General features: G+C 37.3%; 1 protein-coding gene and 2 long non-coding RNA genes across 16 annotated transcripts; 1 reads left to right on the forward strand and 2 right to left on the reverse strand.

Annotated features, from left to right (window-relative positions):
- Positions 1-8,650: 8,650 nt before the first annotated feature.
- On the reverse strand, positions 8,651-23,137 carry LOC140697648 (uncharacterized). The gene is made up of 4 exons (XR_012074821.1): positions 22,757-23,137; positions 19,269-19,359; positions 10,101-10,221; positions 8,651-8,891 (listed from the first exon to the last, which is right to left on the reverse strand). It is a non-coding gene; the product is annotated as an uncharacterized lncRNA (long non-coding RNA).
- LOC102536955 (uncharacterized protein NECTIN3-AS1-like) lies at positions 23,096-255,126 on the forward strand. Of its 11 annotated transcripts, none has more exons than XR_012074797.1 (8): positions 23,097-23,243; positions 25,978-26,072; positions 48,832-48,940; positions 59,853-59,943; positions 78,957-79,660; positions 85,599-85,833; positions 191,728-191,913; positions 255,055-255,126. XR_012074797.1 is itself a non-coding variant. In XM_006217329.2 (6 exons), exons 5-6 carry the CDS (start codon positions 79,424-79,426, stop codon positions 80,175-80,177), a joined length of 543 nt encoding a protein of 180 aa, XP_006217391.2. In that variant the 5' UTR covers positions 23,096-23,243; positions 25,978-26,072; positions 48,832-48,936; positions 59,853-59,943; positions 78,957-79,423; the 3' UTR covers positions 80,178-80,595. The 11 variants fall into 11 exon arrangements, 3 of the variants coding, with proteins under 3 accessions (XP_006217391.2, XP_072821661.1, XP_072821635.1); XR_012074796.1 differs by lacking the exon at positions 255,055-255,126 and adding an exon at positions 225,172-225,251; XR_012074798.1 differs by lacking the exon at positions 255,055-255,126 and adding an exon at positions 196,266-196,353.
- Positions 87,347-114,336, reverse strand: LOC140697645 (uncharacterized). Of its 4 annotated transcripts, XR_012074817.1 has the most exons (5): positions 114,090-114,336; positions 113,533-113,834; positions 110,187-110,281; positions 93,810-93,892; positions 87,347-87,482 (listed from the first exon to the last, which is right to left on the reverse strand). It is a non-coding gene; the product is annotated as an uncharacterized lncRNA (long non-coding RNA). The 4 variants fall into 4 exon arrangements; XR_012074815.1 differs by lacking the exons at positions 87,347-87,482; positions 93,810-93,892 and having other exon boundaries at positions 110,023-110,281; positions 113,620-113,834; XR_012074814.1 differs by lacking the exons at positions 87,347-87,482; positions 93,810-93,892 and having other exon boundaries at positions 110,023-110,281.
- Positions 255,127-576,716: the final 321,590 nt, after the last annotated feature.

Consider the following 576,716-nt stretch of genomic DNA (forward strand, 5'->3'; position numbering starts at 1 on the left):
ATAACTTTGTTTAACCTCTATCATATGTTAAGCCTGTAGTTCTAACATCAATTCTTTCCATGCAGTTTGAATGATTTATATGCCAACAAAGGCCTAGACAGTAGGAACACAAGGGTAATTATTATAATGTCCCTGCAATCACCTGCAGCCCCAGGGAGCCCTGATTTTGCTTATCATCTTCCCTTTTGGCAGGAAATATTAAGAGGTCAAGTATTCCTGCCTTGGAATTAGTCTCTTCTATATCTTTATGGCAGGGTGTTGATTATGACACAGTTGTTTAAATTCCAGATTTGCTTGCCTTAATTGACATCAGTAACCTATCTGATTTCTTTCTTCTTACCTAAATTCCTAGCTTAAAAAGCTTGGCTTATTTCTTTTGTTTCTTAATCATCATTATTCTTCATTAGCCAAGTCACAAATGATTCTTGCAGATGCAATTTGGGGTGTCACAAATTACAGTTGAGGTATGAATAACTGCCCCCAGTAGTGAACCAAGTTTCCAAGTATTATATTTGACTTTACCCACTTAGACAGCAGGTTAGCAAGAAATCCAGTTTCTTTCCTAGACGATCATCTCCCTCCCAAATTCCCTTTCATGTTCCAAGGGCCAGTCTTGCTTGTTCTTGTCTTCTTGCCAGCTTTATTGCTGTTATATTTTTTGCAATTAAACAATGCCTAACATAATTCCTATGGCTAAAAGTTCTTCTTCAAATTAAATTTTTAGAGACTTCTAGCTCAAAGGTATTAGGACACTTCTTACTAGAAGAGTGCCTGAGGCCAGCTGCCTTCTCCCCTCCCCCTTTGTAATATCAGCCTGCTGAGGCGTTAGAGCTGCTCCAAGATCTGACAAAAATGTTTCCCATTATATTATTTTATTTAGTAACATTTCAAGTTAGAAAAATGAGAAGTAATATATGCTTATCTTGTTACAGTGGGGATTTGGACTCATCACCTTGGTGAGATTGCCAGATAAAATATAGGATTTCCAATTAAATGTGAATTGCAGATAAACAATAATTTTCTTTTAGTAGAAGTAGGCCCCATGCAACATTTGGGACAAACTTTTACTAAAATATTACTTACTGTTTATCTGAAATTCAGATTTAACTGGGAGACCTAAATTTTAGTTTGCCAAATCTGGCAACGCTACCCCTGGAGCTGGTGGACTTCCAAACTGCCAGCAGCTGCTGGTTGCTTGGTAAAAAGCTACCACCTCCTCCAACACTGTGCTACAGACTTGTGGCTGGTGTTGCAGCCAAAGTTGGAGGCATCTAGAAGTCCGGTAATCGTTAAGAATGGCTGGTGTCCAAGAAGATGAAGCTTAGGATGAACTTTATGCTCTAGTAGCTTTTGCATCAGCCAGTGCAGATCATTGTCTGCTGGTTCTTCAAGATTTTGGAGAAGGATCATCTTATTCCCCAATACCTTCCTCAGCGTTCTACTAGGAAAATGGTGTTTCATAGCAAAATTACCATGAGGTCCTTATATTCTAGCTTTTAGATTCATTCACATAATTACTTCAGGAAGACATAGCCTGCCTGTGGAAAAAGTGATTTGGGGTGGGAGAAGAACCTCTCTTCTGGCAGCCACGCCGTTTGTCCCTAGTGTTTACTGCCCCTGTGGTGGCTTTTTTCTATGGCTTTTTGGCCTTTCCTTGTTACTGGACTTCTATTGGGGTTATCTTAGTCTATTCTGACAGATTCCAATAATCTTGAATCTTAGGGCAAACTAGTTTGAGCTCCTGTACTCTTGTACCTCAGGAAGCTACTAATCTTATGCAAATATAGCTCCCTCAAGAAATATCAAATATACTGAAAATATGTTTGGTAGAATTCCCCAGTGAAGCCATCTGGTCCTGGACTTTTATTTGTAGGGAGGTTTTCTATCGCTAATTTGATTTCATTTCTAGTGATTGGTTTGTTCAAGTGGTCAGTTTCTTCTTGATTCAGTCTTGGTGGACTGTATGTTTCCAGAAACTTGTCCATCTCCTCTAGGCTATCCATTTTGGTTCCATATAGTTTTTCATAATATTCTCATATGGTAGTCTGTATTTCTATGTTATTTGTTGTAATTTCTCCATTTTCCTTTCTTATTTTGCTTATTTGTGCTCTCTTTTTTCTTCTTTGTGAGTTTGGCCAGAGGTTTGTCGATTTTATTTACTCTTTCAAAAAACCAGCTTTTGGTTTGATTGGTTTTTTTTCTATTTTTTTAATCTCTGCTTTATTTATTTCCTCCCTGATCTTTATTATTTCCTTCCTTCTGTTGACTTTTGGGTGTTTTGGCTCTTCTTTTTCTAGTTCTTTTATCTGGTGGTTTAAATTGTTTATTTGAGATTGTTCTTCTTTTATGAGGAAGGCCTGTATTGCTATAAACTTCCCTCATAGCACTGCCTTTACTGCGTCCCATAACTTTTTTGTGGTTGTGTTTTCATTTTCATCTGTCTCAAGGCATTTTTTAATTTCAACTTTGATTTCATCATCAACCCATTGTTTTTTTTAATAGCATGTTGTTTAATCTGCATGCTTTCCTTTTTTCTCCTTTGTTTCTCTGTAGTTGATTTCTAGTTTCATGGCATTGTGGTCAGTAAAGATGCTTGAGATAATTTCTATCTTCTTAAAATTGTTGAGGCTTCTTTTGTGCCCAAGTACATGGTCAATCCTAGAAAATGTTCCATGTGCACTTGAAAAGAATGTATATCCTATTTTTGGGGGGTGTAATGCTCTGAAAATATCTGTCAAATCTAAATTTTCTATTGTATCATTTAATTAATTTAATTTAATCATTTATCTGTTGCCTTATTTATTTTTTGTCTGGAAGATCTGTCTAGTGATGTTAATATGGTGTTAAAATATCGGACAATGATTGTATTCCCATCAATTTCCCCCTTTATCTCTGTTAGTAGTTGTTTTATGTACTTAGGTGCTCCTATGTTGGGTGCATATATATTAATGAGTGTTATATCCTCATCTTGTATTACTCCTTTGATCATTATAAAAAGTCCTTCTTTATCTTTCCTTATGGCCCTTGTTTTAAAGTCTATTTTGTCTGAAATCAGTACTGCTACACCTGCTTTTTTGGCTTTTCCATTTGCATGGAATATCCTTTTCCATCCTTTCACTCTCAGTCTGTACGTGTCCTTCTCCCTAAAGTGGGTCTCTTGTATGCAGCTCATTGAAGGTTCTTACTTTATTATCCAGTCTGCCACTCTACATCTTTTGACTGGAGCATTTAATCCATTAACATTTACAGTAATTAATGAAAGGTAAGTGTTTATTGCCATTTTGAACTTATTTTTGCAGTTCATTTGGTATTTCCTCTTTTTTCTTCTTCCTTTTGTGGTTTGGTAATTTTCCTTTGTATTATCTTGGATTTTATTTAGTTTTTGTGATTCACTTTTAAGTTTTTGGCTTGTGGTTACTCTTTTTTGTAAGTCTGTTAACCTATTACTGTAACTGTTTGTACTAAACAGATCGTAATATAATCTCAAACCCATCCTACCGAGAACAAAAGATTTTTTTAAAAAGAAGAAAGAAAAAAAATTCTATATTTTCTTGCTTCCCTCTCCCACTCTTAATGATTTAGATGTCTTCTTTTACAACTTTGTGTTTATTCTATTTGTAATTCATGGTAGTTATCATCTTTCCAGTTATGAGTTTCTCATTTTTGTAGCATCCTGCTTCTTTTCTATTTAGAGTAGACCTGTCAATATTTCTTTTAGCATGGGTTTAGAACAAATTATAATAAAATTTATATGGAACTACAAAAGACCTAGAATTGCCAAAGCATTACTGAAGAAAAAGAAAGAGGCTGGAGGAATAACTTTCCCAGACTTCAGACAATACTACAGAGCTACAGTCATCAAGACAGCATGGTATTGGTACAAAAACAGACATATGGACCAATGGAATAGAATAGAGAGCCCAGAAATGAACCCACAAACTTTTGGTCAACTAATCGTTGACAAAAGAGGCAAGAATATACAATGGAATAAAGACAGTCTCTTCAGCAAATGGTGTTGGGAATACTGGACAGCAGCATGTAAATCAGTGAAGCTAGAACACTCCCTTACACCATACACAAAAATCAACTCTAAATGGATCAAAGACTTAAACATAAGACAAGATACAACAAACCTCCTAGAGGAAAATATAGGCAAAACATTATCTGACATACATCTCAAAAATGTTCTCCTAGAACAGTCTACCCAAGCAATAGAAATAAAAGCAAGAATAAACAAATGGGACCTAATGAAACTTACAAGCTTCTGCACAGCAAAGGAAACCATAAGTAAAACAAAATGACAACTTACAGAATGGGAGAAAATTTTTGCAAATGAAACTGACAAAAGCTTGATCTCCAGAATATATAAGCAGCTCATATGACTTAATAAGCAAAAAACAAACAACCCAATCCAAAAATGGGCAGAGGACCTAAACAAGCAATTCTCCAGTGAAGACATACAAATGATCAATAGGCACATGAAAAAATGTTCAATATCACTAATTATCAGAGAAATGCAAATCAAAACTACAATGAAGTATCACCTCACACCAGTCAGAATGGCTATCATTCAAAAGTCCACAAATGACAAATGCTGGAGAGGCTGTGGAGAAAAGAGAAGCCTCTTACATTGCTGGTAGGAATGCAGTTTGGTGCAGCCACTGTGGAAAACAGTGTGGAGATTCCTCAAAAGACTAGGAATAGACTTACCATATGACCCAGGAATCCCACTCCTGGGCACATATCCAGAAGGAACCTTACTTCAAAATGACACCTGGTCCCCAATGTTCATAGCAGCACTATTTACAATAGCCAAGACATGGAAACAGCCTAAATGTCCATCAACAGATGACTGGATAAAGAAGAAGCTGTATATTTATACGATGGAATACTATTCAGCCATAAAAACTGACAACATAGTGCCATTTGCAGCAACATGGATGTTCCTGGAGAATGTCATTCTAAGTGAAGTAAGCCAGAAAGAGAAAGAAAAATACCATATGAGAGTGCTCATATGTGGAATCTAAAAAAAAAAATAAATAAATAAATAAATACAAAACAGAAACAGACTCATAGACATAGAATACAAACTTGTGGTTGCCAGGGGGATGGGGGGTGGGAAGGAACAGACTGGGATTTCAAAATGTAGAATAGATAAACAAGATTGTACTGTGTAGCACAGGGAAATATATAGAGGATCTTGTGGTGGCTCACAGCAAAAGAGATTGTGACAATGATTGTATGTATGTTCATGTATAACTGAAAAATTGTGCTCTACACTGGAATTTGACACAACAATGTAAAATGACTATAACTCAATAAAAAATATGTTTAAAAAAAGATACTGAAAATATCAATAGTTCCTCTTAAAAAGGAAAGAAGAAAAGGAGGGAAGGAAGGAAGAAAGGGCAAGAGAGGGGGAGAAGAAGAGATAAAGGAAGAGGGGAGAGAGAGGAAGAGGAGAAAGAAAAAATAGAAAGTTCCCCTCCTTAAGGGGCATTAAAAAAAGGAAGAAAGAAAAAGATTGAAGTTTATCGGGCACAGTTAAATCATAAAATGCAATACATTCTTAAATTAGGGGAAATAAAGCAACATTGATCCCCAAATCTAGCAATTACCCCGTTAGAATCTTTGGCCCTCCAAAGATTTTTTCTATGTATGCTTGTGTGTCTGTGTGTGTGTGTGTGTGTACGTGCATGCTTGACATGTCTGTGGGAGTGTATACATAATCACACATACGAATGGATTCGCACTCTACAGTCTACTTTCAAATCTTTTTTCACTTAATATTATAAAGATTTTTTCATATAATTAAAAATACCTCTAAAATATTATTTTAATAGCTGTGAATTATGCCATTGATTGTAATGCTTAATTGTATTTAACCAATCACCAATTTTGTTCATTTATTTCCAATTAACTTCTTACAGCTAAATCTTTGCATACATCTCAAACTATTTTCCTTAGAATAATTATCAGCAGTAGAATTTCTGGAACTGGGTGAGGGGGATCTTTCCTGTATAGTTAAAAAAATTTATTTTGAATAATTTTAGATTTGCAGAGCAGTGGCAAAGATAGTACAGAAAATTCCTGCATACACTTCAACCAGCTTCCCCTAATGTACGTCTTACATAACCATGACACATTTACCAATATGAAGAAATTAACACTGGTATATACTAAGCTGAGTTATCGCATTAACAGTTTTTTTTTCTGTTCCATGTTCCAATCCATATAACTATGTTGCATTTAGTTACCACATCTCCTCAATTTCTTCCAAATTGTTTTTCATGACCTTAACACTTCAAGAAGTACCATTCAACTATTTTGTAAAATGTCCCTGAGTTTGTATCTGTCTGATGTTTTCTTATTATTAGACTGTTTAATGTGACCATATGGCTTTAAGGTTTTTGACCTATACATTTGAAGTATGTGATGCATATCACAATATAAGTGATAGGTTAAGTGAATGAAGTTGTTTAAAGCAGAAAATATATTTAAATGATACAAAATATCTTACTTATTTTATTTGATTTATGTACCTTCACTTGCCAATATTTTAATTGTTGGGCCAAAGTTTTGTATGTTTTATTTTCTGCTTTTAGTACATTCTATTGATTGAATTTCTGAATCCCTTTTATTTCATAAATCACAACTAGAATTATATTTTATTTAAGATTTTAGTTTCACTGTGCTTAAAATGGAGAGAGAACTTAAAACATTGGAAAAGCAGCTTTTCAAAAATTCTACAATCTCTTCTGCATTTGACTCACCCTTATCTAATTTGACAGCAATTTTCTTTTTCTTTAAAAAAAATTATATTCATTGAGTCTTTTCAAAGCGCTTGGTTTCCATTGAAAAAAACAAACGACTTTTATTTCATCACACTATATAATATTTATTAAATCACAATTATAATAATGAATAGAAGTAAAATGGTAAGTTTATAGAAAACACTTGATAGACACTCTTGATAAACCCCTTTGGTTACCAAACATCGAGAAAGCGGCAGCACTTAGGTGAATTTGAGAGAAGCCCCCTAGCTTCAAGCACTTGGTGTGCGCATAATACTAGATAGTGTGCTTTGTAGAGCGCATGATGGGTGGTGTTTAGCTCAGAAAACTGGTTGAGAAGAAGCTAGTTAAGGAAGCTGCTGATGTATTGCCAAGTTGCCTTCCAGTAAAGTTGTAACCTACGTATGCTCCCAATTACATAATAGGAAAATTTCTATTTCCCTGCCTTTGGTAACACTAGATAATAGTATGTTGAACTTGTATATCAAACTATTATAGAAATATAGAAATAATCTATATTGATAGTAGAAAATTTTATCTTGGTGATTGCTAATGAGGTTGAATTTTCTTTTTTCTCATTTTGCTTATTGATCATCTGTATTTCTTTATTTGTATATGATCTTGATGTATTTCTACACAGATAGGAACCCAGTTCACTGATCTGCCTTTATTTTAGGGTTTCTAGACTGTGACCTTTTTCAGTTATCTGGTAACAGGTGTTCTATTAACTGCTGTATTACTAATCTGGGACTGAAACTGTTGCCTGCCTATCTCCAATCAATCCCTGTCTGGTGACTCTCAGCATGAACATTGTAAGCATCTCCTTTATTTAAAAAGTTAGATACAAGAACAGAGGGATCATTCACCAACAGGAGGGGCATTCAGCATGGAGATTAGAAACAACATGTCCGGATAAGCCTTGCTACATGTAATTACATGATCCGCCACCTCTGTCCCTTGCCTCCCTAATAATACCCACTCCTACGACTCTCCTCTTTGCTGGTCTTTGCAACGTTCTTGGAACACAGTGAGCACATCCCCACCCAGGCCTTTCTGTGGGCTGCTCCCTCTGCCGGGAACATTCTTTCCCCAGTTATCTGCATGGTCAGCTCCCTTACCTCCTCCAGTTTTTTGCTCCAATGTCACCTGTGCACTGGAGTCTAAGCTGATTACCGTACTTAAAATTGTAACTTGCCACCCAACCACCCTCACCACTTCTGACTCCCTTTCCTTTTCCTTTTTTTCTTTTCTGTAGCACCTACACATTTCCTTATTCTGTATCATTTACTTATTTATCTCATATATTGTTTAATTCTGTCTCCCACTGCTAGAATGAAAACTCTACATTAGATGTAGGGATCTTTGTCTGTTTTGTGTTCTGATATAGTCGAACATTCCAGGGCAGTGCTTGGCATATGGTAGCACTCAATAAATATTTGTTAAATGAATGAATTAAATTTAAAGGAAGGCCTTCGGATATGCAAAGGAGAGACACAAGAAAGGGAAGTCCTTACTAGGGTACTGTCTGGAAAACTATGTGTGTTCTATTCTGAGCCTCTTGAAGATGTTGCTGCCCTCTTTGTTGTCTGTCCCACAGGGGTGACTTTGGATCTTCAAGTCACACAGTTCCGTTATTAGTAACTCTTCAAATGGCTAGGTTCACCCCCACAAGCCTGTGCTGAGGCTATAAAAAAGCCACTCCAAAACTAAAACCTCTCTGGGTTAGAGTTTCCCACACTCCAGTGACAAACCATAACAGTTTTCACTGGTCTAAGAAATTTCCCTTGGATAATTCTCGACTGCTCGATACTGGATGTCTAAGCTCAGGTTCCTATAATAAAATACTAGAGACTATGTGGCTGAGACACAGACATGTATTTTTCACAATTCTAGAGGCTAGAAAGTCCAAGATCAAGGTGCAGGCAAGGTAGACTTCATTCTGAAACCTCTTCTCTTGGCTTGTAGGTGGTTACCATCTTGCTGTGGGCTCACATTCCCTCTTCTTTGCGTGCTTGAAGTTGGGGGGTAGAGCAAGCTTCTCTGATGTGTCTTCTTGTAAGGGCACTAATTCCACCATGAGGGCCCTAAAAGCCCCACCTGCAAAAATGATCATACTGAGGGGCAAGGCTTCAACGTATGAATTTTAGGGCAGCATAAACATTCAGTTCATTACCCTGGGTGATCAGGACCCTGAGTTCTGCAGCCCCAAATGTGAGAAGTTTTAGGGAATCCATCCCATTCCATTTTTCTGAGCTCACCAGGCAGATCTTTGGCCTAAGGCAATAATAATCTTTTTTCTCAACCCTTGGAGGAGGAAGCCAGAGAAACTGCTGCAGGCAGAAGCACTGTTGGTTCTCATTTTCTTTCAATTCACTGAGACTATTATGATTTTTTTAAAGTTTAAGGAATTTTTAAGGGTGTTTTGTTTTAGACAATTCTACTTTTGTTTAGGACACAGAAAGTCACACACACACACACACACAAGTTGCTCCTATACTAACAACAGGAAAAATCCACATAGTCTAAAAGAGACTATCTTTCCTTAAACCATCAGAGAACTGAAGTTGCAGGGCAGCTAAGAGAACTTTGAATCCCAAAGAGTGATGAGTCCTTTTGAGGAGGGACAGGACATATGAACTTTTTTAACTTCAGCAGAGCAAGGGAGGAAGAGGTGGCCTTCAGGAAAGCAGGTAAGAAGAAATCAGCTAAAATGTCAATAAATTCCTAGAGGCCATGTGTAGGCTAGCATATCAGTTTAGGATAACTGTACACAAGGGGAGTTCACAGTCTTTTGCAAACTCTCCACCATGGGCTTACCCTGGATGCTCACAAGAAAGATTGGGGTCAGGGCAGAAGACCAGATAGAGCCACTCTTGGAGCCTCAGAAACAGTAGAAACTCTGGTTGCCATGGGGATAGAGGCAGGAACACTGAGAAGGCCCCATCCTCAAGTCCCAGGTGTACAGACTTTGCCAAACTCTAGGGCTGGACTAGGAGAATCAAGAACCACCCCTCAGTCTCCAGCAGGAGCCTGGCACCAAATAACAAGCAACAGCCATCTACTGTAGAGGCGGGGCAAGCACTTGGAGAGAAATGGCCTCTGAGGTGCAGGCGTGCAGGGACTGATGAAAGCTGAGGGTTCACTGGGAAACACTGGGAAAAGCCCTTCCTGTACCTCAAGGCCTCATACTAAGCATGGAGCACCACTGGAGGACGATGAAGACTGGTGCAGGGAGATACTGAGAGCAAAAACGAAAGTCAAAGAGGACTTGTGGATGGGTTGTAGAAGGGCTGAGAAAGCACATACCTGATGATACACCTTTTCAAGATTTTCTGCCTCACAGCTGGCTCAGGACTTTTGATCTTCAAAACATGTGTTTGAGATTTTTGGTAACTCCACTGTTGGCAACCGCGAAGCAGTGAAGGCCCTTCCATAGCATGGTCCAAGTAGCCAGATGGTGAATACGAAAACAGAGGGTGTGGGGAGGAGCAATTAAGTAACGAATTAAGTAATTATTCTGCTGCATTCATCTCTTTGCTCTTCAGATTTACCAGAAGCTGTACCATTCCATGATTTTAATCAAACTTTAGAGCAGTTATTTGTTCTGCCCACGTGAAGGAAAGAATCTAATTCTGAGAGTCCTATGCCTGCTCCCACCTGTTGTTATGGTTGCTGTGGTTTGATTAGTACCCACCTCCTGGTCCCTGTACCAACATTCATGCTAGTGCAGCCAGACAAAGTGGCTATGGCCAGGGTGAATTATAGGAAAATTCATTTATCATTCTTTCCAGTGGGATAATTTTTTTCAAATATTACACACTGGAAAATGTGTACAGGCAATTTGGCTTTATGAAATTTCAGCTAAAAAATCAATATAACATAGATGATGTTAAATGTTAAGGTTATTTTTTTAAACAACATTTCCTTAGATTCTCCAGCACATTCTCTAGCAATTCTTATATGAACTCTATAAACATTAACAAGAGGACATAGCATAGTTGAAGAAACAATTCATTTTTCAAGGTTAAATTTACTTACAACTTCTTAGGAGGCCTTCTACTGTATCTCCTACGGGTAAACATAACTGCATAGTTAGGAAACACAAACTTAAATATGTTGGTTACAATATAATTTCTATCACTTCAGATATGAGGTGCCCCAAATTTCAACTTCAAATTTAAATACAACACATATTCAAAGGAGAAAACAAACAGTAACATTTACTCATACTATTCTTTAGAATTTCAACTGAAACAATTTTCCCCTGATTACTGAATCAAACTTGGAATTCAAGATTACCTTGACTGTGTTACAGATGTGATTTTTTTTTTAAATCAGCCACCACCTCAAACAACTGTTTTTATCTAAATATGAGTTAAAAGCAACTGACAATTTTGTTTATAAATTATATAGATTTGTTCTATGAAAAACAGCAAAAAAAGCCTCAATCTTGATTTTATTTCCTTCATATTCTGGAGGAGCTGGAAAAAAGATAACTAAGCAAGTTAACATTTCTTTTGTTGGTGATGATGGTCCTGAAAATAAAGTCAACTGCTCCTTACGTTAGAATTTTGATGCAAGAATCTGATGATGTGTCAGCATTCCGGGTAACAGTCCGAGGCATAAAAGAGAGGACAACAGGAAAGCCCAGGCGTCCATTGCTTCTGACCGCCAGTCTTCAGATGCAAGCTTTCATCGAGCAGGCGTTGGGGTTGTACACTCTGCCTTTCTTGTGTCCTCCACAGGGCGAGGATGGTCTTTTTTATGTCCTTTTTTTTCCCTATTCTTCGTAAGCTAGACCTGGGTCGTCTTCTTAAGGTATTTTAATATGTAGAAAAATACAGCAGGCACTTGGACTGATTTGCTGGAGCCTTCACAGTAGTTTAGAGCTAGCGCTTGCAACAAAGGCTGCTTGCTTCAAGAGTCAGTTTGTTACACGCTTTCTGGATGAGTAGAACTTCAACTTCATTCCAGTATAATTTGAATGCCTAACAAATTCTGTATAAATTTTTCCTTAGTTTTTTTTAAAACAATTTTATCATTATTTTCTGAACACAAGAATAATACATGTTCATTATATAAAACCCAAATGTTGCAGAAATATGTCTCCTATAAGCTTTCCCAAAGACATTAATAGCTTAGGCCAGTGGACTTTTCATCAACAGTCTGATGATAGTCTATGTTACGGAGAAAGAGAGTACATATGGACAAATAGAATGCAGTTAGTTTTCTCAATAGTTACAACAAGATATGTGGCCCTAAAGTTTAATGTATTTCTTCTGAGCCTTTTTACGCCTCAGTCTGAGTCTATTCTCTTGTTATAAATTATGATACCACCATTTTAACCCAATTTCAAACCAGTGAGCTCCAGGCTCAGCTCAAAGATCCACTGATGCTGTTAGCAGTTGCCCAAAAGAAATGCATTTTGTTTGAATTTAGTTAAAAATATCTTTACCTTCCAAATGATGAACAAATATATAGACCAAAAAGAAATTAGAATTGAAAAAGTTTTAGTTTAATTTCACTCATTTAACATTTACTAAAGGTTAATTAAATAATATTTAAATAAATTATGTTTAAGAATTTTAATTTTCTGCTTCTGTACAGTAACACCTTACCTATCTGGAATTTAGTTAACCAGCAACCTCACCACCCCAACATAGCTTGAAACTAAAAATAAACCAAAATAGATAACATAAACAAAAACTCTTGCTCCTCATTTGTAACAGGCCTTCTCAGGCCCTCTCTCAAAACTAATTTACCCTTATGTAGCACATATTTTTACTAAGCTTTACATAGCCTGTGCTTTTAATAAACTTGCTATCTGGCTTATAACCCCCTCCTAGGTTGGGAGGGACATTAGGAGAGGGGAGAGGAACTTCTACATTCATACACTGACAACTGTGAGAAATAAGAGCTGTGAGATTGAGGGAAGGAAAAAAGAGTAAAAAAAAAATCTATAAGTAACAGACTTCATTATTAAAAAATTTCAGGTTAGGTTTGGAGTAATAGGTCCAAAGAATCACAAAAACCTCCCTTATACACCCAAGGTCTTTGTAGAACAATTCATCAACCTGATTAATTTGACTGCTACCCTACTCTTATTTTGAAGGTAAAATCTCTTCCAGCCTCTCTCAACCTTCTCAGTAGTAGGTACTTACAGTCCTACTCTAGTCTCTCTGGGGCTGGGAGTAAATTGTCCACATTTTTGACCCTCAAGTCTCTCCGCAACTGGCACCACTGTTCCTTCACATACCCTCTCACTCACAGCCCAGGTTATCCGACTGTTAGTATGATATATTAGTATGATATGTTAGTAGAAAGGACACTTCTGGTTTAAGCAGATATGGTTTTAAATCCAGCCCCATTATTCACAGCTCTGTAACCTGGGGCAAATGACTTAACTTCTATGAACTCCAGTTTAACCATCTGTGAAATGAGGATGAGGTACTAATATCATAGGAGTGCTATGAAAATTTAAGATGAAAATGTCTCAACAAGCATAGAGCATAAAACCATTACGCCATTATAAACTAGTACCCTCACTCTCCCCTAGTCACGTTCAACTACTCAATTTCTTTTTTTTTTTTGACTCCTGCAGCTTAATTTTTTTTTGAACAACAATATAACATTTTCTATTGATTTATAATCATTTTACAATGTTGTGTCAAATTTCGGTGCTCAATTTCTGATTATTCCATAACCATGGAAGCTTTGGCACATGGCTCACTGGCTTCCTTTCCCCCTCAGTGCCTGACAGCATCCAGTCAATATTCCTAGGCCACTGTTGCTTCACTGCTTTTCAGCTGCCCATTGTCAGGGTTGACTTGTGCCTTGGTATCAGTCAGGACTGTTTTACCTCACTATTTCCTAGGTCTGCTCCACAATCTGAAATTTTAAATTCCAAGTAATGCTCTTTCTGATTATATTCTCATTGTCCTCCACTCTCATTCTTTGCTTGTATCTGTATTTACTCTCAGAAAGTATTATCTCTGGTCAAATAATTGCTTAATTGTCTTCTGATGTATCAAGTTGACTTTCTTGCTTTTTTCCCTATCCAGTCTACACCTGGGGATCCAAGACTTCAGACACTCACACAGCACTCTCTTCTCTCTTGCCTCTTGTCCTTCTAATGTAACCACTCCAAAAATCCCTGATCTGTGTACAGTCTTGCTTTTCTGCTCATACAAGTCCTTTATCAGATATACTTGTTGCAAATATTTTCTCTCTGTCTATGTCCTCCCTATTCATTTTCTCAAATAGTGTCTTTTGCTGAGCAGAAGTTTTAAATTATGAAGTCCAATTATCAAGTTTTTGTGTGTGGTTAGTGCTTTCTGTGTCCTAAGAAATCTTTGCCTATTCCATAGTAATAAAGAATTTCTCATATATTTTCATTGGAAGTTTAGCTTTTACACTTAGGTCAGAAATCCATCTCTAATTAATCATTGTACATAGTGTAAAGTAGAGGAAAAGGTCTTTTTTTTCTATATAGATACCTAGTTGTTTTGGCACTGTTGAAAAACTTCTGCCCCCATTGAATTATTCTGGCACCTGTATGGAAAATCAGTTGATCAAACATGTGCATCTCTTTATGGATGCTGTATTCTATCACATTCATCTATCTGCCTATCTTTATGCCCATACCACTGTTAGAAAATACATCTCTATGAATCCCTTGCATTTCTGCATGTCTTGTGAGCAGAAGTACTGATGGCCTGTGTTCTGGAATATCTTTTTAAGGGTAAGAGATAGTGTCTCCCTCTAGAGTAAAAGGCAGGCTTGTTTATTGTCCATTATAATAAACATAATAAAGGTAACATCTTCCTCCTAGGCAAAAAAGTGAGGCATGCTCACTGCCTATTATAAAAAGATATGAGTTCCCTAAACTCAGGGTTCCTCTCCTGTAAATGCACTCTACTGTGTGTATGGTTATCATCTGACCCTTTTTGTGGCATCCTGTGGGAATGAGTGCTCAGTGAACTGGCACTAATGCCGCTGATACTTTGGCTATAGCTGTTGCCATGAGTAATAAGGTCCTTTATCTCTGACTCTGGAGTGTTATGTCTTCTGCCAGCATCCTTGAAACTGTGGCAAGCTATAAGATCCAGCATATGCTCTGTCTTGGCAAATACTCCATGTTTATTTGTAAAGAATGTCTCTTCTCCCTTTGTTGAATGTAGCGTTCTATAAATCAATTAGTTTAAGTTGGTAACAGTTATTTTTCAAATTTTCCATGTAGTTACCATTTCCCCCATTCAACTGTTCTATCAGTGACTTAAGAAGTTTTAGAATCTCACACTCTAATTTGTCTATTTCTATATCATTCTTTTAGTTTTTGCTTCATATGTTTTGAATCTCTGTTACTTGGTGCATACACATTAATGACTGTGATGTATTTTTTAGTGAATTAATCTCTTTTTAATTATGATATGTCCCTCTGTATCTATGGTAATGCTTCTTGTCAAATGTCTATTTTGCCTGATAATATTACAGCCACTTTAACCACATGTTTTCATAATATTGCTTTTATATACTGTTTAAAAGTAAAAGAATATCCCATTCTTTTAATGTTGTATCTACTTATTTCAATAATACTTCCTTTAAAAAGAATATTTTTTTGATTTTACTTTTTTACTGAGTTTGACAATCTCTGCTTCTTAATTTATATGCTCAGTATTGTTAGTTTTAATATAATTATTGACACTTCGGTGTTTAAGTCCACCATTCATTTTTCATTTTCTATTTGTCTTGTTCTTTGTTCATTTTCCTCCTTTCCCCTCCTTTTTGGGTAAATTTAGTATTTATAAGTATTCCTTTGTATGTCTTCTCTTGGCTTTTCATTGTAACTCTTTCTTTGTGTGTGTGTGTGTGTGTGTGTGTGTGTGTGTGTGTGGTTTCCTTAGGGTTTACTATATGCATCCTTAACTTATCACAGTCTGCTCAGAATTAATATAATATCACAGGATACATAATTTAAGAATCTTAGATATTAAACTTGCACTTAGCCTTTTCCAGATGATTGTGCCATTGCTGTTGTCTGTTTTAATTTTACATTTCTGATGTTCCCCACAATTCAATTTTATTACTTTTTCTTTTAAAAAGTAAACTGTCTTTGGAAGATATTAAGAAACAAGAACAAAAATGTTATATATTTGCCTAAACATCTACCATTTCTAGTGCTTTTAATTCCTTGGTGTAAGTTTGAGTTTTTGTCAAGTTTCATTTCATTTCAGCCTAAGGAACTTCCTTTATGATTTCTTGCAGTACAGGTTTGCTTATTTGAAAAAAGTTACTTTAGCTTTTCTTTACTTAAATTGTATTTGTTTTGCCTTCATTTTTGAAGGTTTTTTTGGGAAAGCATGAAATTCTAGATTGATGATTTTTTCTTCCAATGTTTTCTAGATTCTACTCCATTGTCTCTGGTTTATACTGGTTCTAAGGAGACATCAGTGATTATTCTTACTGCTATTCTTCTGTATATGTCTTATTTTTCTTTTCTTTTTTTAAAAATTGAAATATAGTTGATTTAAAATATTATGTTAGTTTCAGGTGTACAGCAAAGTGATTCAGTTTCTTTTCCATTATAGGTTATTACAAAATACTGAATATAGTTCCTTGTGCTGTCTTGTTTTTCTTGGTTGCCTCTAATATTTCCTCTTTATCTTTGGTTTTCAGCATTTAGATTATTAGTGATCTATTGAGTTTTGGTTTTGTGGGTTGATTTTTAAATTAAATTTGGAAAAATTTGGTCATAATTTATTTAAATCTTTTTCTGTCCAATCTCTTTTTCTTCTTCTTCTGAACTCTGATTACTTAAATGGTAAACTTCTTGATAATCTTCTCACAAAAAAAACAGGTCACAGGTTTTTTTTTTTTGGTCTTTTTCCTCTGTGTGCTTCAGTTTTTAGTGACCTGTGTTCAAATGTACTGGTCGTTTTTCCTGCAAGGTCCAATTTGCTGTTATGACTAGCTGGTGGTTTTTCTCCATTTTACAAATATTGTAATTTTTGGGGTCTAAGATTAATTTCAGTATTTTTTAGCATTCCCATTTATTGGTTGAGATCTTCCATCTCCTGACTTACTATGTCCATATATTTTCCTTTTAATCTTTGAACATCTATTTATAATACTTGTTTTAAAATCCTTGTTTGGTCATTCTAACAATTTTATAATCTCTCGTTCTGTTTCAGTTGCTTTTTTTTTGGTGGAGTAGGAGTCATGTGTCACATTTTCCTGCTGCTTCATATGTGTTATTTGATTGCTTGATGTTGTGGAAGATACACGTGGGGAATCTGGATTATGTTGTCTTTCTTGAAAGAGTGTTGACCCTTTTAGGGGTGAATTAATTTAGCAACTTTTCTTGCTAAATACTTATTTTTATTTTAGGCTTTATTAGGATGTATCAAGAGCAACCCTTACTTTAGGATTGGAAAAGCCCTACTTTGAAGCATGGCCTTTCTGAGACCTCAGAATGGCCAGAGTGTTTAGCAAGGTTTCATTAGTTTGGTTGGTCTTGACTGCAATATCTCCCACTATTGTGCTGGGACATCTAAATTCAGTTCAAGACTTCCCAATACTTATTCTTTGTTAGGTTTAATTACTCTTTTTCTATGCTTGTACAGCTTAGGAAATAGCCAAAGAAGGAAGGGGAACTCTACAAATTTTGGCAGCTCTATCACTACATATCACTACCCTGCACTCTGGTGCCCTGACTGACTAATTCCAGCCACCTTTGCATTTGTGAACTTTAATCTCTCTTCTCACCAGCAAGATAATTCCTCTCTATGTTGACTCCACTTATCTGTGCTACAGTTTGGAAAGTGTCTTCAGCCAGAAACCTGGGATGAATGTAAGCTTATGTCATCTATTTCCTTTCTAGGATTACAGCTCTTCTCTCTCATCTAAAGCCAGAAAAAAATTGCTTCATATATTTTTCTAGTTTAATAAATATTTACAGTAGAGAATATATCCAGCAGCCCTTACTCTGTAATTGATCAGGCCAGAAATCAGTTCTGTTCTTGTCTCCTGGATTCTATTCTTAACTCCCAGACTTATCCATTTCTTTTTATGCCCATAGCCATTATCTGACTTCCAGACTCATCAGGACCTGCAACACCAGTAATCTTGGAGAAGGCACCTAATTTGTCCTTTTACCACTGGTCTCATTTTCCTGCTATAATTCTTCGCATTTCTGCTGGAATAATCCTTCCAAAATATGAGTCTGATCATCTAAGTCTTCTTAAAGTCTCCAATGGCTCCTAATAGCCTTCATGATAAACATCAAACTCTTAATCCTGGCATTCAAAATTCTTCATTATCTGGTCTATGCCTACCTCTCTATCATTAAATATCTTCCAATTCTGCCACCTGCACCCCTTTATTGTGCCAAACCAAACTCTGCTGTGTTCATAGAATTCTCTGTGTCCTTTCCTCTTATCTAGCTGGAAATTTCTCTTTATGTTTTGGAAATCACCTGTCTTCAGGAAACTTCTCCTATCCTTTATCCCAAAGCATACACTCCTGCTTTGAATTAGGTACTTCATTTCTGAGTTCCTACAGTACCTTGTGTTTATCCACAGCACAGTTACTGTAAAGGTGCTCTATAACTTTTATTTTCTTGTCTGTCTCTCATACTACAGTGTACATTCATCAGAAAGGGAATTTTCCTTTCATCAAAGTACTCAATAATTGTTTATTGAAAGAATGAATAGAGCATGACTCAATAGTTGCTCACAGTGAAAATCATGGATCATTACAAAGATTTAAAATTATATTTTATATACTCTAAGAAGCCAGGAAACATATAATATGGCATACAAAGGCTTCTGTCCAAATTATTAACATTTTAAACATGATGCATATCTTCAGAAATGCAGAAAAACTTGTTATCCAGAATAATACAAGTCATGAAGATTTGTTTTTAGCTCTGTATTTTTAGTAATAGCAAAGGCAACCATTTTTAAAATATAGAATTAAAAAACACACAAAAAAATTAGGTTACCAGGCAAAATTACAAATTACTGTTGAAAATATGGAACAGCAAGGAATAGAGCAGATTTTTCCTGAAGAGGTCTTTCAGAATCTCTCTTCACCTAAATGCATCTCCTTCAAGACAGGCAGATTCCTGCCTTTTTGACCAGGGACCAGCAATTCTTGACTTATTAACTGCTACCTCTGTTGTACAAGTTAATAATGGTCTCTATTTGTTATTTGCCATGATATGTTGCCTTTACTTATATCAATAAACTGAGAAGTGAGGCAATTTGCCACAGATTAAATGGCATAGAGTTAGTAGACCAGTATTTAACTTCAAGCCTGTGTGAATAAAACCTGCAAGTATCCTACTAAACACCCTGGAGTACCAGAACCCTTTCTGTTTTCATGCTCTTGATGGTTGTTAACCTAGACACTATCCTAATTTTGGTGATAACCATGGATCATAAACACAGGACCTATTGTAAGTATTGTTGCTACCTGTTTTAGAACAAAGCTTTCTTTCTGGTGAATAAAACCTCCATCAAACATTCCAATTTTCTTATCTGTAGCATTTTATTGATAATCATTCCTGTGGGAAGAATAAAAACTCTTTGTAATAAAAGTAATGTCTAGTATTTGTAAGATATGGTAAGACATTTATAATTTTTAATATGTCTTATAAAATCCTTTGAGCTGCCTGAAGAGATGTGCAATATGAAGGCAAGTTATTAGTGATTGAAATGTGTTTTCCACAAAATCTCACCAGTTGTTTTAAATGCAATCTCATGGTAACAGTTTGTTCAGCCAAGATTAACATAAGCCAATATACACATTTGTAGAAAAATTCAACCCAATTACTTTGAGAACCACTGACATATTTTAGATCAAAATGCCAAAAACCTCGTAATTTTCTTAATAATTAATTTAAAAAATAACATCTTTTAGAGAAAAACTGTCCTTTAAAACACCTCTATGCCCTTATGTTACATCTATTAAACCAGATACTGAGTTACATAAATGGGCAAAAATAGGAAAGGCAACTGATCTCAATAGCTATAGCTCATGTTTTTTTTTTTCTTTTTTTCCCCCCTATTTGACATATGAGGCAAATTGCCTTAAAGGTCATTAGCCACGTGTTCTGCAGATAAATCTGACAACTGTTGCTGTTTAACTTGGCAGGGCTGTAAAATATTACAAAGCTGTGATTGAAATTCTGAAAGTTTCTGTATAGTCTTAAAACTTTAAAACCTGAAGCTATGATAGAATTTGTTCATTTTTTTATTTTTTTATTTTGTAAAATCAAACACTAGCAACTTCTGGCTTTTTTACCTCCTCAAATACAGTTGCAAGTATCCGTTTCTTGATCTAGAGAAACATATCTCTACATATATACCCCATAAGAATTCAACGTATATACTGAGATTTTTATTTGGACTTTGGGAGAATGGGGGGAAAGCTATCAGAAATATACCTATTGTATTACTTTATTTTTTCAGTCAGAAGATCAAATTAAAAATAGGAGACTATAAGGCTGGATGAGTAAGCTTTAACAAAACATTTTAGAGATGAATACTAAGCAGGGACTAGCTAAAAATTATTATTTTTTCAGATGCTGTCTGCATGAAAAATTTAAACTACAATATTACATGAAGTCAAGTAAGCATTTTAGGAGTTATGTATGCTAGTGAGTAGGAGGAGAAACTTAGGGGATAGATTAGTAGGTTGAATAGACTTCAACCATCAGTATAAAAAACGTAGTGGAATTTGGAGTTATTATTGTTCTTATTCCAACCCAACTGGGTACACAATCTTTCAGACACTTATTTCTTGAGTTTCCTGGGCCTGGGACACAGTCCTTTCTTCCTAAATACCCAGAGCCTATTGATTCTTCAACATCAATGTCATATATCACTCAGTCTTTCATCTAAATAACCATATTACTTCTTGTCTGTACCATTCATTTGTACTGCATTGTGGCAATTTCAGAAATAATTATCTTAAAAAACAATTTAATTCTTAAGATTGCCAAAGCAGAAACTAAAGTCTTTACTGCTTGGAATGCTCCCATCAGCCTAGGGTAGATTAGGTTCTTTAGAATTCAGTGAAATTCACATGTCAGGTAGACGTGGTTGATTGAACAAAAGTGTTCATCTTTGCTCCTGCCCAAATTTCTAGCAAATTCACAAGAATGAATAAAAAGGTACTGATTTATACAAGGAAGACAATAAGAATGGGAGAGAAGATCGCAGTGGACAAGAAAAATAAAAACTGGGGGAAATGTGGAAATGGGTAGAAGAAATACTTAAATAGGGCAGGAGAAGAAGAATCTTAAGGGCAAACAGAGGGAGATAACAAAATACAAACCTATTCATTTGTCAAACTGTAGGAAGGCTCAGATATTAAGAGGTACCAGTTAATTAGAAGAGGGGGATGCTACAGTCTGAATGTTTGTCCCCACCAAATTCATCTGTTAAAATCCTAACTCCCAAGGTGATGGTATCAGAAGGTGGAGCCTTTGGTATGTGATTAGGACAGAAGAGTGAAGCCCTCATGAATGGGATTCATGCCCTAGGCAGCATCCTTGACACTTCTACCATATGCAACACAATGAGAAATCTGCAGCCTGGAAGAGGGCTCTCACCAGAACCCACCCAGGATGACACCCTGCCTGTAGAACCCATGCTGGCACCCAGCCTCTAGAAATGGGAACAATAAATGTCTGCTGTTTATCAGCCACCCGGTCGATGGAATTTTGTTATAGCACCCCGAATGACAGGTACAATGGGGAGTAAAAACAAATGAATTGGTTTAAGGTACAAATTAGGCTCAGTCATCTAGGTCCCCACACCTCTCTGACGCAGCACCTGCCCACCTTGCTGCCACCTCCAGAGGAAATAAAGGGTTTGGGTTCAGAAGAAATTTAACCATAAGGACTCTAGATTTGTGGTTGTCAGGCACAAAGATGAATGTGGGTAAGGTGGCTAATTCAGAGAAGAATAGATTAAGTGAACGTGTATATAATGAATGATAAGAACACACCCCTCCCCACCTTCCCTGCTCAAATCCCAGAAAACCAGCTGTTACCTCCTTCCTGAGGCAAGAATTGGGAGGATGTTTCTCTGAGGAAACCCAAGAGACACACAGAAAATAACCAGTGATACATTTTTGTATGAGCTCGCAAAAAGGCTAGGTAGCCACCTACTCCCCACAATGAAGTGCTCACTCTCAACAAGAATTTGACACAAAAGAAGTTTCCAGTAAGTCTTACAGTATATCACTTTCACATATGGAAGAGTCATCAAGGATCACCTCCCAGCTGAGGAATTCTTCCAACATGAAAGAGAGAAAAACAAACAAAAGGAGCAAGGTAAGAGGGGTCACAGTGATTTCCAGAAAAGCACATAACTGATAGGTATTTTAAAAAAGAGCTTGGACTGCATGGAAAAGTGAAACAAGAGCCTTGTGGAAGCTATGAGAAAAACTAGCAAGATTATAAACAGACAAACAAAAAAACCCTCAAAATGGAAAAAAAGGGGAAGAAATTGTTAACTACAGAGGAAAATAAAATTTGGTTAAGAAAAAATGTAATATTATGTGGTTGGGCAGAAAACATTCATGTAGATACTAAATGCTGACTTAATAAAAAGTTTGATATTTTTAACTTTGTGGGATGGGGAAAGAGAAAGCACAGTAAACCTGCTAATGTCTTCAAATATGAAGAAGTTAAGAACTATTGTTTAAATTGATACATCTAGACATAACAGATTAGGTATATTTTTCAATATGAAGATTAAGTGCCAGAAAAAAGGTCACAAAGTTTAAAATGACTGTTTGGTAGCAGGGTAGGTCCAAGACAGGGGACTGTTGTTTCTATTACAAGCCTTTAAAACTCTGCATATGTTTCTATGATAAATGTAAGAAGTAACAACTACTTTTTGAACATTGAGATTAACTTATTTCCAGTGAGAAAGCTGAATCCATTTTACCTTGATGTTTAAAGTGACCAAAGGTCTCTGGTACCTTAAAGAAAGGGCGAAAAAAGAGCATCTTTTCTCCTTTCACACCAAAACGTTGGCTGGAGCAGAAACTACATGCTTCCGAGGTACCTGCATACTAGTCTCAAAGATAAGTCCAAAGGGCCCTATCTTCTTTCAAATGTTCTTAGTAAAGGCAGCTGTCATATTACTGTAATTACATATTACAGCCAAGAGGCGAGCCTGAGTACCCTGTTGGAAGGAATCCTCATTTCCTGGGCCTACAGTTTACCAGCGGAAGGCGTTTCTCTGAATGCTTCAGTTACTCTCTACCCGCCCCGCCATTGGCTCCTCCCACAGCAAGGAGGAAGGACTTCATCTTATTGGTGGATTTGATGGAGGGGAGGGACAGGGCGTGTCTGGTGCTGCGGCTTCGGTTCTTGGGAGCGCTCACCCCTAAGCATATGAACATCGAGGACAACTCCTCCTTGCCTACCAGGTAGAGTCTTTCTTTCTAAGTAGGAAGGTGTGGCCATTTATTCAGTGCTGCCAGCAACCGCGTGGGGTTATTCTGTTCACGGTTAGGAAGTCCGTTGTCCCACAGCTCTACTCAAGCTTTCAGAAGCAGTAGTAGAGGGGATACTTTGGTTCCGTCAGCCAACTGTCCTGTTGTCTTTAGTTGTTATTTATCAGGCTGAATCTAATTCAGCATTAACTCTGTCAGATGTCTGGCTGTCGTGCCTTTGGTTTTCTCAGTTCTGAGGGGTTTTCTGTGGTCAGCCTGGTGGCAATGTATAAATACTGTTTATATAAATACTAAATTTAATGACCTTATAAAATGCTTTCTTGCATTAATTGTGTAATAAGTCAACTATATAATGAGAAAAATGAAGAGATTAAATTAAATTTTCTTTATTTGCAATGTACTCTCATTGAAAATGTAAATAAAAGTTGTCAGTTGAGATAAATAACACTTTATTCTTCTCCTGGGAAAACATGGAAGTTAAGAATATGAGGATTCAGTAAAGTGAAAAGCTGATGAAAATGACGTATACTTTCCCGTTGTATCCTAAGAGAATGAGTTCAATTCACATTAGAAAATAGGTTTATGTGACAAACATGCTTTTAACATAAAATTATTGAATATCATCTGTGCGCCAGTCAATATTTTAATGCTAGGGATACAGTCAACAAAACAGGTGAAAACCCCTACTCTTGTGGAGACTACTTCCTTTTTTTCATTTTTTGAGATGTCATTAACAAATGAGTTTACTTTCTAATGGGCAAGACAGATAATGAACCATAAATAGGTAAAATATATGTTAGAAGGCAATGAGTGTTATGGAGAAAAAATAAAATAGGAAAGGTGAATGAATATTGAGTGTTGAGGTTGGAGATCAGAATTGCAGTTTTAAAATAGTGTATCACTTGAGTAAACACCTGGAGGAAATTGAGGTGACAACTCATATTTTCATCATCTTTCAATGTGCTATTTATGTTACTCACTAAGGGAGTGAGTGAGATAGAGAAGAGGTCAAAGGACTGAGCCTGGGAGCACTCCAACAGTAAGTGTTGGAAATGAAGTGAAGAGAGATGAAGAAGAAACAGCAAAGCAGTTGGTAGGAAATGTTGTAGAAGCCTCCATGAGAGGCCCCTCACCATCTGGGCATGTGTGAATAGAAGGAGTCTCAGGAAGATTTAATGAAGGTATTAACTGAACTTGGCATTAAAGAGTAAGCAGCGCATAGATGGGTGGGTTGTTTTAAACAGGTAAAATTGAGCACAGAGGCAATTACTGAGGCATGTGAAAGAAAATCAGATTTGGAGATAGATGACTATTTCAGTGTTCCTGGAAGGAGGGTTGGTTGGGGTAGGGAGTAGGAGCAAGGTTTGCTGGGGTGAGTTGGGAGAAGAAAGATGAAAACTGGAAGTTGAGACGATGAACCATCTTTAAAGAGTTGAGCATCCCATGATACTCACTGAGGAAATTTTGAATTAAATCAAATAAAGACAAAAGTCTCCAAATGGGACTTTTCCAGGGAGATGCCAAATAAATCTAATAGTGGCAGTTCTCTGGGATGGGGCTTTTCGGGGAGTTCCAAACCCATTTTGTTTCCTCCAGTGGCTTCTAGGCTGCTGGTTTTTATAACTACCACAGTTCCAAGACCCCTGGTTTAAGGACCTATCATACAGCTGGGAGAGAAGAGTGGGAATGGCACAAGTTAAAAAATGGCACAAGTTCTTGAGATTCAGCCATTTTTCTTGATGCAAAGTGTTACTTTCCAGAGTTTCAGAAAGTTGTTATTTGTAATTTTTACCTGTGTTCTTATTTTTTAAGAACTTTTATGGAAGAGTAGACTTTCAGGTGTCCTTACTTTCCTATTCTAGACGTGCTTGTGCTTCTCTTGGCTGTACTTTTTAACCACCAGTTTTTTCACAGAGCCAGGAAGGAGCCCAAACAAAGATTTATCATCTAAACATATACAAGCCTTGAACAAGAGAAGACCAACCTGCATATGATTTTCTTGAGTGTTTAAAATTTTTGTTTACATTATGTTTATTAAAGTTTTACCATGCAACTTTTATGCCATGATGAGCAAATCACAATCTTGGCTTTCTTCTAGGGGCCAAAGAATAGGTAAATTAACTTTAGATAAGAAAGAAGATACCAGGAGAAGAATTTTGAATGTGTAAGATGTAAGGAAGCAGTGGAAGATTCCAAACAGAAAGATACAACTGGGTTTGGTAATCATTGAGGATGATAATCATGATCATGATTGAATATGGTGTTTGTAGAAGCAAGAAGACTCAAAGTAGCACACTGACATTTTATATAGCTACTTTTATGCTAATTAAAGATCTTTTGAGGTAATGTGAAAGAACTGCTTTTTTAATGCCTTGTTTTCCTAGCCATAGATAAGGAAAAGTTTTGGATTTAAAAGAAGAATATGTGAAAATGCTGGCTTCTGCTGATACCACCTATAGTTAGTCAAGACATGCGAATTCAAATACGTCTTAGATATGTGACACACCTACTTTTAAAGTGAGCCTCATTCACAACATGAGAAAAGATTTTCTTGTTAAAGACAAGATGAATTATATAATGAATAAAAGAAGAATCCAACCCAGCAAACAGTTTATTTCTATGCTATTCCAAAATAAAAAACACTTAAATACATTACTTTTTTTCCCTTATGGTGTAACTCACCTATGGAATTTAAAATCTTTTACAGGCATTAGTGGAGAAAACAAGTTAATTTTTAATCTCAGTTCTGATCCTGCTTCCATACTGCAAAATGAATCTGGAGAAAGTCACATGGCCATATTGGTTAGTCTCACTATTACTGGGTTTCTCTGTAGTTGTAGATGTGCCTCCTAGTTCTTCAGTAATCCTTTATTTGTCTAAGTTGACACCTTTTCATTTTTATGCATTTGGCCATGAAGATTTTCTTTTGCTCTGCCAAATTTGTATACTCATCCCTGATTGTTTAACTGTGAATAGACACAACTGAGTAACTCTTAACTAAGGAAATTGTACATATTCATTATGAAATTTCCCAACTTTGTTTCCTTCTAAACTATCTTTGTGGTTTTATGCATCATCTAAACTGTCTTTGCAGTTTTATTTATCTTCTAATTTTTCCTATTTCAAAAAAATGTTTCTTGTCTTTTTTTTTTGGTTTGGAGCACAGAAAAATCTATTGCAGGGCCACGCAAGGAGGACGAGCTGATCACTCTCGAAAAACCCTAACTCCTGTTTTCTTTTTAAAGACTGGTCTACTTTTTGTGCCTAGGACCCCATAAACTCCATCTTTTTGGGGGCCTTGTCTAAGCAACCACTCTCTCCTGCATTTTTTAACCACCTTTTTTTGAAATTTACTTTCTCCTAGACTTAAAAAATTTTTGAAATTTCCCCTACCCTAAAATGTAAGCAAAGAAATACAAACAACCACTAACACAAAATGTTACTCTCAATTGTTTCATTTTTTTTGCTTTCTTTCATGGCCTAATGAATGATATTTATTTGTAATGAGTTAATATATTGATACATATTTAAATTATTTCCTGTTTTAACTATTGTAAGTAATACTTAATACTGGAAGACAATTCTTATACATATTTTTGTACATATACTTATGATTTATTTAGAATTAGTTCTTACAGGGTGCATTTCTAAGCCAAATTTTGCAAAACTGAAGGTTTGTAATAAATTGTCTGATAAATTTTCTTGAATGGTTGTATTAGTGTACACTCCTGTTAACAGTGTGTGTGTGTGTTTTCTAGCAATCTTTTCAAAATTGCATTTTAATATTAAAAAATCATTTCCAAGTGAATAGGTAAAAGTATTTTCTTTATTTATTTATTTTTATTATCTTTATTGTTAATTGCTTTTCTTTGATTATATGTGAGGTTTAAGGATCTAATTTGTATAATTTAATTCTTTCGTATTTGTTAAATTACCCAGAACATCACCCATCTTGGTGAATGTTCCATGTGCTTTTGAAAATCGTGTATTTTGCTGTTATTTGGTAGTGTATTGTATAAATATAAATGAGGCCTTTTATATCTTTATTGATTCTTTGTTTAATTATTCTTTCAAATAATGAGAGGCATAAATCCCCAACTGTAATTGTCGATTTGTTTATTTCTCCTTTCATTTGTATTAGTTTTTGCCTTGCATATTTTTAGATGTGTTGTTAAGTGCATAAACATTTTGGATTATTATGTCTTCTTGGAGAATTAACCCTTTATCATTATTTAATATTTCTCTTCATCCCTGATAATATTTTTTGTCCTCATGTCTACTTCGGTATTAATATAGTTGCTCCAGATTTCTATCTTTTTTTTTTAATTAAAATTTTTTTTTTTTATTGAGGGTTAGTCAGTTTACAACATTGTGTCAGTTTCTGGGGTACCCCGTAATTCTTCAGTCATACATGAATATACATATATTCATTTTCATATTCTTTTTCACCATGAGCTACTACAAGATATTGAATATATTTCCCTGTGCTATACAGTATAAACTTATTTATCTGTTTTATATATACCAGTCAGTATCTGCAAATCTCGAACTCCCAGTTTATCCCTTCCCACCCCCACCTTGGCACCCACGAGTCTCTATCCTATGTCTGTGAGTCTGTTTCTGTTTTATATGTAAATTCATTTGTCTTTTTTTTTTTTTTTGAGTCCACCTTTAGCATTTGCATTATATATCTTTCTCTATCCTTTACCTTTAATCCACCTGTGGCTTTATATTTATAATGAATATCTTGTAATCAGCATATAGTTATATTGTGCTTTTTTTTAATCTAATATGACAGTTTATCTTTTACATAGATGTGTCTGGACCCTTTACATTTAATGAAATTATTTAGATGATTGGACCAATATCTATCATTTTGCCAGTTGTTTTCTATTTATTACTTTCCATTTATTTTTACCTCTTTTTCTTCCTTATTTTAGACTATTTTTATAAATCTGTTTTAAAATCACTGTTGGCTTATTATTTTTTATTTTTCTTAAAGAATGTTTAATGGTTGCTCTAGCAGTTACAGTGTAGTCAGAGTCTGTATTACAGCACTTTGCATGTAGTGAAGGACTTTACAACAGTATGTCCCCAATCTCTCTCTCTCATTGTGTTATTGTCATACATTTTATTTTTAGCATATGCTATAAGCATACAATAGATTGCTACTGTTTTTGCTTTAGGCAGTCATTTATCATTTAGAGCAATTAAAAATAAGAAAAAATAAAATGCATATTATATTTTTATTTATTATTCAATTTCTAGTGTTCTTGATTTATTTGTACATCCAAGTTTGTGATTGGTGTCATATGCCTTCTGTCTGAAGAACTTTCTTAACATTTGGTGTAGTGCAGATCTGCTGGCTGTTAATTCTCTCTGACTTTATTTATCTGAGGAAAGTTTTATTTCTCCTTTATTTTGATAAAAATTTCACTGGGTTTAGAATTATGGATAAGAGTTTTTCTTTCAGCACTGTTAAAGTGACACTTAACTTTTTTCTTCCCTGTATTGTTTCTGATGAGACATTTGCTGTAGTTCTTAACTTTGTTCATCTGTATATAATGTATCTTTTTTTCCCATCTGACCGTGTTCAAGATTTTTTTCTTTTTCTTTGGTTTTCAACAGTTTTAATATGATATATGTAGTTGTTTTCTTTTGTATTTTTGTATTTACCCTGCTTGGTGATTTCTGAGCTTCTTGGATCTGTAGTTGGATTTTTGTCATTAATTTGGGAAACTTCTCAGCCTTTGTTTCTTTAAATGTTCCTTCCTGCCCTGTCCTCTCTCTCCTTTGACATTTTGGTTACATATGTTAGACTGATAGTGTTCCATGGCTCTTGGATCCTCTGTTCATTTTGTTTTAGCCATTTTCTTCTTTGTTTCATTTTGTTAATTCTTTTGACTTATCTTAAATTTCACTTATTCTGTTCTCTGCTGAGTCAAGTCTGTTGTTGAGCCCATTGAAGACATTCTTTATGCATGTTATTATATTTTTATTTCTAGCATCTCTGTGATTTTTTTGTTACGGTTTTAGCTTCTCTACTGAAATTACCTTCTGACTTTACATGTGGTCTACCTTTTACATTAGAGCCTTTAATATAGTAATCACAGTTATTTTTAATTCCTAGTCTGTTATTTTCAACATCTATATCATATCTGAGATTGAGTATCTTTATTGCTTTATTTTTTGACAATGCATTGTTTTTTATTTACTTTGATGTATGCCTCCTAATTTTTTGTTGGCATTTGAACATCTTGTGTAGGATAGCAAAGACTGAGATAAATAATTTTTATGCCTGAAGATGACACAACATCTTTCTTCTGCTAGGCTTTTAGTATAGGGGAGGTTGGGTCAGTTAAGTCAGGAGTTGAACTCTATTTGCATTTTATTGTTGCCATGGATACCTTCTGTGCAATACCAACTCTGAATCCTTTAGCATTACCTTCTGCTCGGGGTGAAGGCTGGTTTGTCAGGTTTTTCTGATGGCTGCTCTCCACCTTCTGCTTTGGATCTTCTGTTTGAGAGATCTTCCGTGGTCTTGCTCTTTTCCCAAAAGTGGACCAGTGTTCCTTGCTACTCACCTTTGGTTGCATGATGATTGCGTGTGTGTGTTTGGTTGTGGTGGAGTAGTCTCTGTTGTTTTGATTAAGATTTAGTTTTAGGCATGTTTTGCAACTTGAGTCATGGGAGTGAGATCTTCTCATGATATTGTTGCTCACCCAGCTGGAGAAGAGGTTTCATGGTGTGGGCCCAGCACTTGTTCCTGACCCTCCCCTAAAGGTAGAGAGTTTTTTTCTGTTCCAGCCTCTTAGCTACAGTGGGTTTCAACGGTGCCCAAAGGGAAGGGAGAAAGGGCTTGTTTCTCTTCTTCAACAGTTGAAGGCCTTTTATCATACGGGAGATAGGAGAAAAGGATCCAAGCGGAGTATGGTTTTGCGGTAGAGACTGTTCCTTCACCAGGACTGCATCTCAGCAGGCTTAATTAGTATTCTCACCAGTGTTTTTGTGAGCATTTAGCAAGGTCTGTGCAGAGTGGGTCTGCAAGTGGGAGCAAGTTCTATGTGTGCCACCCTCAGGTGCTTTATTCTCTGGCTAGCCAACAGTTGGCCTGTAGCAATTCTTTAAATATTTTAGATGAATTCTTATTACATGTATCCAGCAGCATCTTCCCCAAGTCATCAAGTTCTTGCTTTCCATCTATCCTTGGAGTGCATTTTTTTTTTCAGATTTCTGATTAGTTTGTTGCCTTGCAGCCTCAGCTGAATGATAGGTTTAAGTATTGTAGATTTTCTATCATTTTATTGTTGTGTACTTAGTGTGAGATTACATGGAACTTACATTTTGAACCACCGCACCTTGAGTATAGAATTGAAGCAGGATATTGAAGCCATAAGGACACAAACAGGACAGCCAATCTACACTGTTGTTCTATTCATAGCACTTGGCTATTGGAGTGCTCCCAAACTGAAAAGTCTTGTTCCATTTCTGGTAGAGAAGATACACCTATTTAAGGCTCTATATCTAAGAAGCTGGAATAGAGATTCTTGACTCTTTAGAGTAGCAAAATGTAGTAAAAGAGTTGGATTTTGCAATCATCCTTGCTTTCAAGTACCCTTGATAGATGATTTTTAAAAAGTAGAAGAAAGACAGAAAAATGTTGAAAAGAAGCTGAACTCAGAATAGTGCTGAACAGTGCCAGAAAACCTGCTGGCCATCCCAGCTCTCATATCGTGGCATCCATCCATTTACCTGTAATCTTAAAAGATATTTGATCAATTTAACATTGCTAATGCATGGTGAGACTGCTGACTTTTTGGTCTGTACATTTACGTCGTCTGGTTACACCAGCATGGAACCCTGTAGGAAAGGATGGTACAGCTATGATTTACTGCACAAGATTTAGCCATCTCATTGTATGGGAATGATACTCAAATTGTCGGAGTATCAAGTACAATAAAAGCTTTATCTGCTTTCCTGTCCTTCCTGCCAAATACACATGACAAACACACATTTCACTTTAGAAAAATGCTTAAAAGTACTCTGAGGTGAAAACTATTCAAAGGTCTCCAGTTTCGGGAGAAAGAACACACAGCAGCAAGGCAATTGCAGATCAGACTGATCTTCAAGGTAACAGGATACCCTTTAAGTCCCTTGAACTATGTCTCTTTTGTATATAACACTACAGAATTGTCAGAGAGGAAAAGAGAGAATCCCGTAGTACCTTTGAACCTAAAGTTTAAAAAATCTAATTCATTTTATATTCAGTCATTTAAAAATATAGGTCCTTAAATCCTGATCTGTAAAGTTTTCTTGATGGGATTGTGTTGCCACTGAACACTGCCAGCGACTCTGCGTAAATGCTAGTCTTCTTTGTTCTGCTTGCCCTCTCTCCCTTTTCTGTCTCACCACGGCCCTTCCTTTGTGGCTTAAAAATTCTATACAGACTCATCATTTTTATGCAGCTTTCACAGATAGATGGCCCCCGGGCCTGGTCTCTCAGCAACAGTTCAGACCTCATGTCTGATTCTTTGCACAGCTGAAACTAGCTGTGTGTTTTACTATGTGTTTTTATATATTCATATATTTATGTTTATCCTGTAAGCCATTAAGTGATATATTTATCAAATGTGGAAACATATCTACTTCTTTCACACCTCTTTACAACATCTAGTATATGCTTCTGCTTTTTAGTGTTCCTTTGAGTTAAGATTAGAATGAAAAATAAAATCAAGCTATGAAACTACTGACATTTGAAAAATCTTACTGGCCAACTATGATTACAACTGGTTGGGGTGATATGCAAAGGAAGGATGCTAACTTTCATTGAGCACAGGGTTATGGACCAGGTTATATTTCTCTTTAAATTCTTTCTTTCTTTCTGTATATATGGTGTATGTGTATGTGTGTGTCATGCAGGCTTAATTATTCTAATTCATATATATAGATGGAAAAATGAGCTCAGAGATAAAAGAGAGAATTTTAACACAGGAGTATCTGGCTGTAAAGCCAGTGCTGTAGTCAACAACTGACTCCCCATATAAACTCACCAATGATTATCTTGAATAACCCATTGACTACGCTCCAGGGTAAGACTTTGACACTCTTATTTAAGTACCAATTTTATAAAGAGCCCATATCAGGACACCAGTTATAGTGCAATCTCCTATTGGTCTTATTATTGAGATCTGATGGCTGAAAAAGTACAGCTGGTTTTAGAAATGCCTGCTAAAGATAATACTTAAAGGTATTATTGTATTGGGTCTTTGCAAATAAAAGTCTTTTGACAATATCTAATACTTATTTATTAAATAGTTGTCCTAGACACACAACATCTTTAACTGGGATGAAAGAACTCTGTTTAATATAAAAGCCAGCTACCAAAGCTTTTGCATACAAGGGGAGCAACTAGATTCATTTTGGAGAGATGACTTTGGTTTGGAAATGGAAGAGATGACAGATATGACAGACTCACTCTTCCTGCATTCATGGCCTAAAATGGGTTTGGAAGCTCCTATGACACTTTAAAAATCTTGGTGGCTGGGGCTAGGGTCCAGGCATCAGTTTTTAAAGCTCCCCAGGTGATTCTAGTGTGCCACAAGTTTGGAAACCACTGGTCTAGAATCTTGCTACTCAAAGTGTGGTACTGTGCTTATTAGAAATACAGAATCTTGGGCCCCCACTTCAGGTCCACTGAGTCAGAATCTGCATTTTAACAAGATCTCTTGGTGGTTTCTATGCACATTAAAGTTCCAGAAGCACTGGGCTAGAAAAAAGTTTTCAACTATGGCTCTGCATTAGAAACACTTGAGGAGCTTTTAAAATATAATGATATTCTGGTCTCAGCCACAGCAACTCTAATTCATTTGGTATAGGGTGGGACCTGGACTTTAGTATGCTATATACTTCTCAGGTAGTTCCAATGTGCAATCACTTTTGTGAAATAGAAGACAAAACTGAGCACTGCATAACTTTGCACAGAAGAAAATCTGGAGGTTACTCAGGTAGCCTGGGAGGTTAGGGACACAAAAAAAGGTGAGATTTAAGGATGCATATGCTGGGTGATGCACCAACGTGTTAGGAAGCAGGACTTTGTAAGGAAAACCTTTCCAATGAGAAATTTCCATGATAACAGGGAGGGAAGAATAGAGGTTGGTTGAAGGACTTTAAAAACACAGGTGTAATACTTGATTTTAGGTTGTTGTTTTTGTTATGAAGCAGGATGAGGTGAGCGTAACATTTGACCCTACTAGTTCTCAGAATTCTTGTGAAATGTGTAAAATCCTCTGAGAATTATGTAGAATGAAGGCTTGAGCTACTTAAAATATAAACTACAGAAAGAGTAACCCCAGAAAATTGGAGAACTTGAAGATGGAGGCATCTTGTTTTTGGTCACTTGGGAAACAAGCATATCATATAAGGATAGTTTATCCTTTGACCACCAACTGCTTTTTCAGGAATGCATAGTATTTCTCTAGTCTGATTCTAGGTCAGTATATCATTCTTGCTTTTTTGTTGTCTAGCCTTCTTTTTGCTCACTCATGCTGCCTTCCTCTAGAGTTTCATGTCATCCGTTTAGTTGGAGGGACTTTCAGATTCTCATGTCTAATTCTTAGGGCAGTAAGATTTTTTACTCTTTTTTAAAATTGAAGTATAGTTGACTTACAGTATTATATTAGTTTCACATGTACAACATAGTGATTTGATATTTTTATGCCTTATGAAATGATCACCAGGAAAAGTCTAGTTACCATATGTCACCATACAAAGTTATTACAATATTATTAACTATATTTCCCATGCCATATATCAAATCCTCATGACTTACTTATTTTGTAGTTGGAAGTTTGTATCTTTTAATCCCTTTTACCTATTTCACTTATCCACCCCCGACCCCTTCCCTTCTGGCAAGCACTAGTTTGATCTTTGTATTTATGAGCCTATTTCTGTTCTGTTATGTCTGTTCATTTTTTTTTTAGATTCCATATATAAGTGAATCATAAGGTATTTATCATTCTTTATCTGACTTATTTTACTTAGCATTATACCCTCTAGATCCATCCATATTGCTGCAAACATCATTTTATTCTTTTTTATGGCTGAGTACTATTCCATTGTATAAATATACTACAGCTTCTTTATCCAGTCATCTGTTGATGGACATTTAGGTTGTTTCCTGTCTTGGCTATTGTATATAGTGCTACTATGAACATTGAGGGTATCTTTTCAAATTACAATTCCCTGTAGATGTATGCCCAAGAATGGGATTGCTGGATCGTGTAGTAAATCTATTTTTAGTTTTTTGAGGAATCTCCATACTGTTTTCCATAGTGGCTACATAAAAATACATTCCCACCAACAGTGTAGGAGGGTTCCCTTTTCTCCACACCCTCTCCAGCATTTATTGTTTGTGGACTTTTTAATGGTGGCCACTCTGCTGGTGTGAGGTGATAGATACCTCATTGTAGTTTTGATTTGCATTTCTCTATAATTAATGATACTGAGCATTTTTTCATGTGCCTATTGGCCATTTGTATCTTTATTGGAGAATTTCTTGTTCATGTCTTCTACCCATTTTTGGATTGGGTTGTTTGTTTTATGTTATTAAGTTGTATGAGCTATTTATATATTCTGGAAATCAAACCTTTGTCCATAATTTGCAAATATTTTCTCCCATTCTGTAGGTTGTTGTTTTGTTTTGCTTATGGTTTCCTTTGCTGTTAAAAAACTTATGATTTTAATTAGGCCCCATTTGTTTATTTTTGCTTTTATTTCTGTTGCCTGGGTAGACTGCCCAAGGAGAATATTGTTAAGATTTTTGTCAGCGAATGTTTTTGCCTATGTTTTCTTCTAGGAGGTTTATAGTGTCTTGTCTTATGTTTAAGTCTTTAAGCCACTTTGAATTTATTTTTGTGTATGTTGTAAGGGAGTATTCTAACTTCATTGATTTGCAAGCAACAGCCATCATTTTTCAAGATAAGTTTTCTGCCTCGTTCTCTCGTCCCCCTTTAGAATCCATATAATGCAAATGTTAGTACACTGATGTCCCAGAGGTCCCTTAAAATATCCTCATTTTAAAATTATTTTTTATTTTTGATGTTCTGATTGAATAATTTCCACTATTTGTCTTCCAGGTCGCTAATTTGTTCTTCTGTATCATCTAATCTTTTGTTGATTCTCCCTAGCATATTTTTCATTTCATTTATTGTATTCCTAAACTTCAGTTAGTTCTTTCTTATATTTTCCAGCTCTTTGTTGAAATTCTCATTGTCTTCATTCATTCTTCTCCCAAGTTTGGTGAGCATCTTTATTACCATTATTTTGAACTCTTTTATCAGGTAAATTATTTACCTTTGTTCCCTTAGAGCTTTTCCCTGGGATTTTTTTATCTTCTTTTATTTGGAATGTAATTCTCTGTCTCCTGTTTTGTTTGACTTCTGTGTTTGTATGAATTAGGTGAAACAGCTATGTCCCCCAGTTTTGAAAATGTGACTTTCAGTTTGAGCATCCCCTGTGTAGACTGTATGTCCTGGGCAGTTTTAGCAAGCTAGCTGGAGATGGAGTGGGTGGGGGCCATGGAGATCCTGGGTTGCACTGCACAGGGCCATCCTTGCATGATGGCTGAAACTGGAGCAGGTGCATGATGGGGGATTCTTGGGTTCTCCATGTCAGAGACACCCTAGTGAAATAGCTAGAGCTGGAGCAGATACAGGCATGGGTTCTGGGGGTGCCCCATGCTAGGGCCATGTTTCGGGGATTGCTGTAGTTAGTGTTGGCCAAGGGCCTGGGTTGCACTGGGGCAGCCTTGGCAGACTGGCTAGAGTGTGGACCATATTCTCACCATGCTATTGAGGTGGAGGGGGAATGCAAAATATGGTGCTCTTTGGCACCTTTGACCCCAGAGAGAGTTCCAGCAGTTCTCCACTTGTATGGCAGATGCTCTGGGGTTAGTAAATGGATTTCCTTCATGTATAGTCTAGGTACCCTTTGAATAGCTGTTTTTTCACTATTTCCCAGGGTGGATGAGTCTACAAGCTGACCCCTCAGTGATATCCCTCCCTAATGGAGGTCACTTTGTTGGGGGTGGATTCCCATTGGTACCATGTCTGTCTTTCCTACCCGTCTCTATGTGGTCTCTCATTATTTGTTGTGCAGAATCTGTTCAATCAGCCCTCAGTTCTTCTTTAGGAAGAACTATTCTACAAGTAGGTATAGATTCAGTGTGTCTGTGAGAAGAGGTGAATTCATGGTCTTCTACACCATCCTTTTTGTATCAGAAAACCCAGGACTTTTCATTCTAACTCTTTGTGTCTGATTCTTTGTGTCTGATTCTTCGTGATTACATCCAGACACTCCTAATAAACTTCGATTGCTGAGGGAAAGACATATCCCTTTTAAATAATGAGACAAAAAAAAAATCACCAATCGATAAACCTAGAACTTTCTTTCCCTCTGAAATAAGAGGAGTCACTTATCTACACCCACTAGTTTCAGAGGGAAGTATACAAAACTCCCCTTGAAGCATCCAGGTCATTTGTATTAAGCTTGGGTACACATTCTGTGTTTACTGTGACTGTATCTTGTACAAGACATTTAATCCAAAGAGAATGTTAAGCATAGTAGCAAGAGTTTAAGATATTGAGCCATCAGGTTCCCAAGGGAGGAAATGCTTACCTCACTTCATCTAATCTCTCCTGCCTCCTTTCTGAAAGAAGGAAAGATGGACAAGAAGTAAGAGCTATAGAAGATTTTGTGTTTAAGGTGGTGACAAGTTTTCCAAAAATGCTATTTTTATGTATATCTTATCTTGGAGCACATTACAGAGCAGGGCTTCTTTGGAGCTTATGCTCCTGCACAGAAGTGTCAATGTAAAAAGTTGGAAAATGATCAAAGCTGGGTGTGGGCAGTCTGTGCAAGGGTGAGTGTAAGGGGGAAGAGCCAGAGTTGAGAGAAAGCAAGGTGATAATACCAAGGCACTCGCTCCCCTTAACTGTCAAGTAGTATATAATTTTCACTACCAAAATTTAGTGTCAAATTTCTCTAAATCAGAATACAGCCCATGCACGAATCTCCTTCATTTTACTATTTAGCAAAGTAGAACCATATTTTTCCTTTGTGAGTCAATATGACATTAAATAACTAAAACTAATTTCCCTCTATCAGTCTTTACTTGATGTTAGGTTCCAACCAGAAATTGAGCAAAGGATGTCTAGGAAGCCAGCCTGGAAATAAAGGAAGAAACATTAAATAACTGGAGCAGCAAGCAATCTGAGGACATTTAGTGAAGAGGCTGCTCTCCATACCTTTGGACTTGCCGCATACGAGGAGATGCTAAAAACCTGCATCTGGAATAGATTAGTAAGGGGGAAGAATTCAGTGAGTTCAGTCTGAAGTCTCCAATTGGCATGCAACATCTGGAACATCAGCCCGATGCACATGATAAGCACACTGTGTTATCAAGAAAAGGGTAAATCCTTTTGTGTACATTATTTGAGCAGGGAGGAGTGATGTATCTCAGTGAGATTTTCAACAAAATGATTACATTGTTTGTAATTGGGCTTAAAGGGTTAAGCTTTCCTTGTTCTAAATATTCACTTATTTGGAAGACCTGCCCCCCATCTTCCTGGACACCACTTTGGATAACTTAGATGTCATGATATAAATATTTAGTTCTCTCTTAGTTACCAAATAGTATGCTTCTTCCTCATCTAATCTTCTGCTTGCATCTGTCCTTTTAACAGTGTATTAATATCACCATTGCAAGTTAATTTAAAATTATATTTATTTGGTTGCTTATTAAAGTATGTTGGAATGAACTTCTCTCTCTTTCCTTCCCTTTATCAGGCACTTAGCCCACTTTCCCACATACTTTTCAAACTCCAACCAAACATAATTTGATCAGAATGTCCCCCTACCTACCGTCTCTCTAGCCTGTCTGTTCTGTTTCTCATCTCCTATGTTGAAACTAACACCTAGAGAGTTTGTTTCTCCATCATTGTCATTGCTCACCTCCAATTTTAGCTCTTCAGATAATATCACACTTCTCTCTCAACACATATGCAGCTAATTCAGCTGCTTGACATGTTTACTCCTCACATTTATACAAAACACATTTAAACTTTCGCTTTTCATTTGCATCTGCATTTCATCCTCTTTAGAAGAGAAATCACACAAGAGAAGCATCTGCCAGTTTTTGTTTCAATTTCATTGTACTTTTATTTTTTTTTCTTTCCTTTTTTTTGATTCATGTAGTAATGAGAGGAACTATACCACGGTTGTGTAATACTCGACTCTTACCATCTCAAACAAGGAACTGGAATCTCAGTAAATGTATATGTATGTAAATATATTTGGGAGCGATATTCTCTGCGTGTATGTATTTCACTTGGATGGATGCACAAGGTCATGTGTATAATGTATATTTACAACAAGGTTAGAAGATTGGCAGCTTAGCTTTCAATTCCTATTAGACAGGAAACAAACCAGTCTCTTCTCTAGCACAAAACCACCAAAGAGTTAGTGCTGTCTGGCAGTTGCTTTCAGGTGAATGATCAATTGTTCCTTTGCTTCTAGTTCTACTGGTGAAATTTCTATCCTGGACCAGAAATACTCTAAAGCCACACTTTACCCTTTCAGTACTTTCAGACTCTAGGTCAGGCCTTAGATTTTATCTTAAACACTCACGAGTTTTTTTGTTTTTCATTTAATTGTATCTGTATAATAATTTCTTGGTCTCTACTTCAGAATTTGCTCGAGTTTAATTAAATAACTGCAAATGATGCTGCTGCAGGCAGTATCAGGGTAAGAAGACAGGCTGGTTTGGTAGCTAAGCAACGGGCCTAGAAGTGATAATTTATAATCTGCATTGCTTTGTGACCTTCAGCTACTTTTTGCCTAGTTTCATTTCTGGTAGTGTGGGCTGATAGTGGGTATTGATGTGGTTTATATTAAATAACTAGACAAGAATATTATGTATTTCTTAAATCACAGAATCCCTCTTTCCTCTAATCTTCGGTGGTGCTTTCTCAGATTATCTGGATTTTATGTTCAAGGTTCATCTTGTGTTTGAAGGATACCTGAAAGTCATCCTACCTGTCATGATTTTCTTCAGGTGTAGAGTTATCCATTGATTCGATCTGCTGTTAACCTCATCATGTGTGTGACCTCAGGAAATTCATAAACCTGTCTACGCCTTCGGGCTGCTGTAGCTCCTGCACAATGAAATATACAAATCAGTCTTTTTTTTTTTTTTTTTCTGTGTACTTGCTTCTCTTCATTTGTCTTTCAGAGTAGCTCAGTTTCTCTTTTCCCAGCTCTGCAATTGTTCAGAGCCTGGGTAACTTGTTGACTTCTGCTCCCCTTCATAACATATGAAAAGAATCTTGTGCTTGGTCAACATAACCTGTTAGTAAGAATCTGTGTCACCAGTAATGATTGTACCCTGCCTTGGTTTAGAAGAAATGGTACCTTTTGGAAATGCAGGCACCTGATAAACAAGAATTGTAGTGAGGGATTTTCAATCATTTCACACCAATGGTATTAATACAGGTAGGAAACACTCCCTTAGCTGGACGGGAGTAAAAGCGCCCCAATGAATCATGCTGCACTTTTCTCCCCAGGAAGCTCTTGTGCTGTAAGTCACCGAGCCCGTCAAACATGGTAATGTGTCTGGAAATTTCAGTTGACAGAAAATGCATCAGTTAATCAGCAGCCTCAGAAAGTAAACAGAGCTGAGCCACAGAGAATGATTGCTGAGCAGCCAGTGTAGTTCTTTGAGGTGGTGTTAGGAGAGGCCTACTGAGACTAGATAGAGCAGCAAAGATAATTCTCCTTATCCTGAGGGGAAACTGCCCTCCAGCCACTCCCAGAATGCTGTGACGTTCAACACGTGCCTGTCTCACTTAGCTGGTAGACAGTATACCTTCCTGCTCTACACTCCCATCTTTCCCCTCTTCTTTTTCAATTTTGAAAAGTTACACCCCTACACATACACATACACATACACATCACCATCATCATCATCAAACTAGAGACTAATATAACAAATGTCTGTGTACTTTCCTGGAATTTAAAAATGGGGCCATTTTCACATTTCACTTTGAACTGAAAGCACTGGTAAAATTGACTTTCTTTTCTCCACCTAACCAGTTCCATTTTTCTTCCTACTTCCCTCACAGAGGGAACCATTTTATGAACTTTATGTGATCTTTCTAGTCAGTTCTTTAAAACTACTTCTACATGCATCCCTGAGACAGCATAAATTTTTTGTATAATGTACATTTATGTAATTTTGTGTAAAAATGTACATAAATGGTAGCCTTGTGTACTTCACCTAACCAATTATTTCCCTGCTCTCTACCCCTATGCTTTTGTTGCCCTTTTTTTTTTCCTTGCACATTCTTTCTCCTGTTTACACTTGTATCTGTCTCATTCCATTCTCTCACTTTTTTTCTTCATCTTTACGCTGTTTTCTTAGTTCTGACACACACACACACACACACACAGCCATCTAAACTGTAAAAAACCCAAAACTGCCTAGCAAGCGCTACCCACCCTCTGGCTGGTGGACCTTCCCATGTGTACTTTAGAGCGATGTGGTCCTCACTGCCACAAAAAGAGCAGTAAATCTGCGCCACCAAAAAGAGGAGCATTAAGGAGAGGAGCATGAAGTCTTTAACCTCTTGACTAACTCAAGTGTCTAATAATCCTCTTATGGAAAATGACCCCTTTGATATATATATGTGATATATATAAGCCTTGTGAGGATTGACCACTGCGGTGAATAGTGCATTAAAATTAATGTGGCTGCCTTGATCTTCTCTTAACTTGCTTCTTCCCTGATGGTGGAAGCAGCTGAGTTTCTGACTACAGCTTGCACAGGGTTATCAGGGATTTGACATCTAAAAGGATCTCACTTTTCCCCCCATAGTTTTGTGATTAGATCTTGGAATTTCCTTAGAGAATAATCTCTACTATATATACACACCTCCTGTTGCAAACTTCTGGTCTATGTACTGAACTCCCACTCTGATCAAAGGGCCATATGTATTGACTCACTAAATTCTTGACCAACTCCTGCCCTCTCCTGGGTTACCTGATGCTTTTACCATGTGTCTTTTTTTTTACCACATGTTTCTTCCCTCAGTCAAAGACTGACACTCCCTTCTATTTACTTGCACGCTTTTGGTTTACCTCTTCCTCTTGCAAGAGAACCAGAGAGCATGCTTACACTCAGACAAATAGTTAAACCTCTTCCAAGGTGCTTGAGTCATTATGAATACCCTGCTCTTCATTTTCACAAAACTTTCACGTGCACAAGGGATGTCGAAGAGAGGAGGCAGAAAAGTGAGGTGTCCTTTCCCCTGCTGATTTGATTGTCTTAGAACACTTCCGTGGGGGTAGTCCTTGATTGATTTGCAATATAGTTTCACCTGCCCAGGTGGATTACTCTCTTTGAGGGGAAGGCTCATGGCTATGTTTTCCAATGTATTTTGTGAAGCGGGCCATACTGAAGAAGCTCTCTGTGCCACAGGCATTCTGAACTTTTATTTTTTTGTTCCTTGGATACAGTATGAATATACCATAGGCCCCTCTACACACAGTTAGCCTATGCTTAGAACATCCCCAATAAACCCTTTCCCCACTCCGACTCCCATCTCAGTCCACCCCACATTTTCGTCTAGACAACTCATCCTCATGTGGTGTGACTCAGCTGAGGCGTTGCTTCCTCCAAGAGACCCTCCTAGATACTCCAAGTCTGAGGCAATCTCCTCATCACTTACCACATTCCATCCTTATTGCTGATTTACTTGTGTACCTTCCTGATGAGATTGCAAGCCTGTGTCCGTCAGGTTCAGGTTGTACCTTGAATGCCTGGCGCAGAGTCCACTACATAGTAAAAATCTTTAAATGACCCAGCGGTCCAGATAGAGGGAGCTCTTACTTCCCCCGCCCAACGATCTTGTAAAAATGTTAACTTTTCTCCACCTCCCCATTTTTCCTTTCCTAGACGGATTTCTTCAGCAAATTACAGAGGAAGGAAAGTTGTTTTGCTCTTAACCTGTCTATGAGTTAATACATTCCACATCTGCCCACTTTCCAGGGTAAGAAAGTATCTTTACACACATTTTTGGCTACTTGAGTTTGCCTGGTTAAAACTTTGAGTTTCACGAGTATGAAACATACCTTGCTAAAATCCTCATCTTAAGGAATATGAAGCATCTTCAGCAGAATCCATATTTCAGCTTAAGAAAACTCAAATAATGCTCCTGATGACACACTCACCAACATCTCATGTGTCTAATATATAGCCTTTTTATCTTAGGATTTCACATGGCTTTATCAACACTAATTAACCAGTGGAAACAAGGTCTCATGTGTAGAGGTAAAGAGATGGCATCAATAGCTCCTTTTATCACTGTGAACTAAGAGCCTCTAGATTTTTATCCACTAATGAGAAAATACACATCAAAAGTTGTATTAGTCCAAGGCATTCCTTTATCCAGGAGACTTTCCTGCCCTTTGACAGTCATTCCTAAAGAAACGATCCACTTCATAATTATTTGAAAAGTTTTGAAACTTTGGCCCCTGAGTGGGTAGCCAAGCTGCATAACTTCTCCAATGAGTTAAATAATTATTTTTTCCATCCCTTCCTGCAAGGTCCTTCATATGTGAAAGGAAAAAGAAAATCTGGTAACTCATGCCAAACAAGTAAAGAAAAATGGCCCTGAAATACACAAAATGGCAGCATACTGACTCATCACATTTACACTTACATTATAGCTTATTTTAATATAAATTCAAGCTGCTAAAAATTACTCCCACAGGCAGCTGTGAAAAGTCATTTTTTCCCCACACATTTCCTTGTAATAAACGAAGTCTTACAGTAATTCCTTTAAATAGCTCTAGAAGAGAAAATGAAGATTGTGTGCCAATTTCCAAATTAGGAAACTTCACCTCGGTGTGGTGACTGTCTCCCGAAGGGGTACTCCAGAGGGCGGAGGCTCCTCTCACCCGGGAGGTCCTGTCCTGTCCAGCGCTGAGGCCTGGCCTCCTGCGAGCTCAGTCTCCTTACTGTGTAGACTAGGCGTCCTGGAGGAGCCTGGCACAAAAGTAGGTTCTGGAATCAGAGAATATTTACTCAGGTATTCTCTCTGCTGCTTCCTAGCTGTGACCCTTTAATGAGTTATTTGTCACTTCTGCTTACCTGCCAGGCTTGCTGTGAGGGTCATATGAGTTAACATACGTGAGGTGGGAAGTACTCTAACTAGCATAGTAGTTACTCATTACATATTAGCTCCTTCTGCTTTCCTCTGTTTGTGACTTTGCACATTGTCTTTCCCTCCAGATACATTCTCTTCTATCTTCTCACCTTCAAGGAGCAGCACTTACAACAGTTACTCTGAGGATTTCTTTATGATTACAGTCCACACTGATTCACACCCTGCTTTAAGATGCTCTTAATTTTAGTTGGGGTCACTGGTTTGTTATTGCATTTTTCTAGTTGTACGTGTATACAAAAATGTCTGTAGACTTGTGACATTTTATTTTTATGTAGCTACCCAGTACCTAACATTGTGGGTAGGTAACCTAGGGGTTCCAAGCAAAAAGAATTTATTATTATTATCTAGGACCAAGGCAGATATATGAGACATCAAAAAGGCTAATCTCTAAAAAGACAAATACAGCGGTTTACACACTTTGGGGTTTCAAGCTTCTAGTTAATTAAAGAGTCATCCTTTCATTCTGTGAGCTGACCTATTTTTTATAATAAACTATCAGCAGGTTGGCTTTTTTCCCTCACATATTTTTTTCTGCAAAAATCTAAATCAAAACTTCTCACTCCATTATTGCTTTTGAATTTCAGTGACTTTGGATAGCTAAGCAATTATTGTACAGTCCCTTACTTTATTCACAAGGATTTAGGTGATGGGTTTAATTTTGGTGGCATGAGAAACAAGATTCAGGAATGAAATCCAGTAACATTCCTGCCAAACATGGTCAAATACACTGAGGAGAGACAACGTATAGTTCTTTGGGAGCTTCTAACCAACATAAATTGAAGATGAGATTCAGACTTAAATGTAGCTAAGTCTTTCTATTTGTAAGTGCTTGAAAAAGTTCATAGCAAAAACAGTTGCAGATAAACTGAAACATCCCAACACTTATAAACAATTTCTTTCAATTGTTTATTGCTCTGAAGAATTCATTATCCATCATTAAATATATAACTCTCTCTGTGCCTCACCCTAGAGCACCTTACATGGAGTTGCCCATTTGAGAAGCAACTCAAATGCAAAAAAATACTTGTGATTCAAGAGTCTGATACTGTGGTTTTTCCCCTTTAGGAGTGAGGTGACATTACAGTTTGTCAGGATAGTGCTGGGTTATGCCTGTTGTCCTGCATAATCATTCATTGCACTCACTTTCACTATCAAAAGTATCTTAGTTTGGGCAATAATTTTTAAAATCTTTTTAGGATTGTAGTTGCAGCTCTATTCGTTTCCTATGTTCATAGCATCTTATGGCCTAGGGCCTATTTTTCCAGATGAATATTTAGTGCCTAATACAGGTGAGTTATCCACCCATGTTGGTTAATGGTTCCTATTTGTTGAATTATGTCCCTCCAGAAGATACTTGTTAAAGTCCTAATCTTGGTGCCGCATTTGGAAATATGACCTTACTTGGCAATCATGTATTTGCAGATGTAATTAAGTTAAATGAGGCAATACTGGATTAGGGTGGGCCCTAAATTGGGTGACTGGTGTCTTTATGAGGAGAGAGAGATTTGAAGACACAGAGGAGGCACAAAGAAGGTCATGTGAACACAGAGGCGGAGATTGTAGTTGTACTGCCACAAACCAAGGAATGCGAAGGACTGCCAGCAACCACCAAAAGCCAGAAGAGGCAAGAAAAGATTGCTCCCTAGTGCCTTTAGAGGGAACGTGGCTCTGCCAACACCCTGCTTTCAGATTTCTAGTCTCCAAAACTGACAGAATAAATTTCTGTGTTTTAAGCCACTCAGTTTGTGGTACTTTGTTACAGGAGCCCTAGCAAACTAGCACCTCTCTTCAGTTCACCTGTTCTGGAAGATGACAGATAGGTACTTGGGGTTCACAAAGTGAAACTTATGTGCTTTGTACAACCCGAGTCTTCAGTCAGACCATCCCAAATATACACTTCAAGTAAGGTGAAAATACATCCTCAGTTTTGGCTATCTTAAAAAGCCTCCCAGATTGAATTTTGCATTTGACACAGTCTATATTTCAGATCATCTCATCATACCCTTCAGATTTGGTGAGAATCTCATAAAGTATAGCAACCATAAGTAAACCGACAAATTGTCAGAAACTCTTTAAAAATGTTTGTATAGATAGATGAATATGCATATAGATTTATCTATTATAACTTTTTAGGCAGGGTATCTGTCTCATTGTTGAAAGTGTTTATGTCTATGTAGATGCAGCTGTACATACAGATCTCTCGCTATATATACATATATCTCTTTATTATGTCTATATCTCTATGTGACGTTTTTCAAACAATTTCTATCCATCTATTCATTTGACATTGCTATTTATCTGTCAGTTGATAGATGGATCAATGGATGTTGACAGATATTGATATAGATGTAAACATCATTGACATATTCAGGAAATGCCATGAATAAAGCCCAGCTTTCAGAATACTTCACAACTGGACCTTGCTCATTTATATTGTGTAAAGACATTGTACCCTTTCTGAAGCTGTCTTCCTTCTACTGCCATCTTCTATTCTATGGGAATAAAATCGACATGCTTTACTTATCTGCTGTTAGGATTTAGGGAAAACATTCAGGCCTGATGGCACTAATGGCAGAGAGACCCAGAAGGGAGGATGCTGCTGAAACCCTGCTGGGGAATAAGGAATGGGCCATCTGGACCTCCAGCTGAGGCCAATTGGATCCAGACAAGAGCTGCCAGCAGGAATGGTCTGGATCTGGATGACAGCCATCCCTGCCTAAGGAAGTGGGCTGGCCCGGGAGCAGAGGGAATGGGATGCTCTTCTCAGGAGAAAGGACGTGGAAGACAAGTTCTCTCAGAGGTCACAGTAGGGACAGACATATTATAATTATTAACACTGACTGAAGGCCAAGAAGATGATGATACTGTTGAGAACATAGAAGCATTCTTGATTTCTGTCCAGGGGATTATTTTTTCTGGTAAAAAAAGTCAACTTTTTGGTGTTCTTGTCCCTTATATTTTGACTCTGCAGAGGAGTCATTTTACTTGAACCAAAAAGATCAACCTTTTTCTTCTGTCACTCCTACTTCAGACGTTATGTTTCCATTGAAAATTTCTTCCTTCTGGTGCTATTACTGTCATTCCTTTACTCTCAGTTACTATGGTATCAACTCTAGAAGAAAAGAAATACCCCCTGGTTCATCCACATCGTTTCTATTAGTATCTACAATCTTTTTAAATGATGTAGTTTAGCAGAATCATTGCTTCACTTTTATAGATTATCTAGTTACTAGATTTGTATAAACACCTCTTTAATTTTAGAGCAGGCAAAGGGTAACACTTGAATGAATTCTCATTATGCACTGTAGTTTATTCATTGAGTTTGCATAATAAGCTCTTGGCGAAATTTTATTTAAATCTGTGATTTTTTGAAGTCTAGTTTAGATAAAAGGTGATTGAAAGTGATTGCTATATTTATTGACTGACCTGTTCTTTCGCAGAATGAGTCTGTGGTGTTAGACACTTCTCTGTGCATTAGTGTTAGGAAAAGCATTGTAACCATTACTGCCATGAGCGCCATGACAGAGGATCCAAAAGGAAAAGTCCTGCCAATGAATTTTTGTTCTTTCAACTACCATAAACCATTTTATTCATTTTTCTTATCAAATTAATTGGTTTGGGTGGTATCTGGACAATAATTAAGGAATGGTTTATTATTATCAGAAATGTGCATCAGACCCCCTTGGAGAGTTTGGTTGATTGTTTTTAAAGCACTTGTGTCTAGGCCACCTCTGGAGCTTTTGAATCATTTGTTCTAGGGTAGATGCCATCTATGTGTAATTCTGCAAAACTGTCTCAAGGGAACCTGATACATATCCCTGAAAAAAGACATTATTTTAAAGAATGTTTTGCTGTATATCATACACTCTGCAACCCAAAGGTTTCAGCACTTCCCAAGTTTTTGTCTCATTCTTTTCTTTCTCAGATTCTAAGTTATACTCTGTATGTGTTGTCCCTGTACACATGGACCTGCAAACTCAAGCCCATTGAATTGGCAGCCAAATGTTTCTGTAACCGTGAACATCAAATACTCTTATTAACATGAGTGTCTTAACCTTGTGCCAAATTTGATCTACTAGCAATAATAGGATGGACTAATCTAGATTTAGTCTTTTTTGTTTCCTTCTTTATCCGCTGCTGAATAGTAAAAGGGCCAAGAGGGAGGCTGACAGTAGTGAACTAAAGCAGGGCTCCTCATCACTCACATAATTAGTCACTGGGCATCCATCTCTTGGGTAATGGAGAGTGGACTGAAAGGCTGAGACAGACGCAGTAAAGTGAAAAGTGTGGCAGCTAACACAGCCTGCCTCAGCTGCAAACACAAAACCAAATAAAAGAGCAACAAAGGATTAAAAAAATAAGAGAGGGATAAATAGTATTGTAATAGACTATATTTCATTTGAGACTGTTTCTACTGGAACATATCACAAGCCTAAATTGGAAATAAAGGCTATTAAGTTTCAGTCAACCCATGAAATTATTACTGCAAACATTCATTATTTTTTGAAGCTGCCAATTGACAGCCCCTTCTTGCCTGAAGAAAGAATTATATACCCCAGTCACAGTGTAACACAATCACTGAGTTTCAGATTATAAATTCATCACTGTGCTCATAAGCCCATGCCATTGTTTCAAGTAATATTAAGGTAAAATATATGTACATTTTTAACTGTTTTTTTAACGCTTTTGGTGAGATATATTGTCTGATGGAAATCATAATGCTAACAGTCAAAATGTACCAGATTATTCACAGAAGCCAAAGTTAGAATATCTTTGTGTATTAAAACACAGGCATACTTCGTAGATATTGTGGATTTGGTTCTGGACCACCACAATGAAGTGAATATTTGAGTAAAGAGAGTCACACAAATTACTTGGTTTCCTAGTGCATATAAAAGTTATGTTTACACTACACCATGGTCTATTAACTGTGCCATATTGTTATAGCTAAAAATAATGTACATACCTTAATTAAAAATATTTTATTGCTAAAAAAATGCTAACCACCTTCTGCACCTTCAGCAAGTCATAATCTTTTTGCTGGTGGAGGGTCTTGCCTCAGTGCTGATGACTGCTGACTGATCAGGATGGTGGTTTCTGAAGGTTGGGGTGTCTATGGCAATTTTTTAAAATAAGGCAACCACAAAGTTTATTTTTACATATGCTGTGAGCACCTAGTACATTGCTTTAGGCAGTCAGTTATTACTTAGAACAATTAAAATAAGAAAAATTTATATTTTCATTCATTATTCAATTTATAATGTTCTTTATTTCTGTAGATCCAAATTTCTGACTGGCATCAAATATCTTCTGCCTTAGAAGTCTTGACCCCCTCAAAATCATCCATGAGTGTTGGAATCAACTTCTTCCAGACTTCTATTCATGTTGGTATTGTGACTTTTCCCCATAAATCACAGATGTTCTTAATGGCATTTAGGATGTGAATCTTTTCCAGAAAGTTTTCAGTTGACTTTGCCCAGATCCATCAGAGGAATCACTGTCTATGGGAGCTATAGTTTTATGAGTATATTTATTTAATAATAAGACTTGAAAGTCAGAATTACTCCTTGATCCATGGGCTGCAGAATGGATACTGTGTTAGCAAGCATGAAAACAATGTGAATCTCGTGACACATCTTCATCAGAGGTCTTGCGTGACCAGGTTCACTGTCAGTGAGCTGTAATATTTTGAAAGGAATCTTTTTTTCTGAGCAGTAGGTCTCAATAGTGGACTTAAAATATTGAGTGAACCACATTGTAACAGATGTGCTGTCATCCTGGCTTTGTTGTTCCATTAATAGAGCACAGGCAGAGTACATCTAGCATAATCCTTAAGGGCCTTAGGATTTTTGGAATGATAAATGAGCACTGGCTTCAACTTAAAGTCACCAGCTGTATTAGCCCCTAACAAGAGAGTCAGCCTGTCCTTTGAAGCCTTGAAGCCGGGCATTGATTTCTCCTCTCTAGCTATGATAGTCCTAGATGTCATCTTTCAAAATGAGGCTGCTTCATCTACACTGAAAATCTCTTGTTTCGTGTAGCCTTTTTCGTGAACTATCTCACCTAGGTCTTCTAGATAACTTGCTGCAGCTTCTGTGTCAACACTTGCTGCTCCACCTCGCACTTTAATTTTATGGAGTTGGCTTCTTCCCTGAAACCCCATGAATTAATCTCTACCAGCTTCAAACTTCTCATCTGCAGCTTCCTCGATTCTCTCAGCCTTCATAGAATTAAAGAGAGTTAGGGCCTTGCTCTGGATTAGGCTTTGGCTGAAGGGACTATTATGGCTGATTTGATCTTCCATACAGACCATTAACCTTCTCTATATCAGAACTTTTGCTGTATTAGCAACAAGGCTGTTTCTCTTTCTTATCATTTGTATGTTCACTGGAGTAGCCTTTCAGTTTCCTTCAAGAACTTTTCCTTTGCAATCACAACTTGGCACAACAGGCCTTGCTTTCAGCCTATTTCAGCTTTTGACATGCTTTCCTCATTAAGATTTTTAATGTTTTTAAAGTGAGAGATGTGTAACTCTTCCTTTTTCTGGAACATTGGAGGCCATTGCAGGATTTTACTTGGCCTAATTTCAATGTTGTTGTCTCTTAGGGAATAGGGAGGCCTGAGGAGAGGGAGAGAGACGGGGGAATGGCCAGTTGGTGGAGTAGTCAGAACATACATGTTTATTGATTAAGTTTGATTCTTATATGGGCACAGTTTGTGGCACCCCAAGACAGCTCTAATCGTAACATTAAAGATCACTGATCACAGATCACCATAACAAATATAATAATAATGAAAAAGTTTAAAATATTGTGAAAATGTGACACAGAGACATGAAGTGAGCAAATACTATTGGAAAAATGGTGCTGATAGACTTGCTCAATGCAAAATTGCTGAAAACTTTTCATTTGTGAAAAAATAAAAAAGAAGCACTATGTATGTGAAGTGCGGTGAAGTTAAGTTAAGCATAATAAAATGAGGTTTACCTAAATAGGATAGGGAATAAACAGGTCTAAAGATGCAATTTTGGATGTACAGAATGCTCTTCCTATTATAGGAATAGATATTTATCAATTGTCACTTAGTCAATCAAATAAACATTTATTGGGCAGGTACTGTGTCCCAGATACTGACCTAAGTAATGGGAAAACAAAACTGAGTAAGTAATGGTCCTAATTCTTAAAAACAAGAAGACAAGTGAGTCAAAGACTATAGGAAAGAGTAAGTAATTGCAGCTTTGGAGTTTTGCATCAGGGGCTATGGCAGCACAGAGGTGAGATATTTAAATGGAACTTGGTAGTTATAGGAGGGCTTGTCATGGAGGTGACACTTGAATTGTCTTAAAGGGACGTCTTATTCCATATTATGCTTTGGTGTACATGGAACAAAAGGCAAGAGGGTGTGAAAGAAAGTTATTCTAAAAGAAAGTTAGATGAAAATTAGATTCTTAATCCCCTTTTAAATCTCATACAAGGTCAGATAGACTTGATAGAGGAGCTAATCTTGGAGTTTGAATATCCATGATGCCTTTGTATTCTTGATCTTCTGGGCTATGAGATCGTACCAAATCCATTTTTAATGTTTATTTCTGAAGAGTGTATTTTTGAGAGTGACAATTTTAATGAATTATCTTTTGTTATGGTCTATCTTCAGAGAGATTTATCAATTTAGTAGGATGAAAAAATTATACTTTATTCATTTTGAGTTTGGTGGAGTACCATATGCTGCAATGCAAACTGGAGAATGGATGGTTCTCTTGTGTAAGAAGGACATTATTAAGTGATCTGATATATCAGTTCTGATTAGAACAAAGTAAACTTCAGTTCAAGCTGAGCTATCCATTTACACAGGGCTCCTATTTACCAGAGCAAGACAAATACTTTTTACAGGTCAGTGTACTTGCAAAATAGAATTTGATACATTTTCAGCATAAACAATCTTAAGAGCCTTTAGATTTCTGTCTTACATTTACTGGGTCAATAGAAACCCAGTAAATTTCTGGATTTCTCTGACTTGGCAGGGAAATATGGAAAGCACTTTTGTTTGATATTTTATGAAGATAATAAAGCATATAAATAAGAACATCTATATTCTTTGAGCAGTGAGGTAGTAGTACTAAGGGGAATATATTTATATTCAATTCTTTGAATAAAAAACACAGTCTTTAAAAAGGGAATATTGGGTGTATGCTGATTTAATTTGATTATCTTATAAAGAAGAATCTAATGTAGTGTAGGTATGGTTTATTACAATGATCACATTACACTAAACATGCATCTTATAGACCACATATGTGGTGTGATCATAGCCTGAGAATAACTGAGTCATGAGATGAAGTATTTTGAGAGGTCTAGGAATTAGGCTGAATTTGAAGGTTCCATATAAAGTTCAGTTTCTGGCAGCAACCAAGGAGATTATTTCTCTGATTTTTTTTTTGTACAAATTATGTACACCAAATGCCTTTCTTCCTCCTACCCTGTTTTATAAAACTTCGGCAGCAGGTTAACATGTGCCAGTGATAGAATTTCAAGTGCTTTGAGGACTATATAGGTACATGTGGATTCAGGATCACCTGTGGATTTGATTTCTCTAGGCTCTTATTTTCCCATTCTGATCTTCCTCTCCTCTTCCTTTTCTTTCTTCAAGTCATATGATGAGTCAAACTTTAAACTATCCCATCATTTCTTGCCTGATTGTTAGAAAATAATTAAAAGAAAAGAATCACAATTTTCGCCATCCAGTGAGTATTGAGACTCTTAACATACACGTCTCCAGCACAGCGAAGTTTTCTTAAAGCAAGAATGATCTGAGGGAGAGGGAGACATAGCTAAGCAACTGGGAGAGTAACCTATGATTCATATTTTTTTAAGATTTGAACTTTTTGTATCTCCATTTGTCATTTTAAAATGTTTCCAATCTCATTTTCTATATCCACCCATGTGTTTGATTCTCTAACCTCATTAGATTTCTTGAAGTTCGCCAGGTTTGCGGTGCACTTCCACTCCCCTGTGTCTTGAATCAGGGTGATCGCTCGGTCTCCGTTTGCTAAAACCCTTCACATCCGGATGGATCGGCTCCAGGGTCACTACCTTGGTAGGGTGGAAGGAGACAGCCTACAGAAGCCTGGGCACAAGTTCTGTCTCTCACAGCTTAGCTCTCTTGGGAGTCTTTTGACCCCTTTGGGCTTCAATTTCCTCATCTGCAAATTGGGGATAATGTACGATTACTAAGTGAGAAAAAAATGTTTTCCTTTTCCTCCTTCTCAGCCTCTTTCTCTGTGAACCTGTTTCTGATGACTCTCACCAGGACTTCGTAGCCAGAATCCTTCCTTCCTGGGTGTTGATCACGCTTGTTTTGCCTCAATTATGAAAGTACTCTCTTTTATTATAATTGGGTGTTTCTATGACCATTTTCTCTAGCAAGCTGAAAGCCCCTTGAGGGAGGGACCACATTTTGCCTAGTACATACTAAACATTCAGTAAACATATGATGATGTTTCAATAAAATGGAAATTACATGATTCTTCTGCACAATTCCTCCCCCTCCCAATTTTCTATACCCAGAATCATCTTTAGGCATTTTCCAAGATCTGATGTTATAAATACATATGACACTGAAGTTGTAACGGACAGTAGCATCATCTCAGCTCAGTCTGTCTATTTGGTGTTTTTTGTTTTTGTTTTTGTTTGTATTTTGGGGTCAGAGAATTGAATCATTCCTGAGTGGACATATTCCTGTATTGTTCTTACATTTCAAAATGCTTTAGTTTTTTGTGGTTAGGTTTCTGTCTATGATTGCTTACAGGTAGATCTAAATTAGGTACATTTTTAGGGCAGTGATGAAATAAAAAGCATGACTGGCCTCTTTCCTGGGCCCCACATATGGGAAGCTGTAACACTGCACAGCCATGAAGTGTTCTTCCTCGCTTTGCCTATGTAGGCCCCTCCCAAGTGCTGTGCAGGAGAAAAGGTGTGAGTGATGAGTGCACGTGTGTTCTGTGTGTCTGAGAGAGAGAGAGAGAACAAGCACTGGGTGATGCTGGTGACAAAACATTTGGCATGCTTCTACATCTGTTGGAAAGAGCCAGCCAAGCCACCTGTTGTATTTCAATTCTCCATTCCTCAGAGACCTGGCGGCTTGCAGCAAAAGGTTTAAGATAGCAGAAATCCACAAGAATAGAGAAGTTATAGGTCACCCAGTTCTTTACCCCGGGGATCCCCATCAGACCATTCTCTACCATGGGCTCTGTAACACAATGCAGAACATTTCTAAAACAGTGTACTCTTTGTCTAGCTGAGTTTAAATTTTCTAAGGAACAAAGGTTTCACTCTCTTTTAAAGGAGATGAATCTGAAAATCCCATTGTTTACAAGGTCAAGAAATGTGTCCCTGACTGTCAGCCAACAGAGTCACTTTCAGAACTTCCTAGCATTCCCCACCTCACTCTTTTTGAACATCAGGTCTTGAATGGAGAAGGCTCTGATTTATCTTGGCCCATAAAATGCCCTGCAGGATGTTTTAACACACTGAGGAAAGGTTTAATCTATTTTTGTTAAAACCTGGAGAAAACCTTTTACTCCCCTCCAGGAGCTACTAACCCTGGGACACCTTCCCTCTCTCTCTTTTGTTTTCTGTTACCTGTTCTACCTTTCTTACAGTGACTGCAGTCCTGAAGCCCTACCTCCGTTGGTTTGTTTAAAAAATTCTTTCTTTCTTTCTTTCTTTCTTTCTTTCTTTCTTTCTTTCTTTCTTTCTTTCTTTCTTTCTTTCTTTCTTTCTTTCCTTTCTTTTCTTTCTTTCTTTCTTTCTTTCTTTCTTTCTTCCTTCATTCCTTCCTTCCTTCCTTCCTTTCCTTTCTTTCCTTTCTTTCTCTTTCATTTTCTTTCTGTTGCTTTTCTTCTTCTCCTTATCCTCCCCCTCCTTCTTACACAGTAACGTTTTACAGTAAATATATATACACAGTACATATAAAAGCTGTTTTCCCAGTTTTCTAATTCAAAGTCTTTCTTAGTCAAAGAGAGAAATTCAGAGGTGAGCTGCTCCAACTCCCTCAGTTTATAACATAGGAAACTGACATTCAGAATGAGGAGGTAATTTTCTTCTTTCAGGAAAAATCAGGAAAAAGAATTCCAATCCCCCAGAGCCTAGCCCAGGACAGTACCAAGAGTGAACCTTCCTGCCATGCAGAGGCCATGACACTGTCCCACCCCTCCTCTGTCCACGTGCAGGGGATAAGGGCTCCCCCAATGTGCTAGCCTCTGTGAGCACTTGCCATGAAGTCTCAAAGATGGTGTGGCAGCAGCTGCAGGAGTTGTCAAGAATCTGGCACCTGCCCCTGCTGGTCTGGCTGGATGCCAGGCTGTCTGCGCTGGGATGTCCCCTTACTAGGTGATTCCCCAGTCCTGATCCCCACCTTGCTGTAGTGGATTCTCAGCTAATGTTAAACGGCTGCACCAATTCTGGCCTTTCTTGGAGCAAAGAATTTTGATTTAGCTTCACCACCAGCCCTCCTGGCTCTGTCCAGAGCACAAACAAATAGCCTGTACACCTTAATGGTTACTCATCAGGTTCTGGAACTTCCCAACTTGGATTTGAATCCCCAGGCTAGCACTGATGAGTGTCTGTCCTTGGGACCAATTACTTAGTCTCTTTAAGACTCAGGTTTCTCAGCTATAAAATGAAGAAAAGATTAGGAGCCTCATAGAATTGACTTGAGGATCAAATAAACTCGTAAGCAAAAATCACTGGCATGTTCAAGGCACTTGGGAAACATTAACCATATTTTTTTTTTCTAGTTAAGAGATCCTGAGTGAAAACGGGGTCACTTTGATAGTTCTACCATATCTCATTGGCTGTCACTGGTCATTGCTGGACTCTAGACCTCTAAACAGCTTTATCGCCCCTGCTCAGGTATCTCTGAGAAGACAACAAGGGTGTTTCTCCCTTGTGCTCAGTCTCAACAAGACTGGGCATTTATCCTGTGCCACATTTGCACGGTGCTCCTGCCTCTTCTGGTGCAGGTGCTGCCATCGATTTCTCCTGCACTGGCCTCTTCTGCTGGGGTTGCCGCCGCCGCGGAAACCGGGGCTTATTCTGTAGTGAACTGGGGTGGGGGAAATGCCTCTCTCCCCTTTTAAGGGGCTATCCTTTATTAGAAGATCTTCCAAAGTAGTAGTAACTTGCATTCCAATGCCTTTTAGTTTTGACTCAGAGCTTCTGTCTGTAGATCTGAGTCCCTGGAGGGCTGGAATGGCAGAAACCAAGCTGGTTTCATCAGCTAGGCCTTTGGATCTGCCTCCTACTTTTCTTAGGAAGAATTATCTTCCAAGAAGTTCCAGAATCCTTTGGGCCAATAAACGTTAGTAGCCAGGTGTCGAGTCCATAAGATTTCCCCAAGCATGTTTGAATCTCATCTATGCAGCCCCTGTTAATGCTCATTTAATTTGAAATGGCAGAACTCATATCAGTAATACTTAAGGAAGATATTAACTCATTTAAGAGGAGGGAGTATAGCGCAGTGTTTGTGACCAGCCACCACCTGAGTCACAGTTAAAACTTTTCCCAGGCATTAAAACCTGCCACACAGGAAAGCTATGGACTTAACTTTTTCATCTTAGCAGCAAAATCTTATATCTGTTTCAAAATGGCTAATTTAAAAATCTGGTCTGCCTAAGGCCTGTCAGTGTGTAAGTGACTGGTATTGGTTCTCATTTTTGGCTTCAACCTTAAGCATCTCTTCAGCTGCCACTTACTAATGGGCTAGGTGTGGGAGATGCCAGGGATAACAAGGAAGTGATTTGTCAGCTTAAGGGATGTCACTGGTCATCAAAGAATCTTTTTCCTTTGATATGAGCTGTAAAATCTATCCGAGTCACCAAGTCAGATGGGTGACACTTGGTACATCTACAGAAACTGAACATTTATGCCAATTACAGACTGTGTATGAGGGAGGACAGAACTGATTTAGCCACTAGACAGGTAACTCACCTTAGGGCTCTGAAAAAAAGAGCTTAATGTTAACTAACAACCGAAACAGAAGCTAAATTTGACCTTACTAGTTCCAGTCTGCTGCCATCACTCTGTTTTATTTCTTTTAGGGTCATGGACTTAGGGTCAAAGCCTTATAAAGGAGTGGATTTCCTAAAATAAGTTATTAGAATTTTTTGAGGCAGAAATATGAATATTTATATACAATGTAAAATGTATAATATTATGAATGTAAATTTATAAGTAATAAGAAGTGCCACAAGGGATTAACAATATATACATTGTTAGTTCCTACGTGGAACTTTCTACATTCTAATTTGAATAAAGATACATACATGAAAAACGAGCTGGTAATTCCATGAAATAATTCCATGACACTAAGTGGAATAGACGCTTGACACTTAGAATGGAGTATTCCCTTTATTTGGGACGGCCAGGGGAGCTTCTTACAGGAAATGTGATCTAAGCTGGTCTTTGAAAGATGGGAAAAGTGAATATAGACGGATAGTAAGAGGAAAGGAACTCTTTTGTTACAGAAATGAAGTAAAGAGAAAAACCAGAGTCAGGAAAATACAAGGTGTTTTTGTGGGGATTGTGAGTAGACTGTTTAGGCTGGAGCAAAGGGATGAATTTAGGAGGACAGCTGTGGAAGGAAAGCTGGGATACAGGTTGAAGCTCTGTTGTGAATTTTTGAGTGCTAGGCTAAGGACTTAATATATTTTCAAATAGTCAAAAAGAACACCTTTGAAGCTGGATTATTCCACGCTGGAATCCTTTTTGAACAATTGATGTATGATGGTTTGTCATGTACTTTCTTGTAAATGCACAAAGTCATGTTTTGGAGAGTCAGTCTTGAAAGTGTGAGGGATGGTTCAGGGAGGTGAGACTGAAAATAGGCAGGCCAGTTAAGAGGCTTAGAATATTATGTGAGTTGATCTTTGGTAGAATTTAGAATAGCTAATGGTTGATCTAGAAAGAAAAGCCTCCAGAATAATGTGGGAATAAATAATTAAATAAGTAAACATGTTTGTGAAGAGTCACAGGCCTTGGCGACTTCCTGACTCCAAAGATGAAGGAAGAAGGAGAATGAGAGGTGACCGCCAGGATAAGCTTGGGAGATGGTGGGACCAACAGCAGAAGTGGGAAGATCAAGAGAGGAAATGAATTTTTGCTTGGATTATTGCTGTCTTCCTAAATGTCTTTTTTAAGAAATCTTTCACCCTAGCAAACTTTAGTTCCATTCAGATCTCAAGGCCTGTAAAAGCCATCTGCTGAGAGCAATTAAGACTAAGCACGTGAGAGTGGGTTGTATAGTATAAAGCAGTTAGGTAAAGGGTCAAGTACATTGACATCATTGACTACCCTCTGAATTTGTTAGAAATTATTCTCTGAAAATGTCACTGTTATATGGAATTGCATTCATTTTTCTCCAATACATCAGTACTATCTCTAGGGGATTTGTTTTAAATATTAAGTAGCTAACTCCTTAAATGAATAAGGCTTCAGTTAATTATTATTTTCTTTACTAAGAGATTTTCATAATAGCATTTGAAATTTGAGATTGGTAATACTAGCTGAATTCATCTATATTGCTAAACGATTATTGAGTCAGATGGGACTGAGTTTGAATCCTTGCTCTCTACTTAATAACCATATGATCTTTTGTCAAAGTAGTTCCCTTGGTAGAGTAAGATGTGGTGAAGATTTAAGTGAGTTAATGTGTGTGAAGGACTTGCTGCAACGTTTGGGGTAAGCTGATAAACTTTGAATAAAAGTTAGGTAATGTATTTTGAGCCCCAGAACAAAATAAGGTCACATTTCTTTAAATATCTCATTCAGTATGACCTGAAGAAGGCATCTTGCCATTGTAAGAACAACTCTGCCCTGGCAGAGCACAGAACCCAGAGGCTATCTTAGGTCTTGTGGTTAATTGGGATTGTAATCAAATCCCATCAAGAGGAAATCAGTTGTTTGGTTGTCTGCATCCTTTGGTCTCACTATGTAGGTGCTGGCTATTGAAAATAGTATAATAGTCCCTCTTTATCTGTGGGGGATACATTCCAAGACCCCCAGTGGAGGCTGAAACCATAGACAGTACTGAACCCTATTTATAGTATGTTTTTTTCTGTACATACATACCTATGATGAAGTTTAATTTATAAATTAGGCACAGTAAGTGCTTAACAATGACAACTAATAGTAAAATAGAACAATTATAACGATATAGTGTAATAAAAATTAGGTGAATATTGTCTCTGTCAAAATATTTTATTGTACAAATTTGGTATCTTTTCCATCTTAACGAAGCACATATCACACATTGTGGCCATAACTTTCACAATTTGAAGTGCAACAGCAAAACTAGAACGAATTTCTGGTTCATTTTCTAGTTCATTTCTAGCCCAATTTCTTTTTCCTTCTTCAAAATTTCACCAAAAGATTTGTTCTTATCATAGATCTTAGCAGCCTCAGCATACAATTTTTTTTTCTTGTAAGTCTAGAACTTTCACCTTTACATTTAAGGTAAATACAGCTTCTCTTTGGCATAGCAAATTGCCAGCACCACTCTTCTGGCATTTGGGGACCATTATTACGTAAAACAATAGCTACTTGCACAGCACTGTGATACAGTAATGGTTGAGATGATAACCGAGACGGTTACTAGGACTACTGGATGAGACACGCCAGACAAAGGGATGGTTTACGTCCCAGGTGGGACAGAGTGAGATTTCATCACACTACTCAGAATGGCCCACTATTTTAATCTTCTGAATTATTTCTGGAATTTTCCATTTAGTTTTTTTGGACCATGGAACTGAAGTCTCTGAAAGGGAAACTGCAGGTAAGGAGTGGGCACTACTGTACTGCCTTTCTGCTGTGCCCCACTGAGGTGCCTCCGGGTGCAGGTCTGCACAGGGAGAGGAAGCCTTCTTAACCAAGGTCATCCAAGCCATGGTCGGTCACCCAGAGCCAGCAGACAGCTGGGCCTCCCACATCAGGCAGCTCTAAGGTTTGCGTGCACACACTCAGGCCTGCATACACAGCTTTTACCCCTCACCTCTACGGCAGATACACTCTGTCAGGATGGCTGGTTTAGGCAAGTTTCCACAGAAATAATCTATATCTAAAACAGTCTAGGTCTTGTCTGGAGCCTGGCTCTCTAGTTCAGAGTCTGTTTCTCATATTGAATCTTCTCTGAGCAGCTAAAGCACCAGCTAATTTCAGCCGTGTCAACCTTAGTCTGCTGGAGGTGTTTGAATAACCTGCAACCTCAAAGGGGATGAGGGTGAAGTTTTTCATCTCTTTCTTTCCAGAAATCACTTTAGAAATGGGCCCATTTCTATGCCAGCATCCAAAGAGCTCCCGATTCCAAGGGATTTATGGTGGAACAGCTTCAGTTACAAGGTAAAAAGGAAAAGGAAGCCTGTTATACCTTTGCCTCCGACAATGGATGCCTATTTGTTTTACACCACTTTAATGCAAAGTGGTTCTTCCCACAGCTAATTGATGTTTCTCCTTGTAGAAACCAAAGGGGTTGGCAGTTTTAAAAATGCATGTTCTCTCATTAGAAAACTTAAAGTTCTGCCTCACCAGTCATCCCTCTACACTCTGATTTTTATTCTTATTATTATTTCAGAAATGAGGAGCTAAAAAAGCCCCTTGAGAAGACAACTTGAGAGAAAGACAAATCTGATTTTTTAAAAATCCTGTCCTCAAGTCAATTACCATTCTAGCTTTGGTCTATCATATACAAGATGATACCCTAACCTTCTAATGAGGTTTTCTTGTATGATATATTGAATATAAGGTCCATTTCAGATGACCACATTTGTAATTTTTTTCATTTAAAAATTTCTCAGTAGTTTGTCCCTTTAAAAAAGGAAATTCTCATTTGTCATAGTTCATATGAAAACCAGGTAACCACCTTCTACCTGTGGCTTTAATAAAGGGAGAAAGAGCCTTGCTGTTACAGTGTGGTCACTGTTAGTTTGACATTCTCATCAAAGAAAACAGCTCTCCAAGCAAGCCTGTCCTTAAAACCAGAGCCAGACTTGTCAGTACCTCGGAACCAGAAAAACTTGATTTCCAGAACTGTGATCAAACTGTCAGGGCAGTGCTGCTTCCATGGGAACCAAGACAAGCCCACCTGTCTGATTTCTTCCCAGACATAACTAAGAACTCCAAAGAGAAGCCAACCAGCCAAATGAAAGACATCAAACAATTGCATCACTATTTCCCTGGAGGGATTTGATCCTGAAGACTTAAGAAAACTCTCTTAAATTAGCTCTAATTAAATGCTGTGAATCTCCTGTTCCACCATTCAGAAAATAGATTGCCTCATTGTGTGTATGTGTGTTTTTTTTTTAATGTTACTAGTGGAGTCAGAGAATTGAGATTCTTTAAAAGAAGATTAAAAGTATGGAAGGGACAAAAAATAGTAGGGTAAGGGGGAAAAAAAGAAGAAAAACCAGAAAGTAAGGACAAGGCTATTCTGGATCCCCTGTGATTAAGTGAATGATGGCCCTTGGTAATCATTCAGTGTGTGCTGACAGAATTGGTTTGCATGATCACTCAGGTGGTACGCTCGCCATATTGATTATGGAGTGATATGTATAGATTATGAAGATGACTAATGGTGCCTTTCTCACCACACTGGTGACTGCATGTTCAGATAAGATCAAGTTATTTTGTATAGACTATTTCTTAGGATGTGCAGTGGGGGAGGTGGCAGTAGGAGGATTCACTAGACACTGCTTGAAGTTATCCTTACAAAATTGGGTTATTTTCAGATTTACCACAAAGTGTTTCTGCACAAAGGAAATGTTTTGTGGAAGGAATTCATGACACCATACAAGCATGTTTCTTTAATTGGAAACTGGATACACTCTACTAAACATTTTATTGGAATATTTATTTCACACTTCAGGAATGATCCTGAGAGAAATGCTTTGTGATTAACTGTGATTGCCCACATATTAAAAATGAGTAAAGGGAGAAGAATGAATATGCAGTTCAGAGGCAGGCTTCCAATTCTTTATTCATTTTCTAACATTTCTACCAATATCATTTCTCCCAAAGATAATAATATTAAGCAGGGCATCAATACCAAAGCTAGTCAGCCTGGTACCCTGTTATCTCTTGGTGTTATTTCAATCTTTTAATATAATTCTGCTGTAAATAGGAAGCTAGAGATAGCATTTTAATCCAACAAGCAGTTTTATTTTAACAGAGGGAAAAAATGAGACCCAAGACTTGGGCTGTTTTTATGTTCTCAGATAATACTCCTGACTCACAAACTAGTGGCTTTTTTGTTTAGTTTATTGAATGAATAGATCCTGTACGGTCCCTGGATGGGGAGCATCAGTATCACTTGGAAACTTATGAAGAAAGCAGATTCTCAGGTCAGTCCTAGACTTACTGAATCAGAAACTCTGTGGTTGGGGGATCTCTGTTCTACCAGCCCTCCAGGATGATTCTGAAGCCCACCAAAGTTTGAGAACCACTGAATTACACTCTCCTTATTTTGCATTCCAAGCGTGGTATGCAGCCAAGACTTAGCAAAAAGTATAGTTCACTGCCTTTCACTTTGTAGTTTCATAAGCACAATGCTTCAAACAACTGACCTAAGCAGGTATAGATAAAGGAAATATGTGACCTTCCCCCTACTTTCCCTTTTTTGGAAGGAAGCGTGATACTTAAAGGCAGGTAGTTAAAGGTCTCGTTTCAAGTGTCTGGGGTGTTTTAGTAGTTGCAGGGCTTGAAACCAGTTCTTTGACCCCTCCATCTGTAAGCACATTCTTCATGGAGTTGTTTTGAGTATGAAGTGAGAGCCGGCAGACTCTAGCACATACAGTACCTTTATGTGAATTAGAAAAAGGTGCCCTCTGATGAGGGGAAGCTAATATTGTCCATGTGTCTTCCTAAATTTGGTGAAGAGAACCTGGGCTGGACTTCAGCCCTGACTTCTGCCTGCTTATCTGGACTCCTCTGTCCAGGGCACATGTATATACAGAGTTCTTGAATGAGATAATGTTTATAAAGCAAATGGCATATAAGAGTTGCTTTTTATACAGTATGTTACATAATAACACACATCACACATAAACATAATTTGCTTTATATGCACCCATCACAGTTCATGGAGAGGAAAGTACTGGGAAGTCACTTGCTTATCAGTGAAGATGCTGAAACTGCCTAGTAAAAGCTTAAGAAGAATCATCGCATTTCTCAATGCTGTGATGCATGGATCGAATTAACCGTTTAATCGAAAGCATTTGATTTTACCCTTCATGCAGTGTAGATATATCCTCTCTGGACGGTTAAAAACAAGATCTGAAAAGAAAACTGGTTTCACGTTTGCCACTCAGATACCACCCATGACTTATCTAATGAGTGATGCAGTAATTTAAATAGGGCATTGACATTGAGAAATAATAAATAAGACTTAGATACACATGACTTGTGGAGAGGCTATTCCCTGACATGATATCCTCTAGGTGCTGAAGTCTGGTTTCACATCCTTTTTTATGGGCAAAGGTCACCAGGAAGAAAAGCCTGGGCTTCTGCAAAAGGAGGGTGAAGAGGGAGGCATAAGAAGGGGAAGAGTGAGGTTTTTGGCTTCTTCACAAGTTTACCTACGGTTGACCATTCCTGGAGCTCTACATTTAAGAGCTTGGATGTTCTCACCCTGGGAAAGGCGCATCACCTGCTGTCAGGTCTGGCTGTCTTAGACTTTGGCATTCACTTTTACACAGCTCGTCATTACTATCATCATTCCCTGGTGTAAGGTGCTGGCATCCCGCCTAATGTTCATCATTACACACTAAGTTGCCACAATGAAAATAATGCAACAAAGCACTGGCTTTAAAAGCAACAAATCCTTTAAAGGCTGCACTAAATTCTTGTCTGTACATTACTGGGTTACAGTACTACTACCATAAATTAAACGCTATATGAGGAAATGTAACAAAATATTATGTGGCCAGAGTAAAATGCTAACCTAAATAGCATCGTTAAATGTAACACAGGAAACAAAATTGGAAATCACTATTAGAACACTGCTCATGTTACAATGTCAGAGTCATGCATAATGCAAGAGTGGAACTGCTTACAGAGACTTTACACAAGAGAATTTAAACTCGCTTCTGTGGACATGAGGAACTGCCCTTTGAAGCATGGGCTCTGATGAGATTCTGCCTGGTGCTAACAACATTCCAAGGGAATGTTCTCTTTCCATCTGATGCATATTTATTTATAGGATGCTGAATGCAGGAGTGTTCGTATTTTGTGGCAGATTGTAGCTCCACCATGTTTTTCATTAATCACCTTTTCTTTGGCATCTTCACCATTGCTTTATTATTGATCTGCTTTTGAACCCTCTCTGTGAATAAACCTACAATCACAAAATTACCCATTGATCAATGTCAGCAAACACATTCCTGCAAACACAACCTTTAACTCCTTTTCTCCCTGAACCTCGTTCCATTTCACCTCTTGGGCAAAGGCCTGAAAAAACAGATGATCATTGTATTATTCCCTGAAGGTCAACAAATCCAGACATCGCTGGGTTTACAAGGCTGAACATAAAGCCCACCTCAAACAGAATACTTTTCCTCTGCTGCAGAGATTTTAAGTCGAAAGGTCTTTCTTATGCATTCGACCATTTTCCTCTCCTTGTGTTAAAGACTGTAGATCACATACTGGTGTTTGTTGCCACATGCAGAGGAGTCACCATCTCTGAATACATGGACCAAATACAAACATATTTATCCACATACTAACCTCTCTAATTTGGACATAATTAGAGAAAGGGCTATTTAATTAGTGAAAAGTCTTAAATTATAGATGGCTGATTACTTTTGAGTACATAAAGCAATGGCAGGAAATGACTAACAGTGTTGCCAAGTGTAAGACCTGCCAGGCCTGTTTTAATGAATAGCTAAAGATCACTGAAATTAGCACATTAATTGTATGCATGTAAATTGCTTCTGCTAAGTGCATTAAAATGTTGTTCTCTTTGTAATCACGTTGAAATTATTTATTTGGTTAGTACACCCTTTCACAATCATTCATGAAAGACAAAGACGTGAACTTGAACGCAGTCCCTGCCTAAATCGGGACACTACCGATTAGGTGCCTCCACATTTTACCAGGCACGCCAAGGACTCATGACTTAATTTTAAAAAAATCCAAAATGCACATCCAATAAACCCCCCTTTCCAAGTACACATTTCCTTGCTTCATGTCTTTCAGTCCCGCAGAGGGTAAGAAAGATCTCGGAGTCCAGATCAAACTCCCCAGGTGCTCATGCCTCGAGGGCACCAGCACTTCAGGGCTGTGAGACCTTGTGCACAGTGCTGACTCTGAGCCTTAGTTTCTCTTCTGCCCTCCAGGATTGTTGTGAGAAGCACATGGATAAAAGGATGCTTTGAAAGTGTTTATCAAACTTCCATGATGATAAAAATCACCTGGGGGCACTTGTCACAACATTTTTCCAGGCTCTTTCTCTGAGGTCTCTGCACCTACTGATTCAGGGGTGGCCATCAGCCACCCCAGGAGATTCTTTCCCTCTGAAAACAGTTTGGAGACACCTGGCTTACAGTAGTTTCTTTTCTGTCACATTCTGTGCACTCTATGTTGTCCTAGTGAGCCAAGAAAAACAAAGGAAAAGTAAAGATATAGAACCAAAAAGTCATCACAGCATCTTCGACAATTTTTCCTTCAATATCTCCAGGGAAGGGGAGTTCACCATCTTATAGAAAGAGCAGTTTTCTCTACAGTTGAACAGTTCCATTGGTTCAGAAGACATCTCTTACTGTGTTGGAATCTCTTCTTTTGAAGTTCTGTTGTTCTTGCCTGATATTTGTAGCAATATGGAAAAAGTCTACTCACTCATCCATTTGACAGACTTTCAAACTTTAAAGGCGATCTCTTATCTCCTTTTGATTTTCCGTCTTCAAGCTAAATAGACCAAGTTCCTCCCGCCATTATCGGTCATGGAACATAGTTTCTATAGTTCTCACAATCTTAGTCACCCTCCTCTGGAGCCCACTTGAGACTACCAATTTTCCTCTTAAAATGTGTTTTGTGACAGAATTGGATAGAATGCTATAAATTTCCTAGTAGGACGGAATATAGACAATCCATATTTCTATAAAAAATGCTCAAAATAGATTATTTGAAAAGAACGATTCATTGAAGTTAGCAGTTTCTAGCTCCAGCTGTTTGACTTCCTACATGACCTTAGATGAGTCAGTCAGCATATCCAGATGCTGGATGACTGATCTCTGAAACTGGGATAGCAATCTTCATCTGCCTACTCACCTCTTAGGGTTGTTCAGAGGATAAAATGTAAAAGAAAGCAGTTTAAATGATTATGTGCTACTTTTATGACTAAGTCAACATAACTATGAAGTGATGTCAAGAATAATAATTTTTTAAAAAGTTAAGATGTATTTTAAAATTAAAACAAACAAAATAGAAAATGGTTTGTTACCCTAACACTCCATATAAAATAAGAGTTATTAGGTTTTTAAAGGTTTTTTTTCTCTTGCTTCTATAGAAAAACATATCACACATTGGCTCATATTAGGCTGATGACAATTTAATAAAAATCTCTGAATTCTTTTTTTTTTTTAAATAGATTGTTGCCAAGCCAGGTTACCTGGAGTTTGCAAACTAGAATTCTGAACTTTACTTTTTTTTTTTTTTTTAATACTTTCACGCTTCCAGGATAAGGGTCAATGCCAGGAGACTGGAATTACCACAAAACCTTAAAGACTAATCTGTTAGGTCTGAAGACAGAGTTGGACACCATCCCTTACCTCTCTTGAGTTTATTGGAATTCTCTTCAGGGAGGAGAGTGCAGTTGCAGGAGCATTTTATTCCTCAGTTCATTTCGGAGATTTTTATTATCAGTATTTTCCTTACCTTTTCTTCTTTTTCTTTTGGTGTGATCTCAAGGTCACGTTTAGAGTAAATGAGAAGTGGGTGTCGCTCTCTCTGACAAGAGATAGTGGCTTAGATTCATGGGAGAAAATGACCTCATTATAAATATAAAGACTTAGCCTTGCTGATGGTTTCAAATAATATCTAATTATCAAGGACACGCTTTTTGTCTAATGACGAGTGCAGACAGGAAAACAACACTGGAAGGACATAAACCACAACATTAAAAGTGGTTAGTTCTAGTCAGTGAGATTAGCGGTGATTTCTTCTCACTTTCCTTCCTTATATTTTCTATATTTTCTATAATAAGCATGTATTCCTTTTATAATCAGAAACATGTTAGCAGGAAAGTGAAAGAAAACGAAGTTCTGTAAGTTTGCTGCTAGGTGAAAAGTTGATGTTTGTATTAGAAACACAATTTCATGAATACATTTTTTTAACTAGTGCCAATTCTGGAAGGTGAGAAAGGGCCTTTTTTATTATTCTCCACATTTCATTTCATCTGACATGTAGGAGCCTCTTTTAATGATAGATTTCAGTGCGGGAAAGGCACCTGGGGCAACAATTGCAGGAGATTGCATTACACTGTGACAAAATCTTTAGAAACGCTTTTCTGTCTGGGCGACCAAACAGACTGCAACAGGTGTAATCCTTTTTCTTTTTTTTAAAGTAATTTTCAAGAAGACGCCTTACACATTGGGATGCACATTGATTATTAAAAAAATCTGGCCTATTTACAAATAGTATTAAGATTGTCACTTCCATATTAATTTTCTTGTCTTTTATCTAAATTTAGGAAGTCTGAAAGCTTCCTAGGTAGGAAAGTCTGACCGCTAGATTGAAAGCTCTACGAAAGAAGGAATGATGTCTGTTTGTCTGTCTGTTCTTTTTTAAAAATTTTATTTATTTATAATTTTTTATTTTGGGGGGTGGGGGAGGTAATTGGGGTTTTATTTATTTACTTATTTTTAATGGAGATACTAGGGATTGAACCCAGGACGTGCTAGGCACGTGCTCTTCCCCTGAGCTATACCCTCCTCCTTGTCTGTCTGTTCTTAATTCATCTCTGGATTCTCAGCATCTGGCCTAAGGCCTGACATTTAGTAAGTGCCCACAGAACAGGGTAGAAAGAGGCCCTTAAGCCAGCTGACTAGGATACAGAACAGAGCTCTCTTCCCTTCTCCCTGGGGAAGGGTGCCTGCATAAAGGACAGAGAAACCCTAAGAGACCTGGGCAGAAGGGGACTGAGCAGACTCTGTCATAATATGGACAAACTGGGGAGGAGCTGGTAGAGGGGAGCTCAGGAATCCAGCTGGAATCTCCCCCACGTTGTTACTGAACTGTGGACGCTTTGTACTTTGGACAATGAGTTGCAAAGACCATTATTAAAGCTCTTTGGTTTGTTGCTTTTTTAGGGGGGAAAGGGATGCGGTGGAGGACAGGTAGCTGTAAATTCACTCTGAAATGTTTGAGAAAGGGTTGGGACAGGGCCCGGGCTGACAAAGTGACAAATATCAGAGTCAGTAGGCTCCATATCTGCCAGAAATAGAGACGGGGACTTTGGCATCGACTATGAATTACCAGAACAGGTGAGCCAAGCAAAGAGGGGCCAGGCCTTGGGAACAGGAGGCTCAGTGTGACTTCAGACAGACTCCCATGTTGCTGGGCTTAAACTCTGTAACCCCATGATGGAGGTTAAGAATGTCCTTTGGTTTTGGGGTGTGGGGAAGGACAGGTGGGAGTCAAGTAGCTAAAGCTCTTGGGATGTTTGGTCTGGAGAGACAGAGAAGAAATAGATGGTGTGGGGTGAGTGCTAAGGGCCTCGACTGCCTGACCTGAAACAGTAAAGCAGGAAGGTCTCTGGAAGGCAAGCTAGAGAAGACAGCTTGGTAACCACCACATGCCTGCAGTTTGGTGACATGCATGTCACTCGTGTTCCCAAATTCCTCTCCGTGTAGTAAAGCTGCAGGGATTCTTGTGTCTTAAATTACTGGCTGGAATGTGTGAGGATCCAAGTGACTCACTGTGAAAGGCAGCATCGGGGAGACCTGCATTCCCGAAGCTGGAGCTCAAGAGAAAAACCACTTTTGTCCCTTGGTGGCAACAGAGGAGCAAAAGTTTCTAATTGAGATAGATACGCACCAACTTCAACAGGCTTCAAGGAGTCTGCGCCTTGACCGCCCTCTCATGGTGGGAATTTTATGTACTGTGAGTAGCTTGAGAGGGAGATGAATAGAAGCTTCTGAACCTCTCATATCTGGACAATCTCGACAGCTCCATATTAAAGCTAGATGTGGTTTCTAAGGGCTTATTTACCCCTAGAGATATCCGGACATAGCATTGCTAAGTTAAGCTATTCAGGGTTCCATTCTGTGCATCAGAAATCCTTTTGAGTCACCAAATAGCCAATTTGCTATTTGAGTCGATTCTGTGCTAGTCAGGTCAATTCTTTAAAATCTAAGTCATCTGGCCTGGACCATTGCCTTCCTGGGGCCTCTGTAAATCTGTCAGCCTCCTTCCAGCTGATCCTACCCACCCTTTCTAGATTAACTTTCCCAAAACACTGCTTCCATCATGTTTTTCTTGTGGGTGATAAACTTTGGTGACTTCCCACGGAACATTTGGTCTCAAGATGTGGTTCTTGAATCAGCAGCATCAGCATGACCTGGAAAGGTGTGAGAAATGTACATTTGGGGTCCCCTCCCCAGACCTACTGAATTAGAAACTCTGGTAGTGGGGCCCACTGATGTGCTTTAATAAGCCCTGAAGCGTGCTGAAGTTTGCCGTGGAAGACAGGCCAGCGTTCACAGCACTCCTCTACAGTCTTCTAACACTTGCTTCTTTTATTTGGTGCTCATTGTTCCTGTTTTGTCTTATGATTTTTTTGTTAGTGTGATCTGATTTCATTTTCAGAATTGTAAACTCCTTGAGGACCTGATCTGTGTGTTTTCTAGATTTACTAACTTGTGAAATTGTAAAGCTGGAAGGGATCTGGAAAAATACTATCTAGCCTCTTCATTTTGCAGACCTTTGAACAGCACCATGTGCGTAGTGGACATTCAATTAACAATTGCTGAATGAAATAACATGCCCACAGGGGCCACCGAGGTGAATTAAGACTGCTGAGACCTCACTCAGTGTCATCGCCTTAATTTAGATGGTCCCTTCTGGCACCCTCTAAGGGTTTGTGAATGCCTAGGGAAAGTCTTGGATGCCTCTGCCAGCTTTTCCCCCATGGTCCTTTGCATGGACTCTGGAATTTGCTTGCTGAACACAAGGCAACACAGTGTTTTGAGATACAAATGGCAGAGCAGTTGAATTAAGAAAAAAATAAAAACAAAAACAAAACGGATGTTGTTTTCTTATTGCTGCTTTGAGACTCGGCATGAAGTATGAATCTGTCATAACCAAGAAATAATATCTTGCCTGAATATCTAAGGCATAAATAAAAATTAATTGCAGCACACAGCTGTTAATTATCAGGCGTTCCAGGAGCAGTTGCTCATGAATACCTATTTAGCTGAAGATCCCTCGCTCGTTAGGACACGCTGACATCGACGGTGGAGACATTTGCCAGTTGGTGGTTGCATCTGCATGGCCTGGCAGTCAGGCTGCCTGTGGCCATCGCCTTGTAAGGCGGAGGCTTCTACAGCAGAAACAGGGCGCACTTGGCTTATGAAACTACTCTTTCTCCATTTCATGAGTGTTCACATCTAAAAGAGGAGATTCTTGACTTCCAAGGATGGCTTTGTGGTGATTCTTCTTCTACATGAATTGAGCCATGGGTGTGACCAACATTTGTGTGTGTGTGTGTCACTTTGTGGTAGGCAGTAGATTCTAGTGGTGTGCTAAATACATAAATAACTTTTATATTGCATTTTTATTATCAGAGTTCACTGCTTTAGGGCCCTGTTGAAACTATTTTTCTCAGAAGAATGGCCAAGACTTGAAAAATGTCTTTATTCTTTAGAGGGAGGACAAGGACAAAAAAGCCTGTGTATCTGAGAGATGAGAAGAAATTCAAAAGTTACTTCATTCTTATAGATTAAATTCACACACTAATGAAAAGGAGAGAAACTAGGAAAAGAGATGCTTTTGCATTTTCTGTGGGCAGGGCAGCTGCCTCCAAATTTAAAAAGCCTATCATTTTACTATAGGTCAGGTTCATTAAAACAAACCCACACGGACTTTCCTAATTTTTTGTGGTTGTTGTGCTGGGATTTGGGTTAAATAAAAGTGCTGCTACTTGTTGTTTAGAAAGTTTCAGGGTAATTATATTGATTGTAATTTCAGGATGGTGGGCCTGGCTTTCCGGGTCTTGTTATTGTCAGGTCCTTCCTGTTGTCCAGTTGCTACCCCTCCTCTCACCACGATGAGCCTGCTAAGCTCTCTGTGGCCAGACTTGACCTGGGAGAGGAGGCATTTAAGGAACGCTAACCCAATACTTTTGTTCTCAGCATCAAGTTATTTTGGCTCCGGTCTGCCTTTGGCTTCTGCCGTATTTCTAGAATCATATTTGTGTCTTGTTCCTTGTGTTTCATCTACCTTGCACTTTAGTTCTTGTACCTGGATTTTTGTCTCGTTACCAAGGACTGAGTTCCTGTCTTAGGAATTTGCTAGTTGTGCCCAAGTCCTCTGAGCACACATAAGACTCAGCCTTACACCTGCCATTCCTCCTCTTTCTCAGCCACCAGGGTCCAGCCCCTGCTCCATAGGCTGACTGAGCCTCTGCTGTCTCATGTTAGGCTCTCATGCTGCCTGCCTGACTGTCGGGGCACTTTTTCCTTCTGGATTCCTTGGCACCAGGCTGTGACTTCATACTGAGTGAACTTCCACTGTTTCATGTTTGTCTCCTGATGAGAGTTTCCTGGCTGCACTATCAACTCTTCTGTGCTGCCATCTTCTTCAGCTACTTTGTTCTGCCTGCCAGACTGGACACTCTCCCAGCACCTGCAGCTGGGCTGGCCTCCCTGCTGGCAGATCTAGTTTCAGGTCCCAGCTTCTTCCCTATGACCTGCCCAGGACTGTTTTAACAAATTCAGCAAATGCGAAATATGTCCTTCCCAATGTTTATGTTTCAAAGACTGTAGCTGAATCATTTTTACTCCAACTAGGCTGTGTGGCATTGAAAGGATTATTTCCACACTTCTTTTATTATTTTATGTGGATTGTGAAAATGGTTGCCTTTCCCTATTTGCAGGTTTTTTGAATAATAAAATGCAAACCAACCTTGCTTCTAATGGACTTTCTGAGTAAAATTCCAAGAATTTTATACTTAAGACTGCTATCATCTAATGAAATTGTGCCTGTTTCTGTCCTGATGTCCATGGCCAGGAGCTCTGGGCCTAATTATTGCACTTATTTATTGCCCTCAATTCTAATATAGATATGAAGAGCTGAAGAATAGGCAAAAGCAAAGAAAATATATTTGTATGAGTGTGAGTGTGTGTGTGTGTGTGTGTGTGTGTGTGGAGAGGGTGAATGGTGAGAAAGGGCAGAGCATAGCAACTCTGTTCATTTGACAAATGCAAAAGGGGTCGCTGTTAATGTAATAGTTATCAATGATGTGAATACTTATGGTATATCAGGCAGTGTGCTAAACACTTGAATTACCTCATTAAAGCCCCCTTAAATTGGTACTCATTTTGTTTCCACTTCACATGAGAGAAAACTGAGGTTGAGAGAGGTTAATTAACTTATCCGAATCCACCTGCAGAATAATTGCGGGATTAGAGATGTGTTCCCCGCAGTGCACTCCAAACTTGTGTCCTCTGGATTGTCTTCTGCTTGCTTGTTCTTTACTATGATGTCTCCAGGTTATTCTTGGATAACTGGAGAAGTAGTAAAGTATGTGGGAGGAAAATAACCAACATTTATTAGTTGTAATTTTCTGAGGATTTTTTATGTACAATATCTGCTTAATCCTCAGAAAAGGGTAAGGTAAGTGGTATCATTGTCATTTGCCATTAAGAGGGCAAAACAGAGGCTCAGAAACATCAAATGACTCCATATTGTTGTAGGTCGCTGTAGCTTCTTCGTTTGTTTGCAATTCCATTGTGAGTGTCTACCACATTATCCTAACAATGGGCATTTGGTTTTTTCCAAACTTTTTATAGTGTAAATAGTTCCTCTATGAACATTTATATGCATATATCTAGTGCACATTTTGCATAACTCTTTCTTAAGTGTACCCCTAAGTGTATGTATGTTGAAAATGAACACTTAAGTCAGTAAGTGAAAAAGAAGGCCATGCAGGGAGCAATGATGACAAGTGTCATTAACCAGTAATTTTGAATAACTAATTCTGTGAACCTGAGGTTAAAAAAGAGTTCTGTGAACCTGAGGTGTCACATTTCTCCCCTCAAAACAATCATCTAACTTGGTAAATTATCTAGGGCAACTGAGTAGTGGAGCTGGGACTAAACCTAAGTTCTGTGATTCCAGACAGTTCCCAGGCCTGTCCTACCTTAACCCACGAATGTCATTCTGTTTTACGTGGGTGGCAGGAGGACTACAAACTTCACAGGTTCAGAGGAGGATTATACACTACTGAGTTGCAAGTCTGTTTCTGCAGAAGAGATTTGGTTTTGAGAAATTACTCAAGAGTGTTTATATTGCTTCACCCCTGGGCCTGTGTGCTGCTAAGCTTGAAATGAAAAGAATGGCTTCGTGGTTTAGTTTTATGAGGGAACCAAAGCCATGGAGTTATGATCCAGTGCATATAACATTGAAGGATAACAATTTAAAGTCCAATAATTCTTGCCATTTATCTTCACCAGAGGATCTCAAAGAGTTTTATGAGAAATTATAGACTAAGAATCTGGAAGAGTTCTGTGCAATTTATGGTTAAAAAAAAAGGAAGTGCTAAAGTTTTCTGGAATGCTCCAAGGCTGTCATTAGAGAAGGCATGAAGAGAGCCCAGGATCGTTGGCTCTTTGGCTGGGAACCCTGGCAGGATTAGATGTGACCGAATGACTCAGTGATCCTGAATGGCTTCAGCTTGCTTTGCGTGGCAGTATTCCTTTTCCAGGGGTCCTGCTGCTTGTGGGAGGACATAGAAGACCCAGCATGCATCAGTTCCGGAGAACCTTTAAGAAACAGTGATACTGTGGTGGACATATTCATGCAGCTTTTGTAATGCACTCTCTTTCTGATTAGTGTTTCTCCCTCTTTAATTGGAATTTTAAGCACCATAATGATGTGAGCCAGCTGGAGTTTTTAAGCAGCACAAATATAAATGGTTATCCTAAATTATATTTGGGAGAAACTCACTTGAAGTATTTAGGTTAATAAATAAAGATACCAAATTAATATAGGCTATTTTGAGACTAAATATATAATACTATAAAACTTTGGCCATCTGCATGCTTTCTGGTGGCTGGCCACAGGATTTCTAATTGAATTACTACAGAAAATTCAGCACAAAATATTATCAGATTTAACCACCCACTGAGTGTGTTATTTGTTACTGTTTTATTAGGCTAAATCAAAGGTCACACATTGCTTTTTCTGCACTGATTTTCAGCCCAGAGGGGTAAAGTTTTAAAATGAGATGATGAAATTTTAGAAAAGAGCAAGAACTTAATAAAAGGAAAATGCTCAATTTTTTTCTTTAGAAAAATAAAACTTTCATGACTGCTTTATATGTACATTCCTAGCTTTTTAATAATTAGCTAGCTTGATGTCTACTTTCTGAAGCTTGTAACAAGTCTGAGGTTGAAACTGGAAGGAGAGTTGTTGAGGGGGGGCGGTGCAGACAGAGGTGCTCCTAGAGAAAAGACCTGTTGGCAAACCCAGTGTCACCAATATCCACATTTCAACATAGTGCCTTCTGGCCATGTCCTTCTAAAAGTTCAAAATGTAGGTGGGAAGGCAGCGTGGCTGGAGGAGTCAACCCAGTGGATAATCATTTCAGAGTCCATACATCTTCATTTGGTCATAATAAGTGGTTAGGAATGCCCCCTTTTTAACCTGTTCCGAGTAAATGTGTCTCATCTTATACCTGAGATGATTTAATTCAGTGGTTCTCAAAGTGCAGTCTCCAGACCTTGTTAGAAGTCTACTTCCTCATTTGCTAATCCAGAGCTGCTGAACCAGAAACACTAGGGATGGGCCCAGCAATCTGAGTTTTAAAAGCCCTCCATGTAATTTTCATGCCTGCTAAAGTTAGAAAACAACTGATTTACATTATGTTGATCAGTATACACTTTTTGATAACCATATCAAAGAGCAACTTTTTCCAATGTCTGATTCATAGTAGGCTCTCAGTAAATGTTACCTTGAAGATGAAAATATACTTAATTTGTAGTGCGATGCTCTGCGATGCTTCCTACCATATTTTAGTCCCTTTGTTACTGTATACTCAGGAATGAGTAGTTGCCCTCACAGATTATTCATTTTCTTTCCCTTTAAGATTAGCTCTTCAGCTTTTTATTTAATATGTAAGGTCATCTTCAGAGAAAATTGTTGTTTGATGCTTCGGTTTTTTAATTCTCTGGAGAGTTGCTGAGAAGCAAAGGTGGTTCCTGCAAATCATTTCTTTCCCATTTTTTAAAGAAGGATAGTCACTTCACTCAATAATGATTAGTTGATTAGAGAAATTTTTTTCTGGTCTCTTCTGCAGGACCAGCCAGAAGTTCAGTGGCCACAAGCTTGTTGTTTTAGGACTTCTAAGTTGGCTTTGAGTCTGCTTAGGCAGCAAATTCGCCCAAGAGCTTTAATAATCTCAGCTTTGCTTCAAGTGATATGTGAAAATGGAGAAAATCAGTCACAAAGAATTTTGAAGTGCAATAGGTTTATGGAGACAAACGGGCTCAGATTGTGACATGTGAATTTATATATATTATACACCCAATAATTTCTGACATGTGGAATCCAGAGGAATCATGGACTTCAGGTTTAGTGAGATTCATCTGGTACAAATTTCTTTTGCATCTTGTCTGGCAAATGACCTCTGGGGGCTGAAGAGCATCCCTGCATGTGGGCACACTGAGCTCTTGTGGGGAGGTTCCTAGCTTGGGGCATCAAAAGGGAGAGTTAGGGACTAGAGTTGGGTATGTATCCTATGGGAATGAAATAGCAGATCTGGGTAAAAACTTGCAATCCAGGGATCACTGAGATTTTGGAGCAGCCCCGCATGGAGGAGGATGGGGAGATAGGGCTAGTCAGGGGGTGCCGACACTCTACTAGGAAGACAAGGAAGTCTGGTGGGGTGGGAGAGAAGGGGGCCTGCAGGGAGCCAGGAATTGGAATAACTGTATGGCCTCCCTAGGTAGCATTCCTGTGATTCTAGTGGGGAAGTGGGGCAGAGAATGCATCTAGTGTAGAAGTGTGCTGAGTAGTGCTAACCACTACATGAGCAGCTCTTTTTTTTCCCTGAGTGAAGCCAGCCTCTGACATCACAGGCTTTGCACTGGTAGCTGGATTTGTACCTGCATCCTGGCCAGCACTGCTCAGCTTTGTCCCTCAAACTTCAGTGTGTTCATTCATTCAGAGGGAGGGGAGAATGGGACTGTATAGCCCAGGCCCTGGGAGGCAACCTGTATAGATGTGCATTTTGATGCCCACAAACAGTGAACACCTTCCAGGTGCCAAGCCCCATGGAGACATTAGGGACCAAGGGATGAGCAAGACTTCCTGCCCTCAGGGGGCTCCGAGCCTAGTGAAGGAGATAGGTATCTAAATAGGTTATTACAATTCAAAGCGATGATTTTTGTATGTGCAGAATGTTACCTGAATCAACAATTTTTTTCTGCCTGGGAAAGTCAGCTAAGTCCTCTTAGGAGAGAGGATACTATCACTTGGCCAGGTAGCAAAGAGGGGACGGGGCATTTCAGGCAAAAAGAAGAGTGTTTAAAGAAGTATGGTGCTCTCAGGAAGTGGCAAGTGGTCAGTTTTCACAGCAGCACAAGATATCTGAGGGTGGCTGGTGGACTTGAAGTTGGACAGGTGACACGGAATCAGATCACAAAGGACCTGTATCTTTCTGGGGGAATAGGGAGCAGAACTTTAAATAAGAGAGTGACGTGATCAGATTTATTTTAGAGAGATTATTCTAGCTCATTTGTGGAGGGTGAATTAGAGGGATAGTTGAAGCGTGAGTCAAAGTATAGTTGAGGCCTGATGAAGACACGACTCAGGGCCATTTCAAGGCAGCAGAGAAGCTGGGTTGACTTTTAGAGTCTTGACTGCCCAGATGACTTCTCTTTTTTAGTTCCATCCCCGTCTCTTTGAAGGCTCCTCTGGGTCCTGCTTCGACAGTTGCTGTCTTCCTAGTTGCTTCTGATACAGCAGAGAGATAGAACTTGAGCCTACATGCTTCTCCCACTTATTCCATGGAGCTTTTTTCTCTCTCAAAGATTTTACCACACTTCCCTAACACTGTGGAACTGAAGCAAATTACAAAGGATTCTCTGTTAATGTGTTGGTAAATAAAGTCTGTCCTCAGATACCATCTTTTGTGATAAGCAATATTCTTTGGACTTCACATGTAATTTAAGTGGCTTACACCAAATACATTAATTAATTCATGAAACTTTTATTGACATTTGCTATGTGAAGGCACTGTTAGATTTACAGACAGGTAACTTCGTACTCGGTGTCCTCTTGCCAAGTATACCAACTCTGCTTTATTCTTTATAGCTACAAAACAAGGAACTTCCTAAAAGCACCGGGTTCATTCATTCCTTCATTCATTTACTCACCCATCCATTAATCCACCAGTCAACAAATATTTGTTGAGCATCTACTTTGTGAAGGCAAAGCAAGGACATGAAGAACACATTAGGGGTAGAAATAAAAATAGAACAGAGTTTGGACAGACCTCATAGTTCCTGGAAAGCCCAGAATACAAAAATAACCTCAGGATTCTGGACAACATAATCTTTAATATTAGGGTCACTTTCATTATTAAAGAGCATCTTGGGTTAGGAAGTGAGGTTTTAGCTTCTTAGATAGCCTCTCCTATCTCTGCCTCCATGGTCCTCTGGTAGCTACTTGAAGTTTTTGATCACTGGACTGTGAAATTGTATTCATTAGGTCATGATCATTTTAAGAAATGAATAATGAAAATATTTTCCATTATCTTTCTGTAGGATTTTTCCCTCAGTCAAAAAGGGACTGAATAGCATGCTTTCCTAGGGAAGTATGATAGAAAATACTCAATGTACTCCGCCCACTTCCCAACTGATGGATCTGTTTGAAAATTGATCAGTTCCAGAATCAACTACTAGTTGTTTGTGAAGATGACAACGGTCATAAGAGACCATCTTAGAAGTGCTACAACCCAGACACATTTTCCTTCTTTGAAGTCTCCCTTTTAATTAAAAAGGCCCTTTCTTATTCTATAATCTCCCACTCTTCTGTGAAAAGAGCGCTTGCTGGGAGTTAGGTGACTTGATTTCCGATCCCAGCTGTGCTGCCGGCTACTTGTATGACTCTAGGCCAGGGACTGGCAAACTGTGGCTTGCTGCCTAATCTGGACTACAACCTGTTTTTGTAAATAAAGTTTTATTGGAACACAGCCATGATTATTTGTTTACTTATTGACTGTGGATCTTTCATGCTACAAGCAGAGATGAGTATTTGTAACAGAACTACATGGCCCACAGAGTGTAAAGTATTTCCTATTAGATTCTTTATAGAAAATATTTGCCAGGCCAGCATTAGGTGGTCATTATCTTACTTGAGTGTCAGCTTCTCCATCTGTAAATTTTGAGAACTGGATTAGGTTTTCCCCAGGGCCTGTGTCCTTGTTAGCATCCTATTACTCTCTAACTCTTCCTACAGAGAAGCCTCATCTCGTACAATCACTGTCCACTGGGTACAATGCTATTCATATTTTCATTCGCTTATTCAATTTATTAAGCATCTAATACTGGCAAGCCACTGTGGAAAGTAACAAGTCTAAGAGACTCTCTGCCCTTCAGAAGCTTATAATCTATTTAGACGACAGAGTTACAAGGCTCAGAAGTTAAATTATAATAGAAAATAATAAGGATAACATTCCAAATTTAGTGATAATGCTTAAAGGAGCTCAGAGGAGAGAAGTCGCCATGGACTGAAATGATCAGGGAGAAACTGTAGGGGAAAGTGGGATTTTTTTAAAAAACCATCATCCCTGTAACTCCTGTAGAATACTAGATGTAGTGTCCCTTTAAAGCAGTAGTTTTCAAATTTCAGAGTGCATGAAAATCACTTAAATAACTAAGAAAAAATGCAAATTCCTGGAATCCAGCTTTATAGATTTTGATTATAAATCTAGGGTATGTCCCAGAAGTCTGCTTTTCCAATGAGCACCCCAGGTGATTCTGACATACATGGAGACTGCTACTCTGGAGAGATGGTAAGTTTCTGCCAAGGAATCTATGCTAGGTTTGGCTGAATCTTATTAAACCATGGATTTTATGTGACTAGGAGGGACTCCATTGTCCATGGAGCAATTCCTTCAATGACTTTCTCTCCTCTTCTAGGGAAGCTGAGATCTCCCAGACCAGGAAGAACAGCCTGAGGACTCCATTTCTTAAAGCCATTGAACTCCTTTAGATAAGTCCAGAGGGGAAATCTGAGATCAGTTCAGCTGCCATGTCTTTGGTAGCTGAGGGTAAATCATTGGAAAGAGTCAGAGTCAGGTAACCAACTACTTTCTTTAGCATTTGACTCTTGGTCCTTTTGTTGTGAGCTCCTTGTTTCTGCAAAGCTGGCTGGGATCAGCATAGTGGATCAGGAAAAAACCCTCAGTGAGAAAGGTTGGGAGTCTCCAATCTCCATCCCAAATCATATCACTGATGACTTGAACATATCACCAGATACTCAAGATACAGAGGATGGATTCCACCCATGGGAGAATGACCCTCTGAAGAGAAGTTCAGAATTATCATCAAAGCCATTGGAGGGGACATCTGAGAGTCCAGTGGGTGATGTTTCAAAAGATCCTGTCATGCCTCCAGTCCGGAAGAGAAAGCTCGATCCACTTCCAAAAAGGCATAGACATCGTAGGAAGGTCTTATGGAAAAAGAGAATGAGAAAGAGCAAGAGGGAGGAGAAGGTGCAGACCCACTGCCCCAGCATTCTTCTAGCGCCTTTGGTACCACCACAAATTGAAGAAGACGAGGCAGTCGATAAAAAGCGGACCCTACTCAGTGCCAAGGAAGATGATCCCGACTGTCCCAATGAGGTAGGGATGGGGCAGTGGGTGGCAACACTCTGGGCTTGCTGATCTTCCATAGGAAAACAGATGACAACTCTTCACCTGGAGTGGGAGGAACTGGGGGTAAGCAGCTTGAGAAGCAAACTAGGATCCTCGGGCCCACATAGAGCATGAAAGAACTGGCTCAGAGTATGTGCGTCAGCACTGAGGGCTTTTAACCTCCTTCTTCTACTTGCAGGACAGATTACAGAGTCGGCAAGATAAAAGTGCTTGTGTAATGCATCAGGAATGTCAGGTCCAGCCCTGTGAGCTCTCAGTATCCCAGGAGCTCGGACCCTCTTCTCCTGCAGTAACATCCTTGGCATCACCACCGCTCTGCTTCGGTCGTTTTTTAAACTGTGTCTGCCAGACCTTCTCAAGGGCTAGAAAGAGGAAGTCTCCCAGAAGAGAGCACACCAAGCAGGCTGAGGCAGGAGGTGACGCTAAGGCTCTGAGACCTGGTCTGCTGCAGGTTCGGGGCAAGAACAAAATGCAGCCTCACTAAACCCTGTAGCAAGTTGAAATTGATTTAGGTTTCCCTTGCATTTAATTTTATAGTTTTCTCTATGTCTTTATTCCTGTCAGTTGAGTTCTTGTCTGTCAAAGCGAGAGCTCCTCTTAGGTTGAGATCCCCCAGCCTAAAGAGGTAGTAAAAGCAAAGTAACTTTGAGGCTTTTAATACTGTGTGCAGTAGTGGGATTGCTTCCTACTTCCTCCCATTATGCTGATGTGGGAGTCACACTGGAGCAGTGGTTCCCAACATTCATGCGTATTTTACTCATGTATTCATTTGGCTTAATTTTGGCTAACTTCTCTGAGGATGGAAGCCATACAATTTCATCATTTTGAGTAATGTCTCCTGATAACGACCACCAAGTGGAGACTTCTTATGTCCCACTCCTCCCTCCCTTTTTTTTTTTTTAATCTTTGGCTAAAGATTCATTTTGCATTCGTCATTTTCAGTACTTTGTTGAAATTCTGCCACTTTCTACTTGATTTGGCTATGCCTCGCTGGGTGGTGGTGGCTACTATTCTTGGACACGAAACCACTATTATTCTCCCATCTCTAAGCATTGCTTGGTGTTCTTTCTGTTGCTTGTTAGTAAGATACCTGGCTTCTGAAGCATGCCTCTGATGTTCTTTCTGCTTTGAAAACATAGTCGTACTATGTAGTGCTCCTTCCTTGTCATTCTTCAGCCGGACTCTCACAGAATCCTGAGTTCTTCTGAGAATCCTGAAGACAATAAGTATTTAAAAAAAAAGTTCAAAATCATTTCATTTCCTCCTTTTCCTGTGTGCTAGATTAATCCTCTTCCCAGGATATAAAATAAGAGTTTAAATTAATCTTATAGCCCCCTTTTGAGGAGGGAGTACATTTAAGAAAAATTTGAGTGTTTCTCTGTAGCTTTAATTACCTGTTGTTACTTCCTACTTGTCCCAGTTTCCCAACTCATATAAGGTTAATAAATAAAATTATACACATCAATAAATGTGTAAAATATCTGTGTAAGAAGGAAGTTGTATACTTTATTTTCTTCCTTCCTTAAGACTGACCCTAATGGTTACTGTATTAGAATTAGAGAAGATGACCAGCATGTTGGTTTTTTCTTACCTGGGACAGGGCTTTGAACTGTTGAGAGAATGTAGTTGGGAAGCGAATAGAACGAGTTGCAAGGGCAGTGGCAAAGATCCCAAAGACTGCCTTGGAGGTAACTGGTAAAGATCGGAATTGAAGAAGTCTTGTGGTGTGGTGTGTTGAGAATCTCAAGTTGGAATTAGAAATTTTGCAAAATGTCATCTCAGTGCTTGGAGTAAAATGAGGCTCCTTTCTAAAGTCATGCTTTGATACCTTTAGTTGTTTAAAAAGTCATTGATTTTTTGTTTTAGAGAGTATACGATTTTGACAGAGCTAATAGACCATTATAAATGGGCTCAAGCCATTACATGAAATTTCAAATTATCATAACTATATTTGTGTATAAGTATATATTTTCTCAATTTAATACAAGAAACGTACTCCCAGGCAAGGCGTAATATATGTAAAGTCTTGAGTCATTGAGCCTATTAGTAAAGTGCAAAGGAAGGTAGATATTAGTTTTGCTATTAATACTTTATTATTGTTATTGTTTCTTATCATAAGATGTTTCAGAATGAGCTGTTCTATCATAGAAAAACTTAGTTGGAGTCTAGTTAGCCATGTCTCCAACCCTGTCTCCCATACTGATTTTCATATAAGGTTTATTTACTCCAAATTTAAAGGACAGATTTCAGATAAGGAAAGATCTGTGTAAGCACTTAATCTAGAAACTCTTTTGCTTATCTGTCTTGACCCCTTGCTTACAAATGGGAGAAAGGTGTCCACCTCTCTTCTGATGCATTTGTAAATAAAGAACTGTATGTTCTCAGGTTTCAAATTTTGTGTTGTTGTCTTTATGGCTTGAATTATTAAACATGGTTTATGGCTTAATAAAGTTGTTTTTGTAAAATATATTTAGAAAGTTAGTATGGCTGTATCAAAGTAAAAACAAATTAAAAAATAAAGCCTACTACTGTTGATGGGAGATAAAGCTTAGGGGTCATTTTTGAAAATTGTTTTCCTGCAAGGCAGATAAGCAGATATTACAAATATATTGTAAACACAGATAATTGACAAGTACGAAAATGATCATATTTAATGTATTTATTTCCCTTTTTTTCCATGAGAACTCCAAGAACCTGGTAGGTGGCAGGTGTCTCATTGCTGTAGGTTGATTAAACTTTCCAGTGACTTTTCTAAGATCACTCGTTAAATCCAATAGGGAATCATAATACAAGTTCTTTAAGCAGATTAACCAGGAATCTATGGTTTTCTTTTCTACATGTGGTTGCCTTTGCTCTGGCTCTTGTTCCACCATCCCAGACTGAAATACTTCCTCTAACCATTTTGTTTTTGTCACTTTGTCCTCACATTACTGTCCAAATTCCAGCTAATGTCATCTTTACTCACCTGTCAATTTTAACATGAAAAAACTCTGGCTCATGTAAAGTTATACAAAGAACCAACAGAGAAGGTCTACTTATTAAATGGGTTTTGGCAGAAAAAGTAGAAATTATCTAGTTCTGCCCTCTTATTTATCGGGGGAACCTGATACACAAATAGCTCTCTCAAGATGACATAGCTGGTTAGTGGCAAAGCTAAAACAAATAATAGCTAACAGATCAAATATTGTGCTTTTTATACATCATCTGTAATCTTCAAGCAATCTGCATAGGGCTGGTATTAATATTTTCATTTTAAAGATAAGATAATTTAAGTTCAGAAAGGTCCCAGGACTTGGTAAGTCTTGATGCAGAATCCAGACCCAGATTTATTAGTCTCTGAAGCTTATATGCATTACATTCTACCTCTCAGTTATTATAATATGATAAATTCTCTTTGTTTCTAGTCTAACTCTGTAATGTCAAGAGCAGGCAATTTCTCTTATTTGCAAAAATTTAAATTTTAGCCTAAATGCATATATAATAATAATAGTCCTATAAAAAAGAATCCATTTAATAAGATTATCTCTTCCAGATAGAATTTCTGTATTAGGCAGTAGATAATAAAATAGTTAACATAAGTATCATTGGTAAAAGAAAATTGCAGTGTAATATAAACAAAGTTTTAATTATTACAACCAATTAAGCTGAGACAATAACTTAACTGAGAAATGACCAAGAAAAAACGGCCAGTACATAATCAAAGCAGGGCCCTCCGCTTGACAGCATCACAAGACAAAGCACGGCAAAGATGCATTAGGCCCCATAGAAAGCGAATAGACTTGAGAATGTTTCTAAATCATTTTCAGGTGAATGGTGTGGGACTTGGGTAGCAGAGAGACAGCCTCTTCTGTGTCACCCAGTGACCCTGAAATAAGTGAGCATACTCCTTCTAACTCCAGGCTTTAAATAGGAAATTCGAATTTTCTCACACTTTAGAACATTCTTTTCATTCTGATTTGACAAGGCCTCTTTCAAGACAAAAGGAAAGAAAAACAAAACTGGAGGATTCAAACCACTGGACTGTGTGGCCAAGGCATACTGTTCTTCATTTTTTCAAATTCAGGTCATGAGGCCAGCTGTTGTATATGGGAGATGGGATTGGTGCAGACTTCTTGAGCGATGCTCTGTCAGCTGTAGAGAACTGCAGCACTGCTCCCAGCTTGGACGCTGTGGGGTGGGCTTTCTCACCGCTCTGGCTCCCAGTGCTGGAGGAACTGTCTTTGTCTTTGACTAGGATTCTTGTTTCTCCCCTCCCCGCTGATCCCTGAGCCTTAGTGTCAGTCCTGCAGTTGGTGAGAGGCTCAAGGAAAGGCTACTTTAATACAGGAAGGTTATTTTAATAGAGGTGTATTGTCTACGTGAAGAGAAACCCTCAGAGCAGGTTAAAAGAATCTTTAAAGTTATATAATTTTGAATTAATTTCAAATACTGAGATTCTGTTTCAACTGATTTCTAATGTGAACTTGACTTCTTTCCTAGTTGTAGTCACCTGCTCTGATTCTTGGGTGCCTGTGAATATACACAGTGCTGGCTCATCACAGGGTAGCCCTTCTGGTGAGCAGGACAATGGGTCAATTCAGAGTGATGACACAGTAACTGGGGTTTTTAATAACTGCTGTGAGAAGTATCTCCTAATATCTGGCCCTTTACTTGAGAGAAAGCAGAATTATAATGACTGTAAATATAAAAAAAGGAACACATTTCAGTCAGCGTTTAGTACCAAAATTTCTACTTGGCCTGTGATCCTCAATAAGAATCTCTGGCTAAAATTTATGCAAAGAAGATAATAGATGAAAAATAAAACAGTAATCCCATAACTCCTTTTTGAAAAGCTCTCATCCATCTTAATTTAAAATGTTTCCATTTTAAAATTAAAATAATGAAGCAAAAGTCTGTATCTCTTTAACTCTAAGTTGTTTAATTCTACCTGCTACATAATTATGTAATAAGTGGTTGGGAAATATCTGTCTGAGTCAGGATTTTAAAGTTAAAAGTAAATACTGAATCCTGGTTTTGCCATTTGCTATTGTGTAGCTTTGGCTGTTTGTGTAAGTGCATTAATCTTTGGTCTCCTCATCTGAAAAAGGGGGATAGTAACACCCCAGAGGTGGTTTTGAGAATTTCATGAGGTAATATCTCTGAAAAAGCCTAGTGGCTGTTTTGTAGTAGAAAGCTTTTGACATCGTAATGCTTACTGAATTCTTACAAAACAAAACAAAACATTAACTTCACTACGTGATATACAAGGGTTAAGCAACTCATGGCAATCTTTACTTCAAAGAGAACTAAATTCATTTCTGGGGGGAATCACAGGGAGCAAATAGTTTTCATATTTGTTTATTCCCAATTTGAGTTTCTCTCGAGGAAACTTATCTCAGAATTTGACAAGTCAAAACCCCTTTATTGTTAAAACCTGTGAAATCAATATTATTTGGCCTTTATTTTTTATTTGTAAGGGTGAACAGATACTCATCTGATCATAAGCTGCCGTGGTTTAATGCAACATTTTTTATAAGTCATTAGCATTTTCTAAGAAAACTTCATTGTGAAGACAGTTTACACAATGGCTGTAATAGATTAGTGGTTCTTAACTTTTTCTGCTTAAACCCTCCTGAATGATAGGAGATACGCTGTCAATAACAATACTTCACTATGGCAATGATTATTTATGAAATGATGATAGAGGCACCTACCAAGTATATTGAAATTTGGAGAAATTATCATTGGGAGAAGCCCTTCCTTCTCTTTTACCATTTCCTTTTTCCATCTGTTGAATAATATGCCAAGACTGGCCATATAAGTGGCCAATAGATTCCAGGGTTTGTGATCTAGAATTTTCTTTTGTTCTTCTCAGTAAGCAAGTATGGAACATCTGTGCCTAAACTGAAGCTATTTTTTCTCAAAGTAAAACACAGGAAACATACAGAAGAAGTAGAAAAACCTGTCTGTGCTGCCAAATAATTTGCAGACTGTTCAGAGAAAATAAGACAAGAACTCACCCTGCGACTACTGAACACTATCAGAAGTCTCCAGACGAGCTCAGGAGAGTGTTTGACAGTGTGTAAGTGAACACTGATAGGCCACCTTGAACAGGAACGATTACTGCAAGACAGAATATAGGAGGTGACCGCTCTGAACAGGTAATTCTGAGCTGGGTTTGAAGGAAGAATATGGTCTAGACTTATCTAATCCTACAGCTAAACAAGTTAAAATTACTGGGATGAGTCCTGGAGGCTGGATGAAGCCAGAGCACAAGTGTGACCAGATCCGATGGGAAGCTGGCAGAAATGGGGAAGCCATTTCAGACGAGTCATTTGTCCAAGAGTAGGCAGTCTAAGAGGTGGGTCAGGAATAGAAGACAGAGCCAGAAACTTAGGCCCTGAGTAAAGGTAGAAATGGCACAGAGGTAGTCACAAGGGAGAGAACAGAGAGGGCGTAGGACTTTATCAGAACAGTAGAAAGGCCTAATGAGGTGTTGGCCATGATGTGTTTTGAGGGGGAAGTCCCCCTCGAAGGAAAAACAGGACAACACTGAAGGACATGAAAGTCATGATCTAGATGGAGAACACCGTGAAGAAAGGTACAGGTGTGGCAGTGCAGGCCACATGCTGGGGACACAGCGTAGCTTAGAAGTGTGGAGGGGGAAGTCATGAGAAATAAGATGGGGCCATTTGAACTCTATGTTTGTATTCTATACGTGGCTTTGATTCATAGTTGAGAGAGAACTGTTGTAAATTCTTGATCTTCTCCAAGAAGATAACATTGCCTAAGTTAGCAAGCCTAAGAAGGAGCAGGTGTGGGGGTAGAGATGTGCCAGGGCATCAACCTCGACTCAGTAATGACCTCTAAGAACATGTTGTTTGGTTAGCTGCCTTCTACTATACTTTTGGGCTAGATGGATGATTGGCTTTTTTTCACCACCTGCTTACAAATATTGTCTTTTCATTAGAAGGTGGATAAAATGAAAGGAACAGCTACAAAGTAACCCTTACATGAAAACACAGTATTTTGTATCATGAAGAATGTAAGAAATCATGAGCTGACTTACGGTTTGACGTTCTACATTAATCAAAAATTAAATGTAATACATTCAGTGGAAACTTCTAAATGCTAATTCAGAAGGTGATGTTACTAACCCTCCCAGGCAGGTCCCCAGCAAGGGTCCTCTCTGCCCTGTGTCACTTGCACCAGTAGAATGAGACGGAGCTCTGGTTCAGAAGCAGAGGAGAGCTTTGTTTTCTCTGAGCAGAGGCTGGAGAGGCGCGAGCTCAGGCTCCAGACCACACGCCTCCCCCACCCCGGGGGCCTGGGCGGGGCTGCTGCACCGGGATCCCCCCTCATCAGCAGGGAGGAGGGAGGGGCCCGCACAGCCGCGCGGCTCCCGCTCCGGGCGGGGTCGCCGCGCCGGGCGCAGCGTCTCTGCACGCGCCCGCCGCCGCCATCTTGGGTGAGCCCCAGGCGGCGCGTCAGCACACGCTCCCGAGCTGAGGTGTGGGCGCGGCCGTCTGGCACCGGGAGCTCTGGTCTGAGGCGCCGGGTGCCCGGCCTCAGTGCGCCGTACCCTACGAGCAAGTGAAACTAGAGGAAGCACAAGGGGAAAAAAAGGTTAGACTTTATTTTATTATGTAGTTTGTATTTTTATTTCCTGGGAATTGTTCACGGGCTTTGCCCGTGAGGATAACAGAGCAGTAAAACCCAGCATCTGAGAATGCACTTCAGTTCCTGGCTTCACCGCTTAGTAACTATGTACCTCAAACAGAGTCCTTTTTTGGTGCCCCAGTTTGCTCATCTGAAAAATAAGAGTAATTATTATTACATCATAGAGCTTTGGCGAGAATTAAATCAGATAATACATTTAAAGAACTTAGACACACAGTGCAAGCTCAACAAATACGCATTTGTTATCATCAGATGGGCAGGATCCTTTTTTGATTTGTGTGGGAAGAGGTGGTAAGGTCTCAAAGCGGGAGGATTGTATGAGGTCCCTGGGGAGCCTGACCCGACCTGCAGGGGCCCTCAGCTTCACCAGACACTATGAGTATGGCTCATCACTGTACCTGAGGGGTTCTGTGTGTTTAGACACAGTTATTACATGACTATAGGATATGTTTCTTAGCGTCTAACTGCAAAGGAATCTAATGCATCTTTAATCCTTAGTGCTCAGCATGGTGCCAAGCACATACGCACATAATAATTTCTCAATAAATGACTGTCAAGGAAATGAATAAACAATTCAGTGAAGAACAGAATTCCAGTATATGCAAAATTAAATGTGCCATTCACAGAAACAACATTTTGTTTCACTCTCAGGTAGCTTTTGCAGTGTTTGGCACTGAAGACAGCTCTCAGATCAGGGAACATAATGGGAGAACCCCGTAAAGGGAGTGAGTATGAAGAGATTCAAAGAAGTCTAGGCACTCTCTGTACTTCCCACCCCCAAGCTCCAGAGAAGGAGTGTCAGTGTCTCATTGTAAGAAGATGGTGTGGAATGGGAGATCTTGTTGTGGCCATCTTGGAAAGCAGTCGGTACTTAGAGAAGTGCCAATTCAAGTTCTGAAGGCCCCAGAGTGACAAGAATATTCTGGTATGTAGGAAATATTTTTTGGAAGATGCATATTCAAATGGAGATATTTTTGTGCAGATTTGGAAAAGATAGATTCATTACATGCAAGAGGTGCCATGATACTTCTCTCTGAAGAAGGTTCCCAACAATATGAGTAGGACAAAGGGAAGGGGGCATTAGCTAGCTTAGGTAATTTAGCCATGGAGAGCTGAGTGTCAGCGACTTAAATAAAGTTAAGAATCCTCACTTTGTCCTCTTGATGCCAGTGGAAGGTGATATTCTTTTTCTTTTTAATTGAGATGTGGTTTATGTACAGTATCACATTAGCTTCAGGTGTACTACTTACTGATTTGACATTTGCACGTGTCATGAAATGATCATCATAAGTCTAGTTACTATCTGTCTCCATACAAAATTATTATTGTATTATTGACCACATCCCTTATGCTGTATCACATCCCTGTGACTTACTTATTGTATAACTGGAGGTTTGTGCCTCTTAATCCCAAAAGCTGGTATTCTGAACAATCAAGGGCCTTCAGCTATGACTCCTTTGATACAGCATGGAGCCTGCATAGGTAGCTAAACCTAGTTTTTCTCTATTTGTGACTACACAAAATTTTCCATCACAACTAAAAGCTCAGAAAATCCTTAACCACCAAATTGAAAGTAGACAGGAAAATCATAGGAAAATCTATATCTGAAGTATGTATCAACATTCTTTGTTAGTAAATATTTATTTAGCTCTCACAGGTGAAATATAAATAATGACTGCAGTTTTCCTTCAAGGCAGATTAGAGTTCCGCTGAGAACAGTATTCAGAAAATCAAACACCAGCTTTGACCTCTATGCCAGAGGAAAGGTTTTAAGTGGTTTTTAAATTATCTATTTTAGGACTTTGCATGGAAACCCAGCAAAATCAGTTTGCTAAAATCTATACTGGCTGGCCCGGGTGACTTTTCATAGTCTCTGCCTGCGTCTGCTTTATTCACAATTGAACTGCTATTGATTTGTGTAATGAAGTAATAGCATACAAGTGATAGCTTCTCCCAAAGCCGTTCTCTGTCTAGGATTTGGGGTGGGAAACAGAGACCAATAACAATACATTTTCTTCTTCAAAATAGATTTGTTACTTTCAGTTTGCTTCTTTTCACCCAAAGAAGGCAATCAAAGACAAGTTATGATTCAACATGGCAATTATTTTCTCCTTCTTAGGGGATGTTAATCTGGCAGACAGAATCTGCCCTGGCCAAGGAGAGGGTAATCATGGTTGGCCTCTTACTTTACTAGCCTCTGAGAAGTAGTCCATCATTCATTTTCCACAATGATATTATTTTAATGGATCCCATATGCTTCCATAATTTTCTTTTGTTTAATGATTTAGCCCCCTGATGAAAAATCAGGAATAGTTAAATGATGAGGCGTTTGTGACAACCGTGTGTACCTTATATCTGACCACTGTTGTCAGGACATGGATAGTTTGACTAGAATGGAAAACGCTCGACCTAAAGAACTGGGAACGTGCAATGGAAGTAGGATTTTCATCTCCTTACCTGGGTACTTTTATGAATGGAGCTGTGGGCTCATTTACCTAGGAGAGTTGGGCACAGCCCTGGGAGTAGGATCATATGACTGCCAATGTCATTTAAGCCTTCTTGTCACTTATGGATTAGTATCTGATAAGTTATTGAGTCTAGATATCTTCATGTGCAGGATTAAAGGCATTGCTCTGATCACAGCACCTAAATGTCAGTGCCTTCTTAGGCTGCCAGGGCATAGAAATCGTGCAGCTGGGTTATTCTCCGTGACAGTAGGCAGAGATTGAAAACAAACTTGTAGTATTTATTTCAATTCCTTGCAGTGATAAAAATTCATGGGGTTGAAAGTTGTACATTTTCTGTGAGTTCCACAAGTTCTTTAACCTCTGACCTGGAACTTATTGAATGTACTTAATAGTATGTTTGGAAGCGTGTTCCTAAAGGAGTTATTTTGAAGTTCGGTGTTCTGTCTCTCTGCTTCAAGTTTAATTCTCTTTATATTCTAGGTTCCATTTCTGTTTTTGAATGACTACCATTGCTTTCAGAAAAGTCACTGTAACATGTCTTAAGATACTAGTATGACATACCATATGAACAGTTTGCTTTGCATTGTGTATGCTTCTCTTTCTGAAGAAATGTTAAATGAACCTGTTACATTTTACTTTAAGGAGTTAAGCTTAGAAAAGCCCTTCAAATAGCATGACTTCTTTAGACAGGTGGTAATTTATTGTTAGGCATCCTGAAATGGTTTGCCTGGCAGAAATAAACATACAATAAAATGATTCAAAAAGCGTTCAGGTGACTGTTTTGATTCAACAAATGACAAGAAAGTTTGAAATTTGAATATTTTGTGAATTGTAGTAGCAACTTTGGCAATTGAAGGGATATGAAGACAAATCAAATGGAAAGGAGTTCTGATTTCAATGTGGAAAATGTGCAATTATGTAGAAGATACTGAAGGTACTAGAAAAAGACTTCAGCAAGGAATTGGAAATTATGTTTAAATAACGAAGAAGATCAAGAATACATGATGACTGACAAGTATTAACAGAGCTATTAAAGATGTTTTTGAAGCAAATGCACATGACATATTTCAGTATTTCTTCAATGATTTCAACACAGTTTTTTTTTTTGTTGTTAACTGGTTGAGTTTTAGCAGATGATATATAAAAAGCCAAAAGGCTACATGGTAAGAAAAGATTTTAAATTATCTAGCTGCCAATCTTTTTAAATGCCTCGTGTATTCAAATATATATATATGAGAGAGAGGGAATTTTATGTATATATGTGTGTGTATATACATACACATATATATATCCAGAAAATAAATTGACAAGAAATGTTTTAACACACAAGTAAATAAATAAACAAAATGGGGTATTACATTTACCTATATCAGTTAGAACCAGATTCTTCTTTAAGTCATAATTATGCTTATTTATGCTATTTTGTTCTAGGAAGGAATGTGAGAAAACACATGTTTATATTGAAGAACCAACAGTATACTTTTCTCCAAAGAGATATTCAAGCCGTAGAAAATTAGGAAAGACATCAACACAAAGGTCAATATGAATAAGAGTTTAATATTGGAGTAGGGATGCTATGAAGATTAATTTAAATTTTACCTGTCTATTCTGTATCAGTCTTTCTGAAACTTTGTGGGTGTCAGAATCATTGGAGGAGCTTCTTCAAAATGTTTTTGCTTGGGCTCCACCCTCAAAGATTCTTGAGGCTAGGCTTCAGGAATGAGTATTTTTAACATTGTTATTTGCCCCACTATCCAAATGTGGTTCTGATAGCTACCAAGTCTTAGAACTGTTGGAGCAGATAACATATGTACAATATGAAAGGAGAACATGGCACTTGAATAGAAGACATTTGTACTTTTAAAAATGTCAGAGCTAATCTAGAGTCACATGAAGCATTTAAAACTCATTTTGATTCTTTGGTTCACATTTTATTTTTTGTATGTATATTCTAGAAAATATTCAAAATTGACTTAGATTACACTTGCATTAATTTATGAAACAACCAAATTATTAGGATTGGTAATTCTGTGAATGACTTCATTTTAAGCTATTACACCCTTCTTTTGACTTTGGTGGCGGATGAAAAAAATCATAGCTTTCTGCAGTGATATGCAAAAATTTATAAGCATAGCGGTATTTATGTCAAGAGAAATGGTATTGAAAAACTTAAGGCTTTATGTTACAGCGCTCTAACTTCTCTACTGCTATATTGGGACTACGCTTTTCATTCCTGTCCAACTGGCTCTTTGCTCTCAATTCACTGCATCCTGTTCTTATCTGGTAAGACCTGAAGAAACAAAAGACTTTCAGAAATCTTGCAGCAGGGCTCATAATGGTGGGAGGAAGTTTAATCCTTTGAAATAGAGACCAATGGTTTGTGGAGGGAATATTGGCTGTGGTTGTGTAGTCCTGATTGGTAGAAGCGTGGGGAGGAATGGAAGTCTCGAGGTATGCTCATGTTGTAGGACGGAAGGAAAAGGTTGTTGACTATAATCATAGGACCAGGCCACACATGAACAAGATGTTGGAGAGGGCTACGTAAAGTCTGCCTTCAGAGATGGTCTGGTGTGTTCAATATTTGTTCAGGCTTCAGGGCCAAGCTCTCACCATTTGAATCACGGATCTGTCACTTACTAGCTATCTGACCATTGACAAGTCACTTACTTTCTCTGATCATTACTTTCTTTATTGTAAAAGGTGGATAATAATAGTATCTGCCTCATAAGAGTTTTATGTGGATTCAATAAGTTGGCAACTGTTTTAATCGGGTTAGAGTAAATACTAGATATTCCCCAGTGTCCTAAATCTTTCGGGGAAGTAGGAGACATTTGAGATGGAAACACTACCATTAAAATAAGAATGTCATTCCTATGAGTGGTGCGTTTATCATTATATATACTGCATATATTTTATGCACTAGTAATGAACAATTGGAAATTAAAATTTTAAAATTCAGTAATATTTATGGTAGTTCCAAAATGAAAATACTATGGAATAAATACAACAAAATATCTACAGGATTGGTATGCTGAAAATGATAAAATACAGATGCTATTAGTGGAGAAACATATCTACGTGGATTGGAAGGCTCAGTATAGTTAAAATGTCAGTTGTCTCCATATTTATCTATAGATTTAATGCAATCGCAAACTATATCTCAGCAGGATTTATTTTTTTGGTAGATATCAACAAGATGATCATAAATATGTATGTGGAAAGGTAGAGGAATTAGAATAGCTAGACAATTTTTAAAAAGAAAGAGTTGAAAAAATCACACTATTGAATTTTAAGACATATTGTAAAGCTATAGTAGTCAAGGCAGGGTGGTACTAATGAAAGAGCAGATACTTAGAACATTGGAACAGAAGGGAAAATCCAGAAATAGACCTATACAAAAATGGCTGAGTTTTGACAAAGGTATAATAGCAATTCAGTGGATAAAGGACAGTCTTACCAACAACTAGTACTGGAATGACTAGAAATACACATGCAAAGCTATGAACCTCCTCCTACACCTTACTCCATAAACAAAATTTAACTAAAAGTGCCTCACGGCTGTAAATGAAAAGGTAAACTATAAAATACTTAGAAGAAAAGAATAGGGGAAAATCTTGACCTTTAATTAGGAAAGAATTCTTAGATACAACAACAAATATACAGTCCATTAAAGGAATAACTGATAAATTGAACTTTATCAAAAGTAAAAACTTTTGCTCTATGCATGACACTGTTTAAAGAATAGAAAGACAAACCACAGACAGGGAGGAAATATTTGCTGATCAATCTCAGGCCAAGGATTTCTATCAGAATATATAAATGTCTCAATATTCAAAAATTTAAAAAAGATCCAATTAAAAAAATGGACAAAAGGTTTAAACAAGCACTTCACCAAAAAACATATATAGCTGGCAAGTAAGCTCATGAAAATATGTTCTGTGTCATTAGGGAAATAAAAATTAAACCCACCTTGAGACAGCATTACATACCTGTTAGCTTGGCTAAAATAAGAAATACTGATGATATCCAGTGTTGACAAGGATGTAAAGCAAAAGCAGCTCTTGTACATTGCCTATAGGAATGCAGAAAGTTACAGTCACTCTGGGAAACAGTTTGGCAGTTTTTCTGAGAATTAAGCATACACTCAACTATATGACCCAGCAGTCCCACCTTTAGGTACGTATATTTGAGAAATGAAAGCTCATATTCACGTGAAAAACTGTACATAAATGTTTATAGTACCTTATTAATGACCATCTAGAACAAGAAGCATCACAGACATCCCTCAGTGGGTGAATATATAAGCAAACTGTGGTAATCTACATATGGAATGCTAATCACCAATAAAATGGAACGCACTATTGATACATAGCAGAACTTGGATGAATCTCCAGAGAATAATGCTAAGTCAAAGAACTCAAACTCAAAAGGTTGTACTGTATGAGTCCATTAATAAAGCCTTCTAGAAATGCTCCCCTACTCCCCAAAAAGGAATAGGGAACAGATCGAGGTTTGCCAGGGCTTAGGAGTGAGAAGAGTCTGAACACAGGTGGCAGCCGGAGGGAACTCTTTTGGGGGCTGGAACTTCTCTGCATTCTTTTGCAGGATGGTTGAAGAATCTATACATGTTAAAACATCACAGAACTGTACATCAAAAAGTGAATTTTTACTGTTTGTAAACAAAATAGAAATTTATTTGGATCATCAGCACTGTTTAATGTAGAATTGGGGAAATAACTCATTGTATTTTCAGCTCTATTTATAACCTGTAGTTATACATTAAATGAAGGTATTCAATATTTTGTTCTTTTATTAATATATTTTAATATTCAGCTAGAAACTTAATAGATGGCCCAGAGGATAATATGAAAACTAATAGCTTTACATTCTGATGCTTTCAAGGATTTTAAGCCCCTAGTGTTACTTCTTCATATACTAAGATCTCTAGTCTGCATTTTAATTAAAATGATAATTTCTATAAAATATGTAATCATTTATTTTTAGTAATGCTTTAAAAAAATAGAATAAGATGAAAGTCTTTGCTGTTCTCCTCAGTGCCCATTTCTGCATCTTTTTCAATTTATTCTGACATACAAACTTTTGTTTCTAATAGGGGAGACTTGAGTTAGAAGCTTTACTTAAATTGAGTGACTGTGTTAATGATGCTTTGGAAAAAACAAAACAAAACAAAACAGTGTACTGGAACGTTCTACCCCCAAAAAACAATGCTTTTTCAAAACTAGAAATCAGTGTAGTATACATTTTAACAAATTTCTAATATGAAAATTCAAGATCAAGCAGGTGTTATAAACTGCAAAGGGCCTCAAATTTTACCCCACTTGCAAGCTAACAAGACATCTGGCCACAGTTTCACAGATGCCCTTTGCCAGAGGCTTCAATCAGCAAAATCATCAGTCACTGAGAATTTTAGTTCAAAGAGGTCATTATTGTTTGGGGGCCCTGAAAGTAGAGAATGTGCCCTACCTTGATGTACAGCTTCCATTTCAGCCCATTGGTTGGTCCTCATTCAAAGGCTACTTATTTGCAGATTAGTGAATAAAAGGACCAAGTCTACAGTGTTCAAAGAGTATAATAAAGTGCTGAGCCTTCTTTTTGCTAGGGGCATGGGAGCAGCAAAAAGACAACAGTTTTTCCTTGACTGCCAGAGAGATTGAGTGTTGTGAATCTGTCCACATAGCCCTAAGTTTACTTGGTGAATAAGCCCCTGAATTTCTTTGGGGTTTATCAGCTACCCCTGCTGGTAGAGCTATGATAACAGTGCAGTCAGGGCCGTTAGCAGAGGCCTCCACAGGAGATCAACTATAGAGTGAAAGCTTTGGACACCATAAGGCAGAGGCACTTGTGCTAAATCCCGACCCACTTGTGGATGGCAAATAGGGTCAGAGTTTAGTTAGCCCTGACAAACATATATCGGAAGCCTAGCCATATGTATGTGAATTGGTTTTGGCCACTGAGTGCCAGCACCGAGAAAATAAAGCTTTGGCAACATCCTAGGCAGCGTATCGAGTGCCATTAGTCTGTGCAGTGGATTCAGTTGCAGTCACAATGTCTGAAACAGCCAGGGCCATGGGAGCAACTCCTGAATTCACTGGTGGTCAGGCTACTCTAATCCTCTAGCTCATCCTGGCCTTCTGCATTAGCCATTCAAGGATGTAGCATCTTTCATCCTGCGGCCTTTAAGTCCTCAGTGAGGGCTGTAATTTCTTTTTCTCCTAGGATTCTCTTCTGTTTCTGTTCAACCACCTGGCAGGGAACATGGGTTGGAGAGTGACTCACATGTTTCTCTAGCATTTCTCTACATGCAGTAGATGCTGAATGGGAGAATCCCTTCTGGTGCTTGTAAGCATTCACAGCACAGGTATATAAAACACCAATACCAATTATTTATTCAGCAGCGCAAGTCACAGTGACAGTACACTGAATCATCCCAAAGAGCCCACCTACCAGGTCAGGTTAGCTTCCCTTCCTTTCTGTGAATGCTGCCCAAACCCCAGGATCTGAATCTGGGCATTCCCCCCCGCCCCATCTTTGGAAAGGGTAGTATGGTGACTGCCATCTACCCAGCAAAGCATACAACCTTGAGTCCTCTCTCCACTGTTCCTTAGCATGCTTGGGTTGGTGCATATGGCTTTTTGGTGCCTGTGGGTATAAGAAGACTTTGGCACCACCCCTAATCAACTTTCTCTTCAAAGCAGTCGAGTCTGGATTAGAGGAGGAGAGAGAATCAGGGGTCTTGTGAGGGAGAGAATGACTTGCTTCAGTGAGCAGGTCATATTTACTTTCCATTTTGAGTGGTGCAGCAGCTGCACATGACTCAACCAAATGAACCTCCAATGTTTTTGATCCAATCAAAATCCATTATCAAGCAGCGAGGTCATCATAACCAACACCATCAGTACACCTTTGGAGACCCCTTAACTCAACACCACAGGCACATTGATTCCTACTTGTGGTCTCGGGGTTTATGCTTATTGTCTGGCTTGGTCTTTATTCTCATTGAGACAATTTTTATAAAGAAGTTTACCTTAATCTGTAGTACTCACTGCCACATCATCAAATTCCCTTAAATTCTGACTTGTTCAACATAGGACTAGGGGAGTTTTCCAAGGTAGCAGGGCTCACAGCAAACATTTATTCAGATTTCTTTGAGTCAGTTTCTCATTGTCTAGTGAGTTTCCTTTATCAACACTGTAAATCCGATCCAATGAGAACCTGAATACTAGTCAATGCCTCATTCATAGCTTCCCACAGGAGTTTTTGCCTGTCTCGGAGACATCTCCTTAAGAAGGGCCAAAGCTCCTTTTAGCAGTAGGATCAACTGGAGAAATTTCTGAAAATTATTCCTGTTGCCTTTGAATGGATCTAGGATTGCCATACCAGACTGCAGGAGGGGCAGACCCATTCACAGCCCAGCTGTTGCCATCCTTTCTTAGCAAGTACAGTTTCCCTCCCTCGTCTTTCAGTTGAACCAGCCAAAGTTACAATGGTTTGCCTGATTTCTCTCTATGTGGTCACAAATTTCCCTCCTTTCACACTCAGTGTGAGTGTGCCTCTCTGTAATTTGTCCAAAAGGGCACACAGTCTTGTGCTTACTTAGAATGAATCTGATTACTAGTTATTACAATGGGGCAAACCTGAGGCTTTGAGAATGATGAGCAAGGCTCCCCCCTCCCTCATGGGCAGCTGTGTTTGAACCTACCTTCTGGTATTCAATCTGCAACCATCTCTTCAGTTTCTCCTCATTAACAAGCAATAAAGTGAAGGATAATTTAGAGCCTCGTTGACCATACAGTTTGGTCAGATGTTCGATACTGATCAGGTAGAACTTTGCAATTTCTACTGTTTTCCCCTCTGAGTTAATATGGAGGTAATTGATTCTGTTCTTCTGTTAAATTACCCAAACTTCTGTTTAAAATAACCGATAGAAAAAAGGAAATCATATGTTTTAATTTTCAGAAGAAAGAAATCATTTTTACCTAAAAGAATTTAATCAAAAAGAAGCATGAGATGTTAAATTCATTTATTTCTGCAAAAAGGGGAGGTGTGTGGGAGGAGAAGGTATTGAAGCTTGAGAGGGGCTTAATAGTCTCTAATTGGTCCTGGAATATCTGGGTGAATTCTGATTAAATTTGCCACAGGCATAAGCATCAGTGGAAGAAAACAAGATATGAGACATTGGGCAAGTTACAGAGAAAAGACACTCTCTCATTTCTATGCATTTTTTCAGTACATATATTTGACGTACTTGTGGGTAGTTTCAGCATGTTCATGTGGTGTGGAGCCTATAGATTGAGAGCCCAGCGTTGGGAATTTGACACACCAGGTGATAAGTTCCAACCACACCACTTACTCTTATGATTTTAAACATGTTTCTCAATCTTTTTCACCTAAATTTCTTTAGTTTTATCTGTGCTGTGACAATAGTATATAATTTATACTATATGTATATATATACTATATAATATATGTAACAGTATATAATCTTATTGTGAAGATTAAAAGATGAGATAATATGTGTGATGTGTGCAATGCTTAGCACATGGAATCCTGAATAAATACCCAGCTATTATTATTAATCAATGAAGACTATAACAGCCTTATTCTGGTGTAACTAGAGTATGTAAGTGTAGGATATGATTATCCTAGTATGAAGAATTGGTAGCTTCCTACATAGCAAAAATTCATAATCCAAGAATTCTCCAAATGGCTCTTAGTTGATAAGATTGACTCCTGGAATTCCATTGTTAGAATTTTATTGCACTGAATTAAATGCATTTAAAATATAAAATAATTGGTGGATGGTAGATTCACCTTTCTTAGTCATTTTAAATGTAGGGGACCTGATTTGATTCCATCCTTTTCTGAGAGTGAAAAAGAAAAAAAACGAGAGATGAGAAACATGAGGAAGTTTTGAAGAAGGGTTGCCCCAAGGATGACAATATGGAGGAAAAGGAGGTGCTGTTTATTTGAAGACAAATTTTACCACCTTCTTAATTTAGTCAAAGTTCAACCCTATTTCAAAAGAATTAATATTATACACAAATATGCCATTTAGCCAAAGGATTCAAGAGTTAATAAAATTTCATCATTGTTCAATTAGTGCTTAAATCTTTTAATTTCATGTAAGTAAACAGATTTTGAATGGAATTCTGAACTTTCATTTTTTGGAGGTAATACCAGTTACTTGCATCCTTGGTAACAATATATTACTATGATTTTCCTTTATGCATGCAAAGCAGGCGTGGAATTGTGTTATCCTTTGTGGCCTGTCCTGGATGACCAGTCACACACCGGAAAATCTCTAATTTTCCTTTCTTGTGTTAGGTCTCACTGCCTTCCTTGGTTTGTGGACTGTTTACCAGTGTATGAGATTTTTCATACTACAAAACCAAGATACCATATTTTTTTCATGATAATAACCATTTGCAAACACAATCTTCAGAGTCTTAGGAGCTATGTGTATAGTTCCTCACTCATTGTAGAAAACACCCCACTGTACCCGTGAGAGGTATCACTCTTCCTCAGCTTGCATGCTTCCGGAGTATGAGGAGAGTGCTCTGGTGAGGGAGCCTCCTCTGTGGTCGAGTAGCTCTGATGCTTGATTTCTTATATTGACCCTGAATCTACTTCTTGATTATGATTCTGCTTTTTGGAGCAGAAGAGAACAAACCTTTCACTTTGTCGTATCATGGCCCTTTGAGTAAGTTTCTGTTGTCCTCCTTTACCTACAATGCACACAAATATACACAAACTGCCATGAACTATCAGGTTTCCCTCCATACTGAACGTCTTCAGTGTGCTGATATGATTTCCAGGATCCCAGGGCTTTCACTGATTGATTTTTCTCCTCTGAAAGGTAATGTATCTAAGGTCGCCACATGTCCTGGATGTCCAGGGATAGTACTGTTGTCCAGGTGTAAATAGTAACAGTGCTCTCTTTCACCCTTACAGTGTTGTTGGTTCAATGATAAATTGTAATGTCTCTGTTGTGCAAATAAAGATGGATTGCAAAACAGCAATCACAGAAGGCGTACCAGAGTAGCATACTGGACAATTCATTGCTACAGGATCAGTAGCAGATGTGTGGTCTGTGCCCCTCCCACACCCATTCTTTCTAGGGCAGTGCACAAAAACCTATCAGCGTTCTTCATCAGACTCCAGGAGAGGTTATCCTCACCCTTTGGGTTGTGGGCTTTTACACTGCATGATTGGTGAAGTGCCAGCTCCTCTGCTGTATTCAGAGGCTGATTTACGAAAGTTATATGACATGGCAGCACATTGACTACAGCCTTATCCTGCCCCTTGGTGAATTTCAGATTGGGTGTAACATCAGTCCCTCCCTGACTTATTAGACCTGGGATACAAGCACTGCTGTTGATGGTGATTGATGGCTTTAATCATTGGGCTGTAGCCAGTTTCCCTGGAACTTTGCAAGAGATCCACTCTTTTCATGTGAGACTTGCTTTCAGAGGATCAGTCAAGTTAACCTATTACTCAGTTCTTCCCTCTTTCCCCAAATCAAGAATTGGTCTTTTAGGCATCATAATCTATCATTTTAACCCATAAGAGCTGCATGGCCAGTCACAGCATGACTGTGTTTGACACTGAAGGACAATTAGGAATGGCTGAGTAATAACTGACTAGTAGGTCGTGTTTGCCTAAAAGAGAGGAAAGGACCATAGATTTGAACAGTCCTCTAGGTATCTAGTTGGAAAGTGTAACAGGGCCATTATCTGTACTTAAATGTGGAGGCTGAGGACAAGTTAACCATGACCAGCACCCTGGCAATTAGGAACATGTAATTAATTCTGGCCAATGAAATGAGAGCAAAATTAATGTGTCTCACTTCTGAGTCAAGCAGTGAAGAGTTGGTATGTCTCCCACATTTCTCTTTTCCCCTGCTGCCATCGTCTCGGATCCCACATGTTCCAGATGGAGGAGGGCACCTTGACTTACACTGATTTGAGTTAGGTTAAGCCCCTGAGATTTTGGTGTTTATTTGTTACCATAGCATAGCCTTGCCTATTCTGACTAATACAATGCACTGTGTCTTATTCATAACTGTATCCTCCCAAGAATCCAGTGGAATGTAATAAATGGAAGAATTGTTGGTAAGTATTTGTGCCAGTAGTAGAGTCCGAGCCCATCACTTCACAGGGAAGGTGTCTGAGGTATGGGTAGATTAGATTTAATTGCCTCGAGTACTTAAGATCAAGTTCTTTCCAATCCCTTCATGTCACTGCTCTAATGGAAGATGATAGTGTTTGGCTCACTTGGATGAATAGTCACACTTGCTTGGGTCACTGGCCCAGGAGCTCAGGCAGCCTCAGGACCTGCCCAGGCATGCTGCAGCCTAAAGGGTCAGTGTCTTCCCCCAGGCACGCCCTCTTGTTTGGGAAAATCTAGCCTAAAATCACGACAGCAGAAGTTTCAAGGTTAGAACCCAAGTGGCCTGACGTGCTAATTTACCACACTGGTAACTGAGGCGGTTCAGAGTCCAGAACGTGTTGTGCTCCTGATTAAGCCACACTAATTGAATTGGGCAAGTTTGAGTCCTCAAGCTCTTCATCTGTTAAAAAAAAGGGTTAGTCTCTAAGCTCTCCCTAGCATAAGAATTCTGTAATTCTTTGTGAACAAGGTAATATATATATAGTATATATATTTGAGCTAGTGCCAATTGGAATTACTGTTTTATAATTATGTAGTAAATCTGATCAGTGCAGACAGCCAACTAGGTAATTCAATCCCTGAAGTGAATTTTATTCAGTTTGGCTGTCTATATTCATCACATAAATTGAGTGATTAGGTAACCATGGTCCCTGTGTGAGAAGTCAGCAATCTGCAGTCAAGTTGTAGTTTCTGAACGGACTGATCCTCATTTCATGTGGGTCATACACACTTAATATTATACATATGAAAGTGGTGGATATATTAAGCTCAAGTATAGAAAAGCCACCAAGTGCTGGGAGAACTTGATTCATATTTGAAATGATAGAAGAAAATGATTTAAAACATGTTTAAGTTTAAAAAGTTAATACAATATTTTGGAGCTTGGCCAAATTTCTTTTCATGGTCAAGTTTTTTTGTTTACAATTGAAACAATATTTTCCATTGACTTAACGACTTCTGAAGTAGCATAATATATTAATAATTAAATTTATGCTCAATTTAAGTGTTCATTCAAGATTTTTGCTGCACATGAGAAGGTTCTGTAGAAAGAAATAAAATTATTTTTCCTCTACCATCTTAGGTTCACTGTCTGGGGCCTTGAAATTGGGCTAAAAAAAAAAAACTCAGCAGGTTAACATGAGAAAAACAGAAGTTTAATAGCACATGCATTACACATGAACATGGGAAAACCCTGAGTAATAACTCAAAGGCGTGGTTAGAACTTGAGTTTATCCTGCATCTTAGTGAAGCAAAATATTTTTGTAGAGACGTGACAAAGGAAAAGGACTTTGAGCTTCTGGGAGTGGCAAATTTGGGGAAGGCAAATATGGGGAAACTAATTGTAGATAAAGGCCAGTTTTATCAAGATTTATTACATAGAATCCTCTGGGTTGATGAGGGTCTAGAGTTGTCTCCAGTGGTTAACTTCGATCCTTCCTGGTCGAGAAGGGGGAGGAGAACATCTTTACAAATTTATGTCCTGCTTTTAAGCAAACAGGCGAAGAGCAGAGAGCTTCCCTTATATCTGCTTCTCCTCAGTTGTCTTCAGCTAAAAGTAATCAATATGCCAAAGTAGCATATTTTGGGCTGGCATGACCTGCTACCCTCCTGTTCCATGTGCCAGTTTGTAGTTATTTCACCCAGGTTTAAACTCTATGTGTATCATTTTGTGCTTTTTTTCTCCAATGCTGTTGATAACTCCATTACAATAGTTACATATGACAAATAGACCAGGAGAATATCCCCTGTTTGTAGGATTTAATTAAAATGCTTATTTTGCTTTAAAAGATATTCAAGATGGATAATGTTTCTCTTAATGGAAGAGAAGACATATTACTGGCAGATTTTATTATCTCAAATTAAAAGATATGAATGTAGCATGCTTCTTTTCCGTCCTGACAAGTGTATATACCACATGTCATTCTGAACCGTCATCCCATTTCTCTTGCAGTTTCTTTCTCTCCTTTAAATGACATAGGCGTCTCTCGCAGATGGAACTGTGCTGGTGCGCTGAGAGTTAACCCAATTAAAACAGCATAACTAAATAATAGAGGAATGTTTGCTGCATATGGAGGGAAAATGACATTTGAGAACTCATTTATTAGATTGATGAACTGATATATCTAATGCAGTGTTTTCCTGACATATCTGGCTGGTGGGGCAGGGTGGGGAAGGGGGGCACTCTATTTCAACATTAGTTGACAGACTCTGCCCTGCCTCATTAAGGCAGACTTAACGCTGACTACATCTGGGGAGACTTGTATCTTTTTGTTTTAAGTTTAGTGTGAAGAATGTAATGGGATTATGAAATTTTTTGTGAATGTACTTCTTGAATATTCAAATAAAAGTGGGCGTGAAGTGAAAGTTTCTCACCTAGGTCTCATGTCGCTGAGGCAAACTTTATTAAAGTCTATTCCAGTGGTGTGCTAACTTTCATTTTTAACTTCTTTATAGAAGGTTTATCTTTGCTACTGCCCTCCACTCACCCTGTGCTGTAGTCACATTGATTTTCTTCCCCCACTGCCTGATGAGTGCCTATTCATTTGCTTAGTCTGTGACGGCGACTTCTGTGGTGATGGTGGTGGCAGTGACTGAAGGAGGCCTGAAGAGCCACCCTGGTGTCATGGATCAGGATTTATTGTCTATATTGTTATTTAGCTTTTCACTATTTTGGTAGTTTCTCTGTTTGGCTTCTTCTTTTTTTTTTTTTTTTTACATTTTTTTATTGAGTAATAGTTATTTTACAATGCTGTGTCAAATTCTAGTGTAGAGCACAATTTTTCAGTTATACATGAACATATATATATATTCATTGTCATATTTTTTTTTTGCTGTGAGCTACCACAAGATCTTGTATATTTTCCCCTGTGCTATACAGTATAATCTTGTTTATCTATTCTGCATTTTAAAATCCCAGTCTGTCCCTTCCCATCCCCCGCCCCCTTGGCAACCACAAGTTTGTATTCTATGTTTATGAGTCTGTTCCTGTTTTGAATTTATGTTTTGTTTTGTTTTGTTTTTAGATTCCTCATATAAATGATCTCATACGGTATTTTTCTTTTTCTTTCTGGCTTACTTCCCTTAGAATGACATTCTCCAGGAACATCCCTGTTGCTGCAAATGGCGGTTTTTGTGGCTGAATAGTATTCCATCATATAAATCACAGCTTCTTTATTTTGTCATCTGTTGATGGACATCTAGGCTGCTTCCATGTCTTGGCTATTGTAAATAGTACTGCTATGAACATTGGGATGCAGGTGTCATTTTGAAGTAGGGTTCCTTCTGGATATATGCCCAGAAGCAGGATTCCTGGGTCATAGGGTAAGTCTATTTCTAGTCTTTTGAGGAATCTCCATACTGTTTTCCACAGTGGCTTTCCTTGCTTCCCTCTCCCACTCTTAATGATTTAGATGTCTTCTTTTACAATTTTGTGTTTATTCTTTTTGTAATTCATGGCAGTTATCTCTTCTCCAGTTATGAGTTTCTCATTTTCGTAGCATCCTGCTTCTTTTCTATTTAGAGTAGACCTGTTAATATTTCTTTTAGCATGGGTTTAGTGTTGCTAAACTCTTTTAGTTTTTGCTTGTCTGTGAAGTTCTTTATCTCTCCTTCTATTCTAAAGGATAGCCTTGCTGGATAGAGTATCCTAGGATGCATCATTTTTTCATTCAGGACTTGGAATATATCTTGCGACTCCTTTCTGGCCTGTAGTGTTTGTGTAGAGAAATCAGCTGAGAGCCTTATGGGGGTTCCCTTGAAACTCACTCTTTGTTTTTCTCTTGCTGCCTTGAGGATCATTTCTTTATCTTTGACTCTGGACATCTTGATTATGATATGTCTTGGTGTGGGTCTGTTTGGGTTCTTCCTGTTTGGGACCCTCTGAGCCTCCTGTACTTGGATATCTGATTCCTTTAGGTTTGGGAAGTTTTCAGTCATGATTTCTTCAAAGACCTTTTCAATTCCCTTTGTTTTTTCTTCCTCTTCTGGAACCCCTATTATGTGTAGATTGGCATGCTTTATGTTATCCCACAGGTCCCTTACATTGTTTTCATTGTTTTTTATTTGTTTTTCTCTCAGCTGTTCTGATTGGGTGCTTTCTGTTGTCCTCTCTTCTAGGTCACTTATTCGTTCCTCTGCATTATCTAGTCTGCTTTGTACAGCCTTTAGGTCAGCTCTCATCTCAGCAAATGAGTTTACTAATTCTACTTGGTTCTTCTTTATAGCTTCTATTTCATTTTTGACATATTTTATATCTCTAAACACTATTTCTTTTAGTTCCTTCAGTACTTCGATCACTCCTTTTTTGAAATCTTGATCTAGTAGGCCATCAATGTCTATTTCCTTGATCGTGCTTTCAGGGGATTTCTCTTGATCTTTTGATTGGGAATGGTTCCTCTGCTTCTTCGTATTGCTCATATTTCTCTGGCACTGTGGCTTAAGGAGTATCAGTTATCTAGTTCTCCTGGAGACAGTGTACTCTTAATGATTTTATCGAGAGGTTTTTGTTCACCCTGTTTCATGAACTCAGCTTGCTGTTTCCAGAGGCCCTCTGTTGGCACCCTCATCTTTGCTGTTCCCAGTGGCTGTGGGCTAGCAGATCGCGCCCCCTCCTAACACTGGGTCAGGAGCTGAGTTCTTACCTGGTGGGCAGGTGGGTCACTCCCCCTCCCAATGCTGCAGTCAGATGCTGCACTCAGGGGAGGCAACTGGGTGGATCATGCCCCCTCCCAGCACCATGGTCAGGTGCTGTGTTCCTGCCAGGAAGGCCGGTGTTTGCCCACCCTCTCCCAGCAGGTTGCTCCGCTGTTCTGTGCAGCTGCCCGCTCCGCCTTGGGTCAGCGCTCCATAGGCGGGCTCTGGGAAGACCGCTGAATGCCCCGCCTCTGCTCCGTGCCAAATGCCAGCTCCTTGTTTGTCTTGGCGGTGCAAGTTCTCTGAGGTGCCAGGGCAGAAAGATCCTCTCTGCCTCGGGCTATAAACAAGTCTCAGTCCTGCCCAGGAGGTTGCTGAGCCCCCGTGTGTGGATTCAGGGCTTGGCCTCGCACCTGCCTAGGTGCTGTGCACAGGAGGAGATGGCGGCTGTGGCTGCATCCTGCCTCTCCTCTCGCGAGAAGTGCCAGTAATGGCGGCGCAGTTCTGAGGAGACAAAGGCTATGGCACCCCTCCACCAAGGGCACATCAGCCATGTTGCTTTTCTTTTTTCGCAATTTATGGGGCCCAAGGTGGTTCTGCCCCGTATCCCCTCCCAGCCACGGTGCGCAGCACCCTGCTGTCCCCTGGGACTGCCTCAGTGCAGCTGCCCCAGTCCTCGGCCTGTCCCGGCCCCAGCTGCTGGCTCGCATCTAGGGCTGGGTGTCATAGGGACCCTTTGTGCCCGTTTAACTCAGTTCTGTTGGTCAAGGGGTGCTCAGGGCAGATCTGAGCCTTGGAGGCTCCCCCTCCATCCTGCTGGCCTCTCTGTTGGAGGGAGGAGACCCAGAGAACGAGCGCTAGTCCTCCTTTGTCGCTGCCTCCCTGCGGAATCGGTCCTGCACTGTTTTGCTTTTTCTTCTTTTTTCCTTTTCTCTTACCAGATTTTTGGTGTCTTTGTCTTTCGAAGAGGGCGATGTTTGGCAGGTGCTCTGGTTGGCTGAGTAGGTCCGTAGATGTGAGTTTTGGTGTATTTGTGGGAGATGGTGAGCTACAAGCATCCTTCTACTCTGCCATCTTGCTTCTCTCTGTTTGGCTTCTTTTAACTCTATCTTTTTCTTCTGCCTTTATCATCCTAGCTCTTCAGCTCAGTCTACCCATCTTTATTCCCCTGAAGACTTAGCTGTACCCTGCTTATACATTGTTTACAACCTGGCCCAGCTCTGGTGCCCCACTCATGACCTTTGCTTTATGATTTCACTTCTCAGGACTGGAATTCTGCTTGGGTTCCTGATAAGTGATACCCATTCCCTTCAATTTCCTTTGCTGAGGTCATCCATGGACAGACTTCTATCTAAGTGACCTCTTGCTATGTGAACTCATGGATTCTTTCTGCCTCTCATTCTGTGCTGTCTGGTATTGCAAGCTGGTGGAGGCGATGTTGCTGGAAAGACTCATTTCATATGCAACTATCTTTGAGAGAGAAAGTGGCCAGAAACTGTTCTTTCCTAAATTATGTTTTTTTTTTTAAATGAAGATCACTCTAGTGCACTAGCCAGCCACGTTGAGTTAGGGATGGAGGCATGAGATAACTGTAAATGGTGCATGTGAAGGAGCTCAGGAGCTTCTGAGGTGGCTTGGGGCAAACACTCCCCAATGATTGTACAGTAAAGAATGGTGGCAAGCCATCCTAATAACTTCTTTTATTTTGAGATTTATAACTTCTGGAAGAGTCTCAGTATCAGGATGTCCTCTAGCAGATGCTGAACACATTTTCTGGGTTGCTTCCTGAATGTCCTATACATCTCAACATGATTCTCAGGCTGGTGGGGTAACTTTCTTGTGACTTTGTGTAACTTTCTTGTATCCTGGAATAAACCTCCATTGCTGAAGGCAAATCACAAGTGTTTCTGCCTTAGATTTCTTACGAGGAAAAGTGCATACTTGCTGGAAACTTGACCTTCTCTTGGTAATAGAGTACTCACCATTGCCTGAAGCATGCTTGGTGTTGACAAGCCCTGTGAACACCAGGCTGCACAGTGATCTGGACATGTGTCAGGTCCAAACTCCATCCTCTGTCTTCCTGCCCTTGCTGCTCTAAGATCACACAGATTATACTTCTTGGAGGGTCTGAGATAGCGTTTTAAGTTCCCAACTCAGGTAACATAATATACAGATTTTTTCATAGATATTAGTTGACTGATCTAGAGTCAAGGAGGTAGTTATTCTCCAAGATAAGCTCTCAGACAAAAGTGACTGAACTCCCACAAATATGTATATATGTTTGTGCGCATGTATGTGTGTGTGTGTTTATTTCTATTTATATGGAATTTATATTATCAATACTATGCACACACACATCTTCAATATTTCTGTCCTAATATACTTGCTGCATTAGCCACAAAGTCAAATTCAGACTCTTAATGAGAATTTTCAGCAAAAGTGAATCATATCCCTTGTTATTCAAAGCTTCTTCCAGGAGGCTTGTCCACCTCTGATATATGTAGACACAGTGTTGCTAAGTATAGAGGCCACTCCTTGTCCCTCCAAAGGATTTGTTGTGTTTTCTGGTGTCATGGTACCTCAGCTAAGCACTAGTCAAGCATTACAAACGTAGCTACAGTTGTTGAGAAGTTTCATTATAGCAGTAGTTTTAATAATACTCCCAAGGATAAAATTCTTCTTAGAAAATACTAAAAAAAAAAAAAAAAGCTTCTACATATAATCTCAAATGAAGGGTGATACTGGATGCAGCTTTGCTTCAGAAGTGTGAAATACTTTTGAGGTAGAGAGATTTGGCCTTAAAGAAGTTGCATCAAATTATTCCTCTACAGCTACCCTCAGGTTTTACTCTGTAATGATTCCATCTGTGTCTCATCTTCCTGATGTGGAGTTTCTACTCCAGCAAAACAAATGTGCTTCTTTTATACAGCTCAGATAACTGGCCTCTGGCTTGTGCTGTTTCATTACCATTGCCTGGAATGTCCAAGGTCCTTCCTACCTTCCAATCTTCCTTAAGAAATTGGCTAAAACTCACCTCCTCCTTGTTGTCTTTCTGGACTAAAGTCATGCACATATGATTACTCCAGTCATCCCAACACACTCTTAGCATATGTGGGAATGAATACCAAATACAAGTCGTATGACTGCTTCAGTTTCTGGCATTTGGCTCTGACTATAAGGCATACACAGTGGCATCTCAGTAATTTGAGATTTATGAGTAGGGTGGGGACGGTGGAGTGCTAACAGCTTAGCTCAGTGAAAAGGCTTTGGAATACTGAGGGTTGGGTGCTTTTTGAGCATCAGGAAGAAGTACCCTCAGAATTCCTTTAGCTGGCTCTTGGCAGAAGTGTGGGGTAAGCTGATCCCCTCAAGGGTCTTAGTAAGCTATGGTCATCAATATGGGGGCCAGAGAGAAAGGACAGCAGTGGGTGATTTATGAACACACGTGGGAGACCTTCACAAAGAACTTTCTCTCTTAATTGACTCGGGTAAAAGCAAGTGTCAGCAAAACGTGGATGATTGACGTGAGTGTGAGGGCCCCCATAGTCTTTGTGGAAGACCTGCCTCTTCTTATTTCATCAAAAAGGCCACACAGAAACTGAGGACACTTAAGAGTACCAGCTGGACACCCTCTCTGCTGACCATGTTGTCTCCCACTCTCAACCACGCTGGGGCCTGCTGTGTTGGTGTAGACCTGTTCTCTATTGTGCTGTTTTTCCAGATTCATCAATAAGTAATATCTGCTCTCAGTGTGTCTCTTCCCTTATCTAAAATACCTCCCGGTGTCAAGGGTGAAAGTTCTTTCCTTTTGCCTTAGGGCACCAAAACTCTCGGCCTAGTCTTCCTATCTGGACAATGGTCTTCTCCATAACAAGAACTCTGTGATCTGGGTCAGCTTGGATAAATATCTAGTGAAATTTAGAAAAATTATCTCTCTTTCCAAATTGGTTTTCAAGCCTATTTATTATCTTACTAATAAGTAACTCAAATATCTGCCCACTGTTTTCATGTAGCAATAATATTCAAGCTCTGGCATTGGAGTGGGAGGTTATTAGGAACCACAGGTTAAAGGGACAATTAAAATACCTTACTATACTATTTGTAAATATTTTCTCAATCTTAATGTCACCCTATTACAAACTGATTTTTTCATTTCCAGTACTTTTACTATTTTCAAAGACCTCATTAGCCATCATCTAAATTTATAAACATAAGAACATTGTCAGATTCACTCATGTAATAAATATTTGTTGAGCACCAATTATATTCCAGACACTATTCTAGGCATTTGGGATGCATCAGTGAATGAAAACAAAGGTCTGTGCCTCATGAAACTAACATTCTGGTGCAGGGAAGGGAGACCACAAATAAATAAAAACATTAAAGATATAAAAATTATATTGTATGTTATGAGGTGTATAGTGTTATCAATAAAAAATAGCAAACAAATGTCATGAATGTGGAATGAAAGGAAGGGATCATTGAGAAAGTGACATTTTAGCAAAGGCTTCAAGGCAGTGAGGGAAATAGTGATATGTACGTACATCTGAAGGAAGAACATTTCAGGCTAAGAAGACAGCCAGGCCAACGTCCCTGTGTAGGAGTCATGTGCTCCAGGAACAAGAAGCAGGTAGTGTGCCTGGAGGGGAGGGAGCAAGGAGAGATGATTAATAGGGATTCTTTAAAACAATTTTCAAGTTCAGAAATAAAGAAATGCTTAACTATTAAAAACAATCTTTAAGTTGATGAAATAAATTGAAAAAAGTACATTAAGAAAACATTTTAGCAAATAAAAAGAATTTTATCAGCTTGTCTTTAATTTAATGCTAATTAAATGTGCTTTTAAAAATAGTTGTATCTTAAAAGGCCTGAATCAAGTTTAAAAAAATTTTTTTTACTGAAGTATAGTTTACAATGTTGTATCAATTTCTGGTGTATAGCATGTTTCAGTCATACATGTACATATATATTTCTTTTCATATTTTCTGAATCAAGATTTTCAGCCATTTTTTTTCTCTATGTGAAATCTAACATATACATACTAGTCATGTAAGTATAACTTGTGAGTGTTCTTACATATGCATATGTCCTCTTGATCAGCGATGGCCCGTTAAGAACATGCAGCTTGTTTAAAGATACTAGTGTCCTACAAAGTGGCTGAGGTTATCTAAGTCCCTAATTTGTTTGAATGTAGACATCTAAACTGAATAAAATTCACTTCAGGGATTAAATTACCTAGTATGCTGCCTGTGATGATTAGATCAACCCAGTAATTACAAAACAGTCACTTCATTTTGGGCTCCTTCATTACAGTGTTAGCACTACACACAGCAGAGTAAATCACTGTGTTAATAAAAATTCTAAGTGTTAGAGCTGGAGAGATCCCTACAGATTATTTAAACCTCCTCATTTTACAGATGAAGAAACTGAGGCTCACAGAAATGACAATTCAATCAGTGCAATTAATTCTAACTCAGAACACTTTCTAGAATCTGAGATATTTTAATCTGTTGTCCAGTCAGTGTGGTGGAGGGGAATATGCCAGAGTAGAAGAGTCGGGGGTCAGAGCACCTGGCTTAGGCCATTGCACACCTTTGACATTTCCACTGAAGAAAATCAGAGCCATTGCAGGTCCTGAGCAGAGGTTCAATACCACGTGAATTACATTTTAAAAGGTTCATTCTGGCTGCTGTGTTGAGTGGAATGAGGGGCTTAAGGGCAAAAACAGGGAGATCAGTTAGAGGGCTATTGCAGGAATCCAGGGGAGAGAGGCGGTAGCTCAGACCAGGGTGACAGCAGTGGAAGCAGTGAACAGAATATATTTTGAATCTGTTTCAAAGGTGGAGCCAGCAGGACTTTTTGGAAAACTGAATTTGAAATATGAGAGATAGGTGTCAAGGGTGATATCTTAGCTCAGGATGCCATAACAAAATACAATAGACTGCATGGTTTAAACAGAGAAATTTACTTTCTCACAGTTCTGGAGTCTGAAAGTTTGTGAACAGGGTTGCCAGCATGGTTGGATTCTGGTGAGAATCTCTTCCTGGCTTGCAGACAGCTGCCTTCTTGCTGTGTTCTCATGTGATGAGAGAGTAAGCAATCTTTCTGGTGTCTCTTCTTAAGAGGGCATTAATCCCACCATGAGGACCCTTTCTCATGACCTCATCTAACTCTAATTGCTTCCCAAAGGCCCCATCTCCAAATACAATCATGCTGGGGGTTAGGGCTTCAACATATAAATTTTTAGGAGAAACAATTCAGTCCATAGGAAATGACATCAAGGTTTTTGTCCTGAAAACCAAGAGGATGAAACTGCCATCAAATAAGACAGGGACTGCTGTGGGTGAACATGTTTCATAGGAGAAGATCAAAAGTTCAGTTTTGGGCATGTTGAGTTTGAGATGTGTTTGTAAGACCTCCAAGTAGAAATGCCAGTAGACTTATATCTATGAGTCTGGAGGATGGAAGTTCTGGGACTGAGATGTAAATTTAGGAGGTGGTGGCATAGAGATGGTATTTAAAGCTATGAGACAAATGGGATTACTTAGAGACTGACTTAATTTGCTAGGACTGCCATAAGAAAATGCCACAGACTAGGTGGCTTAATCAACACAAGTTTATTGTCTCACAGTTCTAGAGGCTGGAAGCCCAGGGTCATGGTGTCAGCAGGGTTGGTTCCTTCCAATGTTGTAAAACAGAGAATCTATTCCATGCCTCTCTCCTAGCTTCTAGTGTTTGCTGGCAGTTTTTGGTGTTCCTTGGCTTGTAGATCCATTCATCACCCCGATCCCGCCTTCATATTCACATGACGTTCTCCCTGTGTGTGTGTTTATGTCCAAGTTTTTCCTTCTCATAAGGCTATCAGTCATATTGGATTAGGAGCCCACCCTATTCCAGTATGACCTCATCTTAACTAACTACATTCACAACAACCCTATTACCATAGAAAGGTCACATTCTGAGGTCGTGGGGACTGAGACTTCAACATGAATTTTGGAGGGACACAATTCAACTCATGTTAGGGACCAAGCATAGATTTTTTTTTTAAATAAAAGAGGCTCATGGATTAAGAAAAGATATTAAAAATGAGTGATCAGTGAGGTAGAAAAAACAACTGAGAGAAGACTTTATACTCAAATCAAGGGAGGAAGTGGAGCTTATGTTCACCTATTATGGTTAATCAGTCAATATCATTTCATACCTACCAGACCAAAAGTTCCATGAATACCAGGATCAATTCTTTTGCAACTATTTTATAGCAATAAAAGGTATGTAATAAATAATGTAAAATTTAGTGAGATATTAATCAATGAATGAAACTTCTATCCCTACAACTTACAGTGTGCCACACAGGATGCTTTATTGCTATATTCCTAGCTTTATATCCTCCATGAGAGTGTAAGCTCTGAGTATAGAGATTGTCTCTTCTGCTCCTCAGCAGTACTCAGTGTCCAGCACACACTAGGCACATAGTAGAGGTGTAATGCATACTTCTTAATTGGTTTCTATTATGCAAATTTATGCTTATTAATATATTAGTTCATAATATCTTTTAATCTTGATAAATATATTATCTCTGCCATAAAAGACATTACTTGTAATTTGGAAGAGAGGCTAAAAACACCAGTTATAGTTCTAATACTAAAAACAAATTCTTCTAGAATTTTAATCTATTTTTTCCAGTTGAAATATTTTTTATTCTTGATTGTGTACATAGCTTTCTTTGTCTCTTTTTCTTGTGTGTATTTGCATGTGTCTTGTCTCTTTTAATTGAAACTGAGAATTTTAAGGCCAAGAATCGTGCTTTCTGTGCCTTTTTAAATTCCCTTAGTGGAATATGTAATTCAGTAGCTCTCTCCTACCTCCTCCCCCCATTCCCAACTCACATACTTTGGATTTACAGTAATCATTCAACAATGAATTAACAGCCTGATTCCCACAGTCACTTCAGAGAAGATTTCTGCTCTCATTCCTAACCTCTGGATGTCCTCATCTCTATAATCCTCTCTTGTGGTTTCAGCAACAAATCAACACTTTGCTTAAATCAGGTAAAATCCAAGATGACATCTTCAGAGCCTTGTTGATAAATACTGTTCAGGGAAGCCCTCTCCTGATTTAGATCACGTAGTGACTCAGTAATGCATCAGAAACGCTGGGGCGATGGTCTTGTTTTTAAGCACCTTATTTGGGCCCTGTGATTGAGAGTCAAGTGAGAAACAGAAAAGAGAATTAGTCAGCAAGCCTGGATCACTACAACAACAACTAGCAACAAAAACTCCTTTCACAAAAAGCAGTTTGGTAGAATGAAAGGAGGTGGTTGATGGTAGGAAGTAAACATTTTTCTTTTTAATGAATGTTAATTGTTTTATTTATCAGAATGTGCCCACTGAAAATATTTTGAGGTTTTTGTAACTATAATAATAGATTACAAATTAATGACTACTTACTTCAAATCCTGGCAAAATAAGTAGAATATCATTGAATACAGTTGTGTAACTAATTGAGCCACACTCTGGACAGAAGAGCCAATACAGAAATGTCTTTCAATTTGCTATATGAAGCATCCTCCAAATCCATGGCAACAAGGCTTCAAATATCTGCCAAAATTCTCACACTAGACTTTAATTTAGTTCATTGTTGGCAGAGAGAAATAATTATCTTCTTCCAAAAGCAGCTATAAAATTTTCTAGGTACTTTTCTTAGAAGTCTTCCCTCCATACTACCATGGAAACTAGGGAATGTTTGACTTATTGGGTTAGATTGTTAAACATACTGTATGTGTGGAAAATTTTTAATGAGAACCTATAGGAAATCATGATATAAAATGATGCAGTAAAAGAGAGAGGAGAAAACATTCCTTGTCAACCACAACAAAAAGGAATGGATTCTCAGTGATCTATTAAACACTATTCCCATTGAGTATCAGGAAGTATAATATACATAAAATTGGAGTCCCAGGAGGGGCAGCAGAGTGAAAAAGAGAGAGAGAAATATTTAAAGAAATAATGGCCAAACTTTCCCCAAATTTGGTAAAAACATTAACCTACAGATGTAAGAAACTCAGCAAACCCCAAGCAGGACACACAAAAAGAAAGCCACACCAATGCACATCACAATCAAATTGCTGAAAACAAAAGGTTTCAAAAACCTTTGAAATCATAAAAAATAGAGGAAAAACGTCTACATACAGAGGAACGGTGATAAGAACAATACCTTTAAAGTGCTGGAAAGAAAAATGTTGTCAATTCAGAGTCTATAGTCACTGAAAACATCCTTCACAAATGAGGGTGAAATAAAGACCTTTTTTTGAAAAAGAAAAAGTGGCAGAATTTGCTGCCAGCAGACTTGTACTATAAGAAATGCTCAAGGAAGTTCTTTAGGAAGAAGGGAAATAACAGCAGATGGAAATTCAGATCTACAGGAAGGAATAATGTGTTTGGGAAATGATACATATGTGGGTAAGTATAAATGATTATCTATGTTTTTTATCTTATAGTTTCTTTAATGAACAACTGGTGGTTTAAAGCAAGAATAAAAATATTTTCTTGGGACATTTATAAAGTAGATACAAGTGAAATATATGCTGTCAACAATGCAGAAGAGAAGAATAAATGGATTTATTTTGTTAAAAGTTTCTTACATTTCATATGAAATGATACAGTAGTAATTCTAAATACACTATGATAAGAAAAAGATGCATATTGTATTTCCAAAGAAATAAATAAAACAATACAAAGAAGTATAGCAAAAAAAATCCAAAAGAGAAAATAAAATGTAACATTAAAAATTGAAAAACAAAAACAAAAGCAGGTTTGATTTCACCTATAGCTTTTCTCTTTCTTTAACACCTCACTCCCAGTTGGTCAGGGAATCCTGCTGGCCTTTATTTCAAGCTATACTCAAATCTGACTATTTTTTTGCCACCTCCACTGCTATCAGACTGGGCTAAGCCACTCTTCTCTCAGCAAAAGCCGCCTAACTGGTGTCCCAGATTCTATCCTTCCTCTCAATGAGGCATTCTTGACACAGCAGCCAGAGTGATTTCATTAAATACCAAAGTCCTTACAATAGCATGCCATGCCCTGGCCTCAAGGCTCTGTCTACCCGTATTTCCTACGTTTCTCCCCTTTGCTCTCTCTTCTCCAGCCACATAGGCCTCCTTACAGTTCCCACAGCACGCTAGACACGCTCTCATCCAAGGGCCTTTGCCCTGGCTGTTCTGTCTAAATACAGTTTCCCCAGGTATTTTCAAGGCTAACTCCTTATCACCTTCCACTTTTTGCTCGAGTGTCAACCACGCTATGAGACTTAACCTTGATTAACCTATTAAAAATCACAGTACAGTCTCAACAATCCTGATCTGCTCTTCTCTACTGGCTTTTTTGTTGTTGTTTTTGTTGTTGCACTTAACACCTAATGTATCATGGAATTTATTTGTTATATTTATTGTTTGTCTTCCCCTAATACAATAAATTCCACAAGGATATACATCTTTTCCCATTCATTTTAGTTGATGTATATCAAGCATATAGAGCAGATGCTCAGTATATAATGATTAATCAAATGAATGGATGAGTAAGGAAGAGCTAGCTATCTTATTCATTGAGAATATACATATGTATTTTCAGTACATAGTACAGTATCTGGACATAGTTCAAAAAAAATTTCTGAAGTGTGTGACATGGATCTGAAGATGGAACTCAAGTCCATGAAAGCTGTTGTGTGCAGGCCCAATACAGAGTGCCACCTTTCTTACTCAATTTCAAATTTAAGTGAGAGAGAAATCTAAGGGTAAGACGGAGAATTAAACTGTTTCTGTTATTGATAAGATTAATATTGCTGAACATGGCTTCTGACTGTGGGCACTCTTTACTAATAGTGAACCCCATAAACAGACAGACCTACCCAGCCCATCATGGGTAGTGCTGCACCAAACTTGGGTGAGCCCCGTGCCTGGAAACTTACAGGAGGAGAGAACAGAACATGTGCTCTTCTTGTCTGGTTTCTAAAAGAAAGAAAAAAGTGCTGACCTAAGTATTCCTGGTTAATTTTTCTCAAAATTAGCGTTTGAAAAATAGTATCTCCTTCCTATGTGAAGAACAGGAATGTTTTAGGAACAGGCATCCTCCATATGGAAGAAATCAAAAGGAGTGCGGGAGAATTATCTTCTTCATATCTAGAACATAAACCACAATGACTCATCATTGTGAGAATGGTAATTGATTCTGTGGACTTGGACAAAGTCACTTAGGAAGGGAATGCAGAGAAGGCAGAGCCTAGGTTAAAGGCTTGAGAAACAGTCAGTACCTGGGTGGCAGTTTTATGGACTGAATTGTGTCCTGTCTTCCCTTCCTCCATTCATATGGTGAAGCACTAACCCCTAATATGATAGGATTTGTCTATAGGCCCTTCAGAGAGGTAATAAAGGTTAAAAGAGGTCATAAAAGTGGGACCCTAATAAGATAGAATGGTGTCCTTGTAAGAAAAGGAAGAGATGCCAGAGCTCTCTCTCCAAAAATGCACAGAGGAAAAGCTATGTGGAGACACAGCAAGTAGGCAGCTATCTGCAAGCCAGAAGAAGAGCTCTCACCACAAACAAGATTTTCTGGCAACTTGATCTTGGACTTCTAGCCTCCAAAACTGAGAGAAAATGAATGTCTGTTTTCTGTTGTCAAAGCCAGCCAGCCTGTGATATTTTGTGTGGCAGCCTGATCTGGAAGATGACAAGCTGGCCAGTTGAGGTGAGAGGAGTACACCAGGCAAGGGTATTGTCAAAGAATTGTAGGGCCAAGTGATTTCACAAGGAAGGAACAGTGACAGCTTCAAATGTGGCTGAGAGGTCAAGTAATATGAGGACTACAGTCCACTATAGTGTCCACTAATTCAATGACCCGGGTGATTTTACTGTCCCACGGACTGATGGAAATGAGTGTCAGGGTAGAATTGAGACAACAAACAGACAGCTGCTTCAAAAAATTGGCTCTGAAGAATTCAGATGGGCTGGAGGGAAAGGAAAGGGGAAAAAGGAGAAAATATTGGGGAAGACGCAGATCTAGGGGCTTATGTGGTATGTTTATAGAAGGTAAGCAGTCAGACCAACCTGACTTAGGTCAGGGAAACCTAGTTAAGAGTTGATAGCCCCATGGTTAGATAGAATAGGGCCAGACTGACTGTCTTGAAACCCAAATGGAGAGAATTTTATTTGATATAGAGGGAAATGGATAAAATGAGTAGTTTTTTTTTCAACTTTAAAATTTTTTTTGAGAAGGAGATAATTAAGTTTGTTTGTTTATTTTAAACAGAGGTACTGGGGATTGAACCCAGGACCTGTGCTTTCTGGGCAGACGCTCTACCACTGAACTATCCCTTCCCCACACTGAGAAGTTTTTTGACAATGTAATACACATTCGTTAACCACTTACTGTTAGCTGGCAACTGCTATAAGTGATATGGAAATGAATATGCAAAGCATATGTATATGTATATTTTTATAAAGTTGAGATAGTACCCATATTTTTTGTAACTTGATTTCAAGTTATTTTCTAATGCTTACAAGGAATACACTCAAATTAGCTTAAATAAGGAAGTATGTATTGCAAGGGTTCATGTACAGTCATAAAGGGACGAACTCTCAGAAATAGAAAACAGTTCCTTCAAGCCGAATACTCTGGATTGGCCATTCAATCCCCCTTTCATTGTTCTTCTAGAAAAGAAGTTAGAAACCTAAAAACTATGCTTGGTACTTTTCTGCAGCCAAAAAGCTCAAATTCTGAATGAGAAGTAGGCTCCACCAATTACGTTTACCTGGACAACTTTTGGGAGGCAGAAGTGAAGCAGGTGCTGCCTTCTGCATCTCTGTCAAACGGACGGTCTTCATACATCAGCTTTCCAGTGTTAATTTCTTCAACTTTCTCTCTGTTGCTGGGCTGATAGAATGGGGGCAGAATTGCCTTATTATTTTTTTTTTATTTTTTATTTTTTTGGCAAAGCTCCAGCTGTGGCCTCAGAGGTAGTAGCTTCCTAAGTTGATAGATTCTGAATCTTTTTGGAAGATTCCAGCAAGCATCCCAGAAAGCATAACCTAAACAAGGGATAGGAAAATTTCTATAAAGAACAGAGAGTATTTTAGGCTTTGTGGATCATACAATCTCTGTTGCACTTACTCAACTATGCTATAGCTTGAAAATAGCCACAGACAATATATAAATACATTGGCATGGCTGCATTCCAATAAAAATTTATTTATGAAAACAGGTACCGGGGATGGATTTTTTCTGAGGGCCAATTTGGCACCTTTGGCCTAAACCCTTCTCTTTCAAGCTTTCCAATGACTTTGTAGCATCTTATTCACTTTCTTAATAGTATTTCCACTGAAATAATATGTTGAATGGTTTCTGGTTCTTGTGTTGAACTCTAATACAATTATAAGTCTGTATATTAGTCAGAGTTAGATTATACTGTAATAACAACAGTCTCCAAATCTTGGTGACTTAACACAGGAAAAGATAATTTCTCATTCAGACTAAACATCTTAAGCAGGTCAGCAGGGAGACTGTTCCATATCTCCTTACTTAGGGTCCTAGGAACCACCTGCAAAGCCTTGCTGGTCTCCATAACATAGAGAAAGAGGAGAACATGGCCAATCACTCACTGACTCTTAACCTTCTGCTTAGAAATGACACATGTCACTTATCTGCCTGGGAGAAATCCCATGGCTCTGCTCTAACTTTAAGGAGTGGAGAGGGCAGTCCTACCGTGTGAGAGGAAAGAGAGAATGAGAGTATTTTAGAAGAGTTTAAATGACTCCTACAAATTGAATTTTCAAGGAGTATAATAAGAGGGAAATTCTGGATACCACTCAGCTAAAAAGATGTTTGAGGAACATTATACAGTGTTTTGCTGTCAGCAAGACCTAACTACATTATAGCTGTCCATTCATTATACTTGTGTGACTAGTAGGAAGCCTTGGTTTACTCAGCTGAATGATAAGAGTAATAACAATAATGCCCACTTTCCTCTTACCTTGGAAGCGACTTTTCCCAGTGTCCTGGGTAGTATGAAGTGCTTTTGGAAAGTGCATGAGTTCTCTGATGCCACTTGTTGCACAGATTGACATGAGGTCATGTAGCTCTCAACAGTGCTTTGCTTACAGAAAGAAAGCAATTTGGAGTCTGAGAAAATATGATTTAATCTCTGCACAGTTCTTTCTGTAGTGCTCTTCCCTCATCATATTTTTATCATTGTCCTATGAACATAGCAATAATAATACATTTGGTTTGGAGCTCTGAAACCAGACCGACTCAGTTTGGATTCTGTAAAAATTTACTGACAGAATGTCATCAGGTGTATTATGCCACCCCTTTCACCTCCGTTTCTCTTCGATAAAGTGGGCTTAGCAAGGATCATTACTTTATAGAACTGGTGAAGGGTTAAGTTAACACATGGAAAACACTTAGAACAGAACCTGATGTATAACAACAACTAAGTGATGTTTCTCCTCCTCCTCACTCCACGGCATTACGGTGATGATTACAAGATAAAATGAGTACAGAAATACCCTGTTACCTCTAAAGTACTTCACAAATGTTATTAAGGAACACATTATGAAACCCAGAAAAGCTAACTGATTTGTCCAAGTTCAAACTGGCCTCAGTCTCCGAAGAACTGGAGTTCATTCCTTTTTTTTAACTCTATTTGAGTCTCCACAGTATCTCAGCTCTTTCCAAATGATTGCTTTGCCAGGCAAGATTTGAGTCTCTTTCTTCTACTTAGCCCTGGAATATTTTTATTCAGCTCACTTTCATATTTTCTTGTCTTAGTGGTCATTTTCACTGCTGTTATGCTCCACCTCCCATCAGAAGGGGTTAGCTCTGAGTTCTGTAAGCTAACTCTAGAGAAATGTGCATCCTCCCTTCCCTTAGCTTCTGTGGACTGTACACAGCTGGGAGGAAAGGTGGTACAGTTCCTGGGAAGAACTGGCTCTTTATGGGAAGCCTCAGAGGAAGCTCTTCCAACGCTGAGCTAACCAGCTCTTGTGCCTGGAGCCTCTGCCGAAAGGAGAGTTCACACAGAACCCCTGCAGGGGAGCCGAGTCCCTCTGATGCAGCTCACTCTCCAGAGGCCCGTCTGAGGGCAGAGCACTTGGGAAGGGCTGGTTCTTCAGCAGCGTGACAGCCCTAATGCCACATCACCATGTTTTAGCCTTAATTTTTAAGCAAGAGCTTAAAATACAATGAAGCTACTCCCTACACCTGGACCCCGCCTTCCAAAATTCGTGACTGACTCCACGGCTAGTGCCACAGCACCCGAGGGCATCTCATTATTAAGCACTTACAGCCTGAAAGAGGTATGTGACATTCATTTCCATCCCACCCAGAATACTTGGGCATAGAAGGACAGGCAAAAATCAATATTTGTCTAAAAAAGAAGAGAATGAAATTTGTGGGTGGCTCCGTAATTTCAAGATGTGGTACAAAGGTTCTCAGGAGATGAATTGCAAATAAAAGAGCAGAAAAGAATTTCCTGGGTGTCATTTTAAAAGGCTTCATGCTAATAAGAGCCAAATTCATTCTTTGATATTTTCAAGCTTGCTGAGTAAATAACTCATAAATTTCCCATAATGATGATATGCATGTGACTGGTGTGCCTCAGAGTCTGACCTATTTTGCAGTTGACATCAGAGTTGGGGAAGCTGTGCGGGAGCGCCAGCGCCCCAGCTAGCTCCTCAGCTCTGTACACGCCCGACACGTGGAGTGGCTGGGGTGGTGTCTGTGTCAGAAGACTCTGAAATCCGCTTAAATGGTATTACTTATCTTGTGTTTCTTTCCTTTAAATTTGTTTTATATCTTTTGTTTTTCTCTAACCAAGTGAAGAGAAAGACAGTGTGTATCATATAATGGTCTTGAAATTCCTCATATCTGATCTTGAAGGTGGAATACAGAACACTTTTATTTAGTGTTTTTAAGCTTCAGGGTTTGAAGGGTACAACGTGTCAGGCAGATAATAAATCAGCAGGGCTGTAAGGTTGTGAGTGTTGTCAGAGGGTGAGTTTTCATATTCATATAATCTTCTCCATCTACTGAGTGTGCATATTGAGTTGCATGATCATGCAGTGATATCTGTAAGCAGCGCGTGGACATGAAGAGACGGGGGAGGTGGGGCTGCTGAACAACGGTGGTGGTAGTGCCAGGCTCGGTGACAGTCCTCAGGGTGTACCTGGCTTCGTTTTTTGGTGGGAGATTTTACATATTCAAGATAGCTGTGCGGTTTTAACTGTGACATTTCCTCACAGTAGCATTTCATGTGAAGCTCATTAAATGCTTTCTCATTGCAGAAATGTGATGAATGTAGTTACAGTTCTCAGTCCTACTTTCTACATAGATAATAAAACACTGATCTTAAACTATAATAAAGGAAGTGATGAAACTAAAACCACCATTTAATACTCGTATGACCAAGCCCATGGAAAACAATAATTTCACAGATGGAAGGTCAAATTAATTTTAACCAAATGCTTCAGTGCAAAGTAAAATTCTGAAATAAATAGGCTATAATATGTTTTTACAGGGTGCTTGTTTTTGTTTTCAGTTTCACAGACAGTGTCCTGTTTTTACAGTAGCCAAGCTGGCAGTGAGCTTTTCGAAAACATACACTGCTTTAGCGCTTTGCTGGGGTAATTCCTGGATATTAGGACAAAGTTACATTTACCCTTCATTTTCCGGAATCTCTCATTTCAATTTAAGCTTTTGGCCACTTTATTTAGAAAAAAAGTATTTTCCTCATTTGAAGCTATAATTAAAAGAAGGGTTCCTTTGTTGTTGTTGTTGTTGTTGTTTTTTTACAATATCCAACGTAGGACCTTCAGTCTTGACTGCAGATTTTGTGCTTTTCTCACAAATCTGCTAGCCTCTGAAGGATGTGGAAAATAACCAGCACTTGATATATAAAGCATAAAAGTATGCAAATGACCCCACTCTCCTTTATCCAGCCACCACTTTCCAAGTACTCTCACCCCAACAGTTCATGTTCTTTTCTCCAGCGCTCTTACATCCAGCCGCAGACCTCATAACCCACAGCACGTTATTCCTGAGGATTCACCAGTGCACCGAACCTAACGGCCATCTGGGAGCTTCAAAAGATATAGATGCCTGGGTACCGTCCCAGTTCATTCAGAACCTCTGGGCTTTGCAGTTTTTTAAAGGCTCCCTGGTGATTCTGATACAAAGTAAGTCTGATAACCAAGGCTCTGGAATATTCAAGTAGCAATATCAATGTCCCATATTCCACAAGCCTATAGAAGTTAACCCTTTTTCCCTCGTCCTCAAATCCTGAAGTCTCCCAACACTATGATCCTCTCAGTGCTTTTACATTCATAACTTTTGGACCCCTGAACTATCTTCAAAAGGCCAGTATTATAAATTATTCTCAAATATACCCTCATTTCTGAGGGCCAAGGAAACCCCAGGAGGAGCCATTGGGTCTCAAGGCTCACCACCTGAAATCCCTGGAGGTCCAGTGCTAGGCCTTTAGGTCTTACTTCCATCCTTCCTCCATCAGTGTTCCTGATGGACCCAGGACCTAATGCCAAAATGCATCAATTACTAATTGGAGCATCTCTCACTTGTAATCCTTTTAGTCTGCTATTTATCCTGTCCTTTCTCCCTGTTTCTTTTTTCAACATTCAGTATTTTTTGAGCACCTTCTGTCTGCTAGGCTCTAGATATACAGTGATGATCCAAACCAACATGACCTTTTTTCTTAAGGAGACTACAAATACTACCTGTAAGTAGTTTATATTCAGTGTATGCTCCGACTTTAGTTATCAAGGCTGACTTTGCTCTTAATTTTTTTTGCCAGAATTATCCTTTATAAAATATGTGACAAGTGAGGGTCCCATACTTTTTTTCTTCCTATGATCCAAATATAATTTTCCGTGGACACAGTCCCAATTAAATGGTTTTGTTATTAGGAAGACTCTTCCCTGCAGCTAGCAGCCTATTATTAAAAGGAAATAATAGTTATTAAAATATTTTTTGAAAACCTACCAACAGAACAATTAGATATAAAAAATTTCAACAGTGTTTAGTTTAATGAACATAAATCCACATGGTTAATGGCTAGTCTACCTCAAGGGAAGTGCCTTGGTGTGTCTGGTGTGTCTCTTTATTCCTCATTCAGCAGAGCTATCTTGCGTTACAGAATGCTTAGTAATCCTGGCCCTACCCAATAAATGCCTGTGGTGTTTACTAGTCATTGTGAAAACAAAAACTTCCTTTCATGATTCCAAATATCCTAAGGAGTAAAGAACCACCCTTGACTGAGAATCACTTGATTAATCTATTAAATATTACAAATGACAAATATTTAATTAAAGAGAATGGTTATCTACTGAAGAAGTTTAGCAAAGAGGTAGATAGAGCTCTGTTACACTGAGCTAGATTTATAATAGTATTTAAAAGACAGGTTGCTCACCCATGTTCATAACAGCATTATTCACAATAGCAAAGAGGTGGAAGCAAATCAAATATCCATTGATGGATGAATGAATAAGCAAAATGTGGTAAGTACATGCAGTGGAATACTACTCAGTCTTAAAAAGGAGGGGGAATTCTCACATATGCTACAGCATGGTTAACAGGAGTGAAACTTGAGGACATTATGCTGAGGAAGCCAGTCACAAAAGACAGATGCTATTTAATTCACATATATGAGGTGTCTAAAATACTCAAATTCATAGAAATAAAAATTAGAATGGTGATAACCTGGAGCTGGGGTGAGGTGGGACAGGGAGTTGTTTTTCAATGGAGGTAGGGTTTCAGATTTGCAAGATGAAACATTCTAATGATATATTCCTCAACATTATGGATATAATTAACATTACTGAACTGTACACTTAAAAAGGATTGCTAGTATTTAAAAAATATTGAAACAAAGCAAAATAAAAAAAAGCCAATAAAAGAGACTGTTAGGCAAAGCTGTATACCTTCTCATAATCTCTCCCTAAATAAACTTGAGTGTGTGCCTGTTATGATGGCCAATATATGTAATATGGGGGGAGGGTATAGCTCAAGTGGTAGAATGCATGCTTAGCATGCACAGGTCCTGGGTTCAATCCTCAATACTTCCGTTAAAAATAAATAAATAAAGAAACCTAACTACCCCTCCGCAACAAAATGAGCAAAAAAAGAGCCAGTACCACCTCATAAAAATATATATAATGTACTTTTTTTTATATTTTATTTTGATTATAATACATTATTGCTATTGTATAATATACTGAGGCAGGGCTTAAAGTGAGTCTTGCTCCTATGTTTTTCCTTTTTCCTCATCTCTCCCACTTATAACTCAAGGTCCGTATTCTCTCCTTCAACCATCATAAAAGTAGAAGCAAATATTCAAAAGAACTACAGATTCAAGTGCTTGTAAATACAGCTGCAGGAATTTTTTTTGCAGGACTTTTTACAGATATTACATAAGGTCCATTAGAGATACTATACAAGGCCTGGACCAAGGGTCATGGGGTATGGTTAGTGATGATTGGCATGGGAGAGCGAGAATTGATTGAGGAGGGGAAAGACCAAGTAGGGTTTTATCTCAAGAATGCAAGTTGGATTTAACATTTAAAAATCAATCAACGTAATTCACCTAATTATCTAAATAAAAAAGAAAAACTATATGTTCACTTAACAGTTGCAGAAAAAGCATTTAACAAAATTCACCATCGATTCAAGGTGAAGACTCTCAACAAGTGAGGCATAAAAGGGAACTTTCTCAACTTGATAAAAGGTTCCCTGGAAAATTTACGGCTAACATATTCAATGGTGAAAGACTGAATGCCTGTCTCCTAGATTGGGAATAAGTATAGTTTGTCCACTTTTATTTCTTCTATTTAATATTTTACTATAGGTCATAGGCATTTCAATCAGTCAAGAATAATAAAAAGCCACAGAGATTGTAAAGAAGAAAGAAAAGCCGTCTTTATTCACAGAACATATCATTATCATCATGTAGAAAATCCTACAAAATCTACAAATAAAGTATTAGAACTAATAGATGAGTTTAGCAACGTTGCAGGATGCAATGTCTATAGACACTAGCAAAGAAAAAGTAGAAAATGAAAGACAATTACATTAACATAAAATATGAAATTCTAAGGTATAAATCTGATAAAATAACTTTCCATGACCTATACACTGAAAGCTATAAAATATTGCTGAGAGAGATAAATGAAGATCTAAGTGGACAGAATACTGTGTTCAGAGATTGAAAGACTCAGCATTGTTAGGATGACAATTCTCTCAGTTGACAGTCTTCGTCTGTCAGATTCAACAGTCTCTATCAAAATTCTAACAAGCTTTTCTTTTTTTGTAAGAACTGACAGGCTATTTCCCAAATTTATATGGAAATGTGAAAGATATAGAATAGAAAAAACAATTTTAAAGAAGAATGTTGGAGAACTTACACCATGTGATTTCAAGATTTATTATGAATCTTCAGGAAACACAATGTGGCACTAACAGAAAGATAGATGTATAAATCAATAGACTAGAATAGAGTCCAGAAATACACACATATAAGTGCATTGATTTTTGACAAAGGGCTTGGAACAACTCAATGGGAAAGAATAATCTTTGAACATATGGTGTTGAAATAACTGGATATCCACATGTGAAAAAATGAACTTAACTCTTACACCATAAAAAAAATTACTCCAGAAGGATAATAGGTGTAAATATAAAAGCTAAAAATTTAAAAACATTTTTTCATTATTGGGAATCACTATATTGTACACCTATAACTTATATAATGTATAGCAACTATACGTCAACAAAATTTTTTTAAATAATAAAAATGAAAAAATATTTGTTCTTTAAAGTATACTATTAAATATTGGAAAGGCAAGACAAAGGCTAGGTTGAAATATCTGAAAACATACAAATCCAACAAAGGACTTGTGTCCATAATATTATATTACATAAGGAATTCTTACAACTGAATAATTAAGAGATAAATAACCCAATAAAAATGTGCAAAAGAGTTAAAACATACTTCACCAAGAATGTTGTATGGATAGCAAATAAATGTATTAAAATGTGCTCAATGTCATTAGTTATTATAGAGATGCAAATTAAAACCACAATTAAACACACACTAGATTAACTAACATTAAAAATCTTAATCACACCAAGTGATAATGAAAATGTGAAACAATTGGAACTCTCATAACTACTGGTGGGAATGTAAAATGTTGCAAGTGCTTTGGAAAACAGTTCAGAAGTTTCTTTAAAAGTTAACTATACGTACAGCATATAATTCAGCCATTATATTCTATGTATGTTCTGAAGAGAATTAAGCATATTTACAAAGTCTTGTATGGGGATGTTCATAGCAACATTATTCATAATAGCCAAAATGTGGAAGCTGCCCTAATGTCAATAAACTAATGAATAGATAAATAAAATGTGATATATATACAATGAAATATTCTTCACCAATAAAAAGGAATGAAATACTAATACATTCTACAACATGGAAGAACCTTGAAAATATTATGCTAAGTGGAGGTAGCCTGTTATAAAAAACCACATCTTGTATAATTCCATTTGCATAAAATGTCCGAAAAAGGAAAATCTATTGAGATGGAAAAGTAGATTAGTGGCTTTCTAGGATTGAGGATGGTGAGATGGGGGAATGGAGAATAAACAGTGAGTGATCTTTAAGTATTTTTTTTAAAGAGTGATGAAAATGTTCAAAAATTAGACTGTGGTCACGGTTGCACAGCTCTGTGAGTATGCTAAAAAACACTAAATAGGACATTTAAAATAGATGAATCGTATATAAAATATATCTTAAGAAATCTCTTTTTAAAAATGAAATATACATCTACCACATGACCCAACCATTCTGTCCTATATACTTACCCAAGAGAATGAAGGCATATTTCCAAAGACTTGTATATGAATGTTTATAGTAGATTATTCATAATAGTTCAATCATGGGCATGACCCAAATGTCCAACAAAAGATGAATGGATAAACGAATCGTAGTAAATTCATATATTATTTCTCAGAAACTGTAAGAAATAGTTATTAACATGTGCAACAATATATATGAAAATCAAAATAAATTTTATGAATATGAAAAGCCAGCCAGATAGAATATATACTGTATAATTCCATTTATATAAAATTATAGAAAATGCAATCTAATCAATCGTGACAGAAAACATATCAGTAATTACCGGGTACAAATGTGGGAGAGAGGATGGATTATAAAAGGGCATGAGGAAACTTTGGAGGTGATGGAAATCATTATTTGGATTTTGGTGATGGTTTTTCAGTATGCATATATGTCAGAACTCATCAAATGTATATTTTAAGTATGTGTGTTATGCTAAATATATATTCTACTTCATAATGATACGTATATTTAAATATAAGGTGAAAAAAGCATATTGATTAGGTCAATATATAATTCGAAGTAATTTGACAAAATCTGATGTCCATTCCTTATTTTCAAAAATAAGGATAAATAGAAAATTTCCCCATTATAATAATTATTGCACCAGACACTATGTTTATGTTTATCAGATAGTTTTGTTTTCTTCTTTGGACCAGAGGAAGGCAACATCTCCCAGCTTTTTCCTGGGTGGAGCTATAGGATTAGCCTTAACAAATGGACTGTGCATAGAAGTGATGTGTGCTATTTTTTAGGCCTGGAACCATTTCCCCTTGAGTTCTTACATTTCCTACCTTCACTGGACAGATGCTGAATATTAATTTTATGATTCTGTCCAAGGCAGAGCCACAAGGTGGATAAAGCCTGTGTCTCTGAATCCTTTATAGAAAGCTGATCTCCATTCTGGAATGTACTCTAATGTGAACAAGAAAAGCTTTTATCCTGATAACTCACTAGGAATTTGGAATTTCTCACTACAGAACTTGGTCTTCTCTAATTGATACAGATATCAAAAACATATCGGAATATATAGGAATAAGCTTAGCAGAAAACATATATGAGTAGTAGTATAGCATTATACAGAATTATTTTTAGAACAGTTTACAATATTATGAGGAATGTAAGAGAAGGCTAAAGTAAATGGAAACTTACACTACTTTTTTTGATAGCACAACTGATGTTACAAGGTATAAATTTTCATAAATTATTCTATACATTTTGATTAAAAATAAAGTTCATTTGGAAAAATGTTTGTCCTGATATCCAGGATATTTTTTAAAGGAAAAAATAGGTAGAGTTTGACAGAGGTCTATCAAATATTGAAACTTAAATGCTTCATGTAAAGGAAAATATATATCCAGAAAATTAATGAACATAAGTTCATAAAATTCATATTGAAACTTAACAAGTTACAATAATGGAAACAATCTGATACTAGACAGAAAATTATGTCCAGACAAATCCATGGATATAAAGTCCATAAAAAGGATTTTCTTTTAATGATAAATGTGGTAGATGAAATCAGTGATAGAAAAAGGGAGTCAATAAAGTTAAAACCGCTTGATAATTATTTGGAAAAAATCTGGAATTTCTACTTTACTCCTTGCACCAAAATAAAGTTTAAATTAGCAAAAATTTAAAAATTAAACTGTGAAGTTTTATAAGAGAAGATGTAAAAATGTATGTTTGAGGAGGGTTGCAGGGAAAACCACAAAACCCAAAACCATAAATGGAAAATATTGAAGATTTTGATTGCATAAATACTCAAAATTTCTGCATGTTGTAAATAACACAAAGTTAAAAGACAAATAAAATTGTGAAAGTAGTTGCAAAAATATGGTATAGACTAAATATATTATGCACAATTAGCTCAGACATACTTAAAAAAAGATCAAGTGACAGAAAATAAAAATAAATAGTTTATAAAATACAAAATATGCCCAACCTTACTTATAATCAAATAAGTGGAAATCAAAACAAAAGACACATTTCTCTCAGATTGGTAAAGGTTAATTTTCTTATGCTGGGGGAAATTTATGCTTCTCTATACTACTGGGAGTAGTGTTAATTTTGCAAACTTTTAGAGGGGAATTAGGAAATATGTATTTTAGAATATTCATACCCTGTGGTCCAGAAAATCTATTCTAGGAAGTTGGCCAATAAAACAAAATGTCACAAAATTATTCTATGTTGTAAGCATAAGAATGCTTATTGTAACACTATTTTTAATAGGAAAATGCTAGTTTTACTATGGGCTTTATTAATCAGTTCATTATATTCATCCCATGGAATATTGTACACCTGCTGTAAATGAGTTAGTTTAAGTATAATAATATGAAAAATTCAGAATGCAAATGTGGATTTCCACCTCAGGCCATAATGAAATGATAGGGAGGAGATAGTCCTCCCATCCTTAAACAAATGGAAAACCAGACAAAGTATATGAAACTGTAGTTTTTGAGACCACAATTGGACCACAGAGCACATATAATTTTGATCCTCGAAAGAAGGAAACAAATGGGGTAGGTGAACCTTAAGTTCTTGTTATCTGTTGGAGGTAATTTTCAGGTTGCAACACCTGGAGATTTTACTGAATTCAGGAGGCAGAAATTATAATTAGATGAGATCAAGGTGGTTAGAAAACTGGCAGAATACCAGAAAGAAAGGAGTTACACAAAGACAGAGCTCCAGATATCTGTAGTGGGGGCATTTTAAGTGAGTACCAGTCTGTATGTGTACAGGAGGAAAATTACCCAAGGCTGGGGAAAGAACATCTGGAAGGCAGTGGGCTTAACAATTCTTGGAGTTTACATGGGGCTGAGTAGAGTTTGTGATTTCAGCAGCAAAGTGGAAAGATCTCTTAATACACAGGACATTTGGTAGATTCTCAAGAGGCATTGCTTTATACATGGGCTAAAATATCCTAGACTATGAGCTGCTCTGGACCTGACCTAACCTTATAAACAAGGCTCAGAGGGGCAGAAATGACTGTAAATAACTTAACAACACACAACAATAAAGTCAAACGCTATTTTTAAAAATATAACAACATCCAGGACAATGTTGCATTAACATTCAAAATGTATATTGTCCAGTGAAAAGTTCCCAAACATACAAAGAAGCAGGAAAATATGATCTGTCATGAGAAAAATCAAGGAATAGATACAGACCTAGAAATAACACGGATGATGGAATTAGAAGACAAAGGCATTAAAACAGGTATTATAAATACGCTCCATATGTTCAAGAACATAGGGAAAAGCTATGATGAGGGGAGAAATGGAAAAATTTGAAAAGATCTCAATAGAGCTTCTGCAGATGAAAAACAATATTTGGAATGAAAAATATAGATTAGATGGAGTATTAATTAGTTTGCTAGGGCTCCCATAATAAAGTGGCTTAAACCAGAGAAATTTACTTTCTCATAATTCTGGAAGCTAGAAGTCCAAGATCAAGCTGTTGGCAAGGTTGGCAAGCTGTCTGCTTCACAGACAGTCATCTTCTTCTGGTATCTTCACATGGCCTTTCCTCTGTTTTCTAATCTCCTCTTCTTAAAGGACACCAGTCATATTGGATTAGGGCCCAACTCAATGACCGCATTTAACCTTGATTACCTCTTTAAAGAAAGACCCTTTCTCCCAATACAGTCACATTATGAGGTACTGGGGGTTAGGACTTCAATATATAATTTTGAGTGGGGCACAAGTCAGTCCATTATAAATGAGGTTAACAAGAGATCAGACACTCGAAGAAAAGATCAATGAATTTGAAGACATACCAATAGAAACTATTTAAAATGAAATACAGAGAGGAAAAATGACTGGACAAAATGAACACAGGATAGGTGAGATGTAGAATAAAATAATGCAATTTAACTTATGTGTAATTGGGTGAAGACATAGAAAAATACCTGGAGAAATAATAGTTAATAATGTTTGAAATTTGGTGAAAACTATAAACACACAGATTAAATCCACTCAGTGAATCTGAGCAGGAGAAAACCACACCAAAGATTGCAATCAAATTGCTAAAAACAAATAACAAAGAAAAATTTGAAAGCAGTCAGAGGAAAAAGATTCACCACATACAGATAAACAAACTGCAAATGATTTCTTGTCAGAAGTTTTGCAAGCCAAGAGACAAGGTAGTTACACCGTTAAAACTCTGAATGAAAAATTTGTCAATGTAGAATTTTGTACTTGCAAAAGAATCTTTCAAAAATGAAAGGAAAGACTTTTTAGGTAAATAAAAGCTGAGAGAATTATTAGCAAATTTGCACTACCTTTAACTTCAGGTTAAAGAAAATTATACAAGATGGAAGTTTGAAGTCATGTCATAAAATGAAGAATACTGAAAATTCTAAGTATGTGGGACCTATAAAATATATTTTTCTCATTTTTAATATTTTTGACAGATAATTGACTATTTTAAACAAGGTAATAAAACTCTATAACATATGAAGAAATGTATGACAAGAGTAAAGAGGACAGGATGTGTGAAATATACATGATTGGCCTAATGTTACTTGGTGTATACTGTGATGCATGAAAGCTATATGCTAGAACAACGAAAAACAAAACAAAGAAGTACATTAGTAGGACAAAAGTTAGAGATTAAAAAAAATCAAAGTGCAACAGAGTGTACGTTTCTTTTGGAGAAATATTTTTGATAGTTTCAAAAGATATTAACTTATTGTATTTAGAATAGTAAACTTGTGGTGGAAAAAGAGAAGTATTTTTTACATTTCATTATATATTTGAATATTCTTCAATTGTGAATGTATTAGTTTTAAATTAATTAATTAGTTTATTTATTAATGATAGTCATTAGCTGGACTTATGGGTCATTTTGTTTTCTTTATACTTTTCTGACTTAAAAACTAGTAATTGTCATTGTTAAATAACATACATTAAAATAATTTTCTACCTCCTACATTTTGATATCACAGTATAGCAAAGGATAATTATAATCCTAGTTCAAAGGCTAAAATTCTATGCCATCATGAATAAATTTATTTGAATAAATCTTCACTCTATATGTATATGTTGATCTTCTACTTACTACTTTCCTTTTTATGAAATATCCAAGGGAAAATAATATAAAAGATCACATGTGTAATTTAATTGAATTACAAAATATTATTTGCTATAAAACACAATAAAATTAAGTCTGAATGAAACAAAGTGCATTGAATGACATATGAAATATCTATTTACAATTCTGAGGCCCCTACTTCCTGGGAAAGCACATGTTTTGAGATGACCACCACAAAGTTTTCCAAGAAGTGTGTAATAAACAAAGGTCTGTTTATTCCAGCATTCATTAGATAAGGAAAAGCCACAATGGGGACTCTAGAACCTAAATGCCACTCTAATGGAAAGACTATTGTCTTGGGCATATTTCTTGCCTTGATATGACATCTAATTTTGATAAATGCTTCTCTTTCGTTTCCACATCTACACTGAAGTCAAAACATATAATACAAACAGGCAGTATTTGATTTGATATAATACCTTACAGCTATCAAATTTTTATGATGATCTCATCAGACCATGTTGTTGCAAATGGAAATAAGTATGGGAAATGCTGTTTTCATAGACCAAAGTATAAATGCCATGTCATTATAAGTAGAATTACAAAGCACATAGCAACCTTAATTTTTCCCTTTGCATAGAAAATAAAGATACATTTCTGTCATTCTTTAGTTTATCTCTTCTTCATAAGAGTGCTTAGAGAGGTATGAATGTTGACAGTGGACAATTGTGCAGGTTAGTTTCTGGATCTCCTTCCCCAATAAACTCCTGAGGGGAGAAAGTTGAAAAGAACAGAATGTAGAATAAGTACTGAGCTGATTGATTTTCCTGAGAACAGAACCTCTTCTGCAGGCATTTCATACTGGCTTAACTTCTTTTCCCAGAAACATAAGAGAAGCTTGCAAGTTAAGGGAGTAGGGGGAATAGGGGTGAAGGGTCCTGAACAAATCTATTTATATCGTATCTTCTGCGAATTTATCTTCCAAGTATAACATGTCCTATTTGCCCATCATTTATTAATTTAATTATAAAACATTAATGAAGTATTAAATGTAACGAAGGACTTTGTACATCACACTAGGAATCTTGAACTTCATTCCACAGGCAATAGGTAGCCAGTATGTTTTAAGCAGAAGAATTACATGATCAAATTTGTTTTCCACAAAGACTCCTTTGATAGCAGGGCAGTTGTTTGATTGGAGAAAGGTCACTTTAAACAAAGAGAAATGTAATAAGAGAATGTTGCAGTCCTCTAGCCCCTGTGACTAGGCAGTGCCAGTGGAGATGGAAATAAGGGAATTCAGAGATATTTAGGAGGTTAAAGCAGCAGGGAATTTGGACGGTGGGTTGAACAGGGAAGGGCCAGTGGTCACTTTCAGTCTGGGGAAATAGGAGACTGGATGGATGATAAGACTTTCACTGAGATAGCAAACATAAACAGAAGAGAAGAATTGGGGGTGGGGAGAGGATTGATTTAGTTTCTTTTTTTAAATTTAGTTTTAAGATGTATACATGTACATATTTGAGAAAGCTATGGGGTATTTGGAGAAATCGAATGGACAATTATGAGCTATGATCATTCATTTTAAATAGCATTGATTATTTTTCTTTGATTTTTAAAATCAATATATGTTCTTTGTAGATAGTTTGGGGAAAAGTAAGAAGAAAGGAGAAAATAACATTCACCTATAAATTGTCCATCCTGACATGACAGCTCCTGTGGCTAATGTTTTGAAGCATTTCTTTCTAATAGTTTTCTATGATTTTCTTTCTTCACACAATTAGGTAATACTTTTGTTTCTTGATTTTTTAATGAAAACTTCCCATGTAATTAAACATTCCTCTAAATATGATCTTTTAAAATATTTTATTAATTATTTTTTATTTTTATTTATTTTTAACATTTTTATTGATTTATAATCATTTTACAATGTTGTGTCAAATTCCAGTGTTCAGCACAATTTTTCAGTCATACATGAACATATACACACTCATTGTCACATTTTTTTCTCTGTGAGCTACCATAACGTAAAATATTTTATTAATTATATACAGTAAAAATCACTCATCCTTATGCATAGTTCTGTGAGCTTTCAAAACAGCTTAGAGTTGTGCAACTACCACCGTAACGAAGATACAGAGCAGTTCCCTCACCATCCGCAGAAAATTCCCCATACTTGTCCTCTGTGGTTAATCCCTCCACCAGCCCCAAACTGGCAATCACTAATTTTTCATTAACTAGTAATCGTCATTTTGTCTTTTCCATGATCTCATACGATGGAACCATTTCAAATATACTCATATTGTTGCCCTTTTATCATTGATTAGCATTTTATGATATGAACACACCAGAGTTTGCTCATCCATTTATGGACTGAAGGACATCTGAGTTGCTTCCAGTTTTCAGCAATTATGAACAGAATGCTAAAACATTCATATAGGTTTTTGTGTAAACATAAGTTTCATTTCTCTTGGGTAAATACCTAGGAGTAGGATTGCTGTATCATAAATATTTAGATTAGACATATAACAAACTGGCAAGGTATTTTCCAAAGTGGCCATACTATTTTTCATTCTCACAAGCAAAGTAGGAGTCGCTCTCCATCCTCATCAGCACTTGACATTAACAGTATTTTAAAGCCACTTTAATAGACGTGTAATGGTATCTCATTGTGGTTTTAATATGTATTCCCTTGATGAGTAGTGATGTTGAGCACTCTGTCACATGCTTATTGGGATCCATATTCTTCTTTGGTGAAATATTCAAACCTCTATCCCATTTTTAAAATGGGGTTTTGTTTTCTTATTATCAAGTTTTCAGAATTCTTTATGTATTCTGGGTCAAGTCCTTCATCAAATATGTGATTGGCAAATATTTCCTCCCAGTGTGTGCTTGTTTTTCATCCTCTTAACAGGGCAAAGTTTATATTTTGATAAGGTCAATTTTTAATTGTTTTCTTCCATGGATTGTGCTTTTGGTATATCTAAAATTCCTTTGTTTAACCCATGGCACAAAGTTTTTCTTTTACACTTCCTTCTGTAAGTTTTATAATTTTAGCTTTTACATATAGGTATATGTATTAATTTGAGCTAATTTTTACATAAGGTTTGAGGTGTGTATTGGGTTTTTCTTTTCTGTGTGTTTGTATTTAATTGTTCTACCATCATTTGTGTAGTAGACTATCATTTCCCCGTCAGATTGGTTTCGCACTACTGTCAGAGCCAACTGACGGTAGTCATGTTGGCCAACTTCTGCACTTGCTGTTCTGTTTCACTGACCTGTGTGTCTGTCCTTTCAGGAGTACTACACTGTCTTCATTACTATGGCTTTTATAGTAAATCTTGAAATCAGATCATATGTAACTTTCATGTTTTTCAGAACAGTTTGTTCTAGTTCCTTTGCCTAGCCATATAAATTTTATAAACAGCTTGTCAATATGTGCAAACTAATCCTGCTGGGAATTTGACTAAGTTTGTAATGAACTTATTGATCAGTCTAGGGAGAACTGACATCCTAATGATACTGAATTCTCCAATTAATGAACAACATGATTTATCTCTCCATTATTTCAATCTTTGATTCTTTCTTTAGTGTTTTTAGTTTTTAGGATGCTGATCCTAGACATTTTTGACCGTCTATTTTGTGACTATGTTAAACATAATTGTTAGGGATAAGTGCTTTTTGGTAAATTAAAACAATTTTTTTAATGTAGAAGATCATATTTGATAATAAAGTCTTATTTCCTCCTTGCCAATATGTAATTCTTTGCCTTGCTCCTGATATTAGGAGGAAAATATCCAGGCTTCACCACTGAGTATTATGTTAGCTATAAGTTTTCAATCTATGTGTGTATGTATTTTGATAGATGACTATGTCAGGGTTCTCCTAGGAAACAATCAGTAGGAGATCTCTCTTCTGTAGGTATAGACATAGATAGGCATATATGCCTATATGCTTATATAGACATGGATACCTATATGCCTATTTATATCTGTAACTCTATCTAGAGAGATTTATTAGGAGGAATTGGCTCTCACGATAATGAAGATCTGAGAGCTCCTATGGCCTTGCAAGCTGGAGACATAGGAAAGCTGGTGGTGAATTCTAGTCCCAGTCTGAAGGCCAGAGAACCAGGAAGTGGTGTAAATTCCAGTCCAAGGGCAAAAGGAGACTGATGTCTCGGCTCAAGCAAGCAGGCAGGAAACAAAAAGGGTGAATTCCGCCTTCTGCCACCTTTTTGTCCTGTTCAGGCCAGGACTGGATGATACCTACCACATCAGCATGGGAGAAATCTATTTTACAAGTCCACTGATTCAGGTGCTAATCTTATCTGGAAACACCCTTGCAGACACACCCAGATTTAATGTTTAATCTGGACATTCTTTTGTACAAAGTGACAAATAATATTAACCATCACAGTGACCTTTGTCAAACTAGGGAATTTCTCATGTATTCCTCACTTAGTGAGATCATGAATGCAAGTTGAAAATTTTTTTTGTAACTTTTGAGATGATCGTATATTTCTTAATCTCCAGAATGTTGGTACAGTGAATTACATTGATTGATTTTCAGTTGTTTGCCCCGCTTTTCATTTTGAGACAGAGACCACTTAGTTGAGAAGATTTATTATCTTCTCCAGCAACATGTTGCTGGATTCAATTTCATATTATTTTGTTTAGGAGTTTTGTATGTTTGTGAGGGATATTGATCTGTAGTTTTCTTTTGGTGTTGGTGTCTGGTTTGATATCAGGGTAATTCTGGCCTCATAAAATAATTTGGGAAGAGTTTTCTGCAAGAGATTGTATAGGATTGGCATTATTTTCCTTAAATATGAAGAAATTCCCTTAGTATATTATTTGGGGTAGATCTATTGCAAACAGATTCTCTTAGTTTTCTTTCATCTAGTAATATCTTTATTTCACCTTTATGTCTAGTGAATGTTTTCATTGGCTATAAATTTTTGGGTTCACAGTTCTTTTCTTTCAGTATCTAAAAGATTGCTTTACTCTTCTCTAGCATTCTATTTCCTTTACTGTTTTCTAGTGAGAAAACTGCCTTCATTTGAATTGTTGCCCCCTATATGTAATTTATCATTTTTCTCTCACTACTTAAAAGATTTTTTTCTTTATCTTTGATACTTAGCAGTTTGATTATGATATATCTGAACATGCTATTTCATGTCTGAGTTTATCTTGTTTAGGGTTTACCGAGCTTCTTGAATCTCTCAGTCTATGTCTTTCATTAATTTGGGGGATATTTTAGCCAATATTTCTTCAAGTATTGTTTTCTGTACCACTTTCTTTCTCTCTCCTTAAAGGACTCCTGTGATAAGAATGTTAGAACTTTTGATATTGTCCCACAGGGACCTAAAACTGTTACATTTTTCCAATATACTCTTCTCCATTGGGATAATTTCTGTTGATCTATCTCCAAGTTCCCAGATTATCTTCTGTTGTCTCTATTCTATTGAACTCATAAGTGAATTAAGAATAATTTACATATTATATTTTTTCAGTTCTAAAGTTTTCATTTTTACTTTAATTTTCTGCTGAAAATTTCTGTTTTCCTGCTTATTTCAAGTGCATTTACTTTTAGTTAATGGAACAATAATCATATTATCTGCTGTAAAATTGCTGTGCAATTCCAACAATTGGGTTGTTTCGTATTTGGCAACCGTTAATTATTTTTTTTGACCTTAATACTTCATTATATTGTCCTAGATTTTTGTATGTTGAATATTTTTGGATATATACTGTACACTTTAAACATTATATTTTGAGAGTCTGGGTTCTGTTAAAATTCTATTGACAATGTTGACTTTGTTGTGGTTTTGGCAGGCATTTAACCTATTTAGGGTTGGATAACAGTTTCTTTTCTTACCTTATTTAGTAGTGGTTTAAATATCAGGTTAGTTTTCAAGCCTCTGCCACATTGCTTTGGGTCTGTGCCACTCATGTGCCATGCAGGGATCAGTCAGGAATTAGGATCATGCTTTATATTATAGTTCAAGTCTCAAAGCTTTTTCTGTTACTTTGGATCTTTCCTATGCTCTTACAGCTCAGAGGTAAGCTTAGGACTTTGGCTGATTTATGCATAGAATATAGAAAATTCCCTTCTTCAGCTTTCTTTTCTATTGGATTCCTCTATACTTGCTATCTTACAGAGGACCTTTAGCCCTGTTCACTGGCACAAAAGATTAGGTTTTGCTATGACCAGGGTATACTCTTACCTTTCTATCATGAGGGAAAAGAGGAGAAAAATCCTGGAAAAGTCACACTTATGTGTATTCCTTCCTCTAGCTTTGACTTTCCCTCCCCAATCTGCTTATGGACACTTTTCAGCATCCTCAGGTAACTACCTTGTGCATTTCAGTCCAGAGATTGTAGTTGTAATCAGTTGAGGAGTCAGGCTATAGTCAGCTCCTAGATTTTGACTGGCAATAGTAATTTTTATAAATATAATTTTTTAAGTTACATTATAATGCACTTTATAAATATCCTAACATTTAGAACTGCTTTTCTAGTTGAGAACATTCAAATCTCTTTCATTTCACCAAAGTTCTTCTAAAAACACTACAGAGAACATTACTGAAAATAAACATTTCTCTATATGTCTGATGACTTAAGAATAAGCTCCTCTAGGTGTGGAGAAAAAGGAACCCTCCTACACTGTCAGTGGGAATGTAGTTTGGTGCAGCCATTATGGAAAACAGTATGGAGATTCCTCAAAGAACTAAAAAAAGACTTACCATATGATCCAACAATCCCACTCCTGGGCATATATCCAGAGGGGACCTTAATTCAAAAAGACACATGCACCCCAATGTTCATAGCAGCACTATTTACAATAGCCAATACATGGAAACAACTGAAATGTCCATTGACAGATGACTGGATAAAGAAGTTGTGGTATATTTATACAATGGAATACTACTCAGCCATAAAAAAGAATAAAACAATGCCATTTTCAGCAGCATGGATGTCCCTGGAGAATGTCTTTCTAAGTGAAGTAAGCCAGAAGGAGAAAGAAAAATATCATATGATATCATTCATACGTGGAATCTAAAAAAAAAAAAGACAAATGAACTTGTATATAAAACAGAAACAGACTCACAGACATAGCAAACAAACTTATGGTTACCAGTGTGGAAGGGCATGGGAATTGATAAATTGGGAATTCAAGAGTTGCAGATACTGACTGGTATACATAAAATAGATAAATAAGGTTATACTGATAGCACAGGGAACTATATTTGATATCTTGTAGTAGCTTATGGTGAAAAGAATATGAAAATAAATATATGTATATTCATATATAACTGAAGCAATGTGCTGTACACCAGATATTGACACAACATTGTGAACTGACTATGCTTCAATTAAAAAAAAAGAGAACAAGCTCCTCTAATTTAATTCACTAAGTCAAAGCATGCAAATGTTTTTTACTGCTAAGCCATTTTGACTTTACCTTGTAAGTGATGGGACATATGTGCTGAAGTGACTTTATCGGCTTTATACTTTGGGTAGAAAACTCTGGCGGCCATATGGGAATTGGCTGAATAGGAAGGAGAGGGAGGTGGAGGGGTCATTCATGAGTTAATTACAATGTTTTGAGTTAGAAACTCTAAGTGCATGAACTAAGGCAATGGCTCTAGAGATGAGGAGGAGGAAGAAATGGCCTAAGTTATTTTTAAAACAGAATTTTGGTGACGGAGAAGAAAGGAGCCCAGGATAAGTCAAGAGTGACCTGGGCTTTGGATGACTCAGAGAGCCAGGAAATAGGAAGCAAGAAGGAGAATGAGAAGTGCTCACTTGGAAAATTCTTGAGGAAAGTGGTGTTGCCACAGGAAATCCAGGTTTCAGTAGGGATGAGGAGATAAATGGAAGATTCCATGGAAAAATTTAAGGGAACTAGAATATTTCTTTGGAATACCAGAGCATGGTGGTAAGGAATAAGGTAAACAACATGAAGGAGAAAACAAAAGGCAAGAGAGAGGTCTAACCTGAATGGAAATGAGGCAATGGGAGGAGATGAGGGACTAGAGTATGAAGTTTGGAGATAGAAATAAAATAACAAAATTGAGACTGAAAAATCTGCACTACCCAGTGGATCTGTGGTGTGAGGCATTTCCCGGTGGACCCCACTTTGTTCCTCAGATGACTGTGAAGGCCTTAGTGCCCCAACAGGAAGTCTGCCTCTGCTTTGTGGTTAGGCCACTGGCAGTTTGCTCTGTCTCTTTAAAAAGTATATCTTTGGTAACCAGCTAGTAACTGCTTCTGGTTCACAAACTCCTCCCTTAAATTCTTTAGCCTCCATCCCCATCCATATGCTGAAACTTCTGTCACCTGCAAACTCTTTGTTGACACTCAGAGAACTTAAACACCACATCTGGCTGATTGCATGACTTCAGTAAATTGCTCAACCTCGCCCAGGTGAAGTTTCCTCAGCTGTAAAATGAAGAGGCTGGGCTAGATGATGTCAAAGGTTCTTTGTGGCTCACTCTTTAATTATATCCTTAGCATAATCACTTTTGTAAACCTGTTTTATATACATTTGGAGAATATAAATAACATAAGCTGGTGAATTACTCATCCAGTCCTTGGTCATGAAACCATTTCATACGCAGTATTAACAGACTCAGCAAGAGCTTTCAGACTGAACTAGGAGTGTTAGCCAGGTAGTGTTCATGGGCAAATTGTGGGTGAGGAGTTGTGGAAGCTGTGCTCAATCTTTCCAACCCAACTTACATTTACCAAACTGATGATTTAAGCATTGGCAGCTAATGGTACTTGCTTTGCATTTGACTAGTTAAACTCTGTAGTAGAGGTAGTGTACATGAAATTCTAAACTTTAACACCTAATATAGGGGCAAATCAAACACAGGCAGCATTTAGAGGGTAATTGTGATGAATGAGTAGGAATTAAAAGTCAATATCCTATTGTGGAAGTAACTCAGTTATTCGGGTTTTAACAAAGACACTGTAGAGGTTCTCATGAAATATTCCTTATTTCTATACCAGGACTGATATTTAGCTGTGGCTCTACCGGATTTAAAATATTGAGATGCTTTCAAGTCTCCTGAGAGTCGTCCCAATATCCTGGCTGCCTGGACCCCGTTCTTGGGACTTTCTGAACCTCCTTATGACTGAGCGGCTAAAGGTGTAATGCCTGGAGTGCCTGCTCCCACGCAGTGGCTGACACTGATGTCTGTGTGTCTGGGTTATATAGGTGATCACATAGTTCTATTTTAACTCCTATTCATCCTTAGAAGTGTTTTTTTTTTAATTTTTTAATGAGTTACCAATATTTAAACATTAGGATATTTCAAATAAAATCGAAACTTACCATTTTTCTTGATAAATCAGAAGACCTGTGAGGACTAAGTCTGAATTCCAACATGGCAACAATTGTCCAGAGCTGCATAATTATTGCCATCTCCAGGTTAATAGGACATCCTCCAATTCCCATCCCTAAAAAAACAGAGGTGCTTTATTTACTTATGTTATCTGCTTTGCTCTTAAAGGAAGGAAGTTTATCCCTGTTGACCTATAATTATTATCCCCTTTGCTGTCAAAAATGCCCTGGTGTAGATGAGCAATTACATGGTCATGCTATTCAGAGAGATCTGAAGCTGTGTTCTCTAATGTAAGGAGAGGATACAATTAACTATGAAGAATGTGTATACTTAAATAATATTTTTTTTAATTTTGGATGTAGTTATTTGTATACAAATTTTATTAAGCACCTACTACTTGTAAGGCACTGTACCAGAAGCTGGGGATGGAGTAAGATCAAGAAGAAACATGCTTTCTTTTCTTAAAAATTATGAACTCTATTGGAAGAGTTAGACAACTATACAAGAATTAAAATAAAGTCGATGAGTAATAACTTAGAAGAAATAAAGGGTTTACGGGACCATATGGAGTAGAACCTAAATTTGTCTATAAACAAGGGGAGGCTACCATAAAGAAGCAGAAATCTGAAGGATGTTAACGATTTCTCAGGTTGGAGGGGAACAGAATGGGAGAAGGATTCCAGAGAAAGGGAAATATGTACATGAAGGTCTCACTATGAAAATGTGGCAGGTCAAAGAATGAGAAATAAAAATCTCTGTGTCACACCAGAATAGGCTGGTCTAGGAGGGAGAAATAAGGAATGAGACTGGAGATATAGGTGGGGACTAGAAAGCCATGTTAAAGAATTGATCATTTATTATAAGGGCAATGGGCAAAGATTTTGGCAGAGGAGTAAAGGACCATATTTATGTTTAGAAAGGTGATTCTAAAGTAAACTGTAGAGCAGATGAGAGGGTTAGGAGGTAGTTCCAGTAATTCATGATGATAGTGGTGGTATGGCCTAGAACAGAGACAGTGAAATGGGGGGACATGGGTATCCCAAATAGTATTTAGGAGATAAATTGGCAATATGTAGTGGTTAATTGAATACTGGAGGTGACACATGGGGAGAAATAAAGGATGGCTGCTAGATTTCCGGCTTGGAAAATAAAGTAGATGGAGCTGTCTTTCACTGAGATAGGGAAGGCTTGAGAAAAAAAGTAGGTTTGGAGGTGAGGGGATGATGAGTCAGTTTTGGACAAGCTGAGTGTGGAGTGCTATGAGACACCTAGGCGAAGATGTCCAATGGGTAGTTGGATATATACTGGATTGGATTGTAGTTATACAAGAGGACAGGCTAGGACTATAGTTCTACCAATCACCTATGGATGAGAACAATCTTAATACATCTTGTAGATGGAAATAATCACGATAAAATGTGATAAGGATTATAATAGAAGAATGTATCAAGGAATGGCAGAATCAACATTATTTGATGAGAGAAATACCATTATTTACTATGTATAAAACATAAAGAAAATGTTTTCAAGAGAAGATGCTTATGAAAGATCAGATTGGACAATCAATAGAGGAGGTTGTGGGATTAAAAGGGCTTTGTTCATTTGTTTTAGATAAATGACTCATTGATCATGTTTAAATGTTGATGGAAAGAAAACAGTAGAAAAAGAGAGGCTGAGGATCCTGGTGAGAAAGCAGAAGGGAGACCAGGATAAAAGGAAGCTGAGAGGAGTTGAGAAAACTGAATCAACAACTCTACATACTGAGTTAAAATTCTTTTCTTGATCCAGAGGATGTATCTTATGTTAATTATAAATTACGTGATTAGCTTTGTAAGTGTTACTATAACAGAAACAAACAAATCTAGTGCACTTAATATCCGTTTACAAACAACCCATTCTCCTGTCAAAAAGACATTTGTTTTCATCTGAGTTTGTCTTCTGGGTCACCACATTGGTGACAACTTCAAGTTTTATAAAGTTAAATATATTCACTTGGAATATTGCTGGCTCCATTAACAGCTACTTTCCCTTCTTCCTGGATTCTTGCAAGGTAGCTCTCAGATTTTTTCAGAACATTCTCTCTAATGCTCACATCACCTGCACTTACCACTAGTTTCTCAATTCTAATTCAGTTAACCTGACAATGCATACACATTAAACCCATGGAAATGAAATCAAAGCATCTTTCTTTCTTCCTGGAATTCAGGAGGTAAAACTTAAATCATTAACTGACCTCTGTTTTCAGGTAGGCATTGAAGAGTGGCTTCATTTTTCTGGAGGCTAACAGAATCAACACACCACAGTCAGCATAGGCAAGACATCAAATGAAAGGGAACCAAAGAGAATAACATCACTTTTATACTTAGCCCTTTTTTTTAAAGGAACTCAAGGGACACCACATGCATACACTCATTAATATCTCAGAATGCTCTCATGCTGTGGAAAGCATTTTATAGTTAGAGCAAGGAGCTATTTGAATTGTGTTAGGAAAGTTTAGCACTATAACCCAAACTAGAACAAGAATTCTTAACTCTTGGTGGTTTAACACTGGTTACACTGATTGAGAAAGTTCCTGTGCTAGAACATAAAAGTGCAAAAATAATAGAATAATCCAGTGTTTTGACTAAAGCATCAGCAAGTCATTGGAGAATGAATTATATTTTTGTAGTTTGTTTGGGATCTCCTGGTCCTAGCATACATAGCTCCTGTTTTCTGCAATAATCTGTTCTTATCAGATAGATCCCTCTTCTCCTATCCAGAAGGGAATGGAAGCAGAGTCTGGAATCACAGATGTGGATTCCATTCCCAGGTTGATCACTATGGGATCTTGGGTATTTTATTTAAGCTTAGTTCTCTCATTTGTAAAAAGGGTAAAAAAATACTCTCTCTCGTACAGTTACAGTGAACATTAAATAAGATTACTGTAGGGCCTGACATATGATGGAAACTCCATAGTGATCTGTTTTTCTCCTTCTTGCAAATGGAAATTAAATTTGCAGGCTAATGTACTTTCTCCTCTCCCTGCATCCTCCCATCCTGCCGTGCCCCAAATAATCATTGTTCTTTATATATTCCCAACTCAATATTCCCTACTCCATCTCTGATTCTTTTATCTTTCAATATTTATACAGCATCTGAATAAGAAAGGTAGGGAATATTAGTTTTATGAATACAGAGCCCAATTTATAGAAACCAATCTCTTTCATCTTTCTAAAAACATTTTCAGGAGTAGGAGATCAAGTCTGTATTAAGGTACACCACATCAGCAAACTAAAGAGAAAATTTTGGCTCAGAATTTTAAATTTTTATCAAAGAAGTTATATAATACTATATGTGTTAAGTTGACTTAGCACTGATTTTAAAATCTGGCAGTTAAAATACATACTCAATAATTCAGAGATAGACTTATAAATTGTTCACACTTTCTTTAGCTCTTTTTCCCTGTTGGATAATGAAAAATTGATACACAAAATCCCTTCCAGGATGACTTCAAATTTCTAGAATGATTGCTTTGGTAAATAGTTTTATTTTTGACTTACATTGAAAGGTGTAAATTTTACTTTTGAAATATATTCTCTAAAGATAGAAAACCAGGTTACCAGAAGAGGGACAGAGGGTGCTCTTTCTACTTAATATAAAAATATCTTTCATATTAGCCATTTGAGGGATGGGGATGGCATGGAAGGCAGAGCTGGCCTAACAACGATTGCTCATTTAACTTCCGTCGGGCAAGAGACTCATTATTTATCCTGACCCACATCATTACTGTCACCTACCTAAGTGCTTCATTTTCTACACCCACAAGTCATACAATTGTACAGCAAGAAGAATAATTAACTATTAAAGTAGAGGGAAGGTATAGTTCAGTGGTAGAGTGTGTGCTTAGCATGCACGAGGTCCTGGGTTCATTTGATCCCCAGTGCCTCTGTTAAATAAATAAACAAACAAAAATAAACCTAATTGCCTCCCACCCAAATCAAAATTTTAAAAAAAATTTTAAAAAAGTATTAAAGTAGTAGTTTAAGCTTCTGTTATCATTTTTCCTGTACTATTAAATCTTATGGAAAACGCTAAAATATTTAATTCTTAAAAAATAAAATATTAATTTAATTCTTCGGTGATTGGGTAGTATTTCTCATTTATGTGCTTATTAGAGTGTAATTTGATGGACGTGAAAAACTGGACATCTTTCTTGGGCTCAATAATTTTGCACTTATAATAGTTATTCAGTAAATATTTGGTGACTGAATGCATAGATGGATGAATAAGTGAATGAAAGCTTTAATGACATTAATACTGAGTATGTACTCACCAGCTTCAAGAATTCCTGGTTGGCAGGTGCCTATATTTTCTAGTTACTCCAACCTATTTGATCTCTTGTTCTGATGAAGATAAAGAGGAAGAGTAGAGAAAGACAAGACAATTATAGGTAATACTAGAACAGCAAAATTCCTGAATATTTTTACATTTCTAGGAGCTATCAGCTTTTACTGTTGGCCTTTTCCAGAACAGAAAGTGTTTAACACTAGCTGCACTCATTACAGCTGTTATTGTAGGGTAGGAAAAGAGGCATAGTTCTACCTGAAACACCTGTGCATCCAACTCAGTCTATTTGTTGGACTTATTCCTGAAACAATGCTTTTGAATAATTTGTAATCATTGCTTTATCTTCAAAGCATATGCAGGCATTTAATTATATTGTATAGTAATTTGGAGGTTTTATTTTGGTAAATAACTTGCCAATCAGAGGATAGAAACCTGAAAATTTAAGTCCCAAATGGCTTTATAGTGTGAAAAAATGACTAACTTATAAGAAATGTTTACAACAATTACATAAACACTTGACTTAGTAATTAGTTTCAGACAATCATCTGCTTTAAGAGAACAGAGATTTGTCTAATTTCTCACCATATTAACAAGACTATATATTCAGTGAATCAAAAAATATGGGCTGTAAATTGTCTTAAGAATAGTTACTGCAGCTTTTTCTCAGGCAGATTGTTCTAATGCCTCTCCCAGTGCTTCTTTAAAGGGAACATTTTTTCTTAAAATTGCATTAAAGTAATATGGAATTTAAAAAAAAGAAATGTGCATAGAGTTGACTATTGAACAACAGTGGGGTTAATCCAGATATAATTTATATTTGGCCCTCTGTACCCATGGGTTCATCAGTGTAGTCCTGTAGTATTTACTATTGAAAAGGATCCTTGTATAAGTAGACCCCTGCAGTTCAAAGCTATTTGATGAAGGGTCAATTGTACTTTAGTTTTTAGATATTTATGTAATATCTATATCTAATCCATATCTATGTATGTTTATATGGACATATAATTAATAACAAGCGTATACAGATTTTTGTGTGTGTGTGTGTGTCTATTAGCTTTTCATTTCAGTGATCTACTTTTTTGAATTAGTAACTCATTTCTTTGGTTGAGTGATGTCTCATTTTAAAGAACACAGTTTGCATTTCTGTAATGAGATTCTTGTCCCAGAAATTGATAGAATGTATTTAAAGCTATCATAAAATTTAGGTAGTTCCAGAGGACTTGGAGCACATTTAAACATATTTTTCTATATTTGTGATTGTAGAAACTTCCTTTTATATGTGTACTGCTATATTAAGGCATACAATGTTGATTTCTTTTAAATATTTATAAGAGAATTACTTATTTTAACTCATAAGGAAAAAAAAAACGCTTAGCATAGCACTCTCAAAGATTTTCTGGGCAGATGAGGTGAACAAAAAGCAAAATCTTTAGTGTCAATGCAACTCCTCGTTGCAAGCATTTTAATATAAACACTGCACCTTACTTGTGTAGCATTGCTAGGAAAATACAGCGCCCAGCTCTTGATCGTGTCTTTACAACCTAGACCAGTTCTCTGTCCTTCTCCCTTGTTTCCCAGCTGCCTTAGAGATACAACTTCCTTCCCCGTTCTTATTAAAACTCCCACCACACAGTTTCTTCAGGGTTGTCTCTACCCAAGATTGCTTGTGAATGTTGGCCTTGTACCCTAACTTGTTCAGTTCTATTGAAAACAAACATCCAGATCTTTTCCTCTTTAAGATTTTGGCCACAGAATAACTTTGGGCAAAGCAGAACCTTGGAGTGGTTGCCTTGGGGGCATCTTCTCTCCAGCTCTTTACAGTATAGGCAGTAATTAACTACACTTTATCTTATTTGGTTATCACAATAGGGAGGTGATTATTTCCCCCCACTTTACAGATGAGGAAGAGAGAGCAAGAATAAGTTATTGATTTGTCCACTAATCTCTTGTATATTAGAACTTGAACCCAGGTATCTGACTCGTAAGTATGAAACTCATTGATGTTTATGTATATTTGCTGTTTTCTGTAATTTGGAATCGATTCCTTTGAAGTGTAATCTGTGGTTCTGAATAGTACATAATATTCTCCAGGCTTCAAGAGAATGTGAGAAGTGTAGCCACTTCTGGAAACTTGAGACTGGTTATGTTTTTTTTTTAATTTGCATAAATATCCCTAAAATTTTACTCTAGGTGAGCATAATGTTAGATTTAGGGGAGATTGTGGATTAGCTCCAGTCAGGGAAAGACAGAGAGCACCGAGAAGCACAGCTGAAGGCAGTGGACATAAACCCTCTTACAGGACATAAGAAAGGAGCATGTTAGGGAGCACTGGCTGGCAGCTAGCTTCTGCCATTTGGTTCCTTGGTGAGTCTGCTCTGGTTTCCTAAAATAGAAAACTGTGAGCAGTAATGTGGGGGCTTGTGGGGCCTGAAGAGATGTACTTAATCAAACTACACTGCCTACACAGACCACAGAACAAGACCTCTTCTTCCTCAGACATGTGGAGCTTTAACCTCCCTTTGCATTTGCACATCCTGGCTCCCTCTAAGAGCACCCATGGGGACAGCAGAGTTGTCAGGAGGACTTCCCTGACAGCAGGGAAGAGGGCTGGAGTTAGGGGCTGGAGTGGTCTAGGGCGGGGCCAGATTCTGCACACTAGCCTACTAGCCAGGATCACAATCATTCATCTTTCCATTGCCCACAAACTAATCTCAGAAAGTCTCAGTTAATGCAATTCAACCCTCAAACATTTTCACCAAATGCTTCCTCTTCAAGGCAATTATTACACAATATAGTAACCAAGAATTTCATATATCCTAAAAAATTGACCACACAATTTGCATATTTGCCTATCATGTTCAAACACTGCAATGATGCTATATATGATAAAATTTTAAATAAATAATTATACATAATTTTCAGTGTTTCTTAAAGTAATTTATATGTCCACCTAGTAATTCCTAAAAGCTTCTTTGTTCATAAAAAGTCATTTTTTTCTTCAAAAATATTAGAAAATAGCAAAAAAACACATGTAGAATTATAATTAATAAAGATCAAAAATTTAAATAAAAATTAATTTTAAAAAGTTAAAAAAATTTAAAAAGCCCACCATTCAACAGCTCAGTGGTCATCTAGTTGGTGTATTAATCATATCTTTTATTTTCTTTATTCTGATGCTCTGATATCTGGGTCTTGGGAGGAACACCTCTTCCCAGGGTTAGCCAATAGCTAAAAATAGTAAACAATTCACCCATGAGTGTACTTTTCAAATACAAGCTAACCAATCCAGAGTCCACACCCCTACTACCTCCTTTATTGAATTTTCACACCCTGGGTCACTATCCATCTGCCTTAATATCCCAGGTACCAGATAGCTTGGGGCAGCCCCTATGCTTCAGAACCCACTGGAATTATTCAAATTGCCCAATCCTAAGCCAGGTTACTCTGTGTTACCATTTTTTTCCCATTGAAACTGCAGTGTGGTTATGATCCACAGTAAAGGCTCTTGCCTATGGTTCTCTCTCTCCCTCTGCCTCCTGACCAGCTCTGGTGCTTCCCCATGTGGCCCTGAATGGTATTGTGCACCCCTTCCACTTGGGAATTGTGAGCAGTAAACTATCTTTTCAATGGTAATCACTTCCTGATCTGCTGGCCTTGCCTATAAGTGAAGTTTTCTGTCACTACCCTATATTTTAAAACAGTTGGCAATGTAAAGAACTGGTATGGTGCTTATAGTCCCCACTTTGTGTCCTGTAGAGAATAATTAGGCCCTTTGGCTCCTTCTCACTCTGGTGTCTGAGTCTATTATGATGTTTCTTTCTGGGACCAAATTTCTTCAATGGTAGGGATTTTTGTCATTCCATCCATGCAGGAGAAGAGGACAGACAGAATGTGCACTGTATCTCCTTCATAGTGCAATCAACAGAAGATTCCTAAGGAATTTCAGAAACCTTTGTTTATGCCCCTAATGATTGAAAGTTCACCATCACCAACAAAAACTTATATTAAATACTGATATTTACAAGAAATTTCATGCCAGTAAGGAACACACTAGAGTGAAGAAATCAAGTCAAGGGCCTAATTAGTCAATACCTGATTCAAATAGGGATTTAGTTATGAGAAATAATTAAAAAATTATCTTGGTGCCTAGAACCAGGATAAAAGCCCAGAGAAGAAAAGCAATGAGTCAGCTTTGAAGAGGAGCTATTTGACCATGGTTGAACCTAGCTTTGTATTTGACCTTTGTGGAGATCACATTTTTCTAAAGTACTAGGTAGGACTATGCCTACAGGAGTAGGTAAGTAACATCAGTGGGTAGATTAAGAAAAATGAAAGATATATGAAGATGTAATGAGACTGATCAATAAAATTAAGTTGGGCAGGGGGGAAACACTTACCCAAAAGACATTGCCAATTGGCTCAAATATTGTCCCCCAAATTACTGGCAATGTGAACAAAATATATTGTATAAACTCTCCAAGCCTTACTTGTATGATGTAGAAAAAAGGTATAATAATGCTTTATACACACAGTTTTAGTCAAAGTTACAAAAATTAAGAAAAATTAAAGGAGACAACCAGATGACACAGTGTTATGTATGTATGCAGTAGGTACTCAGTAAATATTTCTTTCTTTTCATCCTGACTATAACACTAACTAGCGTAATAACCATGAGTAAATTCCTTGGTCTCTGTGCCTCACTTTCTTCAGGATAATGATAGAAACCACTTTATAGTTTGTTGTGAGGATTAAATGAAGTAATATGTGTAAATCTGCCTTAAGAAGTACTTGTTATAAGTATTAAATAATGTCCACTAAATGTTTGTTTTCTTCTTTTGGAACTGCCTCAGGAAATCATGGTACATTCTTTTTAAATATCTGGATGTTTATCTTTAGAAGTGTATATGGATATTTCTAGATAGACAAATGTTACTATAAAATAATGTCTTAAATTTTTGTTATGGCTTATAAAAATTCTTAAATTGGGAGATTAAAATGCTGATACTAAGAACACAGGTCTAAGGGGATAACTGATCTTAGTAGAGTCTTAGACCATAAAAATACATAACCTGGAAGATGCAAAAGTCAGAGTGTTTAAAAAGGGTTTCGGTTAATGGCCAAGTTTTTAAATAAAATATTGAAAGAGAAGGACTGATGCACTGATCAAGGCTCAGAATTTGGAAGTCCTATGACTCTCTTCCCAGGGTGGATGTCAGGGAAGGGGGGAAAGGCAAGGACACTCATATGGTGAGTGGAAGATGTGGGGCTCGCTGTGTTTCCCCTCACATAATTTGCTAGGGCTCCACAACAAAGTACCACAAACCAGATGACTTAACGGAAATGTATGGTTTCATTGTTCTGGAGGCTAGAAGTCCCAATGTCTGGATGTCAGGAGGACTGGTGACTTCTTATGGTTGTGAAAGAGAACCTGTTCCATGTTTCCTGCTTAGCTACTGGTTGTTTACTGGCAACTTTTGGTGCTTCTTGGTTTGTGCAAGCATTTCTGTGCCTCATCTTCGATCTCTGCCTTCACCTTCACATGTGTTCTCTCTGTGTGCACATCCCTATGGCAAATTTCACCTTTTCATAAGGAACCGATTTATATAGGATTAAGACCCACCTTAATGATCTCATCTGAACTAATTATATCTGCAGTGACCCTATTTCCAAATAAGGTCACATTCTGAGGTGCTGAGGGTTAGGACTTCAATATGTGGATTTGGAATTAGGAAGACAGTTCAATACATAACACTCCTGTTCAGGGAAAATCAGTTAGTCGTGGTACAAGAAGTCACTGGAATCCCAAAACTAGGCAGCAGATATGTATAAGACCCTATAGCAGGAACCTAATAAAGGTCTATGCTTACAGAAGACATGCGTACATTCTTACCTCCCTGCCTTCTCACCTAGAAAACACTTCCTGTTTTCTCCTTTATCCAAGTCCTGTCCTTTAAAACTGAGATCAATTTCCACCTTCTTCATGAAGACTTCTTTGAGATCACCAGCCCTTTGGTTATTTCTATCACCTCTAAATTCCTACAGCCTTATTGTTAGGATACCTGATTTTTTTATTTTATGCATGCAAACCTATATGCTTGACTCATATGAAATTGATAATATTAAACCACTTTTGACCAACAAAAACTGCAATTTCATGCTTCACCCTAATACTTGCATTATGGTAGTTAAGATCCTGAGACTCTGAACTTAGATTCTGTGCCAAATAGTAGATCTAGGACCCAGATCCTGGGCAAGGTAACTTCTTGTCTCTGTTTTCTTATATGTAAAATGGAATGATAATATTATCAACCTCATGGGGTTGCTAGAAAAATTAACAAGCTTATATATGTATATGTTTATGATAGTGCAATAAGTGCTATAACACTCCATAACTGCTAGCAATTATTGTTATTATTATTGCTATTTACTTAATATTCATGTTTTATTTAGCACAGTTTTTAGTATTTTACACATTTAATAAACATTTGTAGAAAGAATGAATTACTAAGTGAATATATAATGTCTTTTCCATGACATATGCTCTAACACAAAGCAATATACAATGCAGATAATAAATGCTTGCTGCTGATTATTAATTAATCATTAATAATTCATTATGTTAATAATGGGAAAAATGAACTTAGAATGAAGCTCTGTATAAGTCATAACCCCCATAATTTAATTCTGCATTGCTTTTCTTCATGCTAAAATCTTTCAAACAAAGTTTTAACTCACTATAAATAAAATGTATGCTCTGGATTGCAATCTAAATCAACCAGTCTGTCAGGTGCAGGCTCTTGGCAAGCCCTCCTTAGATTTCTCATGGTTAGTTTTCCATCATCAACAAGTAAAAGAACAAAGCAAAGTCTTTAACCAGTCACTGTGGCCCTTTGTGATGGAAGTGCACTGTAAGTTTACTTACCTGGAGTGTTTGCGACATTCTCTGAAGTCTAACTGGAGTCTTGTCAAATGACTGTCAACCCAAAACTAACTCAAGATTGGCCCTCTGACTCCTTACACTAGTATTAATCTATCCCAAAACTATGCACCTGATTTGAGGAAATTTGAATTTAAATTATAATATTTTAAAATCAACATTTTCTTGTGTTTTAGAGTAGCTGGTTAGGAATCAGTCTTGTGGCTGAAGCCCAAGTGTCCCTTATTTGATCTCACTTCTTAAAAAATCCTGTTCAGTATCCATGCTGCTAGGAAATGGATTGCAACAGTGGGAGCAGTCCAGTTGTCTTGTATCTATACAAATTCAGAAAACATGATGGAATCCATCAGAGAGCCTTTAGAGATCATCTGGTCCAGTGTTTTCCATTTACACACGAGAATACTGAGGTTACTGATCTGCCAAGTCAACCCAGTGAATGTGAGAGTTGAACTCTAATTTGGGACTCCAGTGGTATTTGTTACTCTGTTACACTTTTAGGGTGTATCTATTTTTTCAAAGGGTTAAAATAAGAGATTCAGGCTTGGGATGCTGGAAACTCAAACAGAAAGCATATCTCTGAAATGCAATTACTGGAAGACCTTTAGATTATTACGATGACTGAGGCAATGTAATGGACAGCACTGTGGTGACTTACAATCTACAAAATAGAGAAAGACATTCAAAAGAATTGCAGGGAGTGCTGTGAAATCAAGCACCATAAAAATACTTATTCATATTTTAGGGAGAGTTATATAAATATTTTGATGGGTAGAATATAATCAAATTAAGGAGATAAAGATACTTCATTTTGTGCTCTTTTTAAAAATAAAAATTGAATCCAGGAAAAGTAAAACACAAACACTTCCTGTTATTAAAGTATTTCATTAGAATAGTTCAAACTGCCAAAGAGAAACTTAATTACAGAAAAAGAAACTGGTAGCAAAATGCCATGGCCCTTAAAAATGTATTTCTAAATCATAAACATTGAAAATATTCATTGAAAGGAATTTTTATTGGCAGCAAGAGCTATAGGACTATTTCTCAGTGTTTCTGGAAGATTTTTAATTAGATGTAAACCGAAATTACTCTTCCCTTTGCTTTAAATAGCTCTAATACTTGCACATCTGAGTGGATGGAAGGAGGCAATACTGTCATCATGATATCAGATGGCAGAATGGTAGGGGCATAGGCTAGGGGTTGGGTGAGGTAAGTGGTGGGAGCTAGAATGAAGGACCATCATCATGTATTTGGAAAGACAGTCTGACCTTGTGTTAGCTGGGAGAACCCAGAGGTCTGCAAGAGAGGCTGAGACAAAACGTGAACAGAAGTAGACTGCATTTCTGTACATGTTTAGGGGCAAGATTTTCTTTTATAAGCATCCTGAAAGCCTGTAGATGTGAATGTTAGCAATAGCTGCCTTGGAAAACGTTATTTTAATTATAAAAGTTCATGCTCACCATATGAAATTAGAAAATTTGGAAAAACTTAAAGAAAATCCGAAATCACTTATAATCCAATCACTCAAAAATTGTCTCCATTTACATTTTAGCATGCTTTCTTTGCAAATACAACTTAATGTGACTGAGAACAAAATCTACGTAGTTTCTGATATCATTCTTTATGAGATTTAGCAAATATTTATCAATAGTTTTACTTTAAAAGCATGCTTCATTTTACCATGTGGATGTATCTACATTTATTTAGCCACTTAGTTTGCATTCAGTGTTTTGCTCTCGTGAATAGAACTGCAGTAAGTCTTTTGACTGCATCTCTGGTGATTTCCTTAGGATAGTTTGCTAGGACTGGAAATACTGGGTGAAAGGATATAAGTATTTTTGAGGGTCTTGGTAGAGTGTTGCCTAGCTGCCTCTCCTGACAGGTAATATCAATTAATCCTACAGCAGCATGTGAAAAGTCAGCCAACTTAGGTAATTGTAAAAAAGAAGTAATCTACACAAAATTGAGCCGGATGTGGGCAGAGTGGTACAGAAACTTCAAGAAAGATGGAGGCTGGAAACAGCAGCACAGGGGTGGACATCAGGATTGTGCTTAGCTGTGTTTGTGTTTCCAAATCTTGGAAGCTCAGGGAAAGGTTTTTCTTTTTGTTTTTTAACTTTTTATTTTGAAATAATTATAGATTCACAGGAAGTTGCAAAGGAGTATAGGGAAGAGCAATGTATGCTTCACCCAGTTTCCCCTCAGTGGTGACTTCTACATAGTCACAGTACAATACCTAAGCCCAGAATTGGACATCCGTGTAATATGTGTGTGCAGTTTTATGTCATTTACCACGTGTTGACTCCATAACCACCACCACCGTCAAGGGAGAGAACTACCCCATCACCACAGAGGCTTCCATTGTGCTGCCCCTTTAAAGTCACTCTCACCCCCAACCACTCCTAACCCCTGACAGCACGAATGTGTTTCACTTCTCTGTAATTTAATCTCAAAAGTGCTCTATAAATAGAATCATACAGTATGTAACTTTTTGAGATTTTTTTTTAAACTTGTCATAATGCCCTTGAGATGTATCCAAGTTGTTGCCTGAGTCAATTGTTCATTCCTTTCCATTGCTGAGTAGTATTCCTGGGTGTAGATATACCACTGTTTGTTTAACCATTCACTTTTGGAAGGACACTTTGGTTGTTTCCATTTTTTGGCTATTACAAATAAAACTGCCACGAACTATCATGGAGAGGTTTTTGTGTGAACATGTGTTCATTTCTCTGGGACAAATGGCCGAGAGTGCACTGACTATATGGTATGGTAAGTGCAGGTTTAGTTTTTAAAGAAACTACCAAAGCATTTTCCATCATGGCCATTATCAGTTACAACCCCATCAGCAAAGTATGAGAGATCCAGTTTCTCTGCATCCTGGTCAGCATTTTTTACTGTCACAGTTTAAAAATTTTAGCTATTTTCATAGATGTGGAGAGTTTTTTTTAACAAAATAGATGCTTGGGCCCTACCCTAGTCCGACATTTGAATCAGAACATCTGGAGAAATTGTGTATCTCCATTTAAAAATTCTCTTCAGAGGGCTCTAATATGTGGCTGGTATTGAGCATCACTGAACTAGAGCAGTGGTTCTCAAAGACTGGTCTCTGGTCCTACAGCACCAGCGTCACCTGGGAGCTTGTTAGAAATGCAGATTCCCAAGCCCCACCTGAGACCTACAGAATCGGAAACTCTGGGGGTGGGGGTCTGGAGGTCTATTTTAACAAGTCCTCATGGGTGATTCTGAGGCACGCTAGTGTATGAGAACCACTGACCTATAAGGTAAAAACAAGAATGAGGCGTCTTGGCAGAAAATATCCTCAAATTTAAAAGAAGCTGCAATCAAGTCATAGAGGGTGGACTTGTTGATGGTAGATAATAGCTGTCTGGGATGGGGAGATTGGGGGTTAAAGGAAACAGGGAGGAATAACTGTCCTTGGTCTTTAAAAAAAAAATAAAAGGGACAGAGTCTGGGTTTAGGCAGTGGCCCTGGGAACAAATGACAAACACTTAGATCTCTGAGGAGCAGCTGCCTGGATTGCTCGTGAGATGTCCGGAAGGGTCTTCTTTAGCATGGGTTAGTTTGCATTATTTTAATCTGGGGAACTGAACTTACTTCGAATGATGTTTAGCTGCAAATAACTTCAAAAATCCTAACAACTTTTATTTTACATGTAGATTGGTGTCTACAATTAATGTAGATTTGTGTAAATACACTAATACTTGCTCAGAACAATTATGGACAAAAGTGAAGAAATTGGGGGATGATCAGACGAAAGGAGTAAAGGGCTCCAGGGGCCATATTTTACTTGGAAAAAAATCTGGCTCAACGTGTGGTCCCTGAACAATCTTGTACAAGTATATCCCCTCTGCTGCCTCATCTGTAAAATGAGAGTGCCTGAGTCTGGCTATGGTGGGAGTCATGGGTCACCCACTGGCCTTTAACAGCAAGTTTTGTTTATACGCTCCTGAGGCTGCCTAATACCTGTATTGTCATCTGGACTATTTGGTTATATTTACACTGTGTAGTTTGTTAAAGCACTGAACATGATTTCCTTGCTAAAACATGTTTGTAATGATTCAGATAGAAACTTATTTGGATGTAAAATTATTCCCATGTGGACATATAGCTTTCCTTAGTGTTTCTATGTAAACTCCAAAAATAATGTGATTTTGTTTGGCTACTTTTAGCTGCAGAGAAGGTCAGTTATGTTTAACAATGTATCTCCAACACCTGTAAAAATTACTGGGACATAGTAATATGTGTCTAATATATATTAGCTAATTATTGAATGAACAAAAGGCATGCCAGGCAATGTGTCTTAGGTAACAGAGTTTACCTCTGATTGAGTACAAATTTGAAGTTAAATATTATTTTAATTGGAGTGATCTGTTGCAGTTAGATCTCTATCTTCCCCTATAACATGACACTATAGCTGGATTTCAAGTACCTCCTATCAGTTATTATTAACAGAGAGTCTTTGGAAGCTTCTGCTTTCCTGATCCATAAAAAAGATGAAGAGGATAGAGCTGTGGTTTGCTTAGCACTAAAGCTGTTACATGGCTGATGTTCTGGAACCGAGGTGAGCTGTAGGGTTGCCTGTGGGGATACCTACTTGCAGTTTGCTTCATTGCCTCTTAACTGTAGAAAGGAACATTATTCTCTAGTTAGACCGAGGAAGTTGCAAAAGGCCAAATGTCTTCCTAAGAGTGAAGGGGAAGACAGCTGCCCATGCTACTCCCAGTCCTGGAGCCAGCACTGAACTTTGAAAGCAGCTGGAATCTGAACCTTGAGTGAAGTCTCCCTAGGATAGGTGTGCTCCTGCTATTATGCCCTGAAGAGGCTCACAGACTTCATCCATCATCAGAAAGAACCCAATGTTCTTTATGATTGACTGGGATCCAAAGCAGGGTGCAAACCTTTTTTTATTCTTTATTGAGAAACAAATATTTCTTGTTTGCACAAACTTCTCACAGGTACTGGAATTCCCCTCTCATTTTTATTTCTCTCCTCTTTTTCTACTTAATCCAGGTGCAATGCCCCGTGCTCCATCTGTCAAGCTCTGTTTCACCTTGATCCTCGTATTTCTCAAAATGGACAACGTAGACAAAGAAACACATCATCTCGCTAATTAATATCCATCAACTCTCATAGAAAAATTTCTGTGAATTATTGAGTTTAAAGACCCCTCCCCACCAGGGGGGAGACTAGGGTGGGACAAAAGGCTGAAGCAGGCAGAGACCTGTGAAAACCGTCTCCTTCTCTTTGGCAGATTGACTGAGATTTTCTTCAAGTTCTCATAGTAGTTTGTCATTGCCTTGGTGTCACTTCTGATCCCATCAAATCTTAATGACCACTCTAGTTTCATGCTGTGCGGAAATGAAAGATAATTTCATCTGTCTTTTTAAACATGCCTCTCATACAGGCAGTTATTTTTTAAACCACACTCCTAGCACTAAATTTACCCACCAACACGTTCATTACCTATGACCACTTAACAGGGATTTGTTAATAACAGTAAACAACCACTTGTCAGGCCAAGAATGGGGCACTGAATAGATCAATACTTGCAGGGGTTCTCATGAGCATGCAGGGAGAGGAGGGCCGTGGCAGACCTCTGGGAGCCACTAACATCACTATGTCACAATTTGTCTTTCCCTGGAAGCAGATGAGATTAACTGCCTGAGAGCATTGTCATTATTCTTAAGTGAGTTACTGTACAGATCTATGCAGTAGGCTGTTTGCAGGAAAGAACCAAGATACCAGAGTAAATGTTTAAAAAATGAGGTTTCCAGAAACTGAGCTCTTAGGAGTTCACTGACTTTCTCAGAAGAGGAAAATTACGCTAATATGGGCTGTTTATTAGATATTTGTTTTAAGTTAAGCTTTCTTTAGTGTTACTATGTAAGCTAAATATTATGTATCTTTTATCTTTAAAAGTATAGACAACCTGTACATGTGTGAAGGATACTGTTGGTTTCTACCTAGTTTCATTCTTTCTTCTTTCTAAGTGAATTCTTAAAAAAAATCATTTCTAGATGTTTACCTCTTCCTCAAACAGCCATGTACCTCTGGAAAAGCTGATCGCCATTCCAGCTTTGGTAGTGGAGTCATTGGATTAAGGATAGTCCTAGTGACTCTTTGAGGAATGGGTTCACGAACCGACTTTGGCCAGTGAAGTGTGGGGGCAGTTCTTCTCGGAGGATCTGGAAAGAATTTTCCTCATCTCTAAGAAATTCCACAGAAGAAAAACTATCTCTGAACATTGTCATGTCTGGATATTTCCCTGAAACTGCTCTGTGGTTGCCATGCTGCTCTATCTAAGGACAGAGCCAGCTATCCTGTTGGATAGTTGAGGGTGGCTGAACTGAGAAGAGGAAAGAACCCAGCCTCCAAACTGCTGAATCAACCCATCCTGAAATCAAATCAACTGTTGTGAAAGACTTTAAGGTCCAAACATTTGGACATTTATTGAGTTCTTTTTTTTCTCCTTGGCTATTTATGCAAGAAAAATAAGAAATGTTTTGTTTCTATAGCATTCTTCATGCTTTTTTTTTTTTAAATAACTGTGCTTTGCAAAATAAATACTTATCCCTTGAATACTCATGAAGATCTGGAAAAAGACATCAGGGATACAGTGTTTGCTGAATTTGATTAAAGTTGACAGAAGGAACGCATTGTCTAACTTCTTGTCCTAAACTAGAGAGTACCTTTATGTTTCATTCCACTGCTTAAGCCTCAGAACATTTAACCGAGTTACTCTCTTTCCTGACTCACACATGTCTCGCCTAGCTGAGTCTCTTGCTCTGTTCATATAGCACCTTCCTCTTTTACTCTTCCATTTGCTTTCCTATAACATCCTTCTTCTCTCAGCTATTTGCAAGTAGGTCAGCTCCCCATTTCATCTTTGAAGTCATTTTGGAAATTATCATTTCTTAAATTGCAGTCCATTCTCTATGCTTGAATATAATTGTAAAATATTCAAAGTGTTATTACAAAGGATACATTTTCATGAAAATTTTCTGATGTAATTAAAAATTTTAATGTATTATAAACTATGCATATTAGTTCTCAAATAGTTTGTATCCATAGATTTAGTTTCATCTCATTTTATAGAAAATATAAGATGCTCTAAATTTTGAAATTAACATTTTTAAAGAATAGTAAATACTTTTGGCCAGGCTATAGTTAAGCATAGTTTTAATTTCTGTTCCTTAGAAATTGATGGAAATAATTATAAAAAAATTTAATATATTTTAAATGATTGTTTTTATTAGGGATGCTAGTGGAAGTGTAAGGGTGGCAAAATGTCTAATTTTTTCAAGTTCTAATTTATTCATGTTTTATGGTATATTTTTTCCATTTATACATTTTTCTTCTGAAGAGTTTAATTTTAAAATGTGTCATTTCAATTCTCTAATATTTTAACTTCCACATAAAATTCTACATTTAGAAAAATATTTTTCTACTTGCAAAATGCTTAATGTAATTGAAAAGGAAGCTGAAACAACATATAGTACTTTAGAAAAAATCGTGTTTTTTGCCAAACTCAAATGTACTTTAGCGTTGAAGAATTTTGCAGTTTCAGTTTAAACATATAAACATATATATGTGTGTATATATATATGTATGTATGTATATAAAACAACCCACATTATTTGAGCAGGTTCAGAATGAGTTGCCTCATCTTTAGTGGTTTCATGTTTTTCTTCCCCTCCTTTCAAAAATGCTTAAATTGACTTCCTGGAAATTTACCCTATGCACCATTAAAAATGAGTTCTATAGTCAATCAAATTGGGAAAATGCCACATACTATTCCCCACTGATATTAATGATGCACATCATCATATGAAAGAATCAGAGAATCCCAGTAGTGAAGACATTTGTTTCATTCAGCCTTTAATCACAAGGCTGTTTCTTCCTGTCACAGCTGTGAACATCCCATGGAACTGATGTTTCATTTAACACACTTTGGGAGGTATCACCCTAAATACGGCTTTGCATCAATCTAAAGAGTCACTGGAGCTTCTCTGGTTAAGAAAACATCACTTGTGTAGCCCTTGAATTGCTTTAATTTTTTTTTTCTTAATGTTTTAACTGGGAGGTACTGTCTTATGTTGTCATGGGAATCCTTGTTGACAAAGCAGGGCTGCGGAGCCGCAGCTGTTGTCCCAGCCCTGGAAATACTGAGCCTTGCTGGTGATGGAGTTCCTTTGACACAGGCTGCTAGTTTACTAGTTGCATTCCCATGTGAATGAAGTTACTGAATTCATATGGTAAGGAAGGGTGAGGTTTGTGTTTTCTTTTTACCTGTATCAATTTTTTTTTCTGGCTGTTTCATGTATGGGGGCAGAGAATTGGCCAAATGATGAATATAAATTGAATGGTAATTATTTCAACACAACCAAGGGAATTTTCCCCTCAGGCCAGAGGTCATTTGAAAGGTTTGGGTTTTTTTCCCCTCACGTTGTTACACACAAAACATTCTAAGCCTGACTGGAGATAGGAAACGAAGAACACAGTGCCACATGCTGACCTTCCTGCAGCCTTGAGATTCTGGAGATGGGCTGTGTGTTCACACGGGCTGTCACTGCGTGATCTGTGGCTTGACAAAGAAAGAGTCTCTTCTCTGACCCCAGTTCCTTCAAGCCTGGAATGCCTCACATTAGAAGTTTTGAGTTGACTTACCAAGTTACCATTAACTTCCCATGTATATAAGGGAAATGTTTCTCAACATATTTTACAAGACGTTTAAAATACTTAGGTGTTCATATTTTCTTTTTTCCATTCAAAACATAAAATTCATTTTGTTACTTAATGCTTTCCATACTATTCTGATGTTGTCTAATCTCTTGTGAGAATTTTCCTTTTTAAGATTCAGCTTCCATAAGGGATACTATTAATGAGTTTTTTAGAGTTAAAATCGCAGTGTGGCTGAAATCAGAGAAATTTTATAGAAATAGATAACTAAAGTAGAATTTTCTATTAGGATCCTAGGTGTCTGATTTTTAGGGGTATTTCTGAAGTGAATCCAGTCAAAATAAAAAGTGTACTCCAGAGATTTAGTTTTCTGTTTTAATCTTTTCACCAAATTTTATCCTTAAACTTAATGGCACAGAAAAAGAGAAAGGAAATTGATTTTAAGGAGATAATTTACTTTTGTCTTTTTAATTTTGGAAATGTGATCATCATTTACTTATCCACTTATTCACTGATACACTGACTCTGAACTTTTATGGAGTACCTAACTTTCTCAAACAAAACCACTGTAATTGGATAGGTATGTTACCTGTCTTGTGGCTTCAACACCTCACGATCCTGGGACTGTGTCACTCATTTCTGCTCCTAAGGTTTTGTCCCCATTATTCTCTTGGGCTGTAGGTCCTTCCCTTTTACTCTCTGTCTATTTAAACTCTATGTGTGATCCAAGGAGTAATTCCAATCCCATCTTCTTAGAAATTCTGCTCTGCCTCACTTACACACTTATTTAATAATTCCTCTAAACTCCCACAGCACTTCTGGAATGAGCCATATAATTTAGTACTTAATTACATATAGTCTCATATCATTTATCTATAAAAGATTTGTCTTCCTGGCTGCATCTTTACGCTGTAAGGCCATAAACGCCAGGGGTTCCTATTCTTTAGTATCCTTCAAAGCTCCCCAAACACAGTAGATGTCCAATAAATGCATGTTTACTGATTTACTGACTTTTTTTCGTTTGTTTGGGGGATACAATTCTGTTTAAGGGAATGGGCTATGGTATTAGACTATCTAGACTAAAATCTTAGCCCTGCCATTTACTGGCTGTGCCTTTGGGTAAATGGCTTAAATAAATTTCCTCATCTGTTAAGTGAGAGTAAAAGTAGACCCCTGCACACACCATGTAGGTTTGTTGTGAAAATTAAATGATACAGTGCATGTAAAATACATTAACACAGTAATGCCAGGAACTTGATAAGAACTCAGCAAATACCAGTTGTTATTACTAATGCAGCTAAATCAATACTCTTCTTTTTCATCTGAAATGTAGCTGGAAAGAACATTACAAGAATCAGGAGTGGGGCTGGATAGATTAGGTAGAGGCAGGAAATAGGAACTCATATAATCCTCATAAAGCCCTTGAATGTCTAATCCTGTCTTGACATCTGTTGCTCAGAGGACTCAAGTAGCACACCCACCTAACGGTTGTTTCAAAAAATATTGTTTACTTCCATTTACGTATTACATATGAATAGGTTCTTGTGCTTCAGCTTGGTTTCCTTATTTTTTCCTTTTTTTAAATTGAGGTATTTCCATTATTTTGATTCAGAACATTCTGCCACTTATGTATTTATGTTTTAATACCTTTGTCAGCAATTATGTAATGAGACTTCAGTCAGATTATCCTTTATGGGACTGAATAATCCATAATTAAAATTAATAGACTGAAGACCCATAAAAAAGTAATACTTTTTTCTATTTTATGGGAAACAAATGGATTAAGAAATGCTAAATCATACCAAGATTTTATGCCCCCTGTCTTGTTATTCAACAAGAGAATAGGGCATGTGATGCTTGCAAAACTCTCATGAGAAGACCCCTATTGTCCAGAAATTCTGCTTATTTACAGCTTCATACTTCTATCAGAGAATAGAGAGGAGCTGCCCTGGAAAGTCTTAAATGAGGTTAGGAAGTTGTGTTTGGATGTCAGATTGAACTCACTTCATATGAGGTGAGGACTGTGGCTGGACATCACCTAAGGCTCATGACTCCTGTCATTGGGAGGTAAGAAAGGAGGGCAGATGACCTCTTCTCTTTGAAGCACCTACTCTTCATGCACAGGAGCTTGTCTGTGGGGTGCACCATTTTGCCCAAACAAGCTTATCAACTTAGGGATCTTGGACCTAGATGCTTTAAGTAAAGCTCATTGTCTTCAGTTGAGGGCTGGAAGCAATGACAATATTATTTGAATGTCTTGTGTAGAGAGCAAAGGACTAAGAAAAAATCCTTTGGTCTTTGTCCCTGAGTAGCTTAAAACTTCTATTTGGTGGCATTTAAAAAAAACTACAGCGAATGCCTAGCTCAAACACTTCACTTTAGTAAGATTCCAGAACACCTTGGTCTGTTGCGTTTTTCAGAGAATGAGCCCCTCAGCTCAGTCAGCAACCTTGTAAACACTACTCTTGAATACAAACACAGCCTGCTAGAAGATTAGGATTTGGGAGGGAAGGTATGTGGCAGCATCCTCATAAATAATGTTACTATAAAGCTTTAGAAGTTGGAAGAGGAGGTAGAGTTCTCTCAAATGGTTTTGGGTGTGTTTACTGTGTCCTTTTTGAAGGATCAGTTTTACTTATTCATGAACCATCCACAGAAGAGGTAGGTTGAGGTTGAAAAACTTACCTGTTTTGACAATTATATGACAAATGTATAATCCAGATTCTTTGATGTTGTGGCAGTTGAGAAGTCTAGGAAGGGAGGATGTTTTTTGTTTTTTTTTTTAATTTTGGTTGCCAGTAACTAACAATAATGATGAACTTTAAACTTTCCTTTAAATGATGAGCTGTTTATTTCTTAATGTGAAGCCTGAATGAGATGAAGTAGTAAGAATAAAATAAAAAGTATTCTCACAATCTCAATTGATTCTGTATGCAAATGTGTGTGTGTGTGTGCAAGGTACAAAATGCCTGTATTGTGGTCTGTGTTGCTTATTTCTTATCATCCTACCTCATGGTTTCTTTGCATCTGAAAGAATGATACTTGAAGAACTGGATTCTCTAAATTTCAGTAGGCTGTTCAAAAACAGCTGCAACACCAACAAGAGAATGTATACACTTAATGTGGAGAGAATTGCAGGTTTATTTTGCCATACAATGTTCTGCATGAAGAAGATGCTCCACAAACATTTGTCAACTGCCCAATTTGCCCAAAATTTAAAAAAAAACAACTTGTGAGGGCATAAAACAACCCTTAACCATTCCTGTGATCACATCTCTATCTTTTCATTTTACATTTTTTTCATTTTGCAATACTGAAAATCTCTATCTGGCATTTGCACGTGTTTTTCTGTGAATTTTTGCAGATGGCACAGCAGTGTTACTGTAGGATATTAGAGGAGGAAGGGAGATCTTAGATCATCTAGTTTTCAAATCTGGCTTCTGTCTGCCGGCATTAATGTCACCTGGGAAACTTGTTGGAGATGCAAATTCACAGGCCCTGCCCCAGACCACAAAATCAGAGACTTTGGAAGGTGAGTGCAATGATTGATATTTTAACACGTCCTCTGGATGATTCTGAGGCACACTGAAATGTGAGAACCACTGATCATATCCAATCCTTTCATTTTACAATAACAGCATTGAGACTTGGACTACCTCAGCCCTTTCATCCTGTGCTTTCTCCAGACTTTCATTCACACTTGGCTTCAAGTACTGTCTATATGCTGCTGACTTCCATATCGGTATGTCTAGACTCTTTTCCTAAGACCCGTATCCAGCTGCTTACTTGACACCTGCACTCGAGTGTCACAAGTACCTCAGATTCACAGGTACAAACCCCGTATCTTCTCCAGTGTCATACATCTCAGCAAATGTGCATTCTTTTGGCCAGCTGTTAAACCAGAAACCTGGGAATCCTTTCACACCTCTCCCTCACCCTCCTTTATGTGATTCTCAGAACATCAGTTCTATCTCTGAAATTGCTCAAAATAATTCTCTCTGCACCTCTATTGCTATGAGCCCAGTGCAAGCCATCATCATTCTCTCTTGCTTTCTTAGTCCCTTACTCCTCTTTTGACCCTTCCAGTGCTTTTTATAGAGAGGAGCCAAAGTAATCTTTAAAAACTGGTCATGAAAGTTCCATTTAATAGCTTTACATTGTACTTAGGTTAACATCCCAAATCCTTCAGACTGTTTACAGATCCAGTGTCCCTGCCTAATCCATCTTCCGCTCCCTCTGACTCCCTCTCTCCCCCTTTTTTTGTGGGAGAGGTTATTAGGCTTATTTTATTTATTTGTATGTTTTATTTTAATGGAGGTCCTGGGGATTGAACCCAGGACCCCGTGCATGCTAAGGCATGCACTCTACCACTGGAGCTACACCCTCTCCCTTCTTTTAATTCCCAAATATGGTAGGCTCTTTCCAGTGCTTTGACAAATATCATTCTTTGTGGCTTGAAAACTGTCCCCTCTACTCTTTACTGAGCCTCTTCCTGCCTTCCAGTACCAGCTGAAATCTGTGGTCCTCAATGCTGGCCGCAAATAATAATCACTTAGGTGAGATTTTAATAAATAATGCTTACTGGACCTCATTCTTCAATTCACTTCCTTTGATCTGGTGTAGGGTTAGGCACTCACATTGATTTTAAAGCTCCTCCAGATGATTTTAATGTACAAAATTTAGAACTACCGGCTTAAATGTCATTTTTCTCAGAGGGGCCTTTCCTGACTCACCACTCCCTGTTAGAATTCCTAATTGACTGTATTTTTTGTTTGTAATATTTATTGCACACTGTATGGTTATATTTAGTATTTGTCAGCCATGCTCAACTGTGAGCTTTATGGGGGGAGACGTGCTGTCTCTTTTGTTTGCCTGTATTTCCAGCAATAAACGGTGTCTGGCTTAGGGTTGTTGGTCCATAAATTATTGGTGGATAAGTCAATAAATTAATTTACAAGATTTTAAAGCTAGCTTATGGTAGAACCCAGTCTAAAACCAAGCTTCTGTGACTCCGGCTTCTGTAATCTTAGAATGCAGAGAGTTCAATGGTATTTTAGATCTTACGTGCACAAACTGGAGCAGTTCTCATCTGGCAGCAGCCTCTTCTGGTGAAAAGATGGTGGGGACTGTTAGTTCCACTCTGCTTAATAGCAGCTCCATGCCACATGGCTACGTCTTGCTTTATTTCTTGAACTCTAAATTCCAGATTCACTCCGATGTTAGGACATCCTGGACTCTCCTAATAAAAGAAGCACTATTGAATTTTTATGACACTTACATATGCTTTGACATGAATTTCTATTCAAATCTGGTGATGCAGAGAGCTGTCAGGAAATAGTGGCTCTTTGGTAAGGAGGTGGTAGTAGAAGACTTAGCTGATTCATGTTCACATATGTGCTGTATTCCTCTTTAATGTGCCACCTAGTAGTCTATCATATTTCACTGATACCTTGCTGCGACGGAAGAGACAAAGAACATTCAACCAGTCAGACAGTACTCCTTTGGAAAAGTCAAATTCATAGTTTTGAATGATAGCTCTTTTCCCCCCAAATAGTGTACCCAGTTGGCAACAGTGGATTGGCAGATAAACATTAATTGTGGATACTGACTATTACTCAAGGAGGCATGGTGCTTCTTTTTTCCTGGGAAAAGAATCTGAACTCAGTGGCCAGCTCTGGGCTATCTGGGCAGCCTCTCTTCTGAAGTCGTCCCTATGTGACGTATTTATTCACGTATCTGGGTGGTTGTTCTTAAATCAGAGTCACAAAATTTCCAGGATGGTCCTGGTATTAAGCATACTGTCTTACTAGTGTCTTAAAACATCAAAATGCCACAGGAATCCCCCCGATTTGGCAGTAACAGTGGAATGATGCAAGTCAGAGGCTGAGAAATGAAACTTGCGCAAAAATATCTACAGGAACTTTTATGTGCTTTACTAACCTTACTCTCTTTGAACACCCCCTGATATTAATGCCAGGGTAACTGCTGCGTTTGCCTGAGCAAGGCAAAGCTGAGTCACTCATTCAAGGTGATACGCATGACAAATATTTCCAAGTATAACTGAAAGCAGTTACTTGCCTACATTGCTAGCATTCTTTAAAGTTCAAAATAAATTATATTTCATTTTAATGTCAAAATGAATGTAAAAATCAAGAAAATGTGTACTTTCAAAGCAACTAGGTAAAAGGAATATCCCATTTTAAGAAATAACCAGTAATCACAAGTGATATTGTGCACATTCCAGAAGTGAGATGTATATTGATAGCACTGGGAATTTGATATGCTTTTATATACTCAGGCAAAAAAAAAAAAACTTGATTTATTTTAGGCTCTATTAACTTACAGGTAGAAAAGGGACACTTTTTTTTTTTGTAAATTCATAGAAGGCTTTCTTACTTTTTAGAAAACAATCTGTTAAATAAACATATTCTAAAATTACATTTAATGAGAGTTTGTGAGCCAAACAGGGTGAGTAGAAAGACTCTCTGGGGCAGAGATGGCTAAGAGGATATAAAGATGTTTGTCATGAAACCAATAGGATTCAAAACACACAGTGACATTATTTGGATCCACTGCCTCATTGTTATGTACAAATGCTCTGATAGAAAGGCTGTTTTCCCTAAATAATAACTTTTGGACATCAGAAACAAAAAACATACCTTTAAATGTATCTCTAAAATGTTTGTAATCCAAGTGAAAAAGCACAGACTTGCCAATATTCTTAGGAGAAAGAACAACACAGAAGTTTTAAAAAAGAACTGAAGTTTTTACTGGCAGTGAAATAACTGAAATAACTGAAAGGACAACCTAATTTTAAGAGATTATTTTGTTAAATTTTGCTTTGCATTTCATATAATGTAATTTTTTCAGAAAGAAGCATTTAGTTATGTGATTGATGCCATTTTATCTTATATGATCTTAAATATTGATGCAGAAGTGTGAAAAATATTAACAATGTGTCTCAAATTTTGTCGTGAAACAGAGAGACAATAAATAACGTGGGCCAACTTTCTATTTGGACTCTCATTATGCATTACAATGACTGAATTTCTTCACTTTGGAAGTGGGTCTTCCAACCTAGAGGATTTGTTGATCAGCTCTAGGAAATGGCTGTAGGGTTAGGATTTTCAGGCCTAAGTGTCTAGATGTACTTCCCGAGGACCAAGTATTGTGTTAAGTGTTGTGGCCTCTAGAAATGTCTGGAAAATGGTCCCTTCTGTGGAGACGAATCTTGTCTAATGAAGAAGGCAGTCATGAACACAGTTAACCACAAAACTAAGTCAGGTGGTGGGTTCTAAAGTTGAGCAATAAAGAAAGAATTTTGGGGGCAAATAGGCAAATAAGGTTAATTTTGACTGAGTTGCTGGCATCTGACTAAAAAAAGCAATTTTTCTATCCTCATGTTGTCTAGCAGGATGTCTTGCATACAGCAGGTCTTCAATAGCTGGGCCAAAGTCAAATCAGGACAGGTACTCGCCCCATCTTGCCGTGGGGGTGTGATGGAGAAGGCCTCTGTATTGTTTTTGAGACAGATGCCTGCTGTTTTTAGTTTTACTCAGCTGACTGAATCTTAAAACAGCAAATTAAGTTTAAACATCCAGCAGGGGATTTCCTGTTAAGCTTAAAAATTTTTTAAAAGAAGTTTTTATCTAATATTTTTCAGCAACAGGGTAGGCAGATCTTGAAATGACATTATCTGGGAGGAACTGGGAACACCATGTGCCTCCAAATATCTTCCTCTTTTTCTTACTTAAAATTTTACAACTGAAGGTAATTCCTTTGTTAAACTCTCAACTACTTTTGAATACAAATGTCCCTGGGAAGGGTCACACATCATCCTGTTGTTAACATCTGAGTGTGGGTCAGTAGGCTCCTTTTCAGACCAGTTTTGTTAGTACAAGTCAGTAAGGTATGTCCAGGGGAGGTGCGAGTGTTCATGGAAGGTGGGGCCCCTGGGCCTGTGTGAGGCATTGAGAGGCCGACTTAGAAGAGGGGAGCAGGATTTTTAAAGAGGAAAGAGGAGGCCTGTTTGCCAAACATTACCAGGACTTGTCCCAGCTGTGAGATTGTGCCACGTGTTGTGATTGTTTGATACTAGTCACTGCAGTTTACAAGCCTAGGTCCTCCCAATTACTTTAACTTAAATTGAATTTAACGTAATTGAAATTGAAATTAGTGAAATTGAAATCACTGAAATTGAAATCAATTGGATGTTCTGCAGGCTGTGAAGCAGCAGTCAGGATCCCTTGTGAAGGCTGGACTCTGAAGCTGCATGAAGGGGCTAGTGACACTGGTTAATAGCTAGTGCTGGGTCAGGCATCCGTGGTCACATTATATAGAAATAAGGAGATGCCCCCAAAGAACAAAGGTATAAATTACTGAAAATAGACCACTTTTCCTATTTTTATCCCTTATTGTTATTAATAATAATCCATACTATATTTGATATGAGGATAAATAACGTAATTTATGTAAACAGCATTTATTAAACGGCTACCTGTGTGAGGCTTGGTAGCAGTACCTGTCATGCAGTGTCCTATTTGGACCTCATCAATGACCTAGATTCACACATAGAATTAACATAAAATAAGCTGAATTTCAAAGCAGGACAGTCAAAGTCTGTCTCAGACCTCTTAACCATTCTGCACTATCTCCTTTAGAAAGGGATGCAAAGAAAGACACCTGGGGCCCTGACTGCCTCAGCCCCACTCCACTTTTGTGTGGGTGCCTTGCTTTCTGATGGCCACGTGACTCCAGGAGGCTATATTGTATTACAGCTCAGCAGCTCTTCAAGCTTGAACATCCCATGCTTCTCTTTACCTTGGGGTCTCTTAGCAGTGGGAATGGGAGGGGCGTTATCTCAGAGGGAGCTTTATCTCTTACTTCATGATAAGCCCCTTTGGCAAATGAGAGGAATGGGCCATTTGCTCTTGTGCCCTTGTGGAGATCAGTGTCCGTGACCTGTGGGCCTCCTGGAGCTGCTTTCTCTGCAGAGCCCCTTGGCCGTGAGTCACAGGGAATGCCATTGCCGTATATGGATGGGTCATTGGGCTGCACGGGTTAACTGGGATTACCAATGACTATAATGTTGGTGTTTTGAGCCTCAGCAACTCGGCTTTGAAGCTGAAGGGCAGGGTGCAGGCATACTTATGTGTCTTAATTTGGTAATAATAGCATGCTTTTCTGATGACAAGGCATGCTGTGAATATCCAGGTTTATACTATGCATACTGTTGATATTTGATACAATATTAAGTTAAACCACGGCTTGTCCATTTGTCTAAATTTTGTCCCTTAAACTCCAAACGCTTGTGAGTAGACTTAGGATGTGGTGGAAAAGTAACTAGGAATTGGACCTTTTACTTTTCTAGCTAGTTATACCTTTGTAGACTTCTTAGGTATTTTCAGGTGATTTTGCTTATTTTTGTTTGCCCTTACTTGTTAGAAAAAGTAAATATTAATCTGAGGTTGCTTTGTTTTGAAGTTACTATAGTCATAGTCAAATATCACTGTATGGGTCTTTTGACCCATGGAATATTACTGCTTAAAGCAATCTTAGGGATCATTTAGCCTAATTCTTTTATCAGGACTTTTCTCCCTATCCTTAGGGGGAAAAAAAAGGACAGATTTTAGCATCAGAATTGCATTTAAATTCTTGGCTTGCCGCTTAGTAGTCGTGTAGCCACGGGCAAGTCATTGGACTTCTCTTAGCCTAAGTACCCCCATCTGCAAAAAACAGAGGGTCAGTTCTACCTACCTTTACAGATCTGTACGTAGCGCAAGCTTAACATGTGGCATGGCTTCAGGGCCTGCAATAGAATGCTAGCTTAACAATTGTGCTTTCTTCCTTCTATTTTAACTCTATAATAATATGCTTTGCTTCAATTTTAATTTTAAATTAAAATAATTATGAGATATTTAAATAAGGTTTTATACTTACAGCACTTTCTTTTCTTTTTCTGAGGATGTAAGAGTAGCCTTAGGATCAGATATAGGGGTCTGTCTAGACAGAAAAGGAAACTTGTGGAAGAATAAAAGAGAATCTGCTTTATTTTAAATTTTCAGAGTAGATATAGGGGTAGTGAAGTAAAGGAAGGAGAATGAGTTCTTGAAAAATTCCTGGGCTGGAAATGTGAATGAATTTATATATAGACTGGAAGTATAATTTAAATAATACTATGAAGGGTGAAAATGTAAAACAGACTTCATGACAATAAAAAATAAAACCCTTCAAAATGAATAGTATGAGCCTACTCAAAATTTTTCACATTCTAAAAGTCATGTAGGAGTCAGGGTTTAAGCCTGAACTAAACTAAAAAGAGATTCATCAAACACATTGCCTGGAATTAAGTGAAGAAGGTAAGTGGCACATTTTTCCCCTTCCTGTGTTTTTTTCCTGGAATAAATATATGTAAATTGTCAGATTTAGAACCATGATTTAAACATGATAAAAACATTAATTAAAGTTCCTACTTCAGGCAGTATTAATCCATTAAGGTCTTCATTCATGCATCTTCCATTCATGCATGCATACATTATTTTATTTAACAAATATTTATTGAACTTCTATTGGACAGTCTTCTATGTGCTCGGAGAGAGTGGTGAATAAAAACTGACAATAACCCTGGTCCTTATGGTGTTAACAACCTAGGAGGCAGAGAATGGCAATCATCATACACATACACACACAGATATAAAATAGTGGAGGTAAATGATAAGTGCCACATAGAAAGGGAAACTTAGAGAGATAGGGAGCAACAGGAAAGGAGGGGGCTGCAGGTTTAAACAGTTGGGTCAGGAAGTCCCATGGTTGAGTGCGCCTTGCTTTCCTGAAGGACAGCATGGAGGCCAGTGTGGCCAGGGCAGAGCTGGTGGTGAAGGATTAAGTAGTCATAGGAGATGGGATCAAAGAGGCAATAGAAGCCATCTTATGCAGGCCTTGTAGGGCATTGTAAATATTTTGGCTTTTACTCAGAATCTAACAATTAATTTATAATATTTATAATAAAAAAGAATGACAGCAAAGAAAATAATCTACCTGGTTGTCCCAGAAAACCCTCAGACCTTAGTTACCTTCATCTTTTTCTCCTTGTCTGCTTGCTTGATCCAACCACCTACCAAGGGCTAAGCTGCCCTTCTCCATCGTCGCTGACTCTGTTTTACTCCAGACCCTCATCATCTGTCATCCGGGCTCCAACATTCACCTCTTAACTCCTTTCTCTGCCACTGTCTTTCTATTATCTCAAATCCAACTTTCTCACTGCCAGCTGATGTCTTTCAGAAACGCTAATCTGTTTGTATTGTGCTGCTGATACAGCTTTTGAAGTTTACATGTTTTCTAAAGTATGGCTATTTACCAGGCTCTCTACCAGTCTCTCTACAATCTAGCTGAGATGCGCATTTCTAGTCTCAACTCTGGCACTCCTCAGAGTATACCACTCTCCTGAATATGTTCTGAGCTTTTGTCCTTGGGGCTTGTATGTGCACATTCTGCCGCCTAAAATGTGTCCATGTTTTGAGTCTGTCATACTCTTATTCAGCCTTAAGACCCAGTAGCAATTCATCTTCTTGAAGAGCAGTCCCAAGCTTTTCCAGGTAGAATCAGTGTGCCTTTCCTCTGGGTGTTCATCAAACTGTTCCTTCCTTTGTTTTTACATACATTTCTTTCTGCCAGATTCTCAGCTCCTGAAACATAAAGACTATGTCTTATTCCGCTCTGTAGCCACAGTACCTAAGGGCCATGCCTAGCATGTAGGAAATGCTTAATAAGTTTTAAAATAAATAGATAAATCTATTACCATATGAGAGGTTATGTGTGGGTAGTTGGATATAACTAAGTTAAAATAAGTAATATGAGTAAAATAGTCAGAGAGGGTTATCAGATGTCTTTATTATTAAAATTTTGGGAAAATTAATTTCTTTTGATCAAATATTTTGGCCTGAGAGTTTTTCTTTGATAGATTGAGAGTGTTGAATTGGATAGTCTTTAAGATTCCTTGCAGCTCTAAAACACTCAGTTATTCATTCATTTATGGATGCATTCATTCACTCAAACTTAACTATTATGTGCAAAGCATATGACTTCACCAAATCACAAATCATTCTTTTTTTGTGTGTTTTATATTTTGACTTAGTTAAATACTATGATGAGGCTAGAAATAAATGTATGGTATTTCTGTTCAGTCTGTCATAAGCTTATAAGATTAGAATATGTTTAGGTGCAACCCAAATACACAACATTAAGGGAATTCGAGACAGAAAATGGATACCGGAGATTTGAAATAGCATTTAATACTGACTGACATCTTAATACCACTAAGACATGGAAAAACTCATGTCATCCTTCCTACATAAGATAAAAGAATTTGGAAGAATATCTTGTTACTATACATGCTGGAGCATATCCACAGAATTGTTATAATAACAGTATTCAGTATTTTAATACAAATTCTTTACATTTAACAGATGAGAAAACGCATTAATATCTATACTACTTGAACTTGAAATTTTATAGGGAGAAAGCAAGGAATGAAATTTATAATAGAATTGACTAACCTAAAAACAATCTTTTTAAAAATTAATTAATTTTTTGTATATACATTTATTGAAGTATAGTCAGTTTACAATGTTGTGTCAATTTCTGGTGTATAGCATGCTTCAGACATACATGAACATACATATATTTGTTTTCATATTCTTTTCCACCGTAAGTTACTACAAGATATTGAATATAGTTCCCTGTGCTGTACAGTATGAACTTATTGTTTATCAGGTTTTGTGAGAATCCTCCTATATTTCAAAGCAAGAGACACTCTGTCAGAGTTCAGTAGGTGTTCTGTGCGAATCAGTGGATTTGTAGTTGTAATTCTTGGTGTATTTGTGGGAGAGGGTGAGCTGTGAGTCTCTCTGCTCTGTCACCTTGGCACCTCCACCCCTAAAAATAATCTTCTGAAATCTGACAGCATTTCCCCAAAAGTAGAATTTCTTTTTTAAACAAAGAATCCTGGCCTTGAAGACTACAATTGGCATAAGATAAAGGAGACCAAACCAGAACCTTATTTTCTAGGAGTGAGTGGCGATTGAAATTATTTTCATATTAAGAAATACTAGTTATATATTATTCTTCGTTTCTCTTTTAACTCTTATTTTAGTGCTCTTTTATTCAAAGTTATTAAGCATATATATGCTATTATACAATGCCTATCAAAAATTATTTGGATCTAAATTAGGTATTTCATAAATCTGCCTTTATATTACTGGGTATCACCCTGACGCTTAGTTGTTGGCTTATGAGAGTTTGTCACCATGTGGAATTTTCTACAGCAGAAAGAGTCATGTATAGAAAGTGAGGCAAACTCTTGTATGTACTGGAAGGTTTTGGGTTTTATGCTGTAACTCCTTGCCTCCAGGCCACATCTTCTTGTGTTCTAAAATAGTCCACAAATATTTCATTACAAAGAACCTTTATAATTCACCAACCCTCATGGGTATGAATCTATATCTATGTATTTCAATCAAACTGCATTAAATGAATAATTATTCATTTTCTCCTTCTACACTAAGCAATTATATAGTCTTTTCTCATCTTTCAGAACCTATCTTAACATTTCTACTCACTCACTAGCTGTCAGCTCCACTGCCCTTCTTTTTCTTGCTTGAGCTTGCTGGACTTGTTCTTGTCTCAAAATCTTTGCCCTTATAATAACTTATGCCTGAAATATTCTTCATCTAGATTAGTGACTCTCAACTGGAGGTGGTTTTGCCCCTCAGGGTATGGTTGGCAATAACTGTAGGCATTTTTCATCATCAAAATCTGGGGTGAGGGGTGCTGCTGTCTGGTGGGTAGATACTAGGGATCCTGATAAATATCCTGTAGTGCACAGGACAGCCTTCTTCTCTTTCTTTTTTTGGCCCCAAATGTCAATATTTCCAAGGGAGAAGTATCCTTAAATATCTAAGACGTTTATCCTCAGATATACTGAGAAACCAATCATTAGATTTTATCATATTTAATTCTTTCTAACCATTTAGAAAGAATTTAGGTTGTAGTTCATATATTACCTGTCCAGAAGAGGCCTTCTCTAACAATCCAGTGTAAATAGTTCCACCCCTCCTATCACCTAATCACTCTTTGTTCTACTAACTTGTTCTTATGTCACTTATTTTTTAGTGAGATTAAAACTTAATATAATGGTTGTTAAATATAAGTTTTACAGATAAAGGCTTTATCTTATTCATTATTATCTCCTCTGTGCTTACAGAAGTGACTGCCACATAGTTGACAATATTTTTGAGTGAATATTGGAAGACAGATGAGATCTGTAGGCCATAGCTAAGGGTTATATATACTTAGTTCTTAAGATTTCAGTTCAAAGGAAAAAAAGTCTTCCTGCTCTCTTCTTCAACATGATGGCAGAAAACATGTACTTTCTACAAGTTTAAAACATCTTGAAGAAGTTATGCTTTTTGTAATGGTAGAATAGACTGTATTGGACTATCCTTCTCATAGATAACAATCATAAACTTTGGTCAAAATAGTGAAAAACAAACAAACACATACATGACTATACAAAGGCAATGGAGAGTGACAAAAGAAATAATAATAATAAAAAAAGAAACAGTGGCAGGCACTGAACTGGGTCAATTTAACTTTTATATGGGTTTCCACCTGAGGATATTTCCAGTCCAAGTCAGTAGAAACAGATGATGAGCCGAATCAGATGTTGGACTTAGTAGACAAGGACTTTAAAAGTAGCTTTTATAAATATGACAGGTGTATAAAGGAAATCATGGTCTTAATGAATAAACAGATAAGGAATTTCAGCCTGAAAAAGAGTCAAATGGAAATCCTAGAATTTAAGAATGCAATATTTAAAATGGAAAAATTCACTGGATGGGGTTAACAGCTGATTTAGGTGGCAGAGGAATGCTCAGTGAACAATAGAAATTATCCAATCTGAAGAGTACAAGAAAAACAGATCCCCAGTAATCTTACAGGATTGTATTTTCATTTTTCCCTTCTTGGTCTATAAGCTATTGGTCTCATATATTTTACTTCTCTATATGTTATAATCCCAATGTTACATTGTAATTTTTCTTCAATTAGCTTTTAAAATAGTCAATTATATTTTAAAGATCTTTAACTAACAAGGGAAAGAGTTATCATTTCTAGTGTTCTCCATTATTTTGCATAGATCCATATTTCCCCATCGTGGATCATTTTCTTTCTGAGTGGAGGATTCCTTTACAATTTTTTGTCATGTGGTCTACAGGTGATGTATTCTTTGTTTGTGTACCTGGAAAGTATTTTGCCTTCATATTTCATAGACTTTACTTTTTAGAACAGTTTTAAATTTATAGAAAAAGTAAAAGATATTATAGAGAGTTCCCATGGATTCCATACCCAGTTTTTTCTTTTATTAACATTTTACCTTAACATTATACATTTGCTATAATTCATGAACCAATATTGATATATTATTATTAATTATATATTTTCATTAAAGTTTATTCAGATTTTCTTGGCTTTTATCTAATTTATTTTTTTCCAGGTTCCCATCCATTATACCATAATACATTTAGTTGTCATGTCTTATTAGACTTTTTTAACTGTGACACTCAGACTTTCATTATTTTGATGTCTTTAATAGTGTTGAGAGGTACTGGTCAGGTATTTTGTAGAATGCCTGTATATTGGAATTTGTTTGATGTGTGTGTATGTGTGTTTCATGGTTCGATTGTTGCTTTTATGTTTGAAAGGCATTTTCACTGAATATAGACCTCTGGATTGACAGATTTTTTTTAAAGTACTTTCAAAGTATATTTCTCACTATGTATTGTGTCCTTTTTGTCAGACTGATTTTAATATTTCCTCTTTGTCACATTTTTGAGCAATTTGTTTACTGTGTGACTTAGTGTAGTTATTTTCATGTTTCTATTGTTTTGGGTTCATTGAACTTCTTGGATTGGTAGATTTATATATTTGGAAAAAATTGGGGAAATTTTTCTATACATACTTTTTCTCCTCTCCTCTCTCTTCTTTCTTTTGGTACTCCAATTCCACTTGTACTAGGTTGCTGGAATTTGTTCCACATCTCACTGATATTCTGTTCTTTCATATTTGGAATGCTTTTTCACTGTGTTTCACTTTAGATAGTTTATATTGCTATATCTTCAAGTTTATTAATATTTTTTCATGCAATATATAATCTACTTTCAATCCCATCCAGTTTATTTTCATTTTAGAGATTGTAGTTTTCACCCCAAGAAATTAGATTTTAGTCATTTAATATCATCTATATCTCTACTTATCATGATTTGTCTTCCCTCTAGCTTTTTGAGTAAATAGAATACAGTTGTAAGAACTGTTTTAATACCCTTCTTTGATATTCTAATGTCCATGTCAGTTTGGTTTTCATTGAACTTTCTTCTCATTATGGCTCACATTTTTCTGTTTCTCTGCATGTCATGTAACTTTTGATGATTTACCAGACTTTGTGAATTGTATCTTGTTGGATGTTGGATATTTTTGTATTCATAAAAATATTCTTAAACTTTGTTCTGGGATGTAGTTAAATGACTTGGAAGCAGGTTGATACTTTTGATTCTTGCTTTTAAAATTTGTTAGGTGGACCAGAACAGCATTCAATATAGAATTAATTATTTCTTACTGTTGAGGCAAGACTCTTCTTTACCTAATGTCCTCATGAAGGTTTTACAGTTTGGCTAGTGGGAAGAGACATTACTATCATTCCTATGCAGACTCTGAGGATTGTTCTGTTTTATCCTCTGGGGAAATTTTTCTGCAGCTTTTTGCTAGTTTTCTTACATACTTGCGCTGATCAGGACTCTGTAGAAAAATTATAAATTAGGCTTTATCAAATTTAGAAATGTGTGCTCATCAAAAGACACATTTAAGCAAATAAACAATCCATGCACCAGGAAAAATATTTGCTAAACACGTATTTCAAAGAAGACCAATATCTTTAATACATAATAAAACTACTATGATGCAATTATAAAGCAATCTAATATACAATAAGCAAAAGACTGAACAGATGCTTCAAAAACAAAGGTACATGAATGGACATAATCACCTGAATTAGTGATCAGCGTCATTAGTCCTTAGAGTAAATGAAGATTGGAACCATGTGAGATAATTCTACATGCTCACTCTAATGGCTAAAATTAAAAAGAACTGACAATGCCAAATTTTGGTGAGAATTTAGATGAAATAGAATTTGGTGAGAAAGTAGATGAAATACATGGAAACGTCATTTGGGATTGTACAATGGTAGAATCACTTTGGCAAAAATGTTTGGTAATTTCTTATGAAGTTAAATGTATACTTATTCTGACTTAGCAATTTAATTTTTAGCTGTTTCTCCAAGAAAAATTAGAGCATATTTCCAAAATAGACTTGTACATGAATGTTCATAGAACTTTATTCGTAAGAGCCCCAAGCTGGGAATTATCCAAATGTTCATTAACGGAATTAATAAACAAATCGTGGTATAACCATACAGTGGAATACTACTCAGGAATAAATGCCTGATATAAACTACCTCATATATAAATCTCGCAGAAATGCTGAACAAAAAAAACTGGACACAAATATATTGTGTGATATATTGGCACATATATATTGTGTGATTTCATTTATGTAAAGTTCTAAATTAGGAAGCTAATGTATGGTAAATAAAAGCAGAGAAGTAGTTGCTCTGGGAATGGGGGATTGACTTGGAAGGAGCACAAGAGATCTTTCTGAGATGATGAAAACATTCCATATATTGATAGAGGTTTGGGTTATATGAATACATGCATTTGTCAAAACTCATCCAATTATATACTTAAGATTTATGAATTTCATGAAATATACGTTTTACCTAACCTCCTACACTGTTATGCAAATACTGAACTCTAATTAGTAGGTTTCCTTCATGCAGTGCTATTGTTTAACAACTCTGAAACTACTCTGTGTGAATTCTAGGATTAAGCAAATGAGTAAAAGCAATGAAAATAATAATGGCAGCCAGATTTTGTGCAGTTAATAACAGATTTACAGAAGTTAGAAGAGGTAACACTTGAAAGTAGGCTATTGTTTTGGATTGGAATTGGTGATATCAGTATGAATTCATAATTCTGAATAAATACATATATATTTATAATATTTTATAAATTATTTATATAAATATATATATATATATTTCTAGCACTGTCCACTGTTGAGAGAGCCTGGAATCAATGATACACTAATAACAGTGAACACACTAGGGTCAGATATTGGTTGGTTCATACAGTTCTCCATTAACAGGAAGTAGGGCTCCTTGGAGAAATGTGTGATTCTGGGGCTGGGAGATGAAAAGTAGAAGAAAAGCCTAGAACGTCTGTGTGCCAGAAAGTGAGTAAATGATCAAAGAATTGTGGCAGTGTATTAAAAAATCACATGGCTTATCTTAAAGGGAGACCCCCTAACCAAACTTGGAGTGATATGAGCATTAAAATCAATAATGATAGTAATGGATTATAGCCCATTAAATAAAATAAGGATGCATAAGTTCATATTAACATAAGTAAGTAATTGAACAAATAAAAGGGGAAGAAGAGAAAGCTTTCTGATTTTCGAATGGCACTTAGTAAATGAAGAAGGAATGATGACGTTAGAAATCATCAATGGATGCTAAAACTAGTGAAGAGAATTTGGTGATGATCAGAATAATTACCTCTCCACAAATTATTTTTAAATACAGAGAAAAAGTAGTAACTTTGGGGGGAGGGAAGAAAACTGGTAGCTATCATCTTAACTAAGTGATTAAAACTGTGTATTCAATATTGGAACAAAAAAATTTCATGTGCCTTTTGACATGATACACTTAGGAAGACATAACAACATTTCTATTTTATTCCTGCCCAAGATAACTGACCTGAATCTAATCATGAAGAAACATCAAACAAACCAGACATTTGACATTTTTTTTTTAATTTTAAAAATAGAAAGACGAAGAGCTTTCTCAGATTAAAGGAGATAAAAGAGAAGACAAATGCTATGTGTGATCCTACATTGGATTCTGGACCAGGAAAAAAAAAGTTGTAAAGGAAATATTATTGAAACAATTGTTGAAAATTGAATGTGGACTGTGGCTTAGGTGATATTATGAATGTTAAATCTCCTGATTTTGATCATTGTACTGTGTCTGCACAAGAGAATGTTTAAGGAACACAGACTGGAGTAGATAGGGGCAAAGGGGCATTGTATCTCTGATTAACTCTCAGATAGCTCAGAATGATAGAGCAAATGAGGCAAAATGTAAACCACTGGTAAATATGGGAAAAGGGTTCACAGGCATTTCTTCTAACTTTTTTGTATATTTGATATTTTGCCAAAATAAAACAGTTACAAAAAAGATTTGTAACGTGGGTCAGGACTCCTGACTAGGGATCGTTGATTCAATTTTTGTATGGGATGGCTCTACTACCTACTCAGACTTTCAATTCTATCGTATTTTCTAATGGAAACCTACAGTATTCTTTTCTCAGGGGAAATGTTTAGGTCAATCATTTTAAAAACTTTCCTGGAATGTTGAGTAGAGTGTGAGGATTACTCTTTCTGAGACAATGGAAATATTCTTTATACTGATAGAGGCAGGCCCTCTTTCAAGCGCTCTTCGTATACTGTTTCCCCTCATCCTCACAATTTAGGACTTGGATTTTGTCATCACTGTTTAAAACATAAGACAACTGCAACTTGCTCAAAGGACTTGATTAGTAAGCAGCAGGGCCATAATTTGAAATCTGGTTTATTTAAAGACAAAATTTAAGCCCTCAGCCCAAATGACCCATTCCTTCCCTGACCTCAGGTCTGACTTCTCACACTGAATTGTAATCATCAGTCTCTTTTCCCACTAGGGAGGGATCTAGGAGCAAGAGGATTTCTCTTACTTTCTAACTTTTCTTTTTCTTTGTCTCCAGAACCCAGGATATGGCTTGGCTCACAATGGCTTAGTCAATATACGTAGTTTAAATACCATTTTCAAGACCCTCAAAGGTAAAGATTCTGTTTTAATGCAGTGTTTATTTCACGTGGCTATTCATTCATGTGAAAGACTATTACAGGCTCCTATTGAAGAGACTTTGTTGGGTCTGCTTTATTTTCATCAGTTATTATGTAGGTAGACCCTTTGGCTGATTGTTCATTTGACTGCTTGTGATCTATTCATTCATGCAGGCCCTACTGTGGTAGACAGGCTGCAGTGGACATCTCCACTAGTCTTCACAGCACACACCACTGTCTTTATTGCACAGTGGCATTCTTTCCACCCTGCTGTTAAGACTTGGTGTTGGTATTCTCCCTGTGAGTCAGACTCTTAGCACATCTGTACACAACATGCAGAAATGCAGAGATGTCAAAACCCAGGACACATACAGCCCAACAGTTGACAAGCAGAGTGTTATTAGCATTGGTAATAAGACTACCTGGGTCTGTCTGCAGAGGTCCCTCAGCTTGGGATCATTTATATTCACTGCACACAGCTTCCAAACCTGGCTCTTAAATGAGCCAGCTTTAGAGAAGACAATGGAAACCCTGACAGTAAGCTGAAAATTTGGGGTAGTAATCCATTCATCCTAATTAAGAGAACCTCTCAGACCTGCCTCCTGTCAATTAACACAGTTGTGTGTGGTCCTATTATTTGAACTGACAACAGCAATCTTAGGTTCTATTGGCTCAGGGAGCCCTTTCTCCTCCAGAACTCCACAGTCCAGCTCTCCTCTTGGTAAACAGATTCTCTTTCACTTGCAACAGCAAACACTTCAAACATTTGCATTTCACTCATTACTTGTGCTGCTACAGGCTGAGTGTGACCCTGTCATAGAAACAAACCCAGCTAAAAACCACCTAATGGCATTGGTTATATAACTATTAGACTTCCCTGAAATATACTTCCTAGGACCAAAAGAAAGGAATGGAATCTTTGCACCATAGGATTAGCTTGGTCTGATCTCATTTGTCATTTCTCTTAGTAAAAACCACTTTCTCCTTAAACCCAAATTATAAGAACTCAGCTCTTGTCCATAGTAAGAAGTCAGCAGAAAGAATATCAAACTTTGTATCAGAAAGCATGTTGGGAATTTACAACAGTTTTAATGCATTTTTTCCCTTGACAGTTATTATTTTGACAGATGGAGGTTGGGGTGTTGGAGATGGTTGGCAACTAGAATTTTTGTGTGCGGAATAAAAGAAATCTCAAAATTGAGTCTCAAAATCTCAAATGGTGCCCTTCCTTTGATCTGTCACATTGTGTTACCTTTCATCACATTACTGCACAACTCCTCAAATTTAAAGGAGCAGGCTTTTCTTTTTCCAGGTCAGATACTAATTTAGAAATTTGGTGTGAAGTAATGATGAATAATGGATGAACCAGCTTTCTAAATTGAAGTCCCAGATTCTGAGGGACTTGGGAAATCTTCAGAGCCAGATGGAAAATGTCAAATTGAATGCCAGGGAGAGACCCACGTGAAGGAACCCTTACTTTTCTACCTGCCTGGTCATCCACTCATTGCCAGCTGGAGTTTATTTCCCTTAGTTTTGAGAACAAATCAAATTATCATATGTTAAAATGATGAAATATTTGTCTCTAAAAGTTCTATTTGCATATGGAATCCTGCATTTTTAAATTAACTGCTAATGCACAGAACCCTGGCATAAGTTTGGAAAGTGGACCATATTGCTTTCAGGAGTCTTTGATTTGCCAATAAGGTCAACCAAAATCCATTTCTGCTTCCTGTGCTTGATGTTTATGTAGTCTTCACATTCTTTTTAGAGAAATTTGTCTACTTCTTTGATGAACAAATAACACTGAGCTGAAATTTTTTTCTTCAGAAGACTTTCTGTAGTGCAAAGAAGTTGAATAAATACTAAATATTCATCTGAAGCATGAGATTATTGACGTTTGAGCTTCTGAGGTTTTAAAAATTCTACCTGAAAGGATATCAGGTAATTTAGAAATTCCTGCCCTATCATAATGTTTTATTGTTTCTCTAAATTTTCTCTAACTGTATTCCTTCTGGAAAAGGCATTCCATGGTAGTCTCCTGGACACGAAGGAAAAAGAAGATGAGTGACAGTGCAATTAGAAGATTTGTAACTGGTTACATTACCCACAAAAGGTAATGAATAGTGGCTTCAAGTTACCCTTTTGTGGGACTTCTCTTAATTTTCTATAGGCTTGTATTTTCAGAGTTTTTAATCTGTTAAAAATCTAAATTGATTTTTTTTTTAGATGGGAGTGATAATGAATATACTGGATGAAAGAATAAGGACCAAATGATCTTTATAGGGGAGATAAAGGCCAAATCTATCAAAATGAACAAATCTGAGGGCCTGCCATCTGGGCCCAAAGACAGCTTCACAAGTACTTAATGTAGATGTTTCTTTAGCAGGGACACATGTAAAAGAAGGAAACTTGCCTCACAGAAAGTGCAGTGTGAGGCAGCAGTGTGATGTGGCTGCACAGTAAAATTGTAATTTTAGATGCGTTGTTAGATGCACAGTACAACAATGAAGAAAGTGATAGTGTTGTTCCTGTTAGTTCAAAACCTGGGGAGTTCCTGGGTGAAATCTGAAATTGCTCTGCCACTACGTGTACATAAATAGAGACCGAGACAAAAAAGAGGCAAGCTGCTCCCTATTGGTGAATGATAAGTTTAATAAGCAAGAAGACTTACATACAGGGCTTGTCTTGGTCAGCCACAAGCAAGATCTCTGCACCTGCCCCCCAGAATCTTAAACATTTATATTGAGATCATGATGGGGTTCAATCATGTATCCAATTCAGATGGTCTGAACAACATATCGCTCTAGGTGCATCCTTGAAAATGGCTCTGGCTGTGGAAACGGTGGGCAGAATGTAGATTCCCAGGACAGAGTGGGGGGTGAGGAGCCTCTGGTTGCCTGGGTCCAGATTACTGATCATCTGGCCTTCATGTCCTCTGGATGATCTCTTCCACCTGTACTCTTGGGATGTTATTGGGTCTTCACAGATTGTAAGACAAAAACAAACAAGAGTGTGAGAAGCAGCAAGCAACATGGTATCTTATACAGAAGAGTCAAAGCTACTAGAGAACTTTAGGTGGGAGACGAGAAGCTTCAAATGGATTTGATGCCAATATTTGTAAGAAATGTCAAATGGAAGAAAGATCAGACTTTCTTGAGATGACTTCAGTGAGTTGAACTAGGTGCAATGGGCAAAAGTTCTGGGGAGAGGGACTTGTGTGACTTAGAACAAGAAGGGCTTTCTTTTCTTTTTTTAATTGAAGTACAGTCAGTTACAGTGTGTCAATTTCTGGTGTGCAGCATAATGTCCCAGTCATGCATATACATAACATATATTTGTTTTCATATTCTTTTTCATTAAAGGTTATTACAAGATATTGAACATAGTTCCCTGTACTATACAAAACAAACTTTTTTAAAATTTGTTTTTATATATAGTGGCTAACATTTGTAAATCTCAAATTCCCAAATTTATCCTTTCCCACCCCCTTTCCAGGGTAATCATGAGATTATTTACTATGTCTGCGAGTCTGTTTCTGTTTTGTAGATGAGTTCATGTACCATATGATATCACTCATGTGTGGAATCTAAAAAAGAAAAAGAAAAAAAAAAAGAAAGGGCTTTCTCATAGGAGTGGCAAAAGATACACAGGTCACCTCACTGGAAACATTCAAGCCAAAGCTAAATGATGACTATGAAGGAGTCTTGTAGGGAGAATGCAGATGGCAGTTGGATTTGACAGTTGGTCGTGACTCTTTTTTCTCTGAAATTCCTCCTTATTAATCTTGTAATGATAATGTGCCCAAGTGAACAAACCTAGTGAATTTGAACTTTGGTAAGAAATTAATATCCATTATGCATAAGAAAAAGTTATGATGTAGAGATGTTAAAGTGTCTGTCCTTGGAAATTTTTAAGAGTAGGAGAGACAATTACAACCGTAACTTAGAGACTTTCATGGTTACAGACTGGCGTCCGAGGCAGTTTCTTAAAATATCTGTGGTTATTTGTATACCAGGGGTCTGTAGTCTCTTTAAAATCGTTGGTCAGGCCTTTTCTACAAAACTTTTAAGCTCAATCAGTCTTGTGTAATTTCACTTTATGACATGGAATAGGCTTCTCATAACCTTCTGGCTCATTCCTGGGAGAGAAAAAAACTATGGTCTATTGTTTGCTTCCTCCTCACACACTGTCCCTCATTCCCTCTTACCTTGAATGGTTTCAAGGATGTGAGTTAAAACATACTATTTGATATTGAATAGTATTATAAGTTCTATCCATTAGAAAAAGATTTTTATAACCCTAATATTAAGATTCTTTGACTTTATGTGGTGAGAAGAAAATAGCGATGAGATTATTCCTAGAGCGTAGACAACTAATCTGAATTAAAGTTTACGTTTTTGGCTCTGTTTACCTTGACGCATACCTGTTAGGAGAAGGGACAGCAGGATACAGAATAAAGGTCAGGGAGGGTCACAGACATGTTTGGTGGCAGTTAGCCCGAATTTGCTGATCCTCAAAGTTACTGGGGGTTAAAAATTCTCTGGGAAAGTTCCTGATTGAATAGCTTTGGAATGGGGCTGAGAAAGCTGTGTTTTTAACAAGTGTCACTGGGGGCTCTTATGCTCAGACAAGGAGATGCTATTCTAGACAATTTAAAGTCACAGTTCAAGCAAGGTGGGAAAACTATGGATGGACAGGAAGTTGTAACAGACCAGCCTCGTATACAAGTTAAAAAAAAAATTACTGTTCTCTAACAAAGATGTCACAGAATTGATCTGCTCTTTTATGCCAGTGGTGCTACCAAAAAACTTGAAGTCTTTAAATCATGAATTATTGAATTGGCTCATGCATTCTACTTCTGCCAGAGTATTTCTTTCCATGTGCATTTTGGAAAGAGTCTCAAGTAAGCTGTTTGCCTTTCATGGATCCATCTTGTTACTTTCAACACAAATAAGTTTTTTTCCTTTTTGAAGCAAAAGCCAAGCCACTAGCAGATGATTTAATGAGCAAAATGTGCCTTCTCCTTGTGAAGGAAAACAAAGGGCATCATCAGCTGCTAACTGTGACGTGTGGGAGAAGATTTAGTCAGTTGTCTCCTCTGCTGCGACCAACTACTTCTCACCCACTCGTTCCTTCCTTTCCCTGCTTTTCATAAACTGGCCATTTGGTGCTTTTCTTCTTAATTCACCTCCACCCTGACAGGCACAATGATAACATTCAGCTCTGTTAGAGGTTAACTGCTAAGTCTTTCCCCCTTCAGAATAAAGTTTGAGACAAAAACTTGAAATTTGAAAGGATACATTATAAAAACTATATTTTGATTGATGCAAATTATCTGTCTTTGTTTTTCTCATGAAATACCCATAACCTTTACAAAGCAGACTTTCCCATAAGAAGCTTTTTCTTTTTTAATGCATAGGTGGGGCCTCCAGAGCAAGTAGTGATGTTGTAAATGGGATGACTGTGAAGTTTCCATCAACAATTGTTTAATTTTCATGAGTCTTTGCTGTTGAGCAAATGAAGAAAGGATATTAAAGACCACTGTAATTTTCAAGCATTGACAATAGACAAGACATCTAGAAATGATTGTTCATTTCCTCCCTTTCCTCTACTTTTATGGAAGAACTATTCAAAAGAATAGGCTAAAGAGATTATGAGATTAAATAGGGTGGCTCATATGAGAAATAATACAAAGATGAATCATGGGAAATACTTCTGGTAAATTCTCTAAGATTTAAATTGAAGTCATATCACTTAAAGTGACACTTAGAGTTTGGGACTCCTCTGTGCTTTCCTGAGCGATATTATGTGCAAAAGACATCTATTATTTTTCTCTTGCTGTCTACTGTGATATTCCTTGTGTTTGAGGACAGAACTTGGCAACAGTCTTTAAAAATATTTGAATGTCAAAAAGAACTTGAATCCAGCTCTATGAGTCACATTATTTTATAAAAGTCTTCCCTTTTTAACTTATGTTTCTCACCATGTGAAGATGTCCTTTAAATGGTTTTCAAGCTATGTTGTATTCAGTCATCTGAAACTGAATATTTCCCTGCAAAAATTTTGTAGCATTGTTTCAAGAAGTGTTGGTTAAAACACACTATAATTCATCAAGTAATTTGATTACTTTCCAATAATGACTTTTAAAAAATTCTTTGTATTCGACTCCATTGTTTTTAAAAAATCTTATTGCTACATAAAGCTTTTATATTATTTTCTTCTAGGAACTCTAATCTTTCAAGTAATATTTATATTTGTGTTTGCCATTTAATATCCCTTTATGCTTTACAAATCAAACATGTAGATATTATATATGTAATCTTATTAATATATTTACATTTGTAAATAATTTTATTTTATGTACTGGTAAGAGTAAATAGAATACACATATATGCACACATGCAAATTAGTAATATGTCATGAATGACTGCTGACATTTAGTGAAAGAGGTAAAATAATTTGTTCAGTGTTACATAGGGCTATGTGACATAGCTCAGCTAGTTTGCAGACTTGGCTTTGTCCAGCGCTATCTCTGCCTACATTATTCTGTCTCGTGGTAATGGCTACTATTGCTCTTGCTTTTAACATATTGTGAAGTTTATTTGCATTTCTCCTTTGTAATTTATTGGCATTTTTCTCTAATTCATCTAATTTTTAAGCTACAGAGTGAATTAGGTAATTTCTTCAAAACTCATATTTAAGCAATAATCACTAAGTTGTTAATTTGCCCACGAGTTGTTTTAAGTTTGCACCTTAAAGATCAGTGTCTTTACCTGATAGCTGCTGCTCTAATTAGTGACGCCTAGTGCATCAAATGCAGATGTTCAAGAAAATTAGATAAAGACACAAAAAAGCATAAACCAACACATTTTAGCTTATTAAGCTCACTGAAAATTTACCAATTTGGATAATATTGGGGAAAATTGTGAATAAATTGTTAAAATTTCTGAAATATAAAGCATTAATTCCCTAAACATTGTAGAGCAGGTAGTATAGCATGATAATACATGTATATTTTAAAATAAATGTGGCTCTTATTTTCAAGTATACACAGTAAACTGAACTAACAGAATTATTTACTGAGAAGAAGAATATATGAGGGAAGTAGTATGGGGTAGTGGAAAGAAATGGGTTTCCCTGTGGAGTGCCCTTTTCCCTGTTTTATTCCTTTTTTAAAGTAAACTCTCCCTTTATAAAATGATGTTAATAATACCCACCCCACAGGGGTTCAATGAGATAGTTTAGGTAAACTATCTACCAAAAGGTTGTTGATCAGATCAGCCCCTCCCCTGCCACTCTCATTTGCTTCTCTCAGCACTGTTTTGGGATCCAGCAAGAAGGAAAGACAGGCTGCAGCCTGGAATTATTGAACGTTAGTTGAAATGCACCTTTTTGATAATATACTCCTCCATACTTCCTTTTTGTTTTTCCTCATTCATTTGTTTATCTGTCATATATGCCAGGTGCTGTCTGATGAATGGAGGCAATAAGGACACAGTGCTTTAATTACTGGCTGAGTTCAGGAAGTTAGTTTGTCTGACTCTAGTCCAGGCTGTGTAGCAATGAAAACAAGAATCATACAAAAGAAACAAGAGTAAACTCTTATAAAAGATTATATAATTAAAATCCAAACTGTTAACCCATAAATGCCTGGGGAATCCCAGCCAACAGACTGACCAATAGGCTAGAGGTGCTGTGGTTGGGGGGAGGATAGGAGCCAGTAGGCATTGAGGGATGGGAAACACAAGATGTTCCTGGGAGGGAAGGCGTGGAGGCAAGAGATCACGTGTTCTTATCTAATGGTGAAGTGGCCCAGCTTAATGAATGGAAGTTCATGTTATAAAGTCAGCTGAAATAAGGTTATTAGATTGAGATGAAGTTTGATTTAGGGAACCTTGAGAATTAAACAGAGAAGTTTTGTCATAATAATCCCTAATATTTATTGCATATTAACTGTTTGATAGGCATTGTTCTAAATGCTTTTAATATATTAACCCATTTAATCCTTGTTACACTATGATGTAGTTACCATTATTATCATTTTATAGAGGAGGAAATTGATGCACAGAAGGTTTGAATCATTTGCCAAGGCCTTACAGCTAAGATGTTGCTGGCCTGGGGTTTGAATTCAAGCAGTCTGGCTCCAGAATCCATGTTTTTATTACCTTTGTTAAACTATCTGAGAAGTTATGGTGCAGGTAGGAAATGACAGTTTTTGGTGAGAGGGCTGAGAAAATTAAAGCTACACATAGAGAGGTATGTATATTGGGGAAGAGTAAGAGTCAGAGACCTTAGGTGACATTCCAGGATAAGTCAATGGGTCTATAGGCTAGGATGGGTGGGGTTACGGAAATGGAGAATTTAGGAATTTAAGCTGTGAGGATGAAAGTAACTTTAAGTTGCTCCAAGTACTAAGGCTGATTACTTGGCCGAAGGATTGTGCCATTGACAAACATAAGGAAATTACGGCAGGTGGCAGTTTTGGGGAAAAAACACAATGAATTTGGCTTAATGCACACAGAATTTGATTTAGCTTTTGAAATTGTGAGGCTAGCACTTAGGATTGAGAGATAGATACATAAGTTCGGGAGTCATTAGCAAAGAGATGCTAGTGAAAGTCACAAGAATAGATGCACTCACTCTCCAAGGGAGAGACTGTGAGGAGAAGAGAGCAGAAGGCAGAAGGGGCAGGTTAATTAGTAACACCGGCTAATGGCCAATCAAAGGTTGCCAAGCAAAGTACCTGCCAGATTTGTTTAAACAATGTTTTTGTAAATTTTGTTTACACTTGTAATTTGCTTAGCAAACCCTGTCCTCCACATAGTTTGTGGGGAACAGGGCAACTTTTGAACCAATTTCAATAATCAGAAATTAGAATTCTGAGATCGCCAAGTAAATACAGTTTATATTAAACACATCACAACCTCCCCCATCCTGGCCTGACCTTTATCCTTTACTTAATATGTACCCCTCATCTTCCCGAAGGGACCACATAATTCTTATATTGTACCTTCCCTCTCCTGAAAAATTTCCTTTCATTCTTTACCTGCAAGACAATTAAAACAAATTCAGAGGCTCAGCGTTTTACCCATCACGGATCTAATAGTCCTCATTTATTAAGGAGCTTACGTGGACTCTTTTTCTTTTTCCCCTTAAAATATTTACAGCAATCTATTACTCATTCTGAATTTTAAACCACTTAGTTTTGTCTGGAAATAGCAATTCATTTCATGTATCATTGTTTTTGTTTATCACTATTTTATCTTTCATTCTCGTCTTCAGACAAAGAAGAGTTCTTTAAAATATTCTTTGTCCCAACTGACTTCCCTGAATTGCGTGCTCTATTAATCAAAGCTTAATTTACTAAATGCCACCTCAGCCTGTTGCCCTCAGACAGAGTATATCTTGATTCACTCCTTTTTTAAAAATTGAATACTAAGTCCTTCCAAAATGATCACCCTGTCTTTTTTGGTGACCCTCCACAAATCTTTGATGATACTCAGTTATATGGTTCAGTAATTTTATTAGTAAATAATAATAATAACCCATCACATTACTGTGGTTTTGAACTTAATTACAGAGCAGTGAACCCTGTATTTTCATTCTTCTTTTAAATCTTGCAAACTGACTTTTAACTTCTTTTGATAGAGATTTAGCCAAGTATCTGCCTCTTCATAATCAAATTGTTTATAGGTTCCATGTCATTTATTTCATTTTTCATCAATTCCAGCTGGTGAGGATTCCATTTTCATGAAGAGCTGCCTTAATTTCCTTCAGACCTCAGATCACAGGGCTGGTGCTACTGACAGTAAGTCCATCTTAAAGGAATGGTATTGCCATTAGCACTTCTTTGCCTGCTGCAAATCTCTGCAAACCAGGAAGAGACAGATTGGGACAGAGCTTGGATATCTACCAGGTTAGGCTTTGAAATTTCTTGGTGGATCCTAATTGATGGTTGAGACTCTGTGGTTTATGGCAGCATTTCCCAAAATGTATTCTTAAATGCTATAGTTTATGAATAAATGTTACACATAAAAAGTATTCCATAGTCCAAGATGTAAAATTCTGGCTTAATCAAGGTTAAGAAGTTGTCTTTCCTCCCTGACTTCTCAGGGCCCTCAAATACACTAATACGTATTGTGAACTTCCAAGAGGAAGATGTTGTGTCTTCTGAAGCCCCAAGTTTTTTCTCCTTTCCTGTATATTATAGAATTATTTCATCAGACCACATTTTAGGAAATGTAGGTCTAGTTATGGATTCTAATATAAACGTTTTTGATGGGTTTATTTGTTTTTTCCATTAGCTTTCCTTGTTTACAGGATCTTATTTTAACTTTGAATATTTTGTTGTAAACTTATTTTAATTTCTCCATTTCCAGTGAAACTGTAGACAACCGGTTTTAACTTTTATCTTTGCAAACTGTTTTTAAGTTTCATTAATAGAGCAGCCTGGAGCTTTTATTAAGTTGTAGAGGCATTTTGTTTGTTTGGTTGGTTTTTGGTTTTTTTTTTTCTGTAATAGGAAATTACTGTCCTCAATATTGAAAAATTATTTTTACTGGCCTTGTTACTAAGTGCATTTATGTAAGAAATATTTGTTGAGTACATATACTCAGTCATAGGATGAACAACCTTCCTACGTTGCCTAGAATGAAGCAGTTCTGAAGACATGGGATTTTTGGTTCTAAAACTGGAGAATTCCCAGACAAATTGGTACTAGTGTGGCACGCTTAGCAATGTAGCAGTAAACAAGGACAGTCCAGGCAAAAGAAATAGCATGTATCAACGCCCTGAGGCAGGAGCAAACTCTTTGTAGCCAAGAACAGATGCATTACATTAAAGGGGTTTCTGTTGGAGAAACAGGCAAAGGCCAGGTCATGCAATGCCATATGGGATTATGATTTTATTTTAGGGACAAAGGGAAGGCAACTGGATGATTTTAGTAATGACATGATGTTTTAAATTTTAAAAAAAGTCGCTTTGGTGAATGAGCGGAAAATGAACTCTAAGATGAAAAGAGGCTATTATAGATGTCCGAGTGATAGAGGATGGTGTCACAGAGAAGAGGAGTAACTATGGAGGGAGGTATAATTTGGAAATATAATTGACTGGACTTACTTAGGGACAGTATCTGGGGTACACTTGAGTTTTAGGACAGGTGAAATAGATGAGTGGAGGTGTCATTTACGGGGATGGAGAATATCAGTAGGTACAGTTTTGGCAGGGAGAGTATCCTGGATTACGATTTCTGATTTGGAAATGTAAAGCTGAGTTACAGGGCAGCAATCAACTGGAAATGTCAAGCAGGGAATTGGATATAGAAGTCTGGCTGTATTGGAGAGGTCAGACATACAGCAACATATCCATCAGCATATAGATAGTGTTTGAAGTGATGGGACTCCACGATACTACCTAGGTAGAGAGTTTAAAAAGTGAAGTACCGAGGGCCCATGACTGAGCCATGAGGTGCTCCAACAATTTAGATGTTGTGTTAATTCTTCTGAAGAAAATGACTCCTTCGTCCAGACTCTGAAAATAAAGATTAGTGAAAGTCTGTTTGGAACCATCTTGCAGAGAGTGCATTCAAATCCCTGTTGACCAGGCTTGGTTTTTCAACAGAATCATCTGTAGAGTGGAAGAGGTGACCCATCAGGCTGCAGCAGCCAGGTGAAAATCCCTCCTAGGAGTGAGCTATTTACTTCCTTTGTCCTTATTTGATGGTTACATTTTGGAAAAAGAGAGCTATGGTCCCAAGTGAGTCTGAAAGAGCACCTATGAAGTCATGAAAGTACAGCATACCTAAGTCTGGGAACGTTTGCCCTCATTACTGATGCTTGTATGTTTGATGTGTTCCAAATATAAGCCATTCAAAATGCTCACAGTTTAATACAGTTTAAAAAATATCTATACCATTCTCTGAAGTGTACATGAAAGAGAGGGAAATATGCTTCAAAATACAGCGGTTCTATATCCAACGTTGTCAAGCAGAAGTCAGGGGAGGGCTTTCACGGGAAGGGACCTTTGGGACTTGTCTCAACCATCGCTTTTCTCTTGACAGGTGTATCCTTTTTGTGGAGAGGGATGATTCATCAGAATGTTACGGTCTGATGAAAAATTCCTTACAGCCATGTAATTTCCTGTGTCTTAGTTTTGTTTTCACTAATAGCTTTGGAAATTTATTTAGTTTTCTCAAGTAGTTTTTCCCAGTGGGAAGAAAAGGCATCAGTGAACAATATATTTCTCATAGAAAATTAATAAATAAGTTGCCATTCTTGTAGTAATTAGTCTCTGGGGTTCAGGAAGCTTGAGAAATTTTTCTCAGGATGGTATAATTCTATGAACCAAGCGCCCAGGTTTTGGACCTGACAGAAGTGAGTGACCCATCGGTGAGTGTCAGACCTCAGCAAGTGAGCTTAGCCGAAATGGCTTGGTGTGTGGCACAGCTGCCTTCACCTCGCAGGCTCAGGGGAAGTCTCTATCTTCCCTGGCATCTGCTTCAAAGTTTATTTTGAGGATTTGCCTCCCAAACCTGTTTCCTCTTTATGGTCTGTGGTGTGCTGTGCATTTTGGTTTCAGGCCATTCCTTTTGTGTTGACTTTGGGACCCTTTTTGCTACTGCAGCTGTTCTCTCCCCACCTTCCCACAGGGATCACGACCGTGGCTGCTCACAGCAACTCCGCCTTAATTCTAGAACTGCCTGTGTCTTACTGTTTGTCTTCCGCACGGGACTCCAGGCAGGGCAGCCCCGAGGAGAATCATTAAAATCAGCTTGCTGCATTTGTCTAGGGCTTTTTTTTTCTTTCAGTTTTCTAGAAATTAATGAGGAGTCAAGAAAACTTAGATACTATGAGCCAATTTCTTTGAAACTTATATCCTTTCAAATGAGCAACCCTTGAGGGGCTGAGCTTGGCACCTGGGTTTCTTAGGGCTATCATAACAAAATACCACACAGAATGACTTAGAGGAACAGAGATGTGTTGTCTTACAGTTCTGGAAGAAAGAAGTCCAAAGTCAGTGTGTCAGGAGGGCCATGATCCCTCCAAAGGATCTAAGAAAGAACAGTTCCTTGCCTCTTCCTAGCTTCTGGTGGTGGCTACAATATTTGGCATTTCTCGGATTACACCTACAGTACATCAATCTGTTTCCTTTACCACGTGGTATTCTCCCCTTATGTGCCAGTACTTCTGTGTCTTTTCTCCTCTTCTTTTAAGGACAGCAGTCATTTGGGATTAGGGCCCACACTCATGGCCTAATCTTGATTACATCTGCAAAGACCTTATTTCCAAATAAGGATATATCCACAGGTAGCAGGGTAAGAACTTTAACATACCTTTTTGGGGAGACACAATTCAACCCAAGCACTTGGTATAGACCTTAAGATCTAGAGTTTATGGTGAGAAAATGTTCCATCGTTATCTTGAGATGAAGGTATGATGGACCTGCTTCCTCTGATTGCAAATATTCTAACACTTGCCCCATTTTCTCAAGGAGGATTCTTCTCAACATTATAACAGAATAAGAGTTTGTTATTTTCTCATCCTTGAAAATTTATTTTGCCCTGTGTCACTGTTTCATTGGGATACTTAGATAAAACACATAAACTCCCCAAGTAGATAAAATGAAGAAAACGGTTATTTATTGACTTTTGAGCTTCAGAAGCTAAGGACCTTGAATAAAACAATAGAGTTGGAAGTATACTTCCTGATACAAATCTGATACAAATTCTTCCTGCACCAGTAGAGATGAAAATTCTATGATTTGGGGATAAAGGGAAGAGCTCTAGAAGAGTGTAAAAGAAATAGTGAAACTGTAGGAAGAATAGCAGTAGAAAGAGTTGCTGGTATGGATCTCCGAGAGAGGACCCTTGCTCTGCCTCCGTGGTTGGCAAGATCAATAGAATTCTTTTGTAGATTCAGGAATATGAGAGGAAAGGAGCCCTGTGCTCACTTGTTGTCTGGGAGCCCTGGGAATGGCAGCCTTGCAGATTTTCCTGTATTATCATTGATGTCAAATCTCCATGAAAGAGAGTTTCAAGGGATATTGAATAGAGAGGTCCTGAGACAGCCTTAGCATGGGTAGGCAATAGATTTTTGTAAATCTGGGAAGGGTTTAAATGATAGTGAGAGGGCTCATAGATTTGGTGAAGTCTTGATGGAAGGATGACTGTGTAGCTGGGTATCAGATGCAAAGGTGGATAATCCTGCAGTTGTTGTTGATGTTAAGAGTGCAGTAATGGAGGAAGTGACAATGTGAAAATAAATCTTTCAGTGAATGCCAGAGTGGAAAGAGAGCTCCTAGGGACAAGACAACTCTCCCCTCCAGATCAATTAAGGCCATGAAGTCCAGGGAAGGAAATGAAACTTCATGGGAAAGAGCAAAAGAGGAAACCCTGAGATGACTGGAGTTCACTCCAAACTAACCAAGATGACCTTTCTACTACCTGACAAAAAGAGGTCTCAACATGGAAACTAAGTTCATTTATAGAAAAATAAAGTCACCTCCTTTTGTTGTCCCCTGAGTTTATGATCTGAAATATCATACCTACTACGACATCTCTGCAGTAAACAGATGAGTAAGAAAATATCTTGCTCATCTTCCCTGGGAAAAAGTAAACACCCTTTCCCAGTAAACAAGCGAGCTCCAAGGCACTCTGCAGCAAGACATACCTGCGGTTTGGACAGTAATCCCCCAGGGGAACAGGGTCAGTGTTTCTGCCATGATTGTCCCTCAAGTGTGTAACATGACGTGCCCTGAGAGAGGATATATTCTCCAAATAATGAAGGGGTGATTTAATGTTCATTAAAGAATCCCATGGCATGGTAAAATGAAACTTACCACAAATAGGGGAGCATGTGAGGTGGTGACAAGTGAAACTGGTTATCCCTGTTTTCCTTCTGGCCGAGAAGTAGCCAAGCCTGGAGTTTTGTAGGCACTGGCTCAGAGAACAATAAAATGCCCTTCAACATTTCTGAGCTCTGATTGTCTCACGTATATCACAGTGATGCTTTCATCTCTCTTTAACTTCTGTCTGTACCTAGTTGTTAACGATAATATAATAGTAATCAGCATTTGAGATAAACACAAGTATGCTAAACTCAGCTCTTTATGCATTTTCTCATTTAAGAGGCACAACAGTTCTACGAGGTAGTGAGTACTCATTCCCATTTTTCAGATGAGAAAATGAGGCTGCCGAGAGAAAATAAGTAACTCTGGGTTCTACAGCTGGCTCGAGCTAAGACACAAAATCCGGGCTTGTTTTTAGCTACTATGCTCTATGGCTGCCAGACTGTGGAAAATATATTTGGAAGCCATTTGGTTTTGAGTGTTTGATTTTTTTAATATAAAGTATATAATATTTTTTAAGATACTTATGACACCCACCTGCTTCAGTGGTTGCTGCCACCCTCTCTTTTCCAGCCTACCTCTAGGGCAAAGAGGGGAAGAACGGGCCTGCCAGGGAGATAACTGCAAGCCAGCGAATCGGTTAAAATCATTGAAGGCACAGAGGAAAACTGCTGCCGAGAGAGGTCACTGAAATCCATCTCTGATTGTCCTCCTCCAGTGATCAGAGAGCTGGGGCTTGCTGGCCGTGTCTGGGCTGCAGCAAGTGCTAAAGAAATCATATCCATTCTTGCAGAATCCCTTGGGTCACACTAGTAGATTAGGGAAAGTGATAAACAAACACGCCTTTTAGCCCTTGTTTTGAGCTCTTCAAAGGCTGTTGGGGTGACTGCTCCAGTGGTGTCCTTGTCTCCTCTTCATCCTTATCACACCTTGCTTCAGGTGCCACTAGACACGGAGTATCTGGTTTGCTGAAATGGATGGAATATCACTTCAGAATACAAGTTCATGCAGTATTTATACCCTCTTTTTCTAGCTCAAAATAAGACTTTAAAATTACTTGCTGCGTTGTTCTCCAACATCGCCTTACGAGTTTACCTACCACTTTCTCCACAATACGCAATTCCCAGCAGTGCAGTAGCTAGATAGGAGTTTGTACCTAGGCATGTATTTCTGAAAATCTGTCCCTCCTATATTAGGATGGTTCTCTTTATTCCAACTCAGTCTGCTGAAATGGTTACTTTCCTTCTGAGCTCTCTCTTCCCTGTTTCTCCTGAGGGGATACAGGCGTGTTCCTGGGCTGAGAATTTTATTACTAGAATGAACGCCTTCTCTGAATGTAATGCTGATGCTTTGCAACTTGGCAGCCAGTCGTGCTGCGTGTTTCAGGTTACCCCGCACTTTGCCGGGCTCTGCTTCCAAAGCTCAGTGCTAGGTGTGTTCACTAGAGATGATCACCCTTTCCAACCTGCTCCAGCCCTGTCTTAAAAAGTGTCTCCTGCTCATAGTGTCGCTGTGGACGTGGGGTCAGTAAATTACAGCCTATGGAACAAATGTGACCCAACACATATTTTTGTAAATAAACTTTTTTGTTGGAACACAGCCACACCTACTCATTTATGTATTGTCTCGGACTACTTCTGTGCTACAACAGCAGAGCTGAGTAGTTTTGACAGAGAATACGTGGATCCCAAAGGCTGAAATATTTACTATATTGGCCCTTTACTGAAAAAAAGTTACCAATTCTCGTGTAAGCTATTGCCATGATCCTTATTAGGCACTATTTCTATAATCCCAATGGCCAACACTCAGGGCACCAAGAGAACCAATCTGGAAGCGTGTCTCCTCTGATCAGATTCTCCCTGCAAGGAATTTGTGATGACAATAGTCAGGGGTCCATTTGTAAGCAGAATTTAGGAAACCGGTCCACGTCAAGATTAAAGGATGAAGCCAATCTGCAGCAGGAAGGAGAGAAGTTAGATCTTGCTTCCCTGAGAAAACAAAAATGATGGAAATAGCAGCTGTGTTGGCTCCTGCTGACTTTCCTGTTCTTGGTTCTAGTCTCTCACAAGGCCCAGCTGCATATTTTGACCTTGGATTTCAGGAGATAACCTTGTTTTGCTTCCAATAAATTTCCGTTTTCCCTTAAGCTCATTTCATGACCAAGTCAGTGAGTTTAGACCATAGGTATGCTGAGGGTTTTCATTCAACATCCTTTCTTTCACAAAGTTTGCTTCATCTTTCCTTGGCTGCTCAATGCTCCTCCTAAGCAGTTAAGCACAGTCACAGCATATCTGACAACAACACTAATTAGATGGGCAATTGATTCCTCTAGGGGGAAGGAAGGATGCTGGTGGGGGAATACGGTTCGGAAATGATCACTCTGTGATAATTTGGGAATTTTTCAAATTGTATGCAGAAGCGTACAGAACATTTCACTCTCTACTTCTGTGCTTTTGTGCGAGTACAGACATAAAATTTTTTATTCACTTTCAAATAACAGGTCCCTGCTTTTTTTCTTTTTTAACATGATGTTTTTAGCCTCACTAATCATGTGGTGATTTTTCTTTATTTTGGTACTATTTGGATTTTTTCAAATGTATTCCCAAAAATTAGAGAGGAGAAAAAGTCTCTGGGCTTTGGAGGGCTTCTCCAAACATCTCATTAGTGTGGTAAACAGCTGAAACTTAAAATGATACTTTGATGAAGGAAGGTAAATGGCAGCCTTTTTTTTTTTTTGCATTGATTTTATCAATATTTTACTTTGAAATTTGGGTCTTGTAAACTTTTGAAAAATAAGGAACATAGCAAACAAGCAAATAATAACCAATAAGGTCATTATGAGGCCTAGTCATCAAAATCTCTCTTAGGTTATTCATTTTTTATAAAAATTGAGTGTCATAATCTTTTGTTTCTAGATGGACACAGACATCTGATGAAGGTATAGCCTGAAAAGAAAGTGCTAGAGTTTAGGGAGCACAGAACTTATTGATCTCTGGGCACTTTCAAACTTTTGTGGGATTTATAGAATTTATAATTTTTCTTTTCTGTGACAGTATATGGCACTGCCCTCCTGGAACACTTTAAATGCAATTAATGGTTTACTTAAGAGGTTTTAAGCAATATTTTATGGGTTTTTGGAAACATTAAACTTAATTTCAGAGAAGACACACTAGCTATATACGGAAGCATGAGATTTTTTGAACTTTATCTAATAGAATAATTTTTAATGCAATATCTTAATGACCAAAGAAGTGATAAAACTCGTGTTACCCATATTATCTAAAATATTCAAGAAATTTGAGGTTTATTCCATATTACTTAATATATATTTTACAGATTATAAGATGTCTTTGTCATTTTGTTTAGATTTCTCCTTATTAGTATTTTAAGCAATATTTCAAAGATGTTTACATACCTTATGTTTGTCTGCTGAATTAATTTTATTTCTTTAACAAACACAAGTTCTTTCTGGGTGCTAGACACAGTGGTGTGTAAGTACTCAAAAAATATGTACATTTAATCTCCACAACTACATGAGGTAAGTGTACATTTCTGTGTACAGCTGAGGAAACTGAGGCACACAGATTGATTAGAGTAGCTTGCCTGTAGTCACACAGTCAGTAAAGTGAATGATCAGGATTTGAACTAAAATCATCCAGCTCCAGAGCTGATGCTTTTAACCACTCTTGTGTATTAAATGGTTGCATTCCCTTCATTTTGGAGAGGGATACAGATTTTACTCCTCAGAAAATTACCACCCACAGTACTTATTCTGTAGAGTCAGACACAGGATCTCTTGAAACATGTCAAAAAATATACTTGTGACTCAGCGAGAATTCTTGCTCAGAGATTCAGCCCTCAAACACTTCTAACCACACCACTCTATCCAGGGCACAGCAAAAGTAGAAACTGGGTGGCGAAATCAGTAACTTGCCAAGGTCAGTGTCAATTCCAAACACAGGACAGTGCCAACCCTCTTCTGTTTGAAGGCTAGATTGAGGTTAGGACAAAATAATCAGATGAACAATCCTCTATTCTAAACTACTTCTCTGGGCCTGAGAAGAGGTAGATTTACTTCAATCAACCCAGTTTTCTTGCATTATCACAATAGCTTCTAGTTGTCATATGAGTTAAAGGCAAATGTACCCAAGATCTTAAGGAACAAGTTTGTTTCTGAGCATCTTCTTTCTTGGCCAATAGCAGAAATTGCTTTGTTGTTTCATTAATTTAATTTTTTAATCATTATAAATTTAAAAGAAGATTATTTGACTTAAGTTTGAATTGAGTGTGCTATTTTGTATTTGCCTTTTCCCAAGAGAAAAATGTAGATACTGAAACAATTTCACATTTTGTTCTCTCTTTCTCTTTTCATCTCCCTCCTTCTTTCCTCCTTCCTTCCCTTTATGTTGAACTTCTTCCAACATTAGAAATAACAAGGTGATTTAGGTCTTAATCCCTCCCCTAAGGAGCTCAGAGTTTCACAAGAGAGACAGACATCAAAACAAAGAACTGTAAGTCAATGCAATGAGCACCATAATGGGGATATGCCTAGAGTATATGTCAGACAGAAGCCCCTTAAAACCATGCCAGAAATCCATACTAAAGAAATAACAGTCAAATGTAGAAACCATTGGGAGTCAAGAGAAGAGCAGAGAGAGAAGCCATTACCAATGCCTGGTATCAGAGAAAACAGTATTACTCTCAAGAGCCTTAGGTAATCCAGAGAAAGAAACAATTATGAATAAGTGGAGGGAAAATGTGCAGGAGGTCTATTTTAATCCTACTAGACTGGGTCTTGCTACCACAGACTCCTTTTAAAGGAACAGGAGTGGAGCAAGACTGGGTCTTGCTACCACAGATTCCTTTACCCTATGGATGCAGGGTTGCATGGAATACCAAAGGAACATGGAAGAGATAGTGAAGTTCTCCTGGAAGAGGGTTGGGAAGTGTAGGTAGAAAGAGGGGCAAATTATAGAGGCAAGAGAGTGCATAGAAAATTTGAAAAAGGCTGTTCTCTCTCGCTCACTGTGGTTGGAATATAGAACCTATTCCAACTCTGTTGCTTTGATCTGTCTAGCTCTCCCTCTTTCTCCTACTCCATAGTGTCCTATGTTTCTGGCTGGGGCTGTCAATCCCAGTATTCCTCTTCTCCCCCATGGAGGCACATCAGTGACTCAGGTATAGCCAATCAAAATTCTCTTTCCTCTGGTTACGGTGATTCCTGTAGAGATGCTTGGATACCAGAGTCTGACTGTTTGGCTTCAGATTCTAGTCCTGCCACTTCTCAGCTCAGTGATCTTGGGCAAGTTACTCTCTCTCTCTATACTTCAGTTTCCCTATCTCCAAAATGCAGTTGATTATAGCGTTTTTGTGAGGACAAAATCACACACACACACACACACACACACACATATATGTTTATAAAGCATGGAGAACAGGAGAACTGTGCCTGGAACATGGTACACACTCTCCATGGTATCATTTATTTATTTAGAATGGAGGGAAATGTGCTTTGCATTTTTGGTCAAAGGATTATAAGAAAGTGCAGTGGGGGCCGATGGTAGACATTTATACTGCCACATGGAGCAAGTCTGTCTACGGCGGAGGTGAATGTGGCCAGCACTTGGGGAGCAACAGAATCAAGATGCCATTCATCCATCTGTTTATGTGTCTGTCTCCGTATTAACAATTACCTATTCTGGGACCAACAAATTCCTTAACTAGTTTGGGTTGGATTCCTGTCACTCGCTACTTAAAAAGACCTCTGTGTGTTTATAGGAAGGCTCTGGAGATAGTTGAGGCTGAATAGGATTAGTTGGGGAAGGGCTGCTAATTGAGTTTGGACTTCATGGTTTAAGCTACCATATAACGTTAGTTTTTCAACATGCAACAACACAGAGATGTGTTTTTTTTTTAAACAAAAAAACCCTTTTGTTACCAGAAGGAGAATAGAGTGATATTCAGGCTTTTTCATACGTGTAGTTACACCTGTGCATATTTCAAAATTATGCTATGAAGCTGTATTTGGCAGATGATTACTATAACGAAGGGAGTTATAGCCAACATGACTTTATTTCAGAGATATCCACAATGATTCTGAGTTTGATGCTCTTTAAAAGTAACGATGATGAAATTAGGAGCACAGAGGGGTAAGGCTTGATTCAAGGAGGAGTTGTCTTTTACTTGCAAGCGGGTTTACATTCTCATGAGAGACACCAAATATTTTACACAATATTTTGCTACTCAGTTGAGCTGCTGTGGAAAAATTTGGGGAGTTTTAAGTCCTACTTTAATGTTTCAATATATGTCTAACCTAACTTCAGTTCCTCCTCTTCTTTAGTTATTCGTCCAGATGGAGCCTCCTAAAATAATACTCTGAGAAAGCATATCACCTCCCCCATGGGGAAGTTTCAGTGACTCTCTTGTCTGTTGAATAAACTACAAAATCCTCAGCCTGACTTTAAGGTTACAATCTGGTTCTTACTGAAGTTGGTTAGCAAGTATTTTATTGAGTGCCTACTGTGTGCCAGGAATAAACCAGAGCATCTCTAATAGAAATATAATTTGAGTCACATATATAATTTTAAATTCTTTGGTAGCCATATTAAAAAGGTAAAAATCAGGTAAACGATTTAAATAATATATTTTAATCCAATATATACAGAATATAAAAAATATAATGAATATTAAAGATTATTAATGAGGTATTTTACATTCATTTTTAATAAATATCAAGAATCCAATATACATTTTATACTTACATCACATCTCAATTCACATGGCAAATTTTCACTGAAAATGCTGAACTAGTATTTATTTATTTATTTATTTATTTATTTTTATTGAGTTATAGTCATAGTGTTGTGTCAAATTCCAGTGTAGAGCACAAATTTTCAGTTATACATGAACATACATATATTCATTGTTACTTTTTTTTTGCTGTGAGCTACCACAAGATCTTGCATTTATTTCCCTTGCTATACAGTATATTGTTTATCTATTCTACAATTTTGAAATCCCAGTCTATCTTGTTTACCTATTCTACAGATGCCTGTCAGTATCTACAAATTTTGAAATCCCAGTCTGTCCCTTCCCACCCCCTGCCCCCTTGGCAACCACAAGTTTGTATTCTATGTCTATGAGTCTGTTTCTGTTTTGTATTTATGTTCTTTTTTTTTTCAGATTCCACATATGAGTGATCTCATATGGTATTTTTCTTTCTCTTCTGGCTTACTTCACTTAGAATGACATTCTTCAGGAACATCCATGTTACTGCGAATGGCGTTATGTTGTCAGTTTTTATGGCTGAATAGTATTCCATCGTATAAATATACCATTTCTTCTTTATCCAGTCATCTGTTGATGGACATTTAGGCTGTTTCCATGTCTTGGCTATTGTAAATAGTGCTGCTATGAACACTGGGGACCAGGTGTCATTTTGAAGTAGGGTTCCTTCTGGATATATGCCCAGGAGTGGGATTCCTAGGTCATATGGTAAGTCTATTCCCAGTATATTGAGGAATCTCCATACTGCTTTCCACAGTGGCTGCACCAAACTGCATTCCCACCAGCAGTGTAGGAGGGTTCCCTTTTCTCCACAGCCTCTCCAGCATTTGTCATTTGTGGACTTTTGAATGATGGCCATTCTGACTGGTGTGAGGTGATACCTCATTGTAGTTTTGATTTGCATGTCTCTGATAATTAGTGATATCGAGTATTTTTTCATGTGCCTATTGATCATTTGTATGTCTTCCTTGGAGAATTGCTTGTTTAGGTCATCTGCCCATTTTTGGATTGGGTTGTTTGTTTTTTGCTTACTGAGTTGTATGAGCTGCTTATATATTCTGGAGTTCAAGCCTTTGTCGGTTTCATAGTTTGCAAAAATTTTCTCCCATTCCATAGGTTGTCATTTTGTTTTACTTCTGGTTTCCTTTGCTGTGCAGAAGCTTGTAAGTTTCATTAGGTCCCATTTGTTTATTCTTGCTTTTATTTCTGTTGTGTGGGTAGAGTGCCCTAGGAGAACATTTTTGAGATGTATGTCAGGTAATGTTTTGCCTATATTTTCTTCTAGGAGGTTTATTGTATCTTGTTTTATGTTTAAGTCTTTGATCCATTTTGAGTTGATTTTTGTATATGGTGTAAGGGAGTGTTCTAGCTTCACTGATTTACGTACTGCTGTCCAGTTTTCCCAACACCATTTGCTGAAGAGACTGTCTTTATTCCATTGTATATTCTTGCCTGCTTTGTTGAAGATTAGTTGACCAAAAGTTTGTGGGTTCATTTCTGGGCTCTCTATTCTGTTCCATTGGTCCATATGTCTGTTTTTGTACCAATACCATGCTGTCTTGATGACTGTAGCTCTATAGTATTGTCTGAAGCCTGGGAGAGTTATTCCTCCAGCCTCTTTCTTTTTCTTCCATAATGCTTTGGCAATTCTAGGTCTTTGGTGGTTCCATATAAATTTTATTATGATTTGTTCTAGTTCTGTGAAATATGTCCTGGGTAATTAGATAGGCATTGCACTAAATCTGTAGAAAACCTTAAAAAGTCCACACAAAAACTACTAGAACTAATTGAAGAATTCAGCAAGGTAGCAGGTTACCAAGTTAATGTTCAAAAATCAGTTGCATTTCTTTACACTAACGATGAATCAACAGAAAAAGAATGTAAAGAAACAATCCCCTTTAAAATAGCATCCAAAGTAATAAAATACCTAGGAATAAATCTAACAAAGGAGGTGAAAGACTTTTACATGGAAAACTATAAACCATTGATGAAGGAAATTAAAGAAAACTTAAAAAAATGGAAAGATATCCCATGCTCCTGGATTGGAAGAATTGATATTGTTAAAATGAACTGGTATTTAGATTTCATAAAATGTACTTGAAAAAGTAGACCCACATATCTAAGTTGTTCCAAGCACACTTAAAATTTTTCAGGAAGTGAATTGAGTTTTTAGATTTCAATTTTAATTAATTGAAATTAAATACAATTTAAAATTCAGTTCCTTGGTCTCTCTAGCCGTATTTCAGGAGCCACATGTGACTCATGGCTGCTATTTTAAATAGCACAATTCTGGAAGCACAGGCCCCGCACTCATGAAGCTTACATTAACGCACCTTTTCCAGATCTATTTTATACTGCTTCCCTACAGTGTCTGATGGATTAAACCTGTCTCTAGGCTTTTGTTCATGCTGTTCTAGGTAAGCTTATTTTGTCCTTCAAAATATGTACTTCTAACCTATTGAAGTTCTACTGACCTTCCGTGATTAATCAAATGTTAACCCACCTTAGGCAAACTCTTCTCAATCATCTAGGCAAGAGTGTTCTGTATTTTCTAAAGTTATTCAGAATTTGGACTGCACCTTTCTTCTGACGCTGATATACTACCCTGTGGTCTTTGGGGTCAGTAAACCCAGGTTCGATATCTGGTCCTTCCACTCACTGGCTGTATGATCCCAGGTTACTTCCTTCACTTTTCAAAGCCTCTGTTTCATTATCTATAAAATGATGACAACAGTATCTACCTAATGGGATTACTGGGGTGAGATAATGCTGAAAAAGTGCTTAGCTCAGCACTCAATCTATTAGCAGTAGCAGTAGTATTCATATATGTTCCTCATCTAACTATAATGATTTACAAACAATAATAGTAATAGTAATAATTATAAGAATAACAATGCTAGTAAGTTTGTGCTAGGACCTATTGTGACCTTATCCTGTTTAAGCCTCCAAACAATTGTGAGATAGGAAGTGTTATCCTCATTTTACAAATGAAGAAACTAAAGCAGACAGGGATTCAGTGACTTACCTACTGTCACACAACCAGGAAGAGATGAAGTTGGTTTTAAATAATAGAAGGGATGAAATAGAGTTTGACTACATTGTATTTGTATTTTCTCTCCTGTACTTTGGAGGTGATGTAGAGCAGTTGGCAAAGCATTTGGAATCAGACGGATTTGGTTTGGCATGCTAACTCTGTCACTGACCAGGGATATAATCTTGGGAAACTCACTTCATCACCCTAAACCTTGAGTTCTTGCTCTGTAAAATGGAGGTAATAAAACCTAACAGGGAGTATACAATGTAGAAGTTAGGTTCAAAATGTCTGGCTATTAAATTCAAGCTTCACCTTTGAAACTCCTAGTTTTGCAACATTTAGCAAGTTACTTAATCCCTGTGCTGTGATTTCCTCATCTAAAAATGGGCAAATTAATAATATTAAGCTCATAGATTTGTCCTAAATATTAAATAATATAACCCACATAGTCACGCAGATTTATAACTAGAGATAGTAAACACTCAGTAAGTATCAGCTGTGATTATAATTATTCCAAGGCTGGTCCTGGCAGAGATAGAGTACTCAGTCTGTTTAAATTTTCTGTTTGCTTCCACCTTTCCTTCCTTCTTCTAGTTACATCCTTATATCTGTTTCCTTTATAGAATATGATAATAAATTTTACATATATTATGTACTCAATAAATATTCAACTGACTAAATGGAGTCTTTCAGCCAGCTTTTTATATTATTTGTATTTTATACAAGCACATCAATATTATTTTCAGAAAGTGTAAAATAATTGCATGTGAACTAGAGATAGTAAACTGTTACCAGTACACAGTATTTTATATTTCCCTTGGGCTCAAAGTGATTTTTGTTATGTTTGAGGCAGTTTGAATTTCATATGCATAAAATTTCCTGTTATTCAGTCAATAAACTCCTCTGTCCTATTCTGATAGCCTTAAATTAGAATATCTTTCAAATTCAATCACAGTACAGACTGTAATGAAAATGAATTCGTTAAGGGAGGCAAATATTGTCATATGCAGTGATAAAAAGATTTGAATAATGTAAAATGCTACAGCAGAAACTGTAGAGATGTAATGAATATTGTACATATTGTGCTTTATTTCTAGCCTTAAATGTGACCTTCCTCCTGTTCTGAATCTTTTATTGTGCTCCCAATTTTATTTGCCAATTGTGATGATCTGTTCAATCTCTGAGCAAAATCATTCTCCTTCTTTTTAGAAACCTGAATTTCTCCCTCTGTTTCTCTTTAGACCTTTATTTGGACTCAGACTTTCTTAAAATTAAGAACATTGTGTTCAAGTCTTGTTCTTGTGCATTGGCAAGATGGTAGTTTTTAAAAACTCAGTAATCACTTTCTTGACCATTAACTAAGGGTATAACACTCTGCCAGGCACTGGAGATCAGGAAAAGAACAGTCCCTGACATTTTGGAACTCATGGTCTAGTGACAGTGACATCACATACATATATAAATATGAAATAAAACAAGTGACAATATATTCTGTTGTAGTAAAAGCAACAAGCTGTTTGGAAATATGGGGGGTGGGGGATGGGTTCTATTGGTTGTGAATAAGTAGGAGGGCAGACTTCTTAGAGGAACTGAGCTAGGTCTTGCTTAGCTGGTAGGTATTCCCCTAAGGGGCAGGCTGAGGGAGTATCTTGAGCAAAGACACGTAAAAAGAGAAGAAAACAGTAAGTAGATAGTAAGATGAAGTCAATAAGGCTAGGTTAAGTCACAGGTTAGGAAAAAAACCCAGAATTCATTTGTGGAAAGCATTGTCAGTCTGTAGTCTATGATTTATTTTGATACATTGAGATACTATTGAAGATTTCCAGTTGCCTAGAAATAAAAGTGAAGGTTTTGAAACACTGAAAGTTTCTAGTTTATTCCTTCACAATTTACCAATCCATAATCAAAATGTGTTATTTGATCTTGCATGTCACTTAATTGAAGATATTCATATGTATTTTAAAACTGAAATTGCAGGTAAATTCAAACCTATGCAGCTTTGAAAACTTTCTTTTTTGCTTGATAGTTAAATTAAAGCTCTTATCAGGAACTTTTTTTTTAACTGAAATATAATTGACATACAACACTTAGTTTCAAATGCAGAATAATGATTTGATGTTTGTATACATTACAAAATAAGTCTACTAATCACATTACAAAAATTATTAACATTATAGTATTACTCAACACAGTAATTACTTTGAAAATCTAGTCTTTCCCCCTGTTTATCATGTTATTATTTCTATTGAGAGTGTACAGCATTTCTATATTACACTAAATGATTATATTAGTTTCCTATCACTGTGCAACAAATTATTACAAACTAAACAACTAAAAAAGACATTTACTGCCTTAATACTTCACAGATCTTTAGGTCAGACATCCAGACACAGAACAGCTGGGTCCTCTGTTCAAAGCCACACAAACTAGAAATCAAGATGTCAACCAGACTACATTTTCATCTGGAGTTCAGGGCATTCTCTCAAATACATTTAGGTTGTTGGCTGCATACAATTCCTTGTGGTTGTAGGAACAATGTCCCAACTTTCTTGCTGGCTGTCAGGAGTTCTTTCTCATTTCTTGTATGTCATACTCAATTCCTAGCCATGTGACAGGAATTTTTCCTTCTCATAACAATGACAGTGCCCAAACTTGTACTCCTCAGGGAAAACCATGGCAATTTGTAAACTTCAGATCTTTATCTGTGCATATACATGTATTTTTTGTTTTATATGTATATATATATGTATCTTTACAAACGTATGATCATACAATGCATCATAAACATTCTGTACACTAATAAAACAGATTGAATTATTTTTAATGACTATACAGTATCCCATGATATCACTACACTATAATTTATTTAGCTCTTATTTTTGTTAGATATTTACTTTGTTTTAAATTTTCAGTATTGCAAAGAAACCTGGCATCAACATATACACTGTACCTATGCCTTGTGCATTCCTGTAGGATAAATTTTAAAGTCTTTAAATGCCAAATTTGCCACAGCTGGTAGGCACCACGGAAAATTATGGTAACCATAACATTTAAGACAATCCCTATCTTGATGTTGAAATTGGTTACAGTATAACCCGTAATACTTCTATATAGTTGTTAACATTGTTAGTAAAATCAACAGTTTGGGACAGTGGCTGAAAGGATAGGTGTAATGTTAATAATTCCACATAAGTAGCATGTGTGTGATGGTTAATTTTATGTGTCCACTTGACTAAGCCACAGAGTGTCCAGATATTTGGTCAAACATTATTCTGGGTATGTTCCTGAGGGTGTTTTTAAATACAATTAACATTTGAATCAGCAGGCCAAGGAAAGCCTGTAGTTGTCCCTAAAGTGGGTGGGCCTCATTCAGTCAGTTGAAGGCCTGAACTAAAAAAAAATGGCTGAGTAAGAGGGAATTCCTCCCTACCCAATAACCTTTGAGCTGAGACATCAGTTTTTTTCCTGCCTTCAAACTTGAACTGAAATGGTCTCCTTCTGAGGCTTAAGCCTGCTGGCTTTTGGACTGAAATCACACCATTGGCTCTCCTGCTTGCTGACTGCAGATCTCGGAACTTGTCAGCTTCCATAATTGTGTGAGCCAGTTCATAATAATCTCTCTCCATTTCTACATAGATATCTCCTATTAATTTTACTTCTCTGCAGAACCCTAATACAATGTGTTTTACTTGTGGATGTTCTTTTGTTGGCAGCTGTTAAAAGAGTTTCACAGGCAGATAGAAGCACAATATACTACAATCAGGGACCTTTGGTTTTCCTTTTCTTTAAAAGATAGTGGAAATCTCTAATTCTGTTATCTGAGCAGCTTGGTATCTCAGTTTCCTCATCTGTAAAAAAAAGGGTTTAATTGTAAGGTTTAAACAAGATCATTTCATGGACCATCGTGCATGGTAAGTACTTCATAAAATACTAGTGCTTTTTTTTCCTGCTCCTTCTTAAGAATCTTAAAAAGCAGGCAGATGGACTATTTCATATGTCCACAGAAGCTGGGCATCAAGAATCCTTCATTAGAGGCCATGTTTACTTGTGTGCCAGCAGTTCTTGAGAGTGAATTTGCACTGCCTGCTGTTACTGAGTTACTTTTTTAACAATATTCCATTCACAAACACGTGGGGTGGTACTGAATAACTGCTACAGAAGTAAAGGATGCTCTTCAATAAAAAGAGAGCTTTATTGCTGTAAATATGATCTGGCTTAACCCCAACCTAAGTCACTGCAGCATATAGATACAGGAAAACCAAAGATGAATTAATGCTAATCCTGAAATGTGGACTCCCCTGGCATTTATGTATGATGCAGGAGCACAGGTCAAATCATTCTTGCTTCTCTATTTAAATGCACATATGTTTTCAGGCTCTCTTCACCCCAAATAATTTGAATAGAGAATGTCTTTATTACGTGTTCAGCACATGTAGAAAATCACTCTCAATTTGATTGAATTAGAAGTAATTGGTTATACCTTAAAAATGTGGAATGCAGAATTCTTGTTAAAAGAGTAAAAAGCATTTCAGTATATTCAAAATTCCATTTGTTAACTTAAAGTCCTGGAAAAAGCTAATTTCCAGATGCTCTGCATCTTTAGAATTTTAATTTTAATTTTGATTTTGATTTGAATACAGTTTTATTTAAACTGGTCCTTGCCTTTTAACACTTGTTAGAAATGTCAAATATTATGCTTATAGCAGTAATAATGTCTTTAAAAAAATGATTCCTTTCAATTGTATAATTGCAAAATAAATGGCCTTGTGCTTGTTGACAGGTACTAAGTTATTGGTTGTTCATGAAATGCTGATTTTTGCTTCATTTGTTTGTCTCTTCAATCATCAATCAAGCATTTTCTCCTTTCCTTTGGGAGCTGACAATATGATATGGACATTGAGTAGTAAGTCAACGAGGGTTTTCAGTCTCTTACATGCTTTTTTCATCCATCTTTGGGTTGTTACAGTCTAAATTTTTGTTCCTTCAGTTCTACACAAGGCTCCCAGTAATGGTCACAATAAACCGCCTTTACTTTATCTGTTGTAGATGCTAAGGTCTGTTGACAAAGAGAAAGCATTGTATAAGGAAAGAACATGGATTTCATTTAAAGGCAATCCTGGATTCAGAATTTGAGCTCCATTGCTTCATGGCTGTATTACCTGGGACAAATTATTGACCCCCGTAAACCATGTGCTTCCTCAACTATAAAATGGACTATGCTATGTACAGATTGATGAGTATGAAAAGAATATTGATCGATCAATCTACCTACCTACCTACCCACCTACCTATCATCTCTTGAAGCGTGGCACCTGACAATGTGTAAGCACTTGACTCAGGTCAAGTGGGTCTCTTTGAAGGGCACTAATCACATTCATGAGGGCTCTGCCTTGATGACTAAATCACCTCCCCTGGGTCCCGTAACCTAAAACTGTCACCTTGCAGGTAAAGATTTCAACATGTGAATTTTGGTAGACCCCAAACACTTAGGCCATAGCACCTAGTATTTTTTTCCCCCCTCTCCTTTCACCCTGTTCTCAAATCCTCAGGACCAGGCTATTGTGCATTAGAGCAGTGGCATGCCAAGAAGAGCAACATTTAATTCATTTAGTGAAACTGTGGATCTGTGAAGGATGGCCAAAGCATGTTGGTTTTCACTTTCTTGTCTTTCTGATCTCTTGCTGCATAGGCCAGGATGTAGTATAATTATAGGGGTGGGCAGTTTCTAGCCAGGAGATGTGAAAGAGGAGCCACAGGGAATCAGAAGCTACTGCTGAAGTATCAGGAAGGGAGATGCATGAAAGAAATACACTCCTGGATTCATCCTTGACTTGCACTTACAAGAGTCTGATCCCTATTAGCACATTAATGGCTTTGGGAACTAAGGTAAAGACACATAGATAGTTTTGTTTTGTTTTGTTTTGTTTTGTTTTGTTTTTTGATTTAAGAAATAAGATATAGACCATGACTGGGTCACTAACATGTAGGACAAACTCCAATAGTACTGCAAATAGGACTGCCAGATTTAGCAAATAAAAACATAGGATGCCAGTTGAATTTGAATTTCAGATAAACTATATGAATATATATATATATATATGTATATTCAGATAAAAATATAAATGTTTTAGTCTATGTTTATCTTATGCAATATTTGGGGTCCTGAATTTTATTTATATGCAGCCCCTAACTGCAAAGGCATTGATAAATGAACTAACTTTGAAAGAACAAAGCTACAGAAGGTGGATTGGAACCTGTGGGATAAAACTAACCAAGTCATGTGCCCGCTGAAACAAAAATTTCAATATTCTCTATAGGGTTTGAGCAAGATCTATATTCTCAGAAACAAATTTTCAAAATATCCAGAATTCAATAAAAATTATTCTTCATTCAAAAAACCATAAAAAATATCAGCTTTCATGGGAAAAGATGACTAACAGATGCCAATGGCAAGATAGGAATTACCTGGCAAAGACTTTAAAGCAGCTTTTATAACATTTTTTTTAAAGAATAGTTGCAAACACTCTTAAAACAAAAGTTAAAATTGGTAAGTTAACAAGGAAATATATAAGGAAATGGAAATTTTGAGCTGAAAAATATAAAAACTGGATAAAACTTACAACATCAAGAATAAAGGAGGAGAAACAAAATTAGTAAATATAGTAGAAAGATTGTTGAGTTCTTTAAAATTTACTTGGCATTTGAAAGCAAAAAGGATATTTTCTGATGGGATTTTCAGTATATATGGATGCAATATATATGACAACTATAACATAAAGAAGAAAAAATAATAAGACCTGTATAACAGTAAGATTTCTACATTACAATTGAAATGGCAAAATATGATTCTAAATAGTGTGCCAGGTCAGGTATGTATTTTATAATTACCAGAACAACTACAAAAAATATACAAAGATATATAGTCAAAATCAGATGGACAAATTAAAACAGAATACTAAAAGTTAGTATTGAATTACTGGTGGTAAAATAAATATATATATTTTAGAATAGAGAATTCTATATTGATATTTTATAAAACATCAATATAATTTTATACCAATAATGCAGAAATATAATTTTTGCTTTTAACTATCATGTGTCTTTTAAAGAAACTGAGGGGAGGGAAGGAAAGAATATATATATACATATAGTTTTTTTTTTATTTACCATGGAAGAGAATAAGATAATGTGATTTGCACCAAACCAGAAAAGAGAAATCAAAGAGCTTCCCAGTGGAGATGAAAAGTTGAGAAAGGATGACCAGGCATTTTGGTGACGTTTCAATTAGTTTAGTGTGAATAGGACAAAGGTGGTAAGTCAGGAATGATGGGAAGTGAGACGAGAGAGGAGGACATGAGTTAGATAATGAAGGACTTTGTGGGATTTTCCTGTCTCCTTCCTCTGGTAAGCTTTTTCGTGTAAAGTTTCCATGAAGAGTAGTTATTGTATCGGTTTTGCTCAGTGTTGTAATGCTAGCAGCTGGCATAGTGCCTGGCACATTGACTGACTGAATGAGTGAAATGGGTGTTCTGAATGAGGCTGCCATTGTGTCCCATTCTGACCTTGTGTCCATTTCCTTACCATGAATCCATACAGCTTTTTTTCTTTTTCTCACAGTCCCTTCCCCCCATATCCTTAGTCAAGGACCACATACTTCTGAAGTCTGTGGTCTCATTGCTCCCACTCCGGTGGGGAGGGGCCTTCCTATGTGGCCAAGCATGCTCTTGGGACTAATGTATGTGGCTACGATTTTTTAGAGCTCCTCTTGGGATTTGGGATTTGATAACTTTGGGGATGGGGGGCGGATAGGATTGATAATGGTCAATACTCCCATTTTCCTATAAAGTGGCTAAGCTCAAATGCTCCCTCCACCTGCCTCTGACTACCCACATGAAAAGACACACACACATACACACTTTTATGATTAACTTTTTTTTTAAACTTTGGAAGAGAGAGAGAAACAAAAAGAGTCTGAGAAGAGTCAGAGAGAGAATAATTTTAAACAAATTTATAAAATGTTTTTTTCCAAATTTTCCTTCTAGCGTGGTTAGCTATGACATACAAATTATAAAAAACTCTATAAAATCTTGTTCCTATGCTTGATCAGGCTGCAGTATTTTTCAGGAGTGCTAATTATGTGGAGCAGAAGGTCCTGCACTCTGCCAGGGTCTACATTATTATCAGTGACTAGCATTAGAAGTATTCATTTAGATTTGAAAAGTCTCAAGTTAGTTTAAGATGTGACTCCCTCCAATCTTGAGAATACCTTGTTTGAATGGTTTCTGAATTGTTTAATTAATTAAACTATTTATCATTTATTTTTTTTGAGATCTTGATTTATATTTTCCTCCTGTCTTTATTCTCAAGATTCCTAAATAAGTCCTATACAATTAAAAAAACCCAGGTTTGAAGAATGTTATAAAGTCTGGTTTTAGAGTAATGAGGTCCTAGGTCATTTAGAAATTAGATATCGTCAGCTGGGAATGCAGAACTCGTGTTGCCGTTTTTACCTCCACTATCTGATATATATATAATAAACAGCAAAACTAAAGAAACAGGAAAACACTAAGGCAATTTCCTTTGACTTGTAAGGTTAAAAAGTAATTGAAAAAATCTAACGAAAAGAATCTGTTCCTTTAAATGCGGTTTATTGCAATTTTAATATTTTATGGTTGCATTTTAACTTTTATCTCATAAATTAAAGATTAACAGTCGTGCCTAAACTGGAATGTATTTTATCCACTTACAAAAATGCATTGACTAACGCTAATTAAATTTGCTTAATCAAGCTTAACAATGCTACATGCTGTTACTCATCAGCAAGTAAGTACCATACACACTCCCCAAAGTGCTCAAGCTAGAACACCACGGATTTTTTCTGTTGGGGTATCGGAGGGTTCAGCCATCTGTTATTTACTCTATTTTTTAATAAAAAGTTATTATTCATCTTTATGGCTAATCATTTGCCTTGAAAACAAAACACATTTTATGATTATTATTACCATTTTAACTCCACCACAGCCAAGGAGACACAAAGGAAAATGGTTTGTACTCAATTATACCACATTAATGTCTGCAAATGGTTTAGCTTCGGTGGCAGGAATACATAGGTATTATGCAGGTAATACCTAATATCAAATTATACGCAGTGACATTTAATCACCTTGCCCTAATGCCTTCAGCAGAATGAGATTTTCCCCAATAAAATAGGAAAATGTGATCACCCTTAACACCCTGAAGGACAAGACAGTGGCTGTGTCATTCTTTATCATGTATTGCTTTTATTCATAGCTAATCACATTTAAACTGTTTTAACCCAGACCCTGCAGATATACAATAAATCATACTGATAGAGAGACTAAAACCTGTTGATGGAATTGCCTTCAAGCTGCACTGAGCATGAAAAGAAAAAAAAAAACATGGATTGAGATAGGTGAGGTCAACCTCAGGAAGGAGAAAGGTGAACGAAGTTCTGTATGAAGAGAAATTGTATGTTAAAGACACTTAGTGGGAAATTGCAGTCTAGTGTCTCCAATGATAAACTCCAGTATCGTATGTGAAGCAGCTGATTCCAGGGTGACATTTTAAGATGGTACCCAGGAAGGTTCATGATGCTGGCAAAGAGGAACATGGTAACAGAAACTCAAGCATTAAGGGGTTAGAAAGAAAGAAAACAACAACGTCCAACACTTACTGAGTGTTAACTGTATAATGTTTAGTGTCTTTTAGGCACTGTTAGGGGCCTGATAGGTGTCATTTTATCTTTACCTTGACCCTCTGAGGTAACTATTTCCATACAGTTTTCTCACATAAGGGCACAGGCTGAGAGGAGTTAAATAACTTCTTTACAGTCACACAGAATTGAGATTTATAGCCTGCAAGCCTGAGGCTGGGCTCTTACTCACTTTATTATTCGAGTGAGCTAACAAGTCATCAGCCAACATTTTCTAAGCTTATTGGAGGGAAACAGCACGTTCCATAGAAGATACTTAATGACTGTGCTTCTGGAAAGTGCAAAAGCTAAGATTAGTTTAGTAATAAGAACCCTTTAGTAAGTGTAATACAGAGACTATGGCAAAGATGGAATAACCTGGGCTTCTGAAAATGGACAAGTGTTCCAATAAGCCTAATCTATCTTGAAAGGCCATGGGTGACTCCCCAGTGACTCCCCAGGTTTAGGGGTTAGCATTGCAGTTTTAAGGGTAGCATTTGATATCTGGAATGGACAAAGAGTAAGTTGCTCTCGTGTATAAATGGTCAAAGAGTAAGTTGGTCTCGTGTATAAATGCTGCTTAATAAATTTTACTTCTCTCAGACGATGCTGCAAACAATAAGCACAATGGTGGGGGGAGGAGGGAGGGAGAGAAGAGACTGCCTCCTGTGCTTTTCTTCAGTGTGTTGGCATCATAAGACAGATGTCAAAATAACCATTTCCCTGATCTTGAGGAGCTGATAACCAGCTAGGGAGACAGGAAGGGTATGGATTGTAGAATAAAACAAGTGTAGCATAAAGATGTCAGTTGTCCCCAGACCTTACTCAGGGTAACTTTCAGGTCTTGCTTCACTTTTCAAAAAATCACTATCGTGGTGTTTGAGCTGATTATCAGCAGGACTTAGAGCATCTCCCAATTCTTAGACAGTTCATTTTGAATTCCTGATGCCAGGAAGGCTGCTTTTAATTAATTATTTTCTTTGTCATTCTGGTCCAAGTTTTTTCTTTTCCTCCTTTCAGCTTTCTGGGAAACAGGGCTACAGAGTGAGCCATTCTTAGCACAAGAGTGCTCATGTTTAGGAACTTCCCTTGTTCTGCACTGACCCACAACAATTAAAAGTATTTTGGATACTGGGTCTCCCTTTTGAGTGGTTGCGCATTTAGTCGGTTCTGGTATTGGAGAGAACGCCCCAGCCTCTGCCTTCCTCTAGTGGACCAGCTGGAAGCTTCCTCTACTATCCATCTAGGTGAAGTCCTGGAATGGATTTGCGGAAGACTCTTTCTTCCTTTTCAATCAACCTAGCATGATGGCTAAGAGCTTGGGCTCAGGTGTCAGCCTGCCTGGATTTGAATTCAGTTTCCATCATTTCTTACCTGTGTTATGCTGGGAAATGACCTTTCTGTGATTCAGTGTCTTGGACCACCAAATAAGGACATTAGTTTCTCCTCCTAGGCTTCCTGTAAGCATTAAAGAGATAATTTATACAAAACAACTAACAAAAGTCATATAAACATCCTATAAAAGTGATTTGTCAGAGTTGTTATTATCATCATCATCATCATCATCATCTCAGAGTTGTTATTATCATCATCATCATCATCATCATCATCATCATTAGATACATTGCTACATTGATATGAGCTCTGATAAGTCAAAATGTACATAGAACTTAAACTGCAATTCTGAACATTTTATTCTTGGATTCTTCTTGGCATCTACTTAGTACCCTGTGGAGCTAATCCAAGACAACATTTTTCCCCCAAAAACTCAGTATTAATTGATGCTGCTTTGGGGGACATGTTAATGTGCTTCTGTATTTACTTAACGTGGTTCATAGGACATTAATAGTAAGAAAAAATCTTGACTTTTCTTGCACAACAAATACAGACCAAATCCAGTTAAGACAGGAAAAAACCTCTAAGGTCTTCCTCTTAAAAGGGTATATACTAGAATTAACAGGGCTTGTTCTAATTAACCAAGCATAGCTAAAACCATGGGACATGTAAAAATACAGACATTTCCCCCAGAATCCTGACCCTCAGTTCTTTAAAGAATGATATTTTTGCTCAGAGAAGCAGCAGTAACAGAAGGCAACGTTTATGGAAGTGATGCCAGCCAGCCAGCTGTCATTAACACTTATCATATCATCTGGGTGTTAACTTTCCTTAGAGCACCTGGAAGTGAGAAAAATTATTATTACGTAAATATAATTAACAATTATTTTAGAGTGTGTGTACGTCTGTATTTGAACCCTTTGATGTTGTTTAGCACAGATTATAGTTCAAAACTCAGACTTCTGAGGCCCCGTGCAACTAAGGTTGACTTCGGTCAAAACTAAGTTGCACAGGATGAGTAACAGTACAAATAGAATTTTCCCAAGTCCACTTTTTATCAGATGGTAGCTTTTGTACTTGGTCACCTTTCAAGCTACGACAAAAAGGCAGAATGGAGGCTGCCGTAAACAGGGGTCTGAGGCCAAAGCAAGGACCGCCCAGCTTTGCTTCTCCATCGTGCCCTGGAAACTTCTCACTCGGCTTTCTACCTGCTTCCAGGAGGCCTCTGATGCGGTTCCCACATAATTGGTGTGTCCCTTCTAGCTGATTCCTTTGATCTTGCTTTTTCTGGCCCTGTGATTGACACTATCTTTACCACATTCCATTAGTATTGAAGGTCTCTTACCCTTGATCTGTTGGTATTTGCTCTTTCTACAACCCCAGGACCTTCTGAGTCACCTGCCAGACATTTGTAACATCTCTGCTGACAGTATCCAGCACCAGCCAACATGGAGCCTGAAGCCAAGGACATTTTTCTTGGTTTTCTATTCATCCATCTCTATTCGAATTGGTTCTGGGTGAGATACACCTTTTTTACTTTTTAAGCTGCCCTGTCCTAAGAAGAAATAGAGATATGAATCTGGAGCACCATAGAGTAATTATTTGAAAGAGATTAAATGAGATGATGCATATAAAACACATAACACAGAGCTAGGCACATGGAAAGAGTTCTGCAAAGAGGGCGCGGTAGGCTTTAGAATAGTACATTTGGTTGTTTCTGGCTTTAATGGCATAGTAGGTCTGGAAATGGCAAATATAAGTGGGAGCTGCCTACTTAGGTTTGTCTCAGCAGGAGAACTGTTGCTTAACTCCTTTTGGAGAGTGTGAAATCATACCATGCAGTCTGCTTTCTATTTCCCCTTCCCGTGAAGTCAGCTCTTACTTGTTCTTACAGACTTACATGTGTTTGTTTTTATCTCATTGAAGCCAGACCAAAAAGGAAGTGGAATTTACTTGCCTATTGTTAGGTAGTCAATGTTTGTATCCACCACCCCCCAAATTTATATGTTGAAATCTTAACCCCAATATGATGGTATTAGAACATGGGGTCTTGGAGTTATGTAATTAGGTCATGAGGGTGGAACCCTCAGGAATGGGATTTAGTGTCTTTATAAAAGAGGAGGGAGAGCTTGTGCGGATACAACCAGAAGACAGACGCCTGCAACCCAGGAAGCAGGACCTCACCAGTCATTAGAGCTGCTAGTGCTTGATCTTGGACTTTCTAGCTTCCAGAAGTGTGAGAAACAAATATTTGTTTTTTAAGCCAGCCAGTCTGTTGTATTCCGTTATAGCAGCCTGAACTTTATTAAGACATCTATTTTTATTCGGGAGCGTGCTTTTCAATTTTGAATGTGCATACGAGTCACCCTGGGGTCTTGTTAAAATGCAGATTCTGATTCAATACATCATTGGGGGTAGGGTGGGAGTTTCTGCATCTCTGACAAGGTGCCCTTTTCTAGCCACAAGATGCTGCTAATGTGTGCATTGCGTTCTGAGTAGCAAGGTTCTAGAAGATCTTATGCCATTCTAGCATATGAAAAGTGGGGCAAATGAAATATAAATATCCCTGCTATGTTGACAAATTAAAACATAGGCAAATGTCTTTGAGTATCTAGTCTACTTCAGGAAGTCAAAGTTGTAGGGTTCAGAGAGTACTTAAGTATCTCCACACACACAAAAAATAGTGAATACTTTGTCTCTTTGTCTTTAGAGTCAAGTTTGAATACTTTTGAGAAAGGGCTCTGTAATATACTCTAAATTCAGATTCTAAAACCAGATGTCATTTCTTTAAGCATCGTTTTAGTACTTAGATGATGACCAGCATTAATATTATTGTTCATATTGACTCTGGGGGAAGAAGCACAATGAACTCATTGATGGTGAGCCACTCCTAGTACCACAAGCACAAATCACACATAAACTCCAGAAATTAAAACCCTCACTGAAATAGAGACTTATAAACTGCTCTTCGCACGTAGTTCTAAGCAGATGAATCTGAGCACACAGGCCTTGTAAAACAAGTAACAATAATTTCCTGCAGGTTCACTGTGGTGTCGTATGCTTTGCCAAGCATTTCCCTCAAAGAATGCTTAATCTTGTGCTTCTGGCCCCTTTCTACTTATCCCATCAAAAATATCTGTGTGCAGTAGCTATATTTTGGAACACTAAGTTTGGGAACAACATCTAGTTTTTGCCAACATAAACAACATTTAAATACAATGATTGTTAGCGTTTTCCTCATACGGAGAATGAGACATTTTAAAAGGGCTAGACATTGCTCTAAGTGTATTTATTCTAGTCATCCTTGAAATGGAAACTCTGTCAGACCTATCAAATGTTTGAAGTTTCCTCTGCAGGGAGGAGGGTGAAGTAGTGGACCTCGTCCTTCCTGAGGCCTGACATCCTTTACTTATCTATTTGCCTCTTTCAGGGTCACCCTTCTGCCCCTCTGTACCCCAGGTCAGCAAACAGGCTGTCTGGAACTGCAGTTATTTGGAGATTTGACAGCACAGAAGTAGAAATCTATGACAACCACTTAGCACTGGGGCTTGATTTTGTGCTTCTGCTGACCACAGCAAGTTTCCTTATGTGATTCTGATGCTAATGCATGTTCAGTACATATAGAAAGAGACAGGAGTGTGCAAGGGAATCTGCTAGTGATGCAGAAAAACAGAGAGATGAAGAGGTCAACCATATCATCCCTCTCCTTATCTCAAGGTGAAGCAGGGATGTCTCTGTCAGACAGGGGAGATCACAGAGAGGGATATATTTGTCTTTTGATCTCAGAGAACAAAACCAACGTTTCTGCTTTCCTGCAGCTTCTGGCACGATAAGGAGAAGAATCTGTCTGTGTGTTAGGGGGTGGGGTTGAGCCCTGAATAGCTGATGTTCTTTTATTTCTTTTCTTCTAATCAGGAACAGCAACTTCCACTTGGTTTGTCATTTTCTTGGTTTTGATTAAATTGTTATATATGGTAACGCATGTGAAACTGGGTACTCAATATTTTTCTTGAAGGGGGGTGCATTCCTTCACAATGAATGATTAAATTTCGCATCGATTTTTAAAGTGTGTCTTTAGAATTAAGGACAGAGAATAAAAGATTATGACTAGTACAAAGCAGTCTCACTACTTTCCCCCAGATATGACCGTGATAGCAAACATTCCATAGTATAATAATGCAAGAGGTCACTATCTCTATCTACTTGGCTATGTCTGCCCAAGTCCTTTACTGACAATGATTTTTGACTAAGTCTATTCCTATGCATTGAAAGAGTTCTGAGTTTTGGGATGAAAAACTCTGGCATTCAGAAGCCTAGAAGAGCAGGTGAATTAGGCAGTTTGAGGAAAGGATAGGAAAATTATTGCTTTTTTCATTCACAAAATGGGAGATAAGAATTTTCTCTCTAAGGGTAATGGAAAACTTAAATTCAGTGATCAATAAGACCAAATAGTGTTCTTTACTCATTCTTTCTTTTATTATTTTGTTTGTTTATTCATTTATTCACTCCTTCTTCCAAGAGGTATTCATTAAATGCTCTTATTGTGTCAGATACTGTACTAGAGATAAAGAGAAAAATACGGAATAGGTGTTACTAAGGGAGCTCATACTCTGGTAGAGAAGACAGACATTAAGAAATAATTATGCAATGCAGTATACAGAGGCAGCTAAAAAGTACGTAGGCTTAAAGAACAGAAAATGATGCTTCCTTTGGGTGGGGGGTGGAAGGTTATCAAGAAAGACATGACAGAGGCCATGATGTATGATGTGAGTCTTGAAGGATGGGTAAGAAGGTGCGTTATAAACTTAAAACCATTCATATCCTGTGAATGAGCAGTTCTACTTCTTCGATACTTCAGATAAATATCCCAAGGAAATAACCAGGCATCTACATGAATGATATTACAACAATGTATAAAAACAAAAAAGCCATTTTCAACACTATAGCATAGAGTAAATAAATTATAGTACATCGACTGTTGAATATTAATGTAACTTTTAAAAAATTATTTTGTAGGAGAAAATGTTTATTATATTGTTGAGTGAAAAATATAGTTACTTTAAGTTTGTTCATTTTATTTCCAAGCTTGTGTATATTTGTGTATGTATGTGTGTATACATGTATGTACCTATCTCTATATATAACCAGAGCATAAGCTTGTGTATATTTGTGGATGAGTATATATACATATGTAACTAGAGCATAAGGAGTATATGTTCCGTATAAGCACCTTTAGAACAACCTCCATGGCCCTTTGGAAAGGTGTGCTTCCCTTGATAAGCATGGTAGTTGGCCTGCAAAGATATCTAGGTCCTAATCTCAGGACCTGTGAATGTTACCTTATTTGCAGATATGTTTAAGTAAGTTAACGATCTTGAGATGAGGCAATTATCCTGTTTTGAGGGGGATCTAAATGTAATCACAAGGGTCCTTATGAGGGAAAAGAAGAGGGAGGCTTTCCTACAGAAGAGGAGGTGATGAGATGGATGCAGAGAGAGATTTGAAGATGCTATGCTGTCAGTTTTAAAGGGGCCATGAGCCAAGAAATGCAGCTCTCAAGGCTGGAAAAGGCAAGGAAACAGATTCTCTCCTAAAGCCTCCAGAAAGAGCAATGTCCTTGCCGACATCTTGACTTTAGCTAAATGAAACTGATTTCATACTTCTGTCCCTTTGGAGCTGTAAGAAAATAACTTTGTACCTTTTAAAGCCACTAAATTTGTGGTCATTTAAGGAAATCCATAAAATATATAAAATCAATAAAATTAGATTTTATATTTTCATAATACGTCTCATTGTCCCATAGTACCCCCAGGCGCTTTGTATAATTCTTCCCAGGATGTTTTTTAGTCTTGAACGACTAGCCTCCATTCCTCTTTCTCTTCCCTAAGGAGGGTTCATTTGGACCTTACCTTTTAAGATTCCTTGAAACTTCAAAGTTTATTGAATAAAAAAATATAAAGGAAGGCAGAAAGCAATAAAGCAGAAATGTAGTTTTGTAAGAATTATATTTAAAATTAAGAGATTGGACTATATAATCCCTATGGCTTATTCAGGTATATTTTTAAATGCAAAGCCTAGCTGTGGTTTTATTCTTTAAATAGTATGTTGTTGAGGATCACTTTAGATAATCTCTAGTTCCAATCTTTCATGCTATTTTTTGAGAGCATTACAATATAAATGACTATATATGGAGATAGCCTCTGATCAATGGATATCTTGTTTAAAAAAACTTTCTTTAACACAGTTGTCAGTTTTAAGAGTTAACATCAGGAAACTGTAATGACAGGAGCTTGGACACCACAGATGTTGAGGATATAATTTAGGCAGACTGGTTGGCTGTCTTATATTTTCAGCATTTCCATAATATGATTTAAGTGAGCATCTTTAGCTGTATCACTCCTTTCCTTTGAGATCAAGTGTTTTGCAAAGATAGTCTGTGTTTCACTGGGAATGGGTCTCCATTTCCTTATTTCCGCTCATACTTTCACTCACCAGAATCATGAACTTTTGTTTTATTTGTGTCCCTGTGGTGGCTTCCACAGTGGTTGCCACAATGTAGGTATTCAATAATTATTCTGAAGTCAATAAAAATTTTTTATCATTCCACCTTCCTCCCAAAGAAGAATCCTTTTTGTAATCTTAATTGTGCCCCTTATTTTCTCTAAAAGAATAGCAACCTGATTTCTTTTTTTGTATATATATATATATAGAGAGAGAGAGAGAGAGAGAAAGAGAGGCAGAATATGTATTTGTTGTAGTTTACAATGTTGTATCAGTTTCAGGTGTACAGCATAATGCTTCAGTCATACATGAACATACATATATTTTCAAATTGGAAGTTTGAGATTTGCAGATACTAACTAATATATATAAAATAAATAAATAAGTTCATACTGTATAGCACAGGGAACTATATTCAATATCTTTTAGTAACCTATGGTGCAACCTGTTTTTTAATGAGGATAAAAATGGAGAAAGCTTCACTTTCTAGATATTGCAGCCTCAAACTGTTATCAAAAGAATGCTGAGAGAAGTGGTGCTTGAAGACACATAGGCCAGTCGTTTCTCTAAATTTTCTCTGCTCTCTCCTTGGATCTGACAGCCTCCAGATCCACGGGACAGAATGCTGTCCTCTAGGACTAATGCCTTCACCGGATAATTTTTGCCTTCACCAAATAATGCTTCATTGTTTTTATGTGACTTGGTTTCACTGAGCAGCGCTCCAGGAAAATATGAAACCTGTTACATCTCCTATATAAATATTTTGAGAATATTATGTCCCTATAAAAAGTCTTTATAAGAAATTTCTTTTATAGAAAAAAGTACTAAAAATGTGTTGTTTCCTCTAAGAACTCCTTTGATTTTACCAAAAAACCCTACAAAACTCACTCCATTATTTGCTTAGGCTATCAGGAAGCTAGGCTATTAGGAACTCAAATTTGTGGGTTACTTTTTTTGAACAGCTAATTACATCTTATGGCTCAAGTCAGGGATTGTGAAGAAGTTTCATCCCACACACAACCCTACTAAATCCCTTTTGGATATCTGGAGCACCGGCTGAAGAGTTACGTGGCAGCCTGAAAACTTAAGGGGAAGAGTGCTGTGATCTACTGTAACTGTCCCATCAGCAGGTGACATGAATGTGTGCATGTGCTGGTCATGGTCTAGGTATTCTGTGTATTTACCCTAGTCTTCACTTTCAACTCTATTTAATTTCCTTTGGCTCCAGATTTTTAATTTTCCTTTTTCATCGTCACATCCATGTATGTAATTTTATATCAATTTCTTTAAGCAGTTTGTTCCATAGGGTATTTCAAACAGAATCAACTTTCCCAAAATTCTGGATAACATTTGAAATACAGGACAAGCAGTCTTTCCACAGAGTAATATTAAGAAACTTAATTAACAAAAGGAATCTAATCTGATACTCTATATATAAACAAATACTCTACTATTAATAAATGTAATTTTATATATATTACATGCAATATATATTATATACATATTACTTGAAATATACCAACTGCATGTAGACATTAATAACACCTAGGGGTCTTCAGTCTACAAAATCTACTCAAATCATCACTTCATATTTAGTAACTCTTAATTTATCTTCCTGAATAGCATGGAATTCTTTTCTTTACATCTTCCATCCCTTCAAGTTCCACAGGACTCATGGGTACTGCCTGACTTTTAGAGGAATTATTTCTCAGCTTTGACTCGGTCAAACCGATCTCACTTTTTCTTACTGTGTGTTTATGACATGCCAGACCCTATTCTCTGTGCCAGAAATTCAGTAGAGAAGGCAGATTGCCATTGGCCCTGCTCTCTTGGGGCTCAAAACCTAAATCCTGCCTCCCTGAGCCAGATCTCTTGACATTTTGTCTTCAGGAAGCCAAGACGTTGATTAGCTATTGCTATTGAACAAAGGATCCTATGGCACAACTATTATCCCTAATATCCCTGTGTTAAGAGGGCAGTGCCTCTTACTTTTCTTGTCTCTCAACAATCTAGCTACATATTTTGACTTGGAGAAAGAATTGCTTTTTGCATTCTTTTTAATAGCTAATATGTCCATTCAATCAAACAACATTCTTTCTCCTTCCCCAATTGTATCTATGCATTTAATGTGTTTGTAGTAAGCTATTGGATTTTTCTTTATAGGCAGACAGAATATAAATAATAAATATTCTAATGAATACCTGGCATCCTATGGGCATGCCTTTTCTGTTGACACATAATGCAGATCTGTTAAATACATGGAGATCTGCCAGGCTCCTGGAAACAGATGATCTGTTTAGCACAAACCTCCAGTGTTTAAACTGATCTCTTCTCCTGTCTTTGCTTTTCCTTTTTCCCTTGCCTTCTCTCTGCACTCTCTTTCCTTTTCTTTTCCTTATACTACTTTACGACACTAGGCAATGTTTACATCAGTGGATTAGCTTATATTAATTATAAATATAATTTAATTTAGATTAGATATTAAGCCTTTGGCAGAGTATCCATGTTGGGTTTCCTTCAGTCACTGCCTGATTTTGTCCTGACAGAGAAACTGTGGAACTTGCTGTCCTACATGATGAGGTCAACTCTTGCTTGAAAATGTATAATCAGAGCTAATTAATACTGCTGGTGACTAGAGGCATTTCTCCTCCTGTGGCAATTATGTTGAACTTGGTCAATGTGGTGACTGGATGGATGAAGCCAGGAGGCTGTTAAAAAAATAACAAAAAACTTGACTCATTAAAACATTCTCAACCATAAATTTAATAAAAGAGATGCCTTAACTTCTCATTAAATTTTGATATGCTCTTCCCTCAGGCTTGAGGATTTGTTCTGTTCTAAATCTCTGCTGAAACAGCTTCTGAAGTGTGTTTGATTTAACTGAGGACTGCTATATAAAGGGGGCATTTGGTCTACGGTATTTTTAGAATTAGCCTCCTAAAAGGTCACTTTTTTTTTCCTGACTAAATTGTGTAAGAAAGTCCACTTAACTGACTATGAGTTGCTGAGACCCTCCCAAGCCTGCCCAGGTGAGTCCCATCTGCTATGGGACATAAAACTCTGCCAGACTCAGAGAAACAAAAAGGAAGTTGATGAAGAAAGTAGCAAATCTGAACTCTGAAGGTTAGCATTCCTGGATGAGGTCCACGTCAGCTATTCAAAATGCCGCCATGAGACTCTCCAGGTGGCCCTTGTAAACTTAGCTGAAGCGGCCTAGGAATCTGCCCGGTTTATCACTCACTACTTCATAAAAACCAATTTGGCCGTTCAGGGTTCGGGTGTGCACTGGGCTCTCTTGGTTAATGATTGTTCAAGACCAGAGCAGCAGTTTGCTCCCTCAGCTTCCTGCAGTCCAGAGTTCCGCTCTCTTCCCTGTGACACTTGAAGGAGACCTCAGAGTGTTGCCCCTTCCTTTCTCGTCGATGCTTTCACAGTTGGGCATGTCAGTGTTTTCAGCTGAAGCAGTAGAGTCACCAAAATGTGCAGTGGCTTTAAGGGCAAAGTGCCAGTTTTGTCGGCTACCAGTTCTCACCATCAGCTCTGGCTCAGTACACCCTCAGCCCCACTTCCCCACAGCTGCCATAGCCATAGAGATGGAAGAGACGTGGAAAGACGACTTGGCCCAGGTTCCTGCCTTCAGCAAAGTCATAGCCCCACTCTGCTGGGTCCCCCGAGAGCACACTCTGGAGAAGCAGCTTCTGAAAGGTGATTTTCAGTAGCAGCACAGTTGGCTGAGTAACAACGCAGTGGATCACATTTTCGTCTTTGGGGATTTTCATTTCCCCACAAGAACCTTTCCCATCTTTTCGTCTCCTTTTCCTTCATCCTTTAGTGATGACATCCTCTAAATGATCAGAGCAGGTCATTTGGCTGTCTCCTCATTCTCCTTCCCTATTTCTTTTCCTTGGGCTCTAATTTTTAAATGTTAGTATATATCAGAATCACTTGGAATGATTATTATAGAAATTCAGGGTGAGAGTTACACTAGGGAAAGAGTTGAGGAGGAGTAGAATGCAGAAAAAAATTGCAGTTGGAAAGTGGAGAAAAAACATGCACGGACACTTTTCCAAAGAGAATATACAGAAGGTAGAATGGTACAGTCTCTCTAGAAAATAGTTTGGCGATTTCTTTCACAACTAAAATGGACTCACCATAGACCTAGCAATCGTATCTGCAGGCATTTACCCGAGAGAAATGAAGCCTTCTTTTTATGCAAAAACTTCTACACAAGTGTTCCTGGCCACTTATTCATAATAACTGAAACTGAAAAGTACCCATTGTCCTTCAGTGGGTCAGTGGTTAAACATACTAGCACATCCAATTCGTGGGATATGATTCAGTAAGAGAAAGGAACAAATTATTCATACACATAATAACTTGGGTAGACGTCAAGAAAATTCTGCTGAGTGGAAAAAGCTAATTTCAAAAGGTTAAATGACACTACATTTTATTTGTCAAGTACCGTAGTTACAGAGATGGAGAGCAGACGTTAAGTTTACAGTGGTTGGGAACTAGAGGAAAAGGGGACAGGTAGATCTATGAGGAAGCAACCTGCAGGAGTTGTGCAGTGCTGCGGTTTAGTATCTTGATAGTGGTGGTGGATATGTAAGGCTACACATGATAAAATTGTATAGAGCTATATAGACACACACACAAACATACGCACACACGCACAGTGCGTGTGCAATCGGTGAAAAAGAGACAAAGTCTGTGGACTGTACCAAAGTTAATTTCTTTGGTTTTCATACACTTGTACAAGACAATAACATTGAGGTAGGCTGGAGTGGGATGTGTGGGATTTCCTTGCACATTTCTTTGCAACTGCTCATGAATCTAGAAACTTTGATAAAGATTTAAAAAATGAATTTTAGGTTTATTCCAAATGCTAAGGGAGGGTTTCTACAAGGGCGAGAGTTATCAGGAGCTGGAATTCATGGGAGGGTCATCTTTGAATGCTAGTTAGCAGACGTCCCCTCAAAGTTATTTCAGATCATCCAGTGTCCATCTGGCCTGCAGACTTGTGAGTTAACTAAGTGTGTACACTCCATGCTGCTGATTTAGTGGTTGTTTGCTAAAAGCATTAATATGGCCATAACACGGGTAACATCTATTTTTATTTTAAAATGTATTCCTGTTATACCCAATTAAATTAAATGCCCAAAGAAAACAAAAGTGCATTTGCCATGATTTTGGATAGTATGCTTGAGGTATGGTGAGACTCAAGAAAAAGTGATTGCTTTCTGAATATTGATAATTACCAAGTTCAAGCTCATTTTGCTCATCTTGATAAAAATATTCCCAATCCTTTATCTCATATGACATCAGTAATGTTGAAAATTTCTAATTGTGATAAAGCAATGGATCTTGCTCTTGAAGCTTTGGAATATCCCATGTTCAAGATACATTAATGAACATGATAAATTTTTTCCAAAATTAATGCCATCATTTTTTTCTGATGAATTGGTATGCTCTGTGAGCATTTTTCAAAAAAAAATGTGAATATATAAACCATCATCTTTCCATTTCTCTCTTGGCAGTCATGACACTCAGAGCCAAGTTTAATGTTCAGAAATATCAAATTTCACATTTGTGCAAAAACATCTCTTCCTGTTTACACTATATATATTTAATCAATCAACAATTTTATTGGTAAATTAGTAATTTAAAGTTTTCATGAGTCAATCATATGAATGTTAGAACATGCCATGCTTTGTTTCCTTTTAATGAAGTTTTCTGCAAAGTTATATTTTAAGTAAATTTAATTAGAGTGTAACATATATGGAAATGTGCATAAATCATAACTATACATTATATATAATATATTAAAAATATTAAAAAAGATATATATATCTTTTTTATTAATATATTAAAATATATATTAAATATATTAAAAAAGAGCATATCAATTAATATATTAAAAAAGAGCATATCAATTAAACCACTACTCTTATCAGGAAATGCAGCATTGCTATTACAGCAGATATTCCTCTTGGTCACCCCCAGTCACTACTCACCCCTCTCCAAAGGAAATCTCTCAAAAGGTTTCACTAATTCTAATCCCACAATTAGGTTTGCATATTTTTGAACTTTACATGAATAGAATCATACAATATGCACTCATTTTTGACTGTCTTATTTTGATCAGTATTATGTGTGTGAAGTTCATGCATGGGGTTGTGTATGGCAGCAGTTCATTTAGTTATATTATGGTGTAATATTCCTTATGTGGGTATGCCATCTGTTTATCTATTCTACTTTGGATGGACATTTGTGATGTTGCACAGTTTGGTATTACTATGAACAGCACTGAGGAGCATTCAGGTGCTACTTTTGGTAAACATACTTATGAATTGCTTTGGGACATATACCCAGGAGTGCAATGACAAGATCAAAGAGTACGCCTAGGTTCAGCATTCATAGGTATCACCAGCTTCCCCAATTTACACTCCCAGCAGCAGCGTGTGTGTTCACCACAGTCCTCATTCTGGCTGACCCTTGGTATTACTAATCTACTTAATTTTAGTCATTTGAGTTGGTGTGAACTGATACCTCACTGGGTTTTAAGTTGTATTTCCCTAATGAGGCTGAGAAAATTTTCACATGCAAAATGGCCACTTGGATATTTTCTTTGGTGGAGTACCTGTAGGAACACTGTTGGTGCTCTGCCAAGAGCCCCTGGATCTTGGTTTTTTCCTGTGCATTTCTTCCCTGGCTTCTAGGTACAGTTGCTTCTAATGGTTGTACCTGAGACTAAGTTCCATCAGAGAGCTATCCTTGGGTTCCTGGAGTTTACTGATTCAATTAGCTCATTTAGATTTTTCTTTAATGTCTTTGGCGGATTTTAGAATCTAACTTATGCTTGCCCATTAAAGAGTCAGGAAGTGTTTCCACTTTTTCAAACTATAGAAGAGTTTATGTAAAGATAGTTGTTTCTAGCTTATGAAAAGTCATACTGAAAAAGTGTTCTCTTTTCACCTTGAGTTATTTTTTCCCCCATTTTCACATCTCAACACTGGTCATAATTCTTAAATTGGGATCTCTGTATTCCTAAAGGGATCCCTAGGAGTTATGCAAAACCACAGTGTGAACACATCACATGCTCTAGGATGTCCATTTACCTAAAGACAGAAAATTATTTGTATAATAAAACAAATATGAATATATTATGGAATATATTCCATAACAGGAATAGGAAACAAATGGGAAGCATTAGGAGGCAAAATTTATGTGACTTTTTAAGATAAAACTTGACATCACTTCTCTAGTCCTTGTCTTCTTTGCATAGTGCCTACTCTGTTCTACATTAAGGACACTTTAGAGTGAGAATTTGGAGAAGCAATGAAATCATATCTTCTGCAATGACAGGATGGTGTCATGACGGAGTAGAAAGAATACACCATTTGTAACTGAGATGTGGGTTCAAATTTGAGGCAGCTCTTTCCGGCTATACATATTACCTTGACTTTTTGTGCAGCTATATGTATGAATGTGTCAACAACTATAAAATTGAATATGGCACAGGATGATTGCATTGCAATGCATGTACAGGGACTAACATAAAAGTTACTTCCTGTTAGTTTTACTACAGTTTGTGGCAAACAGTGAATATCTAGGTCTGGAGCCTGCGTCAAGGAAGAAAACAGTAAATGGAGAAGCAGAGACCAGGGGAAATAGAATCCAGAACCCCTGGTTGGAGTGAAAGTCCCCGGGGGTAGAGGTAGGGATCTGGGTAAAAGCAAGTCATGAGTTGTGGGTTCAAGGCTTCCTTTAGTTGTTGAGCACTCTCTTATACATGCATTGACCTGCCTGCTCCCGACTTTCAGTGTAGATGAATGCCCCAGGCCACGTTAGTTTGTCTCTTCTTTGAACCTCAGTCAAACCTAGCTGTGTGAAATCAGCACTTGGTTACAGAATAATCTGTTTTCAAATATAACCTTGTTCCCCCAGGGAGACTGTAGGTTTTCCCCCAGGAAAAGGACCTCTAGCCCAATATAGTCATATACATAGTAGAGATTCAAATTGTGTTTTTGAAGGTGGAATATTTGAAAAATACTAAACAAATTGAAACATAATACAAAGACTTGATTCTTCTACTGTGAGTAAACACTTCCCTCACTGGTTAATTGTTTATTCAAAGAAATGTGTGGCCTCTCTAATAAGATCTACCTGGGATAGATATATATATATATATATATATATATATATATATATTTTTTTTTTTTTTTCCTCTTTTGGAGTGAAGGAGCTATGCCTCTCAAGTTCGGTGTTTGTCTATGTTGTCTCTTCCTTGCTAAAAACACTGATACCATTGCAGGGAGCTTCCATCTGCTGCAAATGCATGAGATCCTGTCACCAAATATAGGCTAGAAATAGGTCATTTGGTAGCTGTTATTGTAGTTGAAAGTTTTTTTTATGAAATTATGCTGAGACAGTTTCTGCTTTGTTCATTATGAACAAAGCATTTGATCTGGTCTCCCATCATTAGCAGAAAGTAATTATTGAGGAGCATTCTTCTGGCATTTTTTGCACGTTAGCAGGGCTGGCCAATGGTAGACTTTCTGACAAAATATTTCCTTCTGATCTCTTGCAGTTTCTGAAATTCTGGAAGTCCTTTGAGATAATGATGTATGTTTTTAAAAGTTCCCTGCTCTACTTCAATTAAGTTATCTGAATGAGGACCACATTGATATATTAACATCATGTTTTTTAATTTATCAATTTGAATAGATTTGGGAAACCAGAGGTTTAGTTTGCTTAGAGATTAGAACAGTGGTTCATTATGTTTTATATGAAATTTATGAGTCAAGAAAGGCTTCCTATGAAGGCCAAAATCAAGGATCCTGGAATCTGGATATTTTGGGACATAAGGAATATGGATGAAGAGATAAGGAACGTAAGTTTAGAGGTGTGAGATTTTTCTCTCCTTCACTATCCGTCCCAACTTTAAAAAGACCTTTAGTTTAGTAACTACATGTATTAAGAGCTTTGAAGTGTAGACCTGGAAGAAGGAAGTCCATGCATTGCTGTAGCAAGAATTAACAATTAAAATGTCTATAAGCACCAGGCAGGTAGCATAAAAGTGTGGATTGGACTTGATGAAACCAGTGGTGAACTGGAGACATTAGTCCCTAATTCAGCTGGTGAACCAATCAGTTTCCACTGCCTCCTTTTAATAGTTATTACTTTATTTGGAAGAATACAGTTGGAATAGGACCAGATTTTTTTTTTTCCCTGAGCTGAAGGGAAAAACTTCACAGGGCATTCTACTATGTAAGTGTCAACATTCACAATATTGGAGGCCAGAGTAGGAAGCAATAAATTGCTCCTTTTGTTGACTTACTGCCTAAGCCAACTTAAGGCGATTTATTAAGTCTTCCACATAGTCAGGCATCTCAAACACGGTTTTGATTAGACAAGATAAGAGTATAAGATGCTATAATAAAGAATAGAAAACATTATTTTAAGGACCAGTGTGTTTAGAAGTATCAGGTGTATCTAGACTTTTTAAGAAGGTGACTTGCCACCATCTGATATTTCATGTTCCATGAGGCTGTATTTGAGTCAGATCTGTAAATACTTTTGCTTTGCATTCTGGGAGGCATATCCAACTTTGTCAATTTTTTTTTCTTTTTCTTTCTTTCCTTCAAGCAATCTACAGCAGACACATGGACATCCAAGAGCTGTAAATGTTTAGTGCATAATCCAAAGTCTAGCCGAGATTTTCAAAGGAAAAGGTTTGACTGCAAATGCTTGGCTCAGATATCTTTATGCACTTCCCTGGCTACTCCCCCAACTCCCAGTCCATTTGTCAAGTTCCCAGAATAGAGACACAATTGCATGAAATCTTTTTAATGCCATTGCATTCTCCTTTTTTTTTTAATCAAGAAATAGTTTTTCTAGGATATTACTTTATTGTCACTGCTAAATTAACTGCAAACTTTCTTTTCACAAATCTTTTCTTACAGTGGAAGTTTAAATGGGCACTGCAGTGGTTAATATTGCAAATAGAGTCATTTGAGAATGTTTTTTGAAAGAGTAATTCATTGTGATTCCCTTGCGTTTGTTGTTTCTGATGTTTCAGATTCTTATGTAAAAATATGTAAACCTTCACTACGAAATTTTTTAATTGATGTGGTAATGTACTTCAGTAAATAAAGCCACAAGTAGAGCTGTGCTGTTGAATTAGCCATCAGTTTAAGAGCATAAACAGAAACTGGCCTGACTTGAATTCTTGACCTTGTATTTTAATTTTCCTATATCTGAATTTCCCTATGTATGTCTTACTTTCAGTTTCAACCATTAGCAAATTCTTCAAAACTGAAGTTATCTGAAAAAATAATCTGATTTTTTTTTGAGGTGTCCCTACCAAACAGGGAAAGTGGGTTTTTTGTTTGGTGCTATTGGATATGGTAGGTTGTAGTACCATTTGGTGCAGTGATTTTCCATGTCATCTCATGGCTCTGCCAAATGTGAAAGTTGTGGTGGTTTTCAACATCTTCAAATTATAAATTAGCTTAGTATTGAGACTTACAATGTTGGCACTTCAAAAACCCAGATGGGCTGCAAAGTCTCAAAAAGTTTAACATTTTCTGACCTTCTGTGGTTGAAAAAGTATTAGACTTAAGAGCCAGAATATGTGGGTTCTAGTCTTGGCTCTGTCACTAACCAGCTGTGTAATTTTGGACAAGTTACTTTTCTTCTGTGATCCAGGCTTTTCTCTATTATAAAATGAAGAAGTTAGGCTACATGATTTCACACATCTCTGCAAATCTAAGCCTATATTATGCAAGTGATCTCTGGGTTCAAACCCTAGATTTGTCACTTGCTCCAAGCCTATGAGCATAAATTAATTTCTTTGTTCCTCAGTTTTATTACTGATAAAATGGGTATGGTAATAGTACAGTATGAGGAATAATTGAGCCATAGACAGAACTTAGCATATAATTAGTGTTCAATAAGGGATGGCTGCTATTATTGTGAGTCTGGGTCTAGCAAATCAAACACTGAATTTGAGTCAAATTACTTGTATTTGAGGACTGCATTCTCCATTGACCATATGACCTTAAAAGAAGTTACTTAATTTTGAGAGAAACAACTGATTTTTCCAACCTCCTCTACTTAAAATTAAGAAAAATGAATAGAAAATCAAAAAAAAAAATCTGATCCTTTAGGAGTTCCTGTGCTACACAGGCAAAGAAATGGTGATACCATCCCTATCCTTATGTTCTTGAACACATTTCTTCCTCAGGGTTCTAGCATAGGAGAGTTACATTTCATTGCAAAGAGGCTGTGTGGGGGTGGTTAGAAGCACAAATTGATCTGTAGCTTTTGAAAGTTTTATATTAAATGCAGTTGTATTTCTAACTTCAGATTAAAATTGACTCTGTATTAAAAACAAAAATCTAAGAAATTTGTATTTTTCTTCTCTTCATTCTTGTGTTGATTTCTACGCACATAGCCGTGCACTTAAGGTAAACGTTATGACACCTCCTTGGGCTCTCACGAAGAAGTCTCAGGCCCTCCCTCAGTTTCTAATTAGGTGGTAGTTGTCTATCTGGATTTCTGTTGAATATACAGGGTAAATAGGCAAGGGTAGCTTTGAAACTATCTAGTTACATGGCTGTTTAAATGCAAATAATAGAGAACATCATATACTGGAAAAGCAACAGTCCCCTACTCCATCCTTTGCATTCCCAGCTCCACTCCTCAGAAACAACTGCTTCTTCCCATTTCCCTACTTAGCTCATCTGGTGATGCCTCTATGACTCTGTTAACCATGCTACTGTAACTCCTGCTCAACATACCAACTCTAGAAATTTATATGAGATGCAAAATTTCTCATTCACCCATTTCTGTATCTGATTTATTGCTAACATATTTTTTTAGCTATTTTCCATTCTTCACATCAACTTCTATTCATATAATCTAAATATTTATTTCCTATTCTGTCAGTCATACAGAATATGAAGAAGAAGATATACATACATATATATATTTGCCTATTCTCATCACATCTACCTGGAAACTTATAATGAACTATGCACAGTCAAGTTTGATAACTTCTCTGATTTGTCTATAGATTGATCTGAAAAGTTAAAAAAAGTGCTTACATCATTATGAGATATAAGTTTTGTTCACTATATATCCAATTAGTTTACTGTGATAACAAATCATTTTCTGTAGTTCCAATGTCACAAACCCTGTGACTCACAAAATATTCTAGTCTTGGTATGAAGTTCAAGCTTTTAAACAATTTTTTTGGTATATATTTCACCATCATTCAAACTCATGCTGGCGTGTTATAGTTGGCCTTTCATTTGGACCGTGCCTTTCTTATAGAGTTATATTTCTCTTTCTGGAATTCTGATTGCTTTATTTTATTCTTTTTCAGTCTTTGCACTTGTAGAATCTTTCAAAGTATCTTGAATGAATATTAAAGATCTGATATTCTCTTGGTCAGAGGTACGGTGGCTATCTCTCAAGTCGTTATGTTTACATGGCAGTATGAAAAACTGGTGTTTTATTGCTCTGGTAACTGGATGCAGAAGAAAGCCAGGGGACTAGGGCCGAAACAGTATAGAAGAGCAGCGCTTGAATTCTGGGCTCCTCTTGCTTCTTGTTGCCAGGACGACTGAATACTGCTTCACTTGCTGTGGGTACTATCACCATGCTGCCTATCAAAAATGGCTTTATAACTTTGAACCACTTATTTCTGAGATACTGAAGGTGAAAATAAATTCCAGGAGACACCACTGTGAAGTCTTTGGTGCTACGGCTGTTATGTTAATAACAAGACGCTTAGAGGGCTTGTTGCTAGTTCACAATGTAGCTGTACCTGTATTTTTGTCTCGTGGGACTTTTGAACTCTAATTACTCTAGACACGACTGTGGGGAGCATATTTACTTTCGATCTCTGAGGTCTTCATCTTGAATCTTTCCAGAACGATGACTCAAATGATCTCTGAGAAGAATGTGGTGATGAATTAGATGAAGATCACAGCTGGCTGATGCCTAATTGCCACTTTAATTTGAGGGACATTTAAACGTATTAAGGCTGCCAGATGGTATGTGGCTCAGACTGATATTCTGTGGGCTCATTGGAGACAGAGACACTGGTTGCTTCCTGCCCACAGTGGCAGTGGGTAGGTGGGGATGTGGATGGACTTGAATATATCTTGAAACTTTTCACAGTTTTAAAGCTGAGGCAGAATCTGATCCTACTAACCATAGATTAGAAAATTTTATAGTTTCTTTTGCTAAATATGCTCAGAGATGTTCACAGGAGGTTTGAACACAGGAGTTAAGACACAGGAGTCCTTGTCTGACAGTGCCTTTTTCTTCACCAAATGCCGAACTTTGGAAGGAACATACATACAGTAGTGGAGGGAAAGGCTTAGCACACCTAACAGTCAAGCAGATTGAACCACAGTGCTGACGTTGTAGGGTGTCAGATATCAAAGCCAGATCATGCTAATATTCAGTCCCTGCAACAATCCCCTTAGCCAGAAATTTGGGGGAAAAAAAGGTCTAAATGGTTTTCATGTAATTCTATCAGGCCAGGAAGGAAAACCAATAATGACTCAAGTCCCTAGTAGTAAAATGATGCTCAGTCTATGTAGGTTATTGTGTGTTACTAGGAAGGAGTGTAAAAGTAGGTCCTGGCTTCACCTAGGTCGGCATAGAAAGTTTTAAAGGTAGACTTTGGTACCATCATGGATTTGACATTGTCAGTTTCACTGCTCACCCACAAATGTCTCAATTCCATGTAAAAATGTGTTTTATTTTTTTTTTTAAGTTAAATGGAATGAAGTTAGGCAATCAAATGCCCTAGAGTCCTTTAACACAGAAGCAATAGAACAGACTAGAATTGTCTTACAAAGGTGAAGTAAATTAATAATGTTTTCTGGGCAATGGGTAAGATTATTCATTCTGATTTAGCCTAAAGGACTCAGGACCTTCTTTGGGCATCTGAGGGACTTCCTTATGGAAAAGGGACTTGATTTATTATGTGTAGCTTCAGGGACTAAAAGTCAGACCAATGGGTAGCTGTTAGAAATCTCTGAGGCAAACTGATGCCCCATTTTTAGCAAATGTACAAGATCAAGAAAAGTCCTTCACGCAATAATTTAGTTCTTGGTATTTCCTTATTTTCCCTTTCATTTTACCTAATTTCCTCACTTGTTTAATTTAAATTTTATTTTGTCCTATTTAATTGTGTACATTTTTCTAATAATGACACAGAGCATTAAACAAACACATAAATAACCAGTGAATGAAAATTTCAGTATAGCAGTTTTTTACTCGGAAAGAGTAAAACAAAGAAACCTACTAGCAGTGAGGCAGACACTGTCGGTTGCCACACAATATACTCATAACCACACTGATGCAGGTATTGAGGTTTTGTCCTTTGTGGGCTTTTCAAAGATTTGGCAGTCTCTTTCATGCTGATGTCCTGTTCCCATGAATTCTTGGTATAATGAAAGGAAATCTTTTCAAATATATCCAATCTTTTGGATTGTAAAAAGAAGAATGAAAAGAAAAGATACACCACCAGAATTTCTTCTTGGACATATCACAGCTAATTTGTGTTGCTTCTGCAAAAGACTTTTTTCATTTGCTTCTAAACTGCCTAGTTAACAATCACAAATGATTATGCTTAGAATTTTGATGACAGCTGTTTTCTAGGGAACGTTTTTTACATCAGCTCATTTATATTACAGGCCCAAAAACTGAGGCAGAAAAAGTTGAAGGACTTGACCACACTGGCAGATAATCAGTAGCCAAGACAGGAAATAGATTTCAGCTTTCTGTCATTCAGGGTAATTTGCCATTCACCAGAATATGCTCATGAGGACATATACTAAGGTGTGATCTAGTTACAGCTGGACGCATACCTAAAAGGATCATTTTGATAAGCATTTCATAAAACAATAAAGCCAAATTCAAGCACTCTACACAATTGCTGCTAATGGAAGATACATAGTCTCATTTCATACTGGCATTCAGTGGACCATGCACACAGTCCACAAATGGCCACAAGAAGAGATTTGGTTTAAAAATAAATCTAAAAATAAATCCAATCTGAGCCCTACCTTAGATTTAATCTCAATACAACCCTGACATAATTATAGCATTTTCTGATATTCCTTTTGCAGATACAGAACTGTTTGTCACCCTATCAGATTTTTCTTGTTTCTCCATTAATTTTGAGCTAATGACTAAAATACGAAGCTTGTGCCCCAGTCGACTGGGAGAGAATGCAGGGAAAGGCAGCTGCTGTTATCTGAAGGAGGCATGCAGTGCCCAGGGCAGAGGCTAACAGGTGAGGTTACTTGCATGCATATAGTTTGGAGAGGAGTCAGGAGGGTGCTGTAGGAGAATCTGGGCCAAGATGCAAAGGATCAAGCAATGGGAAAGAAAAATGAAAAGGGAAAATGCAATGAAGATTGAGAGAATTTAAACAGTGGGATAAAAAGAAAATTTTTTAAAGTTTAAAAAATTCCATGGCTTCCCCCAGATAGAATTACAAAAATGTAATTACAATTCAAAATGCATTCATATTGTAATTTTGAAGTTAGGCAAAAGGGAATGTTTAAGAATAACGTGAGAGAAATTTTTAAAGCATCATCTTTCCTCTAAATTCCATATGCCATGAGGAACAATCCTCCAACATGAATCATGGCTACTCAGTTCTTTGTTTTTAGGCTTTTGGTTTTTGTGCTTGTAGTTTTTAAAGAAGATTTTTTTTTCTTAGAGCTGTTTTAGGTTTATAGTAAAATTGAAAGTGAGATACAGAAATTTCCCATATACCCCCTGCCCCTACACATGCATAGTCTCCCCCATTTATCACCAACACTGACCAGAATGGTACATTTTTACCAAAAATGAACCTACATCATAATAATACATCATATACATCAAATAATATGCAAATATACAAATAATAATAGTACATCATATGCATCAAATAATATACATCATAATCAGCCATAGTCCATTGTTTAGAGTTCACTCTTGGTGGTGTAGACTCCATGGGTTTGGACAAATGTACAATGCCATATATCCATTATTAGAATATCATACAGAGTACTTTCAGTACTTAAAAATCAGTGCCTTAAAAATCATCCGCCTATTCATCTCTCTGCCTGTTCATCTCTCTTCCCACTCCTACCCTGGCAACCACTGATCTTTTTTACTATCTCCATGGTTTTGCCTTTCCCAGAATATCATATGGTTGGAATCATATAGTATATTGCCTCTTGTGTTGGGCTTCTTTCACTTACTAATTTGCATTTAAGGACTGTCCATGTCTTTTCATGGCTTGATAGCTCATTTCTTCTTAGTGATGAATAATATTCTATTTTCTATATATACCACAGTTTACTTGCCCATGCACCTACTGAAGGCCATCTTGATTGTTTCCAAGTTCTGGCAGATATGAATAAAGCTACTATAAACATAGATGTGCAGGTTTTTGTGTAAAAATAAGTTTTGAACTCCTTTGAATAAATACCAAGGAGCACAATTGCTGGATCATATGGTAAGAGTATGTTTAGTTGGTGTAAGAAGCTACTAAACTGTGCTCTAAAGTGGCTGTGTCATTTTATGTTCCTACCAGCAATGAATAATGGTTCTTGTTTCTCCACATTCTCAACAGCATTTAGTGTTGTCAGTGTTCTGCATTTTAGCCATTCTAATTAGTGTATAGTAGTGTCTCATTGTTACTTTAACTTGAGTTTCCCTGATGACATTTGATGTGGAGCACCTTTTCATATGCTTTTTTGTCATCTTTATGTCTTAATTGGTTAGGTGTCTATTAAAGTCTTTGGCTTATTTTTTGATTGCATTGTTTGTTTTCTTATTGTTGAGTTTTAAGAACTTTATATATTTTGGGTAACAGGCTTTTATAAGTTTGTCTTTCTCAAACATTTTCTTTCAGCCTGTGGCTTCTCATCTCATTCTCTTGATATTGTTTTTCAGTGCAGAAGTTTTAAATTCTAAGTCCAGTTTATTGATTTTTTTCATGGATTGTGTCTTTGGTATTGTGTCTAAAAGGTTGTCACTATACCCAAGGTCATCTAGGTTTCACCTATGCTATCTTCTGAGAGTTTTATATTTCTACATTTTAAATTCAGATCTCTGATCCATTTTGGGTTAATTTTTGTGAAGAGTGTAAGGTCCATGTCTAGATTTATTTTTTGTCCAGTTTTCCAGTACCATTTGTTGAAGAGACCGTCTTTGCTCCAAAGTATTGCCTTTGTTTTTTTGTTTTTTTTTTTAAAGATCATTTTGGTGTGTTTATTGGAATCTATTTCTGGGTTCACCATCCTTTTCCACTGATCCATGTGTTTAGTCTTTTGCCAATACCACAGTGTCTTGATTACTATAGCTTTAGAGTAAGATTTGAAGTCAGGTAGTATCAGTCCTTCAACTTTGTTCTTCTCCTTCAACATAGTGTTTGTTGCTCTGGGTCTTTTGACTCTCCATATAAATTTTAGAATCTGTTTGTCAATATTTGTAAAATAACTTCCAAAGATTTTGAGTAGGACTACATTGAATCTATAGACCAAGTTGGGAATAATTGACATCATGACAATATTGAGTTTTTCTATCCATGAACATGGAATATCTCTCCAATTTATTTAGTTCTTTGATTTCTTTCATCAGAGTTTTGTGGTTTTCCTCAAATAGGTCTTGTATGTGTTTTGTTAGCACTATACTTAAGAATTTAATTTGGGGGGATGCTAATGTAAATGGTAGTATGTTTTTAATTTCAAATTACACTTGTTCATTGTTGGTATATAAGAAAGCAATTGACTTCTTTATATTAACTCTGTATTCTGAAACCTTGCTATAATCACTTATTAATCCGAGAAGTGGGTTGGGTTTTTTTTGTCAGTTCTTTTGGATTTTCTACATAGATAACCATGTCATCTATGAACCAAGAAAGTTTTATGTTCCATCCCAATCTGTATACCTTTTATTGCCTTATTGAATAAGCAAGGCCTTTTAGCATGATGTTGGAAAGGAGTGGTAAGAGGGGAAATTCTTGCCTTCTACATGATCTTAGTGAGACAGATTTGAGTTTCTCACCGTTAAGTATCATGTTAGCTGCAGGGTTTTTATAGATAGCCTATATCAAGTTGAGAAATTTTACCTCTATTCATAATTTACTGAGAGTTCTTAACATGAATTGGGTTTTGTCAAATGTTTTTTTTGCACCCATTGATATGGTCATGTGATTTTTCTTTTTGTGTGTCCATTGATGAGACAGATAACATTAATTGATTTTCAAAAGTTCAATCAGCCTTGCATACCTGAGATAGTTCCCTCTTGGTTGTACTATATTATTCTTTCTACATATTGTTGGATTTGATTTGCTAATACTTTGTTGAGGATTTTTCCACTTATGTTCATAAGAGATATTAATTAGTAGTATTCTTTTATTCTAATGTTTTAGTCTGGTTTTAGTATTAGGGTAAGACTAGCCTCATAGAATAAGTTGGAAATTATTTTTTCTGCTCTCATCCTCTGAAAGAGATTGTGGAGAATTGGTATAATTTCTTCCTTAAAGCTACTCAATTTTTTAATGCACTAACCACTATACTTGTTTGATCATGATAATTATCAGGACCCTGTGTTAAAAATTAAAATTTCCAGGGTATACACTATCTTATTAAATCAGATTTTTCCAGGTGAGTTATCTGGCAATCTATAATTTTATCAGGCAAACCAATGTAATTTTGAAGATCTGAAAAATTTGGGAAACAGTACATTAGAGAATGTTGCTTAGGAGCCAAAATCATGGGCATAAGCCCCATCTATGGAGAGAAGGCACTTTGGGTAAATGTGTTGGCCCAAGGTGACCCTTTCACTATAATTGGTCATTGACCATAAAACTATTTGTCATGACAAGTTTATCCCGCAATTCGTAGAACATTAATGAAAACCAAATCTGTTTCAAAATTCACCTTCTATTGTTTCTCATCTTTGTATTTGAAGAACTGCAGTAAAAATACTATCATTGTTGCTACAGTCACTCTTTATAGTACTTCTTTACCTAGAAAGAGAAAGTTAAATTAACTTTACAAGCCTCATGAAAGGCTTTATTTTAAGCATCACACATAGCTAATTAACAGCATATGCTGTGTGGACTCCAGTGACTGCAGCCACAATAGATAATTCATATAACAGTGGAAAGGGAGTCACTCTGAGGCCAATTCCATTTCTTTTCTAGGGCTAAGAACAGAGAAGTGATTACTGCTATCAACTATAAATACCTTCATTTGTTTTAGTATCTTTATTTTATACCAAAAAGAGCTTCACCACCTGCAAAATCTCAACTTTCCTTTTCTTTTTAAACTAGGCATATAAGTGCTATAAAAGAGATTACTGTTGTCATGAAATTAGTATGTGGTTTATGAAATCAAAACTATACCTTATTCAAATTCTTAGTTATGCTGTTATTTGTTGTACAACTTAGGGATTTGTATGTAATTTCCCAGAGCGTCAGCTTACTTATGATTATAATGGGCTTAAGAACACCTCCTTATATGGAGAATAAATGACAAAAACCATGTGTTGTGGACTGGATTGTTCTCCAGTCTTTATTCTCTTCTGCCACGTGGTCTTGAGATGCATAAGAGTGACGTACTTCCTACTCATTGATCTGGGCTGCATCATGCAGATAATCGTGGTGGATGGATTGAGGACAGATGTGGCAATGTGCCAGTTTCAAGTTAAGAGAACTTACAGCTTACTCTTTCACTCCTATGACATGTCATTGAAAGACCATGCCTGAGAAACCATTGTCCCTTCAGCCTGGAATGATCTATAATTGATATATGTGGGAAAGTTTTGAAAATCCAAACCTCAACTGAAAGCAAGGATGATCCAGCCAACTTGCAGACCCATTGGCAAGAAAAGTTAAGTACTCATAAGTCACTGAGTTTGGAGTAGTTTAGGATGCAAGGTTATTGTAGTAGCCAAAGATGGCTAATTTATTATGTAATACTTCCGAGGTAGTAGCCTCACACAGCATGAAATCTCCCCCTAAGTATTTTGTCTCTTAGTATTGTTTGAATTTAAAATATAAAGCTATATAGAGGTGGATAAGTAGATCTAATCAATACATATATATCTAATATTATAGGAGTGATGGTGGACAAAACATGAAAGTGTGATATATCAATACACACGTCTTAGGAGCATAAAGGAAGTGGGTGGGATATTGGGAACTTTAAAAGGAAAATTTGGTATAAAATTAGTAAGGAAACTATATAGAAAAGGGCAAAAAAAAAAAAAAAACAACCTAAAAGGAGGTAAAAGAAGCAATTCTTTGAACACTAGAAAATGAAATTCAGTTTGGAAAATGTTTTATTCAGATTTTACTTACTTTGCTAAGGTACTATGGCAGCATAAAGAATTTAAAGACAGGAGTTTATAATCCCACTGGGAAGATAAGACCCAGAGCCATATGAGCTAGTGCAGTAATGATGTAGCACACAATAAGCACAGTAGCAAATGAGAGACTATAGAACCTAGCCAGTGTCTAGCACAGAGTAAACGTTCAATACATTTTCGATGCTTTTCTCTTGGCTTGTCACAGAAATACTGGCAGTTTTTCGCCAGTCAGGAGTGAAGTTCTTTTTTGACTGTGCCTCCTTAAACACAGGGCCAATATTTTACTAATCTTTGTGTCCTCGGTGTTTCATATAAAGAGAAACATGTAGAGAAAGCACTCTACAAGCTGAAGAGAAGAGGCAAAAAAATCTCTAACATACCTTGAATTCACCAAGTGCAATTTTTACCATGTAAGATTTTTAAAAAATTCATTCTCTAATTTATCACTAAAGCTCATTTATGCTTTTTCCAAACTTCATTTTTGACACTTGCAACTGATGTGCTTGAAATTTCTGTTTCCTGATACTGTGTTTCACCTTCTTGTCAAATAAAAAACAAAAATCCACTCATGTGGGAAAAATCCTTTAAATAAATACAAGATTTACTTGATTGATTGATGTACTTGTTTTACCTAGACATAAAGGGAACTAATGAGTCTGATATTCATCAATCTTGTGCACCTTGAAAACATAAGACAAAGAGCTGAGGCCTTGCCTTACGTGGATCCTGTGAGATAACTTACAGAACAGTAATTATGATTTGTACAGTACATTTCTCTAAGACCAGGACGTGAGGAAGAATAGGGCGCAGTCCCTTCTCTCAAAGACACTACAGTCTAGGAAGGAGGATTGGAAAGACACACAAAGACCAAAACACAGAAAATGAAGGTAAAGTCCATAAATGACTTTCAAGCAGAAACAGCATTTTGCTTTCAAAGAAGATCCCAGAGAAACCATGTGCCTGCAGGGGGGAAAAAAAAAAAAGACAAGAAAATAAAGGTATTTACCTAAAATCACTGCTTAGGTTATCTCAGAAACTTGGCTAGGGTCAAGTGTGGAAACTTCAATCTTGAACGTTTTCTCTCTTAGTGGAGGTTCTGAGACTCTGCCCAGTAAATGCAGAAGAGCATTCTCCGCATACTTTAGCAGCCAAATGGAATATTAACCTGATATGTTAATGAGTTTTTTTAGAAGATCTCTTGAGGGTACTAGAGTTTAAAGGCATTCATCTCAACAACCTCTGTCCTGTAGCCTCTCGTTAGGAATCGGGGGGGGGGGGGTTTATCTGATCAGGTGGGGAGAAAAAGAGTACAAGGTTTCTGGACTTCTGGGTTTGTCAGACTGGAGGCTGCTTTCTGTGAGGCATGACCCCCGCCTGGATGTATAGTGTGATTAGATTGAAATGAGGATGCTTTAATATTGAAGTACATTATTTTAACATTTTCCCTGACTCCCTTTTATCTACCATTCTTCTTCCTAAATTCAAATTCCTTATCTTTATCTCTTTATTTTAGGATTTTTGACATTGGAAAATGGAAGATAAAACCATATTTTAAGAACTGTAGCTGCCATAGCCAAATAGATATTAACCTTATGATGGGACAGATTTGTATATATGTCAAAACCCATTTATTTCATATCCACAAAGAATAGAATAAGGAAATAGTAATGTAAGAGATTAAGATAAAAAAGAATTTCATAACCACATATAAAGGCTGTGAATTTTCTTTCTCTAAATTTAGTTTTCTTGTCTTGTTCCTTTCTGGTTAGGTCTAACTTTAGTAAAGAAGTAGCCTTGATGAGAAATTATTTGTTTCTTTAGAAACTAAAACAAAAGTAACAACTTTTACCCACCTGCACTTAATCGGTATGTGCTGGATTCAGCTGATACAGCCTCACGAGGTTTTACAAACTGACTGTTAATCATAACCATTATTTAAAATGAAATTATAAAGAATTAAAATTAAATAAATTACACTAAAAACAAAAGTAATAAATTCCCAAACCTCATCACATTTTAATTATTTTACTGACTTCTTGAGGTTACCTACATCTTTGAATGTGGAAATGCTGTTTAACGGTGTGTGGCTGCACCCAACTTTCAAACTCTGAATTCAGTGATGTCATCTTGGTAGCCTGAAGCAGCCGTAGTGGGAGTATTCACACCATGGAAATCAGCAAGCACTACAATAAAGATTTGATTTATTGCTGTTGTCTATACTTAAGAAAGTACCTAGAGGAAGAAATGATAATAATGGAGATTAAACCTAAAAGTGTGTCCAAAAAAGAGTGTGTCATGTCTAGTGCTGAAGCTGAAAGAAGTTTCAATTTTATGGTTAGAATTTGTACAAAAGTAAAAATTAGTTTAATTGCACATCACATATCACATTTAATGAGAGCAAATTTATTGGGAAAATAATGACTGGATTAGGGTACAGTTCCATTTATCAAATCACGAGTGAATTGCACCATAGATTGATAAAAGACTTCGGCAAAAATTAGTGGAAGCATTCTGTGAGAATCAACTGGCTGCATATAATTTATAATAAATAGTATTTCATATGTTATTTTTCATAAATTGTGTGCCATGCATCTTTTGTATTAAAACTTATAGAAAATTATGTACCTGTGTACACACACACATTTTTTCTTCCTGAGAACTGCTTGTTAAACATTTACCACACACTACTGTAAGAGATTACCTGAAAGAAAAGTAAAATTATCTTTCCACTCAAAATTTTGACTATTTGAATAAAATACTTCTTAACCAAGTCATTATTAGCTGGGGAATTCTTTAACTTTTTTGATATTGGGAGAAATAATACAGAAGGGGAGGAAAGAAAACATCTGTGGATGAAAAACAGCATTTGAAAAACACTGAATTGGTGACCCCTCAAGGTTGTGTTTAGTTCTTAACTAAGTGACACTGGAGGCTCAGATGTGAGTGGATTGTAAATTAGATTCTGTACACGTTTTTTCCCCTAGTATTTATTGTCTTTCTTATGAAACATGACTTTTTTTTAAAAAAGTTTTAAAATTTTGAAACCCACCTGGAGTTTGAGTCGAAGCTTTTAAGCTAAGGATGGGGTTTAGAAGGATAAGATGTCTCCCTTTCATTCATTGGAGGGATGTAGGGACGTCTGACATTTGTGTTTCAGAGAAAAAGATAATTTTCATCAAAGCCAAACCATGGTGTTAAGCAGTAGACTAATTCTTTTAGGCAACGTAATCAATATGGAACCAAAGTAACAATATTATTTCTTTATTAAGGGTATAAGGGTAAGGTATAATGTCTGGTCTATATCTGACACTGAACAACAATGCTGATTGATCTGTCGACAGAAACTTGTGTATTAATTTGGGGGACTAACTATCCTTGACATGATTAAGCTCTGAGAAGCACTTTTAATTAATGGTATTTGGGGACTAGGACAACAAGAGTCAAAAACTTTTTTGTATTAATTTAGTTTACTATATTGACTATCCATTGCTGGTTAATAAACCATCCCCAAACTTAGTGGCTTAAACCAATGTTTTATTATGTCTCACAACTCTGTGATCTGGCTGTGAAACGCTTATGCTGCTCTTGACATCACTCGTTCTTTTCATTCATTTGAGGGGTCATCTGGGTTGGAGTCAGAGGGCATATTGTATCCTCATCTGTATGTCTCAATTGGCTGAAGGCCGAGATATCTCTCCCCATAGAATCTTTCATTATTCTGTCACCCAGCTTGAGTTATTTTTCATGGTGGCTGGGTTTAGTCTCAAGAGTTAAAGTAGAAGCTACCAGCGTCTTGCTGCATAAGCTTAGAATTGGTACAACATTACTTCTGCCACATTTTATTGGTCAAAGAAGCCATTAGTCCAGTATAGACACAAGGAGAGAGGAAATGAATGCTTCCTCTTGGAAAGAGCTACAAGGTTGCATTGCAAAGATGCATGGGAAAGATTGTTGTCACTTTTGCAAACAATCAACCACAGTCACATCCCCTGGAAAGTCTATAAATGTTGTTTGATAATATTCTTTTATTTGTGAGTTCCTATTGTTGGTTCTAGCATAATAGAAAAATAATTAAATCAGCCTTCCTATAAATGTTGCTTGAGTACATTAAATAATATAATTTTCAATTACTAAAATATATGACATATTAAGGATGAGTTGTTCTTGCTAATAGACAAGATTGACTCAATGGTCACCCTGATAAAGTGCAAAATGCACATTAATTTCAAGCCTCTGACACTGTTGATCATGTAAGCCAGCTATCAGTGATTTTGTAGCTGAATACTTGACAGACTGGAATGTCCTTTCTGCCCAAACCAGTTAGAGGTTTCTATATTTGGAATTTGCCTACCATTACTTCCTTTTCTAAAAGCCAACTTGTCTGACCTTTTAAATGAAAAGGAAGTAAAATATAGTGTCATTGCATTGGCTTGAACGTATTTTGAATATTTTCCCAAGAAAATAAAAAAAAAAGCAAAAAGAGAAGTTTGCAGGTTGACAGAGTTTTGAGGTGTGTGGTTGTGGAGTTGCCCTGAAAGTGCTCTCTTTTTCAGAACTCAGGTCCTGTTCCTGATACTCCTTAAATGCTGAGTCCTGGATTGCACGCCTGTGGTGTGCAGGAAAATCGAGACCAGGGAGGCAAAGGCCTATACTGAAGTGTGAAGGACATTTTTAAACACAGGAGTTTTGATGCTGAGGTTCACTTGACTGTATGCAGGAGGATTTTACTGCAGAAACCCAGAATGTAGATTCTGGGATCAGACAGACCTGCCTCAGATGACAGGTTTTACCAGCTGCGGGACACTGGGCAAGTTATTTAAATTCTTTTAGTCTAGAGATAATAAATGGTAACACTTATATCTACCTTGCTGTACTACCAACAACAAAGGGTTGTTGGGAGTTTGAAGTGAAATACATCAGCAACTAGTCCAGCAACTGGCTCCACTGGCTTCTAAACAGCTGAAAGCGACAGTTATTAGTAACTATAATTAGTAAAATTAAAAACCCATAACTTTTAGAAATTATAACGCCAAATACAGCCTCAAGTAACTATCAAAATGGATTTATGAGACATTATAAGCCATCATATTTATGTATGTTTTCAAATTTGTATTTTGAATATAAACTTGTAACTCTCCAATTTGTATTGCTAAGTAGGATTAGGTTAACAAAAAGGGAAATATAAAATTATTGTACCTACTTTAAATTTTGAACATCTCAGCTAGCTACCTTGAAACACAATTTCTGTGTTGGAAAGTCCTCTGCTGTAAAGGGCATACACAATCTTACAGGGTTGGGTGAGGGTTACATAGAGTTTTTCACCTGATGTTTGATCCCCTTCATTTCTTAGCAAGAGATTTGTTCACATCCTGATCTCTCATTTGAAATACTCTTTCAGCTCTTCTCTAATTGTCTACTGTAGTACTGTCTAGCTGATGCTTTTTCTTGTTTGTATAAAGCATAAAGAGACTTTTCTGTTACCCTCCCATCTGACCTCACTAGGTGTTAACTTGGTATCATGGGAGCTTTTGAAGAGCTGCTAAAATTCCTGAATTTTCTTCTGTTGTAGCCCCATAACCTTCATAAAGCACATTTCTGACAAGTAAGTTTCTCTCCCCAAGATCTCTTTTATTCTTATTTATATTTCCTGGTCAATTTGCCCTATATAAAATGACATTATCATGACAGAAAATGGAATTAAAGCCACTTAGAAGGTTTCTTTTTCAGAGATAGTTTATTAAAAAAAAATAAAGTAGGAGTAGGTTTGGGCCTGAAGTGGAGTTTTCAGTCAATCTGGTTGTTCCACCTGAAGTTATGGACCAGTTCCTCATACCTACCTCCAACCTCCAGACACCTACTTATACGGGTCAAAATGCATGCAAGAGAGGAATCTGCTAGGACAAAATTTAGGGTTAATGTTCCTTGGGGAGAAATAGTGAGATGAAGATGGCAGCATGGTGCCTGGCCAAGGACCTTCAGCTACTTCTTATTCAGTGTCTAAAGCAGAAGCTGAGAGGCTTGCTACCATGAGGGAGTCTTTAGTATTTGGGCAGGCATATGCTTGGAATTGATGTTCAAAGGTCCACATAGAATTGGAGATGTTGACATTTCCCTCAGTTTTGCGTTGAAATATGTGTGGCTCTTACAAAAGAGGATTGTTATAGCTATGACCTGCTGCATAACAAACCACCCCAAAATAGCAGCTTAAAGCAATGACAGCATTTCTTTTTGCTCACTTTTATGCATTTTACACAGGGTTTGGCAAGAGTAACTCGTTTCTGCTCAACTAGGTGTCAGCTGGGGCCTCTCCAAAGCTGGAGGTTGGAATGAAGGTCTCTCTTTTTACACATCTAGCAATTTATGCTGGTTGTAAGGCTCAAACCTTAGCTAGGGCTGCTGGTGGAAACACATGGCTTCTCCACACGGTTTGTGTTTCCCTGCAATATGGTAGCTGGGTTATGGGTGCCAGGATTCTAAGGGGAGAGTCAGGAGGAAGCTGTATCCTTTCTATGATCCAGTCTTGGAAGTCACATAGCATCACTTCTGCTTTACTCTGTTGCTGGGAAGTCTCCCCAGGTCCAAGGGAAGGATAAAGAGATTCTACTTCTTAATGAGGAAGTGGCACAATCCTCAAAGAGCATGTGAAGCCAGAAATAATGCTGCGACCAGTTTTGGAATACAATCTTCTGTTAAGACTCATGTGGTTGCAGAAGCTCATCATGGTTAAGCAGTTTCAGAAGTACTGAGGGGACGTTAGAGATGCAGGTCTCTCATGCAGCATCTGGGCACCGGTTCTACTGGTGCAGTTTGCTTTTCTTCCTGGCTCTTAGGCAGAAGATACCACAGGGATCCAGATAAGAAAACAGGAAAGGAATGATGCCAGTCTTCTATCCAGCACTCCAGGAAACCCTGAAGTTTTTGAGGCACTTACGCAAGTGAAGGCTACTAGGCACAGAAATGTGTTTCTCAATGCTAATGTGAATTCATTTGTACCCCAAGCTAGTAAGTCCTAGACCAATGCAGGCTAACGAGAATATCCAACAGTCACTAAGTGCAGCTTTAATCCTGTATGCTTTTATACCAATGATTTTGTTTCTCAATATCTTGGAATTATTTTTTTTCTTCCTGAATCCATCTTCAAATTGACTCCTTCAAGTTGAAACCAGAGAGTATTGAGTCCTGTTAAAATCAATAAGAAATTGTCTTTGTTACCATGATTTTACAGAAATTCATAGAAAACCTTTTATATTTCATATTCGTACAACTGCATTTGTGTAACTTCATTATTTGTTACAGCTGCATTCCTGCCTCATCTCTTGTCTATTCAGGTAGATGTTAGATCTTCCTTTAATCAGTTTACTTCCAAGAAGAAATTTCAGAGAAATTTGACTTAATTTCTGTTGGAATGACTATTGGTACAAGTTGAATTTCAAGTGCCTTCATTTCTACTGAAATCCCAAAGCAGGGTATCCATGTGGTCGCTTTCATCATTCTTGACTGATGTCCTCCACTTACCTAAGACAGAGCCATTGCAGATTTGGCAGTCAGACCCTACATGCCTACCAGCTCATCTCCCGGTATCTCCTCCTCCTCATTAAACACGCTGTATTGAGCATTGCCAGAACCAACACTAGACTCCTGGGTGTCTAATTATTAACTTCACTCTCAGCCACAGCTGTTCACTCAGACTGCTTCTATGGCTTTTCACAGCAACTGCTGGCAGTGTTTTGCCCTCTATCCTCTAGTGACTTCTTTCCCTTAGTAATCCGTTAGAAGGAAACATATCAGAAAGCTTTTTGGAAAAGCTAAGCAAATTATACTTACTGGGTTACTTATATACGATGCTACAAGTAGATCTTACTTAAAATGGGAGGGGGTTCATGGATTAGAGACACCTCTTTTTTTTTCCCTTTTCTGAAAGTTGTTTCTTTGACTCTGTAAACTTTATACTATAGACCTACTAGTTGCCCTTAATTAAATTCTCAATTACCCAAGAATGAAAATTATTTTTATTAGGATGTGATTTCTTAAATTTCCTTTGGAAGCTCCCATATTTGTATGATATGTGCCATGTTAAAGGGCAGCTTTCAGGCACATTGATTGTGAGTTTGAATAACAAAATATGATCTATCCGACATAGAAATTTATCATAAAGACTCAAAGTAAATATGTGAATTTATTCCTATGTATCTACTGGCCTAAGTTGGCTCAGGTTTAGCATATTTAGTTTACTAGGTATGAAGGTAATTTTACATGTCAGCTTGACTGGGCGACAGGGTGACAGATACTGGGTCAAAGATCATTCTGGATGTTTCTTTGAGTGTGTCTTTGGATGAGATTAACATTTAACTAGATGGACTGAGTAAAGCAGGTCGCCCTCCCTGCTGTAGCTGAGCTTCATCCAATCAGCTGAAAAAGTAAATAGAATAAAAAGGCTGACCGACCTGAGTAAGAGAAAATTCTTTCTGTCTGACTGTGTTGAAGCTAGGGCACAGCTTCTTTCCTGCCTTCAGACTTGAGCTGAAATGTCATCTCTTCCTGGGTCTTAAGTCTGCTGGCCTTCAGACTGGACCACCATAGGCTCTCCTGAGTCTCCAGCTTGCTGACTCGCTCTGCAGATCGTGGGGCTTGCTTGCCTCCTTAATTGCGTGAGCCAGTTCCTTATGAAAAGTCTGTCTGCCTACTTGTCTATCCACATGCAAACACACACACACATCTTACTTGTCTGTTTCTCTGGAGAGCACTGACTGACACACTAAAAGGGAACCTCATACAAACTTTTCGAGGTTTAATAAAAACTGAGGCTGAAGGAGGTTAAAAGGCTCTTCCAAGCTAAATAGTGATAGTAAAGTTTGGGCTCAGGATATAATGGAGGAAAATTCAAAAAACATGATTCTCCCCGCCACAAGATATGGGATAAACCAGGGTGGCTGGTCCTACCAGCACTGACCATCTGCAACAGATCTTAGCTACAGATGGATGAGGCAATCACAGAGGCTTTCCTGGGGGACTGGGATGGCATGGTGAAGGATCCATCATGGGCTGGATCAGACTGAATCTGAACTGGATCAGGTAGTCTACACCTGACAGGCTTCCTGATGTCCCAGTGCCTTTTCGAGTAATGAGAGAGATGATGCTAAGTGCAGCATCGCAATGTGAAAGAGGAACCTAAGCAAAGACTCTGGAGAGCCTTATTCACAGAACCACAGGAGCTACAGGACTTTAGGTAGCTCAGTGCAATGACCATGCATGCCCAGCTCTCTAGGAGAGATTCCCATTGTTACAAAGCTAAGAGGGCTGCATGGCCACATCCAGCACACAGATACAAAGTTGATCAGGAAAGGGACCCAGGGACCATAGTAACTCTGCCATGACTTGTTCCATGTCTTCAAGAAATAAGAAGAGGAACTGGTAACAGAAGAGATTAACTTTATCTAGACTAAAGACCAAGCCTCTAGTCAATTACAGGGCCAACTGTGACTGATAAGGTGGCATATGGCCCGACTGCTATCTCTCCATGCCATCCTGAGGGGGAGAGGGGGCAGGGTGTCAGGCCCCACCTCAGGTTCCCTGCTTTGTCCCTCCCCAGGTCCTCACTTCTGGGGCTGTGCGTGGTTCCTGCTGCCACTAGCTCTGACTGAGTGTAGAAGCTGCCCTCCTAAGGCAGGAGCTTCTGCCCCAGCCTGAAACAGACAGGCTTTAGGGTTATGTTCTGTCACTGAGCCGAGGATCTGGTGGCACAGTTAATAGCTGAATCACCAGGCTGCCAGGTTTGTCCCAGATCCCTTCCTTCTCCTGACTCCCTTCCTTGGGTATGTCTTCTCCCTTTTTCTCTCTTTCCCTTGGTAACTATCTGAAAAACTTGTCTTGCCCCTTTTACTTAGTTCTTAAATTGCTTATCAGGTGTAGAGCTCTGACCAGCCCGTGAGACTGGCTTGGGCCCTCTACTTCACTTTCCATTACACTGCACATTTGGACTTGGGTAGATTTTATTTCCATCTGACCTGTCTCAGTTGATTCTAGACCAGAGACATTGGCGTGAGCTGGCATTGGTCTCAGGAACTGACCTGGAGGTGGGTTGGGAGTTATCCTAGGCAGGGGCCAAAAGGAATAGGATCTAATACTTAGAGGAGTTAGGGCTGAAGTGGAAACTAGGGTGGGTTCAAGATATCAAGTCAGGGAGGTTGGAATTACAGCATCAGTAACTAGAAATAGGACCAGTGATGGGTTTAGTAGACAGATCTTGGCTGGATCTGCTGAGCTCCAGGGTCCTGGAGGCTGCAGGCTTGTGGAAAACAGCAGAGAGCTCTGCCTTCTGTTGGGGTGAGCGGTTAAGGCACCTTTAGGATCCTTCATGTTAAATGAGTGCTTCACCTTTTTCTAGCTGTGTGACCTTTGGTAAATTACATAATTCCTCTTACTTTCCGTTTCTTTGTCTACAGCCTGAAGGCAATAAGCCTCGCTCACAGACTACTGTGAGGATCACAGATAGAGAGGATGAAGTTACTCACGGACGTGGCCGGTGTGAGGGCTCATCAGATGGTCACTCTCAGTACAGCCCAGTCACTTGCTAACTGAATGGCCTTGGGAACTCATTTTACATTTTTAGGCTTCTGTGTCTTGTCCAGCGAATGAAGAGATCAAATCAGATCATCTCTAAGTCCTTCCAACTCAAACACCCTAAAATCTATTTGAAGATCTTAGTTGGCAAAAGAGTCTGGCTTTCCAAGACAATTTTGCAACCACCCTGCAACTTAGGCCCAAATGCACAAATTAGATTAGATCCCACTATTATTATTATTTTTTAAAACCTTTTGAAACATTAAAGCCTACATATATGTTTAAATAACCTTGTCAAATTTGTGCTCCCTGCAGAGGTCTTTTCATTATTCTTTCTCATTAAAATAAAAATCCCTCTGGTTGACTTTCTAAATGTGTTTTTGTTAGGCCTTCAGCCTGTTGTTAACCATTTTCAACCTAATATTAAACTCCGTCCTCCTAAAGCTGAGTGCTCTGCTACCCCCGAGACATCACCCACGATGATGATAGAGTGGGCATTTAATATGCTAAATAATAATAATAGAAAATCAGAGTGTGTAGTGATCACTGGCCGCCCAACAGGGGTCTGTCTCTCACTTCCTTTATCAGTCATTTCTACTGTAACATTCTGCATTGAAAGGGGAGGGAAAAACCCTGCCAGCGGCAAATGCCTCCAGGCTCCAGGCTGTGGTAAATAGGGTATCTAATATCCAGAAAATGAATATGCGGCCTCCAGAGAAACGTATGCAACGAAGGGAAATGGATTCTCAGATTAGGAAGTTTAGTACTGAGGAAGAAAGGGACCTAATTTGCAAAAGAAAAGAATAGATGTAGTTGATTTCCTCCCTACGGATAAACTGCTCTTGGATATAGTTTTTCCTCTTCTTCATTTCAAAAGCTTTAAGTCAAGGGTTTCCTGTTCCTTTATGTTCCATAAACCAAATCATTCAGATAAGCAGCCCTTTGCTCTATCAACTAATTACTTTCTGATTTGCTTTGATCTATTATTCAGGCAGTAAATTCCAGCTTCATTGCACCCATAATGTAAAGCCCAAATGTAATCACTGTTGCGAAAGGAGCTAACTGAAGAGTCGTCTATTTGAACGAGGCATTGCCTTTTTCTCTGGAAGTGTGGTGTGGTATACATTCACTTCCCATGCCGTTCAGGCAGATGACCTTGTTGCAAACCCCGCTGACGCTCTGGGTCCTTTTGCCAGAAAACGATCATTTAAGAATCACACTTTTGAAATTGTAAGTTATATGTGATGCTATTTTGTATACTGTTCCTGTATGTTAAGATATAATATGATATGATATGATATGATGGTTAATTCGTGAATTAAAGTTTTGTTTTTTGGTTTTTTTTGAGCAGTGGCTTATGGAATCAGTACTTCAGTCAAATCTTCACAAACATTGTCAACTTTGCTGCAAAGTTATTTCTTCTCTGGCTCAACTGCAATAAAAAAATATTCCTGCATAAATTATTGTTTTCCTAATTCATCTGAACAAATTAGGTTTATAAATTAGAATTCCCTTACAATCTACTGAATTCACATCACTCCATATATTCAGAGCCAAGAGAGTCATTTGTGAGAATGTTAAAGGCTGCTATGATTACTTTTACTTTGATCTATGTGAAAATACAATTCACTAACCATTTGGCTTTAAGAAAAAAAATCAATTTTTCCAAAATCCCACACAAATAAGAGTTTGAACTCTTCAAATGATTCTGTAAACTAAAACAATATTCTGACTGTGGCTTTTCTTTGAAATTTATTCTTTATCATCTCTTTTCCTTCCTTTCCCCCTTTTCTTTCCCTCCCTCTATACCTCTCTGCATATGTAGCCATGTGGACTACAGGGCAGTAGGTGACTTCAATTCCTTGTAACCTGGCTGCAAAGAGGGGCTTGGGCCACTGATTCCAACTCTCTGGGTCCTTATGGCCTGTGGGGAGGGGGCAGGAAGGGCCGCTGTGCAGGTGGGTGCCCTGAATGGGTTCCTGGAGGATAGAGCCGGAATGAAGGGGAGGCCCCCACCAACACCCTATGGTCTTCCAGCACTGGCCCCTGCCTATTCTGTCACAATGCTGCACTATTGGTTAATATTTTAGTCTCCAGATTCTGATTTATGCCTATGCAAAACAATTATGCCCAGGATTAAAAAAACAAACAAAACAAGGTCTGTGTTCCAGACTGGTTCTAAGCATGGAAGGGATTCCATAGGACATGAATTCCAAAGCATTCAGATCTTTTTATGGACATTTCTCCTTCAGACACTGCCTGGATAGCTTTTAAGATTCTGGGCACATTGAAAGAGCAGTTGATTTTATTAGGTTAGCTCTTCATTAAGCAATGCTTTAACATACATTCCTTGAGCTTGGTCATTTGGCCTTAGACATAGTTGATCAGCTATTCTGAGCTATCTTTCTTTGTGATCCTTCAGCAGTTAGTTCTCTCACACCTCCATCCCCCCTACTCCCAGCCCCATGTAGCAACTTTTCTAAAAAACTTATCTGGTTCCCTGAAGTTAGCTGTGTTTTACTAGAGCGTCAAGAATTTGGTTTACAATAAAACTGCTGTTTTCCTTTTACATTATTTTCCCTGGCAAGGGCTTTGGAGCAAGGTGAATTTGGCCTCTTTGAGAGCTGGGGGTTTGATAATAATTAACTTTCTTGATAACTAGAAGGCAGTGAGAAGTTTGAAGGCCATAGTACCTGTTGTATAACTGGCTAGCAGCCTTGTTACTTGTTCTCTCCTGAAACGAAAAGAATGATTGAATTGTATTCTGATCTTATCTATTGTGAAAGAGTTCTTGATTTATAAGTTGGATTGGAAGGATCTGGTGCAGCACAAATAAAACTGGATGTTAGTGGTAGCTTGTGAGTTTTCTTAGTCTTTGGTTTCTAAGAGCAGAATTACATGACTTTGCAAATAAGGAGGTAGTTGGTATTTAAAGTCAATATCACAACTATAAAAATTACTGTGTTCAGGTTTTTTATATTATGAAATTCCTGCTGTTGACGAAACCTGACCCAGTTCAATTGCTTTCACATTTCACTGCAAAATACTTTTGGAGTTGTCTTGTCTTCCATCATACTAGAAGAAAAATCATCTTTTTGGCTGCTTGATCTCTAACTCTCTGAACCAACTTCCTCATTAGTAAAATGGAAATAAGTATAGTTTTTTTCCCATTAGGTTGGGATAGGATTGAATGAGATCATGTAAGTGGTTTAAGTGAGATAATATATGTAAAGTGTTTTGGATGGTGCCTGATATACAGCAAGCACTCAATAAATATCAGCCCTCACAATCATTATCATCCTTAGCACCATTATTATCATCTAAGTCATTTTGCTCCTAGTGAGTTTAATTTTGAAATAAATTGTCCCTTCAAACTTTAGTAATTGGAGGGTGAGAGACTTACTGGGTGTTGTACTTCCAGGTTCCTACCATCAGTTTGGTCAATCTAGAAATATGCTCAGGGTCAAAACCACTCTTGAACCCTCCTTGTAGGTAGAAAGAGAGAAATGCTATTAACTGTGGTCTACTGCAAAAATACTTTTGATTTGTGGCACCTGTTTTTGACCACTCTTGAATGTTTTCAGTACTCTATTCAGGAAGCCTTCAGTGCATATTGCTGAAGTTTATCTTATCATAGAGCATGCTAATTTTACTGATGACAGATATGGTGCTTTTGAGTGGTGGAACAGGGCTGAAATCCACCTAGGTGTAGTCAGAGGAAAGGACATGTCCTAGTTGGCAGCTGTGGTGCGGGCACTCTCCTGCGTATTTTATCCCCCACTAACTTGGTACAAATGAATGGAAAGAAAAGCTTATACTACAGAGTATTCACTATATGCAAGTAACTTTACTTTAAAAGGTAGTATTTACAGAATGTTTTGTATGTGTGTTACATAATTCAACTTATATAGTCCTAAGCTATAAAGTCTCTGAGATAGATACACTTATTCTTCCTGTTTTACGGATGAGAGACTTGAAACACAGAAAACTGATACAACATGCTTAGGTTACCAAGCTAGGAAGAGGCAGAACTGAGACTTGAAGCCAGGAGATCTGGAGCATCACCACCACATAGTTCCTACAGCAACCCTCTGAGTGGGTATCGGAGGAGGAACCGAAACTCGGGGGGAGTGAAGTCACTTGAACTTGCCTTCCACCCTCTATAACACTCAGATAAGGAGAGAAGTGTCATCTCATACATATCCGTGATCAATTATGTCTTGGTTAAAGGCAAGCAAAAAGCAGGTTTGGATGTGGTCATGCCCCCCTGTAGTTGTCTGCCAGAGTCCTGTGTGCTGTCCCAGGTAAGCAAGGCAGCGAAGGGGCTCAGGAGAGTGCAGGACAGGTGTGAGGAGACAGTGAGGTCTCTGTCTGGGAGCACATTTGAAAGTAGGTTTGCAGCCCTCCTGGCACACCTGCTGGCTTATGAGAAGCTGACCGAAGATCCTGATGGACTGATCTTGTTCTCTGAGGCATGATCCCTGCTGGGCTGTCTCCCACCTACTGGCAGGGGAGGCGGGGTTAGTATCCTTCTCCACCTGGAGGGTCGCCAGCTGAGGAAACCTTCTCTGCAGCTGCTGTTGGTCAGACTGAAACCAAGGTAGGAAAGAAGAGAACCAAAGCAAGCAGACAGTAAGAAGGAAAGGAGAGGGAGTAAAAGAGAAGTAGAGAAGGCAGGATAGAGGAAAGGAGCCCGGAGCTGGAGTTTATCCACCCCTGGCAGAGGTGAGAGTGGGCCTGCCCTGGACCCAGGGGTCTCCTGTTCTCCTGCTCTTGGGGAGAAAGCAGGTTTCTTCCTCTCAGGGCTTAGAAGCCTGCACCAGCCAAAAAATTCATTTGAAAAATTAAATTGTGTCTGAAGAGCAAGTGCCCTCCAAAAGGCCCTGGAGGTCAGAACAATCAGGATTTAAATTAATTGCTTAATGGGAAAAGAAACATTTCTGAGAACAATGCCGATAATTTGTTAAAACTAGGGTATGTTTGTAACTCTTTGAAATAAATTGAATTGCTGGTTATAAGAATTAATGCTTACAGAGAAATTGTGATTGAAATCCCTGAAGTTAAGTATTAATTCCTTCAAGCAATTGGTAATTAGTGAAGAATTGTGCACTTGCAGTCAGTATTACATTCAACACTTAATTATATACTGTCTCAAATTGTTTCCTGGTTGTTGCATGTATGTTGGTCTTGTCTTCCTGAACCTGATCATAAACTCGGTGAGAGTAAGTGTTGGGATTTGTTCTTTTATTGGTGTCTCTGGCTGTGCCTAGCACAGCTCTAAACACACACAACGGCTCAAAGGTTGATGGATGCTGATTGGAATACATCCATGAGCTTAGGAAAATTTTGCCTTTTGAAAAAAAAATTATTTCGTTATCCCAGCATGCCAAGAGCAGGACAAGTTTCTCAGGAGAAACAAAAAAGTGAACGCGTGTGTGATTGTATGTGTTAAATGGAGTAGGGAATTTGAAAGAGGACGTCCTATTTGAGTGAAAAGAAATTGTAGCTGACTGGAGGTCAGGCGCTTGCTGTGGAACAGCTTGATGTAGGTTTTGTTGATTTACCTACATTTTGCAATGTCTGAAAATAGTCGTTAAGCCTGCAAGGGGATCAGGAACAGAGGGCTTCAGTGCTGCATGGCTGCCTCAGAATTTTCTGGGACCTCCATACTTTTCAGAAGCTTTGTCTGTGACTTGTTTATAAAAAAGCAACTGAAAAAACAAGGCTTTGCTGCTGTCCATTAGTAAGTGACAAAAATAAAATATTTACCATTATGTTTACTAAGTTTAAATTCATTTCTCCATGTCAGAAGCCTATGAGCAGTCTTAGTATCAGGAATATTCACTCATATTTTTATATTTTTCAGTAAGTCAGTCTCCCACTTAAAAACATTTAATGCATGCATCTTAACAACAGCTGTCTTTGAAAGAATCCTGAAGATTATTATTCGGTGAAGAATTGTGTCTTATATGTATTCACTTTAATTTTTTTTTTATGAAAGGTGACAGTAGTGGAGAAAGGCTAAGAAAAGATAAACAAACTGCTACTTTACAATGATTGTAAGGTAATTAAGAGATGGCTAACGATTATACTACCTCACATCAAATCCAGGTACTTCTCTTACACGAAGGAAAGGCCCTCTATAAATATTTCGCGTATCTATTTCTCAGAACTCTTTCCCACTGCTTTTCATATTACATACTAAATTCCAGTAACTTCAGGTTGCTTATGGCTCCCACATACAACACATTTTTTCTAATTCTGTGATTTTGCTTGGCCTCGAAGACCCTTCTTTTTCTTGGTAACTCTTGACTTATCCTTGAACACTTTTCCTGGGCACATCCTCCAGAATGTCCCTCTCCCCAGATCCTCAGATTGGACTGAGGGCCCTAATGGTGCATCTGTGGCACTCGGGCACCCTAGCATGCCTCAGTGCCGTCTCCTTCCACGTTGTAGAAAAAATCTGATCCGATGTGTATCTTCTCCACTAAGCTGCAAATCCACATCTATTTTTTTCCTCCTCCTCCACCCACCTCCTTATATCTTTCTCATTCTTTTTCTCTTTCTTTCCTCCAATGACCAGCACAGTGCCTAGCAGCACACAGAAAGCGCTCTGTGAGGGCTCTGCAAATTCTGGTAGGTGTTGCCACTGTTGTAATTAAAGCGCTGAGGCTGAGAATGGAGACTTCTGTGTAATTGAAGTAAACAATATTATAGATTAGACTTTTTCCAGATGAGGGAGGGTGTAAGGTTGTCCTTTATATCTGCGTGTGTGCGTGTGCATGTGTGTGTGTTACTTTATCCAAGACAAGTGTATGTCCTGAATGTTTTCCCCTGACAGGATTTTAGAGGAAATAGAATTATTTGAATTTTTGGCTTTGCTTATGTTTAGGATTCTCAAACACTTGAAAATATGATTGTATTTGAAACATGGAATTTTACATTAGATAATAAAATTTTATACCTAGTTGAGTAGTGGGGCTATTTAAATGTAAGAAGCTTAATAATGACTATTCTTTTCAAATCTTCAAAATGCACAGTCATTAATTATTTTAGAAGGAATAAGTGAATCAAACAATGTAATATAGTAGAAAGAGCCCCGGAATGGGATTAAGATGCCTTAAATTTGCCTTTAATTGGCTATGTGACTTTGTGACTTTTGACAAGCTGCCTAAACTCTCTAGTCCTTATCTTGATTAGAATAAGAAAGATTACCAGAACGGAATTTAAATTCCACTCTAAATGAATACTTTTCTGGTGTTATGATTCTACATTAAAACATTTAAGATTATCCAGGACAAATAGAATGCATGACGGCAAGGGCAGAAGTGGGGAAGGAGAGATTAAAGTGGAGTGTGTCTCACCAAGGACAACTTCTGGAAAGTCCTAATTCAGTCTTGAAAGAAGAAGTGATGGGAAACTGTATAAGCTAGGATATAAAGGTGAGCTGAACGGCCTCTGTGATTATTTCACCTTTTAAGTATCTCCCACCTGTGGGAGGTAGAGGAAGCAGAAGAGTACACCTGAAGTCAAGCTCAGATGTTCAGCCCCTAGTCACCAGGGGTACATGGTAAAGAGGAAGCCAACAGAAGTGGATTTCCTGGGATGGCAAGAGGTCTATGATGCTTCGAGGCTCTTTCTTCTCCCCTTACAACTTTTTGAAAAAAAATATATCTTAATCATCCTTATTATGAAGTATGAGTTTCCCAGATCTGTTCTTTTTCCCTCTCGTCCCAATCCTCACCTGCTCTAACATCTTTCATCTGCTGTCTCCCTGTTTCTGATCTCACCCACTGCCCTTTTTTCTTCCTGTTTCTCTGGATTTCAGGGTGATCATGATAAATGCAGTAGAATGGATTAAAAATAAATGCCTCTTTAAAAAGTACAATTAGCTAAAAATGGCTTTATCTTTTCTGTTCCTACATATGTTATGTTTCCTTTTATGTTGTAAGTTACTCAAGTATAAACATTCATACATATGAGGTGCTTTGATTTTGGCTTACTTGCTTAGTAGCAGTAAAACATAAAATATTGTTTTAGGTTATAGGAAGGATAAAAAGTTATTTTTTATCATTGACCTGATCCACAGGGGAGAAAGAAAATTATAGGATCTTGGCCTTACTCTCTTTCTCTCATAAAAGAAATTCAACATTTTCCTTCATGCCCCCAACCCCTTTTTAAAATAAGAACCAGAGAACATAAAATGTTACTCAGTAGACACAGAAAATGTTTTAAAGTTTTGCATGATGATATGGTTATTTTAAGGGAAAAAGAGACAAAGTAGATAGGAGGAAACAATGCTAAAATGAAGAGAGACATAGATATATATGTGTGTGTATATATAGAGAGAGACAGAGGCCAGTAGGAAGGCAAGTATAGTACAATGGCAAAAGTGTGTGCTTTGTTTCCTAATTGATGTTGGTTTTCATCCCAAGTTGCTACTCTTTTTTTTTGCTGTGGGACAATTTACCCAATCCATTTCAACATCTGTTTTCCAATTTATTGAAGAGGAATAAAAATACATATTTTACTGGGTTACTTGTAGGATTAAATGAAATATGTATTCTGTAAATATATATCAAGTATTGTAATGTGCACTGATTTCTGCTGTAACCATTTGTTTTTGATCCTTATCCCACTCCTTGAGCAATACTTTTTCTTATGGTCACTGTTTTTTTTCCATCTGTCGTGTTTTGATTCTCATCTCATGATACTGTAGGAGACCAGACTATGCCACCCCAAACTATGACTGTAGGAGACTACAGCACACTACTCAGAATATATCTCTTTGGCCTGAGGATTATTTTGAGCCAATTATTTTGAGAAACGGCAGACACAGGAGAAGCTCTGCAAACTGCAAGTTATCTTTTCACAAGAAGAGCTCCTGTTTGTAAAGATATCCATTTGTAAGAGTATCTCCCTCTCTGTACCAGGAAGAGGATGATTCTAAATCACAAGAGTATCTTATCAGTGGAGAAAGCACCAATTTAAATCTGCATAAAATCTCTAACTCCTGAGTGCCATGCTTTATTTCCTGGTCACCTTCCTATAGCTGGCACCCCTCTATACCCATCTTTCTTTGATTTAGATGAAGGTGATATGTAAGCCTGAATTCTAGGCCACCTCTTTGAGTTACTCACTTCCCTGGGTATCTCTCATGTGTACATGAGACATACATGATACTGTACTTCTGTTTGGTTTTCTCTGGTTAATCTGTCTTTTGTTACATGATCCCAGCCAAGAACTTAGAAGGGTTGAGTCCCTGCACATAAATGAAGAGGAATGAGACACAGGAGACATGCTTCATAGGTAATTACCACATCTTTTAATGCATAGTTTTTCAAGTCATGTTGCATTTTAACAAATATTATTATGACATTCTTTCCCTTCATCTGTGTGTGGATGTGTGTGGATGTGTGTGGAAGGTACAATATTTAGCCAAGGGCTGCAGATTTTCGATGCTTGCTGAGGAGAGACAAGGGCAGTACAGAAACGAAGACTGAATATCATTTGATCCTTCAATTGGTCCTTTATCTGACCTAGTGTTTCACATACCTTCTCAAAATTAAATGTTGACATCTGGATGGGATTATTAATATAGCCATAGTAGGTACAAGCCAATAAAAGATTCAGGAAACATACTACATTCCATTTATTTTTATCTTTCGATTTCTGGTGATATTTTCACAATCTTTGAAGACATTTTTATGGTAGAATGAATACCTGTGCAGAAATCAAAATAACAGAAAGAAATGGAAGAACATCTGGCTGATTCAATCACGTTAAAATTTGAAGTCAAACTTGGCTTATTAATATTTATGAGTTGAAAATATGTCCTTGGGTTTTGTCTAACAGTATCCAATGTGATATTTAATGATTGAATGATTTGATTTTCTTAGTTATTTAAATATTGTGGCTTGAATCTTTGGTTATTTGAAAATAAACAGGTCTTAAAAAATTCAATTTATCACTTCTTATTTTTCCCTTTAGGATAATGAAGCATCATTTACATGTTTACTTATGTTTACATAGGGCTCAAGTGTGTGACTGCAGTAAAGTTGTTAGAAATCAATGTTGTTTTGTTCATGTTAACTTAATATTTTTAGAATTTAAGGCTCTACTAAGTAAATGTGCTATACCATGGTAATTATACAAGTGTCTAATGAGTTCCGTGGTCACTGAAACTGTGAATGTGGAAGTTTGTGTCTCTGCCAGGACCTGTATTAGCCTCAGATGGGATCTAGAAACAAAGCTTAAAATATATATATTTCAGGAGACGTATAAGTAATAATTAATAGTTACCTCTATTGAGTACTTATTTTTTGGCAGACAGAGTCCTAAGTATTTACATGTATCATCTCATTTCATGCTCTCAACAAACCTTCAAGCTCACTATTTTTATCCCTGATTAAAAGCTGAGGAAACTGAAGCTCAGACATCACAGAAATTGCAAACGTCTCATATCTGCTAGGTGAAAAAGCTGGGGTTAAAATATGTGTTTGTTTGATTCTAATACTTGAGATTTCAGTATATTAGGTTAATATTCTAAATATTTTAACCAGATAAAAGGAAGTTAGTAACTTCTTTGGTGTTTGTAGTTATTTCAATAAAAATATTTTTTAAGAAAAAACATCTGCTCATTCTACAAGACTTTCTACCTCTTCTATATGAGGATACAATTGTTGCCACTTACCAGTTTGGAGTCAGCAGAGAATAGCTGAAACTAGTTCAGAGAGAATCGAGAAGATGCCTGAGATTATCTCTTTAAGAGACAAGCTCTGACCTTATCTAGGGCACAGGGTTGGGTGGGCATCAAAGGTCTGTCTTCGGGTCCCTTTCTAGACCTGATTTTAGCTTGATCCCATTTCTTGTCTTTCCAACTTTATCCTAACCATCTTACCAACCTGGGGCTCTTGGACCACAAATTGGATAAATGAGATTAGCAAGCACACATTTTGTAGTTCTTGTTTTGTTTTGGTTTATACATGAATCAGACATTTAACATTCCTACTTTTACCCTAATATATATACTGGGCAGCTTATTCCCTTTGCCCACAGTCACAATTTCTGTAGTTGACTCGTGGCTTTAGTTCATTCTAGAACTGAAAGTTTTCCCCGCTATGTAAGCATATCTTTTTATCTTTCTTTAGACCTCCTATCATCACTTTCTATTATCTCATTTAGCCTCCGCCTAAAAAGAAAGAGAATTTTTGGGCCCGGGTTCCCTCCACTTCCCAATAACCCTTGAGGTCCTCTGTATAAAAGCAGCCTCCTGGTCCCGGAGCAGTTGTGCTCACGATTTCCATTCACAGACAGTTCCATGAATGGTTTCTCATCTGGGGACACACTGACCCCGATCAGAGGCTCTGAGTTGTTCTTCCTCCTTTCCTTTCCATTTTTTCACACAACTGGATTTGCTACCCTACTCCTTGCTTGACTTTCCTTATTTCTCTATTTTAAGTTTCTTTAAGGCAGGTCCTACTACATTTTTTTAAATCTACCTCTTTCTAATCTATCAATCTTTTTAAAAGCTACTTTTTCCCTTCCTGTGTTAATTTGATGTTGACAACTATGTGAGCATTCTCTGAAGGCTTCTGATCACAGTTTTCACTGTTTCTAAACATTATTTTACCTAAAAGTGATATTTGAATTATGGTTATTTCTCCCCCATCCCAGGCCCCCCAGATTATTGGGACACTACAAGGAGGGTCAGTGCTGAGCTGTATTTCTGCCTTCAGTTTTCTGGTGTCCCAGAAAGCGTATTCCTCACATAAACTAATAAACACAGAGGCAGCCTTGGTAGAGGTTAGGTAGTGCTGTCTATGCATAAAACTAAAACTGCACAGAGTCTCAATTAAACTTGAAAAAAACCTCTGAAATGTCCGTATAGTACAGACTAGATGCTTTTTAAAACATACAACAGTGTACAGTATTATGCACCTATAAATATTACAATGATGTTCCTTTTTGGCAGGAACAAGTGGAGGGCTTATGTTTAAAAGCTGTGGGGAGTAAAACAAAATACAGATGTGCACGTGCAAACATATATGTATGTGTGTGTGTACATATATACTGTTCCTTCAAATCTCATTCACATTCAGAGCAATAAAGTGATCACACACAGAGCCATAAGGGAAATGAAGAAACTAAAATAACAGGAGATGCACATCTTTGGTTTCACATTCATTCTAGGTGAGGTGTGTACTTGCTAGATGTGCTGATAAACAGAATTATCTGCGCTATTAAAAATTTTTTTCTCACTTCCTTATCTTTTCATTTTTACTTTTTGGTAACTTACAGTAAAAAATAAGTAAACAAGTAAGGTTCAATTCTCCTGAATTGGTGATTATATGATGTAACAATACCAGATTCATATTTCAGAAATCTTCTTTCATCTAAACATAATGGCTAGTAATACTGCTTCATGTATCTTTCCAGCAGTTGCAATCAAGCTTTCTAACTCATTTAACAAGGATAATGAGAGGGAAACCAGTGCTGTAGATCTGTACTTTTGATTTGTAGTTCAGATCCGTGTTCAGCTGGTAAGAATCACATTGTTGTAAATCTATCAAAATCCTCCAAAGACATCTCTAAAATGACAAATACCAGTCTTGTTAATTCAATTCTGCTTCACTGAGCTTAAAATAATGATCAGACTTGAACTGTCACCTCCCATTTCATTTCCAGTTTCTTCTGTCACATGTCTCTTTATATACACAAATCTAAGGCCAGCTCTGTTTAGTTACTGAGTCAAGCACTGTCCCTTCTGCCTGCACTCTGCAGACCCTGCAGTCATACAGTGATGGCCCTAGAAATTTTAGACAGACGTGTCTTAGGTTCGTCAGCCTGCTTAGGAGACGAACCAGGTTATTCTTCTGAAGCCCTGTTTGCAGAGCAAGTGCATTCTCTTTTCTTAGTTTCTGTGTTTCTTTGGGAGAATCCCAGGGATTAAATGGTGAGGTAAATACAGCTATTGGTTTGCTATTTGCCTCGACTGAAATCCAGGTAACCTCTTCAAAATCCTAGGATTCATATTCATACAGATCTCTTTTCTCACTTTTATTTTTTTACAGCAAATATTCATTGAACATGAGATTTTTAGAGCATTTTTTAGTTAACCTGCTTCTGATTAGTTAATTGACGTTTTTTGTCCTTGTTATTTAAACCCTGAAATACAGATCAACTTACAAATTCTTTTTTCTTTCAGCAGATGTGTCTTTTGACTATATTTAAGCACCTTAGTTCGTATCTTATTTATATCGACATAGATTACCTGGTTTGATAATCTTTTACTCTGCTTGGCAATCATGTCACTTGAATAGATTTAGAGCTCTCACATTTAACTGGTTGGCTTATAAGGACAGGGGTAACAGTATAGCCTCCAGAAAAAGTCAAGAGTAAAAGCAACAGTCCCACACAGTGAGGATCTGCTGTCTATCAGTATTGTGTATCAGTCAGCACTTTTCATCTTACCCCATTTAATCCTCTCTTCGGGCAGGTTATTGTCTACATCTTATTGATGAAGACACTGACACCTTGAGAAGTTAAAAATTATAAAAGGTATTTTGCTAGCATTTATTTCCTAGTATGTATTAAGCTCTTCCACAAAGCTAGTTATGGACAACCTTTTGTTCTTCCTTAGAAGTTTCTGTTTGGCTATTTTCTTTCTCCCAATTATTGTAGGTTTGAGGGAAGAAACCCTGCCATGTTTCATGCTTTTTCTTGCCCTCACATCACTCAGTTAATAATTTTCCTTCAACAGATAATTAGTAGATTAGATTATTGTATTTAGTCAGAAAAATCTCCCCTCCACGTTGATCAGCACTTTTGTCACTTAAATAGAGAAAATATCTGCTGGAGATAGTTTCCGTGGGGATCAGCACTGAGTTCAGGGTGACACACTCTCAGGTGCACTTTACATAAGGAAGGAAGGGCTGGCAGAAGAAATCACTGTTCACTCCCTTACTTTAATCTTAACAGGGGAAATCATTCACGCTTCTTAATTTATATAATGCATCTTTCCAAGTCCACATGAGAAAAACATGAATTTCCTTTTTACATTTTAGTGTGGTGGGTAGGGGGCAGACACTGGAGTATAGTAATGACATCACTGAGGTGGAAATCAAAGGTAGAAACAGTTCTAAAATTAAAGGTAGGGTCTCTTAGTTCTGTTTATCTTAGTTCTTACATAAAGAACACTTCTGTTTCAGAAGGTCTTGGGACTTTACAGCACCCTATTGACACAATCAAAACTGAAGATCACAGCCCTATTACCAGTGAGGATTGAGGGTGAAGATTATTGATAAGTATGTCCTACAGATGAGCTGGCTAGACATAGAAGTATCAAGCTCCAGAGTGTCACACAATTCTCAGTTATAACAAGGACTTGGTGCACAGTCCTGAAATGATTTCATAACTTTTTTCACTGGGAGTTGTCTAAACTGAGTCCTTACCTTGGTCAGCCTGGGCCTGTACTGACCTCCGTTCCTAGCAGGCAGCCTACAGGGACTCGTATTCCCATTTTGGACTGTGACGGCATCATCAATTTGAGAAATTTTAAATTCTTGCTCAAAAAAGAGTAAGAGCAATGATTTTTCTGACAAGACTTTGTGGGGAGTGAAAAGAAAACAAGCCTTAATGAACACATATCTATGTCCCAATTCTGCCTTTCTTTTTTTTTTGAAGTATTGACTGTTATTTCTACTCTCCTATAAGAAGACAAAATAGTATATGTTAGCTTTAGCAGAGGAAAAAGAGCAAAGATTTCACCTTTTCTAGGTTAAGTTTCTGTTTCTCGACAAGAGGGAAAAATGGTGGATGTCATGTTAGAAATTTTGGAGTGTGAAAGTGAGAAGTAATGAGCAGCACTCTTGGTTCTCAAAACCCAACTCAACAAACACTCTTTTGGCTTCTCAAATCCAACAAAAACCCTTAAGGGAGCATAAATAATGAGAAAAAAATGGGGTAGGGATAAGGGCAGCTTCAAAGATTAGAACTGGGGACTTTATCCCTGTCAGGGCTCTCTTTCTTGCCATCCTCCCCCTCTGCTTTCCTTTAACTGTTGGTCTGAAATTATTGCAAGTCAGACTTTGTCTATGAGTCAGGGAACAGAGCCACAGGCGGAATTCCAGTTTAGTGACTAAAACAACCTTCTCTTTTGGCTACTCACTCTATAAACCATCCTATAGAGGGACGCTCTTGTCTTGGTTTATGCCACTTATGTTTGGAGCACTCAGCATGCCAGGTCACCATGATTGGGTCCTACAACTGATTTGGATAGTCACAGGCCCTTCTCTGAAGTCAGAGGGAAGCAACACTGTGATTAACAACCTCTAAGTCAACCATGTGGTTGGAGTTTGGGAGGACTAGTTTGCTACAAATGAGATTTACTTCTAGAACAAGGGTAAAAAGTATGGGTAGGTAAGTAGACAGGGAAAGGGCAAAAATAATAGTTATCAGTACAAATCTACTGTATTAGGTTTCTAAGCTGAATAAAAAATTACCACAAGCTCCCCGGTTTAAAATAAACCCATGCATGATCTCACAATTTCTGTCAGTCAGACGTCTGGACATGGCATAGTATGGTTCTCTGTTCAGAGACTCACAAGTCTGAAATCAAGGTGTCAGCCATGGCTACCTGTTAATCTTCTTAGTCTTCTCTCAAGATCACTACAGGCAAACTTCAGAGATGCTGTGTTTGGTTCCAGACCATGGCAGTAAAGTGGATATTAAAATTAAGCAAGGCACACAAATTTGTCAGTTTTCCAGTGCACATAAAGGTTAGTTTTAAACTATACTGTCATCTATTAAGTGTGCAATATCATTGTGTCTAAAAAAAGAATGTGCATACCTTAATTAAAATAGTTTATTGCTAAAAATGCTAATTATCATCTGAGCCTTTAGCAAGTCATAGTCTTCTTGCTGTGGAGGGTCTTGCCTCCCTGCTGATCAGGGTGGTGGCTGCTGAAAGTTGGAGTGGCTGTGACAATTTCTTAAAAGAAGACCATGAAGTTTGCTGCATCAATTGACTTTTCCTTTCATGCAAGGTTTCTCTATAGCATGTAGTGCTGTTTGAGACACTTTACCCACAGTAGAATTTCTTTCAAAATTGAAATCAGTCCTCTCTAATCATGCCATTGCTTTATCACATAAGATTTGGAATATTCTAAGTACTTTGCTGTTATTTTAACAATCTTTGCAGCATCTTTACCAGGAGTAGATTGCATCTCAAGAAACCACTTTCTTGCTCATCCATAAGTAGCAATTCCTCATCTTTTAAAGTTCTATTATGAGACTACAATTCATTCACATCTTCAGGCTCCACTCCTAATTCTAGTTCTCTTATTACTGTTTCCACCACATCTGCAGTTACTTCTCCCATGTGAGTCTTGGTCCTCTCAAAATTGCCCATGAGAGTTGGAATCAACTGCTTCCAAACTCCTGTTAATGTTGCTATTTTGACCTCTTCCCATGAATCATGAATGTTCTTAATGGCATCTAGATGGGGACTTCTTTTCAGAAGGTATTCAGTTTACTTTGCCCTGATCCATCACAGGAATCATTATCTATGGCAACGATAGCCTCACGAAATGTACTTCTTAATAAGTCTTGAAAGTCAAAATTAATCCTCGAGTCATGAGCTGCAGCATGGATGTGTCAGCAGGCATGAAGCAATGTGAATCCTGTTGCATGTCTCCATCAGAGTTTTTGAAAGACCAGGTACATTGCCAACGAGCAGTAATATTTTGAAAGGAATCTTTTTTCTGAGCAGCAGGTCTCAATAATGGGGCTTTAAATAGTCAGTAAACCATCTTGTAAACAGATGTGCTGTCATCCAAGCTTTGTTGTTCCAATTATAGAGCAGAGATAGAGTCAAATTAGCATTGTTCTTAAGGGCTCTAGGATTTCTGGAATAGTAAGTGAGCATTCACTTCAACTTAAAATCATCGGCTGAATTAGCCCCTAACTAGTCAGTCTGTCCTCCAAAGCTTTGAAGCTAAGTGTTGACTTCTCCTTTCTAGCTATTGAAGTCCTAGATGCCGTCTCCTTCTAATAGAAAGCTGTTTCATCTACATTGAAAATCTGTTGTTTAGTGGAGCCACCTTCATGAATTATCTTCGCTAGATCTTCTGGATAACTTGTTGCAGCTTCTACATCAGCACTTGCTGCTTCACCTTGAACTTTGATGTTATGGAGGTGGCTTTTTTCCTTAACTCTCATGAACTAACCTCTGCTAACTTCAGACTTTTCTTCTGCAACTTCCTTACCTCTGTCAGCCTTCATAGAATTATAGAGAGCTATGGCCTTGCTGTGGATTAGGCTTCAGCATAAGGGGATGCTGCGGTGGGTTTGATCTTCTCTCCAGAACATGAACTTTCTCTATGTAAAGACTTTTCCTACATGAGCAATAGGGCTGTTTCTCTTTGTAATCATTTGTGTGTTCACTGGAGTAGCACTTTTAATTTCCTTCAAGAACTTTTCCTTTGCATTCACAACTTGGCTGTTTGGTGGAAGAAGCTAAGCTTTCAGCCAGTCTCAGCTTTCAGATGCCTCCCTCAGTAAGCCTAATCATTTCTAGCTTTTGATTTAAAGTGAGAGACCTGTGATTCTTTCTTTCACTTGAATAGTTGGAAGTCATTGTAGAGTTATGAGTTGACTTAACTGAAGTATTGTTGTGTCTCAGGGGATAGGGAGGCCTGAGGGGAGGGAAAGAGAAGGGGGAAAGGCCAGTCGGCGGGACAGTCAGAACATACACCCTTATTGATTATTGTTGTCTTATATGGGTGTGGTTCATGGTGCCCCCAAACAATTCCAATAGTAGTATCAAAGATTATTCATCATAAATCACCATAACAAGTATAATAATAATAATGAGAAAGTTGGACATATTGCAAGAATTACCTGAAGGTGACACAGAGACATGAAGTAGGCAAATGCTGTTGGAAAAATGGTACCAATAGACTTGCTTAATGCAGGGTTGCAAGAAACCTTACATTTGTCAAAAAAAAAGTGCAGTAACTACGGAGCACAATACGATGAGGTGTGCCTGCAGTGGTTGGTAGAGTGCTATTCCTTGTGGTTGCAGGACTGAGGTCCTTGCTTTCTTACTGGCTGTTAGCCAGACAGCATTTCCAGGGACTACAGGCCTCGTGCCATGTGGCCCTGTCCAAAGCATGGCAATTTGTTTCTTCAAAGCTGGAAGGAGACTTTCTTTCAGTTTTACTTTCCCTTTTAGAGAAGACTTGAGTAATTTTTTAAAAGGCACACTTAGTTAGGTCAGGCCTACCTAAGACATTTACCCTTTGGTTTAATTCAAACTGATTTGGGGCCTCAATTATAGCTCTTCATTTTTTTCATACAACTTAATCACAGAAGTGACATCTGTTATAATCATAGATGGTACTTATACTTACTAGGAAAGTATTATACAGGGTGTGTACTCTAAGGTGTGGAAAGCTTCAGGTCTATCTTAAAATTCTGCATACCACATCTATATATTCTAAAAATAGATACAATATATAATAACAATAGGGTGGGTATACATATATACACATGTACAAACGTATACATATATTAACAAATTATTCAGAGGTTTATAAAGATTGATATGTTTAGGATAAACTGTATTCTTGTTTGCAAATTCCAATTAATATGATGCTATGTAAAGTTATTTCTTACATTTTCACTTGGAAATGTTGCATAAGGAGTGATTTCTAAGCTTTCTTCACATGAATTATTTTTGTCTTTAATTTTCTCTCACCTGTGCCTTGAAATGTGAAGAATTGGCTTCCAGTTGTCACTATTGTCTGGTTTCATGTCTCTGAGGTGTCCTAGAGCAAATGATGATTTTAAAAGTACATTAAAACCAGTTGCAGTAGGTGAGCCAGGGTGTTGGCCCTCAATCAGTTATGGAGTATCCCCACTTCTTAGGCTCTTGTGCTGGGCAGGTGATTGCTTTCAGAAAAGTGTGACTGGCTGTGGTTTTGGCACACTTTAAAGGCTGTGGTCTTTGGAGAATCAAGGTGTTTCAAATTGTGCTGTTTAGAATATAGGCAGTATCTGGAATATAACTTTTTCTTGACATGCTGAAGTTTTTCTAAATAATGATTGAAAATATTTTATTAAATGCTTATTTTGTTCCTTGAACAGTGTCAATTGCCCAACAATTTGGGGCTATCAGATGGACAGAGGGAAAATGTAGATAGTGGCATAAAGTTGAGCCTTAAGAAATCTAGGGGTTATCTGGATCCATATAATAGCTGATCAGTCAGGTAAATGCTTCCCTTCTAAAAAATATTATTTTTGTCTTTTTCCTTTTCATTCCCCTAATGAAGATATATACTAAAGTGATTCACTGAATGGTTTTATAATCCTTGTCCGGGGTGAATTTTTAAAAAATGTATTTTAGGAAATGCTTCAGATCAAAACACCATCATTGAGAGCTGCTTATTAAATTACAAATAGTTGGTTGAAGATAGTGACGATGATGATGTTAATGATAATAAAGACTTTCATTTATTTTGAAAATGTAACTGCTTTGATGCTGTCAATAACTGCATAGACTTAATTTTAAGCTGGATTTTCTGATTCTGATATACTTTCTATTACTGTGCCATAGGCAATAATTTCCATTCAGTATATTTTATTGAGACAGAAAGAGAAAAATTTACCCTTTTCTGTAATCATATAACATATCCTTTAGATTGAATGAAAATTAAAAAATTATAATTCCAAAAAATATCTTGATTGTTCCAAAATATTGAGCATTGTTTGATATTTTGAGGCAAATACAATTTGCAATCATGGGACTCCTGGTCCTAACTTACTACACTAATTAACTCTGAGAGCGCTCAAGAGTTCCTGGAAGAACTACTCTCTCTCCATCATTTACTGTGCAGAACAGTTGGGATTATTGTTGGCTCATTTCGATAGACACCAGGAAATGCTTCTTTGCCTAGTAAGAGACATGATCCAAACCATTCACAGGGCATGCTCTTCAGGTGCATTAGTGGGTAAACACTGACCAGGTCTCATCAGTAAGCATCACCCCTGCTTGCAGAGAGCGTGTGCAGTACTTAATGAGTGTGGAGACAGGGTGATCAGTCATTGGTCCCTGTCCCTAATTTCTAATTTGGTGTTAAAATATATTTCTATCTATCAGTATCTTCAGTCCATTTTCAGTTTGTATCAGAATCAAACTAGATAAGTTATTTTGCTTATGACAGGGTCAGAAAGTGCAGTTCTGGGGCAGAGTATACAGGGAGCGTAGGTCGCTGAGATATGACTATCAGGTACAGCTTTCGTTGGCTTTCCGTTATCTAGAGCTTGACTGACTGTCCAGTGAGAAGAATGTACGGTTTTTCACATCTTCTCCACAGCCTCCTTGACCCAGCCTCTGCAGGTATGGGGGACTTGCTTTTGTTTCCTTGCTTTTTGCTCCTGGTCTTTCTTCCACTGGGGAAATACTTCTTCTTATTCAAAACCCAGTTCAAGTAACATTTATTCCAACCCACAATTCCTTAAGTTCTTACTCTAAGTAATTCTACCTTTAAGCATAAAATGCCTAGTATTATAATTTCAGATTTTATGGATATACATATTGCTTCCATAATGAGAGCATGAGTTCTATAAAGTTAGAGACTCTCTTTTATGCTATTTTAATTTTTTAAACTCCCCATTGCCTAAAATATAGAAGTGGAAGCTCAACAAAATCTTTTGCAATCTAAGTCTGTAACTTCCTTCCCCATTTCAATAGCTGCTAAAACTCATACAGCACTTTGTAACTTGTAAAGAGCTTTCATGTATATTTTTAATCAACGCTGGTTGATTAAATAAAGTTAAGTGGCTTTACTTCGTTACCTAAAACTATTTTCCACATGTGAAATGAGGGGAAGAGTGCTGTCAGATGCCTGTGTGAGGGAGGTTTATTGTGAATAAAGGGAGAATCACAGGATAAAAAGTTTGAGTGGAGGTTTTGGTAAATCTAAACCCCAGTGGGGATTCGGGAGCTGACAAAGTTCTGCCATCTATTTTTAAAAAAGAAAAAGTTCTTTATCTGTTATTGCTAAGAATCACATCAACCAAATGTAAGTAAATTGTGTGATAGAATCTAGTTGAAAAGGTTTTGCTAATGTTAAGTCAATTACGATGTAAGGCTATGAAGACTGAATGAAAAATTAAATGTTCACTGGCATTGATACAAATCCATTATTTAGTAAAAATTCAAACTGTGCCACAATGATGCTCGCTTTCTTATCAGAAAGCCTCCTCTATTCACAGCACTCAGAACACCTGACGGGCTGACCTTGGTGGCTGAGATCCTCACAGCGCTGACAAGGACAGAACAACATGGGAATGTGAAGGAGGGAGTCAGTTTACTCAGTAGAAAGGAGAATCAAATGCAAGGGGTTTAATCGGTCATGACCTTGGTCAGGTTGCCTAACTTCTCTGAGCCTCAGCTTACACCTCTGTCAAATGAGGGGCTTGTTGTAGAGTGGTATTCATACATTTTAAAGACATAGAATATCTTTTCCTCCTTTCCGTTTATGTCCATAATTGCCCAGTGAGACACTTGTCAATATTTTCATCATTTAATAGATGGGAAAAATGATAATCAAATGAAATATGTTTGGTGACTTAATTAAGGTGGCACAGCTATTAAGTGGGTGGGTGAAGAGTCCAGTTCTGAGCTTCTGCCTTCAAATACTCTCCTTTTTCTATCACCTCAAACTGCCTTGCTGTCTGTAGTGGGAAGACAACGTGGATTACAATGATCTGTTTTAAAAAATCCAAAATAATACAAATCCAAATATTTTATCATGTTCAGAATAACTTGGCTTAGTGTTGTCATTAATTTACTGGTGTAGGATGTGTCCTGCTCTTCTGTACCTCAGGGGGAGTGGCAGTGAAAGAAGAGACTTATTTTTGTATGCTTTTTTTTTTTTAAACACAAGACAGACAAATTGATAATATCAAAACTCCTGAAGGGTGAGAATTTAGAACATTTCTTGTTCATATCCATTTCACTTTTTAGGTTCTCTGTCAAGTCAGTACAAACACATAACTGAAAACGAAACTTAACTGCTCGTGACGTAATCACATATGATTTGATAACAAAACAAAGCCAGAACTGATGTTTTCTATTAGCTCCCAACCCTGCCTGGAAAGCTGCAGATGTAGATGAACCTGGGCATTTGAGCTGAACTGGCTACAGAACTGCATTCTCAGCAGTACCTGCGAACTTCAAAGGGAGTGTCAAGCCACCTATCAATAATCCAGAAATAAAGTATTAGTCATTGACTAAATATTTTAATGGAAATGATTACCAATACATACAGTTAAAAATCTCCATAAACAAGGAAACAATTTAGTGAAATGTGTCTTGTTTTAGCAGAAAGATTTTTTGACACATAACATACCTTACAACAATGTATAACAATGTCAACAACCACACCGCTTCAGTAAGTCATCTTTCAGCTTGCATATTCCCGACAAAGATGTTACACACCTTTTGACAAAAGTGCTTTCCAAATGTGTTCGTTGCAATTCTGAGTTTTGTGAAAATGATATGTACTACTGTTTTTTGTTATTTATATTTCCTTTTACTATCTGTTATTATTTTTATGTTATCTGTGTTATACCTCATCATAAATACAGAAAAATGCACCAAACATTGTACAGCTCAATAATTAACATGATTTGCACAACCATCACCCAGGAAGGAGGCACAGGAGCCTTCTTTAGGTCTCCAGATCATGACCCTCCCTCCTTCTCAGAGGTAACCACTATCCTGACATCCAACAGAATTGTTTAGTTTTGCCTGTTTTTGGAGTCATATGCTATACATTATTTTATGTCTGATTTCTTTTGTTCAGTTGTTTGTGAGATTCATCTTTGTTGCTGAATATGGTTATATTTCATTTATTTTTATTTCTGTAATTATATTTCATTTTATGAACATGCCACAATTTACTTATGCATTTTATACAGATGAACATTAGAGATGTTTAGATTTTGGGGTTATTCCTCCAAAATGCTATTGACTACTACTTCCAATCAAGGTGAAACAACAGGATGGGATAAATCATTCCATCTGAAATAACAACAAAACTGTACAAGATATATAACCGTTTTCAAGACATTGGTCATCAGGCAATGAGGGACAGTGATCCCCATGGGATGGGAAATAAACGAAGTAGCCCTATGATTACCCCAGATTACTGCCTTGAGAGTTTCCAGGTCATGGGGCATGAGGGGGTTTCCAAGTGGACTCCTTGAAGGCTGGGTACAAGAGATGAGACAGCTGTGCAGAGACAGAATTCTGGGGAATACTCAGGAGAATAGTAATCAGCACATGCACGTAAGGTAACGACCTGAGGCGGGGCAAAGAACCACCTGGGAATACTAGAGGAACAGACACCTGAAACTCAGACAATGCTGGAAATAGTGCCTGATCCCCTTTAGTTTGACTGGAAAATCTGATGATTCACAGGGCACTGGGGTGGCGTATATTGCTCTGGTCCTACCATACAAATCTTAAAAGCAAGACCAAGCACATAATTTGTGGGGCCCACTGCAAAATGGAAATGCCAGGGTCCTTGTTCAAAATCATTGAGACTTTCAGACTGTCAGGAGGGAAGCACTAAGCCGAACCTAGGACCTCGCTAAGCACTCGGCCCGCTGTGGCTGACTAGGTCACATGCCCGTGAGGCAGCCGTGCTTAAAAGCAAGGTCAGAAAGAGTCAGACTGTTTCCACGTAACTCAGCTTTGTCTCTCAAACCTTTGTAGATCTGCTGCTCTGGTCTGCTTTTTTGTTTCTTTCGTATTGTTTTGATCCTTCCTAGGCATTATCACTTTTGATTGAATGCTGGATAATGTATGTGAAAAGTTGCAGAAATAATTTGTAACCTAGAATGATAATATCTCCCTCGGAGAGGATACATGTTTTTTTTTTCTGGCAATCTGGAACAATAGAAAGCTAGAATTTCCTTTATCTATTTTGAGAGATTGAGTTAACTCAGTGTCAGGCTGTGGTTAAAGCAAGGGCTGATTTACTTCTGGTTAAGTCTTACTCCCACATGGTTCCAACCTGAAACTTGCCTTTTTGAGAGATCTTGACTCTGGCAGGCCCTGGAGTTCAATCTTTCACATTTATTATTGTCCTCTTGGTCCCGTTGGTTTTGATTAGTTTCTTAGACTTTTAGCTACCTCTTCCTGAATTGGCAATTGCTTCATTCAAAGGAAAACTTGGCCCCCTCACAACTAACCAAGGATGATTCTAAAAATCTCTCTAGCTGGATTTAAGCATAAATAGCTTCATTTTTAAGAGGAAATGGCAAAATAAACTTTGTGGCTTCCACAGGGTTAGATGCTTTACAAATCTTATTTAAATATTTTTCACAGTCATATCAGGTAGGGAGTAATATCTTCACTTTAGAAAGTTGGATTCTCATTCTCAGGTAAATTAAATAAGGTACCCAATTTACCACACATTAAATGGTAGAGTCACCATGTATACTTGGTCTTGCTAAAGTCAAAGCTTGTTTTCTTTAAAGAAAATAACATTCTTTTATTTAACATAATGTGGATTGCAGATTTTACAAGTAATATTTATAGTGTTGTGGAGACTGCTAGAACTAAATTTAAAATCTGCATTTAATGAGTAAAATAGCTAACAGTGTTAAATGTGGTCTGCATGATGACACTCTATTTAAGGACTGATTTTAAAATTTATTCTAGTGGGTTGAATAGGATGGAGATTTGCCCTTGTATCAAAGAAGGGTCAATGAAAAAATCTTTCACAAATCCTTTTCAGTGATATATTGCAAATATAGAGTACCTATTACCCTGCTAAGCAAATGTGTATGTGCATGTGTGCATGTGTGTCTGATGGAGATCGGAAAACAGGCAGGTGTCTTGGAATCATTTCAGTCCATCTTTAAGCACTTATCCTCTGTCCTGGGTTCATCTGTTGGCTGGAAATGGTAATAACTTGGCGATGCATTACACTGTTATGCTGTATTTGAATGACTTTGAAGACCTTACTAAATCCCCGAGAGCTGTGGTTTTGTCATAAACTCTTGACATGAAACCAGTATGATCTTTTTATAATAACTTGGCTGTACAATATTTATCACTTACAAATGTAAGCATATATAGCCAGGCTGTTTTCCTCTTACTTTAAAGCCCGTATTAGCATGTAACCACATCCAAAAGAAAAAGATACAAATCCCACTTTAAAAGAACTGAAAGTGTTTTGGTTTACAAATTCAGTTATACCACTCGTCATATTAAAAACATCTCTAAAATTTCCCCTTAAGGATCTGTTTCTCTCCAAATTTCCACTCCTCAGAAGAACTACCTAAAGCTCTGTCTTTCTTATCTCTCCCTCCCAGCGCCCCCTCTGGCTGCAGTCTTTGGTATGTAAAGCTGAGGTCACCACTGGATGACCTGCAGTCTGAATACAGCCCGTGGGTATTTGGAGTTTGGCCTTTACAGAGTGTTGAAAAATTTGAGTCAGTTGCCAACCTTTGAAAGTCAGAATATTTCGTGTTATTTTGGCTTCCCTTGGCAAACCAGAAGATCTGGTGACCTTATGCTTTCTTCCCTTAGGGCACTTTTCACTCTATGCTTCAAAGCAATGTATAGTCTCCACTCAGCCCCTTCTTGGACATTCAAATTGGCAGCGTCTGTAGTAAAGTGGGCCAAACTGGATTTTGCTTCTCTCACTTGCATTCACCTTCCTCAACTAAACATAAATGATATATTCATGGGCCTCTGTCCACTGAAAGGCTGGAATGGGATGTCTGAACGGGTGAGCATAAGTACTTATAATTTAAGTGTTTCCATCACGTAAAAATCAAGTACAAGTGTCTGCCCCTTAAAACCTACCTGGTAGTGGAGCTATTAGGTGTCCCTCTCACCCAGGGTAGGCACACCTATTTGTATTCCTTGGCCTATTTAGGGCAAGGCTTCTTGGAAGGGAGAGGGGCAACGTTGACATTTTGCTGTTTTCTGTCTAAATCTGTCACATCAAACCCTTGTGTTGTGAAATTCTGCTTCACTGGTGCTGATCTTTTTCACGTCCTTATGTACAGGTAGCACTGAGACTTCAATTATCCTAAAGGGTCTCTATTAAAGAGAATTTTCATATTTTTTCATCACACATAATACACTGATTTGCTCTATGTTCAGCATGTAATTTTTTTCTCCACAGGCAAGCTTCTGAGGCATTTTGCCAAAGCAGATATTTGAATGGTGACGCTCTCTTAAACAGAGAGAAGTTAAACTGAAATCCAGCTATTAATGGAGAAGGTGGGGGAAAAGCAAAGATCTATAGGCACTTGCCTGAGCCCTCAATTAGAAAAGTAAGGAATATGTATAGGTTAGCAAAGAGGGAATAAAAGGAATTGAAGATGGTTAGATTGTAGAATATAAAATATGCTTGCATAAAATTTCTAAAAGTATTTGGGTCTCAGAGACAAATAGCAAAAATCAAGAATTTTTAAGAGTTAGAACTTTGTGGACATATATTAATCAAGCTGCTAGAAGTTAATGGCATCTAGATGCAAGCTCTGTTTTATTTTACAGAATTTGACCTCCTAGGCAACTATCTTATTACATTCATGATTCTCCACATGGCCTAATTTTAAGGTATTTACAAATGTAAAAACATTGCTTTGGGATAGGTGTTTAGATTTTGCATTTTCAATTTATATCAGATTTATCATAGTCTAACGATGCTGCTACCCAAACCACTGTGGTCTTTCTCTATGATTTAAGACAAGCCTTTTATTTTTTAAATTTTTAAAAATTGTGTTAAAATATACAGAACATTGAATTTACCATCTTAAACATTTTAAAGTATATAGTTCAGTACTGTTAAGTGCATGCACAGTGTTGTGCAACCAGTCCCTAGGACTTTTTTTAAGACAAGACTTTTAACCTCCATCAGAGTTATAACATCTTTAAAATAAGTCATTTTAAATATTAATCAGCTTTTCAATGAAATGATACTAATGCACTTCATAAAAGGGTTGATGAATTCTTTGATAGCTGTCTCAGGATGTGATGTGCTTTTTGGAATATGTAGTGTTTTGTTGCAAGCTAAGTATAAACATAATATTAGTGAAAGATTTCAGCATGATTGATTCCAATTATACAAAGTGATGAAAGAAGGAATATCACTAGGTACCTTAAAACCAATGTTTTATATTTATCCTTCCATTGCCGTCTCTCCAGTCTCCTCCAGGACAAAGTCATGCTTCCTCTGCATGTGCGACTCTATAGAATTCTGAGGAAGTTTAGACATGCTGTTCGGGAAACTAGGCATTTTTCCAACAATTTTTTTTCCTTTTGTCCCCTTTTGCTTCCTTTTCCAGATGCCTATCTTAGTTTAATTCCTTCTCTTTTCCTGATTCGTTGTTACCTATTCTATTTCAATATTCCGTAGTCATTTGCTTTTGCTTTTCCTAATTTTCACACTCAAAGATGGTATTTCTTCTTTTCCTTTCTTTTCACTCCCTTGTCTTCTCTTTCCTTTCCTTCCTTCTCACTCACTCTTTTGCTCATTTATTTATGTTATTTACTTATTTACCTTTACTTATTTTGTGGTGTATAAAAATTAACTGCCATGTGTGCTGTTCCACTAATTTTCATAAAGCATATGATATAACCTTGAGGACAAGAAGGGAACTATTTATGACCTTAGTGTTCCCCACCTGCATGGTCTCCACCTACGAAGGAGAAGCGTCCAGTGTTCCCCAGCTCTTCCCCTTCTAAGGGTCACCATCCTCAGGTGTGCAGTCGTCCACCCAGCACCAGCTCCAATTTGCTTCCTACATCCTGTGACTGTTTTCTGCTCTCCACTCTGTGTTGCTCTAAGAATGCACGAGATTCTGCAGAGCACCATTAATACAAGACTGTCAGGTGTCATAGGCTTTTAGAAAAGGTTGCGGTTGTGTTGGTAATTACAGCAAAGAAAGAAAATAACTTCACCTAAGTGTTAGACAGAAATTTTCCTGGAAATGTATCAGCCTTTCTCCACCAGAGGGAAATTTTTTCTCATTTACAGTGTTTCTTCTAAAGCCCTGGGCTCCTCTGTGGATAGTCGGGCTTCATTACATATGATTCTACATTGAGATATTTGAAAATCCTAAATTTCTCTAAGCCAGTTGAAATTCAAGGAACATATGGTCAACATAATGACACCTCTCTACTTTTGTATCAACAGGGAAACTTTATGTTCACAATTTTCAGAGTAAAGTTAAACTTTGTAATAAGCATTGCAGGATAGAGGAGTTTTATTTCATCAGAGTATCTTGACCAAATCAATAAAATTTTCTGCTCTCAAAGAATGAAGCTGTTAGTTTTAGTCATCAGAATAAAGTTGGGGTTTTTGCTCATTTGTTTGGTTTTTTTTAAACTTTTTTTTTAATTGAGTTATAGTCATTTTACAATGTTTTGTCAAATTTCAGTGTAGAGCACAATTTTTCAGTTATACATGAACACACATACATTCATTGTCACATTCTCTTTCGCTGTGAGCCACCATAAGATCCTGTATATATTTCCCTGTGCTACACTGTACAATCTTGTTTATGTATTCTACATTTAAAATCGCAGTCTGTCCCTTCCCACCCCCCGCCCCCTTGGCAACCACAAGTTTGTATTCTGTGTCTATGAGTCTGTTTCTGTTTTGTATTTATGTTTCTTTTAGATTCTGCATATCAGTGATCTCATATGGTATTTTTCTTTCTCTTTCTGGCTTACTTCACTTAGAAGGACATTCTCCAGTAACATCCATGTTGCTGCAAATGGCGTTATGTTGTCATTTTTTATGGCTGAATAGTATTCCATTGTATAAATATACCAATCTTCTTTATCCAGTCATCTGTTGATGGACATTTAGGCTGTTTCCATGTCTTGGCTATTGTAAATAGTGCTGCTATGAACATTGGGGTGCAGCTGTCATTTTGAAGTGGGGTTCCTTCTGGATATATGCCAGGAGTGGGATTCCTGCGTCATATGGTAAGCATTTGTTTGTTTTTTTAATTCCACTAAGTGACAATAAATCCAACTAGCTCAAAATATAACTCTGGTTCTGTTTTTAGTGTTCCAATATAGCTCAATTTTACTTTAAAAATTTTTATGGTAACAAGCATCAAACATTATTATTTAAAAACCCCAAATGTACCATAACCCCATCATATAACAAAGCATTTTAAAATGTCTCCTTCTTCCATGTTCATAGATAATTTGATGTAGCTGCCATGATTGAGTTTTATTTTTAAAGTTATTTCATTATAAACATTTATAGAGAGGATGTACTTAATATAATTAGTAATTTAAAAGGCATGTAATATTCTGTTGAAAAATAGCCTTATTCACTTAGCCATTCCTTAGTTAAACATATAGGTTGTTTCCAGTATTTTGCTATATAAAATAGTGCTAAGATAAATAACTTATCACATCATTGAATAAATATTTATTGAGTACATACTGTATCCCAGGCACTATTTCTAGGCAATAAAGTATAAGAGTCAATAAGTGAAAATTCCTGCCCTCATGGACCTTATATCCACTGGGAAAGAGCATTGGAAATAAATCAAATGAGCAAGTTATATAGCATACTTGAAGGTGATAAGTGCAGTGGAGAAAAATAAGGCAGGGAAGGGACTGGGGAATGCAGAGGGTGGAGGATATTTAATAGAATGGTCTGGGAGACCTGTTGAGAGGGTAACATATAAGTAAAGACTTAAAGAAGTGAGGAATAAGTCATATCTGGCCTGGGGCAGGAATATATCCAGCATGGTTCTGGTCCTAGGAAGAGCAAGGAGTTCCTATGACTGGAATGGTGAAAGAGGAAGTCAGATAAATAATGCAGTCTAGATCTTACATGGTGTTGAACTCTGTAAGGGCTCTGCCTTTTGAGAATAGGGAGCTATTGAGAATTTTAAGCAGAGAAATGACATGCATTGACATGTTAACAGAATTACTCTTGCTACTGTATTAACTCTTATGGGGTTATAGTAAAGGCAGGGAGGTCCAATAGGAGGTGCCTTGGACCATGGTGGTACCAATCAATGGTGGGACATTATGGAAAGTGATCACATTCTACATTTTCAAGGTAGAGAGCTGGCAGGATGTTTAAAATGCCACCATCAATATAACTGTGTCCTTCCTAATATTTGATGTCATTTACATACATATGTATAACAATTTGGTAGTATTTTTAAATTATTTTAAAGTTTGCTTTTAATTTCATGAGCTCACAAATGTGAACACTGTCCTGCATATTTATCAGCCATGGCCTGTATTGATGATAGTCTCTTTCCTCTAACTTTGCTCACTTAGCCATTTGAATTCCTACAGCCGTTCTAGTAAATTTCAGAAGATCTTTATATACTTACAATAACATTTTACTTATAAAACTTACAAATACTATACATTAAATATCAATCGTCCACCCCAGCTCTTTGTTTTCATTTTCAAAATTCACTGTAAAATAACTGTGTGATGTTGTAAAACTGATCAGCTAATCAAAACTGCATGAAATACTATTTCAGTTTTGGTTCCAATTTAGCCTAATATTAACATCTTAAATATTATGATCTTTTATTCTAAAATGATATTCCTGGGAGAGAAGGGTCGGAGCTACAGAGAACCCAACCCCAGCTGTGATGGCTGCTGTTCTTTGGCTCCTTATGTCTTGCTCTTGGAGCCTGGGGCTGCGGACGGCCCCATCTCTGCGACGGGAAGCTCGCCATCTGCAGTCACCACTCTGAGGAATCCCCAACTGCATCCTGCAGCTGAATTCTTTGTCTTTTACATCATTTGGCATTTCAAGAGATCTTAAAGATATTGTTCATGTAGGTTATTCATAAATGCCAAATTCCTCTCATGGACCAGATGTTTAGTTGTTGTATTTGTGGGCTGGGGCTGCCATAACCAAATACCTCAAAACTGGTGACTTAAAACAACAGAAACTCTCTCAGAATTCTGGAGGCTAGAAATCCGAAATCAAGGCATCACAGGGCCACGTTCTTTCTGAAGGCTCTATGGTTGAGTCTGTTCCATGCCTTTTTCTTAGCTTCTGAGTTGCCAGCAATCCTTGGCATTCCTTGGCTTATAGACACATCATCCTGATATCTGCCTCTGCTGTGTTACCCAAAATTTCAGAAACAGAGACCTGATTGTGATAAAGAGGTGTTTATTTGGTGTTTGTTAGGACTTCAGCCCAGGAGACACAGATTCAAGAAGCACTTGAATTGTGTTCTGCCAAACTACAAAATGGGGGAAGCTTATAAAGGCAAATGAAAAGCAAGATTATATAAATTGTTTGTCAAGAATTAGGATTGGAGCTGGCAAGAGGTAAAGGTGCTTGTTAAGCAAGGACTGGTTGGGGTTCGAAATGATTACAAATTGTGAAAGGTGGGTGGGGGGACTTTGAAATTACACAGTTGCAGATAGCAGCTGCTGTTTTGAAAATAGCTGGTGGTGTTTTCGAGTTTGATACAGTTCAGAGAAAGTTCAAGTTCTCGATGATGCAAGAACCTATCTGAAACTACAACCACGATGGCTACCTGGCTCCATTTCTGATGCCTGAGCCATAGTTACTCCATTTTGATTTTTAAAATGATCTTAAATGTGTCATCCCTTGTCATGTGACATTCTCCCTTTGTGTGTTCACATCATTTTCTTTCTTTGTGTGTCTCTGTGTCCTTTTTCCTCTTCTCATGAGGATACTAGTCATATCGGATTAAGACTCGCTCTAATCTAGTAGGACTTCATTTTAACCTGATTATGTCTGCATAGACCCTACTTATAAATAAGATCACATTGACAAGCACTAAGGGTTAGGAATTCGGCCTATCTTTTGGGGTGACAATGCAAACTCTAAAAATTGGTTTGAGAAAAAGAGATAATTTTCAAAGGAAACAGCCTAAAAAATGTATTCAGAAATAATGTTGGGGTAGAATCTAGCCAGAATTTGAAATGAGATTATTGATATCAGAAAAAGAAGACACAAATTCTCAGCTTTACTGCCCACCCATCTTTCAAGGCTCAGCTTAGTTCTACTTTTTTACTGAAGGTTATTGCACTACTCTGAGGATCTCTCACAAACAGTATTTATATCATATGTCTTAATTTTGATCAAACATTCTTCCGTATTATACTGTAATTGGTTCAAGTGTTTTGATTCTATTTCTCCAACAAGGGCAGGAAACTTGGTATATTTTTCTGAGATCCTCCAGAAATTTCTAGCAGAGTGTTAGAACCATACAAGATTCCCATAAGCATTGATTGGTTTAAACTGAAATATGTAGGGGCTAGGCTTGACCGGGTGGGCAGTAAGTTTGGCAGTGAGTTATTTTTTCAACTAACCATTTACTCATCTTTCAAGTCGCAACTAATGTGTCTCTTCTTTAAGAAACCACTTCTCCTCTAACCAAAGCTGCATTAAGTATCCTTCTTATGAGCTCCCATACCACTCTGAGCTAAGCCGATCACAGCACATTTTAATTTTCTGGTGACTTGTCCCTTTCCCCTACTGGGTTATGAGCTCCTCCAGGGCAGAGACTGTGCCTCGTCACTGTGGTATTCCTTGTGTCTAGAACAGTGGCTAGGCTACAGTTGGTATGTAATAACTAATTGTGGAATTAGTTTAATGAATGACTAATCATTAGGCTGAATCATTTCCTTTCCCCTCGCTTTATTTTCCCTGTGTATAAAGTAAGGGTAGAGTCTAAGTGGTGATGCTCAACAGATTCTGCCTGCAATTTCAACTGAGGTTAGGTAAACACGAACATGGTTAGGCAGCTGTACCAATATGTGTGACCTTCCTTTCTGTGTGGCTTAGAGAACTGTGACTAGGCCACTGATCTCCACTGTGGCTCTGGCCAGGTTGGCAGGCAGTTCTGTCCTGGAGTTCAGTTTTACGCAGGCTTTGAGGAGGAATCCAGCTGACATTGTTAAAGTTCAAGTGTATAAAATGCCAGGCATGACAAGACAGAAAGATATGCTGCTGGTGACAAATAAACAGGAGCCAAGAGGCTTAATAGTCAACTTACATCAATTTATTTCCATCTGTTCATATCCACTTAACTACTCCGAGTTTATTTAGAGACAATTATCCATGGCAACAAACTATAGCAGTTCCTCTGAGGAGTTTGTAATTTTTTCAAAAAAAAAAGAAACTCAATGAAAATTCAAAACCAAGAGACACCATGGTATAATTCCCAAACTAGTTATTGTTAATTACAAAATAAAATTAAATCTGCCAAAGGGGAAGCAGTGAAATGCACTCCACTCTTTTATAAAGGCATTAGGAGAAAGATAAATTTCTTTGGAAAGAGACTCTAATGTAGAAGATTATGGATGAAATCAACAAATCATACTTGGCTACTGCTTTGAAAATCCTAAATTTCTTCACCTTGTCTGAGCAAATCCAATATTCATTACTGTCAATTATATGAACAAATCAAAATATTGGGCTTTCCCTTTGTTGATGGTTTAGAAACAATTGTTAATGGACCTTTTAATACGAATTTTCTTTCCTTCCATCTAAGGCATTTGACAAACTAGCTGCAATATGAGGCACCAATAATTAAGTTTAATGTATCTTTTGGCAATTACTCAATCCAGTTTGAAAGTTTTACAGACTTGAAATTTTCCATCTTTCCAGGCATTTCAATTGTGATATTTACTATTAACCTCATATGCCACATACCTACCAAATTAATCATCCTTCCAGCTCTTCCCTTGTTCTACCTTAACTATTGCTGTAAGTGACATCACTACTTCTCTAGACATCCTGAAGTCTTTGTTGTAGCCTTCTTTTCTTTTAAAACTTAATATAGTTCAGCATTATTTGTGTTATTAAAAAGACACCGTTTTTAAAAAATTTCTTACTAGGTTTCAAGTGCCTGTTCCATTCTTTTCACTACATGGTGACCACTGCCTTTTGTGTTCTTATCTTATGCATTAATTACTATAACAGCTTCCTAGTTGATCTCTTTCACTTACCTTGCCACATCACTGGTGAATCACCCTAAGAATATTGGTTTAATATTCTAAGCACTTTGCTAAAAATGTTTCTCTAATTAACAAAATTTTCCTACTTTCTGCCTTGTAACTTACTTTGAAGTTTCACCTTCTAATTGTTTGTTTCTAATACTCAGAATATTTATATCACACAGGGATCTTACAGGTGAAATAATCTAACTGCTGTTAATAACGCTTTATAAAATGAAGTAGTAAATAATATAATAAATCTTAGATAAAAGCAGAAATACCCTAGTTGAATGGGAAGGGGAGCATAGCATGTGGGAGAGATCATCCTCTGAAACCCAGGCGAAGGGTCACTTCCTGCCCAAAGCTTCCTCGGTTCCTCCAGCCTCGATTCCTGTGAACTTTCTCCCTAGTTATTGTGCATCTTATTAAATACTATGTCATGATATCATTTTTTATTTTTTCACTTTTCTTTTTCTTTTTTTTGCCTGAATGATAAACAAGCAGAGGTGTTATTTTGTAGTCACTTGCTGTGTTAATACAAAGTAAAGCTAAAACCTACCATCATGACTTTTTGTCTTAGCATACGTAGTTTGTTCTCTTTCAAAATGTATTTTGATATGGCAGTTTCTTCACAAATTAACTTAATATCATCTTCACAAATCATTTTGTTTTTTCACTTTTCTATTGAACTATAGTTGATGTACAATATACATCATAATACCTTTTTACAAATTTGGTTTCCTTACTTACCTCATAAACTCCAAATATTGATTAATTATGGCCAAACAAAATGTAAATCAAATTTTAGAATTTTGCAGGAAGGGATCTCTCATACAATAGGCAATATATGCATATTTAAGTAATGAGAAGGCAATTATTCACCTTGCCCATGAAGAATGAAGGGGAGCACCTTTGTACAGTGTATGCATCTAGTCAAATGAAACTTTGAACACCCTTGTTCTAACACATATGGCATGTGTATTACTGTCAAAAACAGTGGCGAGATTTTTAAGTCATATAAGAGATTTTTAAGTCTTATAAATGATTTTTAAGTCATGAAATTATTTTAATTAGTATGAGTTTTCCACATTCAAATTGCCTTTTATATTATTTCACCTGCTACCATAAATAGTTAATTTATAAGCAATATACATTAGATACCTGCTGAATGCCAGTTAATGTTGGATATAGTATATAAGTAATTTTTTGTCTCTACTGTGCTCACAGTGTCACATGAACACACACAACACACATCTGAATGTATCGTATACTTGTATTAGGACAAGCCTTGTGCATAAGGCACAGGTATACTGTAAACAATTATTAAAACAGAAAAAAATTAATATTGGGAGTTAGTTACACAGACTCCCTGGGGATCCAAAGAGCAGATGATAAGTCAACCAAAAGCTTAGCCTCAGCAGGAAGCCCCTATCACCTGCTAGCGAGATGAGGAGGAGATGAACTGTGATTCCACAGCCACTGGACCACAGTTGTCCTGTCCAACAGGAGCTGCTGTCACAGAGGAAACATAGCCAAAGACACCCTAGGAAATGAAGAAGGGAAAGAAATATCTCAGCTTACCTTACTTGTCCTGTCCTTCAGTTCTTGGCCACAGCCTTCCAATTAGTCAAGTCTACCAGAAGCTTGGGGGGTGTGGAAGAGCCTAGAAAATATTTCTTATGGAACAAAAGCAGAGAAGAGGAAGGGGAGAAGGTATTAAGTAGGAGACCGACAGCACCCCTGTGTCAAGGGGTGTTCTGTGACTGAGACGGGAAGCCTTGTAGCTTCATTTTCCCACTCCAGGCGTCAGTGTCTTACTACCTTTGTTGCTGGCACCCATCTACTTCAGTTTTCTCTTTTTCAATTCCTGTAAAGTTATTTTAGATCACAAAAGATGAGAATTGATACCACTTTACAGAATAAACTACATGCTTCTCTTTATTAAAGTAAGATGAGCCTGAAACGCACACACCTCTTTTACAGGAAAATCCATGATTATTGATGTAATTCTGCTACGACACTGTGATCTTCTGCTCAACAACCCTTCTCCCCCCCTAGGCATTTATGAAACTCTTAGGTAGATGTCGTTAAGGGACAAGTGTACAGCTTTGTTCTGTTTGGAGACTTAACTGAACTGTCACTTTCTTGAGGGAAGAAACTGTTTTATTTGTGTGTGTGTATGTGTGTGTGTGTGTGAAACCAGGACAAGAGCCATGGGGACCAGGAGACAAGTTTGGGGAATGCCTGGGATGGGGGGTGAGTTCTTGTTTGAGAAGAATACATTCCGGTTCCACAGATGGTGGCTGTGGGCCTTCCCGACCACCTTCCGCCAACTACTGGGAACAGAGCATCAGGAGTCACAGCCAATTCTTTTCAAATCATCCTCTTCAAAAGGAAAAAAGGGAGGAGAGAATGGAATCCATGTTTGTTTGTTGCCCTGAGAATTGTAAGATACGCTGTATTATTCATCACCTTTACTATTTCTTAACAAATTTGCGATGCAGAACTCATGCCCAATTGGCAGAAATTTGACACTATACTTTCTATTAGCAAAGTTAAGCAACGTACTTAAGGTTACATCGTAAGTAACTGGCTGAGTCAGTTTACAACCCAGGCATGGAGCGCTGAAAAGAAAACACTATGCATTATCTACCTCTAGGTTCCTACCCAGGTTGCCTACAGTAACTGAAGCCAGCGGCAGAGCTCTGCTTCGTGGAGCACACTGTCACCTAAATGATCACCCCAACCTAGTCCCAGTTGTTCGAAATGTTCAGTGGGAGAGGAGCTTATATCTCACAATTACGGAGAAAAGAAAGGCTCATAAAGCAAATTGGACTGGGATTGTATTAGTGTGAATAGTTTTAAATCAATGTACCAATGACTGCTTTCAACTTTAAATAAAAGAAAGGGTTAGCACGCAGAAGAGCTAAGTGCATCAGAAGTACAGACAGGCCCGATGACCAAAGACAGAAGAAGGTAAGAGAACAATAGAGTGAGCATTAGAAATGTGAGCACTAAAGACAGATTTCAGCAACTCTGCTATTGCTTCTCAGTCATTCCTTCCAATCTGCAACTGTGGAAAGGAAAAACAAAGCTGGGGCCCTGCTATTTTGTGTTGGGGAACACCTCCGCAATTCTCCCACCAGATCACCTGCTCTTTTATCTGTTGCCAGCATCAGACTTAGAGTTGGGATTTGTTTGAGAAAGGGGTTCTTCCGCCAAAGAAAAAAATGTTCAGGCACTACAACACTAGCACAAAACTGGTGGTTGTAGAAGCAGCACTGAAATGGGGATTGAGTGATCCAGGTTTATTCTAGCTTTGTCTCCTTCTATAATACCTCCTTTGTTTAACCTCTGAACCTCCCCTTCTTTGTGTCAGTTGGACCAGGGTCTAAGCATCTCATTGATTAGAGTCCTTCCAGCTCTTGATACCTGCACAGGGAGATTCATTTTGCAGCAAAAATGGATTTTTATCACTCCTCCCTTTTGTTGTCATCTCTCAAGGAATTTTAATTTGGGAGGCAGCTGTAATATTAGGGGATGATTGAGCATGGTGAGCTGTGGTTAATTATAAGTAAGTGGTGTTTTGAGGTGTGGCTGTGAAGTGGTACAAGCCTATGTTAGTTCTAATTGCTTTACACTAGGTTATCATGAGGAGAACTTGGTCCAGAACTTCCTTCTCGTACAACTTACAGAGGTGACCACAGACAGTATTAAAATTATCTGGGCTCAACATATCACTGTCACAGTCTTGTTTTAGAGACCATAAAAGTTCTTCACCTTCAGACTTACTTGGAAGTCTTGAGTCTGGGACAATTGGCCCTGCATCTCCAGAGTGGAGGAAGTGTCTCCAGGGAGGGGACCCAGGAGAGTTAAGGAGAGGGTGCCTGGTCCCTGTTTGTGTAGTGATTCATCAAACCCACCAAGCAGACACCAGTATCTGTGTTTATACACCAAGCTTAACCAGCACCCAGAGAAATCTGGCTGTACTAATGGGGACTCGTTTCATTTTATTCTAAGAATTTTACAGTGCAAAGTTTCTTGGTAGCAACTTGCATAAATCCTAGAGAAATTTTTTTCCAGGAGCTGCATTTATGATAGAAAATAAAACAAGTCTACCGATCTAGAGATGCAAATTTAATTCCTTTCTACTGATTTCCTTTGTTATTTACAAGGATATCCAGGGTGCCTGTAAGGGGGAAACTTTCTGATGTGAGTTGTGAGTTTTTCACCTTTCTGGAATCTAGAGCATATAAAAAGGAACTGAAACAAAGGGTAGGTTTTGACTAAAAAGGATTATGTTAAAAGGTTTTGTGACTCATGAGATGCTCTGAGTTGGGGTGAGAAATGTCAGGATAGAATCTTGTTCATTAGTTGGCTCCCGAGCCTCTTACAGCACAGCAGTTAACAAGGCGGATACACGTATCCTATGGTTTATTGTAACTCCATTCATTTCAGCAAATATTTATTCAGTCTGTTCTGTGCGTGAGGAAATATTTTAGGCTCTGAGGATACAGTGTGAAAAAGACTTTGGACAATGTCTCCACATTCATGAATATTATTTTATTGTGGGCAAGAGAATAAACAGATAAGTACTCCATTACAACATAATGTAATGTCAGGTACATTACTCTGAAGAAAAAAATTAATTGGGTAAAGGGATAGAGCAAGAGGGTTGAGGGTTAACATTATGCATTGTGATACTGGGAGTCCTGTCTGATGTGATGACATTTCAGAAGACATCTGAAAAGCTGGGAAAGCAATAAAATTGGTATTTGAAGAACAATCTTTACCTTTTTCATTATTCTTATTTGCAACTGTGATTTGACCATTCTGTTTCCTACACCTAAAATATCCTCTCCTTTCTCAATTTTTGTCGTTTAGATCCAGTTCATGATATACCTTGGTTGTTGGTACAATCCAGTGCAATCTTGGGTAAAATCCCCTTTTATGAGTGTAAAGATTCCTTTCTTGACAGTCTTTCTTGGGAGAAATAGAATTAATAAATGTGACAAGTGGATTGCATGAGGCTTCTAAGGCCCTTTCTTAAAAATAAAATACCCATTAAACCATAACTCGCCATTTTCCTCTCCCTTCAGCCCTGGCAACCACCATTCACTTTTCTGTTTCTGTGAATTTGAGGATCTGCATTTTAAGTGAAATGAATACTTCATAGAATATTTGTCTCTTTGTGACTGGCTTCTTTCACTTAGCGTGTCCTCAAGATTCATTCATGCTGTAGCATGTGTCAGAATTTCTTCCCATTTCAAGAGTAAATAATATTCCATATTTTATGTATTATATATATATATATCACATTTTCTTAATCTATTTATAAAACAGTTTTATTGATATAATTGATAAGATGCTAAACATTTCACATTAAAAATGTTCAATTTTATAAATTTAGATGTATGAATACACTCACAAAACTACCACTACAATCAAGATAGTGAACACATCCATCATCTGCAAAAGTTTCCTCATGCCCTTTTGTAATCTTCCCTTCTGGGTTGTCTTCAGGTGATAACTGATCTGTTTTTTTCTAGCATTTTTTTAGAACTATTTCTGTCATATCAGTATAATTAATTTGAGATTCATCTATGTTACTGCATATACAAACAGTTCATTCTTTTTATGATTGATTAGTCTTCCATAGTAGCAATATACAATAGTTTGTTTATCCATTCACCTGTGATAGATTTTTGGGTTGTTTCTAGTTTTAGTAAATTATAAATACATGAGTATTACAACTTCAATTACAAATACACGAATGCTATGAACATTTGCGTTTAAGTCTTTGTGTGGATTATCTTTTTATTTCTCTTGGATAAATACCTAGGAATGGAATAACGAAGATATACTAAATGTATGTCTAACTTTTTAAGAAGCTGTCAAGCTGTTTTCCAAAGTGATTGAACCATTTTACATTTCTACCAGTTATATAATAGTTTCAGCTCCTCCACATTCTAGCCATTACTTTGTATGGTCAATCTTTTAATTTTAGCCATTCTAGTAGGTGTGCCGTGGTATTTCATTGTGGTTTTAATTTGCCCTTCCTTAATGACTAAGGTGAGGAGAAGATGAACATCTTTTCATGTGCATATTTGTCATTTTGTGTTCAAATCTTTGGTCCATTTTTTGTTGAGTTGTTTTCTTATTGTTGAATTTGGAGCTTTAAAAAATACATTCTGCTAAATGTCCACCAGCAGATGACTAGTTAAAGAAGATGTGGTATAAATATACAATGGAGTATTACTCAGCCATGAAAAAGAAAGAAAGAATGCCATTTGCAGCAACATGAGTGGACCTAGAGATTATAATACTAACATTTTTTAGAACTATTTCTGTCATATCAGTATAATTAATTACTAAGTGAAGTAATCATAGAAAGACAAATGTCATATGATATCACTTATATGTGGAATCTTAAGAAATGATACAAATGAACTTATTTACAAAACAGAAAGAAACTCACAGACATAGAAAGCAAACTTATGGTTATCAAAGGGGAAAGAGTGGGTGGAGGATAAATTAGGAGTTTGGGATTAACAGATATAAACTACATTTAGTTTTAAGATCCATTTTGAGTTTTTTAAAAGAAATATACAAGTATAGATTAAAGGTTTTCAGTTGTGTTTTGTTTTGCTTATTTTTTTATTTTGACATAAGCATATTCAATTATCCAAGTACTATTTATTTAAAGACTAATTTTTCCTCCACTGAATTGATCTTGCCCTTTGTCAAAAATCAGTTTTCTATACATGTAGGTGTCTATTTCTGAACTCTGTTCTGTTCTGTTGATCTATTTGCCTATTTTTATGTCAATTCAACCCTTCTTGATTGAAGAAGTCTTAAAACCAGAAAGTCTTTTCAAAGTTGTTTAAACTATTGTCTACCATTTGCATTTCCATATTAATTTTAAAATTTTAGCTTTTCAACATCTTCAAAAATGCTTTCGGGATTTTGGATAGGATTGTGTTAAATGTATAGACCAATTTGTCAAGAAGTGGTATTTAAAAATATTGGATTCTCTGATACATGTACTTTGTATATGTTGCTTTCTATTTTTTAAATGATCTGTAATTTCACTCAGCAATATAGTGTAGTTTTCAGTGTACAAGTTTTGAACACATTTTGTTAGATTTATTCTTACCTATTTTGTGGTTTTTGATGATATTACAAATGATATTTTTAAATTAAAGTTTCCAATATTTTTGCTAATACATAGAAAAACAACTGATTTTTATGTGACAATCTTTTATTCTGCAAACTTGATAAACTGACTTATTAGTTTAAGTAGTGTTTTTTTAGGTTCCATAGAATTTTCTACATAGACCATTTTATTTATTCATTAGCTGTATGCTTTTTGTAGATCCCCTATATCAAATTAAGGAGGCTCTTTCTATTCCCTTTGTGCTGAGTTTTTATGAGGAATAGATGCTGGATTTTGTCAAATACTTTTTCTGTATTTCATGAGAATATCATGTGGTTTTTCTTTTGTTAGTTTGTAAATATGGTGAATTATATTGATTGACTTTCAAATATTAAACCAACTTTGTATTCTCAGTATAAAACCCAATTAGATATGATTTATATGTCACAGGAATTGATTTGCTAAATTAAAAAAATACAAGTACCTATAATCATGAAGAATATTGGCCTGTAGTCTTTCAAAAGAATTAAAAGTAATGTGCAGTTAAGCCAGTTTTTAAAGCTTAAAATGATATTAATAATGGCTTGTGGTGTGCCTCTGTGTGTGTATGTGTGTGTGTGTGCCTGTGTGTGTGTTTGTGTGTGTGTGTGTGTGTCTGTTCTTGTGCTAAAAGGGCAGAGCTGAGTATTTGTGTCAGAGACCATATGGCCTGTAAAGCTTAAAATATTTACTATCTAGCTCTTTATAGAAAATAGTTCTATACCCCTATAAATATTCTTACTATTTAAGGTTGATTAGTTGTGATGCTTTAAAGCAAATTTCATCAGCAAATGGTTTGAAAACCATCCGATTTTGTTCATAGGAGAATTAGGTAAAGTAATAGACTTGTGTTCTCAGGCTACGACTAGAGCCTGGAATTGAGGATGTCTAATGGATGAGACCTCGTCAGGAACTAGAAGATTCGACTTATGTGGAGTGTATGTTTCTAGCTGGCAGTTTTCTTCTGTGGAGCTTCTTCATTTATAAAATAGAAGTAAAATCACAGCATCTGCCTGTTTCAAGGCTCACATAATATAACAAATTATATAATGAAAAATGTAAAAAATAAAATGAAAATTATTAGCATTTAAATAAGAAAAGATACATATGACAGACTGTGAATACAAACAACAAATTTCTACATAACAGATAAGTTGGTTCTTTTTGGTTGACTTATTTCACTCACCTTAGTTGATATTTTCCACAATTGATCAGAATAATTGCATAATTAATTTGACCTTTTACAAAATCTCCTATGTTGTCTTTTTGCTTCCATCAAATTGTACTCCACCTCCTGTCTTCTTCCTCATTTCTTACTATCATTATCGGTGCCATTTATTGGGCATTTACTATGATCCATTTACTGTATTAAACATTTTATACACAATATCTAATCCCAACAATAATGGTATGAGGTACATATTACTACTATTATCATTTTACAAATGAAGACATTGATACAAAAATAGTTTAAATGTTATGTCCAAGACTGCAAAATTCTTAGGTGGCAGAGCTGAAGTTTAAACTCAAGTCTATTTGAGCTTACAGTTTGCAGTATTATTATGTATCTTCTCTCTTTCTTCTAGAATCTAGTGCACCTTCTGTTCAGGAGTCATGTCTTATTCCACTCTACATTTCCCCAGCCTAGATCAGTGCCCTACATGGAGTAAGCCCATAATAAAAATTAATAAAAATTAGTGAAAATTAAAGTCAATAGTAATAGAATTTTAAAAGTGAAGAAATGAATACAGTGGTTTATTTGGGTTAAAAATTGGGGACAAATAGGTTTAGAAAATTCTAGGTTGAACAGATTGTCTTACAACAAGACCTTTCAAAGATTTTAAGAAGAAATATGTGTGATGAATCTAGTCAAGTTTATTGTAGCATGCAACCTTCATTAAAGATGTTTGAATTCGGAATTTCTTTTTTGAGTAAACACTTTCTTGGGTTTTGGGAAAGTTTAACTTAATTTGTAAAAGGAAATGGATTTCAAAATTGTTAACAAACTACATTTTTATGCAGTGAAATATTGAAGTTTATTCAGCAAACAAATTAATATTTTCTCCAATTTGAACATTTTCAGAATAGAGCAGAATTTGGCATGAAGTAATGATCTATAAAAGAATTTTCATATTAAATATGACCTGGTGACTTTTTGAACAAATTACTCATTAATGCCTATGGGCTACATTTTATATAAATACAAAAAAATTACTAATGAGGTGCTGGGAGAGGCACAGGAAGACCTAAACCCGTTTAACATTGCTCAGAAATTGTGAGGAACGAATAAGATACAAAACAATAATTACCACTGCTTCTAAAAAAAAGACCCTTGACAGAGTTGTTGTTCCACCTGTTCTTTACCTGTGACATAATCCCATCTTGGATATAAAAACTCAAGTAATAGGAATTTATGTCAATTATTCCCAATTTAACTGGATAATACGTGTTTGAGTAATTGGAAGTTTAGATTGAAACTTCAATGGAGTAACCAATTATTTGAGTATGCTAAGCTGTTAGCTCAGTAACAATCAGTATCTTCAGAGCAAATGATCAGGCTATTTTTGTTTGATTTTACTGATGACTGTATCAAGCAATGGTTCTGGATTGTATGAAATGACTTCAGATATTTGCATATTATGTATATTGCATTTTTATGGCTAGTGCAAATAAGGGGTGGTGGAGGAGCCAAAATTCTGTATGGCAAAAATAGTGCCTAGAAAATCTGTATTAGAAGGTATGAATTCTATTTATAATCATTCAGTTAACCAGATCTGGTCATCTTCAGTGTCTACGTAATATGTTGGACACCAAGGTAACTCCTTCAGATGCCTCTGACTTTAAATAAAGATGTATGTGCTGTCTCAGTGAAACTCAATGATTTAGAGGGATAGAGAGAGAATTAGAGCAATTAAAATGATCCTGGGTGTGTGGTGGTAAGTTTATGGAAGAGGTGAAACTAAATAAAAGGTGGAGATTCAGGAAGGATTTCCAGAGGGAATAATGCCTGAACTATGGTTTGAAGAATGAATGAAAGAAATGAAGCAGAAAAGGGGACTGGGAAAGTAAAGCAAAGGCTTGAGGACAAATTCCTAAGGGGATAAAGATGTGCTAATAAAAAGATTTTACAGAGATGAGTACATTTGAGGAACTCCAAGTAACTCAGTGTGGCTTAGAAGAGGGTACTGTGATGGTAATTTTATGTGTCAATTTGACTAGGCCACAGTAACCAGAATTTTGGTCAAGTATTATTCTAGGTATTTCTATGAAGGTATTTTTAAAATGAGATTAACATTTAAATCAGCAGGCTGAGTAAAGCAGATTACTTTCTATTATTTGGGTGGCTTCATCCAATCCACTGAAGGCCTTAATAGAAAAAGACTGACATTCAGAAGAGTGAATTCTACCTGTAGCCCACCTTTGGACTTGAACAGCATTTCATTCCTGGTCTCTGGCCTGCCAGCTTACCTTGTGAATTTTGGACTTGCCAAGCCTTCATAATGGCCTTGAGCCAGCTCTTTAAAATACCTCTCTTTCTTGCTGGACATCCTGTTGGTTCCGTTTCTCTGGAGAACCCTAACTAACATGGATGCACAGAGGAGAGAAGCAAGAGTTGTAAGATATTGAAGAATGACTGAAAGATTTCTGTTCTTTTTAAAAAAAAATTGACATAGAGCACACATAAAAAAGTGAACATGTGTTAATACTCTTTATAAAAATGCATATGAATACACACATGTAACCAGGACCAAAATAGAAAAATAGGACAATACCAGCACCCTCTTCCAGGTTCTATCCCCAACTCCATGAGTCTCCACAGTGCTGACTTCTAAAGGCACAGCTTAGTTTTGCATGTTATTGAATTTTTTAAATGTTTGTATGTGATACATGTTACTTGTATGTAGTTTAGTTTGTTCTCATTGTTATAACATATTTCATTGTGTGACTATGCCACAACATTTTCATCCATTCTAAAGGTAGGCAGTCAGGTAGTCTCTAATTTTTACTATTTTGTATAGAATTATCATGTACATTCTACTATATGCCATGTGGTGAACATGTGTGCATAACTTTTGATTGCTATATGATAGGAGTGATGTTGCTAGATTGTAACATCTGCTCAATCATAGAATCGTGGAAAGGTAACTGATCATATTAGCCTTTTAGACAGATCTTTCTCATAGTAATGAAAATAATGGATTAAAGAATAATGAGAATAATCCAAATGAGGACTGATAGGGGTTTGCACTGGTGTGTGTAAGTGAGGTAGAAACTAAGAATAGATAAGAGAGCTATTTTTTAGAATGGGAAATGATTAGACTTGAAGGCCCAGTGATACTTCGGTGTGAGGTCAGGTTGACTTTCGGCTGTCTAGCTGGGTAAATAATGGTTCTATTCATGGAGATGGGGACTGTGGGAATCTCATTAAATGAGCATGAACTTGCTTCCAGGAAGGTACTATTATTTATTTTGGAAAGGAGGAAAGAAAGACTGACACAGTATAGCTAATAATGGCTTATTTTCTCCAAGATGTTTTACCAATTCTTTAATTAACCAAAATAGTTCCTGGCTTCATATATTAATTACCATGCATTCTAATAATTTATATCCTTTGATACTCACAGAGAGCTAAAACAGACAGACCTGGGTTTGAATTTACCTCTGTCCCTTAGGAATTATGTGGACTTAGGCTAGTTACTTAACATTTAAGAGGCAGTTTCTTCACCTGTAACACAAGGTAGTAATATACCTCTTGCGTGATTTAATGAGATGAAGTATATAAAACATCTCTTAAATCTATCAGTGCCTGATACAGTAAATTTAAATGATAGCCACAATTATTGTTATATTTGGTTATTACATCTTAATGCTTTCTCTTTTTTTATCACTTATATTCTCAAATAAAGAAGAGAGACCATGTTTTCCTCCACTCTCAACAATTTACCCTAAAATCTGAGCATTTGGGCCTTAAATAAAAATTGACACTGTGTTTAGCAGTCTTGAATCAGACCCAGTCATCCCCCTGCCCAAGGTAGCTTCTGATGTAAAATATGGATGTATGCACTGGTGTCTGGTATGATTCTGTTCTTTGCCATTCCTAGACGATTCAATTTTAATGATTTCATATGCCATTTTCATACTCTTCCCGATTTCTGAGAATCTATCGATCTCTAGCTATCATCTGTCTACTTTTATTAAGCTGTTTTTCAGACTATATACATAAGGTTATGAATAATTAATGCACTGTCATACATATAAATAATAAAGTATTATTACCATTTATCATTTCAATATATGCTGCCATACTGTGATAAAAAGTCAACTTTTCATTTAATCAAACTTATGTTCATAATAAGTACATTCATATCACAAAGAAATTTTCATCATTTTTCTCCCTTTTGTTCAAAATAGATGAATAAATTTTTGCATTTTTGGCAGTAGAAATGGAATTAACAGCTCTCTGATGCAGATTTTATGAGGAGTATCTCTGTAAAACATGAAATGTAGAATAATCCCATGTTTTGGGAAGAAGATTAGTTGAACTAATGAACAGGCTACAAAGTTTCCGTGTATGTAGAAAAGACAAATTTTCTTGGTCACAAAATTCAGACCTGAAAAGAGTCAACAGGAGTCAGCTGAGTAGCCACAACCATTGAACCAGGAGCAGATTAGGTGTATATTGAATGAGAATGGAGCTGCCGCTAATTCACGGATTCTTGCTGCTTCACCCATACACAGTAGGAAAGACTGGCGTGGTTATTGCTGAAACCCTGCCCTGGGATATTGACTTAGGAAGTTTTTCTGAAAGGCTTACCAAGTTTCCAGCAAGTGCACTGAAGTTCACTGAATCTATTCATCCTAGTCTAGCTTTTCCCAGACAGCTCACCATCTCAGTGGCCTAAGAATACAGCAGCTGCTGCTGTTCAGACTCACTTTATAACAATCTATCTCCGTGAAAAGTCTAGCCAGAGAGATTAATAAAAAGAGGAAATATTTATTTAATTTCTTTCAAGTCTGCTGCCTAATTTCTTGCTGACTGAATGGTTTTGGGTGTTTGGCATGTGGACTAATGGAAGGGGACGAAGCAGGAGTCCCAATCCAGTCATGCATTCATAAACCCTGAAAGCAGGGTTTCTTGACTATAGTTGCAGAGAATCCCCTGGGGGGTGAGGGGACTTTTAAATATTATTGCTCACATGGCCCTACAACGGCCAATTAAGTCACAGTCTCTGACGATGTGTTCTGGGTACTGGGATTGTTTTAGTTCCCAAGAAGATTCTGCAGCCAGGGTTGAGAACAACAGCCATAGTTTTCCAAGGTGATTTGGAGGCCATGAAAAGCCCCTCGGAGACTGTCTAATCTGGTATATGAAACAGATCAAAGTAGCTCTGATAAGTGTGGAGAGGAACATTCCAGATTTCTGCCTATTTGACCTCCATGGATCGAGGAGACAACTATTCAGATTACTGAGTGAAAATAATGATTGGATTCCATGTTTATTGTAACTAAAGTGAGAATTTAGTGACTTGTGCAAAGTAACACAGCCTGTAAAAGACCAGTCAGGCCTCCTGACTCCAGTTCCAGTGCTTCTTTCACTTTTCCATGTTGCTTTAGCCATGGAAACATGAATCAAACAGTGTCTCTCCTTCAAAAGAACTTTTAGCATTGTAAGTAGGAGGAAATTGGAACACTGAGCTCAAGTAGTTGGTAAACCAGTACTAACTTTGTGTTATTTTCATCATATTTATAAAAATATAATGTTTGACACTTTCATTCTGTCTTTATTTCAAGTTCTAGGACTCCAGACTTGAATTAATTTGAAAGACATACTATAGTCCAATCCAATGGAGAATCCTACCATCTTGTTTTTTTTTTCCCCTGGGGTTAGTGATTATTTACAAGATCATTTGTACCCATGAATGATTTTGTAGTGACAAGGTAGAAGAAACCAGTGACTCTGGTCATTGAAGAAGGAAGGATGAGAGCCCCCAGCCTGAGGAAGAGCAAATAAGATGATGGAGTCAAATGTGAATTAAGGCAGCTTCCAGTGATTCTGTGATGAGAAAACAGATTATTTTTCATGTAGCCTCTATTCACATTTTTATGTTTGATTTTGTCCTTTGATTGTAATGACAGGTTGTGGTTACACATTATTAGAAATGAATACTAGAGAAGTGACTAAATAAGAGGGCAAGAGATGGAGGATAATTAGTGTCATCCCAGCACAAGGGAAGGCAGAAAACATTTTTTTCCCTTCATCTCAGATGCTGCATGTGCCTCACCTGCATATTCTGGAATAACCTTGCAATATTTCCTTTATTCCACGATGATGTCTGCTGTTCTCCAATGGTCAGAAACTGCGGCTGCTGGAGGACAGATGCAGCTCTGAAATCCTGAGGCTATTTAACGTATTTATTTGTATATGATACCTGTTCTCTGGGCATGCAGTGGCATTTATTACTCCACTTCTGAAGTTCTCTCAAAAGCTTTATTCCTTTCCAGAAGTACAGCCACAACTGACTCCCTTCTGAGTAGAGAAAACTAATCAGCTTTTATGTCTTGGGAATAATCTACATATAGGACTGATTTGGGGGAAAATAATTTGAGAAATCTTTGAGGATTAGAGGTTAGAGTCCAAACCTTTAGGACATAGATACATCATTTAGGGCTCTGTGAAACTGATTCACTCTCAAATTTGGCGTACATTCTTATCTTTGAGATACCTATATTTGGCATAAACCAGAGGGAAACATACAAAAATGTTCATAGCAGTGATATTTATAATGATAAGATTAGACTGAGAACAATCTAATAGTTTTTGAAAGGGCAATGACTAAACTGAGATAAATGAATACACTGAAATAATATGCAATGGTGATAGTGAAAATTATAGCTATTCCCATGTATCCCAAACAAAAGTCCAACAATGTCAAGTGCATGGACTCGTGTACACCCCTAGTGGATGTATCAATTCATCTGACCACTTTGGAAAATTTATTATTATCTTACACTGTTAGAAATATAATGAACATTATAGAGTGTTTACTATGTTCCAGTCATTTTATCCTTATAATTGTGAGGTACATACTGTAATTTTAATCACTTTATATATGAGGGAACTGACACAGAGAGGTTGGTTAACTTGGCCAACATCAAAAAGTCCATTACTGGTACAAATAGCATTGAACCTAGGCAGCCTGGCTTCAGGGTTCATCCTCTTAACCATTATTATACTGCCCCTTCCAGCTAGTAAAGCCAGTAATTTCACTTATTGGCATATAATGAAACATACAGGAAACTTCCATCCAAGGTGCAAAGATACAAGTATATTGATAATAAAAAATAAAAACAAGTAACGTGAAAATCCGTGGTAAGATAATAAATAATTGAGATATAGTCATACAGGATAACACTACACCATAGTGTAAATAAACTAACAAGACCATGCAAATAAATATCAAAATAATGTTAACCAATGAAAGCAAGGGCAGGAAACATGTATCACATATAAATGTAGAAGTTCACATACAGGAAAAACTAATCAATATATTTACACGTGCATTAAAACTATGAAGTTTGCATATCACACTACAACAAAACAATGCCCAAAAACCATCTGAAAAAAAAAGTTCCACTTTACTTGAACTTTAAAATATGCAAAATTAAAAACAGAGTGATGTGATTTTTCTCTTTTCTTATTCCATCAGGAGAAATTTTGCATGTTTGCAAAGTATAACTTTTATTGAGATCATTTGAAAATATATATGAGAGGCTTTTCCACATATTTTAAAACAATTTTTATAAAACCATTGTGTGAAAATAGAGATATGCACAAAGATTTTTTGAAATAATAGCTTTATTTATGAAAATGAAAAATTGGGAAGAAAGCATATTAGTTTACTAGGGTTGCCATAGAAAATTATCACAGACTGGATGGCTGAAAAAAAATGTATATTCTCAAATTCTGGAAGCTAGAAGTCCAAGATGAAGGTGTCAGCAGCTTTGGTTTCTTCTGCGACCCATCTCTTGCTGACTTACAGATTTGCTGATGCTGCCTTCTGGCTGTGTCCTCACGTGGTCATCCCACTGTCTCTGTTGTCTGTGTCCTAATTTCCACTTCTTATAAGAATACCAGTCATATTGAATTAGGGTCCACACTAAGGGTCCCATTTTAACTTAGTTACCTTTTTAAAGACCCCATCTCCAAATACAGTTGCATTCTGAGATACTGGGGGTTAGGGATTCCACATATGTATTTGCAGGGGACACAATTCAGTCTATAAAGTAAATATGAAATAATCCAACATGAAGTAAAATCAAATAATTTAATACAATATATCTAATAAAGAAATAGAAGCCACTAGAAAGTTCCTCAATGATGTGGAACAATGCACATGATGTATTAGGTAGAAAAAATGTTTATAAAATATGAACATATACTCCAAATTTGTTCAGAAAAAAACAAGGCAACAAAATATATTAAAAGTAATTATCCCTAAGTGGTAGCATCTTGGTTATTTTTTCTCGTGCATATGCAAAGTTATCTATGATGAATATTATTATTTTATAATCAGAAGAGTTTTTAATTTACTACATGGAGAATCTGGAGGATACAAAACTGGTTTTTTTTATGCAAAATGTTTATATATTTATATACTTGTGACCTAGGCTTGTAAATTTGTGACCCAGAATAAGACTCACATTTCAGAATTTTTAAGGCAAAGTCATCGAATTCTCTTATGCACCTAAAATGCAGCAGATAGTCCTGTAGGAGGACACAACAAAGAAAAGGAGTCCCATGACAAATTTCTTGTATTTGAAAGAGTACCATGCAGAAGAGCATGCGATTTGTAGGCTCATGTTAGGAAATGGAGCTAGTACAAATGGGTGGAAGTCTGATTACATATATGGAAAAATTCCTAACAAAATAGTATTCTAAAAACATCATAGATACTCTTGGGAGGTAACAAGTTTTCTGTAATGATGGTGTTATAATTTAGTTTACATCAACACTGCCTAATAGAATTTTCCCTGCTGGTGGAAATGCTCTATACCTCTGTTGTTCCATAGGAAGCCACCAGCCCTGTGTGGCAGCTTATGAGCATGTGAAATGTGGCTAACACAATAGAAGAACTGGATTTTACTTTTAAATTTTTATCAATTTAAATTTAAGCATCTACTTGTGGCTAGTGACTCCTTATGGGACAGTTAAGGTCCAGCAGATCTTTTGACAGGGACACAACAGATTTGTGAGTAACTCAGTTGGAAGATACAACTGTTTAAGGTTTCTTCTAGCCAGAGATTGTATGATTCTTTGAATTTGAAGTTATGGGACAGTTCTTTCTTCTGTGGGAAAGAAGTATGTTTTAGTTGGAAAAGGCTGATGAACATGCCTTGGGTTGTCCAAATTATGGTAAAAACATGTTTGCAAAAATTGAAGGAGTGGGAGAGAGCAGAGTTTTCATTCTAATATAAACATCCTCAGAGCTACTGAATGTTCAAGTTGTTATAATTGCAGAGGACAAACGTGTTTGAAATACAGTATTAGTATAGGTACAGTTACAGATCTTTTATACAAATCCCAAATTTTTAAATTAGAAAACTGAGACCCAGACAGAACTCTGTCTGCTAGACTCTCATATAAACTTTAGGCAACCCTTGAGTTTAAGAGCAGCTTCTCAAACAAGGCTAATTTAAAAATGGTGACTGTTAGGGTGGGCATTGCAACTCTGGTTAGCTGAATGAATCCCGTCCACAGTCCACTGCACTGCAGTGCCTCCTGAAAATGCATATAAACCAAGAAGACCCTGAGAACACACCCATAGTATTAACACGACTGGTACATAAAGGAGTGCCAAAGACCTAAAGTTCATTACATGTATATACATGATAGCTGAAAATACCAATCTAGTTTAAAGAAAATGTACCAAAATGCATTCCTTGAAAAGAATGAGCAACATTCAAAGGTTTATTTGTTCAGACTATTCATGTAACTGAGTAAGTATTGACCTATGTCTTTGACAAATATCTTATCTATAATAAGCCAGGCTTTGAAGAGAGAACTGCAGCTTTAAAACTAGTTGCCTGGGTTATAACAAGCATTAATGTCAGGGAAGTCAATTAAGAAGTGACCTCCAACAATAAGCTTTTGCCATTTAGATTTAGTCCACATTCTTCGTCAGCCCCAATGTGAGTAACACTAACTACTGACCTTTTGCTTTGCATTAAAAGGTCATTAGGAAAAGTTAAGCCTCCTCTGTGTTCAGTCACTTTTGAAGGTTGCTGTTCTCAACATTCCATTTAAGAGGTTATCACCGGATGGGGAGAAAAGAATTAGATAAAGGCATTATGAACTTTTAATCTATAAACTACATCAAGCAGTTCAAATTGTCACCTGCCATTTAGCTGTGTAATTAGAAATGCTTTCCTTTCAAGTTAATCCAAATACCGTACCTCATTGTGATAGCAACGGTATGTTACCATCTCTGGTGCGTGACTGTGTTTATTTCTACACTTCAGTGTTTAGAAATAGAATTTCCTATTGTTTTCTAAGCTCCCTTTTTCAGTGGCTCTTCCATATCAAAGACATCTCAGAGAGCCTCTCAAACTGAACTGCTATGGCTTGGAAAAAATGTGGTAAGTAAAAGTAGTGATGTTATAAAGTGGTCAGGGAAAACACTGGTCGATATACAGGAAAAAAAGCTCATTTTAATTTGAGGGTATGTTTTGGAACCACTGGTAAAAACCATAGAGGTATAGCTATTACATGAATAAAAAAGTATTTCTGATTAGATGTTTAACATAGAAAGGGGAACTGATAGTGAAATGATAAGTATTTAGTGGATAAATAAAAACCCATAGTATGGTCATACCAAAGCCATCCTTAGGAAAACCCTTTTCCCGTCTTTTTCTAGGTGAAAAGTGTGTATAATCTGCTTCAACCTATTTCACAAAGAGAATGGGACAATATATGCACCTGTAAATGTCTCAATGCCCTTATAAGAAAAAAGTCTGTATGCTTTTGCCTTTGTTTTATAATCGTGATTGTACTTAATGAAGGAAAATAAGGGTTGCTTTATACATGTATTGCTATAAATGGACTTTGGGATAAGAAGATAAGAATTGATTGGGCAATAGCATGGAGAGCAGTGTCCGATTGTACAGGTACGACATCCTAAAAGTCCAGATTCCTAGGTTTAGGAGCGTACAGCTTCAAAGGAATAATCTCAACCAAAGACTGGGTTGGCTTTTTATAGAAACATGTAATTTTCCTGAAAGCTGCTATGGTTCGAATTATATAGAGTAATCAGTATAGGTCTTTGATCATGTGTTGTCCTATTTTGGGCTTTAATTTGTATAGCAGTGAGTGCAATTCCACAAAGTTTCCTCTCTGTGTGAGTATACATGCTACATTCAAATGCATCTTTGCAAAGATACTCCTTTCTATATTTATTTTTACATATTTCTACTTAAAGTAATATGGTGAAATGGAAGGGGATATCCTATATAAATTTGAAGATAAAATGTATTCATTTGATATTTCTGAAATTTGCTGAATGTCAGGATTAGGTGTCTGTAAAAGCTGCAAAGGTGGATTACCATGGAAATCCAGTGTTTTCTTTTCAATCATTAAATAAATGCTACTGCAGGCAGTTGCTTTGTTGTTTCTTGGCTCTTCTAGAATGCTGGTGATTTCTGTGTATGTTCCATGGGCTGATTCATAATTTTGACCCTGCTTTTTGATAAGGTATATTTCCAGCTAATTCTTTGAGAAGGTAGGCACATACTGTCTTGGTGTTGAGCAGAAAGCACTGGCTTATCATAAAAGCCCTGTGGCTTTTAATGAGCTTTGTCAACAGACAGATATTTAAATATTGTTCACTAGACCTGTGTCTCATTATCATCGTTTGCTTCAAACTTGAATTGAAGGAAAGTTGCAAGAAACATCCTGGCAATGATGTGTAATTCTTGCAGGATATCAAACTGAAAAACAATAATAAATCTTATGTTTGTTAGTAATAGCTGATTGGATCCCCAACAAACATCAAGTGTGGGTCCCTTTAATTTGTCAGTCCCAATATAAATGGAGTGCTTATCGACACTAAAGGGGTCTATTTCTCCTGAGATGAGAGAGGGATGGCAGTCAGCAGGAGGCAGGATGGTTTCTGAGTCATATGCTCTGCTTAGAAAAAGAGATGGGAGAAGCTGTTAAAAATAATTTACTATTCAGGCATTTTAGAGAATACACTTGCCTAGCCTTGGGGATTTAGAGGTGTCTGCAAGCAGGGTGTCTGAGAGAGAATTTAAAACATAGTAGAAGGATGAAAAATTGTGCTCTATCCAATCTAATGTGACTTTTTTCTATTTCTTTTTCTGGTGGTCTTAAAATGGTCATGAAATGAAGGGGTGAGAAAATGCTCAATGACTGGAATGGTCCTAATGGAGAGAAATTACTCAAGCATCTTCTTTAGTTAAATGAGGTAATGAAGACCCCAGAGTAGATCGTGTAATCTGTACTAGAACAATTTGGCATGCTTGAGATAACCTAGGCTGTTGAGAGCAGCAAATCTGAGAAAGGAGGAAATGGCCCAGATCTTATGATGAAAGTGCCTTGTAGACCCTCAGTAGAAGAGTGCTCACCTTTACCTCTGGCGAGTCCTGCTATTGACACCTTAAGAGTCAGAGATATTCTCTTCTTTAGATAAGATTATTATTATTACTAGTAAATGAAAACAATAACCACTACTATGGCTGCTAGTAGAACAAAAGACGCTGTGGTGGTTAATTTTATGTGTCAACTTGACAGGGCCAAGGGATGCCCACATAGGTGGTTAAACATTATTTCTGGATGTGTCTGTGAGGGTGTTTCTGTAAGAGATTAGTGTTGAATTTATGAACTGAGTAAAGTAGATGGCCCTCCCCAGTGTGAACAGGTAATGTCCAATCCATTGAACATCTGAATTGAACAAAAAGGCAAGGAAAAATTGAATTTTCTCTCTGATTAACTGAGCTGGGGAATTGATCTTCTCTGCCTGTCCTTCATGCTCCTAGTTCTCAGGTTTTCAGGCTACACTACTGGCTTTCCTGGGTCTCCAGCTTGCAGCATATTTATTAAAAATATACATATATATATTTTATTTCTGAATATGAAACAGAATATTTCATATTCTGTTTCTCTAGAGCATCCTAATATAGCTGCTATTTATTAAATAAATACTCTGTTAGGATGTGTATTATATCCTTTCCACATATCATTGTTAATTTTCACTACAACTCACATACTCAGATGGCCCTACATTGTAGGTGAGGAAACAGGTTTGGAAAGGCTAAGCACATCCAACAAGTAACTGGTGGATCCAGGATCCACCACTGACTAGTAGTGAGAGTGCTCCTAGAAGGAGGTTCTGGCTGAGCAAAAAGAAACTAAACTTGGATGCTGAGAGTGGAGGGAGCTGTCAGAGCAGTTCAAAAACCAAATTTAGTCATCATTTAGGTAATTAGTGTGTACATGGTGCTTACCAGTGTGAGGAAGATCAGTCTGTAAATCATCTACAGCAAACTATGTGTACGTAGCTCTTTATCTAAATCTCTCCTGTCTGAGCTCTTTTGTCCCTTCCTAGGCCATCCTGGTCAGCCCAGCATGGGAATCTCCAGTTACGGACTCCTGTGACCACCTCAGTTCCACGTTGTTGCTCTGTATTTTTCTCACTCCATTTTAGTCCCATTCGTTCCCTACGCAAAGTTCTCTTTATATTTAAGACTTTTGCTTTACCATCTATTTTCTAACAGCAATAACATACTAGCTTTTATTTCAGTATCCTTTAGTATCAATTTATTCTTTAAAAATGCGTTGAGGGCTTATTATATGCTGAGGAAACCAATACAAATATGAACTAGTTCATGCCCTTAGGAAACTTGTAGGCTAATGGGACTTAGATGCAGAAAACCAGCTAATTACAATTCAATGTCATATACAGAACTATAATGATAGACTCATAGCAATAAATTCTTAAACTAAGGTGGAAACCTCAGGGGTCTCTCCCTGGAGGAAATAGTGACTGAGTTGAGTGCCAAACATCAAAAATGAGTTAATCAAGCAAAGAGAGATGGTGTAGTTCAAGAAGAAGAAACAGAATGAATAAAGGCTGAGTTAAAACAAAACTGCAATGAATTCTGAATGATTGGCGTTTAAGTTTGGGCAGGGTGGAAGCCTGTGAGAGAGCCAAAAAGCAAAATATAACTAGTGCCTCTATCCTCCAGGTGTACTTGGAGAGAGGTAAACAAAACAGTTAATCAGACTCTGAGAGGATACCATTGTTTTAAACTCGGCAGCATAGGCTATGAAAGCTGTGGGGGCTCAGCGCACAGGTCAAGGCAGGATATGCCTGACGAATAGTGAGAGTGCACCTGGAAGGAGGTTCCGGCCGAGCAAAAAGGAAGAAGTAAACTTGGATACTGAGAGTGGAAGGGGCCAGGGTGGAGGGTGCAGATTATCAAGAACCTTTAACATCAGGCAAGACATTTAGGTTTTATGAAATATGTTATGAATAGAAGATACATCAACAAAACCTTTCTTGAGGGGAGGAGAACTACCCTTGCAGGGATGTGTGCATTTGCAGCTATGTGCCTCACTGAAGATTTTGTGATTTTAGTGAGACCGCACTTTCCTAGCCTCATTTGACTGTGAAAGCAGAGGCTGAGACAAGGGCTGACGTGGAGGTAGGTTATCTTGGGAAGTTGCCCCAGGAATCAGGAAGGAGAGACTAGGATGAGGGAAATAGGGAAGAAGGTAAAGCCAATGTAGCATTCAACACTGAGCAGGCTCTGCGTAGGGAGCTGGGGTTGGGCAGCCTGGGAGCTTCCTAGGAGCCAGAAGCCGCATCACAAAAGGATCACCCCTGACGGAAGAAGGAGCATTTATTCACAACTGCTCCATGGGGGAAGTAACTCCCTCATTCTTTCCACTGCAATTAGGTGAGTGCTTGCTGCTGAATCAGAAAGCCCAAGAACAGCTGTGAGAAATTCATGGTAGAGCTGAGAGTAAGTGCTATCTTGTTAGACTTTGTCAAAAGTGGTGTCTGCAAAGGGCTGTGGCTGGAGGGAGGCTGAGAAGACCTGACCCTGAGAAGGGCGTGAGGTGTCAGATGCATTTGTCATTTCAGCCTGATAGGAGCAAGGCCTGTGAGACTTTTAAGCTGTTACAGAATAAATGCAGATTTATATTGGCAAAATTACCATTTTAATAATAGGCTAACAAAGTGTTGTCTAGAAATTATTTGAGCATATCTTTTAATGAATAATTTAAATGGTTTTTTATGAACGCATATGTTTCAAAGCCTAATATGGTGCCTGGCACAAGGCAGGTGTTCAGTACTGGTTGCGTGGAAGGACTGAGTGCCTCAGTTCAGGGAAACGTGTGCTTCAAAATGCTTGAAAATTATACTTCTCAGTGCAGCTGGGGCAGCAATGGTGTCAAGGAGTGGAGGGGAGGGCTTCTTATTTTAAAAAATTATTTTGCAAATGTGCATAGAGGGCACCAGGGAAAACAGCAGTTTACCTTTAAACCAAATTATTTCGAAAGTTTTTTCAAATTGTAATTGATTAATATTTGAAGTACTGTGTTTTTTTCCCCTTTAAAATTAAACCCCTTAACTATTTCTATTTAAAATGTTCTCTAATCTAGCGAGCAGAAATGGCCTCATATGTAAAGGTAAACACAAACAAAACAAAACAAAACAAAACAAAAACAAAAACAAAAAAAACCCTGAAGAGTGAAACAAAGAATTAATAGAAGGATTATTTTTTAAAGTTTCTAATCTGCTTCTGTATTACATATACCACTCATGGTATTATTTGTAAATATTAAGGTAAAGTGAGATATTTTCAATATGTGAAATTGTATCTTTTCCATTTTCCTTAAATGCTTTTTTGCAATGAGTAGGTCAGTAAGCAAAAATTTACTAAATGCCTGCTATGTGTGTACTCAGCACTATTTGGAATAAGTGTCTGCTCCCATCTAAGAAGTTCCTGAATGCCAAATTTTAATCTTCAGACATAGATATTTGACTCACTGTGCTGCCATCATGCTCTGTAAAACCACCTTCTAGTTCTGGCATGTTCCCTACAGATTCCCTTCTAAGGGGGAGGCTTCAGAGCTGCAGACCCATGCATGTTTGCTCTGGGCCCTTACTCCTGGACTTTAATGGATGACAAAAAAACAACTCTGTTAAAATTTCTGTCAGCTCCAGAACTTTAAATCTGAGTTGTCCCTTTAGAGATATGTTTGTTGGTTTAAATTCCGCAGTAATGTGGGGGTTTGCAAGCTCCCAGGATTTCTAATGCCCATAAATATAAGTACTAGGAGATTCTTTTTCCAATGAGGTTAATTTTAATTTCAAGTCATCTTAATCCTCATAACAATGAATGGTTTAATTTTAATGGAGTAATTTATGACAGACAAGATATCACCAGGGAACCATGTGAAAAATGATTTCTTTTTGTTTCAGATTGTATTTTGTCAGGATTCCAGAGAAATTAGGAAAATGGGGTCAGAGTCGGCCAATGATTGTTTATGCAGCATCATAAAACTCTTAGTCTTTCCATCTAACATACTTATCTTAACCTTATAACCCAATGTTTAACGAAATTATATCTCTTCCAGGCAGTTTTATATTTTGGTATCAGAAGTCTCACATTTAAGAAAATTACCTCTTGGAATAGTAGGTCAACACCCAATTGTGAAGTATGATACAGCAAACCAGCTTTAAATATCAGCTGTTCCCTACTTTCATACATAGTATGTTCATGAAAGTTGAATGTCAAAAATTCAAGTGATAGATATATATTAAAGAGAAGAGTTTTAAAATGCTAAATTTTCACAATATCACCTCCCTTTTTAGATAAATTCTTCTCCATCTGAGGAGAAGTCATCACCACCTACTTATTTGCTCAAAACATTTGGATAGATAATCATCCTTCAGTCTTCATTTTCCTACACCACCACTCCAGCAAGTCTTGTAGATCTGTTTCCAAAATAAATCCATCCACTTATCTGTTTTCAGGGATATCACTCTATTCCAAACACATCATCTCTCACATGGACTGTGACAATAGCCTTCTATCTGATCTTCCTGTGTCTGCTATTGCCCCCTTTTTGAATACAATTCACCCAGCAGCCAGGAAAATCATATTAAAACATAAATGAGAGAATATCTCTCCACTTTCCCAAACTCACCAGTGGATTTATACCACAATCTAAGTAAAATCCAAATGCTTTGCCAAATTAAAGACTCTTCTTCAGAGATCAAGGAACGTGAGAAAGTTGGCCATCCTAGACTTTCTCTTCTCTTTTGAGCATGGCTGATCTCTTTCTACTCTTCTCTTTTCCCCTTTTCCTCCATAAGCATTTCTACTGTTCTTGTATCTACTAGGCTCTGTGCTGAACAGTGAGGTCCCCATGACTGATGTTCTCTTACCCATCAGAGCATTTCATTTTCCATTCAAGTCCTAGTCTTCACAACAAACTGTTAACGAAAGCTCTTGTGACCTTCTGAGCAAGGGATAGGCTCTCTTGCTCTTTTAAAAGATACAATTGATGTACGATAAAATTCACACATGTTAAGGCTACAGCTGGACAAATTTTGGTAGTTGTATAAAATTGTGTAAAAACCATTTTAATTAAAAAATTATAGAACAGCTCTTTTTTCTTTCAAGTATTCTCATGCCACTTAGCTGTTGATTTCCTCCCAAGGTAACCACTGATCTGCTTGGTGTTACTATATATGCTTGTCTCTCCTAGAATATCATGTAATGCTATCATAAAGTGCATTGCTTGACTTCTTTCACTTAGCAAAATGCTTCTGAGATGCATTCAAGTTATTGAGTGTTTTAATATTTGGTTTGTGTTGCTGAGCAATATTCCATAGTATGGATACATCACAGTTTGTTCATTGATTGCCCAGTTGATGACCATTTGGTTTGTTCCTAATTTTTGGTTATTATTGCTGTGACCATACATGCACATATCTTTGTGTGGACATGTGTTCTCATTCTCTTAGGTAAATAGCTAGAAGTAGAATAAGTATATGTTTAATTATGTAAGATGTCGTATGTCGGTTTCAAAAGTGGCTGTAACGTTCTGCATCCCTACCAGCAATGCTTGAGAGTTCTAGACATTTCATATCCTCCTTGATGCTTGGTATGGTTAGTCTTTTTAACTCTAGTCGTTCTAATGCATGTGTAGTGGTGTCTCATTGTGGTTTTACGTACTCTGATGCTTGTGATAATGAGCAACACTTTATGTGCTTACTCTGCATTTGTGTATCTTCTTTTGTGAAATATCTTTTCATGTATTTTAGCTATCTTTTGTCTTATAATTGAGTTGTAAGTGTTCTTTATATATTCTAGAGATTAGCAGTTGGCTGAATATATTTTTGCAAAACTTGATCACATTTTATGACTTGCCTTTTGGTTCTGATAATGAGGGCTTTCAAAAAGAGTTTTCTTCCATTACTAGTTTTGCTGAAAATTGTCACTGAAAGCTATTAAATTATTTTCAAATGTTTTCCCTGCATCCGTTGAAGTGATTATATGGTTTATCATTTGTTTTATTAATATGGTGAATTAAATTGACTGATTTTTCAAGTCTTAAGCCAACTTTGAATTCCCAGGATCAACTTCCACATAGTTATAGTGTATTATTCTTTTTACATTTTTATTGTGTTTTATTTGCTAGTGTATTCTTAAGAAATCTTTATATCTAGGTTCATGACGAATATTGGTCTGTGGTTCTCTTTTCCTGTGATGTCTTTATGCATTTTTGAAATCAATGTAACTGTAACCTTACAAAATGAGTTGGGAATCATTCTCTTTATTTTTCTGAAAGTGCAGGATTGAAATTACATCTTCCTTAAATGTTTGAAAAACACTTTCCAGTGAAACATTTGAGCCTAAAGGATGGGATGTGAGTGTGTGTGTGTGTGTCTGTTGGGGTGGGAAGTGTAAATTATTAATTCAATTCTTACATTTAATAGACCAATAGAAGTTTTCAACTTTTTCTTGCATGATCTTTGGCAGTTTGTGTCATTAAGGAATATGTCCGTTTCATTCAGGTTGTCATATTTATTGCCATAAAGTTGTTCATTATATTCCCTTATTATTCTTTTAAAGTCTGCAGATTCTGTAATGATGTCATGTCTTTCCATCCTGTTATTAGCAATGTGCACCTTGTCTCTCTTCCTTCCTTCTTCCCTCCTTTCCACCATTCTTTCCTTCCTTCCTCTTTGTCTCTCGCTAAGCATTTATGCCCATTTTATTGATTCCCCCTCAAATATTTTAATTTCATTGATTTTATCTATTGTTTTTTGTTTTCTATTTCATTGATTTCTGCTTTTATATTTATCTCCTAATTTCCGCATGTCTTGGGCTTAAGTTAATTCTTTTTCTAGTTTCTTAAGGTAGAAGCTTAGGTCATTTATTTCAGATTTCTCTTTTTTTCTGAAATAGGCTTTTAGTACTATATATTTTTCTCAAAGCATTGCTCTAGCCACAGCCCACAAACTGTGGTGCATTATATTTTTATTATCATTAATCTTATAGTTTTTTCCTTAACCCAATATTTACTTAGAAATATGTTGTTTAATTTCCAAACATCTGGGATTTTTCTGGCAATCTTATTGTTATTGGGGTTTAATTTAATTATACTGGGATTAGAGAACCTGTTATGTGTGATTTCAAACTTTTTAAATTTATTGAGGCTTTTTTAATTACTCAAAATACAGTTTATCCTGATAAATGTACCAATGCATTTGGAAAGGATATGTATTCTGTTATTTTGGATGTAGTGTTTTATAAATAACAATTAGGTCAAGATGTTTGATAGTACTCTGCAGATTTTCCATGTCTGTTGATTTTTGCCTGGTTATTTAATAAACTACTTAGAGAAACTATGTTAAAAATAAAATTGTGGAATTGTATAATTCTCCCTTTAATTCTGTTATTTTTGCCTCATGTATTTTAAACTTTTGTTATTAGGTACTTGCACATTTATGATTAATTATCTTTTCCTGATGAATTGACATTTTCATTATTATCAAGTGCCTTTCTTTTTGTCTTAATATCTACTTTCTCTGACAGATATATAGCTTTATAGCCTTATGCTTAGTATGTGTATGATACATCTTTTGCATTCATTTACTTCTAGCCATCTAGTTTATACTCTAAAATGTCAGAAGATGAGCAGGGTTTTTAAAAAACGTTTTGACAATCTATACCCTTTAATTAAATTGCTTAGATAATTAACCTTTAAGATAATAATTGATAGCTTTTGTATTTGGGACTACTAGGTTTTTAATTATCTCTTTTAGTTTTTGTTTCTTTTAATTATCTCTTTTAGTTTTTGTTTCTCTGTTCTTCCTTTCCTAAATTAAAAATACATATATATTATTTGGATAATTTTTTAGAATTCCACTTAAACTTTCCTATAAGCTTTTGGGTTATATTTCTGCATTTTAAATGGTTGCCTTACAGAATAACAAGATACATCATCAACTTTTCACAGTTCACTTACAGTTAATATGTATTACTTGAAATAAATTATAGACATCTTGCAAATATATAGATACATTTTTCCCTTCCTCTTTGTTATAGTTGTTAAATAAATGTGTGAAATTTATGTAATAAAATGTATTTATATCTATATCACAGAAATACATTTTAAAATCCTAAAAGAAAATGTTTTCTTTTGTTTTAAACATTTGTAATAATTTGCAAAAAAATAAATTTAATAAAAGGCAATATGAAAAATAACTTGCATTTATCCAGATATTTACCATTTATTTAGATATTTACCAGTTCTTCTTTCTCATCTGGGAATCTGAGTTTCTATCTGGTATCACCTTCTGTCAGGCTGAAGTTTCCTTTAGTATTTCTCGCAGTAGAAGTTTGCACCTGTTGATTCTCTGAAAATGTCTTTGTTTTCCCTTTCCTCTTTTTTTCCCCCACAGTTTTACTGGTATAATTGTCTTATAAAAATTGTGTGTTTAAAGTGTACAATGTGGCGTTTCAATATACATATACATTTTGAAATGATTACTATAATCAAGTTAATTCACATATCCATCAACTCACATAGTTAATTTTTGTGTTTGTTTATTTTGGTGTGTTGAGAAAACTTAGGATTTACTCTATTAGCAAATTTCAGGTATACGATACAGTATTATTAACTGTAGTCACCATGTTTTATATTAAATCCCCAGGATATATTCATCTTATAACGGAAAGTTTGTACCCTTTGAACAACAACTCCTCATTTTCCCCCAACTCAAGCTGCCCCAGCTCCTGGTTATCACCGGTCTACTCTCTGGTTCTATGAGTTTGACTCTTTAGATTGCACATATAAGTGAGAGCATACAGTATTTATCTTTCTTTGTTTGACTTATTTCACTTAGCATAACATCCTCTGGGGTCATCTAGGTTGTTGCAAATGGTAGGATTTTCTTAATTTTTGTGTCTGAATAAGACTCCATTTCTGCCTGTCTGTCATCTATCTGTCTATGTAAGTCTTTTCTCTGCTGTCTTGGGGCAGGGTTGGGGGGGGTGTCTTTTTTTTTTTTTTTTTTTTGTCTCAAGTTCATCCATAAATTTTTATTGTGGAATTTTATTCTAGAATTTCCATTTGGTTCTTTTTCATTGTTTCTGCTCTTTGGCTGATGTTTTCTATTACTTTGCTTATATTTTTATTCATTGGAAACACATTTTATTTTAGTTCATTGAGACTAATCATAATAGTTGATTTATAATCTGTGCCCGTTTGTTCCAATATCTGGTTTATTTATCAGTCAGACTCAATAGATTTTCTTTTCTCTCGAGAAAGTGTTCCACTTTCTTAATTCTTATTTCAGTTAATTTTGGATGGTTTTTCGGACACTGTGAATACTCAGTTGTGAAGATTCTGGACTGTGCTATTCTCTCTAATGGGTGTTTCCTTTGTCCTATAAGGTCAGTTTCTTTCAGCTGGAATTGAACCGCAAGCTTTGCCTCTCGGGCAGCCATCTTTGATCTCAATTCAGATTTTTTTGTCTTTAGCTGAGTTGCTTTGAGTCTATTCTGTCCATGTTTGGTTTAGGAATTGATCAGAGATTTGAGACCAGTTTGGGGATTCTCCTCTATGACTCTGTCCCTTTTGGGGTCCTCCATTCTCTTCAGCATTTATGGTTTTCTGACTTCATTTATTTTCCCCACGGTAGAGAGACTGTGGGTTTTAATACACATGTCTTTTGTTGCCATCGTGTAAATAGTGTGGACTGAATTTGGTTCAACATTAAAAGCCTTGTAGACTTGCTTACCCCTGTGGCTCCTGTCTTCCTTTCTCAAGTTATTATGCACTTCTGAGGGAATCTGTTTCTCTTTGCTCTCCTGTACCTTCAGAGAGTTGCTTTTTGTATTATGTCCAAATTTTGTGGTTATTTTCTGCAAAGAATTAATCCAATGTCATCTTAGTTTATCAAACCTGTAAGAGGAAGAGGTTCTGTCTTGCTGATGAAACTTCATAGATTTGAATTTGCCTTGACGTATACCTTATACATAATATTTTTGGTCTTGCTAAATAGGAAGTATTTTTGAGACAAAGACGATATATGCTCATCATCGAGGATGTTCAACATGTTTCTGCTAAATTTAGCTGAAATTACACCATACTGACTTAAATATATCTGGTAGAGGATGGATCTACCAGCCAGAGGAGAGACAAACAGAGGAAGCTACAAAAATGTTAACTGAGGCATTAAACTTATGCGACACTAATTCTGTAACATAAAGCTATACATGAATCTCATAAGTACAGCATCCCCTCTGGTGACCAGCTCATGAATTTTGAATCCTTTGGTGGCTTCCCTTTTTGTTTAACCTGTTCTCATTTTGTTAAAACTATATTGATAAAAAATGAAGCATATATATTTTTTCAGGAGTTCAAGAACCTTTACAGATGAAAGTAAGTAGGAAAAGGTAAAGGTGGCATAGGAGAACTGAAGGAAGTAGGGCGATGCTTGCCAGGGCACTACTGATTTGGAAAGAGAATTACTCCCTTACTTCATCAGTGCACACCGGCTATGTTACCGTTGGTGTGTGGGAAACGTGAGCTCCGAATTTGAGGTCGTTAAGAAAAATTGTAGCTTCCTGTATCAAGGTTATCCACCCACAGTGGAAGCGTTTGGACTTTCTGTGCTCTGCGTTATGGGGCTCCATGTTGAATACAGGAATTATGTTTACTGAGACATTTGAACACATTTTACAGCTTTTATTGTTGTGGCATGCAGAGGTGTAATCCGGCTTCTCATTTTCTCTTCATTGACTAGTTTTGTAAGGAAGGCATATATCTGGGATTTATTAGAAATTAAATCATTGCCCTCCCAGTAAAACTGCCCATATCTGTCTGTTTGGGCTCGAAGGTAATGTTTATTTATTTGTTTTAAAAGTTGGAATGCTTTTGCAAAGTCAATCTGGGGTTAGCTTTTATTTAGAAATAGATTGAGGGGAAGTTTTAGGATTTAAAAAAAAAAAGAAAATGAGAGTAAAAAGTTCTTTGACCCACAAATAATAGTTGACGTAAGATTAAAATTATCCGATTATGTAAGTTTAAAAGTGCCATTTGAATATAGAAAAACTAAAGTATGACCATATCCTTTAAAATCTGGAGAAGATTAAGAGATTAAGACTGAAAAGTCTGCTTTCAACCTGAGGCCCAGAAATAATGGACCATTCTTGCCCAGTCTAAAGCCATATAGCCCATTTTATAAAACTGCCAATTTATAAACTCAACTCAATTTATAGTACCAACTTGTACCCACCATAGCTGTTTTCCCTTCCTATAATGCTTATATAACTAGGGGAATAATGTGGTGCATTCATTTTGAGTTTCATTACGGGAATGATGCATGTAAGAAGATAACAACGTTTGCATCCTCTATTTATGCACCACTTTGGATATGTAGCAATAAAGTCCTAATAAATTATTTCACTTGGTGAAAAATTATAGCAGAAAAAAAAAGTAAATAATTTACTTAACAACAGCCAAGATCCTTGAAATGCTGTGTATATTTTTCCTGAAAGAAGCTAAGATGTTGACTCTCAAAGAGTCCCTCTGTTTGTTTTTTGCCCTTTCTCAAATTTCTTCCATGTTTTATGACACCTTTAACTGATCTTTTGAATGAAGATTTTTGTGTAAGTTTTGAAAAAATGTATTTATAAAATAAGCTTAATCACTATTTATATACATCAACAAATCTGAGTATTTTTATTTCTTTTGTTTTGTTAGTTTTTAATAAGGACTTTGGTACTGATTTGGAACTGTAAATTAAGTAAAATTACCCAATAACTGGAGGAGGGTACTCGTTTGTTCTTAGAAGCTTCAGAATAACTAATAATTTTTTGTACTTTTTATGGTGTCAAATGCAGAAAAAAAGCAGTGTTATATTCTGTTATTTCACTAGAGATTTTTCTTGTGAATATTAAGCATTGCTGGAATTTAATTGTACAATTTTAAACTAAAAGATGATTTTCCAGTATGACATAATCATGTCCTTTCCCTACCCTTCTTTACTATGTCCTTTGAAGAAAACAAAACCATAGTTAAAACCTATATGTCAGAAGAAAGTTCACTGTAATTGCATCAAATCAAAGGGATTAAAATATTAAAGAAGGAAAATATAAATTTTGTCATCCAAAATAGTGATCAGTTTCTTTCCCTGTTAGTAAATACATGTAAAATTTCCCTGTTTATAAATGTAAATGTTTGAAGTTGGGAAAATCACTTAAAATTTATATTTGAAATCAGTTATACAATAATTTTATAGTTCTGTAGAGAAATTTTAGAAATAGATTTTATCACTTTTATTTGATAATGCAATATACCAAAAAATTTTGAAACTAGATCCTAATAGCCCAATTTATTTTGTGTTTAAGTTAGTCCTGCCATACAAATGGAAGGGGAGATTAATTAATCAGATAAAAGATATTCCTTGACCATTCTGCATGTTTAAAACCCAGTCAGAAGCCTCTGCTGGATTCTCTAAAGCTTTTTAAAAGAATAAAAATATGTATTTCATTTAATACTTATTTAGGCTAAAATAGTTCAAAGTTTGAGCTAGAATAGATAACTACACTTAATGTATATTCGAGCAACTTAAGAATCCACAAATGACAAATGCTGGAGAGGCTGTGGAGAAAGGGGAACCCTCCTACACTGTTGGTGGGAATGCAGTTTGGTGCAGCCACTATGGAAAACAGTGTGGAGATTCCTCAAAAGAATAGGAATAGACTTACCATATGACCCAGGATTCCCACTCCTGGGCTTGTATCCAGAAGGAACCCTACTTCAGGATGACACCTGCACCTCAGTGTTCATAGCAGCACTATTTACAATAGCCAAAACATGGAAACAGCCTAAATGTCCATCAGCAGGTGACTGGATAAAGAAGAGGTGGTATATTTATACAATGGAATACTACTCAGCCATAAAAACCGACAACATAACGCCATTTGCAGCAACATGGATGCTCCTGGAGAATGCCATTCTAAGCGAAGTAAGCCAGAAAGAGAAAGAAAAATACCATATGAGATCGCTCATATGTGGAATCTAAAAAACAAACAAACAAAAACAAAGCATAAATACAGGACAGAAATAGACTCACAAACAGAGAATATAGCCTTGTGGTTGCCAGGGGGGTGGAGGGTGGGAAGGGATAGACTGGGATTTCAAAATTGTAGAATAGATAAACAAGGTTATACTGTATAGCACAGGGAAATATACACAAAACGTTATGGTAGCTCACAGAGAAAGGAATGTGACAATGAGTGTGTATATGTCCATGTATGACTGAAAAATTGTGCTGAACACTGGAATTTGACACAACATAGTAAAATGATTATAAATCAATAAAAAATGTTAAAAAAAAAGAATACATTCTTTTTGGGTGGGAAGGGACAGACTGGGAGTTCGAAATTTGTAGATACTGACAGGCATATGTAGAATAGATAAACAAGATTATACTGTATAGCACAGGGAAATATATACAAGATCTTGTGGTAGTTCACAGCAAAAAAGAATGTGATAATGTATACATGTACGTTCATGTATAACCGAAAAATTGTGCTCTACACTGGAAATTGACACAACATTGTAAACTGACTATAACTCAATAAAAAAAATGTTAAAACAATAAGATAATAAGCTGCCAAAAAAAATTTAAAAAATAAAAAAAAGAATACATTCATTTTAAAATTTTAGTTAGTGTTCTGAATATCCACTTCAATTAGTGATTGTATAGGTAGGCGGTTCATATCAATAAGAGAATCAACTTACTTTAACTAGTAATTTTAAAATTTCATAAATAAATACGTGTGTCTCTTGCATATAATGGAGAAGGGCATGAAACACCTCCATTCTTGCTGTTACAGCAAAAATCAAAGGAAAAACAAACAAAAAAATCATACGTTTTAAAATTCCACTGAGGAACTGTGCACACAAGAAAATGTAAAGTCTCTAAACTCCAGAGGGAAAAGCCCTGGATGAATGAGCAAGATAGGATGCTTTCCTGTGTGGATACAGTTGCTGATGTTGGGGACAGGCCAGGCACAGGCATGAGCCTGAGGAAGGACTGTCTTTGCTCAGAAAAAAGGAACCACCCAAACTTTTGATGAACCTGTGTGCTGAATGTTGAATCTGAGTCTAGAATATTGCCAAACACCAAAATAATCCTCAATTCCTAGTCACATGGGCTTCTTCCAAACAGCCTTTCCTAACTGGTGGCTTGATTCATACACATGTGCAAGACAAGAAGTCAACAGAGTCAGCTACCTTGATGGAAGCCACTCTTCTGTCTTCTATTCATGGAAGTGCTATCCCGTTACCTTCACAAATTCTGTTAGTTAGAAGCCAGTCACCAAGCCTAGTCCACGTTATACAAGGGCAAGAATTCCAGAAATTAGACATAATTGGGGACTATCTTTGAAATCTGCCTACCAGAAATCTTTATATTATCCTTTTAGACATATTACTCAGTAGTAAACTCAAAAAAGTTCAAAACATGCAAAAATCATAGAAATGTCAACAGAAGCAGACTGACAGATAACCCAGATGTTGAAATCATCAGTCAAGGAAATAACTGTTAAATAAACTAAGAATCATCTAATGAGTACATTGACAGGACATTCCAGGAGATATTTTAAAACTGTTAAAAAAATCAAATGTAATAAAAGATCTAAAAATGTACCGTCTAGAATTTTTAAAAGTATACTGAATGATATAAGAAGCAAATCAGAGAAATAAACTTGAAGACAGGAAATAGCATTCATTTAAATTGAAATAGATTTTTTAAAGTTGGAAAAAAAAAGTGAACAGAGCCTCAGAGATATGTGGGAGTTTTAAGAGTTCAAACATATCTCCAGTTTGAGTTTCAGAAGACAAGTAATAAAATGGGGCAAAACATTTTTAGAGGAATTTTTTTAATATTAGCTAATTTTTTTCCAAATTTAACCAAAACATCCACTTGTTTATCCATGAAGTCCAGAGACTTCAAGCAAAATAAATGCAAAGAAAAACACATCTAAGCACACCGCAGTTCAAATTCTGAAAATATGAAAGGAAAACTTTTTTAGGAGCTGAAATAGTGGGGCACAATCTGTATTACATAGAGGAAACCTATGAGAAGAGTGCCAGGAGATGATCATTTCATTATTTCTCAAGATTCTTTGAATCAGAAATGCTTGAGACTAAAAATAAAATTCAAAAAAGGTAGCTCACCCCCCGCCATCCTGTCATAAATAAGATCCCATATGGTAGAAGTGATTCTCACATAAACATGTTTTAACGATTCCCAGGGTGTCAGTAATCATGTCTATTGCAAAGTGCTGCTTCTTTGTGGATTTTCTTTTTCGTGATCCCTGCTCACGCAGGAGCAAGTGAATATAGATCTAAATCTTTACTGATTATGATAGTAAGGATTTGAAAGGTCAAAGTCATAAACATCAACTTCCTGGATTATCTGCATGGGAATCTCGTCAGGCAGTGTCTTCTTCTCTTCTTGCCTACCCTCTTGTGCTCTGTTCTAGTATTCCTAGCTTCTAAATTGGTGCCTTGAAATTGGACTTGTATCTCTGCTTGGATTCTTTGGAACGGCTCCTCAGTTGGATGGACATCCCTTTTAATTGTGCTGTGTTGAATTACCCTGATAGCCCATCGCATCAGGCCCATTCCTTACCCTCTGATCAGTCCTTGGCTCCCACTTAACCAGATCAGAAGAATTATTATTGATATTGTTCTCTGTGTGGTTGTTCTGCATGAATGAGAAATCCTATAGTAGTGATTAATTTTTAACCAGACATAAAAGTAAGCTCTGGCAATTTTTACTGGGCCCAGTAAGAAAGCAAGCAAGAAGCGTAAGCAGTTATTTTATCTATTCTGCCTCCTCTGGATGATTTTGGTTGGTTTATTTATTTATTTATTTATTTTGAAGGAGGGATAGTATTAGATTCCTGTATATGATATTTCAGCAATTTAGTTTATCTAATATTTGTGGGTCTTTTTTTTTTTCATTTTCTGTACTCCAGTTTTTGTGGTAAGCACTGGGGATTAAATGAAGAATACACAGACATACATTCATGATTTATGGTTCATTGGGTGTTGGAGACTGGATGGGTCAACTTTCCCCTACATTTCATGTTTCCAAGTAGAGAAAAACTGTCGATCTTGTGTTTTCTCTACCCCTTTACCACTCCTTCCCAGAGGAGTTTCACTGGTTTGTCTGAAGCGGAGTTTCACTGGTTTGTCTGAAGCGGAGTTTCAGAGTGGGTACTGCCCATGCCTGGCTTCTCCCTCATGGAACCACTCAGACTGGAGTCTTTCTGTCTGCAGGAAGCAAGATCTGCTCTCTGTCCTGCAGAAAAAGGGACACGTTCCATGCAGGCAGAAGGAATTGGTTGTCTATCTGTGATGAGTAGTAGAGTGAGTAGTAGATACATCTAGCTTGGTGGTATATTTTTATCATCACCATTTGCTCATATACCTCAGCCATATCCTTCATTTAAGTGTTTTTTTTTCTTTTTTAGAAGTCACTACTAAAACTGATATTTAAAAATCTCTGTTTGATTCCCGTGTCTATCTATCTTTCTTGGGCAAGGAAGGATTATTTATTAAACCCTAAAACCTCAATAGTGGTAATGGAGACAAACATATTCAGTCTAAGGCGTGTTAAGATAAGTGTAACAGAGAGTGTAACCATCGCACAGAGAAGGGGAGCCTTTTCCACACTGCGGGGACTGTGGAGGTCAGGAAAGGATTCTTTTACGTGCACTCACAGAATTCTCTGTTCTTTTTAGCTCTTACCATGTAAAAACCAGTGGATTCTGCAATATGTTGGGACTTTATTAATTATGGAATCAGGCCACTGAAAATAATTTTCAAGTTTTCATCAGTGTATGTAATTACACCTTACTTTAGAGTTATCTATTCATTTATTCAACAAGTTGTTATTAAATGTATATCACGTGAAGTTTTTTTTTTTTTTAGAATCTGGAGATATGCAAGTGAAAAAGAAAATTTAAAAATCCCAAAATCTCATGAAACATACATTCTGAGGGGGCCGGAGATTATGATTTGTGATTGGTTTCAAGAAACATTGCCCTTTTTAAAATTTATTTGAATAAGTAAGCCGTAAATCAGAGCCTGGATATTTGCTGTTTTTCCTGCCTGGAACAATCCCCCCAGGTCTGCATACAACTTGCTTCCTCATGGGTTTCAAGGGCATTTCTGACCCACTCAGTGTATTATTACAGCTGGCGCCTCCCGCCAGCACTACCTCTGCCCCGTTTTCCCTGCTTTATGTTTTCTGAGAGTAGCTATCCCCATCTGACATACAAAGTACCATCTACTCCGAACACCACAGAGCTTCCCCTTCTCCCACAGTCAAATCCTAAACTCCCAGGAAAGATTCAGGACCCCTGTAACCTACTCCCTACTCCACTTCCTCCCTGACCCCGTTTGTTTTTCTCACTCCTCCAGGGTGATTTTGCTCTGGGTAAGATCAAAAGTGGTTTGAGCAGAAGAGTTTGATGCCATGACTTAGGCTTAAAATGCTCTCTCTGGCTACTGGGCTGAGGACAGACTGAAACGAGGTGGGAGGGGTGGTGGCCAAAGTTTGAAGCAGGGAGACCAGCCAGAAGGCTCCTACATTAATCCAGGAAAGAGATGACGATGGTTTGGAACTGGGTGGCTACAAACCAGGGCCCAGGAAATGGAAAGAAGTAGTCAGTTCTAAACTTATTTTGAAACTAGGACCGACAGGATTTGCTGAGAGATTGGATTTGGAGTCTGAGGGGAAAAGAAGAGTTGAGGCTGACTCTCCTGCTCCTGTCTGAGAAACTGGAAGGACGGCATCACATTTAATAGGTGGAGATGACTGTTGGGGGAACAGGGGGGGCTGGAAACCAGGAATGCGTTTTGGGACATGTTGCATTTGAGATGCCCATTTGACACCCAAGCCAAGGTGCTGAAGAGGCAGTTGGAAACATAAGACTACATTCTGAGGGAAAATCTGGGCTGGAAGTCTAAATTTGGGAGTCTTTGACATATGAATGGGATTTAAAGTTACTAGACTGAGTAAGATGACCAAGGTAAAGAAAAGATCCAGAGGACCGATCCCTGCGGTACTTAGATATTTTGAGAGAAAAGTTTAGGTAAATTCCTAAGGTACTCAAAATTTATTAGTCACTGTTTTGTCTCAAGTAAATATACAAACATACACACACAAGTACAGACACACACGTTTTAAAAGCCATGATTACTGTAGGTTAATACTGAGTTCTTATTGCTCCACGGTCCAATTTAAGGTGATGATCTGTGAACAAAATCCAGCTTTTTCTCACAAGACCCATAATGAGAAAGGGAGATGGAGTGGCACAAACATGCTTTGTATTCTGTCCACACAAAATGGTCATTAAGCAATTTTCGAGTTACAGTGTACTCATTGCTGGATCACATCTCACCACGCTGAGTCTCATTGTACAATCATATGATATTTTGCCATACAGTAAATTTTGGATTCCGTTGATCAGCATGTCTCATTAAGGCATATCTTGTTATGCACAGAATGTGTTATGTGAAAATTCCTAAATAAAAATCTCAATAGAGAAATGTTCTTGGATGAGAAGTTTTGTTGAATGTTTTTTGATCAGCTTTGTCCACTGATAACTCCCTATACACACACTGCACACTCTTGATTCTATTAATGTAGAAGACTCTATTCTATCCGTATACAGTGATGTTTTCTAACCTACTATTTCCTAATATTTTTGTAAATTATTAAAATCACAACTAATTTGTTTATTCCTAGCCAATACAACCATATTTACTATTAATTTCACTACATTCAACAAAACACAACTGCATGTGTTTGCAGTCTGTCCTCCAGAAATCTAAAATCAAGTGCAGGTATAACTTGTCTAAATATTTGTATATTCCTTGCATTTTTGGAAATCAAATAGTTTTAGTGGCTTTTTTCCTTTCAATCGTTTTTTCTCTTGAATCATCGAATAACTCTGACCTTAAACATCTCTTCCTGCCATTGGCTATACCTTTTCAAGTTTGGCTTATCAAGCTTTTTATAGTATCTTTTATTTCCAAAATGTAGAAAATACTCTCTTTTTTTTGGTGAGAATTATCTTCCAAACACATTTTATAGTAATTTATCATGCATTAGTTTGTATTCTTTGTTTTATTGTATTTAATGTGTGTTGCCAACAAGGCTTTGAGCTCTAGAGAGTCAGATTCACAAAACATATTAAGGCAAAAGCAACAGGAACTAATTTCTCAGACATACAGGGAGCTGCATACTTCACAAAAAGTTAGTGTTGCCCTGGGACCATTTTCTATTTATTTCAATATTATCACTATTGCTTAAAAAGAAGTTTTTGCAGTTCTTCTTGGAATTGCCTGTAGAGCCATTTTGAGTAAAGTGAATAAACAAGTAAATCTTTTTATCTTCGCATTACATTTCCTCTAAAATACACCCTTAAAATGATATGAAGTGAACACCCATCTTTCTGATTGCATTGGACTCTGAAAGACCTTTGGGCATTTCTTTAAAATAAATATATCCTCAAATACTTTTCTTTCTAAAAGTTGAGCCTAAATCTGCTAAAGCCTCTAAAACTAATTATCAATTTACAGGAAATCAAAGGGGCAGAAACAAAAGTGTTAAATGTTGCCATAGGAATACAATCTACAACATCCAACCTGAAAAAGTCTCAGGACAAAAAAAGTCTGAATTTTTCCAAAAATAATTTGCAATGAAAAAATAAAAGGTGATGGTGATAGAAACTATAAAACAAAGAACTTTTAAAAAATCTTAGGAAACATATGAACTATTTCCAATGTATAGATCTTTTGGAATCTTGATTTGAATAAACAAGCTATAAAAAATGAAACAATATAGGTAATTTGAACACTGAGTAAACAGTTAATGATATTAAAGAATTGTTATACTATTTACATTACTAAAATGGTATTGTGCTTATATTTTTTAAAATAGCCCGTATCTTTTAGTGATTCAAAAAACTGTAAAAATTAGAAATGAAATGATGTGATGCCTAGAATTGTATTCAAAATAATCTAAGGTTGAAGAAATGGGTCAACAGCATATGAAGCACGATTGGCGAAGGGTTTATAATTGTTACAGCTGACTGATAGGTACATGGTGATTTATTATACTATTCTCTCCTCTTCTGTTTATGTTTGAATTTTTCCATTAAATATTTAAATAATAAATGTACCTCCTCAAGTGAAGAGAGCCTGCCATGGCTGATAATACTCAAACAATATCTACCATCACAGAAGGCAGTTTCCACAGAAAATTATAAAAATATTCTATGCATTAGAAGCATCATCAGATGTTCCACAGCTTCTCTTCCATTTGAAGCCTCTCCTTCTTTCTTTTTATCCTTTCCCTCCTTATCATAGGTGACTGACGTGGATTGGATTAGACGTTTGTTATACAGAAAGTTCTGGCACATATTTAATTAGGCGAATTTTTGGTAATCCTTTAGTGCTTCTACTTTCATGTCCTCAGTACTGGGTACATGATAGAGACTTAATAATACAAGCCAAATGCTCACTGATGGAGAAGCAGTAGCCTTCTCCCCTGCTGTCGCTTCAGCTGGCACCACTCAAATCCTCCAGGGCTTCATTCTTGGAAACAGTCTTTCAACTCTATCACTTGTTCTAATGTCTCTGTAGCAACACATATTTAGGTCATTGTCTTGGCTAAAGTCGCTTTACTACAAGTATAGGGATTTATCATAGCATATACTAAGTACCAAGAGCTAACGAAAATTAGAGTTGTAATGAGTTCAATTATGCACAAGTGGGAGTGGAATGATTTAATCCAGTCCTCTTTGCCTCCTTTTGCTTCATGTCTATCTGTGCCTGCGTCTTTTTATGGGTTCCGTAATGTTTGCTGAATCAAACTGAATTGATTTTGTTGCTTTCTTGGTCCCCGGGGCACATTGAGCTGACTTCTGTCATCCATTCCCACTTAGCAAGATTGTGAATAACAGCTAACCGTTCTTCAGTTTGTACATGAGTCTTAGATTCGTTCTTGACTTCTTAACTTTTAAATTGTCCATCTTACAAATTTGTCTTCCCCTTTCCACACAAAAATATTGGGGTCCATACTTTGATAGGGGCTAGAAATTCAGAAATGAATGAAGCTACACAATCTCCACCTTCAAAGCGCTCTGTCTGCTGTTCTATCTATGCGCACAGACTGAGGAAATTACCTCAGTTATCTTCATTCACTTGCCACTTCACACTCCGTAAGAGCCTTGTGCTCCCAAACTGCAAGATTTCACTCTGCACTCCTACTTCAGATCATTTAGAAGATGTTAGATTAAAAATGATCCCGGAATTATTCATGATGAACCCCACTCTTTACACTTTGCCATAGATAGAAGTAATCAATTATCCTTACCAGTAATTTGCTTCTTAAAAGTCACTTCTTTTCTGACCAAATGACATTTTCCCTTCCCTAATCTCCTTGTGACTCTATTTTAAAACAATCTTTAGTGTGATTTAGTGCAAATATTTTCAATAATCTACGTTTACTCTTTTGCACTCCAGCCTAACTGCACCACCTCACCCTCAACAACTGTAGCAAAACATTTTTTCTTTGCAATTGCAAACATACTGCATGCAGATTGTGAAAAGTTATAAAAATAGAGAAAAGTTTTACATTGAAAATTATAGTCATAACCTCGACTAATTATTATTTTATTTAAAAATTTTTCAAAGAACTAAAAAATGATCCCATTGTGATCCTGTTAAATTCATATTTTTGGTTGCTTTTAGAATATTTTTCTTTGTTATGGACCCTACGAGCTTGCCAGTGCGGGAGTGAAAGAGAGACTTGTAGCTCTCCAGGTCACAGGAACCCCTCTGGAATTCTTTTCATGTTCCACAGAAGAAAGTATTCACTCTTCAGGTCTGTTCTGAGGGGATTTTACACATCTGTGTTTCAGAACAAACTGAACTATATGGGTAAATTACAAAGATGTATATACCATGATTTATGGACCAGAATTTAGGGATTTGATCTTCCCAACTAGTCAGAGTGGTAAATAACATGCCTTTGGGAATGAATTATTTTTGTCTATATTAAAAGACTGTTTCTAAAATTTTTGTCATCTTTTTTTCCCTTTTGCTCTTTCTACCTTTCTCCAGAGAGTGATTAGTATGACCTTGTACTCACCTCTGCACCACATGCTCCTTTCCAGCATCTCTTTATGCGGATTATCTTGTTTGAAAAAGTCTTTGGAATTGTGAGGGCAAAGAGAGCTAGTGTCAAACAAGCCCTTTTACAACCTCTGGGCAATAAAATGGTTGATACTTTTTCAATGTTGGCATATTAAATAAATTATTTGAGAAAATCTAGTGTTTGTGAGCCAGAAAAATGTGTATAACACAACTTCAGTTTGGTGTGCCTGTTTTTCTTTGTATACCATGAATCAGAGGTAGATCTTTAAAATTCCATTTAAACTAGGAGTTGGTCATAAGCACTATTAATGCTCACTCCTGCTAGAAAACAATTGTAATTTCACAGTCTGTAATGAATTTTACAGTTGAGAGCTTTTAAATGTGAGAAGAGAGGCCAGACTTGGTTACTTTCAAGATTCTGATTATAACTATTATCATTTAATTATTTCTGGTCAACATTTACCAGGGGTTAGTTCATAGATTTCTTTGCCAAATTGCTTTTGTTTTCCAAAATGCTAATTTTCAAAGTATTTGTGTTTATTAATTCTAAATCACTTTGCTTTTAAAAAATTAAAATCAAAGATTCATTTCATATTTAAATTATAGCAATGATTTTCATGATTTTCATGATTAAACATCAATTTCAAGTTAGATTTTCTACAGAATAAAAAACATATGAAGAAACACTGGTAAAATGGAACTGAGGCCAGAAAAAATAAAAGAGCCTTTGGGTTCTTTAAGTAAATTCAAGGCTGCAGGCTCCACTTGGATTGGAAGCGTTCTTAGAAGATGAACACGGTTCCAGAAATTTGCAAACAAGCAGATGTGATTTTAGTATACAAAAAAGGGAAGTTGAAAGGTTCCATAAACCCCAGACTGCTAGTGACTTTGATGTCTACCATGAGTCATATACTGATTGATTAATTCTTAATTCAGTCATTAAGTAATCATTTATTGAACTCACATGTGCCCGACATGGTATTAGGTGTTGGGGATACAGAAATAAACAGGAAACTTCATAACTTTAAAGAGTTTATAATCCAGTGGTGATTACATACATGGCAATAGCAATTAATACAAATAACACAAAGTGGAATTCAAAAGAGCCTGAAGCAGGAGGAAGATTTTAATCTCTTATGAGAAGACTCACTAAGATATTAAGAGAGGAGAGTGGGGATGGGGTGGGGAGAGGGAGGCAGGACAAATTGGGGGAAGGGGACAGAGAGAGCCTTTCAGAAGGAAAAGATGACATAGGCCAAGGTCTGAAGGTAAAAAAGAGCATGATGCTGTTGAGAGGCATATTAGAGGGCACAAAAGGATTCTTGAGCAGGTCATGAAGGTTATTAGGATCAGCATGTGTTTAAAAATCAAATAAATTTTTCTGTCTTTCTCTTTGTGTTTCTTTCTTTCTCCCTCCCTTTCTCCTTTCCTTTCTTTTTTCCCTCCTTTCTTCCCTCCTCCTCCTCCTCCTTCTTCTTTGACATTTCCTAACTACGACTCCAAATGAATAAAAACAATACAGTTAATATCCATTTTAGAAATTTAGACACAAAATTTCTTTTGATATGCCTGTGGACCAAAGTTCAGATTAACTTTACCAGAAGGGTTTTGACTAATAAATGAATGTCTCTAGAGGCTAAGATGAAGCTTCTCCTTAGTCCTGTGTGGTTGAGACTTTTTGCCCAAAATTTGAGTAAACATTTGGAGACTTTCTTTTTCAGGTTTAGAAATAATATAAACTACATCAAATGATTGAAACAGGATCCATAGATCTTAGGGAGAAATTTTGGATTAAATAGGATAAGATAAATTTTGAAAAAAAATTTATAACTATAAGAGTAATAAATATTCATTGCCAAAAGATTAGAGTCACATAAAAAAAGTTGTATGCTAAGTGTTATACACACACATATATTAAGTTTAAATATATATTAACTGAAATTTACTCTAGTATCTTGAAACTATCAATTATAAAACGATATATTCTTAAAATTTATATGTACTTATGTACACACAAACTTTGTAATATAAGGTCATATTAAATATCATTTTTATTTTATTGTTTTCTTAGTTATTGTTATCTTTCCATGTTAATAAGTTTTTATCTCACTCATCATGTTGATGGCTACATAATGTTCCACTAGGTAGATATACCATAATTTAATTGACAATCTCCTCCTACTAATATTTAGTAGTTTGACATATCTTGTCAATATAGAGAATGCTTTTATAAACATCTATTTATATTCATCTACATGTGCTTGCCAGTATATATTTTTAAGTTCTTGGTAATAAAAATACAAGATCAAGGGGTAAACTTCAAATTGTGGTACACATGGGCACATCAACAAGATGAAATTCAACAGGCACACCAAGACCCTGTAAATAAGCATAGCAAGTTGAGAGGCACTATTGCTGAAAAAATACTAAAGGATTTTAGAGGATGTTATTCCATTAAGGTTATGTGCCTGCTTCAGTCTGCGTTTTAAAACTGGTAGCAGAATCTACCTCAGGGAACATTTAGATATGTGAAGGGACATTTGGGTTGTCACAATGATTGGGGACATTGCATACATTTAGTAGTAGATAGTGTGGAAGAAAGTCTAGCACACTGAAGACTTGTTCCGTACGAAATGCCTATCGTGCCATCTTTGGAAAACACCAAGCAATTGTAATCATAGGTTGCGTTAATAGAATAGTGTCTAAATATGAAGGAAAATACCAATCTATTAACTAAAATACATCTATATTATTATTATTTTTATTTTATATTATACAGCTTCAGGTATGAATTGAGGAGGGCAAATGAATTTCTTTTTACGTACCAACTCTTAATGATTATTAACAATAGCCTAGAAAGTTATGGTGAGAGGACTCAGGAATCATCTCTGGACTGAGAATGCTTTAATCAGCTACTACTGCCAGTCAGACTGGTGAGACAGAGGGGTGACAGTACTTAGACCAAGCACTTCTCACTATCAGCTGGACTGACTGTACTCTTCAGGCAAGAATGGCCAGAATTCAGAACTGTCTTATGATGCTATGCACACACTCCATTTTTTCAAAATGGCTCTTAGAACATTTTGAGCTTAAGCATAAAAATATTCAGGTCTCTTGTGGGCTGAATTGTATATATTGAAATCTGTATATTGAATTTGTATACTGAAACTCTAACCTCCAGTATCTCACAATGTGATTGTATTTGGAGATAGGACACTTAAAGAGGTTTCTGAGTTAAAATTAGGCCTTTAGAATGGGTCCTAGGCCAGTCTGACTGGTGTCCTTATAAAAAGATGAAAATTGGACACAAAGAGACACCAGGAATGCAAACACAGAGGAAAGGCCACATGAGGACACTGAGAAGGTGGCCATATGCAAGCGAAGGAGAGGGACCCCTCAGGAGAAACCAAACCTGCTGGCGCCTTGATCTTGGACTTTAGCCTCCAGAACTGTGAGAAAATACATCTCTATTGTTAAAGCCACCCAGTCTGGGATGTTTTGTCAGGGATCCCTGGAAAACTAATACAATGTCTGTATTAATATTTCACTTTGTAAATTTAAATTAAAAATTTTCATCATGATGAAATAAATGGATAATGCAGTCTGAATTGTCATTCTATGTGGGACCACCATTACATACACTGCAGTTAAAGACACAAAAGGATCTTATATACTGTGTTTAAGGCCCAATCTATCTAAAAATATCACCTTCTCTTGTATTTGCAAACCACTCTGTCACTGTCTTTTTCTTCCTTCTAGCCTGAAATTTCCAATTAAAGTTAGCTATTTGGACAACTGGAAAGAAATACACAAAGGTGCCTTGAAATATGGTCATGAGTAAGTATCTTTACTTTGCTCTCCTTCCATTGGAACAAAGGCATGGATAGGCTTATCAGATTAGCTAATTGCTGCTCTGGAAAGTTCACAAGTTCACACACAGTCAGGAGATGAGATCCAGGAAAGAGTTTGCAAAAATAGGCAAGTGTTGGATGTGTACAGAAGAAATAAGGGAGTAGAGATGAAAAAAACAAAAATCAAAGCAGCTTTAAATTCTCTTTCACTGAGAAACCAACTTAAGTCTCAAGCCTACAGAGGAGAAAAGAAATCATAATTGAACTCTGAGTCTAGTCTTTGGAAAGAGTGAGGCCAAGAGAGGCAAAGAGATCAAACTTTTTCTCTGATGATTAAGACTAGAAAGAGTATGTCCCTCATACTAGTTGTTCAGACATCCGCCATGACATTTTCAAGCAGGAATAGGTCCTCTAATTCCACTTTTGAAGCCTATGTTGTCCTGGAAATGCTGTCACACACTGAGGCCAAACTGGGTATTAATTTCCTGATTGGCACCATTTTGTGATGCTGCTGGTGGGAGAAGCTTTACAAAGCATGGCTTTGGCATCCCAGAGATAGTCAGTGTTTGCCGCTTTGTCAGGAGACGCTCTGAAGACTGAATGCCACCTCTCCTAAGTGCGGCTCCTGTCTGTGGACAGCAAAGTGTTTGTGTTGACCCTTCAAAAGACAGATGGGAATGCTAGATGCACAATAAAGTGATTCATAATTTCCTAGTATTTCAACTGGAAAACGAGTGACTATGCATGTTTGTTTTTAACTCAATAAAAGCTGTCAATTGTCAGTAACTCCTGATAAGCTATGGGATCATAGTCTGTTTGACTTTGCAAATCTTTCTCCAAGGTATGTCTTGTATTTGGGAGCGCTGCAGGGTTGAGTAGACAAAGGAAACATATTTAAAATTGCAGATGTTATTTCTAAATTGTTCATAAGTAACAGGAAACTGCAGGATGATACTTAACTACTCTGTAGGTAGCAGGCAATTTGCATCTGTAATATCAGCATAATGAGTTTAAGATGCACATTGATCCCATTTCATTTTATATGAAATGCAACAAAGCATGTTAGTGGATAACCTAAAAGCATATAAATCGGAAAAATATGAAATGTCATAAAATGCAAAGCTGTCATATTAATTGTGCTTGTTTGAAACATCCCACCCAAGGTATCCACAAAGTCTATGGTAATTAATACCAAATGTAATTACAGTGAATATAGAAGTGAAGATTTTTTCATTTTCAATTTTTCACGAGACATAGTGGAGGATTTGTTCTAGAAAGATGCCCCACAGTAAAATCTTATATGATTGATGGTAGTTTAATTAAAAATAAGAAGCTATTTCATAGTCATGTTAGTCTTCCTGTCTCTGAAGTAGCTGACAGACTTTGTCCATGCTGGCCTTTCTTTGTACTTTAGTTGTTGCTCGTTAATTGAATTTTTCAGAGTCATAACTCACTTAAATATTCAAAGGGTCATTTGATCCCAGTTAGGCGTATGGGAGTTTACTCATTCATCTCAATTTTGAGAGAAATATATCACATTATTTCAAGTTATTCTTATTTTATGATTTTGTTTTTCTCTGCGGTTGCCAGTTATTTTAAGAGCAGGATAAGTGCATGAGAATTATGAGAGTGGATGCTGTAATACGAACTCAACAGAGTCACAGAAGGCGATCACAGATTATTTTTCTGTTTATAAATGCTATTGTTGAGGTGGTTGCAACTGCTGTGAGTCCAGGCTATAGCTGGGTAGATAGCTAGGTAGGGAGGGACCACTTATTTTTGCAACTTACTAGTTGCTCTTTTGTGCCTAAACCCCAACGCACACCCTCAACACAACAAACAAAAGATGTAAAACATACCAATAAGAGAACTTTCCAAAGATGTTTGCTTCCTCTAATAATCAGGGCAGTGTAAATTAAAAGCAATTGGATACCATTTCATATAGTTGCAGTTGGTAAAATTTAAGAGTCTGATAATATGGTAAGGGTGTGGAAAAATAAAAATAGTCTCGCTGGTAGGAGACTGACTTGTTACCAAAACTTTGGAAAGCAGTTTGTTAAAACCTAGTAGAGCTGAAGATGACCATGGAATATACTTATAGCTAGAGTCATGGATATCTAGATATCTATTCAGAAAAGTCCTCCCAGTGTGCAGAAGGATCTTTGTAGTATTTTTGTAATAGAAGAAAATGAAAACAACCCACCCAATCACCTCTTAATAGGGAAATGAATAAGTGTAGTTTTAATTGATAAAGTAGAATGCTACTTAGTAATTAAAATGAATCAACCAGAGACTCATGTAGCTAGAGCTATGTATCTATATGGGTTGAGTGATAAAAGGATATTTTACCTTTTGTGTGATAATGTTTATGTAAATTAAAAATAATAAATGATAGTATACATACGAAAATGATACATACTTGAAACTGATCCACACCCTCAGAGTAGTGGTTACCTCTAGAAAAAGAGGGAGAAGGAACAGAGGGTGAAGTCACAGCTGTATCTGTAGTATTTTACTATTTTAAAAGAGTGATCTGGAAGAAATATGGCAAAATGCTAACATTTGATAAATCTGAGTTTTCAACATATAAATATCCATTATATTATTATCTGTGCTTTTGTGCATGTTTGAACTATTTCACATTTAAAATCGTAAAGTTAAATGTAAATTGACATGTTTTATGATTACACCAACATCATTTTTAAGCCAAATGCCATTTCATTGCATGTGCTCTTTTACGTGTTTTGTGTGTATTAACTCATTTAATCCTTATGGTGACTCTGTTTGGTAAGTACTAATATTTACGTTTTGCAGATGAGGAAATGGAAGCATAGGATTACGGATTCAGCGCTACCATTTTTATGCTTTACCATAGCTCTACTGTCTGCCAACTTTAATAAATTCTCATGTACCATATGAGACATCATATCATATATCATATATTTTATATGTATACTTTTTACGTGCCTTTATCCTTTGTCCTGGGACACTTTTTATCCAAGAACAGACCTTAACCATGGCTGTAAATTAATTGGGTATAGCAGAGTAGAAAATGACACTATCCAAGAACTCAGAATGATGAGATCTGATTCCTAATCTCGTCTCCACCTCTCCTCTGTTGGATGACTTGTGGCAAGACCTTCCACTATTCTAAAGGTTGGCTTCTCACTATAAAACACGATTGATCAAATCTATCTACCTCCTCCTGATATGAAGGTAAAACAATGAGTGTGTATGGAAACACAATGAATAAAACACAATTATTTAGAATGCTATATAATACAGAATGTTGTTTACTTTTAAGTTTTAATACAAAATATTATTTATTTTTCAAAATAATAACAAGATAATAAAATCTGAGAAAGCAATCTACACACTGTTCTGAATCACTGTGAAAAAAACCTGCATGAGTTATGATTATTTAATAGACAAAAATGTAAGAAATTCTATTATGGGCTTTTTTCAGTCAGAAACGCTGCTTCTGTGGACTTTGCCTCAAACTCTACAGGGCTGAGCTTACTTCTAGCTTCTATTTTGTGACTTTTGTTTCACTGTGTTCAACAGACCCCACGATTTCTGTCTGGAAAATGCTCGGTCTGGTTCCCTCTGAGCACGGTCCGGCAGCTCTTAGACACGACAGCACACAATATCGATCTCGTTCCTGTAAATGAAGCTCAGAATTAACCAGAAGTCAATTATTGCTAGCATTAAATTGAAGTTAAAATCACTGGGAATTGCAAGGCAATTTAAAGAAAATGTGTTAGTGAGATCAGGAAATAGCAGATTTGAGTCTCACAAAGGAAATGAGGACACGCCATGGGGTAATCCACATGACTCCAAAATGGACAAAATCTTATAAAAATAAACTGGATAACTAAACTGAATTAACTGAGATATGCAGTCACTGCCTGCATCTTCAGCATTCTGCCATTACTTGTTCTTTTTATTATGAAAATTTTACTTTCTTCATTTTATTCTTTTCCTTCTTTGACTTCCACTATTCTTTTCCCTTATCTCCTGCTTCCTCAAGAACTTAAAATGGCAAGTTCTTGAATTCTCATGCTTTAGTTTCCATTTGGAGTTTTCTAAGCCCTGTGGTACTGTTTGCCACATAACTGTTCTTAAATTAAGAAACACAGTAATTTGTTTGCACTTTATAGACTTGTAGAAACTACTCCTTCTTGCAAATCAAGTTGAACTGTCCCTGTTTTACAGGTTTCATGTGATCAAATAAATATGTACAGGAGTAACTCTGATAATGCCAGACGAAATCAGAATCTTGATGCAGCATAACTGAAAGGAAAAACTAGGACAGCAACACCTAGGAAAATAGGAGCTATAAAAGGATGTGAATGAGTTTAAAGTGATTATTGGAAAGGATAATTAAGAATAGAGAGGTAAGTCTGGGATGCGCTCACTGAGATTGTGATTAAAGCAGACATCTGATTGAGTCACAGTTCAAGTGACTTTGAGGAGGGCAATTTAGACACGAAGCTCAAGGGATAAATCAGAGCTTCAAAGAGATGAGCACCTTGTTCTCTGGATGCCATGACACCAAGAGGGAAAGTTCAGCCTGGGGCTGGGGAAAGAAGACTCAAGCATCGTGGCGGGTCTTTTAACTAGAAGAGAAAGTAGCAGTGCCTTTTTGGCAGGTGCAGCTGGTGCCAAACTTGAATAACAAGACTGTGTTATTTTGGATACATCTTATCCAAAATCATGTTGTTTTCATTCTAAGCTTCCCTAATAAAAATTATTATGCATCCTAAAATGTATTATAACATATTACAGATTCTGAATTATTTTTTGAGTATCTGTTTCTGGGTGAGATTCCAAGTAAAAGCTCTGAACTGTGTACCTGCTCTTGCGTGTTCTATAGTACAGAAATACTCCAAACTGATTGTTAGCATTACCAAAGGAGGTGGACAGATGGAGGAAGAGATGGATGCAGGGATAAATAGGCAGATTTCTAGATCGTTCCTCAGGCTTACCATATTGGAAGCTGTAAGAATGGAGTCCTGGAATCAATATATGTAAAAGCTTTCCAGATGATTCTGACACTTGTCCAAGTTGGAGAATCATGTGGCATTGTCATGGAGATTGTGAGGGAAGCATATTACCTACAAACAAAAAGAAAAAGAGAGATCTGAGATTTCAAGGAGCTTAATCTCTGGATAAATGACCATCTCTGTGTCTAGTGGTGGCAGCATTAAATTCCCGGAGAAGTGCCCGTGGGCTTTGAACTGGAGGTGCCTTCTGTTAGAAGTTGCTATAGGGTGCTGATTCCATTCTTTGGCAGTCAGGTGAGCTGAAGGGAAACTAGGGCCCAGAGAGCCAAAGTGCTTCATTTTCACTAATGGGCTATTACTGATGACCCCTGAAGGGTATTAAAAATGATTCTTTGGGGTCCACTAAAAGGGGTGAGGTAAGGATTACAGGATTGGCCCAATAAAAGCATGGTAAGGTTGTGCCCAAGGATCACACTCTTGATAACATGTGACCATGATAAGGATATATCTCCAAGGATAACCAGGAAGTGATCCTTCCAAATGTGGCAGTGGAGAGCTCCAGTCCCGAAGTGATGCTTATATACCTGAAGACAGGTGACAGCTATGACTCTACCCTATCCTCCATCCTCCATGGCAGTCCCAGATTTCACTCTGATGCACATGCTTATGTCTTTTTCTTGTTTCTTGTGTCACAGATGAACCATCTTTCCTGATTGACCGAGTGCTTACCCTAGTCTTCCTGTATCTCTAATCTGCTCTCCTTACCTCAAATGTATCTTCATAAAATAAGTAATTTCTCAAACCTAATACAACATTGTCATCTCTTCATGCACTACATTACCTCTCCTCACCTTTTGTTAAAAATTCTAAGGACAGAATTATGCAAAGATGGCTATCTAAATTCTTAAGCCCAGTGACTACAAAGGCAGTCAAGGAAAAGTGGTTTTCTTTTCCTGAATAGTGTATTAACATGTTAACCAGTATGATGTAGTAGAAAGAACACATCCTTTCTACAGACCAGAAACTCTTCACTTTAAAGTCTTTCAAAGTTAAGGTTTTTTAAAGTTTAAATTTATCCTTTGGGCAGATCATAGACACTTAGCTGTAAATTCCTCCTATTGCTTTCCAATTATATAACAAGTGACTAGATCTCTCTGGACCTTAACTATAAATTGAAGATAATTTCTACTTTCTAGGGCTACTCTTAAAATTAAATAGGATAAGAATGTAAAGTATTTCACATGTAGACATCACTCAGTAAACATTAAATATCCTTTCTTCTACCTAACTTTGTAGACATCAGAGAAAATTTTATTTTACTTTTCCTTTTAATGAGTTCCCAAAATGCACAGCATTCTGACCTAGAATCAGAGGTAAATGATGAAGTCTTCATGGACTTTAAGTGTCAATAGTTGTAGGTGTGTACATGTTTTGGGTAAAAGATTCATGGCTCTCTTCAGATTCTAAAGTGCTTTGGCATATATACCCACATGAAATATTGGGAATTACTGTTTTATCTGCCTTATAAATCATATTAATTCTCCCCCAATTTGAAAATTGTCTTTCTGTGAGCTTCCATGATTCCACCTTCAAATTTCTGTGAGCCTGTTTTATCAAGGCACATTTCATAGAGTAGGTGTGAGATCAAATGAGATAATGTATGTAAAATGTTTTCTTAAGCTGTAAAACTCTATGTAATTGAAAGGCATTGTTCATATTAGCAGCAATCTGTACTGTATTGTTGCCTTTGTTGCTGTGGAATATCTCCTTCTGATTTGTTATGATAAAAATGATCATAATGATTACAACATTAATCATAATTACATTGCAATTTTATCACAATGCTCACAGCTGAGCAAGTTAATTGAAAACTTGAAGAACCCTAATTGTGGCTATTTTTAATTTTTCTTGGGCACCACTTCCTATGAATTTAGAACTGCAATATATTTTTACGCTTGAAGAAATCTTTGGTGGCATCTAAATTAACCTCTTGGTTTTTAAGTGGAGGTACCGGGCCTTAAATCCCTTGATGGCTGTGAGAAAGTGACTTGCCCATAGCCACACAGGTAGTTTACTGAAATATAGGACAAGAGGATACAATTAAGCTGTTTCCTGCACTCTTTGGTTAAAACAGTAATTTGAATGATCTTTCCAATTTTGATGAGGGAACGATGTTTAAGGAAAGTTCTGTTTAAAGAGTTTGTTACGGTAGATAAGGAAGGAAAGCAATATTGTTAAGGAAAAAAAGAATTTGTCTTCCATGGAGTATCTCTCCTTAAAATATATTTTAATTGGAATGACCCAGAAATCTGATTCAATTGCCCAATGTGTTTCCCTCAACTTACAGCCCAAACACTAATGTTTTAGTCAAGGTGCTTTAGTTAGAAGGACCCCCTTTAGGGTAGCTTAAATAGAAGGCTATATTGAAGAATAAAGTAGCAAATCTCAGCCTGTCCAGTGCGAGACGACCTTTGAGAACCTTTGGGAGGAGGACTTTTCTTTGTGATGTCTGTTCTGTTCCTCAAGCCAAGAAAAGGGACCAGCTTTGTCTGCTTTTCATCATTGTACATGTGGTCGAATCTGACCCTAAATGAATTTTCATTTCATGTACCCAGACTTTTGTACAAGTGTCTCTGTGTCTGTTTATTAGTCTCACAGAGACAGAATGTGATCATTCACCAGCTGATGGATTGGCCCATAGGCTACAGGATCAATTCTGGTCTTTTCAGTGACTGGAGGTAAAGTTTTATTTCAGTCAGCCAAACCCACATTTTTTCTAGAACTAACACAGCATTCAGTTACCAGAGAAAAGAGAGCTGCCTGTAAGGAAAAACTTAAATTTAAACACCAGAATAAAAGAATGGTTCTGAAATTTCTAGGGTTCCATTTTTTTTTTTCAAAATTATGTTTGGGGCATGTATTTTGATACATGATCTAGCTATGGAACAGGCATTTTACAATAGATATGGTCCTGTATAATTTAGGCTATATTATTGCTTTATTTCCAGTATCAGGAAAATATAGGAGATTCTTTTTCCCTGGGAAAAAGCAATAATTTTAAAAGTTTCTGGGAGATTCTAATTGGATGTTAGGGAGTATAGTACTTTTTCATCTGGTTTAATATAAAACCACCTAAACTGATTGATATAAACATTATTTCAGGTTATCTTCTTGTTTTTGTGACCACCTCCCACCCCCAATGCTGCTCCTGAGTTAAGGGGATAGTATTTCAGTGGCTTCAAAGTACCCAGGGAATTTGGGGTTATTCACCACAAAATATTTTTGGAGAAGTTACATAGCCTCTTATTTTTAATCAGGTTTATACTGATGCCATTTTATCAGTGACTTCTTCAGAAATGCCATGAATTAGTACATATTTTTGAACCATTACCATATACATATTTATATATACAAATCCTAAAATATGATCATGATAATTGTGCAACTATATACCATTTTCTAAACATAGGAAAACCATAATAATCCAGTGCATACTGTTAGCCTTTCTGTTAATTTTTAAAAGTAATGGTTACAATATTGCATATCTCTATTATAATCTTAAAGCTCTAAGTTTTATTCTTTCCTTTTCTTTTCCCTCTGCTTAGAAAGCAAAACGTAAAAGAGACAAAAATAAATCTAAAAAGTAATTAGCAAAACAGATATCTTACTGTGTGGGTGATATCTATTTTAATAAGAATAAATAACAGTATTTAATTCTGTAGCTAAGATTAATGACTAGGGAGCTAAGGTGAAGAATTTCTTTTCTTTCATTGAGGAGGAAGCAATGAATTGTTTCAAAGAGGTGGCTAAGGTTTTTACGAGAGCAGGAAGAAAATCATTTTGGTTACAGAATCTAGTATGAATTTTCAGAAAATATTTTTAAGGTTTCTCAGGTAGCACAGAGAGGGACTAAATATTTGCTTTATTGATAAAAGAGGGGAAGAGTAGAATTTTAAATATACTATGCAAAAAGAAATAAGAAATTTGGTTCAAATGATGCAGTAAGTAGTCGGTACAGAGTCAAAGAAGATTCTTAAATTCCAAGTGAGGAATCAGATGATAAAATGTCAACGTCTCCTGAAATGAATCATTTCTACAAATATGTGGTGTCTACAAGGGGCAGGCGTTATAGCAGGCGCTGTGAGGGATGCAAAGGGAAGGCAAATGGGGAGAATCCCGGCAATTGGCCATCACTTGACAAGGAGGTGTACGACATTTAGAGATTCGGGGGAAATAACTGAACATGGAAATACATAAAAGAAACACAAAGTGTATGGACGTTCAGAAACAAAACTGCAAAATGGAAAATCAAAGATTTTTTTATGAAGTAGGTAACATTACACTTCAGTCTTGACGAAGGGTAGGATTTGAGCAAGCTGAAATAGTGTGAGAGAACATTCTAGAAAACACACACAGAGACACAGAGTCATATTTATCTATGTATAGAAAGGCCAGTCAGTATGTATTATGCTGAGAAATAAATAGCTTGAGTGATGGGGCTTATTTAATATTTTATCTTTTTTTTTTCCTGGTACACAATGTGGGCTCAGAAAATGTTGAATGTTGCCAAAATGGGTAGCAAGACCAAGGGAGATGAAGCCATTTGACCAATAGTTATTAAACAAAGAATGAAAACAAAAATTAATTAAATGCCTTTTATGTGCTATTTTATATACATTGTAGCATTTATATATTTATATATTTTAAAAAGTTAACTGCTTTAGCTTTTTGCTTCTGAGGGATGACACAAAGCATACCAATGGGGAAAAATATGTCCATCCTTTTTATTTCAGAGTGTCATAGGAGACAGAGAAAAGAAAGAATAGAATGTCTAGTTTCTGCCTATTTTTCTCGGCTAAAGTTTAAGATCCAGAGTAGATGCACTTCTGTTTTAAAAAAAAAAAACCATAAATAAATCCTTGGAGATAAAAGATAGGCTTTCTAGGAGGAGAGTCTGAAAAATAAAGAAGAATCGGGAAACAAGTTTTAAGCTGGTACTTGATGAAAAAAGAAAGAGCTGCTACTGAAACAAATCTGTGGTCGGGGACCCCTGGAAAGCTTGAGAATAGAGAGGTCTCACATACAGCTGTAATTGTGAAACTATTAAGCTGCAAACTTCCATGATCCAAAATCTTGAAAGAGTCTTCTATACATTATAATTGCATTAGAAGAGTGGATTTGGTGAAATCTAGGAACAAGTGTTGCATTCCATACCTGAGTCCAAAAGAAGTTAGTAAAGAGATTAATTTTGGAGTAAAGAAGAGATTGGAATAAGGAAGTGAAGAGAAGCAGCAACTCAGAGCCAGATGTAATTATGAAGAACTCAATCCCTAGGAATTCACGAAAATCACAAAATTGTGGGTTAGCAAGCTTGAGCAATTTCATTTAAATTTCAAAGGAGAGTGTGGGCTCAGTTCCATATACTTATCTCATTTAACACTGTGATTATGTGGCAAAGGCAGAGTTATAACTCCCAGGTCTCTTGAGTCTCAGTTTACATTCTTTCTATTATGCACACAGAAGAAAGTGGAACAAAAGAACCTAGAATTGTTAGGGATTTGGGAGACCATAGTTGCTAAATAAAGAGACATGTCCTATCTTTAAGGTCCCCGGTTAAACAAATGGAGACATCCAACGCTTTACCAAAGGCAGTGGGACACTGGGAGCATCCATCCTCCTGCAGGCAATAAGAGGTGCTAGAGAATTTAAAAGCAACAGTAAAATTGAAAAGTCAACCTGCTGTTGTTACTATCATGCACTGGTAAATCTAAACAATGTCCGTGATAAAATCCTCCTCCCTGCTGAGGCTAACCTTTCCACCACTCCCAGCTTCAGTGTGCCACTGAAGATATCTGTCTGGGAAAGGCATATTCAGGTCTCCTGTGTTTTTCAAAAGTTTGCTTTATGCTACTTTGCTTTTATGACAGACAGACCTACATCAGTACTTGTTTTCCATAATGCAAAGAAACTCAAAAAGGATTTTTGCATTATTGAAAAAGGGGAAAAGCGAAAATAGCATTCAGCATTTGTTTTGCAGCAAGCCTGTTATAGAGGCAATGTGCACCCTGAGCAGCAAAGAGTGGCCCCGCCAAGCTCCTGCCCCAGGAACTACACTCTGCATCAGCATCAAGCTGCCATAGTTTTGAACTGTGTCTGTGAGCATCTGCACTTTATCTCAATTTATTGTGAGCATCCGTTAGCAAAATGTATCCTAAGGTAATTGCTTTTTTGCTTTATGCCATTTCAACTTACAGGTTTCATAGCAATGTTCTACTTTTGGATAGCGGGAGAAACCTGTAATTTGCTTTCCTGTCTGCAAGACTAAACCCAAGACATGAATAAAATCTTTACGAAGCTGGATGACTGATCAGAGCCTGGTAAAGTATCTCACTCACTAGAGCCAGGCACTGTCACATATTGCCAACCTCCTTATTAAGTATTTCAGTTGTTCTTTTGACATTGACTACATCTGTTTGCCTACACTCCAGTCTTTTCTAGTCCACACCTCGCTTTCTAGATTCCGTCCACTCTTATACTCAAATTTCACTCTTAAACTGAATTAGCCAGTTAGAAATAAAATCATGTTAGTGTAAAATGTAAGCTCCATGTGAATAGGAACAGTGCATGCTTTGCTTTTTTCTCTTTCTAAAAATGATACAATAAATTACGTACAGTGAAATGCAGAGATCATTTATGTATAGTGTAATGTTTTGACTGTCTTTATATCCTTTTCTTACTGCTTTTTATTGGGTGATTTGTCTTTTTAATAATAGATTTGAGGAATTAATTACATATTCTTGACACACATGCTTTGTAACCACCCCCTTTCCAGGTTCACTCCTCCTCCCACAAGTTGCAGCCACTTTGGCAGCCTGACCTCTTTCCTTCAGCCACCAGATCAGTGAGACTTCAGCTTTCTCTTGAAATCCAGCAATCCTGCATTCTCTGCTGACCAGGGAATTTTTGGGGGGGGAAAGAACGTATAAACACAGATCTCTTACTTTCTTCCAGGGCTCAGATCTTCTCCAGTTTCTGCCCAATTTCAGTCACTTTCCTGTGCTTTTTAGTAACTTCAGATATTTCTTTTTCTCCAGATTTTATAGTTGTTATCAGTAGAAAGATCTGTCGATACACACTAATTCACCATTAACTGGAACTGGATGACAGATACCTGCATTTTTCCACTGTGTTTCCCCAGGTACCTTAATAGTTCTTTTTATACTTTTGGAATTAAATGGAAATTAACAATAAAGAAAAAAGTACAATGCTTTTAAGAGCAGAATGCTATGGACTGAATTGTGTTCCCTCAAAATTCATGCGTTGAGCCCTAACACTCAACCTGACTGTACGTGGAGACAGGACCTATAAGGGAGTGATTAAAGTTAAATGAGGGTGTAAAGGTGGGGCCTGATTCAGTAGGATTAGTGTCCTTATAAGAAGAGACATTAGAGAGCTTTCTGTCTCTCCCTGTGTTGTGAGGACATCGTCCTGCAAGTCAGGAAGGGAGCTCTCACCAGGAACTGAATCTATCAGCACCTTGATCTTGAACTTCCCAGCCTCCAAAACTGTGAGAAGTAAATGTCTGTTCTTTAAGCCATTCAGGTTGTGCCGTTTTGCTATGGGAGCCTGAGAAGACTCTTTTTCTCCCATCAAGTGCACAGAGTAAAGCCTAGACTAAATGATCCTGTTATAAGACCAAACCAGCCCACAGCTCACTGCCTACCACGTAATTTAGAGTTTATAATTTAGTGTAACACTTTACTCTCTATATTAGTTATTTCTTGCTATGTAACAAGTTACTCCAAAACTTAGATGTTTAAAACAGCAGACATTTATTACCTCACAATTTCTGGGGATCAGGAATGTATGCACAGCTCAGCTGAGAATCTCTGGGTCAAGGTCTCTCATGAGGTGGCAGTATGTCAGCAGGGTCTGTAGTCTCATCTTAAGTCTCCACTTGGGGGAGAATCTGCTTTCAAGCTCAGTCACATTGTGATTGTTGGCTGAATTTCAGTTCCTCACAGGACCCTGGACTGAGGGCCTCATTTCCTCAGTTCTTTTTCATTTCCTTACCCTCTGGGCTTCTCCGTATCTGACTTTGCTCAGAGAAGGCAAGTGGAGAGAGAAAGAGAGAGTGACCAAGGTGGGAGTCACGGGCTCTTTGTAATCTAACCTTCAAAGAGCCATCCCATCATGGCTGCTACATTAGCTTCATTAGAAGTGAGTCAGTCAGTTCAGTCCAAATGGAGGGGATCATACAAGCGCATAAATACAGGAGGTAAAGTTTATTGGAAGTCATCTTAGAAGCTGTCTACATTTCCCTTACAGACAAAATGAAGAATCATTAAAGATTTAAATTTAAAACATAAATGGACCTCCTGTCTTTTATTTCAGGCACCACTGTACTCTGAGGGATAGAAAGATAAATGTAACACAGTTCCCGTCTTCCCAGAGCTGGTGGCCTGGTTCAAGAGGTAGGACTGTGCAAATGTGATCAGTGCTGTGAAAGCTGTAGTTGCTGTGGGAACAAGAAGAACTTTAGATGTGGAAAAATGCTGCCTCCTCAAAGGAGGTAAAGCCTGGGCTGTGTGTTGAAGAAAAAGGACCAGCCCAATACATGGGAGAGAAAGAACCTTCCAGTAGGTGCTTGAGAACCTTGCAGGAGCCCCAGACATTCTGAATGACAAAGCCTGAGGTCTGCACTGGGGGCAGTGGTGAGGAATCAGGTTGGATGGAGGAGCCAGAAGCCATAATGTGAAGGGCTTGTTAGGCCATACTGAGGACTTTGACTCCATCCAGTAAGCGGAGTGGAAACACTGAAGGATGTGACCAGGTAAGCATACGGTAAAGAACACCCTGGTCCAAGCTCCGTGTGCACTGCCTCGCCAATAAATGGGCCAACAAGGAGAGGAATGGGTCTCATCTCCAATTACACAGCCTCTAAGGCTCCTCTGCCAGAATGACTAAGTCATAACCAGGTGGAAAGCTCTTTGTGAGTTCCTTTACTTCAAATCAAATCACATAGCTCAATGACAATGTACCACATCCCAATGGCATGTAATTTCTCACAAGCACCACCTTATGTGAAGTCACTGGAAGAATATGATTCAAATTCATCTCCAGAGAAGAAATGAAAGGAAATAGTGGTATTCCTGCATACTGACAACCATGGCTCCTTCATTTAGCTTGCTAAATTCAATGGCTCTCTAAATACTTTAATTACTTCCCCCACAGCCTTGCCTCCTCCATGGCACAAACTCTATGCCATTCATTTATTAAAGCATCCTTTGAAACTCATTTCTCACTTTTGCCCAAAGATCCATAGGCTTTTTCTGTAGGAGTGAATAGAAACAGTGAGGCGTATCGTCAGTGATACATAAACCTGTATGAGTCAGCCCCGAGGAATGCCTGGGGTGTGTTGGATGGCTCAGGCAGTGCCACGGTCTACCGTCTGGTGAAAATCCAAGCAACCCAGATTCTACGGAAGTCCCTAGTTTCTGCTTGCCTAACCTTCTTTTCAGTTCATGTTGAACCCAAGGGGCTTACCGATATTTACTAAATTTACATCATCAGCAAAGGGCAATGATACTGTCCTTACAGCACTGTGTGACTTCTGATCCCATAGTGCTCAGCTGGATATTGAAGATTTAAACAGTTTGCATTTGTTGGGTTCCCAGGCACAATAAGTCTCACTCCAACATTCTTCAGAAAAAATCAAAATGACTGGGTCAAAACTGTAAGATGTGAGATCAGGGTGACTCACAAATGTAGAGATTATATATCTCCTATCAAAAAATAACATTTTCTCCATGAAATTTAAACTTCAGAAACAAGTAGGAAAGATGTGATTATCTTCCAAAACTTCCTTTGTTCTAGATGACTATATTTTATACAAAAAGATACTTTTTTCTCCCTAATTTATAAGCAGTCCAGCATGCAGTTCAGATATCAGAAGCAAAAAAACATTCATTTTTATTATCCATACCTTCTTAGCTGGGATCATGTAGGGTTTTAACATTATCATTTAATTATGACTGAGGAAAGGCAAGCTTTTGGAAAGATTAAAGGATCTGGCATGGCCCTTCAGAGAAGGTAATTGCGAAGGTAATTGCCAAGAAAACTTAGCAAGTGTAGGTTAGGCAAACTTGAGTGATGGCAGACAAAGAAACTGAGTGACACCGAATGCAGTGACAGAACACAAAATTAGAGGAGACACTGTCTAGCCCACTGTGTCTTACATATTCAGGTTTAGAAATGTTTTTAAGATGTAACACTAGCATTTTGTCATCAGATGTAAGTTAATATGGGAAGTACCAGAGTTCTAAAATTATAAACCTAGAAGTAATTAAGAATATAGGGCTGAATGGGAGCACCTATAAAATATCAACAAGATATTTTGCTGTTTTGGAAAGCTGTTGACACCAAAAACTCTTGTGTCCATGCTGTTGTAGAGAAATGGAGGTATATGTGGAAAAAGGAACAGCCAATTAAAGCCAATTTCCACCATTAGGACATGTTCAATTAAATATATTATTGTTGGATAGTTTGCTCTCAAGACTTTTCATATGGATATTAATGGGCTTCAGTCTTTAGATTTTTACCTTAGAAGTATGTGACAGCTACCTCAAATATAGGCATAGAATAGAATACATATGGCTGGTTGAAATATAATGTTAAAACCATTCCTAAACCAAACTCCAGATGACAGTATTTTTGCTAAGGAGCAGAAGTAAGGATCAACTGGGTAGGTTTTTTTTTAACTCCTATTTAATCCAGTTCAGTATTTATCCGGAATCTACTATATTCAAGGTGCTGCGCCAGCCTTTGTGTCCATAAAGAAAGAGAAAGTGGCAAAGTTGGCTCTACACATATAGATGGTAAAGGTGCGGTGACGCCGGGCGAAGCAGAGTGTCCTCCCATTCCATGACCAGGAGACTCTTGACGCCATCACGAAAGGAAGTAGCAATAAGCACATTCTCCCAAGTCACTGGTCTTGGGACTTCGGACGTTCCATTTTCACCTTCCTCTTGTTCCCTCCGCCTACAAGTTTTCTTTAGCCCTGCAAATGCTCAGTCATTCGCTTAGAGTTTACCAGTGGTACTAAAAATACTTCTACTCATTACATGCCACTGCCACTTCATTTAAACTTTCTACTTTGTGCGTGAATTTGATTTGAGTATAGTGTCTACGTTCACATTTTTGTTTACCACTTTATTTCCCTACCTGTCCCTGGCCTAAATAAGAGCTTCTTAGCTCTTGGAAGGTGGAATTGCTAACATTTCTGAGCTTTTTCATTCAAATGAGAATATACTGCAGAGATCTGGGAGGACCTCTGTTACTCCCTTCTGTTCCCTTCTGGAGAGCTCCTTTACCTCCAGTCAACCCCCGCATCTTGGGGATGAGCCCCTTAACCAGCATGTCTCTGCAGCTCCTCCCTTCCTGTTATTCATCGTGCTTATTCCATGAAACCTGGCTCACCTCAGCCTCAGCTGATATCCCTACAAGCTTCCCCTTCTTCTATGTCCTGTCTCTCCCACTGTCCATCACTTCTTTTCTCATATATTCTCTAGATTTCTTTCTCTGAAGGAGTCCTTAGCAGCATCTACATTTCTCTACATCCCCCCTTCTTCCCCTTTGGATCTTCTGATCTCTGGGCTAACTCACTCCTCGCCTTCTCCTTAGTTCCTAAAACGTCAAGTACTTGTTCTCTGACTTCTAGTTCCTCCAGTTCCTTTCTTTACAAAACATGAACGTATTTGTGTTTTAGTCAGATTTGACCTGGCTCTGGATTTCTCTCAAATCACTTGATTTTTCCTTTCTCTTTCTCCCTTCCTTCCTCCCTCCCTGCCTTCCTTTCTTTCATTTTCTTTTTCTCTTCTTTTTTCTCTCTTCTTTCCTTCCTCCCTCTCTCTCTCCGTCTTTCCCTCATTCTTTCTTTTCCTCCTGCCTCTTTCTTTTTCTTCCTTCCCTCTTTCTTTCTTTCCTTCAACCTTTGTCTCTCTGTAGATGTGGAATAAAGTCTTGATTTTTTGATTCAGACAAGCAAGACATCAGCTAGGTTTCTCTCACTCCTTCCTAACCTCATCTCATGATCCCATGTGAAATCTATTTCAGGTTTTACAAGAAATTCAGTCACGTTCAAAATAAACTTTCCTGAGGGTCAGACGGAATTAAAGGTGAGGAATCATATCGTACAATCTGTAGTGTTCTTCCATCTCGTAAATTTTTATCCCTTTCTCACTTAATTTCTCTCCTCCTTAACCTTTCATCCAGGGATTCCTTGTTCACCCCTGATGTCAGCTGGTCAGAATGATGTCTGTCTTTATCTTGTCCATGTTACCCTAAAAGTCTCACTGCATATTTCTCCACTGTGATTTAATAATAAGATAGGATGTAGACTAGATACAGGGATAGTATTTTTTATTTAAAAATGAAAGAGAACTTAAGCCAAATTTTGGGGGGAAAATAGTTAATTTTATCTTTCATGAAATTATTTTTTTCTTCCCGTTTCATAAGTTTTACATACTCACAAGATATATATATAACAAATTTCTACTAAACAACTATCTCAAGCCAAAATCATATTTATTTCTTCTGAAACTAGTCTTGGTATATTTAATTTCAATAGAAGTTGCAAACTAGTTTAATTAAGGCTATTTGCAATATGAAAATATATTAACAATATGAATAATCCAAAGCACTATGAGATATAGCATATCACAAATTTTATAATAAATTTTAAAAATGCATTTTCTCATCAGTGACATGATAAGACTCAGATACAGGCTTAGAAATACCAAAATTACACAAGTAAGTTGATTATTGGATCTTATTTATGTGTCTACATATGATAAAAAGGTAATATTTGAAACTAAATACACAAAAAATGATATGCTATCTCTTTAAAACAATGTGTTTTGTTTTATTTTGCTTTGTTTTGTGATTTTTCTGCACAATTTCCCACTTTATTATGGAAAATTATGTAAATACAAAGAGGTAACATTTTCAATAAAATGAGACAGCTGATCATCATTCTAAATAAGCCAGAAAGAGAAAAATACCATATAATATCATTCATATGTGGAATCTAAAAATAAAGAAAAGAAAAGATAAAAGGAGACACAAACTGATCTACAAAACAGAAACAGATCCACAGACATAGTAAACAAACTTATAGTCACCAGGGGGAAAAAGAGTGGAAGGGATAAATTGGATTTCAAGATGTGCAATTACTAACTACTACATATAAAATAGATTAAAAAAACAAATTTCTTCTGTACAGCACAGGGAACTATATTCAATATCCTGTAGTAACCTATAATGAAAAAGAATATGAAAACAATTATATGTATGTAAATAAATGACCAAAACACTATGCTGTACACCAGAAACTGACACATTGTAAATGACTATATTTCAATTTTAAAAATAAATAATTTTTGAGGCTCAAATCAAAAAAGAAAAAGTTTACACAAGCATGTTGAAAAGTGCAGCAAAATGTTCATTGCTTTCTTATAATGGAAAGATACTTCTGTTTTGTTATCAGAAATCCAGAACTTGTCTAGAGGATATCAGTCAATTTCTTTTCAGTATATGATCAGATGTAGCTCATTAAGTTCTTCCTTGTCTCTAAAATTCACGCTCTTAGGCTGAAAGACTATTCAAAGATAAGTTCCTTCACCCAGTTGTACATAAAGACTGTTCAGTAGGGTTTACCATAATTTCAAGGGTTTTCAATAGGACTTGAGACTTGCTGATCACTTTCCTCACTCTCAGGCCCAAGCAGAAAATGAAACTATTTTTTTTAGAATTGAAATATAGTCAATTTACAATGTTGCATTAATTTATGGTATATTGCATAATGATTCATGTATACATATATGTGTGTGTGAGTGTGTGTGTGTGTATATATATATATATATATATATATATATATACACACACACATATATGTATTCCTTTTTCATTATAGGCCATTAGAAGGTATTGAATATAGTTCCCTGTGCTATACAGTAGGACCTTGTTGTTTATCTATTTTATGTATAGTAGTTAGTATCTGCAAATCCTGAACTCCCAATTTATCCCTCCCCACCCCCTTTCCCCTCAGGTAACCATAAGTTTGTTTTCTGTGTCTGTGTCTCTGTTTTGTAAATAAGTTCATTTGTGACCTTTCTTTTTTAGATTCCACATGTAAGTGATATCATGTGGTATTTTTTTTTCTCTTCCTGGCTTACTTAATATGATGATCTCCAGGTCAATCTCCAGGTCTTTCCATGTTGCTGCCAATGGCATTATTTTATTCTTTTTTATGGCTAAATAGTATTCCATTGCATACATATACTACAACTTCTTTATCCAGTCATCTGTCTATGGACATTTAGGTTGTTTTCATGTCTTGGCTATTGTAAATAGTGCTGCTATGGACATTGGGGTGCATGTATTTTTTTAATTAGAGTTCTCTCTGGGTATATACCCAGGAGTGGGATTGTTGGATCATAGGATAAGTCTATTTTCAGCTTTTTAAGGAATCTCCATACTGTTTTCCATAATGGCTGCACCAAATTACATTCCCAAATGAAACATTTTATGGTTTCTTTTGCAATATGATTTTTACAAATATACCATTTCCTTTGATATCCTAGGATCGTGTCACTTGAAGGCAAAAATTATCTCCAGGAGTTTTCTGAGATCTGTACAACTGGTTCATGTGAACAAAAGTGTCTGCCCAGTTCTGCAGACCAGTGTCCGGTAGCCATGCTTCATCTTCAAAGCATTTCAGCAAAATCTGGCTAATATCTTTGACAGCACTTCTGCAATTATCCTTGCAGTTAAAACATCCTATTGAGAAGACTTCACACAGTTTTCTAGAATATTCTTAAGTGAAATAGTTTTTAGTAAAACTAACCATTTTTAGACCATCATCCAAAATTTTTATCATTCCAGCTCCAAGCATATTCAACACTAGCACCTTTCTGATATGAGTATTCTATGATCACATTCAGTATTTTCTTTTTTCCTAAGAGAGTAAAAAATCTCTAACAGACTACCATCAGTACAGATACCAAGTCAGTTTCTCCAAGACACGTATTGTATTTCCAAAACTGAAGAGAAAAATATTTTGACATTTGCTTTTGTGGGCAGATTTTTGCAACAGAAAAAAAAAATGAATTTCACGATCATTTTCGAATCTCACGAGTGCTAAAACATGACATTTACCGATGAAACCTGTTGACAACTCAACCTATTTAGAGAAGCCATTGGTTTTTAGTTTATTACACAAAACTTTTTCAACATCATGTGACATGTCATCAATAAGTTGGCTTATATAATTTGTGACTTGAGCCTTCAATTTCCTCAGTATACATTTTATAAGAATCATCTGTCAGGACAGATTTAAAATTCTCCTCTTCATCTATATAATTTATCATCAAAAATAACCACATTGGATCTTCAGAAATGTTAGTAAATTAAAAAATATTAATGAACTATAAAATAGAAAGAAATGAAAATAACTAAATGAGAAAATTGCAAAAAAATTAAAAATGGTCCCATTGCAATTAATTTCTCATCTACACAATGCATGTATTGCAATGTGTTCAACAACAAAAAGAGGCAAATTAAGCTAAGTGTATCGTAATTTTTTCTTTATAATGAAAATTTTCATCCTAATTCCATTATACTAATAGAGCTTGTTCATGCCCATAAATCTGGTGGTTATGTAGATATATAACAGGAAATTGAGAAAAATAATTTGGAAAGGAGAGGTTATTATCATCAAACAAGCATCATCTCCTTCTTGCAGTACAGCAAACATTAATTGTCAACAGTCATGCCAAAAACAGAGAATGGAATCAATCAAATATACACAGCTCTACTGTTTGCTTCCATATGGGGTCAATAATGAAATTCATAACAAGTGCATGGTCACTGTCCATCACTGTGAGTCCAAGTATTGCAGTTTCAAAGCTCAAAAATTATGCTTATTCCAAAAAAAAAATACTGTCTATTATAAAACCCTTTAGCAACATCTCATGGTATACTCTAGAGTTTTACAGAATCTAGTTGTGAACCTACTCTAGGACACTAGGGTTCTGCAAAGCTTTTACTTTTCCAGTTATCTATTGCTCTGTAATAGACCATATCAAAACTTAGTAGCCTCAAACAATTTATTATTATTTCTCATTTCTTGGATGGCTGGGTCAGCGTGGAAGTTCTTACTCAAGATCTTTTATATGACTGCAGTCACACGGTAGCTGCGTTGGAGTCATCAGAAGTCTTCACTCACGTGTCTGGCAGGTGGCCTGGGGTGGCTGGGACGCCTGGGGGCTGTCTGGGTGTCTTCCTCTCTCCATGTGACCCCATGGCAATCTTAGGCTTCCTCACTAAGCAGTCCCTAAGGCCAGCTAACGTCCAACTGGAAGGGAATTTGGCTCCACATCTCAGTGGGAGGAATAACAAAGATTTTGTGAGCATCTTTAATCTACTGTTTTCTAACGGTTTAATGAAGGCCCCCGATTTGTAGAATTCTTTTATCTTTTGAAAATGATAAAGAAACTGAGACTTGGAGCAGTTAGGAGACTTGCTACCAAAGTCCTTCAGTACGTTAGTGACAAAGAAGTGGAAAGAATTATATATAAATCCCTTAATACTTTAAACAGCAGACCCTCCAGTTGCAGAGTATTTTTAAAGTGTATAATGTATCCTGAACCTTAAAATCTACCAGAATGACATTTTAAAGATTCTTGTTTATGTGCATTAGTAGCTTTTGTGCAAATGAAATATTTTCTCAATTTAATGGTTTCTTTTTTACCATCCCCGAATTTCCTAACATTTTAGTGTCTGACGTGCTAGTGACATGTTACAAAAAGCTACTGCTGCACGTATACTTTTCTTAGTGGTGATTTTATCCTAGTGAGGCCACAGAATAGAATTGCTGTTTGCCCTTATCCTCTGAAAATTAAACTGTAATGTCAAGTGGATATCACAAAGGTTTGGCTATTTAGCATATTTTACTCACAAAAGTCCTCTGAAATCTCAATAAGCAGAAGTTGAAATGTTAGCACTTTTGGCTCCATACATTTATTTTAAACTGGTTTGGGGGGAAAAAGGAGAAGAAAAATGTGTTTTCTAGAAGCTTATTTATGTGACTTCCCTGGGGAACAAAGCTCTCCTCTTTGGGCCTCCCCCTAGTGTTTTACTCTGTTTTCTTCTTGCCCAAATCTGTTTTTTAGATTGATTTTGGGGGCCATATTCTGCTGCTTTTGGGGGTAGTTCTCCTGGATGTTTCTGCTTTTGTTCATAGGCAGAAGCTTGGGGCCCTTTTGGTCACTTGCCAGGGGATACTTGCTGAGAATTTCCTGTTTACCCACTGGTGACGATGGTACTAGGACAGACAGCCTCTTTTTCATATTTCTGCAGTTGCCCCTGCAGTTGATAAAGGCATCCTGTTTCATCTTCTCTGACTTTGACGTGGTTTTAGCACGTGTGTGCATATGCACATCAAATTCCTCCATCTGCCAAGTGAAAATGCACAGCACCATTCCCAGATACTGCGACCTGGCAGAAACAAACTCCCAAGCTCTGCAGCCAAATCAGAACTTCTTTGCTTAAAGGAACTTTATAAAAATAATTATAACATAGATTGTATAATATCACTTTCTTATTTATAAAACAAGTTCGAATAGGCCATATGTTGAAACATCACCCGTGTAACTGACCTGGCTCACAGAGGAATTTTCTGATTATAATTTTATGATATGTCACGTTAATTTCCCTATAGAAGAAAATTATCTGACTAAATGATAAGTCTTTCTCTAGTTTTATTTCAGTTTAAGTTAATATATTAACATTATGGTCAGGTTTATTGTGAATTAGTTGCTCTGATCCTGATCACCTTACGTTTACTGGCAAAATCTAATGTCCAGGTCTGTAAAGCTGTGGAATATACTCTAGAAAACTCTTTCTTCCACTGTTCTAGTGGTCGTCATTATTAGAATCATCTGGGATTGCTATGAAAAAGGCAAAATACTTAGCTCCTTCCCTGATCCATTGACTAGACTTCTCTTCTGGAATAGGCTAGGAATTTTACTTTTCAAACAAATTCCCCTGGTGATTCTTATACGCAGAAAAGGGCAAGAATTACCACACTCTATTATGTTGACTCTGCAAAGGAAAATGGAAAAAACATAAGCAAGCTTTTTTATGCTCAAGGCATTAGAGTAGATGAAAGGTGCTTATGATTGAATGAGGCAGAAGTCTATCTTCAAGGAATACATTAAAATGACAGACCAATGGTCAACTCTCTATATGTTTCAATGGCTTCTTGAATAAAGTTCTATCAAGGGATAAAGAAAAGAGAAAGTAATTTTTGGCAGGAAAGGACCTGCTAGGCATAATAAGATGGAAAGCTCTGAGTGCATATCTTGAGAAATAGCCAGATTTGAAACATCACAGATAAAGTGATCATATTGCCTCTAATATAAAAAGAAAAATCTCAAGAAATATGGAAGGCAAACTATATAGACATAGCAGCTTTAAGGAGTTTGAGTAACTTTCCTGGGAAGAAAATGAGAGACAGAGTGAAAGAAAAAGGATCTGAACCAGAGTTTTTAAATCAGAGGCATAAGAAGCGGGTCCAGACTATTTTCCGATTGCCTACATTCAACATTCTCGCCTGTGCCAACGTGGGAACGGTTATTATGTAAAACGGAGTGAGGTTGGGGGTGAGATGTTGTAGCTTAGTGACATTTCCTTCGGGTTCTCACACATACCAGATATTCCGTTTGAGATCTACTGATCTGGGAAATGGTGTCTGCCTAGTACTTAGACTATCAGTGTTGTCAACTATCAGGTGCAGTTTTCAGATATGTGTGGTATACGAAGAACTGCATAAACGTGCGGTAGAAAATCCTCACCATGATTAGCAAAATCAAGGTATACTTTGTACTTTTTTTGTTCTTAATATGAAAATCTAGAAACTAATCTTTCTGGCCCCGTGTTCTCCATCAACAATACTTCGAAAGATTTAGCTAACTAGATGACACCCATGACCTGCTTCCACCATTAATGTAGTGGTATTCAACTGAACTGTGGAGCAGTGCCTAGAAATAAATTACTTGTCTCTGAAAGTTGTATTTTAGTTACATAAATCCATAAGGTGAAAATAAGTCCTACAGCAACAAAATATAAAAGAAAGAAAAGAAGAAAAAAGATACTAAAAATGTTACAAGTCATTAATGGAATAAAAGCACAATATCCTTTATCAAAATGTGAGCAATGAAATTTGGGTACAAAGTCATAAAAACCACAATGATAACTAATATTACATAGAACCTATATATAATATTATATATCAGAAATAGCTCTAAATGCTCCACATGTATTAATTTATTTAATTTTTATAATAACTTTTATTATTACCATTCTATCTCCATTTTACAGATGGGGAAATTGAGTCATAGAGGCTAAGTAATTTGTGCAAGATTACTTGATACCATACATATTATTCCTGCCCCATCTGTATAGCAGCATCTCCAGCTCCTCCTTAAGGTTAAGGTCAATTAAATCTGTGAAAAGATTGCTTCCTCATTCTTGCCTGTTGGTCTCTTAGCACATGGAATCTGACATAACTGCGAGGCAGCTGTAGCTTGAGGCTTAATAGAACAGTGAGGACATCCCACAGAACACCACACTTATCCTCTACATCAGTGACATCATGTTAATTGAAGTGGATGAGCTAGAAATGGCAAGTATGTTGAAGACACAGAAAGTTCTCTAGCTGGAAGAGATGAGAGTCTCTTTAAAAGCTTCCACTGAGGCCACCTATTTTTCATATTTAGTTCTTAATTGGTGATTAATCACCCTTAGCCTTTCATTGCCTTTTTCAAATCATCAGTCGCTCCCAACAGCAGTCATCACATTCTATAGTCCTTGTAATCATGATTTTTCCTTATTTCTTAATGACCTTACACACTGCATCTACTAGTACACTTCCCTCTTCTAGTACAGCATCCCAATGCACAACCTGTAAAAGTTTTATCAACTTATACTACTATCACATGCGTAAGGCTATGTCTATGCATTGACCACCAATGACAGGGTTCTCCTCACTAGCCAGAGATCCAGCTTCAAAATTCCATTTTAGAGTTGTGTTTTCAGACTACTCCAGCACCAGCTATTTCAGATTGAATTCCCCAAAAGGGAGCCTCTGAGATGAACATTTGTATTGAGGACATTTACTGAGAAGTTCTCCAGGAATCAACACCTAGGAAGGAAGGGAGTGAAGAAAGTAGGATGGATCACAGAGGGAGAGATTTAACCTCAGTGAAGTTAATCAGCTAATCCTACTGGGACCCCTTTTAAGATGGCCCTTTAAAGTTGTCTGAGATTGATGCAGCAATCTTTATATTCCTATGTTAACCAGACATTAGATGCACACTACTTCTGGAAATGGAGCATGAATTTGGGTAAGCCCTGAAGATATACTCTTCTGAGAACTCTAAGCCACCAGTACTCTGAGCAGCTGGGGGAATAAATGTTTCAATCTGCACAGGAGCTCTGTGCATCCTGTGCATCATGGGCTCTTCTTCAATTATTTTGGCGGCAATTGAATGATTCTTAGGTAACTTTTCACAGTAAATAGAGATAGTCATCTCGGTTATGGGGTGGAGATAATATCAAAGAAAACAGAAATGTCCCCTTATTAAGCCAACATTTAACATTTTTTTAGTGCTAACTCAGTAAGAGTACGTGTGGAGGATGCCTATAGAGCAGGAGAGAGAATCATCAGAAAGCAAGCTCATGAAGTAAAGGCATTGTGGGGAAGAGGACTAGTCCAAGAAACTAGGGGCATACTATGACTCATGGATTCCAAACTGGGTGACCCTAATAAATGAATTAAATTCTATAAATCTCAGTTTAAGAAACTACAAAATGGGGGTAATAACCCCTTTATTGTATGGTTATTTCAACACACCTAGTAACGACTGTCGAAATTAAGGTGTGAGTTCAACAAATGTCCTTTTCTTCTCACCATTAATCCTTGTTGATTTGGGAAGAAGTATCCCTGTTAATGCTTATATCATTAAAAAATAATCAGTTTAAGAAAAGGTAATGGGGTATGAAAGTGGCAGGGCTCTTCCCTGTGTTTTACATAATATTTCAAAGTCTGTTAATAATTCTAGGAGTGACAGGAAGTTCAAATATGCTATTGCCATCCTATTAATAACAATTTGAGAGTTAAGTTCACCCTTTCCAGATGGATTGCTGCTGTAAGACTTTCCTAGATGGAAATTCTGGAGTTTCCACTGAGCATATCCAGTGACCTCTTCCTCCCTCCCTACCCCCTTCTCTCCCTTCGTTCCCCTTTCCTTCTCCATTTATTATTCAGTTGGTTCTCTTTTCTCCCCCTTTATCTACATCACTATGACAGCCTTTAATAAGAAACTTTCTTCCTTTAAAATTATACATGTTTTTTAAGAATAAAAATAATACACTATTTTTAAGAATAAAAATGAAAATCACAATACATCCATCACCAAGAAATGACCACTTTTGCACACCTGGAGTTTTTCCCCTAGTGTTATTTCCCTTGCTTTCTGTCTCAAAGTTGATCTAATCATTCATTTAAGTCTATTTATGTAGAAAAATGGGATCATTCTTTGAAAAAAAAATTATATCAACATTTCTTTACTTCAGATCATTTTTCAGTATCATTACTCATTGAAAATGTGATTTGTAAAATGATATAGTATTCTTTCTTAAGTGTTCAGTGTAAATTAATTAAACTAGTATTAGACATAGGCAGTTTCTAACTTTTTTCCAGTTATAAATAATAAAACCTTGAACAGTCTTAAATATAAATAAATAATTCATAAATCTTTGACAATCTTGAGTACTGTGTCAAAGGGAAGAAATATCTGTATATTCTTGATTCATTTTCAAATAGACTTGCAAAAGTTTATCCTAACTTACATCCTAGAAAGATTAACAAGTACTTTCTGATAATGATTATATTTCTAATTTATTTAAAAGTGGGTTATATATTTACTCATTTTTCCCCTAGTTATCTGTTATTGCTGTGGATCAAGTTCATGACTTAAGTTGCTCCTTTCAGTAGTTATTCTACTTCTGTTTTTTTTTAATTTTTATTTTGCATCCAGCATGACTATTTAATTTTAGTACAGAAAGTGTAACCTATTTCTAAGCTTGTTTTCTCATTCCTATTATTAAAATTAAACAGTTATTACTTTTCCTATTTGTGAAATCACATAAAACACTGAATTTTGTGAATATAAGTAACACTGACCTAAACTTGATGAGAGATGAATAAAATGCAGTTTTAGACCAGCCAAGACAGTCATTCGAGAAATAGTGATAGGCCGAACTACTGAAATTGGGTTTTGTGCACACCTTCACCACAGATTATTCACTAGCTCAAGGATAGCTTGAACATTTTTATGCTTTCTGCAGATGGTGCCCAGTATAATTATTTTTCTGATATAATGCATAAGGTGATGCGGTATAAAGTTTGGCAGATGATATAAAATAAATAGATTTGTCAGATGCTACTAGAAATAAAGAGAAATATATTTTCTCCTCTTTCCTTTTTGAATAAATAGCAGGATTTAGTTTGTCATACTTGTGAAAATTTCTCGATGAATCTTTCCTAGGTGCCAATGTTTCAGTTTTGCCCAACCTGCCAGTTTGAAACCTCAAAGGGCATTTGGAGATAGATAAGGAAAGGGGGACAGATGGATCACTAGGGTTACGTGTAGGGCTCAATTTGGGAAACTACCTGAAAGCTGCAAGGGGGGAAAAAGAAAAGGTGAAAGTTCATGCCGTAATGAGAGAAGAGAGACTTTTATTTTAAAAAAGGAGAGAGACATTTAAAAATAAAACGAAATAAAAAATAAGATGGGGAGGGCATAGCTCAGTGGTAGAGCACATGCTTAGCATGCATGAGGTCCTGGATTCAATCCCCAGTACCTCCATTAAAAAATAAAAAAAAGATAATAAAGAAACAGAAAGAAAGCAAGCAAGAAAGGAAAAGAATAGCTTCTAGTCTGTGGTGGAAAACACATGAATGAAGAGCAACCAGCATTGCTTCCTCGGCAAAGAACATCAACATGGCTGAAACAACCACTGCTCAGAAGAGCAGAATGCAGCTTGAGTGCAGGCGCAGTTTTGTTTGGGCTGTAAGAATTTTGTATCTTTTTCCCTTCTGTTGCTTTTTCTCCCCTTTAGTCTCTGTCCATTTGCTGAGCCTATTGGGGATTTATATCCTATAGAAATTTTCAGTGTATGGAAATGGCAATCAAAACCAAAGGCATTCACAGTTTTGAGCCCTGTCTTGCTAATAAATAGATCTTGGATTTATCTTATTATGGGATAAGAATGTGGAGGAATCTGAGCAAAGTTTAGATCCTCCTTTTCAATAATGCTCCCAACTGCTTTTGAAAAATCTAGATTTATTTCATATTGTATAAATCACTAGCCTCTTCATAGCCTCCTCATTTAAAATGCATTACCATGCTCTTGGATTGGAAGAGTTAATATTGTTAAAATAGCCATACTGCCCAAAGCAATCTACAGATTTAACGCGATCCCTATCAAATTACCCAGGACATTTTCCACAGAACTACAACAAATAATCCTAAAATTTATATGGAACCATAAAAGATCCAGAACTGCCAAAGCAGTTCTGAGGGAAAAGAACAAAGCTGGAGGCATAACCTTCCCAAACTTCAGACAATACTACAGAGCTATAGTAATCAAAATAGCATGGTGTTGGCATGCAAATCAATGAAGTTAGAACACTCCCTCACATCATACACAAAAATAAACTCAAAGTGGCTTAAAGACTTAAATATAGGACAGGACACCATAAAACTGCTAGAACATAGATAAAACATTTTCTGACATAAACCATAGTAATGTTTTTCTAAGTCAATCTCCCAAGGCAAAAATAAACAAATGGGACCTAATCAAATTTATAAGCTTTTGCACAGCAAAAGAAACCATAAACAAAATGAAAAGACAGTCTACAGAATGGGAGAAAATATTTGCAAATGATGCAACCAACAAGGGATTAATTTCCAAAATTATACAAATACAACCCAATAATAAAAAACAACCCAATCAAAAAATGGGCAGAAGACTTAAACATCTGTCTCCAAAGAAGACGTACAGATGGCTAATAGGCACATGAAAAGATGCTCAACATCACTAATTATCAGAAATGCAAAGTAAAACTATAATGAGTTATCACCTCACACTGGTCAGAATGGCCATCATCAAAAAGCGTACAAATAATAAATGCTGGAGAGGGTGTGGAGAAAAGGCAACTCTTCTAAAGTGTTGATGGGAATGTAAATTGGTGCAGCCACTATGGACAACAGTATGAAAATTCCTTAAAAAACTAAAAATAGAGCTATCATATAATCCAGCAATCCCATTCCTGGGCATATATCCAGATAAAACTTTAATTCAAAAAGATACATGCACCCCATTGTCCATAACAGTACTATTTATAATAGTCAAGACCTGGAAGCAACCTAAATGTCCATCAGCAGGTGACTGGATAAAGAAGATGTTGTGTATATAGACAATGGAATACAATTCAGCCATAAAAAAGAATGAAATAACGCAATTTGCAGCAACATGGATGGACTTAGAGATTATCATGGTAAAGGAAGTCAGACAGAAAAAGACAAAGGTATGATCTCATAAATATCATATCCACATATGTGGAATCTAAAATATGATAGAAATGAACTTATTTACAAATCAGAAATAGACAGACATCAAAGACAAATTTATGATTACCAAGAGGGAAACATGGTGGGGGGAGAGATAAATTAGGAGTTTGAAATTAGCAGATACAAGCTACTATATGTAAAATAAATAAAGAACCAGGTCCTACTGTATAGCACAGGGAACTCTATTCAATATTTTGTGATAACCTATAATGGAAAAGAATAGGAAAAAGAATATATGTATATTATATATATATCTGAATCATTTTGTTGCATACCAGAAACTAACACAATGTTGTAAATCAACTATACTTCAATTGAAAAAATAAATAAAATAAAATGTATTGATTCCTGAAAGTTAACAAAGTTTCTATTTTGTGAGATCTTCCAGACAACATTGACAGTTTGGCCAATGCGGTTGTTGAGTTTCATACGGCAAAAATGAAATATCCTCTTACTGATATTTCTGTAGTATTTCACACATTGGTAATATTGTTTTGAAATTAAACTCTGTTAGTCTCAGTTTTGTTGGAGCCCCCTGAACATTCTGAAATTAGGTGAGAGCCATCATGCAAGTGTTGCCCAGGAGGTGGACAGTTCCAATCTGCGGATCAATTCCTCATCCACATTTAGGTCTAAATTCCTAAATGTCAAGTTGGATGTTGGAAGAGGATTTTTGGAGAGAACTGTCGTAAGCTCTAATTCATCTCTCCCTTAATGCCCTACCTCTGGAGGAGGGATGGGTGATCCTTGTCCCTCACATCAAGTATTATATGTGTTCCCTGGAACTGGGTGAACTAGTGTCTGACTCACATCTGAGAATCTAAAGGATACAAGGCCATGTAACTATTCTGATGGCAGTCTGAAGAGGGCCTAAAGAACTGGGTGCTCTGCACCTCAAGAGCTCTTGGGACAAAGGCTGCCCGGGCATTTTCTATCTGCCCAAGAAGGAAAGCTGATTGTATACACGTTCAAAGAAACTGAAAAGGCTAGAAAACCCTAACAGCTTGGCAGTATGAGAGACAGTGTCCATCACTGGCAGTGGTGGTGGTGGTGGTGGGGAATGAGTGGGCATTATCAAAGAGCAGGAGAGGCCTGGAGCCCATGGAATCAATGACTAGCCAGGAAGGCAAGGTAGATTCCTGGGGAGGGCACCCGTGCAAGTGCACATGTGAGACCTGCCTGGGGGTCTCAGGGAGGATTTTACAGCACTGTGCATGTCCGGGCTTCTTGGCTTAGGGCCAAGGACCAGAGCAGCCAAAGTTGCAGATGTGTAAAGTAGATGGAGAGTTTGCCCCAGCAGGTGAAATAGCACATATAAGGCCCTGAAGATATACTTCACAGGTTGGCTTAAAATCATCTCTGTCCTCTTCTTATGAAGAGTTGAGTGGGCAGAGTTGAGAATGGACTAAGATGAGGGACTTGTGAACATCTTTTCCCTGCTAAGGACAAGACACAAAATTTTGAAGAATATAGAGTCATAAAACAGTCTGAAAGTGCTATCTTTTGGCCCAGATTTAATCTATTAGTAGAGATGCACTTATTTGGAATTAAAAATATAAAACTTAAATCCGAATGTTCTCTTGGGGTATAGTACCATCTTTTGACAAACAATCCACACCACATTCTTTTACTGGTAATTATGTGTTAAATTATAGAAAGAGGAGATATAAAACTGGGTATACTTTCTACCACTAGGACACATTTGGCCCTAGGTAGTCACAAAAATTAAATGACTGAAAAATCTTAAAACGTAACGCGTCATACCTGAGAATGTTATGAAGACGGTGTTAAAAGTCTGTGACTCAACAATAACTAGCCTAGCTGGGTGACAGAGGCAGCTGAGATTTTTAGATTTTATTCACCTGCCTACAGGAAAGGTCTTTTAAAAATAGCCCCTTTCAGATAGCAGCAAAAGTACAATGAAATACCCTATTTATTCATGTTTCAACTTGAGTTTAAAACCAAAATCCACTGTAAGAATTCTTTACACAGACATCACCTTTAAAGTCTGAATCTATAAAGTCAAAACAATGGAAATTCTCTAGGATGATTTCTTTGAAAATAATAATATTAATGATAATACTAATGCTACAAAACAACCATAGCTAACATTTCTATGTCAGACACTATTATAATCAACCTTCATATATTAACTTCTTTAAACTTCAAACAGCTTTATGTATTTGGTACTATTGTTACACCTCTTTTATAGAATTTTATATATATATATATATATTTGAGTTCTCTAAGGCTTTATATATATACACACATATATATATATATTTTTATGTATATATATATATAAAGCCTTAGAGAACTCAGATAACTTTCTTAGAATGCCAAGTTTAACAATGACCCATAATTTTTTACACGTACAAGTTCTGCCAGGTATAATTCCGATTTTTCTTAAAAAAGATATCAATATAATAATGTAATTTTGTACGATACCATGTTCAAATAAGGTAATGTCTAAGAAAAAAGTGTGTAATATGACATACAAATGTGCGATGACACCACCAACTTATGATGTAGTTCTAATCTCTGAGTTTAGGACTGCTAAAATAGGAAATATAAGGAAAATCAACCAATAAATCAATTACTGCACACACACAAAAAGAATCCTAGATTTCTTCTAGGCCAACATTGCTGTTAACCCACAGAGACTGTGGTAATTTTATAATGCTTACATTTTATGGGCAGCTGCTGGTACTGTTAGGCCCACATTAAATTCTATTTTTTTCTTTAAGGTTTAAATCCATCTACCCTAGTAGTACATGCAGCAGCCCTTGATAAATCCTCGTAAAGGTGAGAGAATCACCAGGATCTCAAATAGGCAGATGCTAATTTTGCATTGTTCTCTGGGATTAGCCTCAACTGTGCCCTTCTCAGCTGTCCCAGCTCCTGAGCCACTCCCTTGTGCAGCCTGGGAGGCAGAGGAGAGAGCCCTGCAGAAACTAACAGCAGTGCCTTAAGAAATGAGAGGGTCGGAAAAATGCTTAGATTTTGGTATCTTCTGAGGAGGAGACATGGGGAGTGAACAGAATGACTGCAAGGTGACAGTGGTGGCCATAGGTAGCTGGGAAAAGGAGGTAGATTCTGTGTTTATTAAGCGTGACGGTGTTTATCAAGCATTAATGGGAAGCAGTTTATAAATGTGTATCTTCTAACATGTTTGGGTCCTCTGTAAAGATCAGGTCAGTCATGGCCACCAAAGGGACATTACTCTTGGGGCAATTAAAAGAGAATTCACACTCAGTGCATATACAGTAGCAGAGGGAGCTGAGAAATATTTAACTTTCATTTGTTTTTTAAATACATGCATGTGCCAGGCTGTGATATGCTGGAGATTAAAAAAAAAAAAAAGTGCGAGGTGCCTAGGATTGTAGTCTTACTTTTCAGAAATTCCAGTTAGCTATTTTAGCTCTTGCAGAAGACTCATAGGGAAGAGTATCTGTTTATTTAGGATAGACTGCGTGGGTGAAGCCCAAACTAAGAGCCTAAAGTCACTGTGGGCTTTTGTTTCAGCTTAGAACCTCGGCCATGAGTTTGTGTGGCGAGATTGCTTTGCTCATAACTCGATGCTGCAAGGATCCACATTGTCTCCCAGTCCTCGCACGAGTAACACCGTCTTGTTTGTGGTTCACACATCTCTCTCCTGCCAAGTGTAGGACAGCCTCCTTTTATATAGAATGCTTTATATACATATTTTCTGCTGCTTCTGAGTAGTGACAGACTGCTTTGTGATAGCACAAACAACATTTCTCCTTCGTCAAATCCCAGATGCTGTCCGAGGCATAAAAGAGGAGAAGGCTGGCGTAAGGTAGCTGGCTGTTTCCATTAAAGGAAAGAGAGAAATTGTCTTGAAACTAGCCAGGGAAATGCTGCAACAGCTGGCCAACTATTTTTGTGATTTAAAAAAAAAAAAACTCCCTTTGTACTATTGGAGAGATATACCCAAACATCCTGAGTGTGTCATCACTATTTATATGTGGCCTCGAGGGGCCGACTCCACAGTGTAAATTTGCAATTTTAAAACTGGAGCATATGCAGACCTGCTTTATTTGGCTCTGCTTGGGAAGACAGGCTGTTACTGGGCAATATCACTAGGTAACCAAAGAGGAGGTGACAGAGTTCAAAACTCCTTTTCTTAATTTAGGGGAAAACACACTTAATTGTTCTGCAGCTTGTTACTTGCATTGTATGCTATTTGTTAAAAGCATTTTTTTTTTTTAGCTGACTAGGATCACTATTCGAAGTAAACAGTATCATGAACTATAACACCGACAAGAACAAAATCCCCAAAGCTTTAAACGAGGACGTGAAAAGTCCTGTAAATGGGTTTACCTAATAGCAAGACAAATTTAGGTCAAACCAGTCAGCTCAAGATACTGTCCCCAACTCTTCGTAGTTTATGTTCTGATTATCCATTTTGCAGCTCTGCCCTGTACACTGTGTGGTCTACAAGCCATCATAGCAATATTCAAGACAGGAAAGGGAATAAAATGCAAATGCCCCATACATGTGTATTACTGAGATGTGGTTCTCAAACTAGGCAAAAGTAATGGTCTCAAGTTCAGACTTCCTTATAGAGAAAAGACAAAAAAAAAAAAAAGGTCCAGAATGTGTTAGGAGATATCCATGTCTTCTCTTCCCCATCTAAATATTGATCTGTACTCACTGTTTCATTTTTCTTGCCGACACTTACTCTTTTCACCCTAGTCTGGCTTCTGCTTTCAACAGTTTCTGAGATTTTCTCAACTATCAGAAAATCCCACCTAATTGCCAGACCCCACTCGACCTCCCTGTAGTGTCTGACACTGCTGTCCATGGGGTTGCCTGGAAATTCTCTTTTCGTCTATTGCTTTCTTTCAGTGGTCCTCCGTCTTCTCTAACTGAAGCAACGATGTGTGTGGAAACAGACTGTGTTCAAAGAGCTATGTGACTTTGGGCAAGTTACTCAAAAACTTTGAGCTTCAGATTCTCTGTCTATAAAATAGATGCAGTTATACTAATAACACCATCAACTATGACCACCTACGTGATGTTCATGAGACTTAAATGAGTTGATTCGTGTCGAGAGTTTATTGCGTGCCTGGCAAATAGTAGGTATTATCTTAAACTAGATTGTGTTTTCACTCTATCTAATGAAGTTTAGTTTTGATAAGATATTGTTCTGTAAAGCTGTTTTTTTCCTTGAGCTTTGTGTCTCCTTCCTGGCTTACACTTTAATTTATCATGGTTCATAAATGTGACCTCTTTCCTCCTGGGATCTACTCTCATATCTTTAAATTTGCCAGAACTGTCTGGTGGATGTGCAACAGAGGGTCAAACGTATATGCCAACACTAATCTCATCCATGTACTGTTTTCCAGACATTATGCCTGGCTGAAGAGAGAGCACTGTTGGCCCAAAAGCTCAATAATTTTTAAGTACGGTGTTCTTACATCTTCATGTTTTTGTTCCTTGAAACTTTTGGGTATTGCTCCAATGAATTCCGGTGTTGAATAGTGTTGTTGACAGTGTGTCTAAGGACGATCTGAATTTTTTTCCTCTGAGTGACTTAGGTCATCTTTTTTTTTTTTTTTCTTGTATGGATCCTCAAAAGATTATTTTTTATTCATCTTTATCTTTGAAGTCCATTTTACTAGGATACGTGTCAGTGACCATCATTCTATATAAAATAATCTTTTCTAAACACACTATGCTCTTTTCATTTGTAAATTCAACTTTTTTTTAATTTTTAGAAAACTTCCAAATTTATATCTTTAAATATATTTTTTTCTCTTGGAAGTTTGATTTTTTTTTCAGGGACGTTTATATTCATGCAGTATTTCCTTTGACTGTCTTCTGGATCCCATATTTGCATTATAAACTTTTACATTTTTATTTTGCTTACTCTTTTCAATTCTGTGTCTTTATCCATGTCTACATATATATTGCCTCTATTTATGTTATGATTTGCCTTTCTTTCATACTTTTTCTACCACGACCTGTTAGCTTATATCTTATATCCTCCTGTCTCATTGTTGCTGCCCTGAGTTATTGTACCTCTGCTGTGACTTTTCTTGATTTGTTATATTACTTAAATCCATGGAAGCATGCTATTCTGTAGTAATATTTTCCTTTACTTATCATTTATTTTCCTTGTATTTTCCATTATTATATTTTCTAATGGTTTCCAGTTTATTTTTTATTATTTCTCATCTCCAAATGTGATGAATTTAACAAGATGATTTAATTACAGCATAGTCATTGGAAAAGTGAGCAGCGCCGGGTTCCCAAATGGTGGGGACTCTCCTCAATTCACACGAAGATTCCTTATGACAGAGCTATATGCGTTTTGTAAACTGTTTCTCTTCTGCAGCCAACAGGATTTGTAGCTACAAGGATCGTCATGATTCAGAATCTCTTCCTAAACGACATGTGCAAATCTCTTCCCTCTGGAAACAGCAAGATTTCAGTCTTATCACCCTTGTTGCTCTGGGTGCCACTTCAAAACCCAGCAAAGAATGAAAGGCCAGTTACCAGGCAATATTTTTATGGTTCCTGATATGGACTCGGGGTGTTTCTCTTAAAGTGTACCATCTTCTGTGGGCAGCTATGCACAAGCTGATGGCTTGAGATCTTGAAATCATTTGGTTTTGTCATCTTTTTATACCTCTTTTACCTCTACTGCATCGTTTTCCACACATTGTAGTTTGGTTTATAAATATCTTTCAGTTCTCTTAAAATGAGACTTTGTTTCTTATTCTCCTTTCTGACACGCTTTGCAATGGAGAAAGGGATAGGACCATTTTTCCCCACCATTTAAATGTTGGAAGTTAACATTTACATTTAGATCTAAGCTATGCTAAAAAATACTTTCTCAGAAAGACAGAAGAATAGTTTCACTCCCTTTTATTAAGATTAGATTTCCAGTCCAATTCAAATGTGTGCGTTTTTTATGCAATTAGAAATGCACAAAGGAAAAAATGGCATTGCAACAAGTAAATGCCAGTAATTTGGACAATAAAAATGCTGGCCTTGAGCATTTTTGAGCATACAATGGGTTTAATACTTAACTGGATTTTAGACTGGAAATACTTTAAGGAATTAGAGGATCATTTTTTTAAAGTAGCTGTGTAGACAAATTTAATTGCAAGTAAAGAACTCAATTGGTACTCAAAGGTTTGTATATTACCATGTACTAAGTATTATGCCGAAATGACAGCAAAGCAAGTGCATAATTTCCTGTAGTGGTAAAGGAATTTACTTTTTGTTAGACCAATATGTGTGCTTACAATGTAAAGATCTTCTATCCAGCAACAGTTTAATGCTATTCTGAGGCTGATGGGAATTCACTTTGGCATTTCAATCTCAGTTGTGTCACAAGGAATTTTCCTTTCCTCTGATTAGTTTGGTAACTATTTTATGTATCTGTGATGAATGAATGCCCCCAAAATGATAAATTTAAGGCAAATCACTTGTGTTTTTGTTTTCTCTCTTTACACATAGGTTTGGAAGTGAGTGACTCTTTGACTATGTCATGATGAAATCAGGTCCTCTGTGCAGAACCTGTAAGAGAGATTGAAGGAATCAAAACAAAAAAAGGAAACACTAGCTACCTGATTATTTATAAAAATAGCGAATGATACCTGGGAAAAACGGATTTCTGTTTTGGAGAGCTTCTGCTTGGTGTGTGCCTTGTTATGTTTGAGACCCACTCTGTTATCTGAAAAGACTGTTCTTCTCTAGACTGTTTTTCTTTATGAACCGTGGAGGGAAATTGTCTTGATAAGGCAGTTCATAACGACCATGAAATTTCTGCAAGAAGATCAAAGTTCAACATGTACTTTGAGAAACATGGTGTGGTTTTTCCAAGGATCAGCTTTCACTATTCTCAGACTGATAGATTCTTAGTGGTTATTGTGAGAAGGAACTTAGATGAAGATGTGACCAAAAGAAACATTGTCTGGGGAAAAGCTGTCTCAGGAGATTAGTAACAGGAGACAAGGAAATTTTAACCTCAAGGTCAACAGCTCCATCTATCCCTCGTCAATAGTAGCCAGGAAGTCATTAGAGTACAAATGGGGGCTAGTTTGCTAGGAGGAAAAAGGAAGGCGATCCAACCTTGCTCTTCGACCGTATTTGTATCACAAGTCTCAGTTTGAAAATAAGAGGGAATTTACACCCGTACGCAAGCACACACAAACCCACAAAGCCACACACATACACACACATATAGGAATAGAGCTGGAAGACGTTCACAGGTATATTAAAGTGCTCCTGCACCGTAGGTTTATGAATGATGTTAGATTTCTTCTTTTAGCCAGTTCCTGTTTTCTAAATGTTACACAATGAAATACATTATTTTTTTGTTGTAAAAAAAATTAAAACCTTTTTCTCAGGCTTGATTTTTATAGAATTAAAAGATAATCCTATCATTTTTCTACATGTTTATCTCTTTAGATCCTGTCTTTAAAATACTTTGGGCAGTAACTTTTCTGAGAAGCATTCAATCTTGTCTTAAGTAGCTGGTCCAGCAGCTAATGTTCCCAACTTTCTCATTATTTAGTACTTATGCCTCCAAATTGGCTATCAAAATGGGTTAAATTGTTATACCTCCAAAAACCTACAAGGGACTATTTTTCAAATATTTTTCAAATTCAATATTATTTTAGAAAGTTTTCTTCTTTATATTTGACTTAGTTCATCTTTTTATGAAAAACATACTTTTCAGGGAGAGTGAGTATGTGCTCATTAAAGTCTTAGTACAAGGCTTATAATAATAATTTAAAAACAAATCCAGCAGGCCTCTTGTTTCTCAGAGATAATAACATTCAAAATAGGTTTATTTACTCACCAAATGAATGAAGACCTTCTATGTACCAAACAATGTTCTAAGTGCTATTAACTAGTGGTGAGAAAGCTTATAAAAGTCCTTTCCAGTATGAAGTGTACATTCTTGTGGAGAAGACAACAAATAGAAGAAGAATAAATAAATAATATATTATCCATTGGATGGTGGTAGGTGCTCAGAAAAAATAATGGAGCAGGGAAGAACATATAAAATATTCAGAGGGGGTGAAATATTAGATAGACTGTCTGGGGAAGGCTTCATCGAGGAGTGACTTTTGTCACCTCAGGAAAACCAGTGAGTTAGTCAAGAGGTTATCCAGAGGCAGAGGTTTCTGAGCAACAAATGCAAAGGCCTTGAGGCAGACGTGTGCCCGATGATACAAAGAACCCTCAATTATTCATGTTCCCGCCAGTACTTTTCTACATAGCTAATAAATCAATAAGGTTTATTAATATTACATGTGTCTACTGAATCCCACCCATATACGAGTCATTGGTTCTCTGCTACATGGCTGCCCTATCCCACTTGTCTTCCCTTGTCCCCTTGCACTGTAATATTAGAATGTTAGGTTAATTGATAGTCAGTTTTTACATTATTTTGACGATGCAAATAATATTCATAATAACTACAAATTTTTTGCATGATTTAATTTTTTAGAATTGGTAACTACCTAATTTTTCAAATGCCTGGCTTGTAATGCAGCTGTGATTAATATTTTCCCAAACACTTCAATATCCCTATTTAATGCCCATCATAATATTCATCATTTACTGCCCCCGGTCTTTTCTGTCTTTCTTATTCAGTGAGACTCTTGCTATGCAGACCTGCTGCCATTCACCAGGCAGCTTTTTGAGCCATTCCAGGATTCCCTTTGTTGTTTGCTGGTGTTGAATCTCTTGTTACCTGGATCTCATCTCTTCCTTTTTTGGCATTTCACGTTTCCTACTGAACTATCCAAATCAACTTCTTCTCTTTCTTCGTTGGTGGCTGATCTGGCAGTTGTTTGTGCAATTGCCTTTTATTACTTACTGTTTACTTTTCTGTCACTTGTAACCCAAGGTGCCCTAGGAAATACAGAATTTAAAAGACTATTTCAAATCTCATGTAAGGAGAAGTCCTGAAGTAGTTTGACTCCATGTCTGGTTAGTCCAGTGGATCAACAACAACATCCTGGACCCAAATTTTGGGCCCCATCTGTCTACTTGCAATTTTGGTGTCTTCCATCATGGTCATAGCTGGCTTAATACCACTAGGCATCACCAGAATCCAGAGGAAGAGAAAGATACATTTTTCTTATGTCAATATCCAAAGGCCTTGGATAATGTCTCCTGTAAGATTCATTAGTTTATCCAGAGAAGAATCTTCTAATCCTCACCTGTGAGGAGGAGTGGTCAGGTAGCAGGGAAGTAGAATGCTGTGTGTTAAAAGCTTCCCTTTCTAGTGGAGAAAGAAGCTTAAGAGTCACATGGTTCAATATATTGACTTCTACTTAATTTCTTTGTTTCCTTTCAGTGCGTCAACTCAGCTTGTCATTTTGCCTAATGATTTTCAGTCCACAGCCATTCATCATGAAATTCTGTAGAAAATAGACTCATGATCATCACCCTGGAAAAGAGTGGGTGTTTCTTCTAATTATTCAGATTTGGAGGGTAGGACCTTTGGAGCCCATCATTCTGTGTAAAATGTATTGTGTGAACCTAATTTTTCATTTCTCTGGGATATATTCCCAGGAGGGCAATTTCTGGGCACACGTTGAGTGATTGTTCAGTCTTTAAAAAACTGCCAATTATTTTCAGAGTGGCTGCACCAATTTCCATTCCCACCAGGGATAAATGTGAGATTCGGTGTTTCCCCATTCTTACCAACTTTTTGTATTGTCACTCTTAAAAATTTAACTGTTTTAATATGTATGGAATGACATCTCATCATAGTTTTACTGTTCTCTTCTCTAATAACCAGTGATATATATTGCTGTTAACATTTTACCAGTTCAAGTAAAGTACAGAGACCTTACCACACTTTTGTATCCAGTACCTTTCCCCCTTTCTACTGCAATTGTCTTAAATATGTCCTCTACATGCATTAGAAACCACAACAGACGGTGTTAAAAAGTTCTACTTTATCCACCTAACAATTCAGAAAACTCAGCCTGAAGGTAATATATTACATTTACTCATATTTCTATTATTTCTATTGTTCTTTCTTTGTATCTGATGCTACAAGTTTCCTTTATTTATCTCTTTATTTTGTTTGAAGAGCTCCTTTTAGACATTATTGTAAGATAAGCCTGCTGATATTAAATTCTCCTCGATTTTCTTCATCTGAGAATGTCTTGATTTCACTTTCACTTCTGAAGGTTGTTCTTGCTGGTCCTGGAATTCTGCACTGACTTCTTTTCTTTCCGCAATGAAAATGTGCCATTTCTTTCTGGCCTCCATGGTGGCTGTGAGAAACTGGCTGACATTTGGAGTGTTGTGCCTCTAAAGACAGCGCATCATTTTTTCCTGGGTGCTTTCAAGGTATTTTCTTTGCCTTTGATCTTCAGAAGTTTGGTTTCTGTTGTTCTTCTCGATCTGTTTGGGTTTATCCTGCTTGGGTTTTTTCCAGCTTCTTGAATCTGTAAGTGTATGTCTTTTTTGCCTAAGTTTGAATTCATCAGCCATTATTTCTTGAGTACTGTTTAAAAATTAAGACTTTATTTTTTCTTAGAAAAGTTTTCAGTTCATAGCAAAATTGAGGGAATACGAATACTTTAGAAGCTCCACTTTCTTCCTCCTTTCCCTCCAGGACTCTGATAACACAAATGTAAGGTTTTTTTGTTATAGTCCCATAGGTCCCTGGGACCCTAATTCAGCTCCCCAGGAGCCCCATTGACTCTGCAGGATTGGAAACAGTTTTTCCCTTGGTGTTTAGTTGGATTAGGGTGGATTATTAAAGATGGTTAGAGGGTGTAGCCTTTTCTTTGGGCTTTTCCCCTTGTCTGTGCCTGTTGGCAGTTCTGAGTTGTAGGTTCCTCCACTGCTCCATCCAGGATTTGTAACAGGCAAAAAGAAAACTCAAGGAACTCATTACCATCATCACCATGTTGCTCTTCAAGTCCTATAACTCCTACCTAGTCTATCTTCTTTTAACTTTCAGACTCTTTCTATGTGTACTTACTGTACCATGTCCAGGGTCTTTTGGTTGTGTGAAAGAAGGCTAGCAAAGAATGAACTATCCCATCCTGGTAGAAAACAGGAGTCCTGGCATTTATCTTTAAGTTTATTTTATAACATTACTCCATTCAGTTGTAATGTTGAATTGTGTCATCCATCCGTACATAGACCCATCTACCCATTCATCCATTTATTCTTCCGTCATACCATCCTTTTATCCACAATACATCAAGTTTGTGTGGAGTAGGTGTGAGGTACTATTGTGGAAGCACCTGGGGCATGGGATGGGAAACATGACTTTCAAGACTAAGCCTCTGGACGAGTCCACACTTTAATGTAGGAGAATCATTGAAAAACTCAATTATGTTCCACACACGAGAAAAAAAGTCAAATCATTTTTGGGTTTTTTTACATGCATAACATCTGTATAAACAAGCAACAAGCATTTTCTTAAAAGGGAAAACTACTTGTGAAATATAAATATGTACACAAAGGATTGATGTGAAAGATACAAAGAACTTCCACTCAGTGGTTTTGGTGATGGTGATAAAGTAGATGCGCTAAGTCATCTCTCGGTAACAGATTGCCACCTGAATCGCCCCTCATCTCACTCTCCACCTCCAGCCCTGGGAGCGTATTTTGCAGTTCTCTGAAAGTTCTGAATCACCTGGGTACTCTGGCAGTGAGGACTGCAATCCGTGAATAGCATTCACAAAATGATCTGTTTACAGTTGATCTTGAATATTTCATTTTCTTCACTAGCGGGTTTTCTGTTGCAGCCTTGGAGTCTCCCAAAGCATGGAACACAGAGGAATCACGGTCCTTTCTGTACTCCAGTGACAGCTGTCACCAGTCACAGACAATTACAAACTCTCAGGTCAGATATACTAAGCCAACCAGAATGTCATAAATTGCATGTGTGAATTGCCCAGGGGCTTCTGGCTAAGTCTGCAGCAGAGCTGAAAATAAAACTGGCTCTTTCCGTACATCTGCCTTGCTTCTCTGAATCAAAGTTCCAGTGCACTATTCTTTCATTGTCCTGGGTATCTCCCTTTGCTATTCTCTTCAGCTGTCTCCCCTAATCTTCTCCGCGGCCTCAGTAACAATTTCCATTTTTTCCCGGCCTTATTAACAGGTGGTACCAAAGAGATGATATGTGTCATTATGCCATGAAAATTGATGTCTTCTTAACTTGGTCTCGCTCCTATTAATATGCTGCTAATACACATACACACACATGCATCCTTTTTCCTCAGCACTTTTTGGTATGCGTTATGATAAAATCTTACCCTTGTGTGTGTTCTGAAAAGGCTTGTTCTCTAAAGGTGGTCCTTAAATTGTTCTATGGTAAACAGTCTACCTACTACAGCTCTTGGAGATTTTGTGCATACCAAAGAAATAGTACTCAGTACTATTAAATTTTTTTACTTTGTTTTACCCTGTTTTTCAAACTTACCCACCAAAACAAATTTTTAAATTATTTAAACAATGATTTCTTATGAAAATCATAAGATTTCATACAGCATAGTGCTCCAGTCTCAAGTTTACAGTTCGCCTAGCTTTGACAAATGCAAACATCTATGTGACCCATACATCCCCATCAAGATATAAAATATTCCATCACTGAAGACAGTTTCCTCTGCTCCCCAGTCTTTGAGAGTCCTGATGAATCCATAAATCTGTGTTCTGCCATTGTATATTATTTTTACCTTTTTTCATACAAATGGAATCATACATATACCCTCTTCTGTGTCTAGCTTCTTTTGGTCAGTGTACTGTTTTTGAGATTCAGTCAATTCATATATTTTAGTAGTGTAATCCTTTCCATTTCTCAGTAGTATTTTATTGTATAGCTCAGTTAGCTTATTCATTCTTCTTTTGATGGATACAAAGATTGCTTCTACCTTCTGGCTACTGTGAACAAATCTGTTATGAGTGTTTTTGTACAAGCCTTCTGTAGACATACGTTTTCTTTTGGATGAATCCCTGGGAAAAGGTTTTGTGGGCCAGAGGATAAATGTGAGTTTAACTTTTTACAATAAAAAAGTTTAATTTTTTTACAAAATTCAAATTTGTTATTCACATTGGTAGTAGCATTTTACACTCCCACAGAAGTGTGTGAGGATTTCTGACCATAAAAAAATTTTATATTTTTTTGGTCAAATACCTGGCAACAGGCTGAAGTATACAATGTGAAATGCTGATACTATAGAAATGGGTACAGTCAGAAGACATGCGAAATAGAAAAATAGCATATTTTTGTGAGGTCTGATTCAGAGAAATTCAGCTCTATTTCCTGAGTTTGTTACATCCATGACTCAAAGTTTTTTAGGGTGTAACTGATCTCTGGTGCCTGAGAGATTTTAGGTATTTCTTCATATTTCTAGAGAGTTTCACTGCAAAATGTTCTTCAATTAAGTTATAAAAGCTGGTGAAAAAAATCCTAGCCTGGTTTATTCCTGTATAGAATTGGTAGTTAATTCTGGAAATTCATATTTCTCTTCTATATTAAAGTGGCAGGTATTGAATAACAATAAGAGATTGAAAACTGAAAGTAGAAAATTTTTATTTTTCTGTAAATTGAAACTCCATGGTTTTCTTATAATGCTTTCTAAACATTATTTAAATCTAGAGTATTTGCCTCGTACCTTGGCTAATAGCATGTGAGGCAGCTCTAGCAAAACATTTTAAAAACATATATGCTTTGGAAGGTCATTTATTTATGATAAATAACCACATATTTATGTTTTAAATGAGAGAATGTCTGGTTACTCACAGAATAAGATATGGGTAGACTGAAGATGGGTCTATTGATTTTTTTTTTTGGTTTAATAGACAGAATAAGAATGTGATGACTCACAGGTACTGAGTCACTCAGATCCACTTTGCTTGATTTCTAAAATCTCAAAATTCTATGATGTATTCTCATATATATATATTCATAAGTGAATGCAATGGTAAGGGTAGGAAAAAGTTTTAAAACCGTCTAGCCAAAAACTTTCATCTGATGCTTAAATTTACTTCAAATCATTTTCTCTGGTTGATGTTTACCTTCAACGGTAGAAAGATTTGCTTCATTGGACATGGAGAAGGTCTAGGGAGTATATATTTATGGACCAGAAATGGGTTTTGTCATTTGTTTCTCACTCATATCAATTACGCTTCCTTTTTAAATTTCAACACAAAAGAGAACAAGGAGACTGTGTGTGATGACGAAAGGCACACTTCTTACCTGGTACTAATGCTCATAAAAAAAGGGGAGGCTGTATGATGCTTTTCAAAGCAGAAAGCACAGATTAATACAGCTGGGCAGCACCATGGTGTCTGCACCTAAGGACCACAAGACTGCAGCCACCAAAGCGGCTCCTTTCTGGGACCCCTTAACGTGTGGCAGTCATCAGCAAAGTCTCACTGACTTCATACTACACTTACTGCTGATCGGCTACAGACCACTCTCTAGTTCTCAGACACTGCATCACTGCCATTGTTTTACTTTGTTATTATTTTAATTTTTTTTTGTTGAGAAGTATGTTCTCCTTGGAGACAACAAGTAGTTATTTTAGGAATCACGATTTTAATCTACTCTCTCCAACCCAAACTAATACTACTCCAAATAAATGCATTTTCTTTTTAAAGTGAGTCTTATTTTAAAGAAAAATGATGTGGGTGTCAGAGAGTAGGAGGCTGTCTGACTGAGAATTTTTCCCTAAGAGTTTTTGTTAATAAAATCAGAATTCCTCTTTTTTTGGATAGAGTAACCACTCATTGCTAATATTACCATGAGCCTTTTATTATCTTATACACATTAGGTTGCTTTGGAAGGGACAGAAGGGTGAAGAAGGGATGAAAGCAAAAGCCAGAGATGACAGGTAGCAATTTGGTTCCAGCTGAGCTTTGCTTATGTAGGGTGGACTGGAATATACTGGAGCCCACTGTGGGCATGCAGCAGCCTCTTATGTGACTGTGGTACCCAGAAATATAGAATGCCCCCTGAGATTCTGAGCCCCTGGTGCATATATCCTGTATAATTCCAGGGACTGTGGCTATAATTCATTTCACTCTGGTGATTGTTATGTATTATGGTAGAGTTTACTTTAAGAAAGTGAGATTATCCAGGTGGGAATAACTTGGTCACATGGGTGCTTTAAACATAGAGCATTTTCTCCAGCTGGTCACAGAAGAGAATGTCAGAGACAGCGCTGACTGACCAGGAAAAAAGCAAACATCCCGGTTGTGAGCTTCCAGTGCAGGCCACGTGGCTGGGAACTGTGGGCAGTCTCTCAGAGCTCAGTGTGGTCCCCAGCTAACAGCCAGAGGGAAAACGGAGACCTCCACCCTAAGAACCCCAAGGAAATGGATTCTGCCAACAACCAGTGAGTCTGGACAGGACTCAGAGCCCCAGACAGCAGCCCCACATGACTGACACCTTGCTTTCAGCCCCATTAGACCCTGAGCAGAGAATCCAGCCCCACCAAGCCCAGACCTCTGACCTACAGAAACTGAAATGATAAATTCGTGTTGTTTTAAGCTGCTGGTAGAAAACTAACATGATGAGGAACTCAAGATGAGTTGGTTAGTTTTTATTAATTGAGTTGATTCATTTTTATTAATCAAAACCTTTATTGAAAGCAAAAAACCATGACAAGCGATTTAGACATACTTTAAATTTTTGTTGTAGGACAAATGAATTCTGCAATTAAAATTTCAATTGTCTTTTTATATAAATTGCGCCTACAATGCTTCCTCTATATTTTCTAGTTTTGTGTTCTTTTAAAGTGGAGCAAGACCTTAAAGACAGTCACATCATAGTCTTACTACAGAATTATTCTCAATGTTGGGATTCTGCTCTCACCCCTGCCCCCAATCTTTTTAGTTGTCTGGATCACACCCGATTCCAGAGCAATCACTTAAAGATTTACCTTTATTAAGTCTTTTGAAAGCATTCAACTTAATTATCATCATGCCAATATTTTTCTCTACTGTTATTTCTGCATTTCATATCATTACTAATTAAATTATTTGTTTTTAGTAACAAATGAAACTGGTGTAAACATTTTTGGAAACAAACACAGATGACTGGTATGTACTGAACTTAGTAGCAGTACCTGTGTGCAGGTACCCTGGCATGTCGTATAGTGTTCAACATGCTGTGGCTCTCAGAAAGAAGATGTTATAGAGAGAATGGAGAATGTTACTCAGCATGTAAACTCTTATATTTGGCAGGTAAATGAAGTGGAGGTAGGTTAGAAGACTTTAATAAACACAGATATATAATTATCAATACCATTTTGTATTGTTTTATGAAGGTTCATCAAAACTGAAACATAATAATATTAGCCCTCAAGGGCCCAGCTACCCAGAGGCTCCAGATTATGTAAACGTGAACACAAAATTACTTTGCTAGTACAAAAGCCATTAACACCGGGAGGGTCAAGTGATTATTCATTTGCACTTGCTCTTCTTTCAAGCACAGGTGGGCACAGATTTTAATCAGGCTCTCTGGCTCTGTGGTTTGGATGTTACACGGTCATCCCAAAACTCTCCAAAATGGGGTAACACAACCACCCCCCAGGATCATCCTGGGGGTGAATGAGATGATCTGAGGGATGCCTGCTGTGTATCAGGTGTGCAGCAAATGTTCCTCTCCTGTTTGGACTATGGTGTTACTGTCTTGAGTATTCAGTTCGCAAGGTGTGGGCCATAACCACCTGTACTTCCAATTCTTCTCTCCTTGGATGTGTGTATTTACTGGGTGTATATGGGAAGCTATTTACGAACATCATTAAGCAACTTCTTTTAAGAATTGAGATACAGTCCCTAGAATTGGTACCAACAACCCACAGTACAATATCTACCTTGTTCCCAATTTTAAATGATTATTAACCCATCTTCCTAATAATAAAACAATCATAAAATTCAAAACCGGGAAACATTTACCTACCATCTCCCTACCCTGTTACAGTTACTGTTCCTCTGATCCCTGTTCCATTAGGTTCCTCATTCCCTTACAAAATGGTAATCGTAGTGGTTTTTTTTTTTAATCAGACACGATTTTCTCCCCACTTTTCATCACACCATGGGGCCGCTTTAATGGTATGCACAGCTAGAAAAACTATAGATGAGCTGAGTGTTATTCCTGTTGCTACCGTCAGTCAGTAAGACGTTTCCAACTCCCCTCCCCTGGACCGCCTCCACTGCTCTTCCTGCTGGGTTTAGAGCACACACTTCTAGAGAGAAATTCTGTGTGACATGCAGAGCAGAGCTGGTACCAACAGAAAAACTTGCTCCCTGCTGCTACTGATTTGAAGTCTCCGACAGACCATTTGCTTCCTCTTGAGAGCAGAGCATCCACATTGGTGTTGGGCAGAGCTAGTTTTGGGAACTGTGAGGCGAGGTAAAGGCTCTTTCCTCACTAGATGGCGTGCAGGTAGATAATAGAAACAATGGTGAGGTATACAAGAAGTGGGAAAATCAGCGCTTTTCAGGGAGGTAGAAAAGATGTGTGTGAAGTGAAAAAGAACTGGGAAGTCAAGGAAGAAAGGCAGATATGGATTAAAATATATAACTGAAAGATGACAGCATCTCAAAACCAGTTTTGAATCCATACTCTTTCTCGGTATGTGGCCATTGCACCATCTACTGACACGCCAAGCGGAGGCTAAGAGTCCCAGGTCACACCTGTTGCATGGAGTGAGGCTCATGATTTATGTCTGTGTGACCTCTCAGGGCAGGCAGCAGAGACATCAGTTCTATAGAAATGAAACACAAATAGACTCCCTGTCTTTGACACACACATACCACCCTAAAATCTTTTATCTGTGAGCTTCAAACATTTGTGTTGGCACCTGTTAGGCCAGCTGCAATGTCTTTCCAATAACATCTTTGCTAATAAAAGATGAACAAAATCGAGCCTGAACTCAGCTGTTTCACAATTTGTTTTACTTTTTTATTATTTATCCCTATTCCTTCCATATTAAACTATGTTTTAAGCATCAAAGACATACTGTTCTCCATTCTTAGAAAAACTAAGACCTCATGGGGCTCAATTTTTAGTTGGAAGAAATAGACAATAAAAATTTAAAAGTGAATGTATAATATGTCTAGGGGCGAGGGAGTGCCAAGGTAGAAAGAAGTTGCTCTTTTAGATAGCATGGTCAAGAAGAGCCCTCCTCCTTCATCAAATGTCTCTTGAGTAGACAATTGAAAAAAGTGAGAGGACAAGCCATGGGAATAGCTCTAGGAAGAGCATTTCAGGACGAAGGCTCAGCGAGTGCAATGGCCATGAGCTGGGTGTGTGCTTTGTGTGTAAGTAAGGAACAGTAAGGATGCCAACATGGCTAGAAAGGAAAAAAAGAGAATGGAAGAGAAGGGCAGGAGAGGAAGTTAGAGAAGACCAAGATAATCTATCATTTATGGAACAACGTAAAGAGTTAGAATTTTTTATTTTTTAGGTTTTGGATTCTTCTCTGGGTGAGATAAGAAACCACTAAAGGTTCTGGCAAAGTGATATGAGCAGACTTAGATTTTCACAGGTAGTCGAACTGCATGTTGAGACTAGAAGCTGAGTTGTGCTAGGGTGACCTGTATGCACGAAAGTGAGAGACAAACATCCAGGTGTTCTTCCCAATGTTAAATTGCTGAAAAGAGATCATTTTCAGTCCTTATAATAAAAATATTAATGGTATATTTTTACACAATAAAGGGCAAAGGAGCTCTAGATATTAGCCTTGAAAAGTGTATTCCTCTGCAGAGATAAACTTGCTTTCATTTTTGGTATGTGATTTTCTTACTTCAGTGATAATGAACTTGAAAATTCATAAAAGACTGTGCAAAAGCCTTCTGGGATTAGCTGTTCTCTTTCTAGCATAAATTTGTGAGAAAATGTAGGTAATGATCTAACAGCAAGGTTTATAGCCAGAATCTTTTCTTGATTCACCCAAATGAATCATTTAAGAAATTAATAATTAAGAAATGAGGGGGAGAGGTTTTATGAATTATGCCATGCAAAATATGTAATATGCTAGGGATAGCACTTAAATAAACATGCCTTCTTGTGAATATTGGGTATTTTTTAAGTGACTGAAGTAATTGAAGAATGTGTTAGATACACAGCTTTTGAACAAATTTTGGCAAGAATGCTTCCACTGGGAGGCGTTAAGGTGAAATACACTAAGAAGCCGTAGTCCAGCACAGCACATTCCAGAGACCCTGCTCAGAAACCATCGCTGTGGCAATGTGTGGGTGTGTGACTGACACGCACACACACACACACACATATAAAAAGACACAGACAGTTCCACATGGAAGACTGCAAAAAGCTTTAGGATGTTACCATAAATCCAGACATCCTCATTACGCTTGTTCAGTCATTTCCTTGTGGGATACTTGGGAACCCAACAAGAAACCAATTTCCAAGCCAAACGGAAGGCAAATTCAGTAAATTCCCTGTTACATTGTACAAGAAATATGCTCCTGTTCACAAGAAAATTTGAATGTGGATTCAGTTGTACCTCATGAGTGTCTTACTCTGAGTTTCCTTACCCTGGATCCAGCACTATGCCGAGTGAAGGGTAAAGTCTGACATGCATTGACAATCACTGGAACTTTCTGCACTGACTGTCTGGCAAAGATAATGCCTGATGCTGTGTTGGCAGAGGCACCCACAACCACTGCGCTGAGGGTTTTCTTATCAATCTAGGTCTTGTTGCCCGGACCTGGGAAAAGAGAGTGAAGGAGGTTATCCTGCCTATTTGATGTTGGTGTATTTCCCAGAACACACGGAAAGACTGAGGTGCTCGGCCCCAACCAGGATGAGTTCAACGCGAAGCGGTGGGAGGCAAGAAGCTACAGCCTGGGAAGAAGTGACGGGGACTAGAAGGGATGTGGTGTATTTGAGAAAGTGGCCCACGGTGCTGCAAAGCACTTCACTTCCTTTCTCCCTTCCCTGCCTCTCCATCCCTCTTTCCCGTGGTTAAAATAGAATTTCCTGAAGCTTCACCTGTTTACCTATTCTTCACTAGTTTTTTCTATTAATGTGTTCCTGTCAACCTTCCAACTAATCTACTCCAACTAATCTAATAAACCTATACATGGCAATATGATAAATATGATAAAGCATTTTACGTGTTTTATGCATATAAGGTTGTCTCAGATAATGTTTATATAAATATAAATTCAACATCTGTGGCTGTGTTTTAACCAAGCAAGTGATTCAAATCTGAAACCTCATGGTGAAATGGTGAAGAGATAGCACTTTTGAAAGTTCTTATTTTGTCTGCAGGTTGCCCTGGCCACTCACAGAATACTTCTCGAAAGATCTAAGTGAAAGATTTTAAAATGTAATCGTTCATATGAATCATCTGGAAAACGACGCAAATATCCATCACGCAAGTATAGAACAATCAAAACAGAATACGCTATTCCTACACTCAGCAGCATGAATGAGCCTAACAAATACAGTGCTGAAGCCTGTCAGTTACAAAACCATACCGTATATCCGTTTGTATGATATTTAAGAAAAGAAAACAATAGTAATCTTCTCCCTCTGAGTGTGTTACTACCTGAAAGGGGGCATGAAATATCCTTCTAAGATGATGGAAATTTACTGTGTCTTATTCTGAATGGAGGTTATGTGGTTATATCCGTATGTATATATCCATCTAGACACACACTTGAGATTTCTGTACTTCACTGTCATACTTCAATTTTAAACATTACTTAGAGCATTTACTAAAGTAGAGACTCCTGGTCTCTGTCATAGGTATTTTAATTTAGTGGCCTGGTAGTCCCCAGACTCTATATTTTTTAATTCCTTCAGACTGTTATGATGTAAGTAGTCTATGGATGACATTTTCAAAAACACTGGGCTGAAAAAGTGCCTTTATCTGTCCAGTGAGAACTCCAGGCCAGGGTGGGTTATTGAGCCCTCCTAATTTGATAGCTTGTGTTATGATTTACAAGCTTGCTCAACTTCAGATCAAGTCTTTCTTATTGTGAATCAAACCATAATTCTATTACTAACATTTTTTTTATTCAAGTCAGCAAGAGAAAAGAATTTGAGGATGGTATGGAATTCTTTAGACTATCTTCTGCCATCTGTCAAAAATCAAATTATGCAGCCCTTATCACCTCTCCATCCTCTACCCCATCCCCACCTGCAATTGCCATACCCTGTTAGGCATCAAGTTTTGAGCTTAAATCCAATGGATATCATATAATGAGTGAGTTTTTAGTCCATTTATTTAAAACAATTGGCTTTCATTTATTAACTCTAAACAATGTTGCATTTCAATATGCAACTATATTCCAAAGCTTTTAAAATAACTTTCTTTTGGTTAGAAATCAAATATCTGTTTTTCCCCTCACAATTCTCCCAGCAAGTCTCACAGAGACACAATTGTGAAATTAACAAGGATTGAAATTTAAACATGATTATAGCAAAATTTGTATTGAAGTTTACACAGCACATGAGTTAATTTTCTTCATTTTCAATTTGCTTACAGGTAATTCAACTCAAGATAATATAATCCCTCTACTGAATTCCTTCGCTGAATGTTAAAGATGTTCAGATGGTTGTGCTAAAAAGTAACTTGAGTTTACAGATATTATGGCTAATTTTATTCCATTAAATCTTCTTTAATCTGTAGGATTAAATAAACAGTGTAGGTAAAAAAATATTTGAAAACGTATAATCTGTATGACTATTCTAAAACTACATTGACTCAAATGGAAATGCATTAAATTAAAATGTAATGCAAACATGTTGTTGAGAATACAGAATATACTGATAAGCTTAATGGCCCTATTTTTTCACAAAAATTTTAAAGAAGAGAAAATGAGAGGAAAAGAAAGAGAAAGGAAAGAAAACGAGCACAAGTAATAACGATTTTAAATGTATTAAATTCAGTGTTGAGAGTGTTCAGTTCAATAGATATATCTAGCGGAATAAGAATAAAGTACCAGATCATTTCAAAGCTAAGACTGAGATTCAGATTTCTGCCAAATCGACTCAAGTTAAGGCCTAGCTTCACTACTTCAGTAACTATGAAACTTTGGTCAAGTTACTTAGTTCCTTGAAATAATGGTACTTTGTATTAGATCTGCTGTATGTATTAAGTCAGATAATACTTGAAAAATACTAAACACAGTGCCTGGTAGAGAATAATTACTTCAAAAAATGTTGCTTGCTGGCATGATGATCATGATGACAACTCTGAATACAGCTGATTAGGACACTAGTTAGTACGGAAGAATTCCTGTTTAGAGGCAAAGGAACAACACAAGTCAAGATAAGGCTTCTAAATTCACTACGTCAGCTCTGAAACATTCCACAGAATCTAATTTGAATGTTAAAAAAGATGCTCTAATTTCTGTTAAGACCCATTTTAAAACCATAGCAAAGAAGGATTTTACCTTTCTTGGATTTAGTACAGACCTAATGTACTAGTATGCATACAGGATTCATAAATATGTTGGATATGCTGGATGACAAGTTACTTTTTTACTAATTGACTTTAATAACTAAAGTCCAATAGCAAAATTGAACCAAACAAAGAAAAAATTACCCAAGCTAAACCAGACTAGAGTAATTTAAACTAAATGAAGTCAAACCAAAGAGAGTCTACTAAAGGAAGAAATGTCATAAAATTGAACACAAAGACTATAAAATGTTTAACAAATTCTTAAAAAATACCTACATTACAATTTTAACTTTTAGACTATTTCAGCTGGAAAAATTTGGAGAACTGAAACTCATGGTATTCACAAAGGGGATGATTCAAGGAAACTGTAAAAACAATCCATTCCATTGGCTTGTTTCTATATTTAAAGTTTTATTGTTTATTGTTCATTCCTAGAAGGCTGCTTGATATAATCCATAACAAAATAATTTGTATTATAGTTATTGTCACATGACAATAGGCTTATACTGCCTCAGAAATGAGATTGGGAGATTGAAAAACCAGTATCTCTCTCTCCCATCTCACTCGCCCCCCTCCTGCTCCTTTTTCCTGATGATTCACATTCTCAGTCAACAAGTTTAAGACAGTTCTTCACTTATGCCTAAAATTTGCAAATCCTATTTTCAGGAGCTAGACTGATATTTATAAAATGCCTCAGAAAGATAATTGGTGGTGGTATAATTTTCACTTAGCTAATGGATTATGGAAATTTTCTCCTTTTCACTAGGCTCTGATGTCTCAGAAAGTAACCCCGTTGTACCAGTTATCAGCAGAATTCATCTGGTTGAGTGATGGTTAGCTGTAAGCACCCTTTAATATTCACTTCCCCAAGTGCATCCCGTCCAAAGCCATGTGCTTGCTCAGACATTCCCATTTTAGAAGGATGTTTCCTTAACTAGAAAACAGACAAAATATATGTATTACAGCACCTGGTACTACATTAGTATCAATTTTACAGATGAAGCAATAGGCATTAAGATATTAAATAAACTTCCAAAATTCAGATAATAAGTGGCAAGTTTAGGATGCACATCCAGGCAGCTCTTAATCATTGCACTTAACAAATCTTAACTATTTTTACTCTGACTAATGATATGGTTACTGTTAAATCAAGAGGATTTGATTAGGAGAGCCCTAACCCTTATTTTAGGATAGGGCAAAGCGATGGTAGACACAGCCATATAACTCAGGGCTCATTCAGACATGTGAAGTTAGTGCCAGCTGCCAGCAGCCCTTTGGCAGATGTAGTCCTTGATTTTCCATGGATGGATCTTCCAAGTGGACACCGAGGAGGATGCCCACAGGGCCATGTGCTACTGCGAGTAACCCATCTGCTTCATCAGGTTACCAGTTCAAAAAGGAGAGAAATGAGGATGCTTGCATTTGACAAAATTTAGTGGGAAAAGGGAAATAGGATTCTAAAAATATCAATGACTAAGACATTAGAAAATCCTAAAACTCTAGTAACATACTCACTCCTCTAGTGTTTGTGCTGCCTCCACCTGTGAAATTATTTCCATGCTTTATCACTCTGGGAAATAAAAACTATGATTTGAAGCTTTTATTTTAAAGACCATGTTTGTAAACATTGAGTTACGGCTTACTATGTGACAAACACCATACCAGTTGTCTTATTTCATAAGCTACCTGCTAATGATAGTTGGAAACTTACTGAATAGTTGTGTTGCAAGAGAAGCAGGCAATGTGCACGTTTCCACCTGCAAGTGATAATAGGAAGTTGTCTTCAACCATCAGCAAGCAGCACTGTGCTTGTCAGCAGCCTATGGAAAACTCTCCCCGAGGTAGGTTTTTGGTGTCTGTTCTTCTCTTTCCCTTGGTTCCTTTTTATACCATTCTGTACTATAAAAGCAAAACAAACAAATAAAAAACAAAACAAAAAAAACAAAAGAAACAAAAATTCAGAAGAAACTTCAGTGATCTCCCTTATCCTTCCTCTCAATTTAGATGAATAAATTGACAGATATAGAAAATCCTCCCCAAAAGTTTAGCTGCTGGAGTGAAGTCAGGCAGCTAATACTGCAAAACAAAATTAAAACAGAAGAAAATTAAGTGTAAACTATTGATTATTTTAGGGACAGTAGCAGAGGGTAGTCATTAGAATCCAAAGCAAAGTCAATAAATCACAGAATTATAGAGCTTTAAAGCTTAAAAGTGTCTCAAATATGTCATCCAGAGTTACCCACTGCAGAGCTCACGACTAGCTCATTGGAAAAGCTGAAGCCAAGTCTCCAGTGATGGCCTTCAGCTTCTCAAATTCCAGACCATCTCAAACGTCTCCTGCTCTTAACCCTGACACCAACCTGCTGTTTTTCACCCCTCGTAATGCAAAACATTTCAAAACCAATTTCTCTTCTTAGAAAGGCAGCCTAAGTGACAAGAATGAGGGGGATTTAGGCATACAGAGCAAGACAAGCAAGATCTTGAAGAACTCATATTTAAATGGGTAAATTAAAGGAGGCCAGGTGACCAGCCCTCCATGTTCTGCAAATGCATGAAAAGTATGGAGGCACTGTGGGCTTTTAAATATGTTTCTTTGTTTATTCTGGAGTGGATTTTGTTTAGCTGATTCAGATTTTAAAGGTGTCAGAGAACTCATCTTTTTAAGAGACCTCAGGGGAATCTTTTCAAAAGAAAAATAGTCAAACTTCACTTGTGATTATTAAGTTCGAAATAAACAAGCCTAACTAGTTCACATTTTAAAGAAAGTGTGAAATGTGGTGTTTTGACTGCTTTTTAATTTGTAATCTAATTTTAAGATCTTTTGGTTTTTAAATCAGCATCTAAAATACTGCATTTATTTCCTGTAGCTTATCTGCAATAACAACAGTTTCCCAGCCACCAATTTTTTTAAATTAAGAGGTATTTAGGAGCACTTAAAAAAGAAAAAACAAAACTCAAAAACCTCTTGTCATCTGTTCTAGGTGATTACTGATATCTTAACATACCATCTTTGAATGGAGAGAGAACTTAGAGCAGGCAGTCTTTTAATTGTCAGTGCAGATGACTATGAATTTTTCTATTTATGGAACATGCAAGAGAAGAAACAGCTATTTATACAGTTCTGTTATTGTGGCTTTTTTTAAATTAGATACAGAAAGTTTAACTGACCCTTATACATGGTATCAATAAGTCCATCAACAAACATTTATTAAAGTTTACAAGGTTTAAGGTGCTCTGCTGAGTGTTTGGTGGTTATTCATTTATGAAACCCAGAGTGGTTTCCCCTATGAGGGGGAAATTAAATACCCAGGAAAAAATGACCAATAAAACAAGGTAGCATAGGATAAATTAAAACTGGATGGTAGCGATCCGAAAGTCACTGAGGATCAGCTCAGGGAGCAAGCATTTCAAAATAGTCAGAGCTGGAGCTCAGAGTACACTTTGGGACTAGAAAGTCTGAGATGGGTGGAGAGAAGGGTGAAAGCAGAGGCCAGTGAAGCAGTGCAGCTTAAACAAATACGGCAAAAAAGAAGCCATTGCTCCAGTCAAGCCCCTTTGTCTTGTTAAAAATTCAGAAATAGTAAAAAGTGAAACCAGATCAGTAAAGTAGCATTCCATAAGAGTTTACTGTGCACAAGAGAGCAGTTTGTGAACTGGGAGTCTTCGAATCCAAAACCGATGTGAAGCACAGGGGCCTGACATCACAGGATGACTTAGGAAATGAAAATGAGGACGTTGTCCAACCTTGGCAATGATCAGTTCTTACAGTGAGAGTTTCTAGACAGCAGGGGATTGGTTAAAAGTGATTATCTAGTACCATTTGAGAAGATGATTTAAGTTTATTTTATGATAATCAGAGGCACTGACAAGAAATAAGCTAAATTTCACTTATATTCACGAAATATGCTGGGTTTAGTTTTGTTTATGTGGATTAAATGGTTTTGTCTATTTAGGGAATTTTCAATCCCAGTCTCCATTTTATTTTATTTCAATGGTCTCTAAGCCCCAGCAGCCCATAGGATAAAGTGGATCACATTAACATTTTTGACTCTGTTTCCACAGTTCCAGCCCTCCACCAGAGAAACCGCCGGCATTTCAGCCTGGCATAGATTGCACCCTCTGCCTCTCACCCTTGGTTATCTCTGGGGGTCCTGGGAGGGCGTTCCCCGTGCTGAGTCCCCTCTTTTCCCGCATGCTGCCTGTCACGTCTCTCTCCCTCTGAGTGGGGATGATGGTGCGCGCTCTGCTGCTGCTTTCAGCCAAGAGAGACTTCACACTCTCAGGTACCGCTGTCTCCCCCCGCCCCACACCCAGAGACCTGGCAGCCCGACCAGGGCTGAGTCTCGGTCTCCCAGTGCCCCCACCCACACGTCTCTGCTGCTGAGATGCTGAGTGTCTCTAACGCACCATTCCTCCCAGTTTAGACTCTACAGTCACCGATGGAAAGGGGAGAGTGCCCTCCCGTCAGCGCTGTGCTGTCCATGCTGCTGCACCGGCCCAGAAATGAGACTGATTTGCACTCCTGTGTCCCTCTTACGGGACTCTTAGCGAAAACAGTTCATTCCTTCTTTTTCTTAGCAGAATTTCTCACCTCAGGCCTCACACGTGAGTTGATGAAAGTGGGGCTAGATGACGAATCAGAATCATAGACTGGAAACCCTTAGAGGCTGACTGCGAAAAATAGTATCATCCCGTAGACAAGCTGCTGAAGGATACTGTGTTCTGAATGCAGCAGTAGTAACCAGACAAGCTGGCCCTAAATGAAGGCAGAGGTTTCCTCCTCTCGACTTACCACTTTTGGAAGTAGGGCCGGCCTGACTCGGGCACTCTGTGAACATGACATGAGAAGGTGGGTAACAGGTAGTGCTGTGGCTGCGATCCAGCAGAAGTGAGCTCTGGTCCCAAACTCACCTCTCAACCTGTGCTATCTTAAGGGTCAACTCACCGCTTTGGATTTCAGATTCTTTTTAATCTGAATAAAATAATGAAGTTGGCTTAAATGGTCTTTTGTTTATTTTTCTTCCTAAAATTCTACTAGTTTGTATATACTAAAGATCATTTTACTCCCATGTGTTTGAAAATATCAACTCAATCTAAATAAGAACAATACTTCTGTGTGGGACCCTTGAAGTTCTGCATCAAGTTAACTCTGTTCCCTCAATAAGTAAAATATTATTATCAAGCACATGCCATACATGAATATCAATCTGCAAAGACAGGTCTTACATTTTCTTTAAATCAACACAAACTTGCCTCCAAACTTTTCCCTTGTTTACTCCTCTACCCTCCAGAATTCTATTTTTTTTAACTTTTTTAATTTTTAATTTTTAAAATTTTTATTGAAGTATGATCAGTTTATAACGTTATGTCATTTCTGGTGTACAGCACAATGTTTCAATCATACATGAACATGCATATATTCGTTTTCATGTTCTTTTTCACCATATGTTACTACAAGATATCAAATATAGTTCCCTGTGCTATGCAGTATGACCTTGTTGTTTATCTATTTTATATACATTAGTTAGTATCTGCAAATCTCGAACTCCCAGTTTATCCCTTCCCACCCTCTTCCCCACCCTGGTATCCATAAGTTTGTTTTCTATGTGTGTGTGTGTATTTCTGTTTTGCAAGGAAGTTTGTTTGTTTTTTTACTACTCAGCCATAAAAAAATAATAAAATAATGCCATTTGCAGCAACATGGGTGGACCTGGACACTGTCATTCTAAGTGAAGTGAGCCAGAAAGAGAAAGGAAAATACTTTATGATATCACTCATATGTGGAATCTAAGATTCTATGTTAATCTGTGTCAAGGCGCTTCTTTTCAACAAGATGGCCCCAGAAACTGGGAAGATCAAGTAATTTCTGAACCATGGGCAAGACCTTCAGTCTCTACTTGCATTACGATAGCCGCTGCTGTCCCCGTTTTCTACAACCAGCAGGCCTTCTCTTCTGAGCTACTTGCAGACATGAGCATCTTTGCAGATGTGGGTGGCTCTGTCCAGGGTCCTGCCTCCCCTCGTGCAACATGCTTCCATCCCCACTGAGGTCTTGCCGTCTCCTCAAGGCATCCTCACACAGCAGATCACAAGTGCCCACGAAGGCAGGATCAGCCAGTCTCTTCAACATGTTTGGCATTTACTGAGCAAAGGAAGAAGCTGTTATCTGATTTCTCACCTATGAAATTATCTGAGGGATGAATACATAGTCCTGGCTACCTGCTTAAATAGGAGGAGAAGAAACTAAGGAAAAATCATACCCATATTAATATCATAATAGATTATCCTACTTACACCTGCTCGATTTAGGTGTAAAGGTAAGTAATTCATTTAAGTGCATAAAACAAGGATGAAAATTAGCACTGGCTTCAGGTAAATCAAATCAAGTTAATGGGTACTCTTTTGCTGGTTTTAAAATTGACTCTAAGTCAGGTAGACAATCCCCTCTAGTTCATATTGCCAAAAAGAGAAGACAAAACAAAATAAAAACTCCAAGTGTAAATGAAGACAATTATAGCAAGCGCTTAATTTGAAATTACAAGTGCAAATTTCTGAACAATCAGAGTAAAGTGCCTAGGTTTGCCTCTTTGCTATCCAAGTTCATCACTCTTTCCAATCAGCTGATTCTCCCTGCCTGCTCCCATTCCTGAGTTTTGGATTGTCTTGCTCAGAAACAATGTCCTGCCTTGGATGGTAGCTGCAATTAGGAGAGCTATGGCTAAAGGTTGCCCCAACGATCATTTTTTTGATGTCAATGCCTAGTGACTGTTCTCTTGCACCACTTTCCAGCTCCCTTGGCCCCCTGAGTTCCTGTATCAGCATTCTAGATGACCCAGTGTACTTATTATTTGTGAGCTTCTGTGTCAGGTCTGTCTGAAAGGTTCTGCTTTCGACTCTTGCATGTTTCCTGAACTCTGCCCCCAGGTCCTTCTGGTGACAGGACCTTCTCTTGACCCCTAACCCAGTTTTCTACCTACATACGTGACACCCAGTGGACTTGAGTACCCACTTTGACAAAGCTACATTATCCCAGAAACCCGTGTTCATACAGTTTCACAGAAAGGTTTTTATTCAATGTTCAGCACACACTAAATTTTAATAATAACCCATGAAGTACAGCTTGTGAAATGAGTGATTATTTAGACAACTGAATGACTCAGATTTTCCCTAAAAAATATTTTCCATTTGCCTGTGCACTTGTCAACACATATTCAAGAAATAGAGGAAAGATCAGTCTTGTTCTTCACAGAAAAATAATTTGATGAAGTCTTTTTCATTTTATTTTATTTTTTTATTTTTTAATGGAGGTTGAACCCAGGACCTCGTGCATGCTAAGCACACACTCTACTATTAGCTATACCCACCTCCCTTGATGAATTTTTTTATGATTACATATTTGATGGCTTTAGAATATTGCAAGAAATATAAAAACAAAGTACTTGTTTTGTTAATGGTTTGTCACTTCAGTTGCATTGTGACTTTTTACTGCTGCCACAAGCATTTCAGGCTGAGTTCTTTAATTCTCACAGAACTGACATTTAAATAAATTATAAGGAAGTGATATAATTTCATTTTATTCCATGTGACTGGTTGTTCTAAAACCATATATTGAACAATCCACCCTTTCCTCACTAGTTTGTAACGTCATTTTTGTCACATCTATATTTAATTAACTTCATTTCTGCACTTTCCGCTTGTTCCGCTGGCTAGCTTGTTTATCCCTGAACCTATGCTAGAATATCTTAATAAAGCTGTAGCATAAATCTTGCTGTCTAGGATGGTGCTTCTGCATTGTGATGTTAGCTAGTCTGTTTTCTTTATACTTCAACATAAATTATAGGATTGACCTAAGTTCTATGAAACCAAACAAATAAATAAACATAAAACCCCGCTGAAGTTTTGAAGAATAGCATAGATTTAATTTGTGGAGGATTCATATTTCTACCACGTGAACTTTTCTTTTTCATAAATGTTTACTTATTTAGGTCTTCTTTATTTAGTTAGTTCTTATTTAATGCCTCTCAACACAGTTTTGTTATTTCTTTCATAAGAATCTTGCGTGTCTTTTGTTTTCATCCATATGTAAATCAAGACTGCAAATTATAGACATATTATCTTAAATCACCAAAAGGTAATCCTTCTCAAGAACTAAAATAGGTTTGCAAAAATATGTAAACATAATATATAATCATTGTATAAGAGGCAGACAATACAGAAAGGAAATAAAAACTACTCATGATTCCACAGTCCCAAGTAATAGTTAGTAACAATTACTAATATTTTGTTGAATAGACACCTGGTCATTGTTTCTATAAAAATGTGTACACACAGTGCGATTTACCCACTTTGAGACATATTCACACATATGAGTAAAATGCTATTAAAACATACAATGCTCTGTTAAATGATTTTTTTTTTACTTAAAACACATCATGGGCATCTTTTGGAGTCAAATTGCACAATAGAAGTTTTTACTCTTAGTATATTTTCAGTTAGCAGTTGTTTCTTTGACAATTGACAGCTTTCAAGATACTCTTTTTAAAATCATTTCCTGCTATAATATTGTAGAAATAATCACCTAAATTTTCCTTTAGAAGTTAATGTGGATTTATTTTTATATTTAATTGTTAATTCCATCTGGAGACTTATAACAGTCCAACTTTTGGACTTTTTGTACCAATATTTGTCACAAAATAATATATTGAATAATGACTAATCCAAAAAAATTCTTAAAAAATTATATTCTGACATTCTCTATTCTATTACATTGAAATGTTCGTTTCTTCAACAGTATAACCATATTTTATGTACTGCAAATTTATAATACATCTTAACATCTGAAAGAATAAGTCCTTCTGCAATGATTTGAATTTTTTCAACTTCTTATTAACTGCTGTTAAATGTTCATACTTCTAGGTATTCTTTAGGATCATTTTCAGGTGAAGAATTCAAATTACGTATAGTTGATAATGCTTTTTATTCTGTTGTCACTAAGCTAAAAAATTTTTGTCCAAAGGTATTTGCACCTGTTTTCTAAATTTTTAGGACCTATTGAAATGACTTTCAACATGTTAATAGTAACAAACAACACTTGTTAATATGAAAAATTGTGAATAGATTTTAAAATTTTAAGCTAAATTCAAGAAAAATGCTGAATTTGGTCAGGATATTTCATCACTTTTAATGTCATGCTGGGTTCTGCTTGCTAACATTTTATTTAGGATTTTGGCTTCTATATTCCTGAGTGAGATGGTTCTGTGTCGTTTCCATTTTTGTGATGCTGATTAGTGCTGTCTGGGCAAAAAGAACTGGGGGGCTCTCTATCCATGAACGTGTGCTCTCAAACTCACTGCTGAACGTTCCAATCCTTCATCCAGTTCTCATAGCTCAAGCTCAAGAAAAAGATATTCTAAAGCAGTAAAAGACAGAAGTGTAATGGATCCAGCTGGTTGGCTTATCCAGTTTCAAACTCCGTCTAGCATACCTTCCTGTGCTGCAGAAGCTGTAAAGCCAAAAATGCAAAATGAAATAACTCAGAGTTTCCTCTAAGTAAAACAAAAATAATAAAGCTTTTATTCCATTTCATGAGAGGCTTCCCTCACCCCCGAAAAGAAATAAATCTGTATTATTTTCACTGGGGTCTATATTTTTATAAAAGTTACATTAAGTGAGCAGGGAGAAAATAGATCTGGGGTTTAAGTGGTGCTTAAGGTAATCATCCTCGTGTTGCAGGTGTTGTAAATTCTGCTTTTCTTTCTTCTTTTTTAGAGGATTTTCATTTACATGAGACCTAGATTGAACTGAAAAGTATGGTTCAAACCATGAGAGGTGTTTTAGAATTTAAATAGTGTTACTAGGCAAATAATAAAAGTTAAACGTGTGATTCTATAAGGCTTTGAACAGGGCCAGCCTCAGGGGCTTACTGCTCTTTTCAAAACATCATTTCAGAAACACGAAGATGCAATATGATTGAGAAGAAAAGTGTGGATTTTGTAGTCAGACAGACCTGGAAATGAATCCCAGTTCTGCTACTTACTGACTTTGTAACCTTCTGTAAATTGCTTAATCTTACTCAAACACTGTTCTCTCTCTAAAATAGCGTTAATATCTAACCGTGAGGTTACTGTACAGATAAAAGAAGATAATATATGTGAAAACTCCTTTCACAGTGTCAGACACGCACTGTGCATTTAATAAATATTAGGGCTGTTCCCTCCCAGCTGGATTTAAAACCTGAAATTTTACCTGCTTAAAGATACAAATTTAACTGATTTTTTTCCTTTTGGTTTGATCCACTCCATTCCGTTCATAAATCATTAAGTGATATCAATGATTTACCTAGTTTAGGAAATATGTTATCAGTCTTTCACAAAGAAAAGAGCAGTGGGGAAGGCAGTACGTTAGAGAAAGTCTGGTTCCCTGTGATCTGATAGAGTAGGGAGGGACAGGATTGGTGGGGTATTGAAAGTAGGTATAAGAAGTGCTAAGAGTCAAAAAAGAGACCCTTGAGAAAGGGGAAGATAAATTTTACCTGCATTGTAATATTTTCTAGGGACAGGGCTGATGGAACTTCACTGAGTTTGCAAACGACTCATTCATTTGACCATTAGAAAGTGAGTAAAGAGTAGAATAGACTAGGAAGATTAATTTTTCTCAAATTCTCTGAGTAAAAGAAAGTGCTGAACATATAGTAGATTCTCAATGAAACTCACCGAGGAATTATTATTCAAATATCTATGCGCCAAGACAGAGTACACGTGTGCTTTCATTTTTTTTCCCTTAAGAAGTCCATGTAATGATTTCTTGCAGTAGGCCAGCATTATGCTAGCTATTTTTCAAAAAAACTGTGTAATATAGGAACTTTCCCAGGATGAGGAAGAAAGTTTATAATGAAGGGAGAATAAAAATCGAGGTTTCAGTATTGCACTTCACCTTATGGCCCTTGAAAATAACCGTAACAATTAGAGCTCAAACAGTGAAAATTTTCAAGGGGTATTATTGAAAGACACCATGACTTAAAATAATCTCCAAATTCATTTAAAATATATCCTGGGTCTTCCAATCCAATGCCTTAAGTTATACCACTGCACCATTAAACCCATATCAAGTATAATAATTATCTTTGCTCTTAAATGGGGAGTAAAATTTTCCTTCTGCTGAGATATCATTTAGTGGTTTCCACATAAAAGTATAACATTTTAAACCATAAAGGTTATTAAGGATTATTTTTTCCAGCACCTCTTTTTCACAGACAAGGAAACTGAGACCCACGGACGATAACTGAGTGGGTCAAGGACATACAACTAGCATGTTTACAGGCAAGACTCACCCATATGTCTTCTGACTCTCAGACCCCGGTTCCTTCCACAGTAACACCCCAGTGTTCCTAACCTTCAGCTCTCTTGTGTGCTGGAGATTATAAATCACTGGTACTCTAGGCAAGAGCTTTAGAAATCAGATCAGGAGGGAAAAAATCAGAATTTCATTGCCTTGCTGAGGTACAATTCAATTTAAATATATAAGTATATGTCTATTTATACATTTTAACATTACATACACACATACACATACTTATAGTGGACTGAGGAGTTCTGTATTGGAAACTAGGTGCGTTACACAGGATATTTGATGTCATTCATCACCCTGGCTTTCTGATGAAGGTCACAGTAGATAATATGTATGAATAGTCTTTGTAAATTCTAACTTGTTAAGCAAATATAAAGGATTATCAGGTCTTCACACAGAGTGAGTTCTGGAGTAGGCAGAGGAGTGAAATGTATTATGCGTTTCTGATGGAGGTGTAGAAGGAAACTTTCTTTAGTCTCATTTTCCGCTGCTAATTGGAGAAATAAGTTGCTTGTTTTTTTAGTCAATGTAATTAACACCAAGCAACTACAATAAAGAAGCCTTCAGAAATCTCAATGGCTTAGCACAAAAGTTTACCTTTCCTTCTTACAAAATGTGATGCAGGTTGGTGGGAGAGTTTTGACTTAGAAAACAGGGTTCGCCCAGCTGTGACAGTCATCTCAACACATGATCTCCAAGCTGGAGAGCGAGATGGAAAAGACACATTGGCTCTTACCTGTCTTAGCCCAACAGTGATACTCACAGTTTTTGTGCACAAACCATTGGTCCCCACATTACTGCAGTCAGGAAGGATGAAGTCTCTGATACAAAAATAAATTCGTTGCACTGGAGGAACAGAATTAAGTCTCCAGTTGCTAGAGTATACAGGTCCAGGAGATTGTATTGTGAGGTAAGTGCAGAAGGCAGGCAGACAAACCAAGGGCTGGCTTGTCTCCATTGAGTGGAAAGCCTGTAGGAGGTTTTAAGCAAGGAAGTTACATTCTATGATTTGTTCTTATTACATTCTATGATCCTGTTATATTATTTATATATACAATGTTTTATATATTATGCATTATATATTATGACTATATAAGGACAATGCTTGACTTGCTATGGTTCAACTTAAAATTTTTTGACTTTATGGTCGGACTGCAGAAACAAAAACAAAACCAAAAACCAAACAGTGCCAGTTTCCATGAAAATTCCTTGAATTCTTGGGACTGTTTAAGTAAAGCTAGCTGCTAAAGCCTTGCTGTGAAATCAGGTGTAGGCAAACAACTGTGAAAGATTAGGGGAAACATTGATTAAAAATTAGATGCGTTCTGAGCTCAGATTACAAGAATAAAAAAGGCAGAATTCCAAATGCAGTGAACATAACTCTAACATATGGCCCCTAGTTCAAAAGATTGTGATTGCATGTGCCTTTTTGGTTTTTTGTTTATTTGTTTACATAAAAGTAAAATATACAGGACATAAATAAATCATTGAATTTTTTCCCATTAGTGATTCTTCTTTAATGATAGCTTTAAATAAGAGATTTTCAACTCTATTATCTTCATTTAATTGACAGAAAAAGTGCAGCTGCCGAGGAGCTGAGTGGCTTGGACACCTGACAAGAACCCAAGCACAATTCTCCTGCCTCCCAGTCTGATGTTCTTCTATCATCTTAAATTATATCCCCAAATCTGTAATTGACCTTATATTTTAGGGCCTTGTTCTAATTCTGAGAAGACTCTATAATGTAATTTCTACAAGTTAACAAATTAATGTTTAATGTGGGGGACATGGTAATATACCTTACATATCTTTTCAGGAGACCTTGCAAGGGGTGACAGGTCTGGTGGCCATTCCTTAACCCCAGAGCATTCACCAAAGCTATCCAGGCTGTTTCCAGACTAAGCACAGCAGGGGATACTAGAGCCAGACCATTACCCTTGCATGTGAGAACATTCCCAGAGCTGTGCTTCATTCTGCGGCTCTTTCTGTCCAATCCTTCCTCCCCTCCTCTCCCACAAGCGTGAGACACGCATCACAGTCAGAGTGTTCTCCCTGCCCACTCTTTCTCTCTCCCTCTTCCAATGTGCCGATGGTGGGAAGATAGTGTGGAGTTTATAGCAGTCTCCAGTGAAAGAATTCCAACCCAGGCCCCTGGAGTTCAAAAGCAAGAATAGGCCATTTGTAACAGAATTGTTTGACTTTTGAGAAACAGCTTCTGGCCTTTAACTGGGTCCTGGTAGAGATGGAACATGCAACCATGAAATACTAAGTAACTGTGCCTCTGGAATGCTCAGCAAAAAGGCCAACTTCAGCTAGCCTTGCTGTGTCATTAAGATGCACAGATGCACCAGCAGTCCACCAGAAGGTGGAAATAGCACAACTGCTACACTGTACTCAAACAGAAATAGAGGGAACATGTAAGCTGCACAAGAGGCAGCCCAGCTCCGCACAGTACCAGTCACTGTAACACACCTGCCTCTCCCTTATAGCTATATGGAAAAAGGGTCTCGAATAACCAGCTGAAGGAAAAGGAAAAAGTCCCTGCTTGGTTTAAGAATGCATTGGATTGTTATGTGAGTACACGTCAAAAATGGGTGGTGTCTGCATTGCAGTAATATTGAGGGATGGCCTTGAAAAAGAGTAGAGCTGGGCACACTTTCCCAATGAGCAAAGCTGCAAATGGTTTACTAGGTCCTCCTCAATTTAGGAAAAAAAAAAAAATGGCTGGAGGTGAGACTATATATGGATTCCTGAAGAGGAGTCAAAGACTTTGTTAGCTATTCAGGGGGCCTGGAAAGAAAAAAAATTAAAAGACTGAAGATAAGGAAATGTTGGGGAGAGGAATGTAGTATACAGGACACAAAGTGTATATTTTTGTACGTTTAACACCCACCAAAACCACCCGCCATGGAAGAGGCCCTAAAAAACAAGTAGGAAAAATGACTTGATCAACTGACTTTTACAAGTCCTTGTCAGTGGTCTTCTCCCTCCTTCCCTCTGAAGAGGAAATAGTGATTCTGACAGGTGAGTCTGGGAGAAGGATCAGTCTGCCTGAAGAAAATATATGTTACTCTTCTGCTTAAGACTAGGCAGTAAGTTTTCCAGGATCAAGTGATTTTGTGAGGTGAAGCAGTTGGTGGGAGGATGTTCCAAACTACCAATGACTATGACTGAAAATGAAGGGCTAACTTAGGAGTAAGCTCTCAGCAGGCCCCTTTGGCTAGTGAACCTGAAGACATGCACTCCAACAGCTCTGTCAGTAACAACTTGACACTTCACCTCCACCTGCCTGACTCCTATGCCCATCCCGCCTCTGGTTCCTAATGTGGGGCCCTTATTCATTAGTTCCTCAAGTCCAAATAACTCGCAAAATGGAGAGTAAACGTTATTTAAGAGTGCTCTATATTTTCTTCATTAAGTTTTTTTTTTTATTGAAGAGTAATTTATGAGAAAAAGCAGCCAATAGTTCATTTTGTTTCTCTCATTATTATCTTTTAGGTGCTTGAGTGTCTCTTTCCGTTCCCCTCTCTATTTAAAATTTTATTTTTAATAAGATGGAGATTTAAATTATGTAAAAATCGTACACTGTGTCTACATTTATTAAGTTTTAAATGTCAGAACATAGGGCTCTAACAATCTTTTTAGAGCAAGGGAAGTCCAGGGTGTGCACTTTGTTGATAATAAAACTGAAGAGACGCTCCTGCATTCCCCAGAGCAGACAGAGTCCCCTGTCCTGGGCCAGGAAGGACTCAAGCAGAGTCGGGGAGCTGCTTTCCCAGCCACTGTGAGCATTTGTATAGTCCTCAGTCATGTACTAACCTTAAGGAATTTTGTATTTAAAGTCAGCCACTGTATGTTATTCATACATACTTATTCATGTTACAAATGCAGGACCTTTTAGAAATCATCCTGTTTCAAACCTATTGTTCTTCACATCAATGAAATATATTTTTTTTCACCAGGAAGCTCATATGCAAAGCAAATCAAAGAGGAGCTCTTTTGTTTAAAGGCTGGAGATACCACAACTGCATACTGTCTACCCTGAAGCAATCCCATGAAACTCACAGAATTCTTGTGGGGTCACTGAGAGAGCGTTCCCTCCTCATTTGAAAGGTGAGGAAATTTAGAACTGCCTTGTATAGAGATGAATGGTAAACAAATTTGTTAAACAGATTAAATGTAACTATGGTTTAATTTAGTGCTCTTTAGTTTATAATGGCATTTCTCACCTTCAAAAATGTCATAAAAAACATAAACATTAGAATCCAACAGATCAGGGTCCAAGTTTGTTAATTCTTCTTTAGTTTCTTCATTTGTAAAATGAGAGTATTGACCCAACTTCATAAAGCTTGTTCTAAAAATTAAGTTAGAATAAATATAATACCACCTGGTTTCAGGGCCTGGTCATATTAAAAACTTGAAAACTTTTAGCTTCCTTCTCCCAAATAGTTTTAATTTTGGCTCACATAATATTATAGTAACCTAGATTGGAGAATAGGAAAATCTAAGAAGTTGATCAATGTAGATGAAGGGCCTGGAGCCACCTGGATACTCCTTTCCCTGTTTATCCAATTTCTATTAGAATGACTATGGCATGACATCAAACATATTATGACAGATGCTCTATTAATAAAAAATTGGTAACTGGTCTAGATGGCAAAATACTGATTTTGCTTATTTTATAGATAATCTTATAATGGGAACTACAGAAAGAATGGATCTGTGACCCTGAAGAAAAAAGTGAAACATACTTATGCACACATGTGAATAAACATGTTCATGGATATTAATTTCATTTTAAAAGTGTACATCGAGAGTCCTTCTCTTATTTGTCAGTGAAAGAAACAAGAAAAAATAAAACAAAACTCTAAAGTACCTGATCCACGCTGATATTTTTGGAAAAGATTTTGAAGGTCTTTAACACTTCTCCTTGCACATCCTATATATGCTGCACAAAGACCAAGATTATTTTATTTACTTTGAAAATGTTTTTCATTAATAAAAGGAGCCAATTTATCCTTGTCAAAAATGTCAACATGAGCCAATACAAGAAATTGATTTAGCTTTGTTACTCCCAAGTGTTTTCCAACACTTAATAAGAAATATCTAGACTAAATACAATTAACACACAGTGCATTACCTCTTAACCTTGAAAACACTTACGGCTTACAGGCGTAGTGTGAAAATACCCCTTACAATGAAAAAAAAGAGTCATTACTTCAAATTTTCTATTTTGTGTATAAGGTAATAAAATTAGAAGCAAATTATTTTTCAAGAATACAAAACATACTATTTCAATGATCAAACTACAATGTTCAATATTTTTAATATTACAATGTTTACTTTTCATACTGTATGTCATTTCTCTCTTTTGCTTATTGTTTTCTTGCATCAGTGTGTTGAGACTGTCATAACAAAATACTACAGATTGGATGGTTTAAACAACAGAAGTTAATTTTCTCAGTTCTGGAGGCTTGAAGTCCAAGATCAAAGCAGGTGTATTGGCTTCCCTGAGGTGTGTCTCCTTGGCTGATAGACAGCTGTCTTCTTTCTATATCCTCATGTGGTCTTTTCTCTGTGCATGTGTATCCCTGGTGTCTTTTTCTCTTCTTATAAGAATTGCAGTCATGTTAGGTTAGAGAACTACCCTATTGGCCTCATTTTAATTTAATCACTTCTTTGAAGACATTATCTCCAAATGAAGTCACATGGATTAGAGCTTATGCATATGACTTCATGGAACCTTAACTACCACTGTAAAGGCCCTATCGCCAAATATAGTTACCTTCTGAGGTGCTAGGACTTCAATATATGAATTTGGGGGAACACAGTTCAGCCCATAACACCTCTCAATTCTCAGACTTACAGAGTTGCTAATTTACTATTCTGAGTTTCACAACTGCTACTGGATTTAAACATTTTAGACTCATGTGATAAAGACTTGTTCATGCAACTCTTTGTGTAAACTTATGTCTGTGCTCAGGAAAAATTTCTATCTATCTATCCTGTGGAAATGTATCAGTTTGCTCATCGTCTGAGGATGGACATTATCTTCATGCCCATGTTCCTTCCCTTCTGGTCTTGCATAACACTGTATCCTGTCAAACACCTATGGATAAACATTTCTGCATTGTCTGTACTTCTCCAGAGATGACTTGATAGTTCAGAGCTAGAACAGAGTGTGTACTCTGTGTGTGTGTGTGTGTGTGTGTGTGTGTGTCTGTGTGTGTATATACACGCATGGGCATGTGCATGTGTATATGGTGATGGGAGACTGACATGCGCATGAGTACTTCTTTGCTCAAACTCATTCTCTCTCCACCTTTTCTCATTATTTTTCTCCTAATGTCCCTTTTTAAGCTCTTTCTGTTTGATGCTCTTTTTCTCAAGGGCACACGACCTCTGCAAAGGATAACAAAATCCTGTTCCAGCTCCATAATGTTCTTGCAAATTCTACAGCCATGGATGTTGGCTAATGTTAATACAGTCTCACTCTGTCTATCACTTGTTCTTCTTAGGATACTGATATGGGTGACAGTAAGCTCTATTTCCCTTCTCTGGGTGAGGATGTGTTAATAAAAACATTTGGTCCTTGGGGGGAGGGTATAGTTCAAGTGGTGGAGTGCATGTGTTCAATCCTCAGTACCTCCTCCAAAAATAAATAAATAAGTAAACTTAATAACCTCTCCCTCTCCCACCCCCCAATTATATATATATATATATATATATATATATATATATATATATATATACACACACACACATATGGAATTCCTACAACTCAATAGGAAAAATAATTGGTCCTTAAAATCTAGTTATTTCATAATGCTAATTTCCCTTTAAAGCAGTAGCTTTCAAACTTTTTTGATCATGAACCACATTCAGATTCAGCACACAGATACCTATGTAACTTCAATTAAATAGAGTTGGGAGACTGAAGGGGGCATTCTCATACCTGGCAAGGATAACAGAGCCAAACAGGAAGAAGAAAGACTCCTCTTCTTTCCTGGTCAGGACTCAGCCAATGAAAAGTCATGGACTCTTCATTTACTACAGCCCTCCTGACTTCCTCTTCCTCCCTATAAAACTATTAGCCTTCCCTTGCCATGGGGGGATTTGCATGTGGCTCACCATATTGGCAGACCCCATATTGCAATTCTCTGCTGATCCTGAATAAACCCATGTATGCTGGAGGAATATCTGGAGTCTATTTGTTTCAGGTCAACATTTAGAAACTATCAATGAAAACTAAAACAAAAAAGGTAGTCTTTTACTAAAGTATTTAGTAACTGATTTAGTTAGAGATGCATTGTTTCCCTCTATTGCTATCTCACTTTACATATGACCAAGTTAATGTCCATTACTAGAAACCTAGCTAATGAGATCCATCATGGCCACATTGCTCAGTGTGTTTTGTAGATAGAGTCATGGAATAGGAGTCACTGTATGTGGTTTTAACAGCAAGTTTTTCATCTAATATCTTTGTGGCTTTTAGTCAATTGATGATATTGGTTTGAAGTAAAGCATTGAATTAGGTTGAATTAGTTTTATATCACATATCTCTTCTAGAATCAAGAAAGTGTTGAAGTTGTTGGTATGTGCGGAGTAAAGGTAGGCATTTGACTCCTTCTAAAAAAAAAGTCTAAATTGAATTCTTAAAGTTAGGTGGCCTGTCTATAAAGAAACTATTAAAGTGATTTTTAAAATTGAGAGTACAGTAATTAGTTTGAAGCATAAAAATTTGTTTTTTAAGAGGCCAAAAACAATCAGCTATTAGAAATTCTGTACAATTCCACTTATTTTTAAATTAATTACAGAATTTAACCTGGGAAAAAAGCATAGAAAAACATTTGGTGTTGCCTTTACCTAAAGCTGTGTATACCTCATTACAAGGTGAGGTACCTAAGCAATCTATTCTTACTTAGGTAACTACCTTCAGGAATAAACTGCTCAATTACCAGGGATATTACATAGGTAATCTTCACTGATGTAGACATTTGTCTTAGTCAGTTCAGGCTGCTGTCACAGAATACCATGGATTGGGTGACTTAACAACAAATGTTTATTTCTCACAGGTTTGGGGCTGGAAGCCCAAAAATCAAGGGGGTAGGCAGATTTGGTGTTTATAATTTCCTTCCTCTTTTCTTTCCTTCCTTCTTTAATCCATTTTTAAGAACCGATGGCTTAGTTGGCTTGCTGAAATTCAGAACTAAAGAATCCCCAAAACTAAAGACATAAAGGACGCTTAAAATTCACAACACAGGGCACTTACCATAGGTGTTTAAACCTTAAAAAACCTGATTAGAATAAAGTTTCTAAAATACTGCTTTGAAAATTTAGCCCAGTGTCTTCATCACACTTGTGAGTGGGGTCATAATGTTGTGTTCCCCAAGGTTTTATTAGTTCTATACATTGTGCCTTGTTTTTACACACCTGGCTTCCACATTTTTTTTAAATATAAAATTACTGTTATCAGTCACAAAAAAAGGAAATACATTTTCCCGTGGCTCTTAGGACCTTACACAACTCCTATGTTAATTCAGGTATTTGAAAATGTTAGTGGCACAGCATGAAATTGTTGTGTCTGTAACGATAATGGATAATCACCAGGGATCCAACCATAAAAACATAATAGTGGTGACATTTCTCAATATTAATAAAAATAAAAATCCCCTATCTCAGAGGTTTCAAGGTCTTGTAAACCATGGAAATCCTCTCTCAGGAAAGCAATAAAGCACATATTCACTGAGTTACCAATTGTGAATTTCATAAAGGGCAGGACACTTCATATTTCTTAATTCTAAGGCAAGAGTCTGTACTGTGTACCAAAAGAGGCTGGGAAACTTTTATTCATAAGACTACCTATCGCAAAAAATATGTCTTGCTTCTGTCATATTAGATATGGAGGACTGAGTGGTATCAAATACACCCCCAATGTTGCTTTAAGGCAGATACACTGTGGACTCAAGCTAAGCCTACTATAGAGGTTAAAAATCTCTCACCAACAGTGGATTCACGTGTCCAACCCAAATGATATTCCAACAATGATTTTCTCTTTACTGGAGTATTTCAATGATTAGACCTTGATTCCTACCTGCATATTGCATGATTTTGCACCCTTGGGGCAAGTTTAGTTATGTGGCCTAGTGATTCTCCTATTTCACTTCTTTCGTTTTGCAGCTTTTTTGATGGCTTCGTTCCTTGCCTTGACTCTGGACCCAAGGCTCACATCTACTCGGTCCTACCCCATTCATGTCATATAGGGTTCTCAGAAATCCTTTTTTTTCTTCACAGAGCCATGTTTAAGAAGGCAAATAGCATGAGTTAAGGCATTCAGAAAAATCTCTCTATTTCTTATTTGTCATTTATGGAACAATTTCTTTCTCTGTCCACATCCTTAAGCTTCTTGGAATTCTCCCCGTTTTTCTGAAGAGAAATAACCATCAGGTTATGAAGCCAAAATTATTTCAAAGTTTCTAATTAGGTAAAGAGAAATTAGAGGAAAACTGTATGCATACACGAGTGACCATTTGTTGCATGATACTTGCAAAAGCTGAATAACATAAAAACTTTTCAAGCCAGAAATAAGGAAACCAAAATTGAAGGATATCATTATTTTCATATACTTTAAAAGTTGCTTATTCAAAACCTTCTTGTTTCTACTTCCCTGTTCATCCAGGCTCATCAGTACAGGAAACTGCTCACCCAAAGGGCACCATCCCCACTGTTAGCCTTAGTGAAGTGGCAATTTATTGGTTACTGAATGTTGATGGGGTATTAGGAAAGAAAGCTGTAACAAAGGCTTGAAGAATTCTGATTATTCTTTTGAGGACTTTGGATTCTGTTGGAAAAACAATGGATGTTAAAATGAATGTCGCCTAGGATGTCACTAAGAGATCCAGGCTCCACTGGCTACATGACTCTGTACCTGTCCCTCACCCGCTATGTGAGGGAATGTAAATCACTGTCTCTCTCTGTCCAAAAGTCTCCTTACCCACAGAATGAGTCTTGGACCATTTCATTTCTAAGGTGCTTTCCAGTTCCAACAATTTATATTTTAAATAGTTATGAAATCCTACCTCTGAGCTCTTTTTCCAGGTCTCTCAGAACATTCATTCTCTTAATAACCTTGAGGATTATTACATTTTTTTATAGAGTGATATAGCAAGGTGAAGTGAATTGTTCAAGGCTACACAATCTTCAAAAGGGCTAAGACTAGAATCTATTCTGTTGTAGTCATTATGTTATTTTATCAATAGATAATGGTGCATCCTACCTTGAATGTATAAGCTAGAATACAAATGTTCTCAAATTATTACCCATATTTCAGAACTATAAGTCTTAGAAACAGAAGAGTCTTCTAAAATCTGCCAATGCATATTAAAAGCATCAGCCTTGTCAAGGTAATAGGAGAACAATATAGTATATAGAGAAAAACGGCGATGGTGTGAATAATTCTTTGACGTCCTATAAACCAAGGTCAATCTATATGCAATCAAACTTTTTGAGTTACATTAGAGGTCTGGGCTGAGTTGGGGCATCCCTGGAAACTTGCGGCACTCGGCATGAGGTACGGAGGGTTTCTGATAAATCTGGGAAACAGTTTCTATGAGCTGTAAGTTTGCTCTTCAGAAAAGTCAAGGAGGCACTGAGAAATCTTTGGTCTTTAACTTTTACCCAAATCTGCAGATCTCAGAGTCTTCCCTGATCTTCGGGACTATAGGATTGGGGCTCCCCAGGCAAAGGAATCCAAACTAATGACATTCTGTATTTGTTTCCTATTGCTGTGTTGCTCTGCAGCCGCCTCTGGAGCTTCCCAGGTGTAATCTGAAACCGGCCCCCATACACAGAGGACAGGGAGCCATGGGAAGAAAAGGGCAGACCACTTTAGATTGGAAGGTGGCAGGTTTGGTAAGCAAGGGAACTTGCTTATGAGGCTTTTCTTGGGCAGCTGCAAAATGAGTAGATTTCCATGCCTACCTACCAGAATCTTAGAAGTTTATACAGAGGTTTTAATTGGGTCCAGTCACATCCACAGTCCAGAGAGCCTCAAATCCACATTCCCATTTCAAGGCTGTATCCTTGGAACAGTGTCTGGGAGTCGGGGAGGCAAATGGAACACACATTCCAATGGCTGTGGAAGGGGTGAGCAGCCTCCAATTGTCTGGATCCAGCTCAGGGGTCAACTAGCAGTCACACCTTGATGGCCTTTCATGATGTGCAGTTATAACCAATTACCACAAATTTCACAGCTTAAAACAACACAAATTTATTCTTAGAGTTGTGGAGATCAAAATTGCTAAAATCAATGTTCCTCCCGGAGGCTGTAAGGGAGAATCCATTTCCGTGCCTTTTCAACTTCTAGAGGCTGCCGGTATTCCTTGGTTCTTGGCTCCTGCCTTCATCTTCAAAGCCAGCAACATGCACTTCAAATCTCTCCTTCTGATTCTGACCTGCCCAGGACCCTCTTATCAGGACCCATGTGATTATGTTGGGCCCCCCTGAATAATACAGGATAATCTTCCAACTCAAGATCCTTAACTCCGTCACATCTGCAAAGTCCCGTTTCCCAGGTAAGGTAACATATTCAGAGATTCTGGGGATTAGGAGGTAGGCATTTTGGGGAACCATTTTTCTGTCTACCATGCATACTCAACTGAATGGGTCTTTTCAGTTTTGGTAAATTGTTAGTGGACCTTAAATTAGATGCAAGTAGATTCCCAGTGGTCTCCTGGGAACTACAGCATCTGAGCCCTGCAAAGGGACTGCAGAAGCTCTAGGGGGATAATGGACATAACACTGATGACTGAAGTTAAGCACTTTAGGCAGTCACTGAGCAATTAGAAGAGTCAGTAAGCTTTAGTAATGCTCACATGTTCTTTAACCCTGAGGCCAGTTCAACACAAAAGCACATCAGGCCTCTCAAGGTTGAGGCTGTTAAGGCTGTTAAGGCGTGCTTCTGCCGCAGGGCATGCACAGGCTGCTGCTTCTGCCTGGGACATTGTTTCCTCAGATATTCACATGCTAACCCCCTCACCTTCTTCAAATCTTTGTTTCAATGTCATTTTCTCAATGAAGTTTGCGCTGCTCATTTAATATTGCAAACTGACCCCTCCTAACATGTCTAATCCGTATTACCCTGTTCCAGGTTACGTTCTTCCACAGTGCTTATCACTTTCTTATAATTATTTAATTTACTTATTTATCAGGTCCAGAGTCATTATCTTCTCTTAACCCTCAACCTAGAAGTCAGGTTCTAAGAGACTAGATTGTTATGTTTATTTATTTATTTATTTATTTTGCTGAATTATCACAAGTGCTGAGAATAGTGCCTGGCACATAGTAGATGCTTAATAAAGGTTGTGAATTAATTGAATGACTAAAGATAAAACTTCAGGTGCTTCAGCTAAATATACCTTAAATGGCTTATTTTCAACTGCATCCCAATTTTAATTAACTGTTCCAATTTTAATTGATTCCTAAGCTTTAGCTGGGTAACCCTTTCTGCTCTTCTTGGACTTTTGACTTTAGATCAACGCTTAGCACTCGTAAGGAATCAGGTTCAGGCTCACCTCTCCAGTTACTCCGTCCCTGGCTCTGTTACCCCAAGAGGAAAAGAAGAGATCCCAGGTCTTGTCATACCTGAAAGATAGGGCAACAATCAGGAGAGGATGCCTTGTGTAGCGAAAGATTTTAAAAGATTTACTTAGGAAAGAAAATGTACACCTCTAAGAACAGGAGGCAGCGTGGCCCACAGAAGGAAAAACAGCAGTTTCTTTCTCCCCTTTCTCTTATACCCTCACTTAAAGGTGGTCTTTTGATTGATTGACAGCTCTTGGCCCTGGAATGCTTAGTCATGTTTGGCCTCTCTATGCATGTCCTTACCCATGGTGTATACAGAAAAACCCATGGGGGAGGCTTAAACCGCCATGTTAAACATATTACAATGAGCACTGGGTCGTGTCTGGTTAAGTTTTTTTTCCTACTGCGCAGTTGTGACTGTTGAAATTCTAACCAGTTTCTTGCTGGCACTGATTTAGAAGAAATAAAGTCCCTTTATGCTGAAGGTGGGCATAATGTCATCTTCTGGACCATCCTCCCTCTCCTCCACTTATCTGCCTGGTGCCCCCACTCATCTAACTATCTAATGGCTCCACCCAGAAGGAAAATTCACAGTAGCTCTGGCCTTGGGACACAAGTTTACTTAGCAGATGCCTCAGTGGGGCCCATGTAGTCTGAGACCAGCGTTAATCAGATAATTTCTATAACAAATGCTTTTCTGAAGTATTCCCATATAGGTTCTGCAAAACTGCTGGAACTCCAAAGGAAAGGATTTGCTGTCCAAAAGTAATAGAATCTGGCTTTATAAACATTATAAAAGGGATAACTCTTTCCCTCTTGACTAATTCCAAAACATCCTAGCTTCATCTTCTTCCTGGAATAAGAAGCGAAAATGCTCTTCTTGCCTCCAAAGTGATTCATGTCCTCTTGGGCAATTAGCGACATAGTAGAATCTCATGGGTTTGCCAGCATGACTTCAAGGCCAGTGCTAAAGTGATATGAAACAAAACGCTCTATGAAAGGGAATAGTTTTAGAGGTGACCTAACAATGACAACTTGTGAAACAAGGTAGTCACAAATACTGATGTTTGCCCAATTTGATGACCGGTTAACCTAGCACACTGACTGGTGACATCTTAGACCAAACAATCTGTGCTACACATACTGTGTTTTCAAAATATGATCAGTATAAATGCATTGTTCTTTTGACATCTGTTGTCATAAGATAGTTGGGATGCTAGGAAGAGTCACTAAACTGTTAATAACCAAGGGAATGAATATATTCAGTTTGGCATGTCATGTGGATCTTTAGGAAGTAAATCTCCTCTTGCTGGCCAAGCACAGTTATAAACCCTTTTTTTGAGTCTTCCTCTGCTGGCTTCCCTGTTCTGCATGCTGAGCTCACTACTTACCTGTCATATTCTGCTGAAGAGAACAGGATGACAAGGCTCAATCCATGTCTGCAACATCACAGCAGGTGAGTTTTACTTGGATGAGTCAGAAACCATTCTCAGCCAAAGAGATGTCTTATTAGCAAGCATGAAACGATGAGACAAATTTAACTAAAACATAGTTTATAGAAAATATTTTGCAAGAGCATCAGAAATCTCTATTCACCTGTCAACCCCTTTATATAGAAAATAAATTTGCAGCATAAAAATACTTATGGAATAAGACTCAGCTATAGCTCTCCAGACAGTTCACATCATCAAAGAACTGAAAGGCTTCATTTACATGACAACATATGTGAAGATATCTTATTTATAATCTAAGTCTCTATTATCTATGTAGTGGGTAAGTTAATCAAGGCCTAATGCCAAATTAAGACCCAGTTTTTGTCCTAAGACTTTCATGTCATCAAATTTGTGACAACTCCAACTTTCTGACAGCAATTTTAAAAAATGGATTAAACTTAAAGGCAAGGAGAACATTTCTGTGACTGCAGAGTGACACAGGTGTTGGCAGTCGAGTGGCACGCATCATATTCTTTCCAATGCAGTCTTCTCCAAGCACCCTCATTGCTTTCACTCCTTAGATTTTCCAAGATGCCAGACAGAAGCTTCAGATGTTCCTCTAGTCTTTCTCCTCCCTTACCCCATATGTATAATATCTTTTACTGAGCTATATAGTCCAACTTTCCAAACTTCTTTTTGTCTAACACCCTCTTAATTTCCATTCATAGATTTTCAGACCTAACTGAAGGTAACACACAAGGGCCCAATTTTGGCCTCCTAGCTAGTGTCCTGAATTGCAGTGATAGCCACTCACTTCTCCTCCCCCAACCTTTTCTACCTCCAATCTGCCCTATCTGCACTTTTTCTTACTTGGAGTCTCAAAAACGTGCATTATACGTTACTCCTTTCTGTGGGAAATACTCTCTTCCTTTGGATTTGATAACCACATAGTTTTCCACCTGCTTGTCTCTCTATAGCTTATCAGCTTCTTTTGCTGACTCTTCCTTCTCTACTGGGCTTTCAATGCTGTAGCCTTCAAAGGCTGCCCTTTAACTCCTCTCTTCAGACTCCACTCTCACCACCTCCTAATGTCCAAGCCCAGGACTCTTAATTAGGATTGCTACATTGACTGTCTCAAATTTGCCTCTCAAGTTCCGTTCTCTCCTCTTAGCCCCATGACCGTGCATACAATTGCTACTCAACACTGCTGTTGAATTCAAATATACTTCAAAATTAGCAAGACCTAATGTGAATTATCTCCCACCCCTCACCGGGGCCTCCTCTAGAGTTTCTTACCGCAAGCAATGTCATCACCATCTAATTGCTCAAGTTGAAATCCTGAATCTCACACTTGCTCTAAAGCACTCTCCTTCTCTACCCAGTCCTCCTTATCTCTTAAATAGCTTTTAAATGGTTCCAATTCTTTTCTACCCACTACAACCTCTGTAATCCAAGCCTACCATCTCTTGCGGGGATTACTGAAATGGCCTCCAAACTGATTTCCTTATGTCCACTCTTTCCTCACACTTTACCTCTTTCCAGGAGCTTTTTTAAAAAGAAATATTTCAGGTTATTTCTTCATTTCAGTGATTTCTTTCATTAGTTCTCCATTGTTCTGCAATAAAAACCAATATTTTTAACATGACCTCACAAGACTTTGCATTATACGATCTAGCCCTTGGCTATTTTCTGCTCATACCACACCCCTGCTTGTTTTCTGCACTCCATCTGCCTCAGACTTCATTTAGTCCTCAAAAATTCTGTGCTTATTCCTATATCTGAAATCTTGCTTATGCACCTTCATTTGCCTAGGACACCCTTCTACATCCTTTGTGTTTTATGGATTGTCATCCACCCCTGAATTCTTAGCTTAAATGTCTCTTCACTAAGAGAGCCTTCCCCACACCACGTCCGCCTTCCCTGCACCCTACGTGCACATTTGCTCTACTACCATTCTGTATCTCTCTTTAGCACTTTTCTAATCAACAATTACACATTTATTTGTATTTATGAATATATCTTATAAAATAAATCTTGTCCATGAGGGCAGACATTATACCCATTTTATTCAATGACATATTATTAGTGGCTATAATGGTGTAGAATACAAATTTGTTAAATAAAGGCCAGATAAATCCACTTAAAATTGAACCTTCATGTTCTTTTATTATTTAAAAAACAAAAAACAAAAACACCTTCCTGTTGCTTGCTTTTAACCTTTACTACGTGGCTTTCAAGTCTTCATAAGCCTGGGTATGTTATGTTTTACGAGACCTGGCCCCGATCAGCACCATGTATGTGAATGTGTTCCTCCCGCAGAGTCTGGGAGATGATGTGGAATAAGTTGCATATACATGATTGACTTCAAAGATGTATTAACCCGAGTTCTGTAAGAGAATGTAGTTCAGAATTGCAGAATTGAACGAAATGAGACAGAGCAGAATACACTTAGGCGCTTTAGTACCATGTGGGTATGAGCTCTGTTAGTGAAAATCTAACTTATTCTTAGTAAATCTGAAACAAATAACTGCGGAGTAATGATGTGCAGTGATCACGTAGGGGGAGTCCTTCAGATTATGATGACTATGGAGCAGAACTTATAATGCCTTGTGGAAACTAAATTGAACAAATGTCTTTGAAGCAAGAGAATTTTCCAGGAGACCACATGTCTTCAGCAAAATAAGGAAGGCTTACTAGAGCCATTATGGTGTACTATATTTTAGTCACATCCCACCTCTTACTCAATGATTTTGAAAGAGCCCATAGCAAAGGGCATATACACAAGAAAGTTAATAAAATCAGAGTCTTGAACAGAAGGAGAAAGTAAGTAGATGGGAGGTTGAATCACTCAAAATTCTTGGTTGCAACCAAGAGAAATAGACCCTAACTAATTTAAGCAGAAATTAGCTCAAAGGAATCGCTATCATCTGGTCTAATTCTCTCAATTTTTAACTGACAAAATTAAGAATGTGTTAAGCTACTTCTTTGGTGTCTTGTATTAATTGTATTAATTGTATTAATTAATTGTATTAATGCCATGGGTCATAATTTCTCTTTATAGTATCTTATTCCTTTCAATGTGTTTTATTTTACTCCCTGAATAATTTCTAATAATTCTTGGATGTGAGCACTTACATGAATCTACATTCACTTTTTTCCTATTTTCTTGACTTACTTATAAAAAATATATGATGGATAAATGAAAAGAGATTAAGAAAAATGCATTACATTTCACAGTAAAATATATAAGTAAGTGCAAATTAATAATTTGTATTTTAAAGTAGAAAGATGTTAGAGGTCATTTCTCCAAACTTTAAGATTATAAGAGAGAAATGCAAATATCAAATTGGCATTTTCTTGCCATGATCTGCTGTATTTGCCAAAGCTTTGTCATTTGTGAGTAATACAGACAAAAAAAAAAAAAAACTTGTGCAAATAAAACTTCGATGTTGTACAAATGTATTTATATGTCATTTATTTAAATCTGTGTTTACAGAGAAATACCTTCAGTGCTATAATAAAAACATTTCTCTTTGACTTACAAAAATTTCCATTTAATATTCCCATATTTCTACATGCAATATAATGAATTCTCTTAGTTACAAATTTGAGTCAGTAACGTCAAGTATAATTTTTGAAGTTAGTTTATAAAACAGACATTGTCCAAATAAATAGTCTTGCTTCTGCCTTTCCCTCAAGGGCCCTTTCTTGATCTCCACCCACAGTCTTATAATATAAAAAATTCAATATGAAGAGACTTGGTACTTATAAGGTATGTTTAGTTGTTAGGCTAAATGGATAATTTTACAAACAGATATGCATAGTTAGAATCTACCTTCATTTAGACATAAGAAATCTTTTAGTGAATTGGGTTTAGATCAGTTTATTAAGGAAGTCAACTCTTTAATTTTTGACAAGGTAAATAACATGCTCTAAGAGTAAGCCTAGTGATTCTAATGGTATAGAGTTAATTCATAAACATATTTTTAGCTAATATTTATATGAAATGCTGGGTATTTTACATGCATTACTTTATTTGATTTTTACAACAGAACTAGGAGGGCTTATTGTATCATTTTGTTTTTCCAATGATGAACCTAAAGCTTATACAAGGTAAGTAACTAACATCAAACAGCTAATACATAGAGGAGATAAGATTTGAACCCCCGAATGCATGACTTCAGAGTTTAAGTATATAATCACAAAATTTCATTACCTTTCAATGTTTATCATATCTTTAATTTCAGGAATTTTAAGCTTGGTAGTCAGATATTTGCCAAATAAAATTTTCATGACTATTATAGAGTTGGTAATTACTATTACTTCTAATTAGAATATTGAACTAGTGAGACTAAGAAAATAGAGATGATCTCATTAAAAGCACTCAGAGGAACCTTTTCAATGTTAGGGATTGATTTGGCAGAATATTTAACAAAGTTATACATCATTTTACAGCAACGTAAAGGATAGTGTAGAATGCTATATAAAAATCTCGATTACTCTGGGTGGTCAAAGTATCTGCAATTACTCTGTATTGTATATTTCTATTTGATTTCTTCAAAAGTGGTTTCACACCACTAAAAGCTAATCATTAAGCATGAGCCTATAACTTTTCTCTGTCCTGTTAAGAATGCTTTTCAAATTGACAGGTATTTTAGTTTATTGCTGTGGTGACTGCTAGTGATCTGAATGTTTGTGTCCCTTCTAGATTCACATGTTGAAGTCTTAATGCCCAGTGTGACAGTGTCAAGAGGTGGGGCCTCTGGAAGGTGATATAAGGTGATATGAGTGCTCTGTAAAAGGGGCCTGAGACAGCTGCTTTACTCCTTCTGCTGTGTGAGGCCACAGCAAGAAGCTGGAAGTCTGCAACCCTAAAAGCGCCCTCACTAGACCATGCCGGCACCCTAATCTTGGACTTCAAGCCTTCAGAACTGAGAAATAAATTTCTGTCTGTGATGTTTTATTACAGCAGCCTGAACAGACTATAATAGTGACTTTAAAACATGTCTACACATGTATTCACCTTCCTCTCATGGAGATGTAAGAACTATGACCCCTCTTCTTGAATTTGGACTGGCTTTACTGACTCATTTGTTCCAATAAATGCAGCAAAATTCACACTGGATGACTTTAGAGGCTATATCAGAGAAGACCATGCAGCTTCCACTGGGTCTCTTGAGATACTCACTGTGGGCGTCCAGATACCATGTAAGAACTCTGACTACTTGCGTCCACCATGTTGACCGGTGAGGCCTGTGTGTTTTGACTGACAGCTGTAGTTGAACCCTCCTGGCAGCCAGTATCAATAGCCAGACATGGGAGTGACCCTCTTGGGACGTCCAGCCCAGAATAACATTCAGAAAACTGACTGTAACTACAGGAGAAATCCCAAGTCAGAAATACTCACACAAGTTCTTCCCAAATTCTTGACCACAACCCCCCCCTCAACTATAATGGTTTTTAAGCCATTAAGCTTTGGAGTGGTTGCAAAACCAGCCAAGTTTCAAGGAGAAGAGCTTGGGTTGGTGGTGGTGGTGGTACTCTGTGTGTCCACAGTAAAGCCCTGCTGACCTTTGGATCAGCCCAACTGAGAACTTCCCAAGACTTTTACATGCCTCACCACATTCCCTGAAGTCTTACCACATTCGTATAGTTGCAGAAACCACCTTGATGAAGTTACATCATTTGAATCCAACATTAGGGTTTCAGGCACAGTTTTCCACAGTGCCACCAGTCAACTTGCTATATAATCCACAGGTTATATAAAAATGATGAAACATCACACATGTGCATCACAAATTGCCACTTGGGTAAATGACAGACAGCTATCCAACCAAGCCCACGAAGGGAGGGTCTGTGGACAGCTGGTCTGGCCATGGCCTGCAACAGAAGTCAAGTATAACTGATAGTTCAGGAAAATATAATTTCACATGTGTTCCACATTTTCTTTTACTTTGTCGCCTATTTGAAAAATATAATCTTATGATAGTTCTTCTTCCGGGTTTGAAATTGATCCATCACTAACTCATTCATGTTCTTATTTATTAAGTCATTCAACAAATGCTGACTGAGCACTTATGGAAGACCCAAAATCTGCCTCTTAAAACTTCTTATGTTCTTTAGTAAGAAGAATGGCTTAATCATTTTTGGATGCTTTAAAGCATGTATTTCAAATTAGACTGAAGGGTAGATTATGCAATAAAAGTTTAGTAAGGCAGTTGGTTATTTTTAGGAAAAGTAAACATAATTCCTATATTACACTATAAATGTATTACCTTCAAAATGAAACAGACCCTTAACTCTTTCTCACAGCCCTCTTCTGTTTTCACATTTAACTTTCTTTCTCTTTTTCCTCCTTAGCAGCTAGTGATACAGATAAACTGAGATAATCTCAAGTTTCTTTTCACAGAGGAATTAGATCCTCTGAAATGTAAAATTCCTGTCTTCAGATTTGTCATATGTATTTATCTACATCGATTCATCCCACCACCTTCCTCTTTGTTATACTAGATAATGTGTCCTTTCCTGTTCTGTGTCCGGTCCCTCCACTGGCACTCCATTCTCATCAGTTTTTCCCTCATAATGGTCTTTGCACTATTAACCATGCCCTATCTGCCTTGTATGTCCAGTGTCTTACTCATTGGTTCTTTCCTATCAGTATGTAAGCTCTCTTATGTGGTCTTCTTCTTAAAATACTAACAAAAATTAAACCATATTTACCTCATCTTCCACCATATTGATTCTCTCTTTTTTGTCTGTCCCTGTCCCTGTCTCTTTCTCTCTCTGTTTCTCTCTGTCTGTCTCTTTCTCATACACAGACACAAACACACACACACACACACACACACACACACACACACTGAATTTGTTATTTCCATACTCATTACCTCTATTTCTTTGACCTCCTGTAAACTTGCATTAGCCCAGTACCGTGCCGTGAAATGTATCCCTTGGTAAAGTCACTGCTGACCTCCCTTTTGCCTGATGACAGCAGTGGTGCCCACTGATCCCCGTATCCCCTCTTTTCCCTTTACAAATCTTTCTCCACGTCAAAGCTGGAATAATACTTCTAAAAATATAAACTACATAATGTTGATGCTGCTTAAAACATCAGAGTCAGTCTTGCTTCTTTTCAGAGTTGAACATCCTTTGGTTTTACGAGGTCCTCGACCACCTGGTGCCTGTCAGCATTGCCAGCCTCACTTCTCTCTATGCTTCATCCCCTCTGTTCCTCTAAGCTCTAGTCATATTGAACTCCCTTTCCTGCAATGTGTTCCTTACCATGAACCTTTCTACATACTCTATTTCCTCCAAAAAGCCTTCTCTTCTCTTTACCCTTTAGGTTTCTTCTTAGACATTATTACTCTGAGAAAGCGCTTCAGCTTTCAAAGCTGGTGTTTGATGCCCTTCCAGTGGCTTTCCACGTCATCCTACATTTCCTTGTCTTAGCACTTATCACACTCTATTATTTACTTGCTTATGTTCCCCATTAGACTGTAAGCCCGACAGGTTCACTGCTCAAAAATCCAGGACTTTTGCCTGAATAAGTGAATGAATAATCATGCTATATGACAATGATAAATTTCAAATGGACTAAATATTTACATACACAGAACAAAATTGCTAAACAACTAACAATGGATAAATATCCTTCTGTTTTTGGCATGAGAAAACCTACCGAAGCCTACAGGCAAAGGTATACATTGTCAATAAAGCAACTGATTATAAATTCATTAGCATATAAGCAAGAAATATACGGCAGTAAAAATAATCACCAAAAACAATATTGGAAGCCAGATGACACGTTGGGGGAAAATATTTGTAAGATATATAAAATAAGTGGTAAATAGAGATGAAAAATGTAAAGCTCTTAAACCTCGATATGAGAGAAACAAATTCTTCATTAGAAAAGTAAACCACAATATGAAATGTATGTTGCAGAAGAAGAAACACAAATGGCAGATAAATACATGTAGTGAATACCAGGGAATGTTCATTGTGTTTATAATTGTGTCAGGCAGGTTCTAAGCACTTTACAGTGTTAACCTATCAATTCTCAAAACAAACTAATGAGTTAAATGCTATGATTGTTCTCTTATTTATCTTACAGATGAGGAAACTAAGTCACAGAAAGGTTAAGTCACTTTCCCCAAATCTCACAGTAGTGGTTGAGCCTGGTTAAACCCAAACAATCTAATCTAACAGTTCACACAGTTAGAAGCTCTGCAAGTTCCTGATGCTGTTGTGATGTTGGGAACATACTTAACCTCACTAGCAACAAATCAACATAAGAAGTGGCAAGACTTGGCTGATTAAATTAGGAGCTTTATATACCTTTAACAGTAGGAAGAATTGAATAAATGGGACTTTCATATACAGCTGGTAAGAAATTGAATAGGTCCAAACTTTCTGAAAAACAAATCTTAAAATAGTGACTTTGCTTCAACCCACTCATTGAATCATGTTTGATTGGTTCAAAGTTTTAACATTAATTCATTGCAGCTTTGTTTATAGGAGAATAAAACCTTAGTTACTTAAATGGCTTACAGAGGTGGAGTGAATAGATAAATTATAGTAAATGTATAAAATGTATTTCTATGCTGATATAAAAATTACATTTTAAAGGCTATTCAATAATGAGAAAATGTTCCCAAAGAAATTGTTAAATAAAAAAAATACAGTAATATTCCTATATTATAAAATAAAATAGATTTTTAAATTGAGGGTTATGCATTAATTAAATAAATGATCATTTTTGGCTAGTAAACTTGTAGATAACTTTTTCTTATTTTGTTTGCTTTCTGAATTTTCTAAGAGTCCTGTGTTAAAAATAATATTGTAGTCAAAAAAATTTAATACTTTAGGATTTGATTTCTGATTTTGAAGTTGGATAGATTTTATGTACTCCCACTGGGCTCTGAGCTCCCCTCCCGTACAACTGGGTTAGAAAGCATAGCTTACAGAACTAGTGTAAGGATTAAGTGAAGAATGAATAAAGTACCAAGTGTGTAAAATATGAACAAAACATACAAATTCCCACTTTCTTGGTGCCTAAGAGTCTTGGCACAGTGCCGAAATTTGTTCAACCAATTTCTAAAATCTCCATAGTCAGTTCAATTAGGTGTTAAGCCAGGGACTGTTGGGATGTTAAGGGTACGAAATAATGTAGCTGCTGGAGATTCAAGCCAGTTCCCAGAACAGGCAACCAGTAATTCCAGTTACACAGCCTAACATACAGTTTACACATGGGGGCTTGACTCAAGTGAATGTCACTTTCAAAGGAGTCTAGCCCGGAGGTCACTGAAAGGTAGCATGAATTTTCAGTGAGCAGGAGTATTTGGAGAAAAATGGATGACTGTGTTTGTTCTGGGTGATGAGTTTAACTTGGAGCATGTTATCAATGAGTGCCTTAGGTTGTGTATAAATATGACCATCCTTCTCAGCAGAAGATTCTTGAAAAGCTCTGCCAGAACATTTGGCTGACATTGACTCAGCCCTTAGAAATTAGGGTCAAGAACTAATCAGAAATCTAAGGTCATTTTAGGATGACCAAACATGGCAGGGTTACAAGTCAGTTCCAGCCAGCCATGTACACTAGGTACCAGCTTTAGATTTCACTGATGGGAAAGGATTCTTGGCTTGGGATTGTGGGATGACTGAATCTCTCAACTCACATATTAGTGGCCTGAGGTCTACATTCCATCTAACACATACATCTCTTACATCTGAGAGATGCATTTCACTTGGCTCACAGTTTAAGCAAAATTAAAGCTGTTTCCAATGCTTAAATATTGGGAGACTTCATGGTGAAATTTGGATTTTGGCTTTTTTTTTTTTAAAGAAATATGTGAATACCTGGCAACACTGGGCTCTATTTCTATATTGTAAAAACTGGCTGGCACTGAGTGGCTGCTCCCCGCTTTAGATGAGGCTTGGGGTCTCCAGTCACCCGTATTCCTCACTGCCTGCCTGGCCCCTGCAGGGATTTGTTTCCAGTCTCTCCTAGTTCACAGGGCCGCCTGCTTCCCATGGGAGGTCCAAAGCTGTTAAGACTGCTTGTGTGTCATGCTGATAATAGAGCATCCTTCTGTCTAATCACAAAATTTCAAAACCAGAGGGTTAAGTAGAGGTGGATGTGTAGGCCTGGTCTGGCTTACTGCTCTCCCACATATATAAAAGGAACCAAGAAGCGTTAGGCAAGCAGTCAGCCTGAAATTAAGAACTCATTGAAAGTTACAATTTTCAGAAGGAAAGAAAAAAAAGAACAGAAAAGCATTCTACTTTCCCACAATCAGGAATAGTTTAGTGGAAGTAATATTTAACAGAGAAAGTAACTTATATGTTACATATAAGTGTGAAAGTAACTTGTGTATTAGAGCTATGTGAATTATATATAACATTTGAATTCACCAGGCCTTCGTTTTTCAGTATGTAAATAGAGGCATTTGAAAATGAGACTCCCCAAGATCCTTTTAACCACTCCCATTCTATTATTCCATGCAAAAGCTTGCCGTCCTTAATCAGGAGCTATCGTAGTCTCAGCAGGGTCTAGCCTCCTCGCTCTTAAAGGAGGTGCCGATTTATGGTGCTGCTTCTACATCAAACCCATACAGTGGCTTCCTGATGTGTTTTTCTGTTAAAAGACTAACAGCATTAACAAAGCGAGCTCTTTATCTAAGAATCTGAATCTATAGCTTTCAATAAATAAATCCATGAAACTCGGTAGATGTTTCAGCATTAGTTTCCAATGTCACATAGCAAGATCTGCTTTAGCACTTATTTTATACGTGCCGTAAATCAGGTCTTCTAACCAGATAGTTTCCATCCAGAACATGTCTTGTTAGCATTATTCCTTTGCACAGTGCTCAAAATTTTCTTTTATCATGGCAAGGGTAAGAAAATGTTGCTTAGGTTCTGTTTATTTTCTGTCATAAATGTGCTGACAGATGTTATTTCAGTTTGGCCATTTCCACAGCAAGAAAATATACATTTTAACACTGTCTAGATAGAACAGTTGCTCCAATTCAACACCAGAAGTGATCTAAGATGTATTGTCCAAGGTCTGACCTTATGTAGGTCTTCCCCTATAGACAGTATAATAGGACTTAACCATCAGGCAACTTCTAGCATTCAAATCCCAGCTTTACTATTTCTTCCAGGTATAAAATTGTACACATTACTCAGTATCCCTGAGACTTCTCCCCTATTGTAAATCAGACTGATGTAAAAATATATTAGCTAATTCATAAATTTCTGTGAGAGTTAAATGAGATAATAAAGTATTTGGCTCAGAATTAATACCTGTTGTCAATAAAAACGATACTGTTATTAATACAATATTACAGAAATTTATCAATAAAAATGCATTTTGTTTCTGAAAATTGTCATCAACATATGTGCCCAGTATACAGAACAATGGTTTTTAGTACTCTTCAGTATCCTACTGGGGGCTACATAAAGAGATGCACCTGCCTCAACTTTCCTTAGGCGAGTCCATGACATCTAGTACCTGGCTATTCAAAATTCCCTGGAGATCAGTCTAAATTACAAATTATGCTAATTAGATCATCTTGCCAATGACAAGAATAGAGAAAGCTGATGATTATTACTAACGAACCACTACAGACTCTGAATGAAAATGGAAAAAAATTGACAAATAATAGGGGTAGGTAAAAGTTTAGTATTGCTTCAGTAAATTTACCTTAGATAAAGAATTCTTAGAGAATAATCCTTTGCAATTTTTTAACATTCTTTATTGATTCATAATCATTTTACAGTGTTGTGTCAAATTCCAGTGTTCAGCACAATTTTTCAGTCATTCATGGACATATACACACTCATTGTCACATTTTTTTCTCTGTGAGTTATCATAACATTTTGTGTATATTTCCCTGTGCTATACAGTGTAATCTTGTTTATCTATTCTGCAATTTTGAAATCCCAGTCTATCCCTTCCCACCCTCCACCCCCCCAGCAACCACAAGTCTGTATTCTCTGTGTGTGAGTCTATTTCTGTCCTGTATTTACGCTTTGTTCTTGCTTGTTTGTTTGTTTTTGTTTTTGTTTTTTAGATTCTACATATGAGTGATCTCATATGGTATTTTTCTTTCTCTTTCTGGCTTACTTCACTTAGAATGACATTCTCCAGGAGCATCCATGTTGCTGCAAATGGCATTATGTTGTCGGTTTTTATGGCTGAGTAGTATTCCATTGTATAAATATGCCACATCTTCTTTATCCAGTCACCTGTTGATGGACATTTAGGCTATTTCCATGTTTTGGCTATTGTAAATAGTGCTGCTATGAACATTGGGGTGCAGGTGTCATCCTGAAGTAGACTTCTGTCTGGATACAAGCCCAGGAGTGGGATTCCTGGGTCATAATCCTTTGCAATTTATGCTGATGATTCCCAAAAACTTTGCTTCTGTACTTTCAAAATAATTTTTTAAATCATGTAACTTCTAGTACATTTACAACTGACTTCTAAAGATTTGCATTTTAAATGTACATAGTTCCAAAGGCTAAAGTTTTGAAAATAAAACTGTTATATTGCTCTTCTAAATTAATTCAGTCCTCTAAACACTTAGCAAGTTCATATTGCCCTTGATTTGTTTTAAAATACACAAACTATTTTTTCTTAATCAGACAGAAATGTTAGTGTTCTTCCTCTTCTTGAACTCATATTTCAATTCCATGTTCAAACAGAACGTTACCTCTAAGTACTGTTTTTGATCACCCAACAATATTACTCTGTAGGAAAATTTTGTATGTTAACTAATCTTAATTTTTAAAGGTCCTGGTAATTATAAATTTCTGTTATTTTTTCTTTTTGAGCTATGTTACAATTATAACTAGTGCAGATTTATTCAAAATCATAATATACTCTAGATTTCTATTAGTAACAAATCTATACAGTAAATTATTATTAGACATATATTTCTTGTTAGTTTATTTATATATGAATAACTAATTATTGCTATACTGACACAGACTTTAATATCAAATTTATTCTAATTTTTCTATATACCTATGAAAATTTATTCACATAAAAAAGTAAATGGAAATTTGAAGGAGGTTTTACAAAAACTGTCCCTTAATTCTTAAAATTCCTTTTCTGTTAAAGTTTACACTGTGATCTAGCATAAAAAATAATTTGTAGTGGTCTATCATAATTAAGAACTATGCATCAGTTAAGTCTTCCTGCACTTTTTTAGACAGCAAAGAATTCATAAACAATCTAGTTGTAGAAAATGATTCATTAAACAGTCGTTAGATTTCTGGAAAGTAAACTAAAAATGTTTTCAAAAGTTGTCAAGTGACTAAGTGGATTATAGTCTTTCACTTAGATATATCCTGTTTAATATGATAAATGCAGAAAGTTGTAAAAAATTAGAATAACAATAAATTTAAATATATTTTTGACAGTAAATTTTTAATACCATGGTTCTATCTTAATGTATACTTTAAGTATACTTGGGAGCTTCAGACACAGCTGAGACGAGGAGGTATGAGCATACTCACAAAGCTTTTCCTCATACTCCGGAGTAATGCAAATGCAGAGTGGGGAGCAAATTGGTATTGCACTACTTCTGGTATTTTGTATGTATATTCCCTTTGCTTTGCATATTCTTGTTCCCTTAATTCTTTACCAATAATCCAAGGTTGTGAAATAAAAATTAGTCATGCTGCCCATTCTACAGGGTGTCTTAATTTATAATATCCCAACATGAACCATAATACAGTTTCTAATAACACACTTCCACCCTAAACATAAATATGTATGACTGAAAAAGACATAAAGCACCATGGTGCTTTAATTAAAAGATATTTGACTGCCACTAATAATTTGAATTATTTATTAATGTGGTATGCTGAGATTTCTACACCCCCAAGTAGCCACAGTAAAACAGAGAATGATGGAGAGGCATAATTTTATGCAATGGAAAGAGAGTGATTATGAAAGGGAACATGGGATAGAAAAGGAAATACTTCATTGTTTATGGATGTGAAATAAATACACAACAGAAAATTTAGAAGCTGAAAATTTGTTCTATTAAAACTGCTTAGGGGGACTTCTGGTTTCCAGTCCAGTGTGTCAGAGATGAAAAGCTGCCACTCCATCCTAACAATAAGCAAAACTCTGAACAAACTGAAAGATCAGTAACTATTCTTAGATTCACCAGAGAAATGAGGCTACAGGGCAAACTTCTGCCCCCCATTGAGGGACGGACAGATGGACACAGAGAACTGCAACTTACTGGAGCAGAAAGATCCACAGGAAGCAGTACTAGGAGAGGAAAACTCGAACTGTAAACAACGAGGTGCTAGAGGCTCAATGGACAACTCTGAGATCTGAAGACCCTGAGGGGCCAGCTATGAGGGAGATTGTGAAGTCTACCTCTAGGAGTTCTGCTAAGTCCTCACAGGGACTAACCAAGGAAATTTCCTAGGGCTTCCATCAGGGGGAGAAAAAAATAAACCATTTGACATATGCCGGAGCATTCTGTTAAAGGATTCTTAGGAGATCTGGCCTCAGGAGAAACTATTTTTCCTAGAGGCTAACCAGCTGGGGTTTTATTAAAGCCTAACCTACCTGGGGGAAGGAAAACACACACTCTCACCCCCTCTAGCCATCCGGTCCACCTAAGGGGAGAAGCAACCAAGAAGCATCAGTAGAGTTCACAGTCCAGGGGAACGGGTTCACCAAAAGGCTGAGGTCCAACAGGACTGTAGAACACTTCCTCTTCCCCCACACCCGACCATTACATTCCCAGAGGCCCATTTACCACAATTCCCTTCATCTTGCACGTCACACCTGCCTTTCAACAAAAAATTACATGGCATCCTAAAAGGCAAAAAACACAATTTGAAGAGAGAAACAAGCATCAGAGCCAGTCATATATGGCAGGAATATTGGAATTAGCAGGCTGGGGATTTAAAAAACTATTACTAATGTGCCAAGGACTTTCATGTAAAAAGTAGACAACATGAAAAAACTTGATGGATAATGTAAGCAGAGAGGTAGAAATTCTGGGAAAGAATCAAAAAGAAATGCTAGAATTCAAAAACACTGTAATGGACATGAGGAATGCCTTTGATGTGCTCATAAACAGGCTGGAAACAGCTGAGGAAAGAATCTCTGAGCTTGAGGATGACAATATAAACTCCCCAAAGTTGAAAAGCAAAGAGAAAAAATAGAAAAAAAAAGAACCAGAATATACAAAAATAGGGGACAAGTACAAAACACATAAGTTATGCATATAGAAAATTCCAGAGGAGAAGAAAGAGAAAAAATAAGCAATATTTGAAGCAATAATGATTGAGAATTTCCCCAAATTAATGTCAGACACTAGACCACAGATCCCAGAAGCTCAGGGAATATGAAGCAAGATAAATGTCATTAAACTTATATCTAGACATGTCATGTTCAACTCTCAAAAAATAAAAGATAAAGAAAAAATCTTGAGAGAAGTAAAAGGAAAAAAACGCCTTACCTGTAGAGGAAGCAAGAATTACATTCGACTTCTCAAAAACCGTGCAAACAAGAATATAGTGGAGAGAAATCTTTGAAATGAGAGAAAAAGAAAAACAACCTAGAATTCCGTACCCTGTGAAATTGTACCTGTACCCTTCAAAGGTGAAAGAGAAGTAAAGATGTTCTCGAACAAAAATTGAAAGAATTTGTTGCCAGTAGACCTGCCTTGCTGGAAATGTTCAAAGAAGTTCTTCAGGGGGAAGGAGATGATACAGGTTAGAAACTTGAATCTACCTACCTATAAAGTAAGAGCATTAGAGAATAAATAAATGAAGGTAAAATAAACCTTTTTGTTTTTCTCATTTTAATTGACAATAATTTACTTCAAACAATAGCAGCAACAATATATTCTATTGTCTCCCTCCCTTCCCCCCCCCCCCGTGTATGGTGTGTGTGTGTATATATATATACACTTTTTATGTACTTTTATACATACAGTTATACTATAATACATACATATATTTATTTATATAAAAGAGAGATGAATTGCAGTATGATGCAAGGGATGGTAGAGAGGAAATGGGACTAGGTTCGTTATTGTAAGACTTTAAGCCACCCATGAGTGTTATTTGAAATGGACTTGGATTAGTTGCACATGTACATTGCAAACCCTAGAGCAACCAATAAAAAAAGTTTAAAAAGGTATAATTGATATGCTAAAAAATGACAAAAACTGAAATCACATCAAAAGCACAATTAAAACCACAGAAAAGAAAAAAGTACAGAAGACAAAAATAGGAACACAGAACAAGAGCAACAAATTGAAAACAGTAACAAACATGGCAGATCTTAATTCAGCTCTGTCAATGAACACCTTAAATGTCAATTATCTAAATACATCAATTAAAAGAATGATTTTTAGAGTGAATCAAAAAACAAGATCCAACTATGAGCTGTTTATAAGATAGCTATTAAATCTATCAGAAATGGACACATCCTGCAGGCAAAAATCAGTAAGGACAGAGCTGAACTCAACAGTACCATCCATCAACTGGATATAATTGACATCTATAGACTATTTCATCCAACAACAGAATACACATTCTTTTCAAAGTCACATGGAACATTTATCTAAGATAGACAACAACAACATTCTGGGCCTTAAAAAACATCTTAACAAATTTAGAAGGATAAAAATCAAACAGTTTCTAGATAACACATGGGTCATTGAGGCAGTTCAAGCTAGCAACATAGAAAGACTCTCAACTACTCCCATAGACACAACAAATGCACAGTTATATATGGATCAGTTCCCTCGAAAAAGAACCTAAGAGTTAGCTGAACACCTGCTCCACAACAAAGGATAAAAAGGATGGCATCAAAAAGGGTCGGAGAAGCCCCTGGCGAGGCGGCACACAGTAAGGAGGGGTCTAACTAGACAGCTGCTTCTCCCAGGGAGGAAGGGGTTGGTGCCCCACATTGGGCACTCGGGCCCTGGGATCTGCCCCAGAGAGATGAGTCCTCAAAAATCTGGCTTAGAAAACAAATGAGGCTTTTCAAGTGCTGTCATAAACTGAGAGTCCTCTTTTAAAGGGCTCATGTATGGTCTCATTTGCCCCAAGACCCAGTGAAACAATAACAGTTTGAAAAGTGCCAAGACTATGTGTGAAAGACAGTCATTTCTGGATCTAAAAGCCTCAGCTGAAAAGCTGGGGAAAGGTGGAGCTGCTCCTCGGAGCTGGAGGCACTGGCAGACGATACTGTTGTGCTCCCCACCTGACTTGCGAGCACTGGCGGCGGGTGAGCCTGGACGATGGGGTGACCAACCGCATGGCTGAAGCTGAAAATCTTAGACACTTGCAACGCTGTCCCGTTCCCCGGCTGGGGCTGGTGAGAGCAAGTGGGCAGGAAACGATCTCTCCGCCAGCCTAAAGCCAACTCTGACACCCCCTTGCTCTGGCTGGGGCTGGTGGACACAAGCAGTCACGGCAGTCTCCTGCTCCAGGCCTAGAGCCAGTGCAAGTGCACAAAAAAGCACTCACGCCACGTGGCTGAAGATCATGGGCACAAGCAGTCAGACCATTTCCCCTCGCCCTCTTAATGCAAGAGAAGAAGCCCTGCCTCTTACACTCTCCAGATGCCTACTTAAATCCGGCAGACACACACAATCTAGAAAGGGGACACCCCTTGACTGCCTGACCCCCATGTTCCTCAGCTCGACGGGACTGTAACAATCAGAAAGGCAGTTCTTAGCAGGCTACATCCATCAGGGCACTGCACAGACAGAAGGCTGAAACAGGGTTTCCCGTCTTCCTATGGAAAGGGCTTATTTACTTAGCCTGATGGACAGGCTTTAGGTTTCCCATCTAGAGCCTAAGGAGGTGTTTCCAGGAAATGTAAGCAAGGAGACAGCATCTTTGCACACGTCTTTGACCTCTCTGCAAGACTCTCCAGAAAGGAACTTTATGCACTGTTAGGAGCCCTGAGTTTTGCAACTGTCACCTGAAGGAATCCTCCAGATATCCTGCCTGGAGGCTAGCAGATTAAAATTGTGGCCCCACAGGACTGTGTCTATCTGAATACTTCAAAAGCTGCTGCCTGACAGTCTGGCTTCCGATCTGCCTGAAACTAGGTGCTAAATGGGTCTCCTTTCCTTGGAACACTGACAGGTCATGTCTTGGGACACCCTCATCAACAGGGGCAAATCCAGGGTAAATCAGGTGACACAGGCAAACACAAAGATTAAAGAGACAACCAAGAGCTAGGACAGGGTTGGAAAACAATAACCATTCCCTACACAAGGCCACTTATTTAGGACTGAGGTAAATAGCAGGATGTGGATCAACAGGGACTGTCATTCACTGCTGGTGGGAACACAAAGTGTTATCATGACTTTGGAAGGCAGTTTGGAAGTTTCTTCTAAAACTAAAGATACTCTTACCATATGATCCAGAAGTCACACTCTTTGGTATTTATTCATATGAACTGAAAAATTTTGTCAACACAAAAACCTAAATATGGATATTTATAGCAACTTTATTCATAATAGTCAACATTTGGAAACAACCAAGATGTCCTTTAGTGGATAAGCAAATAAATAAGCTGTGGTACATTGAGAGAATGGGATATTACACAGCAACGAAAAGAAATAAGCTATCAAGCCATGAAAAGACATGGAGGAATCTTAAATTCATATTACTATGTGAAAGATTCCAATCTGGAAAGGCTACACACTGTATGACTCCAGCTGTTTGACCTTCTGGATAAAGCAAAATGGAGACATTAAAAGATTAGCAATGGCCAGTGGTTAGGCGGAAGAGACGAATGAATAGGCAGAGAACAGAGGATTTTTAAGGCAGTGAAACTATTCTGTATGAAAATACAATGGTGAATACTCATCATAATACACATATTAAACCTATAGAATGTACAACACCAAGGTTGAACCCTAATGTAAAAAATGGACTTTGGCTGATAATGACATACTATAATAATTTTATCCATTGTCACAAATGTAGCACTCTGGTGCCAGATATTGGTGAGAGGGGGAGTTTGTGCAAGTGTGAGGACAGGGAGTGTATCTTAGAATATTTCCCTCACAGAATTATGCATTGCCCATGTTGAAGACTGCTAAACTATATTACAGAATGTAATTCCAATTTTGCCTAGAGAGTTGAAGGCACATCTCTCTTGTGCCTGCTCTTTGAGGAATATGATGTGGTGGACTCAACAGAAGTAAGACTCAGCCCCTGCCTCAACTGAGAAACAATGACAAGAGCAGCTGTCCTGTACCCTAGAGCAATTTCTGGATCTCCAGCATGGCTGTATGACTGGAGGAGTCCACATAAGATAGCTTGTGGAATATCATGAAACCCGTCAGCATGAGTTTGTAAAGGACTATAATTTTAAAGACAAAATGGAGCTAGAGAAGTAGTGTTTTCAGTGGTTATACATGAAAAAAAAAATAGGGACAACAGAGTTAGTTCAGAAAAGTTGCTAAATAAAGAACAACAAACTATAAGGAGGGGGAGAATTTTATTTCCATAGTTACCATATTTTACTATTTAAAATGTCCAGTTTTGAACAAAAAAGTTATGAGACATACAAAGAAACAAGGAAGTATGGCCCATACACAAGGAACAAGGCAAGCAATAGAAACTGTCCCTGGTGAAGCCTGGATGTTGGAATTACTAGAAGAAGACTTTAAATCAGCTATTTAAAATATGTTAAAAAAAAACTAAAGGAATTCATGCCTAAAGAACTAAATGAAAGTAGGAGAATGATTTATCATTATATACAGAATATCAATAAAAATGTGTAATTTATAAAAAAACAACCAAACAGAAATTCAGAAGTTGAAAAGTACAGTGACTGAAATAAAGAATTCACTAGAGGGACTCAACAGCTGATTTCACAAGGGAAAAAAAATCAGTGAACTTGAAAATAGGTCAATTGAGATTATCCATTTAGAGGAAAGGAAAGAAAAAAGAGTGAAGGAAAGATGAGAGCCTCAGAGCCCCGTGGGACATCGTGAAACATACCATCATACTAACGGAAGTCTCAGAAGACGATGAAAGAGAGAAGAGGGCAGAAAAAATATTTTTTTAAATATTGAAAGTAATCCACACATCCAAAAGCTCATGAGCTCACAGTAGGGTAAACTCACAGATCCACATCAAGACATGTCATAAAGATGATCTTCCAGGAAAAATTTATACTGCAGAGAATTATTTTAACTTCTAAAACTATTAATATATAAAGCTAGCTTTTTATGATGAAGGGTCTAAACACATAAAATATGCAACACAAAATGATGCTGGTGGCTGTGGTAGAGTATCAGAGCCAGAATTTAATTTTAAGAGTCATAACTTAACAGATATGATTTATTGTATGTTATTTAATTTCTTCATTTTTCTTTTCCTCCTTCCTATTCTTATCTGTTAAAGGAGGGATTAAAGTGACAAGATGGATCTGAAAGAGGATTGGAAAAGGTCAACAGAATAGCAGCTACTTGCTCATGAAATTCCAGATGGAATTTCATCACCAAGAAATTGCAATTTAAATACTGATGTTAAACGAGAAAATTCTGCATTCTTCTCTCTAGACACACTGTGACATTTACCATTACTTAATAGGTTTGGAAATGCGAGGTCAGCCTTAGAGAGAATGTTTATGCCATCCTTGGTACTCCCTTAAATATGAGTACTGTTAGATGAATATTGATTCCTGGGGTTGGGCTGCTGATTTTCAAAGTTATGGTTTTATTCCATAAGAATACGTGAGCCAGGTACAAAATTCAAGAAACATTTTTTAGTAGGGGGAGTGGGGAGAAGTAATTAAGTTTTATTTATTTATTTAATGGAGGTACTGGGGATTGAACCCAGGACCTCTTGCATGCCCTCTACCACTGAACTATACCCTCCCCACCAAGAAACATTTTTTGAGTACTTACTATTTACTTCAGTATACAAGATGAAAAAAAACTGCTCTATTCTTACAAAGATTACATTCTAGTAGGGAAGACAAAATATAAACATTATTAGAGTAAACTAGGGAATTTCAGATGGAGACAAGTAGGATCAGATACATAATTTGTGGTATCCAATGGAAAATGAATATGCCGGGCTCTTGTTCAAATATTAATAAAAATTTCAAGCTGAGCAAAAACCATGTGAGAGACCATTCTAACCATTGGGCCCCATGTGATTATACAGATTACAAACCCATGGATGCAAATGTTCTAAAGAAAAGAATACAGGCTAGATGGGTTGGATAGAAGTAGATAAGTGGGTTAGAAGATTATTAAAGTTTTAGCACTTTAAATTACTTAAAAATACAACTCTATCCAAATAACTATATACTTGTTTGTTTTACAACATAAGTTATGTTATTTTTTTAAATGTAGCTAGCAAGACAGTTCAAATGTGTGCTCTCATTAAATAATAAAATGTGTAGTACTTTTATGAAGAAATAAACTCAGCCTTTGAATTGAACAAGCTTTGAGTGCCCTTTAAAAACCTAGCGTTTGAAATTGCTTTTCGGATGAAATAAGGTTCTCTTAATACTTGGTCCCTAGCATGGTACCAAGAATATAATAAAAACTTTAAAATGCTAATTATCATTAAAACCCAAGTGTTATTATTACTGCTTACTTTCTTATAGAGCTTTTCATTCACAGAAAAAGGTTCACTTTCTTCTACCAGTCTTTCTATAGAGATGTGTTAATTATCTTGACTATTTATGGCCACTCATCACACCCTTCCTGGCATTTAAAAGGAAAACAAAAATTGACAAAACAAACAAAAAGTCTGATTATGTTACCCATGTTTGCTTTTGGTAATTGATGATTACTGATATTGTAGAATCCTCACTTAATTACCAATAATTAGCTAGATTTTCTCCAAAAGAAGACTTTACTTGTTTACCATGGGAAACCTTCAAACTCTTGTTGGAGCTCTTGTCCTTTTATTACTTTGTTGTTCCCTGTTACATGTGATAAAAGGGAGGAAATATGATCTTTCTTTTTTTTCTTTCTCAGCATTTATTTGGTTTTTTTAAACTTTTTTATTGATTTATAATCATTTTACAATGTTGTGTCAAATTCCAGTGTAGAGCACAATTTTTCAATTATACATGAACATATATATATTCATTGTCACATCCCTTTCTCTGTGAGCTACCATAAGATCTTGTATATATTTCCCTGTGCTATACAGTGTAATCCTGTTTATCTATTCTACAGTTTTGAAATCCCAGTCTGTCTCTTCCCACCCCCCACCCCCCTTGGCAACCACAAGTCTGTATTCTATGTCTATGAGTCTATTTCTGTTCTATATTTATGCTTTGTTTGTTTGTTTGTTTTTGTTTTGTTTTTAGATTCCACATATGAGCGATCTCATATGGTATTTTTCTTTCTCTTTCTGGCTTACTTCACTTAGAATGACATTCTCCAGGAGCATCCATGTTGCTGCAAATGGCATTATGTTGTCGGTTTTGATCTTTCTTTATATAGATGAAGTAGACATAGCTGTAGCTATAGATATAAATATGTCTCCTACTGGGTCTGTTTCTTCTCTGTAGAACCCTGATTGATAAAGATTTTGGTATTGAGAGTGGTTTCTGAGGAACAGAATCTTAAGGATAAGTTTTCTGGAAGTGGTTTTCTCTAATTCAATTAGATTTAGATTTAAAGGCACTTTCTCAGTGGTCAAGTGGGAACTGGCAGTCCATGCCATGATGTGGCAATAGGGCTGACAATATCACCACTGGATACTTCTAATCAAATACCTATAAAAGGCAGAGTTATAGGTGATCATCTATTAGATACTTTAGAGCATTTTAATCGAACTTAGAAGTATCATGAGATTGGTTAGTAGCTCCTAACTGCACTGGAAAAAGAAAAGGCTGAGCTCAGAGTTTCAGATTTCCACTTCACATAAATGACCTGAAGGTTGCTATGTATGTCCTGTGAGAAACCCTTATCTCCTGTAACCTCAGCACTGACGTTGCTGAAAACTGAGTTTAGCGCCTCATCAAGTGATTGGCTGAATTATAAAACAAATTGAATTCCCAATCTCATAGGGTACCTTCTATTAAAGTGAGGATATTGATTGTGAAGAAACGGCTTCCTTAGAACTGGAAGGGAGACAACTGGGCACATCCTGATGAAGCAGTGGATCTTGAACTCTTAAATTCTACTGAGTCTTGCAAGACAAGAGAAGCTGCCCTCCCACCCCTGCCTGGGGAGATTAACACTGCTTTGCCTGAGGAAACTTTAATGGCCTCCCCGAGGAAGCTGCTTTGCCAGATACTGCTGACTCTCATCTGGACCCACTCCCACCACCCTTCTTTGTTTCTATACCCATAACTGTTCAAGTCCCAGAATGTTCCTAAAGATGAGGTACAAATTGAGACTCACGAGCAGGTACATTACCTTCCCAAAGAACTGCATGAGTTTTTTGTTTGTTTGTTTTTTAATTTATACAAACAGAAATCTAGGAAATATGTTTGGGAATGGATATTAAGGATGTGAGATAATAGTGGAAGGGATATAAAGTTGGATCAAACCAAATTTATTGATCTATACCCACTTAGTGGAGATTCTAGATTTGATGCTGCAGCTTGAGGGGTTGCAGAAAGTCCTAACAGTTTGGTGGGTGAAACATGGACCCAAAGCTAGTCTACATTAAATGAAATTCAAGTGCCAGGACTTTTTTGCTATCCTGAGGTATCCAAAGGATTAAGGGGACTGTGATGTTAAAGAGGGTTTATCACGTAAGACGTGCTTATTTACCCTAGAAGAGTCCAGAGAACTTACCTTTTACCACACTGTGAGAAACACATTCATGGGAGAAGCCCCAGGATGCAGGAAGTGCTCTGTGTTTGTTCTTCTCTGTAGAAATCACAGTGAGAACTGCTGTCACTGAACTGAAAAATTTAAATGTGATGCAAATAATTGGATTTCAGGATGACAGAGACCAAGATGCAGCACTTAATCAACAAAGACCAGGTGAACTGGTTACTACAATGGACAGCAGAGTCAAAGCAGTGATCAGATTAGTCTGACTCACAGAGACCTATGGCACTGGCTAGTTGGTCAGGGATTACTTAGAAGTCAACTAGATGTTCAGGCCACTAAATTCTTATATGTATCAGCAGAAGAGTTCTAGGTCAAGTGAACAGAAGTCTAATCTAAATCATAAAACCAAAGTCACTGACGCTCAATTCATTCCTAGGCTTGAGACGATTTACAGACTCAGAATCCCCTTAATGAAGAAGAGGCAGGGTTCCCTTGAAGGAACTTGCTTCACTGCCAAAAATTACAGTGTTAATCTTTCTTTTAGCTTTCACCAAAGGGACCTCTGGCCTTTTATCCTGCTGACAGTTCAGGAGGAAAGAGAATAATCAGAACTTCCATGGATTACTGGACATTGCCTTTGAACTAACGCTAATTTCATGAGACCCAAAATGTCACTGTGGTCCACTAGTCAGAGTAGGGGCTTACAGAGATTAGATGATCAATGGCATTTCAGCTTAGATCAGTTTCTCAGTGGGTCCAGCAGGTCTCTGAACTTGTTCTATGTTTATTTCCCAGGTTCCAGAATAGATCATTGGAATAGACATACTTAGCATCTGACAGAATCCCCACATGGATTCCCTGACTTTTGAAATAAGGGCTTTTATGATAGAAAAGGTCAAGTGGAAGCCAGTAGAACTTCCTGTACTTGGAAAAAATATTAAACTGAAAGCAATACTGCATTCCTGATGGGACTGCAAAGATAAGTGCCACCATCAAGGGCTTGAAATATCCAAGGGGGTGATTCCCACAACATCTATTTGATCTGCATGGAAAAAAAAAGAATCTCGGAGAATGGCAGTGGATTATTATAAACTTAACCTAATGATGACTCTTAATTACAGTTGCTATTTCAGATATGATTTCATTGCTGGAGCAAATTAAAACACCTCCTGGTACCTGGCATGCAGCTACTGATCTGGAAAATACTTTTTAAAATACATTTTACTAATGACCATCAGAGCAGTTTGCTATCAGCTGGTAAGGCCAGCAATATACCTTCACTGAAGAATAAATTAACTGCCTATCCTGTCAGAGTTTAATTTCCAGAGAACTTGATCATTTTTCCCTTTGACAAAACAACATAATCATCCATTACATTGTTACGCTGACTGAATCTAGTGAGCAGAAGTAGTAACTACTGTAGCATATTAGCAAGTCATTTGTGTGTCGGGGTGGGAGATAAATCCAACAGAAACTTTAGGGTCTTCCACTTCAGTGAAATGTCTAGGGGGTATGGCTGAACGGGGTTTGTTGAAACATTTCTTCTAGCATAAGGATATGTTGTTATATTTAGCTCCTTGTACAACAAAAGACAAAGCTTAATGTCAGGTGGACTTCTTTGGATTTTGGCAGCAACCTATTCCTCATGTGGGTGTTCTACTCTGTGTTAAGTGGTTACCAAGTGACCCCAAAAGTTGCCAGTTTTGAGTGGGACTCAGAAGAAGAGAAGGATCAGCAACAGTCCAGGATGCCATGCAAGCCACTCTACCACTTGTTCAAAGGATCCAATAGATCTGATGGTTCTTGAAGTGTCATTGGCATATAGAGATGCCATAAGGCCTTTGGCAGGTTTCTGTAGACGAGTCGCAGTCAGATCCTTGGACTTTGGACAGAAGCCTTACCATCCTTGGTGGAGAATGATTCTCCTTTTGAGAAACTGCTTTTTGTTTGCTAGTGGGCCTTATTAGAGACTGACCGCTTAACCATGGACTGCCAAATACCATGTGACTTGAACTTCCCATCATAAACTGAGTATTGTCTGATACACTAAACATAAAGTTAGGTGTTTTATGTTTAGTTAGGTGTGTGTAGCACTACTGTATTATTAAGTGGAGGAGGTATAGTCAAGAGTATTAATCTTGAGCAGGGACTGAAGGCTAAATAACATGAGAAAGTGGCCCAAATGCCATGACACCTACTCTTGCTTTGTACCTTTCTGTCCCAGCCCACGTCTATGGCCTCAAGAGAGGTTACCTACTACCAGTCAACTGAGGAAGAGAACACTTGGACCTGGTTTACAGATGGTTATATATAGCATGCAAGCACCACCTGAAAGTGTACAGCGGCAGCATTGCATCTCCTTCCTGGGACAGCCCTAGAGGACAGAGGTGAGGTGAAATTCTCTCAGTGGACAGGACTTGGAGCAGTGTACCTTGTTGTTCATTTTGTTTGGGAAGGCAAATGTTGAGAAGTACATGTTCGTAGCGCTCAGTAAGCTGTTGTCAATGATTTGGCTGGATAGTAAGGGACTTAAAGGGAATATAATTGGAAAATTGGTGACAAGGAGGTCTGTGGTGAATCATGCAAATAGACCTCCCTGAATGGGCAAAAAAAAAGTGAAGATATTTCGTCCTATCGGAATTCACTAAGCAGAGACAAACTTTAATAATCAAGTGGATAGGATGGCTCATTCTGTGGATATGAGTGGGGCTCTTTCCCCAACCACTCCTGTCATCACCCAGTGGGTTCATTAATAAAGTGCCAGGGATGGAGATTCTGTATGAGCTCAGCAACACAGGCTTCCATTCACCAAGGCCGACCTATGGCTGCTGTTGAATGCTCAGCAGAGACCAACACTGAGTTGAGCAGGGACTCAACACTGAGTCCCTGATGTGGCAGTGGTTCCTGGAATGATCCAGCCACCCAATTGGGGGCAAGTGGATTACACTGAGCCTCTTCCATCAAGGAAAGGGCACCAGTTTCTTCTTACTGGAAGAGACACTTGTTCTGGATACAAATTTCCTTTCCCCAAATGCAATGCTTCTGCCAACCTGTTATCTGTGCACTTACACATAATGCCTTATCCAACATCAGCATCAGGTAACCCACACAGCATTGCTTCTGATCAAGGATCTCATTTCATAGCAAATGAAGTATAGCAATGGGCCCATGAAAATTCACTGATCTTACAACGTTTCCAGCATCCTGAAGCAGCTGGCTTGATGATGGTATGAAGATGGTAAAATGTTGGTATGGCCTTTTGAAGACTCATTTTCAGTGCCATCAGGTGGTGATATCTTTCAGGTTTACTCTAAATCTGTGGCTAATGTATGATAGTCTTTCTGCCACAGACAGGACTCACAGGATCAGGAGTCAAGAAGTGTAATGGAAGTGGGACCACTCACTATTCCCCTACTGATCCACAAGCAACATTTGTGCTTCTTTTCCCCACAGCCTTATGCTCTGCTGGTCTAGAGGTCTTAATTTCACAGAGAGGGATGCTTCCACCAGGAGACACGGTGATTCCATTGAACTGGTAATTAAGACTGCCACCCAACCATTTTGAGCTCTTCATGTCTCTGAATCAACAGGCAAAGAAGGGAGTTCCTGTACTTGCTGGGATAATTGATCCTGAATACCAAGGGAAAGCTGGGCTGTTACTACAAAACGTGATAAGGCAGAATATGTCTGATTCACAGCCGAACCCTTAGGGTGTCTTTTAGTATAACCGCATCCTGTGATTAAAGTTAGTTGGAAACTACAACAACCCAATTCAAGCAGGACTGCTAATGATCCAGGCTCTTCAGGAATAAAGGTCTGGGTCAGCCCAACAGGCGAAGAACCATAACCAGCCGAGATGCTTGCTGAGGGCAAAGGGAATATGTAATGGATACTGGGAGAATGTAGTTGTAAGGATAGCCTATGACTATGTAATTAGTCATAGAAATGAGGACTATAATATTATGAATATTGCTTATTTTCTTATGAACATGCTTGTGTGTGTGTGTGTACAGCACACAAAGTAGCCAAATTACTTATGCAATCTACATGTTCTTCCTACTTCTTCCAGCTAAATAATTTTACCTTCCACGGCATAGAGGATTTTTTCACACTGTCTTTAAAGCAAATAACCAGTTGATTTTTAAAAAAATTTCATTTGTTTTAGGGAAGGGGTGAACACTAAAAAAAATACCATTTAGTATTTAGGGAAAAAAACTATTTTTTTCTCTCACTCCAGCTACTGCTTCCTGTGTGTACGTGTGTTTGCATCATCAGTTCATGGACTGTGAAGGAGCTTGCTGAAACTTGAGCCTCTTGGATACAATTACTGCTAGATTTTTTAAATCATGGTTGAGGGATAGGCAAAAGATTATTTACATTTCTTCACTAAGGAGCTTAGAGTTTCACAATCTAGGGGTGATCTGTAAACTTCACAAAACTTGACAGAAGGGATTTTAACATCACATTAGAGTCTGCCCATTCTGAGCTGAGCCTCTGGGGCTGAAATCACTGCCAGGGTTCTAGGATGTGTAGAATCGGACCAGGGCATGGATGAATATTGCTGCCTCTTGGATGCCGCAGGGCACGGGTTCTCTGCACATAGAGGGCCGTCAGCATTTGCAAAGGGTCCCCTTCCATGGCAAGTAGTGGTAAAGACCAAAGAAGCACGCTACGGTGGACACTACACTCTGTTTAAGAGATACAAAAACTCCCCACCATCATGCTTTTTTTGATGTGCTATCTTTAAATGTAATTAAGTTTGTGGGACAGCAAGGGGAATTCTTTAACAGGAAACCATTATGGGAATTTACACCTGACCTGTGGGGCTGCTCCTGATATGTCAGAAATGCTTCTTTGAAAAGAGCTCTTGTTTCCATTTTCCCCCTTGATTTAGATAAATCACTGAGCACTGAGAACACCCTGGCTCGCAGGGCTGAAATGATCATGTTTTTTTAAATTCTCACCCATTAAAATCACCTGGGCTCACTTTGTGACCACAGGCTCACATTTACACCCCTGTATTCATGCCTTTCTTCATAGGAGGTTTCTGTGGTTTGGGGCATCTAAAAATGTTTTAATTATTCAGCAGGGAATCTCTGGGCTCCCTAGTGATAGGAAAAGCTGACGTGCTGTGTTGCAAGTGAAAATCCTCAGACTAAGTATGTAAATGATTAAGAGTCTACTACCTCCGTGACTCACTTCTAAATCTAGTCTTTCTTTTTTATTTTTTGGCACTTCAAATGCGGCATATTCCACTAGTCCAATAGTACTATGACATTTGTGATCAGATTTTGAAAGGATTGCCACTGGCAAGATTTTTTTCTTCTCCTTGATATATTTTTCTTATAGTTTTTCCAAATGGTAACATGAATGACTGTCTCTAGAAGCTTGTACTGCTTCCAAATGAATGTGACCTTTCTATAAGCCCATAAGAAAACCTGAATAAAAACATTTTATCTTTGTACCTTGCTGGTTCCTGTTTCCTGTTTCCTTCTAAAAATACACACAAGCTGAGAACCTTCAACACTGACTGTGTGCAATTCCTGTCCTAGACTGAGTCCAGAGAGATAGTGTGAGTGGGTCCCGGTGTCATTAACGTTTGGATTCTCAGGAAAAAATTTTAACTGATGCTTGTTGATTACATGTAACTTCTGTTCTGGTGCCAGTGTAAGTCCATAAACTTTCCTTTAGAATCTAGTGATCAGTTTTCATTTACTTTTTCATTTGCTAATATTTATTGAACATTCCACAGCACACAGAGGGCAAAGTGCTAATGATGGCTGAAGGTCATCTCTGCCCTCAGGCCCACGATTTACAGAATGCATCTCTCTAAGTGCCTAGCATGTGTTCTCTTTAGGGGAAACTATCCCATCTTTCACCATTTTTTAATAGAGAAAAATTAAATGTTATTTTTAGTAAAATTAAAAACATGTTTATTAAAAATAAAATAACATTTTATCTTTCTCCTATGTCTCCAATTATAACATTGAGATAACATGTTTCGCCTAGCCCAGGGTGACTAAAGAATTTTTAGCATCATTCTCAGACACCTTTGTCTGTAAGTACGAAGTACATGATGAAGGTGCTATATAGACAACAAACGCTTACGTTGGTTCCTGGCACATGATAAGCCTGCAATTCTGCAATTCGTGTTCTTTACTTTGCCTTGAGAGTCTCCAGTCACATAGTCATAAACTGTCTGTCCTGGTAACCGGAAGGACTGGTTGTAGAAAACATAGATAATGGCGGTCTTGTACCAACCAACGTAAAGACAGAAGAATGGTCTGAGAGGAAGAGCGCGTGAGAAAAAACAGTATGAGAAAGTATTCTCAGAAGGATGAGCTTGTCGGGGCTCCTTTCTGTGAAATTCCACTGGGAAACATGTTAAATTTGATGAATGATTTACCTATATTTACTCAATTTCACAATATATGAATTTCTTTTTACTTCAAATTTAATTTAATTGGTAATATTAGGTAGATTTATTGCATATCATCTATGGTCTTAAAAATTTTTTTTTACAATAACCATGCCAGGTGGGTTTAGTATTTCTGTTGAGGCAACCAGGACTCAGCAAGAGTCTTGCACAAGACGGCACTGCCTTCACCTAGTGCCGCTGCTTGAGACACTCTTGCTCCTAGACTGTGCTAACTGGTTGGGGTCAAAACTTAATTTTGACTCATGGTATTATTTTTAAGTAAGCAGTAGCACAATTTGGAGATAACATTTTTAATGTTCCATATTTCCTTTAAAGTTCTATGAAAAGATTCAACTCTTTGCCAACAAAGGTAACTCAGAATAAAGGGCTTGATAAGTGGCTTTTGCTGTTGCTGCTGCTAATCCACAGTGATGAACGGTTGGAGATTCTTTATGTTCAGTGTTTAATCTATTTACACCCTGTGCTTATGCTTTGTATTTGGTGGGCTAACCATTCTTTAAGAATAAACACCAGTGTCTACATTGTTTTGTATGTGTTGTTTTTTTGTTTTTGTTTTTAATATTGGCAGGAAGACCTTGGAGGAAGTAGGGGAGAAGAAACTTGGAGGTGATGCTGAAAAGTAACTATGAAGAATTTTCTTTCTGGATTAGAAGATGTATGTAGGACATCATTGACAATTTTTAAAGGACTTCATAATGAAATCACGGGCAATGAGAAAATCCTAAAATGGTAAATCTGCGACGAGTCAAGCCTTTGAGCCAAAACCAAGAGCAAATAAAGACACAGAATCCAGCTTATAAAATGGCACCAGAGTCTTACTGGACCAGGTCCAGGTACTTTCCTACCTTCTTTTTGTATCATCTTTGAGATAACTGGCGATGGCGTTCCTGTTGAAAATCCTCGAGAGAGATGGAGCTGAAATTTGATGTACCATTTTCTTAACATGAAATATCTTTCATCCCCTAGTGATAAGAATCACTGCAGAGTTTAGGCCATCTAGTGTGGTCTGTTATTCAAATGCACTTGGTGAAGGTTTATCAAATATAAAGAGACCGTAGCACAACTCAGGCTCTTTGTGGCAGGGGCTTCTCCAACCACAGATATCAGATACCACCACCACTTCACGTGAGCCTGTCAGGTCCCTGAGCATGTAGCCATTTCCTGTCTCCTTCCTCTGTGCTCATCTGTGTTAGTGAGACACATGTGGTACTGAAAGTTTAAGTCAATCCACACAAGTCAGATTAGTTGTGTTTTCATAGTTGCATATGAAATCTTTGGTAAAGGAAAAATCAAATGTACAGAAATAATCCAAATTAAGGTGGGAAAGTAAAGTTTACAACAAAATTATGGATTTTGATTTCTTGGAAGGTACAAGCTACTTGCAAAGACGGCGACTGATTACTGATGGGTTATTTTGTGTTGGTTGTCATTAGCTCCCAAACTAAAACAGCAGCAAGTTAAAGAGGCTTTATTCTTTGAGCTTGGTGAGCAACACGGTTATGCCTTCAAAACAAAGATTGTATTTGTTCTGGCTCAAGTATACTTAATTAGATAATAGGCATCATTGGCAATGTTGTGACTAAATTGGGGAATTGAAAAACCTGTAATATGCCGTCCCACATGAAGCTCCACAGAAAGAGAGATAATTTGAAATAAGCTGACTCCAATTTAGAACCAATCAGCAAAAACACTTTAAATGGTTATTACATGATTAAAGTAAGTTGTCTGAATGGAATATTTCCAGGTCTGCTAGGCCACTAACCTTAACTTTTAAACTGCGAGGGATCCAGGTGTAACATGTAGAATAAGCAGACAGAAAAGATAATCCTTCAACCTAGGTAAACACTCTGAGGTAAGAGATCTGCTTGTATGATCTACCCAGTTACTGTTATAAACATCAGAACCTATTCTGTATCTTTACAGTTCAACTCAAGGCTTGTGAATAAGACAAGGTTTATTGAAAATGATTGGAAAGAAAACTATTTACATGTTCTAAAACAGTAAACCTACGTGTAACTCTAATTCAATCACGTAATTCAGTCATGCATGCATATAACCTTCAATATAACCATCTACCTTAATCATTTGTTCTTTAATTTATTAAATATCTGTTGGACATCTATTATGTACCAAGTATTGTTCTGAGAACTAGGGTTTCAGTAAATAAGACAGACAAATATCTTTGCCCTGTCAAACATATTTTATCGGACATACAGGTAATAGTAAGCTTAGTAAATAAACCCATGGCATAGTATGTTAGGTTGTGTATGCATATTATGATAGAGACACAAATCTAGTAGCAAAAGGAAGTAGGCTTTTTCAGGCTTGGATGTACATATCACCATCACTTCAGGTTTGGTCAGAGATGAGATTAATACTGACAGCTGGTTGCAGTAGCACTATTAAAGTTATTGTCTCCTGGGGATATGGTACAGCCCTGGATGGGACAATTTAGACTAACTGGATAATTGGGGTAATTACATTTACTAAATCAGCACAATTAAAGCCGAATGTTTGTAGAATAACATAGTGAATAAGACGAAAGATTTTAGACTCAAGATGACCATGATTTGAATTCTGCCTTTGTAATTTTATAACTATGTGACTTTGTCCAGTTAGTTTATCTCTCTATGCCTTTGTTTCCTCATCTATAAAATTGGAATTATAACTTCTTCCTCAGAGAAGTGAGGTAATGATTTAATGAAACAATGCAGGTAACACATTTAGCATCATGATAGATACATAAAACATATTTGATAAATAGCAGGTATCATCATTTTGTGTCTACTAAAGGGATTTCAGAAATGGAAACCATTTGTACAACCAGCTAATTTAATCTAATCATTTTATAGGGAGAGGAAACTGAGGGCCAGATAAGTGAAATGAGCTGTCCAGGACCACAAAGCTAAGCACAGAGGCAGACCTAGTTTCTACCAATTACCAATTCCAGAACAATGTGGCCATACTTGGACATACTTGGGCATTTTCAAAGCACCCAAAATATCATTCCTTATATTTATGGAAAGAGTAAGGGCTGTCTCAGCTTAAGTACACACGCCCTTCAGGAGCTCAACATCCAGTTTCCCAGTACTGTTCCAAGCTCAGTTTCTACTTCTTAAGTTAATTATTGCTGAGTTATTGACTTAGACTTACTTTGTGGTCATCTCAATTGCTGAAGAGATGTGCTGTGCTATACTTTGATTAAAATGAGGATATAAATATGCCATTAATATCTGAAGCCATAAATGTATTACATTTTAAAAATACATTGCTTTTCGAATGTGAAGTGTTGATTTGACGTACTTATATTTACTGCAATGGCATAAATTAAAGCAATGATTCCTATGTCCCTCAAATATAATAATTTAACAGAAGAATGCCAATTCCGATGGTAATAGAACTTTACAATTTACTCTAGTCAGGGAACTGAAGTCAGAGTGAGGTGAATGATGGGAAAAACATGCCAACAGAGCACATAAGAGAAGTGAAAAGAGTGGAAAAGCAAAGTCTGCTTTGTCCCCCAGGATTCTTAGGTATTCTAGTGCTACAGACCAATCTGTGAAATGGCAGCACAGATCCCCAGCTCACTTGAAAGAATGATGAACTGTGATTATCGTGATACCTTTTCCCCACTGATTCCAAACAAGGACATTTTGGGCGTTTCTTTCCTGACTTTTGTTGTTTTCTTGGATTCGTTAGGACTTCCAGTAACAGAACTGAATAGAAATAATGACCTCTAGCAGTCTTTTCCTTTCCTCACCTAATGATCATGCCTCTGAATTTTCACCATTAAAGTTTGTGTTTCCTATACTTTTTTTTTTTTAAACAGCAGAAATTATTCTCTCAGTCTGGAAGCCAAAAGTCCAAAATCAAGATGTGGTGTGTGGCAGGACCCTGCTTCCTCCGAAGACTCAAGGGGAGATTCTGTTCCTTGCTTCTTCCAGCTCCTGGTAGCTCCAGGCATTCCTTGGCTTGTGACAGCATCACTCCAACCTCTGCTCCTTGATAACATTGCCTCTTCCTCTTCTCTGTTAAATATCCCCTGTGTACCTCTTATGAGGATACTTGTCTTTGAATTTAGTATCTACTGATAATCCAGGATAATCTGTTCATTTCAAATTCCTTAATTTAATTATATATGAAAAGACTTCTTTCCCAAATGAGGTACACTTACTGGTTCCAGAAATTAGGAGGCTGACATATCTTTTGGAGAGCCAAATTTTGTTTCAGTTACTAAAAACATTTTGTTTTTGTGTTCAGTTTGGTGAGATTAAATGAATGTAACCACAGAAGGCACTAGAGCCAAAGTGCTGTAAACATCAATGTCAGAGTCAGGCGGACCTGGGTTTGAATTGCAGCATCCATCAGCTTCTGGCTGTGTGGCATCAGGAAACTCATTTCAACTCCCTGAATCTCAGACACCTCATCTATAAGATGCACATGATAATTTCTATCTCATAGGATTCTTGTAAAAATGAAAAGAGATAATATGAAGTCCTTGGTACCATGTCTAGAAAACAAAAGCGGTCAGTAAAACACATCTATAGTAATATTGCAGTTCTTAAATATGGTGATATTAATAGTTGAATTTGTGTTGAAGTATTCAAAATAGATTTGTAAATAATTTCAGTGTATGCTGATATGACATAATTATTTGTATTTTTCCACACTTATTCTTTTAAAATGTGTGTATATAGTGCTAAAATAGACAATGTAAAATGTACTATTTTAACCATTTTTAAGTGTACAGTTATGCAACTCTATGGGTTGTGTTTTGGGGTTTTTTTGTTTATTTGTTTTTACACTGATTTTATTTTATTTATTTTTTAATTGAAGTATAGTTGATTTACAAGTTATGTTCATCCCTACAGGTTTTTAATGGGTATTCTCTAGTCCCTTTCATTCTGACTTTGCTACATTTTTTTATTAAGAATTGATGTTATTATCAAATGGCTTTTCTTCATCTACTAAGGTAGTCATACATTTATTCTTTTATATTCTGTTAAAATGGACATATTTTAAATTATATTTTTTATTTGAAATGACTGTGCATTTCTAGAATAGCTCAATATTTTCATTGGGAAACTTATCCAGCACACAAATGTACAGAGCTGTCAAACAGAGAAAGAATTTAGGCCAAAGTGTAGACTAAAAGGAGGACCACATTTTAACAACACATATGAAAAGAAGAAAGAAAAAAATAAACTACATCTCTAAGTCATTTGAAAATTTCTTATGTAAGCATATTGATTTGTTAAATTTCAATAAAAAGTATCAGTCAGTGCATATCATTTCTCACAAGTTTTGCAGTTCTCAAAGCAAAAACCTCTATAATCACCTGGATTCATTCTACAAATATTTTATTGTCAAGGTAGGTACATTCCCAGACTTAATAGAAACATCCTTTTGCTTACTGTCACCATTATTACCCCTCAGTGTGTCTACCCACTAGCTTCTGCTATTTTTAGAGACGCTGGGATAGTTTCCAGCTGTTGGTTCTTCCATCCTGACTGACATTGAGTGCTTTCTCGGACCGTATGTACAAGATGATGCTGAGTTATCTTAGCAGGGGAAAGTCAAATCAGTTATCTTAGAGCACACAAAAGCAAAGCAAGATTTCTTCCAGTTAAATTTTGCTGAAAAATGCACAACCGTAATTTATTCCAAGGGAGAGAGCCGTTCAAGCATGAGCCTGACCTTGCTATTCCACTTTCAGCAGGGACAGGTGAAGTCTAGACTGAGGAGCCTACTGGCCACCGGGTACCATGCAAAATAGACTCTCAATTACAAATTCATAGACATTTAAAAATACTAATTGGAGTTTCCAAGAAAATTTGAGGAATTAAAAATAAACCTATTGGTAGGTGCAAAGGCCAAATTTGTCCTCCTTTCCTTAAGAAAGGTTAAATTGCTGCAGAACTATTTGATTTAAACAACCTAAAAATAATTTGGGACTGAACAAGTGGATGCCAGCAGCTTAATTTTAGTCAAGTCACATCCCCTTGAAACATTAGGGTTGAACTGGAAATGTTGACAGATTATTTACCAGTTAGGCCCTGGTGAGTGCAGGGAAAACAAATATAATCCATTTTGTTACCATGATGAAGTTATCATAATTAAGCAATTGGTAAAGAAACAAATCTATCAGGAGATTGCATTTCCTGCCCTTTAATGAAATCTGATGGTCAAATAAATGGGTATTGTGGGGTTCTGTCATTGTGTACATTAAAAGAACCGAGCCAGAAAAGTCACTGTTATAATTCTCCCCAGATTTTCTTTAACAAGAAGATTTTTTTTTTTATCCATTCCTGGCAACTCTCTCAACTTGCTGCTTTATGCAGTCCTTGCTCAGAAATATTTTCCCATTTAAATTAGATCTAGGGGGCAAGCTGATGTGTTGTTGCCCAACTGCAAGCCAATTATATTTTAACTCTTTGTTGCCTTTTCAAAAATACGGCAAATCCATCATGGCACCTATGCTAAAGGAGATAAGATACCCCAAGAAAGGAGTGAGCATCCCTGAGCCAATTTATTCGGATTCTGAATTTCCAAATGGATGGATTACATTCTCAGATCTGCTGCAGTTAAAGAGACTGCAGCAGCCAAAAGCATATTCCGTCTTTTATTGCATGCAGCACAGTCCAACCAAAAAAGATTCAGAGGAAAACAAGGAGTGTGCTATTCCCTAGTCATCAATACTGTGCTGAATTCAAAGTATAGCCAAGATAAAGGACTGCTGCATACAATGTGAGATTGATAGGATATTAGAACTCTGTGTTTTGTAGTCATCTGCTTTTAATGTATTTACTATCATTAAAAGAATAAGGGTTAAAAGCATTCTATTTCTTATAAAAGTATCCCATATTCCTAGGAACAAAGAATGTGACCATTTAAGAGATAATATTAAGATTTAATTTTGTCAGTAAGATTATATACATTTATGTATAAGATTATATAAAATGAAACCACATTTATATTATGCCCAACTTGCTTTTCACTCAATAACGCATATGGTAAAATTCTTCCTATGTTGTTCATGTTATTTGGTTCTCCACGAGAGAACAACTAATCCAATATTCTAAATAATGTAACTGCTCTAATAGGCAAATCTACATTTTAATACTGTTTCTTCAATAACCTTTATTAATACATCACTTGTTAAATTTGTAGGGTGTTGCCTTTCATTTTATTAATATTGCAATGATTACAAATGTAGCAAAATCTTTGTGGATATCCATAGTTACTTTCTTGGGCTATTCCTAGCAGTACAGCTGTTGTGTTGACAAGTACATATTTAAGGCTTTTGATATGAAATAGCCAACTGTTTCCTGGAGGTGACTAATTCCTGTGTTCACAACTTAGTCTGAATAATATGCTGAGATAATTAGTTATCCTATAGAATCCGTTCACCTCAATGTTTTCTTTAGTAGTAAGACCTTCCCCATTGAGTTATAGCTTAGTCTTGGCTACCCTGGTGGGAGCTGTATTTTCATCCTTCCATAGAGTTAGATTGATAACATGATATAATTCTGGCAAATATTTCATGTACACCAAGTGATGTGTGCAACTTCTGGGCCATGTCCCTAAAACTCCCTCTTTACAGCATCTTCCTCAGGTTCAGTTTAGCCCTGGGAGCTGTCACGGACCAAGCAGAATTGGGAATGATGGAACAACAAGAGGGAAGTATCCCACGTCTCAGAGCCAGAGCATGAAACTGGACTGCCCTGCATCTCAGACCTTTAAGTGAGCGAGAGTCTACCCTAGTGTAAATCACTGTTAAATCAGCCTAACTCGTTCCCCTAAATAGTGTAACTACTCCAGTGGACAAACCTACAACTCTTGGAAGTTTGAAAGCAGGATGGAAATGAGAAGAGGAAAGTATTGATCCATCTCTGAAAACTGCTGATTTTCCACTTACTCGTGCTTCATGCCTGTCGTTACAAGTGGCACCGTGGTCGCTGAAGCCCAGCATTTCAAAAGTCAGGATTTAGAGAAAATCTGCCCTGTACCTGAGGTTGGAGGAGATTGCTATTCCACCTCTCCTAGTATCTCTGTTATGGCATCTTTGTTTGATTAAATTTTGGGATGAAAGGTTGAGTTATTCTGGCTACATGTTATTTAGATTGTTCCATATTCCATTTCTGGCTTCAGTGGAGTGGAGGAGTACTAAAAAAAGAGTACTGACAGAAAGTTTTGATATTGTAACTGATTCTATAAAATACAAACAACCTAATGGGCTACCGCTAAAATATGGTTAATTTTAAAATTTAATACAGTGAAAATAATACAGGTAATGTACAATAGTAGACCAGTTTTAGAAGAGGTTGACAAAGGAGAACTAGCAATTTTAAAACTTGGTGAAAAAAGGGCCCAACACTAGGATTCTTACAAATGATATTAGTCCATGAATGACGCTGGTTTATGAATAGGTCCATGCACAACAGCATTTACTCTCTGTGGGAAGATAAATATCAGGTAACTTGAAACTACACAGGAGCCACTGTTTTTAAAGAAAAGTCACTATAATCTTAAGGAAAACAGGTAGCCTAAAATCAGGGCAATATTTGGAAGCATTTTAAATTAATCTATTTGAAACAATAACAAAGTGAAGGAGAGGGAATGATCAGTTGAAAATTTTGCAAAATCACCGGTAGACTCCTTTTTTAAAGAAAGAAGAAATTTCAGTATTTATATATCCATGTGATAGATGGGTTGCAAAGATGGTCACAACAATTTCTCTCATCTCTATTCTATGCTTTTTTTTTTCATTGAGTTATAGTCAATTTACAATGTTGTGTCAATTTCCAGTGCAGAGCACAATTTTTCAGTTATGCATGAACATACTTATATTCAGTGTTGCATACTTTTCCACTGTGAGCTAACACAGGATCTTATATATATTTCCCTGTGCTATACAGTATACTCTTGTTTATCTGTTCTACATATGCCTGTCAGTTTCTACAAATTTCAAACTCCCAGTCTGTGTCTATGCTTCTTTTCAATATGACTTTGCCATTCCTCCCACAAAGAGCTGGAATCTATTTCCCTTCCTTTTAATACGACCTGGCCTTGTGGCTTGCTTTGACTAACAGATTGGTAGGGTAACCTAAGAGGATGTCCAGCTTCTGTTCTTGTCCTCTTAGAAATCAGATACTGCATAAGAAAGCCCGAGGCTGCCTGCTGGAGACACCACATGGGAGGAACTGACATGCCCTGGCCAACAGCCCCAGCCAGTTGCCAGCAATGCCTGTGAAGCCATCCAGGCCCAACCAGCTGACCTGCCAACTGACCACAACAGCATGAATGAGTCCAGCAGACACCACGAGGAGCAGAGATGAACTGTGCCAGCTGAGCCCTGCCTATGTTGCCAGTCCGTAGTATCGTGAGCGAATAACTGGTGGTTGTTTTAGGCCACTAAGTTTGGGAGTGGTAAAACACTCAGAAATAATTATTACAGCTGATAAAGTTTTAAAATTAATCTATGATTCTTCTTATGCCTCTTACCAAACAGATCAATTAAGAGTATTAATTTACTTGAATGGAAGTGTTTCACTGTTGCTTAGAAAAAAAAGATCCTAACTTGGTGTACATTGTCACCACCAGTTAAATACACTGTTCCTTGCAGCATAGATGGGGAAGGTTTGACTTGAGTTATGATAGGTCTTTGCATGAGTGACACTATATAAAAGGTAAAATTATTGGTCACAAAAACCTCTTAATAAATGGGAGCATACGTACACCAATGATAAAAAAATTTATTCTGTGGATGAATGAAGTCTGATGCACATAAAAAAAATGTTGCTGAGTTTATCTGAAGATAACCAAAGCTGGCTTTGATCCACTGACTGATTAAACCTTTTGTTCAATATAGCATAGTGATCCTTTTGGACCTGAAATTGCTTTAGTATGGCTTTTAGATGCACCGATATTTTTACAGGATGATTCATGACTTATGAAGAGATTCATTTGTGATATCAAAGCTTAAATTAGAGTCAGTTTGGCAGCTTTCCAGTTCAAAACTTGCTGTACACAATGACGAAGTCCTTAAAGCCGGAAAATCATTAAACAAAAGTGGCATCTTGTGGTCCACGCTGCATCTGTAAGATTAGTGGAAAAGTGTCTCCCTATAGAAGAGTCATAAAATAATCTATCAGACAATCCTATTTACAGAAACAAAAGCGACTCAAATCAAGGTTCTTTAGTGTTGCAGCTCCTTAAAATGACACCATAGGATTTACCTGCATATTTTCCCATGCTCACCTCTCCAAAAGCTCTGAATGGTGACAAGTGTGATGATCTTGTATGGGTGAAAAGAACAAAGGTTCAGAAACAATTTTTTTGAAAAACTATTATTTCATTTGTATGTACACATGATGAAAGTAAAAGATACTCATCGCTTTCTGAGCTAACCTTGTTTAAAGACAGTTATCTGTAAAGTGAATATCTGGATTCCCGTTTCCCATTTACTCTCAAATCATGCAAGCTAGACTCTATTTAAAGCATGCTTTAAATCATTCATCAGAATAAACTTTGTGATCTAAATGGCTAATCAGAACATCTTTATTTTATACTAATTTTCTGTTTGTTCTTTTTTTTATTGAGTTATAGTCATTTTACCGTGTTGTATCAAATTCCAGTGTACAGCACAATTTTTCAGTTATACATGAACATACATATATTCATTGTCACATTTTTTTCACTGTGAGCTATCGTAAGATCTTGTATATATTTCTCTGTGCTATACAGTATAATCTTGTTTATCTTGTTTGTTCTTTTTTGACATGCTTTCTTCTAACTTTTCATTTTGTCTTTAGACTTTTTAGAATAATTGCAAAAATAGTACAAATATTTCTTGTGTAACCTTCCCCAGATTTCCTATATCATTAAAATTTTACCTACATTTTTATCCACCTATATTTAAATATGAAATAGATAGATAGATAGAATGTTTTACTGAGCCAGTTCAAAGTAAGTTGCAGGTACAGTATGATCCTTTTCCTCATAAATACTTCAATGTTAATTTTCTAAAAGAGGACACTTCTTTTCATAATTACAATAGTTATTTAAATTAGGAAATTGCTCTCTTTTGGTTTATTCCAAATTCATTCTTTTCAAATAGTATATATCTTCCTCTAGGAGTACTTGTCTGTTTCCCATTTTAAATTCAGAATTCATACACACCTCAGAGTTCATCAAGGCATGAACTACTCCATTTGAAGCAATTTATTTTAGCATTTTAAAGATTAATTTACAGCTTCATCAGAAAATTAAATAATAACTTAAAGGATAAATTAATTACTTTATTTAGAAAACTCATTAATTATAATAGCACAAATATTTGGAAGGCTTGCTATGTTTGAGGCACCTCATAAGTATTTTATGTATCTTTATTATTTAATCAGAATAGTAATATATAACACTTACTTGCCGTGTTTTAAGCACTACGTTAAGTACATTGCAAGGATGATCAAATCTAATAATAAATGGCACATGCTTATGTATCTTTTCTTGTATTTCAGATTCAAGACAAAGTGCTTTACATATAGCTCTCATTTAATCCTTGCAACATGATGACGGGGATACTGTTATCAAACCTATTTTACAGATGAGGAAGCTCAGACTACAGACAAATTAAGTCCTTAACGGGAATTATCAAGTCGTATTTGAAGGAGGGAAAAAAATCTGAAACTTGAATAAGTTGTTACTTACTTGTATTAGATTCCTTGTGCTGTGACAAATTAGCACAAACTGGGTGGCTTAAAATGGCAAATTTATTCTCCCACAATTCTAAAAGCTGAAAGTCTAAAATCAAGGTGTCTGCAGGCCCATACTGAAGATTCTGAGGGAGAATCTAATGTCTTTCTCCTAAGTGTCTGGTGTTGCTGGCGATCCTTGGTATTCCTTGGCCTGTAGATGCATCACTCCAACCTTTGCCTTGGTCATCACATGGCGTTATTCTCTCTGCATGTCTGTTTCTGTGTCTCTTTTTATAAGAATGCCAGTCATATTGCAGTAGGGACCACCCTAGTGACTTTATCTTAATTACTTCTGCAGACTCTATTTCCAAATATGGTTACATTAGAGGTGCCAGAAGTTAGGTCTGTTATCTTTTGGGGGGATACATTTCAGCCCACATTACTCAAGGACATTCAGCTCATTAATGGAACTGCAAGTACTTGAACACTGGATTAGCTGACTCCAAAGCCCATGTCTTTAACCATCCTGTTCCATGCCGCATTCGAGACTTGAGTCACCTTCAGTTCTATCAGTTAACTAAATTATTACTGACCATGGCAATGATCAATACAGAATAATGTATTTTTTTAAATTATAAATACATAATTTAGATACTACTTGAAAAACACATTTAACTGTCTTTAATAAAGTGAACATTTGAATTGAACTCTTTTGAACTAAAAATATGATTTATTTTTAAAAATTAAATAATAATTTTATACATTAAAACGTTCATTTGTTTTTGCTGCTACCAACACAGACATCTCAATCTTTAGGAAAATTTTTAATCAAAATTGCTTGTCTCTGTTCATTAAAATACTCTTATGTTCTTGAACAAAATGATGTGGTTTTATTTATACAGGGTTTGTACTTTCCTTAGATTTTATTTTATTAAAAACTCTATATTACCTTCAATTTAATATTTTCTTATCTCTTTTTAACATTTATATAGTTGTAAAATTTGTTTTTAGTGTATCTTTCAACATAATAACTAGCTATTATCAGTCTAGAAAAAATATTCAGTGTTTATTTTGTACTTGGGTGTCGGTATTCATTAACAATTTTAAGCATGATTTATGTTATAACAAAATCTATAGCACAAAAGGTATTAAAGCTATTTACTTAATGAATTTCTTTAATTTGGGGTATTACATTTAGTTTTGTAGGCCCCTAAGGAATATCTGTGCTACAGAGGAGAGCTTTAATGTTAACTAAACAGGTAAATCTACAGCATTTACCTTATTTCAGCATAATTGAATACACTATAGACATCTGTGTATTCATTGCCTTTTGCCACATAGGAGTACTTCAGCTGGTTTCCACTGTTTTCTTCTGGAGTAAAACATCCTACAAACCAAGGACAGAATAATCCTGGTAAAGTGCAAGTGGGAGAAGTCATCCCCTTGCTTAACGTCGTTCTACGGTTTGGCATTGCTGTAGAAATTCTCTCTGTGAACTGCTTGGAACAAAGGAAAAAGCAACCAAAAAACCATAGCAAAATACCATTTAAAAGCAAGGAGCAAGCAAGAAGAAATTTTTCAAGTAACACAAAAACAGGGTGAAAGTGATTCAAGCATCATGAATTACAGGCATTAATTCAAATATGAATTTTAATCGCTCGTTTTAATTTTGCTTTATTTCCTTGCCCAGGGCCAATTTCCCTTTTTAAATTTATATTGGTTTAGATAGATTGAAAGATAGATAAAAAATATAGATATTTTGTTTATTTTATAACCTTGCTTATTCTTGCTAGACATTCATCAATTTGATTAGTTTTTATAAAGTATTAACTTTTAATTTTGATTTTTTCTTTTGGTTGGCTTCTCTTTCCTGTTTCTTATGCTTAAATTATCCTCCAGATTTCTCATTTCAGCTTCCATCACACTGTTGGCAATAATCTCAGCTTTTCTTTTAAGACTCAAGATTTAAGTATCACTGGTATTATTATTATCAGGTTTTATGGTCACGTACTTTATGCCCATCACTTGTATCTTTGTGACCTTGGGCAACTTTCTTAAAGCCTCTAAGCCTAGAGCTCCCAGTCTTAAGATAGACACTTCTAGTACCTATTTTGTAGAGTGGCTATGGTAATTACATAATAATTTAAAGTGCTTAGCACAGTGCTGACACTGATGAAAGCTTTCCATAGATAATGATGATGATGATGATGAAGATGATAATTATGTTCATGATGTGATATTGTGCCCATTTAAATCAGGCACAACACTGTGGATCTTTTTCTCATTGTGTTATCAGAATTTGTATTTCAGTGATCCATTCTATGTGATTTCCATGAATATCTACTAATAAGAGCTTATAAGTGAAATAAGACTTTATCTACAGATAAATTTATTTCATTTAGTTTGAATGTTCCACATGGCCTATTTTAGGCAATTCTTCACATGTACTTCCAAATAAATTTTAATGCCTTATAGTTTATGTACTTAGAGTTTATCTTGGGATTAATGAGGTAATGTCTAAAAAGAACTGTGATCTTTGGAGGACATACAAGGTCAGAGCCCAAATTGTGTCAAGACTTATGTTTGTAATTATAAACTAGAAAGATGCCTTTTCTACCTCACAGGATGTGAGTTGCCAAGAACTCACTAATGTGTTTTAAGGGCTATTGTTATAAGGGAGGAGGAGTGGGCAAAGACACAGGGACGGATGGAATGAGGGGAAAATGGGACCTAATTAGAAAGAGTGGAAGCAGAAAATGCCAAAGTAAAGCAGATTTGAAAAAAAAAAAAAAGAATGAGAGAGGGGCATCTTAGTTAGGAGCTATACACATACACACACACAAATCACTCTCCTTAAAACACTTTCCTTACTTTGCTTTCAGGATAAAACATTTGCGTTGTTGTCTTCCTCTCATCTCTGCCCATGTTATCTTGGTTCTGTTGCTGCACAGCACCGCTCCCATCTCCCTGACCTCTAAATGCAAGAGTGTTTCAGCATTCCGTCATTGACCCTCTTTTCTACCTACATATCCTCCTTTAATGATCTCATATAGACTCAGGGCTTTAAGTATCATCTATATGCTAATAATTCCCAAATGGATTTCTCCAGCTTGGACCTCTCCTCTGGAGTCTGGACTTGTATATTAACTGCCTATTTGATATCTCACCTTGAATGTCTAAGATGTATCTCAAACTTAACATGTCCAAAACTGAGCTTTGAATAACTTCACCCTACCCTGGCCCTAGTCCTTTGAAAACCTCCCTTCATAATCTTTGACAGCTCAGTACATGGCCAATCTTTTTCCCTCTTTTGCTTGGGCTCCAAAACTTCTAGTCATCCCTGGTCCCTGTTTTCCATCACATTCCGCATCCAATCCAACAACAAATGGTGTCAACTCTATCTCCAAGATATATCCAGAATCTGAGCACTGCTCAACACCACCAGTTCCACCTCCCAGAGTTGTTTAATAGCTTCCTAACTGGACTCCCTGCTTCTACCCTTGGCTTTGCTGTCAGCCTTCAAATGGTGTGTTTGGCAGAATCCAGCTTTGGTTGGGCATTTTTGGCTATCTGTCATTTGGTACCTTATAATGCATCTGTAGCATTATACAGTATCACACCAGGAACTATTGTCCGAAAGATGTTTAATTTCCCTTTGCAAATGGTATAACCTTATTCTAGAACCCCAGGGAACTGCATTGTAATTATCCTCTACATTGTAATTAAGCTCTACATAAAACTTACATAGTATCTCTTCTTATCATATCTATCTATCTATATCTATATCTACATATGTCTTTATCTATACATCTAAGACCATAGGATCTGTCAGATTAAATGGCCCAAGCACTAGGGCTTCTTACACCAAAATCCAGAAATCTTGACCTCATACAGAGGCTTTTCCCACTCTGCATATTACTTAAACTTTGTAGCTCTTCATGTCACCCTGTATAATGGCCAGGACAGTTCTCCACTTACGGCCCACCAGGCATTGCACCTCCTTTGCGGCAGAAGGTGTGAGATGAATTAATTTTCCTTTATTTTGGAAGGTATTTCCTGGAATGCTACAAACCACTGGATCTCTAAAAGTCTTATTAATCTTAATAACATTATCTTAACTTTTTATAGCTTATATCCCACCTTCTGAAGTTCATGGGTCTTCCAAGGCCTCCAGCACACTTGCTATTTGTTGTTTATCATTCCTGAATAGTATGTCATCAATATAGACCAAAGAGATGTTCTTCTGGATTCAGAACATCTTCCAACATCTAACATCTGCAGCTCTATATATTTCCTCCTGAATTCTGCCATTACCTATATTCTAGGTCCTATGGTTCTTTCATGGTATTGCCCCTCTCCTCTCCTAGGAGGCCCAGGGCATGTCTGGACTTGTTACATGGTGATATGATCTACTTGTTGTCCTAATGATCAGGAAGGAAAGTTAAGGGCGTTTCTGGGAGTGCAAGAGTTATCTTGCAGGAACAGCCAAGGGTTTTCTAAAAAGGGTGAAACACTGGCCCTAACCAGGAAGAGTGATTCACCTTTTCAGGCTCAGAGGATTCAGTGAATTTGGGGGAATCAAGATTTTCAAGTACATCGATTCGAGATGCCCTCATCATATGTTTTATAGCTGCATGGCTATCTTGTACTATAAATTCATCCACCAAGAGTGATAGGGTCCTTTTCCCCAGGAGAGCAGATAATCTAGATGTAAAATCTAACCCTAGCTTCCTCCCTCTCAGATCTCTCTGGGAAGTGGACTTTGAGATGGAGAATAGCTTGCAGGAATTTTTATTAGTAAGTGCTCTAATGAGGAACACTTCTGGGGTGAAGGCAAGAAAGAGGATCTGGTAACTTGTGAATGTGGGTTATAGCACAGGCAAAAGATGACTTTAGTTCACTTGGCAGGGAATTCTGAAGCTGGGATGGCATTAGAGTTGTCCTGAGATGAGGCAAAGGGGCTGGGTGTTTTACCCCCAATTTAACTAGTCATAGGATACAGGTTTTTTTGGGTGAGGGGGTAGCATGATCTTGGACAAGGTATATCTTTTTTATGAAAGACAATTTTCAAAGAGACTGATAGCTGGGAACAGTGCAGGATAGATCCATAATATCCCCCTTTCCTCAATCTGGAATCAATACGGTAGAGATTTCTCCTCTACCAAACATCATTCTTGGTTAATCTGGAATTTTTATTAGGTCAAATGAGTCTCTGTCTGGGAAAGTACCAACCATCTTTAAGACAAAAGTCACAGACTCATAGTTGGGAATGGAAATGACTGAGAAATTAGCTAATAAAATTTTTTAATGGAAATTTGAACCTTATTGATAGCAAGTTCAACACATCTCAGGACATGGGCATTGTTGAAATACTGATTTCCAGTTTTAGCAGTTCTGATCATTTTGAAAAAATCCCTTCTTGTTCAGTAGATTCTGCATCCCTGTCACTTTTACCTTTTCTTCTACTTCTGTCAGAAAGAATCATGTACATAAATCAAATTCTAATGAAAGTGGTTCAGACACATAAAGATGACTCTTAAATTGTGCCCCCACATCCCCATCCACCGACTCCAACCACTGTTGATGTGGCCCAGTTTTAATGCCATCATGGTCTGGTTACTGTCTTCTGACTTCATTCCAACTTGTCAATTTTATCGAAGTATAACTTTCAGAACTGAATATAGTGCTCCCAGGTATAACTCACACAGAGCATAGAACCTCCTATTTTTAAAGACATTGTGCTTCTATGAAGACAGTTTCATATTTTATTATCTCTTTTGGCAGCTGCAAGGGACACTTCACACAGTACTTGAAAACTGCTATATCATTGTTATCATTAAAATACAAAAAGCAATGTTCTATTTAATTAATTGATATGGACTTTCCTTTTATTTTTTCCCTTTTCTCACCTTTCAGAAAATTATGACAGTGAGAGCTCATTCTATACCATTTGTAAAAGAGAAATAGTGCAAACAGAAATGAAAAAAAAGCTTGAAGAGAAGTAAAGATGAAGAGATGGGAACATGACCCAAGTGACAGGTAAAATAACCTATAAAGAACCTAGCTACTACACTGGGTAAAAATGGGTAAAAACTCTGTATTTTATTTTTTAATGTTCATTTTTCTGTGGAAGGAACATTATTAAAGATCAGAGGAGAGAAAATGAATAGAAGAAAGGTAACAACCTAAATTTTAGTTATCGTCTACAAATAGTTTTGCAGCTAATAAAGGTACACAATTATGATTGGAAATTTTATATTTTTTTAAAACCTCTGCATTACAAGCTTAGATTTAAGCATCATATTATGAGCAAGTTGCATTTCTTTTCTTAAAAGAGCCAATGATAATTTCCCATTTTCCCAGCCTTTATTTCTCCAAAGGACTCCATCTTATATCTGCTTGAAGCCCAGAGGTTTCAGGACAACTCCGTGTAACATCTGGCTGAGGTGCCATAAATGTATAGCAATCCTGAACCTGTTGTTGCTGAAACAAAAGAATAGTTCAATGACTTACAGTTTACCACCTGGCTTAATAGACGACTTCATTATCTCTCTTTCTCTAATGTATTTTCCACACTATCTCAACAAATATCCCCAATGTTGAAGAGAAACACAGAGACAGCCAACTTCGGCGTTGTTAAAAGCTGTGATCCACAAATGAATGGCAAATCTTACAGGTCTGGAAAGCCAGAGCACTTTAACAGATGCCAGCAGAAGCCAATAACGGTATCTTTTCTTAGGAATGTTAAAATCTGTGGGAGTGTAAATTAGTGTTATGGATGGTGAGACAAATTATTTATTAAGAACCTTTTACTGGCAAATGCTGAGAAGAGGAAGAAAGGCACGCTTTGATAAAGAGCAGAATCCTGAGTTCAGACCTTGTTGGCAGCAGTAGCACCATGAAACTGCTCTTTTGTTTTTATTGTTATCTACGGCTCAATTATTTAAAATACTTAAATGAGAGCTCAAACATTGCCATAAAATACCAGTGAGACATTAATCGTATGTTTTTAAATGGCTAAAACCGGGATTTATGTTTTAAGCATATGGCTATATTTATGGGGTTCCCCTGTAATCACTATAACACTAACTTCCTCGATTGATTTTCAGCTATCAATGAAAAATTGTTTTACAAACTATAATTAAATCTTACAGTAGCACTGACTGGTAGGTAATAAAATCCAAACTTTTACTTATAAATAGTGACTTGTTCTTCTGTGTTCTGCAAACATGTATTAGTCAATCCATTGAAGTCTCAAGTAGTTGACAGAATGGCAAGTGTACACAGAGCTAGAGGGATGAAATCAAGAAACCAAGGGATGGATACTTGCACACTGTAACCAGTATTAAGATTCCACTCTGGGCAGACTGAAGAATTAGCCCATTTTAGAAGAGAGGCACAGAGATGTGCAGCTATACTTAGAATGAAAGGAGGGGAATTAGTGATCAGTACAGGTCAACCAGCCAAAAGATTAAGAGCATGTCTGGCTCCTTTGGGAGATGAGGGAGCGATGTTCATAATGTTTGTTAAAGAAGAATGGCAACAAACACGTCATTTTATGGTTCAACCTGTCCTGCAGTCTGTGTGCTAACTTTAGATTCACTCAGGGATGACAGTGAAAGTCTCAGAGTTGTTTTTCCCAGTGGATCCTGCCTGCAATCTGGGTGCTTTGGCCCTCTTGCGGAGAATTCCCGAATACACACAGAGTCCCACAGGAAATCATGGATGAAACACTGAACAGTATTTGAGTCACAGTTATAGACTGGGTTTGCAAAACTCAGGAAAATGACCCTGTGTTGAAAGAGAAACTGACTTGAAGGAATCTAGATAAATTCTTGTCGTTAACTCTACCCCCTGGAAAACTCTTTCAGGCCTTTATGTTAATATCACATGAAAATTTGAGATGCTATCATGACAGTGGACTAGTAGAAGTCACATATTAAACTGGACTTCTTTAGAAAACTGTCTCAGTGCAAATTATTTTGACTCAAACAAAGGAGCAAAACCCGCTACCCTATACCATCTACATCTTAATTCCCCCAACTCCTTGCGGTGGATCATTCCTACCAATGGACAAAAACGGATGGTCCCTCCCTTTGATCTCACATGAACCTCACTACTGCAAACCATTTCTATGTTAATCATTGCCAACAAAATAGTTAGCCCCATTCGTTCTCTATTATCTTCATCTCTCATCTCTTTCACTACTTCTTCACCTTCCAGTCATTCCTATGTTCCCTCTAGTCCAGCTTCCTCCTCCACTAACCTCTGAAACAGCTCTTCTCCATGTTACCAATTTATTGTCCACTTCTCCGTCTTCACCTCACTCATCCTCTTGGCGACATTGCCGGCGGTGTGCCAGCTGCACTCCCTCCCTCTGAAACATCTGACTGGGCTCCCTTGGCATGAAAGTTCTGTCTTCCTTCTATTCCTATTTCTCAGGTTCATTTCCTGCATCTTTTTAATCTTCTTAGCTTTTACCTTTTGGAGAATCCCAAGGTCTTTTTCTTTTCTGTCTACACATTCTTTCTCAAAGTGATATTATTCAAGCTTTGTCTTTAAATTCCAACTTTATGCTGATGATATACTCAAAATGTTATGCTCAGTGTAACTTTTCCCTTAGGTCACAAAAGGTACATATAACCCCCTACAAAACATCTCTACTTGAATACTGTACAGGCATTTCAACTATAACATGTTTGCAACAGAATTCTTGATTACCCTTAATGAATCCTCTGCCCCATCTTCCTTCACTTGTTTTTTCACCAGAATTTCCCATCGCAGTAAATTACACCAGATTCTATCTAGTGGGTCAAGCCCCCAAATTCAGATTCTGCTTGATTCCTCCATTCCTTTGGCCCCATATGCAATGAAAAATTCTACTTCCTAGTCATTCTCCAAATATACCCTGACAATCACTGCTTCTCTCCATCTCTACTCTCAACATTCAACACTTTAGTTTACACCATCTTGACTTTTTACCTTGACTAACACAACAACTCTTTTCCTGATCTCATGTCTTCAAGTGTTGTCCTTTGATAAGCAGTTTCTGAGACAGTAGACAATGACCTTTTTAAAAACGTAAATCTGGTCATGCTATTCTGAATCAGGCTATGACTGACTTGCAAGGGCCCTCCTCAGGTCCTCTGCGTTAGCTACCTCTGCATGAAGAACTCTTTCTATTTATAAGAATTTTTCTCTCTCATTTAAAGTTCAAATTTTGTGTCACTGCTGCAGAGAAACTTTCAATAAAATTTAAATAATTTTCTATTACATTATTATGATTTATTTTCTCCATGATACTTCCAACTATGAAAATTACTTATTATTTTTATATGTTTATTTCTTCTCTATTATTCTTCTGTATTTCTTCTATATGAAGATTTATTATATGAAAAAGTTTCCATGTAAATAAAAAAACTCAGTAGGAACATTAGAAACTTAGAAGCTAGTTTAGTAAGTAAAAATCCTTAATAGACCTGATAATATAATTCAGATTTATGTCTCTCAATTCTTTGCTTCATTTTCTCCTTCTGAATATATTGTCAGGATAAGTCTTTAATCTCTGGCAGGGTACGCTTGAACTGTCACAGAATGAAAAGAAAAACAACTGTGATTCTTAATATCTTTTCTCCCAAAGGACTATGATTTACATTTCTTTCTTTCTTTTTCCCTTGTTCAATCTGTTGTTTATTCTCATCTCTAAAGAGTAAAGTCTCCCTTCATTATAGGTTGAAAAATCATAGTGACTTTTTTGGGGGATAAAAATTGTATGCACACTGCATTTTCACTGCAAACAGAACATTACCCAAGAAATATTGGCTTACATTTTTGCTTTCTGAATGAATTTTTAGCAGCAAACAGGACTGAACAGAAATGCTTCTCAGATGACAAAACAAACGTTAGTGTATAGATTTTGCTATATCCTGTTGAAATGTCCAAATAACTGTCTCTTCTGAAGACAGAATGGTTTAGAAAATGTGTGCTTTTTTTTTTTTTCTGATCCCCTCTCTCCTCTTTAGATTCTACTTTTCCTCTAACAGTCCCGTAAGTTTAGCTGAAGGGACAGCCGGTGGGTCAAAATAGAGAAAAAACTAAAAACCAAAAACCAAAAACCAAAAAAACCGTTGCCTAAAGACTGACCAGTGATCTCAGAAATTAACAGACAGGCCCTCAAATCACTGTAAGTCTTTCTTCTGTCATATAAATCATCTGAGATTACTAGTCATAAGAGGAGGAATTTATAATCGCTTCCATTACACCCTTTGAATAACTCTTTTACATGACAATGTTGTGTGATAGTTATTTCTTGGCATATCTGACACGCCCACTTGACAGTGAGTTCCTCAAGGTCAAGGGAACCTGTCACATATACAATGAATGAATTTTTACTTGAAATATAATATAGTATTTTTGCTTCTACATTTTTACCCTCAGATGAGAGATCTGCACTGTGGAGTATTTGGCTTCCTCACCATCAGCAAGACAAAACCTGAAGATTTAGCAATCAAGTTGAGCTGTTAGAAAAACTACTAGAATCATATTCATGTCATCAGTTCCTGCCATGCTAGTCTAGACTGTACCGATACGAATTGCTGAGTTTCAGCGGAGGGAGAAATTGTGTCATTTTCCCATATGTATACGTTTTGTGACATTTTCGAAATAGAAACTGAATTATATAAAGGTTTGCATGTTAAAGAAATAGAATATTTTTGAGTTTAACTTTGTAATTGTACTATGACATTTGTGAAATATACAATTACTATTGTCAAACGAAAAGGGAGCACTTTAATTTCAGATTTCTAGGGGGAAAAAGGAAAGGGAGCTATAGTTGTGAGCTCCTTCCATTCAGGCATCAGTGAAGGTACAGTGAGAAAAAGGAAACCATTAATGTAGATAGATAATCATTAGTCATGGCCATATCATGGGACAGATCTGAATACATATTTTATACACATTTTATAAAAGATTTGAGGTCCAAGGGCTGTTAGAAGCTCTTCTAGGGGAAAAGGAATGGGTAGTTATAACAATTAAATACAATTTGTTACTGTCTCTAGATATTCACATATCAATTAAGTCTGTACATATGAATCATAATAACTTTTATTAACTTTTGGGTACTAAGTAGAATTATGTTATAATGTTGTAATGAAATTTAGGACAACAAATATGTAAAGGATACATACATACATCCACACTGATCTTAACTAGAGTAAATCTGCATAAAAAGAAAAAGCTATTTCAAAAATTAATTGCAGATTTGGTGGGGAGAAGGAGCTGATAGGATTGTGGGAAAGTTTTGGTCTCATAATTTTCCATATTTTTCATGTATGAAACAATAAAATTATCTATATATTATAATGAGAATAAAAGCATTTATCATAAACTGAGAGTAGCAGGCCTCCAAATTAAATATATTACAAATTATTTACCATGACAAATTATGCATGAGATATGAACATAAATAAATTCATTTAAATAAACTTTATTGAATGGCAGTCAGGTGCTAGCACAAGAGAAATAGTAATTATAGGCACATGACTTTATTTATTCATATCCAATGAGTGATATGGACTCATGGACCCAATTCACTGAAAAGAACATAAAAATATTATCTATTATCTATTATTTTATAACTATACGTTCCAACTGATACCAGTACTTTTAAAGGGGTTTTGGTGACTTACACACTGGAAATCCCTGAGGAAACCAAGTTGATGAATGCAACAACCAATCCGCTCTCCTCGTGCAGCCAGACAGACACACACAGTCCTGCTGCCAACTGAATAAGCGCAGAAAATATTAGAGGAGTTGTGGGTAAATGAGGGTGGATAAGTAAAATTTAGACCCATTTGCTGCTATTTTCAATAATTGGGCAAGTCATAGGAAAAAAAAACTTCAATGAAAGCTATGCCATTAATGTATGCTATCTGGTCAACTTCAACCTGGATTGGCTTATTCAAAAAGTACTATTATTAAAATTGAATAGGTCAACCTTTCTCAACAGTGAGTCATTGACTGAACCCAATTTAGCTAAATCCAGGTCACTGAACACCTACTCTCATAATGCCTCTCTTATGTGATTGTAGTGGAGGCCTGTGTTCTTGTTAACATTTTTGTTTTATTTGGCTTTTTTTGGTAAAAAAAAAAAAAGCTAAAAATACTTTGAAAAGAAGAAAAACTACTCTACCTTAAGCATATAAAAGAGTTAACAGAGATCCAGAATCAGTCTCATTGTAAAAATCTGGAACTTCCCTTCTGTCCTGACAAATTCTAACAACATCAGAATTCTGAACATCCCTCTTTGCTCCATCTGACCTTTCAGATACTAACACAAGCGTTATTTGCCTTGAGCAGCTATAGAACAGCTGTTCAAACCCTCGTTACAGATTTCTTAACATTTTCACTATTCTATTGTCAATTTATTTGCAGATCAACACTAGGCAAATATTCCTTGGAGATACATATATTTTTTCCTCTAAGGGAAAAAAATACATATAAATGTGTGTATGTGTATGCTTGGCATACATACATACAAAAAGTTTATAATAAATTTGAAAGAAAGAAAACTCTCTAATACAAGATTTCATTGGCAGAATTCAATGTCAAAGTCAATTAAAACAATATTAGAAAATGTCTTAATCTGGGGAGAATGTCATTTTATTTCAATAATGTTATATTTTAACCTTCCAAAATAGTTTCATGGATTTTTGCATCTTATTATAACCTATGCAGAGTCACAATTTTTAAGGATTATTGTGTTTATAAAGTAAAATCACAAATATTTCTTCAGATGTGAGACATCTGATTTAATTTTGAAAGTTTTGCTATTTAACAAGCCAAATAAGATATTCAAGCCCCTGGTCTTTTCCGATCACAAGAAATGATCTGGAATTTTTTTCTTAGATTTGGGATAAAATTAAGTCATTTCTATACCATGAGACAAAATAGATGGAACCAAAGCAAAATTAAAGTGTAATAAATGAGGACTGTAAGCATATTTTTAGTTTGTCGACTCTACTATAACAAGATAATATAATAAGCCTTCATTATCATTGGCCTATACTCAGGTTACACATGAATTTTTTTCCTTACTTCCATTATAATGAAGATAATAGAAAGAGATTGCTTCATAGACACGTAACAGTTTCATGCTTATAATAATTAACTGTCATTTTATTTCATCTGTTTTCAATAAAATTGAGATAAAATGTAATGAAACAGAGCAAAATCCTGAGAAGACAGTTGATAACTCAAAAAATTTTTGAACTTTTATATAAAATGTTCATACAGAACTATTTTAATATAAAATGTAATTGTAACAGGAGAGAAGAATGAAAATCTAAGTCCTTAGCCAGATTTTTCTTAAACCTTATCAAACATAAATTCAACTCTATGTATTTCATGCTCTGAAACATATGATTTTTGCAGCTTCAACATTTATATTTACATCCTTTCTTGAGCCTAACGGTGATCATTCACATTCCCTACAATGCACTGAGAGTGAAGTTTGATAACCAGGAGTTAATCCATACAAGAAGAAACTGAGAGGCCAAAAATTAATTAATTTGCTCAATATGTTCTCCTAGTAAGTGACAGAAATGGAATGCAAGCTCATGCTTCTCTTACTCGTAAGTTTTTCCTCTCAGTCAGTATTTTTCAACATTCAAAAATCATTTAAAAATGACAGATGCCAATATATTTCAGAGATTAAGTGGTTGGCACTGGCATTGGAGTCTGAATTAGAACCTTAACTCTTCCAGTCAATAGCTGCAAGGCCTTAAGTAAATGTTTCACACTCTTATGACTCAGTTTTCTAATCTCAAAAAGGAGGATAATAATACTCTCAAAATATTTTATGTATAGGGACTAAGTTTGACAATCATACTGCAATGACTGGGAGTCTGGGCTTACCATTGCGAACCATGACACTACACCTGCTGTATCTTAATAGAGTTCTTTAACTTTGTATTTTCACAGCAGGTGAACATGATCTCTCTTTTCTGTAGGTATAATAAGAATTACTTTTCTAGTTAAAATTTATTCTTTATTGGCATTTTGCCCTGTGCAGTTTCCCAACAGAAGTTATTTCTATTGTTTGTCAGAGATAATTTTACCCCACATGTTTTTTTCTCCCAACATATCTGCCAAATTTCTGCAAGTTTACATCAGGCATGGGAACAGAGACTTTCTTCCATCTTTGAGCAGAGATAAAAAAATTATTATGATGAATATACTGACCCCTAGAAAACTCCCTGTTAACTGGTAATATTTTGAGTCATGTTATTTTGCAAAAGTTGAATATCTGCTCAAGTTCATACCGATCTTAAGAGTGACACTTTTTTCAGGTACCAAACTCCATTTAGTTAAACCGTGATAGGGTCTATTTTCTGTTCAGTCTCTCTGTATAAATCCCATTTTATTTGCAATTGCTTGTGTGCATCATTAAAAAACACAATTTATCCCTTAAAATAACAGTTCAGAAGGAAAAGAACTATCTTGGGTCTGTGATATTTCCCCATTTAAAGAAGAAATGATTTTTTTCTTTGCAATGACTGTTAGAAACTATTCGGGCTACTGAAGCTTAGAAAACATGTTAGGTTGATAAGTGTTTATAAATGGAATGGTGAAACATAATTTCAACTGACTTCACCCTGTCCTTAGCTATAAGAGACTTGCTTGGCTAATGTATTTATGCAACAAGAATCTCTTTATCATATTGAATTTTGCTCATATCTTGAACATATGTGAAAGAATATGCCTCTGAAATACAACATTCAGAGAGCTATATCAGTGCAATCATGAAACTGAAAGAAACACATGGTTCAGAAATCAGTTATAAGGACTATTCACCTTCATCATCAACATTTGGAGACCAGCCTTTTTTATTAATGCTGCAACAGAAATGGTATACATATTTTCATAACTGACAGTTTGAAAATAAGCTCCCCTTAAATTACTTTTGAAATAGTAATATCAATATCACGAAACACTAACCATTATCATGAAAGCAAAAAAAAATCTGTTCCATTGTTCACTTAATATGCTTGCATTTTATTTTTACAGTATAACTGGAAATAGCACACATAAGCAAATTAAAATAATGTGTTCACACGTTTTCTTCTTTCAGTGATTCAAATTGTGTCATTTAATTTTGTTACTTATTTTAGATTTTGTTGCTGAAAAGGATGGTGTAGTACAGGAAAACAATCGGTATGTGTAGAACTGAAAGAGGTGGGAGACTCACCTTCTGTTCCTCCTTCTACGCCAGGGCCATAAATCTCCCTGAGGGAGATCCACTTCCCCAAGCCTCTCATCTCTTGTTTGAAAATGAGAAGTTTGGGCCAGATAGCCTCTAAAAATGGTTTCTGTGTCAACAATATGAATTTAAAACGCTGTCAAATTTCTACCCAGCAGTAATTGAAATGAAAGGGACCTTTCCTCATCCTATCAGGCATTGTTACTTGAGATTGTTTTGTTTATGACTCAACATTATTAACAAGTAATATGTCTCTCATTGAACCTCTGGATATAATGATTATAATATAATCATAAAACATAACTAGATTAGGATCAAATCAGGTCAGCTTTTGTGTGGGGAAGACTGAGGATAGTCAGTGGGATTGTTATAGCAGAATGGTGCTTAGTGATACTCTGTGGCCAAACTGCTGGACTGTAGGGCCCGAAGTGGATGATAACATGCAGCTAGTGAGTGCCAGTAGACCAGCCTCCAGGAGTTGGCTTTGGAAAAACCAATGAGGAGAAGGTGATTTGGTTGGGGCCTTGCCCAGATACTTTGGTTTCTTTTGTTCTCCTGACTCACCTCCAAGTTCAAAGCAAGGAACGGAAAGTATCCCTGGCAAGAACTGGCAAGAGAAAGATTCTTGCTGCAAATTCATCCCTTGAGGTTACTGTGTTCGATCAAAATTTTCACAGTCCATTCAATCCTGGGTCACTTCATGTCAACTTCTTTCTCTCCATGTCATGTTTTTCATCAACAACCATACATGTGTGGAATTGGGCATTCCAGGGGAGAGGAGATGAAGTTCTCACCTTACAGGTTACTATCTAGTTGAGAAGATAATTGATAACTACTTTGTAACCAGGAATCTCATGTAAGATATTTAAAGCAAATCACCAATACACCCAGAATGCCCATTTAACTGATGTGTTAATCCCAACATTCTGAATTTATATGTACAATCAGTCTACATTTACTACAATTTGGTGTCCATACAGTGATAGGTTTGCCAGAGGGAGCTATTACTGATTTATCAAAAAAAGAAGAAACCATCCTAAATTCAGTTTTGATGAAATGTCCTCAGTAAATTTGCATGTTCATGGAGTTTTTGTACAGAAATTAATGGAGTTGATTCTTTTGTTCAACAACTAGTTATTGAGTAGAGAGCATCTGTCACACAGCAGACATTACGCTAAGAACTAGATATCAAGGACAGTTCTCCGTCATAGGCAATGATATTTTAGCTGCCTGTCTACAGCCCGCTGGTGTTGAAGGTTAGTTGTCTGTGTTACTGAGATCTATCCTCTCAATACCTGAACTCAGTCTCTTGAATGATGCTAGTATCTTGCTAATTTCCTTATGACTTCAAGGTGTCTTGGCAAATACTGTACACCATAGCCTAGAAGAAGTAATTAGTATTTGGGTCCAACAATGGCCTTGATTAAAAACTCTTGAGAAAGTTCAGATTGTTGGGGCTAATAGTGGAGAAGAATCAGAGTAAACAGAGTTTTATGTGAGCTGTAGAGGAAAGGCTTAGATGATGGAAGAATGGAGAAGAGGTAGCCTAGAGGGGCAATACTGCATTAACAAGGAAGGCAGTACAAATGTACCGGGCCTGTGAGGCACCTGGGATGATAGGTAGAAAGACGGTCCAAACAGTGAGAGACACATCAGAGCTTCAGGGTTGGGGGTTGTTTTACTGTCCTCCACTCCTCTCTTAAACATGGTGCTAGGCAAAGAGTTCATCACAAATTGGATTTAGAATGCTGGGTTTGTTCACATAAACTATGACTCAGGTAAACCACAGCCTTTCTTAAGGTGCTGCACTGATATAATTCAGTATTGGATGGCGAGTTCTCAAACAGCTCTATTTGTTAAATTGATCAAATTATAGAGAAATTACAAAGCTCTAACACTTGGCTTTCTGCTTCTTGGAAAGTCCTCAAAATTACTCTTGCAGAAATGAAATGATAAATTTGATGCACACTAACATGTTTACATTTCTGATTTGTCTTATTTGTTAAACTCCGTAAATCATCAGAATTAGGTACTTAAAACCTTATGGGAATTTTAGGCAAATACTGTATTTTTCAATGTTACTGAGCTTTAAATCATCATGATTAAAATTTATTACATCCAAGTATCCCAATGCCCAACCTTATACTTGTTGCATTGCTTGGTCTTGATAATTATTTTACTTGCATTTTAATTAAGAAGTGATTCATTTTACTGTTAAACACTACTTTTTAAAATTTTTCAATAGGTAAGATATTTATGAAGCCAAAATTATAGATACATACATATATTTGTGTGTATGTTTGTAAACATATGTGTGTGTGCATGTGTATGGGTTTACTAGAAAAATTCTTTTTCCTTTCAACCCCCTTCACCATCCTCCAAGATCCCATTCCACAGTGCTCCCACCACTGCCAACAAATAAACACTGTTGTTACATTTTTATATCCTTCCAAATATTTTATAAATGTCCAAGTAAGTAGCAATACAAACTAGCTTTCACCCCGTTTTTACTTAGTGGGTTAGTGTAGTCATTACCCTGCACACTGCACCTTGCTTTTTCCACTTGAAATCTACATTGTGAAGATGTTTTCATACCATTACCTAAGGGTTCCCTAGCCTTCATCCATTATTTTAACTGAAAAAAATTATTTGCTGTATTTCTTGTTTCAAATCACTCTTGGAGAAAGGGGAGTTATGAATGACTGTAGGATCAACTGCTGCTGGTCCAAGAAAAAGTCACAACCATCATGGGGTAGTTGTTACCTCATTGTAATGAAACACAGACACATGTGTATCTACATTCCAAATATTTCTCACATCCTCCTCTCTAAACCAGCGTTGTCCTGTAAACCTTTTACATCAATACTTCACATCTCTAGATTTGATAATGAAAGTGTTAACTTATCTGATTAATAGAGTGAAATAAATCTATTTCAGGTCCTTCTTAATGGGAGGATCTTCCTGTGACCTGTGATTGTTAGGAACATTTGTTAGTAAAGTGTAAACTACTAACTCTGGAGATGACTGAGGCGGAGAGGATTCGGCCTGTCACTTCCCTCAGGCTGCTCCGCCTTCCCCTGTTCTAGTGGCTTTTGCTGATCTTCCGAATCACTTCTTTCCTGTCGGTAAAGATGCTTCTCATCTCTGCTACTCTTGCTTCCTGTCTTTCTCACTGCTTCAAGAGTTCACTAACAGATTTGATTTCCTGACCACCGGGAATTCGTCTTTCCTTCCTTCTTTTCTCTTTCATCCTGTGCAGATGGCTTTGGCACAGGCAGGGCGTGGTGCTAACAGTTAGCTTGGCCCCTGTGAATTATTAGTGCTATTTGACAAAAGTTTTCAGCTCTCCCCATTCAAAGCATTTGGTAGCTTGCATTTTGAGGACCTCTTTGGGGTCAGGTGGGGGTCGGTAACTAATTCCAGTCAATAAGCTGTGGTTAGAAGTAGGTGTGTCACTTCCTGGCTGAGTATTTAATGACCTGTGTGAGGCAGGAGGGGGTCTTCCCTTTTCCTCTGTCACAGGGACTGGGAATGTTCATGTTAGTGACTTTGCTGAGAAACTGAGGTCCAGAGTGACGACAATAAGCAAATCCCTACTTACCAACACAAAACAGGTGTGATGTATATGCAAAATAAGTCTTTGTTTAAACCACTGAGATTTGGCAGTATTTGTTACCATGGCATTTTACCTCATCTATAACCTACTCTACTCAGCCACGGAGAACACTTTGTCCTACTTGTTAATGAATGAACAGCACGTTGTAGTTTCCTTGCATTTTACCTAGTCATGGGGGCAAGGTAGAGAGAGGATACTCTTCCAGAAGTAGACTATTAGTGTTTTTTATTTTTTTACTTCCAAGTTCAAGGCTTTTTTGGAGGCTGACACCATAGATCTGACAGCTGAATCACTGACAGAGCAGGGGAACACCCAATTAGAGGCAAAGAAGATGATGCAATACGGAGCTTGGCATTGGGAAAGGGCTAGTGGGGGGAAAGCAAGCTGTGGGGGGAGGTGATGGGAAGAAGGACTATACAGCAGCCGTCCTAACACAAAGAGCATAATGTAGAGTACGGGGGTACTCAAGACACCAGCCAGCATCAGCGAGAACACCAACTGAAGTGACAGGTGCCTTTGGCTGACGAGCAGAGCACAGATCTAGGATACCTTGCGTAGCAAGACAAGCCAGAGCTTAGTCAGACACCTGGCTTTCAGGCCGAAGACCACGATTCTGGGAGGACTGGCAAGGACAAAGTAGTTTCCCAAAGCTGAGGATGCTGTCCTATCCTAGTAATCAAGAGAGGTGCCTGGACTGGGGAGTCCAAAGCACAAGCCCATTCTGCAACATGGGTGTAAGGTCACGAGTTAACCCCAGGAACATGGCAGAGGCCCAGTTACTACGTGGTGTGGCTCATGGTCTGGATCAGAACAACCACAGTAGTGAAGATGAAGATGCTGCGTGAAAGTACAAAATGTATTAGGTTTCTCCTGTTTATGTTCAGGACTAGTTCTTGTTATTGGGGTGGACTTGATCTTGCAAATAAAGGTCAAGGGATCTCAAACTTAGGAAAAGGAGCCATGCTGAAGGAGGAGACCTGGGACACCCTTACCAGTTGAAGAACTACTGTTTTCTCCTACTTTGGTTTTTCTCTGTTTTGCCCTTAATTACATTATGTGAAGAATCAGGATTGCTGTAAGTGTAAGCAGAGTAATGAAAGAATAGAATACATCAGTAGCTTGACCCGATTCTCACCTGTTCATCCTGATGTGCATGGTTCCCTCCGACCATGTATGGTTTTTGTCAGCACCTGTTTCTGAGTGACCCGCAAACAGTACATTGTTTCCAATGTATATGACCCTGGTTGCCTCTCTGTTACTTTTAGTATATCCCCCACTCCCACCCCCACCCCCACACACAGCTTCAGGCTGCTTCAGAGTTGGCCTGGGCTCACAAACCTTTACTTCAGTGCTCTGCCAATATTGCCAAGTGGTTTGACCCAGCTTTTTAGGTAGGATTTGGAGAGGTTCCAAGGCAATAAATGTAATGACGCCAACTGTATAGGGTGATCCTGATGCTTCCTGGAACCTAAAGAGGTCTCATGGGTATGATCTTTCTACTCAAAAGACAGAACTATTTTCTATATAATACAAGCAATCTGGGCAATTAAGGTTTATCCTTTTCCACAGAAATAGGAAAACACAAATTAATTTTGAAGAGTAGAAAGAGGGAAAAAGAGAAAACAGGCCTTTTATAGAGCAAAATGACAGTTTTATAAGATAAAACAAACATAGCTCCAAGTAAAGTTATCATGGTTTAAACTAATTCTTGAATGAGAGTCTGGGAGGTCTACACAACAAGAATGGCTTTATCTCTGACCTGTTTTCTACCTGGATAAACATGATATAATATCTGTTTTCAGTAAAATAAAAGGGGGAGCACTGGACTAGTCTACCTCCAAGGTCACGTCTAATACAAAATTATAATTATTATTTTAAGAGAGATTTTTCAGGTCAGCCTCTGATTTAAAAATTGATGTAAAAAATGCAATCATATTTTATTTTAGGATGAACTGTACAGAAAAAAACATCTATTTAATCATTAGAACTTTTATATTTTGAAAAGCATAGTGACAAATCCCATTTACTAAGTTTATTTTGGACCAGGCACTCACTAAGGTTTTACTCATATGGTCTCAGAACTCAGTGCTCCTTGTAACCTTGCATTAGTCTGCTGGTGCTGCCACAACAAAGATAGGTGGCTTAAAGAACAGAAACTTAGGTTCTCACAGTCTGGAAGCCCGAGATGAAGGTACTGGAGAGACTGGTTCCTTCTGAGAGCCAGGAGGAAGGATCTGTTCTAAGCTTCTCCCCGTGTTTTGCAGGTGGTCACCTTCTCCCTCTGTTTCTTCACATTGTTCTCTCTCTGTGTCTGTTACAGTGTTCAAATTTCCTCTTATAAGAACATCAGTCAGATTGCATGAGGGCCAACCCAAATAATCTCTTTTTTATTTAATTACTTCTCTAAAATCACATCTCCACATATTTTAAGGTACTGAAAATTAGCATCTCAACATATGGATTAGAGAGGGACACAAGTCAGCCCAGAGCAAACTTTATGAAAAATGATATTTTGGGATAATATAAAAACACATAAAGAGGAAAAGTTATAATCACACCACTATCCCACCTTATAGTGCTTTACTAGCATTTTCCCTATTTGAAAAAGAAAGAAACTAAAAAATAAGATGAGTTGTTCTGGATCACAGAGCCACTAGGAATATTTGAACACAAGTCCATTTCACTTGTAGCCCCTACTCTGTTACCCATTCTTGCTTTCAGACAATGTAAATGATATGGAATTGAAAACTGTACTGCTTCTGACTATAGTCACAATAGCAAGTTATTTTAAGAGTTAAAAGTCTTCTATGGAACTCAAGTACATATTAATTATCGGAGGAAAAGAGAAAAAAAGGATACAATGCATGTTAACTTTCCAGAGATGGATATTTGGCCTTAAACTATATAATTATTTATAAAATATGTTCAATGTTTTTTCCCCCAATGATAAAAATAATGCATATCTATTGTAGTATTTGGATGATACGAAAATTTATAAAGAAGAAAAGTTATAATCACACTGCCATTTCATCTTGTAAAGTTAAATATTAATAATATTTTCTCTTTCTAGCATTTTAAGTAAATGTATACTGATACATTACATATAGTTTAAAACCTCGGTTTTTTTTTTTACTAAAAATAGTATGTAATTAAACTTTCTTGTCCAATTTATCATTATTTGGCACCATGACATTGTCTTATAAATTCATATATTGAAAAAAGTTTCCAATCCATAGAAAAGTTATAAAAATTCTCGAAGCACTCTAGTTATTCACCAGATTTCCCAGATGTCTTTTTGTGCTTTTCTGTGTGTGTGCATGTGTTTTCTAAGAATGAGGACACTGAATTGCTTATTATAGCACTATCATGAAAGGTTAAAAGCTAACACTGATACAGTACTATTACCTAACATACAGATCATGTTCATGCTTTGCCCATTGTTCTAATGTCATTTATAGCATAACTTGTAGAAGAAACTTCAGAAGAAACTCTGCTCTGGGATTTCATCTAGGGTCACACATTCTAATCAGTTCTCCCTAGACTTTATTCAGCTTGAACAGCTCTTTAGTCCATCTTTGTCTTCACGGCCTTGATCTCTTTAAAGAGTACAGACCAGTTATCGTGTAGAATGCAACCCTCAGACTGGGTTTTATTATATCCCCTCAAGATTATGTTTCTGTATTTTTCACCAAGTGACATCTTGTCCTTCTTAGCATAATCTAGCAAGAGGTATGTGATGTTGGTTTGCCTAACTGCTTGTGATATTAAACTTGATCACTGTATTAAAATGAGGTCTACCAGGTTTTTCTTTACAGGAAAATAATTAGCATGTACCTTTGGGAAATATAGGCAAATAGAATAGAATAAAGAATCCAGAAACAAAACCACACAAATATGATCAATGGATTTTCAACAAAGGTATCAGCAATTAAATGGGAATAATTTTTTCAACCAACAATGCTGAAAAACTGCAAAACTATTTAATAATTGAACATAAATCCTGACCTCACAACATATATAAAAAAACACAAAATGGATTTTATACCTAATATGAGCTCTAATTATAAAATGTCTAGAAGAAAACATATAAGAACATTTTAGTAACTTTGACTTTGGCAATATTTCTTAAATAAAACAGCAAAATTTCAAGCTATAAGAGGAAAATAAAATCAACTAATTGAACTTCATCAACATTGAATCTTTTGCTCCTAATAGACACTGTTTTAAAAAATGAAATAACAAACTACAGACAGGGAATTTTTAAAAATATATATTTAACAAAGGATTTGTACCCAAGTAAATTCTACAGATCACAGTACATCATAGTGCCTATAGTTAATAGTAAGGTATTGTGCACTTAAAAACTTGTTAAAAGAGTAGATTTCATGTTGTTTCCCTACCACAAAGAAGTACGCACACATACACACACAACAGAAGAGGGGCATAAGGAAACTTTTGGAAGTGATTTATGTATTTATTACTTTGATTGTGGTAACATGAATGTAAGTATATGTCCAAAACCACCAAATTGTGTAAAATAGTTTTGTGTAGATTTTTGTATACCAATTATACCTCAATAAACTTATAAAAAAAGACTTGTAAATAAATGTTTATAGTAACTTTATTTTTAATAGCCAAAAACAGAACAGGAAACAGTCCACAAATCTATCAACTTGTAAATGGATACCCAAATTTTGTTGTATCCATACCGTGAGATGGCACTCAGCAGTAAGAAGCCATGAACTCTTTCTACATGCAACAATATGGATGTCATAGTTGTGCTGAGGGAGAAAAGCTGGAACCCCACCCCACTAAATGTACAGACTATAGGATTCCATATATATAAATTATTTTAAAAATGCAAAACAATCTATAATTATGGGGAGCAGATCATTGGTTGCCTGAGGGCAAGAATGATAAGGGCATGGTGAAGGGGAAGGCCGGGATTACAGAGTTAAAGGGTGTGCCGGTGAGAATGTTTCTGGAAGAGATCAGCATTTGAATCAGTAGCCTGAGTAAAGAGATCCACCCTCACCAATGTGGGCGGGCACCACCCCAGCTATTAAGGGCCCCAATGAAACAAAAAGGTGGAAGACGGTGACTCCTGCTCTCTCTTCCTCAGCAGGGACATTCATCTCCTCCTGCTCTTGGACAGTACAGCTCCTGGTTCTCAGGCCTTTGGCCTTGGACTGGCAGTCACACTGTCTGTGACCCTCATTCTCAGGCCATCAGACTTGAACTGAATGATACCACCGGCTTTCCTGTTCTCCAGCTTGCAAACAACAGAGTGGGGGCCTTGGCCTCCTTAGGTACGTAAGCTAATTTCTATACTAAACCTCCTCATATATGTATATTCTTACGTTGATTCTATTTCTCTGGAGAATCTGATTAATATAGATACTAATAATACTTAATACTTATTTTTAAGGAAGCTCAAACTTACACAAAAATACTTAGCGCTGTGCCTGGAACGTGGTAAGTACTTAATATATGTTAGTGTGTTTTTATTGGGTTTAGAGTTTTAAATCTACTTTGTTAAAACAAAAATGTTCATGAGAACATATTAATCTCATCGATCCACTCATGTTCTTAAAATGATTTAATTAAGTAGATGCTACATACTAGGTACCAGTGTTAGGTATCAGTGATAGAAAAATGACTTTCACATAGTCCCTGCCCTCAAAGAGCTCCTAACCTGGCAAATTGATTTGAATTCTTATAAATACTCTAAGTCTTCAGCACACAATTTAACATTTCATTATATACAGCTTTGCATCGTTGGCTATTATTTTCTGTCTATTCTATTAAATTCTGTTCTATTCTATTAGGTCTTATCTATTCAATGAAATAATAAAATCATAGCAATGGAAGGATCTTTATGTTGCTGAGCGTGGCTCCTCAGGTAATACGGAAGGAAGCTAAGGTCTTGGGGCAGTGTGGGAGGAGGCCCAGAGAGAGGGAGGGACTCTCTGATTTCACACAACTACAGCTCAAAGCTATAGCTTGGGTCTCCAGACCCTGCCTAGGACTCTCTTTCCTCAACAAATCACTAGACATTAACTTCCTAGGAGCAGGACATTGCCCTGCACTCGGTGGCACTCTCTAAAACTAGTACTCTTCCGTTCTGACACCTTCAGGGGCCCTGTTTCGGTAGTCACAACCTTTCTGCATGGCCCACTGAACGTCATTTTTATAATCTGTGTTGTATCCCACTACTCTCTGGGTACAAATGAGGTCTCATTAAAATGAAAATAAATAGCAGTTATTACACCCCTATCTCCTGATGCAAGACCTCAGTCTGCCCTCTCTCCTTCCTCAGCACGTGCTTCAGTCGTCTGGAGCATTCCCACAGACACACATCGCCAGCCCCACATGCTCACCTTTGCTCCTCCTCAGTATCTTTCTTCAGGTGATCTGCAGGGAATGCGCGCCCATCTGGCGTGACCGTTCTTGTGCCTGCTGCACTGAGGTCTGCGGAGGAAGGTGTGAGCATGTCTGTAAGCACGGAGCTGCCGGGGCAGTGCTGGTGGGAGGGAGGTGGCATCTCCCCCTCCCCAAAGGAGAATGCTCAAGTGGCACGTCCTAAAGCACAGTCTTCCAGGACTTTACAATATGTCTTTTTTAGCTGCCGATCTTTACTTCTCTGCCCCTCAGATCTCCAAATCAGTCCCTCAAGCCCAGTGGGGCCAAACAGGGAAAGATGGTGAAGGCAAAGGCAAAAGAAAGTTCAGTTTTCTCTCCTTGCACGTCAGGTGCCCCTGTACGGGGTGGGCTCAAATAAAATAACAAACAATAAACAGCTCTTTCTTCCTTTAGTTAAGCAACCAAACCCAAAGCCTCCCGCTGTATCAGCTTATATAACAGATGTCCACAGGGGTGACTGGCCACTTGTTCCACAAACAAACAAATACGAAATTCTAAATTTGGTTTCTTCTTAGATAAAACACTTGGCTAAATTTGCTTTCACAAATGAAGAAATCAAAACCTAGAGAGGCAGACTGACTTTCTCCTATATAATGAAACAAGTCAGTACTAGTTCTGGGATTAGCGCCCAGAATTACATCTGTGCCCACTGTCATTTCTAAAAAGTGTCTCATTATAAAATAAAAACATTCCTCTCTGAATAATAACACTTTATTATGATGAACAGAGGCAGTTTATCGTGTGATGAGTGATATATGAATATATGTATATTTTTTTCAAAGTTGGTTCTTTATACTTAAAATGAGCCTTTACAGTGAATTTGATGGTTATGATAATAATACCCTTTATGTGGACACCAAAAAAAAAAAAAAAAAGAAGAAGAAGAAAGAAAGGAGAAGAAAATTAATAGTTCCTTATCTCCCATACAAAGTGCCTTGAAACATATTCTGTATTTCAGGAGCTTTAGGATATCCCAGCTCTAGGCTAAAACAGCAAGAGAACGAATAGATCTTCATTTCCAGCATTTCTATTAAAATTGCTTTTGCTCTGTCCTTGCATCCATAATATATGTGATATTTCCAGACCAAATACACTGTTTATGTCTAAGATGGATCAGCCAACTTCAAGAAGCTTGTTGAATATATTTTCAAACTTTTCATAGTTGCGGCTGTTAATGGAGCTGACTGAATTTACAAAGTAACTCGCTCCAGGTTTTGCATGGAAGCAAGGTCATTGTCTCCATTACTCTGCTAAAATAACATTTTCTGCTGTGACAGATGGGCAAACCATGATTCTGTGCTTAATTTTCCTTTTAAAATTCAGACAGATCCTCTCTGCTCAGTCAACCAGTTTTCTTATTTTGTAGTCTGTGTGACACCTTAAAAAAAGAGACCGTTCTTTTGTTTTAAAACAGTTGCCATAATAATGCCTCTCTTTGTTTTTTTAATGAGGTTTAGTTTTCAGACTCTTAGACTGGGTTCTGATGACCTCAATGGTCTGTCTTCAAATAAGCGAGATAGTCCTTTTCCTTTCAATGTATGTGCTTTTTCAGACCCAGTTAAAAACACTGACTTGCCAATACTTGCTGCTTCAAACTGTCGAAGGCAGTTTGTCCTGTGGCAGCATCAAGTGAAAAACATCACTACGCTGTAGTGGAATTCACTATTTAGGATTCCAAATGGTTTTTGCAAAGCAAAGGGGCTATCACACTCAAGAATTGTTTCTGCACCTGTAAAGGGCATGGAAAGTTTCTTCACTTTTTTTTTTTTTTTTTTTGCTTCTTGCTCAATATTTCAAATACTAGCTAAATTTTTTAGATGTGTTCAATGATTTTTTTCCTTCATCAGATAGGAATTTTAAATGATCAGGATAAAAGGGAGCGCATGACACTTTTCAATCCTTACAAGTCACTGGAGTATCACTATAGTAACTTACAATTATATTACTATTTTTTAAAATAACTTTATTGTGGTATGATTTCTGTACAGTAAACTACACATATTTCAGATGTACAATTTGATGAATTTTAAAAGATGTATACACCTGTGAAATCACCACCACAATCAAGATACCTGACATTTCCATCACTCCCCAAGAAGCGCAAATTTTCAATTCCCAAATTATCCCTTTCCACCCCGTTTATCTCCTGGTAACCATGAATCTGTTCTCTATGTCTGTGAGTCTTTTTCTGTCTTGTAAATAAGTTCATTTGTGTCTTTTTTTTTTTTTTAGATTCTACATATAAGTGATATCATATGGTATTTTTCTTTACATTACTATTTTTAAACAAAAGTAAAGTGTCTTGTTCAAACTCCCTCTTACAGAGACTTGCTGTAAGGTAAAACAGCCTCAGAATTGGAGTATGCGCCTTGGGCTCTGACGGCTCTGGCTCCTGGAGATGTGGAAAATTCCATTTGCATTGCCCTGGAGTGCTTGGTTGATCATAGAGAAATTAGGGAGAGCCAACTCCTTTGAGGATTACTGATGCATTTATTTTTGAGCATTTAAAACAGTAAACTTTATCAATATTTATGTAGACATTGGCCCAGTGTCAAATATTTGAATAACTGAGAAATAGACACATATATAAGATTAAGAATTTAAAACATTTGCACAGTAAATATTTATTCCATTAGTGGAAAGTAAAGCTTTTCAAATTATATATACTAAATTTTACAAACATTATTAAAGAAATATTTCTGTTCTTTCTTGTTCTTCATTAGATACATAGTTGTTAATAATATTACCTTACAAGTCTCAGTGCTTTTAACATTTGAAAGCATCTATGTTCTTAGATATCTTTCTATATATTCTAAAATATTTCTGGCTTTCCTTCTTAAGACATGGTATAGGTCAAGAGCTATATGCCAGCTGTAAAAGGATATAAGTTTGGAAGCTTTTGAAGACTATGATTCTTTTAAGAAAGATACAGACATCATTCTTTGTGAAGCGAGAATAAAATCATGCCCTTTATTCATTGTCAATGGGCCTGCTCTTCCAGAATACATTACTATCTTTTATCTAATAGCCTATTACAGACTGCAGAGCATGGAAAAGCAATGATATTGCTCAGGGTCTACAGATTTCATTTTTTATTTCAATGCCATTATTAAATAACCCCTCAGACGGAAATTCAATACTGCCATGCTACACGATAAGCTATGTTAATAGCTCATGTTATGCAAGAATCGAGCAATTACTTGAAACTTAACGGCAGGCCTGTGAAAATGTGTAATTGGCCAGATTCTCATCCACAGTAATGTTATGTAGTTGCCTTAGTGATAGCAGATTAGAGTGTGGCCTTTCGTACAAGGCTTCTGAAGCACAGCCGGTTTACTAAAGAGGGGATTCCTTTTGTATGGTTTTATTGGGATGAGAGCGATGGAAATACTTTGAGGAGTGGTTGGTCTGAACAGATGTTAAAGTGCCACAATGAGATTCAAGCAGTAGAAACAGGACGGTTTTGATTTTCTTTAGTTTTAACGCATGTGTCTCCCTGAAAGCAGAACTCATAAAGATGTTTTGCAATAAGACTATAAAAAGTTTTAAATTTATCATAGATGGGAAGGTTAATTTAAAAAGAAAACAAATCTAAAAAATAAAAAAGTCAAGAACGAAGAAGGAAAAATAATCACCAGCTGGCAGATTAGATGTAATTATAATTAATGATGATGGTGTTATTATATTCAGAAAGCAGTGATATACGGAAGCTACATTAAAACAGAGCAATCATGGCACGTGTGAAATGTTGGCTCATTTTTTTCTCTTTCCCAGGGTAAAAAAAAATGGCTCATATGATATCACTTATATGTAGAATTAAATATATATATAAATTTATAGGATATAAATTAAAGGATATAAAATTAAGGATACAAATGAACTTACTGTCAACATGTTATGTTACATGGAAAAAGGAACTTTGCAGATGTAATTAAATTAAGAATCTTGAGATTTGGAAGGGCTCAAGACGGCGGAGTAGGAGGACCCTGAATTTACCTCCTCCTATGGACCTAACACATTTACAGCTACATATGGAATAATTTTCCTTTGAAAAAGACCCAAGAACTAGATGAACAACACCTCCACAACAAAAGACAAAAAAGACACATCAAGAAGGGTAGGAGAGGCAGAGACATGGCCTCACCTGGGACCTCACCCCAGATACAGTGATCCCACAATTGGGAGAAATTCTGGAAGTACAGAACTCTCTCTTGAGTGAAGGGATTGTGCCTCACATAAGGCACCCCCACCCTGGGTGCCAGTACTGGAAAGACAAGCCCCCAAAACATCTAATTCTGAAAACTAATGGGGATTAAGACCAGGAGACTCACAGACATGTGGGGGATGGAGCTCCTGCCCTTGACGTGCTCGTGCAGAAGCTGACCCTCCCTGAGACCTAGCGCAGCAGCACAGACTGAAAGTACCCAGACCATAAGTGATGGAGACCCATTGACTCATTTTAAAGCAGTTGCTGGAGCGAGACCTGCAAGGACTTTATCCAGGGATGGAAATAACTGGTGAATGCCATTTTTGCAATCTCATCTTCACTTGCTGGTGACAGAGCTGATGGGCATCACTTTTAATGCCCCCTCCCTGACCCAGCCTGCTAGCACCAGAGGGTGTGCTCTGCCCACCTTGTGTCCTCAGTGAGCTGCATGAACATCCTGTATCCCACCCACCCCACACAGCATCCATGCCGTTACCATCCTGAGTAAGCACCGTAAGCCCCACCCACCTGGTGCGGGTACTGAGCCACAACTGGGCTTGCCCTGAGCCCTGCCCTCTGATGCAGAGCTGAGAGGGGTGAGCCCCCTGAGCCCCACCTTAGCCTGGCAGCAGCTGAGCAGTAATAGACACTGGTGGATGTCCTGAGTCCCACCCACCCCATGGAGCTGCTGAGCCACAACCACTCAGGGCAAGCACCCTGAGTCCGGCCACTCCTGTGTAGCAGCCAGCACACAGCCAGGCTGGGCGACTGCCCTGAGCCCTGTCCGCCTGCACAGAAACCAAGCCACAGCTGGGACCAGCGAGTGACTCAAACCCCTCCCTCCCTGCACAGCAGCCACAATAACAGCTGGCGGGCACACAGAGTGCACAAGGGATGCCCACAGAATGCCTGCCTCTGGTGGCCAGAGGAGATTGTGCTTGTGGGCCACACGGAACAGCTCCTACACGAGACCACTCAAGACTCAGGGAGGCGGCCATTCGACCTAATATATATAAAAACACAGAGAGATAGGGAAAATGAGCAAACAGAGGAATATGTTCCATACCAATAAACAGGGCAAATCCCCAGAAGACCTTAGTGAAACAGAGGTAAGCAACCTACCTGACAAGAGTTCAGAGTAATGGTCATAAAAATGCTCACTGATCTCAGGAGAAGAATGGTTAAACATGGTGAGAACTTCAACAAAGAGATAGAACTATAAGCAAGTACCAAACAGAAGTTATAACTGAACTAAAAAATACACTCGAGGGGCTCAACAACAGAATGGCTGAAAGAGAAGCACGAATCAGTAGGCTGAAAGACAATTAAATGGAAATACCCAGAAAGGACAGAACAGCAAAAGGAAAAAGAATTTTAAAAAGTGAGGATAACTTAAGGAATCTCTGGGACAACACTGAGCAGAATAACATCACATTGTAGGGGTCCCAGAGGAGAAGAGAAAGATAAAGGGCCAGAATAATTATTTGAATAAATAAGGGCTGAGAAGTGCCCTAATATGGGGAAGGAAACAGTCATCCAGCTCCAGGAAGCCCAGAAAGTTCCAAATAAGATGAATTCAGAGAAATACACAAAGACATTATAATTAAAATGATGAAAGTTAAGGCTAAAGAGAGAGCCTTATAAACAACAAGAGAAAATTGAAAGCTTTTCCTCTCAGATCAGGAAAAAGACAAGAATGCCCACTCTCACCTTTATTTATTTATTTATTTATTCATTCATTCATTCATTTATTTTCCATGTTTTAATCACAAAGCTGCTACAAATATTTGTGTACAAACTTCTGTGTGAAAATACATTTTCATTTCCGAGGATATACATACAATAGTGCAGCTGTTAGGTTGCATGACACATTCATTTTTGGTTTTAAAAGGAACTCTGAAATATTTTTCCAAAGTGACTGTGTACCACTTTTATTTAACATAGTATTGGAAGTCCTAGATACAGCCATTAGGAAGGGGAAAAAAAAGGCATCTAAACTGAAAAGAAAGAAGTAAAACTGTCACTATTTGCAGATGACACAGAAACCTCAAAGGTTCCACCAAAAAATATTAGAACTAATAAATTCAGGAAAATTGTAGGATAAAAATATACAAAAATGTGTTGCATTTCTATACATTAATAAGGAACTATCAGAAACAGAAATTAAGGAAACAATCCAAACACAATTGCATCAAAAATAATAAAATATCTAGGAATAAATTTAATCAAAGAGGTGAAAAACCTGTACTTTGAAAACTATAAAGCATTGGTAAAGGAAACTGAAGATGAAAAAAATAAATGGTAAGATATACTGTGCCCATGGATTGGAAGAATTAATATTGTTAAAATATCCAAACTACCCAACTCAATCTACAGATTCAATGCAATCCCCATCAAAATACCAATGGCATTTTTCACAGAACTGGAACAAGGAATACTAAAACTTGTATGGAACCATAAAAGACCAAGAATAGTCAAAGCAATCATGAGAAAGAAGAACAAAGCTGGGTTGTCATGCCCCTTGATTTTAAACTATACCACAAAGCTATAGTAATCAAAACAGTATGGTACTGGCACAAAAACAGACATATAGATCAATGCAGCAGAGAGCCCAGAAATAAACCCATGCTTCTATGGTCAATTAATCTATGACAAAGGAGGCAAGGATGTACAGTGGGGAAAAGGCAGTGTCTTCAATAAACTGTGTTGGGAAAGCTACATGCAAAAGGATCCAACTGTATCACTTTCCAGATCACTATGTACAAAAATAAACTCAAAATGGTTTAAAAACTTAAATGTAAGAGCTGAAACATTAAAACTCCTGGGAGAAAATGAACAACACAGAAACAGGCTTATTGATCCACATAACAAACTAGTGGTTGTGAGAGGGGAGGAGATTGAAATGTGAAGTTATTAAGCTGTGTTTTTTGTGGTTGCAGTCTTTGCACCTGTTAGTGATGTCCATCCATACCCTTCCAAGAAAGGGCCTTTTTTTTTTCTCCCCTTCCTCACTGTTGTTGTCAATGTACATTTGAATGTGAAACCTGATTCTTCCATGGCCTTGTCAGACCTAGTCATGGCAGTTGTAATTCAGAATTCTCTGGCCCTCATCTCCATTTTACAGAAGTTGCACCTACAAACTCTTCCTAGGAGTCTCCAAAGATTGCTTTACATTTGCTACTAAACAGCTTTCTGCTGGGGGTTACCCTGCACTCTGGACACTACCATACTCCAAACAGTGTCCCCAGCAGACACATCTGTGGGGTTAGCATCTATTGTGTTTGGCATTAAGGTACCACTGGACCCTTGCTGGATGTAGCATCTAAACACTGGGTGTTTTTAGTGTCACAGTTTGCAGGTTAGTTTTTTTTTCTTTTTATTAAAGTGCAGCCAATTACAATGTGTCAATCTCTGGTGTACAGCACAATGTCCACAGTCATGTATATACATACATATATTCGTTTTCATATTTTTTTCCATTAAAGATTATTATAAGATCTTGAACATAGTTCCCTGTGCTATACAAAAGAAAGTTTTTAAAATCTATTTTTATATATAGTGGCTAACATTTGTTAGCCCCAAATTTATCCCCTCCCAGCCCCTTTCCCCCATAACCATAAGATTGTTTACTAAGTCTGTGAGTCTGTTTCTGTTTTGTAGACAAGTTCATAGCGCCTTTTTTTTTGTAAGATGCCACATATGAGTGATATAATACGCTATTTTTCTTTTTCTTTCTGGCTTACTTCACTTAGAATGATGATCTCTAGGTCCATCCATGTTGCTGCAAATGGCATTATTTTATTCTTTTTTATGGCCGAGTAGTATTCCATTGTATAAATATACCACAACTTCTTTATCCAGTCATCTGTTGATGGGTATTTAGGTTGCTTCCATGTCTTGGCCATTGTATATAGTGCTGCTATGAACATCGGGTTGTGATTTAGAGTTCCCTCCGGATATATACCTAGAAGTGGGATTGCTGGATGAAAGAACAGCTCTCAGTTCTTCATACTCTATGTAATAAATGAGTCCCCAGGCAGTGCTCCTGATATCTGACAGAGTTTTTAGTGAGACAGTTATTTCATCTTCTATTTAGATCTTTTCTATCATCTGTGGGATCCAAAAGTGAATCCAAAGTGGGGACGCCTGGGAGACAATTTGAATAAAGACCATGTTGTAATCACATTTCCCCTTTCTCCTGAGAACAATGGTATTTGTACTGCATCTAACTCCTTTGGCTTCTATCCTTCTTCCTCTGGGAAGCTCACTCTTTTTCCAAGTACTTTTGTTTTCAGTCCCTTTGCTCCTTCTGAAAGGTCACGGCTAGTGTTGCCTTCGGCTTGAAGTCTCTCAGATCTCATGAAAACTGACTTTTGGGAGGTTGACTCCACCTGTTCATCAATTATGACATAATGTCACTTGGACTTAGCATGGATTCATCTTTACCTCTATTTTTATGTTTACATAAGACTGATATATTTTTAATGACTTCAGAAAGACTGTTTAGTATGTTTTGCTCATGGTGTAAAGCCAGGATTAAAATACTGATCGACTTGAAATGATCGCTATGTAAATAATGTTGTGTCTGAAAAATATAAGCTATTTTAAGCCCTCAGTTCTTGGTTTGTTGTAACAATATGAAGAATCCAATCCACCTGTATATACTGTGTTTGCAAGAGTTGTCATCACCTGCAGGATTTGTGAGACGTGTTTATCTATCCTAAACTGAAGAGGTAGATTGGAGGTCTGCCCTGGTTAGGTTGAGCCTGAGTAAATAGCCAGAAGCACTAATAGTAAAGAATGCTATAGCACTTTGAATTCTTTATAGCTGAATAATGAGCCCATTTGAAATAATAATTTCAACTTTGGACTAATTTGAACTCATAATAAAAGTATTTAAATAAATTCAACTCTCTTTGTACTATGGCTCAGGCCTGTTGTGAACATTTAGGAACAAACAATAGTTATTCCACACTTTACTCAGAGAAATTGCTGTCTGCTCAGCGAGAATATCATGAACTTGTAACAGCTCTGTCCCTATTATTTATCTATTGATGCAGAACAAATTTACCCAAATATTAGCAGCTTAAAACAACAACAAAGTTATGATCTTATCCAATTTATAAGGGCCAGATCCTGAAAGCAGCTTAGCTGGATGGTTCTGACTCAGTCTCTCATAAGCTGAGGTCAAGCTGTTGCTCAGGGCACCATTCATCTGAAGACTTGAATGGGGATAGAGGTTCTACCTCCAAACTCACTCACATGTCTGTTGGCAGGAGGCCTCACTTCCTAGCCAAGGGAGCCTCTCTATTTGGCTGCCCATGACTTGGAAGCTGGCTTCCAACAGAGTCAGTATAGAGAGAAACAGATGCTGAGAGAGGGAGAGAGAGAGAGAGAGAACACTGACTTTTATGCCCTACGTCCCAGTCACACACCATCACTTTCACTTACCAGATTCATAGAAGCAAATCACTAAGTCAAGCCCACACAACAGGAGGGGCTCATATGAAGGCGTGAATACCAGGAGGTGGGGGTTGATAAGGGCCACCTTGGGTCGTGGTACCACCGCCACCAACCTGCTGACTGAATGTGAGCAACGGACTATGCCTCCTGCAGCTTTTCGTTTCTTACAGGTTTAGGGATTTTACTGGATAGCCCCTTCTACATCAGTTTGGGCTCTCAAAGCTGAAAATAAACTGGAGAGCGGTCAGATGCTGGAGGACTTGGACAGAAGCGTAGTCCAATTCCGTGAGTGGGGAAATCTGACTTTGTTCCCTTTACCCCGGCTCCCTGAAGTGGCAGCTGAATTGTTTTGTCCTTATTTTCGGCTATGTCCTTATTTCGGCTAAACATCTGCCCGAGACGCCTTGTCACAAAGACCACAGCAATGGTAAGTAAGTATCCCGGATTAGTTTACCTACCACTGTTCAGGGACGCTTTCTCAAGTTTCTTCATCGTATCTTTAAGGACACCGAGATCCAGATTTGTTTCCTATGTTAATTACTGGCATCTGTCTTTGTACAATAGTGTATGTAATAGGACTACTTTTGCTCAGAAACTGAAGTAAATAACATGTATTGAGAATCACTGTTTGCCTAGCACTCTTCTAAGCGCTGTTTCAATCCTCCCAGTGATCCCGGCGAGGTAGAACCAGACGTGCTTTGGTCACACACACGTGGCGTGGCACAGCGGGATTCATACCAGACAGCCTGGCCCCCAAACCAGGCCCTCAATGCCTGTGCTCTACTGTGAAGAGAGAGGCTACAGAACTTGCACTTGATCGTAAAGCAAATTCAAGCGTGGAACAGTCACACACCCGGCGAACTCACGCTCACGGCAGATGGGGTGGTGGTTCTGGAAGAACTCAACTCGGCTCTAAGTGTGTTCAGACCCCCAGACTCCAGGAAAATAGAGAGGCTGACTTCATCAGATCTAAATTAGGGTTTTGAGTACATCAGACATGCTTATATTTTGGGAAGTCAGTGTGAACCCCTGTTTCTTAATTACATGTCAGACTTCGTGATTTTACATTCCCCAAGCATAAAGCTGCCCTGTTGCTATAGCGTCGGTGAGACAGGATGATTTCATCTTTTTGCCTGACGTGTTAAAAAGGAGCTGGGCTGCAGTGGGGGATAAAATGATGATGGTCGCTAGCTGTGAGTTGACAAACACTAGTCTCAGTAAACACCAATTATTTGTCTTGTTTTTGTTTTCAGAGTGAATCACATGCTAGAGAATGCCCGGAATAGCTTACAGTGAGGTACACGGGATAACTAAAGCTCCTCTGAAGGCTTTTTCCAGTATTTGTTCTGTTTTGCAGATCTACTCAACAATTCGGCGAAACTTCTGAGCACATCTGCTGGCTGCTTCAGTGAAAACAGCACAGAGCACATAGCTTTTATCTAATACTTTGAGAAAATAACCATATGCATTAAAATATTGGCTCTGAATTTTCTTCGTGTTTAAGGTGTTTAATACAAATTAATACCGAGAGTACCACCATTTAGTACATTGAATATAGTTGGCCAGATAAAATACAGGACACTGAGTTAAATTTGAGAACAACAGCAAAAAATATTTAGTGTAAAATATTTGGCACCTATTTAAACTAAAAAAAAAACTGTTTCTTATCTGAAATTCAAATTTAACTGGGCATCTGTATTTTTGTTTGCAAAATCTGGAAAACTTAGTTTGGGGGCCTTCAGAAGAACTGAGAATGTTCTCTTCCCTCCTGTTTTGGGGACTGGTGGCCTCATTACTTTGGACTCCACCTTCAAGTGGAAACTAAGTAAAAACTGAGCCTCCATATCTCATGAAACTAAGCAGAGGCTTTGCAGTAGGATGGACTAGAGTCCAGCTTAGCTCTGCTGTTTGCTCTCTGTATGACCGGGGGCAAAGCGCTCACGTGTTCTTGGACACTGTTCTCTTACGCTTTTCATCTCCAGCCTATTTTATAAGATTTGATAGGTGGGGGCACAAACTTCCTATTAACCCATTCTTCGCTCTGTCTTCCCTCCCTCCCTCCCTTCCTTTTCCCCTCCTCTTCTATAAAAGTGAAGTTCAGGTTCTATTGGAGTTACCCTGAAGATGAGAAGGGTAACTTATAGAGAAAAGAACCCCACGGCAAACTGCTTTCCCATCCAGGACAGCCTACTGCTTTGCCCACAACCACCTGACTCGTCCAGTATTCAGCAGGACAAATTCAAAGTAGAATTCAAGGTCGATGTAGAATGGGAGATATGCAGGAAAAGCTCATTTAAAAAATCAAAATCTCAGTATTTATCAGAGAGAAACAGAACCAATCGATGACTGTTCAAATTTAAACTTCAGAAAATAACTCACAGAATATTGTGCAATAGTGATGTTTATTTTGGACTGCTTTGGGGTGACTATTAGTGTCTGTTTATGCTTTACTTTGGGTAGATCTTTTGGGTATAAAGTAACAGGAATTAATGGAGTGATATTTGGGGGGAAATACCAGAACTAAGTATCAAAAGAAGATTTTGGTTAGGTCAAAATCCAAAGGTTTAATAACGGCAAGAACACCAACCTCTGTCTCAGCCAGACAGCACATTCAGGACCTCGGAATGTAGCCGGGCCTCCCCACGTGTTGGTCTCACTTCCTAGAAAGATCTTTTCCCCCTATCTTTCTAAAATTGTTTTATTCTTCCTATGAACCACCTTTCTTCTGCTCTAATGCCCCTTATTCTCACACTACCATTTTACAGACTATGCAAATATTTCTTTGATTGCATATGCCACCTGCTATTTTAATGGTATCTTTGTATTTTCTCTTATCTTGAAGGCAGGGACCGTCTCCTAGTCATCTCTGTGTTCCCCATGTCTCTTTAGCATATAGCTAAGTACATAGTATTTTTCTGTAAAAGTTTGTTGAACTGAACATAGCAGGATCATTGGCTATAAAGCAAGAAATTCACATTTGGATTATTTCATTTCATCAAACATAATCTCAACTATCAAACACGTTTAAAGCTTTAACAAATTATGAAAAAGGCAGTAGAGATGTAAACAATTTGATATGTCAGGAGTTGAAAAGTGTTCATCTGCTGGTACCTAGGTGCTCATTCCAACACTGATGTGTATCTTTTCTTATCATGTCTAGGGTCCAGATGGATTTTTATTAGTTCGTCAAACAATGCAGCAGACTTGACTTGTATTTAAATCAGTATAATTAGTATAATCTTAAAATAAAGCAAATGAAATTGCTAAATGTGCCTGGATATTTAGTTATGACTTTTTAGTGCCTTATAAATGTGAGTGAGATGAAAGAGCAGTATACTTCCTTATGATCCGATGTGTGACTTTTTTATAGCACCAGCTGACATTACAGATTTTGCCTAGTCTTTTGGGTTCCTGCAACTTTACCTGATCCAGTTACTGTTTCATTTACAGGAAATTTTAATGGATTTTACCCCAAAGCAAATACATTTTTTGTTTCTATACCAGAAGCCCGTTTTCCACGAATTTCAGCTGGTCTGAAACTTGTTCTTCTTTTGATGAGTAGCCATCAGTCCAGAAGATTTTCTAAGAAAGTGCTTTTCTTACAAACTCGATGTAAGAGGGAGGTAATATTAACAGTGAACAGCTGTCAAGCATGTACACATCCAGCGCTGTGCTAGGTGCTTCACATTTAATCCCCACGGTACTCTGTGAGATGGTGGTGACCTCTCTTCTCTCACAAACAGCTAGAAGCCCTGGGAGAAGTCTCCACCCAGACTCTGTTCTCTTGAAAAGCTATTCCAGTTAGCCGTGGGATGGGTGTACATCATTGTTTAAAGTTGAGATTAAAATTTCCTGATTATGTAAATTAAGTTTCCCCTGCACTAAAGTTACCCTGCGTGTTGGAACTCATGACTAATAAGGTGGACGTATTGCTGCTGAACCTTGAGCAAGTTCACATCCACGAGAACCACAGTTCATGTGGTCATTCATGATATTACCACAAGGGGGCGCTCGCTAAAGACAAAGGGGCCCGCACCTTCCCTTTTCCACAGGGAAAGTGTCTTCCCTTTGAAACGTGTTCCTTGATTTAGTGAGATGCCTGGACTTGGAGTTTAACCTTGCTACAGCTTTTCCAGCGTGTTAACAAAGGTCTTCCGGCAGTTCAGTTCTCCAATTGCATCGCTGCTTGGCACATTCCACGAAAATAACATGGTTTTAGAAAGACCGTTTCCAGGGTGGGTACTAGAAAATACCATAATCATCTAACACAACACAGTTCAGCTACTTTTAAATGAGATTCTTTCTTTTTTAATAACTTTTTCCTGGAGTCTGCTGGCAAGTTCTGTAGAGCCAGAAGATGGATATATCAAGAGCTTTAGCTCACAGCAAAGGGGAATTTGATCATCAACATAAAATTGAATAAAGAATGCAGGCTGAAACCAAGTGGCTGAAAATACAGTTTGCATCTACTTAAGATAATTATGCTAAATGCACTCGTTTAATTTAATAACCATATTATTATAACTGTGGATTAAAAACATATGCTACAACAAAAATTTGAGAGAACGCATTATAGAAAAAAGGAAATTGACTCATCATTTAATAAACTTCTAACGAGGACAAGAATTCATCTTAGACAGATGTAGAAATTCATGGGCTTAATGTAATCTCTACTTTTTTTTTTCCATGTGAAGTACTATGTAGATCATTCTATATGAGCCTGTGAAGGTTTCATTTCTCCATGCACAGTTTTATACACTGGATCAGGAGAAACAACTAAAAAATAATTATCATGAAAATCTAGATTTCTGTATGCATATGTATGTGTATTCGACGTTTTATTTTCAGAGTTTTAATATTCATAATGACACTTGAAGATAGTCCTCCATGTTCACCACATAATTTATTCGCTCATTCAGTGGATATTTACTAAAAGCTTAGTAAAAGCTAGGTACCAGGCACATGGGATCCATTAGTAAACGCAATAGCTCAAAATCCCTGTCACCGTGAAGTATATATTCTAGTGAAAGAGGAAAGGCAACAAACAACAAACCATAATGAATAAGTAAATGACACAGTGCATTAATATATAAATACCATTGAAAAAGAGATCAGGTCAAAGAGGATTAGGAGTGTTGGGGACAAATGTCATGAGGCCAGAGGAGATCTGATTGAGAAAGTGAAATTTGAACAAAGACTCAAAGGAGCAAAGCACATTTCCTTGCCTATTCCTGGAGCAGAAGGACAGGAACTCCAGAGGAGGGAACAGCCAGTGCAAAAGCTGCCTATCACAGGCAGAAGGACAAAGAGTATGAGCTAATCCGTCTTAAGGTTTTAAAGGATTCACTTTGATTTTTATGTTGCAAATAGACTTTGTATGTATGTGGGGATGGGTGGAGCTTCTAGGTTTCTGGAAGAGATGATGGTGGCTACCAGAGTGGTATCAGTGGACTCTGGAATTATTTTGAAGGCTGAATCAACTGGAGATGTTGAGACTGGATGAAAGAGGTAGAGAAGGAAGACAAGAGTCACAGATGCCTCTAAGGTCTTTAGCCTGGCAGCTGGCAGGATGAGGCTGTCTTGAACTGTTACAGGGATTCAGAGGGAAGTGGGGAGAGGATGAGTACCTGAATGATGGGCGGGATGGGTTTCAGATGCTCACTGGACATCTGGGTGGCAGATGACAGAATTCTCTCTTCCCTTAAGGAGTGGTAACTCCTGTCCCAAGAACACCCTCCCCCTCTCCCACCATGAACGACATCCCGATCAAACCTCCTTCATTCCTGCTAACTTCATGGAGCCTGGACTCTTTCTTAAACACATAGACCCAGATAATTAATACTTTCTGACTAAAGTCTGAAAGTAAAAATAACCCTTGGGTTTCTTGCTAGGCTACTTCTAAAGACAACCAGACTTCTCCAAGGTGTCTCATTATTGTAGCTACAAATTTCTCTTAAATATATCTCTATCAATATCTAAATGGGAGCAGGCTTGGCATAAGACCCAGGTTATTCCAGTTGGTAACTTAGAGTTTCCCTGTGGTATAGCCGTGGTCTGCTGCATTTTCCCAGGATGGGGAGGAACAATTTGTGTCCCTGAAATCTGTCTCAGGCCTGACGGCAGACTGACTTTTCCTAAACTGCTTTGGAGCTGTCATCCTGTTTTCTTTGGCAGCTTGTTTTATTTTATTTTATTTTATTTTATTTTATTTTATTTTATTTTATTTTATTTTATTTTATTTTATTTTATTTTAATTTTATCTTATTTGTAGGGCAAGAGAAAGCAGAGCAGGCATTGTGGACTTTGCCAGTGGTAACGCATGTCCGACAGGAGAGAAGTCCACCCTTCTGATTTCCTGCCGAGAAAACGTTGATTATTGGGAGGAACAGAACAGCGGTCTGACCCTCTTTTACGGTTGACTCTCTGCATCGTGCCTGGTCTCCCCACTCCTCCCACAGAGCAGACGCACCCCCTCTCTCATCCACTAGAATTTAACCAAGAGCAGGTGAGCGGTCGCAGGGAATGTCTTCCCCAGCACCTAGACACCAGACAGCAGGGCATTTAAAACAGAAATAATTGGAACAAAGTCTAAAAGAAACGCTGTAAACATACACCACTTCTTCATTTCAAAAGGGGTTTATTCAGTGTGTCCAGACTTGTTCTGTTCAAGATAAAAGGTTTTGCATTTCTCTGAGGGTGGCAATAATTCATTTAGTAATAAATGACAAGAAGTGTACGTACAAAAAAGTGTACATACAAATCATGCTGGTTAGTAAAATGTCTTTGTCTTCTTGCTGCGCATAAACACAGATGTCAGGAGAGAATCTCTTTGTCTGTTAATCTGAGGATGGAAACTGCTGACACAGCAGCTAACACAGCTGTATTATCTGTCTGCATGCTCATGCTTTCCTGGTTTATAGAGAAGAGTTGATTTTTTTTTTTGGTCTGAATATAAATCAATAGAAAGAGAACTTTACAGCTATTTAGAATTCTAACCACTTGTGTTAAGACAGGAACTTCTTTGACTATGTAATGTTGCCATGAATTCACTCATTTAGTAAAACCACAACTGTCTTCTTTTCTATTATCCTGAATTTGTGTCTGAAAGAAGGAGCAATATACCTTAAAATGGACTGCAAAGTCAGTCAGTTGTTTCTTTAAAAAAAAATTTAATAATTTTATAAATACTAAATGCTCATGAGTTTCTTTACTAGGAAAAGAGCACTTGAATAGAATTGGCAAATTAAAGCCAACGAGCATTGGCACCCCGCTCTTCAAGCTAGAGCCACGTCAGCCGCTAGTGCTTCCCACCTTCCCCCCGGAGGTCGCGCGTGCCCAGGAAGCTGGAAATGCCACCCGCCAGCTGGGGAGGCGCTGGGGGGGGGGGCGCGGGGTGCCTCTCCAGTTCTGTGATTAGCAACGGCAGTAAGGAAGTAAACTGAGAAGGTAATGGGGGTGAAAAAGCGTTCTTAGGGGCCAGTGATGAAGTGCAAAATCAAACATCCCTGCTGCTTAACCTGCTCTAGTGGATGGCTTGATTAGTACACATATCATGGAGAAATGACAGAAAATAAGTCTGGAAAGAGAACTATGAATTCAGTTCTGGTTGAGTTGTAAGGCCACTGATTTCTCCATAAGCACATTGTAAGACACCCCTAGTATATATTTATTCCTAAGTGTCATCTCCTTCTCAACAACCTTGTCACAAAATCCTGGGCAGTTCTTGCTCTTTTTTGTTGTTTTATTTTTTTCAGACACCTTTACACTCTGCAGCATGTTTCCCTGGCAAACCTCAGTGATTAAGGACATTTCACCTTCCGAGGGTGGCTTTCTGGAAGCTATGCAGTCCTTTAAGGATGGTAAGTGGGTACGGTGAACAAGTGATTAGACTGAATAATATTGATCTGGTCAAAATAACCGTGATTTGCAAAGTATGATCCTGAGACATGCAGCATCACAATCACCCGGACGGCTTAGGTGGTCGGAGATCCTGACTCAGCGGGTCCCGGGGAGAACCTCACAGCTTGCATTTCCAGCAAGTTTCCAGGTGGTACTGATGCTGTTGGTCCAGGGACCACAGTTTGAGACCCACTGAAATAATACACAATCTTGAAAGAATTATCGTGACTTTATTTTGTATTTTAAAATCAGTCTTAAAAGCAGTTCCAGGGAGGCCCTCCAATGTCAGTACTGTCAGAAAAAGCTTAAAGCTTCTGATGACTGTTTTATAAGGCAAATATTCTGCAGGTTCTGTTGTATTTGTTTCTAACCAAAAAGCCCCCGGACTTCACAGCCCTCCCTGGGAGGCTGACTCAGCGCAGGCTGGCAGGAAGGACCCTGGTGTACGGCCTGCAAACACTTCCCACAGGGTCACGGCCAACAGCCGCCTCTTGTTTGGGTGTCACAAGCACAGGGAGACAGGATTTTGGATTCAGCTTTCTAGCATCCAGGAATTTTGTTAGGTTTGAATTAGGTTTGGGGAGCTGGTTCTTGAGAAATTAGAGTAAAACTGATGCTCTGCTTTACCCATGTGACACTCAAGTGCCTCCCCTTTGGGGATTGTTGTGTGCCTTGTCTGAGAGACACTAAGTTCCATGGGGGCAGGAACCATTTCTGTGGCAACTGTTATGTATTCCATGCTTCAAATGGTACCCAGGACCAGAACAGGCACTTCACAAATTGATTTATTTTATTTCTTCTTGAATTAGGAAAAAAAATGTTTTTCTACCTTTTCATGCGCCCTTTGTAAATTTATGTTGAATATTAAAGTCCAGTGTCTTGGCACATAAGGCCCTTCATGATCTGTCCCTTTTTTGCCTCTCCCTCCATCACCCACCATACCTGGGCTGTCCAGAAATAATGATTTCACTTTTTGTCCTAAGCCACCATGCTCTTGGCACTACCGTAGAACCACATTGGTTGGCAGCTTTATTTTTTACCATTGGTAGACAAATGTTACGACCTTTGGGGAAATGAATTAGAATTGGTTGAAACTTACCTGGTCATTAGCTCTTAGGTCCTAAAGATAGTTGTTTGGGTTTTTGTCTGCATAGTTAAAGTGAATTATTGGTTAGCAGAAAAGGAAACTATTTTAGAAATAACAGCAGAGCATCTGCAGACCATCTCAGGTGGCTGCGATGGGGATAGTAACTGAAGGTCCAGTTGCCTCTGCTTCCATCTAGTCAAACTTGGGGAAGGAGACTAGAGAACAAAGAGTTTCTCTGACACTTTCCTGACCCCCATAGAGGTTGGCAATCCATCTGAAAATCAGTACTATCTTTAAACCGCTTACATTGTTTTCACTTGTTTTTGCTAGAAAGGGTGAAGTAGAGGTATTTGGTTTTGAAATTCTGAAATGTCAACAAGCAGTGTGAATGTTCCAGATTAAGGACAACATACCTCGGTTTACATGAGTATGAAAGTATGAGTTACAGTGTCTTCCAGTTGGATACAGAGGGAGCAGAATGTCATACTAAGCATAATTCTAAATTGCTGGACGTGTTACAAGCATAGGATTGGCCTGTTAAGGAGCGCTATGGTCTGAATGTTCGTGTCTCTCCCCAAATTCATATGTTCAAATCCTAATCCTCTAAAGTGATGAGATGAGCAGGTGCGGCCTTTGGGAGGTGCTTGTTATGAGGTAGAAGTCTCATGAGCAACATCAGCGCCTTTGACAAGAGGCCCCCGAGAGATCGGCAGCTCCCCTCAGCAACTGAGAGCACGGGCAGGAGCTGCTGGTCATGCATCAGGGAGACAGCCCTCGCCCGACCCTGCTGGCACCCCGACCGTGGACCCTCTGTCCTCCAGCACTGTGAGAAAAATCTTCTGTTGTTTATAAGCTGCCCAGTCCATGGTGTTTTGTGATAGCAGCCTGAACGGACTAAAGCACAGAGCAAAATATGACCACGGAAACAGAATCACGAGGACCCCAAAGTCTGCTTTGGTGGACACTCACTAAATGACTAGTCAATTCCTCTTTCTTCCTCATCTGTCAGGATTCTGGTGTGGATAAGTGCAGGTGATAGGTACAGGGGGGAGAAAAGCATTCTAGATAATAAATCTGTTATTACTCTCATCCAAGGCCAGGGGCTGTTCTGGATATTTCACCTACCCTAGTGGTTGAGAATGTAGACTCCGGGTTAGACATACCCGCATTCAAATTCCAGCACCAATGCTGAGGGACTCTGTGACCTTGGACACCGAAATAAAACCTTCTCAGTACAAAGTAACTGCTCAGTACACACAGGCTATTACTATTAACATACTGTTGCTATCTGTGCTCTATGTGAGGATGCAGAATAGACACTGATTTTCCAAGATATCGTGCCTTTTCCGACAGTGACTGTTCTTATTCATAAGATCATCAGCTGCGTCTCTCCTTTATTGTCAGGTGTACTGTAAAGGCATATTTAAGCAGCAGTAGCTTATTTATTCACCAGAAGACCCACTGCAATCACAGGCTATTTCTTAAGGACCTGGTTTTCTTGAGTCAACTCTGTAAGATGACAGCTTATACTTAGTTCACATCCCTGCAATTCGGCTCGCTGATTTAAAATTGATTCCATCCATCCTTGGGCATTCATGGATGATCAGTCTGAAGCAACAGATTTTTAACATGTAAATATGAAGTCCTGACACTCGAGGTGCTAAGCAGAATGCTTCGAAAAGCAAACCCCACCTGTGTAGCTCAAAACCATACAAAAATTCTACTGTCCAGAACCTACTCTTACTCTAAAATGCAAAGTGTTTAATGCATTCAAAGAAACAGCAGGTGCTCGCCGTTTGGGTGGACAGAAAAGAGTCTGCAATAGTTACGTTTCTGTCTTTCTTTTTCTTTTTGCTTACTTCCTACTTCAGTGCCTAAAGGTGGTTTCTGTTCTTTCATTTAAAACACAGTATTCATTTGCCTTTGTTCATGGTCAAATACCTTTTCAAAGTAAGAAGACCCACTCTTACCTCCACAGTCTTAATCATCTCATCCTATACACCCATTGCCCTGTCTCAGGAGAGTGGGGTTGCATCACCTTCACAGTTTCAACCCACGAAGGCAGCAGTGGTGACCTCTACCATGAGGGATCTGCATCGCGAGCAGTGCGGCTGCTCCAGGCTTCTGGACTCTGCCCTTGCCTGTCTCCATCACCCTCTCTGGGCCGTGCATGCTGTTCACATCTTGTGGAACGAGTCACTCTGGATTAAAACATCAAATCCCCACAAAAGCAGTGGGAAAGGTGTGATGTTTCTTGGTTTCCAGTGACCTTGTTTACTTTCTGCTCCCCTTTATAAAAATACTTGTTCTGGGTTCCATTATTTTTGGTTCCCTAATTTCTCCCAGCTGAACCAAACGTTGTACTCCAGGGATCAGAGTCCTAAGCAAATGAATATCGCAGGTATTGGAGGAAGGGGAGAAGACAGCACAAGAGCACTGAGTTCCTGGGGACGAACATTGTTAAGGGCAGATTAAACACTTCAAAGGAGAAGGACCAGAAACAAAGACTGCTCTAATTTGCCTAAGGTGGTGGGACTCAACTCTGTGAAATTCACGTGCCTCCCAGCCCTCCTCCCACTACGGATACCCAGGATCCGGAGAGCTACCCCTTCCCTTCAGCCTTTTGGCCCGAATTCAGACACAAAAGACTGGCCATCACTGTAGATGCCAAGTATACGAAATACAAAATATTAAAATTAGAATCACTCGAGTTTTTCTCCAGTTGGTGGTGGGAGGCTACAGAAGCGTGTGGCAGCTACAGGAACGGAACTACTCGGCAAGGCCTGAATTCACTCCGTTTTTACAAATTCCTGAACGTTTCCCTCTTCTTCTGTATTTAACTTCTTACATCTTTCTTCCTAACAACTTTGAGTTCTTTTTTCTCTGTTAAGAAAAGCCTGAACTTTCCCATTTCTGTTTTTCTGCTTCCCGCATCATACGTACACGGGTATGTTGCCTGTGAACTCCTCCCTCGCGTGCCCCCTCCTTGCCTCAGTTGATCAGGTCCTTTCTGCACCATATGCTGTCTTGTGCCAGAACAACCTCAGTTTCAAGGGTCAGGGGAATAACGTGTCTTTTTTACAAATACACCTTCTAAACGTTTAACATTGTGAACAGATGGACTTGCCAGGCAGGTAGGCAGCTCACCACGAAGACAAAACATTGAGGTATGGAATTTTCTACTGTAATGGAAAGACTTTCAAAGAAGACAGTCAAAATCATATTTTCACGCCATGCACAACCAAATACTGTACTGAGTGGTAATTTGTGATAAGTGGCAGGAGTTTGCATACCTGGTGACTTACCGATGTTTTTACACAACTGTAAATTTTGGTTCCCACTTTGTTAATTTTTAGTCTGTGCTCATGACAGTCCTCCTGACATACAGGCTATTTAATCACCTCTCCTTCAAGAGAGGTTCTGGTTCTAAGTCTGCAGGGGCCGGGAGCTCTTGTCCGTGACTTTATCACATGCCTCTGTAAAAGATTTTCTTGGCTCCACCCTCGTGTTTCATCTCTCAGACTATTCCTATGTCACATCGTGCACCTGAAAGCTCTTTGAGAAGAAATTCTAGCTGATTATGCCTATGGGTCATAGATAAAGCAGCAGAAACTCTAAGCCTTTTGTAGAGAAGAAAATGCAAAGTCAGCTCATGGGGATCAGGGACATAATACACTGAGAATGAGCTCTTCCTCAGGATCTTGAAAGACATGAATAGGAGAGAAAACTTTACGTACAAAGGACGAGCAAGACGGAAGTGTGGCTGTTAGTGCCCCGGGCCCTTCGACAGAGAGCTCTTCTTTGTTTCTGCTGTTGTTAAACACCAGATGCCCTGCTGAAGGGATGAGTCATGACCCATCTAAGCTGTTCATGGTACTCTTGTTCTTTTTGTCAAATGCTGATTTAGGGATGGGCGTGCAGTCCCTTTTGTACATCGGTGTGTGAGAAGAAAACTCCGTGTTGCTTATGGAAAATATTTTCTGCTCTGATTTTTAAAAAAGCCTGCTGAGGTAAAAGCCTTTTCCCCTGGCTCCAGCTCCGAAGGTACTTATGTACTTATTTGTTGTTTGGGAGATAACTCAAACACCCTGAGAATGATGGAGGAGCGTGCAAAGAATCTTGGTCCTTGAGGACATCACTGAACTGATGCACCAATTTCGAATCGTCTACCAAGTGACACATTAAAATTGATCTCACTTATACAAGAAATAGTGAAGGCCCACATTAACATTAACCCCTTCTCTTTACTCTCCATCTATAAAAAAAAACTGCTCCTTTTTATGGCCCAGATTAAGTTCCAACTCCTCTGGGATCATTTTTCAACCACTCCAGACTAAGTTTATAATTTTCATTGTATGAATTGCTGGAGGCTTATTGCGTGGGTCTTTAGTCCCATATTTACATGACCTATGGCATCTTCCATGGGATTGTATAATCCTTAGGGGACAGGTTATGCAACCTAACTCACCTTTCTTTTATAGTTTATAGTTTTTATTCTTGTGCAAACTATCCATGAGGACCTCAGTAAACGTAGCTTTAATAGCACTTACTGAGCCCTTATTCTGTGCCAGGTCATCTTGCTAAACCCTTTGTAACAGCTAATCCCCATTAATCCTCCCTCATTGTAACAGTTAATCCTCATGACTATACTGCAGAAAGCACTGCTCTATTCCACAGCGCTCTCCTAGGCGGAGATGGGTGCTCATCACATGCTGTCATGGCATCCTGTAGCTTTCCTTCAGCGCATTCATGGTTTCAGTTAAAAAAACTAAGCATGCATTTGATTGCTCATTGTCCTTTTCTCCCCAAGTCAAGTCTGTGAGGGCAGGGATAATTTTTGTCATATATCCTCAGGCCATGGAACAGGCTTGTGTGTAGTGGTCTTAAATATTTGGTGAATTAATAACAAGTACTCTTTTCTTAGAATAGAAGACAGAGGTTTAGAGCACGGCACATCTGGCTCAAGTTCGCAGCACAGGGACTAGAGTTCACACTCATGCCGCGCTCTCTCTTTCCAGGGGTCCTGCCTAGAATACCTGTGCCATGTTGTTTTCCACTGATGTATTTCAAACTTGAAATGAGTTTACCATCCTACTTCTTGTGTGGGAAACAAAGGAAGCACATTTGGACAGCCAATTCAAAGATTTCAGGCTCCTGAAGTGAGCAGCTAAGAGTGGCGATGGCGATGATGTCACTGTGATTTATAGAGCACCCCATTTCTGCTGAGGATATCACAGTCAATCCACAAGTTAGGTTTTACTTCCTATTCATAGAGGAAACTGATGCTCAAAGAGGCTCCGATATACTTTCAATCATCAAATAATCTAAGGGGATTATTAACAGAGTAAGAAAGGAAACAATGGTTACATGTGAATGAATTTAAAAGCAAAATAGGTCCAAAAGTAGGTTTGGAGTCTGGCAGAGTTTTATAAAAACATATCAGATTTTCATGGGAGTCTTTGAACCTATCTATTACAGAAAAATGTTCAGGTTTATATTTAATCCATACACAGGGACTAGCAGGAGAGCAATGGACTTGAATAAGAAGAAAAATAAGGTAACTGAACGGCCAAATCACATTTTGCAGCCATGGGAGACTAGCTGCAGGCATCCTCAAAGGGTTCGACAAGGATGGACAGATAGAAACTCGAAATTTAAAGCTGTTACATGTATCTGAGTTTGGTCACTTCTAAGGACATTTGACCTTTTAAAAGGAAACATATAATTCTGTAAGAGCTACTATGGGAGAAATTGAATCTTCATCGCTGATGCCACAGTAACAAAATAACTGAAAAATAAAATCAGATAAAGATTAGTTGCTTTCTTTTAATCTACAACGTCCGACCCAGCATTGTTGGACACAGCCACGTTCTCACTTTCCAGCCCCTTCCAGCCCCTTCCCACCAGACATCTGCTGTTGGAGATTTGATTGTGTCTGTCACTTTGGCAATCATGTGCATGTGTGTTTTCCAGAAGGATGAGTTGTAGACTTCCAGTTTGGGCTTCAGTGGTACATTGTGCAGCTGCTGTAATGTTAACAAGAACATTTCATCTACGGTCTCTAACCATGCTGCTAGCAACAGCCTAATGGCCAGAGATAGGCTTCTCTCCCCAAATGCTCTGTAATGAAACCAAGAACAGCAACACTCAGAAAATGAGCAGATGCTAAAAGCTGAAGAATTCACTTCTCCAAAAGGAAATTTTGATGGCCGAACCCCGAGAAGCAGGAAGAAGAAAAACAGCAAGCAACATTGATAATTTCCAACAGAATGCCTGATTCTCCTTACTTATTTTTATTTTATAAGTTAATATTTAGTTCTTATTAAAGAATATTGTTGAATTAGTAAGGGAATTGAAGAAATCCAGTGAGAAATGCTGAAAAGGACTGAGTTATTTAGCCTGAAAACAAAAAACAAACCAAAAACTCAAGTTGCCCTAGTGAATAACACAATTTTGACATCAAGCCTGTCATTTAATCTGTCTAATTTCCAGGGTCTTTTTTTTTTTTCGGGGAAAGAAGGTAGTATTTATTTATCTCTTAGGTCCCTCCTGATAAATACCTCTACTTAGACTTACTTCAGCATTTTAAGCAACCCACATAGATGTGTACAACCTAAAATAGCATACCCAAATTACATGTAACATACAGAATCATTTTGCCCATTGTTCTAAATGCCATGGTTCTGTAAGCAGTGTTAACAGGCCACTCACTGTGAGAAGACAGACCACAGGGACCATTCTACTGTCAGTCGTCCTAAGGGAGGGTAGGTAGGGTGTGACCGTGGAGTCTCCAGGTTATTCTCCAGAAACAGGACAAAGATGAGTTGTTTCACAGTTTCTATTTATCTTCCATTTTAATTTTTTTTATTGAAGTATAGTTGACTTACAATATTATACAATATTATATTAGTTTCAGGTGTACGACATAGTAACTTGATATTTTTATAGATTATGTTCCAAGGTTATAAAGTATGGACTCTATTCCCTGTGCTGTACATTACATCCTTGTAACTTATTTATTTTATACCTAGTAGTTTGTGCCTCTTAATCCCCATTCACCACAGTTTCTATTTATTTTTAATAACTGCATCCCAAGTTAGAGAGATCATTGACTAACTGCCAGGTGACATACTAAACTGGGGAATTTTGATAGAGATTCCAAACTTTAAAGTAGTTCTTAATCATCTGACACTTAATAGCACAAGAAATAACACTGAATAATCCTAGAAGTGAAAAAAAAGAAACAAGCTGATACTTTTTTCTGCTCTTTCCTCCAACATGCCAGATCCCACACCCCTGCATAGTAAACAAGATGCCTGTTATGGATGGAAGCCTAGGATTACACACACACACACACACACACACGAGTTATTAAGAGGGAATAAAAGATGCCTCCTATAACAGGTTCCCGTGTTTTTCTCCTCTGTATGACTTTTACCAAAATTGCAAATGCATAATTCATTTTTGGATTGTTTGTTTAGTGTCTGACCTCCTGTCATGTTCATACTGAATGGACAATAACATCATGCTTTGTATTTCACTGATGTTCAAACCATTGGTTGCATCATTAAATAAAGGAGTGAATGAATGAATAATCTTTCTTTATTCATGGACCTTATTGATCATATGTAGTGTCTTTTTGTCAATTATTCTTTAAGCATGAGTAAACACACTGAAGAAAGATATTTTCAGTTTGGATAGCTTAAAATAATCAGTTTCACTCTAGATGGCAAAAGTTGACTTAATGATGCAAGGCTTGTAATTCTTAACTATAGTTGCATATATCACTGAACCCAATCACTATCTTATTCTCTCTCTCCTCTTGATCTCGGTCTGTCTCCTCCCCTCTCTCTCTCACACACATACGCACACATGCATTTACACACTCACTCTACACCTACACAATTGGCTCTCGGTAGTAGAACCATGGCAATTCTCTTTAGTGATTGGTGCTCAGTCCCCAAACTCCACTCTTCAGAAGAAACAGGAACCCCATTCTGAAGGAGCAGTTGGTAGCCTCGTGAAAGCGGCTTAGAGCTGGAGGTTTTCAAAGTCTGGCTGCAGCTACCTCAAGTCGCAAAATGAGGCAAGATGTATCTTCTTTCAAAGACATCTGTATTTGAATCTGGGTGACTAGATAAACAGCCGTTAAGTGACCTCATTTTGGGGTAAAGATCAATGCCCCTGAAAACTGCAAAATATTAAAAGACGGGGAACAGCTCCGTAAGCATGCCTTTGGCAGGGACAGGAAACTCTGACTTACCCTCCTTTCCCGGGACTCAACTCACCACCTCAGCGTGCATTTCATCTACTCTGTTTTCCGGATGAAAGGTTAGATATTCGAGCTTTTCAAAGGTCACACTTCGTTTGACTGAACTTCCTTTGCAGTCTTGTAAGTACTTCCGTGGACTGTGGTTTTCTCTCTCAGTGACTTAATGCTTTTGAGAGAAAACGCTACTGCTTTATGTGAGGGATAATTTGAAGAACATGTTGCTCAGTATACAAAGGCCACACAAAAGCCAATCTAAGAAATCCACCTGAAACAATGTAAAAGTCACACACTCGGAAAATGTTTCAAAAAGTTGTTTTATGTATGTTCGTAAGTACTCTGTAAGACGTGGAGGAAGTTTTCTCAGAATTTAAAACATCCTCATTATCTTTCTTTAGGAATTTAAAATGTGTTCTCACTGAAAAATGGTTTAAATAATATGTATCTCATGGTGTTGGGAAGCGTAATTAAGACTGCATGTGTATGAGAGCTTATCACAGAATCTAGGCTATGGCAGGTGCTCAAAATAAGGCAGCTGAATTTGCATTTAAATATATTGCATTTATGCCATGTGTACAATGTAGAAAGATGATGAAAATGAATGCCTCAGGGAATTTCCTAAGTGGAATTTTGGAGCCACTTTACAAATGAACTAATAAGACAAAAGGAGTATCACAGAATTCAGCCAACAGTCAGTGTAAGCTCAAATGTCATCATCATGTGCTGGTTCTTGGTTGTCGACTTTATGGTTAAATAAAATAAAACAATGTGCTATTGAAACACAACACTGAAATATTTTAATAATGAAAACATTTTTCTAGAGATAGTTAATGCAATAATACTTCTGTAACAGCATAGGAATTATGATATAAATTTTTTTCAATGACAACAATAATTAAAACATTATTATAAAATGTTATTATAAATTATAAAAAAAATAGAAAACACAAGGAATATCAGCAATAGAACTGTGAGAGACACACAAATGGAAACACCAAATAAAAAGGCCAATGCTTCCCACATTTAATAATTAATTAAATATACTTCCAATAAAAATCTCAATGAGCTATTGATCTGGAACTTGATAAGTTATTTAAACAGTAATTTGAAAAAAATAAATGAGGAGACAGCTAGGAAAAATGTCAAGTGGACAAGTACTACAGAGGAAATTAACTCCACTAGAAATATATACTAAACATATAAAATCACAGTCTAAACTAGAGAAAGTAGATTTTAATTTGGAGTGGGTATTTATTTTCTATTACCATTTTTGAGCATTCATTACAGTTAGTACATTTTATATTAGATATTTTCCATTATAAAATCTATTTTTAAGTTTAAAATCAGTTTGGGGGTGAAATTTGCTAAAATATTACCAATTTCAGTGCTAAATGAACCATGACCATCTTTCTTAAAGCTTTTTCCTTTCTTTCAATTCTTAGTAAGAATATATGTCTATGTATTTTCTAACTGTGACAATGACTATTTTTATGACTTTATCATGTAATATGGCCTTTCTAAACTTTAGTTTTCTCATCTATTAAATGAAGGTAACACTAGTAACATCAGCACAGACCTAGCGTGAAGCTTAAGTGAAATGACTCATGTAACTGGCTCACCATAGTGCAAATCAGCCAGCAGTTCGTGTTGGGGAGTAAGCCTGGCAGTGGGAGTAGCAGATACAGCTTGTAGACTAGCCTTTCTCTAGTGAATTTGAGACTTTGTTGGAAATTAACCCTATCTGTGTGGGTTGATTTCTGGGTTTTCCATTTTATTCTAATCTATGTGTCTAGCTCTTTACCAACACCACATTGTCTTGAGTAATGTTGCCTTACAATAAACTTTGATACCAAGTAGACCTGAAAGCTCCATTTTTTGTTCTTTAAAGTCGTTCTGCCTATTCTGGCATCTTTATCTTTCTGTATAAATTTCATAACCCTGCTTCTCCACTTCCTTAGGGAAAAAAGTGGTTTTTTTTTTTTCAGTTTCCCTCCCCCCAGCCACAGTGGGCTTTTCCTGTGCCCCCAGGGATGACAGGGCTTACTTTCCTGCAGGGAAGTGCTTCCTCCTGTCTTCCATCACAACCCCCATCTCTCTTGTGACTACCTGGTGGGGGCCTGTGCAGCAGAGTCTGTGACCAGGTGCAAACACTCCTTGTGTCTGCAGCTTCTAGGGGTTCCAATCACTCACGGTGGACTGTTCTTGGCTTTTCAGAAAGAGTTCAGACATTTTAGTTTAGCTCTTACTGCTTTTACGGTGGCTTTTTCTTCTCCCCACGCCTTTTGCCTGTCAGGCCAGCGCTTGTATTCTGTCTCTCCTTAAAGACACTGTCTTTACACAGATGTCGGGGTATTTGGTTATGACGTAACATCAAGTCTTTACAAACACACGATTTTATATAGTAGTCAGGTTTTTCATGCCTTTAAGGTGGGAATGATGCTCTTTCCAGATTTCTGCATCCTAAGCAGAAACTGGAACCCCAGTGATACTCTGTTTTATCTAGGCTATCACCCTTTCTGATACATCCAGTTTCCTTCTTATTTTGTTGTCTTTTCAGCTTAGTCTTTTCTCGTCAAGTGGATTCCTGCATTAATTTTTAGAGGCCCCATCTCACTGAATTCTATTGAAGTAGTCACATAATGTCATGAATCATGCATTAGGTCATTTTCAGCAGCATGTTCTGCATTCAGTTTCACTGTATGCTTTATTCTTCTTTCCTGTGTTCCATTCAATCTTTTATGACGCTAGCTTGACTTTGGATAAAGTGAGATTTCCTAAGCTCAGCATTTGTACCATACAGGACGTGCAGCTTGACCCCGGGCCGGCTTTCTGTGAAGGTGTGTCATGGCCAAATCGCCTTTTGAAATCTACCAGTGGAAGCTGGTCTTGTGCACAGCAGCCCATTCAATTCTAAGTGTCTAACCTGCTTCTGCTGTAATGACATGACATCTTCTCCTACTCCTAAGGTTGGCTTGCTGATATGCAGAACTATGAAAACATAAACTTTGAGCTTATATTTGCACATTCAATAATACAACTCTCATCATACCCAGATAACTGGGCTCTTATCTACACAGTACCCTCCCTCATCCCCAAGGAGCATTATTTGTACCTTGAATTAGCCTAATTCTATTCAGTTATCTTATTTTCTACAGTTCTCTCTCTTTCTCTCTCTCTGTCTGAAGGTAAAAGGCAGAAAATAGCTTTAGATGGGTCAGGAGGATAAAAATACTACCTTGTTTCCCTCAGAAAGCCATTTCCTGAGATGCCTTATACCCAGGGTTTTTACATTTCTTATCGTCCTCTCATTCAGGAGGAACAGCCCTTCTATGCCATAAGCTAAAATCTGCATTTTCTCTCAGTTCAGCTTGAAAATTTATTGGTAAGCGAGAATTCTTTCCAATTTTATTTATTTATTTATTTTGGCGACTGGGAGCTAGAAACTTAAACTGTAAGTCTGATGTATTGTTGAAAAAAAAAAGAGTTAAAATTGTAAATTGGATTACATAAGATTATCATATTTGGCAAAGACCTATGACCTTAGCGTTCTCAACATCTGACCCTGGAAGGATTACTTAGTGTAAGGTTTCTAATGGGAACTTAAAGAAGGGATGCTCTCGGACGATTTGTAATCTTCATTGTAAGTTTAAAACTCACGTTTACGAATGCATGTGCTTTGGGGACTTCATCAGATCGTAGTGCCATCAACATTCTTTAGTTTGTGTGAGACTAGCACAATACTCAGAACCCAGCAGCCTGAAAGCCTCCTTCTCCTCTTCCGTTGCGAAGCCAGTGGTTCTCAGCTGGGAACAATTCTTCCTTCTCCAGGGGATATCTGGCAACGTCTGGAGACATTTTTCACTATCACAACTAGGGTATCTAGTGGATAGAAGTCATGGATGTTGCTAAACATCCTATAATGCATATGACATCCTCCCTACGGCAAAGAATTATATGGCCAAAATATCAATAATGGTGAGTTTGAGGAACTCTTTTCTAAGCCCACATTGAAATACTAGCTCTTCCAATAAATCTAAGAACAAACAGGACAAAGAAAGAGGAGCCTGTTTTTCCCCAAGCCCCAGAGCAATAGGTCCAGGTTCCCTGTACTAGGTCTCCTCACCTCGTCTTATTGTACCAGCTTCATGGGACAAAGACCCAAAAAGAGAACCGTGATAGAGAGTATTAAATAGAAAAGTAAAGGTTGAGAGTTTATTCCCATGAAGACTCAGAAATTCTCCTCTTTCCTAAAAATACAGAAATACTAATGCCTCTTACTAAGACCCAAAGATGGAGTAAAGAGAAATTTACTTCTCCCAAGAGGTCAGTATGTACATTTTCTTCCTTTTATTACCCACTGGGGAGAACTTATTAAGGATTTAAATATATTCTATTCCTATCTTAAAACTTGTTCCTGATTCCTGTTTTCATACAGACTATCGTCAAAACTCCTTAATACAGCATGAGAAATACTCCATAGACAAGCCTTTTCTTACTTCTTTAAATTCATTAACTGTTACCTGTCTTTGCCTAGTCCATAGCTCATTCATACTAAACTCATGGCCTTTTCCTGGGTGTATTACACATTGATACAGTTTTCTTAAGATTTCATTTACCTGGGATTGTTTGAAGCCAGGAAATGCCAACTCATCAGTCAAAGCTCAAATCAAAGGGCATCATGTCCACACAGCATTTTCAGGACCTGTCAGTCAGACTGGCCTCTCTTCCTTCTGTTGTCCCACAGCACAACGTGACTGCTTTGACTTGGTACTGATTCCATCTGGCTTTGTATTTTACTTAGTTGTTTAATGTTAACTCCTAGAAAACAAGGTTAATTTCTGTGTGCCCACAGCATCAAGCAAAGTAAATACTCCATGACGCTGGTTAAACGTTGTATATATGTGGCAGAAAGGGAATGAGAGGATACAAACAACCAAATGGACTTCAATTAAGTTTTTCAACAGCTTTGAATTTAATTAAAAATAAATTGTCCTACTGAGAAGGAGAAAGGCAGTAGCTTTTTGCCAATATTGTTCTAACATGCAATTTGTTATACGTTTGTTTTAGCTAAACAGGTTATCTTCTGTGCCTAACAACTACTGGGAGTTCATGACTATAGGAACCACATGCGATCAAGACTGGAAATTCCCTCATGACACGTTTTCTCTGGACACTTCCTCCTTTTTAAAGAACAGGCTGTTGTGAGGGGACTGTTAGCTTAGACAACAACCTGATGGCGTACTGGGCAACATTTAAGATAACACAGGAATATTCCATTGGCTTACCCATATGTAAGATCTCATGGGTCAAGGATTTGGGTGGAAAATTTTGATAAGATGATCCTATAGATAACCTTTCATTTTATCATTGCAAAAAATCAGGTGTGAAGAAAACGCCAAAAAATCGTTTTAGGTAGAGAATCATAATTTGGAATGTATTGGTATAATATAGTTTCTTAATATGCTTTACATAATGAGGATTATTGTGACCCCAAATAAAAATTATTGTATCTGTTTTTATCCCCAAATTCTTGAAAAGCTAAGAACAACATGCTCTGGCTAACTATGGTAATTGGGAAAACATGTTCTTTTCTGTTATTTGCAGTATTTTCAGAGAAAACTGCAAAGAATTAGCAGATATGTTTCCCTTTGGGCTGTGTCTATTCCTAAAAATTTCAGCTAATACATGAGAAATATTTATATGTTAGCCTCTATTATAAGCATTTTACATGTGTTAAATAATTTATTCCTTCCAACTATATAAAGCAAGAACCAGCACACTATTTATATAAAGGGCCATCGATAATAAATATTTTAGGGTTTGCAGGCCACATCGTCTCTGTGTCAACTATTCATGTCTGCCATTGTCACTCAAATGCAGCCCTAGGAAATGCATAAGTGAACGAGTCCGGCTGAATTCCAACACGCCTGCATTTGCCAACATGTGCAGGGAGTTAGGCTCGGCCAACAAGCCCTAGTCTGACAAGCAAACTGTAAAGCAGAAGTCATTTTTAGTTCCTACTTCGCAAGTTGAGAAAATTTAAATGAGACATAAATAAGTAAACAGCAAAGGTAGTTCAGCTTGCAAGTGGCAGAAGAGTGATTAATCCAAGCAGTCTTGTTCTGAAATATGGTAGCCACCAGCTTTATGTGGCTCTTGAGTACTGTAGATACAGCTAGTCTGAACTGAATTATAAGTTAAAATACACACCAGCTCTCAAAGATAGTATGAAAAAAGAATATAAAGTATCTGTAAGTTTTCTAACGATTGCATGTTGAACGGATAACACTTTGGCTATACAGGGATAAATAGCTTATTAAAATTAAGTTCACCTGTTTCTCTTCACTTATGTTAATATCACCACTAAATGTTTAAATTAAAATACGTAGCTTGTATTTGTGACTCACATCGTACTGGTTCCTAACAACTACCTTTACACATGTACAAGAAGCTACATTAAATTTTCCCTGAAAATGTCTCTAGGGGTAGGACTTTCAGAAGGGCAGAGTGAGGCTCTCCACAAATCTTCTCGTGTGAAAAAGCAACGAAAACACTAGCATAAAACATGTAATCATCAGCTTCTTCAGAACTCTGTAAATTAGCAAGTGCTTGCAAGATTGAGGAGCATTTATTCAAGGAAGACTGTGGTGCAGGGGGCCTATGGCTCCCCTGGGTCCTCTATCTGTCCCTGCTGACATCTGGAGTTTTCGCTTTTTCTTTTTTAATCCATTTTTGCTAATTTGCATTTAATTTTTTTTAAAAAGGGACAAAATGCAAAACTATTTTCCCCATCTCTTGGGTTTCTGGGATGTCATCACCTCTAGTTTGTTAGGTTTGTTTCCAACTACTAATACAGTATGGAAACAGTAAAAATATACACACAGACATATACCACATACATATTATATATGTATATATTATATATATATTTATAAATATATGTGGACAAAAGAGGGTGGGAGCAATGGATGTGTTACGGAACAAGGTCCTATTGAAATGAAGTTAGCACTAATCCAAATCCAAACTAGGTTGTTTTAAAATGATAATTTTAATCTCTAGGGTAACTATTAAGAAAATAACTAAAAAACACAGCAAAAACCTGTAAGATGATTAAAATGATACACTAGAAAAGATCTATTTAACACAAAATAAGGCAGTAATGGAGGAAGAGAGAAACAAAGACCTAAGATATATAGAAAATAATAGTAAAATGGCAGATGTAAGTCCTACCTTACCAGTAATTGCATTAAATATAAATGGATTGCACACATTAATCTGCTAATCAAAAGGAAGCAATTTGCAGAACAGTTTTAAAAATGATGTAACCATATGCTACCTACAAGAAACACACTTTAGATTCAAAGAAACAAATACGTTGAAAGAAAAGTATGAAAAAAGAAAAAAAAAGTACTATGCAAACAATGACCAAAGAGATCTGGATTGGCATGATTAATATCAGACAAAATAGATTTCAATACAAAAATTTTAATAGGTACAAAGGAGGATATTGTATGATGATAACAGGTCATTCCATAAGCAAGACATAACAAGTACAAACATACAAAATGAAATTAAGAAAATAATGTAACTGATAGTATCATCTGGGACCAGGGAGGAGGGACAATTTTGGTAGGAGCCGAAGGCAGGGAGGAACAAAGCCACTGCCCACTGCTTGAGGCCGAGAGAAGAGGAGACATGCCCTGCTTTTGTATTTACCTGGCCCTTCAAGGTCTTGTCTGAACTCTCTCAGAAGCAAGTGAACCTGGCAAATAGTTTGAAAGACTGGCTCCCTTCAATAGAGTGCAACCCATGAAGTATGAGGAATGCATCTCAGAGGAAACAGGAAAATAAATGCATGGCACATTTATCCAACATCATCCTCTGAAGTTAGGCATATAAACTACAATTTAATTTTTGGTTTTACAATAGATATAATATGATTATATGGAATATTCATGCCGTAATGTTTCTCTTCCCAGATCTATATAAACAGCATGAACTTATAGCCTAGGGTGTGTGTGTGTGTGTGTGTGTGTTTTGTCCTTTTAATTGCAAAGAAGCTTAGGGAAGTGGAGACAGAGGTGTTAGTTGCTTGGATTCCTGCACAGAAATAATATCCCTTCACTTCATATGTTAAATGATATTAATAGTACCCATTCCATTATTGAGAAAACTTAATGAAGTACTACGTGTAAAATTCCTAGTACAAGGTCTGGCACAGAGTAAGTGATCAAAAGTGATACTAATAAATTCACCTACAAAATAGAAACAGACTCACAGATACAGTAAACCATCTTATGGCTACCAGGGGAAAGGGGGTGGGAAGGGATACATTTAGGAGTTTGAGATTTGCAAATGTTGGCCACTATATATAAAAATAGATTAAAAAAATGGATTTCTTCTGTATAGCACAGGGTACTATATTCAATATCTTGTAATAACCTTTAATGAAAAATAATGTGAAAATGAATATATGTATATTTATATACATGACTGGGACATTATGCTGTACACCAGAAATTGACACACTATACCTGACTACACTTTAATTAAAAAGTAAAAAAGAGCATGCAAAAAAAAAAAGTGATACTTTCCCATTTCTGCCTTGTGATCCCATTATAGCAATGTCCTCCTAGAGGCCTTCTCTTTTTGGCAATTTGTGGGCGACAGCCACAAAATCAGAGCTTGGTTCCTGTTAAGAAGCTCTCAAAAAGTCTACCATCTCACAAACGATGCTTGGTATTCAAACTGAGGGCTATCATTTTATCTGGCAACTTCCAAGAATGCTGTCTTGGCAAACAGAAATGGATGCTGGGCTATGTGATTTACATTACATGGCTCTCTGCTCAATTACGATTTGCAATCTGGCTAATCTGTCATCCATTCACTGCAAATCAAATACATGTGTGCAAAATTAGTCCAAGACAAGGAAACCATGACTAATGAACAAAAGTAAAACTGGTGTTGGGGAGGATAGGAGAGCTGTTCCAAATGGCAGCAGAAGCAGTATTTAGCCCTTATAGATGATCTCCACTTTGTCATTTAGATATGAAATTCCTTTGTAGAAATTTGTTAAGCAGTTTTGCAGCTTGCTACTGGCCGCCAAAACACTACTGTTATTATTCTGTAAAATTTGTCATTTAATTGAACTGACTAATTTTTGCAGGGGTCCTCATTATCCTCCTAGCGCTCACAGACTTCTTAATCCTTGCTTCTAAATCAGCGCCCTGCAGCAGGGGTCAAGGGAGGGAACACCCTAACATTGCTGTTAAGAAGTTCTTATTATGGATGGAGCATGTAACTCAAGGTCATGACCATTTGTGTTCATTAGAAATCCCGCAGAATTTTGAGATGGGATAAGGATGCTCACTCTCTGGTGTTCTGGCTAACTTCCAGCCGGATAATTATTTTCTGCCTGTAAAAATGATCCCTCTGCCGTTGGAGCTGGCTAGGGCCTTTACTTATTTATTTATTATTCCCCACCTTCAGCTCACATCTGTGTGACACTGGTGCTAATTTCAGGAGGTCAAATGCTACCTGCTCCTTGCGGGATGAGGCTTTACAATCATTCTGTACTACCCTGAGAAAGTTCCTTGGACTCCAGAACTTTGAAGGTTTTTGGTTATATAATCACAACCACTGCCTCTTATCAGTAAATTATCTAGAATTATTGGAGGATCATACCTACTATTTTCTTGAAGTTATGCCTCCTTTGGATTTTACTACATTACAAGCACGCATGCATGTTCAATATTCTACAGCTTTTTTTCATAACTTTGTTGACATGTATGTAGGAATGCCAGGATACATGGCTACACAAATACTACATCACAATAGGCTGTTCATTACTCTCCCATTTGTTTTATATTTCTGTAAAATATACTTGTATGTATTAACACATATATTCCTTCACCACAGCATATATATCTTCTATCAATGTCTGGTTTTGATCTGAACATCGTAGGAACTTCATACCATACAATTATCTCTGAATTTCAGGAATCTAAAAAGGCTAATGTTCCATACCTCCTCTCACAGGTCATCTTTCAACCAAGTGAATTTCTCTTCCCTGGGCTTCTGTTTAGCATACACGTGGGAACCAAATGGAAATGCCTATTGGAAATTCACCTGGAGGTTGGTTACTATTTATTGAAAAAGTTGTGCTAAGGTTGATTTCAAAGTAGAAGGAGGTTTCTTTTTCCTCTTTTTAAAGTACTTTCCTCCTCCATTTGGGTCCCTTTCTTGCACTCTATCCCTAGGAATGATGTTTATTCTAAGAAGTCTAGATTCACAGGTTGGTAAGCCCTGAGAAATCCTTTCCCTTGATAAATAAACAGCTTTCATGATCAAATAGAGTTGTCACAAATTTATTTTCAGATCTAGAGCATCGAGTAGGTGGACGTTTTTTGAAAGGGAGTCTCCCATGTACCTCATATCAAAGTAGTTAGGTTTAGTTGCTTGAAAATTCAGTCCTATCTATGTATCAAAGTATAGATATCAAGGTATCAAGGTTTAGATTAACTGAAGTCAAACTTTGAAAGACTGTTAATGGTTACTTGCACCAATCTTTCAATAATACAGATAGGGAACTTAAATTGAAGTTATTGGTTCAAAGTCACAAAAGTGAAAGAGATGAGACTAGAATTTAAGTATCTATTACCCTGAAAAATCTTTCCATGACCTCAAAATTTCCAAGTTTTTATCTGGTACTATCACACCTTCTACCTTTCTCTCATTATGTTTTTAGAATGATTGAAAGAACATTTATGCTATTCCTTCTGAAGTTATGCCTCTTTGGGAATTCATTACATTATTTGTTCCCAAATGACTCCTCCATATATACATGATTGTATTAGGAATGGGACTTACCATTTCCTGTGGCACAAAATAACATTCTATGTTGAATCTTATCTACTCAGAAAGCCTGGAATCTGTGGTACAGAAGGAAGACAATTGAGCTCCAAAAACTATCAGAATGGCATTTACACAATCATTCATGTCATCCAATTTATCAGCACAAGCATGGAAAATTGGAAGCTACATAAAAGTCAGGAACAGGGCTTGTGAAGGTGATTTTGAAGACTGGACTGAGGTGATGAATAGAGCTTGTGACCAGGTGCTCCATGTGAGAGAGTGAACACAGTAAAAGGGAAAGTCATTTCATTCCATAGGAGTTGCCAGTCTGGATTAGATTACTGATCCATAAATTTTGGATACCTTCCCATAGCAACAGAGACTTATTCCAAGAGCTTACCAAGAAGTCAGAACACTTTATCGGATTCTAAGCCAAATGAACTATGCAAAGGAAAGTTAGTTGCAAGTGACTTGAGATCAGTTAGATGAGAAACAGAAAATCTGAAACAATAAACACTAATATTTTTGAACAATAAATGATATGACTACCTTTGAATATGTGTGTTACATATAGTCTACATTAATAATCATATAATTTCATTAAAATGTATGGCTGTAAGAAAAGATCTTGAAGCTGTTGTGGCTATAATAAACATAGGTATCTTTTAAGGAAAGTGACTTTAAAAATATTTTTGCACATGTTTTATGGTGGAATGTAAATTGATAATTGGATGTGAATCTATCTATCTATCTATCTATCTATCTATCTATCTATCTATCTATCTACCTACCTACCTATCTATCTATCTATCCCGACAGACTGAGGTAGGGATCAGCACCAGAGCTAGACAAACTCAATAAGATTATACAAAAGATAGACTGGTCACGTCAGGAACACAACAGTTCATCTAGTAGAACATATTGGATAATGGCCAACAGATTTAATCACTAAACACACACACACAGACAAACAAATACAGGCGATTTATGATCAGGTTTCAACTTCATTGTTTTCCACAAAACTGTTTAGTTGGAGTAATACTGTTTATTGAAACCTCCATCTTGTCCCCCCAAATTTGAGGTCCAATCTTAACCAAATATTAAAGGTCCATATTCAAATGGGCTTTTTTCTTCTATATTAATATATCTTTCAATTCATGAACCAGTGCAACCCTATTTTATTTGGAGCAGTTTTACAATATGTTCTAATATCTCTGCAGAGACAACCACCGCTCACTCCCCACAGCCTCACATACCATTGCTTTTATTTTTCAGTTTTTTTGTTTTTTCCTGGCTATTCATGCTAGTTTGTTTTTCCAAGAAAACTTTACAACCAATTTATTAGGTTTAGGGAGGCAAAGGGGAAGGGGGAAACTGATGGTGTTTATACTGCAATTGCTTTAATTTTGCAGTTTATCATATGGATATTGGTATCTTTATAACACTGAGATTCCTTAATCAAGAATGCAATATGTCATTTCCATTTATTCCAGTAAATTTTTACATTGGAAAGTTGGAAAAACAAACTAGTATAAACAGCCAGAAAAAAGTTATATTTTGTTAAATTTCATGTATGTATTTTATATCTACTTATTTTTCTATCCATTTATTCATTGCTATAGCAAGGCTATCTTTTCCTCCATTAAATGATCAAATTGATATTTGCATGTATATGTGAAGGTTATTAATTTTTATATATGGGATTTTATAATGTCATATTTTTTAAATCTTATTTTTTTTAAGATTTTCTATACATTAGCATGTCTGAAATTACTTCAGAGGCCACTCATTATGACTCATCATTAAAGAGAGATGATTAGACATTATATACTATCTAATGGAAATTCGTAACACCATTTATGAAGTGTACATGGTAAAGAAATATAAAGACTGTAGTACACGAGGCCTCTAGTTCCAATTACTAACTGAAAATTAACATAGGGAATAGCAGAATATATTAAATGACAACACAGGGTTCAATCAGCAAAATTCTTAACTGAAGTGAACTCTCTAGTGAAGAGAACATAGAGTTTTGCTTCAATAAAAGAGTGAAGAAACCTACGGAAACTTAACCGTTGACTATTTTAATGAAAGTGGGAAAAGTAATATTTTATATTAGACTTCATATTTTATATTCATTTAAATATGTATAACTTATTTCATATTAGATTTTATAATTATAATTATACTGACTCAAAGATACCTTTTATATTTTACACAATAGTCAGAATAGTAAAAGAGTGTGTAAGTAACACTTTTATTTTCTCTTTAACTTTTCTCTTTAAAGGGAAAAGTCACATAACAAAAATAATTCAATTCAAAAGCAGGCAAAATGAAGAGTAAAGGGGAACGTGAGGCAGACGAGGCAAACAGAAAACAAGTCATGAGACTGCAAATCTAACCTTAAACACCATCAATAATTTCATACAAAATCCAACTATATGCTGCTCACAAGAGACACATCTTAAATATAAGAACATACAAAATATAAATATAAAACACCTTAAATATAAATGTAAGAATAGTTGGAATTAGAAGTACAGAAGAAGATACAGGATACACACACTAAGCAAAACAAAACTGGTAAAGCTGTACCAAAGCCAAAGTTGAGTTTAAATTCAGAAGACTAACAATAAATATAGAGATATATTTTATTGGAAAGATATCACAATGTGCAATACATGTTCCCAATATCAGAGCTTCAAAGTACATGAAGCAAAAATGTACAGAACTAAAAGAAGAAATGGTAGATCCATGTTGCATATGAAAGACTTTAAAACAAACCTTTCTTCATAGCTGATGGTGTATATACAAACAACAACATTAGAAAAGCTATCGAAGATCTAAACTAGATTAATAAAATTAACCTTGTCTTATAAAGAACGCTAAACCCAACAATGACCAAATAAACATTTTCTTTAGCTGTACCTACAATAGTTACCAAAACAATATGTTAAGCCCTAAAGTAAGGTCCCCAAATTTTCTAAATCTTAAAATTCAAACATTTTCTTTGACCAGACAGGCATTACACTAGAAATCAATTTAAATTTTAAAAAAGCCTAAACAATACCCAACTTTTGAAAATGAAACAGTATTATTTTAAAATATATCATAATTGAAAGTTGATAGCACACAGGAAATTACTTTTAATTTGAAATGAATGTGATAATGAAAAAAATGTGAAAACCTATGGGATACAGTGAAAGATATACTTAAAGTGAAATCTATAATACCGAGTGCATAGATTGGGAAAGAAAAAAGTCTGACACTTAATGACCTAAAATTCCATCTCAAGGAAATAACAAAGGAACAGCAAACTAAACCCAGAGAGAGTAAAATACAGATAATAAAAATATAAAGAACAGGTATGAATTAAATAGAAAATAGAAAACTAAATAGAAAGAAATGTGTAAGAAGAAAACAACACCAAATCTGGGTCTTTTGACAACACTAATAAAAATTCAGATCTATTTAGACTGATCGGTAATAAATAAAAAAGAAGGAATACATTTCTAGTATCAGCAGTGAAAAAGGCAACATCAAGTAAGATATCTTAAACTTAGTAAAATATTAATAAACAGATATTATAAACAAGTTTTGTGCCAGTAAATTTGAAAATGGAGATGAAATAGGAAAATACAACTTAGCAAAACTGAATCCAATAGAAATAGAAAATCTAAATAATCTTATAAAGTAATTTGATCCTTAATTCTAGATCTTCCCACAGAGAAAACTTAAGGCTTAGATACTTTTCGTAATGTTCAAAAAAAAACCCATATTATACAAAATGATCCAAGGAATAAAGATGGAAGGAATGCTTTCTAATTCATTTTATGAAGGCAGTATAAACTTGATATTAAAAGTTCAAAAGGTCTCTAAAATGTAAAGAAAAAAATCATTACTGGATAATTGGTATTATAAATATAGATGCAAGGATTCTAAATAAACTATTAGGGAACCACATCCTTTATTATAAAAAATGATTATACTCTGACCAAGTTGGGTTTATTTCAGGAATGCTAAGTTGGCTCAACACTGGAAAAGCAATGCAGTTCACCACATTACTAGAAAGAAGGATGATCATCATTGATCATGTGAATAATCCATTCATAATAAAACCAGGAGTAATTATTTAATCTGATAAATATCTACAAAAGCCTTCAACACAATCACACTTAATATTGGATACTGAGAGCTTTCTTACTGAGATTGGGAGTAAGATTAAGATGCTAGCACTACTTTTATTCAGTTCCATGCTGGACATTATAACCAATGCAATAAAGGAAGGAAAAAAAATAAAAGGTATATGGTTTTGGAGGAAAAGATTAAATTATCATTATTTGTAAAACAGAAAATTCAAGAGTCCACAGATAAATATTAGAATTAATAAATAAATTTAGCAAAGTTACAAGGTACAGAGTTAATACTCAAATGTCAATTGTATTTCTATCTACCAACAGCAAATAGAAAATAAAATTTAAAAATCACATTATTTACAAAGAAATCAAATGATCAAAAATAGTACGGGGTAAACTAATGAGTGATGTTAAATTTCTTCAGAGGAGATCTCTACTAAAATAGTACAAAACATTATTAAGAATAATTCAATAATTGGAGAGATGTTGCTGGATTAGAAGACTCATTACTGTAAAGATATCTTTTTAAAACTGATACATAGTTTCAATAACAATCAAAAGATCAGCAATCTTTTGCTTTTTAATTTCTGGTGGAATTTGAAAAGTACATATATATATATACATATATACATATATACACACACACATACATATATGAAACCAAAGAACCAAGCCCAAACTAGAAAATTTCTAGAGAACTTACAATTTTAGATATAAAGCTGCAGTAATTTAAATACTGTAGCACTGATGTGCTACATACATACAGTCACCTAATAAATGACAATGGCACCATTACTCTGTGAAGAAGGATATCACATTCAATAGATGACATGGGAACAATTAAATGTTCAAATAAAAAGTTACACTTGGCCCTTATCTCTCATATTACACAGATACACATTTCGGTTAGATTGAAGATAAACGTGAAAGTTAAAAAATGAAATTTCTTAAAAGTAACATATGTCTTAGTCTGCTTGGACTAGTTTAACAAAATATCACAGACTGGAAAGCTTATAAGCAACAGAAATTTATTTCTCACAGTTCTGGAGGTTGAAAGTGCTGGATTAGGGTGTAAGCACAGTCAGGTTACGGTAATGGCCCTCTTCCAAGGTCACAGACTGCTGACTTTCACTGTGTCTGCGCATGGTGGAAAGGAGTAGGGAGCCCTGTGGGGTCTCCTTTACAAGAGCACTAATCTCATTCATGTGAGCTCCATGCTCATGGCCTATGCACTTCTCAAACATCTCACCTTTTAAGAGCATCATACGGAGCATCAGGATTTGAACATACAAATTTTCGGGGGAACACAAACATTCAGACCATAGCAACATACAGTTAAATATCCATGTCTTTGGTGTAGGCAAAACTTTCTTCTGCTGGGCAGAAAAATCACTAAATATATAAAGGTCAAAAATTGGTAAGATGAACTACAACAAAAATGAGAAATTCTATTTATCAAAATACACCATAAAGAAACTCAAGTGACACATGGCGGGAGAAGATATTGTTTAAATATACAGACAAACACATAAAAGCAAAGGACTCATACATACAGTATACGATGTAGTCCTATAATTCAATAAAAGACAACCCAGTAGAAAAAAATGAGCAAAGTATTGATTTAACTAGGCACTTTCAAAAAATCCATCCAACCTGCCAACTTAAAACTATGACACATCTATAGATGCATAGAGATGGAATGACATGATGTCTGGGATTTGCTTCAAAATGACCCAGCGAGGTAAGGGCCAGTGGGGCTAAAAGAGAAATGATGCAAGAGTGGTAATGAGTTGGTGACTCCTGTAGCTGTGTGATGAAGTGCAGGGTCACTGAACTAGTTTTGTGTATTAAAATTTTCCATCATAAATATTAAAGAAGTAATGAAAAACTTTAGTTAATAAAAGTCAGGACATACCTTATGAGGTTTTGAGATAATCATCTAGTACTCCATGGAAGCTTTGCTGTATCCAGGGTTAGATACCCTAGAACCCAGACTGACTATATAGTTAAAAGATGAAATCTTCTATTCCTAAACTCCCATGTACTTTTTCAATAAATTCCAATATTGAAACTATCTGAGGCTGTCTCTTCTTTGCAACCTTAAAGACCTTCATACATTGAATAAATTCATTGAGGAGAACTGTTTACTCATTCATTTAGCAAGTGTTTATTTAGTATTTGTATGTGGGACAAAATATGAAATATCTGCACAACATGGCTTTGTTATCTTGATTTTTTTAAACATAAAAAGAACAAGTTGTGCGTGTGTGTACACATAGCAAGCATGTACTGACTCTTTTTGTGCTTTAATTTTTTACTCTGACTTTTGATCACTGTGAGTGTGTACAGAAGCCAAAGGAACAAATCAGCTATATTCATTCAACTAAAATAACTGAAACAAAAACCAAGTTTTCCACTACCTATTATATTCTCTTAAAGAGACTCTAGCATAATTAACCAAATTGCATTGTCAACAAAAATTTTTTTAAGAAGTTCTGTTTCATATTAATTGTTTCAAAGTAAGATATATGGTGATATAAAGGTAATATTTTATATAATTTTGTTTTATTGTCTCTTATACAGATATGTAAATTATAAATTTGTATAGTCTTCCAAATGTTGCATATAATAAACACTTAGTAAATATCTTCATTAAAGAAGATATATGCTTGCATATTATTTGGAAAGAGTGTATTATTATTTTGAGTAACTTAATATTTGAGCATTTTCCAAGATCATCAAATTAACATTACAGCATTTTCCTATATTCTGTCTGTACAAAACATAAGTGAAATACTAATTATTTGTAAAACTGATATATTGCATTGATGGTGATAGAAACAGTTTCATATTTCCAAATCCATTGTTTAAAAATGTGGGTATTTCTTTGCTCATATTTACTTCCTAAAATTTGTCACAGTTTGAAACTGGAATAAATTAAAGCATAATTTCAAATTCAGTGTATTCCCTATAGCAAAGTAGATATGTTTCTCTTTATCAAACTGTTTGAAAACTTGCAAGTGTCAGCTGACTGAACGCTAAAGAGAATTGGAAGACAATTGAGTTGTGTGCCATTGATTAAATGTGTTTTAATTTACATCCATAATCGGATCTGAGTATTACCTAATTTTAAAAGGTCCATTTTTAGGAAGCCAGAATTTAAAATGCCCAGGAGAATAGCACTATTTAGGTCAAATCCCAGTTCCAAACTTAATGATTTAATTTACTTGTCCTTTACCTTGTTAGATTACAAGTACAAGAAATTATGTGTTCTAATATAGTTATACGACTATTGTGGTAGGCTGAAAAGAAGATGGTCTCCCAAAGACGTTTACATTCTAATCCCTGGAACCTGTGACAGTGTTATGTTACATGGATAAGGAAGTTAAGGTGAAATTAAAGTTTCTAATCAGATGACTTTAAATTGGGAGATTTTCCCCCAATTATCTGAGTGCATCCAATATAATCACAAAGGACTTTAAAAGATGTAAGATAGAGGGAGGAAAGTCATTTCAAAGTGATGAAATGGGAAAAAAACTCAACTGAACATTGCCAGCTATGTGTAGATAAGGAAAGTCTGGATTTTGTTTCTGCTTATTGTACTCTTGACTGTCTGGTTATTAAAAATAAAGAATCTGTTAGTTCAGTTGCATATACACATATTGTCGGAGAGTGCAAGAAAAATTTCCAGAAAGGGACTGAACTGTGCCCCACCCCACCCCCCAAATTCATATGTTGAAGCGCTAACCTTCAATACGACAGTATTTGTTGTAAGGAAGTAATTAACATTAAATAAGGTCATAGGGATGGGGCCCTGATAGAATTAGTGTCCTAGGAAGAGACAGCAGAAAGCTCACTCTGCCTCTGTGATGAAAGGACACAGTGAAAAGGAGTCTGTTTGCAAATCAGGAAGATAGTCCTCACCAGAACCCAACAATGCTGGAACGCAGGTGTCAGATTTCTAGCCTCCAGAACTGAGAGTAAATAAATTTCTGTTGTTTAAACCACCTAGTTTATGACATTTTGTTATAGCAACCCTGGTAGACTAATACAGGAACATATTGACTTGAGTGAGCACAAATTCAGATTTTTTAGTTCAAAGATCTTAAGGATTTGCCTTCTTGAATTTCAGAATAGTAATACCTGTGGTTCTCATACTCCTTGAAGTTGTGATTTTGCCTCAGGCTTAGTGTCTTCCAGCTCCAGCTCATGTATTGTGGGTCAGTCCTCCCCACCCCAAGAGTGTTATGATGTCCTTCATAATGTCAGCCCTGACTTTCACACTCTCATCCACACTCTGCTTCCTTGACGCTCTCCTTGAAGTTGCTTCAAGTCTTGAGCTCACATGGTACTTTCCTTTTGTTTCCTTTGAGAGGTATCTATCACTGGCATGTCTTAGTTGAGTCCAAAACTACTCATGAGAACACAAAATAAATGCAAAAGAGTTTAGAGTAGAATAAATTAAAATGATTGCATCCCACGCTCTGGGGTGTGGCACTGTAAGTGGCTGAAGGCGTAGTCAGGATGCACAGTGCACACCGGCTGTGGCTGGAGATAGAGACAGAGATAGAGATACAGAGGTACAGAGGTAGATATGTAGAGAGAAAAGAGCGAGAAATTGATTTATCTTTTTTAAATATTTCATACAATAATAAATTACTCCATATGAAAGTTTGTTAACTAAAGTGAGTACAGAACATTAAAATCTGATTTTTTTAAATTTCATTAGTACTTCTTTTTATTTCAAGAAACTACATCTGTTAAGAACTGTCTTTGCCTAAGAGTCTATGAAAAGGAAAAAAATTACTGCATGCTTTTATGACTCAAGGTTTATTTTTCCCTAATTCTATCGGTCCCTTTTTATAGTTGTGGTTGGTTAATTAGCAGCCATAATAAAGAAGCGCAGTGTGTGGTATGTGGTGGGAACCTCAACACGAGCCCGGCAGATATGGGGTACTTGTTCTTCCTCCGGCCACTCACGGAGGTGTAGGGAATGCCAGCTCCTTGTCCACAGGCGGCAAATACTGCTGAGGCTCAACGGACTGCCCTTTTTGTTTTGTGCACTATATGCCATATTTTGCCTCCTGGCTCTAGTTTTAAACATCACAGACCAACACCTCTGTGTCATTTCTCTACTACGTAACAGCAGTAGTGAGAGAAGGAAGGGGACTTCGCGTTGCATAAAGGCAAGGAAGATAATCTTTGAAGGGGACCAAGGGACAAAACTTTGTCCTTTCCTGGCAGGTAGAAAAAAAGATGACTATGGGTATTAAGATCTCTGAATGTTTTTTATTATCATGATGTTGTTAATTACAATTTCAAAGATTTTACTAAAGGATAGCCAGGCTCCAGTGGCCCTTTGCTAAGATTATTCAGCCACACATAGAAATCAAGTTAGAAATGTGATATCCTTACATCTGCAGACTGTTCCTGTGTGTGATGAGTGTTTAGAATTCAATCACCATCTAAGGAGTCGCTCCTGTGTAATGACTGGAGGTGTCTTTTGGGAGGAAAATGGAGTAAAATGAATGGCATAGGGGTGACAGGCTGTTCCACCCTTTTTTTCCCATCCTAAAATGCTTCACATCTTCATACTCAGATACACTGACTTCCACCAAAAAAGACTGAAGAAAGATATGGCTTTATATTATCTAATCAGGGCTACTGTCTTTTATTTATAGTTATCTCAACAAGTTAGAAAAAGCAGCAATTAAGACAACTCATAGTTTCATTACTCAACTGTCATATAATTGTTCAGGTTCAATAACCAGGATCTCTGATTTGTGGATGTCTGGGAGATGCTGGGGGCTGGGCAGGCAACAACTATGACTGCAATATCAAACCACACACACACACACACACACACACACACACACACCCCTAGTGCACTTCAATTTTAGTTGCTTCTAAAACTTCGTCTTCCCTAACAGAGTCAGTATTACTGTTTTGTTTCCCAATTGCAATAAAGCAGAATAAAGAATAAAAAATGGATTAGTCCTGGCCAAAATAAAGAACAGAGGATTTAAAAAAAAAACAAACATAGAAGGAGAGATACTGTTCATACTCAGCGAGCATCAGAGGAAGTAGAAAGGTGTCTGTTAGTCCGTGCCCTAATTTCTTGCCATCTAAAGACTAGAAGATGACTTTACCATGCATATCTTTACCAGTCTGATGATGCTTCTGTTTGCTTTGTGTTTTTTCTTTCAGAGTAAAATACATTTTCATTCAACATGTTGTAATACTTAATTGTTTTTTAAAATTCTTTTTATACTTCATATCTCAAGACTTTATTGGGCTTTTGGTAGCTGTCTCTATGTGTATCAGTATATCAAACTTCATAGCTTACTTCTCTACAGATGCTTATTTGCTAACACTATCTATCAACACAGGACATAAAAATATACTTGAATAATAACAAAAGATTCTCAAGGATGAGGCACTGAAATGTATGCTTACTTTATGTCATAAAAATGTCTCCTAGATGGTCTCCCAGAGTCTATTTAATTCTATTTCACATGTAGCCTTAATAAGTTCAATTACGTGGTGGAAAAACTTACAGATACGATTATCAGTAAATCAGAATGAGAAGGCTTCTAGAGGAAGACAAAGTGCTTGTATAAAAAGTAAAAAGTGAGAGTCTCAAAGTGAGAACAAAGGTAGAAATTTATGAACACTGAACACAGGATATTAAAAATATTTGTTTCTGGAGTTGTTTAATATAGAGAGCATACTTATAAGCTACTTAGGTTGTTCTTTCATTCAATAAATATTTCTTTATATCCACAAGGAGAATAAGCGTGAACACCTGTATGAATAGACAGAATAAACAGTGACACTGATACTGAGCTCACACTGTGCCAGATACACACTAAGCTTTCCTCTTGAATTAACTTATTTACACCTCAAGGTAAAAAGTGAATATTATCGTCATATCCATTTTACAGATAAGAAAACAAAAACATAGAAAAATTAAGTAACTTGTCCAAGCCACAGACCCAGCAACAACTAAAGTTCAGTTTGAAATGGTTTCAGAACCTATATTCATAGACACTGCACAGAATTTGCCTCTGAAAAGCCAACTGACCATCAAAATAAAGTGCTTTGGGCTGTAAAAATAATTTCAGAATAGGAACTTGAGTCATACTGCTATTTGTCGTCTAAGATTGGTTCCCTCCTTCTTATAATAACTTTACTAGAAGGGCACATGCAACCCTGCTTGAGATACATTTCCTAGTTGTCTTTGTAGTGAGATGCCTTCCCAGTACAATGTGAGCTGTCATGATATATGTAACTTCCATTTCACAAGATGAAAAGAAATCTTATCTCCTATATCCTCTCTTGCCCTTTCCTGTCAGCTGTTAAGGTTTGGTAGTGGCAACCCAGCTTCAACTATGTAGCCAAGAGCAACCGGAGAAGTAAGATAGAAGTAATTGGGGTACCTGAATAACTTCATGGAACAGGCAGACCATTTGCAGCTGCACTACGATAAGAAATATATTTGGTCTTTGTTTCTGGCATAGAGATTCTAAAACCCATGGAATTTGCTGAGTGATGAGTGAAGTGATAAGAGTATCTTTTGTTCGAGTGAGGTGACTCCTTGGCAGGCCCCTAGATAGCTTTAGGATGGGGGATGGTCACCAGAAAGACCAAGCCTTAATTAGAAGCTTAGAACGTTTGGTCCCACTCCTCAGCCTCCAGGGAAGGGATAGGGGCTGGAGATTGAATTAATAACCAATGGCCAATGATTTAATCAACCATGCCTAGTTAATGGAACCTTCACAAAATCCTTAAATTGTGGGGTTCAGGGTGCTTCCTGGTTTGAAAACATATCCATGTGCCAGAAGGGCAGCACATCACAAGTCGATGGGAACAGTGGTTCCTGGACTCAGGACCCTTATGGACCTCACCCTAAGTACTTCTTCATCTGGCTATTCATTTGTAGCCTTTATAATAAACCATAGTAGTAAGTATAGCCTTTTTCAGTTTTGTGAGGAACTCCAGCAAATTATCGAACCTGTGGGAGAGGTTTTGGGAATCCCCAAATTTGTAGCTATGTCAAACAGAAATGGGGGTAACCTGGGGACCTGATACTTGAGCCCGGCCTCTGAAGTGCGGGTAGTCTTGTAGGACTGAGCCCTTCATCTGTGGGGTCTGATACTAACTCCAGTTAGTGTCAGAACTGAATCAGACTGTAGGTTACCTGGTTGGTGTCAGATAATTGGAAAACTAGTTGCTGTGGGGGAAAAAAAATCCTAACAGTTTATGAGGCCAGTCATCTCTAGAATGTTATGTGAGAGAGCAAGAAAGTTTAATTTTACTTTATCTATATTTTAGGTGTCTTTCTTACAGCATGTTAATCTGTTTCCTATCTAATACAGAACTAAGCATGTGTTGGCCAATGATGGCATCGTTGAAATAACTGTGGTCTATCTTGGAGAGAACTGTTTTCATGGAAAGCAACATGATGCAATGGAAATTATCTGGAGAAACAGGACAGAGATCTAGGACTTAGTTCCAGATTTATTATGTTCTCCCTTTGTCAGTGTTTATTGAGCACCCACCATATGTTGTGTTACAAACTGAGGATGTAAAAAGACAATAAAAGCAGTAAGTTTGCTTTAATATGAAAGTATTATAATGGAGAAAATAATTCTAAGAAATGCTAAAGGAGAAGGAGCCTAACACTGCAAGAAAGGGAAGGAGAGAGAGCACGGTGACTTCCTAAGAAAGCTGATGCTTGAGTTAAATATTTGAGAATGAATAGAAGTTCTCTGTGTAGGAAAGAGGAGGGGAAGGTATTGTGGGCATGAACAGCATCCTTTATAAAAGCAAACAGATACAAATCAGTAAGACCTACTGATTAACCAGAAGTATCTCCTTATTGTTGAAACGTTATATTGAAAAGTCGTGAAAAGATGATATGGGAGAGGTGCCGAAGAGTGTGCACTTCATACTGAAAACAATGTGAGGTCACTGAGATTTTAAAAATAGGGGCACATGGTAATACCCATGTGTTATATTTAATATATATCATATGCTAAATTCTCTGCTAGATATGGGGGATACAGAAAGCTGAAACATGGTGTCTGCCTTCAAGAAATTCACAAGCTATTGGAAAATCACATAAATAAACAGCAGCAATGCCTTGTGATAAACGGTCTGAGGAAGGCAAACAGTGTTCTTGTGTTACAGAGGAAGAGGAGAATGTGGGAAATTATGAAGATGAGAAAGAGGAATTGCAAGTAGTTTAAAAGTGATTCTGGAGGGTGGGAAACAGTGAGGACAACAGAGAAGTTTGGAGAATAGTTAAGGGCCAGGTCCAGAAGGTCTTTTATGTCATTCTAAGAAGTATTTTATTCTGAAATCAATCACCAGCTGTGAAAAGAGGAAGCTGGAAGGTTAAGCCACTAGAAGGGATGCAGCAGGGAAAGGGGGCAGAATGAACATTCTTTTGTGTCTCCCTGAGTAGCTGGAGTGATGGGCTCTCTAACTGAGACAGGAAACAGATGGGACAGAGTCAATTTAGGAGCAGGAGAAAGATGAGCCACTGCACAGATGCCCCATCCACAGCCCTCGATGAAAAAGGCAGCCCATTTTACTACCTAATACCCTGGCCATCGCTGCGGTAACTGGATTGAGAATCTGACTGAAAAGTAGCCAATGTGCAGTCAGGACCAGCCGGCAGTGATGTGCCCTGGCACGAAAGCAGAACTATCCAGATAACAAAGGAGGTACCAGTGGGAACTGCCTTTATTAGGTCCCAGTGCAGACAGAGAAGCCTATGGCAGACCACGTGAGCCATGTACAAATCAAAGTTATGAGGAGGCCGATGTGTGGAAAGCAGCGGAGATGCCCTGGGGAGACCGTGTGAGCTCCTGGCAGTGATGGGAGAGAAGCGGTTGCCCAAGGTGTCGGCTGCCGATGGCTTTGATGGCTTTCCGCATCCATGCCTTACAACAGACTCACTTTTCCTTGAGGTACTGGTGTCAGCGATTCCCTGTTGCCTGGAACCAAAAAAATCTAACTGAAGCAGTCACCAACCGGCTGTGTGCTCGCTCTCTCACTTCTGAAAGAGCCTTTGAAAAGTGAGGGTCATGGGCAAAGTCCGTTAGAACCATTTTTTGCCTCCTTTCAGCAAAATTTTCGTTAACCGGTGAGCAAGACCTTTGGATCTACTGATATAAAGTCATATGGGACCTCACGTTTAGAATCATGGGCGCTGAGGTAGGGCTGCCACATGAAAATGTGGGGACACTGCCTGGGGTGGTTTAATCTCCCTTTCCACACACTTTCATCTCAACCCTCAGTGGATGGGCAACCCAAAATGGGTTGCAACCTCAGCAGGGGGACACCCTTGGTTTCTGGGTAGGGTGGGAGACTTCATCGCAAGTTGCCTAATGAGTGAGTCCAGGTGCACAGCTGACCTGGGGCAGAGGTGGTTACTGCTCTCCCAGCGCAGGGAGCCCACAAAATGTGTTTGACTCCTGTTCCTGTGCCCAGATCTCTGCAGGGACACTAGGCAGCAGTGGTCACGGGGTGGCTGGCCCAGGGGAGCAGGAGCTAGGAGGGGGCAATAGAGAATCCTTTCCGGGAAGAGGGAGAGATGCTGTGAGATGAACCATCTAGTTGCTGAGACTTCATTGTCCCCAGCACATGCTTCTTGCCCCACTGGACTTCGTCACCAAACAAATTCAATGATAACCTTATTAAAAATTCCAAGACAGAGACTTCGAAGCTTTAAACCTCAAGCAGGAGCCCTACAGAGTTGGAGACCCTGATACGATTTGCTGAATAAATGTCTAGGCCCAAGATGGAGTTGCTCTTGCCTGGGGTGCTGTATCAGCAAACCGAAACTTAGGTACCGTTTGTGTCCCTATGCATGCTTGGCCAGAAATGGCAGTAAATCCAGTCAGCCAATCCCCAGGTGCCAAGCCAGCTGTGGGCGCTATGCTAATGTCCTTGTTCCTCATTCATTTTCTATTTTTCTCTCCCTGTTCCTTATTCTTTAGCCTTTAAAAGTTTCCTGCTTTCTGTCGCATTTTGCAGTTCTCTGGACCCTTGGGAATAGAGAGCACTTCATGAAATGTTAAATAAAGTTTGCTTTTTATCAACTTAATTGTCCTCTTTAGTCATTTTTAACATTGGTCACATTTTAACTGGTCATATTGGTGACATAAAGTCAGGCCTAGGTCGATGGAATCTGGATAGAGAAAGGAGGAAACGTGGGAGTAAAATGAATATTCGTTAAAGAATTCTGATTTTTTTTAACAAGAAGAAATCTTATTTATAACTTATGTTTCAAAATAGAAGGATTCCATACATAATTTTCCCCAAAGATTATTTCTTTCCTGGACAGAATTATCGCTAAAAACCAAAACCAAACCAAACCAAAACTAAAACTAGAACAGAAGTATTATAAGAGTCATACTGTAAAAATGCAGTATTTATAAATTCTCAGAAGGTAATTCTGAGAATTAACCATCTTGATGTTAATGATTCAACTGCTTAACCTCTACCTGTAAGAATTTGTTCTTTATCAATGTGAGAACACAACAGAGGACTGTAATTTACAAGCATATGTAACTCCTATATGTCAGATTCCATTACAACACATGGAAAGTGGAAATCCATGGATGAAAATATAGCCTGGGACTGTGGCCTCTGAATCTCCAAAATAGCCAGGCTTTGAGAAGTAGTCTCACAATTTGTACTTCTTTCTTATCAAGCAGCTATTTTTCAGGAAGCAGCAAAAAAAAAAAAAAACCCAAATCAAAACAAAACAAAAAAACCCACGTTTTGTTTTGTTCCATTTTCTAAAGGAAACAGGGGAGTTCCCAAATTCTAAGCAGTAAGCTTATATTCCTAATCATGCAGAAAACTCTTAGAAAGGATGGTTGTTAAACCAACCAGTTGTTTTGTTTTTAGAAGCCTCCAGGAAAATGTGGCTTTATTCATAACGCTTTTCACTGAAGCAGCAGCAACGTCCATAGCAACTTGCTCACACAAAGCTCCTGTTTAACCAAAGAGAGAGGACGGGGAAGTGCAAGTTCAAGTGGGAGAAGGTGAGAGTAACTTCACAATCACTGGCGTCCAGGGGAGGGACCAGTGGCCAAAGAGGACAAAGACCACACAGTGAGCTTTTGACACCTTAAGAGTGGCTCAGGAGTTCTCCATTATTCAAGCAGAAAATAAAAAAGATTATTTTTCTCTGGCAATGATTAGTATGGGCCATTGAACAAGAAGGAGCTCTTGAGACTACAATGCGTTATGTCAGTTCTCACAGAAGTTTTCTTTCCCCTAATGAATCCCCAGTATAATGACTGGCGCTGCTACCCTGTAAAGTCATGCTGTAATCCGCATGAAGGATGCTCAAGGCAGCACTCGACTGGTGTCACCTCTCTACGCCCTTTCTGCAAGCGGCAGGGAGACCCTCAAAGCTGGAGACTTGCAATGTAAAGGAAAAGACAGAGGAGAATTTATTATTCAGCTGAGATGTTGCCCATATGTCCCCAAGTGATCATATTGTTCTCTTTTCCTATATGTGTCTTCAAAGGAATAAATAAACGCCACAGCACTGAGTTACTGTGGGGTACAAAAATGCCCTCTTGATGTTTAATTGCAAGACAAGTGTTCCCTGGAAATGAGCCAGGGTATCTTGTGAATCCAACAGCCTTCGTTCAGTACTGCCTCTGCCTCACCGATGCTGAGGCGCTGTGATCCTGTGCACTGCCCCAAACCCAGAAGCTGGGTGCGATTTTCTGCTCTGCCTAGTGAGGATGATTTAGCCATTGTTACGTTTCGGTCAGAGTTCATTTAATTGCTCCTAATGTTAATGCACTGTAATACATATGTTAATACTCATGGCACCCTGCCTTGGGGACCTTTATTTAGTGTCAGCCCATTTCACTGGCAGAGACCAGGCTCAGGAAGTTTCCCCCTTCACAAAAGCACTTTGCACTCATTAATTCTTTCATGACTCTTGAGTGTGAGGCAGATTATATTCACAGCTGCAGCGATAGTACTAGGAGAAGTGGTATTTCCCAGCATCCCTCTATGTGTGTAGCCTTCTTTGACATTCTTTGCTAAATAAAAGACCCAGTCACCTGCTTGACATCAAACTTCTATTATCGCAAGCCTGTAGTTGGATGAAGCCCTCTGTTAGTCCCCTGCTGCACTGCACACGCCAGTGCTCAGAAAATAATTCCTTCCTTGATATACTTGTAAGCGTAACTGTTATACCATCTCTCCACTGGGAAGGATCACAATCACCCCGACATCACCTCTGACCACAGCATCGCCTACTTTTAGTTATAGTCCCCAGGAGAAGCTTTAGTTTATTTGAGGCATTATCAATAGAATCATGGACTCTTATAATACTATATCTAAAAGTTACTCTAGAGATAATCTCATTCAATTTCATATATGTATAAATATATATGCCTACACCCCCTCCCCCACACACACACCTGAGTGTTAAGGAGAGTAGGTGATCTGCCCAAACTCATCCAGCTAATTAGAGTCTGAGACAGTGGTAAGTTGATTTCCAGAATTCCTGGCCCCTTTACTCCACAAGCTTTCCAGAGACCAGTCTGTCAAAGCCATGACAAACTCCATGGAAACCTTAGCTCCTAGGACTAATGCCTTGGCATTCTTAGGCAGTGCTAAGATATGTTTTGCTACTAATCATTTGACCAGGTAATACTGAGCACTTAGAATGTGTGAGCCACGGGACTTAAGACCAGGATACAGATGTAAAAGCCATATTGAATCCCTGTGTGCAGAGAAATCTCTCTTAGGCCATAACTGACACCAAGGGCCATCTGATATTTTCAGATATGTCTAGAAGAAGTTGTTTTCCTTAAAAAAAAAAAAACCCCAAAAAACCTCTCTTTTGTTAATCAGAATTAAAGGTAGAAGGAAAAGATTGTTTTCAATGAAGCTGAAACATGCAGGGATAACTTAATCACTTTAGAATATAATCTTCGAATAGCTAAGCATGTAGATGGTCAATAACATAAATAATTGGTTTAAAATAAATAATGAAATTTTAACCAAAGTGCCTTTTTATTAGTTGTAAACTGGGAGGAATCAGTGCATTTAGTAGGGACATAGAATATGTCACAATGGAAGTGACGTATTGGAATTAATCATTTCTTCTCTAATTTATTAGAACTGCTTCCTGTGGGAGATGAGATTTCAAGACCTGTTTGAGTGATGAAGTAAAGGGAACTTGTCAGAGAGAATCAAAAGTTTTGTGAGAGAAAGCAATTTGTGCAAGGTCATTTAACTAGCCTGTGTCAGAGTAGGGAATTAAACACACTGAAAAGAAATGAGTGTTTCTATAGTGAGTCTCCTGTAAGAGCACCTTCGAGCTGATGTTAAGGATTTTCTCCAGGAGGTAGAGGAGAATGACAGTGACCTTCATGAAATTACCCATTTTGTCTCAGAGAAAAGGGACTCAGATTTTTCAACTAAGAACCCTGGATTTCAAGGGCAGATCTAAACCTCCTGTCTCTCTTATCCATGAAAATGCTTTCCAAACCGCAGTGGAACCTAGAGCAGGACAAAAATACGTGTCTGAGACAGATGAAAACTTACTTTCCTCAACCTTTCGTCTGAGCAATATAATCCTCATTTTTCTCCTGAAAACAAGAGGCATAAATGAATGCAAACATTCACAGCTGAAAGTCTGTAAAGAATTTCTCCCAACTAATTAACCCGAGTAAGAAGGGAGCAAAGCAAGAAGCATGGCTGATCACACAAATACTAAGTCAGAGAGAAACTTCTTTCCATTAGTCATATCACCGGGAACTATACGTTTATTTTCCTTATGACCAGATCTCCATCCTTCCAGTCCCTAATCATTCTCTTATCTGCTTGTTCTTCTTTGTAACAAAATCCTATCTGAAGTGTTTTCTCGTTTGTTTGTTTGTTTTTAGTTATTTGGGTTTTTTTGGGAGGAGTGGTAATTAGGGTTTTTTTTTTTTTTTTAATGGCAGCATTGGGTATTGAACACAGGACCTTGTACGTGCTAAGCATGCACTCTACCACTGAGCTATACCCTCCCCCTGAAGTTTTATTACTTGTTTTTTCCCCCGAAACTCTCTCTTGCCTCACTGGAGTGAAAGCTCTATGAAGACAAACCATCTGGCTCACTACTGTAACAGCACCTAGAATAGAAGCCAGCACACAGGGATATTCAATAAATATTTGCAAAACAAATATCCAACAAATGCCATAAAACATCCAAAATCAATTTTTAATATTTTTCCCAAATAACAGCAAAAAACACAAAGACTGTGAAATTACTGAATGAAAACTGAGGGTAAACACATGGCATTTTTTATATTGAAACGCTTCACCACTGGTACAGATGGCAGTTATTAAAGATGACAAGTTACATGTTGTGAATAGTATCTTCTCATATGTGTGACATATACCCGTGTGATACATAACCTGAAGACTACAGATGGAGGCTTATCTGAGACACAGAGTTCTGGAGATCATGCAGTAAGAAGCACAGGCAGAAGTTACTTATTACACAGTAGCCACTGTGATGTCTTTAAACATACAGCATTGCTCTCCCTCCACTACTTACAAGCATCCAGTGGCACTGCAGATGTGTAAGTCATCATCCAGAATCTTTACCACGGCTCAGAAGTTCCACCTGATGTGCTCCTGCTGCCCTCTCAGAATTCATCGCTTACACTTTCTGTTTTGCTTAATGAGCCTGTAGATTCTCACTTCCACTGGCCATCAATCTGTCCCTCAGATAACTCAACTCGTTCCCTCACTCAAGGCCTTTATACTCATAGATTTTTCTGCTTAAAAAGTTCTTCACCTCAGATCTCCACATGACCAGCTTCTCATAGTCTAGGTTTTTATGAAAATGTCACCTTTCTGAGAACCCATCTTGACCATTTTGTCTAATTTAACTCATTTCAGTTACTGTCTATTGTCTCACACCTCTAAATGTTTTTCATAGCATTATTTGAAGTTACATTATTCATTTACTTGCTTGTTCATGATGTGTCTCCACCCACTAGAACAAAAGTGCCGTAAGAGAGAAGCCATGTGTGCTCTGTTCATCTCTGTACGCCCTGTGTTTAGTTACTGGATGTAATAAATATATGCTGAAGAAATGAATAAATCCCAGAGTCTTGATAGGTGGAGGGGATGGGAATAGTCTGGAGCCTTCCAGGGGAGCAGTACAACACACAGGACAGTGAGAACCCATGTGACATGCAGAGAGAGAGGAGACTTCAGTGGGCTGTTTCCAGAGCCTCAGTGTTGAAGCCGTGACCTTCCCAATTACATGGTGAACTTCTTAAAGTCAGGGAACTGGGTCTCAGTCATCTTTGTGACCCCAGATCCTAGCATACTGTGTAACTTCTGCTAAGGTTTCAATACATAGTTATTGAAATGAATTGGCTGAGTTCTCTTAAATAGTATACAAATTTATTTCTGGCTCCAATCTTAAGGCCAAGAAGAATTTTCTTCCTTTTTCCCTTATTAGAGGGAAGCTGTTTTTCGTTAGTTGTCAGCAAAGAATTGTGTCTAAAAGCAAGTCACACAGGTGCCGCAGTGTCAACAGCTCTGGCTTCATGTCCTCCTCTGAGCTGAAGTCTCATAAATCTATCAGCGGGGGCTTCTGAGTGACGGGGGTGGAGATTCTTTTAACAATGTATGTCTGAAGCCGGATGTTAAATTATCTTTCACTAAAGCTTAAGAGGCTGACTATCTGGGCAGGATGTTTGGGGGACAAAAGTGATCTCAGCCTCAGTTATACACATCACCAGTAGGGCTGGGCTGCAGGGTCGCCACCCTCATTGCAACCTCCTGACCCTGAAAGTTCAGAGGCGCCCAAAGGCTTCCTTGGCATTTCAGGCGGCGGAGACATTTGATCCAAAGGTGTTTATGTCAGACATGAAGTGTCAGTGTGTGAGGTTGCCCCCACTTCCTCCGAGTTACTATAAAGGTCATGGACTTAGAATTGGAAGAGGGGAAAATAACATCATTTGCAAAAAGGAAGGCAACAGGTGCTGGCATATTAAATAGAAATTAAATACAGATCACAGCAAGTGCTCTTGGAGAAGTGGGTGATGTGAATTTAGCTGTCCACACAGTCTTGAATCTCATTAAAACAGGTGAGAGATCAATGTTTTCCCTTGAAAACATGTAGCAGATTTTTTTTTCCTGTGTGTGACTGTATTGCATGGGCTACCCATTAGATCTCAAGTCCTAGTTTAAATCAAGATGTATGTGTTTGTGTGTGTGTGTTTGTGGGTGTGTGTGTGTATTGGGGGGATATTATCCTGAGCTTAAATGTGCTGGTGAAAAGAGGAAAAGAGGAAGAGCAGCTTCTTTCCTTTCTTTCTCACTTGCTGAAAGAGGGAGGTATGAGGGGGTGGGGCGGGATGCCAAATGAGGGCCTGGGTGTTTGGCCATGGAAAGAGCCCGGCTACTTGGGCTTGCTCTGGCATCCACACTGCGTATCCACACTGCGTAAAAGAGAAAGAAAAATAAAACAGCAAAGAGAGACGCTGCGATATTCCCGCAATGGCACTTAGGACTCTCATATCAAGGATACCTGGGTCTAGATCTAATTGTGTCATGATGTGTCATAATGTGAAAACTAAAGTTAGTGCCCTTCTCTGGGCCTCAGTTCAATCATTCTTCATAAAATAGGGAGGAAAGATGATGATTTTTGTCTCTGAGGTTCATTCCAGCAGCGTCTCTGTGTTTAAAAGAAGCTGGACCCCTGATAACCAGGGTTGATGGCTGAACCAGAATGGTAGCCCATGTCAATAACGCGACTCTGAGAAAATGCTGGCTGTAAGAGGATGTCACTGTTCGGTTTACACAGATGGAGGTATTTTTATTCAGCATAGTCTGTAAAGATGGGCCTGGTCTAGAAACCGAAAATTAGAAGACTGACACCAGGGTCCACGGGAGGGTCAAAATAACCCGTGAGTGAATCAGATTCAAGGGCGAAGAGTGCTGTCCGTTAAAGGCACCCATTCTTACTCTTTTTTTCTCTTATTTTATTGATGTATAGTTGATACATTATAGTTTCAGGTTTACAATGTAGTAATTTGATATTTACATATTTTGCAAAATGATCACTATAATAAGTCTAGTTAACATCCATTACCATGCATAGTTACAAAACTTTTTTTTTCTTGTGGTGAGAACTTTCAAGATCTACTCTCTCAGCAACTTTCAAATAGAATATTATTAACTATAGTCACCATGCTGTACATGGCATCCTGGTGACTTATTTTATAACTAGAAAGTTATCCTTTTTGACCCTTTTTCACCATCTCACCCATCCCCACTGCAGACATTATTTTAGAAAGTGAGTGGAGACAGAAGGTTAGGCCAGAAGACTGCGTCATGGGTTGCTTCTGTGTTCAGGTGGTGATCTCTTTTACTGACCTTTATTCTCATGTTAAACAAAGGTTAATGGAACACTCATAGGGTAAATAAAGACTCCTACATGGGAAACAAAGTCCCCTTAGTATCACAGTGACTGCAATACACATGAGGGATAAGGACCACAGAAGAAGAAAGGGCAGGCTTAAATCACTTGAACAGTATCACAGAGTAAAACTCGCCAGCTGTCAGAGGCGGGAGAAATGAATTCCAAGAGAAGTGAGCAATAAGAATCTGAGTAAGAAATTCTTCTTGTAGGTTTTAGAGTTGAGAAACATTTTTAAAATAGTTTAAAATAGCAGAGATAAGGAAAATAATGAGGAAGGGGGAGCCTGACTACAAGTAACAGGGCTGGGGGAGCACGACCAGGGACAGCAGGATGGCTGCTCTTTGGGGTTTGGGTGAAAGAACCACTCTGGGTCCAGAGATCATTATTAAGTGAAAGCTACCTTACTTCAAAGACAGCATGTGAGGCTAAAACTGGGTTTGAATCCTTATACAACACGGCTTAGCTCTTTGATCTTGGGGAAGTTATGCAAACATCATTTTATTCATTTGAAAAACAGTAACTATATTATTCAAGCACTTATTATAAGGTTAAATATGATACATGTAAAAAAATAAGCACTTAACAGAAGGGCAGCTATTAGCACACATCGCGCCATCATCTGGTTATGCATTTTCTCATTATGTAAGGGAAACGACGCCAAACTTGCTTACCTTATTTCAAATAATTATTATTCTAGAAGACCCGAAAACAGCACAGCAGTGAAATCCACACACAAAAAAAGAGAAGCTGGGGTGGTTGGGAATAAACAGTAAAAGAAGGAAGGTCAAATAGGGGAATAAAAACAGTTCTGTTAGGCAGGTATGTAAATAGCGTTGTACTTCATGCGGGCTAATTAGAGGGCTTGTGGATAAATGAGATGTACAAGAAATAATTTCCAAATATCCTTTCTTTGCTTAAGTGATGAAAAATTAAGCTATTTGATTGGCTACTTTAAAAGAGAGGCAGAATCCTGAGAAGCAGGATGTCCATTTTCATTCTGGATTAATGATTTACTATCCAAGTGTGAAATTAGATAAATACACACTCCTTCATGCAGAGCGGAAATCTGAAATGCCCAGGGAGTTTTGACAGTGTCACACAGTGTCTCTGTTTTCCCTTTCTGATTATTTTCCATAATTTGCAGAATGGTGTCAAAATGTTCGTCACTATGACAGAGAAAGAGAGAGAAAAGAGAAAGAAGAGGTTTTATTATTCACCAAAAGCATACTGCAAATCACTTCCAAAGCTCTCTGCTTCCTTGATAAAGCAGATGAAAAACAAAAATATGCTTTTGTGAAAAGCAAGATGACTCTGTTTTAGTGATTCTTGAAAAGATCTCACGTAAGCCTCTCTTAAGAGAGAGAGGGTATCCTTATTCACTGACTCGTATTCTTTACTTTTTCTAGCACTATTCAGTGGAAATTGCAGGAACTGATTTAAAGAGAAAAAATTAGGAACATGATAAGCACTGGGTTCTCAAGAAACTTTTTAATAAAAACTCTATTGCCTCCAACAAAATATTTGTCATTGAGAACAACAGTATGATTACGTATCTGATTTTATGCACATTTATAATCATTTGTTTTTTCAAGGAACTTTTTACTAGCCCCCTTCACGGTTTTGATATGAACTAGGAAGTTCTGCCACACTGAGGATATTCTCAAAGAGGAGCAGGCAAGCAGTGGGGCAATGTCAAACCAACCGTGAACCAGAAGGAAGCTTTGTTTCTGCCAAGCAGAAATTTTACAATGCTCCCGGACATTCTCGTATGCCTTGGGAGGGAGAAAAAAATATAACAATCCCAGAACACCTAGCACGCTTCGTCAGGAACATAAAAAGCCCTGTGTGTATAAGGGGGCTACAACTCGATTGGGTGTGCAGAGCAGTCTTCTGGTTCATATTATGCAATGACACAGAATCCTACATGCTCAGTCTAAGAAACAGGGTGAGGAATCTCTACCATGGATACAGAATTAAGTCCTGTGAGATCTGCTGGAATTCAGTAATAAACATTTACAGACCTTACTGATTCAATATTCAATTTGATGCATTTGGATAAAGCCAACACTGCCCAGCTGTTTCCCAACAAGGTGGCTAAGGAAGTAAAGTAGCATTGGAATAGCCCCAACAAAGAGCTGACATTTCGGTAAATTTGAAGGGGCACGTTAGATGACCCAGAAAATGCCATTCCAGCAAAAGCAAGGACAGATGTCTCCAGGTCAGGGGTATTCTGGCATCTGAAGAGTGCGCAGGTACAACTGGCCTCCCCTGCTCTTCCAACAGGGGAAACACACTGGGAAGCAGTCCAGCTTGGTTGAAAAGGTTGGTAGAAAACCTTGATTGGTACAGCTCACCATTTTAAAAGTCAAAATGCATCATTTATTGAATTTTCAACTTCTAAGAAGGAATTTTTCTCAAGAGAATGCTGTCAGCTTATGTATTGTATTTCAAAGGTCTCAGAAAATACATGTTTGTCTTGATCTCAGTCCTCATCAGGACTAGTGTGAATGCCATACTTTTCATTTTTCTTATGGGAAATAAAGGTGAGAAATAATAAGTAATGTGCCACTGAGTATTTTTTGAGTTGTTATCAGATTATATTCTTGTTTCTACCCCTTGTTACTGACCCAACATATCCCTGAAACACAAATGTACACCTATCCATGAAAATCATCTTAAGAACAATATGCCTTAGATTTCCCATTTCAAAAGCTCTCTTTTCCTCTGGATCAATTCTGACTAATACATTCAGATAAAGGAGAAGTCAGTGACTCATTCAAAAACCCAACCAGAAAGAAACAGATTTACTTGGCATCCTTAGAGGCCAATCTCTAGATAAAGAAAGTGTCAGATGGCAAGGCTGGTAACTCTTCCTCCTTCTTTCCTTGCTTCTCTGGTAGCTGAGTGACAGTATCAATTCCCTGCTCAGAAGGCAGCAAAATAAGATGGTCCACAGCAGTCAGTGCTCATGTCCCAGAGCAAAAAGTGGAGTGAGGGGAAGCTGACAAAGACATCTTGCCTTCAGTCATGCCTGGTGCCAAACAAATCCTTACAGCCTCTGGGTTCCTAAGATAACTATTACTACCATTCTGTAGAATCGAGATAGCTGGCAGAAGAGTTCAGTTACAAAAATGATTGCAGATATTTTCAGAACTCTGGCTAGACTCAGTCTAGTAATCCATGTCTCAGGCTTGGATTTTTGGTGAGTCAAATGTTATCAAAAAAGGAATGAAATACTGCCATTTGTAGCAATGTGGATGGACCTAAAGAATATTATGCTTAGTGAAATAAGTCAGACAGAGAAGGACAGATACCATATTATATTACTTATAGATGGAATCAAAAAAGTAATGCAAATGAATGTATATGCAAATAAGAAACAGACCCACAGACATAGAAAACAAACTTGTGGTGACCAAAGGAGAGAAAGGAGTGGGGTGGGGACAAATTAGGGGTATTGGTTAACAGATACCCACTACTATGTATAAAATAGATAAGTAACAAGGATATACAACATAGCATAGGGAATTATTACCTTGTAATAACCTATTACGGAGTATAATCTGCAAAGATACCAAATAACTATGCTGTACACCTGGCACTAACATGATAATATAAATCAACTATATTTCAATTTAAAAATAGTTCCTGCTCTCCTCTGTTGGAGTTTATTTGAATACCAACTAGTAAAATATCATATGCAGTAATTATACATTTTACTATTTGTCAACCGTAAATCACTTATGCAGTGTCAGCTCAGCCTAGAGAGGAAAATCAGGGCATGTAAGTTACCACGTTGCAGAACTATTCAACTTGGAAAATATCTACCTGGACATTTTTAGCATTTTTTTTAAAAGACCTTTTTGAAAAGATCGTTTTTATGTCACATTTAATTAAAGTACTGCATTCGTTTGTGTATCTTGCAGTCAAATCATGTTGCGAGTACAAATCTGTGTATAGTTCACCAGGTCTCATTTTAAAGGGCATTTGGTGAAGGTTTGTTTTGTCAGTGGATTAAATGACTAGACAACTCATCATTCTCCCAATGTTGATATGGGCAGCCATTAAGCTCCACTGACTGATGGTCTATATTTTATAAATAAGTAAATGCATAAATGATAATTTCTGGACTTCTATTTGAGCCAGCCCCCCACCCCACCCCAATATCATTGAGGCTTTTTGGTTACTGCACAGAGAACCCTGGACATTAAACTACATCATATTCATCTGCCAATCGCCTATGCCTTAAAAAAAGAAAAAAAGATGATTGCTGATGATCTAGTCTACTGACGAATGTGGTGTCAGTCTTCCAGGCTGCCTTCTAGAAACGATCACCCCTCTGTTGATGCTATTGTGACTCATTTTTTCCTCTCAGCTCAAGAAGGAAGAAGTCTCAGTTTGAATCCATTTTTCAGTTCTCTCTAGCCCCAAGTGAGGGAGTGTTCTGGTCTCTGAGTGCGTGTGTGTTTGCTGGGGTTGACCTCTATTGAAGATCAGGAGGTATGGTATAAAACTTCTCTTTTTCTTTTCTCAGAGTGAGGCATTTTATATAAACAAGCACGAGTGATGGACTCTAAGGAAAGACTTCTACTTCCCATCGATTAAAGTCTCCCTGGCAAATAAGAGCCTAGGATTATAGAAGCTTAACAGGCATAGGAATCACCGTGGGGCTTGTTCAGTTCTGGTCCTCAGATCCTGTTCTGCTACCTGTTTCTTTAAAAAAATGTGCAGTTGTTCTTATATTTCAAAATCATGCAATCATACTATTTTAGAGAATCCCAAAGGGGATTCTATAAAAACTAGTTAAATATGATTTAAAAGAAAAAGGATTTGGTGGTCACAAAATTTCAGGAAATGTTCACTATTTTCTCCTCTTGGAGATTTCAAATGCAGGATTACTGTACAGAGGATACTCCCGTGAAGGAATCTCTTTACATCGGTTTAATCCAAGATTTCCAATATTTCCTGCACTTATTTGGTAAACAGAACATTTCTGAAGGCAACATCTATGAAGGTGAGAAGCAGCTCTCCATGGAACACACTGGAGAAGCTCTGTTTAGACACTGATACTCATATTTGTACTGTCCTGTTTTTCAAATTCCCTAGATTATAGGGGGTCAGGAGCAGATGCAGAGCATGCTATAGAAAAAACAATATAGGGTTTAGAAAGGCAGACTTGCATTTGAGCTGCACTTTGGGAACCAAGACAACGTTCCCTGTTGCTGAGCTCAACACGGAGTGTGTGGAAACCTCCAGCAAAACCCACCATGCTCGACTGTAGGATATTTGAACGTAGACCTGGAAAACAAGCATTTCATCCAAGAATATGACAGACTACTGACCACAGGTCTTGTCCCCATATTCTTGCACTGAGTAGGGGAAGATCTCCCCCACAAAACGGCCACATTTCTTGATGACACTGGCAAGTGAGGTCTCAGAGTTGAATTCTGTGCAATTTAGAAAAAAACATGTAAGAATAAAATGTAAGAATTTTGGTGCATTAAGTATTTTAGAAGAACTTATATTTATTATATCTAAAAGCCTTTATTAAATATAATAACAAAACAGCAGCTGTTAAAGTAAGGGCAGGAAGGACCTAAAGAGAGAGTAAACAGTGGAAAACAAACATAGAGCTGAAATACAGAAGAATAATTACAAATTGGCTTTGGTTCAAAAAGGAGAGACCTGATGCAATTAGAGACATGCCACATGAACTCATGCCCTCCTGCTTCTTTCATACTGTTCAGCATTTTCTTGTGAAATATTATCGTCAAGCTATTTCTGAGAATTTGGGCTAGACCAGAGAAGCACCAAATCTCAAATACGGCTCCTGCCTATGTGTCACTGTAGGTTTCTTCTGTCTTATGAGACGGTTTCACTAGGGACTCACTATTACTGTAATACTGGAATAAAAATATTATTAACAAAACTACACTGAAATTCTCAAGCTGTACCTATGACATTTTGCCTATGAAAATATTTGTTATTATACCACACAAAACTATTTTTGCAAAATACAGCACTTCGAACATGTTAAGGAATAATAAAATTGGCTTTGATGCCTAGCGAATATATCCAGAGTTTCAATTATTTTTGACGTTTATTATTGATCTCCAATCAAAACAGATATGAAACAAAAAAGGCAAATTTAAATTCTTATGTTAAGATAAACACTAATACTGTGGAGATTATTAAACTTGCTATATTAGTCACATCTACATTTTATAGAAATCAAAAAGGTATAGGTGAGGTGAGGGTAATCACTTGGAATTTTTTTTAAAATTTGAAAAAATTTCACTACCACTTTTTGGTGAACAATAGCTTTACTTTGCCCTATCAACTCTGATGGATAATGAAGCAACAATTTCAACATTATTGAAGTCCTATGGATTTGCATGCTCTAAGATCAAATGTATGCATGCATTTTCACCACTTGATAATGTGATTTACTCTATATTTTATAATTTTTTTCATATATTACATGAAACCAGCATGGGAACCCCATTCATCAGAATAAAATGTAGTAACTTCCAGAGAGACTCAACCAGACCACATGGTAAACTGTACCAAAGTTGCCTTCCCTAATACATATGTTTTTACAAATAGTTTAGGTTGATATTTGGGACTATTAACATTTGCATTCATTTCAGAAATATTTATTGACCAACTATCTACCAGGCAATGTGTTAGTCACTGGAGGTAAATCAGTGAATATTTAAAAAAGATAAGATTCCTATTCTCAATCCTCCCATTGAATGCACATTCCAGCATGAATGGGGATGGGAGAGATGGTGAGGGAGACAATACAAAATAAAACAAATAAACAAAGTAACTTCAAGCAGTGTGAACGTAACAGGACAAAACACGGTGATGTAAACAGAAACACTGAGGGAGTTACCGTGTGATTGGGAAAAGTCTTACTGAAGAAAACAAATTTAAGCTGCAATCTGAAAAATAAGGGCAAGTCAATATTTGGAGAGAAAAAACAACATTCTAATTGCAATGTTATCACAATTACAAAGTTCCTGTAAAAGAAGAGGTTGGTTTCTATGAGTTACAGGAAGAAGATCATGAGACTGGAGCATGATGAGTAAGTGACAGGAAGGTATGCCACGCGGTAAGGAACAGGGGGACACCGAGGTGGAGAGGCGTGGGATTGGTCTGTCCTGGCGGGGAGGGCATTGCTGGTGCATGACAACAAAAAGCAGACTGACTTTTAGTTGGTCTCATTATCGAGTTACCTGCAGACAATACAAACCTCTGTTGCCTGCAACTGGCAGGGGGAGGGGCAGCAGGGAAGGGACTGGATGCCTCTCCTCACCCAGTCACACACACACAAACACCACCCCTGGTAGACGACTACTGAGTGAGGGTGATTCCAGCCCCGCACAGGGCAGAGGTGCTAAGTCTTGGCTGAGGGATTAGAACTGATCCACATATGTGTTTTATTTGGCTTGCACAGTATTTTGGAAAAGAAACTGAATCCTTTTCAATATTCAAAAATTAGGAGATTTTACATAAAATTGTGGATTTAAAGCTTCTCTTCAAATACCAGATCATGTGGCAACAATGACCCCACTTTTATCCACAAAAGTCATGCCATGTAGATAGGGCAGTCATGTTCCACTTGGCCACAGTGTCTACTATTCCACACTGTCTCACCTCCATTCTACTTTATTTACTTCCTTCTTGTGCCTGCAGGCTCTTGGTTTTGTCATCCTACAGAGAAAGCACGAGATGGGTTTGTTCAGTGTATGTTTACGCGGGGGACTGATATCAGCCAATTTTTTAAAAATGAGACTGTTGCTGTAAGGAGTGAAATGGGAAGGAGTGGGACCAAAGAAACCAGCTGAGGAAGACAACAGAATATCCAAAGGAAATAAAATAGTAGCTTGGAGGAGAGCAGAGGTAGTGCGGATGCAGAGAAATGGATGTAAGAATTGGACTTCCTGGTGGATTTGGTGGTGTTGGGGTGTGACTAAGGGAGGAAAAATTGGAGGGTTAAATATGAGTCTAGATTTCTGACTTGCAAATGTTTAGGTGTGAAAATATTGGGTTAATATGGGTGAGAATGAAAGAAGTTTAGAAGTCAGTTAAAGTTAAAATGGCTTCATTCCTTTGATAACTGTGTAAGTTTAAAACGCTAAAGCTCTAATCTGTTCTTAGAAACGATGATTAGTACATATAAGTAAATTTAAGAAGTGCAATATATTGTATATATGTACTTACATGCAATATAATGTATATGTGTAGTCAAACTGTAATAATTCCACCTAATAAAACTGAAAAAGCAAAAAAATTAAAATGGCTTCTGTTTGATTTTTTGGAACTAGTCATGAAAAGCTAGAAATTTGCTTAGTGTTTTTAATTGAAAAGACTCAATATCTAAAAATCTAGCACTCTTCTTTCATTTTCAGTACTGACTCAATTGCATAACATCATTTTCCTTTTCCAGCCTTTGTTCTTCCCTTTTCTTCATAACCAGAAGATCTAGTTTCTCTGCTGCTTTTTTATACTTATGGTTAGCAACATATCTTTTAGGATACAATGTATAGTTACACTGTAAATAGGTTAATGAGGCTTGATGTGAGGTACACATTATTGAATTCTTTTCCTTTAGTTTTATGGATAGCCACAGTGCTGGTCTATTCTTTGCTCAGTGCAATTATCTCAGAGGAGTTGCTGGTAAAAATGTGTTCCCATACAACACTACTTAATAGTGTTAACTAGCCACTTAATTACTGCATCTAAATAAGTCAAACGTGTTGAGATATTAAGGATTCTGTGAAGATCTTGTGTGCTGCCATCATTTAGAGAGGCTGTGGACTCCAGAAAGAAGGTCTGGAGGAGTCAAGGCCAAATGTCCTGAGGAAAGTTGAATATGTGCCTCTAAGAGGCAGAGGCTGAGGGGCGGGGGCTGACTAATGGAGGGAACTTGGAACAAGAAATTCTTCCCCTTCTAGATGCTATGGAGTTGGGAGGGCAACAATGGGTGCCCTTGTGTTAGAGGTCACATGAATGAGTGGGGCGTTTATAGGACCTTCGTCCTTAACTTGCTAGGGCTTCCATAACAAAGTACCATAAACTGATTGGCTTAAATGACAGCAATGTATGTCTCATGGTTCCGGAGGCTAGAAGTCTGAGATCAAGGCGTCAGCAGGGCCACGCTCTCTCTGAAGGTGCTAGGAAAGAATCTAAGCCTCTCTCCTAGCTTCCAGTGACCCCTTTGTTCACAGGAGTGTAACTGTAGATTTCACATGGTGTTCTCCGTGTGTGTGTGTGTGTGTGTTCAAACGTGTCCTTTTCATAAGGATACTAGCCATAGCAGATCGGGGGCCCACTCTATTCCAGTATGACTCATCTTAGTTAATTTACATCTGCAATAACCCCATTTCCAAACAGGATCCTATTCTGAGGTTCTTGGGGTTAGGACTTTAAAATATGAATTTGGAGAGGTACATATTTCAACACAAAACATCTTCCTTATCAGTACATGATCTGGAGCTTACCTGGTCCTCCATCTCTTTTATGTCATTGGTGCAGTCGAGCTGCTCTGTATTAGGTGAGCCTGCAACATAGCTACTCACCTGCAACTGCACACAATTATAAAGGGTAACAAAGGAGAAAGCTCTGGCAAAATGGCAGACAGCGATACCTCAGAGATCAAAGTCAAAACTGGACACAGGAAAACAGAGAGATGAAGATGGCAACACACTCAGAGGGGAAGAAAAAGGTAACTTTGTTTATAGAAAAAGAAAAACTTATCGCCCTTTTTCTCCTCCATTCAATTTATGAAAAATGCAGAGATTGCTAAACTCATAGCTGAAGATACTCCATGGATGGCAGAGAGCTCTGTAGATTCTAGATGGATTAGGAAGGGCACCCTCAAGGGGAGTTCTGAAAAAGAAAACCACCTCTCAAAACTTACAATAACCGTTGGCAAGACAAAGGACATCCATACTTTGAGACAATGACAATTATTTGTAAGTGTGTTCCACTATACAAATTAAGGAGCCAAGTTTGTTATACTGCTTACTTTGCTAATGAAATTACTGTTCAGATAGCCCCATAGTAAAAATGCTGGCATGACTGTCTCATGTTTCGGTTATTACTGAGAGTGGTAAGAAAGAGAAACATGCCCACAATAGCAAGAGAACTTGTGGAAATATGCATTGATGCTTATATTGCATTTCAAATTCAAAGGATAATATTTTCTGACCTGAATTAGTTTCCTATTGCTTGTCAATGTGAACAGAATAAATTCTATTCTCCCACACACAGTGGCATAAGATAACACAAATGTACTACCTTACAGTTCTGTGGGTCACGAGTCCAACATTGGTCTCAACAGGCTAAAATCAAGGTGTCAGTGGGGCTGTGTTCCTCCCTGGCAGTCAGCTCTAGAAACTTCACTTCTTTTCCTTTTCCAGCTTCTTTTGTCTTGGCTCAGAGCCCCTTCCTCCATTTTCAAAGCCAGCACCATCGCCTCTCTCTGACCATTCTTTCTTAGCCACGTGTTGCTCTGACCAGAGCTGGACAGTCTCTGCTCTTAAGGACTATTGTGATTAAACCGAGGGCACGGGAGTAACTCAGTGCCATCCCCCTATTTCAAGGTGTATGTCCTTAATCACAGTTGCAAAATCTCCTTCGCCATGTAAGGTAACGTATTCACAGGTTCCAGAAGACATGGACATCTTCAGAAGTTTATTATTCTGCCTACCTCGTGACCGTCTGCACCTATTCTGGGGCTACAGTCAATCTGGACACTGCAACCATCTATTAATATATTAATTACGGGGGTACTTGTTTAATAAATGCTTATTAATCAGTTTATTAGCATAAATGAATTCATAATTCTCACAAAAGTTATCCTGAAGTATCCCAACTAATAATGTCAAACCATGCCAAGTAGTGTGTCATTTCTGAACAAGCCAAGCAATTGCTCTTCAGAAAATGAGGAACACCTGCACGCACTAAGATGTAAGATGCACGCACACGTTGTAAGAAAAATCAGAATTTTTTTTTTCCTTAGGGCAAAGTAAAGGGCAAAAGGGATGGTTAAAATAAATACAAACTAGGGGCTAGGGGAGGAAGGGAAGGATGAATAGGTGGAGCACAGAGGACTTTTTGAGCAGTGAAATTATTCTGCGTGATACTATAATGGGTACTTGTCATTATACATTTGTCAAAACCCATAGGATGTAAAAAAAACCAACAATAAACTCTATTGTCATCTATAGACTTTGGGTGATGATTTTGTCAATGTAAGTCAATGTAAATTTTAACAAATGTCCACTCTTTGCAGGGGTGTTGACGGGGGAGGGGCTATATATGCGTGGCAGCAGGGTGTCTATAGGAACTCTGAAATCTACACTTATTTTGCCATGAATCTAAATCTTCTGTAAAAAATGCAGCTTATTAAAATAAATAAATACAAATATAAAAATCAGACATAAGTGTTCAAGGATAAAAATACATAATCATTTAGGGTCTGACTTGGAAAAAAGAACTATCAGACCAAAGCATCATTGTATTGATTCATCTGAAGCATCATAAACAAACATCTCTGATTTTGAATGGAAGTTGAAATGTCCTGAATAGTAATCTATATGTACAGAAATAGTAAAATTATAAGAGGAAAAAGCAATGAACAGTAAGTGAGAAGACCTAAGTTCTAGTCTTGAGCTGGTCACTAACCACCATCATGGCCACAAGGATTGTCTCTTAAACTTTCTGGATCACAGTTTCCTTGTCTATAAATAAAATATAGAGAATAATCCTTGAAGTCTCTTATAAAGATTCAGATTTTAAATTCATGAAGGAAGGTCCACAGGTTTAAATAATTTACCAGCACAACTACCAGTGGAAAATTCTGCATGGATTAGAGGAGGGGCAGGTAGGATAACAAGAGAAAACAGGGGGGGCAGTATGTTCCACTCGATGTAGGGAAGGAAGATTTAAGCCCAAAAGGACTGGCTTTAAATCTTCACTCTGCAACTTTCAATTTGTGTGACCTTTGGGTAAGTTACATAAGGTTTCCAATTCTCAGTTTCTTCATTTATATAATGAGGATAGTAAAAATGACATCACTGAGTTGCTATTAGAGACACATAAATAAATATTCTAAATATTAATAATACTGTTGCTAATATTAATTGATTGCCTGTTACATAATAGATGCTGTTTTAAACACATTTTATTTGTAAAGTTTCTTATTTTGCGCATAGACCCAGTGAAAACATGAGCTACCATTGGCCCACTGAACAGATAAGGAAATTGAAGCATAGATAAGTAACTTGCCCAAGGCCACAGGCTAGTAAGTAGAAGAAACAGGGTTGAGACTGAGTTCTTGTGGTTTCAGTTTATGTTTTTAACTAGGCTGGCATAATTCTTTTTTCCCAGGGTTTCCATCCCTAAATTTAATGCTGTCCCATCCTTCTCAAAACAATGGTTTAAGGGACTGACAGAACTTATCTATTGCCAAGTACATAACAATTTTATTACTGTCGCTAATTCCATCATATAGGACCCACCTTCCATTTTGTAAAGAATATAATATTTAAGGGTATAAAATATTATTTTGTAAATTAGTACTTCATCAGAACAACATATTTGTGAACTCTCTGAAAAAGTAATGTGAACTCACTGAGTGATAAATTTTTAGATGTGGAAAGCACCCAGGCAATCAGCAAAGCCCAACTGTTACTTAATGTAGGTGAGAAAACCAAGCTAGAAAGCTGTAAAACGGCTTGTCCATGTTCATACAACTCATAGAAAAGAATAATTTACTCGCCATACATTCATCCTATTATTCTTAATAATTTCAATGCATTAATCATTTGTCAAAACTGATACCTTTTCAAATGTATTATGTGTAACAAAGGAATCAAGTCAAGATCGGACACCTTTAGTACATTAAGAAAGAAGAGGTTCAAACAACCTCTGGCTGGCAAAATAACCCATTCTTCCCACATCTACTACATGTTGATGATGATGAATCCAATGGCAATGTTCATTTTATAGCTTAAAATCATGGAGAACTAGCGTGGTGGTTATATTACATTTCAGTTCATGTTTTTACTCTTACTTTATTTCATTGTGATTTTTATTAACTCAGTCCCTCTCAGTGTTGTTGGAATGGGACTGTTTATTGAGTGCTTAAATTCAGGACTATTATTGGTTGTATTTCTGTTACCTTGTTTATTCTTAAGTCACAATTCTAATACTGCATGTTTTTATTTTACCAATAATTTGTCCCTTTTATGTGTGCTTTAAACATAAAATCATGAAAATATACCTCTCCCAGGCTGACCTGAATAGTTACAAACGTAATTGGATGTGTACAATTCCAAAAATTTTCTTATACTACACTTACCTAAGAGGCTAAACAGGTGCTTCTCAAGCAAACAGTGTAAATTTTACCATCCTGACACAAGAGAACTGTGTTCTTTTATAGAGAACTACTAGGTACTAAATGTCAAAAATGCATTTCAAATTAAAATTCAACTTAAAAATTCAACTCTGACTAAAATAACCAAGAAACCCATATTAAGATTTTCTTATGTCTCTTAAGAGTAAAATTACTGATTATTCTAACCAGCATATCTGCCAGAAAACTTTACTTGAAATTTCTAAGACATCTTCAGTTTAAATACTCCCTTGAAAAGCTTATTTGAATGAATTGCTTTGTGGTGAAAAACCTATTTCCTCTCCCTTACAATTTAAATAATTGTAAGCCATAGCATTGGCTACTATGGCCATCCAGACATTGGTTGTGCTAGTATTGCTATATTTCAGTTTTCAAACATGTGCTGTTCTCTAATATGCTTTACTTTCGTCATTTCAATTGCATTATTTTCTCGTATAAGAAGCCGGACTACATTATTGGCAGCCATGCATTGTAAGGAGATGCAATTGATTCCTAGGATAAAGGAGACTCTTTTCAACACATTTTAGCATAAGCAGGCATTATGGTCCACATTCCTTAGGACAGATGAAATCTATGAAAGTACAGATTTGGATGTACATCTCAATGCTACAGTGTTGGTTTCCCATAAATACGTGTAGAAAATGAATGCAAATAAATACAGCATTTAGGACTGCCACTACGGGCAGGTGTGGGAAGATGGCCAAGTTTTCTTAGCTCAAGTTTTTAACTTCACCTCAGTTAACCAACTGAACGTTCTTGGATAAGCATCATGTATATGATGAGCTAGGATCTAACCAGGAAGACGAGATTAACATTCAGACCCTGCAGGCTCTCTGATCGTCTTTCTGAAACAATCTCTGAAGACTAGGCTTTAATTGTTAACAAGCAAACACTAGTCTGGATTGTGTGAACAATTGAACAGATGAAATGAGACAGAAGTTTTCTCTGCAGGTGGGTTAAAAGCTGCTGCCAAATACCTCTCTATCTTCACATCTCGAAGCAAGCCTTGTAGCAGGTCGGTTGAATCATTTCTCTGTCATGAAGCTTCAAGAGCTGAAAAGTTGTTTCTCATGAAAAATGTGATTGATGCCAAAGGCTAAGCCCTTTGATTCTCTAAGAGACAAAGCTTTTGATCCATTGAAATAATACTGTTTCATTTTATAAAATATATTTAAGTTATCTCCCATTTTATTTTTCTGAAGTTGAAATCATTAGAAAAATTAGCCCTCTAAATTTGATTGCCTATAATTTTGCTATCAAGACAGCCCATCAAAGTACTCTACAAACAGAGGAGTGATTGAAAATGAGAGACAAGTGTCTAGCTATCTGCAAAACTAATTTGAACACTAAATTAGAATCACTCTGTTTTGCTTTGCTAAGATTTCCTTCATTTGCATCTTGTGTATATACCTCCCCCTCCAAACACATCTCTCCCACATTTCTCTAACATTATGTAAAATGATGATGCCAGAATGCATCTCCAGGGCTGAACTTGCAATCAGTTTGATTTTCAAGAATCACATCCCAACTGTAGGAAATGAGTAAAATTCAGGGACGTTGTTGATTTAAAGATCTACGAATATGTAGTTGAAAGGAAGAGGAAGAAGAGAAGTGGGAATAAAAAGGTAACTGACAATTAATATATCGGTATTTAAGAAATTCTTTGTGATTTCCAGAGTCCAATAAAATGACTGACTCTCCTGTTTCTCCAATCTCAGCCAAAATTTGTTTCACATGAGCCTTTTAGAATAATCACTTGTTCAATTATTAACTTGATTAAAAAAGTGTTGCTCTTCCTGTTTCAACAGGTGCAACTTCAAATAATAATGTCAGTATAAGGCATTATAACATAGGTGGAATAAAAAATGGTATATCATATTATTTCGTGATCCATAAACGTCTTCTACTCAGGAATTCTATGTTAACATTGGCCCAGGGTGGACTAAGATGGCTGCAACTTTTGACGTGTGGTCTTTCTATAGTTGTATTTTTACTCAAATGTGTGATGAGATACAAAGTAGAGATGAACACACTAGTGGTTTTCCAAGTAGGAAAATTCTCTGAGGTTATAGTTTTATGAGGTTGTTGGGTTTAGCTGATCTATAAACACGTGTCTTTTTTTTTTAATGAATCATTGAGAGAAAAAAATGATGGAGTAATTACATACTTCTATAGGGATGTTACTAAAATTAAAGGAGGACGTTTTGCTGCCTCATCTTCTATTTACTCGTATTTTCCATTGAGAGAATGAAAGCAGTATGGATAATACAAAGCATTAGATGATTCACAGGACTTTCCTAGCATTTCCCTTGCCCCATAACAGTAGAAAAAAATACACAAGAAAAGGGAAGAAAAAAAATTATGTTGATAAAAAAGACTTTTCTATGTATGTGTTTTTATCTCAGTAAAAAAGCTAAAAACAAACAAAGCAAAGAAATACAAAACATTCAGGGAACCGGGAGGCCATTTCTGGAAGACTGAGGTGCTCCACCCTCACAGTCTGCACCCACGCTTCTGCTTACACTGCCCGCCCCCCACCCCCTGCCTGGACTGAATGTACTTGCTGCAGTCTGGATTCTCTGAGAAGCAGTTCTGAGATGCAGTTAGCATGGAAAAGCCTTATTAGGAGGTGTTCCTGATCTTAAAATTTGTGGAAGGGAGGACTGGGCAGAGGCAGAAATTAGCGTGTGATTCAGGCCCAGTAAAGTTGTCAGCCAACCCCACGGGGAGTTGTTTACTTGGAATGGATCTTCAGAGTTGTCCCAAGTCAAGGGTGGAGAAGCCTAGGATTTTAAACACACACACTGAAGAATCATCAGCTATAGATGACCCCTGGCAGGAGACACTATCTCAGGCAAGGGAGTTTGTTTTTATTTTTTGTTTATGCTTTTAATTGAAGGCCACTGCAAACGAGACTGTCAGCAGACGGCCATCTTAGAACTTCCAGCAAAGGAGGAACCAAGTCTTACCACACTCCAGGGGGTACAAGGAGAAGGAGTGATTCACAGCATTCACCAGGTACTACTCCTGTTTTCTACAACATGAGTTACTACAGATTTTATGAGACTCGTGTAAGATACTATCATATCTATGAAGACTTTCCGGATTTCTCATGTAGGATTGACCATCCCTTTTTAAATGCAACTACTGAATCTTGTATAGACATATATGCACCTTCAAAAATTTTGTTATCTTATTTCTTTGCATATTAGTGTTTCCTACCATACTCTAAGCTTTTTGAGGACAGGGGCCATGGCTTTTTCATCTTCATGTTTTTAATCACATAGCACAGAACCAAGCATATAGAATGTGCACAATAAAAAGAAGCGTGAGTGGACATATGGCAAAAAAGAATTCTGAATCTGCGAATCCCTACAGAAAAGCAACTAAGTTATAGCAGTAAGAGGATATCACAGAAATAATAAAGGGGGAAATTTTGCCCAAAATTGCAGATGGTGTGCATGGGACATGCAAAGGACTTCCCAGAGGCTGAAAGCATCATATAAAGTAAGACAACACATTTAATTAAACTGAGCAGAGAGTTGATGAATGCCTCCTGTGTGGTAAACAATGTTAAAGAATAAATATTTTTTAAAGTAGCTTAACAGTGACTATCTTCCAATTACTGAAATAAAGCAATAGATACATTAAAATTAAAGAAAATAGTTTTATAAAACTCTTGTAAAAAAGTACAACATTTTTCTAGTGGGGGGGATTTCAAGGAATAAGATATTACAGTTAAAAGGATTAGAAGAAAGTTCATGAAAGTAGTGGCATTTTAGTTGGCCTTGACTTTTTTATAAGTGACGTGATAAACTTGTTTAGAGTGTGTGCCAATCTGAGGAGCCGCATCAATAGGAAATTCAATATGGGAGATATTTATTGGGTAAAGTGCCTGTGGAGGATGGAGGCAAAGGTAGCAAGAATAGGTAGAAAGAACCTTCAGAAAGTGACTCAGAGAAGATACCTATGAAAGGAGAGCCGGTAGGTCGGAGGATTGAGTACAAAGAGCCCCAGATTGCAGCAAAGCCCTGAGACAGTCTCAGTCAGATTGAAAGGGGAGGTTCAGAGAAAAGACTGTTCATTGCAGGACAGCTGCAATCAGTCACTGGCTGGGTGGGACCTGCCAGGAAGAGCATGAGCTGGTGTGGGCACTGTTCTCGTTCCCAAAGGGGTGACAGCCAAAGAGAGCCTCCAGCTCTCCCGTCAAGAGAGGTCTCAGAAGTGCACGCTAATGGATGCCACAGGTGGAGAGAGAAAATATTCAGGAGAAGGAACAACATGGCTCAAGACATGGGGACATACAGCTGAAATCTTTGGTTGCCAATGTCATGACCTGTGAGCCTTTGTGCTAAGCAGTGGCAGCAAGCAACTTTCTAAGTCTCGTGGCTTTCTTATTTCCTTGCTTTTTTGTCGTTGGTTTACACTTTTCGCTTTCTCTTCTGCACTACAGATAAGGGCCATGTACCCAACATCCATCGGATTTCCAACCATGGTGGAAGAAAAGATAATAGAAGGTGAAGGGCACTGTTTTTCCCCTCACAAATGACACTTAATCATAGAACCTTACCACTTTCTTATCCCCATAATTCATCATGCTGTGCCCTTCTCACCAAGAATGTGAGACTTTTCAGCTCATTTCATTGCAGGTTCTTTTCCAATATGAAACATTTTCAGCGCTGGTTGAGAATAATTCCAAAATAGTTCACATATGGATATGTGGGTAAAATATTCATTGCTGCATTTATGCTCCAGTATTTATCAACATTCCATACAAAACCAGGTTTTGACAGGTGGTTTATTTGTTCAATCGAAAATAGCTGTTTACTCTGAAAGACTGCAGGCAGCACATGGAGAGATGTTCTAAATACTCTTTGTAAAGAATTTCTTGGCAAGAATTTATTTTTAAGTTTAAAGTATCCCTGGCTATGACTTGGCTGTGGCAATCTCACCGAGAACACACACTGGGTCTCAATTTTGTTATTCTTTCGGCTTCCTCTGAAAATGTGCTCTGCACTCTCAAAGCTGTGAAAACTCCCTTAAAAAGTGCTGTGGTTACCAGTTTTATTGGTGGAACTAGAGACTCTGTTCCAATAACAACCTCCTGCACTTCAAAACTAACTTCTGGGCTTGGCCCTCCTGATTTTTTGTCAGCACTAGAACATGCTTTGGGAGGGCAGACACACATTCCCTGAACAGTCTTAATGAATCAGACATAGCTGTGCACCACATCTCTAAAGCAAACTCAGCAGGAAGCCTGAACAAAACAAGTGACTTCTGACGTTGCATCTCACGGCACCAGGTGATGGATGGCCCAGAGCCTAGGGAAGGGGAAACGAAGGGAGAGGCCCTAAGTTCCCTCAGGGGAAATATGTGCCCGGGAGCAGAGAGGTCTACACAGCAGTGTATGATCTGAAACCACCAGGTGCGAGATCTAGATTCTCACTGAGCATTTTGACATGTCTCCTGAGCTTTCTTGATTGCAGTCAGGCAGAAATATACTTAGGGTAAGCTGGAGATGATGGAGCAGTAAGGCGTGAATGAAAGGACCAAGGTGCTTATCTGTATAAAAACCTTCCCACACAAGCATCTTAAAAATATAAAACAACTTATGTATTAACATGCGTACAGGAGTAGAGGTAGGGAATGAAAGCAGGAGATGGTCCTCTAAACAAATTCTACATATTGTACATTTTTAATTTCTGTCAAGTTTGTCTCTATGTTTCTTGTTTTGTTTTGAAATTTTTTAGCTAAGCTTTTAATTAGTTGCTAATTCCAGAATCACTTACTAAAATTATACTTGAGATTGGAAAAAACTGAAAACGTTCAAATACCAGTTCATACCTTTCAATGGTGGAGACAGAATTCTGCTCTTTCTAGGAACGCTTTTCACTGTCTAAGAGGAAACAGATTTCCCTCTGCTGGGATTTGAGCTAAAGATCTCCAGATCCCCAGGCAGTTGTTCCTTCACAGGACTTCTAAACAATTAACTTGGAATAAATCAATCTCTGATTAATCTAATTTATATTAAAACCAGCATAGATGTGTCCTGAATTTCTGGGAGAAGGATTAATCAGTGTACGGTTTCCATCATAAAGGCTGCATTTTTTAGGTCTTCAGATGCAGAGCAACACCTTTGTTCACTGAGGGATAAAGTCCTGCTATTTTGTGTGACGTCTGCTAGGATTTGGGTCAAAATATACAGTCTATGTTCCTGACTCTCTAAAGATAAGTTTTGATCTTGTTTCCATGCTTCTTTACTCAGCCTTGTCCTGATCCATAAAAATAACTTTGACAGACAAAGAACTAAAACTAAATAGATTAAAGTTTGTGAAGGCTTCTTATGAAATAGTACTGTTTCCCCCTTTTTATTTTTCCTCTTAGGATTTGTATGTATTATTCTGTTTTGCCTTTCTATTCTAACATCTGCTTTGTTAGTGGTTTCTGCCTTTATTGACTAGAAAATAAAGGGCTAGACCGCAAAAGGTTCAACTTGGATGCGTTTTAAATATTCAGTCTTCTCGTATCATTGCTGTTCCATGAACGTGGTTCCTCTCCTTGTTGAAGGACCTGCTACCTACCATCACACCTTTACCACTGTTATCAGCACCTCCCAAATTTCTCTTACCCTTTGTATGCCTCTTCCTTTATATAATTTTTATCTTGTTAACACTTTTGAATTCTTGAGGCTCTTGCACCAAATTGACAAACTGATTCACTTTCCAATGCAACACACATACACATCCCTGTCCTTTGCAGCTCTCCATTTCTAGCCTTATATGCAACAGCTCTAAACACAGGTCTAGAATTAAACTAATAATATTAAAATATTCTTCACTAGCAAAAACTTCTCATCTCCAACTCTGATATGTAATGAGTTAGGTATCAAGGAATAACATGTCTTCTGAAGTAGTGGTCCTTTTTAGTGCTGAATTTGAAGGGAAGTGGAGAAAATGACAATGAACTCAGCAGCTCAAGGGTGGAACCAAGTGCCAGGGGGATTCAGATGGAGGAGAGGTCAATTCCAGCTGGGAAGATGGAGAAAAGCTTCCTGATGGACCTGTGTTTTGGTCTCGTCATTGATGAATGGGTAAGGCTTAAGTGGTCAGTTCTAGGTTTCATGAAGCTGTTGAATGGTACTCAGAGAGAAATGAGCTCAAGAGTAAACAGGGGGAACAAAGCATGGGGTAAATGTTAACCAATAGTCCCATTCAGAACACCCAAACTAATAAGTAAACTCTGGTTGTTATAATCTACAAGTAATTTTTTGAGACTGCAGGCGGCTCTTGCCTCAATTTAAGCTTAAAAAGGAATTAAGTTGCACGCTCTTGAAAACATCGATTGTGTTCTTGCTTTCTTTCAGGGTTTTTTTTTTTCCATCTTTTTCCTTTTAAAAGTTGTATTCTGATACCATCAATTATTCTGAAACTTGACAAATACAATTATGTAATGTCATCCACTCATTCATTTCACATACGTATATGGAGTACCTAATGTGTTTCTGATACACCTCCACAGAGAAGTAGCTAGAGATATACTTGAAAAAGAAAGTAAGTATAATTTAAACAAATGTACTTCAGTCTGTTCTTTGAAAAATAAAATAAAGTAATGCTCCTATACTTCTCATAATCCAAAACACATAAATGTGTTATCTCTGAAAAATTTCTGTTATAAAGTTGAAATTATATAGTCTTTGGTACTTGATAAATCTGTTTCATGTTTCCCAAATAAACCTGGAAGAATTTAGGCACATTGCTTTATCTTTCTCCTTTCTTTATCAAAGAATATTGTTTGCTTTATTTTTCTCTCTTGCAGAAAGATGAAGTAAAAGGAAAATGAAGGAAATTCAAATAGTCAACAACAAAAAAGGAAATTAAAATGTGAATTATATCTCAAAAAAGTTAGTATCAAAACCCCAGTTTATTTTACAAGGGTATTTTGGAGTACTAAATAAAAAAATATCCTTTTTAGAATAAGAAGAAAATTACAATGCTTCCTTGATATCTAACTTGTTATATATCACAGCTGCCTTAATTTTCTAAAGAGATCTTGACTTTTGAGAAAAAAACATTTATAAATTTCTTCTCATAAAACTGTGGAAAGATGTTACTTTAGTATATTGGAAAGCAGTGTTTATACTTCTAGCTGGAAGGAATCAAACTTCTACTTGTAACACAGTTTGGCAACTGGCTGTGGCATATTGTAAATAAAATAAAAACACTTAGATTGTTGCTCCTTTCTGAGTGAACAGCTTTCTTGCTCCAGAAAGACTGATCTCAGCACCAGCACTACAACCTTCTGTTAGTTACAGACTGCTGGGTTCCTGTGTCTAGCATTTACTACTTGAGGTAACTAGAGACACAATACCTATTTCTTAGGATGGCTGTGAGGATTTTGATAATATATCACCAAGATGGTAGGTAGAACATGCATTCATTCTTTACCTACCCTACTTGCAACTCTAGGACTCTTGCACATTTTGCCCACAAGAAAAAAATATGATTGATTCAAAGGGGTGAGTAACTTTTAAAATCAGGATGAGTTCTCACTGTATTCAACAGAAACGAGGAATCATAAAAGACAAAGACGGGCTTTTGGAAATTTGCCTGAGAAAGGAGACTTAAAGAGACACTAAACCTAAGTGCAATACCTGTCACTGGACCAAATCTTGTCCTAGAGGGAAAAATATTCCAATAAATGATATCATTGGTTCAAATGACAAAATTGGAAAACAAATTATAGATTATATAGATCATTACTGAGTGTATCAGAGCTGATAACTGTGCTGTGGCTTTTTTTTTTTAAGACTATATCTATTCCTAAAAAATACACATTAAAATGTTTAGGAGCAAACAACATGATGTGTATAATTTAACCTTAAATGATCCAGGAAAAAATATTTGCACGTGTGTGTGTGTGTGTGTGTGTGCTAAGAGAAGACAAAAACAAACAAAGAGGGAAAGAATAAATATAATCTAGGTAGAGAATAAATGATTACTTTTTTACTATCCTTATTCTTGCAACTTTTCTGTAACTTTGAAATTATTTACAAATAAAAAATTAAAATAAAAAGAAATTAATTTCTAAGAGGCATGCACTAAAGATGTACTGAAGGAATTCTTTCAAAAGAAAAAATATCTGAAATGAAATTATAGGAGAAACTTTTCCCTTGGTGAAAATACAGAAATACAGAAAAGAGCAAAGAGCAAAAAAAAGTGTAACTGTGTGGGTAAATATAAATGACTGTTAGCTGTATCAAACAAAATATATAATCCAGATTATTTCAAAGTATATGTAGAATTAAAACACACCAGAATAACAACACAAAAGGTGGAAAGGAGTAAAGGTAAAATTTTTCTGAGTTCCTTTCACTCTGATACATGAAGTGGTAAAGGTAGTAATTCATATAGAATCTATGATGTCAAGAATGAATATTCTAATCCATGGTTACCAACAATAGATGATTAACAATATATACCTAAGAGGTTAGTAGGAGAAATAATTAGAAAGAGGAAACTATTTGCTTAATCTTACATAAGGCCAAAAAAAAAAGAGATTAAAGAACAGATTTATCAAATATAAAATAAATAGTAAGGTGGTAGATGTAAACCCCTAACATCAGTAACTACACGAAATAGATTTTTTAAACATTGAAACATCTTTGCATTCTTGCATGAACCCCACTAGGTCATGGTGTATTATTTTCTCACTGTAGTATTAGGGTCTTTTCACAAATATTTTAGTTAAGATTTTCATCAATTACAACTTCTCAATATGTATTTTTCTATAAATGTTTTTATTTTTCCTTCATCTTTGAAGGATACTTTTCCTGAGTATAGAATTCTAGGCTGCTACATTGATGATGTCCATTGTCTTCAGCTAATTGATGGTGTCCAACCATTGTCTTCTCACTTTCATAGTTTTGGTTGAGGAGGAGCTGTAATTTTCACTGGGTCTCCTGCGATGGTAATGCATTTCTCATCTACCAAGCCAACCTGCCAACAGATTTTACAATTTATTCTCTCTCTCTTTGATTTTTAATCAGCTATCCTATTATGCATTTGTGGTTTTCTCTGTATTTATTTTGCTTTGGTTCATGAAATTTCTTGGATCTGTGGATTGAAGTCTTTCATCTCTGATTTATGCAATTCTTCGTCTCTATTTCTGCAGTACTGTTTTGACTCAATTTTTATTTTTTTATTTTATGACTATATATTAACTTTCTCATTTTCTGATTTGTCTCCTATAGCCTTTCATATATATTCATGTTTTACTCTTCAGCTTTATTTTGAATATTTGCTATAGATATTTTTCTACTTTACTAACAACCTCCTCTGCTATGTCTAATAAACTGGTAAAGCCATCTGTCAGAATTAAAGCTTTAATTATTGCATTTTCTGTTAAGATTTTAAAAAAATTCTTTTCCATGAATAAAATTCTCTGGTGACATTCTTATCTTGTCATTTAAAAAATTACTAATTAAGGTTTTATGCAAATCTATAACTCATAATTCCAATATCTGGCTCAGTTCTGGGTATGTTTCTATTGTTTAACCTTTTAGTTTTCAGTCATTTTTTTCCTGTCTTCTGGATTTCCTGTTAAATTTTAACTGAATTCTGGGTGTGCTGTATACAAAATTATAGATTCTGTTCAAGGTTATATTCTCCCAAAGAGGATGGACTTTTACTTTGGACAGATAATTAAAATAGGGGAAATCATAGTAATTTTCATCTGGAATTCAGCTAGTTTGAAACTTGAGGGCTTTTCCATTTCCTGTTCATCTTACTTTTTCTGCTTTGTATCTCTCAGTAAAAATTTGGTGCATTTTTCATAGTATTTCTCCATTGAGGATCTTAAATTCCATTTTTTAAGATCTCTCCAGCATTATAAGAACTGTCAATAGCCCTGCTTGGCTTCTCAGGAACTACACTGCCTCCTTCTTCTTTACTTCTCTCCCATTTATAAATCTCCCATTATTTTTGAAAGAAAAGCATTAGGTTATATCAGTATTTTTCCTTTCTCTCCTGAACTGTGGCCCCTCCAGTGTGGCTATTTTGGAAGACCTGAATACTGAATTTTGTTTCCTCAGTCAAAAGCTTGGAAACACTCTATCAAAAACGTGGCTCAGTTTCCCCAGTCTCTTATTTACTGTTTTCTGCTCAGCTTTATTACTTTTTGGCTTTACACTATTTACCAGAAAGTGCTTTGAGGCAAAAAATGGCACCTCAGTGTGTTTCCCTATTTGTATTAGTTTGCTAGAACTTCTGCAACAAAGTGACACAAATTCAGTGGCTTAAAAAATAGAAATTCATTGTTTTACAATTTTGGAGATAGGTAGTCCAAGATCAAGGTGCCAGTAGGATTGGTTCCTTCTGAGGGTTGTGAGGAAAGGATTCAACCCAGAACTTTCTCTCAATTGCTGTTGGTTTGCTGGCAATCTTTGGTGTTTCTTGGTTTGTAAATGTATCACATCAACCTCTGCCTTCATTTTAGAATGGCATCCTCTTTGTGTGGCTCTGTCTCCAAATCTCCCCTTTTTGATACGAACACCAGTCATGTTGGATTGGGACCCACCTACTCCAATATGAGCTCCTAACTTAATTACAATTACATCCATAATGTTTATAAATGGAAATTTCAGGTTTAATCTAACATCAGTAGTTAGTCATAGAAATACCACACTCTAAAGCTTCTCTGTAAGAGTTTTCCTAATGGAGAATAGACAGAGAATTGACAACATCTGTCCCAATGTCTCATTAGTTCCCATTTTACTTGATAATGGGAACTTTTTGACTTTTATCTACCTAAGTTAGTTTGGGGACCATATAGGAGGATTTTGCATGATGATCACAGAGAAGGGAAGATGGTCAAAATGGCACCCAAGGGCTATTTCTTCCGTTGTTCTTCAATCTGTGTAGCAGTAGATAAAAAGATCCATTTTCTAGTTGTGAGTGAAGTCTAAAGGCTATAGAGTGAGTGAGAGTTGGAAATCTTTTCAAAATTCACATAGGAACTTGTATGGCTAAAGATTTTGAAATAGTTTACAATTTTTATCATGATAGTGATAAACAACAAGTAATGTCAGTTGAAGCAGATGCAACAAAGACAGCAAAGAATTTCCACCACACAGCAAACAAAGAAACAAAAACATCTTATATTCTAAAACAGCATTACCATGGCTGTCATAGGTAAGTGACAGAAGCACTGGATCTGGTTGTTTCTGTATTTTTCATAGTTCTTCTGGTTGTATCAGTCTAAGGCTTTTGATTTGTTGTATTCAAAGGAAGTCATTGTAATGCTGCTGTATTTTAATTCCTTATAGCAAATTTTTGTCTTATGGGAATTGATCCACATGTTTTTCAGGAAGGTAGTCCAACTTTTATAGTATTAATGCTTGACATATGATACTTCCTTTTCCATTTTCCTTTTTCAAACATATAAATTTGCTTTTTTAAAACAAAAACTCCATATTCACTTTTTTTCTGCCTTACATTGAACAAAGCAGTATATCAAAGTGTTTAAGAAGTCAGTTTTTGATCAGATAGGTTGGCTTGAAAACCAAACTGTAACATTTAATGCTGAGTGAGATCATGGAATAAAATTCTTCCCACTCTATGCTTCAATATATAAAAAATACATAGACTACAGACTTGTTATAAATATTAAAATAATATAAGTAAAGTTCTTGGCAGAATGTCTCCCACAGATTAACTGACCAAACAATGACTTTTTATTAGTAATAAACAGATTGAACCACATTTCCTACTGCACTGCAGGATGAATCTTCTCTTCTAGTCACACAATATAGCTCGGTCTCCAAATACATATACCCCCCACATATATAAATTTATAATATATATGTATATGTGTACTTACATTTATATACATGCGTATACATATGTTCATATTCATTGAACTTTCATAAATTTAATTGAATTGGGAAATATCATAGAAGTCTTACCTTGACCAAAAAGTTAAAGATTTTAAGACTGTCAAAAATAATTAAGAGTAAAAGCAGAATCATTAAAGCTTTAGGGATGGTTAATCTCCACAGGAGGGATGTGAGTGAAAGCAGGGTTAGGAATGTCATGCTGAGAGAGTATTTTATAATAAAGTCTTCAGTTCCACTGACTTTATTATGTGATTCATTTAAAACACATAGTTTTTAAATGTTTTATTATTGCTAATATTTGGTATACCATCAATAATGTATTATCTAAAGGTCTTTTTTGTTTCATTCAGCATTATTTTAAAAGAGATTTGCTGAATTCTGAAATATTTTATTTCTATCTTCCTTTATTTCAAAAAATGGATTTGAGGCAGGAATCTTTTAACATGATGAAATAGAAAAGACTGAGCTTCAATTAATAAAACTTCTGGGAACTGTTTTGAAATGAAAGCCATTCAATACACAGCAGGATGGATTTAAGTGAGGCCAATGAGTGTGAGAACCACAAATTATTTCTTTTCTGTCATAATTATTTTATAAAGAAAGATATTACTGAGAACAGTTTTGAATACAGTTATAAACTCATTCACCACCGACATATTTTAGGTTCTTATGGACCTACGATTTAAAATGCTGGTTCCTAACACCTTCTTCTATATGGTAGTCTCAATTATTTGGAGAGGAAACATAAGGCACAGTGAAGCAAGTTTATCAGCTAAAATTTTTTCATTGATTGGTGATCAAGACAAATTTAGTTTTCCAGCTCTCACTTCAGAAATTTCTTGACATATGATATTAACATTTCTGTTTCAATCTTGCCTAATAATAATAGTAGTAATTATAATGAAACTGTTCTAGGGAAAGACTTAAAGTATTTAATCCAGACAGATGCTCCCTAGATTCCTTTAACTAAGGACACTTCAAAACACATCTACCTCCCTCTTGTATTTATCCTCAATTTAATTGTCCTGCTGGTCTCTGTGGCATTCACATTTTCCTTCCTCTAAACTGGGCACTATTGCAGTTCTCAAGTGTGACACAAAATGTACCACTTCAGATTTCTCTTTCATCCTCTCCTAGCACTCATTCTCTTTGGAAATTACTTCCCCTAAGCTGAAACTCCTTTTATTATTGAATGCCAGTGATCTTAATAAATAACTGAAGTTTATCACATACTGTTCATTATAGCCTCTTGACTAGATCTGGCACACTGCAAGGTAGAGAAATTTGTATGGAATTTAATGCCTATATCATCATCAAAAGCAGGTACTATTTGACAGAACAGCCTCATCACTGGTCCTAAGATGAGTCTTTTACCTGGAAATTTTGAAAGAAAAGGAGCAGGTTCAGCTCAGGGCCAGTGATGTCAACATGGAGGAAAGAGAAAGAAGAAACAAATCTATTCCACACTGGGGATAAACAGTAAATACGTTATTAGCAAGATTCAAAAGGATCTATCAGTTCTGACCCATAAAAACAGCTGATGAAAATAAAGATCTCCTTTGATGTATCAGTTTCTTTTTTTTTTCTTTTGACTTCCTTTTATTGAAGACGCACACTTAGCTCTCTTAAACACCTCTTCTCCTCCCCTGTTTTCTCAATATAGTTGTTTAAAGCAATAATCAATGTATATATGATTATAACTTACAACCAAGTAATATCTGTGATTAGATTTCTTCACCTTATGCCTTTATATCTTCCCTAAATTAATAATTGCTTGCATTTTCATTTGCTATATCCAAGTCATTCCATGGTCATATAATTTTCCACATGAACAAACTATGTTGAATATATTCATTCTATTTGTTTTATAAAGACATCCCTTCCAAAGAATATTCTCTTCATGAACCAATTTGGATCTTTATTCTCTAAACAGCTGTTGTATTAGGAATATTCTCCAGTTTTCTTTTGTGTTTAATTCTATTTCTCCCTCTTTCTTGGCCTATATATTTGCTTTGTCAGAATCTGTTCCCTGGTAGCTTTCTGAGACGGTATGTGTGAGACTGAAATGTTTTCAGTCTTTTCCTCTCCCAAAATGTTACACTTTTCATGTCAACACATGGGTTGGCAAGTTATCAAATTCTATTTAGAAAACTTTCAAGGTATCATTCCACCATCCTCTAGTATTTTAAAATGCTTTTGACCCTATTGAGAAATCTGATTCCCACTTCATTTCATGTGCTCCTTTTTCTCCCTTGATGCTTTTAGGATCTTTGTTTTATCCTGTACATCCTAAAATTTTACCCAGTATCTGTCACATTCTCATTAAGACATTCCAAATGGAAACATAAATCTTACATTTCTGATTTTATTATAATGCCTTTAATCATTATTCTCCTGTCTTTTCATCTCTCTTCATGGAATGACTATTTGTCAGATACTGGATCCACTGAACTAACCCACAGTTCTCTTATCCTTTCTTTGTTCATCTCCTTTACTATGAAATTTCTTTAATCATATCTCACAATTCTTTCACTAAATTTCATTTTTTAGCTATCACATTTTTAATTTCCAAAAGCTGCCATCATTCCCTGATTGTCCATTTAGTCTCACATCCTGTTTTCATTTCAAGGTTGAAATACATTATCTCACTGAGAATATAAGTTATATTTCCTATGTAGTTTTTTTCCCCCCTACATTGTCTGTTTTCTTTAAGTTTCTGCTATAAGCTTTTGCTTTTGGTTTTGCTCTCTAACCCACTCTTAGAGGTTTTCCATACATGTCTGTTTATTCTTGGCTATATATTTATACTGAGTAGTGAGGCACTGAAAAATTGATTTGAAGGTCTTTTCAAAAAGGCACAGCTTATCAACTGCCAGAGTTCACTGTAGAGTGATCAATCTGGCAGTGAGATACATTTTGTACTTGGGATGTTTCAAATTTTATTTTGTTTTGGGACATTTTAGTTTCTCCATAAATAAAGATGTTCTCCTCTCCTGCTTGCGTGGTGATAAGCTTGTTTTCTGGCTTTTTGGATAATGTGATAAGAGTCACTCTAATCAATATGCAGAGTTTCTTCAAAATTCCCTGCTTAAGATCAAGTGTCCCCAACTGCTCATCTCTTTTTTTTGCTATCTCCAAGTCTGGAAATATTCTGGTTCTGTTGTTGTTTTCTGTGAATTATCAGTTCTACAGTCACAGGTTGGAAGTGAAGAACTGGGGGCATATAACTGTTCTTTACAAAGATTTCCAACAAGACTACTGAATTTTAGTCCCCTGCCTTCTCTAATATGGAAGTCTCCAATTATCACTCTTTTCCATGGTGCTCTGGCAAATGACTAATGCCCTTTTGCTATTTCTTTCATTATACATCTAGATTTATTTTTCACTTCTTCTGCTAAATCAGTAACAATTCTTTCCACTTTTCCTCTTCATAAACTGTTCTTCATGGTTACAGGGCCCTAAAGTGTTATTAAAGGGTTTATTTATAATTTTTCATTTATGTTTCCTGTGTGTGGGGTGATGGGAGTGGTATGAGAGAGAGAGAGAGATGGGAGATTGATTTATGGGAGAAGAGGGAAGAAACTTCTTTAGTTTGCCAACTTTAAAATTTAGAGATAGATTCCTAACTAGCCTTGGGTCAGCCTCTTACCTAAACATCAAATTCCCCTTCTGTAGCAACAGAAGACACAGTGGGTACTGCAGTCACTCACTTAAGAATACGAAGAGGTAAAAGGAAGCCTAATCGGCAGTAAGTTTCCTTAGAATTAGTGCTGCGTTGGGTTTTTGTGCTTCCTCTCATTTGTACCTGTTTCTCTAGACACACTAGGGATTTTTGCTATGACTACAATGTGCCCAGCTTCCAAGTAAGAGCAGTATATTGGGATAGGTATTGCTCATATTAGAACAAAACAGATTGGTTTTCCTAGAAGAGCTACAAAAGCACAGATTCAGCATGAATACTTGCCACAGGAAGCATATTTTAATCAAAGCATGTCAATTTAGACTGCTTAGTTTGTGCTTTTGAAATGCGCTTTCTCTAGAATTCACGGAGATAATCTGTCCTTTTGAGAGAAACCTTACAGTGGTTAAGAGAGTGAGTTGTAAAGCTAGATTCCTGGTTTTGCATTCCTGCACATCTGTTTAACAATGAAAGCAAGTATTTATCTTCTCTGTGCCTCAAGTTCATCAGTAAAATGGGAATGCCACTGGAAAAGTTTCCTATAAAGATGTTATGAAAAGTTGATTAGTTTAAACATATAAAATACTTAGGATGGTATGCAATAAATTAAGATTCATTTTTACAGTAGAACCAATACTGTTTTCTAAGTTAGGGATTTTGTCCATAAATTCTTCTACAATTTGTAAGAGCTGCTGACTTTGGCTTCATAGATTTATCTGAGTAACTTATGGCCTTATAAAAAGATATTAAAACTTTAAATGACTATTTCACATGATATTGCCACCGAGAGCATACCCATAAGTGGAAATATAATTAATGTTTTTGGTTGAACAGGAAACAAGAAACCAATGTGCTCCTAAGAAAATGTATATGCACCGTGAATTGTGGGAGAGGAGAGAGAAGAAGGGAGAGAGAGGAAGGGGCAGAGGACTTGAGTCTGTCAAGATTTGCCATCAACTCAAGAAAGCTGTTGCAGGATCACAGCAGAGCAAATGAAGTTAACATATTATTGAGGAAGTGAGTGCAGTTGGGGTGAAGAGGAAAATGGTAAACTGTCCACTATCTTTTTAAAAACATAATTTAATATTTTTCATCCTCTAAATTACAGAGTTTCAGGTGAACTCTCATTCCTACACAACTAATTGCTTCTCTGGGCACATGCATTCTCTGAAATTTTTTACTTAATTAGTTGCCGATCAACCCACCCATCAGTCAGATCAGTTGTTAATCCTCAAAATCCAGTTCAGACAAAATTTTGCTTACAATTTTTAAGCATTAATTTGACAAACAGAAAAGTGGTCAAATCCACTGAAGCTAATCATAAATGTTTCTCATGAACACATAAGATCATGGATCATTATTTCCTTCTTAGAAACATTTTTTCATTCTTTTATAGATGCACCTAAAATCATTCATTTGTAGGTACCAGAATATACATAAAATTTTCAGGAAGTTCTTATTGTTTCCTTTTTAAATTTTTAACACGTATATATGTATGTCAACCAGAACAATTTTAACTTATGCTATCTTCCTAGGGAAAACAGCTCCCTAGACTAAGAGAATAGTCAGCATCTGTTTTTGGAACAAAATGCTATGATTCTAAGTACAAGATTTCTATGGAAATTATTATTTTTTTAAGTTGAACTTTTAGGAAATAAAATTTAGGGCCAATTCTTCTGCCAGAAGTCTCTCAGATAGTCATTTCCCTATCTGACAGTTCGAGAGCAAGAAAATGGGGCAAACTGTTACTGACATTTTTTAAAAGGCAGACTCTTCTTAGTGTTGTTTTTATCAAGAATGGCTAAAGTGTATAGGAAGAAATAATAATAATCAGTATTATCCATCACACATAAAACATTATGTAAAAATTAATATGCACGCTAAAGGATCTTCTCAACAGGAAAATCTACAAACGTTAATCACTGGAAGTAGAGAAAATGTATTTCCATAACCAATCATGTGCTGGTAAATATGTAATAACTGGCTCTCCAGGGAAGCAAAAGCTCTAATTTGTAGCGTTTTATCAATGTCTGTGGCATAAATACTCCCACCATGGCTAATTTCAAGCTACTAAAGTGATGTTCATCAGCTCACAAAATTCCTAAAAACTTTAACAATTGTTTAACTACATTATACCACTGCACCCACACTCTAGACTATTTCTGCTGCTGATTCCATTTTATGAATTCTAGTTCAAATTTCTATCAGGAAACATATGAAGGTATAAAAGCCTTAGTATATAATAAAAGTGTGCTTTGACAAGGTTTCTTATATTTGTTCTCAAAGTTTTGCATTTTTATTTCTATCATTTTCTATTATAGATGTTCAATGTATGCTTTACCATATATTTCACAGTTCATTTCCCATCCCTTGAACTGTGTCAATCCACCAGATGGTATAATTTTGCTAGGACTTCATTTGTTACAAGAGTGCTTCATTCTGGTACTTATTAATTATGAGCAAGGCTGTATGCATGTGGGTGGAAGGCACTCTGGGTAAGTCTGCTGTTCACAGGTGATTACAATGAAGAGTAAGATTAAAGATGAGTTATGATTCCATCTCTGTTTGCCCTTCCAAAATGTTTGCTTTTCCTCCAAGTAATGCCTATAAAAATCAAACTTAATTTCAAAGCAATTCACAAACACTCTGGAATTAAGAGCCAATTCCAAAGTTACTCAAAATAATATTTAAATTCACATTTCATTTAATAGAGCGTGGACTGGCTAATTAACTATATAACAAGATAAGCTTTAGTCAAAGATGAGTCAAAATGTTTAATTCAGTCAAAATAAGAAAGTTACTATATGTCTCATTGCAAATAATAGTTTTTCTCAAGAATGCCTCTTAGTTAAGCCCAAACTCATTTTGTCTCCTTTTTTACTCTTTTTTCCTCCTTATTCTCCATTGTGTGGCATCTTTGCTGTTGATTTGCTTGTCGCTTTTACACATATTTAATTCAACACTCCTCAAGAGTATCTGTCAAAGTATTCTGCATCATCTCATGTATTTTTTTCTTTTATGAGACCCCATAAATCTAATTTTCGTATCAGTAATTTTCTAAAACTCATTGTTATATACACAAAGTTACTGTTGTTCAAATTTCCCTTATAATAGTGTTGAAATGAGAAGTTCCTCGACTTTATATTCTCTACCCATCACTCAGACATCTCTTAACATTCTGTATTGAAATTAATCACGTTATTTTGAACACATATGATATGCTACGTAACTTTCCATGTCAAACTATCCCAGCTTTACTAAATGGTGATAGGCGAATGAGATAGTTAAAAATGTCAACTGATTTAAAAACTGTACTTGGAGCTTTCTCTCAATCAGTTATCATCTATTTGACAAAGTGGTTATGTTATCCACAATTCATGAATGAGGAAATTGAGACTTACAGAAATCCAGAAACAATATAGCTAGTAAGCAGAAAAGTCAGAATGAAACCAAGTTCTGTTGGAATTAGCGCCTGTTATCTTTCCACAATGCCACACTATCTTTTAAAATTAATAAATCACTGATGACAGTACCATAACCATGTTATCTTTCTATAAGAAGTGTTTCTTTATATGAAAACTAAATCCATCAGAAGCAATATTTCCCTTGCTTCAAGATAAAACTTTAGATGTTGTATCAGTAGTGCCTGTAAATAGAGAGTTGGGATTTTGATCTGCCAATATTTGTACTAAGTGGAATTTCTGACAGGTTGGATTCTTGGTTAAGCAAGCCAAGGACCTGCTGTTTCTGCAGGACAGAAAGAGGAATCAAATGAAAAAGGGAAGCTTTTAAATTGGGTTATGGAACAGCTGAGAATAACAAGCATGTGATAGGGCTTTGGAAGGCACTAAGAATAAAGAGAAACAGCATAATTTCATCAAGGTTTATCTGCTAATAAGGAAACACATGAGAGAAGGACATTTCGAGTAAATGCTACTCATCCAAGAAAGAAAGAAATGCAAGAAATTGGCTCAGACCAGAGACTAGGAGACAATAGGAGACAGACAGCGTAGGGTGCAGTCTGAGATAAAATGATGGTTAAGATTGAAATAAATCAGAAAGAACACTTCTGCTTTTTTGACCTCAAGGGTATTAGGGGAAAGAATACTAAGGGATTCTTGGGCAGCTGAACTGGAGCAGGAGAATCCACTTCCAAGATGGTTCAATTACAAGTCCTGACAGTTGTTGCCAACTGTCAATTCCTCTCTGTGTGGAGCTCCCCACAGATAGTTTCGGCTCCTGCACAGCATGTGTGGCAAGAGATAGAAAGAAGCTGTTAGCTTCTTAAGGCCAGGGCCTGAAAACTGTCACAGCATCACTTTCTCCATATTCTACTAATCAAGCAGTCACAAAGCCCAGATTCAAGGGGAAGGGAGTCATGACCCACCTCTCAATAGATTTTTAGGTCGTATTTTAAAATTGCCAAAGTCATCTAGCCTGTATTTGAAGGCTTCCACTAGTGATTATAACGTCCAATGCAAATCATTCCACCTTGATAACTGTTCTGTAATCTGTGTTCTTGTATTTTTATTACTTCC

The sequence above is a fragment of the Vicugna pacos genome, chromosome 1 (assembly GCF_048564905.1).
Source record: "Vicugna pacos chromosome 1, VicPac4, whole genome shotgun sequence".
Lineage (NCBI taxonomy): Eukaryota > Metazoa > Chordata > Mammalia > Artiodactyla > Camelidae > Vicugna > Vicugna pacos.

Excerpts from the sequence above, each read along its gene's own strand:
- LOC102536955 (XM_006217329.2), top strand. The coding sequence starts at position 79,424 with ATGCCTCCAGTCCGGAAGAGAAAGCTCGATCCACTTCCAAAAAGGCAT. Across the intron at positions 79,661-79,871 it reads ATCCCGACTGTCCCAATGAG|GACAGATTACAGAGTCGGCA; the intron begins GTAGGGATGGGG and ends TTCTACTTGCAG.